Source organism: Geotrypetes seraphini, chromosome 11 (assembly GCF_902459505.1).
Source record: "Geotrypetes seraphini chromosome 11, aGeoSer1.1, whole genome shotgun sequence".
NCBI classification, from domain to species: Eukaryota; Metazoa; Chordata; class Amphibia; order Gymnophiona; family Dermophiidae; genus Geotrypetes; species Geotrypetes seraphini.
The window spans coordinates 85100920-85614903 of record NC_047094.1 but is presented as its reverse complement, the minus strand read 5'-3'; the positions used below and the strand labels follow the sequence as shown (position 1 = coordinate 85614903).

General features: G+C 44.0%; 1 protein-coding gene across 2 annotated transcripts; it reads right to left on the bottom strand.

Moving 5' to 3' along the window:
* Window positions 1-46912: 46912 nt before the first annotated feature.
* Window positions 46913-392786, bottom strand: MYT1 (myelin transcription factor 1). 2 transcript variants are annotated; one of them, XM_033914908.1, is made up of 24 exons: window positions 392587-392786; window positions 342319-342419; window positions 236183-236237; window positions 233781-233814; window positions 199618-199680; window positions 192111-192361; window positions 179334-180134; window positions 166081-166215; window positions 155909-155999; window positions 154378-154500; window positions 139529-139743; window positions 127524-127729; window positions 124460-124729; window positions 118143-118297; window positions 117425-117526; window positions 111582-111644; window positions 111425-111493; window positions 86031-86093; window positions 85405-85488; window positions 73930-74151; window positions 70785-70876; window positions 57203-57306; window positions 54658-54801; window positions 46913-47550 (listed from the first exon to the last, which is right to left on the bottom strand). In XM_033914908.1, the coding sequence occupies exons 3-24, from the start codon at window positions 236235-236237 to the stop codon at window positions 47410-47412; spliced, it is 3483 nt and encodes a 1160-aa protein (XP_033770799.1). In that variant the 5' UTR covers window positions 342319-342419; window positions 392587-392786; the 3' UTR covers window positions 46913-47409. The 2 variants fall into 2 exon arrangements, with proteins under 2 accessions (XP_033770799.1, XP_033770800.1); XM_033914909.1 differs by lacking the exon at window positions 199618-199680.
* Between the last annotated feature and the right edge of the window lie 121198 nt (window positions 392787-513984).

Below are 513984 nucleotides of genomic sequence, written 5' to 3'. Positions count from 1 at the left end.
TCCATAATTACAGAGCCCGGCACGGTTTACAAAAGCTTAATATCAAGTTTCAAGTTTTATTTATTTTTGATTAATCGCTTAATTAAAACTTTTCTCTAAGCGAATTACAATAAATAAAACATGTAATTTTAACAAAGTACTAAAAATATAAAACAAAACAGGCAAACAAACAAAAACTAAATAAAACAAAGCATAAAAACAATAAATAACGTCAGAGAGAGTTAAATAAAGGAAAAAAAGGTCTAATAATGCAATTTACAGGTTAAAAGCATCTGTGAATAAAAAAAGTCTTTAAGCTCTTTTTAAAATTGTCTAGAATTCAGTGGTTCCTAACCCTGTCCTGGAGGACCACCAGGCCAATCGTGTTTTTGGGATAGCCCTAATGAATATGCATGAGAGAGATTTGCATATAATGGAGGTGACAGGCATGCAAATCTGCTCCATGCATATTCATTAGGGCTATCCCAAAAACACGATTGGCCTGGTGGTCCTCCAGGACAGGGTTGGGAACCATTAGTCTAGATTACTTTCATCTCTCATATAAGGAAGGAACAGCATAATGGGGTTGGAGGTTGAGTATAGGGGGGAAGAGAGCCTTACATTTTTGTGAAAAGATCCCACATCCTCTAAATACTTTTGACAATATGGGTCACTCATTTTAACTGCTGTTAATGAAAGGTCGCTTTGGTCAGCCACAAAACTTAGAGACTTGAAGAAAGCGACAGGTATATTTTATTCAGCATATGCGGACCCCTGAATCCCCCAAGCTGGTAGCTTCAGAAGTGCCCAAACCAGGAAGTTACAGAGATATTTGTACACTTGTCTGGCTAAACAACTGAGTTCTAGAAAGAACTTCTTATGTATTACTTTTCTTAACAATCATTGGCAGTGGCGTACTAAGGGGGGGCGCGGGGAGGGGGCGATCCGCCCGGGTGTAAGCCCTGAGGGGGTGCTCCGGCGTCCGTTCTCCCCCCCCCTCCGACATCCTCCCCTCTGGCCTCCCCGCACCATTAAGAGTACCGAAGCAGCCTACAGCAAGATCGCGATGTCAGCGATCTTGCGCTGCTTCGTGCTGTCCTCCGCCGTGGTCCCGCCCCCCTCCACTGACATCAGAGGAGGGGGCGGGTCCGCAGCGGAGGACAGCACAAGCAGCACAAGATCGCTGACATTGTGATCTTGCTGCAGGCTGTTTCGGTACTCTTAATGGTGCAGGGAGGCCAGAGGGGAAGAACCGGACGTTGGGGTGGGGGGGGGGCGAGCGGTCCTTCGGGGTGGGGCGGGCAGGCAGGCCTTCAGGGGGAGATGCAGGCCTTAAAGGGGGGGGACAAGCCTTCATGGGGGGAGACAGGCTTTTGGGGGGGGACAGGCAGACAGGCCTTCAAGGGGGGACAGGCAGGCAGGCCTTTAAGAGGGAGGGGACAGGCCTACAATGGGGTGCAGGCCTTCAAGGGGGGGGGGTACAGGCCTTCAGGGGGAGATGCAGGCCTTAAAGGGGGGGGGGACAAGCCTTCATGGGGGAGACAGGCTTTCGGGGGGGGGGACAGGCAGGCAGGCCTTCAAGGGGGGACAGGCAGGCAGGCCTTTAAGGGGGGACAGGCAAGCCTTTAAAGGGGGGGGGGACAGGCCTTCAAGGGGGTGGGACAGGCCTTCAAAGGGGTGCAGGCCTTAAAGGGGGGGACAAGCCTTCATGGAGGGAGACAGGCAGGCAGGCCTTCAAGGGGGGACAGGCAAGCCTTTAAAGGGGGGGGACAGGCCTTCAAGGGGGTGGGACAGGCCTTCAAAGGGGTGCAGGCCTTCGGGGAGGGGGTGCAGGCAGGCAAGCCTTCAAAGGGGGGGACAGGCAGGCAAGCCTTCAAAGGGGGGGGGGGCAGGCAGGCAAGCCTTCAAAGGGGGGGGGGCAGGCAGGCAAGCCTTCAAAGGGGGGGGGACAGGCAGGCAAGCCTTCAAAGGGGGGGGGGACAGGCAGGCAAGCCTTCAAAGGGGGGGGGGGACAGGCAGGCAAGCCTTCAAAGGGGGGGGGGACAGGCAGGCAAGCCTTCAAAGGGGGGGGGGACAGGCAGGCAAGCCTTCAAAGGGGGGGGGGGACAGGCAGGCAAGCCTTCAAAGGGGGGGGGGACAGGCAGGCAAGCCTTCAAAGGGGGGGGGGACAGGCAGGCAAGCCTTCAAAGGGGGGGGGGGACAGGCAGGCAAGCCTTCATAGAGGGGGGGGACAGGCAGGCAAGCCTTCATAGAGGGGGGGGACAGGCAGGCAAGCCTTCATAGAGGGGGGGGACAGGCAGGCAAGCCTTCATAGAGGGGGGGACAGGCAGGCAAGCCTTCATAGAGGGGGGGGGGACAGGCAGGCAAGCCTTCATAGGGGGGGGACAGGCAGGCAAGCCTTCATAGGGGGGGGGACAGGCAGGCAAGCCTTCATAGGGGGGGGACAGGCAGGCAAGCCTTCATAGGGGGGGGGGACAGGCAGGCAAGCCTTCATAGGGGGGGGGACAGGCAGGCAAGCCTTCATAGGGGGGGGACAGGCAGGCAAGCCTTCATAGGGGGGGGGGACAGGCAAGCCTTCATAGGGGGGGGGGGACAGGCAGGCAAGCCTTCATAGGGGGGGGACAGGCAGGCAAGCCTTCATGGGGGGGGACAGGCAGGCAAGCCTTCATAGGGGGGGGGACAGACAGGCAAGCCTTCATAGGGGGGGGGACAGACAGGCAAGCCTTCATAGGGGGGGGGACAGACAGGCAAGCCTTCATAGGGGGGGGACAGACAGGCAAGCCTTCATAGGGGGGGGGACAGACAGGCAAGCCTTCATAGGGGGGGGACAGACAGGCAAGCCTTCATAGGGGGGGGACAGGCAGGCAAGCCTTCATAGGGGGGGAACAGGCAAGCCTTCATGGGGGGGGGGGACAGGCAAGCCTTCAAAGGGGTGGGACAGGCAAGCCTTCAAAGGGGTGGGACAGGCAAGCCTTCAAAGGGGTGGGACAGGCAAGCCTTCAAAGGGGTGGGGGGACAGGCCTTCAAGGGGTGAGATGCAGACCTTTAAGGGGGGGACCCTGGTGTAGAAGTACACAGAGGGAAGGGGGTGTTCAAAGAGACGTGCATATGCAGACTTTGGAGGGGAAGAAATAATGGGTCTAAAAATAGAGGAGAGGGAGAGAGATGATGGACCATGGGATTTAGGGAGGGAAGGAACAGAAAGGGAGAGAAATTGGACACAAGGGATGGTGTGGAGGAGGGATAGAGATACTGGATAGGAGGGTAATTAGGAAAAGAAAGGGAGAGACGGTGGGCCCTGGGGTGGTGGAGAAGGAGGGAGAGATGCCGGATGAAAGGGTAGTTAAGAAAAGGTGGATTTGTGGAGGGAGATGAAAAAAAGGAAAGATACCAGACTTCCTGGGGAGGGAAGAGAAATGGAAAGGGAGGACAGAGATGGCAGATGGATGGTTAACTTGAAGAAAGAAGGAGACCCTGGCAAGCAAGTTATCAGAAGACAACCAGAGCCTGGGACCAACAAGATTTGAAAAATAACCAGACAACAAAAGTTAGAAAAACTAATTGTATTTTCTGTTTTGTGATTACAATATGTCAGATTTGAAATGTGTATCCTGCCAGAGCTGGTGTTAGACCGCAAACGTGAGCTAGGATTTAACAGAGAGAGGAAAAGTCCTTTTTGTTTCTTTATCTTATTTACACCACAGCGCCAGTGTGGTTAGGAGAAGCCAAAGGGGGTGAAAAAGCTATAAAACCCACCAGGATTTTTGAAAAAAATCACCCAATTGGGCAGGAAAATCGAATCGAAAAACCAATTAAATAGGCTGAATCGAAATTTTTCTTCCTGAATCGGGCAGTTTGCGCTACTGTCTCAGACTTTAGGACCTGGGATTGGGGAGAGATGGCATCCTCAGTACTTTATAATGCAAGTGAAATGAGGATTTGGTCAGACTTTTGAAAGGTTTGCAGAAGAAAAATATTGTATAGGCCGGGGACATGAGACAGCAGGAAATGGGAACTTTTCTTCCTTCTATTTTTGTGAATGGAAAGGCTGAGGATGTCAGAGAGTTCAGTTAAAATATGTGCTTTATAAAAAAATATAATAATGTGTTTTATAAAGTTTAAGCATTGCTGGCCTACCCGGTGAGGTGTTCCTAGTGGTGGTGGTGGCAGTGTGTCAATGTGTTGAGAGGAAGAGGTGGTCTGGGAAATTCTCCTGAGCATACTCCGGGCCCATTTCCACCCCCCAGTTAGTCCACTCCACTCAACTGGTTCACACACTGAGTGTGCCTAGGTAATTGTTTTGGGATCTCTTCCAGTGATTTGTCAGTATCTCCTTGTGGTCCAAGGAAGGAAACTTTGTTAACCTTAGCATTGACCTTTTGTAACAGTGCTGCTTGTGTGGCATTAGGCTATGTAGTGATCGAAAGAAAAAACCAGACCTATGCACATTTTTGCACTATAGGTGGGTGTATGAGGAGATTCACATTTCCTGCACAGCTAAGTCCGTGTGAAGTTCCTTTGTGCTGTATTTGACATCTAGCAAGGTCTCTGTTTGGAAGGAAAGATCTAAGCTTAAAAATGAAGTGGCCAGAAGTTATGGTAAAAGCAGATAGCTTAGCTGGTTTTAAGAAAGATTTGGACAAATTCCTAGAGGAAAAGTCCATAGTATGTTATTAAGACATGGGGGAAGTGTCTGCTTGCCCTGGATCAGTAGCATGGAATGTTGCTACTCTTTGGGTTTTGACCAGGTACTAGTGACCTGAATTGGCTACCATGAGAATGGGCTACTGGGCATGATGGACTATTGGTCTGACCCAGTTAGGCTATTCTTATGTTATGTTCTCATCTGTAGTGACCTTTGTTTTCATGTATTTTTTGGGGGAACTTATCAGTGTTTTTTATAATGGGAACAAAAATGGAAGAGAATTAATGTGTGTGGAATGGGGGGTAACTAATTTCTTCAGCTAAATAATTCAATCCACCTCAATCAGACATAGGAGAACTCACGCACCATTCACACACCCTCCAACCAAAAACGTCAAAAGAAAGAAACAGTTCAACAACCTCCTAGCCATTCGAGCTGCAACACTCGACCCCCAACTCTACAACCTATTGACCTCGACCACAGACAACAAAACCTTCAAAAAAGAAATAAAAACCCTTCTATTCAAAAAACATATAAAACCGAACTAACACAATCAGAACTGTCCCAAGCATCATCTGCAACTACTCCATATGTACTTCTGATGTCATGACAATTCAGACATAATTTATGTTATGTTAGGAATAATGGTTACATATATGAGGTTCAATAAAAGAATATTTTCACTCCCTGTTTCTATTCTGATCATTTATACCGTTTCATGGTTATTACAAAAAAATATTTTTTACATGGGGGGTGTCAAAAAATGATGGGCCCCAGGTGCCACATACCCTAGGTACGCCACTGATCATTGGTCCTAAGCTCACACTAGCAGGCCAGTTATCTAAGACCTGCAGTCTTTCTGTTACATGTCCAGGAGGGCGGAATACAATATTGTGTATGCTGAGATAACCATAAGAAGCTAAAATGCCTAGGCAGGCTAGAACATGAGATAAGTTAGGTCTGCAGCTTGTGACGTTGCCGGCTTGTACGATTGGCCCCGGTCAGCGCCCAGAATAGCCTGCGGCCCACGTGCTTCCAGAAGATGCTGGAAGTCCTGCTGGTTCCTCAGTGCAATACAGAAGCACAAAACAGGTCAAAAACAGTCAGTTTTATGTGAAAATAAAGGCCCACTTTATTGTGGTTATCAATCCTGAACAGGGTTCAGTCCATTTTTTTCATAAACACAAGAACACATGGAAAAATAAAACTGAGTTGTAAAAAAACAAACAAAAAAAAACAACAACTCACACCTTTCTTGCAGGTATCACAGGTAAGTACAAGAGTTCAGTCCAACTAGTTCTGCCTTTGGCAAACAGGCAGTAACAAGCTATATCACTTCTTTTAAATAAAGACAGTGCTGTGCCCAAGCCTAGATAGAAGCAGGCTTGGCCCCAACCAACTTAACAGTAGTTGGTGGGGGAGGGGAGTAGCCGAATCCACTAATTAAACTCTGTGAAACACAGAATGCCACAAATGGCCCCACAATCCCAACCAAGGATATTATGTGGATTCTTCCCCAAAACTACCATCCCAGGCACACATTCAAAATTGAAGCTTTTCTTGCTTTCAAAAAAAAAATATAAACCAAACAGTCCAGCAAAATAAACCTGGCAAAAGGTTTTCAGTTCCAGGCACCTTGCAGTGAGCTCTGCACTGCTCACTTGCTTCACACAGGTGCAAACGAGTTCCAATAAACAAACTCAAACAGTTCACAAACTTAACCACAACCAAACAAAACCAATGTACTTAGCTTTCCTCCATAGCACAAGGTTCTGTGTCCATGCTAGTCTCCATGCAGTCCATGGGCTCTGGTTCAGCTAGCCGGTTGGCTTCAGAGACAGGGGCTGTATCCACCATCTCAACATCCTCAAAGCTCTGAGGTTCAGGAGAGCCGTCCTGTGAACCTCCCTCCTGGGCTGACCCAGGGTAGACTGACTGGTTTCTCCTCAGTGCTGCCTCTAAAGCACTGAGGCAACCACGCCCTGTTCTGTGAGGGGGCAGGGCAGCCTGTAACTTGGGCTGAGATTTCCCTGAGTTTCTAATTAAGCTCTGCAGCTGTGGGTTAGCTGAACTGGTGGATCTGCTCTGAGGCTGTTCCAGGCTGTTCTCCCCATCCTCCTCACCTCCCCAGTGCTTTGTAAGCTGAGGTTTAAATGGGAACTCAGGGTTTTCCTTACTATTGCTGTCCAGCCTATCACAATGGTTAGCCCTCTTTAAAGTCAGCCTAGGGTTATGCAAAGCCTTTCCTGTCGCAAGCCGAGCCTTAGGGCTAGGGTTGTGACAAGCTATACATCATTCAGCATTTTATTAAAGAGAAAACTTAATTTAAAACTCAGGAAAACCAGTCCCCGACTCCTTCACTAATGCAAAACTATAATTTCAGTATCATGTCTGTACAATATAACTGTTACAGATGTTATCTTTATGCTGATGCCACCTAGGTGCTTGTCATGTTGTGCTTTCCTGTTTATTGTTACCTTGAATGTTTAGTTGTAATGCTGAATGGTTCCTGTGCACAGCTGCATTTAGTTTCTTTTATTTTTAATTCAGAAAATGTGGTGTCCCAAGTTGCTGCTGTTTTCCAGAGTGTGGTTACGGAATTGTGAGTGCATAGCTAGGCTCATGCTCTTCCTCTGAGAAGCCTAAAAAGTATTCTAGTGACTTACTTCAGACACTGGCAATTTTATTTATTTTTTTATGAAAGTTGATTCGTTCATTGTTGTCAGGTAGGTTTTAAGTATTATCGTTATTTTTTTATTTATATACCACTTATATCCTAAGTCAGGGGTGTCAAAGTCCCTCCTCGAGGGCCACAATCCAGTCGGGTTTTCAGGACTTCCCCAAAGAATATGCATGAGATCTATTTGCATGCACTGCTTTCATTGTATGCTAATAGATCTCATGCATATTCATGGGGGAAATCCTGAAAACCCAACTGGATTGTGGCCCTCGAGGAGGGACTTTAACAACCCTGTCCTAAGTTGTTTACATTCAGGTACTTTTTTCATATTTCCCTATCTGTCCTGGTGGGCTCAAAGTGTACCTGGGACAATGAGAGGATTAAATGACTTACCCAGGGTCACAAGGAGCAGTGAGGGATTTCAATCTATAGTCTTGGGGTGCTGAGGCTATAGCTCTAACCCCTGTGCCACACATTACTTGTATGCTTATTTCTCTCTCTCTGTCTGTTCTCTGGCATTTAAGCCGCGAGTTCTTGCAGTCTCATGGCATGAGATTGCTGTAACAATTCACGGCAGTCAATCAGATAGCGGCTCTGCACAGGACAGGAGTGTAAGAAGATTGCTCCTGTCCCAGTTCACCGCTGGACCACCAGGGATTTTAAAGGTGTGCTTTTTACTAATCAGGGCGGTGGGAGACAGATGAGAGTTCTTAGCTGGGACAGGGAGGCGGAAAGGATCCCTCCTTTTCCGGCCCACTGTTGGACCACCAGGGCTTACGGCAAGCATTGGGAGAGAGGGGGTACAGGATGCAGATCCTGGCAGGGAGTGAAAGGGGACAGGGTGCAAAGCCTGCCAGGTCAGGGGATGGAGTGAGAGAGGGGGCTGGGGGAAGAACCTGGCAGGACACTTGAATATAAACTGGGGGAGGGAAGTTATATTCAAGTCAACCTTTTTTCCTCCTTTTTTTTTTTTGGGGGGGGGGAGAGGGAAGGATTACCTTGGTTTATATTTGAGTATATACAATATGTTTGTTATAGACTCCTGAAGACACTTTTCTGTGTCAGAACATTGGCAGTGTCGAGTCAACGGATTTCTATAGTTTTTTGCCAATAAATTGACTTACATTCATCATTTAGACTCTGTGTGGAGTTCATCTTTTGATCCCTATTTTTTGTATATTTGTGTTTTGCACTGTAGAGTGGTTTTTTTTTTTCCAGGGGGGGGGGTTGTTTTTGAACCATAGGGTTATCCATCTGTGCTCACAAGCATACTGCTGAATATGTCAAGCACAGCTTTTCAACTCCTCCTCTTTCTCCACAGGTCTCTGCTGCCCCCTTCAGTTCTTCCTTCTGAAGTAAGCATGAAGGTGTCTTTCTGATCTGCTCTGTTTATTTCTTTATTGTTTTGTGGTGTTTTTTCAGCTTTTTCACAGATTTTTTTGTGTATGGTCAGAGATCCTTATTTGAAGGGACTGCTCTGCCTGTTCATATAGGAACAGACATTTAAGTTTGCAGCTTGCAGGTATATCTCTCTGGGACCTGTACAGCCAACCTGCTGAAGATTTGTGGCTCTCAGGGTCCTCCCTTTCCACTTCATGTTGCGGTCTGGGGGATAGAGGATCAGTCGACTAAGGTCACACTAGCAGCCCGAAGAACTTGGCATGAGAACTGACTGGCAGCTTGAGGCAGAGAACAGATCCAGATCCAGTTTAAGGGAGCTGAAGCAGGCATTTCTCCAGCACATGGTCTGCGAGTACAAGCTGTGAAAACTTATGGGGAAAATCATGGAGGTATCAGACTGTGTTTTGACTGTTTCTGCAGTCAGGTCATTGGTCCCCCTCCTCGAAAATTCTATTTTCTAGAGCTGGAGAAAGGCAGAGGTCTCATAAGGGGGAAAGAAACACCTCCTGTAACCCTGGGACAGTGGTCCTGCACACCGTAAGGGCATAGATGTTTTGCAGCCCAAGAAAAGGTGATTACGGTACTCCATCCTAAGGGGAAAGGTGAATTGCCCACTCAGGCCTTTATCCCAGTGTTCATTGATCTTCTCTGGCAGGCTTATGCACAAGGCAGAACTCTGCCTGTTTGGTCCACTGGCGAGTGTACCAGTGCACAGGCCCCTCTGAATGCTCAGAGCACTTCTTCCCTGAGAGCAGAGGCTATTCTGGAATCTGATGGTCCATTGGACAGGGTCTTGGAGGCTGAGGGGTCAGATTTAATCTCTTTATTGTCTCAGTGAGGCTTCCCTGGTGGGAGAGGCAGCCTTTCATTTGGAGGGCAGGAGGCGCGATATCAGCCTTAGACCAGGGAGAGGATCCCTCCATTCGCTGATTCTTAAGTCCTTGGTACTGATGGAGAACATTATCAAGTCTCTTTGAGAACTAAAGATAGATCCTCTACAAACTCTATCCTCTCAGTGTTCTCCTCTTATCTGGGTTTGGGCTCAACCCACGTCTTTTCTGTGGCACCTGGACATGAGTCACAGAGCCCTGGTAGACCCCTGAAGGTGGCTAAAACCATGACTAAGCTCTATCTTATGGATCAGAAATTCCAACAAATGTTTGCTATGCCAAAGGAGGATTCCCTGGTAGCCCAGGTGACCAAACACACTTCCCTGCCACGTGAGGGAAGTGTAGTTTTAAAGGATTCGCAGAGTGCATATGGTACTCAGGTGGCAGTTTGAGGCTAAAGCCTTAGGGATTAAGGCTGCAGCCGTTGGCTTTTTCATGGTGCATGTCTGTCATTCTAGGTTATGAAAATAGAACCTGGCAGAGGCTGGCTCCTGCAACAGCTTGTGTTAACTGGCGTAGACTACTTAGCAGATACACTCTATGATATAATCAGTGTCATGAGGAAAGTTTCCGCATATTCGATCTTCGGTCAGGGCATGCTTGCTAGTACTCAACAGGAACCTTTAACTAGAGAGCCTATTAAGGTTCCAGACAGAAATTCTCTGGGAACTGGAGGAACCAAGGTTCTGGTTCCTGCTCCGCAGTACCAGCCAAAAGGCCACAATGACCCCAGCTATTAAGCCACTCCTCTGAAGATTGGAGGTCAGCTGTCAGACTATGTGGAGACCTGGGAACAAATAATGACCAACCGCTGGGTCCTGGAGATTATCAGAGAGAGTTGCAAGATAGATTTTGCACACCCTCTCTCTGTTTCTTGGATTCACCAGTGGACCAGCCAGAGAAATTGGAAAAAGTCCAGGCAACGTTACGAAGGTTGCTAGGTATTCAAGCCATAAAACCAGTTTCTTCAGAAGACTCAAGCTCAAGCCAAATGGCCTATCCAGTCTGCCCATCCACAGCATCCACTATCTCCTCTCCCTAAGAGAGCCCACATGCCAGTCCCATTCTATCTTGAATTCAGATACAATCTTTGTCTTTACCACCTCTACCAGGAGATTGTTCCATGCATCTACCATCCTTTTTGTAAAGAACTATTTCCCTAGATTACTCCTGTCACCTCTTAATGTCATCCTGTGCCCTCTCCTTCTAGAGTTTTCCTTCATTTGAAAAAGACTCACCTGTACATTAACGCCATGGAGATATTTAAATGTCTCTATTTCCCCTCCTGTCTTCTTCCTGAGTATACATATTAGGTCTCTAAGTCTGTCACCATATACTTCCTAGGCGCAGGACCTGGAAGTGATGTCAGAGAGCGCCGAAGCCAACATGAGCAGTATATTTGTTGGGGGTATATTGAAGATAATTTATTGGTTTTTGTATTATTAATTGGCACGTAGCAGCGTTCTTGCAGCAGATGTATTCGGACTTTTTTTCATGTGGAGTTTGAGTCAAAAACAAGAATTTTCAGTTTCTTCCGAAATGCAGTGTAGTTAAGTTCTGTTCTGACAGCTTCAGTGAGGTCATTCCAAATTTTCACTCCCAAGAAGGTGAGCATGGAGTGGAATATTCATTTGTACTTGAGATTTTTTGTTGTGGGGAGGTTGAGCTGTAATCTAAACTAAACTAAACCTTAAGTTTATATACCGCATCCTCTCCACGGAAGTGGAGCTCTGTACGGTTTACAAGAACTTAAATATAAGAAGAGAAAGGAAAAGGTTTACATGAGCTTATATATAGAATGGAACAGTAAGTAATCTGTTAAGATTTCTACGTGAGGCGGACCATGTCATGGCAAATAGGTGAATGAGTTGGGTGGCCGAGTTTCCGTAGAGTTTGTGCTGAATGATGCAGGATGTTTTGAATTTTATTCGGAATGGGACAGTTAACCAGTGAAGATGTTTTAGGTAGGTGGAGACCGAGTCGTATCTTTCCAGCTTGAATGAGTCTAATTGCAGTGTTTTGTATGAGTTGCATTTTGTGGACTAGGGTGGCATTGATTCCCATGTAGGCGGAACTATAGTAATCCAGGTTGGGCAGAATCATCATTTGTACTATTAGGGCGAAATGATGTTGATAAAAGTATGGCCTGATGAGTCTTAGTTGTCTCATGGTGAAGAGGGTTTTCTTCCAGAGGTGGGAGATTTGTAGTTTCATAGTTAGTGTGGAATCCAGGATACAGCCCAGGATTTTGGAGATTTTGTCTACAGAGAGGGTGTTGCCAGATTGGAGGGTGATGCTTGTCAGTGCTGTCTGTTGGGCGGTGTGAAAGTAAAGTACTTTGGTTTTAGTGGCATTTAGCTTCAGTTTGTGCCCAGGTTTGAATTCCTTCTATATTAATTGAGATTTTTTGGATAGTGTCTGTATGGTTTTAGGTTATAGGGATGAGAAGGAGTATGTCATCCACGTATGACATAATGCTCTCATTCCCAAATTTGATGTCTCCAAGTGAGCTCATAAACAGGTTGAATAAGATGGGGGAGAGCAGGGAGCCTTGTGGAACTCCACAGAAGGCCTTCCAGCTTTTGGAGAGGACCCCATCTATTTTGACAACATATTCTCTGCTCTGCCGGTCACTCCTATCTCAGAAAGTTTTGCGAGGAGGAGGTGGTGTCAACGTAGTCGAAGGCAGCGGAGATGTCTAATTGAAGTATTGCCTGTCGGTCAGTGCTTAGTAGTTGTTTAATTTTTGTGATCAAGGTGAGGATGAGGAGTTCTGTGCTGTGCTGTTGTTGGAATCTGAATTGGGAAGAATGGAGTCAAGCGTGCTGTTCAATGTGTATACTGTTAGTTGTTTGTTTACATGGGTTTCTAGGAGTTTGGTAAGTATGGATATGCCAGCAATGGGCCTATAGTTTGAGGGGATGATGAGGTCTGAATTTGGCAATTTTGGTATAGGAGTGAGTGCTATTTTACCCCTTTCTTCCAGCAGGTGACCTTGATTTAGTGTGCTGTTTAGGAGGTTGGTGATCCAGGCAATTATTTCATTGGTTGCGGTCGATCTTGCTAGGTACTTGAGACCTGGGTTAGCCACTGTTGAAAAGAGGATACTGGGCATGATGGACCTTCGGTCTGTTCCAGTATGGGGAACATGTGCATCCCCTCATTTCTGCATGGTGTGGTTAGGGGACCCAAGGGAGGGGACATATCTAGGGATGTTCAGCAGATGTGGCACATAGATACAGGGGAGGGTCCTGATGATCTTCCACTCAGCAGTCACAATATCTTGCCCTGCCTATGTATGGTGCTTGCACATGCCCGATGCAGAACTCCTTTGAATACTGCTTCATAATCATTTTTCCAGGAACCTCCATATATACCTCCATGCCCTTTGGAGACACTATGCAATGGCAGGTGGTGATTTGCCAGGATCAAGTGACTCTTTAGGAGACAAATTTGGTTCTTTCCTTAGAGATATTTCTGTACACAGATGGGACATTGTGACATCAGCAGAGAATATTTTAGTGATGCAGGGCCACTTCTTTATTTTGACATTTCCTGGTGGCTTTTTTCTATTAGTGGACATGACTATCTCATTCTGTGGAATGTTTTCATTGTAGACATTTTGAAAGTGTATATTCAAACTCCAAGAAATGTTTATTATGGCGTCACTTTTTGGAGCTTCGTCATCCTGCTGAGCCGCTTCAATTTATGCATTGAACAAAGTTGAAATCAGCCGGGCCCTTATCTGCCTGCATAAGAACTGATAAGTGTTATTATTCCAGGCTTTTATTGAAAGTGTGTTTTTTATATATACTTCAGGTCACATCGATAGTGGCTGGATGGGGACAGTAATGTGCCATGATGGTCCTCAGCTGACTTCCTTGCGACTCATATGCAGGAGGCATTGGTTCTGAGCACTTCACACATACTTTAAGTGTATAGAAATGCTGGTAAGTTGTTAAAATTAATTTTGGGTTAAAGGTTTAATCCTATATTTTTGTATAATTTTTAAAAGATAATGGACAGAAGTATATCCCAACAATATGGCTGAACTGAATCTTTTATGTTTCAAAAGAAAAATGCAGAGAGCTAGATATGAACAGATAGTGAATAACCTGTATTGCTCAGGAATTAATTTTAGCAAGAAAACCTAGGGTTTAAATAATTTAAAACGAAAAACTGTCAGTCTAATACAGTTGTTTTCAACCGAGTGTTTGGGACACACCTAGCCAGCCAGGTTTTCAAGATACTCTTAATGAATATGCATGAAATAGATTTGCATAGAATGGGGGTATTGCATACAAATTTATCTTTTGCATATTCATTGTAGATATCCTGAAAACGTGACTGGCTAGGTGTGTCCCAAGGACTGGGTTGAGTAGTATGACACTAAGTAAACATCCATTTTTTTAAAGTGCGTAGCTCGTCATCCAGCAGATGGCGCTATTCATTTAAAATTCATGATCCTAGTCACTACAGATGAGCAACTGCTCTACATTGGCAAAGAACTTTACAGTTTCAAATTCTCATTGATTTCAAGTTTCATTCAAATTTTGATGTATTGCAATATCATGAATTCAAAGTGATTTACAATTAAAAACAGGGTCTTAATTTATTAACTTCTCAGAATCTGAATTTGCCCAACTACTCTACGCTTTTGTTCTATCCCGCGTAGACTATTGTAACGCTCTACTAGTGGGCCTGCCTACCAAAACTCTCTCCCGCCTCCAAAGGGTGCAAAGCGCTGCAATCCGCCTTATGAAAAACCTAGGCATCCGTGACCATGTTACCCCTGCATTAGCTTCCATGCACTGGCAGCCCATTCAAAAATGCTGCACCTTCAAGGCCCTGCTCCTCGCTTTCAAAACCTTCCATGAAACGATTCCGTACTACATGAAAACTAAACTACAAATCTACTTCCCAAAACGACCACTGAGGTCCCAAGGAGAAAAACGACTGACCATACCTTCTGGCCGCTCCCTCAAAACTGAAACTGCCCGCAAATGCTCCTATTCACATTTCATACCCAAACTTTGGCACGCAATCCCTCCATCTGTCAGATCACTAGAAGGACTCTGGAACTTCAGGAAGGCCATGAAAACCTTCCTCTTTACTAACCCAGCGCCTTAAAGTCATTCACCCTGAAATGCCACCCAGTCAACTCACCTTTGTCATTTAATTTCACCAGATGCTACTTAGTACATATGTTTTATTGTCATGTCTATATTGTAATTTATGTAAAATGTAATCTCTGCTCTGTCTGGATTATTATGGATGTACTTTGTAACCCATTCTGGGCTCTTTTGGGAGGACGGGCTAAAAATCGAATAAATAAATAAATAATTAAATAAACTGCAACAAACACATGAACATGACGAACTGATACATAAGGGAAGTAGGGAGAACTACAGTAAGCATAGTAAAGGACACATGAAAGGTAAATACAAAAGGAGGGTAAAACAATTTAAAAGTATTAATAAAAATTAAAAAGAAAATTAAGAACTTTTTTTTTTTTTAATTAAATTTCTCGGAGCCTAAGACAGAGGACATGTGATTTTATGCAGAGAATGGGATCAAAAGAGAAGGTTAATGGCAGAGCTTGTAAGAATGGGACAGGGACAGCGACAAAACTTGCGGGGATGGGAAAATTGAGTTCCTGTGGGGACGGGGAAAAATATGTCCCCATGTCATTCACTGAGTGCATATTCACTATGGCTATCCTGAAAACCTGACTGACAGGTTTGGAAATTTGTGAATTCTATGGGCTGGGTGATGCAGTCTGCCCAGGACATGGCACTCTTTGTGATATAACTATGACTTACCCTGTTTAAGTCCAGGTAGAATGTTAGTGAATATATTTCTTATTTATAACCTGCAATGCAACAAGTCATTTAAAACAAATAGAGCTTACATCCAAATAAGAACTTCACTCCCAAATCGCCAATAAATACAAGCTGTACTCCACAGTGTAAGAGTTGTAGAGAAGGACATAGATAAATACATTATGTTCTAGTTGAGCTGGTCTCTTCCCATGAAATCTGAGGCTCATTTCCCATCTGGCACCGTGATCCCTCCTCCCTCACCCCTCATCAAACAAGAAAAGAGAAAGAAAATTCTGTTCTCTGCAGGCTTTCTTTTTGCTCTTCTATTCAGGATCCAAACAAGGCTAAGTCTGGGCTTTTGCATGTCACAGAACAGATGTGTTCTGCTGTTGAGTCTCTTAATGTGGATTGCTTGTCTGAATTGGTACTCCATAGTTAAAGAGATCACAAGGAAATGTAAAGAATATTGAACAGATTTTACATACATTTTACATACATTTTACATAGATTTTACATATTTTACACACCAGGAAACAAGCATCTCTGAAATCACCAGTTATGCTTTTTAATGGTAACCTTTGATTCTTTGTACTTTGGGTTTTCTTTGTTACTATAGTTCCCAATAAAGATAATTTTAAAAAATCACAAATGATATTTTAGTACAGTTCTGTGATGAAACTTGACTTTAGCACATTTTGTCTCATGGAAAGAATGATTTTATTGTAATCCCTTCTAGTTAATCAATTATATAACTTATTTTTCATTTCAATGCACTGGCTTTTATATGCACTAAGTTTGTTTCTGATCATTGCAGTCAGTCCAAAAAGAAAAAATGTATTTGGAATTCTCTTTCATAGTCTGCTTCTTTTTATTTCATCCTGCACATAAATACCAGAATGGAAGACTGAAGAAGGTTCAGTTCCGGGTGAAATCAGTGTCTTTTGGAGAAAGTTAGACCCTGCTGCTTTGTGGTCTAGTGACCCCTTGCTGCAGAGTTCCTGAATCCTGGCTGACTCCCGGTTTGATGGAGGAAGAAAAGGAGAACCCTATCCGTTCCTTACTAGGGTTTTATCAATGCATCACCTCACTTTATGAGGGGTGCTGAAAAGTTCTCAGCCCAACCAACTTTCTAAATTCTGAATGTTATTTTGCCACTGTAGCCGAAAAGAGTGTCATCTTATTTTGTTAAGTGCGAATTTGCAGAAACAAAATTCTGTGTTTGACATTGTTTCAGCGTTTATCTCCACCTGAGTCCTGGAAGTAGTTTCTTTGTGAATCCTATGGTACCAAGTATATGTATGTCATAAGGGGAAGTTTTGAATTGCTATATTTAGGGCTCCTTTTACAAAGGTGCGTTAGGGCCTTAACGCACGGAATAGCGCGCACTAGACCTTAATGCCTGCATTGAGCTAGCATTAGTTCTAGAAGCATAGTGCAGGTTTAGCATGCACTAAAATGCTAGCACACCTTAGTAAAAGGAGCCCTTAGTGGCAATGACTATGCCTGAATCGCAGCTAATGAGTTTTGATGGTTCAAAGAAGTTGTAACATCAAAAGTGCTGTTTGGTGCTGGCTCTGATTTCACATCTCAGGTAAGTGTATACAGTTTTTGATTTTGAGAAAGTTGATGTCACTTGAGGAACATGTTTGTTTAATATAAAGATAGATTAAATTTGAGCACCTTGGGGCAAATTCTATAAACTGTGTCCCGATTGTAGGCAGCGATAGGCATCCTACTGCTGTGTAACCAGCCAATCGGGATGCACGTTTTCTTTACAAAAAAAAAGCCCGAGGCAAGCTTATGTATCTGTTGCGGGTGCAGGGAGGCGCCTAGGGATGCTTAAGCTTGCCCAAGGTTGGGGTTGGGTGTGGGTGTGGTCTTGGGCGAGCTTAAGAGGCCCTAGGCATCTGAAATATAGGTCAACAAAAAGCTGGTCTACATTTCAAATAGACGCGGGAGCAGCCGCAAGGAAATCTCACAGCAGTGATCAGCTGCAGGGAACCCACACCTCCTCTGCAAAGTCGGATGGTAGGAGGGATGCCCACTCCCTCCCAACACCACCCCCGAACCCCTATCTGACACTGTCTGAGGCAGCAGCGATGCCAACCCCGTTCATCCCCCGAACACCTGACACTCCTGACACCCTCCCTTCCCCCCCCCCACACACACATCCAATTGGCAGTCGATTCCCCGACACCCTCCCATAGGTGTGGCCTTTGGTATCTGGCTAATCGGAGTCTCAGGCATTCCCAGTGCATCCGCTCTTACCACAATCTCTGACAATGCGTTCCAGAGGAAAAAGAGGATGTGTGGCCCCCGCCCCATTCCACCTCCAACCTCAGCCCCGCACTTTATCTTTTTGGAGCAAGTCTGGAGTGCATCTGCACATGCACGGGTGTGATGTGATGACACTGCACGCATGTGTACATGCATATGACATCACCACATCACACCCATGCATACGCAGATGCCATACAGATGTGGCCTCGATCTCAGTGCTTTTCAAAACCCGGACATGTTCAGGTAAATCTGGATACATCTGATAACCCTAACTGAGGCCTAGATTTTCAAAAAAATGTGTAAAAAATTGACGGGTTGCTGTCACAGCCGTTATAGTAGCGATTTTAAAAAAGCGAGTCATTCTCCAAAAAACGCTCATGCAAAGGAGATTGGTGGAGAGTAGAAAAGACTCGCTAAATTAGTACAGAATAAATGAAAAAACAAAAACAATGTTTCCCGCCAATACCCAACCCCCTCGGCAGTGAGATAGTAGCCCATGCTCTCTTTCCGCCAACCGACACACCACTGGCAGCAGGAGAGATGCCCATACTCTCCCACCCGACACACACCCCTTGCAGCAAGAGAGATGCCCAATGTCTCCTACCAATCCCTCCTTGGCAGCGGGAGAGATAACCAGCCTCTCCCATCCAACCAACATATCCCCAGGTAGTGAGAGAGATGCCCAATGTCTCTCACTGCCAACCGACACCCCTCGCCAGCGGGAGAATTGCTCACGCTCTCCTGCTGTCAATCAGCCCCCCCCCCTTATTGCCTTCAATGACCCCCATCCTCTCCCCCGTATCTTATTTTCAGATGGCTGGCCAGAGGGATGCATTTTCCCTCTGGCCAGCAAGCCTTCCTCTTCAAAATGGCAGGCCTTCCCTTCCCCAGTGGATCCTAGAATGTACCAGGGAGGGGCCTGAGGCTCTGGTCCCAGGTTATTTAAAGTCCTCCTATGTATGGGGCCTTCTGTGTATGGGCCCTAATTGGCCTAGATGCATAAGGCCCCACCCATAGGAGGAGCCTTAACTTGGGCCAATCAGAACTTTAGGCCCCTCTCCAGTGCATCCCACCATTTTGAAGAGTAAGCATCCCTCCGGCAAGCAATCTGAAAATAAGGTAAGGGGGAGAGGTTGGGGTTGTCAGAGGCATGAGGGGGTGGTAGTGTGGCAACAGGAGAGGGTTGTCAACTCTCCCACTGCCAAGGGGGATTGGGGGGTGTTGGTTGGTGGCAAGAGACATTGGCCATATCTCCCGCTGCCTGGGGGTATGTTGGGCGGGAGAGACTGGGCATCTCTCCCGCTGCTGGTGGTATATATTGGTTGGCAACAGGAGAGGCTAGACATCTCTCCCTCTGCCAAAGGGGGCTAAAATACACGTGCTCAAGAAGCATGCTTTTACTACTCTCACTAAAAAATAAAATAGACTACCATTTATGATTCTTCGTGTAATTTTTTATTTTTTTCATTAGTCACAGTCAAAACACATGCCACAAGATGCACTTTTAACAGTGCTGTCACTGTACTGACACCCTAGGACCAGTTGTTGATTTATGTCGCCAAAAGCCGATGCTGCTCATGAAGAATGGCTCAGCGATTTTTAAGAATCCACCTAAGTGCTCATTTCAATATTGAAGAGCCCATTTGCATGGCCGTATCAGAGACTGCTAGAAAGCTCACTAAAGACCGCGATAAGCCATTTTGACAATCCGCCGCTACAATGCATGCAGGCTAAACTGTCTGGAAACCAGTGTAGCGATGGTGTTAAAGTTTTGAGAGTCACAAGGAGCTGCAGTGGGAATTAAACTCACAATTTCAGGGTGCTGAGGCAGCTGCTTTAACCACTAGGCCACTCCTCCACTCCTTGATGAAGACATGTTGCTGGTTCCTGCAGCTGATTTAAAGTACCACAATGAAGGTAAGAGGGCCCAGGTCTGCAGTAACACATCAGTGCCTGTCAAAATTTGGCACCAAAGCAGTTCCTTACATTATCTATGCCTAAATGCAGGCTTGGTTGCAGACGCATCCTTCCCCTTTATAGAGACAGGCTGCTTAGCTAATACACCACCGGGACAACTAGCAGGGGGAGGAATGGAACACACAATTACATGATTCAGGAGCATGAAAGAACAGTGATGTTCTGGCTAGCGGTGACCTTCATCAGAACTTGCTGCTATTGTCTCATCAGAACAGATGAGGCTCTATTGTTTGAAACGTAGAGTTCATCATTTGAAGCAAATGGCATTTTGTCTTCTTTATGTAACATAAAACCTTAGTGTGGATTTCATTGTGAGCCAGGAAAATGGAGAAGGGAACACATTTTTCCTTTCTTATGTCTTAATGCTAGCTAATACTCTGAACAAATTTCCTTAGTCTGTGTATTCCTATCTTATGAGCTCCTAAAATGGAAAAGTGAAAACAAACAAAAACAAAATCATTGAAAAAAAGATGCTTCTAAGGAATACTAAGGAGCGGACTGCCGGGCACGATGGACCCCTGGTCTGATCCGGCAGAGGCAATGCAATAAAGCAAAACAATTTGAAATGATCACCTTTGCTCTGATTGTTTATGTTGTGTTTATCTCTGTTTTGGTTCAAAGCATATTTTATGGTGTCATGGGGCTTTGCTGTGCATAATAGACTTTTTTGTACATGAAGCATGGAAACTGGAATTGTAGTTGTGGAGGTAGCTGTAGTCACTTAATGCCCCTTTTATCAAGCTGCACTAGAGATTTTTAGTGCGAACCGGCCCGGTAAATGCTCCAATGTTCATAGAATTCCTATGAGCGTCGGAGCACTTACCTCACTGGCCCACGCTAAAATCCTCTATTGCAGCTTGATAAAACAGGAGGTTAGTTTCTTGTACATAGATATTTGTATACAAGGGGGTGCAGAAAAGTTCTCAGCCCAGCCAAGAAGAGAATAACGTGGATATGGTTCAATCAATGATTTGAAACAATGTCAAAACATAGAATTTCGTTTCTGCAAATTGGCACTTACGAAATATGATAATACTCTTTTCAGCTACAGTAGCAAAATAATGCTCTAAATTTAAGAAGTTGATTGGTTGGGCTGAGAATTTTTCTGTATCCCCAAGTGTAGCCATTGTTGATATTGCAAAATTATAATGTTAATGATTTTAGGGGAGGCCACTTATCCAGTTTGAAAATTTTCCTTATGACTTTGGAAAATCTACAGCGGGAAGAGCTCAAAGCAGGTAGGCAGGCAGGAGAGGAGCCGGGAAGAAGCTGAAAGGAGAAGAGCAGCAAGGGAGGCAGAAGCAGAGAGCTAGGGGAAGCGGCGAGAGGAAGCTCCGCCCACCCCCACCACGTCATCAACAGCATCGACAGGACTCCCTCTTGAGAGGAGGAGAACCGCGGCACGAGGCTCAGAGCTCACTTGAAGAGCTCCAGGCAGGCAGGAGAGGAGCAGCAAGGGAGGTAGAAGCAGAGAGCCGGCGAGGGAGCAGAGATCTAAGGGAAGCGGCGAGAGGAAGCTCGGCCCATCTCCACCGCGTCATCAGCAGCATCGACCAGACTCCCCCTTAAAAGGGGGGGACCAATGGCACGCAGCCATTCGGCGTGTGGCGAAGGCGAGCGGCAAAGGCGCTCACATTAGCGAGAGCGCCTTTGCGAGGGGCCTTGAGAAGGGCCGAGCAAAGTCAACCAAGGATTTCTGAACACCAGAGAACAACAGGAAGGTAAGGAAGAAGTGAACACACGCGCGAGGAGAGCACACATAAAAGAGAACACACACAAAAGACACATACAAGACAGGGAAGGTTAAAGAGGCAGCAGGGACAAGAAAGAGGTAGGCCCAAGAGAGGACAGCATTTACCCACATTCCAAAAGAGGCAGACGAAGTAGGTAAGAAAGAGCCAGGCACAGGAGAGAGCACACATACGCACACAAAAGCAAGAGGAGAGAGCACCTAGTTGACTAAAGAGAAAGAGAAATGGAAGCAGCAGGAACCCAGAGGAGCTTCCCAGTGTACTGCACGGAGTGTCATATGTACGACTACCTCCCCTCGGGAAGGCAGTTGGTCGACTACAGTGCAGGGTTCAGGAGCTGGAGGGACTCTACATCTCAGAAGACCCGTTCAAGACAGCTGAAGATCCCACAAGAGAAAGCAACATCGAGGAGCAAGTAAGGGAGCTCGAAAGATTCATTGAGGAGGCCTACAGGAGGGTGGAAGAACAGGATCATCAGCACCAGGAACCAACAGATGGAAGACAGGAACCAACAGACATCAAGGATGAAGGCCCTCATGGAAGAATCGAGCAAGCAGAGGAGGCAAAGACTCACCGGTACCCTGAAGGAGAAGTACTGAACCACGCCAAGGATACAGACTTAAGACCAATGAGGAAACTAAGAAAGGGGAAATCTGAAATCATAGTGGGAGACTCGATCCTGAGAGAAGTGGACAGTCACGTAGCAGGAGGGAGAGAAGACCGGCTAGTGACCTGTCTCCCAGGAGCAAGAACGAAGGACATCACCGACAGAATCGAGAGGATCCTGAAAGGAGCTGAGATGGAAGAGACGGCAGTGATAATCCACGTGGGAACAAATGATATCAACAGGGGAAATTACATCAGGACTACGCTAACTGAGTAGTTCAAGATCCTGGGAAGAAAACTGAAGCTGAGGACGCAGAAGATAGCATTCTCAGAGATCCTGCCAGTACCGAGGGCAGATGTGAAGAGGCAGACCGAACTACAAGCAATAAACGCATGGCTGAGGAGATGGTGCGCAGAAGAAGGCTTCTACTTTGTGAGGAACTGGACAACTTTTTTGGGGAAGAACAAACTCTTCAGGAGGGATGGACTATACCTGAGCACGACAGGAACGAGACTGCTAGCAACATCAAAAGAGGAATAGAGCAGGCTTTAAACTGAGAAGAAGGGGAAAGCCGACAGGCGACCTGTTGTCGACGGTTTGGACGAGAGTATCCAAAGAAGATACTGAATGGGAAGAATGCAGGGAAGAAACAAAAGACAAACTACAGGAGTCTAGGGAACAAGAAAATCTGGAGAACAAAAAAAAAAAAGAGCAAATAGCGGAAGCTAGAAGAACAGGTGAAAATGAGGAAACAGGTTGCGGGCGAAAAAGACGCGCTGAAGAAAGAGGAAGAAAAACAGAAACCAGGGGCTGGCAGCTCATGAGGGGGATATCAAGAGGAGCAAATCACAAGGAAAGATAGCAGGAAACAGAAAAAAACAGGACCTTAATTGCTTGTATGCAAATGTGAGGAGCCTAAAGACCAAAATGGGAGAATTGGAAGTCACAGCCAAAAAAGAGGACCTAGACATCATTGGAATCATGGAAAACAAATGGGACACTGGGAATGCCTGAGACTCATTGGGACGTAGTACTGCCAGGTTACAAACTCTATAGGAGAGACAGGACTCACAAGAAGGGTGGAGAAATAGCACTATATATAAAGGACACCATTCACTCGACCAGAGTGGATACGGCAACAAAGGTGGAAGGATTGGAATCATTATGGGTTAAATTACCAGGAAGAAATGGAAGCAGAATTGAGGCGAGAATGCAAAAACAGAAACGTGATGGTAATGGGGGACTTTAACTACCCCAGGATAGACTGGAGTATTTGAAACTCCAACTGCGCGAGGGAAACAGAATTCCTAGAGGCTGTGAGGGACTGCTTCATGGAACAGCTCGTCAAGGAACCAACGAGAGGAAATGCCACTCTCGACCTAATCCTCAACGGGCTAGGGGGACCTGCAAAGGAAGTGTAAGTAGTAAGACCACTAGGAAACAGCGACCACAACATGATCCAGTACAAATTAGAAGTAGGAACATCAAAGGTGAAGAGAACCACAGCAACAACTCTCAACTTCAAGAAAGGGAACTACGATGCTATGAGAGTAATGGTGAGAAAGAAACTCAGAAACAGCTCAAGAAAAGCAGAGACCGTGTAAAAAGCCTGGTCCCTATTCAAGGACACGGTGCAAGAAGCACAAAATCTGTACATCCCCAGGTTTAGAAAAGGGTGCAAAAAAAATCGAACAAAAGACCCAGTATGGATAACCAATAAAGTCAAGAAGGTGATAGGAGACAAAAAAAATCGTTCCAAAAATGGAAAAAGGACCAAACCAGGGAAAGCTGGAAGGAACACAGGAAACACCAAAAAGAATGTCACCGAGTGGTTAGGAGAACAAAATGAGAATACGAAGAGAGACTGGCCTGGGAAACAAGAAATTTAAAATCGTTCTTCAGATACGTTAAAGGCAAGCAGCCGGCGAGGGAGGAAGTAGGACCATTGGATGATGGAGACAAAAAGGGAGTGGTAAAGGAGGAAAAAGAGGTAGCCGATAGGTTAAACAATTTCTTCTCTTCTGTCTTCACAAGCGAGGACACATCCAATGTACCAGAACTCGAAGAGATCTTAAATGGAGACCAAAATGAAAAACTGTCAACAATAGAGGTAATTTCTATCAGCTGTCTTGCATCCCTTCACTTTTTTGACTATTTTTTGGGACCCTCAGCGCCACCACTCAGAGCTCAATTCGATTTCATTGCTCTAAGCTTTATGTGCCAGCTCCTCATCGGTTCCCTTGATTTAATTTCAATCTTATACGTTTAAATATTAGCTTTTGTTATACTCTATTTTATGTTAGTTTTTAAGTATGTACTTAGCTTTCAACTTGTGGTCTCTGGCTAGGGGAAACATCACGCCGACATGTTTCGCTGCTTGAGCTTTATCAAGGCTTTGCCCCTAAAAACGGAACAAAAGCTATCAGCATCTACTTAGGAAAATTAAGACAGACATTAGACTAGTATATTTCTTTCTAAGCTGTCCTACCTATTTTGCTTACCTATAAATTTCACCGCCAAACCTGTGACCACTCTGTCCTCAGATATGGCGGCGGCGTTCCTACTGAGATTTTAAATAGAGCGGAACCCTACTTAGACGCGGTTGCGTCATTACGCAACAGGCGCGTCATCAGGCTATCCGATACTAGATCGGATCTAGTATTGGATAGCCTGATGATGCGCCTGATACTTCCTCTAGTACTAATCCCCCCCATTTTGTAGCTGAACATCGGGTTCTTTTTCCCTATATGCATGACCTTGCATTTCTCTACATTGAAGTTCATCTGCCATTTATTTGCCCATTCCTCCAGTTTGTTCAGGTCCCTTTGTAGGTCTTCACATTCTTCCGCAGTTCTAACCCTGCTACAGAATTTAGTGTCATCCGCAAAAGACTTGAAAAAGGCTTGTGTGTGCTGGTGGATACAACAATGAAGTCAACGGCACAATGTGCAGCAGCCTCAAAGAAAGCAAACAGAATGTTGGATATTATTAAGAAGGTTATTACAACCAGAACAAAGGAAGTCATCATGCTGCTGTATCGTGTGATGGTGCGCCCACATCTGGAGTACTGTGTCCAATATTGGTCACCGTACCTTAAGAAGGACATGGCGATACTTGAGAGGGTTTAGAGAAGAGCGACAAAAATGATAAAAGGTATGGAAAACCTTTCATACGCAGACAGGTTAGAAAAGCTGGGGCTCTTCTCCCTGGAGAAGCGGAGACTCAGAGGAGACATGATAGAGACTTACAAGATCATGAAGGGCATAGAGAAGGTGGAGAGGGACAGATTCTTCAGCCTATTGGGAACCACAAGAACAAGGGGACACTCAGAGAAATTGAAAAGGGACAGGTTTAGAACCAATGCTAGGAAATTCTTTTTCACTCAGAGGGTGGTGGGCACCTGGAATGCGCTTCCGGAGGTTGTGATAGGACAAAGTACATTAAAGGGTTTCAAAGAAGGATTTGATAAATTCCTGAAGGATACAGGGATTGAGGGATATAGGTAGAGATAGGATTATGAAAGGGCATAGATAGATGGACAAAGAGGATTGAGGGGTTTTAGACAAAGGATCACCTTACAGGTCATGGACCTGATGGGCCGCCGCGGGAGCGGACTGCTGGGCGCGATGGACCTCTGGTCTGACTCAGCAGAGGCAACTTCTTATGTTCTTATTTAGGCCCTCTTTTACAAAGGCGCGCTAAGCAAAGTATTCTTTCTCTGCTTTTGATTATGTTGTGCACTTTTTAAAATCTCCTAGTAGCAGCTGTACTGATTAGCCAAGTTTCTGCTGCTTTAACAAACTTCTAATCTACAAAGCATATATTAAGGTCTCCGGTCCCTAAATTACATTTAACTATTAATGTGGCAATCAATGTGTATGAACAGTTAACATACCTTATTAGATTGCCTGCTAAGAGCTAACACATTGCTTCTATTAAGAAGAGAAAAGGGTGCTTATTTCTAATCTGTTTTATATGCCTATAGGGCTCATTTTCAAAAAAGATGTCCAAAAGTCAGCATAAACTGGCACTTTGGATGTCTTACTAGTGAAAACATCCAGGTGGGCATTTTCAAAACTGACTTTTTGGATGTCTAGCGCGACTTCTTACCCACTGTGCATCCAGAGTAGAAATGGGTGTGTTGGTAGACGTGCTATGGATGGGCTTAGACTTGGACATCCTGCAGCTATTTTGAACCTTCCCCAGGACATCTTAGACATAACTTAGACATTTTCAACTAGACCTATTTGAGAAGCCTCTAAGTGTCAAAAGGGTACCCAAACTGACCAGACCACTGGATTATGTAATGAGCCCCACACACTCCCCCAGTGGTCACTGACCCCTCTCCCACCCCCTAAGATTTTAATGAAGCAGTACATACCTGGCTCTAGAACAGCAACACACAAGTGTTTTAAGTAGTCAGGTGGGTGGGCTAATGAACCATAGAGAGGAGACGCCAGGCTCATAAGCCCTTCTAACCACTACATTTATGGTGGAAAGTGTGAGTCCACCAAAATCCTCCTATACTGCTATATAGGTGTCACCTGCAGCCATAAGGGCTATTGGGTGATGGGCAAGTGGTTATAGTAGATTTTGGGGGAGTTTTGGATGGCTTGCCATACATTATAAGGGGATTATGGTAAGATGTACTTCTGGCACTGTTTATGTGAAGTTCACAGCAGTGCCTTCTAATGTGCCCCAACATTCTGTTGCCACGTCTGTGTGGCCAGTCCATTTGAAAGCTAGCCCCTCCCACATCCAAATGAGCTTCATTTGACTGTTTTCAACTTGGAGAATAAAATTAGACGATCTGAGGTTGGACATCCATTGGCCAAGATGCTCAACTAGACGATTTTTTTTAAAAATTGGACATCCAGCATTTTTGAAAATGGACCCTTGTGCTTATTTCTAATCTGTTTTATATGCCTATAGGGCTCATTTTCAAAAAAGATGTCCAAAAGTCAGCATAAACTGGCACTTTGGATGTCTTACTAGTGAAAACATCCAGGTGGGCATTTTCTAAACTGACTTTTTGGATGTCTAGCGCGACTTCTTACCCACTGTGCATCCAGAGTAGAAATGGGTGTGTTGGTATACGTGCTATGGATGGGCTTAGACTTGGACATCCTGCAGCTATTTTGAACCTTCCCCAGGACATCTTAGACATAACTTAGACATTCTCCTAGGACAAGCAGGATGAGTCAGCCACATATGGGTGTTGTCCCAACACCTCCCAATTTGCGGATAAGCTCTCCAATAGCTCAAAGAGATTTTTTTTTTTTTTTTCTCTGAGCACGTGCAATGCCCGGGCCCCACTGGGCATGCCCGAGCCCTACCCATTTCCCCCTGCTTCCCCCTAATCCCCAGTCTTTAGTTTCCGCCCGTTCCCATCGGTCGGATTTTTCTACAGCTCTCCATTACAACTTTTCTACTCATCAACTTGAAGATGCCTGAATCATCTAAAGAAACAACTGGGATGCAGGAGGAGGATGAACACACTGGATCCTCATGAATTGTGCGCCCACTGATTGGATCCGGCACTCGAGGTTTCCGTGTGGCTTGCATTGTGCGCACATGTCACCACGTGCACGCAAGCTAAGGAAGAGGGCACTGAGAGACTTCATGAAGAGAAGTGAGGCCCGAGAATCTTCCTCCAGCAGCCATCCTCATCGGAGCGTAGCAGCGGGGGATCCACAGACGAATCCGGTGAGGAGCCTCCAGGACATCCTGGCTCAGTCAACCCCCCCCCCCCCCCGACTGCAACTTGCCTGGTCGAGAAATCTCTCCCGGAGGTCCTGCATGCTGTCGCTAGCCGCCAGCCCCTGCAGGAAGCCGACAGGAGTCTCACCAGACCGAGAGATCTCTCCAGGAGTTCCTGCATGTTACTGCTTACAGCCAGCCTCTGCAGGGCATGAAGAGAAGTGAGGCCCGAGAATCTTCCTCCAGCAGCCATCCTCATCAGAATGCAGCAGCGGGGGATCCACAAGCTACAGTGGCAAGGAGCCTCCAGGATGCCCTGGCTCAGCTAATCCCCCCGTCTGCACTTGGCCCGGTAGAGAAATATCTCCCGGAGTCCCTGCATGTTGCCGCTTAGAACCAGCCTCTGCAGGGCAGCCGATAGGAGTCTCGCCAGACCGAGAGATCTCTCCAGGAATCCCTGCATGTTGCCACGCACAGCCATCCTCTGCAGGGCAGCCGATAGGAGTCTTGCATGCTGCTGCGTAAATCCACAGCCTCTGCAAGCAACAGATCGTAGCTTTCACCCTCCAGACGGCATGCTGCCGCTTACAGCCAGCCTCTGCAGGGAGCCGATTGGGGTTCAAAGGTAAGTCCTATCTGCTTGTTTTTGGGAAAACCTCTGATAATGTGTTGCAGCCCCGAGGGCTCTGCCCCACCCTCCTCCCAATCTGAATTTAAGGAGAAAGAATCTCCCATGCTTCTTTCCCTTGGAGGGGACCTGCAGACCTCTCCCCCCAGTAGGAGATATGCTGCCCCAGAGTTCAGCTCATAAAGGACATGCTGAAAAAAAAACAAAACAAAAAAAACAACAACTCGATGTTTCTTTCCCTCTTGGGGTCCTGCAGAGTCTACAATTCACACCTTTCCCACCCCGCCCCCCTCCCCCTCTCATGTTGGGAACGAGGAGTCTGCCTTTCTCAGCAGGGTGCTGATATCTTCAGAGATGCGGCATGTCAGACCATGCCTCTCCAAAGGTGGGGGTTTGAAACTCCTCAGTCTAAAAAGCTGTTTGCTCTTCATAAAACCTAGGCAGAGTGCTTTTCCAGCTAGCATGAGGAACCATGTACTATTCATGATTTCTATAGCACTAAAAGGCATATGCAGCGCTGTACACTTTAATATACAATAGGCAGTACAGCAGCAGAAGCCCACTCAAGAGGCATTATCACTCCTCTTTCTCTGCCTCCAGGCACAGTGGGAAACGCAGCCAGGAACACTGGCACAGATGAAGGGGTGCATCCTGCCCCCTCTCTGCAGGCTCTCCCCCCCCTCTCAAGAAGGACAGAGAAGGGCGGTGGGGTACATGGAGCCACCCAACCAGTCAAGTGGAGCAGCACATGAACCTGCGAACCACCAGGGGTGGGACCAGCAGCCACAGTTAATCCTCCTGCTGACCCACTCCTCTCTCAGTGGGCTACACTCCCCACAATGTCCCCCTTTAGAGGGAGCCACGCACAACAACATGGCGCGGTTCAGCGGCATGCCATGCACCCAAGCAACGGAGGAACAAGCTACACACCAGCCTCCAGCCACGCCCCGAGTCACCACCCACAAAAATAAATAAATATTTACTAAAAAAACAAAAACAAAAACCCACAAGCAAGGACTCACCCCAAGTCCCTCCAGAAACTCACAGCCTTTCTCAAGATCCACGTGGGTGGACAACAAGTACCCAAGACAGAGTACTACAAGGCCTGAACTACCAGTACCAGTACTTCATGCAGGCAGTGGTGATTCCAGTCCACAAGAACCTCCTGGACTGCAGAGACAAGATTTGGCTGACTCCCTCCTCAGGGCAACCAACATCAAGGAGACTGGGATTGAAGTACCAGATCTTTCCAGCCCAGGGATTCGACAACTCGCAGCAGCCATACATGGACATTGCGGTAGCTTAAGAGAAACAGGGCAGCACGACCCCCACCTCCAACCCCCGTCAGGGAAGGACCTGAAAAACCCTGGTTTCCACGGGGAAAAAGATCTTCGAGGGCGCAATGCTGAGCGCACGAATTGCTGCGCTCCAGTTCCAGATGCGGCTTTATCAGGAGGCCAGTGAGAGGAAATAAATAAATAAAATAAAATAGAGACTCCAGCTCACAACTGAGCCAGTCCACACTGGCAGCAGTCTGTGCCCCAGCGCTCGCAACAGTAACATAACTGCTATGCAAACAAGCACCGCCCGAGGGGCAGGGGCATCCAAGGGCAGCCCTCTCCCCAAGACAAAAACAGAACCTTGACCACCCTCCGGCCCAGCAGGATCAGATTGTCTGCGAAGGCTTGGCCCAGGATCACCATCGACCAGTGGGCCCTCAGCATTATCAAGCAGGGATTCCAAATTCGTCTCCACTCCCGCCCCCCCCCCCCGAGTGGGCGGGGCACCCTCCATCTGACGACCCAACTTTCCTGCAGCAAGGAGAGGACCTGCTTCGGCAGAATCAATAGAGGCGGTGACGAACAGAGGAGATCACCAAGGGGTTTCTACTCCAGGAACCCCCGCATCACCATGACAAGGACAACGCTCGTTCCTGGATCTCTGTAAGCTCAACAGATGCATACACAAGGTCCAGATACACTCTCTGGGTACAGTCTTGGCCCTGTTACAGCCCGAGTATTGGCTAGTATCCCATGCACCCAGCCCACAGGAGGCATCGTCGCTTCTAAAGCCAAGACAGACACCTCCAGTACAAGGTCCTGCCCCTTGGACTCTCAACGGCTCCAAGAGCGTTCACAAAGTACGTGGCAGTGGCACATCCTCGCCTTCAAGGGGTGCGTGTCCTATCTTATCTCGACAGCCCCGTCAACCACCATAACCCTCCTCCAAGAACTGGGGTTCCTCATCAACTACATGAAATCCCACCTGATACCCACCCAGGGGATATCGTTCATCTGGGCAGTCATCGACACCATGCAGACCAAGGCCGTCCTACGGGACTACCAGATCAACGCCATGACATCCCTGGCCCAGTGCATCCCTGCCAGCAGCTCATCGTCAGCACGCTCCGGTCTTTGTTGTGCAGCACACCAGACTACTCATGTGATCCCTGAAAGGGCACCTCAGACGTCACTGGGACCAGTGTACCCAACCTCTGACCACCCACCTACTGGAGCTCAGGGCCTTAGGGAATGCCCTCGAAACCTTCAAACAGGTAGGGCAGTCCTCACCCAAACAGAAAACCAGGTGGCCTTGTACTATATCAACAAACAGGGAGGGACAGGGTCAACCTCGCTATGCAAGGAAGCTTGCCACATGTGGGAGTTCTCCAACTCCATTCAATGCCCCATCCAGGCAACTTACCTCCTGTGGGAGCAGAATTACCTGGCAGAAAGACTCAGCCACCAGCTGGATCCCGATGAGTGGTGTCTCAACCCAGCGGCGATGAAGAAGATCTTCAGCACCTGGGGCACACCGAGCATCGACCTGTTTGCAACCGAACCGAACTCAAAATACTCGACCTTCTGCGCAAAAAGATCAACCCATCGCCATCTCAGCCCCGATGGTCTGTCTGTGAGTTGGAACACCCTAAGTCCTGCAGAAGATTCTTCAGGACAGAGCAACGATGATCATGATTGCCCTGTTCGGGCTCCTGCAACCATGGTTCCCGTTCCGGCAAGGGATAGCGGTTCACCCACCTCTCCCCGCTCCCGATCAGTGCAGTTCTCATTACACAACGCGGGAACCTTACCCTCCACCACGACCTGCGTTCCTTAGCCCTGACCACATGGATGATGAGAGGATGAACCTACCACAAGACGTGGAGCACACTCTTATGGCAGCCAGAAGACCTTCAACCAGAAAACGCTATGGGTTGAAAGGGAGAAGGTTCCGCTACCAGTGCACAGACACGCAGCGAGACCCCTACAACTGCCCCATACCGGACATCCTGCAGTACATACTGAGCTTATCTCAGGGGGACCTAAAACCCACTTCCATCAAGGTCCACCTAAGTGCAATCACGGCATACCACGCTGGCCTAGACAGCAAACCAGTGTCGACGCATCCAGTAATCACAAAATTTCATGAAGGGACTGTCCAATCTGCACCCACCGGTCAGACCACCACCGCCCGGATGGGACCTCAACTTGGTGCCGCATCATCTCACCTCGACCCCTTCAAACCTTTGGGGGAGGCAGATCCCGTATTCCTGGCTGGGAAAACCCTGACCATCGTGTCTACCGACACACTCCCTCATGAGAACAGGGTGGTATCCAGAACCCACCCCCAATTCTTGCCGAAGGTGGCTTCAGCGTGCCTCCCGGCACTCTACATCTCCCCACAGGGAGGCACACTGCCACCTCAGCAACACCTCCTGGACTGTGTGCGGGCCCTGACTATGCAGCAGATTAGACAAGCCTCAATTGTGCGTCTCCTACGACCAAAACAGACCAGGACTTCCGGCCACCAAACGCAGGCGCTCGCGCTGGATATAAGAGTGCATCCCCTTCACCTATAGAAAAGCGCAGCATCAACCGCAGGTGGGAGCCAACGCCCACCAGTGCAGAACCATAGCCAACACAACGGCACATCTGCACCACACACCAATAGGGGACATCTGCGATGCAGCCACTTGGTCCTCCATGCACACCTTCACCAAGCACTACTGCCTCGACATAGCATTCCACGCTCCAAATGCATTCGGCCGAGCAGTCTTGGAAGTGGCTCTTCCCTCCCGGGAGGGACAGCAACCACTAGCACAGCCTTGACAAACACTGATCAAGTAGGGTGTTATAAATATCGACAAACACTGTTCAAGTAGGGTGTTATAGATATTGATTAAGTAGGTCTTCCAGCACTCCTTCCTAGACTGAATGTGGAATAGGCAAGTATGAATTCTCACATGCAAGTACGATTTGTCACTGTTGACCAGTTGGTTTCTCACTGTTCATTGATTGTCATTGACCAATTTCACTGTTCTGTGAGTTAAGTAGGTCTTCCAGCAATCCTGTCTAGTCTGAATGTGGAATAGGCAAGTATGAATTCTCATATGCAAGTACGAATTGTCACTATTGACCAGTTATGAATTGTCACCATTGACCAGTTGGTTTTCTCACTGTTCATTGATTGTCATTGACCAGTTTTCGCTGTTCTGTGAGTTAAGTAGGTCTTCCAGCACTCCTGTCTAGACTGAAGGTGGAATAGGCAAGTATGAATTCTCACATGCAAGTACGAATGGTCACTGTTGACCAGTTGGTTTCTCACTGTTCATTGATTGTCATTGACCAGTTCATTGTCCTGTGAGTATTATTGCTCAGTTAACACAGCACTTTATCTAAAACCTTGTTTCCACAACTTTACCTGCTTTGCCTGATTACCCTGCCCGGCTCGGCCTCCACAGCCAGGCGAGGGATGCACAAAGCGCTAAGGCGCAGGTCCAGTCGGTACATCCCTCGGCTAGGGAGTCACCCATATGTGGCTGACTCATCCTGCTTGTCCTAGGAGAAAGTGTAGTTACTTACCTGTAACGTAGGTTCTCCATGGACAGCAGGATAGTCAGCCACACAACCCACCCGCCTCCCCAAACGGCTGACCCGGCCACAGGTACGTTAGATAGATTGTGAGCCCGCCGGGACAGAGAGGGAAAATGCTTGAGTACCTGATTGTAAAACCGCTTAGATAACCTTGATAGGCGGTATATAAAATCCTAATAAACTTTAAAAACTTTAAAACAGCTAGGAACATCCTGGGGATTAGGGGGAAGCAGGGGAAAATGGGTAGGGCTCGGGCATGCCCAGTGGGGCCCGGGCACTGCACGTGCTCAGAGAAAAAAAAAAAAAAAATCTCTCTGAGCTATTGGAGAGCTTATCCGCAAATTGGGAGGTGTTGGGACAACACCCATATGTGGCTGACTATCCTGCTGTCCACGGAGAACCTACATTACAGGTAAGTAACTACACTTTTTCAACTAGACCTATTTGAGAAGCCTCTAAGTGTCAAAAGGGTACCCAAACTGACCAGACCACTGGATTATGTAATGAGCCCCACACACTCCCCCAGTGGTCACTGACCCCCCTCCCACCCCCTAAGATTTTAATGAAGCAGTACATACCTGGCTCTAGAACAGCAACACACAAGTGTTTTAAGTAGTCAGGTGGGTGGGCTAATGAACCATAGAGAGGAGACGCCAGGCTCATAAGCCCTTCTAACCACTACATTTATGGTGGAAAGTGTGAGTCCCCCAAAATCCTCCTATACTGCTATATAGGTGTCACCTGCAGCCATAAGGGCTATTGGGTGATGGGCAAGTGGGTATAGTAGATTTTGGGGCTTGCCATACATTATAAGGGGATTATGGTAAGATGTACTTCTGGCACTGTTTATGTGAAGTTCACAGCAGTGCCTTCTAATGTGCCCCAACATTCTGTTGTCACGTCTGTGTGGCCAGTCCATTTGAAAGCTAGCCCCTCCCACATCCAAATGAGCTTCATTTGAATGTTTTCAACTTGGAGAATAAAATTAGACGATCTGAGGTTGGACATCCATTGGCCAAGATGCTCAACTAGACGATTTTTTAAAAAAATTGGACATCCAGCATTTTTGAAAATGGACCCTTCTGGAAGTCCAATTTTGGACATTTTGCAGGAAATGTCCAAAGTTGGACTTAGATGTCCTATCGAAAAAGCCCCCTACCCCCACATCTCTTTTTAAATACTAGCCAAAATTCATGCAGAAATGACATCCAAAGTACATATGTGCTATGGACATTTGCATCTGCTCAGGTGCAGGTAAAATATATCTGTACATTACCAAACCCCTCCTCAGATCATACCTACCCCCAGATCGTACAAAAATACAGTACACATGTTCCAATCATTGCACATACTTTTAGGCATGAGGTAATTTTATAAAACCAATGAAGAAAACATCCCCATGAAATCTAAAATGAAAAATATTGAGGGAAAAACTTCAGTAACACTGTTGCAGCTGGCCTATACTGGAAGAAGTAATGAGAGGAATGGTGACCCTTGTATACAGTGGGTAACATTTTTAGGAACTTAACTTGGGGCTTTCCTCACATCAGCCTCTCCGGAAGTAGTAAATGATGGCAGAAAAAAAGAATAATTGATCCATCCAGTCTGACCCTTCATTTCTGTCCACACTACAAATCCTGTCATGGCTATTTGGTTCCTCATACCCTGCACCCTAACACTCCTTACCACCAAAATTGGCAAGCTATCAATAAGGACCAGTGAAATCATTGCTCAAACATCTCTCTTTAGCTTGCCTGAAGACATCTGGTCACCATCAGCCTCTGTGGGACATTCTTTCTTCCATCTAACCTCTCTTTCTGTAGTTTTTGTTTATACAGTAGATTTATAAAGATATTTTAAGATTTTTAAAAGCAAATTTCAACTTGAAAGGAAGCTCTGGAATGAGGGGGCATAAGATGAAGATGAAAGGAGTAACCTAAGGAAATACTTTTTTACAGAAAAGGTGCTGGATACATGGAATGAGCTCCCTGGAGCAGGTGGTGGAGACAAAGACTTTATATAAATTCAAGAAAGCTTGGAACAAGTACAGAGTATTTCTAAGGGAGAGGAAGGAAATAGATGGTATGGATGCGCACACCAGATATGGTCCTTATGAGGGGGTTGGGGGTGCTGAAAAGTTCTCAGCCCAACCAAGACGGGAATGACGTGGAGCCATAAAACTTGCAGGTTATTCCACCTCTTAAATTCAACACGCTGGCCATCGTATCTGAAGTTTCTGTAACCCTCCCAAAAAATACTCTGATGTCCGGTCACTGAAATACTGCTCTGCTGCTGCAATCACCTCCGATTCACTCGAAAATTGTCACCCTTTCAAAGCTTTGGAAATAGAAAATAATCAGATGGAGCAAGATCTGGTGAGTAGGATGGATGGTCTATGCCAGTGGTCTCAAACTCGCGGCCCGCCAGGTACTATTTTGTGGCCCTCGGTATGTTTATCATAATCACAAAAGTAAAATAAAACAGTTTCTTGATCATATTTCTCTTTAATTATAAATGACAATATTATTATTAAGACTTAGCCAAAAGGAAGGATTTATAAACTATAAAGAGTTTTTACCTCATGCAAAATTGTCATTTCTTTAAATAAGACATTAACTAGTTTTTTTTCTGAGGCCCTCCAAGTACCTACAAATCCAAAATGTGGCCCTGCAAAGAGTTGGAGACCACTGGCTAAACTGTAACCATAAATAGGAGCAGGGCAGCATTCAAGCTGCGGGAAATGTCAAGTCTGTCCTTTGAATATTCAGGGTTCGTTTTTTGAAAATCCTCTAGATCATAAAAAATATGAATTAAAATATGTCACCACTTGCAGATCTGACTTTGTAGTCTACTTAATAATGTGCCCCTGCCATAAAGTCTACATAGGAAAAACCACCAGAAAGTTTAACATCCGTATGGCAGAGCATAAATCTTGTTTAAAACTTAAAAGACAAGAGGCTCCACTTGTAGCCCACTGTTTAGAACACCATCGTGTTTTTACAGAACTAAAATGTATGGTTATCGACCTAGTACCGGCATCTATAAGGGGAGGGGATAGGGGGAAAAAATTGTTGCGTTTAGAGCAAAGGTGGATAGACCGCCTACATAGCCTACAACCAACTGGCTTAAACATATCTATTAATTGGCAGGTCTTTATTTAATACATCAGAGTTGTTTTAGATAAAGATCCGTTGTGACGTTCTTAAGAATAGGATCAAGTTACATCCAGATATGACATCAGATTAATCTTTAAATGGCTCTTTGTTTGAATGAAGCCATTTATTCCGGATGTGACATCAGACGCCTTCATTTCTCAAACTCAGAAGGCCGGCACGGCACGACGCTGAATAAGGCGGTAGTAAAAGGTTAAGCTTGTTATGCCTTAATCCTGAATGCCTGTCCGCGGTTTGAACTGCCGCTGATATAAATAGGTATGTTTATGATAAATTAAAATATTCTGTGTAGTTCTCTATATGTAGGTAATGAGACCTCAACGGCTTAAACTTCTTCTAACTGTTGCGGTAGCTTAGAAGCCTCCTTAGCTTTTATAAGTCTAAAATAGAGGAACTTTCCACGATAACTGGTATTATAAGTTTTTTCAAATTTTCTATTTTTCTAATTTACTAGTGAAGGACTGATATTCGGTTTAGCATTAAAAATATTTATGAGTATGGCCATTAGTATTGCCTTAGAGCTTTCTTTAATACAAGCATAAAAAGATTTTTGGATGAATTTTGATACTATTTCAATTCTATTTTGCTTTTATCCTATAGTGAAATTGGTGGCCTTTTTTCCTGACGAAGCTCTCTTAAAAATATTCGGATGAGCGAAACGGAGATCTTCCGTCGTCTTTGCCTTTCTGTCACCATGCTATTAAGCTAAGTACTCTTAAAATTATGTAGTGGACTTTAAAAGTATTGTTTGCTACTTGAAACAAAGCAAAATACTGAATAAGTTTTTTGTAGTGGACTTTAAAAGTATTGTTTGCTACTTGAAACAAAGCAAAATACTGAATAAGTTTTTTAAGAAAACAGTTGAAATAATAATAATAATTTAAAAATTTTTTGATAAATAAATAGTTTAGGGGAGATCTTAAAGGGTCCGATGATAGCTCACCCTATGGTTATCAGTTTGTAAAATACATCAAGCTGTTAGCTGTGAGCGCTTGAGTTCCCTATAGATCCCTCTATAAGTTCCAGCTTGGAATTTTTCTGTCTTGTGATTTGCCTTTTCAAGGGATAAACTGTAACCATGACATCCTATTTGCCTTTGGGAAGCAGAGCTGAGATTGTGATGTCATAATGACTCATTCCACCAATAAGAGCCAGCCTCATCAGTGATGTCACAATGGCTTGATTGTCCTGTTCTCCCCTCTGCCCTCCAACCCAGCCAGCAGATTAACTGTTCCCCTTAACTCAGTGATCTCAAAATCGTTGCCTGGGAGCCACATGCGGCCTGCCAGGTACTATTTTGTGGTCCTTGGTATGTTTATCATAATCACAAAAGTAAAATAAAACAGTTTCTTGATCATATTTCTCTTTAGCTATAAATGACAATATTATTATTAAGACTTAGCCAAAAGGAAGGATTTATAAACTATAAAGAGTTTTTACCTCATGCAAAATTGTCATTTCTTTAAATAAGACATTAACTAGTTTTTTTTCTGAGGCCCTCCAAGTACCTACAAATCCAAAATGTGGCCCTACAAAGGGTTTGAGTTGGAGACCACTGGTCTATGCTTCAAAACATCCATCATTTTGACAGCCTTGTGAGCAGATGCATTGAGCTCCTTCCACAGCTTCCCTCTCCTTTTTTTTTCCCAGTGCCTCCTTTAATCGGCACAGCAAGTTACAGTCATATTCTGCATTAACTGTGTGGCTACTTGGAAGATAATCATTGCAATATCTTCCTGATCCCAAAACACTGTGGCTATGACCTTTCCTGCTGAATTTTGGGTCTTGAATTTCCTTGGCCTTGGAGAACCTAAGTGCTGCCACTACATGGGCTGTTGTTTTGTCTTAGGATCATAGTGCTGTAACCATGTTTCATCGACAGTAACTAGTCATTCTAAAATGAACAAGCTGCAATATCAACTTGGAAGTGCCCACCCAACATTGTTTTTCATCAGCATTCAAACATTTAGGCACCTACTTGGCTGACAGATTCTCTATACCCAGCTGCTCATGGATTATACACCTAACACGTTCCCTGGATATCTGTAGTGTCTCAGCAATTGTTTTAGACAATATTTACCGATCTGCCGAAATCAGGTCCTGGACACGGTCAGCAATCTCAGGAGTTGACACCGTTTGAGGCCTCTCAGACCTTGCGGCATCTTTGGTCTCAAAATCTCCATGTTGAAAGTGTGCACACCACTTTTTCACTGTGGAGTATGATGGGCATTTGTCGCTCAATGTTTGCATTGTACATTTATGGATTTCCTTTGGCACTTTCCTCTGCAGGAATAGGAGCTTCATGAAGGCTTGGAGTGCCACACTTGAAAATTCCACACTTTTCACTGACATGGTTCAATCAATGATCTGAAACAATGTCAAAACATAGCATTACGATTCTTCAAATTGGCACCTTATGAAATAAAACAACACTCTTTTCCGCTACAGTGGTAAAATAACGGTCAGAATTTAGGAAGTTGATTGGGCTGAGAACTTTTCAGCACCCTCTCATATCTGTCTTCAATTTCTCTGTTTCTATGTTATGTCAAGTTGTAAAAATTGATCTCCGTGTCATTTACAAGAGTTTTCATTGTGTTATTTTTTTTTTTTTTCTATTTGGAGGAAAATCTTTCAAGTTTTTTTCTTGAATGTAACTTTCCAGTCATTTCAGGTAAAAAAAAAAAATGACTCAAAGGCGCAGCAGCCTCCAAGAAAGCCAATAGAATGTTGGGAATTATTAAGAAGGGTATTACAACCAGGACGAAGGAAGTCATCATGCCACTGTATCGTGCAATGGTGCGCCCGCACCTGGAGTACTGTGTCCAGTACTGGTTATCGTATCTCAAAAAGGACATGGCGATACTTGAAAGGGTCCAGAGAAGAGCGACGAAATGATAAAAGGTATGGAAAACATTTCATATGCAGAAAAGCTGGGGCTCTTCTCCCTGGAGAGGCGGAGACTCAGAGGAGACATGATAGAGACTTACAAGATCGTAAAGGGCATAGAGAAGGTGGAGAGGGACAGATTCTTCAACCTATCGGGTACCACAAGAACAAGGGGGCACTCGGAGATACTGAAGGGGGACCGGTTTAGAACCAATGCCATGAAGTTCTTTTTCACCCAGACGGTGGTGGACACCTGGAATGCGCTGCTGGAGGTTGTGATAGGACAGAGCACACTACGGGGTTTTAAAGAAGGATTGGATAAATTCCTGACAGATAAAGGAATTGAGGGATACAGATAAGGGTAAAGATAGGATACAGAAAGGGTATCAAGGCAAATTTTAAGGGATCACATACAGGTCTTGGACTGATGGGCCGCCGCGGATGCGGACTGCTGGGCGCGATGGACCACCGGTCTGATCCAGCAGAGGCGACTTCTTATGTTCTTATGTTTACCTCACGTAGCTGCAAGCTTAACACAGCAATTAGTGTGGGGGATGTGGCCAGCATGCCATATAAAGGTCTCAAGTACAATTGTCCATTAGTGCATGCAAATCAGCATGTTGTTATTGCAGAGACACCTACCCCCTAATTCTAGAAAGTTGTGCCCCCAAATTTCAGTGAGTGTGCAAATTAGTATGTGCAAGTTATAGAACAAGGTCAGTTGTGTGCATAAATGAATAATAAGGAGCTAATTGGTGTTGATGAGCAATAACAGGACATAAATATGGCACAAATTAGCAGTTATGTATACAGCTTCCCTTAGTTGATATTCTAGAAATGGAATGCACAAAATCAATTGTGTGCAACTTCTGGCGGGGTGTGGACCTGGAAGGGGCATTGGTGGGTCAGGACATGACCGGGATTAGCACATGTCAACTTCATGAGAAATACTATCTTCTCAGTCACTGCCCCGTCTCTCTGGAACTCGGCCCCAAATTATTTACGTGAGATTACTACCATAGATAACTTTAAGTCTAGCTTAAAAACTATGCTTTTCAAAGATGCAAAAACCAGGGGACGTAATTTGAGGTTGAGGGGTGGTAGATTCAAGAGCAATGTTAGGAAATTCTACTTTACGGAGAGGATGGTGGATGCCTGGAATGCGCTCCCAAGAGAGGTGGTGGAGAGGAAAACAGTGACTGAGTTCAAAGGAGCGTGGGATGAACATAGAGGATCTAGAATCAGAAAATAATATTAAATACTGAAGTAAGGCCAGTACTGGACAGACTTGCACGATCTGTGTCTGTATATGGCTGTTTGAGGGAGGATGGCTGGAGAGGGCTTCAATGGCTGGGAGGGTCTAGATGGGATGGAGTAGGTTTTAACGGAGATTTCGGCAGTTGGAACCCAAGCACAGTACCGGGTAGAGCTTTGTATTCTTGCCCAGAAATAGCTAAGAAGAAAAAATTTTAAATTAAATCAGGTTGGGCAGACTGGATGGACCATTCGGGTCTATATCTGCCGTCATCTACTATGTTACTATGTTTTTTAAGGATGATTTAAACTTTTAGTGCCCAGTATCCAGTATTGGGTTTTAATTTCTCATCTCCCTACACCTTCGTTGTTTTTCCTCTTTTTGTTCTTTCCTATCATGGATTGTAGCTCTTTCCTTTTTCCTCTTGTGCCAGTTCGTTTCATTCTGGTTAGTCACGTCAGTCAAGAAAGTTTGTCTTTTGATGTTTCTTTGATGTAATGTATTTGATGTTTATTTGTTCCCTGCATTTTATAATTTTATTATGTAAAACCGCTTTGATTACAGATAAGGCGAGATAACAAATTTTAATAAACTTGAAACATGCAAGTTATAAAATATTATCACTTATGCGAATAACTGGCAAGTCAGATGTGCACATACTTATGCCAGTCTTTGAGCCAGAGTAAGTGCTCGTGCCTAAAGTCGCACACATAAGTTGAAGGAGGAGCAGCCAATGGTTAGTGCAGTGGCCTGAGAATTCCTCTCATAGAATGCTGGCATAATTATCATTTTAGAATTTGTGCGTAGCGCATTCTATTGAGTCTCTATTTTTAGGTGCCTTTTCTTGAATTTACCCTTTAGTGTTTCCTACTGAGGAGGCAGTAGGTGCAGAGCCATATTAAGGCACAAGCAAACTAGGTATGGGTATACACAAATTAGTTACATGCCTCAGGCGTAGTAAAGGGGGAGGGTGGACTACCCCAGGTGCCATCTTGGTGGTGGCGCCAGCACCTCTCCTCTCAACTGTTCCTTCCCACCCTTCCCCGCCATGCACACATCTTCCCTTTCCCTTGTATCTCTAGCTCTTTGCCGGTGTGAACAGTAGCTCCGACCTGCTGCTTGCACTGGCCTCAGCTCTCCCTCTGACCTCCCTTCCTGGTTGCGGGACCAGGAAGTGACCTCAGGAAGAAGAGCCGAGGCCGTTGCGGGCAGCAAGTTGGAGATGCTGCTTCTGCCAGGGAAGTTAAAAAAGTATGGAGTCAGGGAAGAGGCATGCGTGTGTACAGCAGGGAAGAAGCAGAGAAAGAGGTGGGGGAGGGGGGGTGCCACTGCCCAGGGCACTTCCCACCCTTGTTACGCCACTGCTCGGGCCCAAAAGTTTTTTTTTTTTTGGGGGGGGGGGGACCCTATCAGATGTACTGAGGACTCAGGAGCCTTGGATTGCCAATTGTCCGGAATTGTTTAAGATTCTACAAATTTGTAAATTTCCAGGCTTCAGGCCAGAATGATATCTAAGGTGTCTGGATAGTTTTCACAATTTATCCCTCTGGAGCAGGGGTGTCAAATGTCGGTCCTCGAGGCCGCAATCCAGTCGGGTTTTCAGGATTTCCCCAATGAATATGCATGAGATCTATTTGCATGCACTGCTTTCATTGTATGCTAATAGATCTCATGCATATTCACTGGGGAAATCCTGAAAAGCCAACTGGATTGCGGCCTTTGAGGACCGACATTTGACCACCCCTGCTCTAGAGATCTCCAATCCTCCCCCCTTCCAGTGCTGAGAATGTTGTAGGATCCAGCCAAAGAGGAGGCTCTAGTCACAGGAAGAAGGGGCTGAGTCCCCTGTATGGGGATTTGGAGAGAGTTGTGGAACTAGTGATTATTCAGTGGGGATGGAATTGTTGAAAGGGAGTAGGAATTTAAGAAGAATGGAAGAAAGTGTGAAGGGTCCGCTGCAGGCTGAGTTACAGAACTGCAGCAATGATGGCGTGAAGCTGGAAACACTGCCGGAGAGAGTGCATGAACTTGTGTGTGTTTCTGTCATATAAATAGAGCTTCCCTTTGAAAATCCACTGCTCCAAATGTACCTGGGTGCATATTATAGGAAGGAAAGTTTCCAGCCTGTGAAATTTACAGCTGGGTAAGCTATTTACCGTATTTTCACTCATATACCGCGCACACGGGTATAGCGCGCAGGGAACACAAATTTATGTAAAGAAATTTTTATATACTGCACACACCCGTATATCGCGCATGCCGCCCCAACTCTCCCGTCGCCGCCCGACTCTCCTCTGGCCGCCCCGACTCTCCTCTCCCCATTGAAGTCCTGACCCCACCCTGAAAGCCTCCAATTCACCCCGCAGGACCACTCGCACCCCCCCCGACATCCGATTCACCCCCCCCCCCGCAGGACCGCTCGCACCCCCACCCCGAAGGACCACTCGCAACCCCACAGCCTCCCCCCCCTATCATCATGGAGAAGCTCCTACCGTTCTCCTGCTGCTTCCTCTGCCGGCGGTCCTGGGCCTTCTGTGAGCCCTGCGTCTGCCTCTTCCGGCGGGACCGCCGGAAGAGGAAGCAGCGCAGACGCAGGGCTCACAGAAGGGCTGGGACCGCCGGAAGAGGAAGCATTTCAGAGCAGGGCTCACAGAAGGCCCGGGACCGCCAGCAGAGGAAGCAGCAGGAGAACGGTAGGAGCTTCTCCATGATGGGGGGGGGGAGGCTGTGGGTGTGCGAGCGGTCCTTCGGGGTGGGTGTGCGAGCGGTCCTGCAGGGGGGGATGAATCGGACGTCGGGGGGGGGTGCGAGCGGTCCTGCGGGGTGAATCAGGGGGGGGGAACTATGTAAAAAAAAGTTGTAAAACGCGCTCATGCGTATAACGCGCAAGGTTATGCACGGTTTGTAAAAATTGTGTATAACGCGCGCGTTATATGCGTGAAAATACAGTAAGTTTTCTGGGCAATTTCCTTTGAATGTTGTCCTAATACCGCCTTTTGTCTTGTCTATATCCTTTCAGACACATCAAAGAAAGTGACAATTTTTACATTTCTCTATCCATTTGTGGAATAGATACCTCAGGTACACTGTCCCTTGGCACCTCTAGTTTGCACCAGAGGCAATGGAAGGTGACATGGCTTGCAGAAGTTCTCTGATTCTTGGCATACTGCTGCTGAACAGCCAAGTTACTCAGTTCTAGGAGGGAGACTTTTGGACAATCCTAGCCCACCATGGTTTTTTTGGATGAGTAGCAGGATTTTGGGGGACTGGGGAAAGGACTTCTTTGGGTGGGGGACCAAGGATGGAAGGTATCGGTGGGAGGGAGGTCTCTGTTTTAATGGGGCATCGAAGCCCTTAACGGCGGGGACTGCTGTCATCGCTTTACTTTCCTGTCAGTGCCTGCCAATCAGCATTAGGGCACTGACAGGAAAGTAAGGGAAGACTACTGACAGCTCTGCCAGTAAAGTTTGCATGGAAAACAACTTGTTTCCCTGCTGTGCATTACAGAGAATGCACATTAGAATACTATTGAGCTCCTTGTAATGCATTAGCATAGGATTCTCTGTGGCTGGTACCGACAATCAGTAGCAGTCAAAGGGAATCCTTTTTGTGCATTGGCAGGCGAGTTTCCTTGCAAGTAAGACTGGTTAAAACAAGTCTTACGTAGAAGGAAATCTTTGGTGCATCGGGGTTTCAAGATAAAATTGGACATGTTCCTGCTAAACTGGAATGTACGCAGGTGAGGCTGGACTCATTTAGAGCACTGGTCTTTGACCTGAGGGCCGCCACATGTGCGGACTGCTGGGCAGGATGGACCACTGGTCTGACCCAGCAGCGGCATTTCTTATGTTCTTATGAATGTACAATGCAATTATTGGTTATCTTTACCCAGGTATCTTTTGGTTGAATTTTAGGACCTTCTGGGCTGCTAATGTACCAGCTATACTCCTGAGCTTAGATTTGGAAAGACAAATAATTTGATCCCACATTCAAATCCGAGTTGTATAAATTCACAGTTAACCAGACATAAAGAAACATAAAAAAAGGAATTTATGCCTCAAATCTACCTTCAGCACAGGCAATAAGAAGGAGTCATGTGCATTTTCCAATTTTGTAATCTCATGTTTGAATTAAAAACGACGACTCCTGTTTTCAGCTTTGAAACTCTGATTCACCTTATCAGTACTAAAATCGGTCATTTCTGACCCGGAAGGAGGGGATTAGCAACACATTTTGAGCTGTAGAAAGCATCATGACTACAAACCATCTTGGGTGTATTTCTGTTCTCAGAGTCCTAGAAGGAGGAAAGAGCTAGAGCTATCCTGTGGTGTTTTAGAGGGAAATATTTGTTATCGTTAAAGATGCCAAGAGGACATAGGAAACTCTCATGGGAACAGACATGGAGGAACTGATCTTTTAAAAATAAAACCACAGAGTTAAATTCACAAGCAGAGCTGGGTTTATTTTGAAAACAGCCTGCAAATACAGAATGAATTCCTGTCTGTTCAAACAGTTCCTGAGGGAAGAGGATCACAGTAATTATCGCCAAATCACAGGTAGCTCACCATCATTTTCACTGTGACTCTGTATTATTTAAATCTTAACATTATTCCTTCACAGTCATCACACAACAGACACACAAACAGGACAAAATAAATATACAACAAGAGCACAGTTAATTTGACTTAAATATTAAATAAATAATAAATACACTGTGTTCACGTTACTGTTATCAGTGCTTGAAACAAATTTAACCAAAGCAAAATAATAATTCCCCAGTGCTTCTTTCCCCTTTCCACAAAAATCCAAACCAAACCAAACTAAAAATTATCAAAACGTCTCAGTTATAAAATATCTTTAAAAAAATTCCCATTGTTAAAAGAATAAATAACAAAATATATAAAAATAAGTTGGCTGCATTAAAATCACAGGCATAAGTTGTAGCTAGAAATGGTTTCATTTAGTAGAGTATCTTTTATTGTGAGAAGGTGATTTCTCTCTTTTGCTTTTTGCTTTGTATCCCCTCCCCCCCCCCCTCCCCCCGAGGTCCCGGTGTATTGTCCAGTTTAAAATAAGTATAAAATTAATTAATAAGTTAAATAAATAACCAAAGTTAACATAAGATATTGTCAATAAATTACATTAGATCTTCTCAAAATTAAATCATTTACAGACTAATAAAACAAACGTTGCTTTCCATAAGGAAATGCAGTTTTTCTGCACTTAGATCTAACTGACTTGCAGTCACCTTCAATTTGGACTCTATATACAGTACATATAAAGAACATTTGTGTTTTTAACACATTTAATTTTATATTCTTTTGTCTTTTTAGGTTGCATTTTAAAATGGCTCCTGAAAGGCAGCTATGCCAAACTAATATTTTATCCTGGCCTTTTTTGATTTGGGTGAATGAAATTTCTCTTTCCCCATCCCTTATATTCCTTTTATAATGGTAGGAAATGTAAGTGCCATGCAATGTTCTGAAGTTCCTTTCACTCCTAATTCTGAGCTTTGACTTGGCTTCTTTAGCAGTATATGTCCCACTTGGCTTCTTTAGCAGTATATGTCCCACACTAGACCATAACCCCTTGTTAAGAAATTCCCCTCATCTCCAGCACACCCAGACAGTTTCCTGTTGTAGAAAGGAAAGATCCTCTCAGAGAATCATAATTCCTTTTGGGCTTGATTTACTAAAGTGTGTTTTGCTGTTAAAGCAGACTGGTTAGGCTGAGTGATCTTTATATAATATCCATTTTCACATGTTATTTACCATAGATTCCATTTCATACAGTTTTCACAATGTTAGCATTCACTAAGGCAATACTGCACTTCAGTAAATCTAGCAATGAGCTACACGTCAGATCTTTGGGAGATCTATCCCCCATGCTTTCACAGAGCCCATACCTCGTCTATTCCCTTAACATGGCTAAAAATAAAAACTACCAAATTGGGTCGGCACGGAAGGTTGATAGCAATCCTTCTGGCTACTAGCAAAGTCTTTTTTCCTAATCTCGGGAGCAATTTTATGAACCAACGCATGTCCCCGTTACTACCTCACTGTCTTGACAAAAACTGTAGCATTAAAAGAATGAAAACTATCTGTAAACAGAATTGCAAAAATCACAGATACTGGACCGTTACACGTGAGAGTATCCTTCACCCCCAGTACGGGTCTATTTTGTAATAATGATTCCCTTATTTTAAGACAGACAAAGACGTACTCTGCAGTTGCAAATTCCAAAAGCTTCCCTGAGAACCTTTTATCCCTTGCGCTTCCACTGGAATTTTAAAACTGCTTTTCAGAATAATCTCTCAGAAAATAAAAAATAAAGACCCCCAGTATTTTTATTTTTTTTATAATACTTAAATGTTTCCCCCATCCCCAAAGCACATCCCTTGAAAACCTGAGGGCGGAGGCCTTTTAGGGCTCGGATTTACAGGCGACTGCTTTATACAGTACAGAAATACGTCATCTAGATACACTACAGTAAACCTAGAGATGAAATGTCAAAACCCTGTTCTATTTACCACCCAGTGATCTTCTTCCCATAGTAGAACACCTGGCCACTTGCAAAGATACCAGATATCCAGAAACTAGAAGGGCTTGTGGCTTCCTCTGGAATCCTCCTCTTCAAACCTTTTTGCTTCATGATGAATGGAATTACCGCCATTGTCTGGAAGGTCCAGGTGAAATAAAACATTGGGTTTTGCTCTTTTTTACTACATTTAAATGGCCTCTTGGTTAAAATTTTGGTCCTTTTGTATTTATTCAATAAACAAGTTTTATGCTTGTCGACCTGAATACTTGAACGGAGAGTTATGTCTTCTTACAGTACTTTATCTGTGGTCTTCATGCCACCCTACACCTGAATTCCCTTCACGGCCTGTTTGATGCTCTCCAGCAACGCCTTGTTCTCAGGGTTCTGGTAACACTCCTGCTTGGTGTACATGTCCGTCAGAGTGTTCACATAGGCATCAAAGTTCTCCTCACTGATCGGGTCCTATACACACAATAACAAAGAGGGGGGTAAGGCCAAATGGTGTCATAGAATAGAAGACATAGAACAATAGAAGAGATGAAAACATTCAGTTCCTTTAATCACTATTTGTATGAAATGTTCTCCCCCTAGTCTAAATGACTCTTCCCGGCTCTGTGTTCCCTCCTGCTATTGGTTACATAGATAGGTAAATTCTCTACTTTCTCACAATGGGCTCCTTTTACAAAGGTGCGCTAGCGTTTTTAGCGCACGCACCGGATTAGCCGAAAAACTACCGCCTGCTCAAGAGGAGGCGGTAGCGGCTAGCATGTGCGGCATTTTAGCGCACGATATTCCACGCTTTAAGGCCCTTATGTGCCTTACATAGATAGGTAAATTCTCTACTTTCTCACAATGGGCTCCTTTTACAAAGGTGCGCTAGCGTTTTTAGCGCACGCACCGGATTAGCCGAAAAACTACCGCCTGCTCAAGAGGAGGCGGTAGCGGCTAGCATGTGCGGCATTTTAGCGCACGCTATTCCACGCTTTAAGGCCCTTATGTGCCTTCGTAAAAGGAGCCCAATATGTTTACAGCAGGGGCATTTTCGATATGACGTCTAAATCCAAGTTTAGACATTTTGCAGAAAACACACAAAAATCCAATATCAAACATGCCAATTTTCAAAACTATAAGCTGTCTATCTTGTTTCTTTGAAAATGGATGTGTTTGTGTTCAGTGCATCTATCTTTTTGAGCCATTTTTGAAAAAGAAAAAAAACCCATCCAAAACAAAAATGCACAGAACAAGCCATTGGGATGTAGGAGGGGCCCCCCAAGCAAAACAAGAGTTTTGTGGAGAAACGATGTTCAAAATGAAGGCTTTATTAAAGCAATTTAATAATCCACATGGACATATCTAGGACCTAATACACTGGAAACAAAGGACCCGACACGATCCGTGTTTTAACACTAGTCTTCCTCAGGATTCCCTTGAGGTCCTATGGAGATACTCGGATACAATACGATAAATCTCTGCACTGATGAGATGTGTCGGGTCCATTGTTTCCAGTGTATTAGGTCCTAGATATGTCCATTGCTTCAATAAAGCCTTCATCTTGAACATTGTTTCTCCACAAGACTCTTGTTATGCTTGGATCCCCTTTGGTGGAGGATCCAGGGTCATGTCGCTTGTTTGCGATATAGGAGGGGCCAGCATTGCTGTAAACTGGCCATACAGACATACCAGCAGAGCAGTGGGGCACCCTAGGAGGCACTGAAGTGAACCTCACATAAAAAGTCCCAGTTACACATCTAATCATAGCCCCCTTATATTATATGGTGAGCCTTCCAAAACCCACTGTACCCAACGGTATACAAAAATAGCCCTTATGCCTGCAGGTGGCACCTATATATGGGTATAGAGGTATTAAGATGGGGTTTAGAAGTCTCACATGCTCCACTACAAGGGTAGCAGTTAGAGTTGAGTATGGGCTTGAGTTCCCATCTCTATGGTTCACTACACCACCCACCAGGCTATTCCAGGAACCTGCATCCTGTATCAGGAGAAGAGGAACAGGATACACCAGACTCATTGGATAGCCTGCCCATATGGAGTGGGGGTGGATCCCCAGAGGATTTTAAGAGAATCCAGGCTGAAGATGAGTCACTTAGAGAAGCATGGGCTAAGGTTGTGACTGTGGATGGGAATCCTATGGGCCATCAAGATCCCTCTAACATAGCAATCACGTACTTCATAGTTAAGAGGGATCTGGTTTATAGGGAGGTCAAGGAAACCCTAGAGGGTGAAGAGCTGTTAGTTCTGCAGTCCTACTGCAGGCAATGCAGCTATCCCATAGTCACCTGCTAGAAGGTCACTTGGGGGAAGGAGAAAACCTGAGAATGAATTCTGGCCCAGTTTTTCTGGCCAGGCATATATAAATGGAATTATTCTATCAATCTTGCCCAACCTGCCAGTTTAGTAGTCCTCCAAGGGTTCCACCAGTCCCTCTTGTGCCTATTCTACCCATTTTGATCAAGTGGCTTTGGACTTTGTTGAACCTCTGGAGTTCACCACCCGAGGCAACAAGTATATATTAGTCATTAAGGACTATGCTACTCTGTATCCAGAGGCTATTGCTCTATGCAACATGAAGGTCACTGCAGTAGTCACTGCTTTGTGGGAAGTCTCCTCAAGGATGGGAATCCCTATGGAAATACAGACCAAGAGACCACCTTTATATCTAGGGTCATGAAGCAAGTGTGCACCTCGCTAAAGGTAAAGACTTTATGGATATCCGTTTACCATCCACAGATGGATGGCCTGGTGGAACATTTTAATAAGACTTTTAATTTGTGGCTGAAGATGGGAAAAACTGGGATTCTCTCCTTTCATATGTGCTATTTGCCATTCATGAAGTAACCCAAAACTCGACAAGCCCTTTTACTAAACAACAGTAAAATTTGTAGTAATTGTAGCTTAAAATTGTAGCTTACTGTACTGTGCATTATTTGCAAATTTTACGCAGAAATCAGTGAGAATGGAATCAGCATTTTCTAATGCTGGTCCTTAGTTAAAGTGGCAATTAGTGTACAGTAACTGTTCACAGTTAACATAGGAGCAGTTACACTTGCTAATTGGCTAATGAATATCTAGCTAACATGCAGTTAATGCAGGAGTAAGAACACTTAGCACCTCTACCCACACACTCTTTGCCCATGCCATTTCTCCTGACAAAAAAAAATTCAGAAAATCTCAATAATGCAGGTTTAATGCACATAAACAAACTATCATAAAACCCCTTAATGCGGTTGCATGGTAGCCTGTTTCTGTGGATTAACTGCTTGTCAAGTGCTTAATATACTTTAGTAAAAAGGCCTCTAATTGCCAAATCTTGGCTTGTCTCCAGAAGCAGTAGAATCACCAGGGCCTAGATGCACTATGAAGATAAGTAAGACCATGTGGGTCTGCACCAATCCGATTTTTTTGGCTGATTCAGAAAGAGCTATTGATGCACTAAAAAATTTGCATGCAAATGATTCACGTGGATGTTCGCCATAATCCCTGACTCTCTGATCCGATGGATCGCTGTAAGAGCGATTCTCACACATGCACAGAGATGGCACGGGAAGCCCAAACAGCTGAGAGGCAGGGGAAAGCCTCCTGCCATGCTGTTCAGGGCAGAAAACCTTTTATTCTTTCTTTTTTTTAATGGTCACAGATGCTGTGTGTGTTACACATGCCAATGATAAAAACAAAAGACTGTGGATATGGATGTTCTGAAAGATAATTTATTATTCACTCTTCACAATAAAAACATAAAAATAAAAGTCTGAGTGTGTAGTACACGTGTGATTGTCCTACCGGACCCTACATGATTTGTGTTTTGGCGAAACTACCTTCCTCAGGGGTCCAGATGATGTAGGGTACACAGATAAAAGTATGAACTAAAAACAATGTACGTGTCTTTGAGCAAAAAAGCGAAAATGGCTTGAAACAAGCAGAGTGGCCCCATTAAAAAAAAGCCCCCCTGCTTATGGCAGTCCTCCCCAATGACCCCTGATGAATGCGGCACCGGGAATCTCCCCCCCCCTCCCCTCCACAATAGCAAAAATTGAAAGGAGGGATGGCCGTTCCCTCCTGCCATTCGCCCCTCCTCTGCACAAGACAAAGCTGGCAGGAATGATGCCCACTCCCTCCTGACAAGCTAACCCCCCCTCATAGTAGTGAAATGGCAGGAGGAATACCCACTCCCTCCTGCCACCAAATGTCCACCCTCCATGCCAGGCACCCCCAAACATCCCCTACCCTCCCACTTCCCCCCCAAAAAAGGGCAGGAGGGATGCCACTTCCTCCTGCCATCGGAGGTCCCCCAAAACCCCACCCCCACCCTCCAAACCCCTCTCCCCGTACCTTTTTAGAGAAGTTGGAGTGGGAGGGAAGCTCCGTCCGTTCCACTCATAGGCCCGCCAGTTCAAAATGGTGCATCATGTGCCCTGATTGGCTCAGATGCCTAAGGCCCCTCCAAGGGGAAAGGTGTCTCTCCAGCCAGACTTGCTGAATAAGGTAGGGAGGGGTGAGGGTGGGGTCATAGGGAGTATGGGGGGAGTTGTGGGGGATGGGTGGGTGACGGCGGGAGAAAGTGTGCATCTCTCCCGCAGTGGAGGTGGTGTAGAGTTGGAGGCATGGGGGAGTTGGGTGATGGCAGGAGACTGTGGGCATCTCTCCTGCTGCATGGGTGTGTGTGTAGAGTTGGGAACAAGGGAAGAGTTGTTGGGTGGGGTTGGGAATCTCTCCCGCTGCAGGGGGAGGGGGGGTTAGTAGTGTCGGGTGATTGTGCAATGCGGCAGAAGAGAGTGGGCATCTCTCCTGCTGATCTTCAATTTAGGGTTTTTAATTTGCATGTGTGTGTAGGGGGCTCTGAGCTGTCGAACCTTTCTTTCCTGTCAGAAAGGGGAAGAGCCTTAGACATCTGTGTCAATCAGGGCCTTAGGCTCTTCCTTCTTTATCCCAGGATACAAGGGGGAGGAGTATAAGGCCCTGATTGGCTTGACTGAGCCAATCAGGGCCTTAGTCCCCTCTCCATGCACCACATGATGCACCGGGAAGGGAAAGGCCTGCCATTTTGAACTGGCAGGCCTATGAGTGGAATGGACTGAGCCTCCCTCCTGCTCCAATTTCTCTAAAAAGGTATGGGAGGGGGCGGTCAAAGGGTGGGGATAAGAACTAAGAAATGAGATAGCGGAAATACTCCAACGAGTTTGCAACCTATCCTTGAAAACTGGAGAGATACCGGAGGACTGGAAGATAGCAAATGTTACTCCTATCTTTAAAAAGGGGTCAAGAGGAGACCCGGGAAATTATAGGCCGGTAAGTTTGACATCGGTTCCAGGCAAGATGGTAGAAGCACTGATAAAGGACAGCATCTGTGAGCACATCGAAAAAAATGGGCTGATGAAAGCGAGCCAACATGGCTTCTGCAAGGGAAGATCGTGCCAAACAAACTTACTGCACTTCTTCGAGGGGGTAAACAGCCATTTGGACAAAGGGGAACCTGTAGACATCATCTACCTTGACTTCCAAAAGGCCTTTGACAAGGTACCCCATGAGCGGTTACTTAGGAAGCTGTGGAACCATGGGGTGGAAGGGGACGTACACAGATGGGTCAAACACTGGTTGGCAGGCAGGAGACAGAGGGTTGGAGTGAAGGGTCACTACTCGGGCTGGAGAAAAGTCACGAGTGGAGTTCCGCAGGGGTCTGTACTTGGACCGCTGCTGTTCAATGTATTTATTAATGACCTGGAAACGGGGACGAAATGTGAAGTTATAAAATTTGCGGATGACACTAAACTCTGTAGAAGGGTCAGAACTACGGAAGAGTGTGAGGCCCTACAAAGAGACCTAAGCAAACTGGAGGAGTGGGCAAATAAATGGCAGATGAAATTCAATGTAGGGAAATGCAAGGTCATGCATATAGGGAGAAAGAACCCGATGTTCAGCTACCAAATGGGGGGATTAGTATTAGAGGGAAGTAACCTTGAAAGAGATTTGGGTGTACTGGTGGATACAACAATGAAGTCAACGGCGCAATGCACAGCAGCCGCGAAGAAGGCGAACAGAATGTTGGGTATTATTAAAAATGGTATTACGACCAGAACGAAAGAAGTCATCCTGCCGTTGTATCGGGCAATGGTGCGCCCGCACCTGGAGTACTGTGTTCAGTATTGGTCACCGCATCTTAAGAAGGATATGGCAATACTTGAGAGGGTCCAGAGGAGAGCGACACGAATGATTAAGGGCATGGAAAACCTTTCATACACTGAAAGATTGGAGAAGCTGGAGCTCTTCTCCCTGGAAAAGCGGAGACTCAGAGGAGACATGATAGAGACCTACAAGATCATGAAGGGCATAGAGAAAGTGGAGAGAGACAGATTCTTCAAACTTTCAAAACATAAAAGAACAAGAGGGCATTCGGAAAAATTAGAAGGGGATAGATTCAAAACAAATGCTAGGAAGTTTTTCTTTACTCAGCGGGTGGTGGACACCTGGAATGCGCTTCCAGAGGATGTAATAGGGCAGAGTACGGTACTGGGGTTTAAGAAAGGATTGGACAATTTCCTGTTGGAAAAGGGGATAGAGGGGTATAGATAGAGGATTATTACGCAGGTTCTGGACCTGTTGGGCCGCCGCGTGAGCGGACTGCTGGGCACGATGGACCTCAGGTCTGACCCAGCAGAGGCATTGCTTATGTGCTTATGTGCTTATGATAAGGTTTCGGGGAACCTCCAGTGGCAGGAGAGAGTGAGCATCCCTCCTGTCTTTTTTTCTGGGGGAAAGGGGGATGGTAGAGGATGTTGGGGGAGGGGGGCACCTAGTTTGGGAGTGGGCCTTCGGTGGCAGGAAGGAGTGGGCATCCCTCCTGCCATTTCACTACTGCAGGGGGGAGGGAGTTTCCATGGAAGGAGGGAGTGGGCATCCGTTCTGCCATTTTTTCTTGCACGGGAGAGAAGGGGTCGGCATGGCAGGAGGAAGTGGGCATTCCTCCTGCCGTTTCGCTGGCGCAGGGGGGGGGGGTCGGTTTCTGGTGCCGGTTTGTCGGGGAGGGTGCTTTTTTATTTTATTTTTAATGGGGTAGACATTGTGCATGTGTAATATGCACATCATCTGTGCCCATTAAAAAAAGGTTAGACAGGAAGGGACTGATCTTGACCAGTCGCTTTTTTTGGATCGCTAAAAGTGATCACTTTTTTAGTGCATTGGGAAGCCATGTTAGAGAATCAATCACTCTACTAGTTTACATGGCATTTTAATATTAATCAGCTTATTTGCATGGTTGGATTGGGAAATGAGTGATCGTGCAGAAAACCAGGCAGTGAGCCATTTTCTGCATCGGGTCAGCAAATGTGATCATCGCTAAAGCTGTTAAAAAAGGTTTAGTGGCATTCGCTGGCTTTAGTGCATCTGGGCCCAGGACTCTGCTATATTGAAACAATTTCCATGACACTCTTATTTCAGAAAAAGCAAATGTCTTAAGTTTGAGCATAAGAGTTTCTCTGGCATATTGTAAAGACATGTGATTGCCCCGAGTCTTTAAAGTGCAGAATATCATTCTGAACTTTGAAAATGGTTTCTTACCATGTGTGGTAGGCGGATGTTGGCAAGACTTCGGATCAGTGCCTGACTGAGTCCAGAAAGTTCCAGAAAGAGGGCTTCATTCTGCTCCTCAATCAGTTTATTCTCTTCTTCAATGTTCTTCAAGTTCTTTTCCATTGATGATATCTGAATAGCAAGGGGCAGAATTATTAATCTTTCTTGCCACCCCCTCTCTCCCTGTTTCCAGGAAAGAAGAGAGATAGTTTAAAATTCTCCATTAGGATCTTCACAGAACTGTTCAACTTTTGACAGTAATTTTCTGCGGTCAACACGGGGATGGTAATTCTGTCCCAATGATAATGGAACCCTATTTCACTCATACATTACATTATTGTTTTCTATCCCGCCAATACCTTTCAGTTCTAGGTGGTTTACAAAAAGAGTTGGCCTGGGCATTGCTAGGGAGATTACAGAGTTGATAGATAGAGTGAGCTTACACGAATTGAAGACTAGCTTGAGTGATGGGATCTGGGGGAGGATTTATAAAGCTTTTGTTAGCTCATTTGACAAATTTTTTGAAAAGTATAGTTTTCAGTTCTTTCCTGAATGTTTTGTAGCTGGTCGTCTTGGTCAGTAGCTTGGAGAGGTGGCTATTTATCTCTTTCAAGCGTATTTTAAATACATATATACTAATATATATTAGTATTTGCATCAAATAAAGAGGGACATTTTCAATATGATGCCCAAATCTGATTTTGGATGTTTTGTGAAAAACAGCCAAAAATCCAGTACCAAACATGTTCATGCGGAAAAGTTGAAAGGGGACAGATTCAAAACGAATGCTAGGAAGTTTTTCTTTACCCAACGTGTGGTGGACACCTGGAATGCGCTTTCAGAGGACGTAATAGGGCAGAGTACGGTACTGCGGTTTAAGAAAGGATTGGACAATTTCCTGCTGGAAAAGGGGATAGAGGGGTATAGATAGAAGATTACTGCACAGGTCCTGGACCTGTTGGGCCGCCGCGTGAGCGGACTGCTAGGCACGATGAACCTCAGGTCTGACCCAGCGGAGGCATTGCTTATGTTCTTATGTTTTTGTGTTCGGTGCATTTTTCTTTAAGGGCCATTTTCACACAGACATCCCAGCAGAGCAATTTAGGGGGCCCTGCAGCAGACCTCACATAAATGGTCCCAGGTACACATTATACCATAGCCTCCTTGTTTGGTGAGCACTCCAGGAATAGCAAAAAATGTACTCTGCTTAATTGTACACTACTACAATAGCCTTATGCCTGCAGGTGTTATCTATTTTTGAGTTCAGTAGGCATTTTGTGGTTTTTGTGGCCCTAACACTTTCCCACCACCAGTGAACCAGTTAGAGTCAACTACAAGCCTGGGTCCCCTTCTCTATATTCCACTGCTCTGCCTACTAGGCTACTCCAAAAACCTGCTTGCTGCTCTAAGATGAATGGCCATTTTATCTGCAGTTGTTATATAGTTTCAAGTTTATTATGGATTTGATTAATCGCTTATTCAAAATTCTAAGCGATGTACAAAACAGTAAAATAGTAAATTACAACTATCGAGGGGAAACAGACCAGATAAATATGGTATGTACCAGATAAATGGTATGTACTGTCACTTTTATTTATTTATTTGAATTTATTAAGCGCCTTTAAGAAGAGATTTACCCAAGGTGCCTCTTAAGGGGATGGGAGGGTCCCACCTGTGGTCATCGGGTCTGTTTGGGTATCTTTCCACCCTTAGGCCCATATTCTCAATAGTTTAACGCCGTTGCTAAACTGTTTTCCCACAGTTTAGCCTTCGCGCATTTTAGCGGCGGATTATCAAAATGGCTTATCTCTGTTTTTAGCAAGGTTTCTAGCAGTCTCCGACGTTGACATGCAAACGGGCCCTTCAACATTAAAATAAACACTCTGGTGGATTCTTTAAAATCACTGAGCCATTCTCCAAGAACGGTGTCGGCATTAGGTGACAAAAATCAGTGATTGGTCCAGGGGGCCGGTACAGTGACATCACTGTTTTAAAACCCTGGCATAACAGTGTTGGAGAGTGCTAGAAAAGCTGTTTTGAGAAGCACCCCCCCCCCCCAGCAGTGGGAGAGATGCCATTGTTACGAGTAAACAATAGGGTATCTGATGATGGTATTATTTGAAGAGCTTGTTTTTATGTTTCACCCTTTTTTGGATGGTGTTTTGCATCTTCCATTATAGAAGAGGTTCTTTTTCAAAGTTTTGACATAGATACTAAATGGAAACCTACCCAATCATACTTTTAACTTGGCAGAGATGGGAAGTTTACCCAGGCAAATAGCTCTGAAATTGCCTTTTGAATGAGAAAAATAAAACATCAAGACATGAATCTTCTTAAGAATAGCGATGCGTTGCGGAATGCTTTACATAAAAATGCCCTAATTTGAGAGTGGTTAAGCAGTGGCTAAGTGGATAAGGCAAGGGAGATACAACTTGGACCATAGCTTTTCTCTGTCTATCTGCATCTGGGACATACATGCATTATTCTGTAATATGTGGGATCAGAATGCTGAGTTAGGAGCGAAGGCACTTACCTGGGACTGCAACTTTACCATATCGGACTCCACCTCCATATTGGACTCAGTCAGCTCACTAATTTCTTTGTTTAACTGTTTAATTTCTTCATCGTTCTCTAGAACTATCGAAGAAATTACAAAATTAGTTAACATTGACTGGATTCCCCTGAAGACTACAACTTTAAAGTCTTTCATTTTTTAGAAGACATGATCAAATTATACTCTTAATTCATATAGTACCTGGTTCTGGATGACTAATAGCGACTTAGCAAAATGATAACCCACACTTTTACTATATCACAATTAATTTGTTTGCAGCTATCTCACCCACTTTCTCTCTCTCTTGAAAAAGATATATATAGTAATAATTAGTTTATCACATAAAGGAGAATAATGCATGATATTTGCTCATAACACACATTAAACGACAACTGCAGGCTAAATAATAATGAGATTCATAGCATGAAAATGCATACAAACCCCTTTATTATTATGTAAATTGAATTACACAAACTGTGTTGAATTTTGCAAGGCATGATATTCCAGGAAAAATAAAGTCAACTTTGAGCTGGCATTATAAGAACATAAGAGTTGCTATACTGGGATAGAGCAAAAGTCCATCAAGCCCAGTATCCTGTTTCCAGCAATGGCCAACTCAGGTCTCAAGTACCTGGCAAGATCCCAAATAACAAAACAGATTTTATGCCACTTATCCTAGACATAAGCATTGGATTTTCCCAAGTCCATCTTAATAATGGCTTATGGACTTCTAGATTAGTTAGATTTATTTAAGGTTGGGGGATTTTCCCTGCTAGATTTCTTGGGATGCTTTAAGTAATTTTAATCATTGATTTTTGCAATTTATTTTTTATATTGCACTGGTTGTATGTAACAGTATACGTCGGAACGAATGATGTGAGCCGGAGGAACTTCAGCATGGCCACGCTGACTGACCAGTTCAGGGTCCTGGGACGTAAACTGAAGCGGAATACCCGGAGGATAGCATTCTCAGAGATCCTGCCTGTACCGAGAGCAGATGCAAAGAGGCAGGCAGACCTCCAGGCTGTGAATACATGGTTGAGGAGATGGTGCCAGGAGGAGGGCTTCCACTTTGTGAGGAACTGGACGTCGTTCTGGGAAAAGAGTAGGCTCTACTGGCGGGACGGCCTGCATCTGAGCACAGAGGGAACTAGAATACTGGCCACCAATGTGAGGAAGGAGATCGAGAGGGCTTTAAACTGAGGAGAGGGGGAAAGCCGACAGCTGATCTGATGTTGACGCTTCGGACAACAGTATCCAGAACAGATGCTGAACGGGCTGACTGCATAGAGGAAGTAGAGAGACCGATGGATCTTATGATCAGACAGCGAGGGAAACAACAGGTAAAGGGAGCTTGCTGGGAGGAGACTAAGGGGCATGGGGACACAGGGGGACTGGGTGGCACAAGGGCGAAAACGGAGGGCAATATAGGGGTGACACAAGGCGAGGGGGATCGAACAGAGGCCAGGGCCCAAGAGGGGGCAAGAAAACCCGGAGGAAAAGCGGGGAAGTGGGGTGACGGGAATGTGGGGAAACTGAAAGCTACGAGGGTAAAAGCTGAGGGCAAAGCAGAAATACAGAGAACAGGAGAGGCGGCCCAGGTAAATGCAGAGGTGGAGGAAAAACGACGGGACCTGCGATGCTTTTGCGCAAATGCAAGAAGCCTCACGGCCAAAATGGGTGAATTAGAGGTCGTGGCCAAGGGGGAAGACCTGGATATAATTGGAATTACAGAAACATGGTGGACAGAGGAGAATCATTGGGATGTAGCGCTGCCGGGGTACAAACTCTACAGAAGGGACAGGACCCACAAGAAGGGGGGAGGCATAGCACTATATATAAAGGACTCTATCTACTCGGTCGGGATGGATATGGCAACGAAGGCAGAGGGGCTGGAATCGCTATGGGTCAAATTGCCAGGAAACAAGGGTGCAGGCATAAAACTGGGGCTGTACTATCGCCCACCTGGTACACCGGAAGGAGTCGGACACGACTTGGAAGCTGAACTGAGACAGGAGTGCAGGACTGGAAGTGTGACAGTAATGGGGGACTTCAACTACCCGGGGATAGACTGGAGTACGGGTCACTCCAACTGCACTAGGGAAACAGGATTTGTAGAAGCTGTGAGGGACTGCTTCATGGAGCAACTGGTCATGGAACCGACGCGAGGGAGTGCTACTCTTGACCTCATCCTGAACGGATTAGGGGGGCCTGCAAGTGGGGTAGAAGTGGGAGGACCACTAGGCAACAGTGACCACAATGCGATCAGATTCACATTAGAAAGGGGGACACCCACAGTAAGGAGGACCGCAACAACTGCGCTCAACTTCAAGAAAGGGAACTATGTTGCTATGAGGGAAATGGTGGGGAGGAAGCTCAAAAACATCTTTAGGATGGAGACTGTGGAAAGCGCCTGGACCCTATTCAGGGACACCCTGCAGGAAGCACAAAGAAGGTACGTCCCCAGTTTCAGGAAAGGCTGCAAGAACAAGAGGTCAAAGGACCCAGTTTGGATCTCAACAGAAGTAAAGAGGGCAATAAATGACAAAAAAGTATCCTTCCGGAGATGGAAAAAGGACCCAACGGAGGAAAATCACCAGGCGCACAGGAATTGCCAAAAGGAATGCCACCGAGAGGTTAGAAAAGCAAAAGGAAAATACGAAGAGGGGCTGGCCAGGGAGGCGAAAAACTTCAAGGCATTCTTCAGTTACGTAAAGGGGAAGCGACCAGCGAGAGATGAGGTGGGGCCGTTGGACGATGGGGATAGGAAGGGAGTGATTAAGGAGGATAAAGAGATAGCTGAGAGGTTGAACACGTTCTTCTCGTCGGTTTTCACGAGAGAAGATATATCTAATATACCGGACTCAGAGGAGCTCATGAGTGGGGAACAGGCTGAAAAATTGGAGCACATAGAGGTAAGTAAGGAGGATGTCCTCAAACAGATAGACAGGTTAAAATGCGGCAAATCACCGGGTCCGGACGGGATCCACCCAAGGGTTCTGAAGGAACTAAGACAAGAAATAGCGGGCACAATCCAGCATGTTTGCAACCTATTCTTAAGAACTGGAGAGGTACCAGAGGACTGGAGATTGGCGAATGTCACACCTATCTTCAAAAAGGGATCGAGGGGTGACCCCGGGAACTACAGGCCGGTGAGCCTGACTTCAATTATAGGGAAGATGGTGGAAGCTATGATCAAGGACAGCATTTGTGAGCACATTGAGAGAAATGGCCTACTGAGAAAAAGCCAGTACGGATTCTGTAAGGGAAGGTCGTGCTTAACGAACCTTCTGTACTTCTTTGAGGGAATAAGCAGTCGGGTGGACAATTAGGAACCCGTCAACATCATTTACTTCGATTTCCAAAAGGCTTTCGACAAGGTTCCACATGAAAGGCTGCTTAGGAAGCTGTGGAACCACGGGGTGGGAGGGGATGTGCACAGATGGATCGAGCACTGGTTGTCGGGTAGACTGCAGAGGGTCGGAGTAAAGGGCCAATTTTCTGACTGGCAGGGAGTCACGAGCGGTGTGCCACAGGGATCGGTGCTGGGGCCGTTACTCTTCAACATATTTATCAATGACCTGGAAAAGGAGGCAAAGTGCGAGGTTATAAAATTTGCAGATGATACCAAACTGTGCGGCAGAGTTAGCTCCAGGGAGGAGTGTGAAGACCTGCAAAGGGACCTAGACAAGCTGGAAGACTGGGCAAACAAATGGCAAATGCGCTTTAACATGAAAAAATGCAAGGTCATGCATATAGGGAAAAAGAACCCGTTGTTCAACTACAAAATGGGGGGGGCATTGTTGGGAGAAAGCAGTCTTGAGAGAGACTTGGGTGTGCTGGTGGATGCATCACTGAAGCCATCTGCACAGTGTGCAGCGGCCTCGAAAAAAGCCAACAGGATGCTGGGCATCATAAAGAGGGGCATAACAACCAGGACGCGGGAAGTCATCATGCTATTGTATCGATCGATGGTGCGTCCTCATCTGGAATACTGCGTTCAGTATTGGTTGCCGTACCTCAAGAAAGACATGGCGGTACTTGAGAGAGTCCAAAGGATAGCAACGAAACTGGTAAGAGGGCTGGAACACTGCCATTACGCCGAGAGGTTGGACAGGCTGGGGCTCTTCTCTCTGGAAAAAAGGAGGCTCAGGGGTGATATGATAGAGACCTTCAAGATCATGAGGGGCATAGAGAGGGTGGATAGGGACAGATTCTTCAGGCTGAAGGGGACAACAGGTACGAGGGGGCATTCGAAGAAACTGAAGGGAGATAGGTTCAAAACAAATGCAAGGAAGTTTTTCTTCACCCAAAGGGTCGTGGACACTAGGAATGCGCTACCGGAGGAAGTGATCGGGCAGAGTACGGTACAGGGATTCAAACAGAGACTGGACAGATTCCTGGGGGATAAAGGGATCGTGGGATACTGAGAAAGTATAGAAACCCAACCAGGTCGTGCATGTGCAAGACCAGAGGGCTAGGACTTCGATGGGAAGATAGGACTCATCAGGAAACCAAGGTGGCATGGGGGCCCCTTCTGGTGATTTAGACAGGTCATGACCTGTTTGGGCCGCCGCGGGAGCGGACTGCTGGGCGTGATGGACCTATGGTCTGACCCGGCGGAGGCACTGCTTATGTTCTTATGTTAGGTGTTGAAAAGTACTCAGCCCAAGCAACCAACTTCCTAAATTCTAAGTGTTATTTTGACACTGTAGCTGAAAAGAGTGTTATCTTATTTTGTTAAGTGCCAATTTGCAGAAACAAAATTCTATGTTTTGATATTGTTTCAGATCAGATTGAACCATATCTTCTTGGCTGGGCTGAGAACTTTTCAGCATCCCATCCTATCACCTGGCACATTCATTTGAGAGGCACTTTAGAAATTAGAAAACATAAAACTCTCATTAGATTGAAGCATAGCTATATCATCCAGCCATTTGTATTTATAGTTCTTGTTCGTCTACTGCAAGGGAATAATAAGATCAGAGTACAGTAAAACCTTGGATTGCAAGTAACTTGGTTTGCAAGTGTTTTGCAAGCAAAACATTTTATTAAATTTTAACGTGCTATACAAGCAATGTCTTGCAATACAAGTACATACATACAGCTCAATCACAATTGAGCCAATGGTTCTCTCTCTGACGCTGCGGGAGTGTAGTGGCTATTCTAAAGAGCGAGGTCTTGCAATACAAGTACGTATAGTATTTTGTATTAAAGTTTTCGGGTTGTGGAACGAATCGTCTGAGTTTCCATTATTTCCTATGGGGAAATTCACTTTGATAGACGAGTGCTTTGGATTACAAGCATGCTTCTGGAACAAATTATGCTCGCAAACCAAGGTTTGACTGTATATAGAAGAAAGCAGAAAAATACAAAATAAAGGTTGAAGCACAGCCCTTTCTCAGCTTTAGGTTTTCTTCTGTGGTACATACACTGTGGTACATACAACCTGTTATTTCCCCTTCTTTCAGTGTCCTTTTTCATAGTCTATAACAAAATCTTTCATGAATTAAAAAGAGTTGTACCAGAACTAGAGTCATCATGAAGGACTGTGGGGAAGATTCTCAAAACTAAAATGCGCCTTTAACATGCTCGCTAAATCCGTTCCAGCCGGTTTAGCATGCATGCATTTTAGTGGCAGATTATCAAAATGGCTTACCGTGGTCTTTTCTGAGTTTTCTAGCAGTCTCCGATACTGCCATGCAAATGTAGTACAACAAGGTCATTAATATTAAAATGAGCACTCTAAGCGATCTCTATCATTGCTGAGTGATTCCCTAACCTCGTTGTGCCACATTTGCGGCCAAAATTTACCAACAGGTCTGAGCTGTCGTAGCCTTACTTTCTGATCAGTGTCTGAGTGCTGATTGACTCAGGCACTGACAGGAAAGAAAGGTTTGACATCTCAGAACCCCCCCCCCCCACACACACAAAACAAACCCCAAATTGAAGATTGGCAGGAGAGAGGCCCACTCTCTCCTGCCTTGTTGCCCAATCACCCGACACTGTTACCCCCCAACAGTGGGAGAGATGCCCACTCTCTCTCACAATCACCCCCCCCCCCGACAATACCCAGTGCTTCCGACTCTACCCCCCCCTGCAGTGGGAGGGATGCCCACTCTCTCCTGCCTTTGCCCAAACACCCCCGACAACTCCCCAGTGCCCCCTATAACCATCCCCCCACTCCTCCCTACCTTATTCAGGAAGTCCGGCTGAAGGGACATCTACATGCTCCGACTGGCAGGCCCACCTCATACAAAATGGCGAGCCTTCCCCTTCCTGGTGCATCCTGGGATGTGCCGGGGAAGGGCCACTCCCTGGCACATCCCAGGATGCACTGGGAAGGGGAAGGCCCACCATTTTATAAGAAGCGGGCCTTGCAGCCACAACAGGTAGCGTCCCTCTGACCATACTTCCTAAATAAGGTAGGGAGGGTAGTCATTGGGGGAATGGGGGAGTTATTGGGGGGGCGATGGTGGGAGAGAGTGTGCATCTCTCCTGCTGCAGGTGTGTTTGTGTGTGTGTGTGCAGTTCGGGGCACAGGGGGAGTTGGGGGGGTGTTAGGTGACAGCAGGAGAGAGTGGGCATCTCTCCCACTGCCAGGGAGATTGTGCGACGCGGCAGGAGAATGGGCATCTCTCCTGCTGATCTTTGATTTGGGGGGGTTGTTTTTAATGCGGGCATATTCTGTGCATGTGCTGATCGCTATGACTAACAAGTCATCTCAAGTAAATTTAGCAAGCCTATGTTCCACTCCATGAACCTCATTTGCATACGCTATTGTGGGAGAATGACTCGCTTTTTAAAAGTCGTTATAAGAACGGTTTCGACAGCGGCCCATTGGTTTTTACCGCGAAGCTTTGAGAATCTTCCCCTGTGTCAGTCAGATATTCAAGAGCGAAAGACTAACTTGATTCTTAAGTTAAAGAAACACAGGAACTGGGGTAAGAGAAATAATAACCAAGTTCAAAAGAGGTAGATTGCTGTTTTCCCCCAACAATTGAATATAAATGTACTGTGTACTTTCCTTTTCCTATTATTTTTCCTGCCTAGAAGCACTGGGCCTCTAATGTGCAATCTGATGCTTACAGGGAACTCTTCATAAAGGGGCTAGTGTGGTAAATTAAAGTGCAGTTTAGGGTTCCTAGGTAGTAGGTACCCTTTCCTCCCTCCCTCTGGAGGATGGGGGAATAATTTCAGAGACATACTGTATTGAGCCAGATTCAGTAAATGGCGCCCAAAGGTAAGTGCCATTAAGATCTGTGCTAAGCTAGTATTCTTTAGCGCGCTTCCCTCGTCTATCTTTGAGTATGAGGAAATATACCACTAAATGCTAGTGTACATCCTGGCACTCTACTGATGGCAGTTGGGTGTGCAAATCCAAGTAAACTACAACATAGTGCCTAATTTCTGAGAATTAGAGAATGACATGGGGAAAAATTTGTCCCTGTCTCTGCCCCGTCTCCACGAACTTGGTCCCTATCCTCTGTGAGCTCGGTCCACGTCTCTGCCCCATCCCCGCGAGCTCGGTCCCCATCCCCACCCCGTCCCCACAAACCATCTGATCCCAGCCACACAAGCCTTGAATAGTTTTATACTGAACACGGCTACAATACTACATTATCCTAATGTAAAAAAAGAAAAGAAAAGAAATAGAATTTTTTTTCTACCTTTGCTGTCTGGTTTCTTCTTTCCTCATCTTGTCTTTCTCTTCCTTATAGAAACTGTCTGTCTCTCCCTTCCACCTCTCCCTCCTTCCCCCATTGGTCTGGCACCCATCTTCTTCCCTCCGCTCTCCCCATGGTCTGGCATCTCTGTCTTCTTCCCTTCCATCTCTCACTCCCTCCCCCAGGTGGTTTTTAGCATCTCTATCCTCCTTTCCTCCCTTCAGATCTGGTATCTATCTCCTCCCCCTCCCCTAATGCTCTGATATCTTTCTCCTCTCCCTTTCCCTTCCTTTTCTTTTCTTCCTTCTCAATTTGTTTTCTACCTCTTGTCTACTTACTTTCCAGTCCTCAATTTCCCTTTCATTGTGTCTACCTACAGCTTGCCACCTCTTTCCCTCACCCCTTCCAGTATCTCACTAAATCTATCCTCTTACCCCAATCAAGCATGTGCTCTTTTTCTTTATCTCCTCCTTCCATCCAGTATGTGCTCACTCTCTCCTCTCCACTTCCTTACAAATTCTGCTCTCCTCTCTATCCTGTCCCATCCAGTGTCTGTTCCCTTCTCTCTCTCCCCTCCCATCCAGGGTCTATTCCCCTTTTTCTCCTCCCCACTTCCTTCTAATGTCTGCTCCCTTTCTCTCCACTTTCAGCATCTGTTCCCCTCTCTCACTCTCCCCTTCCAACCAGCATCTTCTTCCCTCTCTCTCCCCTCCTCACTTCCCTTCAGTGTCTGTTACTCTTCCCCCCATCCCTCTACTTTCCTTCAGTGCCACTCAACCTCTTCCCCTTATCGGGCAACCTTCCTCCCTTCCCCATAGTTTTCTCTTTCTGAGGTATCCGGACGTGGCAACATTCTCACCAAGTTCCAAAGCTTCTCCTCTGATGCACTTCCTGTTTCTGCCTGGGCGGCTTGTGTCAGAGGAAAAGCTTTGGGGCAGTCGCACAGGACTTGGTGAGAACATTGCCGCATCCAGACACCTCAGAAAGAGAAAACTATGAAGAGCGCCCACGAAGGTGAGGGGAAGGGAGGAAGATGGCTAGGCGAAAGGAAGAGATGCCCAGATGGATTGTTTGGGTTTTTTTGCCGCCAGCGGGAGGGAGCGAGTGTCGCAATTGCGAGGAGGGCTGGGAAGGGAAGCAACACAGCAGATACTTTACTGCGGGGACAAGGCCATTCATCACTCCACGGATTGGTGAATGGCCTTGTCCCCGTACCCGCGCGACCAATTTTTTTGCCTCCCCGTATTGGCGGGTTATCCACGGCTACCCACGGGTTACAGTCACCGTGTCATTCTCTACTGGGAATTCCCTCAACTTTCCCATGCCCCTTTCATGGCCATGCCCCCTTATAAGTTGCAAACTATCAAATATAGGTGCCCATGGTATAGAATAGGGTGGTGTATCGCAAACTGTGTGCAGCAGGTGTGCCACGAGATGCTGGCGAGGAGGAGAGGCACCGGCTGACTGCTTACAGGATGTGCTTCTTATGGCAAGAGGCATGTCCTGTAGTCAGTCAGTCTGCGCCTGCACCTCTCCTCCTTGCCGGCGTCTCTGCTCATTCTCCTCATCTCTCCTTCTGCAGAACCCTTCCCCCCTCCCCCCACCGGCGCTAATAGAAGGCTCAGGGCCACGGTTGGAACACATCCGCGCATGTCGACATGATGACATCACACATGCACGTGATATCATCACTTCGATGTCTGCGCCCTCCAGCCGCGGCCCCGAGATTAGTGTGGCGGCTTTAAAAGTTTGTGATATTGGAATAGAGCATAGGGCAGATTGGTGCATAATACCTAATTATTGCCAATTAACTCCAATAATTAGTGCCTAATTGACTAACCAGCTTCCATACACATTTGGGATCTGCACCCAAAGGCAAGCATCCAAACTTGGGTGACCTATACAGAATCTGGGAGATTATGGGGCTCATTTTCCTACTCATTTGGATATTGAAGCACGGCTCACGTGGAGCCTTTGCATATCAGTACATTTGGATTGTTTACTCTTTCCACATATTTTCAACCTCAAGGACTAGCAGGGAGACATTCTCGAATACTTAGTTGATTTATCAATAAAGCCCATCTCAGGAACATCACCTTTGCACAGTGTTTTTTGTTGCTCATTTTCAAAACACTTAGACTCACAAAGTAGTCATAAGAACATAAGAACATAAGAAGTTGCCTCCGCTGAGGCAGACCAGAGGTCCATCTCGCCCAGCGGTCCGCTCCCGCGGCGGCCCATCAGGCCCATTGCCTGAGCAATGGTCCCAGACTATCCCTATAACCTACCGCTACTCTTATCTGTACCCCTCAATTCCTTTATCCTCTAGGAACCTATCCAAACCTTCTTTGAAGCCTTGTAACGTGCTCCGGCCTATCACAGCCTCCGGAAGCGCGTTCCATGTGTCCACCACTCTCTGGGTGAAAAAGAACTTTCTGGCATTTGTTTTAAACCTGTCTCCTTTTAATTTTTCCGAGTGCCCCCTTGTACTTGTGGTTCCCCATAATCTGAAAAATCTGTCCCTGTCTACTTTTTCTATACCCTTCAGGATCTTGAAGGTTTCTATCATGTCTCCTCTAAGTCTCCGCTTTTCCAGGGAGAACAGCCCCAGCTTTTTCAGTCTGTCAGTATATGAGAGGTTTTCCATACCTCTTATCAGTTTAGTTGCTCTTCTCTGGACTCCCTCAAGTACCGCCATGTCCTTTTTGAGGTACGGCGACCAATATTGGACACAGTACTCCAGATGCGGTCGCACCATTGCACGATACCGTGGCAGGATGACCTCCTTCGTCCTGGTCGTGATACCCTTCTTAATGATACCCAACATTTTGTTTGCTTTTCTTGAGGCTGTGGCGCACTGTGCCGACGCCTTCAAAGACGTGTCCACCATCACTCCCAGGTCTCTTTCAAGGTTACTTACCCCTAGCAGTGATCCTCCCATTTTGTAGCTGAACATCGGGTTCTTTTTCCCTACATGCATGACCTTGCATTTCCCTACATTAAAGTTCATTTGCCATTTTTTGGCCCATTCTTCTAGCGTCGTTAGATCCCTTTGCAGATCTTCGCAGTCTTCCATGGTATCAACCCTGCGGTAGAGTTTGGTGTCATCCGCAAATTTAATAACTTCGCAATTTGTTCCTGCCTCCAGGTCATTAATAAATATATTGAACAGGAGCGGTCCCAGCACCGACCCCTGCGGAACTCCGCTCGTGACCCCATGCCAGTCTGAGTAATGGCCCTTCACTCCAACCCTCTGTTTCCTGTCCGCCAGCCAGTTTTTGATCCATCGGTGGACCTCCCCTTGCACCCCGTGTCTCCACAGCTTTTTAAGCAGTCTTTCGTGCGGTACCTTGTCAAAGGCTTTTTGAAAGTCAAGGTAAATGATGTCAATGGATTCCCCTTTATCCACCTGTCTGTTTACCCCCTCAAAGAAGTACAATAAGTTTGTGAGGCATGACCTACCCTTGCAGAAGCCGTGCTGGCTCGACTTTAGCTGTCCATTGTTTTCTATGTGTTCACAGATACTGTCCTTAATCAGTGCTTCCATCATTTTTCCCGGGACCGAGGTCAAGCTCACCGGCCTGTAGTTCCCCGGGTCCCCCCTTGAACCCTTCTTGAAGATGGGTGTGACATTCGCAATTTTCCAATCCTCCGGGATCTCTCCAGTTTTTAAGGATAGGTTACATATTTGGCGAAGTGGCTCTGCTATTACGTTCCTTAGTTCCTTGAGTACCCTTGGGTGAATGCCGTCCGGACCTGGCGATTTGTCGCTCTTTAGTCTGTCTATCTGCCTGAGGACATCCTCTTGGCTTACCTCTAGTTGGACCAGCTTTTCATCCTGATCCCCATTTACAATGTCCTCCGGTTCCGGAATATTGGATGTGTCCTCCCTCGTGAAGACTGACGTGAAGAACTTATTTAACCTGTCTGCTATCTCTTTTTCCTCTTTTACCACTCCTTTTTTGTCTCCATCATCCAATGGCCCCACTTCTTCCCTTGCCGGTTGCTTCCCCTTCACATATTTGAAGAACGATTTGAAGTTTGTTGTTTCCCCCGCCAGTCTCTCCTCATATTCCCTTTTAGCTTTTTTAACCACACGGTGACACTCCCTTTGGTGTTCTTTGTGTTCCATTTGGTTGTCCATTGTTTGGTCCTTTTTCCATTTTTTGAACGATGCTTTCTTGTCACTTATCGCCTTTTTTACTGCAGTTGTTATCCACGCTGGGTTTTTTGTTCGGTTTTTTTTTGCACCCCTTCCTGAATCTGGGGATGTACAGGTTCTGTACTTCAAAGGGATGTATGGTCTTGAGAAAACTTGTCTGTGAAACATGTTGGCTAAGCTACCCCAGTTATGAAGACAACATTTCAGATAAGTCATATTATAAACTTTATTAAAACGTCTCATAGCTATTAAATTAAATTATCATGAAATTATTTGTGGGTCTGATGATGAGTTTACACATAAAGCCTGGGGCCATGATTTAACAGGAGCCCGAGGTGGTGTTTCTGAGGATCATGTTACTGATAGATAAATCCATGAAGATGAGCCACGGGTGGATCAATTAACTATTGTTCCATTATTTGAGCTGTATAGATTTGGGCTCTCACAAGTGTAATTATTGAAGAGAGGTGCTAAGGACAAATTTATTATTTTTAAATGCAGCATAGGAGACAAATTCTAAGAATATGTGAAGTAGGGAGGGTCTGTCACTTGCAGCAACATAAGACATGTCAACAATATATCTATAGTCATTGCATGTCATTTCCAAATGAAAAGGGGTAGAAAAACACAACAGTTTGTGTTTTTTCATTTTACAATAACAGTGCCCAAATGCGCGATGGTTTGCACATGTATGCACAATCAGGAATGAGTATGTGTGCAATCTAAATAACAATACTCCCATAAAACCAAAACTGTCTCAAAACCCTAATTCCCACAAACACAGGAAGCAGGAAACGAAAAAGTATCCAACAGCAGTAGGTAAGACAGCAAGAGACTCATATACGAGCTAAGCTGCACTAAGGGCCTTTTTTACGAAGCTCTCTAGCGCGGGCCATTGCGGTAATGGCCCCGAAGCCCATAGAGATTTAAAGGGCTTCGGGGCTGTTGCCACGCGGCAGCCGCTAGCGCGGCTTTGTAAAACAGGCCCTAAGTTACTGCATGGTGCCAGAGTGTGGCTTTAGCTGTCCTGCAATATGTGCTATGTTAACAGTTAATTTGGAATGGGCAGGGACTGTGCCTAATAGTTAATGTGCAGGTCACTGTTGCATGTCAGTGTGGGAATTAATGTGTGATAAGTCCAATGTTAAACAACTAGCTAGCTCAGTCGCCCCTGTCCATTTCTGCATACGGTTCCAACTCCTCTTACTGTTCTAAAAGTGTATTCACTCTGCGGCTCCTCAGTATCTCTCCTCTCTCCCTACACTCCACCCCCAAGAACTCCATTCATCGGATAAGTCTCTTTTCGGTACCCTTCTCCTCTACTGCCAATTCACGACTCTGTCCCTTCCACCTTGCTGCACCGTACGCCTGGAACAACCTGCCTGATTCGATGTCTCCGGTTCCCTCTCTGGCAGTATTCAAATCCAGGTTGACGGCTCACTTTTTTAAAGCTGCGTTTAAATCCTACCACCATTATCTGTGTCATTCCCTTTATAGTCCCCTACCCTATCTGCCTCATCAGCCCCCTTGTAAATCACTACCTTTGTCCTGTGTGTCTGTCTTAATTAGATTGTAAGCTCTTTCGAGCAGGGACTGTCTCTTGAGTACTTAATTTGCAGAGCTGCAGAAATAATAAATAGTAGTAGTAGTAGTCGTAAATAGGTCCCCAAGAGGCTGCATCCAGCTGTAATCTAGAAATAGTCACAAGCTCATCAGCATCAACTGTCCTCACCATCGCTGGTCTTGAATTTAGTGCTGAGAAGGTCATCCCCTGAGATTTTTCCTTTTTTCCCAGCAAAGGTAGCTCTGGGACAACCTGACAAACTAAGCACAAAGAAAATAATCAGGCAATTAGATCATAGGTGTGAAAATTTGCCACTAAACACACACACACACAGACATATGTCCCAGCATATTGTTCATTTGCAGATATATAGTACACACTGCAAGGTATGCAGATAACTGTATATCCACGTAAGTTTTAGCACATTTTTAGAAAGATACCACTTGGGTGCTTGAGCTTTGAAAATTTTCCAAAACTTAGGAAGGTAACTTTTGTAGCCTTTGGGACATTAATTCAAACAATCTTCAATAATGTGCTTATTAATGTGTTCTCACGCTTTGTTCTAACATTTTATCATGGGTCTGCCAACCCTGGCCCTCATTTGCTGAGAAGAAACAAGTGTCCATCCTCTGGATCCAAAAACTTTCAAGTGTGTTGACACCACCAGAACTCTAATGCCACCAGAACACTAATGTCTGTGCTGCCTGTCATATTAGGTGGTCATTTTTGATATGACATCTAAGTTCAAGTTTGGGCATTTTGTGAAGTGCGTCCAAAAATCTGGTAGAAAAATTGGCCATTTTTGAAACTGCAAAACGTTTATCTTTTTTTAAAATGACTTTTCTAGACACGTTTGCCCCTAATGCGTCTATCTTTTTTTTTTTTTTTTGTACCATTTTGGAAAAACAAAATGTCCAAATGAAAAACACAAAAAACCAATCCATTGGGATGTAGGAATCTGCATTTTTAGTAGACTGGCCACACCGACATCCCAGAAGAGTAGTGGGATGCCCTAGGAGGCACTGTAGTGAACTTCACATATAGGGTCCCAGGTACACATCTCACCATAACTCCCTCACAGTGTATGGGGAGCCCTCCAAAACTCACCCAAAACCTACTGTGCACCAAACTCAACTGTATACCATCCCAAACACAACTGTAGACCTCATGCCTACAGGTTTCATCTATATGTCAGTACAGTAGGGTTTTAGTGGATTTTGGTGAACTCACTCTTTCTACCACAAGTGTAGCATTAGAGTTGGATATGGGCCTGGGTCCCCTTCTCTGGAGTCCACTGAACTGACCACCAGGCTACTCCAGACACTTTCTTGCAGCTCTACTATGACTGGCCATAACTTCTGCTGTTGTCATATGGATAGGTATGTACTGTTTAATTCATATCTTTGGGGGATGGGAAGGGGTCAGTGTCCACTGGGGGTAGTGTGGGGGTGGTTATACAGTCATGTCTCTAGTGATCATCTGGTTGGTTTGAGCACCTTCTTGGAACCCCGAATGTCCAAATTATGCCCTGGATGTTTTGTAAAATGTTTATCGCTTCAAAACATCCAGGTCATAAGTCTACCCTAGTCCCACTCAAAACACCCCCCCTTGAAATTTAGACAAACAACTGGCAAACTACATAGAAAACCATCTAAAAAAAGTTTTGAAAATGACAATTTGGACATTTTAGCAATTAAAACATCCAAGTACCACGTTTGTCTTTTGAAAATGGGACCAACAGTATGTTATATCAGTTTTTCTTACAGCATTATAGCCCTAAGTCACTTACTTTTCCCAAAGCTATGCATGAGTCTGCAAGATGGGAAACAACCCATTCAAAGACTTTTTAAAATCTGGCACCTACTTTGAAGAATCAACTTCCAAATTATATACAATTGTAATCTAATTTCAAGACATTTAAAACATTAATAACAACTAATTTCTTTGAGTTAGCTTTTGGAAAAGAAATCTATCTAAATAATCACATACAAGATGTAATTAAAAAAATATGGTGCATGCTGCTGCTGAGTGCCATCCAGGGATCTTCAATACGGGAAGTGGTGCGTCAAACCTTAGTAACAGTGTGTGACAAGTTTCAACTTGTTCGGTGCAGTCAGTTGGTTGTGAGCTATGATTGAGAGAAGGTGTGTTTTAAAGTGTACCATAAACCATGGATCATGAACAACATGAAATTTTGTTTCAAACTGTAAGACCAAAGTGCTAAAGAAACACACAAAATGTTAAAATTAGTTTATGGTGAAGCTGCAGTGACCATGAAGATGGTTTATAAGTGGTTCGAGCAATTTCATAACGGTTATGAATCAGTTGAAGATGAGGAGAGATTGGGACGTCCTTCAACATCAAAGACCCAAGAGAATATTGAAAGAGTAAGCAAAATGATTCGATCAAACATGCGATTGACTATTAGGGACATTTCTGAGCATCTGAACATCTCTTATGGCTCCGTTCAAAACACTTAAACAACAGATTTGAACATGAGGCAAATGAATATGGCCTGAGAAACGGGCAAACGGTTTTATCCTCCATCATGACAACGCTCCGTGTCACACATCATTTCTGGTATGGCAATTTCATTCAAATAAAAACATTACAGTGTGTTCTCATCCACTTTATTCACTGGATCTGGCACCATGAGACTTCTGGCTCTTCCCCAAAGTCAAAATGACCATGAAAGGTTAGATTAGATTTTTAAAAATTTAAACATTTACCATATTTTTTTATCACACCTCGTATATTGATTAACCTTAAAACTATAACAAGGTTTCTCCTTTTCTACAGATACCAGTTTTATTGGCACTCATCTGATTGTGATATAGTCTTGTCCTATGTTTTTATGGAGTTCTTTTCTATTCTAACTTGTTTTGCAAACTGTTGTGATCTGTAATATGTTACTGAGGTATATCAAGTTTTTAATAAACAAACATTTCTGTATAAAATTAAACCAGTATTATCAAAAAAGCAAGAGAAATTACCAAATGTTCTAGTGACTAAGGGGTCTTTTTATCAAGGCGCAGTATTGGTTTAACGCGCAGAATACCGTGCGTTAAACTGCCTGCTGTGCTAGTCACTAACGCCTCCATTGACGAGGCATTAGTTTTTTGGCTTGCCGCGGGGGTTAGCGCGTGATTAAATGTCTGACACGCTAACCCCGCTAGCGCACCTTGATAAAAAGAGCCCTAAGATAAAATTTTGCAAAGGTTAGATTGCCCAGAATTCAAATTGTCACAATCTATTCAATATGTTTTAAAATTAAAATAGAAGCAGTATTATCCACAGTAACTGTAAGTCGCACCTTCTGTGTGTGAGGAAGCTGCCATTGGCATGGCCTGAACCATCGCATCCAGGAGTTGGACAACTGGGCCCCTCATTCTTTAAAGACTTCCAGGAAAATGAGGCTCCATTCAGAGAACCTTCCTTCTGCCTGCGAGCTGCGAGTGGGCACCCTGATGCACTTCGATGGGAGGCATATTTCCCACTAATATGCCCAAGTCCATCACAGCCAGGCACTGGGCACCTAGGAAAAATGAAAAGTTACAGAATGTAGCAGTGCCTTTTCCAAAATTCTGTAGAAAACCATTACAAAGGGGTCACTAAAATTTGCAGTCACTTTTCTGGGGAGTAAAACAGCCATGTATAACTGGACACTCCTAAGTAAATTAGGAAGTCCTTTCACGGTATAAACTGGAGTTGATATCCCTGTGTAATGATGCTCTTTACCCATTTATGCTAATGAGAAACTATTAATGCAATTAAAGATTTGTAAGGTGTGCAAATTAGCATGTAAATCCCCTAATGTATGCAAACCTGTGCTATCGCTGCATCAGCAATTATGCCCACAAAAAGTTTGCCTCAGCACCTCATGGCCTAGCTTTCTAGTGCATTTTCACCTGCTCAGCTACTTGTGGCAAACAGCGATCAAAATCACTACAAGAGGCTGAATTTCCATGGTTTTCCACAGCAACATGGTGTCCTGCACCCAAACTTTCCCTAACAGATGGTACATGAGATGGCCAGTCAGATATGAGCAGGATTGGTACAGGAGAGGAGAGGTATGTTAAGAAGTAGGGGGACAGGTAGGGTTACCAGATGTCTGGGAAACCTGGACATGTCCTCTTTTTAGAGGACTATACAAGTGTCCAGATGGTTTTCCAAAGCCTGGCAGTTTGTTCGGATTTTGGAATGCCCTGAGCTCGGGGCCACATCTAGAAGCTGCGTTGATGCAACAGGATGACATCACATGCATGCATGTGACGTTGTGTCATATCTGTGCATGCTCGGAGGCCCTCCAGAAGTGGCCTGGACGAGATGAGGTTTGTGTGGGGGGCGGGGCAGGGGGGCAGAAAAGAGTGAGGCCACATGTCCTTTTTTTCATGAATAAATCTGGTACTCCTAGGGATAGGGACACTGCACATTAACAGGGAAGATCCCTGGCACCTAACACCTAAGGAAGGCCTCACTTCCCACACTGTTGAAGGAAAGCAATGATGTGCTTTTGTAAATCTCCTGTTCTGACTCCTCAGGGGGGGAGGGGTGTGGTTACCTCTTATCAGAATTAGCTCTGGCTACCCAACCCAAGCAGACATTTACTTAGTTAGTTATTTGGATTTTGCTCACATCTTTTTCAGCATTTGTTCAAAGTGAGTTAAGTAGAGTATATCAGGTATTTCCCGTTCCCTGGAGGGCTCACAATCTGAGTTTGTACCTGGAGCAATGGAGAGTTAAGTGACTTGCCAAAGGTAACAAGAAACAGTGGTGGTATTTGTACTTGTTTCTCCTTCTTTATTTCATTGATTGCAGAACTAGTAAAATTCTTCCTGGTGTCTTTCTAATTCTGTGTGCTGCCATACTTTTCTGTTCCTATAACAGTGGCATAAGAACCCTAAGCCTACTACAATAATAATGGAAAACATAGGGAGCCAGTATTCAGCAAGTGTTGCTCAGTGTTTTGCCGACTGTTGCTGGTGTTATGCCCATAAATTCAATGTCAGGCTATGTCTGATTTCCAACATTGCATTCCCAAGTTTATGGAGCCGGCAAAACCATAGCCAGTTACATAGCCTTACATCTTTGTAGGGAACTAAGATTAACCAAAAAGCAATTCTACTCTAGCCCTATTTTTAAATCTCTTAATCCTACAAGAGAGCTCTATTCTATCTTTCAATCACTAACAGGCCGTTTTGCTATTAATTCTACTTTAATGCCTTATGCTGATAGCTTGGCAACTTTGTTTGGCTGTAAAATTAAACTGTTTCAGATACAGTGGTACCTCGGTTTACGAGTGCACCAGTTTGCGAGTGTTTTGCAAGACGAGCAAAACATTCACAAAATCGGTGCCTCGGAAACCGAGTGTGCCTCGATTTATGAGCGCCCCCCCCCCCTCACCGCAATCCGGCATGCCCCGATCACATTCCTTACCCCCATTTGGCACTGGCACCAATGCACAAGACATGCCGGTGCCCGAAGATCTGCCTTCTTCGCACTGGGCCTTGAGCATCTGCCCATGCTCAAGGCCTTCGGGTTCCCGTTCTCACCGAGAATCTCGGACTCACTTTGCCTTGGCGATCTACCAGTTGATCGCGATTGACCTATTGGGCACCCCTGCTCTACATCCAGAGATGTGTAGTTCAGTTCTTGCCAGTCTTTTGAGTATGAATTTGCTGTGAGAAGTGATCCCTCCTGAGGAAGAGTGCGAAACTCGAGTGGGGGGAGGGGGTATCTCATTTCACGGTTTTCATTTCATTTCAAACACCAGCACTTTAGAGCACGATTTTTACACTGTGGTTGCCTAAAGAGTTCTGTTCATCTGACTGCCTTGAAATCAAAAGATAAGTTCTTTTTGATCTTTCATTGCTATAAAGTATTTCATAATTTACAACATAGGCGGTTTGGGACAGTAAAGGCAGTGATGGTCCCAGTGGCAACCACAGTTTGGTGACTTCACTGAACAGTTTGGTTGTAGGGTCTGAGCACTTTACTTTAATTTACTAAGCTTTATTGGTTAAAGTTGTGATATTTTGGTATACATATTTATATCATCACAAAATAATTTAATATCTCCCTAGTTTGATATTTCAGAAAACTTTTAAAAGCATATTTGTTTATTATTTGCCGATTATGTTATTACTGTAATTGATCTACATGTAATTCACTGATATTGTTCAGTTTTATTAATTTGTACACTGCATTGAACTGCAAGGTATTGCAATACAGAAATAAAATTGTATGTTATGTTTTATGTTTTTTATTCGTTTATTCTGGTTCAAAATATCAGGTTTCCTTCTTTCTGTTCGCTCAGAATTTAAAGTTCAGTCTTTGTCCATCTCAATGGAAATAATCCTTTATACCATCTTTAAAAAACACCAACACTTTGATCCATCCATTCCTGCCCACTACTACCCAGTTTCAAACTTAAGTTTTCTTTCCAAAATCAATTATAACATCAGTTCATAGTGAGGTCCATTCCAATTTGGATAACCATCAGATAAGCCTTCTTATCTCTCTAGACCTGTCAATGACATTTGACCTGGTTGACTCCTCTTATCCCAACTTTCAGATTTAGACTTGAGGGGTATAGTGTTGCAGAGTGGTTTCAGTCTTTTCTTCAAGATTGGTCTTTTACAGTTGTCACCTCATCTTTGGAATCAGCCACCCATCCTCTGCATTGTGGAATATCACAAGACCCTTTCCTCTTTCCTTTCTTATTTAATTTATTCCTAAACCTGTTGGCAATAAATTGCAATTTCATTTCATATTTATGCTGTTGACATTCTCCTTCTGCATTACCAGTCCAATAAATCCTGATGTTAGCCGTTTATGAATCTGCTTAAACAGGATTGTTCTGTGGTCGGCAGAAAATCGGTTAGTTCTCAATCCAGAAAAGACCGTTGCCTATTTGCTTACAGGATCCTTATCTCTTCCAAATTCAGATTTATATGTCTTAGGCACAACTATTACTCCAATTGACTCATTTTAATACCTGGGAATTATCTTTGATTTTCACTCTTCAAGTTTCAGCTCTACAAGGTATGTAAAGCAGGTTTTCACATCAACTTCATACAACCTGTAATTTGTTTCTTATTGTCCTTTTTATGACTAGACTCAACTGCTACAATGTTCATTCTGGTATCTCTCATTCCCTTCTGAAGAAGTTTCAAACCCTACAAAATTCTGCCATCCGTCTGCTCTGTCATTCTAGTCAATCTGTGCATGTGACACCTCTGCTCAATGAACACCACTGGTTGCCAGTCGAATTTAGGGTTAAGTTCAAGATTTTTCTTCCAGCCTTCAAAGACTTCCCTATGGGGAAACCTTCCTGCTAACATTACTTAACCATTCCATACACTCCCTTCCAGGCACTTCACTCAATCAATGACTACTGTATGGTCCTTCCCAGTCCGTAAGTGACTCACTATGAGTCTATGTGCCTTCTTTTTTATGGCCCCTGCGCTCTGGAATTCTCTGCTTTTATTAATCCATGAGAACTTCTCGTCCCACTCTTTAAAGCTGCAATTAAGACATGGTTATTTCAACAGGCATGCTCTGGCTGAGACTCTGGTTCCTTTGGTCTGGACTGCTCACCTGTTTCCCTATTAATATATTTGTTGTTTTTATGTCTGCCGTTTAACTTTGCTACTTTGGTTCATCAGTGTGAATGGTTGCTTTCCTATTGAATTTTGTATTTCCATTCTTTATGGATTTTGTTTTAGAATTGTGCACCATTTTGTTTTGCTTTGACAACTAAAAACAGTTTTGTAAGTCTTCAAGCAATAAATCAATCAATTCAATATTCAGCATTTAATTGGCTATGGTGAACCGCATAAAGATTCTTTTTTATAGAAAGGATAGTAGATGCATGGGATAGTCTCCTGTTAGAAGTGGTGGAAACAAAGACTATATCTGAGCTCAAGAAAGCGTGGAACAGGCACGTGGGACTCTCTTGAGGAGATAATGGATGCTGCAGATGGGCAGACTGGATTTGGCCTTTATCTACCATCATGTTTCTAGGATTGCCTTTTATGTGATCCCATTTATGTGATTATCTTGGCCAGTTAAGTACCAAATATTGGCATGTAATAAGCCAAGTGCTGACTCGCCCCCAAAATAGCCAGTTTTGAGATAGACGCTAACTAGACATTTCAACGTTTAGCACCAAACAAGTGAGTTAACTAGCCAGGATCCATTTCTGGATGGTTACCGTATTTTCACGTAGATAACAAGCACCCGTGTAAAACACGCACACGGGTATAGTGCGCGAAAAACAAAAATCTATGTACAGAAATTTTTATATACTGCGCACACCCGTATACCGTGCATGCTGCCCGACTCTCCGGTCGCCGCCTGACTCTCCTTTCGCCCGCCCCGACTCTCCTCTGGACACCCCGACTCTCCTTTCGCCCGCCCTGACTCTCCTCTCCCCCTTGAAGTCCTGTCCCCACCCTGAAAGCCTGATGCCCCCCCCCCCGACGTCCGATTCACCCCCCCCCCCGGCAGGACCGTTCGCACCCCCACCGCGAAGGACCGCTCGCACGCCCCCGCACCCCGAAGGACCGCTCGCACGCACTCCCACCCGCACCCGCACCCCCACCCTGAAGGACCGCTCGCACCCCCACAGGCTCTCGACCCCCCCCATCATGTAGAAGCTCCTACCGGTGTCCTGCTGCTTCCTCTTGGCGGTCCCGACTCCCCGACACGATCGGGGCAAAAGGGAGCTCAAGCCCTCTTGCCCCAGCCAACCGCGGCACCCCCGACACGATCGGGATAAGAGGGAGCTCAAGCACTCTTGCCCCAGCCAACTGCGACACCCCCAACACGATCGGGGCAAGAGGGAGCTCAAGCCCTCTTGCCCCCCCCCACCCCGACTCCCCGACACGATCGGGACAAGAGGGAGCTCAAGCCCTCTTGCCCCAGCCAACCGCGGCACCCCCGACACGATTGGGGCAAGAGGGAGCTCAAGCCCTCTTGCCCCCCCCGACCCCCCGACACGATCGGGGCAAGAGGGAACTCAAGCCCTCTTGCCCCAGCCAACCGCGGCACCCCCGACATGATTGGGGCAAGAGGATGCTCAAGCCCTCTTGCCCCCCCCCCGACTCCCCGACACGATCGGGCAAGAGGGAGCTCAAGCCCTCTTGCCCCCCCGACTCCCCAACTCCCCGACAATATCGGGCCAGGAGGGAGCCCAAGTCCTCCTGGCCCTGGCGACCCCCCCCCCCCCGCTAGTTGTTCGGGCCAGGAGGGAGCCCAAACCGTTCTGGCCACGCGACCCCCTACCCCCACCCCGCACTACATTACGGGCAGGAGGGATCCCAGGCCCTCCTGCCCTCGACGCAAACCCCCCTCCCAACGACCGCCCCCCCAAGAACCTCCGACCGCCCCCCCAGCCGACCCGTGACCCCCCTGGCCGACCCCCACGACACCCCCACCCCCCTTCCCCGTACCTTTGTGTAGTTGGCCGGACAGACGGGAGCCAAACCCGCCTGTCCGGCAGGCAGCCAACGACGGAATTGGCCCATCCGTCCCAAAGCTCTGCCTACTGGTGGGGCCTAAGGCGCCTGGGCCAATCAGAATAGGCCCGGGAGCCTTAGGTCCCTCCTGGGGGCGGGGCCTTGGGCACATGGTCGGGTTGGGCCCAGGTGCCTCAGGCCCCGCCCCCAGGTGGGACCTAAGGCTCCCGGGCCTATTCTGATTGGCCCAGGCACCTTAGGCCCCACCAGTAGGCAGAGCTTTGGGACGGATGGGCCAATCTGGCCTCATTCCGTTGTTGGCTGCCTGCCGGACAGGCGAGTTTGACTCCCGTCTGTCCGGCCAACTACACAAAGGTACGGGGAAGGGGGGTGGGGGTTTCGTGGGGGTCGGCCAGGGGGGTCGCGGGTCGGCTGTGGGAGGGGGCGGTCGTTGGGGGGAGGGGGGTTTGCGTCGAGGGCAGGAGGGCCTGGGATCCCTCCTGCCCATAATGTAGTGCGGGGTAGGGGTAGGGGGTCGCCGTGGACAGGAGGGTTTGGGCTCCCTCCTGGCCCGAACAACTAGCGGGAGGGGGGGGTTGCCAGGGCCAGGAGGACTTGGGCTCCCTCCTGCCCCGATATTGTCGGTGAGTTGGGGAGTCGGCGGGGCAAGAGGGCTTGGGCTCCCTTTTGCCCCGATCGTGTCGGGGAGTCAGGGGTTCAAGAGGGCTTGAGCTCCCTCTTGCCCCGATTGTGTCGGGGGTGCCGCGGTTGGCTGGGACAAGAGGGCTTGAGTTCCCTCTTGCCCCGATCATGTCGGGTGTTGGGACCGCCAAGAGGAAGCAGCAGGACACCGGTAGGAGCTTCTACAAGATGGGGGGGGGGGTCGGGAGGCTGTGGTGGTGCGGGTGGGAGTGCGTGCGAGCGGTCCTTCGGGGTGGGGGTGCGAGCGGTCCTGCGGGGGGTGAATCGGACGTCGGGGGGGGAACTATGTAAAAAAAATTTTGTACAACGCGCTCATGCGTATAACGTGCGAGGGTATGCGCGGTACATAAAAACCACGTATAACGCGCGCATTATATGCGAGAAAATACGGTAAATCACTTCAAATATTGACTCCCATGTTTTCAAACTCATTAGCTGAGAGAACATAAAAATGTTATAAATGCCGGCTTTTCTTAATTATGACTGGGATAGCCATGCAGATGATAACACGTAATTGGAAGAACTGAGATTGCCTCAATTTTACTTTTTGGTGGGCGAACCTATGCTCCAGTTATAGATATGAAAAAATGAATGCTAAATTGCTGGGGCATAATAATGTATTTAAACTGGTTTGGGGCCCGTTGACATCCTTTATTACTTCTCTGTAGTTGTTTTTGTCTTTCATTTCTGTGCCATTTCCTAACACATCTAGGGTGGGAGGGAATGAGGAGGGATTGTACTGTTGTATTATTTTAAATAAGTGTAGGTTATTGAAAGAGTATATACATTTGTGTTATTGATTAATCGATGGGTGGGTGGGATAAAATGATTGATTTTGAATATCTGTAAGTTGAATGTGCTTTACTTGACTTGTTATATGTTCTTATACCTGTGTGTTGCACTGTTAATATTTGAAAGTTAATAAAGATTTTTTTAAAAAAGAACATAAGAATTGCCAGTGGTCCATCGTGCCCAGCAGTCCATTCCTGCGGCGGCCCCCTAGGTCAAGGACCTGAGCCCTAACTGAGTCTAGCCTTACCTGCGTACGTTCTGATCTAGCAGGAACTTGTCTAACTTTGTCTTGAATCCCTGGAGGGTGTTTTCCCCCTACGACAGCCTCCGGAAGAGCGTTCCAGTTTTCCACCACTCTCTGGGTGAAAAAGAACTTCCTTACGTTTGTACGGAATCTATCCCCTTTTAACTTTAGAGTGCCCTCTCGTTCTCCCCACCTTGGAGAGGGTGAACAACCTGTCTTTATCTACTAAGTCTAGTCCCTTCATTATCTTGAATGTTTCTATCATGTCCCCTCTCAAGAGAGCAAGGAATTGAATTGAATTCTTTTAAATGTAAATAAATTAACCCATTCTGTTAATTTTCTTACAGCAGTCTGCAAGTATCTGGAGATACCAAAATGTTCCCCATACCAGGAGTGGAATCTGACTAGCAAGGAGAGATTTAGGGCTCATTTTCTAGTGAATCTGCCTAAAATTCAGAACTCTCCCCTTCACTGCTGTGACATTTCCTTTGAATGGCAGCAAAGTGCAGCTCTGCAATAGTTTTTCTGAGTTAATTTGGAAAATGCTGATCTTGATTTTAATCATTTGCCAGTGTAGCACAATTCATGTATAATATCCTTACCAGCAGGAACCTTGCTAAATTCAGAAGAGCGTTGCTTTTATATGATCACAAGCAAATTACTGAATCCTCTGGAGGATCGGAAAAAAATAAACTTCCAGCATTAAGTATGCAGCCCTTATGGTACAACTGTTTCATATTTCATACTGTTAATTTAAGTTCCATTACAGTTTGATTGTACAAAATAAACTAGTACCTTATTGCACCAAACAGCTGCTTTTGTCTGGTTTTCCCTCACCGTTTGTATTTAACTGAAGTGTTAGAAGTGGCTGATCAATTAGACAGCCATTCTTTGTTGTAGTTTACTCCTCCAGGGTGAGCCTCAAGGTTAAGGAGATTTGTTCAAGCAAATCTGCAGTAAATGACTTGAAGGATGAATTTAAAAAAAAAGCAACAAGAACTAAATATGTTCCTCTCAGTGGGACTTTGCAAGTGACTGTTAATACCCTGCTGAAGTAGAATGCTAGAAAAGTCTCTAGTGCAAACCTGCAGGGATTCAGAACTGAGGACACTGAATTGCTGAAGATAAAATCTTCCCTCCCTTTGTCACCCTCCAGTCAGCAGCGCAACATTCACAATTTGCTGCTCTTGCCGGCATCAGGCCTTCCTCTCTGCTAGGTCCTACCTACTTCCTGTTTCCACGAAGGCAGGACCCAGTAGATGCCAACAAGAGAAGTAAATTGTAAGTGCTGCTGCTTCTGAGAAGAAATTCTTGATGCCAGTGCCAGCCCTCTTAAAGTCTGCACCCAGGGCAGATCGTTCCCCCTGCCCCCCCCCCCCCTTCCCACACACACACTTTAGTATGCCACTGCCTTGAGGTCAGCAATGTTGATGTTAAAGATAGGTTATAGTGTCTGAAATTTAGCATCATGATCCCACTAGCTTCAGCCCATCTGAGCCTTTTCCTGACAGGCATTTTAGGATGGCAGCTCCCCAATTGCAGAAAATGTATAGACAGATGTAGGGGCTTGTATATATTCTGCTTTTTCAAAGCTGCAGTATTATGATTGGGAGTTGGTATCCCAACACCATTTTCTCCAGAACATGTTTACATGTGCTCCTAATATTCCAACTTTGGAAATCCCTTACCGCTATCTATAAGAATAACTATGAGAATAGTGTACCTAAGGCAGAGGAATTTGCAAAGTTTTTAAATGATAAAATTAAAAATATCAGAACCCTTTTCCCTAAAGTAGAAAGTGGAAACAACAAATACTATCCTGGTGAACAGATATTGGAAAGAATTTGCATATACATTGGAAGATCAGGTTAGGACCTTATGCAATAGACTAAGTTGGAGTAATTGCTCTCTGGATCCTTGTCCATCTTATATTTTTCGAGATATTCTAGGCCAGGCTATTTCTTGGTTAACTTCACTGATAAATTGTTTTCTAGATTCTGGCTATTTTTCTACTTCGATGGGTCATATAGTTCTTACCCCTTTATTGAAAGGTCTGTCCTTAGATCAATCTGTTCCGACAAACTATCGCCCAATCGCTAATATACCTTTATTAAACACATTAATTGAGTCAATAATCTCTAAACAATTATCAAGTTATATAGACAAGTTTTCCATACTATCTCCATTTCAACATGGTTTTCACTCCAACTACAGTACAGAAACTTTACTGATATCCTTGTTCTCTAAAATTCAAAGTTTACTTTCACAGAATCGTTTTGCAATTTTATTGCAATTTGATCTTTCAGCACCCATTGATGTTGTGAACCATGAAATTCTTGTTCAACTATTGTCTGATTTAGGTTTGGAGGGTAACATCCTCAACTGGTTCAAAGGATTTCTGTCATTGCGATCATACATGGTAAATTTCAATGGTACAACATCTACTGCGTGATCTTCGGACTGTGGGGTCCCTCAAGGTTCACCATTGTCCCCTGTTCTTTTTAATATTTATATGACTGCATTAAACGTCTTTCAAGTAAACTCTATTGAAACTTTATTCACATATGCCAATGATATTTTTATTTTACAGGAAGTAGATTTGAATTTGAGCAATTTTTCTGCTAATATTAATTCATGTATTTCCAAACTTCACCATTGGTCACTTCAGGTCCAACAAAAACAAAATTGTTTTGGTTTGGTCCTGAATTTGCAAATATTCCAAGCAGAGTTACACTTAATATTGGTGAAGTTCTACCAATAGAGTTCTCTTCTAGAGTACTGGGAATCATTTTAGTTTCTTCTTTTTCTTTCCATCATCAGGTAAATCATCTGATTAAGAAATGTTTTTTTAGTTTACGGACATTGAAAAGTGTCCACCCTGTATTTTACCAACATCATTTTGCAGTATTGGTCCAGTCAGTTATTTTAGCTCAGTTGGACAAAGGGAATCAGAAAAGGTTACAATTAATACAGAACACTGTGGCACAACTAATTTTTGGAAAGTCAAACTTCAAGCATGTTTCTCCATTGTTTAAGAACTTACACTGGCTCCCGTTTTGTTACAGAGTTTAGTTTAAAAGTGCTTGTATTGTTTATAAAATTATTAATGGATTATTTGACTCTCTGCTACCTTTAACCTTAAATTCCTCAAACATTTTGGGTTGTAGAACTATTCATATACATAAGTTATCTTTTCCTTCAGTCAAAGGTTCTCGATCAATTGATCAATCTTTTTCCTTCCTGTTGACTGCACTATGGAATGACCTAACCGTTCATGTATTTCTTTTCAGGTTTTCTGTAAAATTTTAAAAACTACGATGTTTCAACATTTTATTGAATGTAACTCCTAATGATCTATTTTAAAATCAGCACATCTTTGTAAACATATTTTTATTGTAAACCAAGTCGAGCCCTATATCTTTAGGGATGATCCGGTATATAAATCTAAGATTTAGTTTAGATTAGGTTAGATTTTGATTCATAGATTTTCTAGTTTTTTCCTGAGATCTTACTTCAAGCAGAGACAATTGTCTCTATATAAAAATAAATACATTAATAAAATGAAAAATAACAGTTCTACGAAACTCACTTCATTAGCTCTGGGTCCTCTTTGTCATCTTTTGTGGGGGTTATCTTCATGCCACTTTTCTTGGCACGAGGGCAACCTGACAAACTATTAAAGAAAGAAGCCCAAAGACATAAGTGAGTGTTTTGTTTTGTAACGTGCAATGAATAATTCCTCTACCTTTCTCATCTTTCATTCATTTTCCATCTCACTAACTCAGAATTCAGCTTTCATGCTAGAAAAATAATACAAAAATGGGGGGTTTTCCCCATGAACTCAAGATAAGAACATTTCCAATAAAAGTAAGTCATATGTTATGGAATCATTTAAACAAAATTCTTAGCTCTCTTCTCATAGTGGTAGAAAGCTAAAATAGAAGTTACAAACACAGGCAGCACAATCCCCAGGACTACCGTAGCAAATATCATCTGACTCTGTGTCTTTTATGTGAGTGAATATAACTCATCATCAGATTCTGAGAACATAACAAAAGTCAGAGACAAAAATAGGCTTCTGTTGCCAGAGAAATCAGTGTTTTATCGAATTCTCTGTAAAGCTTCATGGTAAAACACAGATTAAAACAAATATTCTGGACTTCCCCCACCAAAAATACCCCAGACAATCCCCCCCTCCCCCCCTAACAAACCTACCTCCTATGTGATGCATAATTTCCAGTTATGTGTCCAGAGCCATCACAGCCAGGAGTTGGGCACCTGAGGAGAGACATGAAAGAGCGATTCACAGTTTATTTGCAACACAGCAAAGATGGACGAAACAGTAAAACTGAAAAACATTATATTGTTCTCTCCCAATACACTGAACTCATTAAACTTAAAAACACTTAAGACACGTTAAGATTTTATTTGCCTTCTGCTTAGCCTGGGAAAAGGTGTTTGGACAAGAGTCCTAGGATATTTTTCTTTACAGAGCAGTTGTGGCTGGTGTATGTTCTTTGGTCTATTCTGATGCCACCACCAGTGTTCAAAATCATGAGTGAAAGGCTGCTCCTTAGGACCAAAATAACTCATTCCCAGATATCTTTGCTTGGGTAATGAAATCAGAAGTCACCAGGTGCAAACTAATTCTGTTCTCAACAGGCAGGTGTTCCAAGTTTATTAAAAATTTGTTATACCACCTTATCATACATTTCAATCCAATCCAATCCTTGGTCTTATATATCGGATCATTCCCTGAAAGGAACTCGATCTGGTTCACAAAATTAAGCAAAGGAGACAATGATAGGACAAAAATTCATCTGTTACAGTCCCTTATTTATCAGATAAGAATTTCTTAAAAAGTTTTTTTAAAAAGTGTCAAAGAAGAGAGGAGTCTAATTTCTGAAGGAAGACCATTCCAGATTTTTACCAAAGCAAATGCCATAGAGTAAGAAATCCTACCTAAGGTTTGTATACCCCTAGTGGAAGGGAATACTAATTTAAATTTGTGTATTCCTCTAGAGCAGTGGTCTCAAACTCAAACCCTTTGCAGGGCCACATTTTGGATTTGTAGGTAATTGGAGTACCACAGAAAAAAATACGTGGAGGGGCATAATCAAAAGGGACGTCTAAGTCCGTTTACGTCCATTTCGCAAGTCGTCCAAAGTCAAAAAGTGCCTAAGTGACATTTTCGAAAGAGATGTCCAACTTCTTTTGACTTTCGAAAATCGTCCAAATTATACATCCTGCAGATCTGATCTAAAACGTCTATCTTTATAGTCCATTTTTGTACAAATGTCCATCCAAGTAAAAAATGTCTAGAACAAGCCCTGTTGGACGTGGGAGGGGTCTGCAAAGTGATTGACAGAACACCCAGACAGGGCACCTAAATAGTGGGGTACCTTACAGGGCACTGCTGTGAACTTCACAAATAGGGTGCCATGGTTTCACCGCATTACAGCTCCCTTATAGGTGATGATGAGCCCCCCAAACCACCTCCAGAATCCCCTAGACCCACTTATCTACCACCCCTATAGCCCTTATGGATGCAGAAGCCACTTATATGCCAATACAAAAGGGTTTTGGGGGTGTATAGGGAGGTGCACATGTTTCAGTAACAATGCAGTGGTTACAGGAACTTATGGGCATGGGTCCATCTCTCTATGGGTCCCAAACCCACCCCCAAGAAGACTTAAGCTGCCTTTGGGTGGACGACTAGGCTTTCCTATGCTAGGCAGCCAGGTGATGATGGTCTGGAGGCTGAAATTTCAAGTTATGATTAAAATTTTTATTGGAGTGGGGGGGTGTTAGTGATCACTAGGGTAGTGTGTGGGGGTCTGTGTTATGTGTTTTCAGTGATTATCTGGTGAGTTTAGGTGGGTTTTAGTGACTTAGACCATGTTTTAGATGGTCTAAGTCAAAACGACCAAGTTTCCTCTAGACTCTGTTGTTTAACTTTCGGTTATACATGCTGTATGACTAAGTCTAAGCCGGCCCATGTCCCGCCCAACTCCCGCCCTTGACACGCCTCCCGAAACGCCCCATTTAGCTTTGGACGTTGAGCGGCTCTATGAAGGCCTAAGTCATTTAGAAATACATCCAAAACCTGGTTTGATTATCGGCACTTGGACGTTTTAGAGAAATGTTCGTCCAAGTGCCGATTTAGGCCAGTTTTTGGACATTTTTCTCTTTCGATTATGAGCCCCTTAATGTCTTATTAAAGAAATGACAATTTTGCATGGGGTGAAACTCTTTATAGTTTATAAATCTTTCCTTTTGGCTGTCTTAATAATAATATTGTAATTTATAGCTAAAGAGACATATGATCAAGAAACTGTTTTATTTTACCTTTGTGATTATGATAATCATACTGACAGCCTCAAAATAGTACCTGGTGGGCTGCGAGTTTGACACCACTGCTTTAGAGGAAAGGGGTTGTTGAGAGTTAAAAGAAAAAGTAAGTAATGGGGAAAAGATCCCCAAGGTGGTTGTACAAAAAATCAAAGGGAGAACAAATAGTAAGCCGAAAAGGCTAAACTAACAGAACAGTCAAGATAACAGGACAGATGATGACAAAAATAAACAAACTGGTACACGAGGGAGAACTACAATATAATTAAGGAAAGAGAGGGAAGAGGGAAAACCCAAAAGGAAGGGGAGACAACATATCAATCCAAGGAAATAGACTATGTATGTAAAGTTTAAAAAGTCCTTACAAGGACAGTTAAACTTGTAAAGCATCTCTAAAAAGGAACGTTTTAAGGGAGGATTTGAATTTTTCTAGGGATGTTAGCTCTCTTAAAGAGTTTGGAACCGAATTCCAGAGGGAGAGAGCAACTACGGAAAAGATAGAATTTCTCCTGATATTAATACGTATGTCTCAGTGTCGGGATTGCTAACAAGTTTTGATCAGATGTTCGGAGGATACGTGGAGAGGAGCATGGGATCAGGTGTCTGTTGAATTCCGGCTGCCCTGTTTTCCTTGTTTTAAACGTCAACAATAATGTTTTATAAGTAATGTGGTGATCAATAGGGAGCCAATGAGCTCTAACTAGGAGAGGGGTGCCGTGGCCAAATTTCTTGGCCTTGAAGATGACTTTAACGGCAGTATTCTGGCCTATCTGAAGGCGTCTGATCTCTTTCTGGGTGATTCCATGATATAAGACATTACCGTAGTTCAGACAGATGACCAGAGAATGAATGAGAATATTAACAGCAGAGTGGTTGAGAAGTTTGGCTAGCGAACGGATCGTGCGAAGGCGATAAAAACATTTATGAACAACTGTACTTATGTGATCATGAAAGGTGAGATTCTCGTCAAACGTAATTCCTAAAAGCTTAAGTGTTTTGAATGACTGGTGTTTTGAATGACTGAACCAGGGCTGATTTGAATTTGATGGGAGAGAGTAGAGAAGAACCTTTCTTGGTTGGAAAAATCATTGTTTTGGTTTTAACATTGAGTGACAACATATTAGAATTGAGCCAGTCGCCTATTTTCTCCAATTTTTCATTGATATTGGTGATATTTTCAGGATTATCCAAATTGATAGGGTGGATTAGCTGGATATCGTGAGCGTAGGCATAAACAGTAAAGCCGATTGACTGTCCAAGTGTGATCAGAGGGGCCAGAAAAATATTAAAGAGAATTGGAGACAGTATTGAGCCCTGTGGAATGCCGAAATCATTAGAAAATGTATCAGATAAAGAGTCATTAAATGAGACTTTTGATGTACATTCTTTGAAGTATGAGGTGAACCAGTTTAATATTTGGTCTGAAACCTATTTCCTATAATGTATGGATGAGTAAGTAGTAATCAACTGTATCAAAAGCTGAGGACAGGTCCAGAGAAATAAGAATGACAGAGTTATGATGGTCAAGGTGGTAAATGATGTTAATAAGAAGACCTATAAGAGAGAGTTCAGTAGAATGATGTTTTCTGAATCCCGTTTGATTTGGGTAAAGAGAATTGGTGTTTTCCAAAAAATCAGATATTTGATTGAAGACCACCTTTTCCGTGATTTTGGTCATAAAGGGGATATTAGAAATGGGACGATAATTTGCAGTTTCAGCAGCACTAACTTTGAAATCCTTAATGGTTGGGTGAACAATGGCTTCTTTCCAAAGTTTTGGGATAGTGCTTGTGGTAAGGCTTGTGGTAACTAAGTCCAGAATATGGGGTCCAAAGATGGCAAAATACTGTTTAAGAATAAATGGGGGGTTGGCGTTTATACTGGATGCTTTGATGTTCATAGAGTTAATGATTTGCTGAATCTCAGGGAGTGAGGGAATTTTAAAAGCAATAGGCAGGACGATTGAGAATCAGAGGGAGAACATAACATAAGAACATAAGGATTGCCGCTACTGGGTCAGACCAGTGGTCCATCGCAGTGGCGTACCTAGGGGGGGGCGGGGGGGGCGGGCCGCCCCGGGTACCAGCCCTAAGGGGGTGTTCCCGGCCTTGCCGTTCAGTCCCCCGCCACCCCCGAAGGACCGCTCGCCCCCCTGGCCTCCCCGCACCACCTATGAACAGCCGCAGCAGGATCGCGAAGTCAGCGTCAGCATCCCTGCGCTGCTTCCTACGACGCGATCCCGCCCCTCCTCTGACGTCAGAGGAGGGGCGGGACCGTGGCGCAGGAAGCAGCAGGGATCGCTGACGCTGACTTCGCGATCCTGCTGCGGCTGTTCATAGGTGGTGCGGGGAGGCCAGGGGGGCGAGCGGTCCTTCGGGGGTGGCGGGGGACTGAACGGCAAGGCCGGGAACACCCCCTTAGGGCTGGTACCCGACGCTGACTTCGCGATCCTGCTGCGGCTGTTCATAGGTGGTGCGGGGAGGCCAGGGGGGCGAGCGGTCCTTCGGGGTGGGTCGGGGCATCAGGCCTTCAGGGTGGGGCGGGCGGGCAGGCAAGCAGGCTTTCAAGGGGGAGGGGGGTGACAGGCAGGCAGGCAGGCCTTCAAGGGGGGACAGGCCTTCGGGGGGGGGGTGCAGACATTCAAGGGGTGCAGGCCTTCAAGGGGGGCAGGCAGGCCTTCAGGGGGGTGCAGACCTTCGGGGGGGGGGGTGTAGGCCTTTGGGGGGGTGCAGACCTTCAAGGGGGTGCAGGCCTTCAAGGGGGGAAAGGCAGGCAGGCCTTCAAGGGGGGGACAGGCCTACAAGGGGGGGGGACAGGCCTACAAGGGGGGGGACAGGCCTACAAGGGGGGGGACAGGCCTTCAAGGGGGGGTGCAGGCCTTCAAGGGGGGGTGCAGGCCTTCAAGGGGGGTGCAGGCCTTCAAGGGGGAGACAGGCCTTCAAGGGGGGGAAAGGCAGGCAGGCAGGCCTTAAAGGGGGGACAGGCCTACAAGGGGGTGGGACAGGCCTTCAAGGGGGGGACAGGCCTTCGGGGGGGTGCAGACCTTCAAGGGGGGAAAGGCAGGCAGGCCTTCAAGGGGGGGACAGGCCTACAAGGGGGGGGGACAGGCCTACAAGGGGGGGGGACAGGCCTACAAGGGGGGGGACAGGCCTTCAAGGGGGGGGTGCAGGCCTTCAAGGGGGGTGCAGGCCTTCAAGGGGGGTGCAGGCCTTCAAGGGGGAGACAGGCCTTCAAGGGGGGGAAAGGCAGGCAGGCAGGCCTTAAAGGGGGGACAGGCCTACAAGGGGGTGGGACAGGCCTTCAAGGGGGGGACAGGCCTTCGGGGGGGTGCAGACCTTCAAGGGAGTGCAGGCCTTCGGGGGGGGGGTGCAGTCCTTCAGGGGTGGGGTTTAGGCCTTCAGAGGGGGACAGACCTTCGGGTGGGAGGTAAAGTCCTTCGGGGGGTGCAGGTCTTCAGGGGTGGGGTGTAGCCCTTCGGAGGGGGGACAGACCTTCGGGGGAGGGGGGTCCTGGTGTAAAAGGACACAGAGGGAGAGAGGGAAGGGGGGGTTCAAAGATACATGCATATGCCAGACTTTGGGGGTTAGAAATAATGGGTCTAAAAACAGAGGAGTGGGAGAGAGATGGTGCATAATGGGATTTAGGGAGGGAAGGAACAGAAAGGGAGAGAACTTGGAAACAGGGAATGGTGTGGAGGGGGGATAGAGATACTGGATAGGAGGATAGTTGGGAACAGAAAGGGAGAGATGGTGGATCCTGGGGTGGTGGGGAGTTGAGAAAAGGTGAATCTGTGGATGGAGACAAAAAAAAAGGAAAGATGCCAGATCTCCGGGAGAGGGAAGGGAAACGGAAGGGGAGAACAGAGATGGCAGACGGATGGTTAGCACGGAGAAAGGAGACCCTGGCAAGCAAGACAACAAGAGCCTGGGACCAACAAGATTTGAATATTGATCAGAGAACAAAAGGTAGAAAAAATAATTTTATTTTCTGTTTTGTGATTACAATATGTTAGATTTGAAAAGTGTACATGAGACAGCTTGAAATGGGAACTTTTCTATTTTTGTGAATGGCAAGGCTGAGTTCAGTTAAAATATATGCTTTATAAGAAAATATAATAATGTGTTTTATAAAGTTTATAAGCATTGCTGGCATACTCGGTGAGGTGTTCCTAGTGTTGGTGGTGGTGGTAGCATGTCAGTGTGTTGAGAGGAAGAGGTAGTCTGGGAAATTCTGCTGAGCAAACTCTGGGCCCATTTCCACCCCCAGTTAGTCCACTCCACTCAACTGGTTCACACACTGAGTGGGTCTTTGGGTGTTATTTCTGGGTAGTTGTTTTAGAATCTCTTCCAGTGGTTTGTCAGTATCTCCTTCTGGTCCAAGGAAGGAAACTTTGTCAACCTTAGCATTGACCTTCAGAATATGTTTGTAACAGCGCTGCTTGTGTGGCATTAGGCTATGTAGTGATCGAAAGAAAAAAACAGACCTTTGCACATTTTTGCACTATATGGTGGGTGTATGAGGAGATTCATTTCCTGCACAGTTAAGTCCATTTTTTCTACTGAATAATAGTATAGGTACAATGAAAGTAAATAGCAAAAATGTTTGAGTAGATAATTAAGGAAATCTTTTTCATATTGCTTGCTTATGGACTGGGAAAAAAGACTGTTCAAGCAAATGTCTCCAGAACTGCTTTAATGGAAAAATGTGATTTTTTTTTTTTTAAGTACTTTGTGAAATTTATTGTTGTTGTGAAATTTATTGTTATACTTTGTTTAAACTTAAAAAGCGGTGTCATTAACAGTGAATCTAATCGAAAAATCGATTCAACAGGGTGAATCGGATCGAATGAAATATTTTTCTCTGAATCGGGCAGCACTATTGGCTACCATGAGAATGGGCTACTGGGCATGATGGACCATTGGTGTGACCCAGTTAGGCTATTCTTATGTTATGTTCTCATCTGTAGGGGCCTTTGTTTTCACTTCTTATTTTAATGTATTTTTTTCCTGGGAACTTATCAGTGTTTTTTTATAATGGGAACAAAAATGGAAGAGAATTAATGTGTGTGGAATGGGGGGGGGGGTAACTAATTTCTTCAGCTAAATAATTCAATCCACTTCAAACAGACATAGGAGAACTCACGCACCATTCACACACCCTCCAACCAAAAACGTCAAAAGAAAAAAACTGTTCGACAACCTCCTAGCCATTCGAGCTGCAACACTTGACCCCCAACTCTACAACCTATTGACCTCGACCACAAACTACAAAACCTTAAAAAAAGAAATAAAAACCCTTCTATTAAAAAAACACATAAAACCAAACTAACATAATCAGAACTGTCCCAAGCATCACCTGCAACTACTCCATATGTACTTCTGATGTCATGACAATTCAGACATAATTTATGTTATGTTATGTTTGGAATAATGGTTACATAAATGAGGTTCATTAAAAGAAAATTTTCTGTGGGAGCATTTGTTGGAACTTCTGTTATCCTGATTTCTTCTATCTGTGGGCTTTCTTTAGCTAACCTACTTATCTGGGGCTTTCCACTTCTGCAGCTGCCCTTTTCACGGTCCACTTTGCGCTTGCACTCTCTGGGGAGGGGGGGTTGGGTCTGGGCTTGGTGGGGTAGGTGTGTCTGGTAGTTTTGTCTGGGTGGTGGCTGGGTGTTTCTTGGGTGCTTGTTGTGCGGATTGGTGTGTCTGGTGAGCGGTCTGGGTGTTGTTGCTTGTGGGGGTTTTTTTCATTATAAAATATGGCTGAGGGTCTAGTCCGGCTTATTATTCTTGTGGGTTCTGGGGTGGGATTTGTTTGCTTGCCCCAAGTTTTGGCCTTTTGTTGTGTATTGCTATGCCTCTCATTGGCAATTTTCTCTTGGGAGAGGCTTGTTCATGCTTGTTGTTGCTGTTACTCTCATTCTGTGTTCTTTTTGATAATGTATAAGTTTCTGTACAGACCATGGTTGCTTGTCTGGACCTTTTGCCATTCTCAATAAAAATACTTTGGGAAAAAAAAAAAAAAGAAAATTTTCACTGCCTGTTTCTATTCTGACCATTTATTCCATTTCATGGTTATTGCAAAAAAAAAAAAAAAAAAAATTTTACATGAGGGGGGGGGGGGGGGTGTCAAAAAATGATGGGCCCCGGGTGCCACATACCCTAGGTACGCCACTGGTCCATCGTGCCCAGCAGTCCGCTCACGTTGCGGCCCCCAGGTCAAAGACCAGTGCTCTAAATGAGTCCAGCCTCATCTGCGTATGTTCCAGTTTAGCAGGAACTTGTCCAACTTTGTTTTGAATCCCTGGAGGGTGTTTTCCCCTATAACAGACTCCAGAAGAGCGTTACAGTTTTCTACCACCCTCTGGGTGAAGAAGAACTTCCTTACGTTTGTACGGAATCTATCCCCTTTCAACTTTAGAGAGTGCCCTCTCTTTCTCCCTACCTTGGAGAGGGTGAACAATCTGTATTTATCTGCTAAGTCTATTCCCTTCAGTATTTTGAATGTTTCGATCATGTCCCCTCTCAGTCTCCTCTTTTCAAGGGAGAAGAGGCCCAGTTTCTCCAATCTCTCACTGTACGGCAACTCCTCCAACCCCTTAACCATTTTAGTCGCTCTTCTCTGGACCCTTTCGAATAGTACCCTGTCCTTCTTCATGTACGGCAACCAATGCTGGACACAGTACTCCAGGTGAGGGCGCACCATGGCCCAGTACAGCAGCATGATAACCTTCTCTGATCTGTTCGTGATCCCCTTCTTAATCATTCCTAGCATTCTGTTTGCCCTTTTCGCCGCCACCGCACATTGCGCAGACAGCTTCATCGACTGGTAAATCAGAACTCCCAAGTCTCTTTCCTGGGAGGTCTCTCCAAGTACCGCCTCGGACATCCTGTATTTGTGCATGAGATTTTTGTTATCGACATGCATCAATTTACACTTATCCACGTTGAACCTCATTTGCCATGTCGATGCCCATTTCTCGAGCTTATGTCACGTTGCAGATCTTCACAATCTCCTTGTGTCTTCAGTACTCTGCTACAAATTGCTTTTTTGCAGCGAGGCAGCAGGGGAGCAGAGGCAGGAGAGCTGTGCGAGGCGCAGGGAGAAGGGAGAAGCGCCCGCACAGACAAGGAGACTTCGGGGCAGCGGCGAGTTAGCTCCGCCCACCCCACCGCATCAGTAGCGTGCGACCGGGCTCCTCCATAAAAGGAGGAGAGCCATCGGGTGCCGCTACTGCTACAAATTGCTTTTTTGCAGCGAGGCAGCAGGGGAGCAGAGGCAGGAGAGCTGTGCGAGGCGCAGGGAGAAGGGAGAAGCGCCCGCACAGACAAGGAGACTTCGGGGCAGCGGCGAGTTAGCTCCGCCCACCCCACCGCATCAGTAGCGTATGACCGGGCTCCTCCATAAAAGGAGGAGAGCCATCGGGTGCCGCTACTGCTACAAATTGCTTTTTTGCAGCGAGGCAGCAGGGGAGCAGAGGCAGGAGAGCTGTGCGAGGCGCAAGGAGAAGGGAGAAGCGCCCGCACAGACAAGGAGACTTCGGGGCAGCGGTGAGTTAGCTCCGCCCACCCCACCGCATCAGTAGCGTGCGACCGGGCTCCTCCATAAAAGGAGGAGAGCCATCGGGTGCCGCTACTGCTACAAATTGCTTTTTTGCAGCGAGGAGAGCCATCGGGTGCCGCTACTGCTACAAATTGCTTTTTTGCAGCGAGGCAGCAGGGGAGCAGAGGCAGGAGAGCTGTGCGAGGCGCAGGGAGAAGGGAGAAGCGCCCGCACAGACAAGGAGACTTCGGGGCAGCGGCGAGTTAGCTCCGCCTACCCCACCGCATCAGTAGCGTGCGACCGGGCTCCTCCATAAAAGGAGGAGAGCCAACGGCGCGCAGCCGTTCGGCGCGCGGCGAAGGCGAGCGGCAAAGGCGCTCGCTTTAGGGAGAGCGCCTTTGCGAAGGGCCTCAAGAAGGGCCTCTAAACAGAGCCCTACCACTTTGAGCCAGATACACTCCACTCTTCCCACACAAAGACAGATACTCCCCTTTATCACACGCAAGCAAGCGCACAGGCAAACACACTCTTTCCTTGACTCACATTTGTTTTCTCTTTTTCTTTTCCTTGTTGAAATGGCAGGGAGAACAAGGAGCGCCAAGACTACTATCAAGCTCAACACTCCAGCACCTGGAGAGACCCGGGGGATGGCCAAGGACTCTACACAGAAGGCAGAGAGTGCCACTGAGCAGGGAACAGACGTCTCAGTGCTGACCGAGGCCACCCCCCTCCCACGGTATGCTTCAGTCTCTACGCAGACAGACGAGATGAAACAGGTAGAAGCGGACGAGGACGTTATACAGGAACTACGGAGCCTCAGGGAGGAGGTGAAATGCCTGAGATGCATCAGGGAGGATGAGGCATTCATCGACGAAGCCATCCAGGAATTGTCTCAGATCGCAGAACGAAGCATCGACAAGACCATCCTTGGCACTCCCAAACCTACAGCTCTAAACTCAACGATCGGAATACAGGAAATGATTGGAGATGCCGGTCCCTGGCAGCTGGTAACCTCTTCTACTGGCAAGCAAAGAAACCCCCCCCCCCATTCTCACCTTCTTCTTCTTTTTCTCTCAAACAGGGCAGTTCAACACCAACGTCACAACTTTCCCTGGAAAACAGATTTCACGTCCTTCAAGAAGGAACTGACGAGGATGAAGCAGAGGAAGATTCCGAACACAGAACACCGGCTGCAGTTCTCGCTGCTCGATCCACCCCCCCTCGGAAGGAGCGTAGAGTGGTGGTCATCGGAGACTCCATGCTAAGAGGCACCGAAGGACCAATTTGCAGACCAGATTTGCAGTCGAGGGAGGCCTGCTGTCTCCCTGGAGCCAGGATCCGCGACATCACCACCAGTATAGACAAACTTCTGAAACCGACTGACCATTTCCCTATGTTTCTCATTCATGTAGGTACCAACGATACTGCCAGAAGCACATCAGACAACATTCCTAAAGACTTCGAGGCCCTGGGAAGGAAGCTAAAGCAGACAGGAGCACAGGTGGTCTTCTCATCAATTCTCCCGGTAAGAGACAAAGGCAGAGAGAGGGAAGAGCGCATCCATAGGACCAACGAGTGGCTTCGCGAATGGTGTCTAGAGACGAACTTTGGATTCCTAGACCACGGAGCGACGCTACAAGGACTACAGGGACCTGACGGACTTCACCTAACAAAGAGAGGCAAGAAAGTTTTTGGACATCGACTAGCACATCTACTTCGGAAGGCTTTAAACTAGGTAAGTTGGGGGAGGGTTCACACATACATACCAGAGCAGTAAGGATCCATCCTGGGGAAGCAAGTAAAACCCACTCTTCTGAGCCTAAGGTAAGTATCCATAGTATACACAAAAAAACAAGAGCCACACTAACGGGGAAAGGCATATCATCACAAATTTGGAGAGCAATGTATGTTAATGCACACAGCTTGGGCAACAAAATCCTGGAACTAGAAACAGAAATAAGGAATGCTGACCTTGACATAGTAGCAATATCCGAGACCTGGTTCACAGACTCGCATGGGTGGGATATGGTTATACCAGGCTACAATCTACTTCGTCGGGACAGAGAGGGAAAATTAGGAGGGGGGGTGGCACTATACACTAAGGATAATATCAAAACTACCAGGATCACAGAGGTTAGATACACAGGGGAATCACTTTGGGTAAACCTGGCCAGGGGAAACGAAAAATGCCTTTACCTCGGTGTGGTATACAGGCCTCCAAGACAACAGGAAGACAAAGACAAAGAATTGATTGAGGACATAGAGAACATCACTTTGCGTGGTGACACAGTACTGTTAGGCGACTTCAACATGCCAGATGCGGACTGGAACACCCTCACAGCAACTACGAGCGGTAGCAAAAGAATAATAACCTCCATTAAGGGTGCACAACTCAAACAACTGGTATTAGAGCCCACCAGAGAAAAAGCAATACTGGACCTGGTACTCACAAATGGAGACAGTGTCTCGGAAGTATCAGTGGGAGACACGCTGGCCTCCAGTGACCACAACATGGTATGGCTCAATTTCAGGAAAGGCTTCTCTAAATCAAACACAGCAACGAGGGTCCTCAACTTTAGGGATGCAGATTTCGACCACATGAGAGACTTTGTCCATCAAGAGCTGCAAAACCATGCAGAAACTGACAATCCGGAAACTATGTGGACAAATCTAAAATCCATCCTGAACGAAGCATCTAGCCGCTACGTAAAAACAGTAAGCAAACGCCGGAGAAACAAAAAACCACAATGGTTCAACAAGGAAATTTCGGACCTCATTAAAATGAAAAAAGAAACATTTATCACCTACAAACATCTTGGGAAAAGGGAGGCAAAAGAAGACTATCTGGCCAGATCTAAGGCTGTCAAAAAGGCAGTCAGGGATGCCAAACTTCAAACGGAGGAAGATCTAGCACGGAACATTAAAAAAGGGGACAAATCCTTCTTTAGGTACATTAGCGACAGGAAGAGAAACAAAAATGGAATAGAACGCCTTAGGCAATCAGATGGAAACTACGCAGAATCTGATACTACCAAGGCAGAACTGCTAAACGAATACTTCTGCTCAGTATTCACCTGTGAAGCACCGGGAGATGGTCCACAACTACAAATAAGAGACAGCCAAAATGACCTGTTTCGTGATTACGAGTTTACACCTAGTAGCGTCTACCACGAACTTTCAAGACTCAAAGTAGACAAAGCCATGGGGCCAGACAATCTACACCCCAGGGTACTCAGAGAACTGAGTGAAGTCCTGGCTGAACCACTATCCGTATTCTTCAATCTTTCCATGCGCACGGGAAAAGTACCCCTAGACTGGAAAACAGCTAACGTAATTCCACTCCACAAAAAGGGCTGCAGAACAGAGACAGGAAATTACAGATCGGTGAGTCTTACATCCATAGTGTGCAAACTCATGGAAACAATGATCAAACAGGAACTTGACAAAATTCTAGACGAAGAAAATTTACGTGATCCACATCAACATGGATTTATCAGGGGAAGGTCCTGCCAATCTAATCTGATTGACTTCTTTGATTGGGTGACCAGTCATCTGGATGCCGGTGAGTCCCTTGACGTGATATATTTGGACTTCAGCAAAGCTTTTGATAGCGTCCCACACCGCAGGCTGTTGAACAAACTAAAATCGATGGGATTAGGGGATACATTCACTACATGGGTAAGGGATTGGCTAGATGGTAGGCTTCAAAGGGTGATGGTAAACGGTACCCCCTCGAAAACGTCAGCAGTGATGAGTGGAGTACCTCAAGGCTCCGTCTTAGGGCCGATTCTATTCAATTTATTCATAGGAGATTTAACCCAAGGACTGAGAGGAAAAGTATCACTGTTTGCAGACGATGCCAAACTATGCAACATAGTTGGCAAAAGCAGTGTGCCTGACTTTATGACGCAGGACCTAAGACAGCTTGAACAGTGGTCATCAACTTGGCAGCTAGGCTTCAATGCTAAAAAATGTAAAGTAATGCACCTAGGCAAAAAAAATCCACACAGAACTTACACACTAAATGGTGAAACCTTGTCCAGGACCAAGGTGGAACGTGATTTGGGAGTGATCATTAGCGACGATATGAAGGCTGCCAATCAAGTAGAGAAGGCCTCGTCCAAGGCAAGACAAATGATGGGCTGTATCCGTAGGGGTTTTGTCAGCAGAAAACCTGAAGTCATAATGCCACTGTACAGATCCATGGTGAGACCTCATCCTGAATATTGTGTTCAATTCTGGAGACCACACTACCGAAAAGATGTGTTGAGAATTGAGTCGGTTCAGCGAATGGCTACCAGGATGGTCTTGGGGCTCAGGGATCTCACGTATGAAGAAAGGTTAAAAAAACTGCGGATGTACTCGCTGGAGGAGCGAAGAGAGAGAGAGGGGACATGATTGAGACCTTTAAGTATATTACTGGGCGTATAGAGGTGAAAGACGATATCTTCAGTCTTACAGGGCCCTCGGTAACCAGAGGACACTCGCTGAAAATCAGGGGTGAGAAATTTCGGGGTGATGCTAGGAAGTACTTCTTCACCGAAAGGGTGGTCGATCATTGGAACGAGCTGCCTCAGCGGGTGATTGAGGCCAGCAGCGTATTAGATTTCAAGAAAAAATGGGATATTCATGTGGGATTTCTAGAAGAGTAAGAATCAGGGAGTGGGTCATTGGTATGGGCAGACTCGATGGGCTATGGCCCTTTTCTGCCGTCATTTTTCTATGTTTCTATGTTTCTACTCTGAATAACTTTGTATCGTCCGCAAATTTAATCACCTCACTCGTCGTACCAATGTCCAGATCATTTATAAACATGTTGAAAAGCATGGGTCCAAGCACCGAGCCCTGCGGCACCCCACTGATGACGCTCATCCAGCCCGAGTATTGTCCATTTACCCCCACTTTCTGTTTCCTATGCTCCAGCCAATATTTAATCCACATGATTCCATGGCTCGCAATTTTCCCGTAGTAGTCGTTCATGTGGAACCTTGTCGAATGCCTTCTGAAAATCTAGATATACAATGTCAACTGGGTCGCCCTTGTCTATCGGTCTGTTTACTCCCTCAAAGAAGTGCAGCAAATTCGTCAAGCAAGATCTTCCTCTGCTGAAGCCATGCTGGCTGGTCCTCATCAGGTCGTTTCCGTCAAGGTGCTCAATGATAGGGTCCTTTATCAGCACCTCTACCATCTTTCCTGGTACCGAGGTCAGACTCTGTAGTTTCCCGGATCTCCCCTCGAACCTTTTTTGAAGATCGGCGTAACATTTGCCACCTTCCAGTTTTCCGGAATCTTTCCTGATTTGATCGACAGATTGGCTATTAGTTGAAGCAGTTCAGCTATAGTCCTTTTCAGTTCCTTGATGACCCTCGGATGGATGCCATCTGGTCCTGGGGATTTATCGCTCTTAAGTCTATCAATCTGCCTGCATACCTCTTCTAGACTGATCGTCAACCCTGTCAGTTTCCCGTCTTCATTTCCAGCATATAACCTGACGGGTTCTGGTATGCTATGTATATCCTCTTCGGTAAATACAGACAAAAAAAATGTGTTCAGTTTGTTGGAGATTGCTTTGTCCTCCTTTAGCACTCCCTTTATTCCATGGTCATGCAAATGTTCCACTGCTTCCTTTGTGGGTCGTTTCCCCTTAATATATCAAAAGAATGGCTTGAAGTTTTTCACCTCCTTGGCTATTTTTCCTGATGTTGTTTGTGCTTATTACAGTTTTTGTCCGTTCTTGACCTTTTCCATTCCTTAAACAAAGTTTTCTTGTCTCTGATCACTTCCTTCACCTCTACAGTGAGTCACGCCGGTTCCTTGTTCTTTTTCCTCTTGGAGCCCTTGTTGATACACGGTATAAATAGATTTTATGCCTCGGCCCTGTGCCCTTAAAAAGGGATCAAGCTTGCTCTAGCGTTTTTACAATGCTTATCCTCTTCTTAATCTTGTTTCCCACCATAAGTCTCATCCCTTCGTAATTTTGGAAGTTCAGTGCCATGGCCATCGTTCTGGACCGATGTTTCACCCCTGCATTCAGGTCAAGGCGGATCATGTTGTGATCGCTGTTTCCCAGCGTCCCTTCTACTTCTACACCTTGTGCCGGTCCTCGCAGTCCATTTAGAATTGAGTCCAGAATTGCATTTCCTCTTGTATTTCCTTGACAAGTTGTTCCAGGAAGCAATCACCTATAGCATCCAGGAACTTGGTCTCCCTAGCGCAGCCGGAGGTGCCTAGGTTCCAGTCTATCCCCGGATAGTTGAAGTCACCCATGATAGCTGTGTTGCCTCCCTTGCAGTTGCGTTTAATCTCATCCGTCATTTCTCCATCAATTTCTTTGGACTGCCCTGGGGGTCGGTAGTAGATGCCGATCTTAGTGTCCAGTCCATTTGTTCCTGGAATTTTGACCCATAGAGACTCTAACTTATCTGTCTGTTGTGGTGTGTTCTCTCCAATAGATTCAATTCTCTCTTTGACGTATATGTCAATGACCCCACCTTTTTGAGCCACTCTGTCTCTGCGGTATAGTTTGTATCCCGGTAGCACAGTATCCCAGACGTTTTCCTCAGTCTACCATGTTTCCGTGATGCCTGTGATGTCAACGTTGTCTTTTTGTGCCATACCTTCTAATTCACCCATCTTATTTCTAAGGCTCCTTGCGTTCGTGTACATACACTTGAGTTTGCGGCTTGTTCCTTTCTTGCATTTCTTTCCCTCTTGTGTCCCTTTCGGTCTGTTTTGCCTGCGATCTGGTGAGTCTTCCCCTTATCTTCCTGCACGGTATCCCGAACCATCAACTCTCTCAGTCAACTGTCGGCTTTCACCTTCTTCCTAGTTTAAAAGCCTCTCAACTTCTCTCTTGATGTTGCTTGCAAGTAGCCTCGTTCTGTCTCTGCTGAGGTGGAGTCCGTCCTTCCTGAGTAGCTTGCTCTTCCCCCAGAACGTCGTCCAGTTGCACATGAAGTGGAATCCTTCTTCCTCATACCAGCGCCGCATCCACACGTTGACTGCTTGCAGCTCCATATGCCTCTTCTCATCAGCCCTGGGTACTGGCAGGATCTCCGAGAATGCTATCCTCTGCGTTCTGGTCTTCAGCTTCCTTCCTAGCATCCGGAACTGGTCCTTCAGTACTTCCCTGTTGTAGTTCCTGTTGCTCACGTTGTTCATCCCCACATGGATCACCACCGCCGTAACTTCTTCTTCCACACTTTCGATGATCCTGTCGATGCGGCTCATATGGGATTCATAATCGAAAGAGAAAAATGTCCAAAAACCGGCCTAAGTCAGCACTTGGATGAACATTTCTCAAAAACATCTAAGTGCCGATAATAAAAACGGGTTTTAGACGTATTTCTAAACGACCTAGGCCTTCATAGTGTTGCTGAACAACCAAAGCTAAACGGGATGTTTCAGGAGGTGTGTCGAGGGCGGGAGTTGGGCGGGATGTGGGCCGGCTTAGACTTAGTCATACAGCATGTGTAACCGGAAGTTTTACAACAGAGCCTAGACGGAACTTGGACGTTGTGACTTAGACCATGTAAAACATGGTCTAAGTCACAAAAACCCACCTAAAGTCACAAGATAAGCACTGCATAAAACAGACCCCCACACACTACCCCAGTGATCACCCCCCACCCCCCATAAAAATTTTAATCATAACTTTAAAATTCAGCCTCCAGACCATCATCACCTGGCCACCTGGCATAGGAAAGCCTAGTCGTCCAGCCCAGAGGCAGCTTAAGTCATCTTGGGGGTGGGTTAGAGACTCATGGAGAGGAGGACCCATGCCCATAAGCCCCTGTAATCACTGCATTGATACTTAAACATGTGCACTCCCCTATACACCCCCAAAACCCTTTTGTACTGGCATATAAGTGGCTCCTGCAGCCATAAGGGCTATTGGGGTAGTAGATAAGTGGATCTAGGGGATTCTGGAGGTGGTTTGGGGGGCTCACTGTAACCTATAAGAGAGCTTTAGGGAGGAGAAAACTTGGCACCCTTTTTGTGAAGTTCACAGCAGTGCCCTATAAGATAACCCACTATTTAGGTGGCATGTCTAGGTGTGCTGTCCATCACTTTGCAGACCCCTCCCATGTCCAACAGGGCTTGTTCTAGGCGTTTTGGATTTGGACGGAAAGTTGGACGAAAATGTGGTATAAAGGTAGACGATTTAGTGGCTTGGCCGATCAGATCGGCATGATGTATAATTAGACGATTTTCGAAACAAAAAAAAAGTTGGACATATCTTTCGAAAATGTGTCTTAAGCTGGGTTTTTTTTACATTGGACAACTTGCGAGATGGATGTAAACGGACTTAGATGTCCCTTTCGATTATGCCCCTCCACGTCTTCTACTTAGGCTCCAGGTAGGCAGGTCACCAACCAATCCAGTCTTCCTCCCACTATGTGGTTGTCGACTTGTCTGATGATGGAGTCCCCCATAATGATTGCTGTCCTCTCTATCTTCCCTTGATTCTCCAGCCGCAGATCCGTATCCTTCGTTCTTGCTGCTGTGTCACCCATTTCTTCATGGTGGTTATCCGTCGGGTGGTCCACACTCTCTGTAGGTGTATTTCGGCAGTTTCAATGTTGCTGGTGATTTTCTACGGCCTCCCTGTATGCCTCCTCTTTGAACTTCTCCAGCTCTCGGACTTCTTCCTCGATGGTGTCCTCTGTCTTGTTCTCTGCTTCCTCTATCTTGATGTTCTCTGTATCTTTCTCTCCCTTCTTCGTTGCTTGAAGTGTCTCCAGTTCCAGTATTCTACCCTTCAGGAGTCTGACTTGTTTCTTCAGGCTTTCCAGTTCTCCGCATCGAGTGCATATGTAAGACCGCCTCCCAGAGGGGAGGTAGTCTTACATATGGCAGATGGTGCAGAAAACTGAGTAGCTCAACATCTTGCTTCTGTCTGATGCTTCCATTGCTGCCTGCTTGCCGGTCTGTTGTGGATGTCTTCTGTGTCTGCTGTGGCTGTCCTCTGCGCCTGCTGTGTCCTCTGTGCCTGCCTGGCCTGGCTGTCCTCAGCGCCTGCTATCCTCTGTGTCAGCCTGGCTGTGTGCCCTCTGCGCCTGCTGTGGTCTCCTTCTGCTCTCCTTTAGCGGTGTGTGGTTGTGTGTCCTCTGTACCTGCTGTGTCTGCCTAGTTGTATGTCCTCTGCACCTGCTGTGGTCTCCTTCTGCTCTCCTTTAGCGGTGTGTGGTTGTGTGTCCTCTGTACCTGCTGTGTCTGCCTTGTTGTGTCTCCTACTGCTCTCCTTTAGTGGTGTGTGGTTGTGTGTCCTCTGTACCTGCTGTGTATGCCTGGTTGTGTGTCCACTGCGCCTGCTGTGGTCTCCTTCTGCTCTCCTTTAGCGATGGCTCGTTCCTTCTCAAGGCCCTTCGCAAAGGTGCTCTCGCTAAGGCGAGTGCCTTTAATGTTCGCCTTCGCCTTCGATGCGCGCTGAATGGCTGAGCACCGTTGGCCCCTCCCCTTTTAAGGGGAGCTTCGGTGATCGACGTTGGGGGGGTGGGCGGAGCTAATTCTCACCGATTCCCCTCTTGGTCTCCTGCCTCTGCTTCTCTCTCCTGCTCTTTATTTTTCCCCTTTGACTTCTCTCTCCCTCTGCCTCTCTCTGCAACTGCTTTTCTCTTGCTTTCTCTTGCTCCGATCAACTCCGCTCTGTTGGCCCCTCCCCTTTTAAGGGGGAGCCTCGGGGGAGGGGGGTAAAACAGATAAAATAAATAAATTGTCCTGTAGCCTAGAATCAGTCCTAGCCTTCCCTGCTAACCCCCTCCCCCATCTGCCCAGAATCAGCCTTGCCCTTCCTTACTCCCCCCACTCCTCTCTGTAGCACAGCATCAGCTTAGCCTTACCTTTCTTTACCCCTTCCCCATAGCAACTCCCGCACCATGGTATCAGCACCTCTCAACAGAAACATACCAGCATAAAACATTTTTTAAAAATTAAAACCATCCTGGTCAGACCAGGATGCTGGCTTTGTTCAGCGGGTTGCTGAGAAAGGAAGTTCGTGTGATGCTCTGAAAGAGCTCGTCCAGTTTCGGTAGCCTTTTTATAGCCTCAACCCATTTCTGAGCCTTGTTCTGCACCGCTGCTTCCAGCCCCCACCTCACTGGCTCCTCGTCCCCACTGTCAGAGTCCAAACTGCTACTGCAAGCTTTGAAGTAACTTAGAACAAGGGTCCCACACTTTTTTGGCTTGTGAGCTATTTTTAAAATGACCAAGTCAAAATGATCTACCAACAATAAAAATTAAAAAAACACAAAGCACACTGTATTTACAGAAAATGTTAATTACCATTTATATTCGGGGGGTTTCAAAGAGGTCAAGACAGATAACTTTAAAATATGCAATGTCACCTCAGTAACAACTATAGAAAAATAGACAAATATAGTGCAAAATATAGACAGCACATATAAATTCTCATAATGGACACATTTTGATCACTAAATTAAAAATACAATCATTTTTCCTACCTTTGTTGTCTGGTGATTTCATGAGTCTCTGGTTGCACTTTCTTCTGACTGTGCATCCAATATTTCTTCCCTTCTTTCTGCCTCCTACATGCTTCCTCTCCTCAAGACCTCATTCCATTTCCCAACCAACATCTCTCTCTGTCCCTCCTCTGCCACCCAACATACTCCATTCCCTCCCCCAACTTTAAACTTTTTCTTCCTCTCTCCCTGCCCCTCCCCTTTCTTTCTTTCTCTCTCTCTCTCTTCCTGCCCCCTTTCTTTCTTTCTGTCTCCCTGCCCCCCCCAGATCTTCCTTAAGTTGATGACCCATCTCCTAGGTTGGCAAATTAAATCTTATGTAATGCAAAGGACTCTACCTCTTAAGAAAAAGTCTCACCCAGTTCATTGAGTTGTCAGACTAGTATCATGCAACAATTAAATTCAGTATTTGAAAGGCATTTCCCTGAACAAATGAGGCAGCCAACAATAGGGTTACACGTTGGGAGAATCTGAGCCCAGATCAAGAAGGAGGCCATAAAATGTCATTTAATTTGATTGAGGGCATCCACCAAGGTGACTCTTCAAGAGGCCATGCACCATTTTAAAACTCTTAATGGATTTTAGGAAAGAACTGGGCCCCAAGTAAAAGCGCTAGCCCAATCCTATTCTAGGGTTCCGCTATACATAGGTAAAGCCAGTATTATTTCTGTATCTTCTCTTTCTTTCTTTCTCTCTCCCTGCTCCCCCCTTTTTTCTTTCTTTCTCCCCACCCACCACTGCCGATTTTTCCAAGCCGCCAATTTCTCCCGAAGCCGATACATCAACAGGCCAGATGCGTGCAGCGACTGCACAAGTCTCCCCTCCCCCCCACCCCCCGAAGCCAATTCCGACATCGGCGAGGAAGTTCCTGTCCAGCCAATCGCTGCCTGTCTGGCTCAGAACTTCCTCTCCAATGTCAGAATTGACGTGGGTGAGGGGGGGCGAAGGCTTGTGCAGTCGCTGCATCGGTTTCGGGGAAGCAGGGAGCACGTTGATGACCACCGCGGCCCAAAACAGAAGGCAAAGGGGCCCCTTGAAGCTGTGGGGCCCTGGGCAGCTGCCCTCTTTGCTCCCTCCTAACGCCGGCCCAGCTCAAGGCATTGAAGCCACCAAAAAAAAAAAGAACTTTAAGCGAAAAAATAAGAAAAGAAAGCAGACAATTCAAAAGACTTCTACACAGATTGCTTGCAGAAATTGAAACTGGATATGGCTTTAGCTCTCAGTCTAAGGGGGAAAAGCATTTGCTCAGAAAAGTGTTGGATTTCTACAACTCCTGGATTGTGGGTTGAGATTGAACACCTAGCGTTTGGAATCCGGAAGGGACATAACAGAACAGCAGTTAACATAGCTGGGTTTAAAAAAGATTTGGACAAGTTCCTGGAGAAAAGGTCAGTAGGTCTGTTATTAAGACAGGCATAGGGGAAGCTTAGTATGTAGTATGGAAGCTTATCTGTAGTATGGAATATTGCTATTATTTGGGTTTCTGCCAGGTAGTTGTGACCTGGATTGGCTATTGTTGGAAACAGGATATTGGGTCTGATGGACCATTGGTCTGTCCCAGTATGGCTGTTCTTATGTTATGAGTTGTAATCTACAGAGACTAATAAAAGTTTTGGAGTTCAGCTGATGAAAACACCAAGGTTCAGTTGGTTATTTATCTAAAATTATATATTAAGATGTATCACTGTAGGTGTTTGGGTCATGGCATAACTTAATGAAAATAATCCACACTACGTTCATGTAATAACAAAAATCCACATTAATAATATGCCAATTATTTCACATAATAAAAGCACCTAACAGTTCATGCTGAAACTGAATGGGATAGTGTATCATTTTTTTCCAACCATTAAAATCCTAGGGATCTACTTGGATCGTGATTTATCATTAGATGTTCAAAGTAACTCTCTAGTTAAAAAATGTTATTTCCTATTATGGAAACCTGATCATTAGATCTTACTTTAATTTGAATGCATTCAGGCATTTGGTTCAATCTTTAGTCTATTGTAATTTAGTTTATTTACCTTCATGTAAAAGGAACATCTGTAATAGCTGTCAGACTGATGTTCAATTTGAAGAAATTCAATCATGTATCGGATTATTATCAGAGTTTACATTGGTTGCAAATTGAAGCAAGAATATTATTCAAGTTTGGTTGTATTTACTATAAAACAATGCACGGCTTGGTACCTACCTACATCATTGATCACCTTAAGTTTGTTAACATAAAGCGCTTTGCTCGCGATTTCAGACTCTTCGCTTTCCCTTCGGCAAAATATTATCTACACAAATGATTTTTCAATGGAGTTCTTGCTTATCAGGTGGCTTTGTGGGATAAGAGCTTTGGTAATTTTATTTTATTTTATTTTTTTCAAAGTATTTTTATTGAGAATGGCAAAAGGTCCGGACAAGCGACCACAAGCTGAGCATAAACATACACAATGTCACAATATCACAGAAGATAAGAGGAACATGATACATCTTTAATTTTTAGGAAATTGATAAAAAATTATCTTTTTGAGAAATGTGCAGTACTCTAGTATTGTACACCGCACTGAACTGCACTAAAAACACGCTTGTTTGACATGTTTTCTTCTTAGTCATGTTACTGCCTAATTTATCATGAATTCTTAACAGTTTTTTACATCTTAATTGTGCTATTGTCTTAACTTTATTGATCTTATCAGATGTATCCTTTTATCAACTGTTTTTATATTGTATTTAGATATTGACTGTTAATTCTGTATTTTATATATTGACTGTATGTATTTTTTGTTGTGAACCGCTTCGAACTTCTGGTATAGCGGTATACAAGAAATAAATTATTATTATTATTATAAAGTGCTCCTTGTTAGCAGATCAGAATCACTTTAAGGACATACTAATTTGTAGAACAGGTGCACTTACATGCATGAATAATATCATAAATTGGCATTTACACGCATATGTGTTAGATACAGGAATAGGAGGAGAAGTACACAGATGGATCGGTAAATGGCTTGAAGGCAAAGGGTAAGCATAAATGGGAAATTCTCGGACTGGGAGAAAGTGACTAGCAGCGTGCCCCAGGGCTCGGTTCTTGGGCCTATCTTGTTCAATATTTTTATTAACGACCTGGAAAGAGGAAATAACATGCAATATAATAAAGTTTGCTGATGATACAAAACTATGTCGGGCGGTTGGCTCTCAAAGGGACTGCGAGGACCTCCAGAAAGATCTGAACCAGCTGGAAACATGGGCGATAAAGTGGCAGATGAACTTTAATATAAACAAATGCAAGGTGATGCATCTAGGAAAGAAAAACAAGGAACATGAGTATAAGATGTTGGGGGTGAAGTTAGCAAAATGCGAACAGGAAAGGGATTTGTGGGTACTGATTGACAGTAACCTAAAGCCATCAGCACAATGTGCGGCGGCGGCAAAGAAAGCAAATAGGATGCTGGGCATAATTAAGAAGGGGATTACGAGTAGATCGGAAGATGTCATAATGCCACTTTATAGAACAATGGTTAGACCGCACTTAGAATACTGTGTCCAACACTGGTCTCCATACCTTAAAAAGGATATAACTCTGCTGGAGAAAGTGCAGAGGCGAGCCTCGAAACTTATTAGAGGAATGGAACATTTGAGCTACAAAGATCGACTCAGGAAACTGGGACTGTTTACCCTTGAGAAGAGAAGACTGAGAGGGGATTTGATAGAGACTTTTAAAATATTAAAAGGATTTGATAAAATAGACCAAGAGGCAGCATTACTGAAATATTCAGATGTGACACGGACAAGAGGTCATAGCCTGAAACTGAGTGGCAGCAGGTTCAGGACAAATGTCAGGAAATTTTGTTTCACACAGCGTGTGGTGGGTGCTTGGAATGCACTCCCGGAGGAGGTTGTGGAGGAGACTACTGTTCTGGGATTCAAGCGCAAGTTGGATGCACATCTTCTTGCATATCATATTGAGGGATACGATAAATCCGGGTCTCCAAAAAGGAGTATTTAAATGGGCCGCCGCGTGTGCGGATCGCCGGACTAAATGGACCTCGGTCTGATCCGGTGAAGGCGTTTCTTATGTTCTTATACTATTCTATATAATTGGTGTGCTAGTCTCATAGGGGCTGATTCTATAATGGGCACCTAAAATTAGACACCTAACTTAATTAGCAAAATACCCTTAATAGGCTCAGTAATTGCTTTAAAAAAATTAATTGGATGATAGGCACCTATCTTATGCTATAAAACACAGGCGCCTATTGCATGGCGCTTAGTGGCACTTAACGCCTAAGAAGGCATTTTTATGGGTGGAGCTAAGCACGATTCTCCAAAAACGTAGGTCCCTGAAATGTAGGCCTTTTAAACTCCTGCCTAAGTTTTTACTTAGGCGCTGCTAGCTGCGATTCTGTAAACTGTGCCTATGTGTGACTGACATACGGCTGGGGCTTAGTTTTTAGGCACCAGCCGATTTAGGCACTGTTTATAGAATCAGTCCCATAATGCATAAAACCCAAATGGACTGTACCAGTGGGTGGAGCATGGGTGTTCCACCTGGCAATGCACACACCTTATAGAATAGTATCAGATGAACACATTGTCAGACACGCTTAGGCGTGCCAACTTATGCCCGGCCTAAGCTGTCACACCTGATATGCAAAAAGCGAAAGATAAAAGCAGCCTCAGGTGGAAGACCGTAAGAAACAACAAAGCAAGGCGGTGATGACAAAATGTGGCAAGCAAAATAATTTATTAAATCCAGTGGTTGGTGGCACAAATCAGGACCCACATCAGGGGTCAAACATAAAAACTTAAAAACAACAAAATGCAAAAATAAGATTGTTGTTTTTCAGTTTGCATGTTTGACCCCCTAAATGCAGACAATCTCTTGCCGAAACATAACTGTGTCGGATCCTGATTTGTGCCACCAACCACTGGATATAACAAATTATTTTGCTTTCCACATTTTGCCATCACTGTCTTGGTTGTTGTTTCTCACGCATAAGTTTTGGTGCACCAAAGCAGCTTTGTATTACTGTTCTATAATGGATTAGGAGTGTCATAATGCTGTTATAGACTTGGTGTTAAGCACACATTTGAGGGCCACTTTATAGAAATGACTCTTTTTTCATTTAAAAAATGTGTTCTGTAACTTCACTGCTTTTGATTGACCTTAATAGTGCAGAAAGGAGGAAAAGCAGAAGTGTAGCAAACAGGAAAGGAGAATCGAGTTCAGTAGAGACATACTTGAGGTCAGCAGAGTGTGCAGCCATGAGGTTTCTGAGACTCTTGTCAGCAAGAGGGCAACCAGAAAGGCTGAAAGAGAAGAGAGGCAATACCTGGATCAGCCATAAAAAGGGGGAAACCTGAGAGCCATACTTTGACTATTCTATTGAGAACCAACCTGCGGTGGGAGGCGTAGTTTCCTGTGATGTGTCCACTGCCGTCACAGCCTGGGGTAGGACAGCTAAATAAACATAAAATGACAAAGAGTAATCACCAGCATGGTAATGAGTGCCAAAAACTAACACATGTGGGAACAGGGGAAAGGGAAACAGGACCCCACTAATAGCCAATGTACTAAAATGCAAATATTTTACAAAAGAGGCCAGCATTTCAGTGCTTTCCATCTTTTTGGTGCATTTGCTCTTTTTGGAAAAAAGCTTGAAATGCCTGCTTTGCAAGTAGTAAAATTTTACTCACTAAAATGCACTACTGTGTTAATGCACATTAATAGTGGTAACGTGCATAATTAGTAAATACTGTAGATCCCTTTCATACCTGCAGGAAATAATCTACGTTGATGCAAGAGAGCATGGTAGTGTGGTTCTGCTTTTACTAAATCTAGCCCATAATCTGCTACAAGCCAAATTTTACTAAACTTCTGAATTAATAAGCAACTACAATGTAATATCATTAAAGCATCCCAATAACACAGAACAAATTTAAAAAAAAAAAAACAACAGTGTACAAAGACATTTTCACAAGCTGTTTTTTTCAAAAAAGGATAATCTAAATGATGGGTTCCAGAGCAGTGGGTTTGCTATGGAGCATGCTTGCATCTGTAGCAAACTTGAGTGGAGAGGAGAGCGCCAAACCCATGGAAAATTGTTTTTCTTTTAGATTACTGAAGCATTTGTAGCACTCTTCTGTGGACTGTGGGGTTTTAAGCAGAGAATTAAATTCCTCTGCTCATTTTTACCCTTAGAAATCAGAAAAAACAAACAAACCCTGTTCTTTTGGCTTCTTGTGGGGAAGGGGTAAAACGCCGACCTGACGGACCTCGCGGATCTAAACCCATATGGCCTTAAAAATCTGAGGTCCGTGTCGGTCCGTGTCCGTGGCGCTTGTAGTTTCTGTCGCTGACAGACCTTGATGAGATTTTAGCACTGACGGATCCGTCTCAGCATAGGGAGGGAAAAGTGTTAGGATCCGTCAGCGCTAAAATCTCTTCGAGGTCTGTCAGAGCCAGAGACTCGTGCTGCAGTTTGGAGACTTCTTTTCCATAACGCACATCCAAAACCTATGTCTCCACTCTCTTGGCTTCTGCTCTGCCGCTCCAGCACTAATCTCTGGCTCTGACAGACCTTCAAGAGATTTTAGCGCTGACGGATCCTAACACTTTTCCCTCCCTATGCTGAGACGGATCCGTCAGCGCTAAAATCTCATCAAGGTCTGTCAGCGACAGAAACTACAAGCGCCACGGACACGGACCTCAGATTTTTAAGGCCGTACGGGTTTAGATCCGCAAAGTCCGTCAGGTCGGTGAGGTCCGCGTTTTACCCCTTCCCCTTCTTGTGCCATTTATTGCTAAATTAGAGAAGAATTCAAATAAACTTCCTCTTGTTTGTGAAATGATCCTCAGCTATTCACAAGCTGCCTGGATAACAGTACATGCTAGAAGATATTGTACCTCACTGGGGGCACAGTCCGTAGCCTAAAAGAAGGCTGCCAATCGTATGCCAATCGTGCAACAGCACTGTTTATAGAGTTGCGACTTCGTGAAAGGTAGGAACCAGAAATGTAGGGTTTTCAAGGCCTACATTTCCGGTGCCTACCTTTCACGTGAATCGCAGCTACAACGCGTAATGCCACTTGCAGTGTTAGCTAAGCCTACAGTGTCATTAGATGTTGTAAAGAACCTCTGTAGCTGCGATGCAGGCACCTTTCTTTTTAGAAGACAGTAGGCACTTAAGGGCAAATTCGATAAGAAGCGTCCAAAAGTTAGGCGCGATTCAAGTAACATTGGGTGCTGTTTAATGAATCACGCTGAGCGGAACCTCTTTTGGAGGCGCCCAAGAAATAGGCCAGCTCTAGGCACAACTAAAAGTTAGGCGCCTAGCTGAGCGCTTAAGCACGCTTAAGAGCAGCGATTCTGCAACAAGGCGTCTAACCTGTAGCCACACCCATGCCTAATGTGCAAGGCGCCTATTTTTTTTGAAGGCCGCCTAAATTGTTGCAGAATCGCTCTTTCTTGATAGGCGTCTAAGTTTCAATTATTGCTGATTAAAAAGCTTAATTGAGTTTGTTACTCAATTTAGATAGGCGCCTATCTAGATGGGCGCCTCCGAAATAGGTGCCCAACTTTAGGCGCCGGTTACAGAATTTGGGCCTTACATTTTTTAAAATTGTGTTTTCCACTTAAGTTAGACGCCAGAGGGCGCCTACCGGCACCTAACTTAAAGCATCGTTTATAGAATATGGGCCACAGTGGTTTTTTTACTGGGAATCACACACATAAAGGAGAAATCAGTAAATGAAGTATTCAGCACGATGATGTGTATAGACAAGTACTCAAGTGATTCATCTATAAAGGAACCTATTTGGAGTTTATTCTATAGAGGGAAGATGTTCCTTTAAAAAATTCTAGCATATACACCTACAGTATATTTTAGGCATGAGCACTTATACCAGCCATAGACCTGGAGCAAATGCTAAAGTCTGCATTGATCAAAAACATGTGCAAATTACAGTACAATATTCTATACTTTATGAGCATAAATATATGCCCCACCCATACTCCGCCCATACTCTGTCCATGTGTAACACTACCTTCAAAGTACATACCACCATATTATAGAATAGCGTGTAACCCGATTATTGGCATTTGTGTGTACGTATATATGTATATGCCAGTATTCTGGTTATTTATGTGTTTTTTATCGCCCTCCTTACTGAATTTGCCTTCTAGCTGACTCAGGGTGATAAGCCGACATTCCGTGTAGCCTGTGAAATCAGCTGAATAAAATGCAGCTGCTTTCTCCAGAGCCAGTCTTAGCAACTGTGGAGCCCTGTGCAGGCCAGTTCAGTGAGGGCTCACCACCCTGCCTCACTCCTGCTTCACCTAGCCCTGTCCTGCCCCCTGCTGACAAGAATTTTTTTTAATTATGAAATTTCAAATAAAGACAAACCAAGCAAAACTTGTATAGAAAAACTAATTCATATAAGCACATTGCTATCGTAGGAAACCTAGTATTAAGCTCCCCCCACCTCATATCAGTCATCTGTCTAAGCCACTGAATACAATATAAAAATGTCTGTGATGCACATATCCAAAAGCTGTGAACCCAATGAAATCAGGGAAATAAACTCACAACAACTCACTTCCAAAAAGAGCAAACAACAAAAAACAAAAAATGAAAGTGATACTACTTGTTTTAAAGCAAAGGTGATTCAAAACTGCAACTCATATGCATATCTCTTTAAGTGCTCAGAGAATTGGTCATCAGACTGCGGAACAAGTCCACATGATGGAGCGTCTGAAGTAATCACCTCTAATCATTGCACGTGAGACATGGTGTATACATTCATATTCAAAGAAATCAATGTGTAAATTCAAAACGTGAAAACTTATCTGAAAAAAGCTGTAAGGGCTCAGAAAATGCAGCTTTTTTCAGATAAGTTTTCACGTTTTGAATATACCCATTAATTTCTTTGAATATGAATTTGTACACCATGTCTTACGTGCAATGATTAGAGGTGCAATGATTTTTACTTCAGACGCTCCATCCTGTGGACTTGTTCCGCAGTCTGACAACTAATTCTTTGAACACTTAAAGAGATATGCATGAGTTGCAGTTTTGAATCACCTTTGCTTTAAAACAAGTAGTGCCACTTCCATTTTTTGTTTTTCATATTCAAAAGCTAACATATTTCAGTTAATAAATTCAAAATAAAACATTTTTTTCTACCTTTGATGTCTGGACATTTTGATTTTCCATTACCTTGGTCACTGTTTCTCTTCTCTGCTTTCTTGTCTGTCTTCTGCTAATATCTGCTGTCCACTCTTCTTTTCTCTCCTTTTCCATTCCCTCACTATGCATATCTCTAAAATATTGATTTGTCTCTTTCAGCTCTTTCTTCCCTTTTTCTCTGCCTCTGTCCACCCAAACTTAACCCTCTTTCTCATCCTTCTTTTTAATTTTTAGCCACCTATCAATCTTCCATCTCCTCTCAGTCCCTAGTTCTCCCATTTCCCATCTCACTTCCTTCCCAGCCTCCTATTTCCTTCCATCTACTTCCCATTACCACATTTCTACCTGTGTACTCACTATTCTCCTCTCACTCATCTTCTTGCCACTCCCCTTTTGAACTCTCCCACATGGTTTCATCATTTCCAAAATTCCTTCTCCCTTTCTCCACTCTTGAGGTCCACCCCTCTCTCATTGCCTGATATCTTCCTGTCCCTTTCCTTCTACCCCCTAGCATCTTCCTGTCCGATCTCTCTTTCCTCCTACTTCCATAGGTCAATCTCTCCTCCTCTCTCTCCCTATCCCCCATAGTCCAACATTACTTTCTCTCTTTTCTGTTTCTCTTCTCTCACCTTTGATGCTAGACAGTTATTTGGAAAAAGGAAAGAGATATTGCATCTCTCCCTCTCTTCCACCCCCGGTCCAAACTTTTTCCCCTCACTCTTATCTCTCTCCTTCCTTTCTCTCATCCAGCTTCTTTCTTTTTCTTCCAGGCTGAGTTGCCATCCAGCTTCTCTCCCTCCCTCCCCACCTCCCCTGGGTCCACCATCTCACCCTTTTTCTTCCCAACTCCCTCCTATCCCATCTCTCTATCTCCTTCCCTTCACCTGGGTCCAGCATCTCTTTCTTTTCCCAAATGCACTCCCATTCCATCTATCCCTCCCTCCCCACCTCTCCTGGATTCATATCTGTTCCTTTCTTTTCCCAACTTCCCTCCCATCTGTTATCTCTCTCCCCCTCCCTCCACACCACTCCCTCTTATCTTCTCCTCTCCCCTTCTCTTCCCTCCCTCCATCCCATTATCCATTTTTTCTCTTTCTCCCTCTCCTCTGTTTCCAGGCCCATCATTTCTGCCCCTTCACCTTTCCCCACCTCCATCTGGCATTTCCCCCTCTCTTTGAACCCCTTTCCCCTGGTATACTTTAAGGAAACATGCCCCGTGACCTGGCATGCCATCTCCCTCTCTCCACCCTGACTCTCCCTCACCCTTCCCCGCCACACTTTGCAGGGAGTCACCAGCGGCAGTGACTTTGATACGCTGCAAGTGTCCTTCGTAGCACTGTCCCTCTGTCGCAGACTGCCCTGGAAATATGAAGTTGCATTAGAGAGAGGCAGACTGCAGCAGAAGGACAGTACCAGGAAGCCCACCGGTGACCCCTGCACAGTGCAGAGCAGGAAAGTGAGGGAGACTCGGATGGAGTAGAGAAAAGGGGATGACATGCGGGCCATGGAGCCCCTGGAAGCATGGGTCCCTGTGCAAATGCACCTCATGCCCCTGCCTAAGACCAGCCCTGGCTTTCTCTGTGACCAGGGGACAATCAAGGGTACCCCAGGGAGGATGCTAAAGCAGTAACCTTTCAAGAGAAAACGCAGGAGGTCAGAAGGATGGCAAGGAAGATTTTGCCAAGCTGCTGATTGTCCAATATCAGATTTATAGTTTCATTCCCATGGTATTGAAACTTAGGGCAGAATTCACAGATACATACTACCATACTATACCATCTGGGACAAGTCTAGAAAAACACAGGTAAAAAACTTTCCTACAGTGAAATTGTTGATTTCAGAAGAAAATAGGCAGAGCATAACATGTTCAGATCTCATGCTGTCATTGCAAATGAATTTGAGAAGAATAAAGTTCATAAAGGTTCTGTGCATGAGATTTCCTTCACCTGTTGAACATATACAGGCTAAGGCCACCTAAAGACAGCTCCAAAGCTAAGTGCTTGATTTTATCCCAAACCTTTTCTATGTTGCGCTTGTGAACTTGATAACTTACTCATTCAGAAGGGATCGTCCCTTTTTTCCTCCTTCACCCCCTTTTGGACTTGCGCACCCCCCTTCGCAGACCGGCTGAATATCCCGTTGTGCAGCAAAATATCTAGGTGGGAGAATATCGATTTCATGTAAGTTAAACGGGAGAGCCGTTTTCTGCCGATCAGAGCTAACGCAGGGTGTACGTCTGTGCAAAATGGGGTTCATCACAAGTTGACTGCTGACAAAGGGACATTGCAGATTTATAACAGATTTGGCTATCCTCAGTCTTCATTTCATGCAAGTGAACGTCCATTAGCTAGCTTGGGGATAGCATCTATGTGGCTACAAAAGCACACATTCACTTGCCCTCTGAACTAGAGAAAGATGGGGGCGGGCATGAAAAAGCAAGAAAAGAAGGTGCAAGAGTAGGTGGGGGATGTGGGGGAAGAAAGGTTTTCCCTTGCTGTCTTTCAAAATGTTTTACCTCTATAGCTATTGATAGAACAGTGATGCACAGTATGAAACAGTCATGTGCTTCGTGCACTCTGAACCCAGATTGACCTTTCACTTACTGTAGTGCCTAGTGATGGGTAAAGCTGACATAGAGCTGTACAGTAACACTTCCCTTTCAGTTTTCATTGAACTGCTTAGATGGTAAGTCACAGTCAGAAACAAAGCTAAAGTAGTCTGTTTACATTTTTTTTTTTTCCATTTTATATAATTGTAGGAATATAACTAACGTGAGGAGCTCCTTCTTGCTGTCCTTTGATAGAAATTTAAGTTTGAAGTTGGTTAGGGTAACATCGCCTGGATACTTTCGGTCTTCAAAATTCTCTTCCTGAACGTCAGGTTCATCATCTTCAGACGAGGCGAAAGAAGGGGCTGCAGGGTCCGACTGTAAGACATAGGCAAGGTACATGTACATACATACATTTAAATTTCTCCAGAATTCTACTGTTCAACGGCTCCCCCTTCTGCTTCTATTCCTTTCTCTCCTCTCTTCTACCTTCCAAAGTATTTAGATCAATGCTGTCTTGTTAAAATGTTTATTTTATTTTTCCTCTAACTCTACTTTTCACTTCTCTATTACCCTCCAGGTACTTTAGTTAGATTGTGAGCCTTCGGGACAGTAAGGGAATTTTTCAAGTACCTTTCTTATTTCTAATCTTAATGTATATTTTCTGTAAACCGCTTAGAACCTAACGGATGTAGCGGTATATAAGAAATAAATTACATTACATTACATGTGCACACGCCACCAGAAGAATTGCCGCTATCTAGGCAGAGCTAATGATTTTCAATAACTCTAAACATACATCATGCTTATGTTAGTTAATTAGCTAAACAGGCATTTAAAGAAATGCCAATGTAGCAACCACTCACAACTCTAATGCTCCTTGTGAGCTTCAGGAGTTACATCACCCTCCATTGTCTCAGAAAGAACTTTGACTGTGGGGCAGGGAGCTAAATGCAACAAGCCCTCAGCTCAGATTTGGAAAAGATGAGTTACAGTAGACTCTCTGTTAACCGGAACTCAAGCAAACAGAACTCTCAAGTAACCAGCAAAAAAAATCTAAAGAAATACTGTAATACTTTAAATAAAAATGAAAATAAAATCAATTTCTGGTGGAAATTTAAGTGTAAACTTGGTATGCCATACCTGATTACGCCCACGCTTTGCCTACCACATGTCCGATAGTTTGTCTGGAATAGTTTATGGTATGGCATACTACGGAGTATAGTATAGTATTAGTTAGGCCTATTTTTAATAGTAACTCTCAAGCAACCAGAAACTACATTTATCCGGCATCTACCAATCCCCATGGGTGCCGGCTAACTGAGAGTCTACTGCATATATATCCAAAATCAAAAGGTAGCAAAATAAATGATAAAGTACTAATACTACATGGAAATTTTAAGGGGCAGATTTCAAGCACCAATGTGCCAGCTTTTTAATGCAAACATGTTATGCAGATTTTGAAACAGCAATTATCCATACAAAAAAAATCCATGCACATACATGATTTTTGAGTTAGTGGTGGAGCAGAGGCAAACAGAAGTCCTTGAAAATCACCTTGTACAGAGTAACTCCCTGACATAAATACGCCCATAGGAACACCTCTCTAATGTAGCTAATCAAGATTTTTAGCTGCATGGTTGTGGTGGTGGTGGTGGGGATTTCAGTCAGGGCTTCTTATGTAAATTACTTCACCTCATGAAGGGTAATTCTCAAGGGTATTTATGCGGCTGAATGGTGTAAGAAACATTGGTCAATATTATACTGCTTAGAAAATTTTTTTATTTGTGGTATATTAAAAAAATTTGAACTGTAAATTGTGCACTGGTTCTCAAGTGCCAAATGCTGGTTGGATTATCGATTTCCACATTGAATTTTCATGAGATGCATTTGAATACAGTTTACATTGTATGCAAATATATCTTTATGCATATTCATTGTGCATATAATGAAAAGCTGACCAGCTTGAGACATTCATAATTGCCCCAGGGATGGGCAATGCCAAACTACCCAAGGCCTTTACTGCAACAAGGAAAGCAAAATTATTGGCCTCTGAAAAGTTTCCATGTAAATTTGTACCCACTTGTGCGACTACTTTTTAAAAGCAAAATATCACACATATATATATACCCTCCCCCTTGTTGGAATGCCTAGAAAGTATGTGAGTAAGATTCACATGCTGTTGACACACGCGTGAACTTTCACTCACATAGAGTGTGAAAGACTGTTTCCATGGATAAAACAGCACCATTCCCAGGGAAATGGCTTCCATTATTGACATCTTAATGTGGTAAGTGCTGCAAGGCAAAAAGCCCCATTAAAAGCTCACATTTCTTTTAGATCATAGGAATCTAAATAAACATTTCCCACATCATATTTCTATAGTTAGACTATAAAAACAAAAAAAAAACAAACCAGAATAATAACACAAGAAATTAGATTGTGATAACCACAGGAAAGCAACAGCATTAAGCTTCTGTTCCCACTGATTCTCCTTAGGCAAGTCAGATAACCCTCCGCTGCTGGAGTATAAATTTAGAGGGGTAGTTATTAACCTGCTTTACGGGATAATACAGGATCTTAATAAATGTTAGTTTACCATGGCACATGTTATATAATAATGAGACACAAAGCATCTCATCAACATGAAAATGTATGCAACTCACCTCATTATTATGTAAATCAAATAACACCCTTGCACTGAATTTGTGTCATTGGTGGAGAAATGGTGCCAATTTTGAGTGGAGTGGTTAATGCAGTGGGCTGAGAACCTGAACAATTGGGTTCCGTTTCCTCTGTGGCTCCTTGTGACTCTGGGCATGTAAACTTAACCCTCCATTACCTCAAGTACAAAAACTTAGATTGTGAGCCCACTAAGGACAGAAAAAGTACCTGTACATAATACATATAAACTGCTTTGGTTGTACCACAGAAAGGCAGTATATCAAATCCATGACCCTTTACCCTTTCAGCTAGCATTATTTTTCCTCCCTGACACCATTGAGCTCCTAACAAGAGACATGATGCTCTTGGGGCCATCTTAAAGGAGCCAATAAGTATTGTGTGAACCCCTTCCCAGTAAAGAAATATAGAAAATAGAAACATGATGGCAGATAAAGGCCAAATGACCCAGCCGCAGCATCTACCATCTCTTCTCCCTAAGAGATTCCACGTACTTGTCCCAAGCTTTCTTGATTTCAGAGGCAGTCTTTGTCTCCACCACCTCTTTTGGGAGACTATTCCACGTATCTACCATCCTTTCTGTTAAAAAGTGTTTCTTTAGATTACTTCTGACCTATCACCTCTTAACTTCATCCCATGCTCCCTCACTCCGGAGTTTCCTCACCTCAGGCATATTTATGCTACATAGGTTTTTAAACATCTCTATCATATCTCCCCTCTCCCACCTGTCCTCCAAATTATAAATATTGAGATCTTTGAGTCTATCCCCACACTCTTTATGACAGGCCATATCTCTCCCTATGCACCCAAACATCCTTCCAGCTTTCGCCATTGCCTTTTCAACTTGTTTGGCTGCCTTAAGGTAATCACATACTACCACACCCAAGTCCTCTTTCATACACAAAATTCTTTACCACCTAAACTGTACAGTTCCCTTGGATTTTTGCAGCCCAAATGCATGACCCAGACTTCCAGAACAGCTCCCCACCTCACAGGGCACTGCCTCAAACCTAGTAGATCTATCCTTGTTCTCTATGGGAGAGAGATGCAGGAGCTACCCCCAACCATTCCTGTTCCCTCAGTTGCCAGTGGTGCAGGTTGAACCCAAGTAGTCTCATGTACTTCTGCTGGGGGGTCAAATACCAAATAAGGACTTATGCTCCTCATTATGCAGCTTGCCTCCTAATGGTAGTGCCGCAAAGACAATTGCTAGGAGTTAGGAGTAATTGGGAATCACTCCTGTATCCCTTCCCAGCTAGATACCAGGTAGGTCTGAAGGACTATTACAATGGTTTGGGAGAGCTGATCTAGAGATCCAGGGGTATATTTTGGGGTGGGGGAATGTTCCGGGGACCTGGGGTTATTTGTGAGGGCTAGGAGGCTTGTGCAGATGAGGATAGAGCTTGAAGGAATGGGGCAGAGACAGGAGAAGAACTCACTGGGACTGGACAGGAAAATGAGTTCCCGCGGGGATGGGGCAAAATTTGTCCCCATGCCATTCTCTACGGAGGATTAAGTGATTTGCTCAGGGTCACAAGGAGAGGTATGGGGATTGAACCCACAACCTCAGGGTGCTGAGATAGGGGTTCCAACCACAAGTCCTCTCCTCCTTCTAAATGGGAGTGGGCCTAAGGTTTCAATTGCTTAGGCACCACTAGTTGTGATTCTATAAATGGTATTTAGTGGATGATTGACAATTGCACTCGACGGCACCTGGGAATTATGTGTCGTTTATAGAATCAGGGCCTTGATTAGTAATAATTACCAATAATTGTTCTTAACAAGCATAAGTGTCCTCACTAAAATCATAAGTGTCTAAGGCTTGTGCGGTTAAGGCAGAGCTTACAGGAATGGGGTAGGGCAGGGACAGCTAGGGTTACTAGACATCTGGATTTCCCCAGATATGTCCTCCTTTAGAGGACATGTCCGGAGGTCCAGACGGTTTTTCAAAACCTGGCACTTTGTCCGGTTTTTGAAATGCTTTCCTTCGTGTAGGAGGGCCATTTATAGGATTTGGGGGTAAACGTTAACCCCCAAAATTTATCTGGTTAACTGTAAAACAGCTAATTAATTGGTTAGAGCTGGTTATCTGGTTAAATCCTATCTGAGTCCCCAGCACACCTCCTATACTTTTGTCACTAGTTAACCAGCAGACAGAGGGCAACATTCAAAATATAAAATTTGAGGCTTATAATCAAGATTTCTCTGGGTAACTGGCAGTTATTTGGAAAAAAATACCAATGGTTTCCAATATTAGTAAATTCTGTGTCATGATTTTGGGATTAGACACCGATATATAATTTAGTGGTATTTTTTGTTATTTTTTTATATTGGAGCACATACACACAAGAGAGGTTTTTAAGAATCAATGATTGAAATATGGAACCTAAAAGTCTCATATTTATTCCTTGTTCAATTAGTTCTGAGCAGGTTTCTGAGATTCTTTTTCCTCTCTTATAAGGATATTATTTTCCTCTTCTTCCAGTTTTGTGACACAGAATTTACTGATATTGGAAACCATTGGTACTTTAGCTGATAGCTGTTGTTGGGGTTCTTACCATCGTTTTTTGCTATGTAATTATTTGAACAAACACAAAAAACAATAAAGGAACAAAACTGAAGAACTTTTAATACCTTTTTTAACCCCGATGGCGCTCAGAATCCAAGAATGGAATGGAAAAAGCTCAACGTGGGGGACAAACCCCTAAAGAGTTTTTCACAGAATCTATCATTGCACCAACTTATGTGGTAGAAAGGTGATTAAAAATGCTTCTTAAAAAACAATATAGTGTTTTACATGTCCATAAAGTGAATTGAATGTCCAACAATTTGAAAAAATAGTAAAAACAAACAAACTTAACTTATTCTGAGCGCCATCGGGGTTAAAAAAGGTATTAAAAGTTCTTCAGTTTTGTTCCTTTATTGTTTTTTGTGGTTATCTAGTCTTGGAACAATTCCTTGTTTACTATTTACCCAGTTGTTTGTATTGGGCATTATTTGGACAAAGTCATGATCCATAGTAATGAAAGACTAGAAGAGGATTTTTTTTTAAATAATGTGGTTGGTTTGCAAAGTGCTCCCTGCCTTGTGATTTATCCTGTTACTATTGAAAGAAACACTGACAGTGTGTTTCTCAGCCTCTGTGCAAGCTGCTGAGACAATCTGCCAGAATGTGTGTTCAGGAAGCTGGTGCAAAACCTTTGTCAGCATGGAGCTGTACAGGTGTGATAAAAATACACAGCACACCACTGTTTACCTTGCGTTTCTTATTTGTTATCACCTCTGCATTGAAAGATGTTTTATTAACATGTTATTTTGAGATGTGACTCAAGCGATCTCCACAACACACTTGGAATGTGCTTTTGTTTCAGATGAAAAAAGGAAATGCCAATGACAATGTTTTATGTTATATTTCGTCTATAAATAGCATCTCTCTCCAAACTAAAGAAAAAAGTTACCCTACCCACTTTTTACCCTCCCTGTGGGTCCAAGGGGTAAGAGCAGCCCTTAATTGCTCCTGCCATGCTAGCAACATATCCTATTTATTTATTCCGTTTTCTATATCGTTCTTCCCAGGGAACTCAGAAAGGTTTTACATGAATTTATTCAGGTACTCAAGCATTTTTTCCTCTATTTTACGCTGGAAGAATCTGAGAGAGTATGGTTGGGTGGGGAGTGGGATGTGAGAAGACCAGGTTTCCTTTTTTAAAGCATTGGTTCCGGGACATGATGACTACATGTTGGAAAACAGCATACTCTGAAACAAAGCAAACGCTTAATAACATAAAGGCATAAAGCCCCAGTCCTTTCCCCCAACCAACAAAATGAAAAAAAGCCTAACACGCCCCCCCCCTTTACCTCTTCTGGCTCCTCCTCGCGCTGGCGATTGGGCTTGGTGTAGTCAATAGGGCCATCCCATTCATCTTGCCGAGAAGCTTGGCTTGACTGTGGGGATGTCATGCTGCTGTTGGTGGTACTGCTGCTGTTCTGGCGCTGGGACGCATCTGGAGATTTTATGCTGGGACTGCTGCTGCAGCTGCTGGTGTTTGGAAATGGAGTCTCCCTTTTGCGATGTTTGTTCATGCTCAAGTCCAGGGTCCCATTTTCATCCACTTCAATGTCCATAGACTAATATGTTAAAAGATATATGCTCTGAATACCACCAGAAATAGACTTGTGCTGATAACAGTTATATCATGAAGGCATCAGTGCTACTGGACAGACATTTCTCCTTTCTAAGCTGATCTTAAACATGTCCTTCCATAACAAGGTGACTCTGTGCCAACTATTTTTAGGTATGTACACAAAGCAAAATATTTTTGTTTGCACATTGGATTCCCCCCCCCCCCCCAGCGTTTGGACTTTGTAAAATAAAACAAATCTGGCTCTTAACATGAATATGTGAACCAAACAAGGACAATTTATTAACAAGTAAATAAATGTTTTCCAGGACATAGCAAAAGATTATAGGAGCGATATTCAGTTAGCAACATTTTGTTGACCACTGCCGGTGCTAAACCCCGAAATTGGAGGAGAGGTTGTAAAGTTCTGCAGAAGGTGTGGTTGGACAGTAGTTCCGGGATTCTATAAATGGTGGCCAAATTTGGGCAGCTAATATTGCTCACGATCCTGAGATCTGTGTTCCTATAAATTAGTTAACAAGCCATTAACAATCAATAACTATCGGTTATTCAAAAAGGCAGTGAAAACTACTTTATTTCATTAATATTTGTTATCCAAATTTTGATTTATCTTATATTCTTATTATATTAACATTTTTAGTATAGGTCTTTTGTTTTAATTCCTGGATTGTCCCAGTCTTCTTAACAACATAGAACTGAATAGGTTATTTGCAGTCTATAACAACGTGAGGGAGTCTTATACGACATGGCCCCTTTCCCTTAAAAATACTACCTCACAAAGCCAGGACCACCTTAAGGCCTATAGTCCCACCCAAAGGGAAAGTGACATGGGAAGGGTGGAGCAGCATGACAGCGGTCAGGAAATATAAAAAGCAGGGCCAGAGTTGGATTAAGGAGGCCCAAGGAAAGAAGAAGCAGATCCACAGTGTAAGCCTTCTCCAGCTCCGTGTAACTACTCTAACCTGGCTGAGGTAAGACAATTTTTAATTTAATGAGAGACTGGGATCAGACCAACACTGAAATTCCTGAGACAGATTGTTACCTATGTTTTGGAGGTCTGTCAGTCCAAGTACAGACTTTCCTGAATCTAAAAAAACTTTATCCTTTAATCATGTACCTGTGAAGTAACATACCTTATCCTTTTGAGTTAATAAAGGGTTTTGCTTTATCCTTACAAAAGTGTCTGGCTGTGTATTCACAGGTCCACCCCCAACCCTTTCTCATGCTATAACAAAGAACCTATGTTATATTAATTTGCTCTAATTTGGACTTGCGTCTGGATCTAGCTGCACATGATTCTATAACACTGAGGGCTGGATTCTCAAAACTCACTGGTAAATTCCAGCAAGTCAATATAGTGGCCATAGTGGGGGTGATTTTTCTTTTACGGGCGATTCTCAGCATAATAGCATGCAATTTATATGCATGTTATTTGTGCAGAGAATTGCCGGCAAAAGGGGGGGAAACTATGCTTGGGGGGGGGGGAGGCATTTACTCAGAAAAGTCATCCTTAGGTTCAGCTCCTCCCTCCTATCAAGGCTGCTCTCCCTGCCACGATTAACTGATCTACAGTTCTCACCGAGTCCAGCCAGCTCAGCTGATTGACCAGCATGGAGAGCAGCAGAAAGAAAAGTCCCCTCTTCCTGCTGACACCCCCCTCACCTGCCACTGCCCGGCCTCCCCACACTCTGTACAAGATCAGCAGAAGGTATGCCCACTCCTACCTGCCTTAGTCACCAATGCCCGGACACATCCAGACACCCTCCCCCATACTCCCGTGCCTTGACAGGAGGGATGCCCCACTCCCAACTGTCACCGGGGTCCCCAACCTCCCGAAAACCCACTGCGCCTGTACCTTTAAGTTGAATGACAGCAGGAGGAATGCCCACTCCCTCCTGCCACAGGCCCCCCTGACAATAATACTACCTGGTGATCCAGTGGGCCTCACCCCCATCCAGCCATATTGTCGTCCCCCCATGGTTCCTTTAAAGAGAAGACCGGCAGGAGGCATGCCCACTCCGTCCTGCCGGCAGGCCTGCCTCTTCAACATGGCAGGCCATCCCCTTCCTGGTGTATCAATTTCTCCGTCCTATACCCATGAGTTTTGTCACTGTCACTGTCACTGTCCCTGTCCCTGCCCCATTCCTGTAAACTTTGTCTTAACCGCACAAGCCTCAAACACTTATGATTTTAAAGTGTTTGAGGCTTGCACAGTTGAGGACTGAGCTTGCAAGAATGGGGCAGGGACAGGAAAAGAACTTGCCAGGATGGGATGGGAAAATGAGTCCCAGTGTCATTCTCTTCTTCTGTTATTTCCAATTTTTTGTAGTTTTTCAAATTAAAACCAATAAGAAAACATGGCAAGCATATGAAATAAGATACATATGAACATCCTGTAGCTGGCTTCTAATGTACTTCACTGAGTAGAATCCTGTCTAGGGAATGAAAATCCGGACCCATGGCCCTGCCCCCAGGCCCACCCCATTCCATTTGGCCCACCCCCGTTCTGCCCGAGTCACGTCCCATTACACCCCATAGCCCCGTCCCCTTGACCTGTTTGCTTGTTGGGAAGGCATCTGCGTATGCGCTGATGTGACGAGATGATATCACGTGCAGATGCAGTCCCGACATCGCTCGTTACTAGAAGCTTTTCAAAACCTGGACTAAGTACTGGGTTTTGAAAGCCGTCTGAATGCCCGGACATGTCCTCAAAAAGGACCGGGGAAATCCAGACATCTTTTAACCCCTAAGTTCCCCTCTTCCAAGTGTTTCAAGCTCACCTTACTAGGAAGATCCTGCTGCTTTATGCTGAGGTTCTCGGGCATCTCCCAACAGCGGGTAGAGAGGTTTAAGATGGCAGTGGCAGCCATGTGTGCAGCTTCTGCATCGTGGGAGTAATCAAAGCTGGTGGAGGAAGAGGATGTGCTCTTTACATAGCTACTGGAGGGGCTGTGGCTGGGAGAAGAGGCCTTTGGAAATGGTTTGGCTGAAAAGAAAGAAACATGAACAACTTGAAAAAGAATCACATAGGTATAATTCTGTCCATTTCAAGCAATAGACACAAGATGTCACAAGGCCTAGGCACTCAAATTTATTGTTAATGCTAAGTGGTATGTACTGTGCACAAAGGCCACAGCAGAATGGCTACTGAATGCATTTGCAATGAGGCTTGTTGAAATGCAACGTTCACATTTAAATAAAGAAACTGGGTATGAGCTTTAGGCTTTAGATCAGGGGTGCCCACACTTTTTGGGCTTGCGAGCTACTTTTAAAATGACCAAGTCAAAATGATCTACCAACAATGAAATTAAAAAAAAACACAAAGCACACTGAAAGGCAGAGAAAATGTTAATTATCATTCATATTTTGGGGTTTTTTCAAAGAGGTCACGGCAGATGACTCTATGCAATGTCACCTCAGTAAAAACCATACAAAAATAGACAAATATACCCCCTCCCTTTTTACTAAACCGCGATAACAGTTTTTATCACAGGGAGTTGCGTTGAATGCCCCGCGCTGCTCTCGATGCTCTTAGGCTCCCTGCACTAAAAAACGCTATTGCGGGTTAGTAAAAGGGAGCTATAGTGCAAAATATAGACAGCAGATATAAATTCTCAAATCATACACATTTTGATCACTAAATTGAAAATAAAATCATATTTCCTACCTTTGTTGTTTGGTGATTTCATGAGTCTCTGGTTGCACTTTCTTCTTCTGACTGTGCATCCAATCTTTCTTCCCTTCTTTGAGCCTCCTGTATGTTTCCTCTCCTCCAGACCTCATTCTCTCCCCCAACTTTTTCTTACTGTCTCCCTGCCTCCCTTTCTTTCTGTCTCCCTGTTCCCCCTTCTTTCTGTCTCCCTGCCTGCCCTCTTTCTTTCTTTCTCCCTGCCCTCCCCCAAGCCACTCGGTTTGCCGCCACCGCCATCGGGGAACAGCCTCCAAGCCACCACTGCCCCAAGCTCTCCCTGCAGAAGCATCGCACTGACCAGCATTCCGCTCCATGATGTCAATTCTGACGTAGGAGAGGAAGTTCCGGGCCAACCAGGCATTTCTCCCCATTCCATCCAGCCTGAGCCCCATCTCTCCTTGATCCAGCATTTCCCTTCTGTGTCTGTCAGAATTACCATTCCACCTATTTTCCAGCATCACCCTTCTTTGTGTCCATCTCACCTATATCCCTATCTCACCACTTTTTCAGAATCTTCCTTTGTGTCTGTCCTTGTCTTTATCCCTTGTTCACCATTTGCCCTTTCAATGTCTTTATCTTCCCCCCCCCCCTTTTCAGCATTACTTGTCTCTATTTTACCTCCTCTTCATGTCCCCTCTGTATCTCTATCCTTATTCAGTAGGTCCTTTCTCTTCTTTGTGTCACTATTTCCATTTTCAGCTCCCCCCCCCTTCCTTTGTTACTGCACCCTGTAGCCAGAATCTTTCCACCCTCCCTCCACTCTGGCCCAGCCCAGTATGAAATATTTCCTTTTATTTTCCTCCCCTCTCTTTCTCTCTTCTCCTCCCTCACCCACGAGTCCTGCATCTAGCCTTCTCCCTTCCACCTGCATCCAGCCACACACCCTGCCCTGCGGCCCTCTTCAGCAACTCGTCAGCAACAGTGGTCAAGACAGGCTGCCGACATCGAGGCCTTCCCTTTTGCGAGTCCCGCCTTTGTGGAAAAAGGAAGTTGAAACAAGCGGGACTTGCAGAGGGTAGGCCCCAACATCAGAAGCTTGTTTCGATCGCTGCTCCTGTCAAGTTGCCGAAGAGAGCCGCAGAGCAAGGGGGTGTGGTCGGATGCAGGAGAAGGGAGAGAGCCAGATAGGAAGGCTGCTGGAAAAGGTAGAAGCTCCGGAGCATGACACCGACCCCGGTCAGGATGATTTCTTTTTCAGGCTGCTGCCGCGGCCACCACCCCCCCCCCACCGAAATGACAAAAAAACAGGATAAAGTGGATGCCCGGCGTCGTTGTCTTTGACGTCGGGGAGAGGAAGGCTGATCGGCTCGTTAGATCGGGACGGTAACCTTGTGTCTAGGGCTTGTCATCTATGAGATCTCACGTTGCCTTCCCGATCTACTGGTTGATCGCGATTGATGTATTGGGCACTCCTGCTTTAGATAATGCAGGATATAAAATAAAATAAATAAATACAGTTATCAATGCTATTGAATGGAGGCTAACTAACATCACCTCAGAGTTAATGTACTCAAGATTTGCTTGGCACTAGGGTAATCTTATCATTGAAGTCTTCCCCCACAAAACCAGTTATCCAAAACCCCTTTCCCAACAACATGATCAAGGGCTATGATACCTCTTTCACCCACAGACAGATCCATTAAGAGTCAGCAGTGGCCCAGTTGAACCACTGAGGAAAGGTTTATCAGCTGGCTAGGTTGGTGGGCAGTGGGGAGTAGGGTTATAGATTGAAGGTTATATCACACCAGAATGAACACACTTGTAGGTCAGCAATAGGAGCTTGAACTGTATGTGAAGGCGGATAGGGAGCCAGTGAAGTGATTTAAGGAGAGGGATGACATGAGTGTAGCAAGGTTGGTAGAAGATGAGTCATGAGCAGAGTTTTGCACAGATTGCAGGGGGGAGAGGCGGTACTGTGGGAGACCAGTTAGAAGTAGATTGCAGTACTCTAAGTGTGAGGTTATGAGCGTGTGGACAAGGATCCGGGTAGTGTGCTCAGAGAGGAAGGGGTGAATTTTGATGATGTTGTAGAAGCAGAAGCGACAGGCCTTAGCAGTTTGTTGTATGTGCCTAGAAAATGAGAGGTTGGAATCGAAGACGACTCCAAGGTTGTGAGCAGAGGAGACTGGAACGATGACAGCATTATTTATCGAGATGGAGAATGGAGGAGGAGGAGCAGAGGGTTTACGAGGAAAGAGGAGCAGCTTAGTCATGGACATGTTAAGTTTCAGATGACAGCAGGATATCCAGGTAGCAATGTCAGCCAAACAGGCAGAGACTTTTTCTTGGACTTTTGGTGAAATTTCGGTAGAGGTAGATCTGGGAGTCATCAGCATATACTGTAGGTCAAGGCTGTAGGTCAGGGATGCTCAAGTTCGGTCCTCGAGATCTACTGGCAGGCCAGGTTTTCAGGATATCCACGATGAATATGCATGAGAGAGAGATTTGCATACCAAGAAGGCAGTGCAGGCAAATCTCCCTCATGAATATTCATTGTGGATATCCTGGAAACCTGGCCTGCCAGTAGATCTCGAGGACCGGACTTGGGCAGCCCTGCTGTAGGTGATACTGGAACCATGGGAGGAGATCAGGGCACTTAGGGAAGAGGTGTAGAGAGAGGAGAGGATCTTAGGACAGAGCCCTGGGGTATGCCAACTGCTAGTGGGGTAGCAGCAGAAGAGGACCCACCAGCACTAAAGGTGCAATGGGAGAGGTAGGAGGCAAATGGCACACTATAGTATCCCTATCTCACCATTTTTTCAGAATCTTCCTTTGTCTTTGTACTTTTCTTCCTGTTGGCTTTTAAGCACGTTTGCGTGCCTTCCTGTTTGCTCCTCCTTTCTTCCCAGCTCTCCTAGAGGACTGCCATTGATTGATTTGTTCAGTTATGGGTTTCTGAGGAAGGGACTTGTTCCCGAAATCAGGCTGGTTGAACCTGGTCTTCTGGCGTTCCATCTGCCCTGTCTCACTTCCCTTGGACATTGGATGAAAATCTTTTGAAGCTAAGTTTTGCTTTTTCAATTTTGGGAGTTGGCTGGGGGGTTCCCTGTTTGGTTGCTGTAATAGTGCCCTGTGTTTATTTTGCACTGCTTTTGTTGGTGATAGTGTTATTTTGATTTAAAAACACACACTCTGGTACCCTATGATGGTGTGTAGGTGTATGCCTTCCCGGCGCCACCTTGATGCGTGAAGCGTTGGAGCTACGCTCCCGTCGCTGTCCCTTCGCACTGAGGGTACCTAAGTCTTGTAAAATTCTGATAGTTATTTACCTTATACATATTATTGTGTTGGTTATTGATTTAACCTTTGCTGGGGACACTGTTTCACTACCACTCTTGGGAACCTTTGACCTTTTTGTGGGTCTCTGGCATCTGCACTTTACCCTTACTCCAAACCCCTGCATTTAATGAAATCTTATGCTGTTGTAGCCAATTATACATTTTTAAAACTAGTTACACCAAAGAAAAAAGGCAACATAGGCATATAAGACACCACAAACTCAGAAATAATAACAAGCCCCCATCTCACCCTTCTGGTTCCCCTTCCTCATCTGACAAAATATCCTTCTCTTAAGTCTTCTGATGAAGTGTACAGTATAAGTAGATCATTTTATGAAACGGCACAATTCTACTCCACACCACTGCTGATGACTTTCAACTTATCATTGAACATGTTTTCCTCTCAAACTACTTTGATCCGCATATATAGGTCAATTGTATCATTTTGAAAGTCAACAGCAGTGAGGAATCAGCCATGTTCTCTCCTTTTCCAATTCTTTCTCCGCAAGGAAGATGCGATGTCATATGGAAAGAGAAAGAGGGCTTACTAACGTCCCATAAATCTTGTGTCTGTGGAAGTGGAGCTTTAGATAGAAACATGATGGCAGATAAAGATCAAATGGCCCATCCAGTCTGCCCATCTGCAGCAACCATTATCTCTTCCTCTCTCTAAGAGATCCCACGTACCTTCCCATGCCTTCTTGAATTCAGACACAGTCTCTGTCTCCACCACTTCTGGGAGATTGTTCCACCCATCTACCACTCTTTCTGTAAAAACGTATTTCCTTAGTTGGAATGGAGGACCATAAAAACAATTAAGGGAGGGGGCAGTGGGGCATGGAACCCCTTGAAATTGGCATCTGTGTAGGGCTGGGGCTCAATCAAGCCACAGAACTATTGATGACTATATGTCAGGGCAATGTAGTGGTTAGGGGTTAGGGATCAAGGAATAAATATGTTTAGATGTAGGAACTGCTAAAGGGATAAAAAAAAATCTGTATGTGCTTGGGTCGTATGTGTTAATTGGTCTATGGACAGAACTCAGGATATTAATAGTATATCAATGGTGACTCTTTCTGATATCTCAGCTTGTGATAAATATTTTCATCTTTTGGTGAACATTTCCTGAAAATGTGCAGCCTGATCAAATTCCTCTATATGATTGCACGGAGGAGTGGCCTAGTGGATAAAGCAGCTGCCTCAGCACCCTGAGATTGTAAGATCAATTCCCACTGCCATTCCTTGGGCTAGATTCACTAAGCCCACCTTACCTTTCCGTTTTGTGTCTGATCCTATCCGATCAGTGGCCAGGCGACCGATTCACCATGAGTCTCCATACAAATGGACCCCATCAGAGGTACACCCCACACCGACCCCAGAGCGATCTGGGAGAGTGATTCTGACACATGCACAGACCATCTTCTTTGCCTGTAGATGGTCTGCGCATGCGCTTGCTCTCCTGACTTCCCTCTTGCCGGTTCCAGTAGCGTCCACTGCAAGACCCCAGAAAGCCCCTGATTCCTTTTGGGGCAGAGAGCAGGGCGGCAGAGAGCAGGGTTTTTGCTGCAGGGCTGGGATTTCAGGGTGACAGAGAGCGGGAAAGGAAAGGTCCTCAGCAGTCGCTTCTTTTTGATCGGCCAGCCCAGTCAGTGTTCCTTAAATTGTTTAGTGAATCACTGCCTTCCTACACCTGCATGCCATTTCCCTCATTTGCAGGTACGGATTGGATCGGGAGAAAGGTTAGTGGATCGGGAGAAAGGTTAGTGAATCGGGTTGGGGTTGAAAAGTGGTCGCAAACTGGTCGAGACATGATCTAGTGAATCTAGCCCCTTGTGACTCTGGTCAAGTCACTTAGCACTTCATTGCCCCAGGTACAAAATAAGTATCTGTCAGAGCCGGTGTTAGACAGCAAGCGTGAACTAGGAGCTAAAATAGAGAGGAAAAGTCTTTTTATTTATTTTGTTTACATCACAGAGGGCATGGGGTTGCAGAGGTTGTGACCCTATACTTCTACTAAGACTAATGTTAATAAAAAATTTGGCCCACGACTTAACCTGTGTTTTAGATTTAGGACCCTTATGTGAGTGAGTTTGACACCCCTGGTGTAAACCATACAGGAAAAAGTGGTATATCAAGTCCCATCTCTCTCATATGGAGGATAAATTTAAAACAGGTCACCTACAATAGATGTAGACATCTATTTTCAGCCTAATTTATAAAAAGACACAGGTGCCTATGTTTCTTTATAAAATACCAGGGCAAAAACAGCCAAAATCATAGTTAACATGCAATTATATACAGAGCAGGAGTACATGTGTGCAACTGAATTACACATGTACATTAGGTACCTACTGTATAACCTGTGTGTACTGCATGATTCTACCCGTATTCTGCCCAGACTCCACCCCCAAACACACCAACACTAGGGTCACATACAATACCTGAAGCACTCCACTAATCAGAGTGTACAATCTCATCATTCTCTAGTCTCTATCCTTCAGCTTCATAATCCACCCAGGACAAAATTGGATTGATGGAATATAAATATTAATAAATAGAATAAAAATGAAATGAACCAGCTTCCAGTCAAGTCTAGGACCTTGTGATCCATCCCAGGTTGCTCAGTTTATTGATGAAGCTCCAAAGCTGGACTATGTCAAACACTTTGCTGAAGTCCAAGAAAACCATATCTAGCAGCCATCTGCAATCGAATGTTTTTCTCACCTTATGGAAGAAATTGTTCAGATTCGTCTAACACAATCTCCTTCTGGCAAAAAAACCATTGCTTCAGATTCTAAAGTCTGGTTTATTTTATTTATTTTTCCATTTTATTTCTTGTCTTTCTGAAACCCCTTTTCCAAGGCAAATGAAAAATACCATAGTTAAGGCCTATTAACTCTCATTGGAAATGCAGCCGATCATTTGAAGTAAGGAAGGGAGAAAGGAAGCATTTGTGGTTCTTGAAACTGAGTAGAAGTAGCGAGTACTAGTTTCTATAAGCATAACATTTAGGGCCCCTTTTATGAAGCTGCGTTAGTGGCTTTATCACACGTGACTTTTTATCACGCGTTAACCCCCGCACTAGCCGAAAAACTGCCGCCTGCTCAAGAGGAGGCGGTAGCGGCTAGCGCGGCTGGCAGTGTAGCGTGCGCTATTATGCGCGTTAAACCGCTAACACGGCTTCATAAAAGGAGCCCTTAGACTCATTGTACCAAGAAAAACCTGTTCCAGATAATGATAACTGAAATCTGGTGTTATCCAAAGATCTAAATGAAGCCACCGTTACTCCAATGTGTCATTGACATCTTTAAGAGAAAATAAAGCCCTGGGAAGACTGGAAATGAAAAAGGGACTTGGAGACTACTCAAATGTGGAGAACTAAACTTTATAAGCAGGAGCTGCTATGTTTATAGTCACAAACTATATCTTTTTGGTAGGTAGAGTTAACTCAATCTTTTTATTAAAATGTCTTGGCTGAGTAATGCGTTTTGGTAAACAGATTGGTATATCTAACAAGAAATATAATTTATGCCTATAAGCAGAGCAGATAACACAGCAATCAAATTAAAAGAAGTTGGAATAGAAAATTGCAGAACTGCGCTCTTTGCATGCTATGGCTGCTTCTGCCAAGCCAGCCCCACCTCCTCTGAAAGAGGAACTTGTATCAAAGGAGGCGGGGCCAGATTGGAGGAAGCAGCCATAGCAAGCAGAGAGCCACAGTCCCATGCAGTTTTTCTCTGTAATTACCACCACAGAATGACAGAGATGGCAGAGTAAGGGAGAGAAGGAAGAAAGAAAAACTTCTGCATGCCAGCTGGGGGGTTTAAGAAGGTAGAGAGAGTCAGGAGCAATGTGGGGAAGGGGCAAGGAAAGAGACAGGAGCAGAGCCGGGAGGGGGCAGGGAAAGAGAAAGGAGTAGTGCTGGGGGAAGGGCAAGGAAAGAAAATGCGGGCATGGAAATTGGAGGGTCAAGGGTGGATCGAGGCGTGCATCTGCGCCTAACTTTAGACACAAGGATTTGCACCACATTTTCATTGGTGCAAATGGAATGGCTATCAATCTTCGTCCGCTGAGTGATCGTCTCTTTCTTTTTTTTTAGCAAAATTAAAAAAAATGTTCTATGAATGTTCAGAATACAGTTTTCAGTCTTAGTTGCCTGCATCTGATCACTGAAGCTATTCCATTTTGTACATATTCTTAGCGCTGATGGAGTTGCAAGCAGCAAATTAGTAAAATTGGTGAGAAGAAAAGACAGAAAGAATTGTGCTATTAGGTTTGTTGGAATTAATTCTGTCACTGCTAATTCTGGAAGCACGGCCATGTATTTCGCCTCACCGTCATTTGTGCAGCGAAGAAAATGACTTTTCCATCAGCTCTAACGCAGGATGACAGTAGCACTTGTGCTCCTGGGTCTCGTCCTGTTTCATTGTCTGATCCGACTATTAGCAGTACAGGAGAGCTTCCACACAGTGCAAGAGGTGACCCAAGCCCTAACCTACACTAGGGGCTCCTTTTGCTAAGCTGCGTTAGGGTTTTAACACACAGGAATAGCGTGCGCTACATTGCCAAGCGCGCTAGACCTTAACGCCGGCATTGAGCTGGCGTTAGTTCTAGCCGCTTAGCGCGCGTGTGCTAAAAACATTAGCGCACCTTAGTAAAAGGAGCCCTAAGTTTCAACTTTATTAAAGTTTGATATTCTGCCTTATCAATATTCAAAGCAATATTACAAAAATATTAAAATAATACATAAGAGCATCATGTAGGGGGAAAGAACCCAACCAGGTAAAGAAATACAATACGGACATTAATAAACTGGCACGTAAGGAAAGGGAAGAACTACAAAATTTGTAAAAGAAAGAATGAAAAATGGAAAAAAAAACCAGAAGGAGGGGGGAACACAGATATGAGCCAGAAAGGCTGGATTAGCGTTGGCTTAAGACCTAATCTAATCTTCCATTTGTGAGTTGCTCATACTTATACAGGCTCAAGGGGACAGATCAAAGAGGAAGGGGAAAAGAAGGAGGGGAAGAGGACATGGAGTGATAAAAGGAGGGACTTAGACACCTGGGTCTTTATCTGCTGTCATTTACTATGTTAGACGTAGGATGCTATACAGAAACTGAGATAGTTAGTTGTCAATAAGGTAAGTGTTCAGGTTTTTTCTGATAGGTCTCTTTCCTGATAGCTTCTGATAGGTCATTCCAGATTTTTACACCCAGATAGGTTAGCATAGAGTGGAAAATTAATTTAAAAGGAATGTTAATTTACAAAGAAATGTTTTTAGACTGGATTTGAAGTTATCTAATGATGTAATCTCTTTTATATAATTCGGAGCCGAGTTCCAAAGCAAAGGGGCAGTGGCAGAACAAAATGTTGGTTCTCATGGTATTGATATGCCTTAATGAGGGGATTGAGAGCAGATTTTGGTTGGAAGATCAACGAGAACGCTGAGAGGAGTGGGGAATCAAAAGTCACTGCTTGCCCTGATTGGTAGCATGGAATCTTGCTACTCCTTGGGTTTTAGCCAGGTACTAGTGACATGGAATGGCCACCATGAGAATGGGCTACTGGGCTTGATGGACCATTGGTCTGACCCAGTGAGGCTACTGTTATGTTCTTAAGTTATTGATGTTAGGACAAATACATAAACAAATCCTAATCAAAACAATAAAATCACAAAATAGGAGGACTCAATTCAGCCAGAGACTACTATTGTAGGGGCATTTTCAAAACACAAAAACAACCAAAAATGTTTGGATGTTTTTCTCTGCAAAACGTCCAAGTGCCGATAATCAAAACAAGGAACTTAGATGTTTTGTGGGACGTTTGCCCTCCAAAACGTCACACTCAGAAAGGGACATGTTAGAGGTATGTTTTGGGCAGGCTGTGGGATGGGTCAGACTTGAACGTTTTGCAGTAATAATCGAACCTTTTGCAGGACATTCTAGACGGAACTTAGACATTCCGAGCTAGACTTGTTTTAGAAGCATCTAAGTGTCAAACAGAAACTGCTACTTCAGGAACAGAGGGCGGGGGGGGGGGGGGGGTTGTCAGGACTGGCTGCCTGGTGCTTCAGGAACGGAGAGAGGGAGAGAGATTTGTGGCTGCCACTATGCTTTGGGGATGAACAATTAGACATACAGACTAACTAATACAAAGGGGAAGAGGGGATAGAACTACAATTTAGTATTTCAAAGTTCAGAGGAGAGACATATATGGAAAGAACGATAGGGCGGGGAGTCAAAGAGGAAAAAAAAAGGATAAAAGGAAGAGAAAAAAGAAAAGGGTGGGAAGAAGTACAACGCCCTAATCAGAGAGTTTATTTGCTGTCCAAATTGGGCGCGAAGCACAGAATCTAGTCCCAGTTGTCACTGTAGCGCAATATCTGAGACTTATTCCCAGCCCTGGCCACTCCTACTATGGGAATGAAGCCCAGGTCCCTGTGCATGGCAATACTCAGCATTGCCACTGAGCCCAGTACTACAGTGCCACTGCGCTGACTCCTATTTCTGCTGAACAGAGATAATGTATTTTGTGTGGTGCAAATAACATTCATAGCATATTTTACTTCCTGTGTAAGCAAGTACAATAGAACTTTAGTTAACCAGTATTCAATTAACAGGCACTTTCAACCAACTTGCAAAAAAACTGTCAGCAAAAAAAAAAAAAAAAAGATATTGTTTCCTGCGCTCCTCAATGTCCAAAGTGGTGCACCTGACCCAACAACCTCCCTCCCTCCATACCCAGAGGCATCAGCAGCAGCCACAAATCTCCCTCCCTCCCTCCAGCTCCCAAAGCATAGCTGCAGTCACAAATCTCCCTCTCTCTCTCCATTCCTGAAGCACCATGCAGCCGGTCCTGACAAACCCCCACCCCCACCCTCTATTTCTGAAGCAGCAGAGCCAGTCTTGACAATCCCCTCTCTCCCTCCATTCCCGAAGCAGCAGAGCATCTTGACAACTTCTGAGGCAGCAGAGGAAAGATCCTGCCTGGGCTGGGCAGAAGTTGCCTGTTTATCAGCATTTTTTCTGCTCGTTGGCTGCCGCTACAGCTTCAGGTGAGGGAGGGAAGGAGGGGGTTGTCAAGACTGGCTGTACTGCTTTGGAAATAAAAGAAAGAAATTTCTTGAACATTCTTAGTAACCCCCCCCTTTTTCTAAGTTGGGGTAGAATTTTCCTTTCTTGGTTATGATAATTTCAATGAAAATAGGAGTTTAAATAGTGAAATGCCTCTATAAAATTAAGGATGTTATCCCTTATTGATTATTGAATTTTATGTTATTATGTAATATAATTATTTCTCCTCAATGATATGGGCTTGATGGGATTTCTGATTTTCTATGACTGATTTAAGTTGTATTAAGAAATAATATTTCTATATTTTTTGTGTAAATTCCCATATCCTGTATACTTGTTTGGATATATTCATAAATTTCAATTAAAAAAAAAAAAAAAGGAAATAGAAGAAAGGAGGGTTGTCAAAAATGGCTTTATGTTTTGGGAAAGGAGGGAGTGGGGGAGAAGAAAGAATAGAAAGTGGGAGAGAAAGAAGGTAAGAACTGATGCTGGACCTACAAGTGGGGGTGGGGGATGATAGAGTGAGGTGGGAAGGGAGACCAAACTTATTTTTACAGTAACTCTCAAGCAACCAGAAACTACAATTAACCGGCATCCACCAATCCCCATGGGTGCCGGATAACTGAAATTCTACTGTATTTATTGAAGCAGCGAGATCTGGGTGACCTTACAAAGAGCTGGGTGTTTTCCCAGCCAACCTTGAGGAAAATGAAGAAATTATGCATGGTGCTTTGACTTACATTTAAAGGCTTTAGGTGAGGTTTCGCTAGTCTGAATCTTTGGGGCAAGCAAGCGTTTGCCAAAAACCTGAGCATCAAAACTTGCATAATCAAAGGTGACCTTGGAGTACTTCTCCAGCTCCTTGGCCAGGTTGGCCCTGGGTGTTGCTGGAACCATGTTGGGCCTGTAGTTACCATACTGAGGAATCTCCAGCTGCTTCACAAAACACATAGGCCTAGAGGGAGAAACAAGAATCAGAAGAGAGAAGGTCATTCATGCATGGAGCATTCTGGGACTGTGCACTTGAGAGGTGACATTCAGGCTTACAAGATTGACAATCTTTATTTAGGTCTTTCTTCAATTGTATTTAATGCTTAGTCCAAAATCTTGGGAGATTGGAGGAAAACGCACCTCTGCAATGGAACCCTTTAGGATCCACTTTTACCAGCAGCAGTTCTCTTGCAATGTGTAAGCTTAAACTGCATCATCTGCTAACACAGTGAAGTTCCTTCATTCTCTTTATTAGTTTAATGACCCTTCTTTTAGCATCCAGGCTTCCTCTATGAAGACAGATGCATAAAATTAAATGCCAGGCTCCACATGTGAATGGACAAAGGTCTTAGTCAGTGACATATTACTTTTAGGCTGCTTACTTTCATCTTGTGTTGAATTAATATTAATGACAGAAAAATGAAGGCAGATAAAGACTATATGGCCTACCTAGTCTGCCTAACCATGCCCTTTACTTTCCATTCATCTCCCTTAGAGATCCAACGTACTTGTCCCAAGCATTCTTGAATTCAGATATAGTTTTTTGTCTCCACCACCTCCACAGGCAGGCTGTTCCAAGCATTTATCACCCTTTCCATGAAAAAGTATTTTCTGAGGTTACTTCTGAATCTGTCCCCTTTCACCTTCATCCTATATTCCCCCCCCCCCCCATTCCAGAGTTTCCTTTCCATTGAGACTCCCCTCATGCGCATTTATGCCATATAGGTATTTAAATATCTCTATCATATCTCCCCTCTACCTCCTTTCCTTCAAAGTATATACTGTATAGATATTGAAATCTTTAAGTCTGTTCCCGTATGCCTTATAATGAAGATCACCAACCATTTTAGTAACCTTCCTCTGGACCAAATCCATCCTGTTTATATCTTTGTGAAGGTGTGGTTTCCAGAATTGTACACAATATTCTAAATAAGGTCTTATCAGAGTCCAATACTGGGGCATAAATACTCCTTTTTCCTACTGCCATTCCTCTCCTTATGCACCCAAGCATCCTTGTAGCTTTCACTGTTGCCTATTCAACCTGTTTGGCCACCTTAGGGTCTATGGGCTAGTAAATCTGACTTCTATGATAAGTTAATGGAATCGCTTTTATAACAGAATAGTGAAGTTTCTGGAATCCAGTTGATTACAGAACCTGAGGCAACTGAAAGGGATATAAATAAAGCTATTATTAGTAGTATTAGTATTATTCACTGGAGGCAGATCTTGTCAGAGAAATCTGATCAATTTCTTTGATTGGTTGACCAGAGAATTAGATAGAGGGAATGCACTAGATGTGGTGTATTTAGATTTTAGTAAAGCCTTTGACAGCGTTCCGCATAGGCATCTAATAAATAAACTGAGTGCCCATGGTATGGGCCCAAAAGTAACGGACTGGGTGAGGAATTGGTTCAGTGGAAGGTGACAGAGAATAGTAGTCAATGGAGATCACTCTGAGGAAAGGCTCGGTTCTTGCGCCTGTTCTTTTTAACATTTTTTGTAAGCGATATTACTGAAGGGCTGTAAGATAAGATTTGTCTCTTTGTTGTTGATACCAAAATCTGCAATAGAGAAGACACTCCTGATGGTGTTAATAACCTGAGGAAGGATCCAGCGAAGCTTGAAGAATGGTCTGAAATTTGGCAGCTAAGATTTAATGCTAAAAAATGCATGATCGTGCATTTGGGCTACTTAAACCAGAGAGAACAGTACTGTTTAGGGAGTAAAAAACTTTTTGCATGAAAGAGGAGCGGGACTTGGGTGTGATTGTACGTGATGATCTTAAGGTGGCCAAACAGGTTGAAAAGGTGACGACAAAGCCTAGAAGGATGCTAGGGTGCATAGGGAGAGATATGGCCAGTAGGAAAAAGGAGGTATTGATGCCACTGTATTGGACTCATTTAGAATATCATGTACAATTCTGGAGGCTGCACCTTCAAAAAAATTTTAAAAGGATGGAGTTAGTCCAGAGGAAGGCTATTAAAATGGTGTGTGGTCTTCATCATAAGGTGTATGGGGACAGACTTAAAGATCTCAATATGTATACTGTGACAGGGAGAGTCATGCTGAAGAAACCCTGCAGTGCTCTAAAACTGCAGAATTTATCCCCAGTGAAAGGCAACCCAAAAGTGACCCGATTATACTTGCCTAGTTCTAGTTTAGGGAATGCTAAAGGCAAAGAACTACAGGTACCAGCATGCACCAGGCAGGTGGTAGCAAAACCCACAAAGGGATTAGCTCCTGCAATCAGCTCTGCTGGGGCAGGGTTAGTAAGCAGGGAAGCTATCCAGGCTCATTAGCAAAGCACCAGAGAACCAAGTTCAAGTTTTTCAAGTGTATTAAAAGTTTGTTGTACACGCAATATCAAACACTTCAATGCGTATGACAATTTAAAATTGGGAGACAAAAATAAAACAATTTGTACACATAAACATACATTGTATGTACAGAAGTAATTAGCGATACAAAAAGGGAAGAGAGGTGAACTACAATTTTTGAGGAAAGTAAAAGTACATTTAAGGAAAAAACAACATCAGGAGGGTGATGAAGAATATTTTATAAATATGGCTAAGCCTAAAAAGAGGATAGGGGAGGTTGTGACCTATACATAATGTCTGGTTAAAATGAGGTATTCGAGTCTGGGATTAATGATAGATGAATTATCCTATCTATGACTCAAATGCGTCTTTGTACAGGTAGCATTTTAATATGCTTTTAAATTTTTCTAATGAGGTTTCTCCACGTAGATAGATTGGTAAATTGTTCCAAAGCTGGGGTGCTATGACTGAAAAAATTGTAGATCTTCTGGTACCTATTATTTTTACAGAAGGGATAGTCAGCAAATGCTGTTCCATTGATCTAAGTGTCCTGGCTGGAGAATATGGTATCAAAAAATGATCTAGAAATATTGGTGCATTGGTTTGTTGGATTTTGAAGGTTATCAGTGCAATTTTATAGATTATTCTGTGTGAAATTGGTAACCAGTGTGCTTTTCGTAGAAGAGGTGTGACATGATCATATTTTTGGGAGTTAGTAATAATTTTTATTGCTGTATTTTGTATAATTTGTAGCCTTCTTATTTCTTTCACAGGTGTTTTGAGAGGCAATTAACCCCATGCTAGAGAAAAGGGTGTGGTCTTTAGGCCAAGGGGGGTAGCCACAAACTTATAGCATTCTTGAATCATTGAGGAGAAGCAGACCTGTGCAAGCCCGGATTCAGAAGGCAGAGACCAGCACTTCTCAGAGTAAGCAATAGAAAACCTCAGAGCTAAATCCTCTCTTTCTTCTGAAGGTACTGAATATGAGATGGAAATGCCAGAAGAAATGTCAGTAGAGGAAACTGAAATAGAGCCTGAGGAATTAGGCATGTTTGAGGGCATGGTCACAGAGTGAAGTCTGAGGGAAGTAAAAGCTGTTTCTGATAATGTGGTATTGCCTCATAAAAACAAAGTAACAGAGAAATTAAGAATTACTGCTTCTGATTAACTAAGGGTAACAGAAGAGTTAAGAAGCCCATGCTCTGGGTGAGATAGTTAATTACACCCTGAGAATTGCTACAGAGGCAAGCTGTTTAAAGTTGCCATATTTTTCCTTGAACTGTAAAGTGAATAAGCATGGTGGGTTAACAGGCTGTTTAGCCACCAATTGAGAGTTTTTTGTTTTTATGTTTAAATGGTACTACAGTATAAAGCCAGAAAATAAAGTCATCTTAAAATTTACACTAAACACCTGTACTGGACCTTTTTTATTGATGCAGACACCTCTCTACCCTCCATGCCTCATTCAACCGCTCGGCTGAGGCTTGGGTGACCCAGGTCAGGGCTCGGGCTACTCCTGTCCAGGTCACAATGCTTTGGAGGAAAGGTGGGAGAGGGAGATATGATAGACATGTGCACCTACATGGCATAAATGTGAATGAGAGTCTCTTTCATTTGAAAAGGGTGGTAGATGCGTGGAATAGTCTCCCGGTAGAGGTGGTGGAGCAAAGACTGTGTCTGAATTCAAGAAAGCATGGGTCAGGCACGAGGGATCTCTTAGGGAGAGGAGATGGTGGATGCTGCGGATGGGCAGACTAAATGGGCCATCTGTCCTTTATCTGCCATCATGTGCCTATGTTTCTGTCACAAACTATCACACCCAAGTCCTGTTCTTTTTCATGCACAAACATTCTTCATCTGCTAAACTGTACCGTTCCTTTAGGCTTTTGCAGCCCAAATGCATGACCTTGCATTTCTTAGTATTAAATCTTAGCTGCCAAATTCCAGACCATTTCTCAAGATTTGCTAGATCCTTTCTCATTTATCCACACCATCAAGGGTGCCCATTCTATTGCAGATTTTGTTATCATCCTCAAAAAGGCCTTTCTTACCAGACCTTCAGCAATATTGCTTACAAAAATGCACATCTGATTTTAGCTTGGCGTTGCACATTTAGGACCATATCCTATATATAGCACACTCAAAAAAAATTGGTGCTGAGTAATATGGTGCTTAGCACCATTCTACAAGGTGTACATAACCTTTAATAGAATCCCGCTAAGCACCAGTGTGCATTATAACTTTTAAGCACATGCATTTAGGCCAAGGAAAACCAGACTTAATTACCTATGCCTAACATTGGGTGTATTTTATAAAGTGCATCTACTCATGACCCTCCTCTGGTCATGCACTAGAATTGGCATGTACCTTCTATAGAATCGCGCTTTCCAAGCTGTGCCTGTAACTTCTAATTAGTGCCAATTAGTGTCAATTAAAGGGTGTTAATTGTCAGCTATCAACGGCGATTAGGCTTGTTAAACAATTAAGTTGTGCATGCAAACTGGCTGTGTGCATCGATTTGCCCACACAAAGGGCTAGATTCACGATCGGGCCCGATCCGGGCAGGTCCGATGAATTCTCGAAGCCCAAATATGCAGATGGGGGCAATCGGAGGAACACTCCCTTCTGCCTTCCCAGATCACTTGATAGATGGTCTGCGCATGCGCTAGACCTCAGGGCCGGCATAGATTAAAAAAAAAAAAAAAAAAAGGCGATTGTTTTATTGGAGCCCGTGGTCTTAACCCGCTTAAACCCGCGGGTTAAAACCATGGGCTTGCAGGGTGAGGAAGGGAGGCAGGCAGGCAGCGTGTTTGGGGCAGGCAGGCAGGTGCATTCGGGGCTGCAGGATAGGGGCTGACAAGGCAGAGAGCATGGCGGCAGAAGTCAGGGCAGCCGGAAAGGGCTTCAGCAACTGGTCCTCAGCAGTCGCTTTTTTTTTGATTGGCCAGCCCAGTAGGCGTTGCAGGGTTTTGTTTAGTGAATTGCATCCCTGCCTATTTTGCATACTGTTGCCCTGATGTGCATGCGTGGATCGGAGGATGGTCGGCAGAGAGGTAAGTGAATCTGGCTGGGGTCGCTAAGGGGTCGCAAATCGATCGGTACACGATCAGTTTGCTTTGTGAATCTAGCCCAAAGTGCCATACACAGAATTGGGGGGTTAGAAGGTAATGCTATATAGTGCACCAAAAGTTAGGCATGAATTAAGCACCAAATGTTTGGCACAACAATGGGAGTTAATGAATGATAGGTGTCAAAACAGGACTGAAATGGCAGTTAGGCACCACAGTGCATTAGATACTATTCTATAACTTGGCATCTAAGTGTTTTCGTGCGTAACTGTGAAAGGGGCGTTCTCATAAGAACATAAGAAGTTGCCTCCACTGGGTCAGACCGAGGTCCATCTCGCCCAGCGGTCCGCTCCCGCGGCGGCCCATCAGGTCTGCGACCTGTGAAGTGGTTTCTGACCACTTCTATAACCTACCTCAAGTTCTATCTGTACCCCTCTATCCCTTTATCCTCCAGGAACCTATCCAAACCCTTCTTGAATCCCTGTACAGAGTTCTGGCCTATCACTTCCTCCGGAAGCGCGTTCCATGTGTCTACCACCCTCTGCGTAAAAAAGAATTTTCTAGCATTTGTTCTAAACCTGTCCCCTTTCAATTTCTCCGAGTGACCCCTAGTGCTTGTGGCTCCTCTCAGTTTGAAGAATCTGTCCTTATTTACTCTCTCTATGCCCTTAAGGATTTTGAAGGTTTCTATCATGTCCCCTCTAAGTCTCCTCTTCTCCAGGGAGAACAGCCCCAGCATTTTTAACCTGTCAGCGTATGGAAAATTTTCCATACCTTTTATCAGCTTAGTCGCCCTCCTCTGCACTCCCTCGAGTACCGCCATGTCCTTCTTGAGGTACGGCGACCAGTATTGAACACAGTACTCCAGGTGCAGGCGCACCATTGCGCGATACAGCGGCATGATGACTTCCTTCGTCCGGGTTGTGATACCCTTGTATCACATACCCATGTTTATTGAAGGCTTCTATACCGCTACTAATGACTGGAGAGTCAATTCAGAGCAGTTTACATGAGTTTCTGTAAAGGTGTTACAATACAGAGTTAGCGTTTTTTGAAATGGTTTTCATTACAGACACATTTATACCATAGTCAATCATCCTACACATATAATACCAGTATTGTATACTATGTTCATAATAAATCCTACTTATTTGCACACATAATACCTGTATCATGTTCCATGTTGTGTTCCTAATGAGGACTAGCCATCTATCTCCTCTATGTTGCTTTATTAGTTAAAGTAGTCTGTGAAGAGGATGGTCTTTATCCCTTTCTTGAACTTTCCGGTGTTCTTTTCTAGTTTTAATTCCTTTAGAAGGAAGTTCCACCACCTTGGAGTCATCACTGAGAACATTCTTGTCCTAACACTTTTATATTTGATGTCTCTGAAGGAGGGTATTTCCAACAGGTATTCTTGGCTTGAGCGCAGGGCACGTGCTGGTATACAATAATGTAGTCTGGCTGCTAGATATTGCGGTTCTGAGAGTTGAACGATTTTGTGCGTCAGCAACAAGATCTTGAATTTCACCCTGCTTTCAACCGGGAGCCAGTGTAACTCTTTCAGTAGCGGGGTGGCATTTGTCTGCCTCGATTTTCCCAGCAGAAATCTTGCTGCTGCTTTTTGTACCATGTGAATCATGGGAAGGGCATGGGTGGGTCATGAGTGTTGCAATTATTTCAGCGTGCACTTTATAGAATAGTACCAAGAATGAGAGTAAACTCATTAATCCAACAAGTATAAATAATGTTGTTAAACAGATATAAAGGACCTCATACACCTATAGCAGAACTGAGAGGAGCACTTAACTTAATACTGCTCCTTTCAGTTCTTCTGCTATGATATATTACGCACAGTAGTTGCTCTTTTTTTGCACATATAACAGAGAAATTAAAGTTAAAAAAAAGCCAGCACAACAATGCAGATAAAAATAAAGTGAACTGATGATGAATTAGACTACCCCATTAGGGACATAGCAGTAGAAAAATAGTGTCCCAGGTGTATGAGGGACTTTATATCTGTTTAACAACATTACTATATTTCCCTATATATAGGCTACGGCCTATATATGGGTTTTGCAAGCCGGCACAGTAGGTGTGGCTTGCAAAACTGGGGCGAGCTATACAATTAAAAAAAAATTATCCCCTCCCCCCTTACCTCCCTCACTGGACTCGCTGCTCCTCAAATTGCGATGCTGCAGGGTAGGAGAGATCTTAACGATCTCCAGCCCGGCCCCGCACTGCTTCCAGTGTGCTTTTGCCATCAATTCTCGCGATGGCTACATTGAGGCGCCCTCTGATGCCTAATGACGCCTACCTGAAAAGTAGGCGTTGTTAGGGTACAGAGAATAGATGTGGTTGACTCAGGCATCGTTAGGTGTTTGAGTTAGGCGTTGGTAAATTAAACCCAGTAAAACCTGGCCTAATATACAGGCACCTATTTCTTGGATGTCTAGCAACACCTAAGCATGCCTGGGCACCACTAAGTAGGATTCTATAAACGGTGCCTAGCAGTTGATTTACAACCGCACAGAGCAGATGACCACTGAAGGGATTAAAGCAGAGGTTAGCAAACCACAATGGGTTCTTAAATTTGACAGAAGGGCTGGACCAAGAGCATCTTTCTATCCCTCCATCGCTCCCATCCACCTGTGCAGCAGAATCCTTGTCCAGCTTCCATCCTTCCCTCCCTCCCATCCCTTGTGCAGCAGAACCCTTGAGCACCCACCCCTGCCACGCAGCCAAATCCCCGCTGACCCTACATCCTTCCCTCCAATCTGAATCCCGCCGACCGCGAGCCCTACATACCTCCCTCCAGAGCAGCGTCGGGCCGGCAGCACTCTAAACAGGCTGCTTTGCGGCCTTTTCTCATCGGGGCCTTGTGAACTTCTAAAAGCTAAGTTACTCAGGATTTCATATTCTGCTCTTTTCACTGTTTTTCAGCATTATATCTGCTTAATTTCTCTTCTCCTCCCTGTTTCTTACTTAAAAAACACAAAAAACACAAAAAAATAAACCCTTCGCTTTCCTATGTTAAATCTTATTTCCTCTTCCTCTTCATAGGAATAAGGGAAAGACTTATATTAATTCTAATTAAATCCTAGTGCCTGAGGCACAGGGTGACTAAAGTAGGGAAAATCCTGTTATAAATCCTGTGTTTTAGGGTAGCCACTGATCTGGTACAGAGCCTGTATTTCTGTTTAAAATCCTGTGTTTTGGGGTAGCCACTGATCTGGTATAGAGCCTGTATTTCTGTTTAAAATCCTAGTTTTTAGCCATTGTATCTGCTGATAGTTGTAGGGAGGGGCTCTGATTTACTACTAAGTTTAACTGCATTATCTTTGGGACAGTGCTGTGAACAAGTCTGCCCTGTGAACCTCTAAAAGCTAAGATACTCAGCATTTCATATTCTGCTCTTTTCACTGTTTTTCAGCATTATATCTGCTTAATTTCTCTTTTCCTCCCTTTTCTTACTTAAAAAAACAAAAAAAATAAACCCTTCTCTTTCCTTTGTTAAATCTTATTTCCTCTTCTTCTTCATAGGACTAAGGGTAAGACTTATAGTCCCACCCACCCCAGGGACCACTGTTCATATATAGAGACCCAAATAATCAGGACTACTCAAATCGAGTCACTTCACAACCAATCAAGATGACCTTTATTCTATGCAATCACTGTGGTGCTTTAATTCCAAGACACACTATTTGGAGGCTTAAGGCTTGCCCCATCTGTCTTCAACTTGCTAGTATTAAGGAGGAGCTCTGCAGACTTAAACAAGAATTGAATGCAATTATCAGCTTCCATCACTCCACACAATCATACCAACTTACCACCTCTACCTCAAAGAATAAAACAGCCCAGGAATAAATGGATCACAGTAGGCTCAGGAAGACTGCGACATGTAACACAGAAACATCCACCTTCACTAATATTACCTCTACAAAATACCTTCGCTCCACTAGTGCACTGTGATATTCAAGAAAAAAGAAGGGAGGTGGGACTGAAACCAATGAAGGTAACTCAAGAGAACAAGCGCACCCTAAGCACAAATAAAAAATCCCAGAAACAGAAAACTCTTATCATCAGAGGCATTAACCTTGGAATACAAGGCGAGAAGACCAAAATAGTGAAATGTCTTCCAGGATCCTCAGCTACCAGGAGTTCCAGGCAAATACAGACTATAATTAAGGAAGAAACTAAGGATTTTAACACTGATGTTGCTATCTATCTGGGAACAAATGATCTGGCCAACAACTCCACACTTGCAGCACAGAAAGCTTTTCGGGTGAGGGCGTGAAACCTTTTGTAAAGACTTTAGCTTTTTCTGAAATACTGCCTGCATATGGAAAGGAAGAGCAAAGAGTGAAAAACACAGAGGACTTTAATAGATGGCTCAGAACCTGGTGTCATCAAGAAGGCTTCAGGTACATTGGAGGATGGGGAAATACATGGAAGGACAAGAAGCTATATTGCACTGATGGGCTACATATTACTACAGCAGGAAAAAGAAACCTTGCAGAGAAATTTAGACAATATGGGGCTCATAATAAAAAAAAATATGTCTAAAAAGTGGCCTAAATGGCTACTTGGACGATCAAAAAACCTGATCGTCCAGGTACCCATAATCAAAGCTGGTTTTAGATGTATCTAAAACCAGCTTAGGCATTTCCCCTGCCTCTAAACACATAGAGCGAAAAGAGGCGTTTTTAGAGGCAGGGAAAGGGCGGGGTTGGGCGGGAGGTGGACCGGCATACACCTAGGTGTACAACAGGTATAACCAAATGTTTTGACAGGTTGCCTAGTTGGCACTTATACGTTTTGACTTAGACCAAGTCAAAACAGGTATAAGTGCCGAAAAAGGAGCCAATGAGCTGATGGCAGCTGGCGTGATCAGCTCAGCGGCACTGCAACCTACCCACCCCCCCACTGCAACCATCGGGGCAGGAGAGATGACTCATCTCCCCTATCGCAATAGCGATACCACCAAGTGTCACCAAATGCGTCACGTGGGATCGCTAAAGCGGCAGGAGAGATGACCCAACTCTCCTGCAGCGATCCACCCCTCCCCCTGATATGATCGGGCAAGGAGAGAGCCCAAGCCCTCCTGGCCCGTCTGACAATGATTGGGTAAGAGGGAGCCCAAGCCCTCTTGCCCGGCAGCACCCCGACAACATCGGGGCAAGAGGGAGCTCAAGCCCTCTTGCCCCGCGATCCCCAACCCCCCCCGACGACATCGGGGTGAGAGGGAGCCTAAGCCCTCATGCCCCGTGATCCCCAACCCCCCCCCACGATCCGGCCAGGAGGGAGCCCAAACCCTCCTGGCCCGGGGACACCCTCTAACCCCCAGCCCCCACTAAAATATAGGCAGGAGGGATCCCAGGCAATCCTGCCCTCGACGCAACCTCCTCCCATGACTGCCCCACCCGAACCCCTGATCGGCCCCCCACCGACCCGTGACCCCCCCGCCGACCCCACGACCCCCAATCCCACCCCATGTACCTTGAAATCGTTGGTTGGATGGACGGGTGCCAAGCCCGCCTATCCGGCAGGCCAGCCATCCCAGGAATGGGGCCGGATTGGCCCAGGCAGCTCAAACCCTGCCCACAGGTGGAGCCTGAGGCGCCTGGGCCAACCAAAATAGGTTGGGGATCGCGGGGCAAGAGGGCTTGGGCTCCCTCTTGCCCCGATGTTGTCCGGGGGGGGGGGGTTTGGGGATCATGGGGCAAGAGGGCTTGGGGTCCCTCCTGCCCGGATCGTTGTAGGGGGGAGGTGGATTCTGTAACCGGTGTTGTTTTTGACAGACACCGGTTCCAGAATCCTGCTTTTAGGTGAAGGACTGGCTCCTCCTTCATCTAAAAGCCCTTGTTTTGGACGTTTGGGGCTTAGGCTTTTTTTAGATTGATTATATGGTATAAGTTTAGACATAGTGGTGGTCTGGGCGTTTAAACAGCTGAACATAGAGGCAGGCCATTATCAAACAAAACCTCCTTTTGGACGTTTTTTTGGATAATGGACAGTTTCCCTGCTTGCTTCTACTTTCAACGTTTAAGGCCTTAGGCCAAAAGGGGACTTAGACTTTTTTTTTAAATTTAATTATTATGCCCCTCCACGTTTCTAGGCATTTAAACTAGAAGGTGGGGGTGGTGTATGTTTGAAGGACAATTATAGAGACCACCCCGGCAAAAGAAAAGATGTGATAGTAGTAAAGATTGCAACATAAACAATATCAGCAACTCATTTCTTAGCATTGCAACGGAAAGTGAAACAAAGCAAAAATCTATACGTAAAAGGAGATTACCGCTGAAAAATAGCTGGAAAGTGATGACCACAAATGCTCGCAGTCTAAGCAACAAAGTTCATGATCTGCAAGCCCTGAAGTCGCTATCACAGAGACATGGTTCAATGAATCACATGGATGGGATGCAAACATACCGGGATATAATCTTTTTAGGAAGGACAGAGATGGTCAAAAAGGTGGAAGAGTAGCTCTCTATGTAAAGATCAATATCCAAGCGACCGAAATGCAAGGGACCTGGAGAGAGGAAGAAGCGATATGGATCACTCTGAAAAGAGAAGATGGAACTTCTATCTACGTGGGTGTAGTCTACAGACCTCCGACTCAATCGCAGCAAATTGATAAGGATCTGAATGTGAATATCCAAAAGTTTGGAAGGAAAGAGGAAGTCCTGCTGTTGGGAGATTTCAACCTGCCGGATGCGGACTGGAATGTTCCACCTGCGGAATCGTAAAGAAGTAGGGAGATTGTGGATGTCTTTCAAGAGGCTCTACTCAGACAAATGGTGACTGAACCCACGTGGGAAAAAGCGATATTGGATCTGGTCCTCACAAATGGAGAGAGTATCTCTAATGTTCAAGTGGGTGCTCACCTGGGAAGTAGCGATCATCAAATGGTTTGGTTTGATATAATGGCTAAAGTGGAGAGCGGTTGCACGATACTTAAAGTCCTAGATTTGAAACGTACAGACTTTAATGCAATGGGAGTGTACCTGAAGAAAGAGCTGGTAGGATGGGAAGACATAAGAGAAGTGGAAAGACAATGGTCTAAGCTGAAAGGAGCGATAAAAATGGCTACGGACCTATATGTGAAGAAAATAAATAAAAACAACAGAAAAAGGAAGCCAATATGGTTCTCCAAACTAGTGGCGGAGAAAATAAAGGTGAAAGAGTTGGCGTTCGTGAAATATAAAAAAAAACCAAGAAGAGGAGTGCAGAAAGGACTACAGGGTGAAACTGAAAGAAGCCAAGAGAGAGATACGTCTGGCGAAAGCACAGGGGAAGAACAAATGGCTAAAAATGTATAAAAGGGAGACAAAAATTTTAAGATATATTAGAGAAAAGAGGAAGATGAAAAATGGAATTGCTAAACTAAAAGATGCTGGGAACCAATATGTGGAGAGGATGATGAAAAAGCAAATGTGCTAAACAAATACTTCTGTTCTGTGTTCACAGAAGAAAATCCTGGAGAAGGACTGTGATTGTCTGGCAAAGATACACGAGAAAATGGAGTAGATTCTGCGCTGTTCACGGAGGAGAGTGTTTATGAGCAACTTGGAAAACTGAAGGTGGGCAAAGCAATGGGACCAGATGGGATCCATCCCAGGATACTAAGGGAGCTCAGAGAGGTTCTGGCGAATCCTATTAAAGACTTGTTCAACAAATCTCTGGAGACGGGAGTGGTTCCTGGGGATTGGAGGAGAGCTGATGTGGTCCCTATTCACAAAAGTGGTCACAGGGATGAAGCAAAAAACTACAGGCCGGTAAGCCTCACTTCAGTTGTTGGAAAAATAATGGAAGTGTTGCTGAAAGAAAGAATAGTGTACTTCCTTGAATCTAATGGGTTACAGGATCCGAGGCAACATGGCTTTACAAAAGGTAAATTGTGCCAAACGAACCTTTGATTGAATTTTTTGATTGGGATCAAAGAGCTGGATCGAGGACATATGCTACATGTAATTTACTTAGATTTCAGCAAAGCCTTTGATACGGTTCCTCATAGGAGGCTGTTGAACAAACTTTAAGGGCTGAAGTTAGGACCCAAAGTGGTGAACTGGGTTAGAAACTGGCTGTCGGACAGACGCCAGAGGGTGGTGGTTAATGGAAGTTGCTCGGAGGAAGGAAAGGTGAATAGTGGAGTCCCTCAAATACTTGAAGGGTATTAACGTAGAACAAAATCTTCTCCAGAGAAAGGAAAATGGTAAAACCAGAGGACATAATTTCAGTTTGAGGGGTGGTAAATTCAAGAGCAATATTAGGAAATTCTACTTTACAGAGAGGGTGGTGGATGCCTGAAATGCGCTCCGAGAGAGGTGGTGGAGAGGAAAACAGTGACTGAGTTCAAAGGAGCGTGGGATGAACACAGAGGATCTAGAATCAGAAAATAATATTAAATACTGAAGTAAGGCCAGTACTGGACAGACTTGCACGATCTGTGTCTGTATATGGCTGTTTGAGGGAGGATGGCTGGAGAGGGCTTCAATGGCTGGGAGGGTTTAGATGGGATGGAGTAGGTTTTAACGGATATTTCGGCAGTTGGAACCCAAACACAGTACCAGGTAGAGCTTTGGATTCTTGCCCAGAAATAGCTAAGAAGAAAAAAAATTAAAAATTTAAATTGAATCAGGTTGAGCAGATTGGATGGACCATTTGGGTCTTTATCTGCCATCATCTACTATGTTACTATGTTCTTTGTGCCATGTTACTGATGACTTCCCCAATGAAAGAAGGCTGTGAAGCAGCCTGTTTAGAGTGCTGCCAGCCCGAAGCTACTCAGGAGGGAGGTATGTAAGGCTCGCGGTCGGCGGGGTTCAGATAGTCAGCGGGCTGGATTAAAAACTAAACAGGCCGGATATGGCCCATGGACCGAAGTTTGCCCATGTCTGGATTAAGGCATGGTCCCCTCCCCCCTTACTCTCCCAGTGGTCATCGACCCCCTTCCACCACCCAGAGTGATGGGGCTGGCAAACTTGGGAGCATGTGTAGCCTCTTCTCTCTTTTCTTTCTTACTTATTTCCCTAGTTTTGTTTCTTGCATTATTCTACTTGCCATTTTGATGTCCTATGAATGGCAGTATGACTGGCAATGAACAAAAACAGAAACAGATTAATTGCCTTCTAGTGATTTTTCAAATATGAGCTTCAGTTCTAAATTCTGCAAGAGGGATAAAGCAGTGAGTGGAAGGTTGAGGAGCCCACCTACCTGAGAATTCGGTCTGAGCTTGAGCTGCTCTTTGCCAGATCCCCTGCCGGCGGCGGCTGCTGCTGCTGCTTCTCATGAGATTTGGCAAGTTTTTCAGCAGCAGCAATTGGACACCCAGATAAGCTGTAGGCAAGATGGAGAAAGTTAAAGCTTCGTCTACCTGCTAAGATCTTCTACAACCTTGGCAGGCTGCAAACCAGTTCAGCCATCCACGTAATCCTTGCAGCTAATGTCCTTTCCATGATAAAGATTTCCTGACAAGCTCCTGAAGCTATCTTCAGAAAGAAAAGAGACAACAGCAGGGACTAGAAGCACGTCTTTAAGTTTTTAAAGTTCTGTAAGTGAATGATGCTACAACCAATGGTTTCATTCATTTTCAGATTTATTGACAGCCTTTCCAATTACAGTTCAAAGCAGTTGGGGCTCCCAGAATTAATGGGAAAATAGGGTAATGCATAATGTTTGAAATATCTGCAGATGTTATTTGCTCTGTCTGCAGGCCTATGAAAATGAAGACAGCAATAACCAGAGGTTCTAGCACAGGGCTGCCCAATTCCGGTCCTCGAGATCTACTGGCAGGCCAGGTTTTCAGGATATCCACAATGAACAGGCATGAAAGAAATTTGCATACCAAGAAGGCAGTGCAGGCAAATCTCTCTCATGCATATTCATTGTGGATATCCTAAAAACCTGGCCTGCCAGTAGATCTCGAGGGCTGGACTTGGGCAGCCCTGTTCTAACGGAAATGCAGATGCTCTGGTGGCTGAGTCTGTCTGGCAGGGTCTCAAGGCAAACAAGAAAGGTGACCTGATGGTATTCAATATCTTTATTCTATGAAGACTCAACACGTACGTGTTTCAGCCCGAAGGCCTGCCTCAGGAGTCTTAATGCTTTGATCAATACAGTATATATTGACTGTTCTATCTTATAAAATTATAATGATTGAGTCATTTACCCAACACATCAATCAGAATGATCACTAAAAAATTTGTCCACAATGTGGAGATTAACCCAGGTCGCCTTTTCTTTTTTCTTTGAGTATCTGCCTTGATAAAGTAGAATCTCCTGTAGCTTTGTATAGTAGGGTCTCAAGGCAGCCAGGAGCCTGCTGATATTGGTCGCAGCTCTTATGAATAATACAAAGTTTTTTTTATTAGGCATGGAAAGGGAGACATGCTGTGCACTAAGCAGGGAATTTGTATGCTCCTCTATCCAAAATTATGGTGTTTTAAAGGAAAAAAATCAAATAGAGTGTCCTGGATAAAGAGAGATGTCTTCTATGCAGCCACATTGTATAGCTGGCAGCTGGGTCATATCCTTAGCAGCTCAGTCAAGAATAGCTGGAAAAGTCTGGATGGGTCAGTAGCCCTTTTTTCACTGGCACAAGACCTCAACCAGAACAGGACAATTATCTTAGAACACAACCCCATCAAGCCCATGTTATTGCCTCAATATGGACTCGCTTCACTGTTGGGACTTGTATATTGGATACTCGGTCATTGCACTGAATATAGATCAATGCACATCATACCTTCTGTGCGTGTTGCGATTACTGTTCACGTGGCCTTGTCCCGTACAGCCAGGCGTTGGGCATTTCAACACATTCTCATGCATAGCCAAGACTAGGTGCAAGGGAAAACACAGACAAAAAAATTAATAATTCTCTATTCTGTTATGTCCCTTTCAGATTCAGTATGCTAGGTATTCAATCCCTTCCCGCAATCCGGAAGTTGCAGAAATCCAAACACTTTTCTGAGCACATGCTCCTCCCACCTTAGAGAGAGAGTTAAAACCCCTTGCAGTTTCAATTTCTGCAAGCAATCCATGCAGAAGTCTTTGGACTTGCTATGCATCTTTTTCTTTTTCTTTTTTTTTTGCTTAAAGTTTGTCTTTTTTGGTAGCTTGGTTGCCTTGAGACCACTTTGTGGTGGTCCTCTGTCAGAGGAAAGGATGCAGTCCCATGAAGCCGGACTGCTGCTTCACTGAGAAACTTTGGTGCATCTGTGGAATCAGCCTGCTGTTTGCCATCCTTGCTGGACTCAGGGTCCATTTCCCTGGAAGCTCTCTTGCCCTCTGACCTTATCAGGTGTTTAAGCGTAGGCTGTATGCATCCGGAGTAAAAACTCATGGGGTGAAGAACTTATGTGCAAGACAGAAGAGCGGGACTTGGTTGTGATTATATGTGATGATCTTAAGGTGGCCAAACAAGTTGAAAAGGTGACAGCAAAAGCTAGAAAGATGCTAAGTTGCATAGGGAGAGGTATGGCCAGTAGGAAAAAGGAGCTATTGATACCTCTATATAAGACTCTGGTGAGACCTCATTTAGAATATTGTGTACAATTTTGGAGGCTGCACCTTCAAAAAGATATAAAAAGGATGGAGTCGGTCCAGAGGAAGGCTACTAAAATGGTGTGTGGTCTTCATGATAAGGCGTATGGGGACAGACTTAAAGATCTCAATCTGTATACTTTGGAGAAAAGGCAGAAGAGGGGAGATATGATAGAGTTGTTTAAATACCTACATAATATAAATGTGCTTAAGTCAAGTCTCTTTGATTTGAAAGGAAACTCTGCAATGAGAGGGCATAGGATGAAGTTAAGAGGTGATAGGCTTCAGAATAATCTGAGGAAATATTTTTATATGGAAAGGGTGGTAGATGCATGGAACAGTCTCCCAGAAGAGGTAGTGGAAACAGAGACTGTATCTGAATTCAAAAGGGCCTGGGATAGGCACGTGGGATCTCTCAGAGAGAGAAAGAGATAATAGTTACTGTGGATGGGCAGACTAGATGGGCCATTTGGCCTTTATCTGCCGTCATGTTTCTAAGTCTATGTTTCCTCCAGGTTTCATGGTGCAGGCTGAGTTTCCCGTCCCTGGTCACGTGGCAAGGATCCATAGGGACAAAGGTGTCCGTCTGACTGGCAGTCTGAAGATCTTCAAGTCTGGTCATTGTGAAGCTGTTGTGAGGTAGAAAATCCTTTTCCTCCATTCATTTCAATATACAGAGCTGACAGGCAGGCACTTCAGAGGCGTACACCTCTATTATTTCCTATGGGAACTTCGGGGTGGTCTGTGGAACTATCTAAAACTCATTTTTGAGTTTCTGAGGGTAGGGTTCAGATCTCCTGCCTCCCCAAACCTCAAATTGCTATTTTTTAATTTTTGACTTTTCTTTATTTTTGCCGTTTATGGCGCGAATTCGCTGGCAGCGGTCTTCTTGAATTTTTATTGATCTTTTTTTCAAAGTGTTATTTCTGATTCAAAATCCCTCGATTTGATTAAAAATTGTTTGGTATGGACTCCTCAGCCCCTAATCTGTCGAATGTTTGCATTTATTGTGCCAGATGAGTGACTATGCACTGTGTGCTGCAGCATGCTGGAGCTTCAGGCTTCATCTCCTCCAGGAAAACATGTTGCCCAGAGGCTATTCTGGAGTCTGGCACCAAAGACCAAACGCCTGTGTTCCATGTCTGAGGACTCTTTTGGCATAGTGCGGATGCCTCAGCAGGATCCTGCAGTGCACATGGGGTGTACATTTTCACCAGACTTTATTCGGCTCCTCTGGAAAGTGTAATCTTCTGACCCAGCTCTTTTGACACAGCCAGCGGACGTGTCAGTTTCTTCTAAGCCAACTGCACCAGTGGCAGAGATCCCTATTCGGGAGCCCTCTCATCCGGCTATGGCAGAGCTCGATTGCATTAGTTGTCATATAGATATTATGCCTCTCCTGACACGGTTTCTATTTTGGGTCTGGCTGATACCTTTACTGGGACTAGTCAACACGGTCATCCTGAGAGTCCGGATTTGGGTATGGATCCTTCCATTCGTAGATTCTTTTAAGCATAGTTCTGTCCACCATTTTATTGCTGATGTTCTGAAATTCCACCTTCCACATCTCAGTGTTCGGTTATGGACCATTCCAATGTGTTGTCCTCCCTTTTTCCATCCCCTTCGCAGCTTCTCAGTTTGGTTACAGAACAGTAGGATGCCCTAGAAAGCTCTTTCTGGCTCTCTAGAGCTATGTCTAAGCTTTATGTAATGTAATGTAATGTAATTTATTTCTTATATACCGCTACATCCGTTAGGTTCTAAGCGGTTTACAGAAAATATACATTAAGATTAGAAATAAGAAAGGTACTTGAAAAATTCCCTTACTGTCCCGAAGGCTCACAATCTAACTAAAGTACCTGGAGGGTAATAGAGAAGTGAAAAGTAGAGTTAGAGGAAAAATAAAAATAAAATAAACATTTTAACAAGACAGCATTGATCTAAATACTTTGGAAGGTAGAAGAGATGAGAGAAAGGAATAGAAGCAGAAGGGGGAGCCGTTGAACAGTAGAATTCTGGAGAAATTTAAATGATAGAAATAGAACAAAACAAAGACAAAAGGCAAAACAATAGATAAGATTAAAGATAAATCATAAGCTGGAAAGAAAAATAAAATAAAACTTTGTCTTCAATCCACGGTTTCAGCGTCAGTGATGAAGTGGAGCAAGTAAGTTTAGGAGGAGCGATTGACGTTTCCAGAAAGGGCTTCTTCAGGGAAGAGACTTGGCAGACAGTCCCAGGATGCCTATGTCTCCTCCCCTGCGATGTTCTCCCATCCATGCATTCCCTCCCAGACACACTGCCCTTTATCCACTGGCTCCTGAATTTCAACAGTTTTGAGCAACCTAAGGTGGATTCTGCTATGGCGCAGGTTACCAGGTACACTGCCCTTCCTAGCACTGAGGGAGTAGTGCTTAAGGACTCCTAGGATCACAGAGTGGACATTATATTGAAAAATCTTTTTGAAGTGGCTTCTTCAGGAATCAAAGTGCGGTGGCAGGCTCCTTTATGGCGCGTACCTGTTCCACAAGATTGTGCCATGTGCCCTCTGTGGACAAGGATGCCTGTCCCCAGCTGGTGTTGGAAGGTGTGAGTTATGTGGCAGACACCCTTTATGATTTTATCTGAGTTCTTAGTAAGGTCTCGACTTATGTTGTGTTTGCACACTAGACTCTTTGGACCCGTCATTGGGCTGGTGACGCTGCCTCCAAGACCACTTTAAGCAGACTTCCTTTCAAGGGTTAGCTTCTTTTTGGGAAGGGTCTAGTTGTCCTCATGGTCACTGTGGTGGATAGCTGAACTAAGTCTCTCTCTGTGAACAAGTCTCACCAGGCTTCGGGAGGGGACATAGTGCTTTAATCCCTTCCGCAGATTTCATCAGCGATCCTCAGGCTCTTCCTCTCAGGGATATTCCTAGGGATAATGTCCTCATTACAATTACAATTCTCGATGTCCATAGGCATCTGAATCCTGTGCAGCTGCTACCCCTAAAAAGCCCCAGTGATGCCAGAAGTCAGGTGGGGTTTCATCATATCGGGGTCCTGCTCTCTCAGTTTTACCAAGAGTGAACTCGCGCATCATTGAATCAATGGGTGCTGGACATCATTCAAGAGAGGCACAAGATAGATTTCTTTTGTCTACCTCCAGCTTTGTTTCTTGGCTTTCCGGCAGGTCAGCTGGAGGAGAAGTCACAGTTCTGCGCTACCCTATAGCGTCTCTTGGAAATTCATGCAATAGAACCCATTTTAGAACACAAATTGGGCTTAGGCACGTACTCCTTATTCTTCATCGTGCCACAGAAAGGCTCAGAGGACTGGAGGCCCATTCTGGATCTCAAAATGGTTAATCGCTTCCTGAAGATTCCTCATTTCTGGAAGGAAACCATGTGCACAGTCATAGCTGCTGTCTCTCCCGGGGAGTTTGAGCTGGTGGCTTCAGGGGGAGGCTCTCCGCCAGGGCAATCTCATGACAGGTGCCAGCCTGTCGGGCTGGGGTGCTCACTGCGGGGATTGCTCCATTCAGGGTCAGTGGACTCCACGTCAGAAGCAATGGTCGATCAATTGTCTAGAGCAGAGGTGCCCACACTTTTTGGGCTTGCGAGCTACTTTTAAAATGACATCTCAAAATGATCTATCAACAATAAAATTTTAAACACAAAGCACACTGTACGCAGAGAAAATGTTAATTATCATTTATATTCCGGGGTTTTTTCAAAGAGGTCAAAGCAGATGACTTTATGCAATGTCACCCCAGCAACAACTATACAAAAATAGACAAATATACCCCCTCCCTTTTTACTAAACCACGATAGCGGTTTTTAATGCAGGGAGCTGCGCTGAATGCCCCACACTGCTCTCGACGCTCATAGGCTCCTTGCGCTAAAAACCATTATTGCAGTTTAGTAAAAGGGGGTCATAGTGCAAAATATAGACAGCAGATATAAATTCTCAAAACGGACACATTTTGATCACTAAATTGAAAATAAAATCATTTTTCCTACCTTTGTTGTCTGGTGATTTCATGAGTCTCTGGTTGCACTTTCTTCTTCGACTGCGCATTCAATAATTCTTCCCTTCTTTCAGCCTCCTGTATGCTTCCTCTCCTCTACACCTTATCCCCTTTCCCAACTTTTTCTTCCTTTCTCCCTGCCCCTTCTTTCTTTCTGTCTCCTTGCCCCCTTTTTTCTGTCTGTCTCCCCTTTCTTTCTTTCTGTTTCCCTTTCTTTCTGTCTTCCCTTTCTTTTTTTGTTTCTCTTCTTTCTTTCTTTCTGTCTCCATGTCCCCCCTTTCTTTCTTTCTGTTTCCCTTCATTCTTTCTGTCTCCCTGCCCCCTTTCTTTCTATCTGTCTTTCTCTCTCCATGCCCCTTTCTTTCTGTTTCCCTTTTTTTTCTGTCTCCCTGTCCCCCCTTTCTATATTTCTGTTTCCCTTCTTTCTTTCTGACTCCCTGTCCCCCCTTTCTTCCTTTCTTTCTGTTTCCCTTCTTTCTGTCTCCCTGCCTGCCCCCTTGCTTTCTTTCTCCCTGCCCTCCCCCAAACCACCACTGCCGCAATCAGGGAACAGGCCTCCAAGCTTCCCACCACCAATTTGGAACGGATTATGCTCGTAATCCAAGGTACCACTGTATGTATATTACCCAAGGCTGCTTCATGTTGGTGCTTGTTGCACACAGCAGGTTAGTTCTACATTGTTCCTCAATGCTTTTCTGAGTTGCCTTTTGCCTGTTTATTACTTGTTTTCATGTTTTGCAGACCAGACCAGTTTATAAATTGTTTATGTTGCTGGGGAGTTTCCTCAGTACCCCATTCCTTGTCATGGATTTGTTCAGGTATGTTGTTTGGCTTTGGGACTGAACTGCAGGGGGCTCTAACTCTCTCTCTAAAGTGGGAGTAGCATGTGCTCAGTAAAGTGTTAGGATTTTTGTAACTCCCAGATTGTAGGAAGGGATTGAACACCTAGTGTACTGAATCCTCCAGGGACTAGCAGAAAGAAGATTATCGAAGGTGAAAACCTAACCTTCCATTTGAATAATGAATTTGAATAAGCAGAAGATAATTAAGTCTTTACAAGGGGCTGCTGAAAATTTGGTTCTGTTGGAAAAATACGGAATGAAAAAAGTGGAAAATTGCTGGACTAAGTGTATAGCCCTTGATGTAGACTGCTCCAACTTTGTTGGTTGGGCTGAGAACTTTTCAGCGGCCCCTGGTATATCAAAAAAAATCTTTTCAGGCCCTATGATTAGGATTTGTCTGCATATAAATCAGAATTCTGAAGTTTTAGTCCTGGTGTAGCTTCTTTTGTAAGTGACGAGAATTCTGTGTGTGCTTTTATCTTAAGGACTAGCTATTCTTCTTTTTACATTTCAATCCTCTGGATTAATGCTTCCTGCAGTATTGACCTTAAAAGTAAAGCAAATAATGTACATGTATGTGTATTTCTTTCTGCATGTGTGTGTCTCTCTCTGCTTGCATATGTATATATATATGTGCACTCACGTGTGTGTGTTTGCATACGCAAAGGGGTATGGGAGATGGGGATAACTGCCCTTTCCTGCAGTTCTACATGTATTTCCTGGACTGTGTTTTTTGAAATTACAGATAACACAGTTTTGCTGTTATTGCATTTCATAAGCACAGGAAGTATTGAATTCTGTGAATACTCAGCGCATTTACTTCAAAGGCTAAATTCTGTTCAGGGTTCTAACAAAAAATTATGACTATGAGGATGACCCATTCCACAGGAGAACATAGCTTGTAGTGACTGAGAGGAAATGCAACTTGTTTTTATGGCTTCAGGCCGCCAGTGCTGTTTAGCACCTTAACATCGGGACAGGCAGTCTCGCCGCTGTCCGACCCAGCCAGCTGAGAGGGTCCTTGTTCAGGATCCTTAACTACCGGACCAGCCGCGGTACGTGGCCCGCGGTCACGAGCCTCGGGTTGCGAGCTGAAGGGGTGTAGCTAAAGGGGCTTGCCCCTTGTGAGCCCCTTCGGAGCCCAAGAGGAGCAAGGAGCAGGTTTATCGAACTCCTTCAACATGGGCAAGAGGAAGGCCAAAGTAATTCAATCTGCTGTGACGCCAGGTCCGATGGATCGTCATCTTATGGTTCCCGTTTTGCCACATGTTGAAGAGCAGGTAACTTTAGATACTCAAGCTGCCTCTTTAACCTTTGGGGAATCCTCACCACCTCCTCAACCATCATATTCCTCAGGGTCAGAAGAATCCTCCCCCCCTTTAAGGAGAGAGTAACTTCTTCCCCCACAATTATCTTTACTATCTGGACTAGAGGTTTCAGGACAATCCTTGGGGCAAACTAAAGAACTAATCCCAGTACAGATGATTACTGGGCAAGGCTCAGATTTTCTCCCTAAGGATAAAGTGATCACTCTAAATGATGTTTGGCTAAGCATTAATAGAATAGAGTCATCATTACAAAATACCATTTTGAATTTATGTCAATTCTCATCTGATATAACAGTGAAAATTAAAGAGCAAGATGTTAAATTTGGAGAAACAGCTAGGAAGTTTAAAAATTGGACCAGGCAGTAAGTACTTTACAAGCTAGTGCTGTTTCTAATATTAAGGATAGTATGATGACACATGCCAAATTAGAAAAAATGGAAAATTCTATCAGGGTTAAAAATCTTCGTTTATTAAATTTTCCAATTACACATTATTTGTCTCTGATGTCTTTGAAGGAGATATTACATTATAATAAAGTGGAGGCTTTTGAGGTTGATAACCTCTATTACATCTCAAGAGATTCTAAGGGAATGGCAGATGAAGGTGAAATGGATAAAATAGTGTCACCTGATAGTTTGAATGTATCACAGTTTTTAGAATCGTCCAAAGACATAATAGATAAGCGAGCAACCCTTCTCGTGACCTTTAAGACAGAGCTGGAAAAACAAGTTATTTTAAAATTATATTTTTTGAAAAAACAAGAGCTGTTTTGTGGCCAACGGATGATAATTTTCCCGGATGTCTCTAGACAAACCCAGTTTAAAAGGAAGCAGTTCCTCCAGCTAAAGCCTAAGGTTTTGGCAGTCGGAGCTACTTTCTTTTTGAAATTTCCATGCAAATGCCTTATATCATATGGAAGCGATAAATATGTGTTATGATCCAGTCCAGTTAGAAGATTTCATTAAAGAGAAACCTTTGCTGAAAGTTTAATTTCTAGTACTGATTTTTATTTTTGGAGGATGATGTATAAATACATAAATGCCATTTGCCTGTCCTTTAATGGTAGTTAGATTTGCTTTTTCTTTTTGTAAAATACTGGCGACCATGATAATGTGGACTAGGACATGGTTGATTAATTGCCTTATATATGTTTAACTTACTCTATATGGAGTTGGTTTTTTTTGTGGTCATTCATGAATATTTGTTATTAATGTATTGTAACGAATAATCAATACAGAAAGTAAAAAAAAAAAAAAATAAATTATGGCTTCAGACTGTGTTTTAATGAAGACTGAAGTCATGGCTGAGATAGAAGACTTTCTTTATTCACCGCATGGACAGCCCTCTCAAAATTTGGGATCTTGTTGCTGGAGGATGTGGTAAAAAAAAAAAAAAAAAAAAAGCACAGCTGGTTGTGGATAGCATGAGAAGGGATCTAGCTAAACTAGAAGAATGGTCCAGAAACTGACAACTGAAATTTAATGCTAAAAAAAAATTCAAGATCATGCACTTGGGCTACAAAAACCTGAGAAGGGAGCAGTACCATTTAGGAAAAGAAGTACTTCTTGGGACCTGGACTGACCACTGTTGGATGCAGGATACTGGACTAGGACCATTGATCTGGCCCAGTATGGCAGTTCTTATGTTCTTATATAGATCACGCTTTTGGGGTGAGCGATCTTGTGGCTCTTTCAGTTCTAGCACCATACAGATGGCTGTTTTGTTAAATCACCTTGAAACTATTTTGAAACTAGGAAACTCAATCTGCACACAAGTCCTGATCATACAGACAGGAAGCAATGTCTTTATCTGCTCTGTTTCTCTTTGTCTCCTTGACATATGTAACAAGAAAGACAAATAGAGCTAAGGGTTATGCATTTGTTTACATTTATTTCCCTGCCCCTGGAGGGCTCATGATCCAAGTTTTATACCTGGGGTAATGAAGGGATAAATGACTTGCCCGGGGTCACAAAGAGTCACAGTGGGAATCAAACCAGGTTTCTCTGGTTCTCAGTCTACTACACTAACCATTAGGCAACCCCTCCACTTTCCCAAACTATGAGAATACTTTCCTAGTAGGACTCAGCATTATCAGCTTGTCTTTCAGCTCATCTAAATCAAACTTTGGTTATAAATTATCTAGCAGTTGCTTGTTCTAAGGAAGGATTTATACAACTAGCTAGGCCGAAAGAAAGCCAGATTCCTTTAGTTCTAAATTTCTGCTGCTATAATCTTGAGCATCTGTACAGAATAGCTCTTGTTAGGGTTACCAGACGTCCGGATTTTAAAAGACATGTCCAGACGGCTTTTCAAAACCCGACACTTTGTCCGGGTTTTGAAAAGCTTCCAGCTTGGGACCGCATCAGGAGGGCATCTGCACATGTACGTAGGGTTACCAGATTTTGCTTTAGTAAAATCTAGACCCCCCCCTAGACCCGCCCCCCAGTTCCACCCATCCCCGCCCATTACACCCCAGTCCTGCCACCAATTCTGCCTCAGCCCCCCTCCCCCGCTGTCTGCTCTCGTCGGGGAGGAGGACATCCACGCATGCGCAGATGTGACGCAATTATGTTGCGTGCGCATGACATCTCCAGGTGGCATCCGCTCCTGCCCGATACGATTTCAGGGAAGCTTTTCAAAACCCAGACAAAGCGCCATCCGGAATCTCGGGCATGTCCCCGAAAAGGGCATTTCCTGTCTTGTAACCCTACATGTGCGGATGCAATGCAGTGACATCATTGTGTCACACCTGCGCATGCACAGATGCCAACCCAACATGGCTCTGAGCACGAGGTTGAGAGGGAGGCTGGGGCAGAAATAGGCATGGCTTGGGCAGGACTGGGTAGAACTGGACAGGCCCGGGGGCGAGGCCATGGGTCCAGATTTTACAATAGTAACTTTTAGTGTACTAATTATACTTATAACTTTTAGTGTACTAAAGATCTATTATTTGAATATTTAGCCCATAAAGGTCCCTACTCCAGAGTACATGTAACTAATTTATCAAGGAAAAAATTCATGCTCAATGCAAGTCCAGTAATTGGGGCCCAAATGGCTAGATCAGTGCCTCCGCCATGCAGGTGATTGTAGTATCCTCAGGTTCATCAAAACATTTTTCCTCAAAAATCTTCTCTAATTTACTTTTGAATTCATTGTTTTGTTCCTAAACTGAAAAAAAGCACTCAATGGAAACTTACTCTCTGGGGGAATTCTGTCTTTGTGTGGACAGCCAGACAGACTACGATGATGAGGGTACAGTCCTGTAACATGCCCAGTGCCATCACACCCTGGTGTTGGGCATTTGATCTCTCGCTTTTCGGGTCTGGAGGGATCTGGGAAACAGAATGAAATCAGACAGTTTGAAAATCAGCTGGCCCATTTTTCTATGCTCTGGCTAGAAAGAGAACACAGAAAGGGCAGGAGTCAAAAATAGAGTGGAAATAATTCTGTTCACCTACTTCACTATAAGAAACATCATGTAAGAAATGTCATTAACAATTAAGCATCCCAAAAGCTAAGAAAGAAAAATATGAGGCTAGAAAGCTTGCACTTCCTGTAATTAAGGGTCCTCTATGCTTAGGGTTACCAGACATCTGGAAAAATCTGGACATGTTCTCGTTTTTGAGGACTGTCTGGGTACCAGATGGTTTTTCAAAAACAGTGGAGTCTGTGCGGGTTGGGCAGCTGACAGCAGTAACGAGGTAAGCCTGCTGCCGCAGGCCTGCTCCAGAAGCTGCCTCTCTGCAGCAACTTCTTGTTCCCGCATAGGCGGGACTTGCAGAAAGGTGGCTTCTGGAGCAGGCCAGCACCAGCAGGCTTAACTCGTTGCTACTGCTATCAGTTGCCCAAAGATTCAATTACAGAGGCTGGTATGGGGAAGAGGTAGATGGGAGAGTCGGGAAGTAGAGAGCTGTGTCAGAGAAGGAAAAGGAGGGAGAGGAGCTGGAGAAATGGCATGGAGAGGGGAGGGAGGAGGCTGGAGAAACAGAATGAATGGAAGGAGAGAGGGAGGGAGGGGGCTGGAGAAGCATTATGGAAAGGAGAGTGCACTGGAGAAAAGAGCATGGAATAGGGAGAGACAGAAATATTAGGAGAGGAGGATGGAAGGAGAGAGGAGCACCCGCAGGAGGGCTGTTGGATGTTGGAAGGAGATAGAGAGAAAAAGAAAGAAGCACCCACAGGAAAGGAGGTGTGAAAGGAGAGAGAGGGAGCGCCTGTGGGGGAGGAAGGTTGGAGATAGGGAGAGGGGGAGAGAGAGAGAGAAGCACTAAAAGGGTACAGAGGATGGGAAGGGGACCAAACAAATGGATGGACTGCGGGTGGGGTCATGTGTCCTCTTTTTTTTGTCTTCACAAATATAGTAACCCTATCTCTGCTCATCTCACTTTTTATGATTTCAGTATTTCACTATATTAAGGGAAGCTCACACTGATTTGTTAAGGTCACATTTTGGGAATAAAAAGGCTAGAATGGAGTTCTTTAGGAATCCTGTTTCTATCTGTTAAAAATACTGTTTGGGAGAAGTATACATAGAAGGCCATTTTCGATAGTGCATCCAAGTCCAATTCTGGACTTTTCCCACAAGACATCCAAAGTCGGGGGTGAAGAACTGTCCATTTTGAAACGGATGGACGTTCAAAAAAAAAATAATAATTTTTTTTTAAATCGCCTACTTAGACAACTTGGCTGCTAGGACATCCAACCTTATAACATCCAACTTTATTCACCATTTTTGACCACAAAAATGTCCAAGTAGAACATGTCAAAATCCAGACCATTTGAACATGGGAGGGACCAGCTTTGTAATGGACTGGCCACATAGACATCCCTACAGAGCAGTGGGGCACCTTAGAGGACACTGCTGTGATCTTCAAATAAAAGGTGCCATATGTACATCTAACCATATACCCCTTATAATTTATGGTAAACCCTCCAAAACTCCCCCCAAATCTGTCTTCCACCCAAACAGCCCTTATGGTTGTAAGTAGTGAGTAGAGTAGCTTATATGCCTGGGTCCTCCCTCTATGGTTCATTAGCCCATCCATCTGTGGGATGCTCTACTAACTTTTCCCATACCAGATGCTGCTGTTCTAGTAACCACTGGGGGAGTGTGGGGGGTCATTACTTAATCCCTCTAGTGGTCATCTGGTCTGTCTGGGTTCCTTTTTGTCACTTAGATGCTTTGAAAACAGGTCTAGCTCAGAAGGTCTAAGTTCCATTCAGGACATCTTGGGAAAGGTGCAATCTAAGCACGCCCAAAACACACCCATAACGCACCTCTCAACACACCTCTGGGATCTTTGGGCACTTAGTGTAAAATTTGTCTTATGTATTTTAGAAACCTGGAGAAATAGATCTACACTATGAACCAAACCACCACCACCATCACCACCACAACAATCTAAGGTTTTTTTGTCATATCTTCCACAGAACAACCGATTCTTATGAAATTTAGTGTGTTGTATCCTGAGGGACAATAAAACAGGGGAACCAATTCCACAAAATCGAACAAGCAAGAGCAAAGTGGAAATGTCCAATCAGAATGGTGCACAAATAAGTGTCTTTCAACTCATCTGTTAAATCCAATGATCTTTATTCATCCAAATCAATTCAAACATCCAAAGCAACTCAACGACTCGACATGATCATGTTTCGGCCATCCGGCCTGCATCAGGAGTCTTTGGGTATCAAATGGTCTTTAAAATAACAAGTGGACTAAAGTAAAATGTTCATGCCATTGCTCCAAATCTATAGCACTGCAAAACAACTCAGCCATGCAGTGAGAGAAAAAAGTTGGCTGAGTTGTTTTGCAGTGCTATAGATTTGGAGCAACGGCATGAACATTTTACTTTAGTCCACTTGTTATTTTAAAGACCATTTGATCTCCTAAGACTCCTGATGCAGGCCGGATGGCCGAAACATGATCATGTCGAGTTGCTTTGGATGTTTAAATTGGTTTGGATTTTAAAGACCATTTGATACCCAAAGACTCCTAAGACTCCTGATGCAGGCCGGATGGCCGAAACAGTATCCTGAGGGAAGCTGATATAAAATGATGTAAATATTTCCCACTGTACCGCAGCACTGCCTTGTGAAACTGCATAAACACACAAGAAGATAATAATTTGTAAACAGTCTGTATCAAAATGGTTTTCTCTGCAGAAGACCGAATTCTGATTTTAAAAACTTGGTACTGCTAAAAGGTTACAGCAAGAAAAGATTGTTGAAAGAGTTCCCATAGAAGAGTTGAAACAAAAGCGGCCTTGATGTGCCACTATGCAAGATCCAAGCAGTGGGCATTGGGGACCGTAAGCCAGGCAGCGGACGACCTCACTGTATGCGCACACAAGAACACATTGATGTTGCACATGACCTTGTACTGAACCAGGAGGATGAGCCTCAAATACTGTACACCAACCAAGGTTGAGGGTGTGCCTTCGTGCAAAGGGAGCACACTTTGAACATCTGATTGACTGAACAGGGCTTCAGAGTTTTGTGCAACATCCGCCATAAAATTTTTTGATGTGCTTTTATTCAGTTCACACTTCTTTTTCACAAGGTAGTGCTGCGGTACAGTGGGAAATATGTACATCATTTTATATCAACGTCCCTCAGGATATAACACACTAAATTTCATAAGAATCGGCTTTGGAAGGTACGACAAATAAACATTAGGGTGTGTTGCTTTTTGGCTCACAGTGTAGATGTTTCAGCTAGTCCCTGCTCTCGGGCTCTTTGGCAAGGCTAGAAATCAGCATGAGAGCAATGTGTATATTATAAATGTAGCAGGCAGATAAAGAAAAGAGTAGCCCGAGAGCTTGTCTTAATGGGCGTATTGTAACACGGGGCTGGGAGGCCCTCGTGTTGCCTGTGAGGCAAACTGGTGGGGGAGGGGGCAGTTAGTAGGTAGGTTTAGGAAGGATTAGGGGAGGGGCTCGCGCCAAAAGGAGAGTGTAGGATTGGCTAGAATCCAGAAGAGGGACGGCGGGGGAGTAGTTAAATCGGGACCTTGGAGGACTCAGTTTGTCTCAGGTCCTCCAGGGTGGTTTTTCTATACCTTCATGTTGGTGTCTTGGCGGTTTGCGATAGGGTCTTTGGCAGTAGCCAGTGCTCAAAAATGGCTTCCAGCAGTCGGGCCAGTTGGAGTCGTGGAGGAGAAGGCAGAACTTTCTTTATTGGCCGGCGATTCTTTTGCAGAGGAGTCGGAGGAACAGGTGGGTGTAGGACAAGTTGTGGAGCGTGCGATGCCTGCTCAACGTTCAAAAATAGCAGCGCTGTCTGCTATAGTCATCGCGGGTTCCAGCGTTCAGCGGGGGGATAGATCGGGCTCGGGAGAAGTTTTGGGAAAGGACAGGCGTAGATCTGCACTGTCAGGCGGCTGCAGTGTAGCTGGCCCGGCCGGCCGTAGCTCGTCGGCCGTTTGCGGAGGCAGGGCCTCTGTAACGGCTGTTTTTCCTGATCAGGGCAGGGAAGGTTCTGCAAGCAGGGAGCCGTCGGTTACCCCGAGTGCTTTTGCAATGGCTACGTTTGTTTATCAGGATGGTGTAGCTTTTGTGAGTAGGAAGCGGTCTGCTTCCACCACTGCTTCTTCGACTTTACTACCAGGGCTTACAGTGGTGGCTGGGACGGGAAGGGCGAGCTCTTCTTCTTTTGAGCTGCTTGCCGACTGCGGCTCTCCTGGGGCTTTGGGGTTGGGGCGTGGAATGAGTGGCCCTGGTTTTGGGTCTACCACTGCTGGGGGGTCTTTGGGACCAACACCTGGTATGTTTCCGGGACCGGGCTGGGGTGCGTCTTCCTGGGGGGCCGGGTCTTCGGTCAGTGGTTTGGGACCTTCTGTATCCCAGTGGGGTGGGTGCGTTCCCGGGGGCCTGCCTATGGGGTTCATTCCTGGAGGTGGTTATGGGTCAGGTTGGGGTGCCCCTTTTGGGATGCCTGGGGTTGTTTTTCCTGGTCCTGCCTCTGTTTCTTCTTGGTCTCCGCAGGTGTCGTGCATCCTTCCTGGACATCCTTGGTGCAGACAGATGGATCGGGAGCAGATGGCAGTCCTGCAGTTGCTGAGAGGCTTGGCTGTTCCGGTTCGGAGCGCGGGTCGGCGCTACATGTTGCAGTGGCTGCTGGCGGAGGCGCCCTGGGTCCTGTACAGAGCTCGTCTGTGATGCCCGAGGTTGCTGTTCGTGGCGGCTCGGCGGTGGCTTCCAGTACCTCTTCTGCGGCGGGGGCTGCTGCTCAAGGCGTCTCTGGAGAGTCTGGTGGAGTTCCAGGATCTTCTACTCCGGGTAACAAGGCGCCTGCTACGGTTGCTTGGGGGGGGGAGGCGCGGCGAAAGAAGTGTCGGCGTCAGCATAGAGGGTCGTCTTCGTCTGGGTCTTCTTCGTCGGGTTCTATGTCTTCCTCTTCTTCGGCTACAGGTCCTTCGGGGGGTTTGGGGGCTGCTGGGGCATGCAGTGGAGAGGTTCCTCCGGGTGAGGTGCGGGGCGCGCCGGTGTTGGTAGCTCTTACAGAGCTGTGGAAAAAGGTTCTGCGGGAGTTGCGGCATAAGATTCGGCGGAGGTCTTGTCTGGATATTTTTCGGCTCTTGGAGGGTAGAGCTCATAAGCGGAGTCACAAGAAAACTAAGCGGGATAGGAAGGACTTTAAACCTTTTCCAGTGGCTCGTTCGATTATCAATTGGGTACGAGCTTTTTTGCGACTTGCGAGTGTGTGGGGTCGTGCTAATCAGCAGGACTATGGCTTACAGTTGGCTTACGCGGATTCCATTCTGGATTCTTATCAGCGTTTCGGCGGGTGGGCTTGGTTGAATTACGATGAGGCTTTTCGAGATAAAATGGAGGAAAATAGTTTTATGTCTTGGGGTACACAGGACATTAATTTATGGCTTACTCATATGGCTTCCAAGTCCATATCGGGGATGCCTTTACGAGCTTCGGGGGCCCCTGGGGGTGGGCGGCCCTTTCACGGGGGGTCGGGGGGAAACGTCTCAGCAGGTTCCGATGTGTGTTGGAAATTCAATAAATCCAACTGTCCCTTTACCGATTGTAAATTCCGTCATGCCTGCTCCATTTGTGGCCAGCGGAGTGGTGGGACAGTTGCGGGACCTGGGAAGTGATTTTTCCGTATCGGTTCCTACTCCGATTCGGATAGGAGCCTTGCGACCTTGGTTGCAATGTTATGGGCGGCGGAGGGAGGCTGCCCTTTTAGAAGCCGGTTTTACCGTGGATTTCGATATTCCTTTCCGGGGAGATTTGAGGGAGGCGCGTGTTCAAAATTCTTCTTCGGTGTCCAGGTTGCGGGGCGTTGTGTGGGACAAGTTGACAGAGGAGATTCAGTTGGGGCGTATTGCGGGACCATTTCGGGAGCGCCTCTTTTCATCAATGAAGTTTTCGCCTCTGGCAGTGATACCTAAGAAGGTACCTGGTCAGTTCCACCTGATCCATAATTTGTCACGTCCGTTGGGGCGTTCGGTTAATGAGGGTATTCCGCGTAACCTTTGTACGGTGCGTTATGCGTCTTTAGATAGTGCTCTACGGCTTATCGTCTGTGCGGGGCGGGGTGCTCAGTTGGCAAAGGTGGATGTGGAATTGGCTTTCCGGTTATTGCCTATACATCCGCGATCCTATCCGCTATTGGGTTTTCATTTTGATAGTTTTTATTTTTATGATCGTTGTTTGCCCATGGATTGCTCCATCTCGTGCGCATATTTTGAGATGTTCAGTTCTTTCTTGCACTGGGTCTTGGTTCAGAAGGTAGGCGTAGATTCTGTGGTCCATTATTTGGATGACTTTTTGTTTTATCGGTGCGGGAGGTAGTGGGGTTTGTGCGTGCCTTAAACGGGTTTTTGAGGAGCTTGCAGAGGACTTCGGCGTTCCTTTAGCTCGTGAGAAATCTGAGGGTCCCTTTACTTCCTTGGTGTTTTTGGGGATAGAGCTGGATTCTGAGGCTATGGTTACTCGATTTCCAGCGGTGAAGGTTAGTCAATTGCTTGGCCTCATTGAGCAGGTGGTTTACGCCCCAAAGTCTACTTTGCATACAGTTCAGTCCTTGTTGGGTTCTCTTAATTTTGCTTGTAGGGTGCTGCCTATGGGTAGGGCCTTTTTGCGTAAGTTGGCAGCTTCCACGTCGGGGGTGCGGGATAGCAGACATTTTCTGCGTCTTCCAGTGGGGGTGCGAGCTGATCTTCGTATGTGGTCCGTTTTTCTAAGGGATTTTAATGGGACTGTGCCTATGTTGGCGCCTGAAGTGTCTAGTGTTGACCTGGAGCTGTTTTTGGATGCAGCTGGGGGGGTTGGTTTCGGATTATTTTGTGGTGGTGATTGGTGTGCTGAGCGTTGGCCGGATGAGTGGATGTGGTTGGTATCACTAAGAACATTACCTTGTTGGAGTTGTTCCCACTCCTGGTTGCTTGTGAGCTCTGGTCGGAAGCCTTGCATAATTGACGTGTGGTTTTTTGGTGTGACAATTTGGGTGTGGTAGAGGTTGTTAACCGGCAGGCGGCTCGTTGTTTAACGGTGAATGCACTTATGCGGGAGTTGGTTTTGCGTTGTTTGCGGCTGAATTTGTTTATTTGAGCGCGTCATGTTCCGGGTTTGCAAAATGGCATTGCTGACGCACCACAGGAGGAGGATGCGCGGAAAGAGATTCAGGGACTGGCAGCCCATGAGGAGATCGGCAGGAGCACCAAACCACGAGGAAAACCAACAGAGAAGACTGAGGACGTCACAGACACACAACAGGAGGAGGATGACTGAGAGGAAGCTCGGGGGCTGGCGAACCACGAGGAGGACTGCAGGAGACCCAAAACACGAAGAAAACCAAAAGAGAGGGCAAAAACCTGGGTCTTAAACTGCCTATACACAAATGCTAGGAGCCTAAGAGCCAAAATGGGTGAACTAGAAATCATTGCCAGCAAAAAGGACCTGGACATAATTGGAATTACAGAAACGTGGTGGACTGAGGAAAATCAGTGGGATGTGGCCATACCAGGGTACAAACTATACAGGAGAGACAGGACACATAAAAAGGGTGGAGGAATAGCACTGTACATAAAAGACTCCATACCCTCAGCCAGGATGGAAACAACAGTACGGGCGGATGGCTTGGAATCACTATGGGTTAAGCTACAGGGAGGAACTGGAGCAGACATTAAATTGGGTCTGTACTACCGCCCACCTGGACAACCGGAAGAAATCAACCAGTACATGGAGGCTGAACTGAGGCAGGTATGCAGAAGCGGAAATGTGGTGGTGATGGGGGACTTCAACTATCCTGGGATAGACTGGAGTATTGAACACTCAAACTGCGCAAGGGAGACCAAATTCCTAGAGGTCACGAGGGACTGTTTCATGGAGCAACTGGTCACGGAACCAACACGGGGCGATGCCACTCTTGACCTAATCTTCAACGGACTAGGGGGGCAAGCAAAGGAGGTGGCGGTATTAGCCCCGCTAGGTAACAGCGATCACAACACGATCCAGTGCAGGCTAGAAATTGGACCATCAAAGGGGAAAAGAACCACAACGACGGCACTCAATTTCAAAAAAGGAAATTATGATGCCATGAGGGAAATGGTGAGAAAGAAACTCAAAGGCAACATAGGAAAGATGGAATCCGTAGAAAAAGCCTGGACCTTACTCAAGGGGGTCTGTGCACGAAGCACAAAACCTGTACATCCCCAAGTTCAGGAAAGGGTGCAAAAAAAATAGAACAAAAAACCCAGTGTGGATAACAAATGCAGTGAAGAAGGCGATAAGCGACAAAAAAGCATCATTCAGAAAATGGAAAAAAGACCAATCAGAGGAGAACCAAAAAGTGCACAAAGAACACCAGAAGGAGTGTCACCGACTGATTAGAAAAGCAAAAAGGGAATACGAAGAGAGACTGGCAGAGGAAGCAACAAACTTCAAGTCTTCCTTCAGATACGTCAAGGGGAAGCAACCGGCAAGAGAAGAGGTGGGACCATTGGATGATGGAGATAGAAAGGGAGTAGTAAAGGAAGAGAAAGAGATAGCTGACAAGTTAAATGAGTTCTTCACGTCAGTCTTCACGAGGGAGAATACAACCAACATTCCGGAACCCGAGGAAATCATAATAGGAGACCAAAATGAAAAGCTGGTCAATTTAAAGGTAAGCCAAGAGGATGTACTCAAGCAGATAGACAGACTAAAAAGCGACAAATCGCCAGGTCCGGACGGCATTCAACCAAGGGTACTCAAGGAACTAAAAAACGAAATAGCGGAGCCACTCCGACAAATATGCAACCTATCCCTAAAAACCGGAGAGATAACGGAGGACTGGAAAATAGCAAATGTCACGCCCATCTTCAAGAAGGGCTCAAGGGGCGACCCAGGAAACTACAGGCCGGTGAGCCTGACCTCAGTCCCGGGAAAGATGATGGAGGCACTGATTAAGGACAGCATCTGTGAATATATTGAAAACAATGTGCAGCTAAAACCGAGTCAGCATGGCTTCTGCAAGGGTAGGTCTTGCCTCACAAACTTATTGTACTTCTTTGAGGGGGTGAACAGCCAGGTGGATAAAGGGGAATCTATAGATATCATTTACCTCGACTTCCAAAAAGCCTTCGACAAGGTACCACACGAGAGACTGCTCAAAAAGATATGGAACCACGGGGTGCAAGGGGAGGTCCACCGATGGATCAAAAACTGGCTGGCAAACAGGAAACAGAGGGTTGGCGTAAAGGGCCACTACTCGGACTGGAAAGGGGTCACGAGCGGAGTTCCACAGGGGTCGGTGCTGGGACCACTCCTGTTCAATATCTACATAAACGACCTAGAAGCGGGAACCAAGTGTGAGGTCATAAAATTTGCAGATGACACCAAACTATACAGCAGGGCTCAAACGAGGGAAGACTGCGAAGATCTCCAAAAGGATCTAACGCAGCTGGAAAAGTGGGCCGAAAAATGGCAAATGAGCTTCAACGTAGGGAAATGTAAGGTCATGCACGTGGGGAAAAAGAACCCGATGTTCACTTACAAAATGGGGGGAACACCACTAGGTGTCAGTAACCTGGAGAGAGACCTGGGAGTGATGGTAGACGCAACACTGAAGGCATCGGCGCAGTGCGCCACGGCCTCAAGGAAAGCTAACAGAATGTTGGGTATCATTAAGAAGGGTATCACGACCAGGACGAGGGAAGTCATCATGCCGCTGTATCGTGCAATGGTGCGGCCGCATCTGGAGTATTGTGTCCAGTACTGGTCGCCGCACCTCAAGAAGGACATGGCGATACTAGAGGGAGTACAGAGAAGAGCGACTAAACTGATAAAGGGAATGGAAAATCTCCCATATACCGACAGATTAAAACAGCTAGGACTTTTCTCCCTGGAAAAGCGGAGACTTAGAGGAGACATGATAGAAACCTTCAAGATCCTGAAAGGCATAGAAAAAGTAGACAGGAACAGATTTTTCAAATTAAGGGGCACCACAAGTACAAGGGGGCACTCGGAGAAACTGAAAGGGGACAGGTTTAGAACAAAAGCTAGGAAGTTCTTCTTCACTCAGAGGGTGGTGGATACATGGAACGCGCTTCCAGAGGCTGTGGTAGACAGGAACACATTAAATGGTTTCAAAGAAGGTTTGGATAGATTCCTGGAAGAAAAAGGGATTGAAGGGTACAGATAGATATATACCACTGCTCAGGCAATGGGCTTGATGGGCCACCGCGGGAGCGGACCGCTGAGCAGGATGGACCTCTGGTCTGCCTCAGCAGAGGCAACTTCTTATGTTCTTATGTTCTTAATTTTTTGCAGTTTCGGCGATTGGCGCCAGGAGCTCGAGCAGAAGGTTCGCCAATGCCAGCGCATTTGTGGAACCTGGTCGGGAAGGAGTCTGGGAGATGCTCCGTATGTCTGTAGCTGCTTCTACTTGGTCACGCTATTCTGCGGGGTTTTGGTCGGTGGCCGCCTTCTTAGCTGATAGGGGCTGGTGACCAGGTAATGTGGCCGAATCCTTGTTAGAGGATTTCGTGCTTTCTTCTTTTCAGGATCGAGTTTCTCGTGGTGTTATGCTTTTTTCTGTAGGGCCCTGGGTTGGGCTTGCCCCGTTTCTGGTTTTCTGGTGCAGCGGTTGCTGCGGGCCATGGGGCGGGTGCTTCCTCGTCCCCGTGACTCGCGGTTGCTGATTACACATGAGTTGCTCCTTCGTCTGTTGGCTGTGTTACCGGAGGTTGCCAGCTCGCCCTTTGAAGCCTGCTTATTTCAGGAGGCTTTCTCTATTGCCTTTTTTGGGGCGTTGCGCATCAGTGAGCTGGTGATCTGCCCATCCTCGCGGCTTATGGTTCAGCATGTGAGTTTTCAAGACTCGGTGCTGCGGCTGTATATTGTTAGTTCCAAGACAGATCAGTGTGGTATTGGGCACTGGGTTGATCTTCACGCAGTGTCCGGGTGTATGTCGTGTCCGGTTTTCCGGTTGCATGCTTATCTCGCTGTTCGTCCTGCTGGCACACAGATTTTGTTCATGCATGCGGCGGGCGCTCCGCTGACGCGTTATCAGTTTAGGGCGGTTCAGAGTTTGGCCTTGGTGCGCTGTGGTGAGAATCCGGCTGAATACGGGACTCATTCCTTCCGGATTAGAGCAGCCACAAGTGCTAGTTTGGCGGGTATGTCGGGTGAAGGTATTCAGAGATTGGGTCGTTGGGTTTCGGATGCCTTCCGGGGTTATATTCGTCTTAGGGGTCTGGGAGATGGGAGGGGTCATGTGCGGGATACTCAGTAATTAAGGGTTGTAGTGCAGGGTGGGTATTCAGCTGAGTGGTTTGCTTTGTTGTGTTTTTTCTTTCAGCTCCCCGACGCCGTTCTTATTCCCTTTGAATTGTTGGACATTCCTTTGTTCACTGGGCGATTGTCCACCCAGGAGGGCGTCATCTTGATCTGGGTCATCTTGGACTCCGTGTTTCCTGGTGGGGACAGCGAGGGATGCGTTGGAGTCAACTGCTGTTCCTGTTGGAGGATCTGCGGTCTCGGACTCAGCATCCGGATATTCTACTGATACATTTGGGGGGAAACGATGTGGATGCTTGTACGGGAAAAGATTTGGTTAATATGATCAAGGAGGACTTGAGAGTGGTGCTCGATTGGTTCCCGGGGGTGATGCTAGTTTGGTCTGATATTGTGCCGCGCTCCAGTCGTTTGGTGTCACGGCGTTGGAAGAGGGGGCTAGCCAAGCTTAGTAGACAAGTAGGGAAATGGGTTGTGGGTCAAGGCGGGTGGAGGATCTTGCATGAGTGGGTGGATGTTGCTTGTGCAGGTTTGTATCACAGTGATGGTGTTCATATGTTGGCGGTGGGCTTGGACCCTTTATTGGATGATTTCGCGACCAGTTGTGAGAGGTTCCTTAGTGCCCGATAGTAGTCGCAACCTATTTTCTTGGGGGGGGGGGCTGTAGGGATACAGGCCTGTGGCGAGTCTCCCGAGCTACTGAGTGCTGGGGCTCATCTGGCAATGAGCGGTGGGCCGGCTCGGAGCCATGCCTTGGGGTCAGGTGACCCGGGTTAAAGGGGCATGAGGTCATGCCACCCCTCAGACGCTTGCTGTTTGTGGCGGGGTCGGGGGCAAATGTTAATGTTTACACGGGGCAGCTCGGGAGGAGCTTGCTGAGGTTGTTTTGCTATTGAGATTCAATATGTTAATGATGTTAATTTATGCAAAGTTAATTTATTAGTTATTGGATTAAATAAAGAGCTGCGGCTATATTCCATAATAAAGTGTGTTGGTTTTATTTAAAGGGAAAAAGGGGGTGTTGATGGGTAGCAGCAGGGACTATCCAGATCCCGCTGTTACATTGGATGCTCACTATAGTTATTTGAAATGGTTTCTAGTTCTGGCATGGAAGAAAATAGGGTTATACGTTTTGTACTGTTCCTTTTCAACACATCTCTGCAGACTGGAAGGATATACACACTAAAATATGTGTGCTTACGTTACACTGGTTTAGAAAGTGAAAGTACACACATAAACTCTGCCCTAGAAAATCATCCCACCAAAACTACACACACGAACACTCACTCCAAAATACCCATTCACACAAAAACACGCCCAGGCAATTTTATGGCAAGCCAGCTCCTTGCAGAAACATGGCTTTTAAAATGACCTTCCAAGATAAACCTTTTAAATTCTGGTGTCTTGGATACAGACTAAAACCCTGCAAGGCCTACAGATTGCCTAAATATTCAGTCCATATATTTAAAATATATGCAGATTACATAACCATAAATCAGTAATTTCAAAATTCACAAATCAATGCATAAAATCATCACTGGTGCTAAGGGTTACACCACACATCAAAACAAAAGACCTTTCTGTGTTAGAGATCCTCATAAAAGCAATTAATAAATCCCAATTAATAAATGCATAGATAAATGAATAGTCAATCTTAGACTCTTCAGCACTTTGAAATGTACTTGACAGAAAGCCCCTACTGAAAGACGTACAAATACCTTTACTGTAGAAGTTTTTCCTGATGGTTTCCACAGCTCTGATTTGCTTTTCTTCTGTTGGATACTGCTTGGTGTGTTCCCCAGGCAGTCTGCTGGGCTCCCTCACATGTTTTACCTGTTCTGCCTTCATAGCAATTGCCTGCTCCAAAAGCCCCAAATTTCCCCTGGTCATCATATCGTACATTTCTGACTCATCGGTTACTGCAGATTTCTGGGAGTGAGTGTCATCATCCTTGTCATCATCCGATCGGACCTCCACAATGACAGAGTATTCAGGTTTCGGACTGAATTGTTCTTCACAGTGAATGTTCTGAGAATCCTGAGAAGCACGGGGAGTTTCTCCACAGACAGCCTGTGCTGGTGACTCTTCTTCGTCTTCCTCCTCTTGCTCCTCCTCTTCTTCCTCCTCCTCTTCATCTTCATCTTCCTCTTCTTCTTCCATGATCTTTTCCACTTTGCTAGATTTCTCGCAGCTTGTGTCATCCCTGGGCTCAAGTCCAGAGTCACTGCCTGGCTCGCTGGTCACCTCAATGACTTCCTCTGCATCTTCTGTCTGAATGATAATTTCCTTGTCACAGTCAACCTCAGCTACTTCTTGTCTTGCCTCCTCATGGACCAGCTGTACTAAATTAGCATTAGGTTTGGAAGTCTGAGGTTCATTTACAGATAACTGCCCCTCTGTTGCAAGAGTTTCTTTTGCTAAGTTTAAGAGCGAGTTGGCAATAATTTCTTGATAACGAGTATAACTGGCTGCAGGAGTTGATGGATTCTGTCCATATTGAGCTTTTTTTGAACTTCTCCCTGAAAGACAAAGGGACACATAAATACCAACTGGAAGGCAAGTTACTAGGGAATACGATATTACTGCTATACATATTTCAGGCAAAACATGGACTCATACAACCAATAACTCTGAATACGGATTGTCACAATGCAAATATTTTAACAAATTAATACATACTGGACTTTCAGTTTTGTACAGGAGCTTCAAGGGCATTATTTTAGAAATATAGAAACATGACAGCAGATAAAGTCCAAATGTCTCAACCAGTATGCCCATCTACAACATCCACTATTCTCTCCTCTCCCGTAGATATCCCACATGCCTTCCCACGCTTTCTTGAATTCAGAATCAGCCATTGTCTCTGCCACCTCTACCGGGAGATTATTCCATGCATCTACCACCCTTTCTGTAAAAAAAGTATAGTAGACTCTCTGTTAACCAGAACTCAAGCAACCAGAAAAAAATAAAGTCAATACGTTAAATAAAAATGAAAATAAAATCAATTTCTGGCAGAAATTTAAGTGTAAACTTGGCACGCCACACCTGAGTACACCCACGCTTTGCCTACCACATGTCAGGTAGTTTGTCTGGAACAGTTTATGGTATGGCATAATATGGAGTACAGTTTTAATTAGGCCTATTTTTAATAGCAACTCTCAAGCAACTAGAAACTCCATTTATCTGGCATCTATTAATCCCCATGGGTGCTGATTAATTTAATCTAATCTAATCTTCGGTTTGTATACCGGCTCATCTCCCAATGGAGCTCGACTCGGTTCACATATAATTAAGATTAGACTACATGGAGAAGGAAGCATGAGAGAAGTAAGAACTATAGTATTATCATTTCGTTGAGACTGGTTAAGCCATTTAAAGATTGCAAGAACAACGTTTTCAGGGTCTTACAAAATAATTGCAGCTAGCCTATAAGCCTAATGGAGTCAGGGAGTTCATTCCAGATCTCTACAAATTTGAAAACAAAAGATTGACTAAGCTTCCCAGTAGATTTAATTCCCTTAAAAGAAGGGAAGGATAACATATCTTTGAATATTTCTCAGATGACAAAGTCTAAAAGTATTCCAACATAAGGGGACTAAAGGGTCAAATATTCCATAGAAAAGCTTAAAGATTATGCATGCACATTTGAACTGGATCCTAAAGCAAACCGGGAGCCAGTGAAGCTTTCTCAACAGAGGGGATACATGATCATACTTTCGTTCCCGAAGATGAGCTTAGCTGCAGTATTCTGTATTAACTGAGAATCTATTATATTTTCTTAGATTACTCCTGAGCTTTTCACCTCTTAACTTCATCCTTTGCTCTTTCACTCTGGAGTTTCCTTTTAGGTGATACACTTCTACCTCCGTATTCACGGTTTCAGCATTCGCGGTTTTGATTATTCACAGTTTTTAGCTTGCTGGCTCCTCCCCCCAAATTACATCAGCTTGCCTAGAGAGATCGCTGATTCCAAGCGTTTACAGAGAAAAATCGCTGATTCCCAGCACTTTCTTCACCGTGTTTTGCCTCTCCTTCACGAACAGGCCAGGTCTCCCACCATGTTATTCGCGGTTTCACCATATTCATGATGGTTTTTAATAGAAAACAGCAAATAACATATGAAAAAGTTATTTGCGGTTTTTCTGTATTTGTGGTTCTGTTTAATCCCCTATCATAGCGAATACGGAGGGAGAAGTGTAATTATGTACATAAGAACATAAGAAATGGCTTCGCCGGATCAGACTCTAGGTCCATCCAGTCCGGCGACCCGCACCCGCGGAGGCCAAGCCAGGTGTTCCCTGCTGAGAAACCTTGTTTACTCGTATCCCCCAATGTGATTTGCAAGAAGGTGTGCATCCAACTTGCTCTTGAATCCCAGAATGCTGGTCTCCATCACGACCTCCTCAGGGAGAGCGTTCCAAGCGTCCACCACTCGTTGTGCGAAACAGAACTTCCTAATATTTGTCCTGGGCCTGGTGCCCCTCAGTTTCAGTCCATGACCTCTTGTCCGAGTCACATTTGACAATGTGAATAACGATGTTTCTTGCTCTATTTTGTCAAATCCTTTTAGTATTTTAAAAGTCTCTATCATGTCTCCTCGCAGTCTTCTCTTCTCGAGGGTTAACAATCCCAGTTTTCCAAGGCGTTCTTTGTAGCTCAAATTTTCGATACCTTTTACAAGCTTCGTGGCTCGCCTTTGCACCCTCTCCAGTAAGGTTATATCTTTCTTTAGGTAGGGAGACCAGTGTTGAACACAGTACTCCAAGTGTGGTCTGACCATTGCTCTGTAAAGCGGCATTATGATGTCCGCCGATCTACTTGTGATTCCCTTCTTTATCATGCCCAACATCCTATTTGCTTTCTTTGCTGCCGCTGCGCATTGAGCCGACGGCTTCAGGGTCCTGTCTATCAGTACCCCCAGGTCCCTTTCTTGTTCGGTCTTGCCCAGTGTCATACCTAACATTTTATATTCATGTTCCTTGTTTTTCTTACCCAGGTGCATCACTTTGCATTTTTCTATGTTAAACTTCATCTGCCATTTTTCTGCCCATTTCTCTAGCTGGTTCAAATCTCTCTGAAGTTCTTCTCTGTCCTTTTCTGTCCCAACTACCCGACATAGTTTTGTGTCGTCCGCAAACTTGATTAAATTACTTGTTGTTTCATCTTCTAGGTCGTTTATGAAGATATTGAACAAGATGGGCCCAAGAACCGATCCCTGGGGTACACCGCTCGTTACCTCTTCCCAGTCCGAGAACTTCCCATTTATGCCCACCCTCTGCAATCTGTTTTCTAACCATTTGCCTATCCATCTTAGTATATCTCCTTCTATTCCATGGCTTTGTAGTTTCTTCAGAAGCCTTGCGTGGGGAACCTTATCAAACGCTTTCTGGAAGTCCAAGTATATTATATCCACCGGTTCACCGCTATCAATTTGTTTGTTCACCTCCTCAAAAAATTGAAGTAAATTAGTCAAACATGACTTCCCTTTCCTAAAGCCGTGTTGGCTAGCTCTCATCAGGTCGTGATTTTCCAGGTGTTGCTCTATGCTATCCTTTATTAGTGCTTCAATCATTTTCCCAGGAACCGACGTAAGACTCACAGGTCTATAGTTGCCTGGTTCTCCTCTCGATCCCTTTTTGAAGATTGGGATGACATTCGCTATCCTCCAGTCGTCTGGTATTTGCCCGGTTTTAATTGACAAGTTAGCTAGGGATTGTAATAGTTCTCCGATTTCTATCTTAAGCTCCTTTAGCACTCTTGGGTGAATTCCATCTGGTCAGTGGCGTACCTAGGGTATGTGGCACCCGGGGCCCATCATTTTTTGACACCTCCCCCCCCCATGTAAAAAAATTTTTTTTTTTTTTTTTTTGCAATAACCATGAAATGGAATAAATGGTCAGAATAGAAACAGGCAGTGAAAATTTTCTTTTATTGAACCTCATATATGTAACCATTATTCCAAACATAACATAACATAAATTATGTCTAAATTGTCATGACATTAGAAGTACATATGGAGTAGTTGCAGGTGATGCTTGGGACAGTTCTGATTGTGTTAGTTCGGTTTTATGTGTTTTTTGAATAGAAGGGTTTTTATTTCTTTTTGAAGGTTTTGCAGTCTGTGGTTGATATCAATTGGTTGTAGAGTTGGGGGTCGAGTGTTGCAGCTCGAATGGCTAGGAGGTTGTCGAACAGTTTTTTTTCTTTTGACGTTTTTGGTTGGAGGGTGTGTGAATGGTGCACAAATTCTCCTATGTCTGTTTGAAGTGGATTGAATTATTTAGCTGAAGAAATTAGTTACCCCCCATTCCACACACATTAATTCTCTTCCATTTTTGTTCCCATTATAAAAAACACTGATAAGTTCCCAGAAAAAAAATACATTAAAATAAGAAGTGAAAACAAAGGCCCCTACAGATGAGAACATAACATAAGAATAGCCTAACTGGGTCAGACCAATGGTCCATCATGCCCAGTAGCCCATTCTCATGGTAGCCAATCCAGGACACTAATATCTGGTCAAAACCCAAAGAGTAGCAACATTCCATGCTACCGATCCAGGGCAAGCAGACACTTCCCCCATGTCTTAATAACAGATTATGGACTTTTCCTCCAGGAATTTGTCCAAATCTTTCTTAAAACCAGCTACACTATCTGCTTTTACCATAACTTCTGGCCACTTCATTTTTAAGTTTAGATCTTTCCTTTCAAACAGAGACCTTGCTAGATGTCAAATACAGCACAAGGTAACTTCACATGGACTTAGCTGTGCAGGAAATGTGAATCTCCTCATACACCCACCATATAGTGCAAAAATGTGCAAAGATCTGTTTTTTTCTTTCGATCACTACATAGCCTAATGCCACACAAGCAGCGCTGTTACAAACATATTCTGTAGGTCAATGCTAAGGATAACAAAGTTTCCTTCCTTGGACCAGAAGGAGATAAACCACTGGAAGAGATCCCAAAACAACACCCAAAGACCCACTCAGTGTGTGAATCAGTTGAGTGGAGTGGACTAACTGGGGGGTGGAAATGGGCCCGGAGTTTGCTCAGCAGAATTTCCCAGACCACCTCTTCCTCTCAACACATTGACACGCTGCCACCATCACCACTAGGAACACCTCACTGGGTAGGCCAGCTATGCTATAAACTTTATAAAACACATTATTATATTTTCTTATAAAGCACATATTTTAACTGACCTCTCTGACATCCTCAGCCTTTCCATTCACAAAAATAGAAGGAAGAAAAGTTCCCATTTCCTGCTGTCTCATGTCCCCGGCCTATACAATATTTTTTTTCTGCAGACCCTTCAAAAGTCTGACTAAATCCTCGTTTCACTTGCATTATAAAGTACTGAGGATGCCATCTCTCCCCAATCCCAGGTCCTAAAGTCTAAGACAGTAGCGCAAACTAATGCTGCCAGATACAGGAAAAAAAAATTTTGATTCGATTCAGCCCTATTGAATTGGTTTTTCAATTCAATTTTCCTGCCCAGTTGGGTGATTTTTTTCAAAACTCCTGGTGGGTTTTATAGCTTTTTCACCCCCTTTGGCTTCTCCTAACCACACTGGCGCTGTGGTGTAAATAAAATAAAGAAACAAAAAGGACTTTTCCTCTTTCTGTTAAATCCTAGCTCACGTTTGCAGTCCAACACCAGCTCTGGCAGGATACACATTTCAAACCTGACATGTTATAATCACAAAACAGAAAATAAAATTAATTTTTCTACCTTTTGTTGTCTGGTTATATTTCAAATCTTGTTGGTCCAAGGCTCTGGTTTTCTTCTGATAACTTGCTTGCCAGGGTCTCCTTCTTTCTGCATGCTAACCATCCATCTGCCAACTCTGTCCTCCCTTTCCATTTCCCTTCCCTTCCCAGGAAGTCTGGTATCTTTCCTTTTTTTCATCTCCCTCCACAGATCCACCTTTTCTTAAATACCCTTTCATCCGGCATCTCTCCCTCCTTCCCCACCATCCCAGAGTCCACCATCTCTCCGTTTCTTTTCCTAATTACCCTCCTATCCAGTATCTCTATCCCTCCTCCACACCATCCCTTGTGTCCAATTTCTCTCCCTTTCTGTTCCTTCCCTCCCTAAATCCCATGGTCCATCATCTCTCTCCCTCTCCTCTATTTTCAGACCCATTATTTCTTCCCCCCCCCCCAAAGTTTGGCATATGCATGTCTCTTTGAACACCCCCTTTCCTCCGTGTACTTCGAAATCATGGTCCCCCCCCAAAGGCCTGTCCCCCCTTAAAGGTCTGCCTGTCCCACCTTGAAGGCCTGTACCCCCCTTGAAGGCCTGTCCCTTCCCCTTGTAGGCCTGTCCCCCCCTTGAAGGCCTGCCTGCCTGTCCCCCCCTTGAAGGTCTGCACCCCCCGAAGGCCTGCACCCCCCCGAAGGCCTGTCCCCCCCTTGAAGGCCTGTCCCACCCCCTTGTAGGCCTGTCCCCCCCTTTAAGGCCTGCCTGCCTGCCTTTCCCCCCCTTGAAGGCCTGTCTCCCCCTTGAAGGCCTGCACCCCCCTTGAAGGCCTGCACCCCCCCTTGAAGGCCTGTCCCCCCCCTTGTAGGCCTGTCCCCCCCCTTGTAGGCCTGTCCCCCCCTTGAAGGCCTGCCTGCCTTTCCCCCCTTGAAGGCCTGTTCCCCCCCTTGAAGGCCTGCACCCCCTTGAAGGTCTGCACCCCCCCAAAGGCCTACACCCCCCCCGAAGGCCTGCACCCCCCTGAAGGCCTGCCTGCCCCCCTTGAAGGCCTGCACCCCTTGAAGGTCTGCACCCCCCCTGTCACCCCCTCCCCCTTGAAAGCCTGCTTGCCTGCCCGCCCGCCCCACCCTGAAGGCCTGATGCCCCGACCCACCCCGAAGGACCGCTCGCCTCCTGGCCTCCCCGCACCACCTATGAAGCAGCCGCAGCAGGATCGCGAAGTCAGCGTCAGCGATCCCTGCGCTGCTTCCTGCGCCACGGTCCCGCCCCTCCTCTGACGTCAGAAGAGGGGCGGGATCGCGGCGCAGGAAGCAGCGCAGGGATGCTGACGCTGACTTCGCGATCCTGCTGCGGGCTGCTTCACAGGTGGTGCAGGAAGGTCAGTGGGGCGAGCGGTCCTTCGGGGGTGGCGGGGGACTGAACGGCAAGGCCGGGAACACCCCCTTAGGGCTGGTACCCGGGGCGGCCCGCCCCCCCCCCCCCCCCCCTAGGTACGCCACTGCATCTGGTCCAGGGGATTTATCACTTCTCAATCTGTCGATCTGATAATATATCATGTTCAAATCCACAGGTAAATCCACATGTTCAAATCCACAGGTAAAAAGCTTGGCTCTTCACCCAGGCCTTTAATGGACACAAACACACAAAGCGTGATACTGACTGCACATACTGCAGCAGGATTTCATTATCCTATCCTAGCTGAAATCATATTTCTGACTTTCCACGCAACTTTCTTTAAATTAGTCCCCTTGTTTTCTAACTCCTGTTACTCTGTGTTATGTATTTATATGTTTCAACTTTGCTTAAGCCCTGTGCTGTCTTTTAAAATGTTTTATTGTGTATTGTGTTGACATTCCAATCTAGCATAATATGCCATACGTTGTATTATTTGAATATATGTACTGTTGTAATTGTCTATTGTCTATGTTTGACTTATTCTTGCTGTATATCAACTTGAGTGAATCCCTTCAAAAAGGCAATAAATAAATCATAATAAATAAATAATTGTTGTAATCTCAAATTAGTCTTTATAAAATTCCCCTGGTGTATCCATACAGAGGGGTAGACATTAGGAAAATATAGTGCCTGCTGTTATGTGATAAATAAATGGATGAATGTTTTGAAAAGGACATACTTATCAGAATTGGGACACCCTGCTCATAATGTTCAGAAAAGAAGAGCATCTCACAGCCACTTTCAAACAGGAAATATGGCCAAATTATGAAGGCCAGAGCAGAGGCAAAAGCAAAAAAAACTGTGGAAACGGGGATCTCAACAACCAGGTTTATTGTTAAAAAAAAGTCTTTGCAAGTAAAGGCAATGCATAAACTTGTCTGTGGCATGGACCTGACACGGTCCGTGTTTCGGTATATGACAACTTTCTTCCGGGGTCCGTCCGGTTTGAACCACAACAGGTAAAATTGCTAAGTAGCATCCAAGATACTCTGTGAAAAAGTGGGAACCCTGCCAACGCGGTCAGAAGCAAAGAGTACTAGCGATCTAGAGAAGAGAGGCAGCCTATTGGTCAGTTCGGTGGATTGTAAACCAGGGTACCCAAATTCATATCTCCCTAAAACACTTTTATTTTAAAGGCTGAGTCCTCCAGGAACAGGGAAATCCTTACTCTACCTGACTGTATAAAACCTAAATAGCCTTTTGGCTTGCAGGTGTCTTAAAGATTTAGGTATAGCAGTTATAGGTCTGATTCTGGAGGGCTCATTATATAAAGAGGAAAAAAAAGAAAGCTAAAGTGGGAATTGAATCTGGGTTCCTGGTGTACAATCCACTGCATGGCTGCTCCTCAGACCTGCTTTCTGCTTTGTTCAGAATACTTATAATAGGGTAAGGGTAATGGGATTTGATATTTTACATTTATTATATGCAGGTACTTTTTCTCTATCCCTAATGGGCTCACAATCTAAGCACTGATCCTGGGGCAATGGATGTTTATGTGACTTGCCCAGAATCACAAGCAGCTGTGGTGAGAATCAAAACCCAATCCCTAGATTCTTAGCCCACTGCACTAACCTCTAAGCTACTTCTTCTTGCCACCTGATGCTGTCATAGAAGGCGAATAGAATGCTAGGTATTATCAAGAAAGGTATTACAGCCAGAACGAAAGAGGTTATCCTGCTGTTGTATCGGGCGATGGTGCGCCCGCATCTGGAGTACTGCGTCCAATATTAGTCGCCGTACCTTAAGAAGGATATAGCATTACTCAAGAGGGTTCAGAAAAGAGTGACGCGATTGATAAAAGGTATGGAAAACCTTTCATATACTGAAAGACTAGAGAAACTGGGGCTCTTTTCCCTGGAAAAGTGGAGACTTAGAGGGGACTTGATAGAGACTTACAGGATCATGTAGGGCATAGAGAAAGTGGAGAGGGACAGATTCTTCAAACTTTCGAAAACTACAAGAACGAGAGGGCATTCGGAAAAATTAAAAAGGGGACAGATTCAGAACCAACGCTAGGAAATTCTTCTTCACCCAAAGGGTGGTGGACACCTGGAATGCACTTCCAGAGGGTGTGATGGGACAGAGCACGATATTGGTGATTCAAGAAAGGATTAGATAATTTCCTGAATAAAAAAGGGATAGAAGGGTATAGATAGAGGAATACTACACAGGTCCTGGACACATGAGCGGACTGCTGGGCATGATGGACCTCTGGTCTGACCCAGCAGAGGCAATGCTTATGTTCTTATGGTATTCCTTTCCAGTTTCACTTTAAGAGAAGAGAGAGACAGGGGAAAGCAGCCGCTGGTGGTGGTGGGGTTCATGAATGGCATGCCTTACTCTTCAGTGGTCAGCTGCTCAATCAGAGCACCTTAGAACATAAGAGTTGCCATACAGAGACAGACTTAAGGTCCATCAAGCCCAGTATCCTGTTTCCAACACAGGTCAATTCAGGTCACAAGACAAGATCTGAAAAGACTAACACAGATTTTATGTTGCCAATCCTAGAAATAAGCAGTTGATTTTCCCATCTTAATAATGGCTTATAGACATTTCTTTTAGGAAATTATCCAAATCTTTGGTAAACCTGCTAAGCTAACTGCCTTTACCACATTCTCTGGTAATGAATTCCAGAGTTTAATTACAAGTTGAGTGAAGAAATATTTTCTGCAGTTTGTTTTAAATTTACTACTTAGTGTCTTCATTGCATGCCCCCTAGTCCTAGTATTTTTTGGAAAGGGTAAACAAGTAATTCACGTCTGCCTACTTCACTTAATATTTTATAAACCTGTATCATATTCCCTTGATCCATCTTTTTTCCAGGCTGAAGAGCCCTAGCCTCTATTGCCTTTTCTCACAGGGAAGTTGTTCCATGTCCTTTATCATTTTTGTCACCCATCTCTGTACTTTTTCTAAACCCACTATACAATAAAACCTTGGATTGCAAGTAATTTGGTTTGCAAGTGTTTTGCAAGACAAGCAAACATTTGATTAAATTTTAACTTGATATACAAGCAATGTCTTGCAATACAAGTACATATTGTATACACACATCACAACTGAGCCGATGATTCTTCTCTCTCTGACACTGCAAGAGTGTAGTGACTGTTCTAAACGAGCAAAGTTTTGCAATATGAGTACATGCAGTATACACGATTCGCATCATCACAACTGAGCCGATGGTTCTTCTCTCTCCGACGCTGCGGGAGTGTAGTGACTCTTCTAAATGAGTGAGGTCTTGCAATTCAAATACGTGTGGTACTTTGTATTAAAGTTTTTGGGTTATGGAATTAGTTTCTATCATTTCCTATGGGGAAATTCGCTTTGATATATGAGTGCTTTGAATTACAAGCATGCTTCTGGAACGAACTATGCTCACAAAGCAAAGTTTTACTGTATCTTTTTCTTGAGATGCAGTAATCGGAATTGCACACAGTATTTGAGATGTGGTCACACCATGGAGCGATACAAAGGCATTATAACGAACTCATTTTTGTTTTCCATTTCTTCTAATAATTCCTAGGATTCTGTTTTCTTTTTTAGCCGCTGCTGCACACTGAGCTGAGCGTTTCAACATATCAACAATGACAACTAGATCTTTTTCCTGTGCAGTGACTCCCAGTGTTATTCAAAGTACATGTCAAAGTACTTAAGTAAAAGTAGAAATAAATGTATATTTTAATACTTAAGTAAAAGTACAGAGATGAACACATTAAAAAATTTACTTAAGTGAAAGTAAAAAAGTCATTCCCTAATATAATATTTTTGAGTAAAGAGTAAAAGTACTGCAACTACATAGGGCTCCTTTTATGAAGCCGCGCTAGTGGGGTTAGCGCGCACGACTTTTAATCATGTGCTAACCCCCACGCTGGCCAAAAAACTACCACCTGCTCAAGGCAGGCGTTAGCGGCTAGCGCGGCCGGCGGTTTAACGTGCGCTATTTCGCGCGTTAAACCGCTAGCACGGCTTGATAAAAGGAGCCCATAATGTTTTTATACAAATAACTATTGTTCCAAAAGTCAATTTTCTTTGCTTTTAGTCGAACTAAATTTTGGAAATGGATCACTCATGAATGTGTTTAACCCTGCATAGCTAAAAAAAAGTGTTCAACAATTGCATTACTGGGAAACGGATTATCTAGTCTGATAAAAAGTTCCTTCAGATCAGGCCAGGCTGAAATATTGCTGATGTCTTCTGACTGAGTCTGCAGGTATTGATCAAGGGAATCTTTGTCAGAAACCCTTGACTTCTGTACAGCAAAGAATACAGTAAAACTTTGGTTTGTGAGCATAATTTGTTCCAGAAGCATGCTTGTAATCCACAGCACTCGTATATCAAAGTGAATTTCCCCAATGGAAACTCAGACGATTCGTTCCACAAACCCAAAACTTTAATACAAAATTATATACGTACTTGTATTGCAAGACCTTGCTCAGTTGTGATGTGTGTATACTGTATATACTTGTATTGCAAGACATTGCTTGTATATCAAGTTAAAATTTAATCAATGTTTTGCTTGGCTTGCAAAACACTTGCAAACCAAGTTACTTGCAATCAAAGGTTTTACTGCACTTTATCATCATCATCATCGCAATCTACTTTAGTCATATCTAATTCATCACTTGCATCTTTATCTTCATTACTATCATCATGCTGTCCAATTACAGAGAAGGCTTTTACAAACTTGGAATTGTCTGTTGTTCCATTTCTCTGATGGCAAACACTAAGCCCCTCTTTTAGGAAACTGCGATAGCAGTTTCTAGCATGGGGAGCCGTGCTGAATGGCCCGCTCTGCTCCCGACGCTCATGTTCCCTGATGCCATTATAGAATTGGTGCCTCCATGTTGCACGCAAGTCGCTAAACAGAAGAAATCAATTTACAGAATTGCTGCCAGTGTTTTTCTGAAATTAACACGTCAAAGTGTGAAGATTTACCATGCCTGAAGGGGAGATGCATAAAACTCCACCGCTATAGAGAACAGAGCCAAAAAATACTGGTTGTTACAACAAAAACAAATACCAACCAATGCTCATCACTGACACTGACTAAAAACAGTCTAAAATGAAATGCTGCAAGCCCGTATTGCTTTGAGCATCGGAGCCTGAGGACCCTATTTGTGTGGGTGCATGGAAAGAGATAAACCAGGGTACAGTATATATGCTGTTTTATTCCCTGAACCTTAATGCCCCCAGGAAACTTTTATTGAGTATACTGTATATGTCTCGTCTCCAAGTAATGTAGGAGTTTTACATTATTTTCTAATTAGAGCTGTATAACTAACTAATTATCTCCATTATTTGCAAAGCATAATTTTGGCCTTTGTCTATGTGTTACCTTCTTCCAAAATAGAGCAGTGAGTTTTCTCCTGTTCTGTTGTGTTCACCTCCTCCTCTTCCTCCAAAGTTCCTTCTGATTCATCAGTTACGGATTCCTCCTTTACATCTGTCTCATCGCTGCCTTCGTCGCTGTCAATGTTGTAGCCTTCATCCAGAGCCAGTTTGAGAGGGTGTGATTTCCTCTTTGACAGGTGATCAGCCTCAGCATCTTGAAGTTTTCGCTTCTTTGCCAGCGGGCAGCTCTGTAAACTGGAAGACAGGGTGCAGTTAGTGATCAACGATAAAGACCATGTTTCAAGTCGTTCCTCAGTCCGAGTTTCAGAGAAATTACATTGCTGGAACTTAGTAATGATTATTCCCTTTTAAACTTGGTGTCTACATATAAATATAGAATGATGGATATATACATTCAATATACAGCACTTTGGGTCAAATTCTATAAACGGTGCCACTAGGTGCCACCTAGCTGAGTGCCACATGGAACTCAAAATTGTTTGAGCTTAATTGGCATGGTAATCGACCCCCCCCATTAAAAACTCAATTAAAAAAACAAATAAGAATTCCTCACAGAATTCAGACCTGTAGCTACTGACGCCTACATCTAGTTGCCTACCAACACCTACCTGGAGAATAGGTGTGGTATGATGTAAGCATCTCTAGGCATCTGTGTTTGGTGCCGGTAATTTAGGCCAAGAAAATCCTGCCCTAATATACCACTGCCTAACATTAGGATGCCTAAGATGAGTTAGGCGCTGGTAGGTGCAATTCTGTAAATGTTGCCTAGCGGTTGATTGACAACCATGCCAAGCAGCGCCTAGGCCAGACATGGGCAACTCCGGTCCTCGAGGGCCAGAATCCAATCGGGTTTTCAGGATTTCCCCAGTGAATATGCATTGAAAGCAGTGCATGCAAATAGATCTCATGCATATTCATTGGGGAAATCCTGAAAACCCGATTGGATTCCAGCCCTCGAGGACCGGAGTTGCCCATGTCTGGCCTAGGAGATAGGTGCTGTTTATAGAATGAGGCCCTTTGTGCTTGTAATAGAACAAAAATGATTAGTATGTATTATTTTATCTTATTTGTATTTGTCATCCCTGCCTTTTTTCTATATATTAGAAATATGTAATACGCATTGAAATGTTGGATATTGCGTAAAAATCAAAATTTATTAAACTTGAAACTTGAAGTTAGGTCTATGAGATTTACTTATCCAACCACCGTCCTGGCAATTTTGAAATATACAGCTGCCTCATTTTTAAAAAATGGCCTAGCCTACTCACATGAACTGCTGCTCATTTTGAGACTTCCAACTTCCCAGTCTCTAAAAGAAGTTTAATTCTCTAGTAATTTGTAGACCAGAATTCTGGTAACTATTTGCTGGGTGTGGATTCCTTAGGTCAATTCCTCAGGTCAAGATAGAATACTGTAACAGCAGTATATTATACTGACTTGAGGAAGGAGATTTTGACTTCTGAAAGATAGTTGAAAAATGGATTAGTTCAATAAAATGGTATTTTCTTATTTTCCATTTTTTTTGTTTTATTTCTATTTGTTAATTAGTAAAGTAGTGATTGTTATTTGTCAGATTTTTTCAAATTTACATCTGCTATCTTTATATTTTGCATAGTATTAGGGGATATGTGTCACTTTCTGTTTCTGTGGTGTTGCATTGAATGCAAAGTCTGGCTTCTTGGCAGTTCAGTTTAACTTTTGGCTACATTTTTCTATTTTTAGTTTGTGATTACTTATTCCATACTGGACGAGGGTGTATCTGTGTTCTCTGTGTATGAAATCCTAATGTTTTTCTGTTAGCATTGACTGTGCAGGATTAATCTGTATTAATCTGGCTTGTTTGGTTTAAAATGGGTAAAGGCCGAAGCAGAGACACTCACATTCTGAAGATGCATGACTGCGTGGATGGTGTTGTTGAGAGCATTTTGGTTTCCTAGAACTAGACCATGAGATGATTTTCCAAGGGCTGCTGAGCAGGAATAGTGTGCATCTATCAAAGAAGGGAAGAAATGTCTTCAGTAGCACACTGGTTAACCCAGGGGTCCCCAAAGTCCCTCCTTGAGGGCCGAATCCAGTCGGGTTTTCAGGATTTCCCCAATGAATATGCATGAGATCTATGTGCATGCACTGCTTTCAATGCATATTCATTGGAGAAATCCTGAAAACCCAACTGGATTCAGCCCTCAAGGAGAGACTTTGGGGACTCCTGGGCTAACCTATTGAAGAGGGTTTTAAACTTTCATCATTCGGTCAATGTGATCAAAGCCCCTAGGTGAGTATAAGCCCTCAGGTAAGTGAATCACTGAATACCTCTACACAAATGGGAAAAGGGGGCAATGTCTAGAAAGCAATATACTGTATACCAGGGATCTCAAAGTCCCTCCTTGAGGGCCGCAATCCTGTCGGATTTTCAGGATTTCCCCAATGAATATGCATTGAAAGCAGTGCATGCACATAGATTACATGCATATTCATTGGGGAAATCCTGAAAACCCAACTGGATTGCGGCCCTTGAGGACCGACATTTGACACACCTGATCTAGAGGCTGTGATGGAAGAGGCCGAGTTGGATTTAGTGAGAATCACAGAGACATGATTCACTGAGAAGCATGACTGGGGTATGGTTATACTGGGCTTTAATCTGTTCAGGAAAGCCAGGGTAAGAAGAAAAGGAAGGGGAGTAGCATTATATGTAAAAGCCATACATTTTAAAGCAATCATTTTAAAGCCACACAATTCTAGGATCTGCAGGGTAAGGAAGAGGCACTGAAGGTCAATCTGGAAAGAGGGAATAGAAAATGTATTTACATTGTGTGATAAACAGGCCTCCTTCACAGACAGAAGAAGCAGATAGAGATTTAATAGTAGACATTCAGAATATAGCTGTAAAAGGGGAAGTATTACTAATAGGCAATTTTAATATCCCAGATGTTGATTGGAGAATCCTAGAAGTAGGGAGATCCTGAATTCTTTACAAGGAGAACTGTTATAACAGTTGGTAATGGAATGCCACCAGTTTTGTAGGTGCCCAAGCTAAGTGAAAAACACCGTTTAAAATGATTTTCAAGGTGCCAACGGCACCTAAAAAACCAGCACTGGAATCACGCTTCCATAGGTGCTTTACAGCACCTAACGCCACTATAGGCATGGCTAATGCCAGAAGTAGCATTAGACACAGTAAAGCACCTCTGGAGGTGTGATTCACATCACAGTTAGGTACCATAAATGTAGGTCTGAAAAAACCCAGCCTACGTTTCTGGCGCCTATGTTTGCCAGAGGCGCGATTCTCTGAACGGCGCCATCATGTGATTGATGAGTGATCGGCGGCCGCTTTTAAAGTGGCTGCCTAGAATGCCACCGGTTAGAGAATCTGAGCCGAAGGGCCTGTTTTACAAAGCCACGCTAGCGGCTGCCTCGTGGCAACAGCCCTGAAGCCCATAGAGATTTAAAGGGCATCGGGGCTGTTGCCACGCGGCAGCCGCTAGCGAGGCTTTGTAAAACAGGCCCTAAGGCCCTGATTCTCCAAAAGTGCGTCCCGATTTTAGGCAGCTGTAGACGTCCTACAGCTGTCTAATCAGCCAATCGGGATGCACGTTTTTTTAAAAAAAATGCTCCCCAGGCAGGCCGCCCGGGAGAGGCATCCTATACTAAACGCTGATTCTGTAACCGGCGTCTTTAGAGAATCGGGTTAAATTAGACGCGGCCGCTATACTTATGGCAGCAAGGGATCTCCCTGCTGCAATATGTATAGCGGCCGCGGTTGTTGCGGCCGCCTGTCCCATCACCGACAGGAGAATGCCTAACTCCTCCTGTTGGAACCCCGAGCCCCCTCCCCCCCAAACTCGTAATCGCCGACAGGAGGATGCCCAACTCCTCCTGTCGGAACCCCGGACCCCCCTCTCCCCCCAAACTCGTAATCGCCGACAGGAGGATGCCCAACTCCTCCTGTCGGAACCCCGGAACCCCCTCCCCCCAAACTCGTAATCGCCGACAGGAGGATGCCCAACTCCTCCTGTCAGAACCCCGGACCCCCCTCCCCCCCCCAAACTCGTAATCGCCGACAGGAGGATGCCCAACTCCTCCTGTCGGAACCCCGGAACCCCCTCCCCCCCAAGCTCGTAATCGCCGACAGGAGGATGCCCAACTCCTCCTGCCGGAAAGCCCAACGACCCCCCGCCCCAACTAATCTCCCTCCCCCAACTAACCTTTCAATGTTGGACAGCTGGACTGGTCTTGCTGCCGTCCAGCTGACGGGTCTGCCTCGTGGAAATGAGACGGCACGCCCCTTCCCGGCCCATCCCCGCTAAATCTAAGGCCTGATTGGCCCAGGCTGTAGAAGCCTGGACCAATCAGGCCTTAGGCATAGCGGGTCCGCCCATCCCCACTAATCCTAAGGCCTGATTGGCAAAGGTGCCTAGCCTGGGCCAATCAGGCCTTAGATTTAGCGGGGATGGGCCGGGAAGGGGCGCACCGTCTCATTTCCACGAGGCAGACCCGTCGGCTGGACGGCAGCAAGACCCGTCCAGCTGACCAACATTGAAAGGTTAGTTGGGGGAGGGAGATTAGTTGGGGCGGGGGGTCGTTGGGCTTTCCGGCAGGAGGAGGTGGGCATCCTCCTGTCGGCGATTACGAGTTTGGGGGGGAGGGGGTTCCGGGGTTCCGACAGGAGGAGTTAGGCATCCTCCTGTCGGTGATGGGACAGGCGGCCGCGGCCGCTATACTTTATTGCAGCAGGGAGATTCCTTGCCGCGATCAGTATAGCGGCCGCGTCTACTTACAATGTAGACCAGCATTTTGCTGGCCTACATTTTAAGTGTCTCTTCCTCTACTAGGGAGACGCGTAGGGCCGCCTAAGTTCGCCTAAGGCCTGTAGGCGAGCTTAGGCATCTTGCGGGTCTCCCTAGGCTCCCGGAGGCGCCTTCAGGCCTGCCTGGGGAGCATTTTTTTTAAAAAAACGTGCATCCCGATTGGCTGATTAGACAGCTGTAGGACGTCTACAGCTGCCTAAAATCGGGACGCACTTTTGGAGAATCAGGGCCTAAGTGTTTCTGCATGGATCTGAATGAAGGCCAAATGATGGGAGGGACATGGGTGGGTCAGGGATGTTTCTTTAAAATGCACACAGTGTTATAGAAAATCTTTAAATCTTAAAATCACACAGACACACATCCACAATCCATTTGAGCTTCCTCTTTTTGAATTTGTGCATAAACAATTTGAAAATTATATTTTGAGACGATTTTGTTTAAAAACTATGGGTGTCTTTAATTCTAACAAGCAGTGAGCTTTGTTTATGAGCGTCTTAGCAACGCGTTGCCATTTCCAGTTCTGACGCAATCTTCCGGTGGAGCTGTTCAAATCGGAAGCGACAGTGTGAAGTAGTCATCTTTGTGCTTGGAGACACTTGAGAGCGTCCCGACTTAAAGGTATGTTTTTATTCTTGCACAATAATTTTTCAGGAGACCGAGAAGTTCGAATTCACCTTTTCCTCCAGTTATCGACTGGAATCATTACACCCTGAGGCAGCAGTAATGTGAAACTCTGGCTTTCATTGGTGTACTGATCGTCCTGTCAGATAAGCTATCTTAAAAGTTATAAGTTATTGTTTTTGCACCACACAGAGCCTGTTTTTTTTATGCCGGGGTGGTTTTTTAATGCCGGGGTGGTTTTTTAATGCCTATAAGGTTTAATTTGAACACCTTAAATCCCATGTGGATGGTGGGAGGGTTTATTGTCTGAGGCTTTTTCCACCCCTGATTAGTATTTCGGGCCTGTGTGTAAGCACTATTATATCACCTTGCACTGTCTGTGTGGAAGACTTTTATATTTGATATCATTGGATTTCCAATTTATTACATTACATTAGAGATTTCTATTCCGCCATTACCTTGCGATTCAAGGCAGATTACAAAAGAGTTAAAGAAGGTGAGTTACAAAAGAAGAACATTGGTCATTTCTTGTAACGGTAACGAGTAGGTCAGGTGGTATCGGAGTCGGGAGGAAGATGGTAAAGAGTAGATCGTGTAACATCGGTGAGTCGGGAAGAAGATGGGACAAGGAAGGTATTCGTGGTGTTAAGACTTTTCAGGGATTTCTTGAAGAATATAGTCTTTATTTCTTTTCTGACCATCTTGTAGTCTGGGGTTATTATCAGTAGATTGGAGATTTGGTTATCTAGTTTTGCGGCTTGAGTGGTCAGGAGGCCATCATATAGTTTTTTCCATTTAACTTCTTTGATTGGAGGGTAAGTGAATGGAGTGTGTGTTTTTCTGTGTCTGGTTGAGGTAGATTGGATGAGGCGGTTGTTCAGGTAAGTTGGGCCGTTGCCATTTATAGATTTAAATAGTATGCAGTAGAACTTACATAGTATTCTTTCCTGAATTGGAAGCCAGTGGGAATTATCTGTGTTATTTTGCTATTGATATAGAATAAGGGGGACCCATTCCTAATTTGTGCACTGGGATTTTTACCTGTTTTCAGTTGGTATAAATCCTCGCACCCAAAGTTGGATTCTACACTATGTGCTACTCTGTTAAGGGCGCCTAAGGATGGGTGCCCTTTATAAAATACCATTTAAGGGGACATTAAAAAACGGCAAATGATCTGCGATGCAAGCACAGCAGGACAAAAAGCAGATCAAATAAGCATAAAGATGTAAAGAACTTTTAATCAAAACAAATCATATGGCTGACATGGCCATGTTTTGCCCAAAGGCTGTATCAGAGGCAAAGACTAGAGAGGTATAACCTTAAGCTACCTCTCTCTAGGTCAGTGTCTCGCAAACTTTTTCTGCTGCAGCACATTAAACTCGGGGCCGTGTCTACAGGACCTCTGAGCATGCGAGGACTTCAACTGATGACGTCAGACATATGTGTATGACATCATCATGTTGATGTCCTCGCGTTGCTCAGAGGTCCTGTAGACACGGCCCTGAGCTCGGGGGCCTTCCAAAACTGAGACAAACTGCCGGGTTCTGGAAAGTCCTCCATCACCTGGGGGAGGGGGGGGAAGGGGGGTTGGTAGAGAAGAGGAGAGGCACCGGCACTGGTGCCAGCAGTAATCGATTTGTTTCTTTCACAGCACACCTGAAATCTTTCCGCGGCACACAGTTTGCGATACACTGCTCTAGATTTATAACGCAGTAGCAGCTAGAAATGTCAACAATATAAAATAGTTTATTCAGAGAAATTAAAGCATAACATCCACTTCTCTCTAGAGTAGCAAAGCACTACCAGCAATGAAACAGGAAGTCTCCACAGTGTTTCCAGCCCCATATGTAAATGTGGGTTGGTTCATGCATATGTGAACTGGTACAAAAACAAACAAACCATGCTCTCTCCAAATAGAGAACAATCGGTGCAAAATATGCACATTCTTTTTGAATTTTAGAAGAATGCACACCAGCAACCAAATCAAAAAAATAAACAAACAAAATGAAATGATATGGGAATGGCCATCCTTAGTTTTTACCACTGGTGAGAATGTCTTACCTTCTGTGTCTCGCATACTTTCCACTGCTATGCCCTGAGCCATCACATCCTGGGGTAGGGCAGCTTATGACAGGAAAGAGAAAAAGATGCAACCACATTGATTTTCCATTTCTCCCCAAAAATGTGAAGGAATTAGAATCAGGAAAATAAAGGCTAAGGTTAGGAAAGCAGTTTCAATTTGTTCTTCAAATGAAGACCGGGAAGGGCAGTAAAATGCTGCTCAGCCTACTAAAACTTAATGAGAGGACTGACCCTATTTAATTAACTGAATGGCTCATTATGGTTTTATGAGTATGTTTAATTACAGATTGGCACGTGTATCTATTCTGCTCTTTTTATGTAATATAAAAGTAGAATAATGTTTGCCACTCAAATATAATTCATAAGAGTATAGAATGAACAGCCTATCATCAGATTACAGAATGAACCTCATGTTTCTGGAATCTCAATGATTCACGAGGAGAGATACAGATGTTCTGCTGCAGCTGCTTTTGTTGGTTGAGTTGAATATATGCCACAGTAAGAGTCAAATCAGAATCTATCACAAATCCTCTTGTTTCGGGATCAAAATACTGAATGGTCAGTTTTATAAATGCACCTAAAGTCAAGGTTTGTTGTCTATTTTTTCCTTTTGAAAATGGACTATAGCTGAGATTGTAAATTTAGGTGCCTAAAAAGTGACTGGAGCCTGGCATTCCCTCTAAAGTACAAAACACAATTGGCAACAAACTTTTTGTCACCTGGTGAAAATATGCCACAATGGGAGACTTTAAATAGATATTAAAAAAGAGTATCTAAGATAATAGTAGGACATCAGTGCGGGTGAAGCTCGCTGATAAGAGCAAGATTTGACCTCGGGCAAGATCTCATAGATGTCAAGCACCAGACACAAGGTCTAAATAAGACCTGCCCCATACATCTGTTGAGTGGTGATGGGATTGAGCTAAGTATTTCTCCTTAACGGTCATAGTTTTTCAGTGATTTTTTACTATCAGCACATTGCACTTTAATGGTTCCTATAAAGTCTTTTGATGAACTTCAGATGAACTTTTGATGGATATTTGAAGAATTTTTGATACTGGGAGATTAAAACATTTTTAATTCTTTTTATCACCTGGTTTGATTCTATGCTTATGGTTTATGGATTTTTGCATTAATAAATTTAAAAATTATTGGACATAATGATGTATGGGGCAGGTCTTATTTAGACCTTGTGTCTAGGGCTTGTCATCTATGAGATCTTGCCCGGGGTCAAATCTTGCTCTTATCAGCGAGCTTCACCCTTACTGATGTCCTTCTATTATTATCTTAGATACTCTTTTTTAGTATTATTTAAAGTCTCCCATTCTGGCATATTTTAACCAGGTGACAAAAAGTTTGTTGCCAATTGTGTTTTGTATATTTATATTTGAATTATTGGCAAACCTTTTGGGTTCTTTTTTGTATTCCCTCTAAAGTACATGGAAGTCCACTGCCTCCATTATTTTGTCAGGGATGATACCATAATCTCAAAGTTGGTTCAAGTGGGACTCCTAAGGGACCTGCCTACCCCCACATAATTCAAACACAGACAGCAGACTCTCATACACATGGATAGCAGACTCCTCCATACCATAGAGGGAATATTGGAGATACAAATCTACATGTCAACATGACAGAAGTTCTTCTCATTTGACTAAGGACTCCTTTTACTAAGCTGTGATAGCAGTTTTAGCGAGTTGAATTGCCGCACGTGCTAGACCTTAACGCCAACATTGAGCTGGCGTTAGTTCTAGCTGTGTAGCGTGGGTTTAGCGCATGCTAAAATCCTGCGTGCACTAAAAACATGATCGCAGCTTAGTAAAAGGAGCCCTAAGTTACTGCAGTATTGTATACTAGGTAAAGAGTTACTATAACAGTATAGGGGTCTTTATGCTAAATTGGCTAACGTGCCTTAGTAAAAGACCCCCTTTGTTCTTAGTATAGAATTACTAGAGTATTCTGTCCTACTTACTGGACTTACTGGATCATTGTGGACTTACTGGATCATTGTGCTCTGGGTATATTGTTACTGAAATGTTATGCTTCGGGTATAGAGTTACTAGAGCATTATGTTATGGGTTAAGAGCTACTGGTACTGTGTTTTGAGTACAGAATTATTCCAATATTGTGTCCTAGGTATAGGGCAGGATTAATTCGTTGAGGGCCCCTAGGCACACAAGAACACTGGGCCCCCTGCCCCACCCTGTCCTTCTCTCTCCCACACCCCCATGGTCTGGCATTTCACTCTCTCTTCTCCCTTCCCCCCACTTCCATCAGCATCTGCCCCCTTTCTTTCCCTCCAACCCAATTGCATCCAGTATCCTTCCCCCTTATAATAATAATAATAACTTTATTTTGTATACCGTCATACCGAGGGAGTTCTAGGCGGTTCACATCAGTTAATCAAAGTTACAAACAATGAAGTCATTGAAGTTAATAGGAATATACAAGAAAGTAAGATAGGAAGGTCATATATGGGAAAACAGGAATGTATAATAAGAAGGTCAATATACTGGATAATACAGGTTGTTGAGGTTTAGTGCAATAAGAGGGAGTAGGTGGAGATTCACGTGCATAGATGGGAGGTGAAGGGGGAGAGGAGGGTGTATTAAGGGTTCTGTCTGTGGAATAAGTGTGTTTTGAGTTTTTTTCTGAAGTCAAGGTAGGTGGGGGCATCGGGCACAATATGGGCTAGCCATGGGTTCAGTTTAGCCACCTGGAAGGAGAAGGTTTTGTCAAGGAACCTTTTGAAATGACATAGTTTAAGGGAGGGGAAGGCGAACAGATGGATTCTGCGGGAGTTCTTGTTGTTGTAGTTTAGATTGAAGTGAGGTTGAGGTAGCTTGGGGATATACCAAATACTGTTTTGTAGCAGAGAAATGCGAACTTGAATAGGACTGGATTCAAATGGTAACCAGTGCAGTTTATGGTAGAAGGGGGTGATGTGTTCCCATTTGTTTAAGCCAAATATAAGACGGACGGTGGTGTTCTGGATCAGTTGTAGTCTCCTGGTGGTTTTCTTCATGGAGCCCAAATGATATTGCAGTAATCCAGGATGCTGAGAATGGAGGATTGTACTAACAGGCGAAATGAGGTGTCGTCGAAGTATTTTTTTATGGTGCGGAGTTTCCAGAGCACCGAGAAGCTTTTCCTGACAGTAAGATCAGTGTGTTTTTCCAGGGATAGATGTTTGTCTAAGGTGACTCCCAGTATTTTTAAGGTTTGTTCTAGGGGGAAATCCGATCCGTTCACTTGTATTGTGGTATCTTTGATTTTGTCGTTGGGGATGGCTAGGAAGAATTTAGTTTTGTCAGAGTTTAATTTTAATCTATAGGATAACATCCAGAGTTCTATCTGACTGAGTAGGCTTGATATAGAGTTAAGCAACTCTGGAGTGAAACAGGTTAGTGGGATGACTATTGTAATGTCGTCTGCGTAAATGAAGAATTTGAGGTTGAAACTTTGCAGGAGGATCCCCAAGGAGACGAGATAGACGTTGAACAGAGTGGGAGACAGAGGGGAGCCTTGGGGAACCCCACAGGAGTTGTCCCAGCTGTAGGAGAAAGAGTCGTTCTTAAACACCCTATATGATCTATTTCTTAGGAATCCGTGGAACCAGTTGAGAACCTGGCCAGAGATGCCGATGTGTGCAAGGCAGTCTAGGAGAATAGTGTGGTCGACTAGGTCGAAATCATTGCTCAGGTCGAGTTGCAAGATCAGGGCGCTGGAGCCATGGCTGAAGAGTGAGCAGGTGGTCGAGTAGAGAGGCTATGATGGTTTCGGTGCTGTGGTCAGAACGAAAGCCCGATTGATTGTCGTGTAAAATGTTGAATTTTTCCAGATCTGTAGCGAGTTCGGCATTTACCACCCCTTCTGATATTTTGGTGACTATTTTCTCTCCCCTTTCCCTATACACCAATTCCATCAGCATCTGCTCCCTTTCTTTCCCTCCAACCCAATTCCATCCAGTATCTTTCCCCCTTATGTCTCTCTTCCCTTTCCTTGCACACCAATTCCATCAGCATCTGCGTCCTTTCTCTCCCTCCACCACCCTTCCATACCACACTTTCCCACCACCATTTCATACCATCCTTCTCACAATCCTTCCATACCACCCTGCCCCCTTTCTCTCCCTCCACCACCCTTCCTGCTCCTTTCTCTCTCCCCCTCCAATCATTGCAGCTACCGGCTCTGCCCTCTGAGCTTCTTTGCAGAAAGCAGAATTAGAACAGCTGACGGTAACGGGTTATCCCCCCCACATCAACGGCAACGGGCCCCCCGCATCAATTCTAACACCCCCTCCTGCATCAATGGCAACGGGCCTCCCCCCGCATCAACAGCAATGCAGCTGGATCTGTTATAGGAAGGTCCCACAATAACTGCATCTGCCGGTCCATCCCCCTCAGACCTCTTTCTTCCGGAGCACGTAAGTGACGTTGGAGGGGGATGGACCGGCAGACGCAGTCATCGTGGGTCATCGTGGGACCTTCCTGTAACAGAACCAGTCACATTGCTGTCAATGTGGGGAGGGGGCCCGTTACCGTTGATGCCCTCACAGTTTCCTGCCTGGGTATAGCCTTGAGATCATCACAACGAAAGTTCTTGGTTTGCTTGATAGCTGGGAGAGTGCATTTTACAAATACTAAGAAGCTGACTTTTAGCAATTATATACCTATGTGTGTAGAAATTTGTAAAGAGGGTATATGAGATGTTGTAATAGTGTGAAAACATGGCTGTTAGGCTTCTGTGGCTGGCATCATGATTGTTGCAGTTGTCCAGGTCTTGCTGTATCTTAGTAAATGAAACTGATGTTTCAGCCATTGCCCTGTGATTTTTTTTCAGGAGTATGCCATGAGGTTTGCAGTTTGTCTTTATATAGTACCAAACCTTTCCTGCCAAAATTTGTAACCAACCGACTTTCCCACTGCAATTTCCCCCAAACAATCAGGTTTGCAAACCCACTTTTAAAGACAAACTGCAGACCTCACAGCACACGCTGAAGAAAGATAAGCTTACTGGCTGAGGCATCAGTTTCACTTATTTGGAAGTGGCAAGACTTGGACGACCAAAACAATCATGGTTGGTTGAACTAGCCTCTTCAATTTTGAGTTGAAGATTGTATATTGCAAGGGAACTTGTTATGGGGAATTATATTATGTGCATTTGCTGTGTTTGGTTTGATATTTTATTTGATTTCACTTCAATGTTTAACAGTAATAGGCTGGTAGTCAAATTTTAATAGTAAAGAAAATACCTAAACAAATTATACACCTATGTTTAGATGAGTGAACAAGTATAAAGCTAGGTATCTCAAATTTAATGAATTTTTAACCTAAAAAACTTAGGGCTCCTTTTACAAAGGCACGCTAGCAGGGTTAATGTGCACGACTTTTCATCATGCGCTAACCCCCGCGCTGGCCAAAAACTATCGCCTGCTCAAGAGGCGCGCCTTTGTAAAAGGAGCCCTTAGGTACTCAAAGCCATGTGAAATTTGTAGCCACAATTAGATAGTTCACACTAAGGCAATTTGAAGTTTGGTCTCCATTTTGTCTTGCTTGCCACTTTGGACGATGAATTTGAAGAAGATTAAGGAGTCCTAGTTACAATAAGAGATAATGTGCTACTCACCTCGCTCTTGGACAAAATATTGGAGGTCCTTTTATTAAGGCATGCTAACCGATTTAGCACGTGCTAAATACTAAGGGATCCATTATATTCTATGGGTACCTTAGCATTTAGTGCGTGCTAAATCGGTTAGCATGCCTTAATAAAAGGACCTCCAATATTTTGTCCAAGAGCGAGGTGAGTTTGGAGGTGAGCGAGGACTCCTTGGTTTGGTCACAAATTAGAAATGTACAAAGGTGGATCCTGACATCAGCTAGTCATGTCAGCCCACATTCTCTAAATGGCACCGTTGTTGGCAGCTGCCTTGAAAGTGGCCGCCAATCGCATGTCATGCACACGATGGCACCATCGAGAGAATCGCGCCTCGGGCAAAGATAGGTGCCGGAAATGTAGGCCAGGGTTTTCAAGGCCTACATGCACGGCACCTGCCTTTGACGTGAATTGTGCCTTCGTAGGTGCTTTATGGCCCCTAACATCACTTCCAGCATGAGCCATGCCTACAGTGGCATTAGGTGCCGTAAAGCACCTACGGAAGCACAATTTTGGTGCTGGTTTTTTTTAGGCACCAGTAGGCACCTTGAATTTTCTTCTAAGTTCACTTTTAAATAGCATTTTTGGACTTAACTTATAATTTATAGAATACAGGTTGTCATGCCCAATAACAAATCCTTACTCAACTGTCTTTAAGATTCAACATCAGGTCTGACTCTGAGACCAGAACACTACCCTCACTCAAGGGCAATAGTGGTAAAAAGATCATGACAGTCATTGGAAAGTCTATTTAGTTAAAAATGACTTTATTCTTACTAAATCCGGAATGAGACGATGGTGCGGTGAAGAGGGTTTCGAATTCTTGCGCAACAGGACAACATTCTGGGGAGGAAGCAGATACTACAGAAAGGACGGCCTGCACCTCACCAAGCAAGGAGCCTTGGCCAAGGATATGAAGAAGACCATTGATAAGGCTTTAAACTAGACATCGTGAGAGAGACAACAGTCGACAACCAGTCGATGGTCCGGACGTCAGGAGATCCAAATGAGGGAACTACAAGCAACTGCCCAGATAAAAGGGAAGAACACGTTGAAACTACAAGAGGCAATGAAGAAGCGCAAATGGATACAAAAAGGGATGTGAGGACTAAAAAGTCCAGGAAAGTAGCACAAAGGGAGCTCAAATGTATGTATGCGAATGCCAGAAGCTTAAGAAACAAAATGGGAGAACTGGAAGCACTAGCAAAAAGAGAAAAAATAGATATCATTGGAATAACAGAAACATGGTGGAATGAAGAAAATGAATGGGACACAGTACTGCACAGAAGAGATAGAATAGGGCAAAAAGGGGGGAGGTAGTGCCCTGTATGTCCAAGAAGAAATAGAGTCTATTAGAGAAGGTGAGACGGAAGGAAGAGATAAACTAGAGTCCCTCTGGATAAAGATTCCTAGACAAAACGAAGCAAACTTAAAAATTGGCCTCTATTATCGACCCCCAGGACAAATGGAGGAAACAGACAAAGAAATGATAGAGGAAATCAACCATGGTTGTAAAACAAGAAACGTAACGGGGATAAACTGGAATCTGGGAACGTCTAACTGCGGCAGGGAGATAAAGTTCCTGGAAATGATAGGAGACTGTTTCCTTGAACAGATGGTGGGAGAACCAACAAGAGGGACCACAACCCTGGACTTGGTCCTAAATGGAAGGACAACTGATGTAGAAGTTACGGCCCCGCTGGGGACAAGCGATCACAGTATGATCAATTTTAAAATTGGCATCGGAAAGGGGCGACCAATCAAGACTAAAAACGAAACCTTTAACTTCAAAAAAGGGAATTATGACAGCATGAGAGCTATGGTTAATAAACGGCTCAAGAAGAGAAAAGCCAAAATCCAAACGGTTGATCAAGCATGGTCCCTACTGAAAAACACCATCACTGAAGCACAGAATCTCTACATTCCACTGATATCCAAAAGAAGGCGAAACAAGAACAAAGGTGAGCCAGCTTGGCTATCTAAAGAAGTGAAGGATGCAGTGAGGGAAAAGAGGAACTCGTTTAAAAAATGGAAACGTGAAAAAACAACGGAGGCCTGGAATGGTCACAAGGTAGACCAGAAAAAGTGTCATAAAGCGGTAAGAGACGCCAAAAAGGTCTATGAGGAAAAGATAGCGCAAGAAGCCAAAAACTTCAAGCCCTTTTTTAGATATATCAAAGGGAAGAAACCAGCAAGAGAGGCAGTAGGCCTTCTCGATGACCTAGGGAGAAAAGGGTGCATTAAAGAAGACAAACAGATTGCAGATAGGCTAAATTCATTCTTTGCCTCTGTCTTCACCAATGAGGACACTATAACACTGCCAGAAACAGGGAGGGTATTCAACGGAGTCATAGAGGAAAGCCTCACCACAGTGAATGTGGATTTGGACAAGATATACTATCAGACTGACAAACTAAAAAGTGACAAATCCCCTGGACCGGATGGAATTCACCCGAGAGTATTGAAGGAGCTTAAGGTTGAAATTGGGGAACTATTACAAATCCTAGCTAACATGTCAATTAGAACCGGGCAAATACCAGATGACTGGAAGATAGCGAATGTCATCCCAATATTCAAAAAAAGATCGAGAGGAGAACCGAGCAACTATAGACCTGTGAGTCTTACGTCGGGTCCTGGGAAGATGGTTGAAGCGCTAATTAAGAATAGCATAATGGAACACCTGGAAAAGCACCTAATGAGAGCTAGTCAACACGGCTTCAGGAAGGGGAAATCATGTTTGACGAATTTACTTCAATTTTTTGAGATAGTGAACAAACAAATCGATAGCGGAGACCCAGTGGATATAATTTACTTGGACTTCCAGAAAGCGTTCGACAAGGTTCTGCACGCAAGGCTCATGAAGAAACTACTAAGTCACGGAATTGATGGAGACGTACTCAGATGGATTGGCAAATGGCTTGCAAACAGAATGCAGAGGGTAAGCATAAATGGGAAATTCTTGGACTGGGAGATGGTGACTAGTGGCATGCCCCAGGGCTCGGTTCTTGGGCCCATCTTGTTCAATATCTTTATAAATGACCTGGAAAAGGAAACAACAAGTAATATAATCAAGTTTGCAGATGACACAAAACTATGTCGGGCAGTTGGCTCACTAAGAGACTGTGAGGATCTTCAGAAGGATTTGAACCAGCTGGAGAAATGGGCGGACAAATGGCAGATGAAGTTTAACACAGAAAAGTGCAAAGTGATGCACCTGGGCAGGAAAAACAAGGAACATGAATAGAAAATGTTAGGCGTAACATTAGGCAAAAGCGAACAAGAAAGGGACTTGGGGGTTCTGATAGACAGGAACCTGAAGCCGTCGGCTCAATGCACGGCAGCGGCAAAGAAAGCAAACAGGATGTTGGGCATGATAAAGAAGGGGATCACGAGTAGATCAGCGGACGTTATAATGCCGCTTTACAGAGCAATGGTCAGACCACACTTGGAATACTGTGTCTAACACTAGTCTCCATACCTAAAGAAGGATATAACCCTGCTGGAGAGGGTGCAGAGGCGAGCCATGAAACTAGTAAAAGGTATGGAAAATTTGAGCTACAAGGAACGCCTAGGAAAACTGGGACTGTTCACCCTCAAAAAGAAGAGGCTGCGAGGGGATATGATAGAGACTTTTAAAATATTAAAAGGATTCGACAAAATAGACCAAGAAACATCGTTATTCACTTTCTCAAATGTGACACGGATAAGAGGTCATGGACTGAAACTGAGGGGTAGTAGGCTCAGAACAAATGTCAGGAAGTTCTGTTTCGCACAGCGAGTGGTGGACGCTTGGAATGCTCTCCCGGAGGAGGTTGGGATGGAGACTACCATTCTAAGATTCAAGCGCAAGTTGGATTCACACCTTCTTGCAAATCACATTGAGGAATACAGGTAATCAAGGTCTCCATCAGGGAGCATCTAGCTTGGCCTCCGTGTGTGCGGGTCGCCGGACTAGATGGACCTAGGGTCTGATCCGGTGAAGGCGTTTCTTATGTTCTTATGTTTTTATGAGAGTGTTTCCCTTAGTGTCAGTGAAAAGGGTAACACCAGCAAAAGATGGAAAAACATGTCAAATGAATTCAAGCAGTCACTGGAGAAGGAAGGAGATAGAATTTATTGAAAATCCAACACAGCCTGTGTTTTGGCAGATTATTTGCATTAAGGGTTTTCAAATTGTCTCCTGGTTCCACTACTAATATGCATTCAAATATAGAGAACTATAAAAATCACATCAAGTCGATAGGCATGGCAAAAATACTGTGATCTTTTTTGGTTCTCCATACTGGACATCCATATTACTAGTGGAACCAGGAGACAATGTAATAGCCCTGTTGCAGGCAATCCACCAAAACATGGGCCCTGTTGAGTTTCCAATAAATTATGTCTCCTTCTCCTTGTGGCTGCCTGAATTAATTAGGCGTTTACTAAAATCCACATGGACAAAGTATAAACTAGTTTTGTAGACAATAAATTGTGGTAGCTTTGCATATCTAAAATAATAAACTCACTTTAAAAACTCAGCCTCATGTATTAAATATCTAGCTTTTGATGTATTTCTCAAATGCCTATTTCTATATGTCTCTTTAGAGTCTTATTCTATCTGGCTTTAGAAGCTGGACAAGGTTAAGCTTGACCACTACCTATGCTGAAGACCCCAAGGAACAGAGGTTTTAGGTGGAAGTGTCCTGATAATGTGAAGGGGGCATTTTTGAAAAAATAAAAGTCTAAGCTCAACTTGGACGTTTTCAGCTGGACATCCAAAGTTGGAGGAACAGAAATGGCAATTTTCGAATGGAAAACTGCTGGACATCCAAATATAATTATTTTTTTGAAAATCATCTACTTAGATGTCTTGGCCACCAGGACGTCTAACTTTATACTCCATTTTCAATCAGAAATACATCCATGTTGAAAACATCCAAATGCAGACCATTTGAGCATTGGAGGGGCCAGCATACTAATGGACTGGACAGACAAACATCCCAACAGAGCAATGGAACACTGTAGAGGGCACTGCTGTAAACTTCACATAAAGGGTGCCAGATGTATATCTCACCATAACTCCCTTATAATTTATGGTGAGCCCCCCAACCCCTCCCCCCAAAAACCCCTACTATACCCACCTGTGTACCACCCCAATAGCACTTATGGCTGCATGTGGCACCTATATGGCAGTATAGTAGAGTTTGGGTGAGCTCACATGTTCTATCATAAATGTAGTGGCTAGAGTGGCTTATGGGACTTGGTACTCCTCTCTATGGTTAACTAGCCCACCCACCCACCAGGACACATGGAACGCGCTTCCGGAGGTTGTGATAGGCCAGAGCACACTACAGGGTTTCAAGGAAGGTTTAGATAGGTTCCTAAAGGATGAGGGGATTGAGGGTTACAGATAGATGTAGAGGTAGGTTACAGAAATGGTCAGGAACCACTTCACAGGTCACAGACCTGATGGGCCGCCGCGGGAGCGGACTGCTGGGCGCGATGGACCTCTGGTCTGACCCAGTGGTGGCAACTTCTTATGTTCTTACTTAAGACACCTGTGTGCAGCTCTACTAGGCTTTCCTATACCAGGTGCTGATGTTCTGGAGACAGGTATGCACTTTTGTATTCTGATCTTTGTGGGTGTGAGGGGATCCATGAGCACTGGGGAGTGTAGGGGTGTCTTACCTTGATACATGCAGTGTTCATCTGGTCAGTTTGGGCACCTTTGTAGCACTTAGACTCTTTTAAAATAGGTCTAGTTCCAAACGTCTAAGTTCCGTTCATGATGTCTTGAAAAATGTTTGATTATCGATGCAAGATGTCCAAGTCTAACCCATCTTTAGGCATGCCCAAAGCCTGCCTATAACATGCCTCTACCGTGCCCATCTCGTGGCTCTGGACGTACAGAGGCTGCGACACCTCGCTAGACGTCCAGAAAGGCGGTTTAGATTATTGGCACTTGGATGTCCTGGCGATTAGGACATCCAAGTGTCAATTTAGGATGCTTTTTGGACATCTATGTTTTTTGATTATGAGCCCGAAAGTCTGATCTTTCTGTTCATTAGCGCTGTAAAATCCAGTCCTGTAAATCAGGCCTAGAATATGATAGGTCTGAGCTACTCCCCATAATACATATTCTACAGAGAGTTGTGAAAGATCCTTGTGCTGTGTGTGCTCTTTGTGAAGGAGAATTATCTAGAGAATTCTTTACAGAGAAACAGAGGTAGATCTCTTCCTTCTCTGCTATCTATAACTGGAAGGAGTTTGGTCCTGTTTGTTCAGTGTTGCTGATCCTAAGGTCTATTTAATTTTAGCTGGCTTTCATCCTACTGACTGAAAAGGGTTCTGTCTAGGATTTTCAGTGACTGTATGCCCAGGAAGAAGCGTTCCTCGTTTCATACACACCAACAAGTGCTTCTCTGAATAAGGCCTATTCAGCAGGAAACAAGGAAGTATCACTAAAGATACTTGTGGACTTGTCCGGCATTTACAGGCTGAATAGGGATAGTACTATGAATTGTATTGCTCATTATAAAGTATGTTTCACATGTGCAAAATGTCTATTATAAAACTGCTGAATCCCAATATAAACGACTGGGTTAGGTCAAAAAAGCCTAGTTCCAAAAAACGGAATCACAAATAAACAGATAGAGGAACCAGTTCAAAAAATACTTTCCACTTTCAACGGTGCTCAGAATCCAAGATGGAATGTAAGAACTCAGAGTGGGGGATTAACCCCTACCAGAACTCTTGTGGTATCTATCATTGCACCATGACTGCTGTGAAAAGTTGTTTTGAAACATTGAATACAATAAGTGATACTTTGTAACTTGCACACTTTCAAATTGCTTATAATGTATGAATGATTCAAAGGTTAAGTAACTTAGCTGAAGATTGCTGCTAGCGTTAGTTTGGCTGGGTCCTGACGCGTTTCGCCTTACTGGCTTCCTCAGAGAACCCGCATACAATCTTGCCTGAAGATGCGAATATTGTCATACGTGCAGCAGATAAGGGCGGGGGTATTGTAGTTCAGGATACTGAAGCTTATGTGGCTGAAGCCCGTAGACAGCTTAGTGATAGACAGTATTATCAAGCATTACCCCGCGACCCTACTGTAGATATTGCTGACCTTATCCACCACACTCTCCTGCAAGCATTAGAGAATGGGACTATCACAGACAGAGAGTATCGGTTTCTCCATCAAAAGTACCCTACTATTCCGGTGATATATTTTGTTCCCAAAGTCCATAAGAATTTCACCTCTCCTCCAGGGCGTCCCATAGTGGCCGGCATAGGGTCCGTGTTGGAACCTCTGTCGGACTTTGTAGATTTTTACTTGAAACCTTTAGTCTCGGGTGCTAAATCATATATCAAAGACACCACTTCTATGTTAGTTTGGTTACAGGAGTCACACTGTATTCCTCAGGGGGCTCTTATGGCCACTCTAGATATTCAGGCTTTATACACTAACATCCCTCAAGATAGTGCAATTGAGGTAGTACGTAAATATCTTGGTACTTTACAGATGTCTAATGCCAAAGTGGAGTTCTTAGTCACTATTGCCAGCATTGCATTAAGACACAATTATTTTATGTTTGATGCTGAATTTTTTCAGCGATGGGGGCCACTATGGCACCATCTTTAGCGTGTTTGTATGTATCAGATTTTGAGGAGTCTTTTATTTATTCATCTGTATACGCTTCCGAGCTTTTTGTATGGAAGCGGTATATAGATGATGTATTTCTGATTTGGACAAACACTTTGGAGATGTTTCACCAATTTTTGAGTTGGCTTAACACATGCAACCCCCATTTACAATTCACAGCAAGTACCTCATGTACCAATATAGCTTTTTTGGACATTCAGATTTCCATTCATGAGGGAGTTTTCAATACGTCTATACACCGTAAACCTACAGATCGTAACACCTTGCTTCATTATGACAGTTACCATCCTCGTCATTTGAGGAATAATTTACCTGTAGGCCAGTTTTTGAGGCTCAGACGGTTGTGTAGTACCAAAGACGAATATAAACTCCGGTCTGTTGACATGTGGAATCGTTTCAAAGAACGTGGATATCCTTACAGCATTATAAAAAAGGCTTACAAACGGGCCTTATATGCCCATCGTACATACCTGTTGCAACAACCCCCTACACAGTCTGAGTCACGCATGGTGTGCACGTTACCTTATTCATACAAAGTTTTCAACATCAAAAAAATCATCAATGCCCATTGGCACATTCTTCAGGTTCATGAATGTTTAGCACAACCCCCTCTTTTTGCATATTCCAGGGGAAAGAACTTACGGGACAGTGTGTCCCCTTCACAATTCACGAGTACAGCAGTGGTGCCTGCAACTTTACCATCTAAAGGACATTTTAAATGTGGCCATTGCATTGTTTGTGCACAAGCATTGGAAACTTCATGCATTCGTCATCCTAGATTACCTAAGAAGTATGTTTTACAACAGTACTCAGATTGTGATACTCAAGGGGTTGTTTACATGATTTTGTGCCCATGTGGTCTTCTCTATATTGGACATACTACCAGAAGTGTTAAGACTCGCATCATCGAACATATGAGTAAAATCAGGAGGGGAGATATTAATGCTCCACTTGTGCAGCATTGGTTGGCCGTTCCGCACCAAGTACAGGAATTACAATTTTTGGTTTTAGAGGTGGCTCATTGCAGGAGAGGAGGTGATTCTCAAACTTGGCTTTGGAAGCATGAACAGAGCTGGATCTTTCACTGGCAGACAGTGACTCCTTTGGGACTGAATAAAGAAGTGGAGTGGTGGGCGTTTCTCCACTAGTTGATTGACATCTCTTCTCAAGCATAAATATCGGGTGCTCAGCTGAGCGCTCATGTCACAGGAAAAGAAAATTTCACTGATTTCAAACCAGGTACATTGCCTCCTGCGCCGAGAGTTTGGTATGAATTTGAGTTTTTTATACCCATTTTTACATGTACCATATTTTTCTGTCTTTCTTAGGATAAATAACAATATGCAAGAGGAAGCCAGTAAGGCGAAACGCGTCAGGACCCAGCCAAACTAACGCTAGCAGCAATCTTCAGCTAAGTTACTTAACCTTTGAATCATTCATACATTATAAGCAATTTGAAAGTGTGCAAGTTACAAAGTATCACTTATTGTATTCAATGTTTCAAAACAACTTTTCACAGCAGTCATGGTGCAATGATAGATACCACAAGAGTTCTGGTAGGGGTTAATCCCCCACTCTGAGTTCTTACATTCCATCTTGGATTCTGAGCACCGTTGAAAGTGGAAAGTATTTTTTGAACTTGTTCCTCTATTTGTTTATTTGTTATTATAAAACTGCGGCATATACATGTGTAAAAATATTTAATTTTTACATACAAATTTATATATATGTAACATTAGGGCAGAGCCGCAATGTACATGTGTACTTTAAAACAAACAAACAAACATGTGTACACACTTAAAGGGTCATTTTAAAAGGATTCACCTATTCGTAGGTGCTGATAATACAACAACCTTCTGGAGCCCTCACACTGCCCCCTGTGCCAAGGCTACCATAGGGATGGGGAGCACTTTTTGTGCCCTCATATCCCTGGTGCCTGCAGGATGGCTCATTTGGTGTGTACTAAAATCCACATGGACAGAGTAAACAATTTATTCACATTTATTTTTTTCACTCCACCAAGGATTTTGTAGACATCTATCATATAGTAACATAGTAGATGACAGCAGATAAAGACCTGTACAGTCTTTCCAGTCTGCCCAACAAGATAAACGCATAGCATAAGGTATGATGTGATACCGTATATACATACTTGATCTTGATTTGTCCTTGCCATTATCAGGACACAGACTGTAGAAGTCTGCCCAGCACTGACTTTGCATCTCAATTACTGGTGTTGCCATCTAATCAACTCTAAGCTTGTTTGGGTCCATGCCTTCCATACAAACTTCCTTTGTGTTAATCCCTAAGCCATCTCTTCTCAAAGCTGAACAGTCATCATAACTACTTTAGCCTTCCTTATGACAGTTTTTCCTTCCCCTTAATAATTTTGGTTGTCCTTCTCTGTACTTTTGCTACCTCTGCTTTGTCATTTGAGATGCACCAACCAGAAGTGTGCACAATACTCAAATTGAGGCCACACCATAAAGCAGTGTCCTGCAAACTTTCTCGAGCTGTGGCACACTAAACATAGTGCCAATGACTCTAAGCATCTGGAAGTGCACAGATGTTGCCGTGATGACATCACGTGCATGTGTGATGTCATCACGTCAACATCTGTGCATGCGTGAAGGCCCTCCAGATGGGCCCTGAGAGGCCAGTGTGGGGTACCAGCAGGGAAGAGGGCTGGAGAGAAGGAGAGGTGCTGGCACCAGCTGATTGCCTATAGGACATGCCTCTCACCATGAGAGGCACGTCCCGTAGGCAGTCAGCCAGCGCCATGGCAAACCTGAAATCTCAGGAGACACACAGTTTATGATACACTGCCATAGAGTAATACAGAGGCATTATAATATTCTTTGTTATATTCTCTACTAGAGGTCTGCATGGGAACGGGGATCGCGGGAATCCTGCGGGTCCCGCAGGAATCCCTCCATGTTTACAAGACGCCCATGGGGAACCCCGATCAACGGGACTCCCACATGGACCCCCCTGGGCCATGGGACTCCCACGGGGATGGAAACGGGGTTCCACTTCCTGAGGCATACCTAAATTCTGGTGATGTAGCTGAAATTTTAGAGACCAATTCAGCGCTGCAGCGGGAACAGCCATGCTGAGCAGTAAGCTCAGCATGTACACAGCTGAGAGCCTTGCTTGCTGATTGGTCGGCAAGGCTAGAGCGGGAAGACAGAGGGTGTATTTAGTGAGCCACCCAGCACCCCGAAGGCCCCAATACTGGTGAGACTTGAAGACACTAACCTGAGGAGGAGACAAGGAATCGAGTGATTTTTTTTCAGACCCAAGCCGAGGACAGAGCAGCAGTGAGCACAGCGGGCAGGAGGAGGTGCTTCAGAGAGGCAGAAGGATTCGGCAGCCAGCAGGCAGGAGGAGGTGCTTCGGAGAGGCAGGAGAATTTGGCAGCCAGTGTGAGCAGCAGTGCGCACAGCAGGCAGGAGGAGGTGCTTCATAAACGCTCCAGCACCGGCAGTCAGGCACTTAACTTAAACATCAAAGAAACTATGGAATTGATGATCCTGATGAAATCTTTATTTGAAAAAGGTGCAGATGACTTCAATGATATCTGTGGCTGGTGTAGAATTATGGAATACCTTGCCTGGTATCTTGCGGTTCTGTACGGGGAGGACAAATTTTTTTAAAATGTTGAAAACTCAATTATTTGCCAATGCCTTCTTATGCTAAGGTATATTTCAGTTGATAATCGCCTTTCAGAATTTTTTGACAGCAATGTATGATGTAAAGCTTGCTTGTATTTCTGAATGGATTGAATTTGCGTTCTATCCCTGTTCACAACAGGGACGACCATGATGTTGTTTAGAGATGTCTATGTTATATGTGGTAATCATAGAGAAACAAGATTTTATGGGAGCCCGAGACCGAGTGTCGAAGGGCGGAATATAATACGGGGCTGGTAAGCCTCCGCGTTGCTCGTCGGCGGGGCAGTCGGAGGGGCAGAAAGAAAAAAAATAAAAATAAAAATAAGCGTGATGGCTGATTGGCCTGGTAAAAGGCAAAAGCCAACTTTTAAATTTGATTGGTCGGGTAACAACGTGCTTGTGAGGTGAGGGGATAAAAGGGGGAGGGCCTTGGAGGACTCAACCGTTTGGGTCCTCCAGGGCGTTTTTTTGCCGGCTCCCGTGTCTTTTCGGCGGCGGCATGGCGGCGAGATCGGCTGCGGTGGCCTCGGATGTGGCCGAAATTTCCATTGGTGCAGGCGATTCCCTGCTGGAGGACCCTGAAGACCAGGTGGGTTCGGGAGGTTTAGCGATGCAGGGCAGGCCGTCCCGCAGGTCAAAAAGGGATGCCCTGTCGGCCATCGCGATCGCGGCCTCCTCGGGCCGCGTGGCAGGACGATCTTCGGCGCCTGAGGCGCCCGCGGATGGGGCTGCGCCGCGCAAGGCGTCGGCGAAGTTGAAGCATGGTGGGCGGGGCAAGTCGGGCGGGCGGCAGGCCGTTCGGCCGGTAAGCAGCAGCTCAGGGGGTCCTAGTTTGCTGCCGGGGATGGGGAGTGTGGCTCTGGTTACCCAGCAGGCTTCCGGTGACCAGCCTGAGCCTGTAGCTCTTTCTCTCCCCATTTCCGGTAGTAGTGGTGCTGCGGGGCAGGCATCCCCCTTTTTTGGGGTGGATGGGTCTGCCCATTCTGAGGGGGGGGGTTTTCGCGAGCCGCCCCAGCCATCCACTAGCTGGGGTGTTGGACCGTGGGGTGCTGGTTCTGGGGGGCCTTATGGAGTCCCTTATGGGGCTTTCCCGTGGGGTCCCGGGCAGCAAGGGTGGGGTGCTGGGCAATAGGGATGGAACCCCGGCATGTTTTCTCCGTTTTGGGGCGGGAGTGTTGTTCCCGGGTGGACTGGCGGGCCCCTGCCGTGTGGGGCTGGTGGTGCTGGTTGGGGGGTGCCTGGGGGTGGTTTCTTGGGCTCTGTTCCTGGTTGTGGTTTTTCTTCACAGAGTCCGTTGGTCGTGCCGGAGAGCCAGTGGAGCGCAGTTGGCGGTGTTCCTGGTCCATCGGCAGGCAGCGTTGGCGTGGTATCTGATCGGCAGCACGGCGAGAGAGCTTCGGTTACTTCGGCATCGGAGACAGTAGCTGTTGGCGGTGGCGTTGCTGGTCCCTTGGTTGATGTGGCGGTTGCTGGCTGTGGCGTCGCTGTTGTGGAGCGTCCATCTGTATCCGCGGCGGAGGTTGTTTCCGGTGGCATCTCCGTTCCTGTGGAAGACCCTGCTGTTGCGGGTAAGGCGGCGCCTGCTTTGGTTGCTGGGGGGAAATCCGGTAAGAAAGGGGGTAGAGGGAAGCGGAGGCGCAGGCGTGAGTCTTCTTCATCTAGTCAGTCCTCTTCTTCGTCCTCCTCTTCTTCGTTGGCCTCCTCTTCTTTGGTTCTCGGACCGGTGAGGGAGGCTGGTTCTGCGGGGGGCGGCGCTGTTGCTCCACAGGGTGAGGGTCGGGGTGCGCCCACTTTGGTGGTCCTGACCGAATTTTGGGAGCGGGTGCCGCGTACTTTGCGGCGTAAGATTAGGCGGCGTTCGTGCATTGATATTTTTCGTCTTCTGGAGGGTAGGGTGCATTGGCGGAGCCGTAAGAAGTCGAAGCGGGATGTGGGTTCTTCCAAGCCTTTTCCAGTTGCGCGGTCTATCCTTAATTGGATCCGTTCGTTTATGCGGCTTGCTAGTGTATGGGGGCGTGCGCGTCCTAGTGACTATGGCTTATTGCTTGCTTATGCCGATTCTGTGCTTGACGCGTGCCAGCGTTTCGGGGGCTGGACGTGGTTGAACTATGATGAGGCGTTTAGAGATAAAATGGAGGAGAATTCTCATATGTCATGGGGAAAGCAGGATGTTAACCTATGGCTAACGCATATGTCCTCCAAGTCTGGGGCGGTCTCTGGGAGCGGGGGTCGCGTTCCGGTGGGCGTTTCGGGTGGCGGACGGCCCTTTCGGTCCGGGATGGGGGTGGGATCCGGTGGGGGAGCAGGTAGTGACGTCTGTTGGAGATTCAACAAATCGAGTTGCTCCTTCACAGATTGCAGGTTTCGTCACGCCTGCTCTCAATGTGGGCAGCCTCATCCCTTGCTTAAGTGTCCCAAGAAACCGACTGCGGGGCCCTCGAGCCTGGGCAAGTAGCGGTGCCGTTCCCACACCGGTTTTGGTGAGTGCGTTGGGTCCTTGGCTGCGTCGTTACCGGCCAGAGCGCGTCGGTTCTCTGTTAGAGCGTGGGTTCTCAGTCGGTTTTGAGATACCTTTTCAGGGCGAATTGTCGGGGGCGCGGTTGCGCAACGCGTCGTCGGTTACTCAGTTGCGTTCGGTAGTACGTAATAAATTGGGGGAAGAATTGCGTTCGGGGCGTATTGCCGGTCCTTTCCGTGAGCGACCTTTTCCTGTTATGATGGTGTCTCCGTTGGCGGTTGTTCCTAAGAAGGAACCTGGTAAGTTCCGCCTCATTCATAATTTATCTCATCCTGTTGGGTGTTCTGTTAATGACGGTATACCACGTGATTTGTGTACGGTGCGGTATTCTTCAGTGGACTGTGCCGTGCGGCTTATCCTCAGGGCTGGCCGGGGGTCCCTGTTGGCGAAGGTGGACATTCAATCTGCCTTCAGGTTATTGCCCGTTCACCCTCAGTCTTATCATTTGTTGGGGTTTCGTTTTGAGGGTGCCTATTTTTATGATCGATGTTTGCCCATGGGATGTTCTATCTCTTGCGCTTATTTCGAGATGTTCAGCACGTTTCTTCATTGGGTGGTTGTTGAGCGTGCTGGGTTGGACGCTGTGGTACACTACCTCGATGATTTTCTGTTCATAGGCCCTCGTGATTCGGACGAATGTGGGCGACTTAAAGGGGTTTTCGAAGCGATGGCTGACGAATTTGGGATACCTTTGGCGATCGACAAGTCTGAGGGTCCAGTTATGTCCCTGGTTTTTCTAGGGATTGAGTTGGATTCGGAGGCGCTGGTAACTCGGCTGCCGGTGGTCAAGGTTCGGCAGTTGCTCGATCTTATTGGGCGTGTGTTATCTGCCCGTAAGTCTACCTTGCATGTTGTTCAGTCGCTTATTGGCTCCCTTAATTTTGCTTGTCGGGTGCTTCCAATGGGCCGCGTTTTTTCGCGTCGGCTGTCTGCTTCCACGGCTGGGGTACGGGATAAGCGGCATTTTTTGCGACTGTCGGCTGGGGTTCGGGCGGACCTCCGCATGTGGGCTTGTTTTTTGCAAGATTTTAATGGTTGCTTGCCTATGCAGGCCCCGGAGGTGTCTAACGGGGATTTAGAGTTATTTTCCGATGCGGCAGGAGGAGTCGGTTTTGGCCTTTACTGTCAGGGTGCCTGGTGTGCTGAGCGTTGGCCCCAGGATTGGGTGGCTCGGGGTATCACACGTAATATCACGTTGTTGGAATTGTTTCCCTTCATTGTAGCATGTGAACTGTGGCCCGATAAATTGAGGGATAGGCGTGTACTTTTTTGGTGTGATAACCTTGGGGTTGTGGAGGTTGTTAACAGGCAGACGGCTCACTGCCTGTCAGTTGCTGTGCTGGTCAGGGAGTTGGTTCTGCGCTGCTTGCGTCTTAATGTCTTTCTTCGGGCTCGGCATGTGCCCGGTTTGCAGAATGGCATTGCTGACGCTCTCTCCCGTTTCCATTTTTCACAGTTTCGTCGACTCGCGCCGGAGGCTCACGTGGAAGGTTTGGCGATGCCGGAGAATTTGTGGAGCCTGGTCGAGAAGGAGTGTGGGAAATGCTCCGTTTGTCGGTAGCACCTGCGACTTGGTCGCATTACTCAGCTGGTTTCCGGGTGGTTTCTAACTTTTTGTTCAGCAGGGGTTGGGTTCCGGGGCATGTGGCCGAGTCCTTTCTTGAGGATTTCGTGCTGGACTCAAGCAGAGCTGGTGTCTCCAAACGGGTGGTTCAGGGACGGTTGGCGGGGTTTGCCTTTTTCTGTCGGGCTTTGGGTTGGAATTGTCCTTCCTCGGGTTTCGTGGTTCAGCGTTTGCTTCGTGCAATGGGCAGGGTTGTTCCTCCTAGGCCTGATTCGCGCTTGCCGATTCAGCATGGCTTACTCGTTCGGCTTTTATTGGTTTTACCTGATCTGGCCCACTCGTCGTACGAGTCGTCCCTTTTTCGGGCGGCTTTTTCACTTGCCTTTTTTGGGGCGTTGCGTGTGGGGGAGTTGTTGGTCAGTGTTGCTGATAGGGCCAGAGGGCGTGGGTTGTTGGTTCACCATGTGCGGCTGGGAGTCGCTGAGGTGCGAATCTGTGTGGCTAGTTCTAAGACGGATCAGGCCGGCCGTGGCCAGTGGTTAGTTCTTCATCGGGTGGTGGGTTGTGTTTCTTGTCCAGTTGTTTGTGTGCGCAAATTTTTGTCCGTGCGAGTTGCGGTTTCCCCTGTCTTATTCGTTCACGCGAACGGGTCCTCTCTTTCCAGATTCCAGTTCCTGGCGGTGCTTCGTTTGGCCTTGGTGCGCTGTGGTGAGGAGCCTAGTCGTTACGGCACTCACTCGTTTCGGATTGGTGCAGCTACCTGTGCCCGTGCTGCTGGTATGTCGGAGGATGGCATTCGGCGGTTGGGTCGCTGGGTGTCTGGGGCCTTCCGCGGTTATATTAGACCGTCCGGTGCGGTTATGGGACCTGGGGGTAGCTCAGAGGGTCGGTAGTGTTATTGTGGGGTGGTGGGGTGTGTATTTGTTCTGTTTGTGGCTCATTTGTTTTGTCTTTCAGGTGCTGGTCGGAGCAGTTCCGTGTGGATAATCGGCCATTCTTTTGTGCACTGGGCCGGAGAGAGGTCATTGTTGCGTCCTGGAGGTCGTCACCTCGGGCTGGGCCATCTGGGTGTTCAAGTATCTTGGTGGGGTCAGCGTGGCATGAGATGGTATTAGCTCTTGCCGTTCTTGTCTCATTTGCGGGATTGCCCTCGTCGTCCGGACGTGCTCATTATTCATTTGGGGGGCAATGATGTTGATTCACTGTCGGCCCGACAGTTAGTTAACGTTATTAAGGACGATTTGCGGGTTCTTTTTGCTTGGTTTCCGGGCACACATGTGTTGTGGTCGGACGTTATTCCGCGCCCGCGGTGTCTTGCGTCCCGTCGGTGGACTAGAGGGTTGGCTAAGTTTAACCGTCAGGTGGGAAAGTGGGTCGAGTCGCAAGGCGGTTTACAATTGTTGCATGGGTGGGTTGACGTTGGTTGTGGTGGGCTTTTTCATGTTGACAGGGTGCATTTGTCCGATATCGGGTGTGATTTACTCTTGGATGATTTCGCGGTGGGTTGCGAACGCGTTTTGGGTTTGGGTTAGCCGCTGCTCTGTTGTTTGGGGGGGGGCCTGTGGGACCACAGGCCTGTGGCGGATCTCCCGAGCTACTCGGTCATTGGGGCTCATCGGGTGATGAGCGGTGGGCCGGCGGGGTGCCGTGCCTGGTGGGTCAGGTGACCCGGATAAAGGGGCATGAGGGACATGCCACCCCTCTGACCCTTGTTGAAGTGGCAGGGTCGAGGGCACAGAATGTTTGTTTTGGTAGCTCGGGGAGAGCTCTTGTTTTATGTTAATCAAAGTTGTAATGAAATTATAATATGTTAATTTACTATTAATAAACTGAGCTGCGGCTAATTACCAAATATAGAGTTGGCGTGTTTTTGTTGAATAGGTAGGATGAGTGTCAGGGGATCTAGGATAGGGGTTACAGGGAACAGGGGAGCTCATCCAGATCCTGTTATTAATGGGAGCCCGAGACCGAGTGTCGAAGGGCGGAATATAATACGGGGCTGGTGAGCCTCCGCGTTGCTCGTCGGCGGGGCGGTCGGAGGGGCGGAAAGAAAAAAAAAAATAAAAAAAATAAGCGTGATGGCTGATTGGCCTGGTAAAAGGCAAAAGCCAACTTTTAAATTTGATTGGTCGGGTAACAACGTGCTTGTGAGGTGAGGGGATAAAAGGGGGAGGGCCTTGGAGGACTCAACCGTTTGGGTCCTCCAGGGCGTTTTTTTCCCTCCCACCCTCCCTTTGTTTTCTTGTTATCAGGGGTAGCCCGGGTGCGGATCTCCCGAGCTACTCGGTCATTGGGGCTCATCGGGTGATGAGCGGTGGGCCGGCGGGGTGCCGTGCCTGGTGGGTCAGGTGACCCGGATAAAGGGGCATGAGGGACATGCCACCCCTCTGACCCTTGTTGAAGTGGCAGGGTCGAGGGCACAGAATGTTTGTTTTGGTAGCTCGGGGAGAGCTCTTGTTTTATGTTAATCAAAGTTGTAATGAAATTATAATATGTTAATTTACTATTAATAAACTGAGCTGCGGCTAATTACCAAATATAGAGTTGGCGTGTTTTTGTTGAATAGGTAGGATGAGTGTCAGGGGATCTAGGATAGGGGTTACAGGGAACAGGGGAGCTCATCCAGATTCTGTTATTAATGTATGTGCTGTGGAAACCTCATAGTTGTATGTGGTATATAAATTTTTAAATAAATAAAATATAAAACACAGTAAAAAGATTTCATCAGGATCAATTCCATAGTTTCTTTTGTGTTTGCGCTGCTGTTTTCCTTTTGGAATCTCTTTGATGGAACCATTTTTTTTTGTTTTTTGTTCAGGTAATTAACTTATAAACCCCCTATTACTAAGGCGCTAGCCAATTTAGCGCATGCTACATGCTAATACGTCCATAGAATATAACGCATTAGCGCATTAGCATATAACGCATATAATGCATATAACGCATTAGCATTTAGCGTGCGCTAAATCAGCTGGCGCGCCTTAGTAAAAAGACCCCAAAGTTAGGCCAGGGGGATACTGGAGCCGAAGAAAGAGCTGAGCTTGGCTGGTAGTCTTCAAACTGTGACTGTTACAAACTGTTTTGCAGTGCATTGCTTTTCATCCATTATTACACAATACTGATGTTATTAACAGCTGATTGGAATATTTGTTTATATTGTATTTTATTGTTGGTTTAAATAAACTAAGACTTAAAAAAATAATCAAAACTGTCAGAAGTAATTGCTGCTTTTTATGGGGACAGGCAACTTTTATAGGGGGACAGGCGGGGACGGAGGGGATTCTGGCGGGGATGGATGGGAATGTGTGGGATTTCTGTCCCCGTGAAACTCTCTACTCTCTACCCTTTTTCTAATAATTATTAACCATTCCGTTTGTTTGTTTTTGTGGTCACTGTCACCACACACTGAACAGAATATTTCAATGTATTGTCCATGATTACATTACATTACATGAGAGATTTCTGTTCCGCCATTGCCTTGCAGCTCAAGGCGGATTACAAAAGAATTACAAAAAAACGTATTACAAGAGGAAGATATCTGGTAATTTCTAGAGGAGATAAAGAGTAGATGAGGTTGCTTTGGGGAATCGGGAAGGTATTGGGAAGTGGGAAGGAGCTAGTGGTATTAAGTCGTTTGCAGGAATTTCTTGAAAAGTAGCGTCTTTACTTCTTTTCTGAATGTTTTGTAGTCTCGGGTCATAAGTAGTAGATTGGAGATTTTGTTGTCGAGTTTTGCTGCTTGTGTGGCTAGGAGGCCATCATATAATTTTTTTCCCTTTGACTTCTTTGATTGGAGGGTGCGTGAATGGAATGTGGGTTTTCCTGTGTCTAGTTGATGTAGTTTGGATGAGACGGTTGTTCAGGTAGGTTGAGCTGTCGTTGTTTATGGTTTTAAATAGTAGACAGTAGAATTTGAATAGTATTCTTACCGGAATAGGAAGCCAGTGTGAGTTGCGGTATGCCTTCATGATGTGGTTGTGTTTCCTCAATGAATATATATGTCTCAGTGCTGTGTTTTGGATTGTTTGTATTGTTTTATCATTGTTGCTGGACAGGGGAGGTAGAGAATGTTGCAAAAGTCTAAGAGACCTAGGACTAGGGATTGTACTAAGAGCCAGAATTGTGTTCTATTGAAGAATTTTCAAACTTGTCTTAAGTTTCTCATAACTGCGAATGATTTCTGTATTGTTTTATTGATTTGTGGTTGCATGGTGCAGCATCTATCTATCGTCATTCCTAGTAGTTTTAGGGTGGGTTGAATGGGGTAATTGATTGAGTTAATTTCTATATTGGTTATGGTTGGGACTTTGTTATTTTCAAGGAGGATGAATTTTGTTTTGTCTGGGTTCAGCTTCAGTTTATGATCTTTCATCCATGTTACTACTGTTTCTAGTGTTTGGTGTAGTGTGTGTCATAGAGGGCTTGGGTTGATCTAAAGGTATGAGAATGGTGATGTCTGCATAGCTATATGAGGTTAGGCCTAGTTTGTCCAGGCAGGCACCGAGGGAGGCAATATAGAGATTGAAGAGAGTAGGGGATAGTGGGGATCCTTGGGGTACGCCGCAGGGGTTGGACCAAGGTTCTGATTTTTCTTTGTCCGACTTTACTCTGTAGGTTCTGGCTTTTAGGAATCCTTCAAACCATGAGTATACCTTATCAGTGATACCTATTGTGTCCAAAATTTGCAGTGGGGTGTTATGGTCTACCAGGTGAAATGCTGCAGTCAGATCCAGTTGTATGAGCAGCATTTTTTTTTTCCTGTGCTGAGGTGTTGTCTTGCTGTGTCAACAAGGGAGCCTAGTAGTGTCTCTATGCTGAAGTTGGTTCTGAAGCCGGATTGCATGGGGTGGAGCATGTTGTGGTCTTCCAAATAGTTAGTGAGGAGTTTGGCTACTAGCCCTTCTGTTAGTTTGACATAGAGAGGTATTGAGGCAATGGGTCTGTAATTGGATGGTTGATCCGTTGCTCCTTTAGAGTCTTTTAGGATCGATGTGATGATGATTTCGCTGAGGTCATTTGGGAAAAGGCCATCTGTGAGCATGGTTTGTATCCATTGTAGGAGAAGGGCACGGAATTTTGTGCTAGCGGTTTTTAAGAGATATGGTGGGCAGTGGTTGAGGTCACATGATGCATGGCTGTACTTTCTGTAGAATTTGTTAAGGTCGGACCATTGTAAAGAGGGACCAGGTTCTGTCTGCAGCCGTTGATTATTTTTCTGTGGGGGGTATTGTGATTTCTTTTAGGTGGGTTGGGGTACCGTTGAGAGTAGCTCTGGCATTTGTAATTTTGTTCTTGACATGTTCTGCTAAGAGGGTGGCTGGGGGGGAGGTATTGTTAGTGGTCAGGTAGGGTTTGGTGTCAGTTAGCTCTTTTAGTATTTGAAATTGTTTTTTAGTGTCTTGAGTTACTATGCCTATTAAGTTGGAATAGTGTGCTTTTCTCTTATCCTTTAGTTGTAGTTTGTATTGTTTGTTTAGTTTTTTCCAGGCGGTTTTTGTATGTTCTAGGTTAGTTTTTCTCCATTTTCTTTCTAATCACCTAGATCTTTTTCCTGAGTGGTGACTCCTAATCTGAATCCTAGCATCATATAGTTATAATTTGGGTCATTCTTCCCAATATGCAAGTCTTTGCAATTGTTCACATTAAAATTCCGATGTCCAGTCTTTCAGCCTCCAAAGATCTTCCTGCAATTTGATGGAGCTCTTCTGCAGTTTAGCTTTGAATAATTTTGTCTGCAATTTTGTTCACCTCACTTATCATTCCCATTTCCAGATCATTTATAAATATATTCAAAAGCACTGGTTCCAATACAGATCCCTGTGGTTCTTCACTAATCACCTTTCTACGCTGTTTTCTATCCTTTAACAAACTTTCTGAAAATCTAAGTACACCATGGGACTCATTTTCAAATCATTTAGACACACTATGGCTTTTTGTCTGTCTAAGTGTTTTGAAAATGAGCCCATAAATCAACTTGCCAGTATTCAAGTATACGTATTCAGTACACATGTATAAGTATGCATATACACATATGCACATAACTGATACATACACCCTATTCTATGAGTAAATACCAATTTGCAATGCTATGTAATTTGCAGGTGAGCGTTCACATTAGAAGTGTATGTGGGGGACATATTATGGTCATCATCCCCATCTGTCCCCAGCCAATTCTTTTCCGTCTCCACCCTGTCATTCCTCATACCATCCCCACTCCATCCCAATAGTTTTATTTCCCATTAGAGAATGACACGGTGACAAAATTCATCACCGTTCCCGTGGATAACCGTGGGAAATAATCCCATGTCATTTTCTAGTGTCTATTTCAACCTTGGTCCTTCTACACCAGCATTCTTCAAAGCAAAGCTTGTGGGTCAGTGGTTGTACCCAATTATACTCTGATTCTTCCCTCTCTCCTTAAAGAATAACATGAAGATGGTTTCCCGCGGTTATCCGCGGGGACGGGAACGGTGATGAATTTTGTCACCGTGTCATTCTCTACTTCCCATCTCCATCCCTAACCTGCATTTAACAGGTCTTGTAATGTCTTCCTACCACCCTGCAACCTCAATTTATGCCCTCTAGTTTTACCATTTTATTTATTTAACAAATTTATATCTCAATTGAAAAAATAGCTACATAAAATCCAAGTAAAATCAGTAACACCATAACAGACAATGATATAATATAAATTACTCATTTTGCATTTTCTGCTTCTTATTAGGCAATACTTCACAGCTACTTAAAAAAAAGCTTCCTCAAACAGGGATGTTTTTAAAAGCATTTTAAAACACTGAATGTTACCCACCATCCTCAACTGTCCGACTAGGTTATTCCATATATTCACCCCAGCTATTGAAATGGCCTTTGTTCTAGTATCAACGTATTTCACCGATTACAAGCCATCCATTGATTCATTGCCTTTTCAGAGCTCATTGAATTACGTGGATGATACCGTGTCATAGTTTGTAATAGATACCAAGGAATTCTGTTATGAAAAGCTTGAAAAATCAACACCAATACTTTGAATACAATTCTGCTCTTACAGGCAACCAATGCAGTTGCTGCAAGAGGGGAGGGCGGGGTTCAAACTTACCACCTCCACAAATAAGCAATGCAGCAGCATTTTGTATCACCTGCAATGCTCTACACTTTGAGGCTACCATCTCCAAGTATAGAGTATTGCAGTATCATACTTTGAACTACAATTCAAAAATCATATCTTGATAACTTCAGTTTCAGTTTACTTAAGAGCTGCATTTGAAAAAATGATGACTTAACTACAGATAAAACTTGATCTTTCATGGATAAGATTGAGGCCAACCAGACACCCAAGATTTTGATTTTCTTCTTCCCTGGAATTTTCATGGCACTACTTCAATTTCCTCTGGCCATGCAGGGTTCTCTACTCTACCTATCATTAGCAATTCTGTTTTGGATAAATTTAGAGCCAATTTTTGGCATAACATCCACACGTTCACAGCTTTTAAACAAAGTGTCAACTTATTCTTCACTCTGCCAATCAGACACAGAAAAAAAGAATTGGATATCATCTGCATATAATCAGTAGCTAACATTCAACGCCAAAAAACATTACCTAGAGAGGCCAGAAACTGATTAAAGAGTAATGCCAAGAGTGCCGATCCCTGCCGTATTCCTTTACATAGTGGCAGGAATTTAGAAACTAACTCTATATCTGACTTGATCTATTCTGGAAACAGGAAATAAACCAATCATATGCTGAGCCACCAATTTGAAAGCTGATGACACGTCTAACGATACAACACAAAAAGTTTCATTTTTCTCCAAGCCCAATCTCAATTCAACATTAGAAACTAACAATATTTCAACACTGTGTCCTGATGGTAAAGAAGCAAATGCTCTTGATCAACAAAGTCTTACTATAATAAGAATGTGCATTTCTTGAATTATTATATGTACATCTACTTATTTATTGCACTGTTGATAGTTGGAAAATCAATAAAGAATATAAAAAAAACAATAAAAAAAACAAACAAAGTCTTCCAAATGTTTTAAAACTACTTTCTCAATGATTTTTCCTACAAAGGGTAGTACCGTAATGGGCTTATAATTCTCAATAACAGTGTCTTCTAGATTTTCCTTTTTCAGCACAGTTGCAATTTTCAGCAACTCTGGCATTTTTCCAGTTTCTAAAGATTTATTACAGATAAAGGAGAAAGAAAGGGTATAGATAAAAAAAGAAAAGGGGTTTGAAGGATATAAAGGATTAGGGAAGAACAAGTTCTAGACTAAAGATCACTTTACAGGTCATGGACCTGATGGGCCGCGGTGGGAGCGGACCGCTGGGCGCGATGGACCTCTGGTCTGACCCAGCAGAGGCAAATTCTTATGTTATGTTCTTATTAACATGGCCACACGCCTGCCTAGTTCCCTTCTCTGGAAAAGAATTGATTCTACTGTATATTAATACCTTTCAAAAATTTAACTTTATGGATATTTGGGAGCCATTGGCTAAATTTTGTAAAGAAGAATAATTTATTTTATTTTATAGACTTGTAAACATACACATCCAGGGTGGGTTGGTGGGGAGGGGGGAGGGAGTTGCATTGGAACTTGATTCAGGGTACATATGGATAGTTTCTTGTGGGTTTTATTTTATTTGAGTATTGGGTGGGAGGGTGGGGAAAAATTTAATTGCATATTAATGTCTGAAAGTGTATTGTGCTTGTCTTGTGATATTTTATGTATTGAATTACTTGTTGCACAATTGTAGTTTGAAAATCTAATAAAGAGATATATATTAAAAAAAAAACCAAAAATGTAAATATCTGTATCATATCACCCCTCCCTCCTCTCCTATAGAATATACAGTACATATTCAGATCTTCCAGTTTCTTCTTGTACGTCTTTTGGCACTACCATTCAAGACATTCTTGATGCCTCTTTATAGAATTACTCTCTGTGAGTCTACTACTGAGATTTATGTATAGTAGCTGGGTTTAACCATGGCCTGTGAGCAATAGCTGAATGGCACACTTCCTTAGTGCATTTCTAACACTGGCTAGAACATCTGAGCTGTAAGAAAACATCTAACAAGTAAAGTATTAAAGTGATGTTCTATTTAAAAAGACATAGACCCTCTAATTCTATAAATGGCAAGTGTACAATTGCACACGTAGTTATATAATATAACCACTTATGCGTCCCTTGATTGATGTTAAATATCAATAATTGGGCATAACTAGCACTAAATGGTACTAATTAGCAGTTATTGCATATGCGTTTTGACCCTGTTTTATAAAGTGTGTGTACAAATTGTCTATTAACATGGGAGGGGCATAGGCAGGTTATGTGCAGTTCAATTATTCTAGCACATTTTATAGCATACTATCAGTTTTGCGTGCATGCACGAAACATGAATTTATACCTGCCATAGACATGGCATAAGTGGTCATGCCTAAATGTTGGTGGGTAAATGATCACTTATGCTAGTATTTTATATTATATTATAGAAGACAAGCTTAACACATGAAATTTAGTTGCCTAACTTTAAGTGATCATTCTTGAATTGACCCTACAATGTTCTCGATTCTTTGCTTATGAGTCACATCCAGTGCACTACTTTTTAGATTATCTTTTCTTTCTTTACTGGTTGTCAGGAAAATATGAGTCACAGAGATAAAAACATCAACCAAGTCTGAAAGGAATGGAAAAGGTCAAAAACGGATGAAAACTGGAATAAGCACATCAACGCAGGTGTCATAAGGCGGTAAAAGGGTCCAAAAGAGACAATGAGGAAAAAAATAGCCATGTTGGTGAAAAACTTCAAGCCATTCCTTCGATATATTAAGGGGAAATGACCCGTGAAGGAAGCAGTGGGGCCGTTGGATGACCAAGGAATGAAGGGAGTGCTAAAGGAGGACAAAGCCATCGCCGACAAACTGAACACATTTTTTGCATCTGTGTTTACCGAAGAGGATATACACAACATACCGGAAGCCAACAGGCTATATGTGGGAAACAAAGACGGGAAACTGACAGGATTGACGGTCAGTCTAGAAGAGGTATGCCGGTAGATTGATAAGCTTAAAAATGATAAATCCTCAGGACCGGATGGCATCAAGGAACTGAAAGGGACTATAGCTGAACTGCTTCAACTGATAGCCAATCTGTCAATCAAGTCGGGAAGGGTTCCAGAAGACTGGAAGGTGGCAAATGTTACGGCGATCTTCAAGAAAGGTTCGAGGGGTGATCAGGGAAACTACAGACCAGTGAGTCTGACCTCGGTACCAGGAAAGATGGTAGAGGCGCTGATAAAGGACCGCATCATTGAGCACCTTGACGGAAACGACCTGATGAGGACCAGCCAGCATGGCTTCAGCAGAGGAAGATCTTGCTTGACGAACTTGCTGCACTTCTTTGAGGGAGTAAACAGACCGATAGACAAGGTAAACAGACCCAGTCAACATTGTATATCTGGATTTTCAGAAGGCTTTCGACAAGGTTCTACATGAACGACTACTTGGAAAAATTGTGAGTCATGGAATCGAGGGTGAAATACTCATGTGGATTAAAAATTGGCTGGCGGATAAGAAACAGAGAGTGGGAGTAAATGGACAATACTCGGACTGGAAAAGCGTCACCAGTGGAGTGCCGCAGGGTTCAGTGCTTGGACCCGTGCTCTTCAACATATTTATAAATGATCTGGAAATTGGTACGATGAGTGAGGTGATTACATTTGTGGACGATACAATGTTATTCAGAATAGTGAAGACGCAGGAGGATTACGAACATCTGCAACGTGACATAAACCCGCTCGAGAAATGGGCTGCGACATGGCAGATGAGATTCATTGTGGATAAGTGTAAGGTGATGCATGTCGGTAGCAAAAATCTTATGCACGAATACAGGATTTCAGGGACGGATTTGGAGAGACCCCCCAGGAAAGTGACTTGGGAGTACTGGTCGACAAGACAATGAAGCCGTCCGCCCAATGCGTGGCGGCAGCGGCGAAAAGGGCAAACAGAATGCTGGGAATGATTAAGAAGGGGATCATGAACAAATCGGAGAGAGTTGTCATGCCACTGTACCGGGCCATGGTACGCCCTCACCTGGAGTACTGCGTCCAGCACTGGTTGCCATACATGAAGAAGGACAAGGTACTACTCGAAAGGGTCCAGAGAAGAGCGACTAAAATGGTAAAGGGGCTGGAGGAGTTGCCATACAGTGAGAGATTAGAGAAACTGGGCCTCTTCTCCCTTGAAAATAGGAGACATGATAGAAACATTCAAGATACTGAAAGGAATAGACTTAGTAGATAAAGACAGGTTGTTCACCCTCTCCAATGTAGGGAGAATGAGAGGGCACTCTCTAAAGTTAAAAGGGGATAGATTCCGTACAAACGTAAGGAAGTTCTTCTTCACCCAGAGAGTGGTGGAAAACTGGAACACTCTTCCGGAGGCGGTTATAGGGGAAAGCACCATCCAGGGATTTAAGACAAAGTTGGACGGGTTCCTGTTGAACCAGTACGTAAGCAGGTAGGGCTGATGTCAGGGCACTGGTCTTTGACCTGGGGGCCACTGTGGGAGCGGACTGCTGGGTACGATGGACCGCTGGTCTGACCCAGCAACAGCAAATTCTTATGTTCTTATGTCTTTAAACATAAACATAGACATTGCAGGGAGATGACTTAGCCCATATGTATAGGAAGGCACTTCCAAGAAGGAGAAGCAAAAGTCAGAGACAAGTCACATAAGAACACTCTCTGGATAGATTTAAAAGCAACTTAAAATGCTTTCTTTTTAAAAATGCCTTTGATCTTTAGTTCGTTAAGTCAGATGTTTTTCATTTTATTTGACGTTTCTCCTTCCTACAGAGTTAATATTCCTTCTTTTCTTGTGCTTTCTTTTTCTTTAACCTATTTTCTTTCCATTGGTTTCTAAGGGCCTCCTTTCTCTCCGTTTTCTTCAGTCTTCTTCTTACCCATCCTGTTGTCCTTCCCCTATCTGTCTTCTTTCCTATCCAATATTGTATTTTGTCCCCTCCTCTCCTTTTGGTAAGATAAGTCCTGTGCGTCTTTTGTACGACTGATATATGGTACCCCCTGACTGTTGTAAATTTTTTTATCAATGTTCATCGCTTTGAAGTATGATTAAGTGATTTATCAAATTTTAAATAAAATTTGACACTTGAACACAAGTACAGTAAAAGGCAACTTTATTGACAAATTAATTCTTAGAAGCAAGACCCGATGTTGACATTGTCATACCTCTGCTGCACATGGATGGCAAAAAAACATGGCTACATCAGGTCTTGTTTCTACGAATTATTTTGTCAATAAACTTGTCTTTTACCATACTGGTGTTTTGTTTTCTTTGCCCTCTTTGGGACTTCTGGTGTCTGTGAGATATTTTCAAGACATTCTGTTAATTCTATACTACGGTATTTCAACATTGCAGAGTTTGTTTTAGAAGCATCTACACAAATAAATAGTATAGATTGGACAGATACATATATAATTATTTCAGAAAGCCACTATTTTCATGTCTGTATGACCTGGACACAGAGATTCAAAAGGGCATAATCAAAAAGAATTCCCTCTTGGCTTTTGCACCTCTTCAAATTAAGTATGAATGTTATGAGAAGGTTCCTTTTTTAATAATCTCCCATTTTTAAAATAATCTCTGCCTTTCAACTTAAGGGTTCCAACATAAGAGTAATGGGATTTTATATACTGCCTTTCTGTGGTACAGTCAAAGCAGTTTGCAACTTATATGCAGGTACTTTTCTGTCTCTATTGGGCTTTACTACTTCCTGTATCTCCTTATATGGAAGAATGCCCCTTAGTTCTACTACTGCAAGACTATTGTTAGAAATCATTCATACCATTTTGGATTGAAACACCAACTCTGATGCAATAACATAGTAACATAGTAAATGACGGCAGAGAAAGACTTGAATGGTCCATTCAGTCCTGATTTCCATTAAATAGGGTTATTGCACAGCTCTATCATGAAATCCTGTACTGATGAAGAGAAAGTAGAGAAATTTTTGGTATGATGGGCACATATCATTGCATCTCCTGTCCATTTTCCTTACCTCACTTCTTGACCTATGAGTTCCAGGGGTACCACTGAGGAAAGACACAGGAAAGAAAAGAGTTAATCAATTTAATAAACACAACTGCTAAGTACAATAAAAATCTGCCATCCTTTATAATTCATTAATGACTTGTTATTTTACTGCTCATGAATAACTCTGGTTGCTGTAGAAACAATGAGTAGAGATTTGGGGGTCAATATTCAAATGTGCTTCTCTGCTTAACAGATCCTGCTATCCAAATAAGTGCAACTGGCTGGGCTTTTCAGAGGTACTGTCTGGATCAGTGGCGTAGCGAGGGTAAGGGGTGTCTGGGGCAGTGGCGCCCCTCCCCTGCCCTCTTCTTTGTCTCCCCCGCTCCTTCCCCACCCCCCTGCCATGCGCACGCATGCCCCTTCCCTTCCCCCATAACTCTTTAACTTTCTTGGCGCGAGTAGCATCACCAACCTGCTGCCTGCGTGAGTGTTGGCTCTCCCTCTGATGTCACTTCCTGGGCGTGGGACCCGGAAGTAATGTCAGAGGGAGAGTCGACCCTGATGCGAGCAGTAGCTTAGAGTTGCTGCTTACGCCGGAGAAGAGCTAGAGGTATGGTGGGGGAAATGAAGGCATACGCTTGGTGGTGGTGGGGGGGGTTGTAGGAAGGAGCAGGGGACAGAGAGGAGGAGGGGTGCCAGCGCCCCCACCAAGGCACCCGGGGCAGACCACCCCCGTTTACTACGCCACTGGTCTGGATAATGCCTTTGAATGACCTCACAAATTGCTTTTGCACTATTTGGATAGTGTTTTTTAATATCCTCACACACCACCTTGGCACAATCCGGATTGTGCCTCTGAATATCCTCACAGACCACCTCTGTTCTATGCAGATAGTGCAAAGACAGAGCACCGGTAGAACCAGAGAAGTCCCAGAATGTATCTGAGTTCTGTCAGTATTCAGTCTACTCTTTGAATAGGAAAGCTGTCCTAAGTTAACCAGATAAGTTATTCAGATAGCAGAATGAAAATTGCCACTATCTGAATTATAGTTCCGGTGCTGCCTTATCTGGATATTCAGTGTTATCTAAATAATTGCATTGAACATCTGGCTATGTTTTGACCATTGTAGCTGGTATTTAAAGAAAAGTGCCTGATTACTGACTCTAAGGGCTGAATCGCAATGATTTTTCTTCCATTTTGTGCATATAGCAAATCAAATATCAGTAAATTATCAGTATTCGTGTCATTTTATCTGATATAATCCATATGCTATGAGGTAACTTTATAACAGAGTGCCAATAAAATAGTGAAAAACAAAGCCAATCAACAAATAGAATCTCCAGTCTCACACACACACACACAAAAAAAGTTAAGGATAATTCTGTAACAATGGCACTCATGAGTGTATGCCTCTTTGTACATGTAAATATATATAAAATTAGCACTTACATACTACATATGTAAGCTATTCTGTAAGGGCACAAGTAAGTGTGTGCAAATGCAAAAAGGGGCATAGCGATGGGCGGAGCATGGGTAGGATAAAGTCACGCCTCCCACTTGTCACTGCATTTAGCTGCACCCATTTGCATTAGGTTTATGGTTGGTATAACTGCAATGCAGTAGTATAGCAAGGAGGGGGGAGGCAAATTGCCCCAGGCGCCGTCTTCGTGGGGGGCACTGGTACCTCTTCTCGTCTTCACCCTTCACATACCTCTTTAAATGTTCACCAGTTGCTGCTCACGCTGGCCTCGGCTGCCTTCTGACATCACATCTTGGTCACCGGACCAGGATGTGACGTCAGAAGGGAGCAGAGGTTGTCATGAGCAGCAGGTGGAAGATGTTACTTGCACTGGTGAACATTTCTGGTGGGGGGAGAGCGCTCAAGAGGCAGGGAAGAATGGGAGGGGGCGCTCAGTGAGGCAATGCCGGACGCCTCCACCATGGGCGCCAACCTTCCTTGCTATACCATTGCTGCAATGCCTAAATCAAAAGCGCGGATTCTGGATTTTATAATGAAATCTGAGCACCCAGATGCTGTTACAGAATAGCCTCTCACCATGTGGCATCGTGGCACCTAAAAACATACACCAAGTTGTAGAGTTCCCTCAATAATGTGTGAGTTGTGGAGCATGTAATGTGGGTAACCAAAATGTGCAAGAAGTGAATTCAGTGTGGATAATTTGGCTAGAGAAACACAGCACTGCAGAACCTCAGCTGCCCACATAGGATGGATCCTGTGCTATCCAGGCTCTCATTACTGAATTGAATATCCACCATTCAGTTGGGTGGAGGTTGATTATCTGTACGTCTTGAGATGATAATATTTACACTTTTGAGATGAAAGATAAAAACCTGAGAGACTTGTCCCAGTCTTAAGAACTTTCAAATATTTAAAATGGTTGAGAGGAGAGGAGGAAGGAGCTCACCTCGGATTGCCTTCGACCGTGTCCGTGTTCTTTTATCTTCATTCTCTAGGTTCATCTGCATCCAAACATGGAGAACACAAAAGTTCATTTTTAAGCAAATCATGTACTTGTGTCTTGTTGCTTTCCTCTCATAAATTTGCATCAACTAAGGAGACCAACTTAGCACATATTAGAAGCTGCTCTGGTACTGGCACATTAGCCTGTAACAGCAGCTGTTGGAAACATCCAATGAAGACATATTTGTTCAGAAAATATCTTAAGCAATTTTTATTTTGTAATTTTATATGAATAGAAACATAACATTACATTTCCAGCAAGCTGACTGCAAGGAAATGTACACTGAATATGTGCTACTTCTTTCTATTCTGAGGTTATTTACTGTCTTCTCTTGGGTAGGGGATGTCTGTTAAGTGGAAGCATAGGGAGTCAGTTCTATCATTTGGCTGTCCAGAACTTGGAAATCAAACAAACACAACCACACACAAAAAGAGAGAGAGAGAGAAGAAAGATCAACAGTGCAAGTTCATCAACAGCCAGTTTCAACTACTACTGTGTTTCCACGAAAATAAGACAGTGTCTTATATTAATTTTGGGTCCCAAAAATGCATTAGAGCTTATTTTCAGGGGATCTTTTTTTTTTTTCATATACAACAATCATCTCTCCCTTCCTCTCCTCCACCCCAATTCTTCCTATTTCCTTTCTTCCCCCCACCCCATGTGCAGCATCTTTCCTCCCCTCCCTCCCATCCCCCTGTGCAGCAGAACCCCACCGGCTCGCCCATCATGAGACTGACATACCTCCGCTCCGAGGCCTCCTAAAGCAGCAGCAGCAGCAGCAGCAGCGCTCTGAACGGGCTGCTTCTTGGCCATCCCTCTGTCGCATTCCTAATGATGTCATTAGTGATGTGGCAGGGGCAGGCCCCGAAGGGGAAGGCTGCAAAGCAGCCCATTCAGAGCGCTGCTGCTGCCGCTGTTTTAGGAGGCCTCAGAGCGGAAATATGTCAGGTCTCACCGGGGTGGAGGTTGCTGAATTGACAAGTCCGATTTTTTTGGCGAATCAGGCAGGGATGGAGTCATGGACATTCGTGGGTGGGTGGCGAGGGTTCCTTCAGGGGTCGATCTTAACAAGGGGTTATTTTCGGGGTAGGTCTTATTTTCAGAGAAACAGAGTACTACTTATCTGTCCCTCTTCCCTGCTCCCCTATCCAGCAGCATCTCTTCCCTGCTTCCCCTGTCCAGCAGCACCTGTTCTTTACTCCCCCTGTCCTGCAGCACACCTTCCCTGCTCCCCCTGTCCCTCTTCCCTGCTCCCCCGGTCCAGCAGCACCTCTTCCCTGCTCCCCCTCACTGCCTTCCATACTTTGTCCATCCCGCACCCTCCGAAGCCAACCTACCTGCCAGCCATCCCCCTGTGCAGTAGAACCCTCTACCCCCCACCAGTATCGCCGCTGTGCAGCCGACCCCACTGACCCTCCCATCGCGAGACGACTGTCAAACCAGCGGCTGCATCACACTAAAAACGCTGCTTCGTGGCTTTCCCATGCTCTGATTTCCTCAGAGGAAATCAGAGCATGGGAAGACCGCGAAGCAGCGTCTTTAGTGTGATGCGGCCGCTGCTGGAGCCAGGAAGTTTGTGCGTCTCGCGGTGGGAGGGTCAATGGGGGTTCGTGTATGCCGGGAAAGGGTGCACGGGGGGAGAGAGGGGGCGATGACAGCGGCGGGCTTACAGTGAAGGAGGGAGGGAGTAGAAGTGTGCATGCGCACTCTTGCCTGGGGGGCCCTACAGCTCATGGAAAACGGAACATGCAGGTAAGAGTGCGCATGCGCGCTTAGGGTTTTATTATATTAGATTATTTTCTGATTCTAGATCCTCTGTGTTCATCCCATGCTTCTTTGAACTCAGTCACCGTTTTCCTCTCCACCACCTCTCTCGAGAGTGCATTCCAGGCATCCAAAACCCTCTCCATAAAGTAGAATTTCCTAACATTACTCTTGAATCTACTACCCCTCAACCTCAAGTTATGTCCTCTGGTTTTACCATTTTCCTTTCTCTGGAAAAGATTTTGTTCTATGTTAATACCCTTCAAGAATTTGAATGTCTGAATCAAATCTCCTCCTTTCCTCTAGGGTATACATATTCTGGGCTTCCAGTCTTTCCTCATACATCTTCTGGCGCAAGCCTCCTATCATTTCCTCTGGACCGCTTCAAGTCTTCTTGCGCCCTTCGCCAGATATGGTCTCCAAAACTGAACACAATACTGCAAGTGGGGCCTCACCAATGACCTGTACAGGGGCATCAACACCTTCTTCCTTCTACTGGCTACGCCTCTCTTTATACAGCCCAGCATCCTTCTGGCAGCGGCCACGCCTTGTCACACTGTTTTTTTGCCTTTAGATCTTCGGACACTATTACCCCAAGGTCCCTCTCCCCGTCCGTGCATATCAGCTTCTCACCTCCCAGCATACACGGTTCCTTCCGATTATTAATCCCCAAATGCATTACTCTGCATTTCTTTGCATTGAATTTTAGTTGCCAGGCATTAGACCATTCCTCTAACTTTTGCAGATCCTTTTTCATATTTTCCACTCCCTCTTCGGTGTCTACTCTGTTACAAATCTTGGTATCATCTGCAAAAAGGCACACTTTTCCTTCTAACCCTTCAGCAATGTCACTCACATACATATTGAACAGGATTGGCCCCAGCACCGAACCCTGAGGGACTCCACTAGTCACCTTTCCTTCCTTCGAGCGACTTCCATTAACCACCACCCTCTGGCGTCTGTCCGACAGCCAGTTTCTAACCCAGTTCACCACTTTGGGTCCTAACTTCAGCCCTTCAAGTTTGTTCAACAGCCTCCTATGAGGAACCGTATCAAAGGCTTTGCTGAAATCTAAATAAATTACTTCTAGCATATGTCCTCAATCCAGCTCTCCGGTCACTCAATCAAAAAATTCAATCAGATTCATTTGGCATGATTTACCTTTTGTAAAGCCATGTTTCCTCGGATCCTGTAACCAATTAGATTCAAGGAAGTACACTATCCTTTCTTTCAGCAACACTTCCATTATTTTTACAACAACCGAAGTGAGGCTCACCGGCCTGTATTTTCCCGCTTCATCCCTGTGATCACTTTTGTGAATAGGGACCACATCCACTCTCCTCCAATCCCCGGAAACCACTCCCGTCTCCAGATATTTGTTGAACAAGTCTTTAATAGGACCCGCCAGAACCTCTCTGAGATCCCGTCTGGTCCCATCGCTTTGTCCATCTTCAGTTTTTCAAGTTGCTCATAAACACTCTCCTCCGTGAACAGCGCAGAATCTACTCCATTTTCTCGTGTATCTTTGCCAGACAATCTCAGTCCTTCTCCAGGATTTTCTTCTGTGAACACAGAACAGAAGTATTTGTTTAGCACATTTGCTTTTTCCTCATCACTCTCCACATATCGGTTCCAAGCATCTTTTAATTTAGCAATTCAATTTTTCATCTTCCTCCTTTCACTAATATATTTGAAAAAAATTTTGTCTCCCTTTTTTAACATTTTTAGCCATTTGTTCTTCCGCCTGTGCTTTTGCCAGACGTATCTCTCTCTTGGCTTCTTTCAGTTTCACCCTGTAGTCCTTTCTGCACTCCTCTTCTTGGGGTTTTTTTATATTTCACGAACGCCAACTCGTTCGCCTTTATTTTCTCCGCCACTAGTTTGGAGAACCATATTGGCTTCCTTTTTCTCTTGTTTTTATTTATTTTCTTCACATAAAGGTCCGTAGCCATTTTTATCGCTCCTTTCAGCTTAGACCACTGTCTTTCCACTTCTCTTATGTCCTCCCATCCTACCAGCTCTTTCTTCAGGTACTCTCCCATTTCATTAAAGTCCGTATGTTTGAAATCTAGGACTTTAAGTATCGTGCGGCCACTCTCCACATTAGCTGTTATATCAAACTAAAATGTTTGATGATTGCTACTTCCCAGGTGAGCACCCACTCGAACATTAGAGATACTCTCTCCATTTGTGAGGACCAGATCCAATATCGCTTTTTCCCTTGTGGGTTCCGTCACCATTTGTCTGAGCAGCGCCTCTTGAAAGGCATCCTTACTTCTTTCTGATTCCGCAGACGGAACATTCCAGTCCACATCCGGGAGGTTGAAATCTCCCAACAGCAGCACCTCTTTCCTTCCAAACTTTTGGATATCCACAATCAGATCCTTATCAATTTGCTGCGATTGAGTTGGAGGTCTGTAGACTACATCCACGTAGATAGAAGTTCCATCTTCTCTTTTCAGAGTGATGCATATCACTTCTTCCTCTCCCCAGGTCCCTTGCATTTCGGTCGCTTGGATATTGCTCTTTACACAGAGAGCTATTCCTCTACCTTTTTGACCATCTCTGTCCTTCCTAAAAAGATTATATCCCGGTATGTTTGCATCCCATCCATGTGATTCACTGAATCATGTCTCTATGATAGCAACAATATCTAGATCTGCCTCTAACATCAGGGCTTGCAGATCATGAACTTTGTTGCTTAGACTTCGAGCATTTGTGGTCATCGCTTTCCAGCTATTTTTCAGCAGTAATCTTCTTTTTCATATAGATTTTTGTTTTGTTTCACTTTCCATTGCAATGCTAAGAAATGAGTTGCTGATATTGTTTACATTGCAATCTTTACTACCATCACATCTTTTCTTTTGCCGGGGGTGGTCTCTATAATTGTCCTGCATACATACACCACCTCCACCTTCTAGTTTAAATGCCTAGAAACATTTTGTCTAAATTTCTCCACAAGGTTTCTTTTTCCTGCTGTAGTAATATGTAGCCCATCAGTGCAATATTTCAAACCTTCACCCGAAAAGCTTTCTGTGCTGCAAGTGTGGAGTTGATGAACAGGTCATTTGTTCCCAGATGGATAACAACATCAGTGTTAAAATCCTTAGTTTCTTCCTTAATTATAGTCAGTATTTGCCTGGAACTCCTGGTAGCTGAGAATCGTGGAAGCCATTTCACTATTTTGGTCTCCTCACCTTATGTTCCAAGGTTAATGCCTCTGATGATGGAATCCCCCAACAGTAATAGTTTTCTGTTTTTGGCTTTTTTATTTGTGCTTAGAAACATAGAACATGACGGTAGAAAAGAGCCACGGCCTATCTAGTCTGCCCACACTAATGGCCCACCCCCTAACTACCTCCATGAAGAGATCCCACATGCCAATCCCATCTTTTCTTAAAATCTGGCACGCTGCTGGCCTCAATTACCTGTTGTGGAAGATTATTCCAGCGATCAATCACCCTTTCGGTGAAGAAATATTTTCTGGTGTCGCCATGAAATTTCCCACCCCTGATTTTCAAAGGATGCCCTCTTATTGCTGTGGGTCCTTTAAGGAAAAAGAGATCTCTTCCACCTCGATACGGCCTATGACATATTTGAATGTCTCGATCATGTCTCCCCTCTCTCTGCGTTCCTCGAGTGAGTACAGCTGCAACTTACCCAGTCATTCCTCATACGGGAGATCCTTGAGACCTGAGACCATCCTGGTGGCCATTCGCTGAACCGATTCAACTCTCCGCACATCTTTTTGATAATGCGGCCTCCAGAATTGTACACAGTATTCCAAATGGGGTCTCACCATGGATCTGTACAACGGCATTATGACCTCGGGCTTACGGCTGACGAAACTTCTACGGACACAGCCCATGATTTGTCTAGCCCTGGATGAAGCTTTCTCCACTTGATTGGCAGTCTTCATGTCTTTGCTAATGATCACCCCCAAGTCATGTTCCTCTACAGTCCTTGCTAGGATCTCACCATTTAGGGTGTAAGTCCTGCATGGATTTTTGCCGCCAAGGTGCATGACCTTCCATTTTTTGGCATTGAAACTTAGTTGCCAAGTCTTTGACCAATGCTCCAGCAGGAGTAGGTCCTGCGTCATACTGTCGGACATTGAGCTTTTGTCGGGCACTCTGCTTTCATCTGTTGTGCGGTTGCCTACTATGTTGCATAGATTGGCATCATCGACAAATAATGTAATTTTACCTCGAAGCCCCTCAGCCAAGTCTCTTACGAAGATGTTAAATAGGATCGGGCCCAAGACCGAGCCCTGCGGCACTCCGCTGATCACCTCCATCGTATCGGAGAGGGTATCGTTTACCACTACCCTCTGAAGTCTACCTCTAAGCCAGTCCCTAACCCATGCGGTTAATGTTTCACCCAGTCCCATCGAACCCATCTTGTTCAATAACCTGCAGTGTGGGACGCTATCAAATGCTTTGTTGAAGTCCAAGTACACGACATCCAGGGACTCCCCTATATCCAGCTTTCTTGTTACCCAGTCAAAGAAGCTGATCAGATTTGATTGGCAGGACCTTCCCTTCGTAAAACCATGTTGATGGGGATCTCGTAGATTCTCCTCGCTCAGGATCGTATCCAATTGGCGTTTGATTAGTGTTTCCATAAGTTTACTCACTATCGAGGTGAGACTCACCGGTCTATAATTCTCAGCCTCCATCCTGCATCCCTCCACAAAAAGGGATGCAGGATGGAGGCTGAGAATTATAGACCGGTGAGTCTCACATCGATAGTGAGACCTACTCCTGCTGGAGCATTGGTCAAAGACTTGGCAACTAAGTTTCAATGCCAAAAAATGCAAGGTCATGCACCTTGGCGGCAAAAATCCATGCAGGACTTACACCCTAAATGGTGAGATACTAGCAAGGATTGTAGCAGAACATGACTTGGGGGTGATCATTAGCGAAGACATGAAGACTGCCAATCAAGTGGAGAAAGCTTCATCCAAAGCTAGACAAATCATGGGTTGTATCCGTAGGAAGTTTCGTCAGCCGTAAGCCCGGGGTCATAATGCCGTTGTACAGAAAATGGTGAGACCCCCATCTGGAATACTGTGTACAATTCTGGAGGCCGCATTATCAAAAAGATGTGCGGAGAGTTGAGTCAGTTCAGCGAATGGCCACCAGGATGGTCTCAGGTCTCAAGGATCTCCCGTATGAGGAACGACTGGGTAAGTTGCAGCTGTACTCACTCGAGGAAAGCAGAGAGAGGGGAGACATTATCGAGACATTCAAATATGTCACAGGCTGTATCGAGGTGGAAAAGGATCTTTTTTTCCTTAAAGGACCCACGGCAACAAGAGGGCAACCGTTGAAAATCAGGGGTGGGAAATTTAATAGCGACACCAGAAAATATTTCTTCACCGAAAGGGTGGTTGATCGCTGGAATAATCTTTCACAACAGGTAATTGAGGCCAGCAGCGTGCCAGATTTTAAGAAAAGATGGGATTGGCATGTGAGATCTCTTCATGGAGGTAGTTAGGGGGTGGGCCATTAGTGTGGGCAGACTAGATGGACCGTGACCCTTTTCTGCCGTCATGTTCTATGTTTACCTTGAAAGCAATGGTGTTATAGGGAACCAACACAATTTTTCTGCCTGGGGCCCATTCAGCCCTAGTTACTCTATTGGTTTTTAGCATATTTACCAAAGCACTATCTGTCTTATTTTCCTCTTTAAGAACTAATAGTGAACAGTTCTTGCTTTTATTGTTTTCTGAAAAAACAAACGCAGCAATCCAATTGAACAAAAGCCAACAAGGATTACCAAACAACTTCCCAGGCAAAGGGGAGTTACAAGGAGGGGGACATAAGCTCTGACATTAATTAATTTACATTCATGTTTTTGTAGAAAGTGGAATCAGCACAGTTACTTTTCTGTAACAGGTGTTATGAGAACATCTGCCTGCTGTGCTCCAATAAGTGGCTGACATCATCCAACAGAGCCCCGGTGTGGACGTTTGAAAGTGTGCTACCACTTTAAGAGTCCAGGGCGTGCCTGCGGCACCCATGCATCAACTCTCCATATCTTCCCCTGTCTCGTGATAGCTGCAGGTCAGTTGCAAGCTAAGAAGCCAATAAGAGGAGATGAGAATGTTGTGAGAATATCTTCCTGCTGTTCTCAGAAAACACCTGTTACAGAAAAGTAACTGTGCTTTATCCTAGGACAAGAAGGCAGGACGTTCTCACATATGGGACTCCCCAGCTGCCAGGATTATGCCTGTGAAAAGAGGTTTATTGCCAACTACCATGAGCCTGGTGAGACCAAGTGGGTTGGGGGAATACTGGCTTCTAGGAGGAAAATTAATTTTGTAAAACAGTTGGCTGTCTTGCCCGAGGGTGGTAGTCCTGATGAAGCAGACTCTACGAGAAGTAGCACTAGAGTGACAAGGGTGTTACCCAGCATAGTGTGCCCTGTGCATACCTACAGCCTCTGTAGATAATAATAATAATAACTTTATTCTTCTATACCACCATAATCTTGCAACTTCTAGGCGGTTCACATTGAAGAGAGCTGGACAATCAGCGAGTTATAATATGTAGATAGTCAGTGAAATTATAGTAAGTAGAATCTTAAAAAATGCAGCGAATTACAATGTACAGTTTGTTAAGAATTTCAGAGGGCACATTGAAGAGGGCACATTGAAGAGAGCTGGAAAATCAGTGAGTTACAATATGCGGGTAGTCAGTGCAATAATAGCGTGAAGAAGCTTGGAAAAAAAAAATACAATTTACAGTTTGTTAAGAATTTCAGAGGGCACATTGAAGAGAGCTGGACAATCAGCGAGTTACAATATGCGGGTATTCAGTGCAATAATAGTGTGAAGAAGCTTGGAAAAAAAAATACAATTTACAGTTTGTTAAGAATTTCAGAGGGGATATATTATGAAAAAAGCAATGGAACAAGTGTTTGGTGTACAGGGTTCTGCTGCTGAATGAGCTGATGCATAAAAACAAGCACAGGAACTGGGGTTATGCTACTGTGTCATCCACAGCTAGTATGCTAAGCTGAGGCATTCAACAAATCGATGCAGGCTCCACTGACTCCCCGGGGGCTGGCCCTGATGAGCCCTTCACCCCCTTCCTAGGGAAGCCCCGGTCTCCCCAACACTTTGGGCCTGGGCCTGGGTCTTGGTCAAGGCCGAGCAAGGCCCAAACCAAAATGATCCTTATTGCCCACAGAAAAAGGGAATAAGAAGCAAAAAGAAAAAAGTATTAGAAACACAGGTTTTAGATGCCTACATTCAGCTTCTTCGCTCTACAGCTATCGTGAGACGGGGGAAGATATGGAGTCCGCACGGGTGCCACGGGTGTGCCCGGGACTCTTAAAGTTGTAGCGCAGTTTCAAATGTCTGTGCCGGGGCTCCATTGGATGACATCACTCATATGTGAGAACATCCTGCCTGCTTGTCCTTGGGATAGACACACCAGTTTTCCTCCTTCACATATTCCACATATATGCCTCTAGTAATATTAAATAGTCAGTGCTCTGCCCCCTAGGAAATGACATCAGTGTCACTGGGGGAAAAAAACCAAAAACATCCTTGGGGCTTGTAGTCAGTTTACAAAAAAAAGAAAAAAAAAATACTGGAAGCAAATGTAGAAATTGTTGTGATTATAAAGCTTTTTGTTCAGCAGAATGTACAATCACTGTGTAGCTAGCACACCAAGACACAAATTAATTTTGTGAAACATTTTTGTAGAAAAGCTCCATTGTTAATTTTTACCCAGTTTGTAGAAATGGATGTACACTTAGCCTGATATACAGTAAAATAGAATACTACATTGGTTTTTAGAGACTATATACAATTTTTTAATGGGAAAGGCGGCCCAGAAACGTCCTATGGCATAACTGTAATGAGCTAATAAATTGCCATATGAAGGAGAGAAGGGGAGGGGGAGGGAAGGATTGCAGGCAGGGCTGAAATGAAAGAATTAATCCAGTGCCACCTCTCTGCTTACAGAAGACAAGAACAGGTGACGATGGAGCCTGTGCTGATTACTTTGAATAAAGCCCATGTCAGAGCCGGCCTTGAGCCATGTGACTCGTCTTTTAATGGGGGAAAGGAATTGCTTTCTGTCATCATATTACACCAGGAAGCAAGCATACGTCTGATACACCATCATTCTACCTGTCTCTCAGAATGGATCCCATCAAATAAGCAGAGGCAGATTTACAGAATCAAATCAAAGGGCTGAGTGGGACTGGCGCTTGCAAACCTGGCTCCACCTTCCATAATATTTTATTGTGTAAACAGGGAATTGCTGCAATCAGACAGGAAATTTGCAAAGTGCAGCCCCCCTCCCCCTCTTGTGCTACAGCCCAGGAGTGCCATGATTTATGTATATCCTAAAGTAAATGCATAGCAAGCCGTGGCTGTAATTTATGCAGCCTGTCAAAAATCACTGAGCAATACTGAGTCTTTGATGACAACCTTCCAGTTTAGAAGGGGAACAGTGTTTCTCATCTCTGGTTCCCTGTAGATCCAGAATGTGGAAAGGAGCAGGTGTCAAGCAGGACCGGACTGCACTAGATTTCAGAGCCGTTCAGGAACGTCACCCCTCAGAGCAGGCTCCCCAATGCATTTCCATGTGCACAACCAATATGGCCGACCGCTAGCCCCACTCAGCTGAAATGCAGGCTCTGCGTCCTTTCTTTTTTTTTTTGTCCATTTTCCCATGGAAATTGGCAAGCATCTGCCTGCTCTGAAAAGTGTGCCTTGGCAATTTGGATTTGCAGCAGATAAATAATTCAGGGAGCAAAGAATGGCAGGGTGCTGGGGTGCAGCGTAATGGGCGCCGTTCGTACACTGCGAGCTGCCACTGATTGAGCCGGCAGCTGTGACATTCATTTGTTTCTCAGAGCACCTTCCCCATTTGTAATTTATATACATAAGAAAAGGTCACCAATCAAGGACTTGTGCTGCCTGCTACATCCATCTCCAGTCAAAAAAAATTATATAAGCACCACCAGCTGTTTGATGAAAACTGAGTGCGCAATTTCTTAACACAGCTTTGCTTTGTTTGCAAAGCATAAAACCACCTTTACAATTTATTCTTTGGGATAATCTAGATTCTTTGCCTGAAAGTTTGCCTGAATTTGCACGCTGAAGGGAAAGGGACAGATTTTTCTTAGACAGAAAACTGCTGAAACTTCTTTCCCAGAGAAGCCAAATAATGTCACAGAGCAGCCAAGGGGCACACCCAGCCCAAAGAAAGCAGAGATCTATTTGGACAGCACGGTGGATACTGCAGGGATATTACTGAATAATATAATTATGAGCCGTTTTTGCATTCCTTTGGGTATATGCGGTTCATTAAAAACGCCACAACTTGCAACTGTGCGTGATCTAAGCGAGAATTAGGAATAATTTGTGACACTGGGAAAAATGTTTAGCACATTAGGCCTTAAAAGACACGAGTTCAAATCTAGATTTTCCGTTTGGTGGTCACTGCGCTGAATATTACTAAACTAAATTTTTTTAAAAAAGGAAATATTATTGACATGCAAATAATGTAAGTCCAGATGATAAAGCATGTATCCACGCTATTTGTACACTTCATTACAAAATCCTTCCGAATCTTTAAAAGGCTTTCTGCCGATAAAGTGTTTGTGGCGTAGTTAGCAGGCATCATTTATTACGAGGAGATAAGAGACTTAAAAGTTATCAAGGTGTGAAGATAATCAATAATCACTACAATATGGTCAAATGTAAAGGCACATAAGCAGCAGTCTGATACAACTTAAGATAAAGACTCTTGAACAATAAAACAACCCCTTCCTTACTTAAAACACCAAAATTATTTCCTGACTATTAACAATTAAATAAGGACATAATATAAATCAGATGGCGTTAAAACATGCTGCAACTTTCTGTATTGCAGAATAAGGCAGAATCAAACAGAACAGTATTAACAAAGATAGGCTGCACACATCTGTGGGCTTGGCTAACTCAGATACCCTCAATGATAAGGTCAGATGCAGATATAGGAATAAAAGGCCACAGCTTTATTACAGAGAGGAAGAGATAATGGTTACTGTGGATGGGCAGACTGGAAGGGCCATTTGGCCTTTATCTGCCATCATGTTTCTATATTTCTAAGCAGCCGAGCCTCAGGTTCAGTATTGTTGCCGGATTCTCCATGCAGTGATCAGTCATATTGTCTTCTCCAGGTAGGCCACAGTGTCAGTCCAATCTGATCTTGATTTGGTCTATCTGCTCACCTGCTGTGAATGCCAGCTAGGTGATCAGCCTATTGCTCATGTACATGCCGGGCCTCATCCCGTTTTCACCGCAGGACCTTGACCTGGATCTGTGGCTTTCCTCTTCAGACCTGGCTCTGGATCTGCAAAGCTCTCTTCAGGACCTGGGTCTGTGTGGTCTGCTGCAAGGCCTGGATCTGCGATAATTCAATGTGAGACCTGGATCTGTGTTGTCTGGGTCACTCCTCGGGGAACCCGCATCTTGTGTGTGATTCTGTTCTGCTGCAAAATGAATCGGTACCATCCTGCATTGGATATGGGTCTGTGAGGTGTGGAACAATGCTCAAAATTGCTAGGAAGCCTGCTGCTTCTGCCAGAGGGATTCAGGTCAGGCCCACTGGATTGGGCACTGGAACGCTACAGAGAGGAGATGAATGGTGTTAACAGCCTGGCAGGACTGTAGCTGTGGCCCACGAGTGCCAGACATCCCCCAGGATGCTCTTGCTCAGGAGGGGATGTTTCAGTAGTCATAAAGTCAGATGTGATAGTGTGTCCTGACCCAGAGGCAGCCTATGCTACATACTATATAGTTCTTCATCTATTGGGGGGGGGAGGTGATGGCCCATGGGCATTGGTTGCTGGCCTGTAGAAAACAGCTGGGTGACTTGCTCAGCAAGAGCAGTATGGAACAGCAAAGTGTTTCTGCTGACCATGTGGAGCTTAGATCTGAACAGCAGGAGGTCTGTGGAGCTGATGTAGACCTCAGGCTGGCACCTCTGTCTTGTCGAAGAGAGCTGCGGGAGGGCAGATCTATTAAGGTCAAGAACAGGTCCTCCCATAGGAGCCAGCTCTGGGGACGCTGTGGGTGCCTGAGCACCCCTGATATTGAACAAACTGATATTGAACAAACTGATATTGTCCAGGGAGAAATAATTTCTATTGGGTTTAGCACCCTCAATAATTTTGAAAAGTTGGCTCCTCTGGGCCCTCCAATGATAGCTTGTGCCACTTTCAGTGCAGCCTTAGCTCTTTGGTCGTGATTCTGCTCAGATGGAGTAAACCCCAAGATAGTGAAAGTGAAAACACTGGGTTTCAAGCGTGAGTTGGATGCACACCTCCTTGCAAATCACATTGAGGGATATGGGTAATCAGGGACTCCATCTAGGAGCACCTGGCTTGGCCTCTGCGTGTGCGGGTCGCCAAAATAGATGGACCTAAAGTCTGATCCGGTGAAGGCGTTTCTAGTTAGTATTGGGGTTCAAGAAGGGATTGGGCAACTTTCTGAAGAAAAGGGGATGGAAGAGTACAGATAGAGGACTACTACACAGGTCCTGGACCTGATGGGCCTCCGCGTGTGCGGACTGCTGGGCATGATGGACCTCTGGGAGAAGCAATTGAAGAACTGCAGAAACAGTCATGAGTCATGAGTCATGAGTCATGAGTGCTCTGAGAGGCCTCTGATTACCTCAGGAAGAAGGAGCTGAAGAGGAGTTCTATTGGCAACCCCAGTAAGTGCCGGCGTTCAGAAGCAGAGGTAGTAGCAAGTAGCGGGACTGAGCTACTCTGGTGCCACAATCTGGATCAGCAGAGGTCTGAGTTGCTACACGAAGGAGTCCTAAGTCTGCAAAAGTCCTGCTGAGAGAGAGCGATACTGGAGCAATCCTGCCGCCCGGTGACAAAAAGGTTTTGTCTGTGCCCCTGGCGGCTCTTTAAACTTGCTCTTCCCACTGCAGTGTGGCTGCTCCATCCCTTCTCCAGGTCCCCCACCAATCTGCATAGGGATTCCCTTTGACATCTTGCTGACCTCATCCAAAGAGACCAGGAGTGCTGAGGAAAGGGGGCGGAGCCTACACTGGGCTCCCAAGCAGTAGTTGTCATGTTAACGGCATGCTTACCAGGCAGCTCACAACCTACCTGAGCATAGAAATACTTACATTACATTAAAATACATTTTTAGACTGCAATATCTTCCAGATCGATGCAGTTTACATCAAGAGACTGTACATCACAGTGAAATACAAGAGAAATATCATCTTCCTTACTTTCCTAAAAATTTTACAAAAAAAGATGTCTTTAATAGTTTTCGGAAATGCATATATGAAATCGAAGAAGCAAACAAAATGCACAGCTCTGAATCCCAACTAGAAGCCTGATAAACAATTGTTCGATGCAAAAATTTCTTGTAAAGATATCCTCGTAACAGACGGGACACAAACAATGAAGTTATCGTTAGTGGACGAACCGCCTTAAAAAATGTAAATTATTCTAGTAAATAACCAGGTGCCTGACCATGTATGGCTTTATAACAGAGCATCCCAAATTTAAACCAAACCCTGGCCTCAAAAGGCAACCAGTGGAGTTGTCTGTACCGTATTTTCGCGGATATAACGCGCACCGTTGTAAAACGCGCACAGGGGTATAGCGCGCATAAATCACGAAGATATGTAAAAAAACTTTTCTATACCGCGCTCAGGCATATAACGCGCATGCTGCCCGACTCTCCTCTGGCCACCCCGACTCTCCTTTCGCTCTCCCCGACTCTCCTCTGGCCACCCCGACTCTCCTTTCGCCCTCCCCGACTCTCATCTGGTTGCCCCGACTCACCCTGACTTTCGGTGCACTGCCCCGACTCTCCTCTGGTTGCCCCGACTCACCGTTCACCCGCCCTGACTTTCGGTGCACTGCCCCGCCTCTCCGTGCCTGTCCCCCTTGAAGTCCTGTCCCCCTTGAAGGTCTGCCTGTCCCCCTTGAAGATCTGCCTGTCCCCCCTTGAAGTCCTGTCCCCATCCTGAAAGCCTGATGCCCCCCCTCGACGTCCGATTCTTCTCCCCCCTCGGCAGGACCACTCGCACCCCCACCCCGAAGGACCGCCAACTCCCCGACAATATTGGGCCAGGAGGGAGCCCAAATCCTCCTGGCCACGGCGACCCCCTAACCCCACCCCGCACTACATTACGGGCAGGAGGGATCCCAGGCCCTCCTGCCCTCGACGCAAACCCCCTCCCCCCAACGACCGCCCCCCCCAAGAACCTCCGCCCGTCCCCCAGCCGACCCGCGACCCCCCTGGCCGACCCCCACGACACCCCCACCCGCCTTCCCCGTACTTTGTGTAGTTGGGCCAGAAGGGAGCCCAAACCCTCCTGGCCACGGCGACCCCCTAACCCCACCCCGCACTACATTACGGGCAGGAGGGATCCCAGGCCCTCCTGCCCTCGACGCAAACCCCCCTCCCTCCAACGACCGCCCCCCCCCCAAGAACCTCCGACCGACCCGCGACCCCCCTGGCCGACCCCCCCACCCCCCTTCCCCGTACCTTTGGAAGTTGGCCGGACAGACGGGAGCCAAACCCGCCTGTCCGGCAGGCAGCCAACGAAGGAATGAGGCCGGATTGGCCCATCCGTCCTAAAGCTCCGCCTACTGGTGGGGCCTAAGGCGCGTGGGCCAATCAGAATAGGCCCTGGAGCCTTAGGTCCCACCTGGGGGCGCGGCCTGAGACACATGGTCGGGTTTGGCCCATGTGCCTCAGGCCGCGCCCCCAGGTGGGACCTAAGGCTCCAGGGCCTATTCTGATTGGCCCACGCGCCTTAGGCCCCACCAGTAGGCGGAGCTTTAGGACGGATGGGCCAATCCGGCCTCATTCCTTCGTTGGCTGCCTGCCGGACAGGCGGGTTTGGCTCCCGTCTGTCCGGCCAACTTCCAAAGGTACGGGGAAGGGGGGTGGGGGGGTCGGCCAGGGGGGTCGCGGGTCGGCTGGGGGGCGGTCGGAGGTTCTTGGGGGGGGGCGGTCGTTGGAGGGAGGGGGGTTTGCGTCGAGGGCAGGAGGGCCTGGGATCCCTCCTGCCCGTAATGTAGTGCGGGGTGGGGTTAGGGGGTCGCCGTGGCCAGGAGGGTTTGGGCTCCCTTCTGGCCCAACTACACAAAGTACGGGGAAGGTGGGTGGGGGTGTCGTGGGGGTCGGCCAGGGGGGTCGCGGGTCGGCTGGGGGACGGGCGGAGGTTCTTGGGGGGGGGCGGTCGTTGGGGGGAGGGGGTTTGCGTCGAGGGCAGGAGGGCCTGGGATCCCTCCTGCCCGTAATGTAGTGCGGGGTGGGGTTAGGGGGTCGCCGTGGCCAGGAGGGTTTGGGCTCCCTCCTGGCCCGATATTGTTGGGGAGTCGGCGGTCCTTCGGGGTGAGGGTGCGAGTGGTCCTGCCGGGGGGGGGGATGTATCGGACGTCGGGGAGTCGGCCGGGCAAGAGGGCTTGGGCTCCCTCTTGCTCCGATCGTGGATGCGGGTGCGGGTGGGAGCGCGTGCGAGCGGTCGTTCGGGGTGGGGGTGCGAGCGGGTCCTGCTGGGGGGGTGAATCGGGCGTCGGGCGGGGTGGGAACTATGTTTAAAAACTTTTGTATACCGCGCTCAGGCATATAACGCGCGAGGGGTATGCGCGGTACGTAAAATCACGTATAACGCGCGCGTTATATCCGCGAAAATACGGTAGTATGGAGTAGCATGATCTGATTTCTTCAAATCAAAAATTAGACACACAGCCGCATTCTGGATTTTGTGCAATCTATGCAAATTTGATTGAAGATCTGCCAAATGAACTGAGTTACAAAAGTCCAGTATACTAAGTACCAGAGATTGGACCAGTATTCTGAATGCAATCAGACTAAAAAAAATACTTAATCGTACGTAACTTCCAAAGAGTGAAAAAAGATTTTTTTAACCAAGGCATTTGTAAATGTAAGCTATCTGCCTTCTAGAGCTGTATAACTTGAACTTGACCTTACTGTTCCACTATGCCCAGCAAGGGCTTGATGTACTGGCATGGACTTCCATGCCTAAACTGGGCTGAAGGCCAAGGATTGAGGCCTAATGTTCACTGTCAGGTGAAGATTAGAGCTCAGAACTTAAATTTCAAACTATCTGAGTGGTTTACAATTACATCATATGCTATGGGGATAAAACAAAAGACAAGACACAATAAAATAATGAGTAAACAAAAAAAAAAAGGAAAGGGAGGTAGAACAAAAAGAGGGAGGAGGGGTAGAACTCTATAATTTAATAGAAAAGAACGGGGGGGGGGGAGGAAAGTGAAAGAGGGAAGGCTTTTATAAGTCTTTCATAGGCCAATATCAATAAAAAAAAGTTTGAAGGATTATTTAACGGAAGGATAGGCCAAAGATAAGTGGGAGTCATATTGAAAGCATAAGAGAACAAGAAAGTTTTAAGTGAAGTGTTGAACCTTTCAGTTAAGGGGCATTGGAAGAATATTCCATAGTGTTGGGGCAGATAATGAGAATTTAGTTATCTTGTGATGTCATAAAAGATTTGCCTATGGGAAAGGATAACTAATAGATTTTCTTGAGTGGAGCACAGTGTTCTGAATGCAGGAGTGTGGAAGAGACAAATTTTAAATGTAATTAAAAGGATCTTGTAAGTTGTTCTGTAGTTGACTGGAAGCCAACGAGTGGCTTTTAAAAGAGGAGCTGCAACTAACTTTCCAACCCAGCTGGAAACATCACCAGAGCACAAAAAACCATATAGAAACAAAAGGGTGGATGGGAGGGAAAGCTGCCTCAAAGGAGCAAGTATGGCTTGATCCTCAGAGGTAATCTGAAACAAGAAGGATACCACCCACCACCAAGGCAAACAGTCAATAGAAATCCCTGACGTTTGTTGCTCATGACAAGTAAATAATAACAGCCCAATCAAGTACTGCTCAGGTGCAACAAGTGACATAGGTGACAGGTAGGCAAGAACATAATAATAGCCATAATGGGTCAGGCCAATAGTTCATCTACTCCAATGTCCTGTTTCCAACAGTGGCCAATCTAGGTCACAAGTACCTAGCTGAAACTCAAATAGTAGCACATTCAATGCTACTGATCCCAGGGCAAACAATGGCTTCCTCCATGTCTGTCTTAATAGCAGACTATGGACTTTTCCTCCAGGAATTTTTCCAAACCTTTGTTAAACCCAGCTACGCGAACTCTCCGGATTTCTATTCCCCCACCCCAGCCCTATCTGCAGGATGCTTGCTAGATCCTGATAGGGGCCCACTATGGTGTTATCAAGTGCTGCAGGCTCATTCTCCCGTGTGCTCAGGATGAGCCCCCTATTCTTGGTTCGTATATAATCATTGAAAATGAGGTGTTTTGCAAATTTGGCAGCCAAAATTTAATGCTAAGAAATGGAAGGTCATGCATTTGGGCTGCAAAAAAAACAAAGGAACGGTACAGTTTAGGGGGTGAAGAACTTATGTGCACGACAGAAGAGTGGGACTTGGTTGTGATGATCTTAAAGTGGCCAAACAGGTTGAAAAGCTAGAAAGATGCTAGGGTGCATAGGGAGAGGTATGGTCAGTAGGAAAAAGGAGGTATTAACGCCCCTGTATAAGACTCTAGTGAGACCTCATTTAGAATATTGTGTACATTTATAGAGTCCGCACCTTCAAAAAGAGTTGGTCCAGAGGAAGGCTACTAAAATGGTGTGTGGTCTTTGTCATAAGGCATATGTAAAGATCTCAATATGTATACTTTAGAGGAAAGGCGGGAGAGGAAAGATATGATAGAGACATTTAAATACCCACATGGGATAAATGCTCAAGAGTCGAGTCTCTTTCATTTGAATGGAAGCTCTGGAATGAGAGGGCTTAGGATGAAGTTAAGAGTGATAAACTCAGGAATAATCTAAGGAAATACTTTTTTTACAGAAAGGGTGGTAGATGCATGGAACAGTCTTCCGGAAGAGGTGGTGGAGACAGACACAGTGTTTGAATTCAAGAAAATGAGGGAATTAAAGAAAATGATGGGATCTCTTAAAGAGAAGAGATAATGGTTACTGTGGAAGGGCAAAATGGATGGACCATTTGGCCTTTATTTGCCATTATGTTTCTGTGTTCTTTGAAATTTCTCTGACTTTTGCAATTCTTATTATGTTGATTTTTATCATGTTTTATTAACATTTATTTTAATCTTTGTGCTTGTTTTACATATATTGTATTGCTTTATGCAATATAATCTAGGTTTTATTTTGTAATCTCTAGAGTATGTGGTTTATGGACCAGCAAAATATATATATATATTTTTTAATGAATACATTTGTGCTTAACCTAGCTTGAAAGTATATGTGTTAAAACAGCAAATAAATACTTTGATAATGTATGTTAACACATGCTTTTTATGTGTGCACTCACTGGGTTTAAGGGAACTTTTTACTAAGCTGCAGTAAGCACCTAATGTGGGTTTTATCTAGCAATTAGCGCAGGTCCATGTTAACGTCTTTCACACAGTAAAACAATTAGCCAGTAAAAATCTCAACTAGCTGCTTAATGTGGATAAGGGGAAATTCTATAAGAGATGCCTACAGTTAGATGCCTAGCTTAATTAGCTTATAATTGAAAAAAAATAAAATTTAATTGGGAGATAGGTGCTTATCTTAGGCATGATTCTACAAAAGATAGGCACCTATCGCATGGCTCCTAAGGGCACCTAACTCCAAAGTAGGCATGCTTAGGGGTATAGAAAGAATTACACACAGCTAGGCATGATTCTCTAATGGACTTTAAAATCATGGAGGGGCATAATAAAAAAAAAAAAGTCCAAGTCCCCTTTTGGCCTAAGGCCCTAAATGTTGAAAGTAGAAGCAGAGAAAATGTCCTGTATTAAAAAAAAGTCCAAAAGGAGGTGTTTTTTTTTTAAAATAATGGCCTGCCTCTACATTCAGCTATTTAAACGCCCAGACCACCACTACATCTAAACTTACAACATATCAACTTAAAAAAAGCCTAAGTCCCAAACGCCCAAAACAAGGGCTTTTAGGCGAAGGAGGGGCTAGTCCTTCACCTAAAAGCTGGATTCTGTAACTAGTGTTTGTCAAAAAGGACACCGGTTACAGAATCCCCCCCACCCCAGCAACGATCGGGCCAGGAGGGAGCCCAAGCCTTCCAGGCCCAGGCAACCCCCACCCTGCCGACTATGATACAGGCAGGAGGGATCCCCCTCCCACGGTCGTCCACCCTGAACCCCCGATTGTCCCCCCACCCACCGACCCTGCGACCCCCTGCCAACCCCTCGACCCCCCAACCCCCCTCCCTGTACCTGTACAAAAAAGTTGGCCAACCCAGTCCAAGTGCCTAAGGCCCCGCCTACAGGAGGGGCCTAAGGCTACTGGGACAATTCTGATTGGCCCAGGCACCTCAGGCCCCACCTGTGGGCAGGGTTTGAGCCACCTGGGCCAATCAGGCCCTAAGGCCCACCATTCGACAGATGGCGGGCCTGCCAGATGGATGGGTGTGGGATCCGTCCATCTGGCCAACTTTTTTTTACAGGTACAGGGAGGGAGGTTGGGGTGGGGGTGGTCGAGGGGTTGGCAGGGGGTCATGGGGTTGGCAGGTGGGGGGGCCGATTGGGGGTCAAGGGGGCAATCATTGGAGGGGGACTGCACCGAGGGCAGGAGGGCCTGGGATCCCTCCTGCCCATATCATAGTCAGCGGGGTGGGGGGGGGTCGCCTGGGCCAGGAGGGCTTGGGCTCCCTCTTGGCCTAATCGTAGTCGGCAGGGTGGGGGTCACCTGGGCAGGAGGGCTTTGGTTCCCTCCTGCCCGATCTTGTCGAGGGGGTGATGCATCGCGGCAGGAGAGATTGGCTATTTCTCCTGCCGCTATAGCGATCCGAAGTGCCACACTTCGGGATCGTTATCGCAGCTATCTTCCCTGCCGCGATGGCGATCATCCCTCTACCCGAACTGCCATGACTCGCAGCAGGAGAGATGCCCAATCTCTCCTGCCGAGAGTTGCGGCAGTTCGGGTAGAGGAGTGATTACCATCGTGGCAAGGGAGATGAGCCATCTCTCCTGCCCCAATGGTTGCGGTGGGGGGTGGGTAGGTTGCCGGGCCGCTGAGCTGATCGCGCCAGCCGCCATCAGCTCAGCGGGCCCTTTTTCAGGACTTATACCTGTTTTGACTTGGTCTAAGTCAAAGCGTATAAGTGCCTACTAGGCAACCTGTCAAAAGGTTTGGCTATACCTGCTATATGACTAAGTGTAGGTCGGCCCACCTCCCACCCTTTCCCCTCCTCTAAAAATGCCTCTTTTCGCTCTATGCGTTTAGAGACAGGGGAAAGGCCTAAGATGGTTTTAGATACATCTAAAACCAGCTTTGGTTATGGGTACTTGGACGATCAGGCTTTTGATTGTCCAAGTACCCATTTAGGCCACTTTTTAGACTTTTTTTATTATGAGCCCCTTAGCCTACATTACAGATGTCTGAGTTTTAAGTTAGGTGCTGCTAAGCATGATCTGGTAGTAGTCAAGGCCCAGTTAAAAGCCTACTTCTTTGAAAGTGCTATCGACTCCTAACTCCTCTCAACTTGGGTTCTGCATCCTCAACCCTATATGTGATGTCTGCCTGTCCAAGTTAGATTGTAAGCTCTTTCGAGCAGAGACCGTCTATAAATGTCAAAATGTACAGCTCTGCGTACGCATTTCAGCACTATATAAGTGATAAGTAGTAGTAGTAACAGGGGCAGAGCAGAGGAGTGGCCATCAGCAATCGGTAGCATATGGCATAGCACCACCATTAGCTATAACTGCTGCTGATAGCATGAATTCACATATCACCATCTGAACAGAAGGCAGTAAGTGAAGTCAGTCTGGCAGTCTGGCAACATCCCTAATAGCAAGACCTCCTGATATCCCCTCCTTGTCTGATCTAATTTCCTCACTCTGATCTCCTTGTCATCTTCTTATCCTTCACAATCAATTTTTCATACTCCCAATCCCCTGCCTCTCCCAATCCAAATCCCTGATAAGCTCCTCTCCAAAACAAAGCCCCTGTAGGTAATCAATGGTGATTTAGTGGGCCGGAACTGGAACGTTCCCCCTCATTTCCATCTCATCAACCTATAGGTTCCAAAATGGTATCCATGGCCCATAGGAGTAATTTTCTTGTATTATTGCTAGGGGAGGGGAGTCAGTCCTCCATATAACTTTATATAAACTGTGATCCACTAACAACATCCAATCTAATATCATACATTTGAAATAAACCCTTAATGGATGTCATACCTCACATCACAACCTCTTGAAAGCAGCATCCCAACCTCCCTCCCTATCCTTTGATCTGCAAAACCAGAACTATCTTGAATTTCTTATGATGAGACGCCCACATGGTGTTATGTTAATCAGGTTTTCTATTGTGCCTTTACCTATTCAGTTCAAGGTTGAATTACATTACAAGAGGTTGGGTCAGTTACCCAGAAAGTTACAATGGACAGACATGGACATTCAATAGAGTTGCTAATAGAGGTAGATCATTTCAGTTATGGAATGCACTTCCTAGGAAAATGATATTAGAGAAGTCTGACTATCAATGTCCTATTACAGGTTGTCGCTAATTTCAACTCTTGTGCTGAACATATTCTAAGGTCCCTGTGCTGATTGGAATGTAAGGGTGATATCTGAGCTTGAGTAGACCAGTATTGCAGTACTGCTATTCCTTTAAGACTTAACGGGGAGACAGGTTAAAGCAGTCAGCAGCAGCTCTACTCTAGTCCACTCTTTGAGGCCTATCTTATTTCCTGGTATACTGTAGGTTACACTAAATTAAATTTACAGAGGTTTCCCATTCAGACTACTGCAATGCTCTCTATACGAGTGGTCTTTAGACCGATTGCAGCCAATCCAATTATATAAATTATATTCTGCATTTAACCATTAAGATCAAGGTGGAATACAGATTCATGCAATGATATATTAATAAAAGACACATTACATACAAATTAAAGTAAAATATAAGAAATAATATCAAGCATTTTTAAACAAGTCTAGAGCTGATATTTAGTGGAAAATAACCAAGTAGGAGTGGCTTCTACCTGAATATCTCCTGCTGACCAGGTTATCTCTGGATTTTCAGCAGCACAACCAGAATGTGCCACTGAAAATCCAAAGAAACCACTGCGGCATTAACCAGTTAGTGTTGTGGTAGAGTCAAGGCAAAGCCAGGAGTTACCTGGACATCTCTAATACATTCAACAGTGGTACCTAAATAGCTATTCAGTTACTAAGGACAGAGAAAAGGCTCTCCTGAATTAACCATTTAGATGTCTGGGTACCACTGCTGAGTATTGATGGTGTCCAGGTAACTCCTGGAAGACCATTGACTGCCCAAATATTCAGCACCCTATTGGGATACTGGTGCTCAGGCACAATTCAGCCAGCAATAACCAGCATCTAAAAAACACATTGGCTACTACAGGCTGAATATTAGCCCCTAGGTTTTTAAGCTTACTCAATGACTGATAAGTTTCAAATGAATAACAAGTGGTAAATCATTCCATTTGTGTGCAAAATCTTAACCAGCTAAGTGGTTCACAATTTAAAAGAAAATGATACAAAGAGAAATTAAAGAGAAGGAATTAAAAGAAAGGTTACAAAGTTGATTGTTTAAATGCAAAAGATCAAATTTAACGTTTATATAGACTAAATCAGTGTTCTTCAACCTTTTTACACCCGTGGACCGGCAGAAAAAAAAGAATTATTTTGTGGACCGGCAAACTACTAGAACTAAAATGTAAAAACCCCGTTTCCGCCCCATCTCCACGAGCTAGGTCCCCACAAATCATCTGATCCCATCCACACAAGCCTCAGTTATGATTTTATATTGAATGTATTTTATTAAAGTATAAAAAGAAACAATATTCTGTACAATTGTCATTTTATAAATACAAATAATTCAGAGCAAGGATCAACAAAACCCCTGTCTCCCCTCCCCTTCACATATATCCCCTCTACTATCAAGAAAACTGAACAAGCCAAATTATTACAGAATGCTACACAGAAATATCATGCTAACAGAATACTGCAGTCACACATGACAGGAATAGTTTTAGGGGAGTGCAACTAGGGCAACTGCCCCCTGGTCAGAGAGCGCCCTAAGCCAGCTGGAAGCTAAAGAAGCACTTCCTTGGTTTTGCAGTCCCCAGTTATGTCTAACACCAGCTCTAGCAGGATATATATTTCAAATCTGATATATTCTAATCACAAAATAGAAATAAAATTATTTTTTCTACCTTTTGTCGTCTCTGGTTTCTGCTTTCAATCTTCTTTTCACTCTCTTCCTTCCAGTGTCTGCCCTCTCTGTCTCTTCAATCCAGCATCTGCCCCTTCCATCCACTGTCTGTCCTCTCCCCCTTCCATATGGTATCTGTCTTCTTTCTATGCCCCTCTCCCCTTTCCATCCAGCTTGTACCCCTCTCTCCTTTTTACATGATTCATTCCAGCTTCATTGCTCTCTTCATTTTTATCTCTCCTACATCAGATCTATCATCGTTGTCCCTCTCTGCTTATTTTTCTGCTGACCCCTTCCTATCATCAATATCTCTACTTTCTCATGCCTGTGTCTCCCCTTCCCCTCCTCTAATCTCTCTGCCAGCTGTTTCCTTCCTTTTTTCATTTTCCCTTCTCTCCTCCTCCTGTCCAGCAGTAACTCTCTTCCCTACCTCCCCTCCCAGCAGCATATCTCCTTCTCCTTCCCTCCAGGTCCAGTAGCAGCTGAACCTTTTTTCCCTTGCCCAGCAGCCTCCCAGATTCATTTCCCTCCTCCCCTCCCAGCAGAATCACTTCTTCTCCCTCTCTAGTAGGAGCTGTCCCTTTTTTTTTCCTTGCCCAGCAGCTTCCCAGATTCCTTCCCCTCCTCCCCTCCCAGAAGCATCTCTCTTTCTCCCTCTCCAGTAGCAGCTGTCCCTTTTTTTCCCTTGCCCAGCAGCTTCCCAGATTCCTTTCCCTCCTCCCCTCCCAGCAGCATCTCTCCTTCTCCCTCTCCAGTAGCAGCTGTCCCTTTTTTTCCTTGCCCAGCAGCTTCCCAGATTCCTTTCCCTCCTCCCCTCCCAGAAGCATCTCTCCTTCTCCTTCTCCAGTAGCAGCCTTTTTTTCCCTTGCCCAGCAGCTTCTGATAGTGGCTTTCTCCCCTCCCAGCAGCTCTTCTTACTTCCCAGCACAGTGATTCAGGAAGGCAGCCTCAGGTCCTTTGTTGGGTTGCGCCGCCTCTGAGGAAAGAGGAAGTTGTATCATCAGAGGCAGCCGCGACTCAGCAAAAGCCCCGAGGCTGCCTTCATGAATCGCTGCGCTGGGAAGTAAAGGAGAGCTGCAGAGAGGGGAGAAAGCCACTGTCGGAATCTCCCCAAGATCTCTCCGGCCCAGCGCAGACTAGAGAGTTGCACGGGGACAGAAATCCCACCCGTCCCCGTGAGGAATCCCCTCCGTCCCCGCCTGTCCCCGTGAGGAATCCCCTCCGTCCCTGCCCGTCCCTATAAACTTCAGAAATAGTTATTTCATTTAATTATGCTACTGAATTAAAGGCTCCCCTCCAACGTTAGCGCTGACGTGGGAAGACTTCCGTTCGACTCTGTGCTGCAAACAGAGCAGGTAGGGAGAAGAGCCGCGCGACTGAGTACATCCAGCCATCCAGTCCCGCAGGAACCCTGCGACCCTTGGAGGCGTCCCCACGTGATTCCCGCCGTCCTCGTGCAGCTCTCTAGCGCAGACTTCAGATGTTGATCTTGCCGGCCCTGCGCGGACCGGCACCGGTCCGCGGACCGGCGGTTGAAGAACTGGACTAAATGACCTCCATTTTTGTAATACAGCCCTTACTGAAGGGAAAATCAATCTGTAGAATAAACAAGATCTGCTGTTTCTCATTAGCACAGTCAACTGAGTAGATTGAAAGAAATGACAGCACTAAACTATGACGAAGCCTGAAAGTCAGAATTAAAAGTTTTAAAAAGCACAAGCCTGAACTGGAAGCCAATGCAATTGTATCAAATACTGAGGGGGCTTTCCCAAAGATGACCCCCCCCCCAATCAATTTAGCTGCAGCATTCTGTAAAAGCTGTAACTGACACAAAAGTCAGACTGGCAATTCCAAATATTAAATATCCTAATAATGAAACAATCGGAAGATTATAGCCTGAGCCACCTGCCATAACCAGGCCATAGACAAATGTCCTTTAAGTTGGTGAGTTTGCTAGAACTCCTAGAATCTGAACAAAGCAACAATGGCTGGGTGTGTCTAACCAGTCTAAGATTCAAACCCTGTCTAAGGCTCAAACCCATTCACTCTATGACCTCTAGACTGCATAGGCACCATCAAGCCTCCAGCTTGAGACTTCCAGCAGAAGAATTAAGCCATCTGTAAGAAAGAGCTGGAAACAGTTACTCATCTTATAGCTGGCTGCAAAGTTCTGATGGTAGAAAATTTCTATGCAGAAAGGTATAATAAGGTGGCACATCTAAGTGCTGTAAACTTTGTAAAGATTTCAGATGATATTCAATGCAAGTTAACTGGCAGGGAATGGCCGCCAAACAGTTAACTTGACTCTCAGCATTTAACTTGACATTTTCAGTGGGATTTAACCACTTATCGCCACTGAAAATGCCCAGTTGGTGCTGAAAAAAGCAGGTGATATAGAGGTCATTCCAGGGGCATGACTGCTTAAGTCCCGATATTTGGAACTTAAGCAGCCAAGCTTGGCAGGCAAATAAGCTGCATAAAAATCAGGCCTATCTTTGGCTACTAAGCCAAGGTCAGTTAAGTCGGAATATCAGCTTAACGGGCCATGCACTAGCTGGCACTGAAAAACATGGATGTTCCAGTCACCGGAAAAGGCCCATCACTGAATATCTGGGTTTATCAATGCTGGCAGCAGGCAGTCAAAGATCTGCCCACCACTGACTGAATATTGGGTGAATGATTTATTATGGCATTGCTGTACAAGAAAAGCATTGGATTCACAATCCAAAGAGAAATATGGAGAATGAAGAGCTTACGATCATTTGGGACTTTCTCATTCTTTCCAATGAATGCAAGAAATCCGGGTATAGTGGTAAAGGAGAAGAAGCCAAGAACCACCCCTGAGCCGAATCTTCTCCAAGTTGAAGAGACCTAGCCACTTTAGATTGTGAATCATATGGAGAGGGAAAAGATCCTCAGCTACCAAGAAATGCAATTGGAGACCATTAAAATGTGGCAGAAAGATAACAGAAATATTTCCTATCACACTGGGCGTCACAGCTTGATTAAAAGTAATATCCAAGCACACCATGATAAGCTGCTTATACAGAGAACATCTTATAAACTCCAGAGGACAGACTTCTTTGTCATGATGCAAGTACTATGGTGAGCATTAGCAGTAAATTTGACAGTCAGTGCCAAAGAATCAATAATTTTTAATGCACACAAAGGAAGTCAGCATTATCTGGATTCAACTTCAGTTTACTGGCTTTCTTTCAGCAATTTACTGTTGCAAAAATGGTTGTTTCAGAATTTGAAATAACACTCCATTTGTTTACTGCAAACACCTCGCAGTTCTATGTGGTTAGCATAAAGAGAAATATGTAGTCATAGAGAATTACAAAATAACAGAGACATACATTACATCCACATTATCCCTCCCCCCCCCAAAAAAAAATGCCTTAAATAAGTAAGTTTTTAACATTTTCCTATAATGATCATAGGATACAGATGCTCGTAATATTGGGCCTAGTTTTCTCTCCCAAATAGTAGCCTGAAAATCCAACATCTTTTCCATATATTTCAATTTAGAGCAGCCCCTTACAGAAGAAAACATAAAAACATGAAGGGTGCTTCGATATATTGAAAGCACATTGATCAGTCAAAAACATGGCATTATGGCAATAGACCATAAAGCATCTTATAACAAAAACAGCCAAATTCGAAAACTAGCCTGGCCTCTGTCAGAAGCCGGTGTAGTTTATGAAAATAATGAATCTTGTGATCCATTTTTTTTCAAATTAAAAATCATTCATACTGTGGAGTTCTGAATTAACAACAGTTTCTGAAAATTCTTTTGTAGACTGGCGTAATAGAATATATTACAATAGTCCAAAACTGCCCCAATAATTGAAAAGTGTAGTCATGAAAAAAGCCCCTAATGAAGGTAATTTCCATAGTACAGAGAACACCTTTTTTACTACAGCATTGACTTGTGCTTACATAGTAAGATTTCTTTCCAAGAGGACTCTTAGTATTTTTTTAAATGCCATGTAATAACAATCTTCAGTAAGTTTAGTTGGAGTAGAAAAGAACAATTTGGTTTTATTTGAATTTATTTTCAATTTAAACTCCCTCGTCCACGCCTTGACAATTCTTTGCAATGTTTTGAGGGGACTGATGCAATAGAAATGATGACAGTAATGTCATCTGCACAGTTAAACAATTTAACTCCCAAATTTGATAACCTAGTGCCCTAAGAGGGTAAATATTAAAAAGCAGAGGGGAAAGGGGTGATCCTTTGGAACACAAGGTTTGCTGCAGGGTTGAAAACGTGTATTGTCAAGTACCTGGTAAGACCGCGAGCATAAGAAATCACAAAGCCATTGAAAAACACGGCCAGTGATTCCCATGAAATCCAAGCTTTGAAGTAATATGCTATGATCAACAAGGTCAAAGGTGCAGCTAAGATCAAACTGTAAGAATAAAACCCCCAATGCCCTACTACAGAGTGCATATATGTAGTCCAATAGAGATGCCAGCACTGTTTCCGTACTATGGAACGATCCGAAAACAGATTGTGAACAGTGCAGTATATTAAAATGTTCTACATAATTTGTTTCCACAAAATCCTTCAATGAAAAAATTCACTGAATATTGTCTGCACCCAGTGGCGTAGTAAGGGTGAGCGGCGCCTGGGGCATTTAAAAAAAATGCTGACCACCATAGACCGTTGACCCCGCCTACCAACATCAGCTGGTATATGCCCTATAAAGTTTCCCTACTTGCGATGCATGCTAAAGAAGCATCCTTAAGGAGCAGGTTATGCCTCCATTTCTGCTCCAATGAGCGAAGTTGTTTTTTGTTTAGTAGTAGCTCAGGGGAAAACCATGGATTCTCATCTTTTGCCTGGATTACGGTTTATATTATGGAATTAGAAAAAAGAGATCAGACGTCTACAGATAGTCCAGAATACTACCGTTAAAAACATATTTAAGGCCATGAAATTCGATCATGTCACTCCCCTCCTGATTAAAGCCCATTGGCTTCCTATCGATCATCGTATCACTTATAAAACATTACTGTTGACATTTAAAACAAGAAAAACAGGACAGCTGGAATTTATCAACAAACTTCTGATCCCATACTCTTCACCGCGCACCCTCCGATCCTCAGACCAAAATTTATTTTTAGTCCCATCATTTAGACACATCAATACCAGGAGAAATTCAATTTTTTCAGTTGTTACTCCCTCCCTTTGGAATTCAATGTCTAACTTCTTAAGAGAGACAACATCTAGGGAGAAATTCAAATCCTTCCTTAAAACGTTCCTTTTTAAAGATTCTTTCCGCGTCAAGAAAGTTGTAAGTTGGGCCGGTTCAAAAAAACACATATTTATTTTCTCGGTACCTTACAATATATTTGCATGGGAAACGTAAGAAGAAAATACCACCTAACTGAGTAACACCTGGTTTCAATAAAAGAAATTGTCATCTACGACTGAGTTTCTTTACTAACATCTGGGAAAACTTGAATTTTCAAACCTAGAAACTCCTTATATCTATTTTTTAAAGAACATTTTTAATATCCATTCTTTATCTGGCAATAATGCCACAGATAATAGAAGAGTTGCTGGTTTAGCCAAATCTTTATCAGACACTTCCAAGATTGCTGAAAAGACTGGAAAAGGAAGGAACATCGGATTAGTAAATAAGATTTAAGCCCCTCCAACCAGTTGACAGGTACCTTTATTGTTTGCTTAGAATATATCTTTTGAATTTTCTTTATGCTCACTCATAGCCTCTTGGATCAAAATGAGGACTTGAGATTGTTTCAACAGTGAAGTTATTGTAAACATTTTAATTTTTTCTATAGAGATGTAATAACATACAATCTTTCTGTACAAAATGTTTAATTTTGTTAAAATGTAAAATTGATAAATAAATAAAGAAAAAAAAGAAAAGAAAAGATTCTTTCCAAGTTTGACTGTCCTTTTAAGGATTTTATAAACTTAATTTCAGCCCACTTTAGTTGGACTGCTAAGTGTTACCCTGCCCTTTTGTATTTTCCTGTGTTCCTCTCTTTTCTTTGTATTGTAGTTCTCCCTTTTTCCACTCATTTCAATATGTCCTTTGGTCTTATTTGTCTATTGTTTTAATTGATGATGTTGTTTCTTTGTTATTATTTGCTTCCCTCCTGATTTTATTGTACAATCACCTTGAAATTTTTGATAAGGTGGTATAACAAATTTTTAATAAACTTTGAAACTTGGAATTTTGAAGGCTACATTTCTGTTTTGCAAACAGACTCTAAAGAATTCTGATGCAAGGCTAGGAAAGAAGGGGTCTGTGAATAAAGCACTGTGCTGAATGCTCTGATGTGGGAGCTTGGCAAAACGTAAAAATGCTCCTCCACTGTCTTGTCAATGCAGAGGGTGGAGATGAAGCTGATATTCTGGCAGTTCCATGCAAATATATCATTAGAGGCCATATCGTAAATCTCCAAGGTCAGTATGAATATGCCATGTATATTCAAGAGCTTCACACAACTCTAGCAAAATAATACATCTATAAAACATTAAATCAGACAAAAAAGGACTGCAGAAGATCACATTCAGTCACTCCAGCAGCCTTTCCTTTTTCTCATGCATTTTTTTAATTTTGTATACCGCAATACCACAAACAGTTCAGAGCGGTTCACAAATCAAGAGACTGTACATACACAGCGAAGATAAAGAGAATTAATTGTCAAGTATAATGGTAATCGGTTTCAATTACAGGAGAGTACCAAGAGGGGAAGGAGAAGCCAGAGGAAAGGAAGTATATTGGATTGAGGGGGGAGGAAAGGGAAAGACTGGGGGAGGAAGAGAGGTGGTTGAAGTTTGGTCCATTTGGCCAGAAGGGAAGGGGTTAGAGAAATTTTTCAAAGAGGTAAGATTTGAGAGATTTCATGAAGGATTGGTAGGATGGAGCAGTTGAGATGAGGGAGGTAAAGCAGTCATTCCATCTGCCAGCTTGGAAAGAGAGAATTCTGTCAAGGAATCTCCTGTAGATGTATCCCTTTGGAGATGGGTAGGCAAACAGATAGCTATTGCGTGTGCGGTTGGTACTTGGGAACGCAAAGTGGTGTGACAGGTATATCGGGGATGAGCCAGTTAAGGTTTTGAAGCAGAAGCAGGTGAATTTGAAGATGACCCTTGCTTCTATTGGTAATCAGTGGAGTTTTCTGTAGAAAGGGCTAATATGTTCTGACTTTTAGAGGCCAAAGATGAGGCGGATGGCGGTGTTTTGGATGAGTCTCAGACATTTAATGGTTTTCTTGTAGGAGCCCAAATATATGATATTACAGTAATCCAGGGTGCTTAAGATAAGGGATTGGACGAGCAATCTGAAGGAGGGGAAGTCGAAGTAGTGTTTGATGGTACGGAGTTTCCAGAGAGTGTGAAAGCATTTTTTGACCTGGGCATTGGTATGGTCTTCAAAAGTTAGGCAGCGGTCCAGGATGACTCCAAGAATTTTGATGGTAGAGTTGATTGGGTAAGTAAGTCCGTTAAGTTGCAGGGTGGTGGTCGTTAATTTGTGGTTAGGACTTGCAAGGAAGAATTTGGTTTTTTCTAGATTCAGTTTTAGTTTGAACTGAGTTGTCCAGTGTTCGACCATGGTGAGTACATATGAGATGTGTTGTACTGTCTCTTGTGACAATGAGGAGATAGGGATGACGATTGTAATGTCATCTGCATGGATGTAGGATTTCAGATTTTGGTCCGATAACATGTGTCCTAGTGATTCCATGTAGACATTGAACAGGGAAGGAGATAGGGGGGAACCTTGAGGAACTCCACAGGGGTTGCACTAGGTATGGGAGAAGGTTCCCTCATTGTGGACTTGGTAGGTGCGTTTTTTTAGGAAGCCTGTGAGCCAAGTTAGTACCTGTCCCGAGATGCCCATAGAGTCGAGGTAACTAAGCAGAATGTCATGGTCTAAAAGGTCGAATGCACTGCTAAGGTCAAACTGGAGTAGCAGTGTGCTGTTTCCCAGGGAGAATAGTTGGTCGGTTAGTGAGGCTAGGACGGTTTCCGTGCTGTAGTTAGTGCGGAATCCTGACTGGGAGTCATGAAGAATGTTAAACTTCTCTAGGTATGACATGAGGTCAAGATTGACGAGACCTTCCATAATTTTGAGGAAGAGGGGTATGTTGGCTATGGGTCTGTAGTTGGCAGCTGAAGAGAGTGGTTCTTTGTGGTTTTTGATAGTTGGAGATACGAGGATGTGGCTAAGTTCCAGCGGGAAGTAGCCGGTAGACAAGCAGAGAGTGACCCAGTTGAAGAGCTCAGCTTTGAAGGGGGGGGGTCGCTGTTTTCATGATGGAAGGTGGGCAGTTATCTAGTAGGCAGTTGGATTTGGAATATTTAGAGTATAGCTTGAGAAATAGGTTCCAATCTGAATTTTCGAAGCAGTTCCAGGTCATGTCGGCGGTTGAACCTTCATTTTATAGGGTAGGTGGATAGATTGATGGGCTGGTGCTTGTTGTTGCAAGAGATGTTCTTAAGTTATGAATTTTTTGGGCGAAGTGGTCGGCTAGGTTTGTCGGGGAGGGAGGAAGATCTGTGGGGGAATTTTTATGCGAGTCGATGTCAAATAAGGAGTTGACTAGTCTGAAGAGTTTATTGCTGTTCAGGGATAGGGTGTTGATTGATTGGGAGTAATATTTGGAGCGTTTTTCTTTGATACTTCTTTTGTACTCAATAACTTTTATACGCCAGGAGTATCTGTCAGTATCTGTGTCTGATTTGCTCCAAATTCTTTCTAGTTTGTGCACTTCTCGTTTCAGAGCTAGAAGGTCAGCGTCATACCAGTTGGCAGATAAGCAGTGTTTTTTCCTGCACGGTTTCGTTTAGGACCTGATTGCTGAAATTATTCCAACCAGGGATGAAGTTGGGGTCTAGGTCTAGGATGGATGTTGAGTTGTAATGGGACCAGAATTCTTCAGGATTTAGTTGACCTCTAGTCCATATTGTTTTTTCTTTGTGGATAGTTCTTGGTTGCCTATGGATTTGTTTTTTTGAGCCAGTGTAATTTGAAGTTGCATCGGAGGTGGTCTGACCAAGGGGTGGTAGTCCAGGTTTCGTCTTTAAAGCTTATGCTGGGGATGATAGGGGTATTGGGAAAGAACGAGATCAGGTCTAAGTAATGTCCTTTAGCATTTGTGAGATCCAGGTTTGATGTAATCAGTAGAAAGTCAGAGCCAGAAAGGTACCCCCCCTTTTAATCCCCCCCTTTCTGTAGTTACAAATGTGGACCTGAAAAAAAGTCTCTGTGGGAGAAACGTTCAAATCCTGTGACTCCTCTGTTGCATGCCACAGTTTAAAGAGAAAAGGGAATACCAAATCAGATTCCTTGGGGGACACAAGACCATTTTTCAGTGACATGTAATGCACTAGCCAGAATGCAGGATCAGCAGTGCTAGATAGGTGGGTTAGTCAGACCCAGTCTTTGCTGACAAGAGTTCTTGTGTGTGGTGTGTTGTGGTGGTGGTAGTGATAAGGACAGAGAGGGGGGGGCAATGGACTAGACCAGTACAGTCTCTGTGCATCACTACTAAAATGGTCAGTGGTCTTTGTTACAAGGTGTACGGTTACAGACTTAAAAATCTCAATATAGATAGATAGATAGATGATAGATAGATACAGTGCTTCCCTGCGAATTCACGATCTGTGATTCGCGGTCCCAGTCATTCCCGGTATTTTCTGACCGTGAATAACCGGGCAGAAGAGGGCAGCCGGAGAGGCAGGAGAGGGCAGCTGGAGCACCCTCCTGATTGGTGAGGCCCGGCTTTAGTATAGGAAGAGGCGGTCGGAGCATACCGCAAGTGATTTCCCTCACTCGCCAGTGCTCCAGATGCCCTCTCCTGCCTTTCCAGCTGCCCTCTCCTGTCTCCCCTGCTAAAAAACGTATTCACAGTTTTTCAACATTCGCCGTGGTTCCTGGAACGGAACCCCTGCGAATATCAGGAGAGTACTGTACTTTGGAGGAAAGGTGAGAGAGGGGAGATAAGATAGAGATGTTTAAATACCTATGTGGCATAAATGCGCATGAGGCAGAGTCTATTCCACCTATTAATAAGGCTTATTTCTTGCTAATCTCTAAAGGGAAAAAAAGTTCTCCTGAAAATGTTCTAATAATGCAAGGAAATGAAGATCCATTACAGGATTTAACAGGGATTTTTAAAGACTCCTTATCTGAAGTTAAAGAGCGTGGTACTTGATTAGTGAACTTTGTATTTGAACAAGATCTTCCATCTGTGATGAGAATTTTCTTTAAGAAGGGAGTAATCCCCTTTTGTGGACAAACAAAGAATATGGATATATCCAGATGTAACGAAATCTACGCAACAGAATTTCTTGTAATGCAAGACGAAATGAGAGGACTGGATGCTACTTTCTTGCTTGCTTATCCCTATAAATGTGTTGTTAAATATTTGAGTGTAAGATATGTTTTTCCTCCCAGAATATCTAGGATCTTTTCTGGACCTTAAGAAGCTGACCGGTGGCTCTGAATGAGAAATGTATGAAATAGTTGAGGCACAGACCGTTTAAGCCTTTTCCTGAAATTTAATATTGTGAAAATTTCTCTCCCAAGTTATCTGTTTCTCTCTCACACAGGTATTGTGGTCTAAGGAGGAGATTTATTCCAAGATTCTTATTTCTTAGTTTAACAATTTTCTTTTGTTTTTTTCTTATACTGGAATTTACTCTGTATTACTAGAACGAGTGCTATAGCTTGTAATGATTGAATAAATTTATAAAAGTAAAAATTAAATAAATGCGCATGAGGGAGGGTGGGGGTGAGGGAAAATTTGAGGGGATACAATATTTTAGGATGATACGATCAAATGTAAGAATTCAAGTGTTTTTAAATGTTCAATTGTTAAACATCATTTACTGTACTTGATTTTAAGATATGAAATGAATAAAGATTAAAAAAAAAATAATAATAAATGCGCATGAGACAAGTCTCTGTCAATTGAAATTAGGCGTCATAGGAAATTAGGGGGTCATAGGATGAAAGTGAAAGAGAATAAATTCAGAAGTAACCTCAGAAAATACTTTTTCACTGACAGAGTGGTAAATGCTTCATGGCTTCATAAGACAAAAAAGTGTATCTGAATTCAAGAAAGCTTGGAACAAGTACGTTGGATCTCTAAGGGAGAGGAGGGGATGGTAGAGGGCAAGGTTAGGCAAACTAGATAGGCCATATGGTCTTTATCTGTCTTCAGTTTTCTGTTTCTGTGTTTTTTTTCACCTATGAAATGCATTTTCACTAGATGTAAAAATACCTAGTGCCATTTTCTGAGATTAACCCCCTCTTCTTCAAAACTGCGCTAGCAGTTTCTAGCATGGGGAGCCGCGCTGAATGGCCTGCGCTGCTCCCGATGCTCATAGAGTTCCTATGAGCGTCGGAAGCAGCGAGGGGGTAAATACAGAAGCTAAACAGGATGATTGAAGAGTTTAGAGAATGATAGAGGTGAGGCCCTAATTCGTCTCTAACCTCCACTCCCAGCTTGACTTGTCTTAGCACAGATTTCAGCCTTTCCATACAGTTGCCAAGTTAGCTGCTACCAAGCGAGAGGCCTTATGGCCAACCCTGGTTTTGAACTTACAACCATAGCAGGATGGCATTTGTAGTTCCTGATTCTATCCATTAAATTAGTGTTGCAAGTCCCCAGTGCACCAAGATGGGGCTGTCAAAAGTTCAAAACTGTTCCAATACTGTATCTTCCTCCTGGATCTGGCAATGCAATTCTGAGTTTTGGAAAACATCCTTACTTGTGTAATGTAAGCTTATTTTTCTTTCCTCTAGAGGCAGTTCCATAAAAAGGTGTTTCCATTTAGGCTGCTGAGTAGGGCAGGGAGTGAGCCTTTTCTGTTTTTTAAAAAACATATTTTTATTGACAGTGAAAAAGGCACAACCATACAGAGTACAAACTCAACATCAAAAATGCAAAAATGATCAAATACATGACACTTGGCATACAGGCTTCTTTAAACAACATTGCGAAATTTACTAACAGTTTTCTGTAAGTTGTAGAGAGTGACGTAACGACAAAGATTCATCCCTGTCCCCTCACCATTCCTGCATTTTCAGCCCCAGCCCCTCATCATCTCTGCAGTGAAACACATTTTTCAGTCCGTTCATTCACCATCCAGCAAAAACCCGGATATTTGTAATCTACATTTTGAGTTATAAACACTTGCCTTGGACTAGCAGATTTCCATGGGCTGAACACCGGTAGGTACCGTAGTGAATGGCTCCAGTTCCATGGCTTGGGATTCTTCAACAGGGTCTGAAGGTAGCTCTGCTCCAGCCTCAACAAGTTCCATGCATTCAGGCACAGAACAGCCCTGCAGAACTCCCAGCCCTGAACTTTGCAACTGCCTCTGTTCCCTCCAACTTTCCCTCTGTCTCTCCAGCAGGTCAGACCTCTGGTTTAGGAGCTGGCAACCACGCCCCAAACCCTCAGGTGTACAGGATATCCGGTTCCTTCCTCTCTGATTACGTGGGGGAATGGCAACCTGCAGTCTAGCCCCAGGACTCCCTCTACTGGATACAGGAGGAACACCAGGTGAAATACTAAACTGAAGTTTAACTTGGGCCAGTTGGGAACTGCCTGCTTTAGAGATAGGTCTAACCCAGTGATCTCAAACTCAAACCCTTTGAAGGGCCACATTTTGGATTTGTTGGTACTTGGAGGGCCGCAGAAAAAATAGTTAATGTCTTATTAAAGAAATGACAATTTTGCATGAGGTAAAAACTCTTTATACTTTATAAAACTTTCCTTTAACAGTTAATAGGAAAGATATATAAACTATAAAGAGTTTTACCTCATGCAAAATTGTCATTTCTTTAATAAGACATTAACTATTTTTTCTGCGGCTCTCCAAGTACTCTATTTTTTCTGCAGCACTCACATTTAAAGTTCAATATCTTTTCTTTCTCAAAACTGGCACATTTCAATCACTAAATTGAAAATAAAATCATTTTCCTACCTTTGTTTGGTAATTTCATCTGGTTGCACTTTATTCTTCTGACTGTGCATCCAATACTTCTTCCCTTCTTTCAGCCTCCTGTATGTTTCCTCTCCTCCAGACCTCATTCCCTCCCCCAACTTTTTCTTTCTTTCTCTATGTCTGTCTTTCTCTGATTCCTTGCCCCATTTTTTGCTTTGTTTCTGGTTCCCTGTCCCCCTTCCTTCTTTCTTTCTTCCTTCCTTCCTCCGTGCCCCATTTTTTGCTTTTTTTTCTGGCTCCCTGTCCCCACCCCACCTTCTTTCTTTCTTTCTTTCTTTCTTTCTTCCTTCCTTCCCTCCCCATGCCACCGCCGCCGCGGAATAGGCTGCTGCCGCTGCCGCTTCTTTTCTTCACGGGGCCGACCAACTCTCGCTGCCCAACGTCAATTCTAACGTCGGAAAGGACGTTCCGGGCAGCCAGGCAGTGATTGGCTAGCCAGAACGTCCTCTCAACAGAATTGACGTCGGGCCGCGAGAGTTGGTCGGCCCCACAGGGAAGAGAAGCAGGGAGATCAAAGAACACGGTGCCGGCCTGATCCCCGATGGCAGCAGTGAGAAGGGAAGGGAAGCAGGTTGGGCACCACTGCTCTAGATGAGCCGCGAGCCGCACTAGATGGACCGCCACTGGAGCAGCCACATGGTACACTTGGTACGCCACTGGAGCAGTAGCGTATCTGGTTGGCTCGTTTGTTTAAAGCCGCGGGTGACGGCTCCTTGCGAGATCCATGCCTGCATCTGAAGCATCTCTGATGTTATGACATCAGAGAGGCTTCCGATGCAGGAGTGGATAGCGCAAGGAGCCGCCAACTCGCGGCTTTGAACGAACGAGCCGGCTGCTGCTCCAAAAGGAAGAGAATGATCGCCTCCAGACCAAGGGCCGCAAATAAAACCTGGAGAGCCACATGCAGCCCACGGGCCGCGTGTTTGAGACCGCTGGTCTAACCCTAGAGCCAGACCTAGCAGGCACAGTCTGCATATCACATGACAAACTAGACAACGCAAATAATGTCCATTTCCAAGCAACAAAACAAAGCCAGCAGATAAAGAAAACAAAATTCAATCAAGTACAGCCCTCAGAATATCTCGTGCAAATAACTTAATGTTGTTCTTCTCTCCGTCATTTCTAAGAACCTTACTACTACTATTTGTTATTTCTATAGCACTACCAAAAGCACAGCACTGTACATAAATACACAAGAGACGGTCCCTGCTTGAAAGAGCTTACAATGTAATTATGACAGACTCACAGGATACAGCATTAAAAGGTAAATCAATATACGCTGCTCATGAAGGGAAATACCGTATATATTAAAATATGAACTGAGATTTTTGGGACAAAAAAATGGCCCAAAAATGGGGATCTCAATTTATAGTCGAGTCTTGATCTTTCTTGTTTTCTTCTTCTATTCCTCCCCCTCTCCAAAGATTACTTCCCCCCTACTTGCCCACTAACCAGCACTTCTGTTCCCAACCCCACCCGGCCGGCACTTCACTGTTACCACCTCCCCAACTGATGGCCGGCACATCTGTCTCTCCCCCCCGACCAACCAGCACTGTTGTTACTGGCACATATGAGAGTAAAGTTCCTCCGTGGAGCCTTTGATGCTGGTGACGTGAAGATGATATGGTCCCAGCTGATGGGCTTTCAGAGGCATTTAAATGTTAATACAAAGATGACGACGCCATCATTATTTGATGATGTGATCAAAGAAGTTGCTGGATAAGTTATTAGGTAAGGTTGGGAAGTCACATTGTAATTTGTGTGGAATATTTTTCTCTGAGGGTTGGATGGTTTAGCTTGAGTACTTGGTTACAATTAATGTTGAGAGTTAATTACATTGTCTTTTTCTCTCATATAGGGATTAAGCCTTGAAAAAGCACAGGGTGAAACATGTTGGTAAAAACATCTCTATTCAGAGACCACTAAGCTAAGTACCGTACTTCTGTAAAATTAAAACTTTAAAATTCAAAGCTTATCAAGGAAGTTTATACCTAATAATCCAAAGATTTGGTGATGATTTGACACATAAATCTGTAGGCAATGAGATTTTTTTGAGCCTAAAGTGGTGCTGCTGATGATCTGGGTTATAAAATTGAGTATATTTAACGAGGTATTAACTACATCCATCTTTGTCATTAACTTTTAACATTCTGCTTTCTTCCATTTTCTGATTTCTTCTCAAATCTATCTACTTTTCCTATGTCTTCCCTTCCCATTTATCCATGTGCACCATCTCCTCCCTCACTCTGCCCTTCTCTTCCTCTCCTTCCCCCATCTGTGTCCCATCTCTTCCCTCCTTTTTCCCCATTCCCATCTACCCATAAACAGAATTTATTCTGTCTCTCTTTCTTTCCCCACCACTGATCCCTGTGCACCATCTCTCTCCTGTTTTCTGACATCTGTCTTCCCCTTTGCCCCTCCTATGGTTTGTCATCTTTCTCTTCTCCTTCACACAGTATGGTATATCTCTCCTCTCCTTCCCTTCCCCCTCCCGTAGGCTGACTTCTCGCTCTTCTCCTTCCCTTGTCTGCCATCTCTCCCCTGCCCTTCCCTGGCCTGGCATCTCTCCCTTGCTCTGCCCTTCCCTGGTATCTCTCTCCTGCCCTGCCCTGCCCTTTCCTGGCCTGGCATCTCTCCCCTGCCCCGCCCTGGACTAGCATCTCTCCCCTTCTCTGCCCTTCCCTGGTCTGGCATCTCTCTCCTGAACTGGCCTGCTTGTCCCTGGTATCTCTGTCCTGCCCTGCCCTGGCATCTCTCCCCTGCCCTGCCCTTCTTTGGTGTGGCACCTCAGTGGGCACCTCAACCATGATTCCCCCTTCTCTTGCAATTCAGTGTACAGGAACCAATCAGGCTTCAAGTATTCCCAACATTGCTGACACAGAATGAGGACTCTCTCCTCTATCCCAATCTATGTTCTTTAACTCTCACAGGATGGTATCTCTCTCCCAGTCAATAGATGCTTTTGAACTATCTATACCAGTGTCAAGCATTATTGAAGCCTCTAGGAAACCCACTGCTCAACGTTGCTTTCGTTTCAAGTGGACTCATTTCACAATACGGTGTCATTTTAATTCACTGCAGCCAATCACTTGTCCTCTTCCATCGGTTCTGGATTATCTTCTGCACCTCTCTAATTCTGGTCTCAAAACTATTTCAGTTAGAGTTCATCTCAGTGCTATAAGTACTTTCCATACACTTCTGCACAAAAAGCCTTTATCAATACATCATCTAGTTTCCAGATTCATGAAAAGCCTTTAACATACCAAACCATCAATCAAACACCTCCCCCAGTTGCTTGGGATCTCAATGTTATCCTTTCCACTCTGATGAAGCTTCCCTTTGAACCACTTGTGTCTTCATCTCTTAAACATCTCAGTTTGAAAGTAATATTTCTCATATCTCTCACTTCTGCATGCCAAGTCAGTGAGTTTCAAGCGCTTGTGTCAGATCCACCATATACAACATTCTACCACAATAGGGTAGTCCTTTGCACTCATCCCAAGATCCTCCCAAAGGTCATCTCAGAATTTCATCTAAACCAGTCTATAGTCCTTCCTATCTTTTTTCCAAGCCCATATTCTCATCTTGGTGAAGATGCACTTCACACTTTGGACTGTAAACTTACTTTAGATTATTATTTGGATTGGACCAAACTTCACAGACTCAGCTGTTCCTGTCATTCGATCCTAACAGATTTGGAGCTCCAGTCACCAAGAGAACCATCTCCATATGGCTGGTATCTCCTTTTGCTTTGCTCAAGCTGGGCTGATGCTTGAAGGCTGTGTCACTGCACATAGAGTTCGAGCAATAGCGACTTCAGTAGCTCATCTATGTTCCACTTCCAATGAGGACATCTGTAAAGCAGCCACCGGGTCCTCAGTTCATATATTCACATCCCACTATTGTTTGGAGAATCATTCCAGATGGAATAGTCGGTTTGGCCAAACAGTTCTGCAAAATTTATGTTCTGTCTAGATGCCAGCTTCCCTCCAACTCCTTTGGTTGTCAATAACCCTCTTCTCAGAGGCATGCATAGTTACTCAACTGTAGCAGGTGTTATCCAAGGGAAGCAGGCAGATATTTTCATAACCCTCTCACCTCCCCTAGTTAAGTTCTTAGCTTTCCTATTGAACTAATGGGTCCGCAAGCCGACATTGGGCGGGAAAGCACCAACGTATGCACGGTACAGGTAGTCTTGCGATCTTTTTAAAGTGACAGTAAACTTTTGCACTGGGCTCCGTGGATGACATCACCCACATTTGAGAATGTTTGCCTGCTGCCCTCGGATAACACCTGCTACAGGTGAGTAACTTTACTTTATCCACCATTTGGTCAATTGCCCCTGATGCAGTCTTTTTGGTGAAACGTGACCACATGAAGCATTTTGATATCCTGGGAGCATGTCTAACAAAGACTGCTGTTTTATTGTTTGGTCTGCTTCTCTAATGCTCTAATGTGCAAACAAATTAATTCTCTCTCTCTCTCGGTATGTTTATATAATGTATGTATATATGAGTATTCTGTATACATACACACACACACACACTCGTGTGCATGCAAATACACACACATCATAGCTTGTGGCTCCAGTGCTATTATTATCACTGAGGTTCAAAGAAAAGCAAATCACATGATTTGAACTGTGTGTGAATTCTGCTATTTTGCAAAGGGCTGATTTTCCCCTCTGGGGGTCCTCCCTGCTGCTTGATTTGAATATTCTTGACATTTTGCCTATTGTGAACTCTATTTAAAGGCAAATAAAACAGCAGTTGCTTTCTGGCTTCTGTACTCTTCCTTGGAAGTAATGTCATTGGAGCGCTTAATCTGACATGAGAACACAGTTTTCCTGTACCCCTACTTTAAAGCTAGAGGTTTGCAATAAACACATTAATGAAGATTTACTGGTGGTTTAAATTTGTTAAACCTTAACTGTGCAAATTAAACATTTACCATGCACTTGTGTTTCCTGTTCTGATCCTGAGCCTCTGTGCCAGATTAGGATCACCAGAAAAATGGCTGATGGGGAATAGTAGCAGAAAAGGCACTTGTTTTAAGAGTTTGGGATGTAGTCCATTCATCTTGGCACTTTTAAAATGTCCTAATTTCTTTTTTATATTATTGACTGGTTACATAGCTCTGCAATTTGGTTTGTTTTGGTTTTGTTGGTTTGGGTTTTTCTTTTTTGGGGGGGTTGCTTTTAAATCCCTCCTTTCCCATATCCTCTCTTCAGCTGCTGTGTCTGAAAGGAAATGACTAATAGAAAGAACATATCACTTTGAGAATGAAATAGAAATTAGAATGATAAGGTGCAATGTAATCATTTCTATTGACTGAATTATTGCTTAAAATGATTGTGCTGGGACTGGTGTTTGAGTTTTTCATTTGGCAAGAATGGCTGGTAAGTAGAACTTCAAAGTGATAATTCATGAAAAAGGGAGAACCTGTAGAATTTATAGTAGGAGACTTGGTCAGATGCCACCAAATTCTGCTCTTTACCAAAGTCCAGCTGTCTAAACCAGTGTAGTTGTTAGAATCACTAGGTTCAGTTAGAATTCCTTCTCAGCATTCCTTTTATTCCATACTAGTCTTTAAGCCCGTTACATTAACGGGTGCTAGAATAGATGTGTTTGTCTGTCTGTGTTTCTTTATCTCTCTCCTTGGCCGCTGTTTGTATCCTTCTGTCTCCCCCTCCCCCCCCCCGAGCAAAGCTGTCTGCCCCCAGCACCCCTCTTCCCCCCAAATGTCTATCCATGGCCCTCTTCTGTCTTCCCCCCCAGAGCAAAGCTGTCTGTCCCCAGCACATCTCCCCCCAAAGCAGCCCCCTTTCCCTATCTCTCCATGGCCCCTTCTGTCTCCCCCCCAGCACACCCCTCCCCCCAAAGCAGCCCCCTATCCCTCTCCCTGTCTCTCCATGGCCCTTTCTGTCTTCCCCCCAGAGCAAAGCTGTTTGCCCCAAGCACACCCCTCCCCCCAAAGCAGCCCCCTTTCCTTCTCCCACTGACTCTCTCTCTGGCCCCCTTTCTCTGTCTGTCTTTCTGTCCCTCTCCCTGCCCCTGTGTCTTTCTTTCTTTCTGTCTCCCTCCCTCCCGCTGTCTGTCTGTCATTTTTCCCCATTTCCCTGTGCAGCAGCATTTCCATCCCACTTCACTATGCAGCAGCAACAGCATTTCCCTCCTATCCCCCCTTTCCTGTGTAGAAGCAGTAGCATCATTTCCCCCCACTCCCCCTTTCCCTTCTCTTACCTTCTCTTCCCTGCTCCGTTCGGCCCCTCCCCCTTCTTTTATTGCCGTTGTCGATCCGGCCTGCTCCTGACCCTCCCACCGCCGACAAACCTCGGGGCTCCAGCCGCGTAGGCAGCACTTTTAACACGCTGCTTCGCGGCCTTCTACTGGCGATTTCCTCTGCCGCGTCTGTCTCCGATGATGTCATCAGAGACGCGGCAGAGGAAATCGGCAGAGAAGAGTGCGAAGCAGCGTGTTTATAGTGCTGCCTATGCCGCTGGAACCGGGAGGCGACGGAGAGGGCAGGGGGTGCTAGCGGCCGGCAGCCGCCACTCCGCAGGTGGAGAGTAGGGAAGGGCGCGCATGTGCACTTGTCTTGCCTCGCGTGAGGCCAGACCATAAGCCGCGCATGCGCACTTCCTATGGGTTGCTACAGCTCATGGAAAACGGACGCACGCATAGGAAGTGCGCATGCGCGGCTTACCGTTTTATTATATTAGATTGCTCATCAATAGTCGAATTATGGTATATTATGATAATCCATCGCTTCTCAACCCAGTCTTCAAGTCCCACCCAGTCAGTCAGGTTTTCAGGATATCATCAATGAATATGCATGAGATAGATTTGCATGCACTGCCTGGTGGTATGTGAATCTATCTCATGCATAATCATTGCAAATATCCTGAAAACTTTACTGGCCGAGCATGCTCAGAGGACTGGATTGAAAAGCACTTCAATAATCCATTATCTAAACACTGATTGTTATAATATTACATACGAGGTCTGACAATTAAGTTAATGAATTTGCCACCCTGTGCTTATGCTGACAGCACGGTTCAAACAGCTCGGTACATAAGAACATAAGAACACAAGAAATGCCTTCACTGGATCAGACCTTTGATCCATCTAGTCCGGCGACCTGCACACACGGAGGCCAATCTAGGTGTTCCCTGATGGAGACCTAGATGTTCCCTGATGAAGACCTTATTTACCCGTATCCCTCAATGTGATTTGCAAGGAGGTGTGCATCCAACTTGCACTTGAATCCCATAATGGAGGTTTCCCTCACAACCTCCTCTTGGAGAGCATTCCAAGCGTCCACCACTCACTGTGTGAAACAGAATTTCCTGACATTTGTCCTGGGCCTGTCGCCCCTCAATTTCATTCCATGACCTCTTGTCCGAGTTTCATTTGACAACGTGAATAACGATGCTTCTTGCTCTATTTTGTCGAAACCTTTTAGTATTTTAAAAGTCTCTATCATATCCCCTCGAAGTCTTCTCTTCTCAAGGGTGAACAAGCTTAGTTTTCCGAAGCGTTCTTTGTAGCTCAAATTTCCCATACCTTTTACTAGTTTCGTGGCTCGCCTCTGCACCCTTTCCAGCAGAGTTATATCCTTCTTTAGGTAAGGAGACCAGTGTTAGATACAATACTCCAGGTGTGGTCTGACCATTGCTTTGTAAAGTGGCAATATGACGTCTGCCGATCTACTCGTGATACCCTTCTTTATCATGCCCAACATCCTGTTGGCTTTCTTTGCCGCCGCTGCACATTGAGCCGACGGCTTCAGATTCCTGTCTATCAGTACCCCCAGATCCCTTTCCTGTTCGCTCTTGCCCAAAGTCACACCTAACATTTTATATTCATGTTCCCTGTTCTTCGTGCCCTTCCTGAACCTGTACATCCCCAGATTCAGGAAGGGGTGCAAAAAAAATCGAACAAAATCCCAGTGTGGATAACAACTGCAGTGAAAAAGGCAATAAGTGACAAGAAAGCATCGTTCAAAAAATGGAAAAAGGACCAAACAAAGGACAACCAAAAGGAACACAAAGAACACCAAAGGGAGTGTCACCGTGTGGTTAGGAAAGCTAAAAGAGAATATGAGGAGAGACTGGCGCGAAAGCGACAAACTTCAAATCGTTCTTCAGATATGTGAAGGGGAAGCAACCTGCAAGGGAGGAAGTGGGGCCTTTGGATGATGGAGACAAAAAGGGAGTGATAAAGGAGGAAAAAGACAGGTTAAATAAGTTCTTCACGTCAGTCTTCACGAGGGAGGACACATCCAATATTCCAGAACCGGAGGACATCTGGCCCAACTAGAGGTAAGCCGAGAGGATGTCCTCAAGCAGATAGACAGACTAAAGAGTGACAAATCGCCAGGTCCGGACGGCATTCACCCAAGGGTACTCAAGGAACTAAAGAACGAAATAGCAGAGCCACTTCGCCAAATATGTAACCTGTCCTTAAAAACTGGAGAGATCCCGGAGGACTGGAAAATTGCAAATGTCACGCCCATCTTCAAGAAGGGTTCAAGGGGGGACCCGGGAAACTACAGGCCGGTGAGCTTGACCTCGGTCCCGGGAAAGATGATGGAAGCGCTGATTAAGGACAGCATCTGTGAACACATAGAAAACAATGGACAGCTAAATCCGAGTCAGCACGGCTTCTGCAAGGGTAGGTCATGCCTCACAAACTTATTATACTTCTTCGAGGGGGTAAACAGCCAGGTGGACAAAGGGGAATCCATCGACATCATTTACCTTGACTTTCAAAAAGCCTTCGACAAGGTACCACACGAAAGGCTGCTTAAAAAGCTGTGGAAACATGGAGTGCAAGGGGAGGTCCACCGATGGATCAAAAACTGGCTGGCAGGCAGGAAACAGAGGGTTGGAGTAAAGGGCCATTACTCGGACTGGCAATGGGTCACGAGCAGAGTTCCACAGGGGTCGGTGCTGGGACCGCTCCTGTTCAATGTATTTATTGATGACCTGGAGGCGGGAACAAATTGCGAGGTTGTTAAATTTGCAGATGACACCAAACTCTACCGCAGGGTAGAAACCATGGAAGACTGCGAAGATCTGCAAAGGGACCTAACGACACTAGAAGAATGGGCCAAAAAGTGGCAAATGAGCTTTAACGTAGGGAAATGCAAGGTCATGCATGTAGGGAAAAAGAACCCGATGTTCAGCTACAAAATGGGGGGATCACTGCTAGGAGTAAGTAACCTTGAAAGAGACCTGGGAGTGATGGTAGACACAACCTTGAAGGCGTCGGCGCAGTGCGCCACAGCCTCAAGAAAAGCAAACAAAATGTTGGGTATCATTAAGAAGGGTATCACGACCAGGAAGAAGGAAGTCATCCTGCCACTGTATCGTGCAATGGTGCGCCCACATCTGGAATACTGTGTCCAGTCCTGGTCGCCGTACCTCAAGAAGGACATGGCGGTACTTGAGGGAGTCCAGAGAAGAGCAACTAAACTGATAAAGGGTATGGAAAACCTCCCATATACTGACAGACTGAAAAAACTGGGACTGTTCTCCCTGGAAAAGCGGAGACTTAGAGGAGACATGATAGAAACTTTCAAGATCCTGAAGGGTATAGAAAAGGTAGGCAGGGACAGATTTTTCAGATTATGGGGAACCACAAGTACAAGGGAGCACTCGGAGAAATTAAAAGGGGACAGGTTTAGAACAAATGCCAGAAAGCACCCAGAGGGTGGTGGATACATGGAATGCGCTTCCAGAGGCTGTGATAGGCCGGAGCACATTACAAGGCTTCAAAGAAGGTTTGGATAGGTTCCTGGAGGATAAAGGAATTGAGGGATACAGATAGGAGTAGAGGTAGGTTAAGGGATAATCTGAGACCACTGATCAGGCAGTGGGCCTGATGGGCCGCCGCGAGAGCGGACCGCTGGGCGAGATGGACCTCTGGTCTGCCTCAGTGGAGGCAATTTCTTATGTTCTTATCACTTTGCATTTGTCTATATTAAACTTCATCTGCCACTTTTCCACCCATTTCTCTAGCTGGTTCAAATCTCTTTGGAGTTCTTCGCTGTCCATTTGTGACCCAACTGACTGGCATAGTTTCATGTCATCTGCGAACTTGATTATATTACTTGTCGTTTCCTCTTCCAGGTCATTTATGAATATATTGAATAAGATTGGCCCAAGAACCGAGCCCTGGGGCACTCCGCTTGTCACCTTTTCCCAGTCTAAGAACTTCCCATTTATGCTTACCCTCTGCAATCTGTTCTCCAGCCAATTGCCTATCCATCTTAGTATATCCCCTTTGTAGTTTCCTCAGAAGCCTAGCGTGTGGAACCTTGTCGAATGCCTTCTGGAAGTCCAAGTATATTATATCCACCGGTTCTCCGCTATCGATTTGTTTGTTCACCTTCTCAAAAAATTGAAGTAAATTCGTCAGGCATGACTTCCCCTTCCTGAAGCCGTGTTGACTAGCTCTCATCAGGTCATGATTTTCCAGGTGTTGCACTATGCTATCCTTAATTAATGCTTCAACCATCTTCCCAGGAACCGACGTAAGACTCACAGGTTGCCTGGTTCTCCTCTTGATCCTTTTTTGAAGATTGGAATGACATTCGCTATCTTCCAGTCGTCTGGTATTCACCCAGTTCTAATTGACAAATTAGCTAGGGGTAGTAATAGCTCTCCAATTTCTACCTTAAGTTCCTTTAGCACTCTCGGGTGAATTCCATCCAGTCCATCATGTCCAAGTCCACATTCACTGTGGTGAGGCTATCCTCAACTACACCCTTGAATACTTTCCCTGGTTCGGGCATTGATGCAGTGTCCTCCTTGGTAAAGACAGACACGAAGAATGAATTTAGCCTATCTGCAATCTGTTTGTCTTCCTTGATGTACCCTTTTCTTCCTTGGTTATCGAGAGGGCCCACTGCCTCTTTTGCTGGTTTTTTCCCTTTTATGTATCTAAAAAAGGGCTTGAAGTTTTTTGCTTCTTGCGCTATCTTTTCCTCATAGACCTCTTTGGTGTCTCTTACCACATTGTGACACTTCTGTCGATCTGATAGTATATCATGTCCAAGTCCACATTCACTGTGGTGAGGCTATCCTCAACTACACCCTTGAATACTTTCCCTGGTTCGGGCATTGATGCAGTGTCCTCCTTGGTAAAGACAGACACGAAGAATGAATTTAGCCTATCTGCAATCTGTTTGTCTTCCTTGATGTACCCTTTTCTTCCTTGGTTATCGAGAGGGCCCACTGCCTCTTTTGCTGGTTTTTTCCCTTTTATGTATCTAAAAAAGGGCTTGAAGTTTTTTGCTTCTTGCGCTATCTTTTCCTCATAGACCTCTTTGGTGTCTCTTACCACATTGTGACACTTCTTCTGGTCGACCCTGTGACTGTTCCAGGCCTCCATCGTTCGTTCGCGTTTCCATTTTTTAAACGATTTCCTCTTTTCCCTTACCGCGTCTTTCACCCCTTTAGTTAGCCAAGCTGGTTCTCCTTTGTTCTTATTTTTCCTTCCTTTGGATATCTGCGGAATGTAGAGATTCTGCGCTTCAGTGATGGTATTTTTTAGAAGAGACTATGCTTGGTCGACCGTTTTGATTTCGGCTGTCCTTTCCTTGAGCCGTTTTTTAACCATGGCTCTCATGCTTTCGTAATTCCCTTTTCTGTAGTTAAAGGTTGTGGCTTGAGTCTTGGTTCATTTCCCCATCCCGATGCCAATCTTAAAATTGATCCTGTTGTGATCGCTCGTCCCTAGTGGGGCCGTGACTTCCACGTCTGTTGTCCTTCCAGTTATGCCATTTAGAACTAAGTCCAAGTTGCAGTTCCTCTTGTCGGTTCTCCCACCATTTGTTCTAGGAAGCAATCTCCTACTATTTCCAGGAACGTTGTTTCCCTGCCACAGTTTGAGGTTCCTAGGTTCCAGTTTATCCCCGGAAAGTTGAAGTCTCCCATGATCGTTACGTTAACTGTTCTACATTCATGGTTGATTTCCTCTATCATTGCTGTGTCTGTTTCTTCCGTCTGTGCTGGGGGTCGATAATAGAGGCCAATTTTTGTGTCTGCTCCGCTCTGTCTAGGAATCTTTATCCAGAGGGACTCCAGTTTATCCTTTCCTTTCGTCATCCCTTCTCTGATGGACTCTACTCCTTCTTTGACATACAGGGCAATTCCTCCCCATCTCTGCCCAATTCTATCATAGCCTTGGTATATCTATGTCTCACAGCTGTGTTCATGTCGACGTGTGGCGCTGTCATACTGAGTGGCGTTCATTATTGTTGCTACATGTTTTTGTGTGCTGTGTGAGAATGTCAGAGCTTGAATTAGAGTAACGAACAAACATTAAATTTTTTGTTAAACTTGGCAAGAGTGGAACTGAAATCAGGGACATGTTACTCCAAGTTTATGGGGATAATACCATGAAGAAAACGGCAGTGTACAAATGGATTAAATGTTTTTCCGAGGGGAGAGAAAGCACCAGTGATGAAGAGAGGTCAGGGTGGCCAGTAACGAGCAGAACTGGCAAAAAACATTGCGAAAATTCATTGAATTATGCATCAAAATCATTGGCTGACTGTGAGAAGCATAGCAGACTAAGTAAACATCGATAGAGACACAGTTAGGAAAATCTTAACTGAAAATCTTGGCATGAGAAAAGTGTGTGCAAAAAAGGTCCTTCTTGGCTCTTGCATCATGACAATGCTCACACGGCACTGTCTGTGAGGGAATTTTTAGACAGTAAACAAATAACTGTGTTAGAACATCCTCCCTACTCGCCTGATCTGGCCTCCAATGACTTTTTTCTTTACCCAAAGGCAGAGGAAGACATTTGATGACATTAAGGACATCAAGGGTAATACGACGACAGCTCTGATGGCCATTCCAGAAAAAGAGTTCCAAAATTGCTTTGAAGGGTGGATTAGGCACTGGCGTGGGTGAAAGCTTCCCAAGGGGAGTACTTCAAAGGTGACCATGAGTTTATGAACTTAATTTCAAATCTTGTATCAGCTAAGTCAGTAACAGAATCACTTCTCTTAGACCAGGGGTAGGGTACTCCGGTCCTCGAGAGCCGTATTCCAGTTGGGTTTTTAGGATTTCCCCAATGAATATGAATGAGATCTATTTGCATGCACTGCTTTCAATGCATATTCATTAGGGAAATCCTGAAAACCCGACTGGAATACGGCTCTCGAGGACCGGAGTTCCCTACCCCTGTCTTAGACAAATACAAATTTCAAGGCCCAAAAGGGGATATTTATCAACCAGCTTGTATAGCAACAAAGAAGGGGAATAATTTTAATCACCTGCTTTCTCCAATTTGTCCAAGAGGATGTAGCACAGTTGCATGTTAAAAGTATTCATGCTCTTTGTGTGGCAGCAGAGAAGGACACATATAAAGGTTATACAATTGGAGGCTAGGCTTAAAACAGTACATATACCCTTATGACATGGAAACATTTACACTAATTAATGATGATCATGCATAAATCAAGAATTGATGGTGTGTGCTCAAGCTGTTAAAAATGGTTTTCAGGAAAGGGGTTGGCATTAAATGTTGCGAAGATCAAGCTATTGTGGGTCAGTTATGATCTGCGGCCCTCGGAGCTGTCTTTAGTCCTGCTGCTAGGACATAAGGTTCCCATGGTGTGACTGGACTCAGTATTATCAGTGAAGCCCCAGGTCCAGATGGTGGTTAAAAAAACGCTTGCGTTAAGCTGCACATAAGGGGACTGTTGCACAGTTTCTTATGACTGCAGGATTTTAGAATGATCAAGCAGTCAATTGTGTTAAGTCAACTGGATTATGCAGCATAAGTCTGTCAAAGAAAAGATCAGGTGTTTACAAAGAATCCAGAATTTAGAAGCAACATTTGTAATTCACGTCAGTTCAAGTCATTTCATTGGCTTCCTATTGCAGGTCAGATCAAGTCTGAAGTACTCCGCTTATTCTGTGAGGTCTATCATGGTTTGGATGCACAATATTTAACGGTGGAGGATGAGCCAAGTAGGATACTGTGGTCCAATCAAATATATAATTTGTTGATCTGGAGAGCAGAACAGTGGATGCTACTCAAATCTAAGGTTAGGAGTTTTACAGGAATGGTCCCAGATCTGTGGAATGAGCTGCCAAAATTGTAATGGTATATCTGGGGGAGTAAGGACAGGGAGTGCTAGATGAGTGGACTACATGACTTGTTTGTATGGGGTAAGATTTCATGTTTGATGTGTAAATGTATTTGCTTATTTTGTATGTTGTTTGTACACTGCTTAGGTTTAAAGCAGTATATAAATTTTTAAATAAATAAAATAAAATAAATTTCTTATTTTTATATTTTCATGTTATATTTTTGTATTAAGTTTGCAATCTGAACAGTGGTGTGGTGAGGGTAAGAGGCACCCCTCCCCGTCCTCTTCTCCACCCCCATCCGTTCCTGCCGCGCGCGCATGCCCCTTCCCTGTACCTCTTTAATGTTAGCGGCGTGAACAACAATCTCAACCTGCTGTTCGTGCCAGCGCTGGCTCTTCCTCTGACAGGGCGGGGATGAGTGGAACTGGGCAGATCTGGGGACAGGTCTAGGGGGTCCGGATTTTCCAGCCGAAAAATCTGGTAACCCTGCACTTAGGCCCAGATTCTCATTGGGATGCTGAAAGTTAGGCAGTGGTTGGCATCTTACCGCCACCTCACTTAATTCTTTTAATTGGGTGCTAAACGATGTGGTAATTGACTGTGTCGTTTAACACCAATTAAAAAGTAATTACAAAAAAAAGGCACTGCTGCACAACCTCTGGAAGTGGCACCTAGATTCCTGGTGGTCAGCAGCACATCGTGACACTGGAGCCCAGAATTGGATGTGGTTAGGGACAGCACCAGACCTTGCCATTACTATGCACTGCTGACCGCGATTCTGACAGGACCCTAGGCACCGGAAATGTAGGCCTACATTTCTAGCGCCTAAGGTCCCATCAAGCCGTGATTCTGGAAGCAGTGCCTGTCAGTGATCGACGCATGGCAGGTGCCCGTTTTGTAGGCTGTGGCAGGCACGGTGCTCAAAATTAAATAATTCCAAAATAAAAAAAGAGACCCAGTTTATACTCAAAAAGCTGTTAATCCAAAATAGGAACAAGTAAAGCAATTTCACAGGTCGAGCTTGAGATATTTCAGAATAAGCAAGGAAAAAGACCTCAAACCCCCAGACCCAGTAATTTAATCAGAATCTTTACTAGGATATGATTACTACCATTGGTCTAAAAAAATCCTTGCAATTTTACTTTTCTTTTTTTTTTAACTTTATTAATTTTTCAAGCCAACAAAAGTACAGAACAATATATATACAATCATTAATCCACCACAGTAAGCACTTATAATCTGTCAATAATAATACATAAAGAATAACCCCCCTCCCTTCCCTTCTATAACCTGTAGACATAGAACATAACAAAGCAAAAATATACCCCCCCAACCTCCCTTGGATGTGTATGTAATTCCACAAAAAACTAAAGATTAAAGACAATTATAACGAAGTAATAAAAGATGTCAATGGGCCCCAAATCAAATTAAATAATGTGCTATGCCCCAACATATCAGCATTAATTTCCTCATACCTGTAGCAGAGGCATAAATTTGCCCACCATAAAGGAAAATTAAGGCGATCGCAATTTTTCCAATTACAAGTAACCATCTGTATGGCTACCCCAGTCATAATAAGGAGTAGCCGGCTTTTATATCGGTCTAAAGGGGATTTAAGATATAATAACGTTCCACATATGACTACATCATATGTCAATGGGATCGATGGCTCCAGTACAGTGTTAATCTGTCCCCATATTGACTTCCAAAAACTAAGTATTAAAGGACAGTAAAACAACAGATGGTCCAATGTCCCAATGTCAAGATGACAGTGCCAGCGTCTGTTAGATTTAGAATTATCTAACCTCTGTAGATGAACCGGGGTCAAAAAATCCCATGCAACAAGAAAAACCAAGTTTGTCTCAGAGATGCTGACGCTGTACATCTCATCCTCCAAGACCAAATTCGTGGCCATTGAGTAGCAGAAATCTGCTGCTTCATCTCAATGCTCCAAATATCTCTCAAATTTGTTTTTGGTTTCTTATTCATATAGCCAGATATTAATTTATACCACTTGGCTGCCTGATGCCCTAGCAAATCTGTCTGGAAGCATAGGACCGGTAAGCTATACTGATTTTTTAGATTGTGCCAATCAGGGAACTCTTTCTGAATGGCCTGTTTCAACTGCAACCACTTATAAATTTGAGATTTTAAAATACCAAATGATTGTTGCAGTTGTGAAAAATCAAGCATTTTCCCATTTGATAAAACATCATCTAGTTATGTATACCTGCTTGCATCCAATGCTCCAGAGGATCTTAGACTCGCCAATTTGAATCTTGGAGTTTAGCCATAAGGATTGACACATGGATTTTTCTACTGGAATATCTGTTAAGTTGTTAATAAATTTCAAGGTTTTCCAGGTGTCAAATAAAATACTATTGTCCTTAACATATCTGGGTAACTTGATACTTAAAACATGACACAATCTCAAAGGAGACATGAGTTGCCATTCTAAATAAAGCCAATTTAGAAGATGTTCCATGAGCTCAGGAAGGATCCAATACATACCCTGTCTCATGATAAAAGCTTGATGATATCTGTAGAAATTGGGAAAATTTACCCCACCCTCCACAATTGGTTTTTGCAAAGATACTAGAGCTATTCTAGCAGTTTTACCCAGCCAAATAAAGTTAGTGAGAATTCTATTTAATTTCTTATAAAAGGACCCCTGAAAATAAACTGGCAACATCCCCATTTGGTAGCAAACTATAGGCAATATCATCATCTTGAAAGTTTGTACTCTCCCCCACCAAGAAAGATGTAAAGGGTTATAATGCTCACACATCTCTTTGACTTTCAGCAATAAAGATTTCTCATTTACTGTTATTGTGTCTTCCAGAGTTGTTTGAATCATAAAACCTAAATATTTTATATCCTCTTCCTTCCAAAGAAATGGGAATGGGTCAAATAGTTCTTTTACACAATGTACATTTAGCGGAAGAACCTCCGATTTACTCCAATTTATTTTATAACCAGAAAATTTACCAAATCGGTCAATCAATTCCAGTAAAAACGGAATGGTAAAATCAGGATTTCTCAAATGAAGCAAGATATCATCTGAATACGCAGAGACCTTATATTCCCGACCTGCATAAGGAATTCCCTGTATCTCATTTGCCTGCTGTATAGCCAACAACAAGGGTTCCAACACAATATCCAGATGAAAACACTCTGAGAAAGTATTATTAATATATAATCTGGCCGAAGGGGAGGTATACAAAGTATGAATCATTTATATAAATCCAGATCCTATACCAAACCAATCCATTGCTTGATACATGAAAGTCCACTCCACTCGATCAAAGGCTTTCTCTGCATCCAAAGAGACAGAGAAAGCCGGATCATTCATTGTTTTTGATAAATTTAGCATATGAAATGCCAATGTAGTATTATTTGAAGAGTGCCTCTGAGCAACAAAACCCGTTTGGTGCATACCAATCATGTATGGAAGAGCCTTGGCTAACCTTAAAGCCAATAACTTAAAGCCAATAACTTAGCCAGGAGTTTTCCATCCACATTGATTAAAGAAATAGGCCTGTAATTTGAGACCAACATGGGATCTCTATTTGGCTTCGGCAAAACAATAAAGATTCAGCCATAGTAAATGAAGTACAACCTTTAGTCAGTTGCGATTGATATAATTTTAGAATATGAGGTAAAAGTGTAATTTGAAATGATTTGAAAAACTCCACCGTAAATCCATCACCACCTGGAGCAGATCCAGCTGTCTGAAGCTCTTTTAGTGATATAGGTGCATCAAGATTTCCTTTTATATGCTCGGGAATTTTTGGTCCCTGAATTAACTTTAAAAATTCTAAACCTTCCATTTCTTTATCGGAATAAAGCTCAGAAGAATATAAAGCTTTATAAAATTCCAAAAATTGCTTCAAAATATCTCTAATTTGAGAATGAGTTTTACCCTTCTCATCTTTAATAGCCACAATTTTTACTTTCCTTTTTTGGCTTTGAGATAATTAGCCAATAATCTTCCCGCTTTATTCGAGTTTCCATAATACAGAGCTTGTTGAGAAAACAAATCTTTCCTAGCATATTGTGAAGAAATCTCATTGTATTTATATTTAGTTTAAAGAGGGCCTGTAAAGTAGTGTGTTCCCATTTCGAAGCCAATTGTGACTCTAAGGATCGAATATTTTGTTCTAAATTAGAAAATTCTAATTTCAGCATTTTTCGTATGTGTGCCGAATAAGAAATTATTTGCCCTCTCATCGTAGCTTTAAAAGCATCCCAAATAATTTCCAGTGAGACTTCCTCCGAGGTATTGAGTTGAAAATAGTCAACCATTTTTTGTTTTATTTCCTCAAGAAAATTTGAATCCGCAAGCAATGTATTATTGAATCTCCAAACAGGTCTAATAAAGTCCTTTTCACCAACTCGGCACTCAATCCAAATACCTGCATGATCTGTCAAAAGGATCGGCTCTATGTTAGCCTATGTAACCTGCCTCGTTAAATTATTTGATACAAAAAAATAATCAATTCTAGAAAATGATTGATGAACCTGGGAACAAAAAGAAAATTCACGAGCATTAAAATAAAAAAGCCTCCATATATCTTTTAAACCGCATGATTGCACAAGATTGTCCAAGCCTAGTGACTTTAGTTGCCTATTGGGTTGTTTATCCAACAATGAATCCATGACAGCATTGAAGTCTCCAGCCACAATTATATTAGATGTAGCAAATAACAGAATTAAATGTTGGGGTTTAAAAAAAATAAATCAGTCTGATTTTTATTAAGGGCATAAACATTAAAAAGCTTCAGGGTATCATTTCCTAAGGCCATGTCAATATGAATACATCTTCATAAAAGGATCAGCACTAGCATTACTAAATACCGCAGAGCATTTCCTATTGACCAGGATAGCCACACCAGCTTTCTTTCCCACAGCAGGTGCATAAAAAGAATGTTTTATCCATCCACCCTCCAGTCTACTGGCTTCAACTGGAGAGAGGTGCATTTCCTGCAAGAAATAGACATCAGCCTCTTGCTTTTTCAAAAAATTCAATACTTTTTTCCTCTTTATGGGCTGATTAAGCCCATTTAAATTTAACAAGTAAAATTTTATAGCCATTTGAATTGATTAAATACATAAGCAAATGATAACAGAATAATTGCCACATACATCCTTATCCCTTCTCACCCACCTCCCAACCCATCCACATAAAAAATTTCATAAAATAACCCTTCATACACATCCATAAACCCATACCCTCCTATCCCTTCCCATCCCACCCAAATAGATAAATCATGTGAACTTGGATGCACATCCAAAAAGTCCATAACTCAGCAATTCGACTCTTATACAACCTCAGCTACCATGACCCTATTACTCCAGCGCTCTATGCAGCTCACTGGTTAACAGTCAAAAAGCGATGCATCTTCAAAGCCCTGGTCATGACACACAAGAGATTCTATCAAAAAACCCCAGCCTACATAGCATCCAAGCTATGCTTATACACCCCTAACTGCCCCCTCTGCTCCAAAGCAGAACAAAGACACAACATTCCCGCAAGGAGATCCCTCCGAATGAGTACGGCGTACATAAGATCCTACATCCATTTACTACCTTAGCTATGGAACTGACTACCCACACAGATCAGGTTGCTAGACTCACTAATGACCTTCCGCAGAGCAGTAAAGACCTTCCTCTTCCGCCAATCGGTCCATTAAAAACTGCCTCCTCAATATACTTCTCCTAGTACTCTTCGCTATGACCAGTCTGATCTCTAGAATAAGCTCTGTTATTGTCTACTGTAACCTATTTGTTGTCATGACTAGTCTGTTTTCAAACGATTGTAACCCTTTATGAGCTTCTGGGAGAGCGGGATAGAAATTGAAATAAATAAATAAATCCAATAGGCCCACAAACCCATCTCCCTTCCACCCTGCAATTACTAAATCACTTTTTCACCCATCACAAATACCCAATAATACCTTTACCCCATAAACAAATGAAATAAATTAATATTTATATCCACAATACTTTAAATAGCCTATATAAAGAATTTCAGTAATTATCAGAAAATATTAACCATTTCTTTTGCCCCTATATATTGTGATAGGGAAGCTTCTGTCACGGTTAAAAAGACTGCTAGCAAATTATGCTACTGAATGCGATCCAAGATGGCGATTCGTACCGGTGTCTGGTGAGATGCTGAGGGTATATCCGCTTTTCATTACAGCAGCGACTAGATTTTCGTCGGTCGCGATGCCGAAGAGACGGGGGAAGAGCGCCGCTGCTGCCTCGCGGCGTCTTGAACACCCCCCTCTTGCTTCGATTGAGCATTTTCTTCAGCATATCCAGAGGGAGTCAGAGGTGTCGGGGAATCGCCCGCTGGACTCTGCGTCGTGGAGTGACGCCGGACCGGAAGTCCTGGGGCTGGATACCACGCTGAGCCCCGACCAAAGGAATCCACCTCCCCCACCGCTGAGTGCGAGTTCCCCATGGGAAAGGAGTAGGCTAGAAGTTGCAGCACTCTCTGACCCTGAGGCTGTAACACCGGGGAGCCAGCAAGGTGAAGTCTCTATGGCTTTGTTAAGCCCAGAGATACCTCCAGCGGATAGAGTAGAAGGAGGAGAAAATCCAGACCAACAGACAGAAGGCAGTCAAGGTGAGCCTTTTCAAACTTTACATGAGACTTTCTTTAAATATGAAAAACCAGCTGAAGTGACTCTTGATTCAATTTGGGACTTAGTTTCCAAACTGGGAGACTCACTAACTAAACAAATTAAGGAAGGTGAAAAGAATACAAAAATTCTAAAACAGACAATAGAGGAAAATAAACAGGAAATTTCTAATGTTAAAGAAAAAGTGGGAGAAATTGAAAACGAAGTGAAAACGATCAAACAAGTTCAATCCACAATAATAAAAGATAATCAAATTATTAGAAGAAAATTGGAAACTATGGAAAATAACTATCGGACTAGTAACCTACGACTGTTGAATTTTCCTAAAATCCTATCTATAAACCCGAGAGAGATGATAAAAAGGTACTTTATGGAGATACTTAATATTCCTGAGGAATCATTGCCTCCTCTCACTCGAGTATATTATTTGCCTATTAAAGAAAGGGATCAACACTCGGAGGATAAGAAACAGGAAATACAAGACCTTCAACAAGATTTGACAGCAATCCTGGAAACATCAGATAAAGATTTGGTTAAACCAACAACTCTCTTACTATCTGTGGCGTTGTTGCCGGATAAGGATTGGATTTTGAAAATGTTCTTTAGAAACAAGAATAAATAATTTTTGGGTTTGAAAATTCAAATGTTTCCAGATGTTAGTAGAGAAACTCAGAATCGTAGGCGGCAGTTTCTTTTCATGAAAGCAGGAGTTACACAGCTGGGTGGTATTTTCTTTTTACGTTTCCCATGTAAATGTATAATAAGGTATCGAGATAATAAGTATGTGTTTTTTGAACCATCTCAACTTACAGCCTTTCTGACACTGAAACGTCTGGAAAAAGAAGGAACAACAACTACTACAGTAACAACAACGTAATAGTAAAACTAATTGGACTTGATATTAGAATAATTCCTCAAGCCAGGCACGCGATACTGATTCCTTTGTATAGAATTATAAATTGATTTCCTAAAGTTCACTCATAAATAATCTTGGATCCCACTATAGAGGACTTGAGATTGTCCGACTAGAACTTTTTCTTTCTACATCATGTAAATGATTTTCTTATAATTTTGTGTTTGATCTAACAATCTTTCTGTACAAAATGTTTTGATTTTGTTAAGAATTTTAAAACGATAAATAAAGAATTAAAAAAAAAAAAAAGACTGCTAGCCCAGTCAAAAGTGCAGCCCTCAAACCTGCAAGTCCTGAAATAAAGCCTGTACACCCTGCTAAAAGCCCTAATTTAGCACAGCCAGAAAGAAGGGAGAAAAGGCAAGTGAGGTCACAGCCAGGAATTCAGGCAAGGAGGGCACAGAAACCACAGTTTCTCCCCTATTACTCCTTTCTCAAAGCTAGGGAGAAACACGAAACCAATAGAGAAGGGGGTGGAGTTAGCTATCGAGCTCTGCAGTCACGTAAGCCTCAAATAGGAAGACTGCAGGGAGATCAGGGGGAGACTGTTCGCCCTGATTGGGGAAGCCAGGCAGCACACAGGGAGGGCAGTTACAAAACATCTCTTATCCCCCAGAAAAGAGGTTTTCCAAGAGGCCAGCCAGCAAGGACAGAAAGCCTGACTCCCGAGAGGTACAATAGCTTTCCAACTGAGCCATGGGGTGAGGGGCTGGAAGGTTGTGATGATGAGGATGAAAACTACTTAGAGAAGTTCCCAAACACTCAGAGTGGGGGAGGGGTGGTAAAGCCTGAAGTGGAGGACTTATGGAAGCCTCCAGTCCCTGCGATACTGAGTGGGGAGTGTACAGTGAGGCTGACCCCGAAGAATTTGTGCTGGAGGATGACATGGACATATGAATGAGCAGTATGAAGCTGTTTTCTTCCTCCCAGTAATGAGTCCAGTCTGCCCACAAGAAGCCTGAGCTAGAGTAAGGCTGCAGGTACTGCCAAGGCAGCAGTGCCAAATTAAAACAAGGTTTCTATAAACCTCAATTCACCCAGGTCCCAAAGGACTAAAGCAGAAGGACACTAGAGGAGCATATTGGGAGGGTCTGAAGACCTGGGTAAAGGGAGGCTTGCTCCACACAGCCTGCACAGCCAGGCTGTGAGAGTCCTTAGAAGGGATGAAGTGATAGAGAAAGAAAGCAGGGCAGAGAAAATGTTTTTTTTTTTCTCTCTGCTTGAGAAGTATTTGCGAGAGACTGGCGCCTGTAGTGCTTCGCCAGTGCTGGCAAGAACTGGAATGAATGTAAGCCAGCAGCCCTAAGGAGGGTGACTTAGGGAACCTGGGAGAGACTGAAAGGTTGATGTGGTTTTGAATTTATATATTTTTTTTCCTCACTGACAAGGACTGCCCAGAGAGAGGGTTTGAACTTAAGCAGAAGAAATGGCATAAGTGATACCTGAGAGAAATAATTGTTTATTTTGGAATTTTTTTTTCTTCTTATGCTTTAATAAACCTGGTAAAGTTTTGGTTCTGAAATCTGGTATCCGGGTTTTCCTTTCACCCACCATATAAAAGGCGCACAAATAAATCTTGCCTGCGGTCCGAGCCGGGTTTGCCCATTCACCTGGGGCCTGGCCCGGCCACAATATAATGACCTCTCCAATACATTTAATTTAACAAAACTAGAAATATACTATAAATATACGATACATCTACTATCAATCAGGAAACCCCCCACATCCTATACAGAACAATTCTCAGAATAATATATTATCAGGGAAACTCCAATTCTAACACATACACTCAAAATATTTATTGTAAAGACCCCAACCTAAGGATTCCGAAATTAATCTATATATAATTTATGCTTTGTTAAATAAATCAATATCAGAATAGTGGGACATCGTCAATTGACAATAAAATAGAATATAAACATGAAGTATAAATTTATTTTTTTCCCCTCTTAAACTAAAACATTGTAATTTAATCACATATCTGCAAATATTTGCACATTCATGCTGAGCATTTTCAACACATATTGCTAATCTTCTAAATATTTCACAAAGATAGGAAGCTGCAAACGAAAATGAAAACCAGAGGGCCTGAACTTAGGGCTCCTTTTACGAAGTGGTTTGAGAGCGCGCTTAGCGTGTGCTACAATGCCGCGTGTGCTAGACATTAATGCCTCCATAGAGCTGGCGTTAGTATTTTCCATGTAGCGTGGGGTTGGCGCGCACGGCATTGTAGCGCGCACTAAAACAGCTAGCGCACCCTCGTAAAAGGAGCCCTTAAAGTTGCTTCGTAGCTTATCCCAGGTCTAGTTGGGATTATTCCACCTCCCACCTGAGGGACTGGAGCAGGACTTTTCCTTCTCTTTATCATACACCTCTGTGCCTATTTGCCAGATTTTCTGTGTTGTGCCAAGGTCTGCTTCTCCTGCTGTTTCTTTGCATTTCCTGTTCCACATGATAAAAGATGGCACCTCACTGAATCTAGTCCACTTCATGTCTTTTTCATGCTGGCCTTCTGCTTCTGTTTTCGCAAGTAAGCCTCGATCTCATGGCGGAACACCAGCATCCCCAGGTATTCAGACTAAAAGGACAATAAAACAGGTTTGCCAAAGAGGCAGCCAGTGCAGTATCCCCCCCTCCCCCATATGGTATTAGCACAGCCCATGGCAGTTTCTTCTCTATCCTCTAAGGCCAAGCCAAATGCTGCAAACCAGTCACAGGCAGGTGGGTACTCTTCAGTCTCAGATCGGATTGTTTCTGTACAGTGTCTCATAAGTCCTGGTTTTCACCCATTTTTCACAAGTCAGTGCTGCTTCAAACTGTGCTGGTGTGAAGCCTTTTGAGATAAACGCTGCTCTGTCTCTGCAAGTTTCACACTGTGTATTCCCTACTCTGGTGCCATTTCACGGCAAGTCAATGTTTTAGCAAAGAGAGGAAGTCACTGAATCAGTAAATGAAATAATGACATCAGGATGTTCCAATATTTGCTTACAGCTTACCCAGAAGAGCCTGGGTGCAAAAACAACACTCACCCAGCAATAAAAAGAATTAATCCAATAAATAATTTCATTAGGCATACCAAAATTGATTGAAATCCTGTCCCTTAAGTATTATAAGCTATCTGATGTATTTAGTAGAGTAACTTTTCAGACCCCATAAGTCACTTTCTTCCAGCAAAAGACAACTTCTCAGTATTTTCCCCTTTTTTATTAGTAAATGTTATATGTCAACCTATATCCTTCGCCTCAAACCAGAAATCATAAAAAATTCAAAAGAAAAACCTACTGTCCATAAGAAAAAAAATAATAATCTGATAAGAGCGCTAAGAATACTGAGATCCAACTGAGTTTCCAATTGTCAGTTAGAATCCTGCATTAGGACATCTGCTGTAGTTGATTATTAATAAAATCTTGTAAGTCTTTAGGATCCCTGTAATGTTTAGTATTATTATTCAAAGAAACCCTCATGATTGCTGGATAAATCAGTCCATATTTAGCTCCTAATTCCCTAAGCTGTGGTCTTAAGTCCAAGAATCATTTTCTGAGAGAAGCAGTGTTTTTTGCAAAATCAGGGAGGAACATAAGCTTTCTACCCTGCCAAGTGACTGAATTCATCTTTTTTGCTGCTCCAAAAATCTCCAATGCATTTTGGAAATGCAAGTCTTTAAATATTAGAGGTCTAGGACCCCTCTGAGAGTTAGTCAGCCAGGATGACACTCAATGTGCCCTCTCAATCTCAAATGACTGGGTAAAAGTGAGAGAGAGGACCTTTGGTATAAAATCAGTGAGGAATTGAATTGTATTATAGAGAGCTGCACGGGAACGGGGACGACAGGAATCCCGCGAGACCCGCGGGCATCCCGCGGGTTCCCCCTTCGGGTCACGGGGATCCCGTGGGGACGCCCCCTAGGGTCGTGGGAATCCCATGGGGACGCCCCCTAGGGTCGCGGGGATCCCGTGGGGATGCCTCCGAGGGTCGCGGGGTTCTTGCGGGGCTGGATGTACTAAGTCACGCAGCTTTTCTCCCTACCTGCTCTGCTTGCAGCACAGAGCCGAACGGAAGTCTTCCCGACGTCAGCGCTGACGTCGGAGGGGAGGGAGGGCTTAAACAAAGCCCTCCCTCCCTCCGACATCAGCGCTGACGTGAGGAAGACTTCCGTTCGGCTCTGTGCTGCAGGCAGGGTAGGTAAGGAGGAGTAGCCTCGCGGCTCAAGTGGCTACCAATGGAGGGAAGCGGTCCGCCCCACCCCGGGTGCAGCACAGCCGGCCAGGTCCCCTTACTTTTATGACGCTTCCCCGACCGACCGACAACAGCCCTGGTCCGACAAACCTCCCTGCCCTTAACCGCGAATCTAAATTACCTTCTTACAGCAGCTGTAAGAAGGAAATTTAGATTTGCGGTTAAGGACAGGGAGGTTTGTCAGACTGGGGCTGTTGTCGGTCGGTCGGTCGGTCGGTCGGGGAAGCGCCATAAAAGTAAGGGGACCTGGCCAGCTGTGCTGCACCCGGGGCGAGAGAGAAGGAGGGGGGAGAAGGACGCTGAAAGCACTGGGGAAGACAAAGGGGTGGAGAAGGATGCTGAAAGGCCATGGGGAAGACGGGGGGTGGGGGGGAAGGACACTGAAAGCATTTGTGGAAGACAGAAGGGGGAGAAGGACGCTGACAGGACATGGGGAAGACGGGGGGGAGAAGGACGCTGAAAGCACATGGGGAAGACAAAGGGGTGGAGAAGGATGCTGAAAGGACATGGGGAAGACGGGGGTGGGGTGGAGAAGGACGCTGAAAGGCCATGGGGAAGATGGGAGGGGGGTGGAGAAGGACGCTGAAAGGCCATGGGGAAGACAGAGAGGGAGAAGGACGCTGAAAGGACATGGGGAAGACAGAGAGGGGAGAAGGACACTGAAAGGACATGGGGAAGACAGAGAGGGGAGAAGGACACTGAAAGGACATGGGGAAGACAGAGAGGGAGAAGGATGCTGAAAGGACATGGGGAAGACAGAGGGGGGAGAAGGACACTGAAAGGACATGAGGAAGACAGAGGGGGAGAAGGACACTGAATGAAAGGACATGGGGAAGACAGAGAGGGGAGAAGGACACTGAATGAAAGGACATGGGGAAGACAGAGAGGGGAGAAGGACACTGAATGAAAGGACATGAGGAAGACAGAGAGGGGAGAAGGACACTGAAAGGACATGGGGAAGACAGTGGGGGGGAGAAGGACGCTGACAGGAAATGGGGAAGATGGGGGGGAGAAGGACGCTGAAAGGAAATGGGGAAGAGAGAGTGGGGAGAAGACGCTAGCAGGGAAGAAGACAGAGATGCCAGACTATGGGGGTAGCGGAGGGAAGAAAATGGGTGCCAGACCAATTTGGAAGGGGGGAGAAAGGGAGAGGCACAGTAACAGAGCAAATGGAAGATGCAGAAGGAAGAGAGACAGTGGATGGAAGGAACTGAATGAGAGCATGAGGAAAGCAGAAACCAGGCAACAAAGGTAGGAAAAGAATTCTATTTCTTTTTTTCTTTTTTTTGCTTCAGGATAAAGTAGTATATTAGTTGTGTTGATAAAAATTTATAAACAAAAGAGGCTCTGGTAGAAACCCGTTTACAAAGTATGTATTCTTCCCAATTAATATTTCCAAATTAATAAAGTCTTTTTGCTTATTTGTAAATGGGTTTCTACCAGAGCCTTTAATTCAGTAGCATAATTAAATGAAATAACTATTTCTGAAGTTTATAGGGACGGGCGGGGATGGAGGGGATTCTTCACGGGGACGGGCGGGGATTGAGGGGATTCCTCACGGGGACAGGTGGGGAAGGAGGGATTCCTCAAGGGGACGGGTGGGGATGGGTGGGATTCCTCACGGGGACGGGTGGGGATGGGTGAGACTTTGGCGGAGACGGGTGGGGACGGATGGGATTTCTGTCCCCGCACAACTCTCTATTGTATTACCTCCTTCTGCTCCTTCATTTAAACCCAAAATCCTAACATTGTTCTGTCTGGACCTGTTGTTAGCCTCTTCCAGATCTTAAACCAGCTGAGTTAGCAAATTGTGATCTTTAACTGACTGAGAAACATGTACTTCAGCAGCCAATCATCCTCTGCTCTAATTGATCTACATGAGCATTACTCACTGTTAACTGATGTGTCAACGCAGAGACCTCTTTCTGGAGGGAGGTTAATGTTGAAGTAGTTTGACCCAGCATGTCTTTTATGGTAGATCTTTTCTCACCTGCTCTAAAAGTTCAGATGTATCTTTAGGCAAGGAAACTTTTGATGGTGATGGTGGGTCTTTCTTCAAACGCTTTGTAATCCCTCCAGGTCCCACATTCTCCTCAGATTTTTTGCTTTGTTTTTCCCGAGGCCATCCTGACAGTAAAATTATACACTTGAGAGGTATAAAACTGCAGTTGCAATACTTCAAAAATATCTTTAAAGGAGCAGGGCAGAGGGAGCAACTGATTCACACAGCCATCTTAGAACGTAGCCAAGCTCTGCCCCCCCTCAATTTTACTTTTCTTGTATAATCACCAATTGTGAAAAATTCTTTCTGCAATTTTACTTTCATAGCTAATAACACAAATTAAAAATAGTAACACTTAGGGCCTCTTCTACTAAACCGCGCTAGCGGTTTTAGCGCTGGGAGCTGCGCTGAATGACCCGCGCTGCTCCCGACACTCATAAGAAATTCAACACGGCTTCCTGTGCTAAAACCACTAGTGTGGTTTAGTAGAAGAGGGGGTTAGCTTCACCTGACAGAGAAGTTTCCTCAGGGGTGGTGGTTTCTTCAACGTATCAATGTGATACTTGTAAAATTGCACAGTTAATATGGCATTCAGCCAGAAATATTCCACTCTTTGGTGTAACTTTTACTATGGGTTAGACTCATTTTGCCAACTGCTCTGATCCACCCTTGACCCTCCCATGGCCTAGTCCCCTTTTTGGAACTGCACAAAAAATTTACATGTAGCTCCCATGCCTAAAAATACACACATAAATTTAAATTAGATCCAATTAAAACTGATAAGTGCTTGCTAAGATCCCAATTATCACCACTAATTGGCTCATTATTCAATTAAATTGCACATGCAAATTTGAGAATGCAATTTATAGCACCTTTTATAGAATTAGGTTGTGGATGGTTAGTGCAGTGGGCTAAGAATATAGGGAACCCGGTTCAGTTCCCACTGCAGCTATTTGTGACCCTGGGCAAGTCACTTAACATAATAATAGCCATACTGGGTCAGAACAATGGTCCATCTAGCACAGTACCCTATTTCCAACAGCGGCCAAACCAGGTCACAAGTACGTGGCAGAAACCCAAAGAGATGCTAAGCCGACTGTTGCATCCAGAGTCTGTCCTAAATCGTAAGGAGATGTGAACAAGTGCACTGGAGATAACTTTGCAGCCCTGAAAATCTCCTCTGTGGATGCTGATCTCAAGTGGGTCAAGGGCTTTCTGTGGGTACTGTCAAAGTGGTTTACATATACCATATGCAGGTACCTATCTCTAGTGGGCCCCCTTTTACTAAGCCATGGTAGAGATTTCTACCGTGGCCCAGAGCACTAAATGTTCCACAGCTGCTCTGACGCTCAAAGAATTCCTATGAGTATCGGAGCAGCATCGGAGCATTTAGTACCCCAGGCCGCAGTAGAAACCTCTACCATGGCTTAATAAAAGAGGGCCTAAGGGCTACATTCACTAAACAATCGTATACCAATCGGTTTGCGACCCGATTTCCCTCCAACCCGATTCACTAACCTTGTGGCCGATCACCTCCAATCCGATTCCGATCCGCGCATGCAAATGAGGAAGGGCTGCGATTCACTAACAAAAAGCAGACACACCGACTGGGCTGGTCAATCCAAAAACAAGCGACTGCTCAGGACCAGTCGCTTGTGTAAAAACCCTGCTCTCTGCCCCGATTCTCCTGCTCTTGGCCGCCTATTTACTAGTGCATCATCTGAAGTGTCCTTTCTATACAAATGTATGGAAGAGACTTGCTCATGCAATTAATTTTAATGCAGGAAAGTATACAAGAATGTTTTTATTCCCCTTTAACTCTGAGTTTTAATTACAGCCCTGGAGGTGAAATGAAGATTTGCCACCACGCTCTCTACCCCAGCTCTCCTGCTCCTGTCTGCCCCAATCTCCTGCTTCTCTCTGCCCTGATCTCCTGCTCTAGCCTCCCTGCTCTTACCCCGACTCTCCTGCCCTTCCCCACACTGTGAGCCCGTGGTTTTAACCCGCGGATTTGCAGGTTAAAACCACGGGCTCATAAAAATGTTTTTAAAAAAGAGATTTTTTGCTGTTCTGCCGGGCACGGAGTGCCAACGCATGCCCAGACCATCTACAGATGGTCTGTGCATGCATCGGGATCGCTCTCTAATGATCCCGGCAGTCGGTTGGGGGCGTGATTCCAATCACCCTCATTTGCACAGATCGGATCGCTCACGGATCGGATCCGATCCTTGCCCTTAGTGAATCTAGCCCTAAGTTATTTGATATGCTGCCTTTCTGTATACTTCTCCCTCGTTATTCGCGGGGGATAGGGGCAGAGCCAGACCTCGAATTAAGAAAAACTGCGAATATCTTCTCGGCCGGCTCTGACCCACCCCCGCCTCCCTCCCGCCTTCCCCCCCGGCATCCTGGCCTTACCTGGTGGTCTAGCAGGCTTTCGGGGCAGGAGCTATCTTCCTACGCTCCTGCCCTATGCAGATCGCCAATAGGAAATGACTGCCGTGAGTTCCCTTAGCTCACGGCAGCCATTTTCTTTTGGCGATCTACACGAGGCAGGAGCGTAGGAAGATCGCTCCTGCCCCAAAAGCCCGCTAGACCACCAGGTAAGGCCGGGATACCGGGAAGAAGGCTAAACTATGGGGGGAGGGGTTTCCCCCTCCCCCTCAAAATTGTGAATATGTGAAATCGCGAGTGCCGTAACCACGAATGGGGAGGGGGAAGTGAATTTGTTCTGTTCTTAGTGGGTTCGCAATCTATGACCTGCCTTTCCATACAGATTACACCCGTCTAAGCCTTGTTTGAAGTACTAAGGTCATTTAAGTTTTGCTTTGATTTCATGCTTCATATGATTTAGTTTTCTAATGTCCTTAACAATTCACACGTAGAAGGGACCAGTGACCGCACAGAGGATTCCTATATAGAAAGAGGAGAATGAAATTAAATTATAACCCGAAGTACCACTGTATCTGGGCATTACTGCAGAGCCAAACTATTACTAATCATTTGAATCATTTGTTGAGCTAACTGGCAGCACATTTCTTTCTTTCTGGTTAGTAAGGGCTAGATTCACAAAGCAACCGATCGTGTACCGATCGGTTTACGACCCCTTTACTATCAAATTTCCATCCAGCCTGATTCACTTACCTCTCCTGCGATCCGCTTCGAATCAATGCATGCAAATGAGGTGAAACGCATGCAAATTGGACAGCGACCCAATTCACTACACAAAAGTTAAGATCTGACTGAGTTGGCCGCTCAACCCAAGAAGCGACTGCTGGAGACCAGTTGAAAACGTCTTTCCAACTCTCCAGCTCATTAGAAGCCCTGCTCTGCCCCGTGTCTCCTGCCTGCTTGCCCCAATCTTCCATACTGCTTCCTGCCCTGAGCTCCTACTCTCTGCCGCCTTCCCTGCAGTGCGAGCCCGCGGGTTTAAAGCAGGGCTGCATGCCGCAGTGCAGCACCGCTTTAAACCCGCGGGCTCGCACTGCACAGAAAGCGGCAGAGAGCAGGAGAGTCTGGGAGGCAAAATTTCCTGGAAGGGGGAAGCAGGAGAGCCAGCCCGCGCAATGGAAAAGTTTTTTTTAAAAAAAAGTCGCGGCTGCCCACCCCAACACTCTCCCTCTGGTATGTAAGAGTTTGGAGCAGGAGGGGTGCTCAGTCCCTCCTGCTCCTTAGGCCTCCCTCATGCTGGCATGGCCCACCCCAGACTGGGCCACCGCACCCGACCAGTCCACCCCTGGTCGGGCCGGGCTGGCCAGACCCACTCCTCCCTCCCTCCCCATACCTTTAAAAATGTTGGGACCAGGAGGGGTGCCCGGTCCCTCCTGCTCCATAGGCCGAATAACGCCCTGGAAACAAAATCTGAAAATGTCAAGAGTGGGAATCAGCCTTTGGATCATCTGAAATACTAAAGAGGATACCCATGAAATTTCAGAATGTCAGTGAAATCTAAAGATGAGCCATGCTGAGATTCTCATGTTTTGATTTTAACTGTGCATTTGTTTCAGTCCCAGTGAAATCTCTTTGTATTCATCACTAAACCACATCTCCTCTTGCAAATGAGCATTTCTCAGGTTATGCGAGCTAACTTCCTGGCCATTTCATCTGAGGAAGGAAGACCAATAATGCCTCTACACAAACAAATGTGGTCAAAGTTCTACAAATGAGATGCATTAAAAAAAAAAAAAAAAAAATCTTCTTACAATTCTTTTCACAGAAATCAGAGTATCTGCACATCAAAGGTCTTATTCTTGAGTGTGACTTAAGAAGAAAGGAGCAAGCCACACCCCTCCCATCCTCCATTCCCTTGTACAATACAGATTTTTATGTGATACCTCCACCACTGCTAAGCAACAACTAGACCCTGCTAAATATAGCAACTGACTGCTTTCCCTGACACAGACTGTCCAAGGTGCACCTGAATGTCCTAGGCAAAGGCATTGAGCCACATTAGCTCGATCTGTTTAAGGAGACACTGTTACTTCCCTTTCCAGATCTACAAACTTGAACAGAGTAATACCTTAAGAGCCACACTTTTTTCCTCAGTCTGTAAAAAAGGTTCTGGTTTATGTCTGAATTATGCATTCTGTAAATAAACATTTAATACTATTTATATATGTAATAGATGTTAGTTATTTATGAAGACTTCTAATTGGAGGTGTGTATGGTGTGTGGAATGAAGGAGGAAACTGACTGAATGAAATGTTTTCTAGGTTTTACACTGGGATTAAGAATGAGGCCTGTGGGGGGCGTCACGTGCCCAAGTCCAAGATGGCCGCTTAGCACGCTTCCTCCGCTGCAGCCCGAAGTTAAAAACATTTTTAAAGCCCCGGAGAGGAACCGCTCAGGTCAGCAAACTTTATAATTTGCAATCGGAATGGCCACTAAACCGCATAGAACGGATGCCGCTCCGTCCACGAGCATGGCAACCGCGCACCCGGCGCCCAAACGCTCGAAACACGAGCCGCATTCCCCAGCAAAGGCCTCTCAAACAACCGCCATCGAAAACGGAGCCTCTATCACACAGGATCTTCAAATTTTAAGAGATCTGATGCAAGAAAATCTTGCAGCCACAGCTGATATTAAAAATTAAATCAGCAACATCATAACCCAAATCAAGCAGCAAAACGCGCGAATCGATATCACCGAAGAACGTCTCGCTGCGCATGATTCACAATACTTAGAAGTTCGCCGTGATCTGCTTAAAGTAACTGCACTGCAAAAAGATATTGAAGATATCTCTAACAGGATGCGTAGAAGCAATGTGAGACTTATTGGACTTCCAGAATCTAAGGAAGGGTCAGACATGCTAGCTTTTTTACATGCATTTATTCCCTCCACATTAAAACTTCAGTTTCTCCCAGAGCTAGAAATTGAGAGGGCTCACAGGGTCCCTTCGGGTCCGCCAGCCCCAACCAAACCGCCGAGACCCATAGTAATGAAACTCCTAAGGTACCCGCAAGCTATACAAATCCTGCAAGCTGCCAAATCATCCTCTGGCCTGACTGTGGATGGTAATCGTATTTTATTTGTGCCTGATGTCTCTAAAACCACAGCACAAAAAAGGAAAGCCTTCCTTGCTATGCGACCCCAACTTAAGAACATTGGGGCGCAATATGGATTATTTTACCCAGCCAGAATGCGGGTAACTTACTATAACAATACTAAAAACTTTGATGAACCATCTGACCTACAACGCTTTCTGGATGATACAGTGGGAGCTATGACCTGAATTAAATAATAATAATAATAACAGTTTATATACCGCAATACCATTAAGTTCTATGCGGTTTACAAAAGATTATTGGGGTACAAGTTGAGTTGACGTACAAGTTGAATTAACTTAAGGGATGTGGGGAACAATTGGGAGAAAGGGCAAGAGAGGGGAAAGAGGGAAGTGGGTCAGCTGTCTAGGTCTTTCGGGAATAGGTGGGTTTTGAGGCGTTTCCTGAATACCTCATAAGTGGTGGGCAATAGGAGTTGTTCTAGGTCTTTACCCCATAGAGCAGCCTGATGTGAGAGAAGATGCTCATGGTGTTTTTTTAGTTTGCATCCTCTAACCGGGGGAGAAACGAAGTTCGAGTGGGAGCTTCTCTTGTGTTTTCCTCCATCTCTCCTGGGAGCTGCATTCAACTTCATATTACAGTCATAAGGGCTCCAGAGAGGAAGAAGCTGAGATCCTCTTGACAGCATGGGATCCCATCTATGGTTCTTTGTTTGTTATCTTGTTCACTCAAGTTCCAAGCATGAGTCTTTTCTTCCTTTTTTCTTTTTCTCCATTTTTTCATCAGTTTGTCATATTTTGGAAGCTTATTCTCATAATTGTTCTGATTGCTACTCCTCCACTCTTCTCTCAACCATCGTCTTGATCTTGCACACACATCTTCATGGTTAACATACATTTGGTAACTCTGAATGTCAAGGGAATCAACAGCCCCGTCAAAAGAAAAAAAATTCTGCACTACCTTAAGCATCTCAATGCTGATATATGCCTGCTTCAAGAGACTCATCTCAATCTGGAGGAAGCTCAGAAAATGTCCAGAGGTTGGGTGCAGCATTGCTTTGCAGCCCCTGCCCTAAACAAGAAAAATGGGGTCCTAACTCTGATGAAAAAATCACTAAATTTCCAACTTTCTTCACATCACTTTGATCCTAATGGACAATGGTCACTACTTGAGGGCTCCATTTCCGGGAAACCTCTAAAGCTCCTCAATATATATGCTCCTAATGCAGACGACCCTGCCTTCTTCCAACACTTCCGGACTGTCTGCATCTCTTTTTTAACATCCGATACAATAATTGCGGGAGATTTCAATTTCCCACTGGATCTCTTCATAGACAGATCCTCCTCCTGTCATCCAGCCAAACTCAGAGTCCGAACAGAAGTCCTTCATTTGATGGAAACATGGATGGTCAGACATATGGAGAATTTTCCACCCCACAGATAAAGACTTCACTTTCTATTCAGCGCCTCACCAATCCTTCTCCAGGATAGACTATATTCTGAGCTCCAAAGACATAGTTAATTGTGTCTCTTCATCCACAATACACGACATCACAATCTCAGATCATGCAGCGGTCTCATGTTTCCTCAACTGGTCTCCACTGACCAAACCTAGGCACTGGAAATTAAATAACTTCCTTCTTCAAGATGAATCCTTTCTCTCTCATATCAACAAAGAATCTCGCATCTTCTTTGATACAAACATCACACCAGATATGGACTTCTCCATAGTTTGGGAATCTTATAAAGCATGGCTCCAAGGCGAGATTATTAGTTACTCAGCATATCAACTTAAGAAGAAAAAAGCTACGCTTCATCAATTGGAACTAGATATTCACACCCATGAGACTCGTTTGTATGCCAGTCATGATCCTTTGCTATATAAGCAACTACAAAGACTCAAATTCCAATATAACGAAATCTTCAGCTCCATGGCATCAGATACAATTTTTCGTCGTTCGGCCACTTATTATGCCTCATCCAACAAAGCCGGACACCTACTTGCAACCTATCTTAAAGGACGTCGCTCCAAACACCGAATCACCCACATTAAATCCAGCAATGGTCATTTGCACACCTCCACTAAAGACATACTAGACGAATTTCGATCCTTCTATGCAGATCTGTACACCTCTGAGACCTCATCGATGGACGCCGATATTAACAACTTTCTTCATTCTTTTGACTCACCCACTCTTACAGAATTTCAACAAAAGTCTTTAGCTCAACCAGTCTCTCCTGAAGAAATTGCCCAAGCCATCACTTCACTTCCGCCTGCTAAATCCCCTGGACCTGATGGTCTCTCATCGGAATTCTACAAGTCATTCTCCCCCCTTTTAATACCTCACCTTCATTCATACTATCAAAGTCTCCTGGCGAATTCGACCAACCTGCACCGTTTCCTCGAAGCGAACATTGTGGTTTTACCAAAACCAAATAGAGATCCTCAACTTGTAAAGAATTATCGCCCTATCTCATTACTGAATTTAGATTACAAAATCTATGCAAAAATTCTAGTTTTTCATATGGAACTTGTTATGTCTAAACTTATACACAGGGATCAGGTTGGCTTTCTAAAGGGTCAATATGGTGCTGATAATACTAGATTATTATGCCATGTACTGCACTCCACCCTGTCGACCGCTAACTCATCAGCGCTGGTTTCCCTAGATGCGGAGAAGGCGTTCGACAGGGTGGAATGGTCATATTTATTTGCGGTTCTTTCCAAATTTGGTTTTCCAAAATCTTGTATTCACATGGTCTCCATACTATACCAATCTCCCACAGCTAGACTCATAGTGAATGATGACACTTCGTCTCCATTTACTCTACACAGAGGCACGCGGCAGGGGTGCCCCATTTCCCCGTTATTATTTAACTTGGCCCTCGAACCTCTACTTGCAGCTATTAGGCATTCTTCAGACATCAGGGGCATTACAATAGCAAACATCGAATTTAAAATATCGGCCTATGCAGATGATGTCTTGTTGTATCTTTCTAATCCAGAATCCTCTTTGCCCTCCCTGATTTGACTAATCAATAGCTTCTCTACGCTTTCAGGTTATAAAATCAACTGGGATAAGACCGAAATCATGCCTCTCAATGACCTATGTATTCCCTTTTCCATACCTTCACAACCCATTACCTGGGTAACTGCGGGCATTAAATATTTGGGCTTAACATTTGATAGGGATCTCAGATCCTCCACACAGCTAATCACTTCCAAGCATCTCACCCAGATTAAATCCACCCTTGCAGCATGGTCTCCGCTTCATTTGTCTTGGTGGGGTAGGCTAGATACTATTAAAATGATGGTTGTCCCCCAAATAACGTATATCCTTAATATGTTCCCCCTTCTGTTCCCTCCTGTCTTCTACAAACAAGTTGAATCTATCTTAACACACTTTCTCTGGAATGATAAACCCCATAGAATCTCTCTCTAAAAATTGAAAGTCCCCTCCCAGTTAGGGGGTGTCAATTTCCCTGACCTCCTCTGTTATCATAAAGTATTTCTTCTCCGCCAAGGAGCAGAATGGATCTCCTCCTCTTCTCCTATAGACTTGCCCAATTGGCTACAATTGGAATCTTCTCTTGTATCTCCCCTTCCTCTCATGCGATTAATGGGCACAACGAATCCACCTCATGTGACTAAAAATCCCATTCTATGGACTACTTATAAAGTTCTTACTGAACTTGACCATTGGTTAGAAGTTCCATGGAATAAATCTGCTTACTATCCCCTTTGGTATAATAAACTTATTTGGATTGATGGAAATTCTATTTCATGGCCCTTTTGGTACACTCACGGACTTTGGGATATTGGGTCCATATGCCATCCAAATGGGACTTTTCTTACCTTTTGTGAACTCATGGATTCTTTTACAATCACTCAGTCGAACTTCTACCGATGGTTACAGTTTAAATCTTCAGTTAAAAAATCAGGACTCACGTCAACTATGTTCTCCCCTACTCCTACCCTTGCCACGCTTGCCAAACAATATCTAGCACTGGGACATACTGCTTCTCACTTTTACAAATATCTTAAGTCCCTCTCACCTTCTCCACTATCTTCCCTGCAATCCGCTTGGGAGACTGACTTAGAGACTTCTATATCTGAGGAGGCCTGGACTTCCATCTTCAAATCTACCTTTCATACCTCCAGATCTGCCTCTATTCTCCAACATTTATTTTTCCTACTTCATAGAACCCCATGGACCCCGGTAAAATCTAATTGCATCAATCCTTCCTTTTCTAAGAATTGCTGGACTTGTGATTTATCTGAGGGTACATTAAAACACCTTCTTTATTCCTGCCCTTCTATTAGTTCTTACTGGACCTCTGTATGGGGTACGATATGCTCCATCTTTCATATAGATATCCCCTTGACATATCAGATGTTTTTACTGAAGTCCTTTTCACTAATTGATGAGATACTTGCTTCTGACTATTTCCTCATGGACCTCTTACTTTCCCTAGCTCTTAAGGTGCTATTGTCTTCTTGGAAAGATTTGTCTAAGGCTTTACACTCCCAATGGTGGAACCTGGTGTGCTCCATTTACAGGACCGAGGTATATTTAGCTAAATCCTCTAACAGGTTTCTCCATTTTCAATCTAAATGGAATTCCTTACACCTGTACTTACAACTTAATCTATCTTGATTTCTCTGCTTCCACACCTTCTTCTCTTCCTCCTTCTCTGCTTTTCTTTGTTTTTCTCTTTCTTTCTTTCTCACTCTTATTATACTCAATTGCATTGCTTTTCTCATGTATTGTTTCAATGTATCATTTCATTCACTCAGTATTCACTGATATTTTTCCCTTATTTATATTATTTTATTCAGATTCATGCTTGTTTGTATTTATCAGGATGCCAATATTAATTAGAAGGTATGCTCTTGTGTCAGTTTTGAATTGTTACCTGCCAGAGCATTTTTTCTTAGGTTTGACTTACGATTGTTTACTCATTTACTTATTGTACCATATATTCCTCATGTACTGGAAATGTTCATCCTTATTCTGTATTTTTGAAAAACTTTAATAAACAAACCTTTACTAAAAAAAGAATGAGGCCTGTGGCTTAATGATAGAGCAAAGCCGGGCCAGAATGCCTGGTGGGCATGCAAATAGCGTTAACATTCTACACCAATTGTCATGGGGAAGGATCCCAAACTTCCTCCTACCCTTAGTACCTCTGAAACATGAAAACACCAATATCAGAAAACCACTATTTTCACATGGAGCTCCCATGCAGAAACTTCAAGGGGATGTGACATGCACGGGACTAAATTCAATCCACCTGATACTCAGTGCTATTTAACTAATTAGGAATGGCTCCTGACCAGCTAAATAGTGCTAAACCAGCTATCCACTAATATTCAACATGAAATGGCCACTAAATACTAGCATTTAACGGATAGCCAGCTATGCCAAAAAATGTAAAGCTCTAGCCGGCTAAGTTTAGCAGCCAAAGTGGGCCATGTAAATAGTTGATCTTTGACCACTATAAACTTAGTTTGTCAGAGCTGAAATGTTGATGTAGTCGGCAGTGACAGGGTAAAGTTCCTGTCATGAGCCTGCAGAGGGTGTCTGAGCATTGGAAAAGAGCTTGTTTGCATACAAGCAGCTGCAAAGACAGCTGGGAGCTGTCCACTCACCTTGAGTTGAAAAAGGGTGCTGAAAATAACAGCTCCTGAACAGAGAGCTGGGGAAAACAAGAGCTCCTTCGGGACCTGAAGCAACCCTCGAGAGGAGGCATGCTGGCTTCGGCCTAATCCTTGGTAAGCCTGATTTAGATCTGTCTGTCTGATAGAGCTTGGAGCGTAGAGAGGGCTCAAGCTTGATGACTGGCAGATGACTCTCCTGCTCCTGGTGGAGAGAGGGAGTGTGGAGAATGAGCAACTGGAAGGAATCCTCAGGGAGAGTCCTCAAGGCGTGTGTCCAGGAAAAGACAACTGAGCAACTTGGAGTAGTGGAAGGCCTGGTAGAGCTTGGAGTGACCAAAGAAGCTTGACGACCGATGGAGGGACTGGTGAAGAGTGTCCAGGACCAGTGGAGACCAAAAAGTTCGGTAATTCAAGTGACAGGCGGTGGCCCCAAAGTGATCCAGTGGATGAACAGAAGAAGAGTTTGAGGTTCTAGGCTGATGGGTACTGCCCAAAGACCTAGAAGTCCAGGGAGGGTCAGAGAGGACTTGATGATGACCAGAAAGGGTTTGGAAGAGCCTGGTTTGGTTTTAGAAGTGTGTGTGTGAGAAAGAAGACCTGAATTGCCTGGAGGTGATGAAGTGACGGATGATGACTCTTCGGCCGGGTCATACCAACTAAGTTTATAGCAGCCAAAAATAAACCAGATATTCAATGCTGGTCACTGGAAATGACCCAGGCTTGAATATCCAGGCTCAGCACCAACCACAGGAGTCAATGTGACTAATTCTCATAATCTGACTATAGCATCAATACTCATATGTGCAGTCCCATTTGCGAAAGAAATACCAGTATATCAGAAGCATGTGCAGATTTTTTTTTAAGTGCTCATTTCAGCCAGTACTTTATACATTGGATTTTCCACTTTATACATTGTTTATTTCCACTTCCAAAATAAAACCAAATTAAAATTATTTAATTGGTAGCACTTGATGTTTAGGTTTATAAAATGGGGCAGCTACACATGGAAATGGCAATACTCCAAGGAGCCATCTCTTTGGGTGCTGAGCACCCTCAGTCCTGATCAAGCTCCTTCATTGTATCCATAGAGGGGTCATCTGAATTGTATTTTGCACCCCCAGTCATTTCAAAATCTAGCCTCTTGTTTTGATCATCTTACTTCTTGATATCTTCAACATCATTGGCTTCCAATTTCTTTTCACATTCAATTTAAAATTCTTATTTTAACTTTTAAATTAATTCATTGTAATAGTCCAACATATTTTTCTTCTTTAATTAGTTCTTATTGTCCACCAAGACTTTTGCGTTCTTTGAATGATCAGCGACTTCAAATTGCTTCTGTTCGTGCAGTTCATTATGAACTAACTAGAGCAAGAACTTTCTTTTGTATTTTACCATCTCTGGGATTCTCTTCCAAATGTAGTGCGTCTTGAGCACTATTTGAAATTTAGAACTCTTTTGAAGACATTCCCTTTTGAGAAAGATTTTTCCATTACGTTAGATGATTCTAGTGTCATAAGGGTTTATTAGTGAGACTATCTGCAAAATTATTTTAAATATTTTAAAATATTATATGTGTACGTGTATGCATATGTATATATATGTATATTCCTTTTTTTCTTTTCTCTTTTTTTTTTCATTCCGTGCTATTCCTTGCCTTTTTTTAAGAATATGGTGTTCCTTTCTATTTTAATTGTAATTTTGTAAACTGCTTTGCTATTGCAGAATGGTATATTAAATAAAATTAAAACATAAACCACCTACAACGCCACTTATATATGGCAGTTGTGAAGTCATCACATACAATGCTGACACCTCAATGCAGAAGCTGTCGGGTTCGTGTCTTTCATTTTTCCCATATGTTTATTTGGAAAAAGGCTACTCCTCCTGCCTGTACACGTGCACTTGCAGAGTTATTTAGAAAAGGTCTGCTGATCCAGTGCCTTTTCTAAAATACCACCCAAATTGCACACATGCCAAGCTGAACATCTCAATCCTAATCTCTGCATTCTGTGTAAAATGGGGCTCAAAATGTATTTATACCTATACCCATCATCTTTACTTCTGTTAGAAACTCCCTAACCCTGAGATGTGCTGTCTGTCTGTCCAAATTAGATTGTAAGCACTTCTGAGCTGGGACCGTCTATTGCAGTGTTCTTCAACTTTTTGACACCTATGGACTGGCGGAAATAAAATTATTATTTTGTGGACCGGCAGTTGAAGAACACTGGCCTAAGTCATGGGCCAGACCCTGCCCATCTCCACCCAATCTCTGCCCCAGACCCCGCCTCCATAATAGTACTACCTAATTGTAACACCATTTTTTTCCATTCATTTTTCATATATACACACACATAATATAATCGTATTAACAACATATAATGGTTAACCACAAAATTAAACTATACAAAGCACACTGTATGCTTCTCAATGTTCATTCCTACTAGAACACAGATAATCCCATGGAAATACGGGACCAAAAACTAAAAGCACTAATATATACAAACAAACCCTAAGGCGCAAAACTTTGCATGCAGTACAACCTCAGAGGAAAAGAAACAAATGCATTTCTTCTTGAACAGACAGTAGATGTAAATAAATCACTAAATTAAAAAATAAAATCATTGCTCCTACCATTGTTGTCTTCCTCCCTCCATGATGTGCCTTGCTTTCTGGCCTGCCCCCAGGTGTTATCTTCAGGCCAGCTCCCTCTTCCTCAGTGCTGCAGTGCACAAAGCCGTGGGCAGCGGCTCCTTGCGCATCCTGCACCTCATCTACAAGCCTTCCCTCTGCCGTCGCGATGTCAGAGAGAAGGCTTCTCGTTCAGGCGCAGGATACACTTAGGAGCCTCTGCCCATGTCTTTGTGCACTGCAGCACTGAGGAAGAGGGAGCTGGTCTGAAGACAACACTGCATCGATTGCACCATGGACAGGTGACTGAAGAGCACTGTCTGGGACCCGATGTTCGTGCCGGCCCTGTGGACTGGCAGGAAATTTCTGCGGACCGGCACCAGTCCACGGACCGGCGGTTGAAGAACACTGGTCTATTAAATGTACAACACTGTGTACGCCTGTTAGTACTATAGAAATGATAAGTAGTAGTAGTAGTGTTTGAGGCATTGAAAAGCAAATGGAAGGCTTGTATGAATCAGTGCTTGTGGGCACCTCTGTGGATGTGATGAAAGGCAAATTTCAGAGGAAACTCCTCCTTCTGTCTTTTTACAGAACATGACTAATGCTTTTTGCATCACTTACATGTTCTTCTTCCACTGTGATGTTTTCAGGGACAAAAGAGATTAGATGAATGATCATATGCAACATACTATCATCCAAACATTAACCAGTGGTAAGGCTGCCTTTAAAGTAGTGAAAAGGAAGAAACCCCTCCAAACCTCAGAAGAAATAATGCTCCCATGGGAAATCAGGACTATCATACTGGGCAGGTCACAATTACCATGCAGGATCCTGAAATGGAAATCCATCCATATAGATCACATTTGGAGATAAGAGATGGCTTTCCCGGGATAGACTGGAATCTTGAAAGCTCAAAATGCGCTAGGGAGACAGAATTCCTGGAGGCTATACAAGATTGTTTCATAGAGCAGCTTGTTAGAGAACCAACGAGAGGAAATGCCACTCTGGATCTTGCAAAGGAAGTAGAGGTAGTGGGACCGTTGGGAAACAGCGATCATAACATGATCAAGTTCAAGGTTGAGATAGGACTACCGAAAGGAAAGAGAACCATAGCGACAACTTTCAACTTCAGGAAAGGAAACTACGAAGCAATGAGGGAAATGGTAAGGAAGAAACTTAGGAACACTTCCAAACAGTAGAACATGCCTGGTCTTTTCTCAAGAACACAGTGAGCGAGGTGCAAAATCTGTATATCCCCAGATTCAGAAAGGGGTGCAAAAAGAGTCGAACAAAAGACCTGGCGTGGATAACTAAAATAGTGAAGGAAGCGATAGGCAATAAGAAAAACTCATTCAGGAAATGGAAAAAGGACAAAACTGAGGGAAACTGGAAAGAGCACAGGAAGTATCAAAAAGAAAGTCACTGAGTGGTTCGAAAACCCAAAAGAGAGTATGAAGAGAGGCTAGCCAGGGAAGCACGAAATTTCAAACCGTTCTTTAGATATGTTAAAGGGAAGCAACTGGCTAGGGAGGAGGTGGGACTGCTGGACGATGGAGACAGGAAGGGAGTAGTGAAGGAGGAGAAAGAAGTGGCAGAAAGACTTAACATGTTCTTTTTGTCTGTATTTACAAACGAAGACACATCCAACATACCAGAACCTGAGCAATTCTTCAATGGAAATCAAGCAGAAAAATTAACATCCATGGAAGTGAGTCTTGAAGATGTATGCAGGCAGATAGAAAAACTAAAAACTGACAAATCCCCTTATCCAGACGGAATCCATCCAAGGGTTCTGAAGGAATTAAAGGAGGAGATAGTGGAACTACTGCAGCAAATTTGTAATCTATACCTGAAAATAGGCATGATCCCGGAGGACTGGAAGATAGCCATCGTTACGCCCATCTTTAAAAAGGGATCAAGAGGTGACCCGGGAAACTACAGACCGGTGAGTCTGACCTCGGTTCCAGGGAAAATGGCGGAAGCACTGATAAAAGAAAACATTGATGAACATTTTGAAAGAAATGAACTTCTGATAACCAGCCAACATGGTTTCTGCAAGGGGAGATCGTGTCTAACGAACTTATTGCACTTCTTCAAAGGAATTAACAAACAGATGGACAAAGTAGACCCCATAGACATCATATATCTAGATTTCCAAAAAGCCTTTGACAAGGTGCCCCATGAACGCCTACTCCGGAAACTGATGAACCATGGGGTGGAATGAGATGTACATAGATGGATCAGAAACTGGTTGGCGGGTAGGAAACAGAGGGTAGGAGTGAAGGGCCACTACTCGGACTAGAGGAGGGTCATGAGTGGGGTCCCGCAGGGCTCGGTGCTCGGGCCGCTGCTATTTAATAAATTCATAAATGATCTAGAAACAGGGATGAAGTGTGAGATAATAAAATTTGCGGACAACACCAAACTATTTAGTTGAGCTCTGACTAAAGAGGACTGCGAAGAATTGCAAAGAGACTTGACCAAACTAGGGGAATGGGCGTCGAGATGGCAGATGAAGTTCAACGTTGAGAAATGTAAAGTATTACATGTGGGAAACAGAAACCCGAGGTACAACTATAGATGGGAGGGATGTTATTAAATAAGAGTACCCAAGAAAGGGACTTGGGGGTAATGGTGGACATGACAATGAAGCCGACGGCACAGTGCGCAGCGGCCGCTAAGAAGGCAAACAGAATGCTAGGCATAATCAAGAAGTGTATTACAACCAGAATGAAAGAAGTTATCCTGCCATTGTATTGGGCGATGGTGTGTCCGCATCTGGAGTACTGTGTCCAATATTGGTTGCCGTACCTTAAGAAGGACATGGCGTTTCTCGAGAGGGTTCAGAGGAGAGCGACGTGTCTGATAAAGGGGATGGAAAACCTTTCATACGCAGAGAGATTGGAGAAACTGGGTCTCTTTTCCCTGGAGAAGAGGAGACTTAGAGGGGATATGATAGAGACTTATAAGATCATGAAAGGTATAGAGAGAGTAGAGAGGGACAGATTCTTCAAACTTTCGAATAATAAAAGAACAAGAGGGCATTCAGAAAAGTTGAAAGGGGACAGATTCAAAACGAAGGCTAAGAAGTTCTTCTTTATCCAATGTGTGGTGGACACCTGGAATGCGCTTCCAGAGAGCGTAATAGGGCAGAGTACGGTACTGGGGTTCAAGAAAGGATTGGACAATTTCCTGCTGGAAAAGGGGATAGAAGGGTATAGATAGAGGATTACTGCACAGGTCCTGGACCTGTTGGGCCGCCGCGTGAGCGGACTGCTGGGCACGATGGACCTCAGGTCTGACCCAGCAGAGGCATTGTTTATGTTCTTATGTTATGTTACTTGGCTACTAGTGATTTACAAACTTTTCTTTTAAACTCAGGTACACTAATGTCTTTGCCACTTCTTCCAGCAATAAATTCTCCAGATTAATTTTACATTAAGTGAAAAAAATATATTCCCTCTTATTTGTTTCAAATATAGTACTAGTTATTTCCAAGTAGTGTTCCATAGTCTTAGTAGTATTCCAAAAGTTAAACAGCCTGTTCATTATTTACCTACTCCACTCCACTCATGATTTTATAGATCTCTATCATATCTTTGATATGCATACTTTTCTTTGAAATAAAATATTACATTTTAATGAAACTCCCTGTTCTGGTTCTTTCTTTTCCAAAACAAAATAAAATGTGTTCTTTTCCATTAGTTTTGCCTAAAAAAATATAAAGTCACAAAACAACTCAGGCCATCCTTCAAATCTCTAGCAACGCTTCCCTTAATCCTGCCCCCTCAGGAGCAGAAAAAATCCCAGTTCAAAATGACATAAATCTGACCCAGGGCAATGTCATTTTCATTTATGGTAGGAATTAAGAATAGTGCCAGCCATGGTCTGTTGGTGCTATCTGCAGTGGCTACACCAACAGGCGAGATGACCAGGAAATGTCCTTGCTCCACAGGAAGCATGAATAAGAAGAAAGAGACTTTAGGGCTGTAGTTCTTAACCCTGTTCTGGGGGACCCCCAGACAGTTGGGTTTTTAGGATATCCCTAATGAATATGTATGAGAGAGATTTACATATAATGGAGGAAGCAGGCATGTCTTCCAGGACAATGTTGAGAACCACTGCTTTAGGAGATTGTTGTTTTTTTCCATGAGGAGCAGGAACAAGCTGAAGAGCTCTAACCCTTTCAATGTTTCTTCATAGGGAAACTGTACCAACCCAAATCATCATTTTGGCTACCCTTCACTGAACCTTTCAGGATAGGAAAGCAGAATGGTCTACGTTACTCAAGATGTGGTCGCTCCATAGATCTGTATTATGGTATTATGTTATTTTCGGTTTTATTCTTTATTCCTTTCATTCTGTTTGATTTTTTTGTCCCATGTTGAATGAGCTAAAGATTTCAATATTTCGGCCAAGATGATAATTGCCTGATATTCAGCAAGTGTAGCTAGCTCTTTTTTTAAAAGTCCCAAATAAATCTGGTATCCCGACTGTGGCTGGTACTGAATGTTCAAACAGATTTGGAATGCAGCAATATTTAGTGGGGAAGTTTTCAACATGGGCTACCAATAAGACATTATTTTACTGTTAATACATGTTGTTAGTAACTAGGTCTCATTGTATAAAATGGGACCTGTGATAGAATATCATGTTAGTATTAAAAAAACACATCTTAACGGTAGCCCACATTGATAACTCCCTCCCCCCCAACCCCAAACTGACAGACTATGTCAGGAACTGGTTGAGTAGAAGGTGACAGAGGTAGTGTCAATGGAGATTTCTCTGGGGAAAGAGATGTTACCAGTGGTGTGCTGCAAGGTTCGATTCTTGGGCCTGTTCTTTTTAATATTTTTGTAAGCGATATTGCTAAAGGGCTGTTTGATAGGATTTGCCTCTTTGCGGACGATACCAACATCCTTTCATGGCATGGATAACATGAGAAAGGACCTAACGAAGTTTGAGAAATGATCAGGAATTTGGCAGCTAATATTTAATGCTAAGAAATGCAAGGTCATATATTTGGGCTGCAAAAACCCAAGGGAATGGTACAGTTTAGGGGTGAATAAGCTTTGTGCACAAAAGAGAAGCAGGATTTGAGTGTGATAGTATGTGATCATCTTAAGGTGGCCAAACAGGTTGGAAAGACGATGGGAAAAGTTAGAAGGATGCTTGGATGCATAAGGAGAGGAATGACCAATAGGAAAAAGGAGGTATTGATTCCCCTGTATAAAACTCTGGTGAGTCCTCATTTAGAATATTGTATACAATTCTGGAGACTGCACCTTCAAAAAAATAAAAACAGGATGGAGTTGGTCCAGAGGAAGGTTACTAAAATGGTTGGTGGTCTTTGTCATAAGGCATATGGGGATAGACTTAAAGATCTCAATATGTATATTTTGGAGGAAAGGCAGGATAGAGGCGATATGATAGAGACATTTAAATATCTACATGGCAATGCACATGAGGCAAATCTCTTTCAACTGAATGGAAGCTCTGGATTGAGGAGGCATAGGATGAAGGTGAAAGGCGATAGATTCAGAAGTAACCTCAGAAAATACTTTTTAACGGAAAGGGTGGTGAATGCTTAGAAAGGCCTCCTGGTAGAGGTGGTGGAGATAAATAGTGTTTCTGAATTCAAGAAGGCTTGGGTCAGGTACGATGTATCTCTAAGGGAGAGAACATAAGAACATAAGAATAGCCTTACTAGGTCAGACCAATGGTCCATCAAGCTCAGTAGCCCATGCTCACAGTGGCAAATCCCCAAAGAGTAGCAACATTCCATTCAGAATCCTAAAGAATAGCAATATTCTGGAATCCCAAAGAGTAACAAAAGATTTCGGAACCCCAAGGAGTAGCAACATTCCATAAGAACATAAGAATTGCCACTGCTTGGTCAGACCAATGGTCCATTATGCCCAGTAGTCCGCTCATGTGGTGGCCCTCTGGTCAAAGGAGGAGATAGTAGATGGATTGGTTAGGCAGACTAGATAGGCCATATGGTCTTTATTTGCCTTCATTTTTCTATCTTTCTACAGTATGTTTTTGTGTTAAGAGTTTGTCTCCGGTAACCAGAGCTGATATTGTGATGTCATAATGTTTCATTCCACCAATGCCTCATCAGTGATATCACAATGGCTTGATTGCCATGTGCTTGGCTCATTTTTATTATATATAGCAGTGATTTTGATTTCTAGAGATTTTTTTCTTCTATTAAGGGGGAAAGTTATCACTGTGAGCTAATATTAAGATGTGTTATTTTACTGCTAACCCCAGGACCTCTGTTAAAATAGCCCAAGGAAGTGGTAAAATCTATCTTGTTTAAAGACAGAATATAAATAAACTATAAACTCTCTTAACAGGAGCCCATGTTGATAGCTTTTCTCCCTTAGTCCACTACTTGGATAGCTCGTAGTTAAAACAGGCTTTCTGGTATCCCAGAAATTAACCAGAATAAATATCACCACTTTGATAATTGAAAGCTCGTCTCTAGCTCTTCCCATAGACCACTCCAGCACTATATAATTGGTTCCACTAAATATCTTAGATATTGGGTGCTAACATCTTTTTCCTGGGTGGAACTTATCATATGGAGCCCAGTACTGGAATTATTTTTCTCTATGTACATCACTTTGCACTTGCCACATTAAGTTTCTTCCACCATTTGGGGGCTCAGTCCCTCAATCTCATCAATTCTTTCTGCGACACACCATAATCCAGTCATAATTCAACAATTTTGAATATTTTTGCGTTATCAGCAAATTGGATCTTCTCGCTCATTGATCTATTGTAAGTTTGAATGCCAAACAAAACCAGCCCCTATTCAGATCCCTGGAACACTCAACACTATTCACCTCTCTCCACTGGGAAAATGTATAGTCCTGTTCTGTTTCCAATCTTTTAACCAATCAAAAACTGTTTCCAATCTTTTACTAATCCAGAACTGGATACTGCCTCCTATTCTATGACTTTTTAATTTCCCGAATGGTATCTCATATGAATCTTTATGAAATGCCTTCTGAAAATCCATACAGACTAGATTCACTGGCTCATCCATTCAATATTTGAGAAACATTTGTGTGATCAGCTTCAGACACTGGCTGCTTAAGGGTTTTGTTTTTAAAATTTGTTGCTGGCAAATGGATATATGTCCATGTAGGTCAGGACATGACTAAAATATATCTGCTTAAGTTGAGAAGGAGCCAGGTGTATTCTGCTACTTGGACAGCTTTATCTGGATAAGTGCAAGGTATGACTAGCTGCCCTAGGTTTCATTAGATACGAGGGTCATTTCATAAATAATCCACACTAATTTTTTAAATTTACATGTTTTATTTTTTTTCCAGTATTTCTTTACAATCCTTCAATATAGTATTCCTGCTTTGCAATGACCTAGTCCCAACGTCTGGGAAGCTTCATTATTCCATCCAAGACACTGTTTTTGTTCAGTTGCTGAATGGCTCAGAAATTGGCGGAAGAAAGCTCTTCCAGAGATGCAAAATGATGTCCATGTATAGGTTGTTTCAACTTTGGAAAAAGGTCAAAGTCTGGTTGACTCACATCTGGACTGTAGAGAGTATGTGGTAATACCTCCCAGCTGTATTTCTGTAGTTTTTCAATGATGAAATTCCCTATGTGCGGGCGAGCGTTATCGTGAAGAATGAGTGGCCCAGCCAAGAGCAACTGAGGTCGAGTTTTGTGCATTTTTTTTGCAAAAAAATCATGATAATACACTGCTGTGACACTTCTTCCACATGGAAATTTATCTGTGATGATGATGCCTTCATGATCATAAGCAAAAATCATTATTTTTTGACTTTTGATTGAGCTCATCTAAATTTTTTGGGTCGTGGGGAAGATGGAACTCTCCACTCATCATTGAAAAACTATGCAGATATGGCTGGGAGGTGTTGGAGGACAAAATGTAATCAGTGAACCTTTGGTAGCACAAGATAGAATCATTCTGCCGCCACTACATATAAAGCTAGGCCTAATGAAACAATTTACTGCGGGGGGGAGAGGGGGGGGGTTGCTTGGCAGCGGAAGAGAGTGTTCTGTGGCAATGGCAATGGACCGGAGACGCAGTGGCAGTGGATCAGATATGTGACCTGAGATTCATCAGGCTGACACAACATATAGAGATTGAACTTTTTGACAATATCTTGAGCAAGATAAGTTTGTGGTTGATTTTTTCTTTTAAGTATTTTGAGGACTAACTTGTCACTTTATTTCACCTTTAAGCATTCAAAGCATTTATAGAGTGTATACTTGTATTGATATTGCTCAAGCAGGAGGTTTTTTAGCCAATGAAGTTATTTCGCTTTCTAGTATGCCTGTTTAGTTTTTGGACTTGCAGCATACGGGGATCTGAGGATTTTTTCCTCCTTTGCTAGTAATTTAAGTATTTTGAAACTGTTTTCAGTGACTTGAATGATTCTTCATTGACCAGAGCTTATTTATGAAATATAACAATTTCTAAATTGGGAGAAGTATTATTGGTGGACATTGTTTCTCTCTTCGAGCTGCATATAATATAGTGAAAATAGAATGGTTCCCCAGTGCTGGGACTACTGCTTTTTAAGGTATTTATCCATGATCTAGAGATGAGAATAACTAGTGAGCTAATTAAACCCCCCCTCCCTCCCCACACACAAAGCCGTTCTAGTGGCTGCTGTGCAGCAATGACCCTTAAACCCTTTAAATCCTTGGGGACTTCAGAACAGTTACCATAGCAGCCCACCCTAAAGTTGTTCAAAGTTATTAAATCACAAGAAGATTGTGAATAGTTGCAAGAGAACCTTGCAAGACTGGGAGACTGGGCATCAAAATGGCAGATGACATATAATCTAAACAAGTGCAAAGTGGTGCATGTGGGAATGAGGAATCCAAACTATAACTATGTGATGCAGGGTTCAATATTAGGAGTCGCCACCCAGGAAAAGGATATAGGTGCCATCATTGAATAGATGTTGAAACCCTCGGCTCAGTGTGCAGTATTGGCTAAGAAAGCATATTGAATGTTAGGAATTATCAGGAAAGAAAAGTAAAACAAAGATGAAAATGTTAATATGCCTTTGTATCGCTCTATGGTGCGGCCATACTTCAAATACTGTGTGTAGTTCTAGCCACCACATCTCAAAAGACATATAGCAGAATTAGAAAAGATACAGAGAGAAAATCATAAAAAAGATGGGACAACTTCCCTTTGCAGAAAGGCTAAAGTGGCTAGAGCTCTTCAGCCTGGAGAAGAGACTGCTCAGGGAGATATATAGACGAGATAAATGATATATATCTATAGCAAAGAGTAAATAGCAAGCTAATATAATTTTGCATGCAGTGAAACATCTGAGCATCAGAAAACTTGCGAGATTACGGTGGTAGAAGCAAGACTGTAAATAGTAGAACAGAAGTTCAGTATGTGAACAGTCCAGTATTCAGCGAAGTGACGGTAGTAAGTCATAGTAAAACAGGAGAAAAAATGGAGTAGCCGTCTTTGATGTAACGCCACGCGATGTAGAGGCGGGAACAGCAGCAGTGCTGCAAGATGGTTGATCACACATTGTCGATGGTAGAAGGAAAAATCTATTCCAAGTATTCTGCCCAGGGCAGGATTAACCAAAAGGCCAAGTAGGCATGTGCCTAGGGCCCGAAATGGTCTGGGGGGCCCGATGAAGAAGGGCATCAACATTGTTTTTTCAAAATGATGATGGGCCCCTCCAGCATCGATCAGCAATGCAAGCCCCCCGCTCGGCAAGCGGGCCCCACCCCGATCGGCAACATACCTCCCCCCATTGACGGAAAGCAAGACAAGCAAGCAACGTGGGTAAGAAAGGCAATGCGACTATAATTGTGCAAGCGATGCTGCTTGCCCAAAGCTTCCCTCTGACGCAGCTTCCTGTTTCCGCCTGGGCGCATGGTGGAGTGGGGCGGGGCAGGGGGCCCAGTGTACTTGTGTGCCTAGGGGCCCTCGATGAATTAATCCTGCCCTGATTCTGTCAGTGTCGTCGGGTTGGTGAAGTCTTTGGTCACATTATTATAAGTCACACGCAGTTTGGCTGGATACAGCATCCCGTATTTTGCCCCAATTTGTTTCATACGGGGACGGTATTCCAATAGCATTTTCCGAGCCTTGGCAGTTTGTTTGGAAAGGTCAGGCACACAAAGGATGGTATTGCCTTCATATTTTATCGGAACCAGAGATCTTGTTTACTGCATGATTTCAAGAACTTGGTTATACCGAAGCAGCCGAACTACCACGGGCCTGGGGTATTTGTTACCTGGTGTTGGTTCTCTGGTGGGTACTCGGTGGGCCCGATATGATAGAGGTTTATAAAATACTGAGTGGCATGGAACGGGAGATGTGAATTGCTTGTTTACTCTTTCCAAAAATACTATGACTAGGGAGCATGTAATGGAGCTACTCATTGTGTAATTCAATTCTGGAATTTGTTGCCAGAACATAAGAACATAAGAACATAAGCAGTGCCTCCGCCGGGTCAGAACATAGGTCCATCCTGCCCGGCAGTCCGCTCCCGCGGTGGCCCAAACAGGTCACGACCTGTCTGAATCACCAGAAGGGGCTCCCTTGCCACCTTGGTTTCTCATTGAAGTCCTATCTTCCCATCGTAGTCCTAACCCTCCGGTCTTGCACATGCACGACCTGTTGGGTTTCTATACTTATTACCTGGTTAGCTTTCTATACTTGTGTTACATCCCAGCTCCTCCCTCAGTATCCCACGATTCCTTTATCCCTCAGGAATCCGTCCAATCTCTGTTTGAATCCCTGTACCGTACTCTGCCTGATCACTTCCTCCGGTAGCGCATTCCAAGTGTCCACGACCCTTTGGGTGAAAAAAAACTTCCTTGCATTTGTTTTGAACCTATCTCCCTTCAGTTTCTCCGAATGCCCCCTCGTACTTGTTGTCCCCTTCAGTCTGAAGAATCTGTCCCTATCCACCCTCTCTATGCCCCTCATGATCTTGAAGGTCTCTATCATATCTCCCCTGAGCCTCCTTTTTTCCAGAGAGAAGAGCCCCAGCCTATCCAACCTCTCGGCGTATGGGCAGTGTTCCAGCCCTTTTACCAGTTTCGTTGCTCTCCTTTGGACTCTCTCAAGTACCGCCATGTCCTTCTTGAGGTGTGGCGACCAATACTGAACGCAGTATTCCAGATGTGGACGCACCATCGCTCGATACAATGGCATGATGACTTCCCGCGTCCTGGTTGTTATGCCCCTCTTTATGATGCCCAGCATCCTGTTGGCTTTTTTCGAGGCTGCTGCGCACTGTGCAGATGGCTTCAGTGATGCATCCACCAGCACACCCAAGTCTCTCTCAAGTCTGCTGTCTCCCAACAATGCCCCCCCCCCCAATTTGTAGTTGAACAACGGGTTCTTTTTCCCTATATGCATGACCTTGCATTTTTCCACGTTAAAGCGCATTTGCCATTTGTTTGCCCAGTCTTCCAGCTTGTCCAGGTCCCTTTGCAGGTCCTCACACTCCTCCCTGGACCTAACTCTACCGCACAGTTTGGTATCGTCTGCAAATTTTATAACCTCGCACTTTGCCTCCTTTTCCAGGTCATTGATAAATATGTTGAAGAGTAACGGCCCCAGCACCGATCCCTGTGGCACACCGCTCGTGACTCCCCACCAGTCAGAATATTGGCCCTTCACTCCGACCCTCTGCAGTCTACCCGACAACCAGTGCTTGATCCATCTGTGCACATCCCCTCCCACCCCGTGGTTCCACAGCTTCCTAAGCAGCCTTTCATGTGGCACCTTGTCGAAAGCCTTTTGAAAATCGAGGTAAATGATGTCTATGGGTTCCCCATTGTCCATCCGACTGCTTATTCCCTCAAAGAAGTACAGAAGGTTCGTTAGGCACGACCTTCCCTTACAGAATCTGTGCTGGCTTGTTCTCAGTAGGCCATTCCTCTCGATGTGCTCGCAAATGCCGTCCTTGATCATAGCTTCCACTATCTTCCCTATAATTGAAGTCAGGCTCACCGGCCTGTAGTTCCCGGGGTCACCCCTCGATCCCTTCTTGAAGATAGGTGTGACATTCGCCAATTTCCAGTCCTCTGGTACCTCACCAGTTTTCAAGGATAGGTTGCAAACATGCTGGATTGTGCCCGCTATTTCTTGTCTTAGTTCCTTCAGAACCCTTGGGTGGATCCCGTCTGGGCCCGGTGATTTACCGCATTTTAACCTGTCTATCTGTTTGAGGACATCCTCCTTACTTACCTCTATGTGCTCCAATTTTTCGGCCTGTTCCCCACTCATGAGCTCCTCTGAGTCCGGTATATTAGATGTGTCTTCGCTCGTGAAAACCGACGAGAAGAACGTGTTCAACCTCTCAGCTACCTCTTTATCCTCCTTAATCACTCCCTTCCTATCCCCATCGTCCAACGGCCCCACCTCCTCTCTCGCTGGTCGCTTCCCCTTTACGTAACTGAAGAATGCCTTGAAGTTTTTCGCCTCCCTGGCCAGCCCCTCTTCGTATTCCCCTTTCGCTTTTCTAACCTCTTGGTGGCATTCCTTTTGGCATTTCTTGTGCGCCTGGTGATTTTCCTCCGTTGGGTCCTTTTTCCATCTCCGGAAGGATACTTTTTTGTCATTTATTGCCCTCTTTACTTCAGTTGACATCCAAACCGGGTCCTTTGATCGCTTGTTCTTGCAGCCTTTCCTGAAACTGGGGACGTACATTCTTTGTGCTTCCTGCAGGGTGTCCCTGAATAGGGTCCAGGCGCTTCCCACAGTCTCCATCCTAAAGATGTTTCTGAGCTTCCTCCCCACCATTTTCCTCATAGCAACATAGTTCCCTTTCTTGAAGTTGAGCGCAGTTGTTGCGGTCCTCCTTACTATGGGTGCCCCCCTTTCTAATGTGAATCTGATCGCGTTGTGATCACTGTTGCCTAGTGGTCCTCCCACTTCTTCCCCTCTTGCAGGCCCCCCTAATCCGTTTAGGATGAGGTCAAGAGTAGCACCCCCTCGCGTCGGTTCTTTGACTAGTTGCTCCATGAAGCAGTCCCTCACAGCTTCTACAAATCCTGTTTCCCTAGTGCAGTTGGAGTGACCCGTACTCCAGTCTATTCCCGGGTAGTTGAAGTACCCCATCACTGTTACACTTCCAGTCCTGCATTCCTGTCTCAATTCCGCTTCCAAGTCGTGTCCGACTCCTTCTGGCGTACCAGGTGGGCGATAGTACAGCCCCAGTTTTATGCCTGCACCCTTGTTTCCCGGCAATTTGACCCATAGCGATTCCAGCCCTTCTGCCTTCGTTGCCATATCCATCCCGACCGAGTGGATAGAGTCCTTTATATATAGTGCTATGCCTCCCCCCTTCTTGTGGGTCCTGTCCCTCCTGTAGAGCTTGTACCCCGACAGCGCCACATCCCATTGATTTTCCTCTGTCCACCAGGTTTCTGCAATTCCAATTATATCTAGGTCCTCCCCCTTGGCCACGACTTCTAGTTCACCCATCTTGGCCATGAGGCTTCTTGCATTTGCGTATAAGCACCGCAGGTCCCGTAGGTCCCGTCGTTTTTCCTCCACCTCTGCATTTACCTGGGCCACCTGCCTTTGGATTTCGGGCAGTTCTCCCGTTCCCTGTGCTTCTGCTTTGCCCTCAGCCTTTACCCTCTTAGCTTTCAGCTTCCCCACATTCCTGCCACCCCACTTCCCCTCTTTTCCTCTGGGTTTTCTAGCCCTACCGGCCCCCTCCTGGGCTATCATCCCTTGAGCCTCTGTTTGATCCCCCTCGCCTTGTGGTACCTCTATATTGCCCTCAGCTTTCGCCCTCATGCCACCCAGTCCCCCTGTGTCTCCATGCCCCTTAGTCTTCTCCCAGCAAGCTCCCTTTACCTGATGTTTCCCTCGCTGTCTGATCATAAGATCCTCCGGTCCCTCTGCTTCCTCCCTGCAGTCAGCCCGTTCAGCATCTGTTCTGGATACTGTTGTCCGAAGCGTCAACATCAGATCAGCTGTCGGCTTTCCCCCTCTCCTCAGTTTAAAGCCCTCTCGATCTCCTTCTTCACATTGGCTGCCAGTAGTCTAGTTCCTGCTGTGCTCAGGTGCAGGCTGTCCCGCCGGTAGAGCTTGCTCTTTCCCCAGAAGGACGTCCAGTTCCTCACAAAGTGGAAGCCCTCCTCCTGGCACCATCTCCTCAACCATGCATTCACAGCCTGGAGGTCTGCCTGCCTCTTTGCATCTGCTCTCGGTACAGGCAGGATCTCCGAGAATGCTATCCTCTGTGTGCTCCGCTTCAGCTTTCGTCCCAGGACCCTGAACTGGTCAGTCAGTGTGGCCATGCTGAAGTTCCTCCGGCTCACATCATTCGTTCAGACATAGATTATTACCGCAGTCTCCTCTGTCTCTGCTCCGTCCAGGATCCTCTCGATCCTATCAGTGATGTCTCGTGTCTTGGCCCCTGGGAGACAAGTCACTAGCCGGTCCTCCCTTCCTCCAGCTACGTGACTGTCTACCTCTCTCAAGATCGAGTCTCCCACCACAATAGCAGACTTCCCTTTCCTCAGCAACCTCCTCTGCCTCAGGTCCGTGTCCTTGGTGTAGTGCGGTGTCTCTCCCTCGGGGTCCCGGTGAGTCGCGGTCTCCTCCTCTTGCGTGGTTCCTCCGCTAGGTCCTTCCCCGGTGTCGCCTTGTGGATCCTGGGTCTCGTCTGCCGACATCCGTCTGTGCAGCTGCTGGTCCCGTTCCTCCACCTTCCTATAGGCCTCCTCGATGAATCTCTCGAGGTCTCTCACCTGGTCCACAATGGGGCCTGCTCCGTCTGTGTTCTGGGTTGACCAGCTCGTCTCCTCTGTGGTGCGCAGTCCCTCCAGTCCCTCCAGTTCCTGGACCCTGACCCTCAATCTGCCGACCTCCATCCTCAGGCTTTCCAGTTCCTGACACCGACTGCATATGTACTCCCGCCTTCCCAAGGGGAGGTAGTCGTACATATTGCACTCTGTGCAGTATACCGGAAAGTACCTCTGGGATCCTGGGTCCTCCATCGCTCTCGTAAAGTGCTGGTGTGCTCCTGCTGATTGGAGCCTGTTATTTTGTTAGCTTCAGAATCCAACTGTCGTTACTGCAGGCGCTTCACAAAGGCGCGCCGAACGGCTGAGCGCCGTTGGCGCTGTGCTCTTTTAAATGTTCCCTTTTGGTCAGGGAGGGGGGCGGAGCAGGGCTCCCACGCTGCCTCTCTTCGGGAACAATCTGGATACGCTGTCTCCCGCTGGTGGCCTGAAAGGGGGCCCGGCTGGCTGCTGTGCTCTTTTAGATGTTCCCTTTCGGTCAGGGAGAGGGGCGGAGCAGGGCTCCCATGCTGCCTCTCTTCGGGAACAATCTGGATACGCTGTCTCACGCTGAATGTTGTAAAAGCAGTTAGTTTAGCAAGGTTTAGAAAATGGTTTGGATAATTTCCTAAAAGAAAAGTCCATAAGCCATTATTAAGATGGTGCAGTGGTTAGAGCTCAGCACCCTGAGGTTGGGTTCAAACTCCGCGCTGCTCCTTGTGACCCTGGGCAAGTCACTTAATCCTCCATTGCCCCAATTACATTAGACAGATTGTGAGCCCATTGGGACAGACAGGGAAAATGCTTGAAGTACTTGTATATAAACCACTTTGAGTGTGGTTGTAAAATTACAAAAAGGTGGTATACAAGTCCCAATTCCTTTCCCACTGCTTATTCCTAGGATAAGCAGCATAAAATCTGCGTTACTTTTTGAGATTTTGCCAGGAACTTGAGATCTGAGTTGGCCGCTGTTGGAAACAGAATTCTGGGCTTGATAGACCTTTTGTATGTCCCAGTATGGCAATTCTTAAGTTCTTATGTTCTAAATCCACAAGCATAGGATATTAAGCAGAAGTCATATCATTACTACTCAAAAAACAAACTTTTGAGTTTTTCACTGAATGTACCATATTCTAAACATGGCAGATGAGGTTCAACGTGGACAAGTGTAAAGTGATGCATGTCGGTAGCAAAAATCTCATGCACAAATACAGGATGTCTGGGGCGGTGCTTGGAGAGACCTCCCAGGAAAGGGACTTGGGAGTTCTGATCAACAAGTCGATGAAGCCATCCGCGCAATGTGCAGTGGTGGCGAAAAGAGCGAACAGAATTATAGGAATTATAAAGAAGGGGATCACGAACAGATCGGAGAAGATTATCATGTCGCTGTACCGGGCCATGGTGTGCCCTTACCTGGAGTACTGCGTACAGCACTGGTCGCCGTACATGAAGAAGGACACAGTACTACTCGAAAGAGTCCAGAAAAGAGCGACTAAGATGGTTAAGGGGTTGGAGGAGCTGCCGTACAGCAAATGATTAGAGAAATTGGGCCTCTTCTCTCTCGAACAGAGGATATTGAGAGGGGACATGACTGAAACATTCAAGCTACTGAAGGAGATAGACTTAGTAGGCAAGGACAGGTCGTTCACCCTCTCCAAGGTAGCGAGAATGAGAGGGCACTCGCTAAAGTTGAAAGGGGATAGATTCCGTACAAATGTAAGGAAGTTCTTCTTCACCCAGAGAGTGGTGGAAAACTGGATCGCTCTTTCAGAGTCTGTCATAGGGGAAAACACCCTCCAGGGATTCAAGACAAAGTTAGACATGTTCCTGCTGAACAAGGACGTACGCTGGTAGGGCTAGTCTCAGTTAGGACGCTGGTCTTTGACTAGAGGGCCGCCGCATGAGAGAACTGCTGGGCATGAAGGACCACTGGTCTGACCCAGCAGCGGCAATTCTTATGTTCTTATGTAAACACAATATAATTGCTTAAGAAAAATACTTTCACCTATGTGGGGCAACTCCAGGAATTGTTCTAGACTAGAGAATAACAAGCCAGAATTCTGCAGATGAAAGGCAAAAATTATATTCTTGGACAGAACTCAGGGACCTACTATGTAAACAGAGCTTGAAATGATTCCTAAGATAAAAGGGAGGGGGGTGTAAATCCATTAATCACTTTAAAAACAAAACACCGAATTTTAAAATAGACTTTCTTCTTGATCAGAAAATAATAATAGGAAAAGAGTGGGGCTTTCTCATCATGCACAGCTAGTAATTATTAATTCATAGCGGTGTTTTAAGCCAAGTGCCAACATCTCAATAGATTAACGAGCAACCCTACATGGTGTGAAAGTGTAAAATCCTTCTCTACCATTGGAAAGACCCAGGGGCTCAGATTAGAATGAACTGGATTGTTCCACCTCTAACTCCTCAGGACCTTTCTCACTATGGTCTTTACTTGTGAATCCAGGGACAGTTGAGAATCCAGGATAACCCTGAGACTTCTGGCCCCTTCTCTTAACCCTAAACCACAGGGGGAGGGGGAAAGAGATGAATGTGCTCCTCAACCCATCCAGGGGAATTTTTTTCAAATTTATCAGTATTCAACTTGTGTATATGGTTCCTCATCCAAAGCTGAACTTTCGTCAAAAGGTGAAAAATACAAAAAAGTCAACATGGTCTCAAGTCTAAGAAATTAAAATCTGCATATCATCTAACTCTATTCCCCTCTTCTACGAAACCGTGCTAGCGGTTTTTAGTGCAGAGAGCCACGCTGAATGGCCCACGCTGCTCCCAATGCTCATTGAGTTATTCAGTGCGGCTCCCTAGAAACTGCTAGCGCAGTTTCGTAGAAGAGGGGGTATAGCTCTAAGAAAACTACTGAAAACAATGGAGATCCCTGTGGCATTCCGCTAGTTAGCACAAAAAGATCAGATCTCTCACTACCACTCACAATTGTTAGCAGTCTTTTGACAAAAATAATACCGTTGAAGAGGCAACAATATATCCCCATTCTATTCTATTCTTATTTATTTATATTCTGCACTATTTTCACAATAGATTCTAGGTGGATACCAACAATTTTAAAAAATATTGTGTCCATACAAATTTATTCATTTAACAATCATTAAAAATAATAAATTTTTAACAATTTTCTCAAGATATAATAGGAAGAAACTTTTCTTAGTACAGTTGTAAGATCATTCCAAAGCTTTGTTCCTATAAACTCAAAAGATTTGTTCAAAGATTTCAAAAGACCATATGAATTTATAGAATAGCCAAGCCTCAATGACTGTTTATACCAGGAGGTAGCTCTATTTATTGGAGAAGTTATATACTTCATTTAATCTTCTGGTTCCATTTATATATACTGTAAGTATAACTAATTTAAAATTTACTCTTTTCTTAATCTTCAACCAATGTAATTGATTCAGAAGAGGAATAGCCCAGTCATATTTTTTTCTCTCTAAAAATCAAACACACAGCTGTATTTTGAAGCAATTGCAGCCTATTTTTTTTAATTTAGTGTAACATCACAATATAAAGGATTACAGTAATCCAGCTGAGGCAGTACGATAGCTCTAACCACCGTTTGAAAACTCTCTAAAGATAAAACAGAACATATTGCTTGTAATTGGCACAAATGAAAAAAGACGCTCTTTACCAATCCATTTATCTGATTCTCAAATGTCAAACCACAATCCAAAATAATTCCCAAAACCCTGGGTTTTTCTTCTATCGCAAGAATTTATTTAGTACTCGGTAGTATTTTCTGACCAATAAACCCACTTGGATTACCAAAATAAAAGAATTTTTTTTTGTTTTGTTTATTCAGCTGTAAGAAATTATTGGCTGCCCAATTATCCACTAATATAATTACCTTTTGAACAAATCTCAAAGCCTCCTCCAGATTATCCAATTCTGGACTTATGATAAAAATATCATTGGCATAAAATAAAAATGCCTAAATTTGTCAAAAATGCCTAAATTTGTCACCAAAGAGCTCATATACAAATTAAAAAGCAAAGGAGACACAGGTGACCCTTGAGGAGCATCACAGTTTGCACTCCAATACTCCGAATTTACATTAATTCCTTTAACACAATACCTTTTTGTCCTTAAAAACCTGAAAACCATTTCAACACCTTTCCACCCAATCCAATAGCACCCAGTCTACACAGATATATCAAACTGAAGCAATAACGTCCGTTTTTCCAAAACTCATAATCTTTCTTATCTCAGAAACTAAAATTAATAAATGCTTCTGTGGTAGTTTCTCTTCATGACCCACCCTCTCCAGTAAATATGTCAAAATTGATTGCCTCATGATCATTATGGCCACATAGAGGGGCATTTTTGAAAGTCTGTCCAAATCAAAATAGAGACATCCAGCTCATGATGTCCAAAATGGATATCCATCTCGTATGAATTTTCCAATAGGATTTTCTGTTTAAAAATACATGAGATGAACATCTGTGTGCTGAGGACATCCAGCATGAGCAGCCATTCTACAAACTGAAATATCCAAAAGATGAAAGGAAAATGTGGACAAGGGTGTTTATCGGGTAGCATTCTTGGAAGTATGGCCACACAGACATCCTTGCAGAGTGGAGGAGTAGCTAGTTGTTAGTTCAGTGGACTTTAAAATAAGGAATCCAGGTTCAAGTTCCACTAACTCTTATTTTGTAATTGTGAACCTCCAGGAACAGAAAAACACCTACTAGGCTTGAATGTATACCATTTCAGAAGCCTTCAAGCTTGCGGGTGGCAGATAGATAGATATTTTTCTGTTTCTGGAGGGCTTACAATTAAAAAAAATTAAGTGGGAGGTGAATCTAGATCCTTTGGTTTAAAGTCCAATGCATAACCACTAGGACATGCCTCAGACTTGCATTGTGCCTTGCTAAGAATATAATACCTGAAGCTCCTGTTCAGTTTCACTTTCAGGGGAGAGGAAGGAGGACAGCAACCACTGGGAGATTAAGGAAGTGTCATGCCTTAATCCCTCCAGTGGTCAGCTGCTAAATCAGAGCACTTTTTTGTACTCTGGATTTTGTACTTAGGACACCCTTATTTTAAGGCTTGGTGTTTCTTCACGTTTGGTAATTACTGTTAGACATCCTAATTTTGGGCCCTCCCAAAACACACCCACAATATGTCCCCTTGCTAGTCGGATATTCTTCAGTGTTTAATATCCCTTTTCTGCCTTTTCAAAATTATGATTTGGAAGTTTGAAGCACATGGGTGTCCATTTCGGGCATTTTGAGAAATCTATATGCTTCAAAAATAGGGTTACCATCTTTTTCTCTGGGAAACCCCAGATACATGACCCTGCCCTTTTCTACCTCCAGCCCCGCCCTGCTCTACCTCCAGCCCAACCCCCACAAAGCCTCCTCTCTTCTTCCAGACGAACTCTAGCCGCGTCTGGAGGGCCTGGAGCAGGCGTGGATGTGTGTGACATCATCCGTGCATACTGGGTTTTGGAAAGTCCATCCAGGAGTCCGGACTGTCATCTAAAAAGATGACATGCCCGGGTTTCCCCGGACATCTGGTAACCCTATTCAAAATAAGCTCTGAACCTTCACTATCATTATCCTTTTCAAATGACCTTGCAATTAGTACTGGATCCTTAATTTCAATTTTGACTAAATAGATTTACTAAACATTTCTTAAGCAGTACCTGTGATTTCCCTATACCTGTGTCACCAATGATGCTGCTGCTGCTGCACTAATCAATATGATTCCACGCAATTTGAGATCATGTGCGACACTTATGAAATATCAAAAATATTGACTACTATAAGTATAGTTTCTGTGTGCTAATAACTCTTATTGCTCTCTATTTGCAGGACTGAAACACCATAGATCACGGGCAGCTTTCTTGAATGATAGATAGCACAATGTGAAACATTCTCTGTTGCCATGGTGAGATTTTTATGCGGTAAATAAATGGATATATTTATATTACAAGGTATCTCAGCTGTACTTGACCAAAAACCACAGAAAATCAGTGTTTATATGGAGCAGAGACTCAATGCCTGTTCTTCTCTTTACAGAAAGTAATCAAGGACAGAATATGGGGTACAAATCTGCAAAGAAATGTAATTTATCAAAAACTCTGCTAGCAACAAAGGGAAATAAGGATGATAGCTTCATTTTGGATCTTATAGTTCCTTTTCAATATCCATTTCTTCACAAAAAGGAAGTGAAAACCACCCCCACCTTGGGCTAAGTTGCGGGGCTTCCAAAACTGTGAACCCAATGGCTAACCAGTATAATTCCAGTGGAGTGGTACATCTGATTCAATGTCCGTGTTCCCTAAATTATGTGGGATGTACAGTAAGATCGGTTCATACAAGAAATGACATTTAAGCAAGTTATTGAGACAGATTTTGGAAGCACCATTGGCTAGTCATTGGGTGCAACATGGTCATGAGATAACGGACGTGAAGTTCACAGAATTGGAAGCTCTGTGGCATAGCCTGAGGGGGAGGGGTGGTATGTGATTTCACTTCCTTTTTGTGGCATAGGGAACAATGCTGGATTTATCAATTAAACACAGGGAACCCTCTGGGACTTAACTGGGAAATAGAATGGTGGGCTTTTTTACATTGAGTTTTTCATTCATTCTCTTTGAGACAGATTTTGAAGTTCTCACTTCTCTAATTTGAAGATTTGACTGGATTAGTGTCATTAGCAACTGTGCAAGTATTACATCACATTTTCTTTAAATACCATGTTTATTTGTCAGTTAAGCTTTGTGAATGAAGAATGGATACAAGTTTTCTCTGTGTTTCTGTCAAGAATATTGTTATTAATGATGGGATTGTTTTTCTAGAGACTGAGCAAAATTGATATTTAATTTTATTTTTTCACAGAAATATATTTCAGAGACCAACAAATTCTAAATGATTGAAGTGGGGTTCCCTAAAGCAGCCTAGCGAAACATGGCCCATGTCGAGATCTTGGACCCATTAAGCTAAGATGGATTTTTTTACTTGCACTGTGATACAAAATAAAGAGGAAATTCATGCGAGATGATTACACCTCAATCCTACTTTCAAGACAAAGAAAAAGTTATTTTGTCTCTAGGTCTTTGAGTGCATGTTACAAAAATTGGAAAATGTTCATGTTGTTTATGGACTTTAATAATAAAGTCAGATTCTATGGTGAGCTAGAGGCGTCAGCACCATACTGTTCTATGCTGTGGTTGGGTTATATAAGGTGTTCTGGAGATAATTTATTAAACACTGACATGAAACTATGAAAATTCAATTTAAAAAATACAATGATAAAAAATACTGTGATAAAATTCCAACCGGACCCTACACGGTCCGTGTTTCGGCGAACACGCCTTCCTCAGGGGTCCAATGGTTTGCAACCTCACATATAAAGAATTGGACTGAAAACAGTCTATTGTCTTTAAACATATGACATCAGAGGAGGGGCAGGACTGTGGCAGAGGGACAACTCAGGAGGCCTATGGCAACTTGCAAGGATCGCTGAAGTACCGGCGATCCTTTCTGCAGGATGCTTTCAGCAGGAATCAGGTAAAGGGAGGCACGGGAAGCCAGAGGGGAACACACAGGCCTTCCCGGGGGGGGGGGGACACTCCTTCAGGGGGAGGGGGAGGTACAGGCCTTCAGGGGTTCAGGGGGGACAGGCCTTCAGAGGGGGGACAGGCCTTCGGGGGGAGAGGTGCAGTTCTTTGGGGGGGGGGACAGACCTTCAGGTGGGGGTGCAGGCCTTCAGGGGTTCAGGGGGACAGGCCTTCAGGGGGGAACAGGCCTTGGTGGGGAGGTGCAGTCCTTCGGGGGGGGATAGGCCTTCAGGTGGGGGTGCAGGCCTTCAGGTGGGGGTGCAGGCCTTCAGGAGTGACAGGCCTTCAGGGGGGGACAGACATTTGGGGGGGAGGTACAGACCTTCAGGTGGAGTTTCAGGCCTTCATGGGGTTCAGACCTTGGGGGGGGAGGTGCAGTCCTTTGTGGGGGATAAGCCTTCAGGTGGAGGTGCAGGCCTTCAGGGGTTCAGAGGGGACAGGCCTTCAGGGGGGACAGACCATCAGGGCGAGTTGCAGTCCTTCGGGGGGGACAGGCCTTCAGGTGGGGGTGCAGGCCTTCAGGGGGGGGACAGACCTTCAGGGGTGGGGTATAGGCCTTCAGGGCGGACAGACCTTCGGGGGGAGATGCAGTCCTTCGGGGGGGGGACAGACCTCCAGGGGAGGGGGTCCTGGTGTAGAAGTACATGGAGGGAGGAAAGGAAGGGGGGTCAATGATACGTACATATGCCGGACTTTGGGGGGAAGAAATAATGGGCCTAAAAACAGAGGAGTGGGAGAAAGATGGTGGATAATGGGATTTAGGGAAAGGGAGAGAAGCTGGACACAAGGGATCGTGTGGAGGGGGGATAGAGATACAGGATAGGAGGATAGTTGGGAAGAGAAAGGGAGAGATGGTGGACCTTCGGGTGATGGGGAAGGAGAGAGAGATGCTGGATGAAAGGGTGAATCTGTGGATGGAGAAGAAAAAAAGGAAAGATGCCAGACCTCCGGGGGAGGGAAGGGAAACGGAAGTGGAGGACAGAGATGGCAGATGGATGGTTAGCATGGAGAAAGAAGAAAGAAGGAGACCATGGCAAGCAAGACAACCAGAGCCTGGGACCAACAAGAGCCTGGGACCAACAAGATTTGAATATTGACCAGACAACATAAGGTAGAAAAAATAATTTTATTTTCTATTTTGTGATTACAATATGTCAGATTTGAAAAGTGTATCCTGCCAGAGCTGGTGTTAGACCACAAACGTGAGCTAGGATTTAACAGAGAGAGAAGTCCTTTTTCTTTCTTTATTTTGTTTACACCTCCTTTATCTTTTTCACCTCCTTTGGCTTCTCCTAACTACACTGACGCTGTGGTGTAAACCAGTGGTTCCCAACCTTGTCCTGGAGGACCACCAGGCCAATCGGGTTTTCAGGCTAGTCCTAATGAATATGTATGAGAAAGATTTGCATATAATGGAAGTGAGAGGCATGCAAATCTGCACCATGCATATTCATTAGGGCTATCCTGAAAACCTGATTGGCCTGGTGGTCCTCCAGGACAAGGTTGGGAACCACTGGTTTACACCACAGCGTCAGTGTGGTTAGGAGAAGCCAAAGGAGGTGAAAAAGATATAAAATAAACCCACCAGGATAAAATAAACCCACCCAATTGGGCAGGAAAATCTAATCGAATTGAAAAACCAATTCAATAGGCTGAATCGACTCAAAATTTTTTTCCTGAATCAGGCAGCACTAGTTTGCGTTACTGTCTTAGACTTTAGGATCTGGGAATGGGGAGAGATGGCATCCTCAGTACTTTATAATGCAAGTGAAATGAGGATTTGGTCAGACTTTTGAAGGGTCTGCAGAAGAAAAATATTGTATAGGCCGGGGACATGAGACAGCAGGAAATGAGAACTTTTCTTCCTTCTGTTTTTGTGAATAGCAAGGCTGAGGATGTCAGAGAATTCAGTTAAAATATGTGCTTTATAAGGAAATATAATAATGTGTTTTATAAAGTTTATAAGCATTGCTGGCCTACCCGGTGAGGTGTTCCTAGTGGTGGTAGCGTGTCAATGTGTTGAGAGGAAGAGGTGGTCTGTGAAATTCTTCTGAGGAAACTCCGGGCCCATTTCCACCCCCCCAGTTAGTCCACTCAACTGGTTCACACACTGAGTGGGTCTTTGGATGTTGTGCCTGGGTAGTTTTGGGATCTCTTCCAGTGGTTTGTCAGTATCACTTTGTGGTCCAAGGAAGGAAACTTTGTTAACCTTAGCATTGACCTTCAGAATATGTTTGTAACAGCGCTGCTTGTGTGGCATTAGTCTATGTAGTGATTGAAAGAAAAAAACAGACCTTTGCACATTTTTGCACTATATGGTGGGTGTATGAGGAGATTCACATTTTCTGCACAGCTAAGTCCTTGTGAAGTTACCTTGTTCTTTCTGTATTTGATATCTAGCAAGGTCTCTGTTTGGAAGGAAAGATCTAAGCTTAAAAATGAAGGGCCAGAAGTTATGGTAAAAGCAGATAGCGTAGCTGGTTTTAAGAAAGGTTTGGACAAATTTCTGGAGGAAAAGTCCATAGTCTGTTATTAAGACAAGGGGAAGCATCTGCTTGCCCTGGATCGGTAGCATGGAATGTTACTACTCTTTGGGTGACCTGGATTGGCTACCATGAAAATGGGCTACTGGGCATGATGGACCATTGGTCTGACCCAGTTAGGCTATTCTTATGTTATGTTCTCATTTGTAGGGGCCTTTGTTTTCACTTCTTATTTTAATGTATTTTTTTCTGGGAACTTATCAGTGTTTTTTATAATGGGAACAAAAATGGAAGAGAATTAATGTGTGTGGAATGGTGGTGGTGGTGGTGGGGGGGGGTAACTAATTTCTTCAGCTAAATAAGTTTACTTTGATGTTCAGATGCCAGGCCATTAAAAATGGATATACTAACAATATAGGATCCCTAGAATAGAGGTTCCCAAATTTTTAATGTCTCCTTTTTTTACCTATCTTCCTCTTTCTTTCACCCCTCCCAGTATCCACTTTCCTTACATGTTCTTAAGATAAGCCATGCTATGTCAAGCCAAGTTCCTTGGGCAGTCTGCATCACAAGTAGCTGGCAAATACTAGAGTAGATCATATTTTTCACAGTTAATCTGAAACAATGTGATGGCTTTTACTGGTCTTTTCATTCAGCCATCTCCGTTCCGTTCTCCATACTCTCTCTCTTGTTTGTTCTCCTCTGCTTGGGCTATCGGTCCCAATCCTAACTCTTTAAACTCTTACCCCACTGGTTCAAATTGCCACCTTTCCAATCTTATTCTTATTCCTCCTCTCTTTCTTATCTACCTTATGAAAAGTCTTTTGTCTCCAACAAGTTTGCTTACATTCATCTTTCTCTCTCATACTTACCAACTCCCAGAGCAATGAACTACTCCTACTAAAAAGACAATGCAGACAACTAGAAAGAAAATGGAGGGAAAACAGTCAAGATTCCACAACCATGATAAAACAACTACAAACAATACAAAACACAGCCCTAAAACTGGTCTACTCACTGAAGAAATTCGACCACATCACAGAGGCATACCACGACTCACATTGGCTCCCAATGCAAGCAAGAATACACTTCACATTTTCCTGCCTACTATTTAAAGCAATAAACGGAGACAGCCCAGCCTATTGGAACAATCGACTAGTTCAATCCACCTCAATCAGACATAAGAGAACCCATACACCATTCACACAACCTCCAAGCAAAAACGTCAAAAGAAAAAACTGTACGACAACCTCCTAGCCACTCGACCCCCAACTCTACAACCTATTGACCTCGACCACAGACTACAAAACCTTCAAAAAAGAAATAAAAATCCCTCTATTCAAAAAACACATAAAACCAAACTAACATAATCAAAAATGTCCCAAGCATCACTTGCCACTACACCATATGTACTTCTAATGTCATGACAATTCAGACATAATTTATGTTATGTTATGTTTGGAATAATGGTTACATATATGAGGTTCAATAAAAGAAAATTTTCACTGCCTGTTTCTATTCTGACCATTTATTCTGTTTCATGGTTATTACAAAAAATATATTTTTACATGGGGGTGTCAAAAAATGATGGGCCCCGGCTGCCACATACCCTAGGTACGCCACTGGTTTTGAGTGCAGATTTCTAATGCATACAATGGAAAGACACATGGGTAAATGAAAAGGAAATAATGTGTTATGAAGTAGCTTCCATGATTTTCCATAGAAGTAAAATAAAAACGAGTTTCTCTATATAACCAATATGAAGTCTAGTAAGGATAATCCCTTATCTGAAACAGAAGCCTCCAGAAAACTATAGAAATTGCTTTTGAAATTAGGTCAATAAGAACAACTCTGTAACACTTCCTCATACACTGGAAAAGAGAGTGTACTGTACACATTCACGACTGGGAATGTCACATGCACAGCTTTTTCCATTCCTTTCACATGATATGTACTGTGGGGCTGATTTTACAAATGGGTGTTCCAATTGTAGGCGGCGATAGGCATCCTACCGCTGTCGAGCAGCCAATCAAGACATGCGTTTTAGAAAAAAACCACCCCAAGGCAGGATGCCTCCATTGTAGGCGTTTGTCACTGGTCAAGGGAGATGGGTAGGGACACCTAAGCTTGCCCAAGACTGGGTGTGGGTGAAGTTTCACTCAGATGTTTGAGTCCTGCCGGCTCAGCTGATCGGGGATTCCCTTGCTGCGATCAGCTCAGACGGACACCGGTTAGAGAATTGGCGGGGCTTAGGCGTCTTCTGCATAGGATGCCAGTACTTAATTCTTAGCTGCTTCTTAGTGGCCGCTGAGACCGGCATGCTATACAGAATAAGACGCTGTATATATAAGATTGGCAACTAATCCTGAGTATAAATATGATACTCTCTGCTCATGACCTCACTCACAAATGTAGGTAATATTATTGTTCGCTCAGGACTTGACTGCCTCACCTTGATGTGTCTGCTCTGGACTCTCTTTGCTTTCGCACAACTGCAGATCTTTTCTCCACGGGTCCACCTCTGGCTCAGCAGTTCACCCCGAAACTCATTTTCTGAGGATTCAGGAAAAGAAAAATGTTTGTCAAAGAAAATAATGCACAGCAGTTATGAACCTATGGCATTAACTGAGTCCTAATAATTTACAACTTATATTTATTTTATAGACCAAGTGCTGCTGTGTTATCAATCCCACTTTTAGTCTATCCGAACAACAAAAACAAAACCTTTCTTGAAGCTAAGCCCTGGGCTGTGCTGCAGGAAAGGCTTGAAGAACACGTGGGGAGCCATTTTCGATAGTGCATCTAAGTCTGATTTGGATGTTTTGAGAAATGCATCCAAAAATCAGAAGGCAAAAGCGTCCATTTTCAAAACTGCTAGATATCTCTTTTTTTAAAAAAAGAAATTGCCTATCTAGCTCCCCTTTTTACTAAATTGCGATAGTGGTTATTAGTGCAGGGAGCCGCGCTAAATGCTCTGCTCTGCTCCCAACCCTCACAGGAAATCTATGAGCATCGGGAGCAGCGCAGACCATTCAGAGCTGCTCCCTGCGCTAATAACCGCTATCACAGTTTAGTAAAAGGGAAGGGGGGGGGGTAGATGTCTTGGCCCTTAGGACATCCAACTTTCTCAGCCATTTTCAAAAAGAATAACATCCAAATCCAAGCCATTTAGATGTAGGCATGGCCACCATTTATATTACATTGGCCACACAGACATGCCAGCAGAGCAGTGGGGCACCTTAGTGGTAGTACTGCCCGATTCACGATTCAAATCGATTCACCGATTCACTTCAGGTGAATCGAATCAATTTGTATTTTTAAAAAATCGGCCTCGCCGTTTCGGGGCCCAACCCTCCTCCCTGCGTCGCTAACCTAAAGCTGCCACTTCGGCTCTTGCACAGCTTCTGTCTCTGAGGCAGGAGACTGTGTTTCAGTGCTATAATAAGTAGTAGTAGAGATGCAGCAAAACCTGCACCAACCATCCGTCCCGCTCACTGGAAGCAGATGCCTGCTGACGGGAAGATGGGGAAGGCATGATCTGCTCATGGACAAGCTGCAGCTTCAGCTCCGAACTCCTTCCGCTCATGTCTGTGCGCGAGGAAACGCCTACACTGCTGCGAAGGAAGCTAGAGCCCGGGGCTGGAAGCATGTAGACACGATCAAGGGGAAGGGGCGGTGTGCAGACGAATGTAGGCTCTAGCGCGGGTACAAAGTCAAAGCTAATAGGCTGAGGAGCCGAGAGGAGGGCTGTCTAAAACCGAGCCGCCAAGTCACTCAAGTGCAACAAGCAGAGGCTTTCTGACCTCTTTACGTCCCAAAGCAGTGTGTGATTTGGCCCTTTGACATCAGTGCGCCCAACTGCAGAGGGAAAGCTTCAGGGCAGCGCTGTCAGCTTGTGAGAATGACTACCATGCTGGGGCCCCTCTGAACAAGAAGAGTAAAAGAGTTGGGAGTTCAATGACCACAGCTGCAAACTCTTATCCCTTATGGGTTAAATATGGACATAGAGTGGTCTAATTTATAAATCAGTTCTAGGTTAGGGAAATGTCACGTCCGGTCAGTAGTTGAATAGCTTTATAAAGAGCGCAACTATTCATAGGAGATTTGACCCTAAGGACTTAGAGGAAAAGTATCACTGTTTGCCGACGATGCCAAACTATGCAACATAGTTGGCAAAAGCAGTGTGCCTGACTTTATGACGCAGGACCTAAGACAGCTTGAACAGTGGTCATCAACTTGGCAGCTGGGCTTCAATGCTAAAAAATGTAAAGTAATGCACCTAGGCAAAAAAAATCCACACAGAACTTACACACTAAATGGTGAAACCTTGTCCAGGACCACGGTGGAACGTGATTTAGGAGTGATCATTAGCGACGATATGAAGGCTGCCAATCAAGTAGAGAAGGCATCGTCCAAGGCAAGACAAATGATGGGCTGTATCCGTAGGGGTTTTGTCAGCAGAAAACCTGAAGTCATAATGCCGCTGTACAGATCCATGGTGAGACCTCATCTCGAGTATTGTGTTCAATTCTGGAGACCACACTACCGAAAAGATGTGTTGAGAATTGAGTCGGTTCAGCGAATGGCTACCAGGATGGTTTTGGGGCTCAGGGAACTCACGTATGAAGAAAGGTTAAAAAAAACTGTGGATGTACTCACTGGAGGAGCGAAGAGAGAGAGGGGACATGATTGAGACCTTTAAGTATATTACTGGGTGTATAGAGGTGAAAGATGATATCTTCAGTCTTATAGGGCCCTCAGTAACCAGAGGACACTCGCTGAAAATCAGGGGAGGGAAATTTCAGGGTGATGCGAGGAAGTACTTCTTCACTGAAAGGGTGGTAGATCATTGGAACGAGCTGCCTCAGAGAGTGATTGAGGCCAGCAGCGTGTTAGATTTCAAGAGAAAATGGGATATTCATGTGGGATCTCTAGGAGAGTAAGAATCAGGGAGTGGGTCATTGGTATGGGCAGACTCGATGGGCTATAGCCCTTTTCTGCCGTCAATTTCTATGTTTCTATGTTTCTATGTTTCTAACTCGGGATTCTGTTTAGTAAAGAGCCCCTTTCTCAATGTAGCCTGCTGGGTATTTTTTGCTAATATAAGGTGTGAGATTAAGACTTTTTAGTAGATATGAATGAGTTAAGAAGATTTACAAAAGAGATAAATATTATAAAAGTGATAACGTTAATAAAGTTAAAATAGGAGAAGTTTTGATAGGTTTTAGTATTTTAAATGTTTGATTTACTCTAACAGTGACCCTTCCTGATGAAGAGCCGAAACTCAAGTCGGGGGGCCATGGATTTCAATATGGGGATTTAGGTTCATACAATAGCACTGTCAAGCACTTTTGAGCACCGGCACGTTTTGCAGCTGTGGTCACTGAACTCTCAACTCTTCAGAGAATTCAGATAAGTGGTTTTATCTTCCAGTTATCTATGGATTGTGCTAGGGACAGCAAAGGCATTGATGGTCCCTATAATAACCACAGTTTGGTGTTATCACTAAATTAAAAGTTATTTGGTCTGAGCACTTTACAAAAAATTTTAAGATTATTTAAGTTAATTATAATAAGAGCTGTGATCCATTGGAAGTATTTTTGAATAATGACCAGACAGCAAAAGGTACAAAAAATAATTTTATTTTCTGTTTTGTGATTACCACATGTCAGATTTGATATGTGTATCATGCCAGAGTTGGTGTTAGACCGTGAACGTGAGCTATGATTTAACAGAGAGAGGAAAAGTCTTATTTGTTTGTTTATTTTTTTTACACCACAGCACCAGTGTGGGTAGGAGAGGGTAAAGGGGGTGAAGAGTCTATAAAAAGGGTGAAGAGGCTATAAAATAAACCCACCAGGATGTTTGAAAAAAAACCCCAAAAAAACACCCAATTATGCAGGAAAATCGAATCGAATCGAAAATTCAATTCAATAGGCTGAATCGAATCGAATCAAAAAATTTTTTCCTGAATAGGGCAGCACTACTTAGGGGGGGCACTACTGTGAACTTCACATAAAGGGTGCCAGGTATACATCTCACCATTACTCCCTTATAATGTATGGTGAGCCCTCTAAAACTCCCCCAAAACCTACTATACCCACCTGTCTACCACCCCAATAGTCTTTATGGCTGCAGGTGTCACCTATATGGCAGCACACTAGGATTTTGGTGGGTTTTGAGCTCTACAATTCCTTCCTCTCCCTGAGAGATCATTTGCCCTTCTCCCATGCTAAAGAAACATTGAAAATGCTGGCTGATGAACTTTTTGAAGCTATCTTTATGTCTGTCTCCTGTCTAGTCTATATCATCTATTCATAATATTTCTGCTTTTTAGCTCCTCAGATAAAGAAAGTTAAATCCATAGCCTCTGGAAAGGTTAGAGGGAAGGAGACGAGCAGAAGGGTCTATGACTAGTGAAGGTGAAATATGGAAGGGGGCAGAGAAAAGGGGAGATAGGAATACAGAAAGGAAAAGGATGGATTCAAGGTAGAGCAAGACTAGAGACATAGGAGCAACACTTACCACTAAATCTGGCTCCCTCAAAACTGATTCTCTCCTTTCTCCCATTAATTTTGGTCCTCATTCCATTCCTCATACCTTATGCGCACTTTCACACACAGACCCACACCCGTCCCCTTACTCACTACCACGGACAATGCTTTGGCATGTCCCCAATCTCTCTTCTCCCTTTCTACCACTTCTTTCTTTGAGCTACTCTTTTCTGAACTTGACTTCTAACCTCTCTCCTGTGCTTCAGTGTTGTCTCAACTTCCCAACTTCTTTCCTCCCCATTGTACTTGCTTATATACCCCTCAAATCTCAATTCATCCTTCTAGCCCCCTTTCTCTCCAAGTCCCCCTCTGATCCCTTCTCAAGAGAAAGGGAGAGATAGTAAATCTGACTACTTCTACCTCCCCCCTTGATATTAAGCTCAGACTGGTGGTTTTAAACACACAAGATAGTCATGCTGTGCACAGTGTAAGTTGGGCCCCACTGGCAGAGAAAGAGGAAGTGATCTGATGTACCAGAGAAAGAGGAAGTGATCTGATGTACCATCACTTTCCTCCTGCAACTGCATCTGGTTCAGCAAAAGAGCTATCAATAGCAGTCAGGTAGTTTTCTTTTTTTTTTTTTTTTTTTTGGGGGGGGGGGGGCGGGAGCAAGGAAGAAGGGTTCACCTACCCAGCCTGGACCCTAATTCCCATGATTCCTCGATGAGAGCCCATTTTTGGAGTCTTTACCACGGCTGGGGAATTATGGCAAACTAAGAGACCTGATTAGAGCTAGTGGAAACTTAATGACCATTTTCCTATACCATGACAGATAAATCCATAGCTGCTCACTATGTAATCCAATTTATAACTCACCCTCAGCAAAAAATCAGCACATAGGGCTATAAAAATATAATCAGTGTAACAGGACAGAGTCACACAACAATCTCATAACAGTGAATAATAGAAGCTAGTTCCCACTGAGTTTCTAAAGTCTTCTCATGGATTTTAAACATAGAACTGAAGTCAATGCTGAGCATTAGAGAGCAATTTTCAAACCATCTTCAAAGTTACAGTATAGGCAGGTTTAATTACATTGATTTTTTTTTTTCTTTTTGCATTTTAATGCAATATTTTCCAAAAGAAATGTTTCAAGCCACAACACAAGAGGGTAATTCTCTAAGAGAATACACAAAAATCAATTACAAAGAAAGTATGAGTGGAAAGAAAAATCTCCCTCACTCAACATCAAAAAACCCCAACTCTTCCAATAACTACAACCCAATAGGATCAGGCCCAAGACGCACAAAACCACATTCATTGTTTTAGTCAAAGCAGTGGGCACACATATCTGTGGGTACTTTAGAAAGTGTTACACACATCCAGTGGCGTAGTAAGAGGGGTGTGGACCACCCCAGGTGCCAAGTTGCTGGGGACGCTGGCACCTCTCTGCCCTGCCCTGACACACCATGCCACCCTCGCGCCATCCCACCCTATACTTCCATATTATCTTTGCTAGCATGAGCAACTTCTGCCTGATGCTCACACCAGCCTGAATCACTTCCGGGTCACGGGGCCAGGAAGTGGCATCAGAGGGAACCCAACGCTGGCATGAGGAACATATTTGCAGAAGCCACTTGCGCTGGCGAAGATTAAGAAGTACGGGGGAGGGAGAGCGCAAGTGTGGAATGGGGGGTGTGAAGGATTGGGGGCACGGAAAGGAGGGCGCCTGCTATCCTTGCTATGCCACCGCACACATCATAGCAGGGTCTTTCATTTACTGTGGACAATGTGAAAATTTCCTCATTAGTGGTCATTTCTCAAATGCCTCAGTTGTACGAGGGGGGCGCTGGAAAGTTCTCAGCCCAATCAACCAACTTCCTGAATTCTGAGTGTTATTTTGCCACTTTAGCTGAAAAGAGTGTTATCTTATTTTGTTAAGTACCAATTTGCAGAAATGAAATTTTATGTTTTGACATTGTTTCAGATCATTTATAACCATATTCACATCATTTTCTTCTTGGTTGGACTGAGAATTTTTCAGCACCCCCTTGTAAAAGCCAGTCTGAACTCAGCTAGGAACTTAGTCCAGTCATATGGACTTGCTAGAGAAAAGGCACCCATATTAGTCTCAAAAGATATTATCTTAGAGGCAGTGAGGGACATAATTTAAAAAAACGTCTAAGTCCCCTTTTGGCCTAAGCCCCTAAATGCTGAAAGAAGCAGCAGGGAAAATGTCCATTCTCAAAAAAAACGTCCAAAATGATTTATTATTATTATTTTTTTAGAATGGCCTACCTCTAGGTACAGCAGTTTAATTGCCCATACCACCACAATGTCTAAAAACACATTCCCAACCAAAAAATCGCCCAAGTACCAAAGCCCAAACACAGATCTTTTAGGCGAAGGAGGGGCTAGACCTTCACTTAAAAACTAGATTCTGTAACCGGCGCCTGCCAAAAACAACACCGGTTACAGAATCCCCCCTCCCACAACGCCCCCCCCCCCGCAACAATTGCGGCAGGAGAGATGCCTAATCTCTCCTGCCGCGATCACGATCTCCCCCATACTGCCGCGATCCGCAGCAGGAGAGGAACCCAATCTCTCCTGCCCCTCCAAAACCCAATACCAGCAGGAAAGATGCCCAATCTCTCCTGCCAATGCACACTCCCCCCCCCCCACCCGGGGCAATACCGTCAGGAGGGAGCCCAAGCCCTCCTGTCAAGGCGCATCCCCCCAAACAACCCCCCTGAACCAGCAGGAGGGAGCCCAAACCCTCCTGCCGGAAGGTGAGCCCCCCACCCCCCTCAAATACAGGCAAGAGGGATCCCAGGCCCTCCTGCCCATGGCGCACCCCCTGAACACCCAATCATCCCCCTGAACCCCCAACCAGCCCTCCTAATCCCGGATACCCCCCTAACCCCCCCAACTTACCTTAATGTTGGCTGGCCAAACTGGTCCCAAGCCAAGCCGGAAGGTCTGCCATCCTCGGAATGGCAGGCCTGGGGCCTGATTGGGCCAGGCTCCCAAGGCCCTGCCCATAGGAGGCCTTAGGCACCTGGGCCAACCAGAATTGGCCCAGTTTTCTTAGGTCCCTCCTGTGCAAGGGGCCTTAGGCACATGGGGCCAACCCATCCCATATGCCTAAGGCCCCACCTACAGGAGGGGCCTAAGGCAACTGGGCCAACTCCGGTTGGCTCAGGTGTCTAAGGCTCCTCCTATGGGTGGGGCCTTAGGTGCCTGGCCCAATCAGACCCTAGGCCCACTATTCCTAGGGTTGCCGGGGCTGCTGAGCTGATCGTGACAGCCGCGATCAGCTCAGTGGCTCCTATTCGGAACTTATACCTATATATGTTCCAACTGGGCCATCTCCCTAGACTCCCTAGACTTTTGGTTATACTTGCAGTATGACTAAGTCTAGGTCGGCCCACCTCCTGCCCTTTCCCCTCCTCTAAAAACATCTCTTTTCGCTCTAGGTGTTCAGAGGCAGGGTAAAGGCCTAAGCTGGGTTTAGATACATGTAAAACCAGCTTTGATTATCAATACTTGGATGATCTGTCCAAGTACCGATTTAGGCCACTTTTTGAACATTTATTTTTATTATTATGAGCCCTAGTGTGTCTAGAAATTAGATTTTGAGACCACTAGGTACAGAGAAAGTACTTGTATATAATATGTAAACCACATTGGTGTACCACAGAAATGTGGTATATCAAATACATGACCTTTACCTCTTTAATCTTTCCCCCAACTAAATATATTTTATGTAATTCTGGAATTGAAAAATGTAGAGTTCCTTCAGATCAATATATTTAAAACCTGCAATAGATGAAACTGGACCTCATTCTGCAGTGTCTTGTATATCTTGTGAAGCATTTTGAATTTTATTTGAAAAAAACAAACAAACAGGTAGCCACTGAATCTGCATCAATGTTGGAGAAATATGGTGATTCTTTAGGATAACACCAATAAGTCTGGCAGCAGCTTTTTGGACAAGTTGCAATACTCAACCTTGATTTTGAGAGAATCCTAGATAGAGTAAGTGGTATTACAGTAATCAAGTATCACTAAAATCATAGCCTGTTCATGAAAAATCAGACACTAAATATCGACTTCAACTTACCAAGCAATTAAAGATGATAGAAAGCAGCCTGTATAACAGATCACATCTGAAATCCAAGATCACTCCCAAGCTAGTAACTTGTCATGACAATACAACTGAAATCCACGCTCACCCCTTCTAAGAAAGACATTGAAACTTGGCTGGAGTCGAGGGGAGTAACATTGTGTTTTGGGTTTTTTTTTAAATTTATTTATTTATCATTTTCAAACATTGTGTTTATGGTGACATAGAATTCACGAATTACGAATTCACGAATTACGAATTCACAGGAGTGTTTGAATTTGTCACAAGATTTTGGGTTTTCACACTATTGGAGGAGTTTGGAATCGTGTCACCAATGGAACCTTGCAATTGAAGAACCTTTTCACTTTATAAAGCAGTTGCCGTGCGACAGACATCGGCTTGATTTTCATCATCTACCAATATAAAGATAAGTGACTTCTTACTGATTTTCCCATGCTTTAAACTGTTTTTCAAGTTTCAGTCATAGACTTTAGATCTCTTTTTGAGAAATTAATAATTAAAGGCTAGGGATTCAGGAGAATCAAGTGATGCCATGATGGTTCTCTGGTTTATTGGTCTTCTCTGTTAAAGTGACCGATGTGTGAGGGTGTAATGAGCACACTCAACACTTTATTATAATAATTTATTTATTTATTATTCTATTTTAGATGTTATTTAGGTATAAGCACCATTATTGAATTATTTAATACAACTGAAACGCCATCACTAACCAGATGAGATGAAAATGAAATGAAATCTACATAAGAGAAGCAGCATTATAAAACCTTCCAATGTATAGACATCATCTTAAAATAATTTCTTGTATAGATATGATTGATTGTTGGATTACCTCCCATAAATTAAAGATTAAATAGGGAGAAAACAAAGTTTCTTCTGCTGACCCCAAAGCATCATCCATGGATAGATAAGAAATTCCTAATTGAGAACAATTTATATCGGTTTGAATCTTCTGCAGAAGTATTGGGGGTTCACTTGGATAATCAACTTGTAATGGAACAACAGGTTAAGAGCTTGTTTTCATTATTGAGAAAACTGAGGCAAATAAGTATATTGAACCTGGAAAACTAGCACTGATTTTATCCAAGTTGAATTACTGTAACACAGTATATGTTGGCTGTAATAAGGTCCTGATTAGAAAAATGCAAATTATTCAAAATACTGCAACAAAGCTTATTTTTTTTTCCTACTAGCAAATATGCTCATGCTACTCCGTTGTTAAGATTTTTACATTGGCTACCAATAGAACCTGCAATTAGATTTAAAGTGAAGTATTTTAATCTTTAAGATATATCATGGTTGGGCACCTTCCTATTTGATTCAGTTAGTAGTCTTTAATTTTAAGAAATCATCTTTTAATTGTAGGAATTGTCTAAAGTTAAATTATCCCTTGGTTAAAGGAGTGAACTATAAGACAATGTTTACTTCCACTTTCCAATATCAATCAGTTGTTATATGGCATAGCATTCCATTGGAAGTGATACAAATTACGAGCTATCTCCAATTTAGAAAGATAGTCAAGGCAATATTTTTTGAAGAATATCTAAACTCATTTGAATTTTGGAAGTATAAGGCAGAAATATATGAATGTTTATGATTTTTATGTAATTCCTGGATGTCTTTTGTTACTCAGTACATTAAATTTGTAATCCACATTGAGCTGAGAGGTTTAATGGTAGAATATAAGTACTGTATTGAATTACATCTTCTTTCATATTTGTTAACATTGGCATTTTTCATATTAGACATCTTCAGAAGTCAGCTGTATTTGATCTGCCTTTCAGCTTCTCCCCTTCCATATTCCATTCAATCCTTGTAATTCTCTGTATGTGGAAATATTGAATGTTTCTTTCCCTAAAATGATTCACTTCATACCAAAAAAGTGAACACCTTTAAGGCATTAGCTCTCTTGTTAAAAGAAGCCAGATGGCACAGAAAATTATTATGAGATGTATTCCTAATCATTAAACAAAGCTACTTGTATGCTTTGTCAAAATTATTTGCATATCAATTATGTATCAATAAGGGAACCAAGCAGTCCTGACTCCATGGCAGTCTGTGTGCTCTCAGGGGCACCAACTCTCCAAGAAAGAGTATAGCACTAAATCTGAGCAACTGAGATCATACTTCACATACCCTAATTTAAGAATGAGGTTCATTATGCTTATGTTTAAATTTTATTAATATTTGATCTACCGTTTAAGCATATTACAGATCTATGTGGTTACAATAAAATACAGGTGCTTAAGACTTCCCTATCTGTCCCTAAGGCTCACAATCTAGCTAAAGTACCTGAGTAAACAATTATAAAAATATATATATATATATATATATAACAAAATTCTAAGAATTGTGAGGGGAAAAAGAATATTAAATCCCAATAAAAGAGAAATAGAATGAGAAGGAATACAATACATAAGCAGAATGTAAGGAAAAATAAAGATGATGCAAAGTAAAAGTTCAGTTCGGCTCAGTTCAATGCAAAGCAGTAGCAGGATGGAATGAGATGGATGGGAGAGGAAGCAGGCCACAAGTGATCCCTCAATGCCAATCCATCATCAGCCAAAGACAGTCCAAGGATCCAACTGCAGGTGAATGGCACACATCCTTCTCTGCCCACACCATTTTTCAACTCGAGAATCTGGCTGAGTTGAGCTAAAATGACCAGAGCAAGATGGTGGCCTGAGCAGAACAAGCAGAGCAGCAAACCCACCAGCAGTCCACAGCCAAGCAGGCACAGATGATCAGTTGAATACTGTGTGGCCCTAAGGGTTAAACTAGAGGATTGAGTGGCATGCATTTTTTTGAGAGAAGCGATGTTCCAGAAATGATGTTGAAATGAGACTGGAAATCAAATCCTGAGGCTTCAAGCCGCCATTAGTTGGATGTCGATGCACAACGTAATGGTTCATTAAAACTCCTGAAGCAGTCGAAAGATCAGCGAAACAAGGACCCTTGTTGGGTTAAAATTTAGAACCTTATGTGATGTATGCTGATGACTGTTGGGACAAGAAGGCTCAGCAGATGTAGAGACAATAAGGGAGAGGGAGAAGCCTGGTGCAGCAGGTATCTAGGTCTAGAGCAGGATTCATGGACCTCACAGATGACCAAGTATATAGACAAATACTGAGTTAATAGGGCATCCATAATGCACCTCTGTTGTTTAACTTAACGATCACCATGTATTTCACAAATTAATAAGGTTGAAAGGAAACAAATTCTCATGTCAAGGAGACTATTAAAGCCAGAAAGGAAAAAAAATGGAAAGAGAGGAGGCTATCGGGCAACTCAAGATTAATGAATATGCCTGTGAACGACTTTTAACAGGTTTCGGGGCTGTCTTCCGAACATATATAAATTCAAATTGGGAAAACCCCAAGGATGCTTGGGCCACTTCTCTATAGACAAAGAGAATATAGGGAACTGCCATATCCCAATCGGATATATTCTTTCCTAAGCATTTTTTTTTCATGCAAACTAGACTCTGATTAATGTACAGTATTCCACTAGTCCATCAGTTTGGGGATGATATGTACAGGTAGCTGTTTTTCTGTGTTTGATCCCAAACATTTTGAATATGTCCCCTAATGTTCTAAACATAAAATTGGTTCCCCTATCTGTTAAGACTTCCTGTGGAATCCCCACATGGCAAAAAATGTTCAGTAATTTCCGGGCAACTTCTTGGATGGGGGGTCTTTAGTTGGTCTTAAACACAGGCTGTCTTTTCGTACTGGTTTTCCTAAAAATACTTCCTCTCTGGTTCCTTTATTCTCGGTGATGGAACATATACCCCGTCACAATGCCCCACATCAATTTAGGGGTGCCCATAGTTATGTGGCTAATTTAGAACCTAACTTTTGGGCTGAAAATAAATGTTATCTTTTTTAAATTACCCCTTTGAGATATTTGTGCTCAGAGTGTAAATAGTTTTTCCTGTTTATTCCATTATTAAGAAATATATATCTCCCCACTATTCCAATATTGAGACTCCACGTACAGCTCTACCAGTGAGCTTCAGTTCTGATCTGCAACTCTCCCCCTGCAATTCCAGCACTGAGATATCACCCCCCCCCCCCATAAACAACTACCCCCCCCAACACACATATTCACGATATATCATCCTCTTCAGCTGCTAAAACACTTTTGAGGCAATCTGAAAAAGCAATCTGCATTAGACATGACTAATTTGCTTATGGCAGCTACAGTTATTCTTAGATGTTAGACATTTTCAATTAATTTGGGCCACTTTACCTGCCAGAAATCTTTGTGGACCCTAGAGCTTCAACCTGATGCTGGCTACCTGCTTTTTAGATAAGATTGCTTGGATTTTGACCAAAATTCTATTCTCAGAGGTCTTCATTAGATGCAGTCCACCTCATTGTTGCCACAAGTTTTTGCACCAGTTATTTATCCCCCTCACCAACAACCCCTTATGCATTTGCACAGTCATGTTTCTAGCATAATTTCACTCAGATTAAGGGGTTCCTGTTTATCTAGAGCAGTGTTTCTCAACTCGGTCCTGGAGTACCCCCTTGCCAGTCAGGTTTTCAGGATATCCACAATGAATATGCACAAAAGAAATTGGCATATAATGGAGGCAGTGTATGCAAATCAAGTTTATGCATATTCATTGTGGATAGCCTGAAAACCTGACTGGCAAGGGGGTACTCCAGGACCGAGTTGAGAAACCCTGATCTAGAGTCCTACCCACCCTACAAGCTGTTTTTTTATAGACTTCGACAATAAGTTTTACATCAACAATAAGTCTTACTTAAAGTCATTTAGGCCCTCATTCTATAAAGTCCGCCTAAAGTAAGGCGTTGATATCAGCACCGATTCTATAACACTTAGGCACCCATTATAGAATCACGCTCAGCGTCGCCTAAGCGTACTTAGGCAGCATCCTAACATTTGGGCGTCCCAATTTATGCTATCGTTTTCTATTTCTATTTTTGCCTCTTCCTGCGAAGTTTTGTAGTTTATGAAAGGTAACCTTACCTTTTGAGAATCAAAGTGGCCTTCTTTCCTTTTCCTTACTTTCCTTACAAAATAGTTTGTTGCCCTTTAAATAGCTCCTTTCAGTTTTACCCACTGCTTTCCTACTTTCTCCAGATGTTCCCATCCTGACAATTCTTTGACATAATCCCCCATCTGAAAAAAGTTGGGTTTTTAAAAGTCTAGAACAGGGGTGTCCAACCTCAGCCCTCACCAGGTGGGGTTTGCAGGATTTCCCAAATAAATATGCATGAGATCTATTGAAAGCAGTGCATGCAAATAGATCTCATGCAAATTCATTGGGGAAATACTGAAAACCAAACTGGATTGTGGCTCTCGAGGACCAACGTTAGAAAACCCTAATCTAGAACCTTCACTTTTGAATGAACCCTCTCTATACCTGTCTTAATAGTAAACCACACCAAGCAGTGATCACTGGATGCCAGATGATCACCCACTATAACATCAGAAACACTCTCCCTATTTGTAAGCTCTCTTTTTTTTTTGTTTGTTTGTTCAGGGCTGGGGACATCAGTAGGAGTGGCTGCACAACTTTTTTTTGTAATGAGGACAGATATTGTGCACATACATCATCTGTGCCCATTTAAAAAAAAGTCTTCCTGCCCTGAACAGTTGAACAGCAGGAGGCTGATTCGGGGGCTTCCCCTGCCTCTCAGCTGTTCTGGCTTCCCCTGTCAGCTCTGCTGCATGTATCAAAGTTGTGTTTCCAAAGACTGATGGGGTGGGATTACGACAAACCTCCATGAAACTCATTTGCATGGGAAGTCATTTGAACATCAATGACCATTATAAAATCAGACAATTTGTTGGTCCCACAGCGATCCACAGGACTTTAAGGATGATTTTAGTACATCCGGGCCTGTGACCTCTCCCTAAAATGGGGTTTCATTCTTAGCACTGTTTTATAAGCTGCATTTTTTCCCTGCTATAACCTTTTGCACTAGTAAGGGAGATTTGAATAGCCCTTTTAAACCATGGTCCAGGACACATGTGAAACTGCACCTAAACCTACTGCATTAATTGACAATTTAATTAGTAATCAAAAGGAACTTTTTCATTTTCAAAATAAAATCTGGTAGAAAGCAAGTCAATAGAGCTGCAGCTTTGAAGACGTCAGCCTTGTACTGTGCATTCAAAGGGTTCTCGCTCCATTTTCAAAACAATCCCACAGACTATGTACACAAAAGGCAGATGGCAGAGGGGGGAAGGGCTTGCTTTGGTGTTCTACTTCCAAAGGTGTAACAGCAGCTACTGCAGGAACCTATAGCGAGAGCCCCAGAGCAGTAAGCCTGAGATTTTCTAGAAAAACAACTCTTCTGTAAACAAGCAGTTAATGATTTATAAAGGGGACAGATTAAATTTTAATAATAATTTTAAAAATCTCTGGGTCCTCGCTGTAACAAAATGTAGCATTAGCAATTCCCTTTGCTTCTCATCCTAATCATATGCAGATTTCCCTCCACCTTCAGGTTAAAAGGAAAAGGAAAAAAGAATTCATGTCTGTTTCTCATGTTCTATTCCATGATGTCACTGTAATGGATTTCCCAGAATGCTCTCAGTGCCACTAACATACAATTTGAGAATTTCTCTAGCTACAATATATTACTTTAGGTAGGGAGACTGGCTGATTTATAAATAAATAAATAAATAAATCTCCCACTGGTAACATAATACAAAAGCTTTTGTCGTGGACACTTGGAATGCGCTACCGGAGGAAGTGATCAGGCAGAGTACGGTACAGGGATTCAAACAGGGATTGGACGGATTCCTGAGGGATAAAGGGATCGTGGGATACTGAGGGAGGAGCTGGGATGTAACACAAGTATAGAAAGCTAACCAGGTAATAAGTATAGAAACCCAACCAGGTCGTGCATGTGCAAGACCGGAGGGTTAGGACTTCGATGGGAAGATAGGACTTCAATGAGAAACCAAGGTGGCAAGGGAGCCCCTTCTGGTGATTCAGACAGGTCGTGACCTGTTTGGGCCGCCGCGGGAGCGGACTGCCGGGCAGGATGGACCTATGGTCTGACCCGGCAGAGGCACTGCTTATGTTCTTATGTTCTTATTTATAACCCACCTAAGCAGGGTACAATGTTACTCCTCTCCTCCGTAAAGCACATTGGTTACCCATCACTCATCGCCTCACCTTTAAAATACTCCTCCTCACCTTCAAAACAAAAAAACTCTAACCAACCAGCATTCCTTGACAAACTACTGATCCCATAGTCATCAGCCAGGGCCCTCCGATCTAACAATCAAAACTTAAGTTTCCATACCATCAATACGCAAACTATTCTATGATACCACTCGCAAATCCATTTTTTCAGTCACCGCCCCCTCTCTGTGGAATGTCCTTCCATTAGATCTTCGATTAGAGAACCCTCTTGAAAAATTTAGAACTAAATTCAAAACTTTTCTCGTAAACCAAGGTTCCACTGTATTTAAAAAACTTCCCCTCCCCTACTTCCCTTTTGTTCCATGTACGTCAATTTGAACTTGTCTAATATTTTTAATGTTTGATAAGATATTGTTTTTAATTCACCTCTTTTATTTCTTTTGTAACCTCATTAGATTTAGACACTTGTTTGATAGACGGTATATCAAAAATAAAGAAACTTGAAATTTGATATGCATTAAAAAAAATCATCATATAATGATAAATATAAAACCAAAAAACAACATATAGGGCTCCTTTTACAAAGATGCGTTAAATGCAAAGTGCGCTAGTTGCTACCACCTCCTTTTAAGCAGGCGGTAATTTTTTGGCTAGCCCACGCTAATCTTGTGCTAAAAACGCTAGCGCACCTTTTGTAAAAGGAGCCCATAGTAAAACTAAATCATGAGAACATATGATAATAAACAATGAAAACATAAATTCAACAGCAGACAATGCAATAAAAACCAGACTTGAAACGACATCTAAAACCACATTCACATTATGAATTAATGTAAGACTAAAACCTAAACTAAACATATCAAATTCACAACTAAATATGAAGAGCAACCTAAAAAAATAAGTTTTCCACTTGTTAATTTTTCAATAAAGGCACTTCAATGGGCCATTCCAGGGTTTCTACAAAAAGAAAAGGCCCCTTTATGTGTGCAGAAGGTAACTGTAACCTTGCCCCCTCCACCCTCCCCTTTTACAAAGCCACGTTAGGCTTTTTTATCGCCAGCCGCAGCAGTAATAGCTCCAACATTCATAGAATTCCTATGAGTGTCGGAGCTAATGCCACCACAGCCAGCAATAAAAAAAGCCTAACGCGGCTTCATAAAAGGGGGAGGGTTGGTGTCCATCAGTTCATACAATCACAGAGCTGAAGAAAAATACTGTGATGCCGCTTCAGATAATGCCTCTATAAACTAAATGAAGCAGCTCGTTATGAATTTGTTATTTATAAAAGGTTCCAGAATCTACAAAATAAGTAGCAAACGTAACTCACTAAGTCACAGGTATCCAGTGTAAGGAAGAAAAGATTAGTGTAATATGTTCAGACTGCTTTGTTCCAGTCAAAATCCTTGCAGCTAATTTTTGCATCACTTGTAAAGCTTCTATATTTGCTAGTATTCCAGATATAAAGAATTACAGTAATCTAATTTAGGGCCTGTTTTACAAAGCCGCGCAACAACAGCCCTGAAGCCCTTTAAAATTTATATGGGTTTCGAGGCCATTACTGCGCTGCAGCCGCTAGTGCGGCTTTGTAAAACAGGCCCTTAGTTAAAACAAGTGTATGGAGAACTCTTCTAAAATTAGAATGATCAAGAATCGTTTTTAATGGAAAGGAAGACATTAACACCAGTTGTTGAAGGAAAGGTCTGATTCAAAGAGAGGGAGCTGTATCTAGCCTATAAGCATACTCTGTTAATGCCTGCAAGTATAGCCCCTAAGAATAGCTTTCAAGTTTAACCTATAAGTGCAACCTGTAAGCACAGACTGTAAATACAACCGATTACTACCTGATACTACTTACATATAGCCTTCATATATATCCTGTATAGCATGTATAGCCTGCTAGTATAACCTGCATGAATAGTCTGCACGCTTAACCAGTTACTGCATATTTAGCCTACAAGCATAGTCTGTTACTACCTGCTGTATTTCCTGCAAATATAGCCTCTAAGCATAGCCTACAAGTTTAGACTGTAAATACAACCTGTTACTACCTGATACTACTTACATTAAACCTCCAGACAAAAGGGGCGAAGCCAACGGCAGAAAGCAGAGGGCAGGCGGCGGAGAGAGGAGGAAGATAGAGAGAAAAGGGAGAAGCGGACAGAGAGAACCCAGAAGCAGGGGAAGAAGGCAAGGGGTATCGGTGAGAGTTACCTCCGCCCACCCCCACCACATCATCATCGGAGCTCCCCCTTAAAAGGGGCGAAGCCAATGGCGAGCTCGCCTTAAGAAGGAGCTTTAAGAAGCAGCTGGGAAACTTGGTCGCCCAGCAGAGCGACTTAAAATAAAAGCTACAAGTCCTAGTTTTAGCTAGCTACACAGCAGGGCGCACATTTTCACATACCACACACCTAGAGGGGAAACAAGCACTCACAGGTACCAACACAGCGGACATACAGGAAGTCAGAAAACATCCAGTCGACAGAGAAAGAAGGTTCATAACAATTCACTCAGACAGCTCAGAAGGGAAACAAGAAATGGAAGCCCAAGGAAGTCAGAAGATGAGCTTTCCAGTCTTCTGTACCGGCTGCAATATGTATGACTACCTCCCTTCAGGGATTCGGGTATACATTTGCAGTCGATGCATGGAGCTGGATAGCTTGAAACGGCAAGTCCGGTTACTAGAGGAGACAGTGATGGAACTAAAAGAACTCCTTACCTTTGAAGATAGAATCCGCAAATAGGAGAAGTTTCTAGTGGAGTTCAGTGCAAACGAAGAGGTCAAGGAGCTAGAAAGAAAGATTCATTGAGGAAGCTCACCAGCAACATGTGGAGATCCCAGGGCTGGAGAACTGTATCCAAGCAACCCAGGAAGATGGCCTGGATGAGAAGAGAGAAGACACCCCTACAAATTCAGAAGAGACTGAAGCTGAGATAGGGGACGACCATACCCCAGGAGAAAGAGAAAGAACGCATGAAGACGTCCCCCCACACAAAGAACCAAAAACAACTTCAAGGCTATCACAGGAGGAAGAAGATTGGCCCTACACCATGGATGTGGATCTACGACCCCCAAGGAACCCCCGAATAAAGAAGATGGGGATCATCGTAGGAGACTCCATTATACGTCATGTGGACAGCCACACCCCAGGAGGGAGAGAGGAGAGAATCGTCACCTGCCTGCCTGGAGCAAGAGTGAAGGATGTGGCCAACAGGATCTCCAGGATCATAGACAGCGCAGGGGGAGAGGACACTGCTGTGCTTATCCATGTGGGAACCAACGATGTGAGCGGACGGAAGTATGACAGGGAAGAGATGAAGGGCCAGCTCTGCTCATTCGGAAGAAAACTGAAGATCAGGGAGGTGAAGGTGGCTTTCTCCGAGATCCTCTTGGTACCAAGAGCGGATGGAAAGAGACAAGGGGAATTGCAAGCGATCAATGCCTGGATGAGATGATGGTGCGAAGAGGAAGGTTTTGACTTCGTGTGCAACTGGATGGCATTCTGGGGAAAAAGCAAGTACTATAGAAAGGATGGACTACACCTCAACAAGGAAGGAGCAAGAGTATTGGCAGGCAACATGAAGAAGGCCATCGAGAAGGCTTTAAACTAAAGGACAGGGGAAAGCCGACAGTCGACCACCAGTCGATGGCCCGGGAGACAGGATGCCCCGAAGAAGGAACTACGGACAACTACTCAAACACAGGAGGGGATGACCACAAAGCAAATAAGGGAGACAACGCAGGAGCAGAAAAGGATACCATGAAAGAAACAGTAGAGACTGCTAAGCTTAGAAAGTCCAAGAAGGTAACACAAAGGGAACTCAAATGTATGTATACGAATGCTAGAAGTCTGAGAAACAAAATGGGAGAATTAGTGACAATAGCAAGACATGATGAAATGGAAATCATTGGTATAACAGAAACATGGTGGAATGATGAAAACAAACGGGACACAGTACTACAGGGATACAAACTATACAGAAGAGATAGAGTGGGGCAGAAAGGTGGAGGTATTGCTCTATATGTTCGGAAAGGAGTAGAATCTGTTACAGAGGCTACGATGGAAAGGAAAGAGAAGCAGGAGTCCCTCTGGATCATGATTCCTAGACATAATGGCGCAGACACAAAAATTGGCCTTTACTATCGACTCCCAGGACAGAGTCAGAAATGATAGAAGAAATTAAACAAGAATGCAAGACAGGTAAAGTAATAATCATGGGATACTTCAATTTCCCGGGGATAGACTGGAACCTGGGAACCTCGAACTGTGACAAGAAGGCCAAGTTCCTTGAAGCGCTAGGGGACTGCTTCCTGGAACAAATGGTGGGAGAACCGACGAGAGTAAACGCCACCTTGGATTTGGTCCTAAATGGCACTAAGGGACCGACGAAAGAAGTAGAAGTCGCGGTCCTGCTGGGGACAAGCGATCACAACATGATCAACTTTAAACTTGACATCAGGAAAGGGAAACGTACCAAAACCTTAACCACGACCTTAAACTTTAAAAAGGGAAGATACGATAGCATGAGAGCCAAGGTGAAACAACGGCTCAACAAAAAGATAGACAAAGTTAAAATGGTAGATCAGGCATGGTCCCTACTGAAAAATAATTTCACGGAAGTACAAAATCTCTACATTCCGCGGATTTCCAAAAAAAGGACAACTAAAGGCAAGGGAGAACCAGCATGGCTTACTGGAGAGGTGAAGGAAGACATAAAAGAAAAGGACTCTTTTAAAAAATGGAAACGCACTAAAACAACTGAAGCTTGGAACAAACACAAAGATGATCAGAAGAAATGTCACAAGGCGGTGAGGGATGCCAAAAAGGACTATGAGGAGAAAATAGCGCAAGAGGCCAAAAATTTCAAGCCCTTCTTTAGATACGTAAAAGGGAAAAATCCCGCAAAAGAGGCAGTGGGACCGCTGGATGACCAGGGAAGAAAAGAGTACATCAAGGAAGACAAACAAATCGCAGACAGACTAAATTTCTTCTTTGTGTCTGTCTTTACAAAGGAGGACACCGCAACAATACCAGAAACAGTGAAAGTGTTCAAAGGAGTAATAGAAGACAGCCTCACCACAGTAGAAGTGGACTTAAGAACATAAGAAGTTGCCTCTGCCGGGTCAGACCAAAGGTCCATCGTGCCCAGCAGTCCGCACCCGCGGCGACCCATCAGGTCCATGACCTGTAAGGTGGTCCTTGTCTAAGCTTTTAATCCCTCTCATTTTTTTCTATCGATACTCTTTCTATAACCTGCCTCTACCTCTATCTGTATCCCTCAATCCCCCTATCTATCTGTACCTTTCTATAGCCTATCTCTACCTCTATCTGTATCCCTCAATCCCCTTATCCTTCAGGAATTTATCCAATCCTTCCTTGAAACCCCGTAGTATACTCTGTCCTATCACAACCTCCGGAAGCGCATTCCAGGTGTCCACCACCCTTTGAGTGAAAAAGTACTTCCTAGCATTGGTTTTAAACCTGTCCCCTTTCAGTTTCTCCGAGTGCCCCCTTGTACTTGTGGTTCCCAATAATCTGAAGAATCTGTCCCTTTCTACCTTCTCTATGCCTTTCATGATCTTGAAGGTCTCTATCATGTCTCCTCTGCTTTTCCAGGGAGAAGAGCCCCAACCTCTCTAACCTATCAGCGTATGAAAGGTTTTCCATACCTTTTATCATTTTCGTCGCTCTTCTCTGGACCCTCTCAAGCATTGCTATGTTCTTCTTGAGGTGTGGCGACCAATACTGGACACAGTATATACTACACGATCGACAAACTTAAGTGACAAATCCCCTGAACAGGATGGAATTCACCCGAGAGTCTTAAAAGAACTGAATGTTGAAATCGGAGAACTATTGCAAAAACTTGCCAACCTGTCAATTAGAACTGGACAGATACCAGACGACTGGAAGATAGCAAACGTCACGCCAATTTTCAAAAAAGGATCAAGAGGAGAACCAGGCAACTACAGACCTGTGAGTCTTACATCTGTCCCTGGAAAGATGGTTGAAGTACTGATTAAAGATAGCATAGTCCAGCACTTGGATACACACGACCTGATGAGAGCCAGTCAACATGGCTTCAGGAAAGGGAAATCATGTTTGACGAATTTACTTCAATTTTTTGAGACCGTGAACAAACAAATTGATAGTGGAAAACCGGTGGACATAATATACTTGGACTTCCAGAAAGCGTTCGACAAGATTCCACATGAAAGACTTCTCAGGAAACTACAAAGCCATGAAATAGAGGGAGATATACTAAGATGGATAGGCAAATGGCTGGAGAACAGAAAGCAGAGAGTGGGCATAAATGGGAAGTTCTCAGACTGGGAGAAAGTGACTGGCGGTGTGTACCCCAGGGCTCGGTACTTGGGCCCATCTTATTTAATATTTTCATCAATGATCTAGAAGAAGGAACATCCAGTGAGTTTGCAGACGACACAAAGCTATGCCGGGCAATCAGATCGCAGAAGGATAGCGAGGAACTCCAGAGTGACTTGTGTCAGTTAGAGAAATGGGCAGAGAAATGGCAGATGAAGTTTAATGTGGAAAAGTGCAAAGTAATGCTTTTGGGCAGAAAGAACAAGGAACACGATTATAGAATGTCAGGTGCAACTCTGGGTAAGAGCGAACAAGAAAAGGACCTGGATGTACTGATAGATAGGACCCTGAAACCATCGGCACAATGCGCGGCAGCGGCAAAGAAAGCGAAAAAATGTTAGGCATGATAAAGAAAGGAATCATGAGTAGATCGGAGAAAGTTATAATGCCGCTTTACAGAGCAATGGTCAGACCACACTTGTCCAACATTGGTCTCCCAACTTAAAAAAGGACATAAAACTGCTGGAGAGGGTGTAGATATGAGCAACAAAGCTAATAAAAGGTATAGAGAACTTGGAATACGAGGAACGACTTAAGAGACTGGGATTGTTCTCCCTTGAGATAAGGAGACTGTGAGGGGATATGATCGAGACTTTCAAAATACTGAAGGAATCAACAAAATAGAGCAGGAAAAAAAATTATTTACAATGTCTAATGTGACACAGACAAGAGGACATGGACTAAAGCTGAGGGGGGACAAAGTCCAGGACAGATATCAGGAAGTTCTGCTTTGCGCAGCGGGTGGTGGATGCCTGGAATGCTCTCCCAGAGGAGGTTGTTGTGGAATCCACCATTCTAGGATTCAAAAGCAAACTAGATGCACATCTCCTTACAAGAGGCATAGAGGGATATGGGTGACTAGAATTACGCCAGGTGTACACCTGGCTGGGCCTCCGCGTGTGCGGATAGCCAGACTTGATTGACCGAAGGTCTGATCCAGAGATGGCAGTTCTTATCTTAGATTACTTCTAAACCCATAATCTCAGTTTTCAGAAAATAGTAATCTAATAAATTGTAGGAACCTATTCAAGGTCCAGTAAATATAATCTATTGCATAATCACTGTTTTAGCTAAATTTATTGCAAATCATACTTGAATTTTCATTAAACAAGAAACCATTTTCTCAAGGGCAATATATGGGGTATCAGTAAAAAGGGGGTGGGGGAGGAGGGAGCAAAACATAATCTGTATATACCCTATAAAATATACATGAATCTGAAAGCACAGTACAAACAGTGATCAAACACACATTAAAAAGAACAGTGAACAATGTTCATCCCTGTGGTACACCGTTAGTCAAAGGGCTGTCTTCTGAAAAACATCACAGGGTCAATATTCAAAGCAATTTAAATAGTCAGGATGTTCTTCATATAAATCACTTGTGCCTGCCTAGCTTACTTAACTGATCAGTACTGCTGAATACTGGCACTCACTGGCATGTACGATGTGGGCAGGTGAGGGGGAGTGCAGGGGGCAGAGCTGGAAGTTATGTGGATGCCAACACTATTCATTGCTGGTGTCTGCTTCGCTAACTGGGTTGTAGGATCACATAAAGAGCATAGTAACATAGTAGATAAGGGCAGATAAAGAGCCGAATGGTCCATCCAGTCTGCCCAACCTTACGCTCTCTTCAAATTACTGATTTAATTTAAATTATCCTTCTTCTTAGCTAATTCTGGGCCAGAACCCAAAGCTCTGCACGGTACTGTGCTTAGGTTCCATATACTGAATTCTCCATCAAAGTTCACTCCAGCCCAACTAAACCATCCCAGCAGTCGAAGCTCTCCCAATCCCATCCTCAACCAAACAGCCATATATGAGCACAGACCAGGCAAGTCTACCCAGTACTAGCCTTAGTTCTTCAATATATACCATTATTTTCTGATTCGAGATTCGCTGTGTTCATCTCATGCTTTTTTGAACTCTGTCATCGTTTTTCTCTCCACCACCTCCCTCGGAAGTGCATTCCAGGCATCAACCACCCTCTTCATAAAGAAGAATTTCCTTACATTGCTCATGAGTCTACCATCCCTCAACCTCAAATCATGTCATCTGGTTTTAAGACCTTTCAAGTATTTGAACGTCTGAATCATATCTCCCTTGTCCCTCCTATCCTCTAGAGCAGGGCTGCCCAAGTCCGGTCCTCGAGATCTACTGGCAGGCCAGGTTTTCAGGATATCCACAATGAGAGATATTTGCATACCAAGAAGGCAGTGCAGGCAAATCTCTCTCATGCATATTCATTGTGGATATCCTGAAAACCTGGCCTGCCAGTAGATCTTGAGGACCGGACTTGGGCAGCCCTGCTCTAGAGCAGTGATTCCCAACCCTGTCCTGGAGGAACACCAGGCCAATCGGGTTTTCAGGCTAGCCCTAATGAATATGCATGAGAGAGATTTGCATATGATGGAAGTGATAGGCATGCAAATTTGCTTCATGCATATTCATTAGGGCTAGCCTGAAAACCCAATTGGCCTGGTGTTCCTCCAGGACAGGGTTGGGAACCACTGCTCTAGAGTATACATATTCAGGGCTTCCAGTCTCTCATCATACGTCTTTTGGCACAACCTACCATTTTCGTCACTCTCCTCTGGATTGCTTCAAGTCTTCTTATATCCTTTGCCAGATATGGTCTCCAAAACTGAACAAAATACTCCAAGTGGGGCCTCACCAAAATCTGTACAAGAATATCAACACCTTGTTTCTTCTACTGGTTACTCCTCTCTTTATACAGCCTGGCATCCTTCTAGCAACAGCCACCGCCTTGTCATACTGCTTCTTTGCCTTTAAATTTTCAGACACTATCACCCCAAGGTCCCTCTCCCCATCTGAACATATCAGCCTCTCATCTCCTAGCTCAGGGGTAGGGATCTCCGGTCCTCGAGAGCCGTATTCTAGTCAGGTTTTCAGGATTTCCCCAATGAATATGCATTGAAAGCAGTGCATGCAAATAGATCTCATGCATATTCATTGGGAAAATCCTGAAAACCCGACTGGAATATGGCTCTCGAGGACCGGAGTTCCCTACTCCTGTCCTAGCCCATACGGCTCCTTCCAATTACTAATTCCCAAATGCATTTCTCTGCATTGAATTTTAGTTGCCAGATATTAGACCATTCCTTTAACTTTTGCAGATCCTTTTTCATGTTTTCCACACCCTCCTTAGTGTATACTCTGTAACAAATCTTGGTATCATCCACAAAAAGGCAAACCTTTCATTCTAACCCTTCAGCAATGTCACTCAAATATATTAAACAGGATCAGCCCCAGCACAGAACCCTGAGGGACTCCACTACTCATCTTTCCTTCCTCCGAGTGAATTCCATTAACCACCACCCTCTGGCATCTCTCCGTCAACCAGTTTCTAATCCAGTTCACCACTTTGGGTCCTAACTTCAGCCCATCCTTTATTCAAGAGCCTCCTATGAGGAGCCGTGTCAAAGGCTTTGCTGAAATCTAAGTAAATTACATCTAGCATATGTCCTTGATCCAATTCTCTGGTCACCCAATCAAAAAATTCAATTAGGTTTGTTTGGCATGATTTATCTTTAGTAAAGCCATGTTGCCTCATATCCTGTAACCCATTAGATTCTAGGAAGTTCACTATCCTTTCTTTCAGCAACACTTCCATTATTTTTCCAACAACCGAAGTGAGGCTTACCAGTCTGTAGTTTCCTGCTTCATCTCTGCGACCACTTTTGTGAATAGGGACCACATCCGCTCTTCTCCAGTTCCCAAGAACCACTCCCATCTCCAGTTATAACTTTGCCCAATTATGTATATGGATGCCAGCCTCAATATCAGCTGGAACCCAAATAACTTCAGTATAGTGTTCTTTCTTCTCTCCCACCTCTCCCATCCACTCTGACATGCTCCAATCAACCCTCCCACCTCCACCCCTGATATGCTCCAATCAACTGACACAATCTCAGACTCCACTTCCCTCCAGTTAGAATAGCCCCCCCCCCCCAGATTACTTTAGTCCCTAGTTGTCCAGTGGGGCAGGAATGAATACCATTTGCTCCTTCCTTTAGCAGCTCCAGAGTACAAATGGCCACTGTGACCTCTAGCAATAGTTTTTCAATACTACTAGAAGTCACAGTGGCCATTTTTATAATGGGCTCCTTTATCACACGTCTAGACCATCTGGGACTAAGATAGGCTTGAGGAGGAGGGGCTGTTCTACCTGGGGGAGTAAAGGGGATTCATGATTTTTCCATGGGGTGGAGTGTCCAAGATTATGTTGTGTGGTGGGATGGGGGTAAGTGATTGAGTTCAGGGATGGGAAGGAAGTCAAAGTTTGTATTAGAGAGGTGGAAGGGGCAATTAGAACTTGCCAGAGTGGGTGAGAGGGAAAAAAGGGCACTATATTCTGCAGGCTAGGACCCAGAAGTTATGTGGATGCTGGCCACTATTCAGTTTCAGCACCTGCATAGCTAACCAAGCAAAGTTGGGACTGCTTTATGCACCTGCATTGACTATTGCTGGCATCCATATTTTTTCTGGCTCTGCTCCTTGTACTGCCCCTCACCTGCCCACATTCATTATGGTCGGAGAGTGCCAATATTTAGCAGAACTGTTTGGTTAATTGCCACAGAATATTGGAGGCTCATTTAAATCATCTTGACTATCAACTCCTAATGAATTTCCCATAACTTATTAAGAAATTAGGTACTGAACTGGTAATTCATGTGGAATGCCACAAGGAAGATAAATTGTATTCTCTTTTCTGCTCTACAGAATTAACTTATAAACTCAGAACTGCTGTAAAGTAAGATGAAATTCTAGAATTAACATATGAAAGATTGAAAGTGTTCTATCTTGTTCATTTACATTCATACAGACAGAAATAATTGAAATTATTACTTACCGTATATAAATAAAAAATATGTTGTTGGGAGGATTCATTGACTTTATCAAGACAATATAACCAGTAAGAGAGCTTATTTTAAAGAACTTCCCCAGTGATAGGCTGGGCATTAAATGAGATTTGCAGCACTAAGTTGGTCTTTTCACTGATTCACTCACTAAATTTAGTAGGGGGCTATGCCACAAAAGTCTGTTAGGACTGCTCCTATTCAACGTGTTTATCAACGACCTGGAGACGGGGACGAAATGTAAGGTCATTAAATTTGCCGATGACAGGGTCAAAACCATGGAGGATTGTGAAGACCTGCAAAGGGACCCGACGAGACTGGAGGAGTGGGCAAAAAAGTGGCAAATGAATTTCAACATAGAGAAATGCAAGGTCATGCACGTAGGGAAAAAGAACCCGATGTTCAGCTACAAAATGGGGGGAATATTGCTAGGGGTGAGCAACCTTGAAAGAGACCTGGGGGTGATGGTGGACACAACTTTGAAACCATCAGCGCAGTGTGCGACAGCCTCAAAGAGAGCAAACAGAATGCTGGGCATCATCAAAAAGGGTATCACAACTAGGACAAAGGAAGTTATCATGCCGCTGTATTGTGCAATGGTGCGCCCGCACCTGGAGTACTGTGTCCAGTACTGGTCGCCATACCTCAAGAAAGACATGGCAGTACTCGAGGGAGTCCAGAGAAGAGCGACTAAGCTGATAAGAGGTATGGAAAACTTTACATTCGCCAACAGGTTGAAAATGCTGGGGCTGTTCTCCCTGGAGAAGAGGAGACTTAGAGGAGACATGATAGAAACCTTCAAGATCCTGAAGGGCATAGAGAAAGTGGATAAGGACAGTTTCTTCGAACTGCGAGGAACCATGAGCACCAGGGGTCACTCGGAGAAATTGAAAGGGGACAGATTTAGAACCAATGCTAGGAAGTTCTTTTTTGCCCAGAGAGTGGTGGACGCATGGAATGCTCTTCCGCAGGTTGTAGTAGGCGAGAGCACAGTAAAGGGGTTTAAGGAAGGTTTGGATAGGTACCTAAAGGATAAAGGGATTGAGGGGTACAGATAGCAGCAGAGGTAGGTTATAGAAGTAGAGGTAGATTATAAAGGTCAAGAATTCACTTCACAGGTCAAGGACCTGGTGGGCCGCCACGGGAGCGGGCCACTGGGTGAGATGGACCTCCGGTCTGACCCAGTGGAGGCAACTTCTTATGTTCTTAAATATGATAGATTTGTTCTTTGGCATAAATGAATGAATATTTACTTTCCGAGTTCCACATGATACTGGAAAGTTCTCATGAATATCTTTGGAACAACTCTGAAGAATCACATTTATGCTAGATGTTTTTCTTGGATGCTAATAATCAAAGCCAGTATCCTGATATTCTTTACTTAATGTGGATACCCCAAGAAGAGAAACTGTTTCAATGGTGCATAGGGAGAGGTATGGCCAGTAGGAAAAAGGAGGTATTGATTTCCCTGTATAAGACTCTGGTGAGATCTCATTTAGAATACTGTATACAATTCTGGAGACTGCACCTTCAAAAACATAAACAGGATGGAGTCAGTCCCGAGGAAGGCTACTAAAATGGTTGGTGGTCTTCATCATAAGGGATATGGGGACAGACTTAAAGATCTCAATAAGTATACTTTATAGGAAAGGCAGGAAATGGGAGATACGACAGAGACATTTAAATACCTACATGGCGTAAATGTGCATGAGTCGAGTCTCTTTCATTTGAAAGGAAGCTCTGTAATGAGAGGGCATAAGATGAATTTAAGAAGAGATAGGCTCAGGAGCAATCTAAGGAAATACTTTTTTACAGAAAGGGTGGTAGATGCGTGGAGCAGTCTCCCGGAAGAAGTAGTGGAGACAGACACTTTGTCTGGATTCAAGAAGGCATGGGATAGGCACGTGGGATCTCTCGGAGAGAGAGGAAGAGATAATGGTTTCTGCAGATGGGCAGACTAGATGAGCCATTTGGCCTTTATCTGCCATCATGTTTCTATAATCTTATTATGTAAACCAACTTCCAATTCATCTGTACTTCTGCTGAAAAATTTAAAGACACACTGGACTGTGCAAGTGAAGCTGAGTTTTGATAGTCTAACAAATGCACTGAAATAGGATACCACCAACCTTGCACAAAGCAGGCCAATATTGCCAGAGCATCCTAAAAGAAAGGGAGGAGGCTGTAAGTTTCATTTCATTGGTGTGTTTAAAATGCACTTTAATAACACTTAGCTCTTTTAGAAAAGTTAAAATAATGCAGAATACTTTAGCAGAGGTTCACAAACCTGTACTAGAGGACCACCATCCAATTGGGTTTTGAAGATATCCCTAATGAATAAGCAAGAAAGAGATTTACATATAATGCAGGTGACAGGTGTATCATGCAAATTCATTAGGAATATCCTGAAAACCCACCCAGGACAGGTTTGAGAACCACTGCTTTAGAAGACCCTTCAAGAGATACAGTTGCTCATTGGCATGGCTCTGTCCATGGTGCTTTTACAGAGTATAAGGCTCTTGCTGAACACACTACAATGAAATAAAAGGTCATAGAGGCAAGGGAATGATGAGTGAGATTGAGAGATTCATGTTTTTGGCAGTGGTATTTCAGTGCATCATATACAAATGTTAAGAAAACAACATGGAGAATCCTATTGTTAATTAAGAACTGGTTTAAAAGCTAGGAAAACAAAGAGTAGGGTTAAATAGTCAGTATTCTCAATGGAGAAGGGTGGATAGTGGGGTTACCCAGGGGTGTGTCCTGGAACCGCTGTTTTTCAACATTATAAATGACCTGGAAACAGGAATAATGAGTGAGGTGATATAGAGGTTCTTTTACTGAATTGTTTCAAAACACATGCCTATCACAGCTTAAAATTGCATACCACAGAATGCACTCAGGCATCCTGCAGTAACTGCCAAATGTGTGTGCACTAACTGTAAACTAATATATTTTTGAGGGGGTGGAAAGTGGACATTCCTGTACTAAGTAGTTAACCAGCCCCATTATGTGAAGGCACTATAACACTGTGGCCAGCTTGAGATATGATGAATGTTTGTGCCATGCCTGAATTCATATGCTATTCAGCTTCTTAATTTAGCATTCATGCACGTGAGAAAAGTAGTGCATCGCCATCATCATACCTTATGGGAAAGGTACATTCAATCCCAAGTGTGCAAAAAAACCTCTCACTGCATTCTCTTCTCACTCCTACTAATCAAAGTATTTTCCAGCTTTTAAACATCTTTACTTTTTCTTATTTTTTCTTGGCAAAGGGAGGAAAGAGCTTAATGCTGCCCAAACAACGCAGCTGGAACTTCTAACATCCTACATTCTCTTTTTCCATTTATATGCAAATGCTGACCTTTCACCCATGTTTGCTTATAAATGTTTTGTAAAAAAAAATGCAAACGGTGTGTTGCAGACATTTCATTGCTGCTTCCTTCCTTTGTTTTGTTTTGTTGTTGTTTTGTTGGGGGGGTTTTTGTTTGTGTGTGTGTGTGGGGGGGGGGGGGGATTCTGCACAGTGACAATAATTATTTTCTATCCTCGATCTGAAGTTCACTATGAGGCTTTATGTATTCACACTATGGCAGTACAAAAACCTGCTCAGAAAAATCCCACAGCAGCAGAGGTACTTAGCTTTAGAGGAAGCTTTATTCTGACTTTGTTGGTGCCAAGATTAACTGACAGTGGGGCAAATGGGGGTGGGGAGTAGGGAGGGCTGTCATTGGTTAGTAAAATAAGCATACAATAGAAATGTCAGTGTACCTCATAAATGTTTCCTTCTGATATAGTACAAAAAGGCAGTATAAAAATCCTTTTCCCCTAATCCCCGGAGAACAACATTGTAGAATCACAAGACAACACAGTGGAAGCTCATCGTTCTACCTTACATCTGAGGGGGGTGGGGGAAGGGATGATTGACCGCATAGGGAAGCTCCCAAATAAGAACAATATCAAAACAGCATACAGTACAGCACTCTCTAGAAAACATCCCATATGCTGGCACAAGTGAAGGATCGCCTTGCCCACATTCCAAGCTGCGGGGGTTTAGGAAATCCCTTGTGGTTGGTTGTACATTAGAAGAAAGGCTACAAGAACACTTGATACACCATAAACACAACAGGCAGAGACATCTCAGCTGTGGCCTTCTATGTGGTGAAAACTGTTCATATTATCAGATTCAAAGAAGACGGCTGCTGGCCCAACAAGATAAAGGCAATAGCAGAAATAAACAACGTTAACAGAGTCAAAGGTCTCAACATAAACAAAACTTAGCAACCATTCATATAAGATAAATTTGATAGCCAAAAAAGTAGCACTGATTGCTGACTTTTCCTGCCTTCAAGAGTTTAAATTTACTGTCCAATGACATTTAAACTCTTGAAAGTGGGAAAAGTCATTGGTCATCCTCCAATCCAGATTGGGAGCCACTACATAAAAATCGGCACACAGATCTGCCACCCTGAAGAAATCCATAAGAACATAAGCATTGACATACTGGGCAGACCAAAGGTCCATAAAGCCCAGTATCCTGTTTCCAACAGTGGTCAATCCAAGTCCAAGTACCTGGCAAGATTCCAAATAAAACAGATTTTATGCTGCTCATTCTAGAAATAAGCAATGGGTTTTCTCAAGTACATCTTAATAATGGCTTATGGATATTTTTTTTTTAAGAAATTGTCTTAACAATTTTTAAACCTTGCTAAGCTAACTGCTTTTATAACAATCTCTGGCAATGAATTCCAGAGTTTAATTACATGTTGAGTGAAGAAATATTTTCTCTGATTTGTTTTAAATTTACTGCTTAGTAGCTTCATTGCTTACGCCTTGTCCTTGTAGTTTTGGCCAGGTACTAGTGACCTGGATTGGCCACTATGAGAACGGGCTACTGGGCTTGATGAACCATTGGTATGACCCTGTAAGGCTGTTCTTATGTCCACTCCTCTCTGTATTTTATAGACTGATATCATAGCCATCTGTTTTCTCAGGCTAAAGAGCCTTAACCTTTTTAGCCGTTCCTCATAGGGAAGTCCTTCTCTGTACCTTTTCCAATTCCACTATATCTTTTTTGAGATTCAGTGACTAGAATTGCACACAAAATTTGCACTGCAGAGGGTTTCAACATATTATCAACGATGACACCCAGATCCTTTTCCTGTGCAGCGACTCCTAATATAGAACCTTGCATAGTTTGGGTTTCTTTTTCCTACATGCATCACTTTGCACTTGCTCATATTACTGTAAATGTTATCTGCCATTTGGACGCCCAGTTTCCCAGTCTCCTGAAGTCCTCTTGCAATTTTTCACAATCCACTTGTGATTTAACAACTTTGAATAACTTTCAGGTCCTTTTGCAAAGGTGCACGGCCAAATAGTGCGAGTTAAATGTCGAGCCACCTGTTCCGTTCCTATGGTCAGCTTGGTATTTAGTTGCTCTCCTTGGCAGCGCACCTTTGTAAAAGCCTGTCTTTCCGTAAATAGCAAATTTGCTCAGTTTTTCATGGGACCAAAAGGGCAGCAATCTGACTTAAGAATGAGAAGAAGTTGTGTGAGAGAAACTCTGCTGCATTGTACATTGCTTCTCTCTAAAGAGTGCATACAGTGTACACTACACAGAGCCATAGCTTTCAGCAACCTCCACTATTTTACACATGTATGTCCACAGAATTTTACACATGTACAGTTTTCAGAAAAATAAAATATAGTATATTATTCTACTTGTTTCCTGGTTGTGCTTGAATATTTTAATGAAAACTAATCAACTCTAATGTTTCCATCCCCACATGATATACTCCCCCCCCCACCCCCGCCCCCTCCCCCCCCCCCCCCCCCCCCCCCACACACACTTTGGAAATGCTGCACAGTCAATGGCCCACTTCTCACTGTGTCACATTAAACCATCACACCAGGATAAATGTGCAGACAGTGTTCTCATTAAATGTGAGCTTTGATTGAACAATATTTACTGATTCCCAGCTGTCACCGTACCTGTACTCCCTGGCATCACCACCATTACCTTTCCATGATAATGGCTATATTCAGTTGTGGCTTTTAAACATAAAATCATTAAAATATGCTAATTTTATCATTCCGCATGTATCATGCTAGTACTCTGCAAGACTTGTTTTAATTGAATTTATATAGACAGTATGCATGCATTATTGCTGTCTATCTTTCGTACTCCAGAAATCCCATTCCTCTCCAAAAGCACATCATGGGTAATATTTATCCTTGAAGGTGTTTAATGTCTCTATCTATTGAGCTTCACATTCTGTGTGTACACTGAGTTTCACATCAGCTATGACATCCACTTGGTCACCCCTATCTGCTCACCCAATCCCCGACTCCGATCATTTCTTTCTTCCTTTTTTTTTTTTTTTAAATCATGTTTATACCTTCATTTTCACAGTCAGTTAACTAAACCATCCTAGGATCTGAGGTTTTTTAAATCCATCCCAAATAAGTGTGTCATTCTCAACATTTCAGTTTCCTTTTCCTCACTCCTTCAGAGTCCACACTTTACACCATGCATGGCACTGTCAATATTGTTATTATTAAACTGGACTATTTAAAAAGGGGTTTCAGAGAGGCAGCATAAGGATGGGGATTGGGGGTGAGGAATGCTAAGAGTTATCATTTAGGGCTCCTTTTACAAAGGCGCGTTAGCGGTTTAATACACGTAATAGCGCGCGCTAAACTGCCGGCCGCACTAGCCGCTACTGCCTCCTCTTGAGCAGGCGGTAGTTTTTTGGCTAGCAGGGGGGGAGGGGGGTTAGCACGTGATGAAAAGTCGCATGCGCTAAAGCTGCTAAGGCAGCTTCGTAAAAGGAGCCCTTAAAGTTTTTATTTGGGAAATTAATATTTTTAATTTGATTGCAATATTTTGTTCTGTACTGTTGTAGCACTCCTAAAGTTTTGCTATTACAGTATGTAATCAAATGTATGTAAATAAATACATATTATTATTATTGTGACTTTGCACAGCCTGGCACATGCTCTTAGCTGGGTTTGGCAGTCTAAATATTGAGTCCTTTCCAAGAACCTAAGATATTCAGAGTATCGGCTCAGGATATGAGTAATTCCAAGCCATGTAGCCTTCTGTAGTAGACAGATGTTTCAGTGTGGTTAGATGTTGTTCTAGGACTTTCGATATTGTTCCAAAGGTGCCAGTTACTGCAGGGATCATATTGCAGTCATTTACCAGTCAATGAATTTTAGTCTTCAAGTTTTGGACATTTTGTGATCTTCTCCAACTGTTTGCTTCCTGCTACTGTCGCATCTATGATCCATTTACATGTCCCCTTGCAATTACACTCCCCAGGCCCTTACAGAATAGTGCTGGCACATATAACTGTGCACTTACCCGTGAAAATGTCAGTAAGGTGCCTATGCACTAGAATTCCATACATTTAAATAAAAAAGGAGCAAGTAAATGCAGGCAAATGGCTTATACACATGCCCTTGACATGCTTCATTCACAATAGCTGACACCATACGTCTATCAGAAAACAACAAACAGACTGCAGACAATGTACAAGATGCAGGCGTTGTTTATTAGTAAATGCAGTAACATATACAACCTTATAGCCAACCAAGGGACCCGACACGGTCCGTGTTTCGGATAACACGCCTTCCTCAGGGGTCCATGGTGGTTAAGGTATAAAGCAAACTGCGTAAAAGATAACAAACACACGCCAATCACGATCAAATGGGGTCAAGCAAGTCTTACACAATGGTAAAAAAGGTTACTCCACAGTGAGCTGCAGGCTGAAATAGAGATCTACCAGTGATGTGGGCGTAGCCGATTGGTTGGTGTGCTGGTAGATCTCTATTTCAGCCTGCAGCTCACTGTGGAGTAACCTTTTTTACCATTGTGTAAGACTTGCTTGACCCCATTTGATCGTGATTGGCGTGTGTTTGTTATCTTTTACGCAGTTTGCTTTATACCTTAACCACCATGGACCCCTGAGGAAGGCGTGTTATCCGAAACACGGACCGTGTCGGGTCCCTTGGTTGGCTATAAGGTTGTATATGTTACTGCATTTACTAATAAACAACGCCTGCATCTTGTACATTGTCTGCAGTCTGTTTGTTGTTTTCTGGTTGCTGTTGTTTACTGCAGACTACGTTGGATTTTCTTTCTCCCTTTTGTGCACCATACGTCTATCAGACATAGCAAAACCACAAGCTGTTCACCCCACAGTAGCAAGCACTGCAGCAACTGTAGCCCTACAGAAAGAAAATGGAGGAGCTGTAGGACTTTAAGAGATGAGCAGAACAGTAGCTTTCTTATTTAGTTGGTACCATGATTATTTTTGACTCCTTGCTGCTGAATTCATACTTTTTCCAACTACTGGAAGCACTTAGAAGTTCTACTCCTGCTCGTGGAATTACCTTTCTGTGGCAACAGCGAGTCGCTCCGAAAAGAGTTCCGAGACCAGGCACATTCAGCTCATTGGCTTGTTGTGTGAGACAGTGTTGAGAGGACAGATGCTGTGGGTAGGAGATATATACATGTGCTCTGGAACAAACTGAAAATATCTTTCATTGTGTAATGCTTCAATTGTACTCCTTGAGCAGGCTGGACACAAAGAAACCAATATGTTACTGGAATTATCCCAGCAGAAGCTTAACTAGGTGCACTGTGTGACCAGTGGTAAGCATGGAGATCCTGTGTGTTTAGGGAATAGGAGACATTCCTTAGGAAACAGACTCTAAGATCTGTGGCACAACACACTATCCAGTGACTAGATTTTAACAGAAAACATAAAGCCAAAGGGGTTGATATTCAATAGGGTTTAACTGGGCAGGAGAGAGTTCCAGATATTCAGGAGCACTTAAACACCAAATATCCCTGTTCACTGGTTAGGAGTGAGAATGAGACAGAGCATCAAATTACAAGGGGCCGCTGAAAAATTCTCAGCCCAACCAAGAAGAGAATGATGTGGAGCCATGAAACTTGCAAGTTTTCATTTCAGTGAGACCAATGCATCTAGTAAATGGGCACAAGTACAGGGAAACCAAGCCTTTGTGACATCACTGATAAAGTGGCTCTTAGGCTTTGATGGAATGAGACATTATGACATCACAATAGGAGGGACTGACGAAAAGTTCTCAGCCCAACCAAGAAGAGAATGATGTGCAGCCATGAAAATTACAAATTATTCCATACTTTTCTTGACACTTGCTGGTAATCCCTTCTTTGAAATCCATTAATACCCGTAGGCAATACATCTCTGTCGTCACTCCACAACTGTGGAATTCCCTTCCCATAAAAAGGGAAGAATGTCTTATAGACAGATTCAAAAGCAAATTGAAATGCTCTCTTTTTAAAGATGCTTTTAATTGCTAATTTTTCTTTTGGAATTTTATTACTATTTTAATTTTTACAAGACCTATACGTGGTCTTTTCCCCCCTATCGTTTTACCCCTATTTGTCTCCTTTACTGTCAAATATTGTAGTTCCTCCCCTATTTTCATGTTGGATCTGTTTTGTTTTATTGTCTGACTTATGTTAATAATGTCGTCTCCCCATACTGAGAAATGTACTACATATTTTTAGATTTGTTCATCGCTTTGTATTACAATTAAGCGATCGATCAAATTTTATTAAAACTTAAAACTTGAAACTTGAATAACTTGTAAGTTTCATGGCTCCACATCATTTTCTTCTTGGTTGGGCTGAGAATTTTTCAGCGACCTCTTGTAGATGGTTAACGGTGATATTCAGTCCACTAACTAGCTAAGTAAGTGCATAAAGTTAGGACAGCATGCAGAGCATTATTAATTCATCGAGGGCTCCTAGGCCCAAAATACACAGGGCTCCCTGTCCCGTCCCACCATGTGTCCAGGCGGAAACAGGAAGCTGCGTCAGAGGGAAGCTTTGGGCAAGCAGCACCACTTGCATAATTACAGTTCCCGTTGCCTTTCTTGCCCGTGTTGCTTGCTTGTCTTACTTTCTGTCGATGGGGGGGAGGGGGGGAGGCCGCGTTGTTGATCGTTGCCGATCGATGCTGGAGGGGCCCATCGCCGTTTGTAAAAAACAATGTTGATGCTCTCCTTCATCGGGCCCCCCTGACCATATCGGGCCCTAGGCATGTGCCTACTGGGCCTATTGGTTAATCCTGCCCTGACAGCATGTGAAGTGGAAGATGAGTGGTGTGCTAATAGAGGTCCCCTTGATACAGCCCGGTGGTAAAATATGATGTCATGTCGGGAGTGCCCTGTTTAAACCCCGGAGTAAAGGAAAAAAGTTTAAAAGATGAGTGGTTAAAATATTATTTTGCACGGAGACTATGAAAATGTTTAACTATGCTTAAAAATAAATTATTTGGATTATTGTTGGACTTATGAAAAACTTGGCTAAAAGATCCCTCAGTGTTAACTTTTGCTTTCCTGAGGTTAGCCGCTGAAGTCCACTGAATAATCCTATAAGATAATGAGGGGTGAAGAGGATTATTGTGTGGTTGGTATTTTGATTTTCCTCATCACTAAAGATTTTCTTATTGAAAGTACCTGTGAAATTATTTTATAAAAGAAACATAGGCACTTATGTGTGATATAAAATGGGCTTTCAGGGTTACCCCTAACAACACACACATGCCCAGGCAGACGTTAACACATGTTCCAAAGAAATTATGGTGATCCGTCAAAAGCGTGCTGGACTTTGGCACGCCGACAATTGCATGCAAGACATATGTGCGCCACCGGTCCCACCGCTTTAAATCCGTACCGTTAGCGCTCTGAGGGGGTGGGGGTGGGAAACCCCCCACTACATGCACGTCTTCACGCTGCCATTGGGGTGTGTGGGGGGGGGGAACCCCCCCACACACTACACTGAAAAACTGCCAAGCACCGAAAACTGAAAGGAAAACAAAAGTTTTCAGTGTACTTGGGGGGATCCCCCCAAACCAGTCCCCAACGGCAGTGCGAGGACTTCTACATGTACATGGGGGTTCCCCCCTCACAGCGGTAATGGTAAGGCTTTAATGCGGCGGGACTGGCGGCGCGCATATGTTTTGCATGCATTTGTCAGTGTGCCTTTTTCGGAGCGCATTTGTCCAGCACTCAGTTGTTACGGTACCGAAATGATAAATGTGTGTATACACTCTACAAGCAGTGGTGTAGTAAGGGGGGATCCACCCAGGGGCACCGTCTGGGTGGGGCCATCGGCCCCCCTGTCCTCTCCACTCCAGGGCTCATTCCCCACTCCTGCAAGGGCATGACCCTTCCCTCTTTAATGTTCCCAATGTGAGCAGAAACCCCAATCTGCTGCTCGTGCCAGCGTCAGATCTTCCTCTGATGTCACTTCCTGGACCTGCACCTAGGAAGTGATATCAGAGGAAGAGCTGATGCTGGTATGAGCAGCAGTTTGAGATTGCTGCTCGTACAAGGAATGTTGAATAAGTACGGGGGAAGGGAAGAAGTGTGTAAGGAAGGAGGGGTAGGGAAGAAGCGGATGGAGGTGGGGGGGGATGGCGAAGAGGGCAGGGGAGAGGTGCCACCACCCCGAGCACCTCTCACCCTTATTATGCCACTGTCTACAAGAGTGATTCTATAAAAAGTTGCTTACATTTATTTCTAAAATTTGTATCCTGCTTATTAACTAGGCAGGTTACAAAACACATACATAAAATCATACTGCTTCTCATACATACAAAAAGACAAATAAATATTATAGTAGATAATCAGACCTCACGATATGCCTTAGCAAACAAAAAGGCTTTCAAGTTCTTCTTACAATTGCCTAAATCTTGAAGTAGATGCAGTCCATTTAATAAGCTCAGTGTATGACAATGGTGCTTAGTTGTAAATGCAGAACGTAATTGACTCCTCAAAAGCACAATTAGTTGTGCGCTTAAATATACTGAATACTGACATTTAGATTCCTAACCCTCCCTTTTACAAAACCGCATCAGAAGCTTTCAGTGCCAGCCAGCACGCTGAATGTTCCGCATTGCTCCAATGGTCATAGAGTTCCCGTGAGCATCAGAGCAGCATAGAGCATTCAGCGCACCGGCCAGTGCTAAAAACCTCTTGAGCAGTTTCATAAAAGGGGGAATAAGGGTACCCTTTACCTACAAAATGTCATTTGGGCATCTAATTGGTACTCTATAAATACTAAATAGATGGCCAAATGGCATAGTGTGTGTTTGGAAGGGGTATTCACATGGGTAGGGCAAGCTTTTAGGCTGGCAATATACAGAATACTGTAGGTTGCTGCCCATGTTCTTGCTATATTTAGGGGTTCATAGACAACGGCGCAAAAGACAAAAGCGTGTGCCGACAATTGAGCACAGCGCGCGCTACTGCGCCGCTCTAAATTACAGTTTTTAGGTGCTCCGATGGGGGTTTTGTTGGGGAACCCCCCCAGTTTACTTAATAGACATCGCGCCGGCGTTATGGGGGGTTTGGGGGGTTGTAACCCTCCACATTTTACTGTAAACTGAACTTTTCACTAAAAACAGGGAAAAAGTGAAGTTTTCAGTAAAATGTGGGGGTTACAACCCACCACACCCCCCACAACGCCCCCACAACGCGGCGCGATGTCTATTAAGTAAAGTGGGGGGTTCCCCCCCACGGCCCCCCGTCGGAGCACTAAAAACAGTAATTTAGAGCAGCGCAGCGGGGCGCGCCTTTGTCCCAGCGCGCTTTTGACCTGACACCATATTTAGGCACTCCCATTTATGCCAGGTCTGTGGCAGGTATAAACGTGGGTGGCTAACATACATTAGTGCTGAATAGTTCTCAGCCCAACCAAGAAGAGAATGATGTGGCCCTTGACACGATTCCTCATAGAAGGCTCTTGAATAAACTTGACAAGCTGAAGTTAGGACCCAAAGTGGTGAACTAGATTAGAAACTGGATGTCGGACAGACGCCAGAGGGTGGTGGTTAATGGAATTCGCTTGGAGGAAGGAAAGGTGAGTAGTGGAGTCCCTCAGGGTTCGGTGCTGGGGCCAATCCTGTTCAATATGTTTGTGAGTGACATTGCTGAAGGGTTAGAAGGAAAGGTTTGCCTTTTGCGGATGATACCATTATTTGTTTCAGAGTAGACACTGAAAAGGGAGTGGAAAATATGAAAAAGGATCTGCAAAAGTTAGAGGAATGGTCTAATATCTGGCAACTAAAATTCAATGCAAAGAAATGCATAGTAATGCATTTGGGGATTAGAAATCGGAAGGAGGAATATGTGCTGGGAGGTAAGAAGCTGATATGCACGGATGGGGAGAGGGATCTTGGGGTGAAGATCTTAAAGCAAAAAAACAGTGTGACCAAGGCGGTGGCTGTTGCCAGAAGGATGCTAGGCTGTATAAAGAGAGGCATAGTCAGTAGAAGGAAGAAGGTGTTGATACCCCTGTACAGGTCACTGGTGAAGCCCCACTTGGAGTATTGTGTTCAATTTTGGAGTCCGTATCTGGCAAAGGACATAAGAAGACTTGAAGTGGTCCAGAAGAAGGTGACAAAATGGTAGGAGGTTTGCACCAAAAGACATATGAAGAGAGACTGGAAGCCCTGAATATGTACAGTATACCCTAGAGCAGGGGTAGGCAATTCCGGTCCTCGAGAGCCAGAGCCAGGTCAGGTTTTCAGGATATCCACAATAAATATGCTTGAGACAGATTTGCATCTCAAGGAGGCAGTGCATTCAAATCCATCTCATACATATTCATTGAGGATATCCTGAAAACCTGGCCTGGCTCCAGCTCTCGAGGACCGGAATTGCCTACTCCTGCCCTAGAGGAAAGGAGGGACAAGGGAGATATGATTCAGATGTTCAAGTACTTCAAAAGGTATTAATGTAGAACAAAAACTATTGCAGAGAAAGGAAAATGGTAAAACTAGAGGGCATAATTTGAGGTTGAGGAGTGGTAGATTCAAGGGTAATGTTAGGAAATTCTTCTTTATGGAGAGGGTGGTTGTTGCTTGGAATGTGCCCCCGTGGGAAGTGGTGGAGAGGAAAACAGTGACAGAGCTCAAAAATGAGTGGAATGAACACAGAGGACCTCTAATCAGAAAATAATGGTATATATTGAAGAACTAAGGCCAGTACTGGGCAGACTTGCACGGTCTGTGTCCCGTATATGGCCAGTGAGTTGAGGATGGGCTGGGGAGGGCTTCAACGGCTGAGATGGTTTAGATGGGCTGGAGTGAGCTTTGATGGAGACTTCAGTAGATAGAACCTAAGCACAATACTGGGCAGAGCTCTGGGTTTCTGGCCCAGAAATATCTAGGGGAAAGGACAATTCAAATTAAATAAGATGGACTGGATGGACCATTCAGGTCTATATCTGTCATAAGTTACTATGTTACTATATGGTTCAATCAATGATCTGAAACAATGTCAAAAACCATAGAATTTTGTTTCTGCAAATTGGCAATAATGAAATAAGATACTCTTTTCAGCTACAGTGGCAAAATAAGGCTCAGAATTTAGGAGGTTGGATGGTTGGGCTGATAACGTTTCAGCACCCCCTCGTAGAATTGCTCGCTATATATTTTATAAAGAACAAGCATACATCACAACTCCATCTCTATTCCACCCAAACTAGGTGCAACATTGCTTAAAAGTAGAAAGGTGTAGGGAGGGGGGAATTTTATTATTACATGTTTTATATGATGATGGTATATAAGGGTGGGTGGGATGGGAAAGGGGAAGGGATATGTTTTTATGTAATATATGAATGATTGTTTGTAAGTGAGGAAGTAAATGTTAATCTGAATGAATATTTTAAACACTTAATGTAATTATGAAAATGAATAAAGAATATAAAAAAAAAAAAAGTAGAAACAATATTGCAATGCTCCCACTATTCATGTCGACACCCATGCACAAATTTCTAACAGCCACTTTCGGCATATGATACATGATTTGCATGCACTATAAAGTTCACCTAAAGTTGGGTGCCTACATCTGCACTCCTAGCCAATATAGGTGCCTAACTTGATTAAAGGGCTTAATCGGAACTGATAACTGGCACGTTAATACCTCATAATTGCCGATAATTGGACTTAATTGAAATTTAAATGCCCAACAAAAAAATGTGATGCTATAAAAAGTAGGAGCATAGTATGAAGCATCTACCTAAAATTGGGCATGGTTAGGGGGCGGATCATGGGTGTGTCTTTGTGTTACGCACAGGCCAAGAAAATCCTGGCATCAACACAGTATGCCTAAAAGTTAGAATGCTTAGTGACACCTAACGGGTTCATAGACAAAAGCGTGCGACGACAAAGGTGTGACAACAACCCAGCGCAGACAACTGAGCGCAAGGTGAAAGCGTGCCGAAAAACAGTATTTTAAGGGGCTCTGACGGGGGGGGTGTTGGTGGGGAACCCCCCCCCCCCCCACTTTACTTAACAGAGATTGCGCCGGAATTGTGGGGGGTTTGGGGGGTTGTAACCCCCCTCATTTACTGGAGCCCTTTAAAATACTGTTTTTCTTCGGTGCGCTTCCGCCTTGCGCTGAGTTGTCTGTGCTGGGTTGTCGGCGCGCCTTTGTCGGCGCGCGCTTTTAACCTGTCACCCACCTAATGCTGCTTATGTGGCGCTAAGTGTGATTCTATAAAGTGCGCCTAACTCTTATAGAATCACATTTAGTGCTGCACCAGTTGGCATCAATTTTTAGGCAACATATAAAGTATCGGGCCTCAATGTTGGGGTGTTTTTTTTTTATTATTGCTATACCACTTTTACTGTCAAACAGAAATAAGCAGCTCAAGGGTAAATGAGTAACAGAAAAAGAACTCCATTAACTCATAGGAAGGAGAAAGCAATCATACCAGATAAACAATAATGCCATCAGGGAGAAATGGGAAACCAACAGATGTCCGTCCAAGGCCAGACTCAAGAGGAAAAAGCTTGCTTGAATAGCCATGTCTTTAGTAAAATCATAAAGGTTCCGATTGATCGTTCGGAACGCATATTTCGTGGCATATGGTCCCAAAGAGAGGGTGCCACAAAAAAAGAAAGTGCTGTAGCGGGTAGATTCCAATTGTGCCTGGCATGGTCCAGAAGAAGGTGACTGATAATGTGGAAGGGTGTCAGGTCAAAGGCGCGCCTGGACAAAGGTGCGCGCAGACAATTGAGCGCAGAGCGGAGGTGCACGCCGCAGAAAATTACTGTTTTTATGGCTCCGACGGGGGGAGCGTGGGGGGGAACCCCCCACTTTAATTAATAGAGATCGCGCTGCATTGTGGGGGCATTGTGGGGGGGGGGTGGAGGGTTGTAACCCCCCACATTTTACTGAAAACTTCACTTTTTCCCTGTTTTTAGGGAAAAAGTTAAGTTTACAGTAAAATGTGGAGGGTTACAACCCCCCAAACCCCCCACAACGCCGAAGCGATCTCTATTAAGTAAATTGGGGGGGGCTCCCCAACAAAAACCCCCATCGGAGCCCCTAAAAACTGTAATTTTCTTCAGCGCGCGCCTCCGTCTTGCGCTCAGTTGTCGGCGCGCGCCTTTGTCTTTCGCGGGGTTGTCTATGAACCATGTGGAAGCTGTGACCGATAATGTGGAAGCTATGTGGTCTATCTTGAAATCTACCCTACACGTAGCAACAAACCGCTACATAAAATCAGTAAGTAAACAGCGAAGAAATAATAAACCCCAATGGTTCACTGCAGAGATCCCAGACCTCGTTAAAGAAAAGAAACGAGCATTTATTTTCTACAAACACTCGCAGAAAAGGAGGGCAAAATAGAATATATGATGGTCATCTAGGGACCTTAAGGTTCATGCAGGAGAGTAAGGTAGGGACAGTGAGGACAGGTATTTTGGAGTGCCTTGGTGAAAGATTTTAAAAGCTAGTAAGAGGGTTTTAAACTAGATATGGTAGGTGTTTGATGCATTTCCCCTCAAAGTAAACATTTAAATGCAGGTTCAGGAATTAAAGTAAATGGCACCTGAAGTTAGGCATCGGTAGGTTTCCTACCGGTGCCTAATTTAAGTGCAAAACATTGGTTTTAATAAAATAGTGTTTAAAAAAAATGTAGATGCAAAAAAAAAAAAAAAAAGGCACCTGCATCATGGCTATGGAAGTGTTTTATGATGTCTAATGCCACTGTAGTCATGGATAACGCCAGAAGTAGCATTAGGTATTGTAAAGCAGCTCCATAGCCATAATTCACATGACAGGTAGGTGTCAGACATGTAGACCTTGAAAATCCTGGCCTACATTTCCAGTGCCCACTTTTCAAGAAGTTGCAGTTCTATAAAATGGTGTCGTTGCATGATTGACAAGTGATTGGCGGCCATTTTTTAGGTGGCCACAGCTGACAGTGCCACTTATAGAATCCGGGCCTGTAACTCATAAACCACTTTTTCTCCATTTTGGAAAGTACTGATGAACTCTGGTTGCATCTGGAGGGCCACTGAGCATGCGCAGATGACATCACACACATCCACGCATACTCCAGGCCCTCCAGACACAGCTGGAGCTTGTCTGGGAGAAGAGAGGAGGCTTTGTGGGGGTGGGACTTGGGGTGGAATGGGCCAAGGCTGAAGGCAGAACTGGGCGGAGCTGGAAGCAGAATAGGGCGGAGTCATGTATCTGGGTTTCCAGGAGAAAAATATGGTAACCCTACTCAGAATTAGTATTATCTAAAATACTACAATATTAAATAATCCTTCTAGGGCACAAAACCTCAGTGTGCTCCATAGTAGCTTGCACTGTAACCAACATATGGTAACAAAATTTTTCAACAGAGTTACTGGGCCCATTATTCAAAAAATACAGAGCTCCTAAATTAATGCTCCTAAGTTAGGGAAGGTGTGGCTCACTGGCAGAGCTGCTGTCTCTGCACCCAGAGGTTGTGAGATCAAATCTAGTGCTGCTCCCTGGGGCAAGTCACTTAATCCTAGAGTGTCCACTGCTTTGAATGTCAGCTATGAAATGCCAAAGCCACAAAAAGGCAGAATGCAAGTCCCCATTCCCTTAAATTTGTGCCTTATTTTCAGCCAGGGTTTCCAGTTGAAAATTCATCTTAATTTAGGAGCTAAAAACTTATGCTCATAAATTTAGACCTATCGTTCCTTTCCCTAGATTATGAGCCTAATTTATGAGCCTAGTAGTGAAAATCAGTGCTAAGCTCCTCATTTCTTTTCCCTGCCCTAAATCAGCCCCTGTTGCCACCCACATTATATGCTCTTAAATTTAGGATTTTGGTGAAATTTTGAGTAAAAATGTACCAAGTAGAGAACAAAAAACTCGCTTCGAGAAACAAGCGGGCATACAAACAAAAAGAGGCAAGTGAGATGTCTAATCCAACCAGAAATCGTTACATTTATTTAGTCCATAAAAAAGTTCAACATAAATAATCAATCTCTTAACAACTCAAAGAAATTTACAAACTACTCCCTAAACACTTCTAATATCCGGACAAACCATTTGTAATCCGCCTTGAACTGCAAGGTAATGGCGGAATAGAAATCCCTAATATAATGTAATGAAGTCCCAACTAGGATCCCAGTTTCGGCTAGGCCTTTATCAGGGGACTAGTAAGGTATTGAAATAACATAAAAACCATGTATAAATGCATAATGACACAAAGCAAAGAGTGGATATGTCCTAATAAGATTAGTGAACACTATTTATTCCACAAACGTACTTTATTCATCAAATAATTGAACAATTCAAACTCAATGACTTGACATGTACATGTTTCGGCCTCAACCGGCCTGCCTCAGGAGTCTTAAGAATCTTGTGGGTGAAACAAACCCACAAATGCACAAACTTCCGTGATGTTGATAAATATGATTCTATGAAATCTAACACATGCAGGGATCAAAACTTGTCAGAATGAGCTAAACACATATAAAATAACATTAAAACTATATATAAACCAAATGTACATTATACCTATTATTTAAAAGATATACTCTCCCTTTTTATTAAACTGCAATAGCAGTTATTAGTGCAGGGAGCCGCGCTGAGAGTTCCACGCTGCTCCCAACACTCATAGGAGCATTCAGCGCGGCTCCCTGCACTAATAACCGTGATCACAGTTTAGTAAAAGGAGGGGATAGAGATCAAATATAATAAAGACCATCCATGATTCAAGAAATATGCCATAAAATATATAAACATTTGAAAACAAAATTTTGTAAATAAAGGAATATAGAAACAATGGAAATAAAATATTAAAAATAAATATGCAAGGAAAAGAATGAAACTAAAAACCAGTCATTAAAACAAGTGTAAATAAGACATCCGTAAAGACCATAAATCATAAAGAATAGATACAATGCCCCAGTGTGTACTGGTGCAAGCCTGTCTCTATAACTAATAAATATAGATGAAAAAAATTGAGACACTAAATGAAAGATTTTGTGTGAACTCTGGCCTGGAGACCAATGGATACTAACATAATTGAGTCTACTGTGCCATAAAAGGCGACGCCTGAATGACGTATTATGGTGAAGGTAGTACTAATAACATGCAAATAGCAGGACAAGAAGGTAAAACACATGCAGTGCTCTAACACAATGTTCTTCAACCTTTTTACACGTATGGACCGGTGGAAATAAAATAATTATTTCGTGGACCGGCAAACTACTAAGACTGAAATTTTTTAAAAAACCATCACCGCCCCGTCCCCGCGAGCTCAGTCCCACAAACCATCTGATCCCATCCGCACAAGCCTCAAATAGTTATGATTTTATATTGAACATATTTTATTAAAGTATAAAAAGAAACAGTATTCTATACAATTGTCATTTTATAAATACAAATAATACAGGGCAAAGATCAACAAAACCCCTGTCTCCCCTCCCCTTCACATATATCCCCTCTACTATCAAGAAAACTGAATAAGCCAAATTATTACAGAATGCTACACAAATATCATGTAACAGAATACCACAGTCACACATGACAGGAATGGTGTTAGGGGAGTGGAACTTGGGCAACTGCCCCCTGGTCAGAGAGAGCTCTAAGCCAGCTGGAAGCTAAAGAAGCACTGCCTGGGCTTTGCACTCCCCAGTTATGTCTAGCAAGATACATATTTCAAATCTGATATATTTGAATCACAAGATAGAAATAAAATTATTTTTTCTACCTTTTGTCGTCTCTGGTTTCTGCTTTCATTGCCTTTTCACTCTTTTCCATCCAGCATCTGCCCTAAGAACATAAGAATTGCAACTGCTGGGTCAGACCAGTGGTCCATCATGCCCAGCAGTCCGCTCACACTGTGGCCCTCTGGTCTAAGACCAGCACCCTAACTGAGACTAACCCTACCAGCGCACGTTCTTGTTCAGCAGGAACTTGTCTAACTTTGTCTTGAATCCTTGGAGGGTGTTTTCCCCTATAACAGCCTCTGGAAGAGCATTCCAGCTTTCTACCACTCTCTGGGTGAAGAAGAAGTTCCTTACGTTTGTACAGAATTTATCCCCTTTCAACTTTAGAGAGTGCCCTCTCGTTCTCCCTACCTTGGAGAGAGTGAATAGTGTCTTTCTCTACTAAGTCTATTCCCTTCAGTATCTTGAATATTTCGATCATGTCCCCTCTTAATCTCTTCTGTTCGAGGGAGAAGAGGCCCAGTTTCTCTAATCTTTTGCTGTAGGCCAGCTCCTCCAACCCCTTAACCATCTTAGTCGCTCTTCTCTGGACCATTTCGAGTAGTACCGTGTCCTTCTTCATGTACGGTGACCAGTGCTGGATGCAGTACTCCAGGTGAGAGCGTACCATAGATTGGTACAGTGGCATGATAACCTTCTCTGTCTCTTCAGTCCAGCATCTGCTCCTTCCATTCACTGTCTGTCTTTCCCTGCCATCTCTCCTCCTGACCCCCCCCTCCCAATTTAGACTGGCATCCATCATCTTCCTTCTCTTCCCCTCATGGTCTGGCATCTCTGTCCTTCCCTCCCCCCTGTGGTTTTTAGCATCTCTCTCTTCTCATTTCCTCCACTCAGATCTGATATCGTTCTCTGTTCTCTCTTCCCTTTTCTTCTCTGGTCTTCCTTCTCTATTTTCTGCCTCCATCTAAATTAAATTCTTTCTTACTATTTAGTTCCCTCTTTTCACTGTGTCTACCCACAGCTTGTCACCCCTTTCCCTCACCCCTCCATTATCTTACTAATTTCTTCCCCTTTATTTATCTCCTCCTTCCATCCAGTATGTGTTCTTTCCCCACTTCCATTCAGCATCTGCTCTCCTCTCTCAGCTGACATCCATCTGCCTTCTGCTCTCTCTCCCTTCTTCTCACTTCCATCATCTGTCCCCTTCTCTCTCTCATCTCCTCCATTCCATCATCTGCCCCTTCTCTCTCTCTCTCTCTCTCCCCCCCCCCCAACTTCCATCATCTGCCCCCTTCCCCTCACCTTTGCGGGTCACTTTCTTTCCCCTGAGGGTGGCTCATGTCAGAGGGGAAGCTTTGGCCAAACAGAACCGCTTGCAAGGAACAGTGGAACTTACTTGATGTCGATGCTGGGGCCCGTTGCCGTTTGAAGAAAAAAAAGGGACCTGCAAAGGTGAGAGGAAGGGAAACCTCTAGGACAGCTGCTCTTTGCCCTCCTTCAACGGCCCAAGAGTCTTTAGGCAAGTGGCAGCTCTGTGTGCTTTTAACTTCGGCACAGAGCTGCCCCTAAGCAGTAGTTTAGCGCGGTTTCATGAGGCAGCCTCGGGGTCTTTGCTAGGCCGGCCCACATCGCATCATCGAAGCGGGCCGGCCTAGCAAAGGCCCCAAGGCTGCCTCATGAAACCGCGCTAAACTACTGCTTAGGGGCAACTCTGTGCCGAAGTTAAAAGCACACAGAGCTGCTGCTGCTAGTCTGGAGGTGTGGAGACAAGGCAGGAGGCATGCGCGGTGGAAGGCAGGAGTCCCAGCACAGCCATGGCAACAGGAAGTTGCAAGTCAGCTGACGCCAGCACCTTTCGTTTCGGCGGGGACCCGAATCCTTCGCAGACCGGCAAGATTTTTTTGCGAACAGACACCGGTCCACGGACCAGCGGTTGAAGAACTGTGCTCTAACAGACCAAACTATCAATATAGGATGACGCTGACACGCTGAGTAAAAATGTTTGCTGTCCATCCTAGTAAGTTTTCAGAGGCCAATTTCTGAGAATAACTCTCAAAGGCCCCCTTTTACAAAAGCGATGACTGCGGCCGGCTGCGGTAATTGCTCTGACACCCATAGGGATTCAGTGGGCATTGGGCACACAGAAGCCCCTACCATGCCTTTGTAAAAGGGGGGGGGGGGGTGTGAGGAAGAGATTAGGAGCATAAATCCTTTGAATATCATGCACATTATATCCATCTGTGATATCTTCACCTGTGCAACATAAATACCTTTTGGTGTTTGGTGGCTTTTGTAAATCTGAACCCTCAAAGGCCCTTGTGCTGAAGGGTCCTTCAGCTGTACAAAGCTAAATATAATTTAAGAAGTTTCTCTAGCCACACATGATATCTTGTTGCTGTATTAACTATTTGATTCTGTTAATATTAAGTGCAGATATATATTAATTATATATATGTAAAGTTTCAGTAGGAAATCTGTGAAAATATCCACGCATGATCAGAGAAATGAAATCCATATTCAAAAAGAAGGTGGTTGAGAAGTACAGCCTCACCCTGGAACCATCCGGCTCATTTTCAGCAAAATGGAGACAATTTTCAAACAGCCTACATGTTTGCAAAGCTTCTAATGCAACTCCATTTCACAGAGTTTAAAGCAGAAATTAACCTGCATTGTTTCTCTTTGATAATTTTGTAAATGCAAAATGGCATGTGTTAAAAGCACCTGTTTCCACATGAAGCAGCGAAAAGGCACAAAACTTTGCACATCCATTTGAAAATCAAATATTCATGAAAGGCTTCCCACCTCCATCTCTGCACACTCACAGGACTAAAGAGCACTGAGGAGGCCATTTTACCTGAGTAAAATTGCCCTCTTAATTCACCATACCTTCTTTCCCATTCTGTGTCCATGAGAAATGACCATCCCAAATAAGGCCATACGTGAAAGGAAAGGGAAAGGAGATGGGATATAAGAACATAAGAATTGCTACTGCTGGGTCAGACCAGTGGTCCATTGTGTAGTAGCCACACTGCAGCCCCAGGCTGGGACTCAGCAGTGCTCTCAGTGGCTACCTACAAAAAGTGCACTGGTGTGTGACCCGGATTGGAGCCACCCTGCAGGTTTTATCAAGGAACTGGACTCAAACACAAACACGGCTGTAGAATGGCAATATGAAAAAAATTACTATACCAAAATAAAGTCAGACTGTTCCACAAATCAAAATGGCTCCAAGCTTAACAAAATAAACAACTGTCCAAAACAAAAATGGCCAGAGGGAAACTCTGGCAGCCCTCAGGATTTCCTACTTTTACCAAAGATTTTTTTAACCCAAGTCTGCTCCCAAGCAGAGTTCAGTTAAGGGCAGTTCACAACACTCCAAACAGTTTCTGCAAATATTATGCTTTTCCTGCTTTCAATCTTCTTGGTCCCAAACCATAAACCAAAAAGAAACCTCCAGCCTAAGAATGTATCTGGGCTGGGTACAGAGGAGTCCACTAAGTTTGCTTTTCAAAAGCACACAAACAGCTTTCAAAATTCCCGCCCGGTTGTCAGCAAACTTCTCCCCCACAACTCACTCTGACTTTCACAGGTTAAACAGTCCAGAAAGATGACTGGGAGCAGGTAAAAGAACCCAGTCACAAAAATTAGAAACACACAAAAACTCACAGTCTTTGCTTAGTCCGAGTTGATTGTTACTCCCACCTCCATTGGTTCACTGGCTTCACATACCCCTTCAATAGGAAGCTCCATGGGAGTCTCCTCCTCAGCTGCTGTTAAAACTGGTAAGGTTCCAGTTTCTTCAACCTCCATGGGTGTACAGCCATTACCACTACTTGAACCAGGCAGGTTCTCCTGAGAGGGAGACCTCAGCTTTCTCCCTACCCCCTGCCTAACAGTTTGTTCCAGACTGCTGGCTTTTCTGGGGGAGGGACACGCCCTGCCCTACCTGAGTCAGCAGGGATCTGCTCCTCTCTCTGGCTCCCCCGGTGGTGGCCTAGATAATAGGACTTCTGCTGGCTCTCAGGTCTAGCTTTACCCTCCTGGATCCTAGCTCCACTGTGTTTGTGAGGTTTGTGAAAATTTATCCTAACCTCCGACTCTGAGTGGCTAGTAGGCTAAGGGAGCTCCACATGATGGCGAGGCCGGGCCTTGAGCCCTCCCTTTTTGGGTTTCCTATCTCTTTTCCTACCTACACTCACAGGGACCTTGGCAGGCGTGGAGCCTGACTAGTCACAGTGTCCAGCAGTCCGCTCATGCAGCAGCCCCTAGGTCAAAGACCAGTGTACTAATTGAGTCTAGCCTTACCTGCATATGTTCTGGTTCAGCAGGAACTTGTTTAACTTTGTCTTGAATCCATGTAGGGTGTTTTCCCCTATAACAGCCTCCGGAAGAGCGTTCCAGTTTTCTACCACTTTCTGGGTGAAGAAGAACTTCCTTACATTTGTACAGAATCTATCCCCTGCCTTCCTGGGGTTACAATTAAAACACAGTACATATTATATACAGGTACTTATGAGTACCTGAGCAATGGAGAGAAGTGACTTGCCCAGAGTCACAAGAAGCTGCAGTGGAAGTCAAACCCAGATCCCCCCCACCAGTTCTCAGGTTACTGAACTCACCTTTAGGCTACTCCTCCATTCATACATGGGAGCACAGAACTGAACTATGGAGCCCCTTCACTGCAGCATGGATTTCATTAAGCAGCCTTAGGGCTTTAAGTCGAATTACCATGACTTAAACAGCCCTAAAGCCATTTTTCTATTAAAAAAAAAAGTGCAGTGATATTTAAATTGCTGCGCATTAGTAAATAATGAGAAGCAAATGTCCTAACTATATAAATCTCCTTATATTGGAGATCTGACTTTTAGTGGTAGTTGTGCAAGACTACCACTAAGGGCACCTTTTTGAAGGCAGTGATGGACAGGGTAGGAGCAACCAGGCATGTCTCCTGCCCAAAGTGCCAGAGGATCCCCTGGACATTCAGAAGACCCTGCACTGCCAATGCAAACAGTATGGTGGAGGGAAGGGGGTGCTACTATATTCTGGGGGGTGGGGGCTTGAGTGGGGGAGGGGAAAGGTCTGGGGGGACCCTGAGTTAGTGGTCAGGGAGCATTGGGCTGCAGTGTTGTGGTCCATTGCTAATGGGTCACAGGAATAACACTGCTTACAATTATTCCTCTAATATGAGATTCAGCAACCATCAGAACATGAGAACATAAGAATTGCCGCTGCTGGGTCAGACCAGTGGTCCATCCTGCCCAGCAGTCCACTCACATGGCAACCCTCAGGTCAAAGACCAGTGCTCTAAATGAGTCCAGCCTCACCTGCGTACATTTCAGTTTAGCAGGAATTTGCCAACTTTGTCTTGAAACCCTGGAGAGTGTTTTCCCCTATAACAGATTCCGGAAGAGCGTTCCAGTTTTCCACCACTCTTTGGGTCTCAGAGGTATCGGTAGGAGATAAGCTAGCCTCCAGTGATCATAACATGGTATGGTTCAATCTCAGGAGAGGGTTCACTATATCAAGCATGGCAACAAAAGTTGACTTCAATCGCATGGGAGATTTCGTCCATCGGGCACTACAAAACCAAGCTGTGACCAATAATGTGGAAGCTATGTGGTCTACCTTGAAATCTATCCTGCACGTAGCAACAAACCGCTACATAAAATCAGTAAGTAAACGGCGAAGAAACAATAAACCCCAATGGTTCACCGCAGAGATCTCAGACCTCGTTAAAGAAAAGAAATGAGCATTTATTTCCTACAAACACTCGCAGAAAAGGGAGGACAAAATAGAATATATGGCCAGGTCTACAGTTGTCAAAGCGGAAGTCAGAGAAGCCAAGCTTCGAGTTGAAGAAAACCTAGCAAAGAACATTAAGAAAGGTATATTAGGTATATTAGCGACAGAAAGAGAAACACGGATGGGATAGTACGCCTCAAAAAACCAGACCGAAATTACGTAGAATCAGATTCAGATAAAGCCGAACTACTAAATGAATACTTCTGCTCAGTCTTCACCTGTGAGGCTCCGGGGTAAAGTCCACAGTTGCAGGCTAAGCAAAGCTCGGAAGACCCGTTTCGGAATTTCAAGTTTACACCAGGGGACGTCTACGGCGAACTATCAAGACTCAAGGTGAACAAAGCCATGGGACCGGCTAATCTACACCCCAGAGTGCTCAGGGAGCTGTGTGACATCCTAGCGGAACCGTTATCCATACTCTTCAATCTCTCCCTGAGCATGGGAAGAGTTCCCTTGGACTGGAAAACAGCTATTGTCGTTCCTCTGCACAAAAAGGGGTGCAGGGCAGAGGCTGCGAATTACAGACCGGTGAGTCTCACATCGGTAGTAAGTAAACTCATGGAAACACTAATCAAACGCAAATTAGACACGATCCTGGATGAGGAGAATCTACGCGACCCCCACCAACATGGTTTCACCAAGGGTAGGTCCTGACAATCCAATCTTATCACCTTCTTTGACTGGGTGACAAGAAAGCTGGATTTAGGAGCGTGCCTGGACGTCGTGTACTTGGACTTCAATAAAGCTTTTGATAGCGTCCCCCATCGCAGGTTATTGAGCAAGATGAATTCAATGGGATTAGGTGAAAAACTAACCACATGGGTTAATGATTGGCTAAGTGGTAGACTTCAGAGGGTGGTGGTTAACGGTACCCTCTCTAGAATGTCAGAGGTGACCAGTGGAGTGCCGCAGGGCTCGGTTTTGAGCCTGATCCTTTTCAACATATTCATAAGAGACCTGACCCAGGGGCTTCAAGGTAAAATAACATTGTTCGCCGATGACGCCAGACTATGTAACATTGTAAGTAACAGCAATTTGCGAGACAGTATGACACAGGACCTGCTTTTACTGGAACATTGGTCCTTGACCTGGCAGCTGAGCTTCAACGCTAAAAAATGCAAGGTCATGCACCTTGGCAACAATAATCTGTGCAGAACGTACACATTGAATGGAGAGACCTTGGCAAGGACTACAGCAGAACGGGATCTGGGGGTGATCATTAGTGAAGACATGAAAACTGCCAATCAAGTGGAGAAGGCTTCATCCAAGGCAAGGCAAATGCTGGGTTGTATCCGGAGATGCTTTGTTAGTCGGAAACCCGATGTCATAATGCCATTGGACAGAACCATGGTGAGGCCTCATCTGGAGTACTGCGTACAATTCTGGAGGCCACATTATCGTAAAGAAGTGCTGAGTTGAGTCGGTTCAGCGAATGGCCACCAGGTTAGTCTCGGGGCTCAAGGATCTCTCGTACGAAGAAAGGCTGAACAAATTGCGGCTATACTCTCTCGAAGAACATAGAGAGAGGGGAGACATGATTGAGACGTTTAAGTATATCACTGGTCGCATCGAGGTAGAAGATGATATTTTCTTTCTTAGAGGACCCTCGGCCACAAGGGGGCATCCGCTGAAAATAAAGGGCGGGAAGTTTCATGGCGACACCAGGAAGTACTTCTTCACCGAATGAGTGGTTGACAATTGGAATGAGCTTCCGGTATAGGTGATCGAGGCCAGCAGCGTGCCAGATTTTAAGAACAGATGGGATGCTCAGGTCGGATCTCTAAGAGGGGATAAGTCATCAGAGTGCGATCTCTCAAGAGTAGCTAGGGGGGTGGGTCAATAGAGTGGGCAGACTTGATGGGCCTTGGCCCTTTTCTGCCGTCACTTTCTATGTTTCTCTGTTTCTATGAATTTCCTTATATTTGTACTGAACCTATCCCCTTTCAACTTTAGAGAGTGCCCAGGGTTCCGCAGGGCATCAAGTTGTAGTAAAGGGTGAAAATATACTGCACCTTGATGAATTCCCACTAAGTTATGGTAAGTTTGCAATTACTGTGCAGTAAGCTGAGGCATAGCTAGGGGGGTACAAAGGGAGTGGCCACTCCTCCCAAACAGATGTTGCAAGAAAATGTCACCTATGCAAATTTAGATTGGCCTGCACTGCCTTCTTGGTATGCAAATCTCTCTCATGCATGTTCATTGTGGATATCCAAAAAACCTGGCCTGCCAGTAGATCTCAAGGACTGGATTTGGGCAGCCCTGCTCTAGACAGTCCATTCCAAAGTGACTTTCTAGTGGAGACATACCTAATGTCATCTCTTATTCTTGCATCTAACAGCATCCTATTTTCTGATCTCAAAACTCTATTAAGTTTACAGTGTTCCTCCGTGAATTTGCAGTTCGTGAATCACAGACCCAGTCATTCGCGGTCTGCTCCAACTGCCTCTTCCTTTAGTAAAGTCGGGCTACACCAATCAGGAGCTGTGTGTCAAAGCAGCTCCTGATTGGTGTAGCCTGACTTTACTACAAGAAAAGGCGGTCGGAGCAGACTGTGAGTGATTTCCTTCACCCGCCAGAGCTCTAGCTACCCTCTCCTGCCTATCCAGCTGCCCTATCCTGTCTCCCCTACCTAAAAACCACATTTGCGGTTTTTCTAAATTCACAGGGGGTCCTGGAACGGAACCCCCACGAATTTCAGGGGATACTGTATATATTTTCAAGCATTTGGTCAGATAGTCTGGTAGAGTATCATATATCCTTTGATGGATTATTTTCTTTTTCTTTTTTTTTAATAAATCTTTATTCATTTTTAAAACTCACAATAAGTGTAACATAACATACAATCATTTTATATTTTAACATCACTTAATATATCATCAAATTCTAATTCACATCAAATATCCCCCCTCCCTTATTATTTTCAAAATCATAAACTGCACCCGATAAATGTTATGGTTTACAAAAAAGTGCACTTATTTTACAAAAATCTGCTCCCTCTGGTGTCAAAATCTGGCTATGCCACTGGCAGAAAGGGGAAAATTCTGTAAATGGTTTCTAAAAAGATAGAAGCCTATCACTTGCCAGTCACACATAGGCACTATTTGCAGAATTGCACCTGTAATGTAGGCCAGGGTTTTAAAGGCTTACATCAGGGGTGCCCAATAGGTCGATCGCGATTGACCGGTAGATCGCCAAGGCATAGTGAGTCGATCGCAGAGCCCATCCCAGGCTTTGTGATAGACTCACTTTGCCTTGGCGATCTACCGGGCCGATCAGCCTTCCTCTCCCCAACGTCCAACCTACCACCCCCCACCGCAATGATCTCAGCAGGAGAGAAGCCTAATCTCTCCTGCCACGATTGCGATCCCTTCCCCCCAAACTGCCGCGAATCGTGGCAGGAGAGATACCTAATCTTTCCTGCCGAAGGTGTGGTGCACCCCCCTCCCCCGCGACTACCAACAGGAGGGATCCCAAGCCCTCCTGCCGGAAGGAGAACCCCACACTCCTGAACACCCCCTCCAAACCGGCAGGAGGTATACCAAACCCTCCTGCTGGAAGGCGAACCCCCCTCGAGCCCCCTACCCCCAAACAATCCCCCTGAACAACCCCCCTCCACCCCGGACCCCCTCCTCACCACTCCATACCCCCCACTACCTTAAGGTTGGTTGGCCAGACGGGTCCCCGATTTGGCTTGCCAGCAGGCCTGCCATCTTCAGAATGGCGGGCCTGCCCCTTCCCGATGCATTGTGGGATGCACTGGGGAGGAGCCTGGGGTCTGATTGGCCCAGGCGCCTAAGGCCTGCCCATAGGCGGGCCCTTAGTCAACTGGGCCAACTGGAATTGGCCCAGATACCTTAGTCCCCACTTATGGGTCAGTCCTTAGGCACATGGGTGGGTTGGCCAATCATAGTAGATGACGGCAGATAAAGACTCAAATGGTCCATCCAGTCTGCCCAACCTGATTCAATTAAATTTTTTTTTTCTTCTTAGCTATTTCAGGGCAAGAATCCAAAGCTCTACCCGGTGCTGTTCAGCACATGCCCCTCCTATGGCCATGGCCATGGCCATATGCTTAAACATTTACACATGGATCCTGGAGCCTATAAATGCACATACAATTTTAAATGAATGTCAACATCCACAATAGGCTACACAGATTTGCAATGAAAAAAGATGCAGTGATAATCGAACATTTAACAAAACGTCCAGGACACCATTTAGACATTTAGGGCTCGACCATTTTAAAAACATATAAGGACCAAAAGGTGCCCAAACTGACCAGATAACCACTGGAGAGAGTAAGGCATGACCTTCCCCCTTCCTCACCCAGTGGTCACCACCCAAAGAGCTGAAAGAAACAGTACATACCATGCAGCCTGTATAACAACTTCAGATGGACACACAGACTTCTCAGCAGAGCAGAGGGGAACTCTAGAGGATACTGCAATGAATGTCACATAAAAAGTCCCAGGTACACATCTCACCATAAGCTACTTATATGGTGAGCCCTCCAAAACTCACCCAAAACCTACTATACCTCCATAAAGGTGACACCTGCAGGTATAAGAGCTATTGTTGTGGTGTACAGGTGGGTACATTAAGTTTGGAGTGGGCTTTGGAGGACTCACCAGGTTATGGTGAGATGTGTAGTGTACCTGGGACTTTTTATGTGATGTTCACTGCAATACCTCCTAGAGTGCCCCTCTGCTCTGCTGAGATGTCTGTGCAGCCAATTTGCTAAGAATGCTGGCTGTTTCTACATCTTAATAACTTGTTTGTGTGTGTTTTTCTTTTGGGCGTTTTTTCCCCCTGAAAATGGTTCTAAAAGATAAATGTATTAAGCTCAAAAATATCTAGAAAAGGTCATTTTCAAAGCAAAAAGTTAAGGTGTTTTCCTGATTTGAAAATAGTCATTTTTTCTACGGGATTTGTGGACGTTTTTCTCATATCATCGAAACTCGGACTTAGACGTCATTGAATTGCCCTTCCCTGCCCATAACTTGTCCATTTCTGACCCCATATCAGAATATGCATTACCAGGTGAATTAGCACATGGTAACTCTCATACTAGTGTGGTCATGCTTTCTGTGGCTATGTGCTGACAGTTACCTCGTGCTAATTTACATGCTTACTGCATGTTAGTAAATGGGCCCCTAAGAGCCAAAGCCTCATTTAAGTATCAAATCTCCGGGGAGGGTAATATAAATTATTAAAGGTAATTCAAAACCTGTCCTATTTAATTTGAATATGATCTTATATGCAACAAAAATGGGCAGATGCCTGTGATTTCCCTGTTTCTGTATGAAGACCATATAATTTGACCACACAGATTAAGAGGGATTTCTTACACCAACAGGGTGCATTTGACAATAAAACAACTGACGGTTCACTTGTCAGGGTCAAATTGTTTCTGCAGTGTCTCCTCTCCAGCTCTCTAATGCTGCTCTGCTCTACTCATGGCATCAGACATTTGTAAAACATCTGTGTAAGCTCTGACCAGCAGAAGGTTTCCTCCTTCCCCACTAAGCAGCCTCTCACCTTGCACAATAGGACACAAAAAGAGAAACACGACACAATACCAACTCCATGGGACAATCCCAGCAGAAGGAAAATGCTCTGGGGTGTAGGACGGAATCATCATGGAGACAGTCATTACAAGCGCTCTTTTAAATTCAGAGGCCTTCATCAATCTTTCACTCAGGCAGAAGAAAGCAGGACTGCTGTCTCCTGTCATGGAAGATGTAGTTCAGAGGGGTCTAGTAACATAACCCATGGTGCTTCACTGTTTGCTACTGACTGAATACCAAGCATGAGACTCACAAAGTAATTCTAGAAGAAGAAATTAAAAATCCCAGTGAAAGATCCTGAGGAGGCCTTGAATACATGAAAGACAACCTTTCAAACTGCCAATGAACTGTATTCCTTCGGTATCAAAAAACCCATCACAATGCTGCTCTGAAACATGGAAACAGAACAGAGTCCTGAGCATACATGCCCCCTAGATCAGGGATCTCAAAGTCCCTCCTTGAGGGCCGCAATCCAGTCGGGTTTTCAGGATTTCCCCAATGAATATGCATTGAAAGCAGTGCAAGGAATGCTAGGAAATTTTCTTTACCCAGCGTGTGGTGGACACCTGGGATGCGCTTCCAGAGGACGTAATAGGACAGAGTACGGTACTGGAGTTCAAGAAAGGATTGGACAATTTCCTGCTGGAAAAAGGGATAGAGGGGTATAGATAGAGGGCTACTGCACAGGTCCTGGACCTGTTGGGCCGCCGTGTGAGTGGACTGCTGGGCACGATGGACCTCGGGACTGACCCAGTGGAGGCATTGCTTATGTTCTTATGTTCTTATGCAAGCACATAGATCTCATGCATATTCATTGGGGAAATCCTGAAAACCCGACTGGATTGCGGTCCTCAAGGAGGGACTTTGAGACCACTGCCCTAGATTATGCCAAAAAGAGCAAAAACATGAATTGATCCTCCGGAACCTTTGGTAGCTATTTTTCACATTGCTATTATTTATAAGATTACTAAAATTTGTAGAAAAACTTGAATCCAACCCCCCCCCCCCCCCCATTCCATCTTCTTTCAAAACTCCTTAATCTCAGACATGACAGATGCTCAGGCAAATATAAATTCTTTTTCTCTTCTTTCTACCTTTTATCTGCTTTCATAATTAGTTGGTATGAGGGGAGGGGTGTGACAGTTTTGCAATATTAATAACAATAAAACATATCTAAATACAACAACCAAAATTGACCAGCAGGTACCTAATAAAACATTTTTCTTTATTTGCATAATACTTTCAGTACAAAAGAAGACTGACTATAAAGCTTTAGAAAAAGGTTGTGCAGAGCATTTCAAATTAAGCTTTTAATTTTAAAGCACTTATTAATGAGATCACTCTGAAACACAAAATGTTCAGCAGAAAACTCAGGTAATTTATGTTTAATATAGGACTGCAAATACCTCTTATTCCAAGTGATAAATATCCGTTGTGACATATGATTCAACCACTCTTAATAGCTATAAATTTCATAACTTTACTGAAGCTTCGGACCTCAGAAACACCACTCATCATTCAAATGTTTATCATAGCGATAAGCTTGACGTGTTGTCTCCTCACTGGCCCACTTTTTTTTAAATCCTAATCAGATTTCAATATTTAAAGTGTAAGATCTGATGGTAAGCCTGCTGATTTAATATGGACATCATTTGAAAGACCTGATTGGAATCAGTTTGTAAATCTATTTAAGAAATATTCAATGGCTTATTGTACATTAGACCCTTGTGTTCCATCACTGATGAAAGTGGCTCTGTTAAATTTTAAGATAAATTTGTTCAATTGGCTATCCTATCTTTTGGATAAAGTTTATTTCCATTTTCAGAAAGACATATTATAATAACAACAATTATCAGGAATTATAAAGATTCTTTGTCTTTGGTCTCTAATTATAGACCTATTGCCTCTATCCCATTGTTTGTTAAAATTTTGGATGATTTAATCCAATTACAACTGGCAAATTATTTGGACCGTCATTCACTTTTGCATGATTTAGAGTCTGGTTTCCGCTCTCATTATGGTACGGAAACTGTACTTGCTGCTATTTTGGATTTTCTCCATAAATTACTCAGCAAAGGCACTAATGCTCTTATTATGCAGTTTGATTTCAGTAGTGCCTTTGACCTGGTTGATCACAATAAATTGTTGGATTATTTAGATTCTCTTGGAATACAGAAAAATGTTTATGCATGGTTTCAGGGATTTCTTTCTTCTTGTACTTACAAAGTAAGAATAAATGATTGTTCTCATGAGTGGCAAAATCAGTGTGGAGTAGAGGAAGTAGAGGTAGTGGGACCGTTGGGAAACAGCGATCATAACATGATCAAGTTCAAGGTTGAGGTAGGAATACCGAAAGGAAAGAGAACCATAGCGACAACTTTCAACTTCAGGAAAGGAAACTACAAAGAAATGAGAGAAATGGTAAGGAAGAAACTTAGGAACACTTCCAAAAAATGGCAAACAGTAGAACATGCCTGGTCTTTTCTCAAGAACACGGTGAGTGAGGCACAAAATCTGTATATCCCCAGATTCAGAAAGGGGTGCAAAAAGAGTTGAACAAAAGACCCGGCGTGGATAACTAAAATAGTGAAGGAAGCGATAGGCAACAAGAAAAATTCATTCAGGAAATGGAAAAAGGACATAACTGAGGGGAACTGGAAAGAGCACAGGAAGTATCAAAAAGAATATCACCGTGTGGTTCGAAAAGCCAAAAGAGAGTATGAAGAAAGGCTAGCCAGGGAAGCACGAAATTTCAAACCGTTCTTTAGATATGTTAAAGGGAAGAAACCGGCTAGGGAGGAGGTGGGACGGCTGGACGACGGAGACAGGAAGGGAGTGGTGAAGGAGGAGAAAGAAGTGGCAGAAAGACTTAACATGTTCTTTTCATCTGTATTTACAAACGAAGACACATCCAACATACCGGAATCTGAGCAATTCTTCAATGGAAATCAAGCAGAAAAATTAACATCCATGGAAGTGAGCCTTGAAGATGTACGCAGGCAAATATAAAAACTAAAAACTGACAAATCTCCAGGTCCGGACGGAATCCATCCAAGGGTTCTGAAGGAATTAAAGGAGGAGATAGCGGAACTACTGCAGCAAATTTGCATTCTATCCCTGAAAACAGGTGTGATCCCGGAGGACTGGAAGATAGCCAATGTTACGCCCATCTTTAAAAAGGGATCAAGAGGTGACCCGGGAAACTACAGACCGGTGAGTCTGACCTCGGTTCCGGGGAAAATGGTGGAAGCACTGATAAAAGAAAACATCAATGAACATTTTGAAAGAAACGAACTTCTGATAACCAGCCAACATGGTTTCTGCAAGGGGAGATCGTGCCTAACGAACTTATTGCACTTCTTCGAAGGAATTAACAAACAGATGGATAAAGGAGACCCCATAGACATCATATATCTAGATTTCCAAAAAGCCTTTGACAAGGTGCCCCATGAACGCCTACTCTGGAAACTGAAGAACCATGGGTGGAAGGAGACGAATATATATGGATCAGAAACTGGTTGGCGGGTAGGAAATAGAAGGTAGGAGTGAAGGGCCACTACTCGGACTAGATGAGGGTCACGAGTGGGGTCCCGCAGGGCTCGGTGCTCGGGCTGCTGCTATTTAATATATTCATAAATTATCTAGAAAAAGGGACGAAGTGTGAGATAATAAAATTTGCGGACGACACCAAACTATTTAGTGGAGCTCGGACTAAAGAGGACTGCGAAGAATTGCAAAGGGACTTGAACAAACTAGGGGAATGGGCGACGAGATGGCAGATGAAGTTCAAAGTTGAGAAATGTAAAGTATTACATGTGGGAAACAGAAACCTGAGGTACAACTATACGTTGGGAGGGATGTTATTAAATGAGAGTAGCCAAGAAAGGGACTTGGGGGTAATGGTGGACATGACAATGAAGCCGACGGCACAGTGTGCAGCGGCCGCTAAGAAGGCAAACAGAATGCTAGGCATAATCAAAAAGGGTATTACAACCATAACAAAATAAGTTATCCTGCCATTGTATCTGGCGATGGTGCATCCGCATCTGGAGTACTGCGTCCAATATTGGTCACCGTACCTTAAGAAGGACATGGCATTACTTAAGAGGGTTCAGAGGAGAGCGACGCATCTGATAAAGGGGATGGAAAATCTTTCATACGCTGAGAGATTGGAGAAACTGGGTCTCTTTTCCCTGGAGAAGAGGAGACTTAGAGGGGATATGATAGAGACTTACAAGATCATGAAGGGCATAGAGAGAGTAGAGAGGGACAGATTCTTCAAACTTTCGAATAATAAAAGAACAAGAGGGCATTCAGAAAAGTTGAAAGGGGACAGATTCAAAACGTATGCTAGGAAGTTCTTCTCTACCCAACGTGTGGTGTACACCTGGAATGCGCTTCCAGAGAGCGTAATAGGGCAGAGTACGGTACTGGGGTTCAAGAAAGGATTGGACAATTTCCTGCTGGAAAAGGGGATAGAGGGGTATAGATAGAGGATTACTGCACAGGTCCTGGACCTGTTGGGCCGCTGCATGAACGGACTGCTGGGCACGATGGACCTCAGGTCTGACCCAGCAGAGGCATTGCTTATGTTCTTATGAGTGCCCCATGGCTCACCACTTTATTCTTTGTTTTTTAATGTTTACCTCTCATCTTTAGGTACTAAACTGAGTAGTCTTGGTCTTAAATTAATTACATACGCGGATGATATTACCATCATAATACCTTGCCCATCTACTGTTGTTAACCTCAAACAAGTAATTGAAGAAGTTCTGGATCTAATGGAGGGATGGATGTTAGAATTTAGACTTAAGCTAAACTCGGAGAAAACCAAATTTTTCTTTGCCACTTCACACCAAGATATTTCTGAAACTTAAATCGTATTAAAGACGGTCCAATACCCAATTCATTCTACCATTAAGATTCTGGGAGTCATTATTGATCAAAATCTGACTATGGGAAACCAAATATCTCAGGTAGTTCAGAAAGGATTTCATACACTTTGGAAATTGCACATGCTTAGGGCATATTTTGATTTCTCTGCGTTTAAATTACTGGTACAGTGTCATAACATAATATAACATAACATAATTTTATTCTTCTATACTGCCAAAAATCAGCCACTTAGACTACTGTAATATTGTCTACCTGATTGGGCCTAAGAAAAATTTGTTAAGACTGAAAATTATTCAAAATTCTGCAGTGAGATTGATTTATGGTCTGAAAAATATGATTCTGTATTACATTTCTTTAGAGAATTGCATTGGTTACCTGTCGAGGCGCGGATTCTTTTCAAACTGGGTTGTCTGTACTATAAAGTCTTAGCAGGGGATGCTCCTTCCTATTTGACAGAATTATTTTATTTACATCTTTAAAATACTGTCAAAATACTAAGGGGCTCATAATCAAAAGATAAAAACATCCAAAAACCGGCCTAAGTCGGCACTTGGATGAACATTTCCCAAATACGTCCAAGTGCTGATAATAAAAACGGGTTTTGGATGTATTTCTAAACGACCTAGGCCTTCATTGTGCCGCTGAATGACCAAAGCTAAATGGGGCATTTCGGGAGGAGTATCGAGGGTGGGAGTTGGGTGGGATGTGGGCCGACTTAGACTTAGTCGTACAGCATGTATAACCGAAAGTTATACAGCCCACGATCGACGGAACTTGGACGTTGTGACTTGTAAAACATGGTCTAAGTCACAAAAACCCACCTAAAGCACTGAAAACACAACACAGATCCCCACATACTACCCCAGTGATCACCGACTCCCCCACCCCCATAAAACTATTAATCACATCTTTAAAATTCAGTCTCCAGACCATCATCACCTGGCCACCTGGCATAGGAAAGCCTAGTCGTCCAGCACAGAAGCAGCTTAAGTCATCATGGGGGTGGGTTAGGGACCCATAGAGAGGAGGACCCATGCCCATAAGCCCCTGTAATCACTACATGATATTGAAACATGTGCACTGTCCTATATACCCCCACAACCCTTTTGTACTGGCATATAAGTGGCTCTTGCAGCCATAAGGGCTATTGGGGTGGTAGATAAGTGGATCTAGGGGATTCTGGAGGTGGTTTGTGGGGCTCACCATGACCTATAAGGGAGCTGTAGTGAGGAGAAGCCATGGCACCCTTTTTGTGAAGTTCACAGAAGTGCCCTGTAAGGTACCCCACTATTTAGGTGGCATGTCTAGGTGTTCAGTCTATCACTTTGCAGACCCCTCCCATGTCCAACAGGGCTTGTTCTAGGCGTTTTTGACTTGGACGAAAAGTTAGACGGAAATGTGGTATAAAGGTGGACGATTTAGCGGCTTGGACGATCAGATTGGCAGGACATATAATTAGACGATTTTCGAAACAAAAAAAATTTTGGACGTATTTTTCGAAAATGTGTCCTAGGCTGTTTTTTACTTTGGACGATTTGCGGCTTAGACGCATACGGACTTAGACGTCCCTTTCGATTATGCCCCTCCACAGCTTTTCTGACTTTTCCAACAGTGAAAGGTTGTAAAGCAAAGAGACATCATTACCGGATGCTCTCATATCAGGTTGCTTTATGGGATAAGGAGCTGAAACCCCTATTACTGATTTCTGTATCCTATTTACACTTTAGAAAACAACTTAAGACTTACCTATTTTCTAGATTCTTGGGTTCTAAGTTTTCATTCACATCTTATGTTTATTTTTTAATTAATCTTGTGTAAACCGCATAGAACTTAAAGGTAATACGGTCTAGAAGTGAATTTTTATGTTATATGTCTATGTTATGCAGGGCCACATCCTTACTTTGGCCAACCTCCTGACATAACATCAAGGGTTGGGGTGGCCTAGATGAGTATTCTGGGTCAACCCAACTTGTTCTTTTAGAGATCTCCAGCTGGGGAGGCAGGGGCAGCTAGCGGTTCCAGTACCCATGGGTGACCAGTGGGTTAACACTGATTGTAATGCATGAAAATCTTTGATGTATGTGATTGTATGAAAAAGTTTTCAGTTATTTTTTGTAGGTTCCTTGGTGTTTTTGTCCAGATGGTTTTCTCCTATTTGTTTCATTATTGCCTTCCCGCAAAAAAAATACCTGGATGAATCAGGTTGGATTGCCCATCTTCCCACTAAACTGGAGGGTTCTGGTCTCTGGAGGGATCATGTATTTCTTTATTACAAACTTCCTAGTTAGGTCCAGTATCCAGATTTCCCTTTATCTGACTTCTAGCTGGTATTGGCTTTGGTCCAAGAACCTAGATTAACTAAACTGGCTGCCAGAAAGGCCTGGAGTCAGGTGGGAGAAAAGGCAGGTGGTTCAATGAGGTTTTGTTGCTGTTCGTGAAACTGCAAAAGACAAGGAACCCGTATCAAAATCAGATGCAATGGATGGAAACATACCAAAAAACTCTATTTTATGTCACTTTCAAATGAAAGCAGATCCATTGCTATCCATTGCTTTTTCCACAAGCAAGAAATGCTAGAACATAAGAACTGGACAAAACAGCCTCAAATACAGTTCTGTCACTTCTTTTCAGAGTGCAGAGCAGCAAGGTTGTTCTGCCCCAGCCCCTCCTTTCCACAGGGAAGTAGAGGAAAGGAGGTGAAGAGAACAGTCAGTTTGCTCCCTAATCCATTTCTATTCTCTGTAACTAATCCAAAACACAGCAATTTGACTTATTTTCAAACTATAAAAAAAAAAAAAATAACGACCCAATTTCCACATAGCTCAAACAGTTTCATTGGTTACCACTCACTACTGGAATACAGCTCAAAATTTCCTGCATAGTTTTCCACATCCTGCATGGAAACTATGCTTTGCCACTCATAAATCTATTCACTTTCTCATTAGCCAAACTTATTTTCAACACTATGGGCTCCTTTTACGAAGCCGCATTAGCGGTTTAACACGCATAATAACGCGCGCTAAATTGCCGGCCACTCTAGACGCTAATGCCAGCATTGAGCTGGTGTTAGTTCTAGCTGCGTAGCGTGGGTTTAGCATGCGCTAAAAAACTGCATGCACTACAACCGCTAACGCGGCTTCGTAAAAGGAGCTCTATGTTTATGTATACTGGCACAAAGGCATGGAACAACCTCCCAACAATCATCAGATTTGATTTGTTATTTTAATTGTGTGTGTTTGGTTGTAATCCATCTTGTTTAAAGGCGGAATATAAATAATAAACTATAAACTATCAGATCTGAACCGAACTACCTCATGGTCTGAAAAAAAAAACTAAAGACTTGTCTCGTTGACACCATATACAACACAGAAGATGACCCCTGAGCCTACAGACACCTTGCTACCTCGATGATACTATGCACGTCGCCGTGAACCACATGACCTTGGACTAAGTTACCTCCACCTTCTTCCTCACAGCACCACTCCTTCAACAATACTAGTTTAACTCTTCTAGCATTGCACCATCGCTCAATCTGAATTGTAATGTATCTCCTGTAACATCCTTTGTATTGTACTAAATTGTATCTCCTTAATTTGTTCTGTAAGTCGCCTTGAACCTTTTTAGGTAAAGTGTGACTCATAAATCCCAGATTAGATTAGATTATTGCTCCTACCATAGGCCCATCCTACCCCCTCCTGGCTCCACTTCCTTTCTGTATACAAATTAAGATCCATCAAGCCCAGTATGCTGTTTCCAACAATAGCAACTCCAGATCACAATTATCTGACTGGATCCCAAATAACAAGATTTAGTGATACCTACCCCCAGGGATAAATTAACATCTCTTTGACAACTGACTTTCCCTTCTCACAAGTTGTCAGGCTACCTTATACATTTTATGAAGCTTCTGTTCACCCCACAAAATCACTAGCCTAGACAATATACCCAGGGTGAAAAGAAAAGCTATAACAGGTGGGCTAGTTTTTTCAAGGTCTCAGACCACTGTTTCTTGCTCCCCAAATTTAATCTGTACCTGAAGATACTCTAACCACACAGATCCCACCTCCCCCTGTTTTTCATAAGGTAACTTGAGACATATGGAGGGCAAGTCTTTGATGAAATGCCTACACTTAGGTAACTACAATGCACTTGCTTGCAGCCTATTCTATAAAGAAAAGTAGCCACTTACTTTTATTTATGGAATATCAGCATAACAGGCCAAGAATGTACCCAAAATCTAGATGTAACCACTTACAGCAGCCATAGAGCTGATATAAATGATAACACCTGGAACTCTATAGAACACTCCAATTATAAGATTCTACAATATGATTTATACATATAAATGTGTGGCTAGATCATGCTCTACCCAAGTTCTGCCCATTTGAACTCCTTCCTGCAAAGTATACAGCATCACATACAGGTGCTCATATACACAAAAGTGAGTAGCTGGAATATTAGGCCTTAAGTACACAAATGACAGCATTCAGGTTATTTTTGTGTCCTTGTCACCTAAATTCTGTTGCCCTTCTTATAGAATTACCTCCCTGGTGTCCTGCCTAGAAGGCAAAAATCTATCAGTTGGCAAAAGTTACCAGTGGATGTCAGCTGCAAATAAAAAAATAAAAAAGAACCCATGCTTATGTGAATCTACTGCTAGAAAAATAGGAAAAGAAAAATGATGGCCAGATTATAGTCCCCAGCTCTTTATGAAAGGGGGCTATCAAATATCTATGTCTCATGTTGATTTTTGAGTTTCTTTGTTCCACCCCCCCCTCCCTTATTTTAAAATGGTTAGATCTAGCTCTAGAAAACTTAGGATAGAGGTAGCTCAATGGGGACAGAGGAAAGTGGAGTACAGTAGAATTTTTCATTTAATTTAAAACTTATACTTACTACAAAATAATAGTACATGGTAGCTTACAAGAAAACAGAAATACAACATAATTAATATTTTAAAGTTGGAGAATGATGATTTGGGGTAGAGTGCATACCAAACAAACTAATACTTGTTCATAAGTAATATGGTCATGTCTCTATCTTAAAAGTGTGAAACAGAGAGAGCTAGCTGTAGTAAACTTTGTTTGGCAAAGGATAGGAGACTTTTACTGTTGGAACATTGTCAAGTAGTTTGTTGAGCTGCTAAAGGAGGGAAAACAGGATTATACTGGCATGGAAAGCATCTGCTGAATTGATAGAGTTGCTAAATTTCTCTAGATTTGTTTGACAGGGTTGATCTAGTCCTGCTTTTACCCCATTGCATATAGGGACTTGTAGTTCTGATTTCCCAATTGTATTCCCTATGAAAGGCAAGACTACAAGTTCCTTGCATGTAGTGGGGTAAACCCAGAACTTGATCAACCCTGTCCCGCAAATCTGAAGACAATCATAGGGGCTGAGACAAGGCTATTCAGAGGTTAGACTGAATTCTGATTCTACTATCCAAATTATTTTCTTGTTTTTCTAAGTCCTTTTCTTGAAAAGTGTATTATTGAGTGTCATCCATAAGTGCTTATGATACATTGTGCTGTCAGTTTCCACTGAATAACATATAACCCCTGTTCCACCTTCCTTTTGAACATAATGGCAAAGCCAGGAGCTGTGGAGTCATCACATTCTCCATGGAACTCCTAGGTTCCTCTAACAGGGGACAAGACAAGTTCTGGTAGTGGAGACAAAAACAGTGATGGAGTACAAAAATGTGTCAGATACACACAAAGGACACCTAAATAGAAAGGATAGTATCAAAACAAAACTTAAACACATCAACAGCTATGAGTTCATTTATAATGAGCCAGATTGGTGCTTCAATGGCAGCTCCAGCACTGGAGGGAGTGAACCCAATGCCAGACAGGTTTCTATGGTCTGTGTCCAATATATAACAGGACTGATCAGGATGGGCTGGAGTGGGCTTCAATGGCAAGTCCAGTAGTTGGGAAGTAAGGTCAGTGCAGGGCTTTTATAGTTTGAGTCCTGAAAATGGCAAGGATGGATCAGGATCAAGTATGTGTATTTTTATATCACACTTATATTGTATGCTATGAGTGCATGTCCTGCATATCTCAGTGGGGAGGGGAAGACATCATAAAGTGGTGTATAAGGGGTCCAAGAGGTTTACATTGAGAGCAAAAACAACTATACATAATAATCATATATGGACAATTAAACTATTTACTACTGTTTATTATTTCTATAGGGCTACCAGATGCACGCAGAACTGTACATTAAACACACAAGAGACGGTCCCTGATCAAAAGAGCTTACAATCCAATTATGAAAGACACACTGGACATAAAATGGTACATCAATATATGCTGTTCATTTGTGGAAATACAAAGGGAGAAGAGGTAGAGAGGGTAGGGGGGCTACAGAGGGAATGACAAACAAATGTGGTGATCTACAAATTGGTAGGGTTAAGACTTAAATGCATTTTCAAAAAGTGGACCTTCTGCCTGACAGAAACAGAACCTGACATACTGAGTCTGGCAGGTTGTTACAGGCATATGGTGCAGCAAGGCAGAAGGGACAGAGTCGGGAGCTAGCTGTAGAGAAGGGTATAGACAAAAGAGACTTACCCGACGAACAGAGCTCCCGGGGCGGAGTATACAGAGAGATAAGGGCAGAGAGATATTGAGGAGTCACAGAGTGAATATACTTGAAAGTCAGTAAGAGAAGTTTGAACTGTATGTAGAAGCGGACAGGGAGCCAATGAAGTGACTTGAGGAGACGGGTAACGTGAGCATAATGACACAAGCAGAATGTGAGGTGAGCAGCAGAATTCTTAACAGATTGAAGGGGAGTGAAATGTCAATAATAATACATACAGAAATAATGCATACAGGTCAATAATAAAACATGCGGATAGTTAAAGCATACACCTCCTCCCGCCCAAAAATGATAATGAATGTGACTGTTGGGCATCATTTACTATATTAGTCTATTAATAATCTGACCCAGTAGAATGGAAGAATAGCCTGATGGGTAGCACAGTGGGTTAGGAACTGGGTTCAATAATTCCTACTGCAACTCCTTGTGATCCTGGGCAAGTCACTTAACCCTCCATTTCCCCCAGGTACAAAATTTAGATTGTGAGTCAAGTTTCAAGTTTCAAGTTTTATTGTATTTTGATTAAACGCTTAATCCAAATTCTAAGCGTTTTACAAATTACTAAAATTACAAATATTGAGGGAAAAATACATTAAAAGACAGACAATACATTAACAAACAAGATACATGAGGAATAATATGGGGAAGAGTTACAATATATTTAAAGAGTAAGAAACAAATAAGGAAAGCACAAAAGGGGAAAGGGAAAGACTTAAAGCTTCAATGAAGCTTATGAATAAATAATATACTGTTATAAAAATTAGAAGATTAATTAGCAAAAACATCGTTAAAAAGAAAACATTTAAGTTTTCCTTTGAATTTTTCTATATTGGATTCTTCCCTTAAATAGATAGGGAGAGAATTCCAAAGTTGGGGAGCTGATACAGAGAAAATTAACTGCCGACGGGTGCTTATGATTTTTAGAGATGGGATTGATAATAAATCTAAGGACAGAGAAAGTACCAATAATGATTGTAATGTGATCAAATTCAAGATAAATCACTGAAGGGAGAATAATAAGTAAAGCAATTGCAGTAGAATTCAGTGCCATATATGTAATATGTAAATTACTTTGATAAATCAGATAATATATAATAATAATAATAACTTTATTTTGTATACCGCCATACTCAGGGAGTTCTAGGTGGTTCACATCAGTTAGACAAGTTAAAAGCAATGAATTCGTTGAAGTTAGCAGGATAAGAATGTACAATAAGGAGTAGGTGGAGATTTCAGTACATTGATGGAGGGGGTGAGAGAGGTGGAAGAGGGGGCAATTAAGGGTTCTGTCCGTGGAATAAGTGAGTTTTAAAGTTGTTTTCTGAAGTCGAGGTAGGTGAAGGCATCGAGCACAACTTGGGCTAGCCATGGGTTCAGTTTAGCCACCTGGAAGGCAAAGGTTCTGTCAAGGAACTTTTTGAAATGACATAGTTTTAGGGAGGGGAAGGCGAACAGATGAATTCTGCGGGAATTCTTAATGTTGCAATTTAACTTGAAGTGTGGGTTGAGGTAGCTTGGAGATAAACCAAATACTGTTTTGTAGCAGAAGCAAACGAACTTGAATAGGATTCTGGATTCAAATGGTAACCAATGTAGTTTGTGGTAAAAGGGGGTGATGTGTTCCCATTTGTTCAAGCCGAATATAAGGCGACTGCGGTGTTCTGAATCAATTTTAGTCTCCTGATGGTTTTCTTCATGGAGCCCAAGTAAATTATGTTGCAGTAGTCCAGGATGCTGAGAATGGAGGATTGTACTAACAGGCGGAATGAGGTGTCGTCAAAGTATTTTTTTATGGTGCGGAGTTTCCAGAGCACCGAGATGCTTTTCCTAACTGTTAGATCAGTGTGTTTCTCGAGGGATAGATGTTTGTCTATTGTGACTCCTAGTACTTTTAAGGTTTGTTCAAGGGGGAAAACCGATCCGTTCACTTGTATTGTGGTGTCTTTGATTTTGTCATTGGGGGTAGCTAGGAGGAATTTAGTTTTGTCAGGGTTTAATTTTAATCTATAGGATAACATCCAGTGTTCTATCTGAGTAAGACTGACAGAGAGTTGAGCAATTCTGGTGTGAAGCTGGTTAGCGGGATGACTATTGTAATGTCATCAGCGTAGATGAAGAATTTGAGCTTGAAGCTTTGCAGGAGGTTACCCAGGGAGACGAGATAGACATTAAACAGGGTGGGGGACAAGGGGGAGCCCTGTGGTACACCACAGGAGTTGTCCCAGCTATATGAGAAAGAGTCGTTCTTAAACACCCTGTATGATCTATTTCTTAGGAACCTGTGGAACCAGTTGAGGACCTGGCCAGAGATGTCGATGTATGCAAGGCAGTCTAGGAGATTAGTGTGGTTGACTAGGTCGAACACGCTGCTCAGGTCCAGTTGCAAGATCAGGGCACTGGAGCCCTGGCTAAAGAGTGAATGCAGGTGGTCGAGTAGAACTAAAACAAAAAGATATCAGTGGATACTTTTTCTATTGGACTAACTAGAGTATGGTTAGATTAGCTTTTGAAAGTAATCCTTCTTCTTCAGATCAGAGTACAGTAGTCTCTCAATTAACCGGCACCCATGGGGATTGGTAGATGCCGGATAAATGTAGTTTCTGGTTGCTTGAGAGTTACTATTAAAAATAGGCTTAACTAATACTATATCCCATACTATGCCATACCATAACTTTTCCAGACAAGCTACCAGACATGTGGTAGACAAAGTGTGGGCATACTTAGGTGTGGCATGCCAAGTTTACACTTAAATTTCCACCCAAAATTGATTTTATTTTCATTGATATTTAAAGCATTACAGTATTTCTTAGATTTTTTTTCTGGTTGCTTGAGAGTTCAGGTTAATTAAGTTCCGGTTAACAGAGAGTCTACTGTATATAAAAAATCTAATAAACATAAACCCAGCATAGTAATCAGAGGCTGACTTTAACAATGTGTGTTCTTTTAAAATCTTGTTAACTGAAAGATCCTAAAAAAAGGTCTTACATTGTTACTGCATGAAAGTATAACTCAGGCTCTTGCATAGCTAAGTATTGACCCATCTTCCATTACTGAGAACTCAGGAGTCAGGACAGGAGCAGAAAAAGCAGTATTGATGCTTCAGTATCATTCTGTAGCTACCATCATTCTCTCCAGCTCATTTTACTATACCTGAAATAGAGAGTTCATCTCCCCTTCCCCAGTGCTACTATCAGGATATAATTTCCAATGTCTATACAAGTTTCAGGAAGAACATTTCAAATATCTTGTTAAATAAGATGTATGATTAGTGCTTTGATTGCTATTCTCCTAATCTCAAACAGAAACTCCCCTCAGAAAATATTATGGATCTCCATGCTTTCAGGAACAAAAATATTTAGTGGCTAGCTTCCACTTTCTTAAAACTAGGATACTGGCCTGTCAGCTGCTGTTTTAACTTACCCATTTATGAATGTAACCAGAACCTTTCTTTTATAAATTAATATAAACAATGTGAACCAGAGGCAGGAAAAAAACCCATCTCTCTGTATGATTGATATACTTATGTCAATAGAGAATTAGGGGCCCCTGAAAAGTTCTCAGCCCAACGAAAAGTGTCAAGAAAAGTATGGAATAACTTGTAAGTTTCATGGCTCTACATCATTCTCTTCTTGGTTGGGCTGAGAACTTTTCAACAGGCCCTCATATAACATTATCAGTCCAGAGCTGCCAAGTTACTCTGTTCCAGGAGAGAGATTTGGGGCCAGTTCTGGATTTCCTATCTTGATGCATTAGAAACCCTGAAGCACCAATCTCAGTGGGTATATCAGGGACTGCTTTTGGGATGTAAGTTTAGAACTTGGACTAACCAGAAAGTCTTCCTCTTGGAACTAGATAATTGGCAGCTCTGTAATTGACTAGTTACATGACCTCTAGAAAGTTACAGCAAGCCTATGTCTGCAGGCAGTGGGGCTGAATAGCACTTCAGCTCCCTATAATCACTGCGATTATGCAGCAGAATTTGTAAAAGAGCATCCCTGATCCAGATTCAGGTTAAAATATTTCTAATGCCGGACCAGCCTGGTGCATGCTCAGCTGGTAAATATAAACAGTGACATATGGAGTTTCTGGCAAATTCAAAGAACACTAGCAGACCCTCAGGGACAATGTGAAAGCAAATGAGATTTAAACAGTTTGGATGATATCCTTCAATAACCTATAAAAATTCACAGTATAAGAAAAAAAAACCAAAACTTAGCAGTCAATGTAAAATCTGAATTCCTGCTTAGTGTCATATCTACATTTTATTTTGGGCCAGATTTTACCCTAAAAGAAAAGCAGTTTCAAATACTTTAGGCCAGTGGTAGGCAAACTCATTAGTCAAAAAAGTCAAAGATCAGCAGTACAACGATTAAGATTTCTTTTGAGAGCCAAATTTCTTTTCAAGAACCATGTTTTTAGGAGTCGGTTTAAACTAGCTACTAACATTAAATAAAACCAGATATCATCATCATAATAATCTTATTGACAAAAAAATATTTTTTACATTAAAATAAAAATATGAGAAAACATGCATTTAACGTGAACAATGGCCTCATCAGAGCGGGGATGCTGCATCAGCTGTCAGTGGCGCACGTTGAGGATCGTTCAGTCAGGGTAAATATTACTGCTTTTTTGAACATCTCCCCTGCTGTAGGTAGTAGGGATCCGCAAGCCTCACCAACTGACAGCCACCTCCTCCCCTCCAAGTTCTGCAGCTGGCAGCAATATTGCAGAGCTGGTGCCCACCTCCACCTTGGCTTTCATACATGCATGAAAGCAGTGGCAGCTTGAGGATATTGCCATTGGCTGCAAAGCTTGGAGATTTTGGGTGCCAGACTGAAGGAAGATGTCTTCAGGAATCCCCAATAGCTCAAGTATTTGTAAATTGCACTCAGGCGGGGAGAAACTTTGGTGCCCATCTACTAATTTTGGGCTCTAGTCCCTCCCCTAAATCAGTGACTACGCCACTGAATACAAAAATAATTGTGATGCACATATCCCAAAGCTAACATATTCCAGTTAATAAATTCAAAATAAAACAATTTTTTCCATCATCTTGGTCCCAGTTTCTCTTTCTGCTTTTTGTCTATCTTCAATTAATTCTCTTTCCAGTGTCTGCTGTTCATTTTTTTCTCCTCTCTTGTTCCATTTCCTCCTTATGCTTGTCTCCAAAGTATTGATTTTTCCCTTTCAGCTTTTTTAACTTTTTCTTTTCTTTTTTGCCTCTGTCCACTCAAATCTTGCTGTCTTTCTCGCCCTTCTTTTTAAATGTTCAGCTACTTCTCAATTCTCCATCTTCTCTCAGTCCCTAGCTCTCCCATTTCCCATCTCCTTTCCCAGCTTCCTGTTTCCTGCTATCTACTCCCCATTACCACATTTCTACCACTGTACTCACTGCTCTCACTCATCTCCTCATCCACATGGCTCACCACATTCAGAATCCCCCTCCCTCTCTCCACTGGTCAGGCTATAACTCCCTGTCCCTTTCTTTCCATCCCCTTTCTTATCCCAGCTCTCTTCCCTCCTGCTTTCCCAAGGGTCCATCTCTCCTCCTCTATCCCCATGATCCTACATTTTGCTCCCTCTCTTTTCTGTTTTTCTTCTTCCTTCCCCCCCCTTGAGGCTGAACAATGAAATGGCCAGAGGCCTAAAATTTCTCCCTACCTCCCTTCCATCCCTAGATCCAACTTCTCTCCCTTTCTCTTGCCAACTGCCTCCTACCCCATCTCTCCCCCTGCCTGCCTGCCTCCCCCAGGTCTACCATTTCTCCCTTTCTCTTTCTGGTGTTCCATGCAAGGCCAAAACCATTATCTCTACTCTCATAAAGCCATCCTTAGTGCTGATGGAGCCCTAATTGCCAAAGCATCTCACATGGAAATTACTTTTCCTACTTACAACTCAGTCAGAAGGATCTTTAAGCCTTGGTCGTCTTGGTTAGAATCTAACTCATCCAAAATAGCTGGCTCCCTTGCTGCAGTCGTCTGTGGGTGTCGTCGGCTCCTTGAACGCGATTCACAGCTGATTCAGAAGCCTCTCTGATACAGAAGGAATGCTTCTGAAACAGCCGCAGATCGCGCGTGGGGAGCCGACACCGCCCACAGATGACTGCAGCAAGGGAGCCAGCTATTTTGGATGAGTTTTAGGGAGCCGGCCAGAAAACTACCTGCCAGAGGGAGGCACAGAAGGGAGGGAGGGAGGGAGGGAGGGAGAAGCTGGGCTGCACATGCCGCATTCTCTAGCAGAGCGGCACTCAAGTGGATAAAGAGCCGCAGTTTGCCAACCATTGCTTTAGGCCGGTAAAACTCATGTCACTTGACTTTAACTTGTAGAAGTGAGATTTGCCTAGGATAGGTTTCACCATCAAATACTGTCTTACTTTTGATAATTCACCTGGCAATAGCAGGTGCACCATAATAATAATAATAATACAGTAAAACCTCGGTTTGCGAGCATAATTCGTTCCAGAAGCATGCTTGTAATCCAAAGCACTCATATATCAAAGCAAATTTCTCCATAGGAAATAATGGAAACTCAGACAATTCGTTCCACAACCCAAAAACTTTAATGCAAAATACTGTACGTACTTGTATTGCAAGACCTCGCTCATTTAGAACAGTCACTACAGCATCAGAGAGAGAAGAGCCATCGGCTCAGTTGTGATGTGTGTATGCTGTATGTACTTGTATTGCAAGACATTGCTTGTATATCAAGTTAAAGTTGAACCAAATGTTTTACTCTTCTTGCAAAACAAGTTAGTTGCAATCCAAGGTTTTACTGTATTTATTGAGAGAGTGATATGGAACCATGATGCTGTGCCAGACATCTATGTGATAATCCACTATCACTTCTGCACCAACTGTTAATGTCCTGACAGCTGAAACATGCGCTGCACCCCCAATGTCCTGACCTAGAGTTTACAGTTCTGATTCCATCATTTGCTCTGCTCTCTGGGCTCCTGCCCCAGCTGTCTCATTCTCTGTCATAATGGATCCTTTCAGCAATCTCATCTAAAGTCACCTGGTCCTGCTAATACAAATCAACACTCCCCCTCCCAACACTCTTATTGCAGCAGCCATGAAAATTAACACCTTACAAACGCATTAGGAAACCAGTGTCAGCTACTTCATTTAGAAAAATAAGTAAACCAGGAAAAACCAAAGCAATGGAAAGCCAAGATAGAAAGTGCTTGAGTGGAAGACAATAGAGGGTAGTGGATAAATGGAGCTCACGCTGAGGAAGGGGATGCTACCAGTGATGTGCCACATGATACAGTCAGGAGTGGTAGAGCTGCTGCCTCAGCATCCTGAGGGGTTCATAGACAACGGCGCGAAAGACAAAAGCGCGCGCCGACAATTGAGCGCAGCGCGCGCCGCCGCGTCGCTCTAAATTACAGTTTTTAGGGGCTCTGACGGGGGGTTTTGTTGGGGAACCCCCCCCAGTTTACTTAATAGACATGGCGCCGGCGTTATGGGAGGTTGTAATCCTCCACATTTTACTGTAAACTGAACTTTTTCCCTAAAAACAGTTCAGTTTTCAGTAAAAGTAGGGGGTTACAACCCCTCCACACCTCCCACAACGCACCCACAACGCGGCGCGATGTCTATTAAGTAAAGTGGGGGGGTTCCCCCCACGCCCCCCGTCGGAGCGCTAAAAACAGTAATTTAGAGTGGCGTGGTGGCGCGTGCTGCGCTCAATTGTCTGGGCGCGCCTTTGTCCCGGCGCGCTTTTGACCTGACACCATCCTGAGGTTGTGGGATTGAATCCCAGCACTGCTCCCAGTGACCCTGGGCAAGTCACTTAATCCTTCATTGCCCTGGGTACTTAAAACCGCTTTGAATTTGTAACCATAAAAAGACAGTATGCAAATCCCGTTCCCTTTTTAACTATTTTGTAAGCAATATTGATGAAAGGTTTCTGGTAAGGTTTGCCTCTTTGTGGATGATACCAAAATCTATAATAGGGTAGACATCCCTGATGGCATGGATAACATGAGGAGGCATACGAGGAGTGAAACAAGAATGGCAGCTAAGATTTAATACTAAAAGATGCACAAAAGAGAAGTGGGACTTGGGTGTGATCAAATGTGATGATTTTAAGGTGGCCAAACAGGTAGAAAAACTAATGGCAAATGCTAAAAAATGTTTGGAAGCATAGGTAGCGGAATGGCCTCTGCTGCCTGCTTAAACATCATTTCCTATTGACCTCACTGTTTTTAATTTGTTGACAAGAAAGAAGGCTTGGACAACACTTTGGTTTGAACGAGGCCTAGAGGAAGCAAAGACACGTGGGTGGTGATGTTATCAAAACAAAAAAGAACCAACAAAACTTGCAGTAAAAAACACAAAGCAAACCAAAACAATACTGCTGGAAAATGTACAGGGTACAGGAATTTATTAAAGTAACCAAAACAAAAATCTAAAAACAAGTACATGGACTACATAAAAAAAATATATATCCAGAACAGCTGGCCCTAATATTCCTGTGCACCAGACCCGACATAGTCCATGTTTCGAAGAAACACTCCTTCCTCAGGGGTCCCTAGTGTTGTTACACAGAGTATCAGAAAACCAGAATGGATAAGGTAAACAAAGGATAAAGAGACCACACTACCGAAAGGACGTGCTGAGGATCGAGTCGGTTCAGAGAATGGCCACCAGGATGGTAATGGGGCTCAAGGATCTCACGTATGAAGAAAGACTAAAGAAATTGCGGCTGTACTCACTTGAGGAAAGAAGAGAACGGGGAGATATGATTGAAACGTATAAGTACATCACGGGATGCATCGAGTCAGAAGATGATATCTTCGGGCTAGTGGGACCCTCGACCACCAGAGGGCATCCGCTGAAAATCAGGGGAGGGAAGTTTCATGGCGACTCCAGGAAGTACTTCTTCACTGAAAGAGTGGTGGATCACTGGAACAGACTCCCACTCCAGGTGATAAAGGCCAGCAGCGTGACGGATTTTAAGAAAAAAATGGGATACTCACGTGGGATCTTTAAGGGAGTAAATTCAGGGGGGGGGGATACCTGGAATGGGCAGACTTGGTGGGCTATAGCCCTTTTCTGCCGCTTTTTTTTCTATGTTTTCTATGTTTCTATGTTTTCAAAATTGATAATGAACAGGTTGTAAAGCTCTCCTGTGAATCAAAGTGCATAGTGTGAAGCGGTGGTGATGTTATAACAGGTCACCTAGGTTTAAAGGTCAAGAAGATGTCTATTTTTAGGTTCTTTTATAGACACATGGGCATCTATGGCAGTAATTATGGCTAGCCTGAATCCCCAGACATTTAAATTGGCACAGCAGTACATGCATATTTTGGAAAGTACTTATGTAAACCATAAAGGTAGACAGGGACCGGTTCTTCAGACTGTGGGGAACAACAAGTACAAGGGGGCACTTGGAGAAACTGAAAGGGGACAGGTTTAGAACCAATGCCAGGAAGTTCTTCTTCACCCACACAGTGGTGGACACATGGAACGCACTCCCGGAGGTTGTGATAGTGCAGAAGACACTACATGGATTCAAAGAAAGTTTGGATAAATTGAGGGTACGGATAGAAGTAGTGATAGGTTTCAGGATGAGGCAGGGACCACTTGACAGGTCATGGACCTGATGGGCCGCCGCGGGTGCGGACTGCTGGGTGCGATGGACCTCTGGTCTGACCCAGTGGAGGCAACTTCTTATGTTCATGCTGTGTGCAAACTGCCCCAGAACATGCTACACACAGGTTGCACACAAAAATGCACCTTTTACTATTACAAGTGCAGTGCAACCCATGGATTAATTTTATAACAACCTCTACAGGAATGTAAAGCAGGGTTTTCACAGGAAAAAAAAAAAAACGTTTATAGAAGTATTCCCAGAGCAAAGTAACTAAGAGCCAGTGACACTGCTGTGGTATGTGATCATCTCCAGAAATGACTATTTATTTTAGGTTCTGTTTTATTATGATGGTTCTCATTGTCTGCAGGTATTATTTTATTTATGTGGGACAGAAGTCGGTTATATAAATAAATTAGAAATGGCTGAGGCATAGACAAATAGGATTACTTGTCCATCATAACAGGGTCAGTGATTTCCAGTTCCAGGATGTTTTCTGGCTGATCTGTGATTAAGCACAGGTGCAGTCTTCCTCCCTGAACATCTGTGACTTGCATGGGTGGGGGGTGGGGGGAAAGCAGGGACATTAGCAACCTGACGGTAAACAGAAAACTCCTGGTGAAGTGAGATAGGGGAGTATGGTGAAAAGGAAGAAAAGGAAACAGAGCCAGGTCATTTTCCACTCTGCAGCTGAGGGAGAGAAAGGACTAGCTCTGAGTTTTTCAAGGCCCTCGTGGTTCATCCACCCCTCCCCCTCTTTGACTTTCATGCGTTATTCAGCGCTTTGCACTGATGTTTGTTTCTCTGTTATAAGGCTTCACTCTTGTGCTTCTTTCTCCCTTTAAAAATGGATCATTTGGCCAAACCTCTTATTCCGATTTCTGCTACTCAGCCAATAGGGGAGAGAGGTTGTGATAGGCCAGAGCACACTACAGGGTTTCAAGGAAGGTTTAGATAGGGTTCTAAAGGATGAGGGGATTGAGGGTTACAGATAGATGTAGAGGTAGGTTACAGAAATGGTCAGGAACCACTTCACAGGTCACAGACCTGAAGGGCCGCCGCGGGAGCGGACCACTGGGCGCGATGGACCTCTGGTCTGACCCAGTGGTGGCAACTTCTTATGTTCTTATGTTCTTAGAGTTCCGAGGAACTGCTGTGTAGAGACTTTTCAAGAAACTGTACGTCAATCACATCTCGGTACAAGAAATTAATGTTTTCTCTGTCCCTACGAGGATTTCGATTTGTTTGTTGCAGTTTGGCAATGCTAAAGAAGAAGAAGAAAAAAAAAAAAAATCAAAACCTTGCAGAAAAAAATTGCTAGCGAAGGTAAAATGTCTTTAGCAGTCACAATCACAGAAGAAAGAGATGCTGCTTTGTCCTGACGCTTCATCCCTTGGACTCAAGGCCACCGTAGTGTCGGCAGCAACGGAAATGTGTCTTGTCAGACCTCACACAGGCTCACTCCGATCCTTGCCAGGTCCGCTCTGCAATTATTGTTAGGGTTAACAGATCAGGGTAGCTACATTTAAAAGGCATCTTATTAGACCTTGAGAGTAATGGACGAAATACGTCTCATGTGAAAACTCAGTCACATAAACAGCCACTGGATAGTCTAACCTGAATTCTGCTAAGCGTTCGACAGATGTCAGTACAAAAGAATATTTAAATCCCCTTCTTTATATCTCGTTTTTGCAGCATTTCTCCAGACAGCAAAAGCCATATCGAAATACTGAAGATAATATGCCTTAGAAATGGAAAAGGTTGAAGGAAGCAAAGCATCCCTCTACTTTTTAAGGGCTTTTATAAAAACAACTTCCCATGCTTCCTTAAAGACAAACTATTTCATAAGTAAGACCCTTGAGCCGGACTTTTATTATCTGCTTTAAAACAGGAACATTTAGACTGAATTGCTTTTAACGGAGTTTATATGAGGGGATGCTGAAAAGTTCTCAACCCAACTATCCAACTTTCTAAATTCTAAGCCTTTATTTTGCCACTGTAGCTGAAAAGTGTTATCGTTAAGTGCCAATTTGCAGAAACGAAATTTTATGTTTTTTTGACATTGTTTCAGATCATTGACTGAGCCGTAACCACGTCATTTTCTTCTTGGTTGGACTGAGAACTTTTCAGCAACCCCTCAAGCAGAATAGAAAGTGTGTGGATCCTGAAAACTTGTGATCCAACGCTTTTTAAAAACCAAACCAAAAGTTTTGGAGTTCTTTCCCAAAAATCTTTCACCGCTTCAGTTTTGCCTACAGCTGGTTAAAAGGAAAAGTCGGAAAGAGCAAAAAAAAATAAAAATTTAAATCACCCTTGTCCCGTTTTATATCAATCAAATAAAAAGTTTAAGTGGCTTCTGAAAGACATTGCATTGTACCATAAACTCAAACTTTCCATAAAAACATGAAACAAAACAGGAAGTATTTCTTCTCACTTGGATCTGGTGTCCTTCCTGCACTACTTCAACCTTGCCAACAACATGCATTGTAGAAGGGGCTAGAGAAGACCCACCTTTACTTCTGGTTTCTATGACAGCGTAATAGACAAACCATCTTTTAAGCTTCAATTTTCTAGTCCCTGCTTTGTTTGCCATGAATTAAAGTGACCATATGGAAGAAGCTGATAATGGGAACAGATGAGCCGCTGGGAGAAGGATGGAAGCCTTCCCTAAAGAGGCTTTCTATAGGCACACAGATGAAACTAGTGAGGAAAGGACCCAAAAATGGCTGTGATGAGACTGCCACCCTTAGCTTACGTCATTCTCAAGTCACCCACTATTGTAGTGCCACAAAGGAAAACCTTCCCCCGTTCACACTAGTTTAAAGACAAGGTAGAAAACAGCCAAACTGGGAAAGCATTCATTACATCAACCACAAAAACATTCACTTTTTAACATATGCCTCAATACTTTCAAACATGTTTGTGACTGGCATGCTCTCTATTTACAGTAACTTTGCCTCAGCAAAGTCACTTGAATGATTTAGTCCAGGTAGATCTCCTTTCGGGTGTGTATCGGTGGAAATCTCTTTAATATTTTTTTTTGGGGGGGGTAAGAATGAATTTGACTGCACACACCCAGCGATAATTCAAAGGCTAGGACGGTCGGACACATGGAACTTCTATCTGCTGACTGTGCACAGTGAATGGGTTTCATTCTACAGGGAGTCTCTGTTCTAGAAACATAACTTTGATAAATCGTTCGGTGAAAAGATCGGTAAGCAGTTACGGTAAGTTGGAAAGAATTTTTACTTTAGCAAGTTATTTTGGTAAATATATACTTAACTGAGATTTGTTCTTTCACGTTCTCTTGTTCTGTTAAACAGTAAACATAATAGTCTGAATACTTCCCAAGGTTTGTGTCCTTAGTCTACACATTAGCTATGAAATAAATCTCAATTTGTGTCTGATTTTGTTTTTCACATACAGCATGCTTTCCATTTTCAAAAACTGTCCTCATTTACAAACATGGGCGCCCCCAGTGTGACAGCATCACAGCAAGACACAATTTACAAGCCTTAACTTCTTCAACGATACTAGAAGAAAAATATTAAAGAGACATCCAAGCCTTCAGCGTTGCCCATCACATCCCAGTCTGGTACCTTTGGCTGCGAAGTACAGAAAAGAGAATCCGGAGAAATGAGCTGCCAGCCTCGTTTCCTTCTAATGAAAGAACAAGGAAAACAAACAGGGATACCAGTGACTAATATCCACAGAACTTGAGTGTCCGAACAGCACAATATCTGCTAAACCAAATCCTCCGCTTGCGGCAATATTCAGAAAGTTTCCCGGCTGAAAACAATGCATTTCACTAAGTAGCTTTTTCCCTTAGATGCATAAAATGTCCAGAACAGTAGGCACAAGAAGAAAGATGAACCAGGAAGAATTTCAAAAATACGTCAGATGCCCAGTTCAAAACCCCCTGCCTTCCAGAGTAGAAAGCCTTCATCTGTTCCATGAATCTTTCCCATCTTTACTGATCCAGAGGAGGAAAAAAAAAAACAGACATTATCTGCCTTTGTCAGCAAAACAACACAATACTGCCTTACCTTTCTCCACAGCGTTTGTCTGCCCCTTTTCAAAATGACATCACGGAAAGCAATCATGAAATTTACATAGGGGTGGCGGATGGGAAGAAGAGCAAGAGAAGGGCAGATCCCTTCCCTCACTCTAGGCACTAGCATAGAAAGCCGTGTGCTTGGTTGCAATTAAATATCTTCTTCTCTTTACAGCGTGTGAACTCTTAAGCCTGCTGAAGGCAACGTCTCATTTACTTAATGACTGCTCTCATTAATAGAAATGGCACTGAGGGGGCCTTGATGCTCCTAGCCTTTTGTAAATACACTACCCATGAACCCTTGGGGTTGCAATATATCTGTTTACTCTCTGAGGTGAAATAAATTTACAGTATAGCATCAAAAAAGATGGGACTGCTTACTTCCTGTGGAAAAGAGTGGGAAGGCTCTCCGAGCCTGCTCACCCTCCTGCTCCTGCCTCAGCCAACAGACAGCGCTTGATGTGGCTAAGCTGCTTAATAATTAATATGCAGGATCGCTGGAGGTTTTTTTTATGGGAAGGACACAAAAGGCTATGAACGTAACAACTGTCATTCTAATCCCCCCCCCCTGCCATTCCTTCTTATGGTACAGTCCAATAATTTCGAATGACAGATGCCCTGGGTTAGCATAGCTACAGCGAAAGTACTTTACAATATTTATTGTTGGTTGGGAAGATGACCTATCATTGTAAAGAACGGGCAGGAAATTTACTGCCCGCGTGAAACTGGAAGCATTGGGTAATAAATGATCTACATATTCAGGTGCCTGTCATTAGAGAGTCTATACAACTGAAAAGAAATTCAAAACATGTTGCTAATTCAAGAGAACAAGAGTACAGGCAAGTTATACAGACAAAAAAAAAAAAAATTGAGAATAATTAATCTATCCCCCACAAACAGGTGAATTATCATATTTGTGTTCTACTAGGAGAAATATTTTCTTTTGTCCACAAACAATGTTTAGCCTTCCTTATAAATATTTCACAGTTGGAGTATTTTTGCCAAGTAAACATTTTCTTGGAGAAGTGCATATTCACTGAGATTTACAGTCTGATCTATTGCCTTGTAAGCTGCCTGCCTGTTAGTTGGGTTTGGCAAGCCACTGCTCACAACTGGATTCTATTAAATATTTCACACCTCACATGTGTTTAATATAAAGCTCTACCAATAGACAACAAACATAGAAGAGCTTTTCTATTGCTTCATAGAGATTAGCAACTTTTTGTGTTATTATACTGACTTATTGGGCCATAACAGTTGAATCATTGTAAAGTGGAGGAGCAAAAACAAAACCAGCAAAACTTTAGAATTATATTCTTGTAGAAAAAGATTTGATATTTCGGTTCTATATAATGGTTTCTTGCTATCTATATTTTGCATAAATAATATCAGCAGTCTTACAAGTTTCCCTTTTAATAGGTAATTTCAAGAGACCAGAAGAAAGTTGATGTAAACACAGTTTTAAAAGTACTGTTGGGGTTTCTGTACAATTCTTTATTTTTGTATCTATTGCAATGAACTTCATAAATATAATTCAAGCAGGATATGTTTTGTAAAATATGTTGCAGCCATTTTGAAAAACAAATAATTATAGCTAAATAATTAACTTTTTACTGTAGCCTTTTTAATATATGCCTGAAGGCTTTGCTTCTTTTGTGAGCTTGTAACCATCAATAAAAGAGGACTTAGTCATCTGAGAATACTCATGAAAAGCCATTTTCTATCTTCTTCAGTCACCCTGTAGTACAGGGATATTTTACACCCTAAACCTTTTGCTTTCAGAAATTCTATTAAACGCTTATCGCTGGACAGCAGGCACAGTTCTACCATGCTCTTCCATTGTCCTGCATTCAAGATAGAATCAATTGTAGTGTATGCTGATTCAGCTAGCTCTCTCTCTCTCTCTCTCTCTCTCTCTCTCTCTCTCTCTCTCTCTCTCTCTCTTCACAATACACTGCACATATACTGGGATTCACATAGGTATTAGTAATAGGGAGGAAATAATGACAGAACAGAGAAACTTATCACAGATTTTATTTTTTTCTTTTTCATTCTCTACCGCCTGCTTTTAACAGCAAGTGGTGCCCTATAATGTTTCTGTCATTATATATTCAGTCCCAAATAGTCTAAGATATCACAAAAGACTGCTGAAAACTTAACCAAGAATTATCCTCGTTCACAATTTATATTGGACTGTTAAGAGCTAAACATTAGAACTTCACAAAAACAAACAAACCCCAAACCCCTACAACAATGATTACATTTGGTTAGACTGTGCTGACTGCATTACAATAATATGAACAGGTATTTTCATGCCATATAGCTCCTACAGTAATAAAAGAAATTTCATGTGTTTGTTTATGTTTTTACTGCGCTTCACAGATGTAGGAACATAGACAAGTGATGGGGTCAGCACCACAGCAGCGGACAGCTCCTTCCGTCCTCAACCAGATCTCCAATCTGTTCACTCCTCGAGCTGCTAAATGCCTCCACTGACAAGACTCTAGCAAACACTTATCCAACTCACACACAATCTGTTTATGATTTCTTTACTAAACAGAGTGCAACGATCATTATTTTAAGTCATTTATACTATATTGCAAAACACACTAAATATATCTTGCTGCATTACAATTAACTGTTCCGTGCAAGAAGCGATATATAAAGAAATGATTCAATTTCAGTGTTTGCTTTGGGAAGAAAAAAAAATAGATTTGACGATAGAAAGTTATTTTCCAAATAAATATTTGTTGTGTACCTGAAATTTTAAATATATGTCACGTAATTCTGTCTATTTTTTAAAAAACTGTTTTAATATAAGGTATAAAATATAGGCAAAATGGTTCTGTCAAATGCAATGTTTTATAAAGTTATTAACTATATTTTATAATTAAAATGTCTATTATTGGATGACAGTTATCTACAGAACGTGAAGCTATTGGAAATAGTATGTATAGATCTGGGGACAAATGCTTTCAATGGCGTAAAAATTGCAAAAATAAACTTCATAAATAACATTAAAGTTTTTTCTCGTCAAAGATTAGGCCTTGAAACTAATATTTATGCCAAGTGGTTTGTTTTTGTTGTTGTTTTTGTACAGTGAAAGTATATCAATTAAATGTAAGGCCGAGAAATACAGTGACTTAAAAGTGCTCTAATTCTGTTAATGACGGATCAGTCAGTTTAGGGCTGAAGAGAAACTCCGTGAAAGTGCATAAGGACTCAACTTTTTGCATTCCTAATTGGGCTGCATTTCTCCGATAACCAGCTGGGGGTGAAATTTGTCTTGTTTGGATCTGAAAGGTCCTATGCAGATGGGCTGCCTTAATGCTGGAGACCACAATTAGTGCTGTTGTATATACTGAATGGAAATAGCTAGCATTAATATTGTATATGGAACAGCTGAAGGGCAAGGGTAAACCGGCCTAATACAGACCCCTGGCAGATGGAGCAAACAAAAAAAAAAAAAAAAAAAACTTTTAATAAGCCTTCAGGCTAACATTGTCTTAATGTTCTCTTACAGTCTCTGGAGTAGCTCCCACTCCCCGAGGAGACAAAACTTCTTTGTCTGAACATCAGGGGGGAAAAAAGTTCTCTTTTAAAAACTGTGAAGCCATAGATGACTTAAATTGATTCTAATATCCTTAACAAAAGTTATATCAAACTTTTAAACTGTGCCTACACCAAGCTTTTGGCTAAAAATGTTTTAAAATTTGCCACAGTAAAGCATTACAACTTTTGAGTTTTTGATAGAATCTGACCGAGTTTTTAAACAGGTCGAACTTCTCCTACAGCTTTAGTTTATCTGTTTATAGACATTGAAAAACGGTCTATTTAGGGAGTATCAGTGAGCAGTCTAGTTTTTAAGGAGCACACACAATGTATATGACTACAATGATTTCTTCTGGCCAGAAATCTTCATTTCCTTGAAATGCTGTAACAGCACCAAAATCTACTTCTAATATCATTTAGAAACAGTAAACTTGAACAAAGCAATTCTCATTCTGCACATTCATTTCAAATAGCTGTTTCCGCAAACATATTCTTCATCTTTTTCTGCCTATAATTTTTATGAACAATTACCACACAAAAACATTACTGAGCTGTTTAAACACACCCCATAGAGTGAAAACTTGATATGTCTCTAAAATTAAAGGCTACAGAAGGGCAGTCGGACTTCCAATCTCTCCTCCATAGCCTGTAAAATGCACCTCCTTTGTAAGGCAGACATCCACTATCTCAGTAACAAAGAACTGGTGATTAATTTTTATGATTCACTTAATTTTCCCCATAGATACAGAGTGGAAGAGACCCCTTTTTTTAGTTACTTCTGATAAATTTAGGATGAAAATCAGTTAAAAAGCAGAACTTGGACCGAAGCTGAGAAAAATAAACAGCGACAACATTGTAATTCGATAAAGATTTTTTACCAACCAAGAAAAGTCCCGCACAGCTTCATTCTTGCTGCTGTGTATCTGTGCAGCTCTCCTTAAAAGAGCTCCCGTAGAAGTTACTGCATTCCTGACAAAGTTACAAACTTTTATGCAGCCTGGAGTCTTGCAACAGTGCCTGGCTGGTCCAATCACGGCCTGCAGAGCAGATCAATGCCGTCAGCCCAGCAGCCAATCAGGGCCCGCAGCTAGTATGTACATACCAGCATTTGCTATTGAGGGGGCAGACAATGGCCTGCTGCCACCCCCCTCCCCCCCACCCCAGGCTGAGCACTGCAACTATCGGGAAGGCATTGTGGTGCCCTGGGTAAATGGAGAGAGCAGCCCCTGAAAAGGAGCACAGGAAAAATGAAAGCATTTAGATATTCATAGAGAATTCTGTTTGAGCTGCTGAACTGTTTCCACCATCCTAAGGACAAGAAGGACTCTGCCTTTTTATCATTTCCTATAAGATGTTCTTGTTTTTGGGGGAGGGGAGGAGAGATAGGAGAACATTTTTTTTTTTTCTGTAGTAGTTCAGGTTGAGTTATATTCAGCTACAGTAGGTATTTCTCTGTTCCTGGAGGTCTTACCATCTAAGTTTGTACTTGAGGCAGTGGAAGATTAAGTGAGCTGCCCAAGATCACAAGGAACTGCTGGGTGGCATTTTTATCCATATCTCTTTTATGGGAGTAACTTAATTCTGAAGCAATAGAGTACATTTCAAAACATGAAATATTTCTTAGAAAATACATTTTCATAGAAAAGCTGCTCCATCTCCTTCCAAACTCAACTACTCTGTTGCCTGCAACTCTGATCAATTGATACTGAACCGTTTGTAACTCTGTTTTAATTGATGTGAACCGCCTAGAACTCCCTGGGTATGGCGGTATACAAAAATAAAGTTGTTATTATTATTATACAAAGCCAGACTGAAAGTCCACTTATTTGAAGCTGTGTTTAAACCCTTACCCTACCAACATATCTGTCTGTCATCCCCTCAGTGGTCCACTACCACCTCTTCAGCTCCCTCCAATTCCCTTCTAGAGCACTAACCCCTCCCCCCCCTTTTGCAAAACCGCGGAAGAGGTTTATAGCGCAGGCCAGCGCTCTGAATGCTCTGCATGGCTCCCATTCCTATGAGCATTGGGAGCAGAACAGAGCATTCAGCACACTGGCCTGCGCTTAAAACTGCTTCCGCGGTTTTGCAAAAGGGGGTAAGTTCAGACTCCCCTTTGTCCTGTGTGATTCCACCTCATCAACCCCCCCCCCCTTCTAATTCCCTACATGAGCACTTGTTCTGACTCTCTTTTTGTCCTGTGTGTCTGTCATAATTAGATTGTAAGCTTTTCTGAGCAGGGACCATCTCATATGGGTGCAATGTGCAGCACTGTGTTTGCCTGATAGCCTATAGAAATAATAAATTGTTATTGTTGTTTCTGTAGCTGCAACCTATTAAATAAGGAAGCAAGTCTAACGTTGTACTGAAATCTAATCCTGGAGAACTACAGCAAAGAGCAAACATGTTTTTAACCTAAAAACATTAAGACAAAGAAGGCCCAAGTGCAAAAAGTGACTGTTGTGGGGAGCACACAGAATAGGAGGGAGTGTTGAAATTCTCAGCCCAACCAAGAACTGAAATGATCTGAAGCAATGTGAAAACATTGAATTTTGTTTCTGCAAATTGGCACTTCACGAAATAACACTCTTTCCAGCTACAGTGGCAAAATAACCACATTTAGGAAGTTGGTTGGTTGGGCTGAGAACTTTGCAGCACCTCCTCATACAGTCTGCCTGTGCATGTCTTCCACAAGCTCCTTTACAGAATTGCACCCAGGTTTTAATTTGGACTATAAAGGGTAATTCTGTCTTTTGACAGAACAGATGGTAAAAGTACAGAGCACTGATCACAGCTGGGAAAAGTAACCAGAGCCTGTGATAATCACTCTCACTAACCCCCCAGATGGGCCAGGAAAGAGGGAGGTTATTCAGAGGATCCGTCAAGCAAAAGTCTGTACTTTATACCATTACAGGAGTGAACTTGACTGGTTAGTGGGCTTCTAGAGCAAATGATTTAGTAGTCCATGAATTACAGACTCTAATCAACATCAGAGCTAAGAAGCAGATGACATTACTGCAAGGACTTAGGGCCCGATTCACTAAACTCACCGACGGGATTCTTGGCCGATTCTCTGGCCGATTTTTGCCGAGCGACCGATACACAACCGAGTTTACATGCAAATGATCTGATTGGATGCATGCCCTACAGTGATGTAAGAGCGATCAAAACGCATGCGCAGAGTATTCTTGCTGGTTCTTGATGCAATGTACACATGTGCTTGTGCCTCCCACTTTGTTATGTAGTTTGTGGGTATGGTTTATTCACGCACGTCATCGGCGGGTGTCGAATGCGTCATCCGCAAGACATTGTTGTCATAAAAAATGCAATATAAGGAATAATCGAAGAGAGCTTTCTGTTGTCTTTGGAGTTTTTGACGTTAGCTGTTGAAGCTGTGAATGGGTAGCAAGAAGATAACGGAGCCAACAACCGCCGTCTATTTTGCACAGAATGTGCAAAAATACAGCTAACAAACATGGTTAACACGCAGTTATATATAGTATATCAATCCCATGATGCTCAGCGGCTTCTTGGGCCGTGAAGTGCAAAGCAGACAATGTGATCCTGTGATGTCATATACACACGACAAGTGAGCACATAAGGTAGGGGAAGGGGTGGATGCAGTTTACTAGGGCTGACCCTACTAGTTGGTAATTTTTAGAAAGGAAAGATTTGTGACCGTTGCCATGCGTTATATTTTGTGTAGGCAGACTATGGCCATGTATTGAACAGAACTTCAACATGCTTTAAACCCGCGCTTGAAACACATGTGCTTGCAATGCACATGATACAGAATATAACTCACGAATGAGTTCTTGTGCATATCTAAAGTTATTTTATAGTTATTTTTAATAGTTGTTTTATGTGGGATGGTAACCTCGATACTGATATTTCAGGGCAGAAGAGCTGGCAAGGACAGTGGGCAAGGTCCTCAGCAGCCGCTCTTTTTCGGATCGGCAAACCCGATCGGTATTTCTTCTTCTTTGTGATTCGATCGCTGCCTACTTTTGCATGGCATTCCCCTCATTAGTATGCTCAGATCAGAGATTGGGTGAGTGCAGTAGCGTACCTGGGGGGGGGGGGTGGTCCGCCCTGGGTGCAGAACTGGACGGGGGACCCACGGGGTTAAATATAACTCGAGCCGCGAGGCTCGTCTTCTGCTCCTACTGCCCTGCCGCTCACATATAGCTGATCGGAAGTCTTTCCCGATGTCAGCGCTGACGTCGGAGGGAGGGCTTAAGCAAAGCCTGCCCTCCGACGTCAGCGCTGATGTCGGGAAAGACTTCCGGTCGGCTTTGTGTGCACGGCAGGACAGGCAGGAAATAGAAGACAAGCCTCGTGGCTCGAGCTCTATTTTGCTAAGTTGCTAAGATGGGCTGGGAGGCACATGCAGAACACAAAAGTGAGTGCATTTTGGACACAAGGCATGAACTTGGGAGAGAGGATGGAGGAAGGGAGGGAAAGAAATGCTGAGGTGAGGGAGGGAATGCGTTTTTGGACACAGAAGGCATGGACTTGGGAGAGAGGAAGGGAGGGAAAGAGATGCTGAAGTGGGGGAGGGAATGTGTTTTTGGACATAGAAGGCATGGACTTGGGAGCGAAAGGAGGGAAAGAGATGCTGAGGTGGGGGATGGAATGGGTTTTTGGACACAGAAGGCATGAACTTGGGAGAGAGGAAGGGAGGGAAAGAGATGCTGAGGTGGGGAAGGGAATGCATTTTTGGACACAGAAGGCATGGACTTGGGAGAGAGGAAGGGAGAGAAAGAGATGGTTGTGTACATGGGGAATAGAAGAAAGGAGAATTTTTGGTCATAGGGAGGGAGTGAGGTACAGACAGTGGCATACCAGGGTGGGGTGGGGTGGTCCGCCCCAGGTTTATGCCCCAAGGGGATGCACAGCTGGCCACCCTCCAGTGTTCTCCCTAGGCCGGCAAACTGCGCCTCTTTAGCCACTTGAGTGCCACCGCCGCCATCGGAAACAGGCCGGCGCCGACTTCTCCCTGCTTTTCCCTATGGGGCCGACCAACTCTCGCCACACGCGTCAATTCTGACGTCAGAGAGAACGTTCTGGACCAGCCAATTGCTGCCTGGCTGGCCCAGAACGTCCTCTCCGACGTTAGAATTGACGTCGGGTGGCGAGAGTTGGTTGGCCCCGCGGGGAAGAGAAGCAGGGTGAACTCGGCGCCGGCCTGTTCCCGATGGCGGCAGTGGCAGCCTATTCCCCAGTGGCGGTGGCAGCATGTTCCCAATAGTGGGGCATAGGAGAGGGCAGGGAGAAAGAAAGAAAGGGGAGGACAGGGTGAAACAAAGAAAGAAATGGGGCACGGAGAGAGAGAGAAAAACAGACATACAGAAAGAAAGGGGGTATGGAGAGAGAGAGAAAAACAGACATACAGAAAGAAAGGGGGTATGGAGAGAGAGAGAAAAAGAAAGAAGGGGGCAGGGTGAAACAAAGAAAAAGTTTGGGGAGGGAATGAGGTCTGGAGGAGAGGAAGCATACAGGAGGCTGAAAGAAGGGAAGAAATATTGGATGCACAGTCAGAAGAATAAAGTGCAACCAGAGGCTGATGAAATTACCAAAGGTAGGAAAAATTATTTTATTTTCAATTTAGTGATCAAAATGTGTCAGTTTTGAGAATTTATATATGCTGTCTACATTTTGCACTATGGCCCCCTTTTATTAAACCGCAATAGCGTTTTTTAGCGCAGGGAGCCTATGAGCGTCGAGAGCAGCATGGAGCATTCAGCGCAGCTCCCTGTGCTAAAAATCGCTATCGCAGTTTAGTAAAAAGGGAGGGGGAATATTTGTCTATTTTTGTATAGTTGTTACTTAGGTGACATTGCATAAAGTCATCTGCCTTGACTTCTTTGAAAACCCACGGAATATAAATGATAATTAACATTTTCTCTGCGTACAGCGTGCTTTGTGTTTTTAAAATTTTATTGTTGGTAGATCATTTTGACTTGGCCACAAAGGTAAGGGGGAGGGAGGGAGGGAGGGGAGCTGCTGAAAGACATCTAGTAATCCTTGCAGGCTTGACTGCAGGAAATTATTTTTGTAAAATCATGTTTTGTTATGTGACTGGCATTATTTAGACTTTAATGTCTATGAATGAATAGAATGAAAATGATATAAAATTACTTGCTTGTTTTTATGTGCGTACGCTGAAGGAAAGTGGAAAGAGAGTGGGCTGAGGACGCTGAAGGGAAATGGGGAAGAGAGAGTGGTGAGAAGACGCTGATTTATAAATTGACAATTGTACAGAATATTGTTTCTTTTTATACTTTAATATAAACAATTCAAGGCTTGTATGGATGGAATCAGGTGTTTTGCGGGGATGGGGACCGAGCTTACAGGGATTAGTCCAATAAAATGGTATTTTTTTATTTCTCATTATTTGTTTTATTTTTATTTGTTAATTTGTAAAGTGGTGATTGTTATGTATCAGTTTTTTCAAATTTACATCTGCTGTCTTTATATTTTGCACTGTATTAGAGGACATGAGTTACTGTTTTTGTGGTGTTGCATTGTATCCAGGCTCTGGTTTCTTGGCGGTTCAGTTTAACTTTTGTCTACATATTTCTATTTTTAGTTTGTGATTATTCCATATTGGGCGAGGGTGTATCTCTGTTCTGTGTGTATGAAAAGGACATAGTTTTCAGTTGGCATTGACTACAGGATCAATTGACTGTGCGGGATATGGCTTGTTTAGTTTTACATTGTATGTGTTGGTGTTCTAGTGCTCACTGCAGTGTTTAAGATGCTGCCTTTTCCTAGGTACACACTTGTTGTGCGATATGTGGATTGTTACTAAAAATCATATTTTTCATATAGATGGGGGGGGTGTCAAAAAATGATGGTCCCCAGGTGCCACATACCCTAGGTACGCCACTGGGTGAGTGCTTGAAAAAGCACATCGGACAGCAGCTTTGTGAATCGGGTCGGGGAACACAAACAATCGCAAAACCAGTCATACTGGTTTAGTGATGATCGTTACAGGATCAGTGAGTTTAGTGAAGTGCTGCTAGTGATTCTGTTCACAGTTACTGGATTGCAACCTCCCCCTGACACTGGAAAAGTGCAAACAAAAAGAAGAGATCTGCTGTACCACAGAGGACAATCCCAGATAAACCAGGTCCTAAGTTTACTTATGTAAAAAAAAAAAAAGGTGCACCAAACCAGCTGAATGTGAGAGTTTTTTAAAATTATTATTGCATAGCTTAACACATTTGTGACTAACTCCTTCATCTCACAAATTTTTCCTGAGTACTTGGCAGCCTGTGCCACTGAACCATTCCAGTTTAAATTGGCTGCTTTCATTAGGCAAGTATAGATATGATATGATTACACTAGATTTAAGTAGTCAGCTAGGGCAACTCTGCATATGCCAACCCAAAGCCTGAGACCTCTGTACTCAGGGTCCCCAACTGCACAGCTGGATTCATGCTGCAGATTTACTGAAGGAGAAAGGGAGCCCAGTCAAGTAGCACCAACATCCACCCACACATCTCTTTTCCTCCCCACTGATTGACAATCCTAGTCCAGAAGCACTGGTGTCTAAAAGTTTCTTTTCCTCCACTGCATACTAGTTAGAAAACTGAGCTTTAAACTAGAGAATGACATGGTGACAAAATTCATCACCGTTCCCATCCCCGTGGATAGCCGCAAGAAACCATCTCCATGTCATTCTTTAAGGAGAGAAGAAAGTATCAGAGTATGAATGGGTACAACCACTGACCCTCAAGCCTTGCATTGAAGAATGCTGGTGTAGAAGGACTGAGGTTGACATAGACACTAAAGAATAGAAACATAGAAACATAGAAAGTGACGGCAGAAAAGGGCCAAGGCCCATCGAGTCTGCCCACTCCATTGACCCACCCCCCTAGTTAATCGCTCTCTGATGACCTTTTCCCTCATAGAGATCCGACATGAGCATCCCAACTGTTCTTAAAAACTGGCATGCTGCTGGCCTCAACCACCTGTACTGGGAGCTTATTCCAGCTGTCCACCACTCTTTCAGTGAAGAAGTACTTCCTAGTGTCGCCATGAAACTTCCCGCCCTTTATTTTCAGCGGGTGTCCTCTTGTGGCCGAGGGTCCTCTAAGAAGGAAAACATCATCTTCTACCTTGATGCAACCAGTGACATACTTAAACGTCTCAATCATGTCCCCTCTCTCCCTACGTTCTTCGAGAGAGTATAGCCGCAATTCGTTCAGCCTTTCTTCGTATGATAGATCTTTGAGCCCCGAGACCATCTTGGTGGCCATTCGCTGTACCGACTCGATTCTCAGAACATCTTTGCGGTAATGTGGCCTTGGATATGGCATTGGATGGTTTCCCGCGGTTTTCTGCAGGGACAGGAACGGTGATGATTTTTGTCACGGTGTCATTCTCTACTTTTAACCATGTTTGCATGACACTCTAGTCCTGAAATATAGGAGAAGAGATCACAATTCAAATGTGATGGCTCCTGCTGTTCTTTCTAGATTTTTAAATGTTCAAAGTTTGATCATGTTACAACAGGCCTCATGAAGCTCCATTCCCCTTACAGGTAAGGATTTATTTTAAAATTTCTTGTTTTTTAAACTTTTCAACAGATTAGCTCCTGATGAACTGTTGTCCAAATTGTGTTTTCCATCAAGTGTGGTGTTCTGATGGTAATACTGAAATTATATGTTAATCTGTCCTTCTTTTAAAACAACTTTTCATTTCAAGGATCTTCCAACAATCATTCTCTATATAGAGCTGTCTCAGTCTGGAATTCTTCTCCAATTTATATTCAGAATTGTAATTCATATCTTTCATTGCATAGAAATTTCAAGACTTTATTCTTTTCAAAAAAAGTTTAATTCTCTTTCACTGTATTTTTTTTTTTTTTTTTGGACCTCTAATCTTTAAATTTATTTTGTAAACCACTTTGGACCCTAAATACAGGGAAGAGGTGGTACATGGCACAACTAATACACAAAGTGCCTACTTGTTCGCTTTTCCATCCCTAAAGGGCTGTACCTACAATAATAATAATAATAATTTTATTTCTTATATACCGCCAAAGCCATAGTAGTTCGAGGCGGTTTACAACAAAGAAGGGCTGGACAATCAGCGAAAATGGTACAGTGTTACAATCAGAGAAAAATAGGTGGCAGAGAAAAAAATGGTACAACAGAGAGAAAAAATGGTACAACAGAGAGAAAAAATGGTACAAACAGAAAGAAAAAAAACAACAACAATGGAACAATCAGCGAACAATGGTGCAATCGGCGAAGGATGGTACAGTCAGCAAAGATGAGTGCAATTATGGCAATGAAATGGTACAGGGAAGAAGGTCAAGACAATCTGCGTAAAGGACATAGAGAGATAGAAGGGGCCAGGGTGGGCATAGGGGTCTTAGGGTATGAATCGGGTGATACCTCGATAGAACATTATCATTCCAAGCAGGCAAATGGAACAAATGTTTAACCAACTTCATCTCAAATGCACTTTTGTACCAAACGTTTAGGAAGTCAATCAAAACTTATTTTTTTGACAAATTTCTCTGACCCCACTTCAGCCTTGATGCACTTCCAAAACACTTCCAGATAAACTTGACTAAGCTTAACATGCCAATGTAATTTTGAAAGTTCTCTGTAATGCCACTATCTGTATACAGCCTCTTCCCCTGTAAACCGTTTGAACTGTTTGTGTTATGGTGGTATATAAAAATAAAGTTATTATGATTATTATTACATGTGCAAAGATTGATTAGATCATGCCTAGATCCCTTCATCTACTTTTAGCCCACACCTCCCTATGATCCCAACAAAGTGAAGTGGTATGGAATTTGAGAGAAAAGATGAAGGGGAAGTGAGGGATCAGAGTAGATTCAGGTGAAAGTGAGGGGAGAGGCATTATGAGGATGATTGTGGGAAAGTGGCCCTTCAGATCATAGATCCCCCTTTCCCACTCCCTTATTTCCTTTCCTACTGCTCTTCCTGATTTCTTTTATACAGGGCACAAAATTATTCAGATCCTCCCTGAGAGCCCATTTTCACCTCCCCCATCTTTTCTTGCCCCAAACCCAGATTCTCTCCCTTACCTTTCCAGTACTAGTCATTAAACTCGCACACACACACACACACACACAAAATACACTATCAAAATTAAGTCATTGCTGGCATTTTTAAAACGGAATAAGGTAAATACAAATTGATATTATTCGATATACAAATATAAGGAAATCTATGCAAATGTGTTAGGGCTCCTTTTACGAAGCTGCGATAGCGGCTTTAGCATGCGCTTAGTGTGCACAGAATTGCCACATACGCTAGACGCTAACGCCAGCATTGAGCTGGCATTAGTTCTAGCTGCGTAGCGTGGGTTTAGCGCCACAATTCTGCGTGCACTAAAAACGCTATCACAGTTTATTAAAAGAAGCCCTTAGTTGCTGTATAATTTACCTTTGATCGGTTACAAAAAACTAGACCCCGTGTCTAAACAATTTCAAGTCAAATTAGGGATTTAATAGTTGCAGAGCAATGTGAAAAATTGTGTATTTCTTGGATTGATAATGAAAATAAATGCAAAAAAGTTAAAGATGTTAGACTTATTCAAATCAATCAGCTTTGCAAGCACAATACAATTTGTGTTCCTTAAATATTCACATATCATATCTGGATTAATTTGTGATTTGGGAAAGGAAGGACAGGTAGAAATATTAATAAAGCTTAATAAAGCTTGCAAACAAACCAGATATAAAATGAAGCTTTTAATCTAGCTCAGCAGGCCTCCTCTGACTTGTTTTGAAAGGGAAAAAAAAAGGTCAGCAAAGGCTGTACAGCACAAGATTGAGTCATCCATTAATATATGATTTTAAGGACAGACTTTTTTGTTCAAGGCAAGTCGTGCCTTCTGCTGAAGTAGCTTCTGTTCTCAGTCATCTTCTCTCCTCCCCACTTAGAAGTCTGTGTCACACTCTCAAGGCTAATTGAGAACCAAATATGGATGCTTGGACTTCAATGAACAAGAAATGCCCAGTAGAGAAAGTCATGAAATAAGTTTTATGGTGGCATCAGTCCCTTTGTACAATTCTATGCTCAGGGTTTGCAAGCAAAAGGAAATACTTTATTATTACAATTCTGCACGAGCATTGATAAGGTCTCTTTATTTCTCTCTGTTTCTTTCACATATCCCTGTCAATACTCTCTTCCTGGAAGCTGGCTCCTAGCCTAGCCTAACACAGTGGCTACTATTAAGGCTGACTTGGGTCTCATCCGAACACACACAAAAATCTAGTACCTTCTGAAGCATAGGTGTCAGAACATGGGGGGGGGGGGAGACGGGACGGACCATAGGGGCCGTGGCCTGCCCAAAAATTGCCACTTTCATCATTCCTGGTGATCCAGAGGTACAGAGGGCAGGAGTGAGCTTTCTGGATCCTGTCCCGCTGCTAACCCGGCCGGTCGCAGCTGGTTTCTTCTGATGCTGAGCGGCAATGAGCGGGAGCGCGCGTTGATGCTCTTGCTCGGAACTCCGTGGCTTCTTTGACTGGCTCCTGCGAATTCTCGTGATTCGCAAGAATTCGTGGGAGCCAGTCAAAGAAACTACTAAGTGCCGAGCAGGAGTGTCAAAGCGCGCTCCTGTTCATTGCCACTCAGCAGCTGAAGAAACCAGCCACAACTGTCCGGGTTAGTAGCAGGACAGGAACCGGAAAGCTTGCTCCTGCCCGCTGCACCTCTGGACAATCAGGCCAGAGGTAGGAGGACGGGGCAGAGTGCAGAGTGAGCGAGGGAAGGGGACTGGGTGCAGAACCTGACAGGGTGGGGGGCTGGGTGCAGAGTTTGACAGGGGAGGGAAGGAAGGGAGCTAAACAGGGAGATAATGCACCACAGACCCAGAAACAACTACAAGTGAAAAAAGTAGCTTTTGGTAGTTCCTCTGTAGATATGGATGAGACCAATGAGGATTTAAGTGAGGTTACAGTAGGTAAACCTACTATAGGAGGGAAAGCAGGGGATGAAATGACAGGGAGCTAGAGGTCGGTCTAAAACTACTCTGAAAACATGTGGTAAACCCCCTTTGGGGGTGCGGGGGCGACGCGGAGAACAGCAAATCCTTAGTGATTAATATTTCCTCTCGAAACTTGTCCACGACTCAAGTTCAGATTTTGGAGTGAGGTCTAAATTTTGCAATCTCTACCCGCCCCAATCCCTTTAGGCTATGTATAAGTTTTTTCAAATTCTTGCATAAACTTCAGCTTTGGATCTATTTTTTTAGATAATCCTTTGACTCCGGATAATTCTATAATTCGCCCTGAATCACGTTGGGTACCTCCGGGCCCTATGAACCCTGTGGTAGTCACCTTTCGAGATGTGGTTCTGCATGATTTAATTCAACTTGAGACTCAGAATTCTTTTAGTTTGTGGAATATTTCTAAAGCTGAATCCATAGCGCTGTAAGAGCTGTCAGTTCGGGATGATGTCATTATATTATGTGCTGGTAAGAGAGGGGCTACGGTGGTAACAGATAAGTCTTGTTATGAGGAAGAAGCAGAAGCCCAACTTAGGGATGAATCAGCTTACCATAGTTTATAAGAAGATCTGACCCCCCTCTTTGAAACTGGAGATACATGCCTTCCTAGCTGACATTAATAAGCGTGGTATCATCACTGGTATGGAATTGAACTTCCTTTGTGAGAAATCTCCTAAGGTCCCACATATCTGTTTTCTGCCAAAGATACATAAGAATCTTTCTAGACCCCCAGGCCGGCCTACAGTGAATACTAGGAAGTCTCTTTTAGAGCCTTTTTCTAAATTTATTGTTTTCTAACAATATACAAAGGTGCCCTCTTTTATTAAAGATTCTAATCAGATACTGAAACTTTTGCAGGATTATGTTGGCCCTTTTTAGAATGTTGTGCTTGTAACCCTTGATGTTGTTTCGTTATGCACTCGTATTTCGCAGGACGGACCCCTGACTATAATGGAAGAAGTATTAAATCATTGTATAGAACCTCAGAGGATATCTACAGAGATTTTGATTACACTAGCCCAGTGGGTGATAAAATATAATTATTTTTGTTATAAAGATCGTTATTTTCAACAAGTAGAAGGGGTGGCGATGGGCGCCACTTTGGCCCCCCTCTGTGACCGCTCTGTATGTGGCTAAATTTGAAGAACAATATCTCTACCCTTCACAATTTTTTAATAAGATTACTTTATGCTGTAGGTATCTGGACAATATCTTCTTTATACGGTCTGGGTCAGTCTTTCAATTAAAGGATTTGAGAGATGGATCAATACTCTGTATCCCTGTCTACAGTTTAAAATGGCTTTTGATATGGATTCTGTTGAATTTTTTGGATTTAAAAATCATTAAACTTTCTAATAGTTTTTTGACAACTCTCTGGAAGCCTGTTTCCAGGAATACTTTTTTACACTTCTCTAATTTCCATCCTTATAGATTAAAATGAAAATTATCAGTTAATCAATTTTTGAGATTCAGACGTGTATGTTCTACACTGGCAAAATTTGAGGTTCATGCTACTGAGCTGAAAGAGTGTTTTGTAGTGAGGGATTCTCCTAAAAAGTCCATTTGTGAAGCCTATTTGAGAGCACATTTTGCTAACAGAGATCTTCTGCTAGAAGAGTCAGGTTGGGATAATTCTGTTAATCTTGTCTGTGTTCTCCCTTTTTCAACAGGTATAAGTCCTTTTGTTAATATTCTGAAGGCCCACTGGCATATTATCCAGCTTTACCCTTGTTTTAGAGATTTCTCTATTGTGGCCTTTTCACGGGCTAAAACAATATGGGATTGTTTAGATCATCTTAAGTTTGATGAAAGAAGGGGTGAACTAATCTATTCTCATGGAATATGTAATGGGTGCCAATGGTGTAGGCAGACCTTAGAGGGGGAATGCTGGCAGGATGAGCAAACTAAAAGAATTATCAAAAGCTGGCAACATACCGACTGTAATAGCAGTCAGGTTGTATACATTATTGTATGCCTCTGTAAACTGGAATACGTAGGGCGTACTAGTTGCCCTATCACAATACTTCTGAATGAGCATAAATCTCAGATTTGGGGAGAAATTATGCAAGCCCCCTTAGTTTCTCATTGGTATGAACATCAACATGAGGTGAAAGATATAAAGTGGAGAGTTATTGATTCTATTCAGTTGGGAAGGGAGGGCGATAATTATGAGAAAGCTCTAAATTTTAAGGAACAGTTTTGGATTTTTTCTTTGAATTCCGTGGCCCCCTATGGGTTAAATCAAGAGACAGAGTGGCTCTCATTGATCTAATCTCTTGGTCCCTCCTCTTTAGGGGTGGGAGAGGAAATGATGTCATCAGAAGGGAAGTAATAAAATTGTGTCTTGCTCAGTGCTGTGTGTCCGTAACCATGGGGACATTCAGTTTACGCAGCATAGTGAGGTAAGAGAAATTTGGTGGGTGAATAGTCTTGAGAATGATTTGGATGCTTTCTATCGTTTGGTTTCTGTTATCTTTGCAGGGGAAATCCTTGATAAAGCTGTTTATTTTTTGGCGAAACATGTTGGATTTACTCCCCCTGGCCAACGGACAGAATGCTGCTAAGCATAGTTAAAGACAAATAAGTGTTATTCTCTATTTACTCTTTGAAAATGATATAATAGGAACTGAGAGATGAACTTGCACTTTAAACTTATTTAAAACTAGTGTTTCAGCCTGTTCCATTAACGGGTGCTAGTAAAGCCTCCTTCCCTCACATGTCTCCTATTTTCAGCCCCAGCTCCAGCTCCAAACCCATTTTTACCCCTCCAGCCCCCTTCTCCCTTCTTTTCCTTTTCAGCCCCAGCCCCCTTTTCTCACCAGCAGCATTTCCCTCCCCACTCCACTTCCCTGTGCAGCAGAAGCAGAAGCATACCCTCCCCCTCCATTTCCTGTGCAGCAGCAGCATTTTCCTCCCCTAACCCACTTCCCTGTGCATCAGCACCTCTTTCGTACTCCCCCTGTCCCTCTTCCCTGCTCTCCTGGTCCAGCAGCACCTCTTCCCTGCTCCCCTGGCCCAGCAGCACCTCTTCCCTGCTCCCCCTGTCCCTCTTCCCTGCTCCCCCTGTCCAACAGCACCTGTTTTCTACTCCTCCTGTCCAGCAGCACCCCTTCCCTGCTTCCCCTGTCCCTCTTCCCTGCTCTCCCCAGTCCAGCAGTACCTTTTTCCTGCTTCCCTGGTCCCTCTTCCCTGCTCCCCTGGCCTAGCAGCTTCTTTTCCCTGCTCCCCCCCTTACTGCCTTCCATACTTTGCCCCTCCGAAGCCAACCTGCCTGCCAGCCATCCCCCTGTGCAGTAGAACCCTCTCCCCCCGCCACTATCGCCGCCGTGCAGCCGACCCCACTGACCCTACCATAGCGAGATGACCATCAAACCTACTTGCTCCAGCAGCGGCCTCATCATACTAAAGACGCTGCTTCGTGGCCTTCCCATGCTCTGATTTCCTCTGCTGGCGGCCGCGAAGCAGCGTCTTTAGTGTGATGCGGCCGCTGCTGGAGCCGGGAGTTTTATGCGTCTCGCAGAGTGAGGGTCAATGGGGGTTCGTGTGCGCCGGGGAAGGGGGTGACAACGGCGGCGAACTTACAGTAAGGGCCGGAGCCAGCAAGCCAGCTGCGAGAGAAAGAGAGAGGTGTGTGGTAAGTGCACATGCGCACTCTGCCGACCATGGAACTACAGATCAGGGAACATGGCGGTAAGAGTGCGCATGTGCGCTTAGCATTTTATTATAGTAGATATTACATTACCATTAAATTACATTAGGGATTTCTATTCCGCCATTACCTTGCAGTTCAAGGCGGATTACAAAAGAATTATTTAAAAACTATTTATATAAAAAAAAAGTTTCACATGACCTATGAGGAGGTTAGTGTGTAAAGCTTGAGGCAATGAGAGGATAGCTGAGCCCTGAGTGACACTTATACTAAATGCTTTATACTACTATTTAAATTGTAGGTTAGGTTATTCTGAGAAATTAGATATTTGAGTATATTTCTTCAGCATAACCTTTGCTTGAAACTCCTTCATGAGCTGGGCCATCACTTTTAAAGCTTCCCTCCTGGAAGCCTCCAACTGGGTCCACAGAGTCTGTCTCTATACCAGCTGCCCTTGAAGTGCTGGTCAGTACTTGTACTCTGGTCTTCTGCTGGCTTCTGAATCAACCGCTCATTAACTTCTGCTTGACTTCTCAATCTCTCTCTCCTCCCAGAGGCTCAACTCCAGCACTTCATTCTGGAGTGTAGCATTCAGGACCTCTAATCCATGTAATGTTAAATAGGCAAGGGCTAGAGTCACATTGTATTGTGCTCTAGGCAGTTTATGCATATAATTTATGTCATCACAACAGAGCAACATCAACAGCGCTGTATATTAAACACGTATAGAACAGTTGTGTGGCATCTACAAACAAATAGCAGCATATACACTATATAACTGTCATACATGTGTATGTACTGATTTTGCAATGCCACTCTTTACATATATAGATGCCACTTGGTGCATACATTTTAAGGGGGGGGTGTCCTGGATGTAGTTTGGGAGGCCCAGAAACTATACATGTATGTCACGTTTAAATGGAAATGGAGCTCATTTTCCAAAAAACATAAACGTCTAAAAGACGGCATAAACTGGCACTTGGATGTCTTAGGCAAAATGTCCAAGGGGGCATTTTTGAAATTTTTTGGTCATTTTGCTTCCGGAGGTTGTGATAGGCCAGAGCACACTACAGGGTTTCAAGGAAGGTTTAGATAGGTTCCTAAAGGATGAGGGGATTGAGGGTTACAGATAGATGTAGAGGTAGGTTACAGAAATGGTCAGGAACCACTTCACAGGTCACAAACCTGATGGGCCGCCGCGGGAGCGGACCGCTGGGCGTGATGGACCTCTGGTCTGACCCAGTGGTGGCAACTTCTAATGTTCTTATGAGTCTGAATCTTAAGGGGGCATGCTAGAGGCATGTTTTGGGTTATGGCAGGCTTAGCACATAGACATTTTACAGCGATAATCAAACATTTTACAAAACATCCACGACACAATTTGGACATTTTGAGCTAGACCTGTTTTTAAAATGAATAACTGCCATAAGGTTACCCAAATTGACTAGAATGAAACAGTACATATCTGTCTCTGTAAGCTGCAGATATTATGGCCAGTTCTAGAAAAGCTGCAAGCAGGTCTCTGGAGTAGCCTGGTGGGCAGTGCAGTAGATTGCAGAGAAGGGGACCCAGGCCCATATGCAACCCTAACTAGTACACTTGTGGTAGAAAATGTGATCCCACCAAAACCCACTATATTGCCATATAGGTGGCACCTGAAGGCATAAGGGCTATTGGGGTGGTAGTCAGGTGGGTACAGTAGGTTTTGGTGGAGTTTAGGACTCACCATATAATGTACAGGGGTTATGGTGAGAAATGTACCTGGCACCCTTAATGTGAAGTTCATAGCAGTGCCCCCTAGGTGTCCCACTGCTGGCCCCTCTTACAGGCAAATGGCTCGTTTCGGATGATTTTGATTTGGACTTTTTTCAATAATGGCAACAACAACAAAAAAATTAGATGTCTTGCTGAACAAAACATCTAGCTGGGCAATTAAAAAAAAAAAAAAGATAAACATCTTGAGGGTTCAAAAATGGATATTTTCTCCACTCAATTTTTGGATGTTTTTCTCAAAATGTCCAAAGTCAGACTTAATTGACTACAAAATAAAGAGATAACTTTCTTTGTAATCTGTGACAATAATTACTATATACTTATATAATCACAGCTATGATCCAGTTAGAAATTTTTCCATTTATAATTGTGCAAAATACATTGTTTAAAATATTTGTGAAGTGCTCAGACCAAGAAACCCATATAATAGTGATGTCACTACAATGAGGTTTACAAGGGGACCATCATCGCCTTCACAGGTCCCCTGCCCTCCCTATATATTAAAGCTTATCTAAAGCCTATCTGGTGAGTACATCCAGCTTGTGGTACTTATCTGAATTGGGGAGGAATTAATGATGTTGACTCTCATTGGTGACTTATTGAAGTAAAAATACAAGTGCTTCAGTAAAATCCTAAAAGTTGTTTCTTATCTGATTAAATTCCCGTCCCTCCGACCCGGATTTCGTCTCTTCGTCAGGGAGGGACACTAAGAAAAAATCAAACATTCAAACAAACAAACAGTGTGTGTCAGCTTAACTTAACTTATTAAATAATAGTGACTTTATAATCTAAACACTATTAAGTTCATAAAGAGCCCTTTAATTAAGTTCTTATAAGCCTCTTAAATTCAAATATTACCTAGTGAAGGCTCACTGAATACAGGAACAGTCAAAGTGGACGGGCCGTCTGAACCTCTCTACTAAGAGCGCGCTATTTATGTTGACTAGCCGGAACTGGTAATGAACCCGACAGCCGGAAGTGGACACAACGTCATATGGTTACTCTCAAAAACTATATTGCTAACCATTCAATGTCTAAATTTAAACCCATTGGTTCCAAAGTGCGCCAGTTGTATATCAGACGTTGTTCTTTTTGTATTAGGGATCTTGATATATTACCTTCATTTTTACGTGTTTGAATTAAGACTGTATATTTCAAGTCTTTAAGTGTATGTGACTGCTCGACCCAATGTGAGACCAGGGGTGCAGTTATCCGATTTGTTCTTATATTACTTAGATGTTCTGTAATACGTGTTTTAATTTTACGGATCGTTTGGCCGATGTATACTTTTTTACATGGGCATTGTATATAGTATACTACTCCCCTGGAATCACAGTTAATCATCCCAGTGTTAAGAAAAAAATTTTTTGCTCCCGAAGGTGGAATATCTACGTGATTAACATCTAGAATATAACTGCACATTCGGCATTGTCACAGATTACAAAGAAAGTTATCTCTCTATTTTGTAGTCAATTTAGTACAGCAGAGAGTTATGGCTACCCTTAGCAGGACGTCAAAGTCAGGACTAACGGAAGAACGTATCTCTTCATTAATGGGTGGTGCCCGTTTGTTTGAAGAAGGAGTAATGGATCAGAGCATCACATGGGATGACATTAAATTCACCCATAAAGCATTGATAAGATCACAATTACATTCAGCTGCATTGGTTGAATATTGCCATTCCATGAGAGTTCCCAGAGGGTTACGTCTTTACAAAGAACCAAGATTTCAAGATAACCCAGAATATATAAAAAAATGGAACGAAACATTAACCCGATGTTCAATTGATCTCATGCTGTTAACTATTGACGCATTAGCACCATTGATAGATATACAACAAAAAGAATTGGGATCTAAATTTGAACAAATTAAGCAACAGCTGACAGATGAATCTTTCTTGAATAATTATCAAGAACATTTAAGTCTAATGGATAAATATCAAAAGGAACAGAGGCAACTAAAAATAAAAAAATTTCGACGAGATGAAAAAGATTTCACCAGGGGTTATGTATACCCCTGGATGAATCGTAATACTAAAACTAGAAGACAACGATTAGCCCATAACAACAAAAACAAGAAAATAACCTTCAATTTATCCACTAGCAATTCATCTCTGTCAGACGATAATGAAACAACCATTCAACCATCTAGTACATCAATAAACAAAGAAATAAGTACTCTTCCTGACTCTTTTTTAAGATTACAACCCAATGAAGGAGCCACCCGTCCAACAAATCAGATCGAAACGCGCAGCAAGAACAAAGACAAAAAGTAGAAACACCGACATCAACAGGAATTTTCAATCTATCCTCACACGAACTTAATAGAGAAGAACAAGAACTACTGATGAAGGGCCTCTCCTTTGTCCCGAGTATTAACTATGATAGCTTCGATACCCGAGCATATTTGCAGAGGTTTTTTCGATCCATCAAGTTGAAACAATTTTTTCAAGATAAACCATCTACTGACTCTCCTCTACCAGAAGGACTAAAATACAAATCTACCTGGATGCCTCCTGGACATCCAGATCCGCTAATTGCTTCTTTTGAAAAGTTAGTCCTCAAAGATATACACAAATTAGGAGCTAACTCCAGAGTGAATAATTATTCTAATCTCACTCAGCCACAACGACGAGTCATACAAAATTTGAAGAATGACAGCTCTATATATATCTCTAGAGCCGACAAGGGAGAGGGAATTGTAATCCAGAATTATTCGGATTACAGAAACGAAGCTTTACGTCAACTAACTGATAGGATATATTATTCGCCATTACAACAGGACCCCACAGCCGAAATTAAACACAACATCGATGGTTTACTGATCAAAGCCAGTACCGAACAAACTTTGACCTCCAAGGAGATTAGATTTCTCACTGGCGATTTTCCCAGGATACCCAGAATTCACTTTATTCCTAAGATACATAAGTCCGATAGATCACCACCAGGGCGCCCAATAGTCGTGGGAACAGGGTCAGTGCTTGAGCCAGTATCCCAATATTTGGACAGCCAATTAAAGCATTTAGTTCCTCATGCTGAGTCATACATTAAAGACTCAACACATTTTTTGCAATTTATACAACAATTTTCTGAACAGACTCTTCCAGGAGACACAATACTAGTTACTGCTGACGTGGTTGCGTTGTACACTAATATCCCACAACCTGAAGCTGTTCAGTTAGTAGAATCTCAATTGTCAAAGTTGAATTACTCTCTCTCCAAGAAGAATCTGTTGAAAAAATTTGCAGAATTAGTAATTTACAATAACTATTTCAAATTCGAGAATGAGATCTTTCTCCAAATCAAGGGAGTAGCAATGGGAGCCACGGTTGCTCCCACATTAGCTTGTCTGTACATGACCCAGTATGAGGAATCACATGTTTACACATCTTCTCTTTTTCATTTTGTTTCCTGTTGGAAACGTTTTATAGATGATATATTCTTTGTTTGGAGTGGTGGAGAAGCAGCTTTAAAAATTTTTATGGAAGAATTAGATCATAAAGACTCTAATATAGCATTTACTTACACATACAACAAGCATCAAATTTCTTTTTTAGATATATTGATTAATAAACATGAACAAAATTTCTCCACCACTCTTTACAAGAAGAAATCAGATCGTAATACTTTGTTACAATATCAGAGTTTTCACCCTAAAACTCTGAGAAATAGTATCCCAACCGGACAGTTCATTCGGATTTGCAGGATCTGTTCGGAGGAATCTGATTTCGACAAAGAAGCCAATGATATGTATAATAAATTCATTCAAAGAGGGTATCCTGGGAAAATCATCAAAAGAGCATGGAAAAGAGCTAAAAACTGCTACCGTCCATGGTTAATGCTCAAAGAACAGAATAAACAAAAACAACAGGATATAGTGTGTGTGATGCCCCATACAAACAAAAGTACGGCCATAAAACACATTATATTAAAACATTGGGCCATATTACAATACCATGCGTCATTGCACAGTTTACCCAAATTTGCCTATTCACGAGCTTCTAATCTAGGTGAATTGCTTAAACATAACCAACAAAATCGAACAATGGAGGTCAAATCACCTCATAAACCCTGCGGGAAATGCCGAATGTGCAGTTATATTCTAGATGTTAATCACGTAGATATTCCACCTTCGGGAGCAAAAAAAATTTTTCTTAACACTGGGACTAACTGTGATTCCAGGGGAGTAGTATACTATATACAATGCCCATGTAAAAAAGTATACATCGGCCAAACGATCCGTAAAATTAAAACACGTATTACAGAACATCTAAGTAATATAAGAACAAATCGGATAACTGCACCCCTGGTCTCACATTGGGTCGAGCAGTCACATACACTTAAAGACTTGAAATATACAGTCTTAATTCAAACACGTAAAAATGAAGGTAATATATCAAGATCCCTAATACAAAAAGAACAACGTCTGATATACAACTGGCGCACTTTGGAACCAATGGGTTTAAATTTAGACATTGAATGGTTAGCAATATAGTTTTTGAGAGTAACCATATGACGTTGTGTCCACTTCCGGCTGTCGGGTTCATTACCAGTTCCGGCTAGTCAACATAAATAGCGCGCTCTTAGTAGAGAGGTTCAGACGGCCCGTCCACTTTGACTGTTCCTGTATTCAGTGAGCCTTCACTAGGTAATATTTGAATTTAAGAGGCTTATAAGAACTTAATTAAAGGGCTCTTTATGAACTTAATAGTGTTTAGATTATAAAGTCACTATTATTTAATAAGTTAAGTTAAACTGACACACACTGTTTGTTTGTTTGAATGTTTGATTTTTTCTTAGTGTCCCTCCCTGACGAAGAGACGAAATCCGGGTCGGAGGGACGGGAATTTAATCAGATAAGAAACAACTTTTAGGATTTTACTGAAGCACTTGTATTTTTACTTCAATAAGTCACCAATGAGAGTCAACATCATTAATTCCTCCCCAATTCAGATAAGTACCACAAGCTGGATGTACTTACCAGATAGGCTTTAGATAAGCTTTAATATATAGGGAGGGCAGGGGACCTGTGAAGGCGATGATGGTCCCCTTGTAAACCTCATTGTAGTGACATCACTATTATATGGGTTTCTTGGTCTGAGCACTTCACAAATATTTTAAACAATGTATTTTGCACAATTATAAATGGAAAAATTTCTAACTGGATCATAGCTGTGATTATATGAGTACAAAGTCAGACTTAGACATCCTATCGAAAATGTGCCTCAATGTACATATATTTTGTAAAATTTCCCAGCTGCTTCCACTTGCTCTGAGGTGGGTGTGTCAGCTACTTGCTTGTTTGAACCTTGAGTTTCTACCAGTCATTGAGGGGGTAATTGTCCTAACCTCAGTGGAGTGTAACATCACTTCAAATATATTTAAAAAGCAGTTGTCTAACTCAGGGTATGATTCTCTAATATTTGAGGTAAAATCCGATAGGCTGCTATTGCGGCCGCTATGGTAACAATTTCAAAAAGGTGAATCATTTTTTAAAAACTGTGCATGCAAATGAGGTTCACAGAAGGTCACTAAATTTGCATGTGCCCATCGCTGATGATAACGATTGGCAAATGCATAGAATACACTCACAAATTTTTTTACATAAGGCCTAAAATGGAAGATCGGCAGAAGGGATGCCCATGTCCTCCTGCTGCTGCCATCAAGCAACCCCCCTCCGACACCCCTGCCCTGGTAGCAGGATGGATGCCCACTCCCTCCCACCACCAGCGTCAATCAACTCCCCTAACACACACACACCCCAGCAGCTGGGGGATGTCCATTCCCTCCTGCCGCCACCATCAAGCACCCTCCCCCCTGACACACACACACACACACCCCGGCATCAGGAGGGTGCCTACTCCTTCCTGTCACCACCGTAAAGCAACCTCACTGACACACATGAACCCCCGACAGCAGGAGGGATGCCCACTACCACCTGCCGTTGCCATGCCTCCACCAACCCCCCACCCCTCCAACCTTGTTCATGAAGGCCAGCTGGTGGGATGCCTACTCCCTCCAGCCAGCAGGCCCACCTCTTTAAAGTGGCAGGCCTTCCCCTCCCCGGTAGCATCCTGGGATGCACTGTGGAGGGGCCTCACAGCTCCGACTGGCCCAGGTGCTTAAGGCCCCTCCTATGGGGGAGGGGCCTCTGTTTGGCCCAGGTTGTAGATGTAAAAGAAACTTCAGTTTCTCACTGTCACACACACACATGCACACACACACAATCAAAAATATTTCTCCACATTGTAAACATCTTGTCGTGTATATCCCTATTCTCACCTAATCATCCTGTGCAAAATGAGGCTCCACATGAAGTTGAATATGAAATCTGCGTTGCTTTGAGCATTTAGGTAAATTTGACTTCATTTATGAAACTATATAAGAAAATTCAAGTAGCACTTGAGACTAGTATCAATATGTAAAAACTTACCACATCTTAAACAACTGGCAACAGAATTCAATTATTTAAAAAAACTGCAGAAGCTGCTTTTGGATTTTAATGAACTTCTGTTAAATGACATCATTTGTGTCTTGTCTGCCTTCTCAACATCCTTCCATCATGTGCCAGGCTGCTCAAGCATCTTACTGTTACTGCAACAGATCCATCCATCAGAAACATTTCTAACATTTAATAGACACTTATTTTCCTGTTCATCCACTGTACAGTTTAGATTCTTTTCTACACCCATGTCTGAAAGACAATCCAATTACCTTCCCAAATGATGTAAAAACATAGGCAACTGAATATTTGGGAAGATTGTAAACCAAATAGAAAAGAAGGTTCTATTTGTGATTTATAAACAGTTGTACAGAATATTGTCCCTTTTGATGCTTTAATAAAAAGATTTAAATATAAAATCATAAGTGTTCAAGGCTTGTGCAAATGAGGAGAGAGTCCATGAGGCAGGAACAGGGACAGAACTCACAAGGACAGGGCAAGGACGGAGATGGAGCTTGTGCTGATGGGTACAGGGTGGGGATTTGGACAGAGCTTGAGGGGAGGGGACAGGGACAAATTTTCCACCATGTCATTCTCTATTGTTTAGACCATTTCACCCCAAAGGTTGAATCTATCCAACAAATGCTACTTTACCTGCTTGTGAGTTTTAAAAGGGTCCTCAGAAGTTGTAGGCACTTATTAATCTGTACATTACTAGAGCTCCTAGCCTCCATTAAAGGGACATGGCCCTGAGGGATGACTGCAGCTCTAACTACAAGGACAGTGCCCTCAGGGTATCTGCAGCCTCCTTTAAATGGACAGTGCCCTGAAAAATCATTATATCTCTGAGGGGTAATTACAGGTTTTTGGAACAAGCTGGTGCACTGAAGGGCAGTTACTGTCAATGCAGAGAATAGAGAAATTCATCACAGTTTATCCGACCAGACTGTACCAGTGCTAGAAAACATCATGCCAGGTATATTACATTGGATATTAGATAAAATGCTTATTTTGCTCGAGTGCAGTAGGAATGAAGGAACTGAGACTCTACACAGAAACTATTCGTGCTAGACAGAAGGATGGAGAGAGTCAAAAGAATTTGTTCCCATTCACCAAGTCAGTCCTTGGCAGAACAGGACATCTTTACTCCCAACAACACACAAGTCTGTTATTTGTCCCTGTAGCCAGCTGAGCCTGTTTCAGCCCCTCAGCTCTCAGGATCTGTGACAGGAAACCTTCAATGCACAGGAGAGAGATAATTGCCAGTCCCACCAGCAAGGCGCTAATTAATGTTCTTAAAAGCAGAAGCTCAGCGGGTCAGCACTGAAATAAAAGCAAACAAGAAGAAAATAAGCAATTTGCCCTTATAACAGGGTTATATTCTGCCTGTCTGTTTATAGAGTAGTGTGTGTGTGCGCGTGCATGTATGTGTGTCTGCTTGTGACTGTATGTGTATATGTGTCAACTTATTTATGTATATGTGCTTCCTCTGGGCATATATGAATGGATATATACAAATACTTGTGTGCAATGTGATATAAAAAAGTACAATCAATTAACTATCTGGTGTCAGGTCAAAAGCGCGCTGGGACAAAAGCGCGCGCAGACAATTGAGCGCAGCGCGGAGGCGCGTGCCGCAGAAAATTACTGTTTTTAGGGCTCCGACGGGGGGGGACGGGGGGGAACCCCTCAGTTTACTTAATAGAGATTGCGCTGCGTTGTGGGGGTTTGGGGGGTTGTAACCCCCCACATTTTACCCCCCCCTGTTTTTAGGGAAAAAGTTACGTTTTCACTAAAATGTGGGGGGTTATAACCCCCCAAACCCCCCACAATGCCGCCGCGATATGTATTAAGTAAAGTGGGGGGGGGGGCTCCCCAACAAAACCCCCTGTCGAAGCCCCTAAAAACAGTCTTTTTCTTCGGCGCACGCCTCCATCTTGCGCTCAGTTGTCGGCGTGCACCTTTGTCTTCCGCGTTACTGTCTATGAACCGGTGCATTGTGACCTACGGTACCCCAAGATACATGGTCAGAATCATGAAGACAACCAACCTCAGGCTTATTACTTGTGTACCATTAATTTCAGTTTTCTGACTTCATCTATGACATGTGTATATGAGAATATCATAATTCCACCAGTGTATTAGTGAGATTAGGAGCACATTAAAGGAATATGTCAAGCTTCTTAGCATGCTGCTTCATATACCTCATGTTATGCTATATATTTTTTATTTTGTGATTGTTTTTTCTATCAATATATGGCCCATTCTGGTCCATATCCCCAACTGCCTCCTTCTGGTTTAGCTTGTTAGCCTTTTCATGCAGGTCACTGTCTTAATTCTCTCTCTTGGTCTCTCCTCCTATCTTGACACCCACATCAGCAGTACCCACACGCTAGCAGGTGTGTCTTTAAAAATTCTCTTAGGCTTCCGTGGCCGGTGCCATGTTTGCTGCAGTTGTCCGGGTCTTACCGCGTCTAGGTAGACAGAACTGATGTTTCAGCCATCATGCCATGGCTCTCCTCAGGGTGTGCTATGAGGTTTGCAGTTTGGCTTTATTTATAGTGGATACTCAAAACTGATTGGTTGGCTGAGGTGATTGAGGCAGGAAAGTCCATTGGTTACAAATTTGAATTTTGGTGGGAAAGTCCATTGGTTACAACTTTAAATTCTGGCAGGAAAGATACTTAAAATTAATTGGGACAGTTCTGATTCGGGGGGAAAGGGGAGGGAGAGAGAGGGAAGGAGAATTTTCTGAGGTCATATCCTAAAACTTTGAGACAGTAAGAAGGACTGGGACTGAGGACAAAAGCCTTTTTTCTCTTCAAAGTTTTAGAATATCTAAAAAATGTTAGCTCCCTGTTTTACCATGTTGGCTATATTTTTTCTTCCATTTGTATCTTTGCTTTCCTGACTACTTGACCAGCCTCTCTTAACTATTCCAGATAATTTTGCCTGTTTTGCTCTTTTTGTGATCTTTTATAGTTCATGAAAGCTAATCTCTTTTTTCTTACCTTCTGAGTTACTACTTTTGAGAACCAAAGCGGCCTTCTTTTCCTCTTACTTACTTTCCTTACAAAATGGTTTGTTGTCCTTACAATAGTTCCTTTCACTGCATTCCTACTTCTTCCAGACAGTTTCTTGACATAAATCCCTCATCTGAACAAAGTTAGTTTAAAAATATATATATAATGTAATCAGTTAAAAGAAATGTTTTAATTTTAAAACCCATCTGAAAGGTGTGGATGCGTGTGTGTGTGTGTATCTATGTGTGTGGGGGGGCGGTGCTGGAGCCCGATTTTGGTGAGCCCTGGTGCTGGGGACTTATCTGCAGGGCTCTGGAGCTGGATCATGATCCTGCCACGGTGTGGGTGGCAGGCCCTGATGCAGAGAGAGGCCTGGTGCAGGCAATGGTGCATGCACAGCTTTCCGCACATGCATGAAAAAGGAGAGCTGGGCCAGTAGAGGTACTGAAAGCCCAGGGTGCACATAAAGTTTAGAGCTGGGCTTGGAAAAGAAGAGAAGAGCTCCCAGAGGCCACCAAGTGTGTTGTTTGACTGTAGGGACCCAGGTCAGGTGGAGACAAGGGCCCAGAGGGATGGTCGCTGGCCCAAATGGCCACAGGCTGCATAGGCACATGCATGCTCGTTGTGCATGTGTGGAAGCGGGAAGGGATAGTGTGTCCAATCAGGATGAAGATTCCCAGATGTTTTAAAGTGTGAAAATCACACCACCCTATTGGCCAGCTTGTCTAGCAACAAGAGAGGGGGGGCTAAGAAGTCGGTCCTGGTTGCTCTCGTGCACTTAGGCATCAGAAGGAGTAGGATGCAGTTTCAGTCCTTTATGGATAAGGCAGAATTTTTTTATTTTTATTTTTTAATCCCTTGAGCTGTAAATACTCAGGGGCAATGTTTTTGAAGTCATCTGGTAGAAGGTAGGCTGATATTGGCTGCATGTATGAGCTTGTGTGTGAGTGTGCATGAGAGCAGGGTGCTTGTGTGTTCCATGGAATAGTGAGCATGTGTGAGTTCTAAAGAAAAGTTTGGTCCGTTGGAAGCTGATTTGAGAGAAGCATGGTTGCTATACAGTAAGTGAGCTTTTAAGGAATCCGTTTGACTTAAATTTGGGCAAAAATTGTAAATTTGGAACAGTTTTGTTGTAAGATCGGTCTGGAGAAACATTGAATATGTTTGAAAAATGTTTTAAAATTCTGAGCATTATTTTGCCACTGTAGTTGAGTTCTATCTTATTTCATCGGAGAAGGTTATCAGGCCATGGTGCGCCTTCACCTGGAGTACTGCATCCAGCACTGGTTGCCGTACATGAAGAAGGACATGATGCTACTTGAAAGGGTCCAGAGAAGGGCGACTAAGATGGTTAAGGGGCTGGAGGAGTTGCCGTATAGTGAAAGATTAGAGAAACTGGGCCTTTTCTCCCTCAAACAGAGGAGATTGAGAGGGGACATGATCAAAACATTCAAGGTACTGAAGGGAATAGACTTAGTAGATAAGGACAGGTTGTTCACCCTCTCCAAGGTAGGGAGAATGAGAGGGCACTCTCTAAAATTGAAAGGGGATAGATTCTGTACGAATGTAAGAAAGTTCTTCACTCAGAGAGTGGTAGAAAACTGGAACGCTCTTCCAGAGTCTGTCGTAGGGGAAAACACCCTCCAAGGATTCAAGACAAAGTTAGACAAGTTCCTGCTGAACCAGAACATACGCAGGTAGGGCTAGTCTCAGTTAGGGCGCTGGTCTTTGACCAAGGGCCGCCGCGTGAGTGGATTGCTGGGCACGATGGACCACTGGTCTGACCCAACAGCGGCAATTCTTATGTTCTTAAGCCAATTTGCAGAAATGACATTCTGTGTTTTGACATTGTTTCAGATCGTTGATTGAACCATACATATCTACATCATTCTTGTCTTCACAGACTGTCAATTTAAACACATCTGTGCCACCTGTGGGGCTGGACACTCAGGGGCAAATTCTGTAAAGGTCATCTAAAAGGTTAGGTGTCGTATAGATGTTTAGCAGCAGAACGCACAGTGTGATTCTATTAAGCATAGATGTACAATAGAGAATTGCGCTCAGAGAATTTAAGTGCATCTATATATTTTTAGGTGTCCTTTACAAAATTGTTAGGATGCTGAGCGGCATGCGATTCTATAAATGGGCGTCTATATGAATGCTACGCCCATGCCTATCCCATTAGGAGCAGCTTTTTCCGATGGGTGTCTATGAAATTGTGGATGCCTATTTTGTGAATCGTGCACAGCCTTGGACGTCTAACTTTCAAATATTGAAAATAAAAAAATAAAATAGAAAATAAGAAATAAAAAAACAAGAGGACATTCGGAAAAGTTGAAAGGAGACAGATTCAAAACTAATGCTAGGAAGTTCTTCTTTACCCAATGTGTGGTGGATACCTGGAATGCACTTCCAGAGGACGTTATAGGGCAGAGTACAGTACTTGAGTTTAAGAAAGGATTGGACAATTTCCTGCTGGAAAAGGGGATAGAAGGGTTTAGATAGAGGTTTACTGCACAGGTCCTGGACCTGTTGGGACGCCGCGTGAGCAGACTGCTGGGCATGATGGACCTCAGGTCTGACCCAGCAGAGGCATTGCTTATGTTCTTATGCTCTTATGCTTGTTAAAGCCATTAATTGGGCTTTTATCCAATTTCTTTGGACGCCTAAGTTGCTTGACGTCCAAATGGCCATCCCTGCCATCAAAGTCCCCAAATGATTTAGTAGAGTTCCTACTCCAGTGAATTTCCAACCCATGTGGCCTTGATTGCTCAGGTATCCTAATGCTGCAGCAGCAAGAGTTCTGCTCCAGAATTTTTCCATCCTCTGTATGGGTGATGTAGTTAACAATAAGGTCCTCAACTCCTCTTCCACTGTTAAGATGAATGCCATTTTTCTCACCAAATTAAATGAGATTGCTCTGGCCCTTTTGTGTTCAGACCCCTTTCAATACTGAGGCTCACTTCTCTCACTGTTATTCCTAAAAAAAGAGCCAGGAAAGTTCTAGCTCATCCATATTCTCTCTCACCCAGATGGCAGTTACATCAATGAATACTGTATTACTGTATTGTCCATTATGCTTCCTTTGACTTAACTCTTTTCTTGGAGTGCAGGTGAGACCCGAGTGTCTTGATGGCTAAGATGGACATTAAGTCAGTCTTTCAGCTCTTTCTGGTCTATCTGAGTTCCTTTCAATTGCTTGGTTTACGATTTCAAAGTCAATATTACTTTGACAAATGTATGCTCATGGGATATTCAATCTCATGTGTCTGATTCAAATGTTTTATCAACTTTCTTCATTGGGTTATAGAGGACTCAATGAGTCTGTTCTCCATCATCCATTACCTTGACAATTTCCTATCTGATGGACTGGCCAAATCCTTTGAGTGTAACCATTTAATGGGGACTTTTTTGGACATGGCTCATGCATTTGGGGTCCCTCTATCTACAGAAAAAACTTAATGTCCTACTACAGTCTTAACCTTCTTTACATCGAGGTTGACTCGGTTAACATGGTTACTAGGCTGCTTCCTGATAAAGTGGCAGGTTTCCTGTATTTGGTGTCCAGGGTCCATGCTGTCATTCAGTCCCTGATCAGTAGTCTCAATTTTGCATGTAGGATTGTTCTCCTAGGTAGGGTGTTCATTTGGTGCCTATCGGTGACAATAGCAAAGATTTCCAAGCCACATCACTACATGCATCTGTCCAATGGCATAAGAACATAAGAATTGCCACACCAAAGGTCTATCAAGCCCAGTATCCTGTTTCCAACAGTGGCCAACCCAGGTCTCGAGTACCTAGCTATAGCCCAAGTAGTAAAACAAATTTTATGCTGCTTTTCCTAGGAATAAGCAGTAGATTTCCCCAAACCACCTCAATAATTGGCTTTGGCCTTTTCTTTTAGGGAAATTAGCCAATCCTTTTTTTAAACCTCGCTAAGCTGATTTCACAACATTCTCCAGCAATGAATTCTAGAGTTTAGTAATTACATGTTGTATGAAGAAATATTTTCTCCAGTTTGTTTTAAATCTACTACTTAGTAGCTTCATCGCATGCCCCCTAGTCCTTGTATTTTTGGAAAGTGTGAACAAGCGATTCACATCTACCCTTTCTACTCCACTCAGTATTTTATAGACCTCTATCATATTACCCCTGAACTGTCCCTTCTCCAAGCTGAAGATCCCTAGCTTTAGGACTTGGATGTTTGGACACATTTCTTGTATGACTTTAATAGTGTTCAGTCTTTATAAAAAAAAAAAAAAAAAAGGTTCTAATGCAGAGCTCAAACTCTTTTTGGATGCAGCAGTTGGTGTTGGTTTTGGTCTTTTTACTCAGGGCTTCTGGTGTGATGCCCCTCGTCACACAAGTGGTTTGGGTCAGGGTTTACCAAAAATATTATCTTTCTTGAGCTCCATACTCATGGCCTTTGAAATTTGGCCAGACATGCTATGTAATAAGTGGGTCCAGTTCTGATGTGATGATCGAGGGGTAATTGAGGTGGCTACAAATGGAGGCACGAATAATTTTCAAGTTCTCTTGTATATGTTTCAAACTGGTTTGGGGACTAGCTCCTACCTACCTGCTACCTCACTTCACTCTTTACAGCCCTACAAGACAAACCAGCCCAAGCATTACCGGATAGAACTTTCATGTACCAAACTAACAAACAACAACACTGGTTGGACAGCTACATAAATGGAGCAAGACTGACATATAATGCCTTTAGAAAAGCCATAAAAACTGCCTTGTTCGACAGAATCACCACCTAATAAAGTATCTGCACCTAACACTACATATGTCCTCTCCAGTTTTTAAGTCTGAAATGCCCAACATTAATTTTGCTGCCTTTTTAAGATTCTGTTTAAGATTCTGCTTGCTATATTTCACTGCATTTTGTAAGATTCTATATGTTGTATCTCTCTACCTTTCTGTAAGACTCTATATGCTCTTTGTAAGATTCTATATACTGTATCTCGGACCTTTTGTAAGATCCTATGTGCTTTTTTGTAAGTTTTGTAAATACTGTATCCCGGATTTCTATATATTGTAATTCGCTGACTGTCCAGCTCTCTTCGATGTGAACCGCCTAGAAGTCTCACAACTGTGGCGGTATAGAAGAATAAAGTTGTTATTATTATTATTATTATAAAGTTAACAAGCAGGTTGCTCACTGCTTGAATGTTAATGCATGTTTTCAAGATCTGATACTCAAATGCCTAACACTGAACTTCTCTTTCAGGGCCTGTCACATTCCTGGTGTGCAGATCCTAATTGCAGATTCCTTGTCTTGTTTCCAGCTAGCTTGTTTCCGCTTAACTACTATGCCTGTGCATTTATGGAGTATGGGAGGTGAACAGTCTGGTCGATGCTGATGTCCACTTGGAATGCTTATTTGTCTGGCTTTACCAGGATTGGCTCCTTTTTGTGCCATCATGCCTCCAGAACTTGTGAGTCTTTGGATGGCTGGCTGGCACAGTATATCCTATGTGTCTATCCCTCCTTTTTCTGTTTACTTCCACTGTTGTGTTTTTCTCTGTTACAGGTGATGCGGCAACCTGTATTCAAAATGGATTCTGAGGCATTCTTTCATACACTGGGTGGCTCACAGAGTGGCAGAATGGCACTTTGGACTGCACTTTGGGATTGGCTGATATGAGCACATGCCTTTTACAGCAGCTGACCATAGAATGCATTGGCAGGACTTGGTTCCCTTACTCTAGCATTTCAAAAGAGAAGGAAAATTACCAGGTCTTCTCCTAATTCACTTTGGCGAGAATGATGTGTCTACCCTCACCTCCAAGCAATTTATTAATTTAGTCCTGGGGGTTTCAAGATATCCACCTAAACTCAAATGTATGTCCTATTGGAAACATCCGGGGAACCCACCAAGACACTACAAAGTACACTCACAGCACTCATACACAGACCCACTCGCTCAAATACCAACCAGAAAAAACCAAAAAATTTGTGGAGAAAAAGCCTCAGTTCGACTTCATCTGGCAAAAAACTCCACTTAAAGACCATAAGCAAGTAAGGTCCAAATTGTATCAATCAAAACAGCAGTGAGAGACACGGTAGTAGCCCTCTTAGGAACCACCACAAAACTTCAGCACGCCAAAAATTCAAAGCATTCAAAGGTGTGAACACAGTGTATAACACACATTAAAGTCTCGAGCACAGTCAATGGCAAGCAGGATAAACAAAATCACTTAGCTGTGGAAGGTGTCCAAGCTGTCTCCCAAGCACCCAAACGGTGCCAGCCTGCCCAGCCCTGAAGCCACTCCTGCCCGACGGGGAAATCTCCGTTCCGCTGAACTGTGTCAGGGGACAATTTCAGCCTAGTACACCAGTGACCGATGAGGCTTTCCAGGTGCTCAAACTGCACACATCCAAAACACATGAAGACTCAGATGCTGAATTTTTAGGTGGAATTAGGCACCCAAGTTCAGTTAAAAAAACACATAATTTTTAACTGAATTTCAAGGTACCTATCGCTGCCTAAAAAATTGGCATTGGAATCGTACTTCCACTGGAGCAATTTGCCACTTAATACCACTATGGGCATGACTAACGCCAAACGTGGCATTAGGCAACGTAAAGCGCCTATGTAGGCACGATTCACAACATGCATACATTGGAAATGTAGGCCTGGAAAACTCTGGCCTACATTTCTGGTGCCTATCTTTAATGGAGGCGCGATTCTCTATAGGGTGCCATTGCGTGATTGACATGCCATCACCAGCCACCAATATTGGCGCCCTATAGAGAATCTGGGCCTAAGTGGATAGTGCCACTGAATATTTCCTCTGACCACCTTGGCACTGACCAGCTTTTCATCTCTTGCCTTCACCTCAGTCCCCACTGCCCATCTCTCTCTCCTTCCACAGCCTCTCATTCTCCAGGTTTTCAGTAACTCTTCTTTTTCTCTCTTCCTCAAATTCAGCATCTCTCACCTGTCCAATGTCTCTCCCTCACTCTCATTCTCTCAACCCCTCACCCACCCCAGCTCCTTCCCTGTTATTCATCCCATCTTATGTCTTACCCACTTTTACTTCCCCTATTTCCATTTTCTCTCACCTGTATTATCTTTTATCCATTTACTTTTCCTAGCCGTTTGTCTCTTTTTCCATTTTCCCCAGCAGCCATTGTTCCATATCTTCTACATTTACTTCTCTCCTTTCCCAGCATTTCGTTCTCCTTTATTTACCCTATTTTTCCTCTACCTTATCCCCATCATCTACTGTGTTCCTCTACTTTCACCTTCCCCTGCATATTCCCATGTTTCTTTTTCCTCCTCCCCAATATATCATTATTTTCCTTCTCCAACCATTAGCCTCCTCTCACCTCAGTATCAGACCCATCTCCAAGTCCCAACTCCTGTTTACCACCACCAGAATCGGACTACTCTAATCACTCCCCTTCTCCTATTTGTCCAGCACCATTATACTTGCTGCAGAGTGAGAACCTCCTTTCTTCACAGTGATATGAAGACAAAAAAAAAAAAAAACTGAACTGGAAAGCACAAGTCAAACTTGCATATACTGCAATACTATAGACACAGAAATGCATTCAAGATATCAGAGATGCACATTTCCCAAAGCTGATATGTTCCAAATAATACATTTATAATAAAATACTTTTTTTCTACCTTTGTAGTCTGGCCATTTTATTTTTCCACTCAATTTGGTCCACATTTCCTTCTCTTTTGTTTTTCTTGTCTTTCCAGGGTCTCCCATCCATTTGACATTTCTTTTCTTTCCATATCCACCATCCATCTTCTTTCTGCATCACTATCTGTCCTGTCCAGCATCTCTCCTGTATCCTTCTTCCTGTCCTACCCACATATTCAGCATCTGACTTCTTAATATCCCTATTCTCCCCTAATACTCACTTCTCCCCTCTGTGTCCCTATCCCACCACTTTTCCAGCATTGCCTTTCTGTGTCCCTGTCTCTATGCTCATGCCACACACAGCATCTCTTCTCTATTATTTGTCCCTCCCCTCTCTCTTCCCTTCCTCCTTCACCCCATATCTTGGGTTCAGCATCTCTCCCTTTCTTTCCCCTGCTCCTCCTACCTTTGTAGTCTGGCATATCTCCCTCTCATCTGTGTCTTCCCTTCTGTTCCCCCTCCCCTCCAGTACCTCACCCCTCTCTTTACTGTTTTAGTTCAGTCTCTCTCTCTCACCCCCCCTTCTTGTCTCCTCTTCCCAGCACACTTCCATATCCCCCCCCCAAACTAGATGCAGCAAATCCTTGTATCCCTTCAGCAAGGTCAAGCATATTCCCATTGGGCCAAAAGCAAACCAAAAACGCAAAGAATAACCTACAGCTCATGTAAATACACTGATCCCTCCAAATTCTGGAATAAAACAGACGCAATAATCCAAGACTACAACCCTAAGGACTTCATCTCACAATGGTGCAGTCTAAGTACAGCAACCCTAGATTAGCTAGCCCCAAAACAAACAAAAACCAGAATCTGCGACGATCAGACAAGTGGTTCGACAATGAACTACTCCTACTCAAAAGACAATGCAGACAACTAGAACGAAAATGGAGAAAAAGTACTCAAGAGCCCACTAAAACAGCACGGAGAAAACTAAATCAACAATACAAACAAAAACTAAAAGGTCCAGCACATTCCCATCTCCTTCCCCCACAAACAAAGTCCAGCACATTCCTATACTACCCCCGCAACTAGGTCAAACACCCCCTATGCCAGGTCCAGCACATCTCCATCTCCTTCCCCCAAACAAGATCCAGCACATCCCTATACCCTGCTCAACAAGGTCCAGCACATCCTCATGTCCCCACTAGCTCCTTCTCTCCCTATACCCTATCCAGATCTAGCACAGCTCCTTCCCCTCCCCTCCACAATGGATCCAGTGCCTCTTCCCCCCCTCCCCCCCCCCCCCGACTTCCAAATTTGGCTGGATCACCAGCAACAGCAGCAATTAAGGCAGCCTGCTTCTGACTGGTGTCGAGCCCTTTCCTGTCCAACAAAGAAAAAGGAAACCCCAATGGTTTACAGATGAGGTATCATACCTCGTCAAGGAAAAGAAAAGAGCATTTCTATCATACAAACGCATGGGGGAAAAAGAAGCAAACATTGAATACAAGACAAAGTCTGCAGCGGTCAAAACAGCAGTCAAACTTCGTATGGAAGAAACTCTAGTGAAGAACATCAAGAAAGGGGACAAATCCTTCTTCAGATACATTAGCGACAGGAAAAAGAACACAAACGCCTTAGAACGCCAGACGGGAATTATGTGGAAACTGACTCCGATAAAGCCAAACTACTGAATGATTACTTCTGTTCAGTCTTTACCTGCGAGGCACCAGGGCACGGGCCTCGGCTGGATGCAAAGCAAAGCATGGATGACCCATTTCAGAAGTTTGAGTTCACACCAGCTGATGTTTACAAAGAACTGTCAAGACTCAAGGTGAACAAAGCCATGCTATGCGATGTTTTGGTGGAACCGTTAGCCATGCTCTTCAATCTCTCCCTAAGTACGGGGAGCGTCCCCCTGGACTGGAAAACTGCCAATGTTGTTCCTCTGCACAAAAAGGGTTGCAGAGCGGAGGCTGCGAATTACAGACCAGTAAGTCTCACATCAATAGTGTGTAAACTCATGGAAACTCTACTTAAAGGGAAATTAGACACGATATTGGATGAGGGGAATCTGAGGGATCCCTGTCAACATGGATTCACTAGGGGCAGGTCATGCCAATCCAATCTTATCAGCTTCTTTGACTGGGTGACAGGAAAGCTAGACTCAGGAGAGTCTCTGGACATAGTGTACTTGGATTTCAGTAAAGCGTTTGACAGTGTCCCACACCGTAGACTATTAAACAAGATGAAATCGATGGGGTTAGGTGAGAAACTAACGGCATGGGTCAATGATTGGCTAAGTGGAAGACTTCAGAGGGTGGTGGTCAATGGCACCCTCTCTAAGACATCGGAGGTGACTAGCGGGATGCCGCAGGGCTCAGTCCTGGGACCATCCCTTTTTAACATATTCATAAGGGACTTGACCCGAGGGCTTCAGGGAAAAGTAGCGCTGTTTGCCGACGACGCCAAACTGTGTAATATAGTAGGTGAAAGCGATCTCACGGATGGTATGGCGCAGGATCTGATCAAGTTGGAAAACTGGTCCTCAACATGGCAGCTGGGCTTCAACGCAAAGAAGCGTAAGGTGATGCATCTCGGCACCAGAAATCCATGCAGAACATACACCTTGAATGGAGAAACACTAGCTATGACCTCAGAAGAACGGGACGGGAGTAATCATCAGTGCAGACATGAAGGCTGCCAAACAAGTAGAGAAGGCCTCATCCAAGGCAAGGCGGATGATGGGATGTATCAATAGAAGCTTCGTCAGCCGTAAACCTGAAGTCATAATGCCACTGTACAGACCTCATCTGGAGTACTGTGTGCAATTCTTGAGGCCACATTACCGTAAAGATGTACTTCGAGCTGAGTCAGTCCAGCGAATGGCCACTAGGATGGTCTCCGGACTCAAGGGTCTCTCATACGAGGAAAGACTGGGCAAGTTGCAGCTCTACTCTCTAGAGGAGCGCAGGGAGAGGGGTGACATGATTGAGACATTTAAGTACGTCACAGGTCGTGTCGAGGTGGAAAACGACATATTCTTTCCTAAGGGACCTTCAGTCACAAGAGGGCAGCCGCTCAAACTCAGAGGAGGGAGATTTGGTGGTGACATCAGGAAGTATTTCTTTACAGAAAGGGTGGTGGATCACTGGAACAAGCTACCGGTGCAGGTGATCAAGGCCACTAGCGTGCTCGACTTTAAGAATAAATGGGACATCCAGTGGGATCTCTACATGGGTCGAGCAGCACTCTGACTTAATGGGGTGGGACAGTAGAGTGGGCAGACTTGATGGGCTATAGCCCTTTTCTGCCGTCATCTTTCTATGTTTCTATGTCCCACACTCACAACTGCTAGTGATACAGGCAAGTTTGGAAAGGCGAGTGAGGGGGTGGGGGAGGATTAGAGATGCTTCACCCATGTGCTTTCCCCTCTCTCTCCCTCTAACCCCTCCGCCAATGCCTCAGTCTGGTGACTCTCCTAAATTGCCTGCTGCTCCCCAAATCTACCTTCACTGGTCTTCTAAACATGGCTGACGCTGACGGCAGCATCAGTTTACAAACACTGCCCTGCCGCTGGCTCCAAAGGCTTCTCAGTACAAATCAGAATGGTTACTCAGAAATGTTTCTATAAATTAAGACTCATTTGCTCCATCTCTTCACTTCTAGACCCCTCCCCCTTTAATCCATTCTGAATCACTTTCTCATAATTTCACACACTGATTACTGTAACACCCTATATCAAGGCATAACACAGAAAGAGATACATCATCTGCAACTCCTGCAAAACACTGCAGTTAAATTAATTTACTGAGCAAAGAAATTTGACCATATCACCCCCCCTTCTTCGTAAAGCACAGTGGCTGCCCATTATTCATCGTCTATCCAACAAAATACTTCTACTAACATTCAAAATCAAATATTCTAACTCACCAGCTTTTATACTGGACTCGGACCGCTGCTGTTCAATGTATTTATTAATGACCTGGAAACGGGGACGAAGTGTGAAGTTATCAAATTTGCGGATGACACTAAACTCTGTAGAAGGGTTAGAAATGCGGAAAAGTGTGAGGACCTACAAAGGGACCTAAACAAACTGGAGGAGTGGGCGAATAAATGGCAGATAGACTTCAATGTAGGGAAATGCCAGGTCATGCATATAGGGAGAAAGAACCCGATGTTCAGCTACCAAATGGGGGGATTAGTATTAGAGGGAAGTAACCTTGAAAAAGATTTGGGTGTACTGGTGGACACAACAATGAAGTCAACAGCACAATGCGCAGCAGCCGCGAAGAAGGCAAACAGAATGTTGGGTATTATTAAGAAGGGTATTACGACCAGAACGAGAGAAGTCATCCTGCCGTTGTATCGTGCAATGGTGCGCCCGCACCTGGAGTACTGTGTTCAGTATTGGTCACCGTACCTTAAGAAGGATATGGCAATACTTGAGAGGGTCCAGAGGAGAGCGACACGAATGATTAAGGGCATGGAAAACCTTTCATACACTGAAAGATTGGAGAGATTAGGGGCTCTTCTCCTGGAAAAGCGGAGACTCAGAGGAGACATGATAGAGACCTACAAGATCATGAAGGGCATAGAGAGAGTAGAGAGGGACAGATTTTTCAAACTTTCAAAACATAAAAGAACAAGAGGGCATTCGGAAAAGTTGGAAGGAGACAGATTCAAAACGAATTCTAGGAAGTTTTTCTTCACCCAGCGTGTGGTGGACACCTGGAATGCGCTTCCAGAGGACGTAATAGGACAGAGTACGGTACTGGAGTTCAAGAAAGGATTGGACAATTTCCTGATGGAAAAAGGGATAGAGGAGTATAGATAGAGGGCTACTGCACAGGTCCTGGACCTGTTGGGCCGCCGCGTGAGCGGACTGCTGGGCACGATGGACCTCGGGTCTGACTAGGTGGAGGCATTGCTTATGTTCTTATAGACAAACTTCTGATCCCATATGCTCCCTCCAGGACACTTCGTTCCAATAATCCAGGGGTGTCCAATGTCGGTCCTCGAGGGCCGCAGTCCAGTCGGATTTTCAGGATTTCCCCAATGAATATACATGAGGTCTATTTGCATGCATTGCTTTCATTGTATGCTAATAGATCTCATGCATATTCATTGGGGAAATCCTGAAAACCCGACTGGATTGCGGCCCTCGAGGACCGACATTGGACACCCCTGCAATAATCAAAACCTGCTCACCATCCCTTCAATACGTGAACTATTTTATGACACAACTGGTAAATCCATTTTCTCGGTTACTGCCCTCTCTCTGTGGAATGCCCTCCCATTGGATCTCCACCTAGAAAACTCTTTAGAAAAATTCAAGTCCAAAGTTAAGACTTTTCTTTTTAAAGATGCCTACAATCTCTGATCTCATTTCTTTCAAATAGAATCCACATAGTTCCTTGATGGACTTTGCAAAAAAAACGCTTCTTTTAAAGCGAGCCTTACCATAATGTATCTTCCCCTCCCTCCACCCTTTTATTTTTGATTTTCAATCTCTATGTATTTATGAACTTACCTAATTTCTTCTCCCGTCTTGTTTCCAGTATGTCAGCCTGTATATGCTCCCACTTATTATTTTCTTCCCTTTATTTCTAATTTTAGATATGTTCCATTGTAAACCGTTTTAGGTACCTGTTTGATAAACGGTATATCAAAGACTAAAGAAACTTGGATTCCACCCCTGAGGAAGAAGGAAGTTACATCAGAGATGGTGGGATGCAGTGCTGAGAAGACTCTGGGGCCAGCGGCACGGCATTGTATGTAAACTGCTGCTGCCATCAGCCATATTTAAGTGAAGTGAAGGTAGAGTTGGGGGAAAGGAGAGCAGCGGACAATTTAGGAGAGTTTCCAGTACAGGGAGGGAAGGGCGATGGAAGGAAAGGTGCCGCTCCATGGAAAGTGCCACCTGTGGCTACCACGAAAGTTTGCCTCATTATAGGGTCACCCTGGGACAGAGCTTGCAGGGAAGGGGCAGGGACAGAACTTTCAGGGATGAGATGGAGTTAGAGCCCACAAGGACAATTTCTCTATCATACACCTTCTTGTGGCTATTGTGCTGGAGATTGGTGTTGAAACAAGAGCGTGACAAAGATCAACCAACAACATGGACGATGGTTTACTGAACATGGTGGTCATCAAATTAAGTACTCATGGACCAAAGTCACTTGCCCTGGTTTATATGAGCATCCACCCTTCCAACACTCTTGTTAAATGATTTCCTCAAAGCTACAGAATTTGTTCTTTGGCCTGCAACTCTGTTTTTGTGTGTGTGCGTGTGGTGGTGGGGAAAACCACCATTCAGGTGTTTCCTCTAATGAGGGGGTATTAAGCTAGAGTCTGTTCAGGAGATCCTTCTATATAGCACCTAAATGTTCAACATGAGGTGAATATTGGGTCCCAGCTCAAATACAGCCATCTAGAATTTTAGCCTTGCAGCTATGGTGGGAAATTGTTTACATTATTTGGGTTGCACTATAACTTCTTGTTGATAATGGCAGGTAGCCTAGATATTTGTTAATTTGGGTTTAAAGTTGTCACCAATAAACAAAGCTGTGGCCTGTTTTATACCATTCAAGTCTTGCTGCTACTGTTATAACTTATGGTTTATAACTTATGGAGAGGGAGAAAATCCCAAGACACAAAAAACTATTCCAACTACTAAAAGAACTCACAGACACAAAACCCTACCTGACTAATAATGATACTCCCCCTCCCTCAGCCACCCTTTTAGCGGAATTCTTCAAAAACAAAATCGAAACTACCGGGACTACATTCACTGGAACCCCTACCCACCCAGAAGAGATCACAATACCCCCCACAGAAAAAGAATCAGTTGCAGTAGACAGAACCTGATCCTACTTCTCCACTATATATTGGTCGGACCTAAACAAACTCTACAATAAATAGAGCCAAACAGTCTGTGACCTCAACACTACCCTCATACATGTTAAAAACCGCCAGTACGTTATTCCACGTCCTCCTTCTACAATGGATACAAACCTTGCTCACAGACGGCCTTTTCCTGCAAGACCTCAGCGAAATCATCATCACTCCGATCCTAAAAGACCCCAAAGGAGAAATTGATCAACCCTCCAACTACAGACCCATAGCCTCAATACCACTTTATGTCAAGCTAATGGAAGGCCTTGTAGCTAAACTCCTAACCTTATACCTAGAAACCACAACCTATTCCACCCTACACAGTCTGGTTTCAGAACCAATTACAGCACTGAGACACTACTAGGATCCCTCATGGACACAGTTAGACAACACCTCAGCACAGGCAAAAAAAAAAAAAAATGCTAATTATTCAACTACATCTCACTGCAGCTTTTGACCTGGTTGACCATGACATCCTACTACAAATATTAGACTCAATAGGAATCACAGGCAAGGTACTATCATGGTTTAAAGGATTCCTACAATCCAGAACTTACAGAGTAAAGACAAACAATGAAAAATCAGAACCATGGTCCAATCCCTGTGGCGTACCCCACACTCTTCAACCTATACATTGTCTCCCTCGCCACCTGCCTAGACAAACTAGGCCTGACTTCCTACAGCTATGCAGACGACATCACCATCCTCCTTCCTTTTGACCAACCAGCGCCCTCCATGACAGACACGCTGCACAGAACACTAGAAACAGTAACAACATGGATGAAAAAACACAAACTGAAACTAAATCCTGACAAAACAAAATTCATCCTCCTTGAAAATAGCAAAACCCCAACCATAACAAACCTAATAATAAACTCTATCACATACTCTATTCAACCCACTCTAAAACTTCTGGGAATGCTGATAGACAGAGGCTGTACCATGTAACCACAAATCAACTAAACAATACAAAAAATCATTTGCGATCATGAGAAACCTAAGACAAGTTCAAAAATTCTTTGACAGAAAACTATTCCAGCTAGTGGTCCAATCCCTAGTTCTTGGTCTACTAGACTACTACAGCATCCTCTATCTCCCTTGCCCTGCAACTATGATAAAACAACTACAAACAGTACAAAACACAGCTCTAAGTCTTATCTACTCACTGAGGAAATACGACCATATTACAGCGGCATACCTCGACTCTCACTGGCTCCCATACAAGCAAGAATACTTTTCAAATTCTACTTCCTACTATTCAAAGCCTTAAACGGAGACAGCCCAGCCTACTGGAACAACCCACTAATTCAAACCACCACAACCAGACATAGGAGAACCCACACACCATTCTTGCACCCTCCAATCAAAAACGTCAAACAAAAAAAAAAAATGTACAATGCCCTCCTAGCTACCCAAGCAGCAGAACTAAACCACCAACTCTCCAACTTACTGATCTTAACCGCAGACTACAAAACCTTCAGGGACTGTTTCATGGAGCAGCTGGTCACTGAACCAACACGGGGGGATGCCACTCTCGACCTAATCCTCAACGGGCTAGGGGGACCTGCAAAGGAGGTGGCGGTGCTAGAACCCCTAGGAAACAGCGATCACAACCAGTGTTCCCTCTAAGCGGGCGGGTGTTGTGAGCAAACTTTTTTCACTGTGAGCTAAAAATATCGGGCGCCAGCAAGTTATGAGCCAAATAAATATGTTGCTTTCTACCACAGAACTTCCTTACGTTTGTATGGAATCTATCCCCTTTCAACTTTAGAGAGTGCCCTCTCGTTCTCCCTGCCTTAGCTACTAAGTCTATTCCCTTCAGTACCTTGAATGTTTCTATCATGTCCCCTCTCAATCTCCTCTGCTCAAGGGAGAAGAGGCCCAGTTTCTCTAATCTTTCGCTGTACGGCACCTCCTCCAGCCCCTTAACCATTTTAGTTGCTCTTCTCTGGATCCTTTCGAGTAGTACCGTGTCCTTCTTAAAGTACCAGTGCTGGACGCAGTACTCCAGGTGAGGGCGTACCATGGCCCGGTACAGCAGCATGATAACCTTCTCTGTCTCTTCAGTCCAGCATCTGCCCCTTCCATTCACTGTCTGTCTTTCCCTGCCATCTCTCCTCCTGCCCCCCCCCCCACCCCCCAATTTGGTCTAGCATCCATCATCTTCCTTCTGTTCCCCTCATGGTCTGGCATCTCTATCCTTCCCTCCCCCCTGTGGTTTTTAGCATATCTCTCTTCTCATTTCCTCCACTCAGATCTGATCATTCTCTGCTCTCTCTTCCCTTTTCTTCTCTGGTCTTCCTTCTCTATTTTCTGCCTCCATCTAAATTAAATTCTTTCTTACTATTTAGTCCCGTTTCCCTCTTTTCACTGTGTCTACACACAGCTTGTCACCCCTTTCCCTCACCCCTCCATTATCTTACTATTTTCTTCCCCCTTTATTTATCTCCTCCTTCCATCCAGTATGTGTTCTTTCCCCACTTCCATTCAGCATCTGCTCTCCCTTCTCAACTGACATCCATCTGCCTTCTGCTCTCTCTCCCTTCTTCTCACTTCCATCATCTGTCCCCTTCTCTCTCTCTCTCATCTCCTCCATTCCATCATCTGCCCCTTCTCTCTCTCTCTCTCTCTCCCCCCCCAACTTCCATCATCTGCCCCCCTTCCCCTCACCTTTGTGGGTCACTTTCTTTCCCCTGAGGGTGGCTCATGTCACAGGGGAAGCTTTGGCCGAGCAGAACCGCTTGATTGACAGTGGAACTTACTTGATTGATGTCGATGCTGGGGCCCGTTGCCGTTTGAAGGAAAAAAAAAAAGGTGGAAAAAAGGAACCTGTAAAGGCGAGAGGAAGGGAAACCTCCAGGACAGCTGCTTTTTGCCCTCCTTCAGCGGCCCAAGAGTTCAGACCAGCAGCGGCAGCTCTGTATGCTTTTAACTTCGGCACAGAGCTGCCCCTAATCAATAGTTTAGCGCGGTTTCATGAGGCAGCCTCGGGGCCTTTGATAGCCGGCCCGCTTCGATGATGCGATGTGGGCCGGCCTAGCAAAGGCCCCGAGGCTGCCTTATGAAACCGCGCTAAACTATTGATTAGGGGCAGCTCTGTGCCGAAGTTAAAAGCATACACAGCTGCCGCTGCTGGTCTGGAGGTGCGGAGACAAGGCAGGAGGCAAACGCGGTGGAAGGCAGGAGTCCCGGCGAAGGCAGGAGTCCCGGCACAGCGACTGCAACAGGAAGTTGCAAGTCAGCTGACGCCGGCCTTTCGTTGCGGCGGGGACCGAATCCTTCGCGGACCGGCAAGATTTTGTTTGCGGACCGGCGGTTGAAGAACTGTGCTCTACACTGTGTGCGCTGTGACGAGAAACTTGTGCGCTGCGAGGTAATATTTTGTGCGCCAGCGCACCCCAGCGCAGCTTAGCGGGAACACAGTAACAGACACAACATGATCCAGTGCAAGCTGGAAATTAGATCATCAAAGGTGAAAAGAACCACAGCAACAGCACTCAACTTCAAAAAAAGGAATTATGATGGCATGAGGAAAATGGTGGGAAAGAAACTCAACGGTAGCGTAAGGAAGATGGAGTCTGTAGAAAAAGCCTGGTCCCTACTCAAGGGCATGGTGCAAGAGGCACAGAACCTGTACATCCCCAGATTCAGGAAGGGGTGCAAAAAAAACCGAACAAAAAACCCAGCGTGGATAACAACTGCAGTGAAAAAAGCGATAAGTGACAAGAAAGCATCGTTCAAAAAATGGAAAAAGGACCAAACAAAGGACAACCAAAAGGAGCACAAAGAACACCAAAGGGAGTGTCACCGTGTGGTTAGGAAAGCTAAAAGAGAATATGAGGAGAGACTAGCAGGGGAAGCAACAAACTTCAAATCGTTCTTCAGATATGTGAAGGGGAAGCAACCGGCAAGGGAAGAAGTGGGGCCATTGGATGATGGAGACAAAAAAGGAGTGGTAAAAGAGGAAAAAGAGATAGCAGACAGGTTAAATAAGTTCTTCACGTCAGTCTTCACGAGGGAGGACACATCCAATATTCCGTAACCGGAGGACATCTTAAATGGGGATCGGGATGAAAAGCTGGTCCAACTAGAGGTAAGCCAGGAGGATGTCCTCAGGCAGATAGACAGACTAAAGAGTGACAAATCGCCAGGTCCGGACGGCATTCACCCAAGGGTACTCAAGGAACTAAGGAACGAAATAGCAGAGCCACTTTGCCAAATATGTAACCTATCCTTAAAAACTGGAGAGATCCCGGAGGATTGGAAAATTGCAAATGTCACGCCCATCTTCAAGAAGGGTTCAAGGGGGGACCCGGGAAACTACAGGCCGGTGAGCTTGACCTCGGTCCCGGGAAAGATGATGGAAGCGCTGATTAAGGACAGTATCTGTGAACACATAGAAAACAATGGACAGCTAAAGTCGAGCCAGCACGGCTTCTGCAAGGGTAGGTCATGCCTCACAAACTTATTGTACTTCTTTGAGGGGGTAAACAGACAGGTGGATAAAGGGGAATCCATTGACATCATTTACCTTGACTTTCAAAAAGCCTTCGACAAGGTACCGCACAAAAGACTGCTTAAAAAGCTGTGGAAACACGGGGTGCAAGGGGAGGTCCACCGATGGATCAAAAACTGGCTGGCAGACAGGAAACAGAGGGTTGAAGTAAAGGGCCATTACTCAGACTGGCATTGGGTCACGAGCGGAGTTCCGCAGGGGTCGGTGCTGGGACCACTCCTGTTCAATATATTTATTAATGACCTGGAGGCGGGAACAAATTGCGAAGTTATTAAATTTGCGGATGACACCAAACTCTACCACAGGGTTGAAAACATGGAAGACTGCGAAGATCTCCAAAGGGACCTAACGATGCTAGAAGAATGGGCCAAAAAATGGCAAATGAATTTTAACGTAGGGAAATGCAAGTTCATGCATGTAGGGAAAAAGAACCCGATGTTCAGCTACAAAATGGGAGGATCACTGCTAGGGGTAAGTAACCTTGAAAGAGACCTGGGAGTGATGGTAGACACATCTTTGAAGGCGTTGGCACAGTGCGCCACAGCCTCAAGAAAAGCAAACAAAATGTTGGGTATCATTAAGAAGGGTATCACGACCAGGACAAAGGAGGTCATCCTGCCACTGTATCGTGCAATGGTGCGACCGCATCTGGAGTACTATGTCCAGTACTGGTCGCCGTACCTCAAGAAGGACATGGCGGTACTTGAGGGAGTCCAGAGAAGAGCAACTAAACTGATAAGGGGTATGGAAAACCTCTCATATACTGACAGACTGAAAAAGCTGGGGCTGTTCTCCCTGGAAAAGCGGAGACTTAGAGGAGACATGATAGAAACCTTCAAGATCCTGAAGGGTATAGAAAATGTAGACAGGGACAGATTTTTCAGATTATGAGGAACCACAAGTACAAGAGGGCACTCGGAGAAATTAAAAGGGGACAGGTTTAAAACAAATGCCAGAAAGTTATTTTTCACCCAGAGGGTGGTGGACACATGGAACGCGCTTCCGGAGGCTGTGATAGGCACGTTACAAGGCTTCAAAGAAGGTTTGGATAGGTTCCTAGAGGATAAAGGAATTGAGGGGTACAGATAGGAGTAGCGGTAGGTTATAGGGATAGTCTGGGACCATTGCTCAGGCAATGGGCCTGATGGGTCCGCCGCGGGAGCGGACCGCTGGGCGAGATGGACCTCTGGTCTGCCTCAGCGGAGGCAACTTCTTCTTATGTTCAGAAAAGAAATAATAACCCTGCTATTCAAAAACTCCATAAAGACAAACTAACACAGCAAGATCCATCTCAAGCCCCATTTGCAATCCACTTTACCTGTGGCACCTCCATAATTGTCCAGACAACTCCTAATGTACTCCTAAATGTCCTGACAACTCATATGTAATTCGCTTTGAACTGCAAGATAATGATGGAATAGAAATCACTAATGTAATGTAATAATACATGTACCATACTACCTTCTGCATAGATCTATTCTTATCCAGTTTATAAAGGTTGGAAAAAGGCCTTCTGGCTTTTCATAGCTCATGTTCTGCCTACTAACCATATGCTATCAAAGTTATCATTACAATACACTTGAACTGAGATGGATGTGTAATTTGAACTCCATGATTCCATCTTGGTTAAATGAGACATCGAACAGGATGGCCCAGGTAGATTTTAACTGAAAAAAGAAAAAAAAAAAAAAAAGAGGAGGGGGGAGGTAATTTTCCCCTCCAAGTTATTTCTGCTTGATCCTCTCTGCTTTGCAATCCCCCGAGTCATGATCTGAACTAGGTCCCATTAGAGCAGTGGTTCCCAACCCTGTCCTGGAGGACCCCCAGGCCAGTCGGGTTTTCAGGATAGCCCTAATGAATATGAATGGAGCAGATTTGCATGCCTGGCACCTCTATTATATCCAGATCTCTCTCATGCATATTCATTAAGGCTGTCCTGAAAACCCGACTGGCCTGGTGGTCCTCCAGGAGAGGGTTGGGAACCACTGCATTAGAGTATTCAGCCCTGTTGTTTTACCGGGTTCCCTTTTGGTGCGGGAGGTAGCTGTGGTCCACCCTGATTCAGGGCTGACGTCACTGGAGGTTTTTCTACTTCAGGGTGTTTTAATACACCAGCGGCAATGTGAATCAAGTAGCAAATATGAATTAAGGCAAAGGCTCCCGGTAGGGAGTGGACTGTCCCGTTTCTATGTTGTATTTTATGAATTGGGGATAGGAAGGTAACGTTATATATTTGTATGCTTGTTTTGTAGATTCCCTTGTCCTCGAAGAAGTAAATGCGAAACATGTCGACAAGGGGATATTAACTACATATTAAAGCTAAGTTAAGCTTCACATAAATCAATTTTATAATAAGTATATTGAAAGAATATTTATTGAAAAAAGTATTTATTGAGAAAAAGAATAGAAAAAAGAAAAAAAAACGAAGAAAAAAATCGTTAAAACGGTGTAAATGCTAGGCTGGAAGTAATGAGGATCTCTACCACCATTAGCTATGTTATTCAGATGGATGTCTGAAAATCCCTAACATGCCTGTGCATTGATGCGTACATAGTTGTATATTTAGTTATATTACCATACAGGGCCGGATTTTCCTATAGGCTAACTAGGCTTCAGCCTAGGGCCTCAAGATCAAGAGGGGCCTACATTCAAATTGTTAGCAAAATTAAAATTACACTATTCTAAAAACAGTGAACACTAAAACACTGAACCGAAAATAAGGAGAAATTCTACGCTTCGGGATTTAGAAACTGAATTTCTTGCTCAGTGCTGGTAATATTCATTCACTATGGGTTTTGTATTTCCTTTTCCTCCCACAGTTTATTGATCTGCATCTTCCTGACAAGTTTGCACAGTGCAGAGACCTAACACATTTGGAATACTTTAGGGTTTCTCTGTCTTGTAATGACTTTGGAGAACAGATGGCCATGCAGATACCAGAGTCCAAGCCACTCTTCCCCTCCCCCAGCCTGCCCTCCTCCTGCTCCTCATTTCCTTCTCCCCTGTTGCCATGGTAGGGCACAGGGCTGCAATGGATTCTGCTGCTATCTGTAGGAAAAGTGAATGGTGCTCAGGCCCTGTGAATGAGTGGGTTGGAAAGCCAGGAGGATCCCTCCTTAACCTTTTAACATCAGTTTCAACCACAAAAATTTTCAAGCTAAAAGAACCAAGAAACTCCGCGGTCTGTGTGCTGTGGCCAAAGTGCAGGAAGATGCTGTTTGTGGAGCTCTCTCCCTGTCCCTGGCTGTTCCCCTATGCTTTTACTCTCAACCTTGTGTTGCTGTCTGCACATCATGTGACAGTGGCTCTTCTAGGACAGGTTGCCTTGTACAGAGGAGCCAATGTCAGGTGATGTTCCAATTGCATCAGAAAAATGCAGCTGAAAAAAAGCAGAAAAATCTTCCGTGTTCCTGAACATTAAACTGAATCTGTGGTGGCCTTCTCATTTTCCTGTAGAGGTGCAGCCAAGGACTTTCTAGAAATCTTTCCTATTTAGTGCATTTGTAATTATTTTGCCATAATGAGCAAGACTGCCTTATGCTACTTTCTCCGACTGTTTTGGAATATGCTAAAATCAGCATGCAGGTGAAACAAATAAGAGGTTCAGCTATTTCATTTCAATTTTTATTTCTATCCATTTTCTCACAGTTTGCTCAGGACTTACTGCACAACTGATTCTTCGAAACAGAGAAAACCCACCCCCAGAAAAATGAAGTCTATCCAGTCTACCTATCCATGCCCTCCACTATCCCTTCCTCTCCCTTAGAAATCCTAATAGGGGCATAATCAAAACACAAAAACATCCAAAATACTGTCTAAATTGGCACTTGGACATTTTTCTCGCCAAAATGTCCAAGTGCCGATTTTCAAAACTAAAAATTTGGACGTCTTGCAGGTTATTTGTATTCCAGAACATCTAAGTCTAAAAGGGGCATGTAAGAGGCATGTTATGGGTGGGTTTTGGGTGGACTTTGGGGCGGATTAGACTTGAACATTTTGCAGCAATAATCAAACCTTTTGCAAGACGTCCTAGACAGAACTTAGTCCTTTTTGGCTAGACCTGATTTATAAGCATCTAAGTGCTAAAAAGTGTCCCAAACTGACCAAATGACCATTGGAGAGATTAGGTAATGACCCTCCACACTCCAAAACAGTATATACCTGTCTGTAGAGCAGCAGTATCTGGAATAGGAAAGCCTAGTACAGCATCACACAGATGTCTTAAGGAGCCTAGTGGATGTGCTAGTGAACCATAGAAAGGAGGAGCCAGGTCCATAAGCCACTCTAACCACCACATTTATGGTGCAAATTATGAGCACACCAAAACAATTCTATACTGCCATATAGGTGCCTTACTGGACTAAACATAGAAACATAGAGCATGACAGCAGAAAAGGGCCAGTGGCCCAACAAGTCTGCCCACTCAAGAATCCTCCCTCCCTTGAGAGTCCATCTTTTAAGCATAACTCTGTAGCAACCCCACCTGTTTGTCCCATCGTCTCTTGAAGTCGAGCACGCTACTGGCCTCGACCACCTGGCGTGGAAGACCATTCCATCGATCAATCACCTTTTCGGTGAAGAAGTACTTCCTGGTGTCACCATGAAATTTTCCCCCCTTAAGTTTTAGCGGATGCCCTCTTGTCGCCATGGGACCCTTAAGAAAAAAGATTTCTTCCTCCACTTCAATGTGACCCGTGATGTATTTGAATGTTTCTATCATGTCCCCCCTATCTCTGCGCTCTTCAAGAGAATATAAGCGCAGTCTACTCAGACGTTCTTCATATGGGAGATCTTTAAGTCCTGAGACCATCCTAGTGGCCATTCTCTGGATTGACTCCATTCTCTTCACATCCTTTTGATAATGTGGCCTCCAAAACTGGACACAGTACCGTATTTTCACGTAGATAATGCGCACCCGTGTAAAACGCGCACACGGGTATAGCGCGCGGGAAACCAAAATATATGTAAAAAAAATTTTATATACCGCGCACACCCATATACCGCGCATGCTGCCCCGACTCTCCCATCGCCGCCCGACTCTCCTTTCGCCCGCCCCAACTCTCCTCTGGCCACCCCGACTCTCCTCTGGCCCGCCCTGACTCTCCTCTCTCCCTTGAAGTCCTGTCCCCACCCTGAAAGCCTGATGCCCCCCCCCGACGTCCGATTCACCCCCCCCAGGACCGCTCGCACCCCCACCCCGAAGGACCGCTCGCACGCACCCGCACCCCCACCCCGAAGGACCGCTCGCACGCACTCCCACCCGCACCCCCACCCTGAAGGACCACTCGCACCCCCACAGCCTCCCGACTCCCCCCCCTGTCATCATGTAGAAGCTCCTACCGGTGTCCTGCTGCTTCCTCTTGGTGGTCCCGGCCCTTCTGTGAGCCCTGCGTCTGCGCTGCTTCGTCTTAAGGCGGTCCTGCCCTTTCTCTGATGTCAGAGAAAGGGCGGGACCGCCGGAAGACGAAGCAGCACAGACGCAGGGCTCACAGAAGGGCCGGGACCGCCAAGAGGAAGCAGCAGGACACCGGTAGGAACTTCTACATGATGACAGGGGGGGGGGTCGGGAGGCTGTGGGGGTGCGAGCGGTCCTTCAGGGTGGGGGTGCGGGTGGGAGTGCGTGCGAGCGGTCCTTCGGGGTGGGGGTGCAGGTGCGTGCGTGCGGTCCTTCGGGGTGGGGGTGCGAGCGGTCCTGCGGGGGGGTGAATCGGACATCGAGGGGGGGGGAACTATGTAAAAAAAAATTTGTAAAACGCGCTCACGCATATACCACGCAAGGTTATGCACGGTTAGTAACAATCGTGTATAACGCGCGCGTTATATGCATGAAAATACGGTACTCCAGGTGCGGTCTCACCATCGATCTGTATAACGACAGTATGACTTCAGGCTTTCAGCTGATAAAGCTCCTTCTGATGCAACCCAGCATTTGTCTAGCCTTTGCTGAAGCTTTCTCCACCCGATTGGCAGCTTTCATATCTTCCCAGATGAGTATTCCTAAGTCCCTCTCTGTAACAGTTCTTGTCAAGTTTTTACCATTCAAGGTGTATGTTCTACATGGATTTCCGCTTCCAAGATGCATTACCTTACATTTTTTGGCATTAAAGTTTAGCTGCCAAGTACTGGACCATTGTTCCGGTAAAAGTAGGTCCTGCTCCATAGTGCTGGGCCTGATTGCGCTTTTAAATTCTGTTGCCCTGCCCACAACGTTGCATGGTTTAGCATCATTGGCAAATAATGTAATTTTGCCTCGAAGTCCCTGAGTCAAATCTTTTACAAAGATATTAAATAGCATCGGGCCCAAGACCGAGCCCTGTGGCACTCCACTGGTCACTTTCGATGTTTTTGAGGAAATACCGTTTACCATCACCCTTTGAATTCTGCCGCTAAGCCAGTCTTCTACCCATGCTATCAGTGCTTCTCCTAGTCCTAACGTGTTCATCTTGTTCAATAACCTACGGTGTGGGACACTATCAAAAGCTATACTGAAGTCTAAATACACAATGTCCAGGGACTCTCCCCATCCAGTTTTTTCGTTACCCAGTCAAAGAAGCTTATCAGATTGGATTGACAAGACCTTCATAAAGCCATGCTGGTGGGGATCCCTTAATCTTTCGTCATCCAGAATCATGTCCAATCTGTTTTTAATCAACACTTCCATGAGTTTACTCACTATTGATGTGAGACTCACCGGTCTATAATTTTCAGCCTCTGACCTGCATCCCTTTTTGTGGAGCGGGATAATGTTGGCAGTTTTCCAGTCCAAGGGAACTTTTCCCTTGCTTAGGGAAAGATTGAAGAGCTCGGCTAACGGTTCTGCCAGGACATCTCTCAATTCTCGTAGTACTCTAGGGCAGTGATTCCCAACCCTGTCCTGGAGGAACACCAGGCCAATCGGGTTTTCAGGCTAGCCCTAATGAATATGCATGAGAGAGATTTGCATATGATGGAAGTGATAGGCATGCAAATTTGCTTCATGCATATTCATTAGGGCTAGCCTGAAAACCCAATTGGCCTGGTGTTCCTCCAGGACAGGGTTGGGAACCACTGCTCTAGGGTGTAGATCAGGGGTGCCCAATACGTCGATCGCGATCGACCAGTAGCTCAGGAAGGCAACGTGAATCGATCGCGGAGCCCATCCCGGGCTCTGTGATAGACTCGAGTTGCCGTCCTGATCTACGGGCAGATCAGCCTTCCTCTCCAGTGTTCTCCCTAGGGCCTTTTAGCTGGGCGGTCCGCTCAGCTGTCATCTGCCACTGCTGAACATTTAAAAAAAACCAAAAAAAACCGGCTTGGAGATTTCAGCCCGTAGCGAACTTATGCTCCGGGCTCTAACGTGTGCGTGCCGGCTTCTCTTCTCTTCCCTCCGAAACCGGAAGTTATGTCCGGGGGGGGGGGGGAGAAGGGAAGCCGGCACGCACATGTTGAGAGCCCTGAAGCAAGCGTTCGCTACGGGCTAATGTGGAAGATAGGTTAATGAAGCATTTCCTCTTCTTGCTGCCGGGTCCTGCCTACTTTCTGTTTCCGCGAAGGCAGGACCCGGCAGCATTTCCCCCAATAGGTTGATCACAATCTTGGGCTGATCAGCCTTCCTCTTCCCGACGGCAGAATTGACATCGGGGGAGAGGAATGCTGGTTGGCCGAAGCAGGGAGAGCTTGGGGCCTGTTATTGGTGGCGTTTGGGTCCTGGTCCCCGATGGCAATGGCAGTGGCAGTGGCTTGGGGGAGGGCAGGGAGAAAGAAAGAAAAAGGGCAGGCAGGGAGACAGAAGGAAAGAAGAGAAACAGGAAAGAAAGGGCAGGGAAGAGGAAGGAAAAGTTGGGGGAAGGAATGAGCTCTGGAGGAGAGGAAGCATACAGGCTAAAAGAAGGGAAGAAAGATTGAATGCACAGTCAGAAGAAGAAAGTGCAACCAGAGACTCATGAAATCACCAGACAAGGTAGGAAAAATGATTTTATTTTAAATTTAGTGATCAAAATGTGTCTGAATTTATATCTGCTGTCTATATTTTACACTAAGGTCCCCTTTTACTAAACCGCAATAGAGGTTTTTAGCACAGGGAGCCTATGAGTGTCAAGAGCAGCGCTGGGCATTCAGCGCAGCTCCCTGCGCTAAAAACTGCTATCGTGGTTTAGTAAAAAGGGAGGGGGGTATATTTGTCTATTTTTGTATGGTTGTTACTGAGGTGATAGTGCATAGAGTCATCTGCTTTGACCTCTTTGAAAAACCCTGGAATAGGAATGATAATTAACATTTTCTATGCGTACAGTGTGCTTTGTGTTTTTTTTAAATTTTATTGTTGGTAGATCATTTTGACTTGGTCATTTAAAAAGTAGCTCGCAAGCCCAAAAAGTGTGGGCACCCCTGGTGTAGATTATCCAGGCCCATAGCTTTGTTTACTTTTAGTTTTGATAGCTCGTGGTAGACGTTGCTCGCGGTAAATTCCATATCCCAGAATGGGTCCTCTGAGCTCTCCTTTGTCTGTAGCTGAGGACCGGATCCTGGTGCTTCGCAGGTGAAGACTGAGCAGAAGTAGTTATTGAGTAGTTCTGCTTTGTCTGCGTCTGTAAAGTTACCGTCGGGTTTTTTTATACGCCCAATGCCGCTCAAGTTCTTCTTCCTGTCGCTGACGTACTTGAAGAATGATTTATCTCCTTTTTTAATCTGCCTAGCTATATTTTCTTCCATCCAGAGTTTGGCCTCCCTGACTGACGTTTTAACCTTCCTAGATTTCATCATATAGGTTTCTTTTGCTTCTGGTCGTTGTGACTGTTTGTAGGTCACAAAAGCTTTTTTCTTTTGTTTTACTAGTTCTGAGATCTCTTTGGAGAACCACTGTGGTCTATTTTTTCTGCGTCGTTTGTTCACGGTTTTTATGTATATGTTGGTTGCTTCTTGCAGGGTAGATTTCAAAGCTGACCATAATACCTCTACACTGTCCGTTGTGCTTTGGTTTTGCAGCGCTTTGTAGACATAGTCCCCCATGCCCTGAAAGTTAGTTCCTTTAAAATTTAGGACCTTAGTCGATGTATTTGACCTAGTGGTTCCTTTCTTGAGGTGGAACCACACCATGTTGTGGTCGCTGGAGGCCAAGGTTTCTCCCACTGATACTTCTGTGACACTGTCTCCATTGATGAGTGACAGGTCCAGGATTGCCTGATCCCTGGTGGGTTATAATACCATCTGCTTGAGGCGTGCTCCTCCCATGGAGGCTAGTAGCCTCTTGCTGCCGCTGGTTGTAGTGGAAGGTTTGTTCCAGTCCACATCAGGCATATTGAAGTCTCCCATCAGCACTGTATCTCTACACAGAGTGATGGTCTCAGTGTCTTCAATTAGTTCATCGTCTGCATCTTCCTTTTGTCTTGGTGGTCTGAATACAACACCAAGATACAGGCATTTGTTATTGCCCCTGGCAAGGTTCACCCAGAGGGATTCTCCCATATACTTTATATCTGTGATTTTAGTAACTTTGATGTCTTCTCTAATGTACAGAGCTACTCCTCTTCCTGATTTGCCTTCTCCGTCGCGACGGAGTAAGTTATATCCTGGTATGACCATATCCCATCCGTGGGACTCCGAGAACCACGTTTCTGATATCGCCACTACATCAAAGTCGGCATTTCTCATTTCCGTTTCCAGTTCCAGTATTTTTTTGCCTACGCTACGGGCATTAGTATACATGGCTGTCCATTCTTTCTGTTTGCATGGAGTGTTTTCTGTCCAAGATAGTTTGTCCCCTTCAATCTTGCCTTTGTCGCCCTTATTATTGCCTCTTTCTCCTTCAGTATTCATGTGATTTCTTACCTCCGACTCCAATATGGAGTCTCCGTCTCTCCTTCTGTCCCCCACTTTATCGGCTTGATTACTTACCTCAGATACTAAGTCTTTGTCTCTCGCTCTGTCTCTCTCTGTATTGACGTGAGATAATTTGCCTTCCTCGATCATGCCGATGAGTTCCTGGCAGTGTCATTTGTCCCAACGTGGATGAGGAGCATTGGGTAGTGGTCTTGGGGCTTGATTATTTTTCCTATGCAGGTAGTCACATCCCGGATCATGGCTCCTGGTACACAGCAGACCTCTCTTGATTGTAGATCTGGTCTGCATACCGGTCCCTCGGTTCCCTGCAGCATAGAGTCCTCCATGACAACCACTCTGTGCTTCTTGGGGGGGGTACCGATTCGTTGCTTCTTGAGTTGGGGGTCGTCTGCTGGGTTTCGAGATTACACTCCTGGATGTCTTCCTAAATATCCTCCTGAGTTCTGCTGGTGGGTCTTTCTTGTAGGACCTGAAATCTGTTGCTCAGGGTGATCTGCGGTGTTGATGTGAGGTTGCTGTGCTTGCTTAAGATAACCAAGAGGAGGACTGCCTTCTGTGTTTGCTTGCAGAGGTGACTAGTTGCCAGGTGTCATCGTCTTGAGTCTCTTCTTGTACCCCAGTCGTTACTTCCAATGCTGCATGTCCGGTTGGTTCGGGTATCTTGAGGATGGACCTGTCTTCGTGCACTTGCTCGGAGACTTGAGACAGTTCTAGGAGGACTTCATCGATGAACGCCTCGCCCACCTGGATACTTCTTAGCCGCCGCACTTCTTCCCTCAGACTCGTCAGTTCCTGCAGGATGTCTCCCAAGTTGGGCTGTTGCTGGGTATCCTCTTCTCTCTGCACAGAGACTGAAGTCTTCAGTTGGGGCTCAGCTTCGGTCTGTACAGAGATCTCCATCATCCATCGGGGAGGAGGAGGGGTCCTCTTCAGTCTGCACGGAGACTGTGGCCTTCATCTGGATCCCTTCGGCAGCAGGGGCGTAGATTTTGACTGTAGTCTTGGCGCTTCTTGTCTTCCCTGTCATTCCTGATCTTGTCTTTTCCACTTGGGCTTCTACTCCGGTTGTTTGTGTTTTGGTTGGTTTGCCTGCTGTGTGTTAGTTAGTCTGCCTGCTTGTATTGTTAGTCTGCCTGCTGTGTGCTATCTGTTGCTAGCTAGATAGCTAGCTATGTGCTGTGTGCTATCTATTACTAGCTAGCTATGTGCTGGGTGTTATCTATCACTAGCTGTGTGCTAGTTGGTCTGCCTTTTAGCTTGTTAGTTTAGTTGTGTTAACTTTTGTTCTTACCTTGCTGCCCCTGGGTGTCCTTTTGTCAGCAACTTGGCACTTCTTAAGACTCTTCGCATAGGCGCTCTTGCTAAGGCGAGCGCTTTTGCCGCTCGCCTTCGCCAGTCGCCGAACGGCTGTGCGCCGTTGGCTTGCCTCCTTTTATGGAGGAGTCCGGACGCTAGCTGCTGACGCAGTAGGGGTGGGCGGAACTACTCTTGCCACTGCCTCGATGTTCCCTTCTCCTGCTCCTTCTCTCCTCGTGCTTTATTCCGCCCCCTTAGCGCCTCTCTTTGCTCTCCCTTGCCTTTCTGCTCCTTTCTCCTGCCTCGTGTGGATACTCCCATTGGCTCGCCTCCTTTTATGGAGGAGCCCGAACGCTAGCTGCTAACGTGGTAGGGGTGGGCGGAGCTACTCTCGCCGCTGCCCCGATGTTCCCTTCTCCTGCTCCTTCTCGCACTTTATTCTGCCTCCCTAGCGCCTCTCTTTGCTCTCCTTTGCCTCTCTGTTCCTTTCTCCTGCCTCGTGAGGCTACTCCCATTGGCTCGCCTCCTTTTATGGAGGAGCCCAGACGCTAGATGCTGACGTGGTAGGGGTGGGTGGAGCTACTCTCACCGTTGCCCCAATGTTCCCTTCTCCTGCTCCTTCTCTCCTCGCACTTTATTCCGCCTCCCCAGTGCCTCTCTTTGCTCTCCTTTGCCTCTCTGCTCCTTTCTCCTGCCTCGTGCGGCTACTCCCATTGGCTCGCCTCCTTTTATGGAGGAGCCCAGACGCTAGCTGCTGACGCGGTAGGGGTGGGTGGAGCTAATCTCGCCACTGCCACGATGTTCCCTTCTCCTGCTCCTTCTCTCCTTGCGCTTTATTCCACCTCCCTAGCGCCTCTCTTTGCTCTCCCTTGCCTCTCTGTTCCTTTCTCCTGCCTTGTGCACAAAACCAATTTCTTTTTTATAAACTTTTTATTGAATTAAATTTTCCAAATACAAAACATTACAACAAGTTCAGTAATAGAATGGACAATGTAAAGTCATTGAGACTTAAAGATACAACTTGAGACCAAAAACAGAAAAAACAACCCCCACCCTCCCAAGCACTCCAGTGTCAAGAATTCAGCTGAGCATTACGGGCTCTCTGTGACAAACGATTCCAGATAGGGTCCTGATGACCTTAAATCTTCTCCACTGACATGGTGTACCCCTTTTTATATCCAAGTATATTTATGCCATGGAGGTATGAGGGTAAATCAAAAAGGAAATGCAAAATACATTTAATGGCTTTAATAGAAGTAACTGTGAGCAATTGAACATATCACTTTTCCTCGTAGTCCACATACAAGTCGACACATTTGTTGTCTCATTCAACTGAAGAGCAGTTTTATGGCTACTCCTGAAGCCAGGTGAGCACTACTTCCTTTATTTCATCATCAGAGGTGAATCTGCAACCTTGCAGTGTTTCCTAAGTGGACTGAAGATGTGATACTCGTTAGGCACCAGATCCGGGCTGTAAGGAGGCTATGGAAGACGTTCAAACAGATTCTATGCTGCTTATCCTAGGAATAAGCAGTGGATTTCCCAAAACCATCTCAATAATGGCCTAAGGACTTCTCTTTTAGGAAATTATCCAAACCTTTTTTAAAAGAGAAGTCCATAGGCCATTATTGAGATGGCTTGGGAAAATCCACTGCTTATTCCTAGGATAAGCAGCATAGAATCCATTTTGCTACTTGGGATCTAGCTAGGTGATTGGGACCTGTGTTGGCCATTGTTGGAAACAGGATACTGGGCTTGATGGGCCTTCAGTCTATCCCACTAGGGCAGGGGTAGGCAATTATGGTCCTTGCGAGTCGGAGCCAGGTTTTCAGGATATCCACACTAAATATGCATGAGATAGATTTGCATCTCAAGGAGGCAGTGAATGCAAATCCATCTCATACATATTCATTGTGGATATCCTGAAAACCTGAACTGGCTCCGGCTCTCGAGGACCAGAATTGCCTACCCCTGCACTAAGCCAATTCTTATATTCTTATGTAAGTGGCTCAGGCTTGACGACCAGTGTTGGGACCGGTGAAGAAGAATCCAGGTGGCGGGGACCCAAGAGGCTCTACTGGACCCTCTGGCTACTTCTTAGCTGTTTCCTGCTGGTGTATAGGTCCTCATGGACCCTCTCACCACTGGGCTTCACTGCAGGGCCAGATCTCTCTGCTGGTTATAGATCCTCATGCACTCTTCCACCATCAGGCTTCCATTTCTCTACTGCACCAGTCTCGTCAGGATTGGTCAGCCTGGCCACTCTACTCTGCTGCACCAGGCCTCCTATCTAGACTGGTAGCTAGGCCAGAGGCTAGCATTCCTACTCCCAAGTGTCACCCAGCTCCTTCTTTTTATAGCTCTCTGCCTGGAAACTGTTCTTTTCAGTATCACAGCTTACTCAGAGTGAGTGGACAGCTTCCAGCAGCATTTGCAGCTCTTATGTAAATCAGTTAGACTTCTACTTTTAGCTGTTCAGACTCCCTTTAGTGGAATGCCAGTGACAGGGAACTTCAGCCTGTTACACGTTCCCCTCCTCAAAAGAGTAGGTGTTCCTTCAGAACAAAAAAAACATGCATGTCCAGCTCAGCTCACTTCAGGTTTCCCTCTCTATCTAAGGTGGGGCTTGTCCCCTTAGCCTTTCCAAAACCAAGCCCCCTCTCCTAGTACAGAGAGCTCCTGGCCTCCCTCGTGGGCTCCCAATAAGCCTCCTATGTGCTTCATGAAGGGACACGTCTTGTAGTTTTCCATATGCCGTTTAAAGCTGTAAGAAAACCAGACCCTGTTTGTTTTTCCTTCTCTGAAATACTGCAAGGACATTTATGTTTGAAAAGATGTGTTCTTATCTTGTTGTGAAGTGAATTCAATTGTTTTCATAAGCTGTATTTGCAAGCAGCTTTAGATAAGAAAAGGGCAGCTCTGCTGACCAAGGCACCCTCTGGACTTCAGCCTTTAGATAGTAAAAATGCTTGTTATTTCTTTAAAGTTTCATGTGACCTGTGTCCATATATGGTTTGTATTTACGTCACATGCTGACAACACTGATTCATGTAAAATGATATAAAAGAGGTGTAAAGCTCACAATAAAGCGGACATGTTTGGAAGATGATTTCTTGTCTTTAAGATATGTCCCCAGATGCATCTGGCTTCCAAATGACAGAGAGAGAGAAAGTATGGGGCAGGAATTGGGACCTAATCCTTTTCAGTTGGAAGCCCGCCCGGGGTGGGCAAATGACATCACCAATATTTTGTGAGTATTTCTGAATTTTTTCTGTTCTTTAATACTCACTGGTATTGGTGACTTGTTCCCACCCTTTATTTTAAGTTCAAGCTTTGGGTTCTATTACGGTGTTTTGGGGGAAAAATCTCAGGGTACTTTCGGTAAGCGCCCCTCATGAATATAAGCAGCTGCCATTCTTTCGGGAAGAATGAAATTATTTATAGAACCCACCCTGCCCACTCTGTCATTTGTGAGGTTAAAAAATTTTATAGAGTATAAGATTTTATTGTTTCTTATTATTTTACCTCGCTTATAAGATAAGATAAGCAAATATTTTTGCATTGTTATATTGTTTTTGTAATGAGTCAAAGGCACTTAGGATTCTCCCCCTCCTAGATGAGACTTGTAAGGCTTATGTTGTCTGTGTGTATGTGACATTCTTCCTTCAGCCTACATCTTTCTGTGTCATCAATTCTTTCCCGTATACATTTGCACTGTTTATATGTTTAACACTGAGGTAGGACATGCTGTTATGTAGAATGAATTGCAAGCAGTGTTTGAATCAGTCTAAGATCTTTCCCTTGTAGCTTGTACACAAGAACTGTTTCTTGTCTTCCTTTTGAACATACAATAGTTTGATCCTGACTCATTTTGTGCGTTTCTTCTACGGCTGCTTCCTTTGTGTTCTGTGCTGGCAAAATTTTGTTTTGTTTTATTTTTAGAAGATTAACAAGTTGTGAATTTTCTCTGTGCTTATTTGGATACCTAGTTACTGACCTTAAGGAATGCGATTCTGGTTTTCTCTTTCTGACTGTAAGCCTCATTTTTTCTATTTGGCAGTTTGAATTATATAATGTACAAATGCACTTTTGACTGCCAGACGTTGTTCTTTGCTTTCATTATCAGGGTCCATGCATGAATGCTTTTGCCCCTCCCCCCAGACTTCCCGGTTTTGGGCTTCCACTGACAATGTTGTATTTCATGTACCGCCTATAGTGCTTCTTTGAAGTTACTCATTCTTGTTTTTATCAAGCAGTACGGTGAGAATCATGATTCCACTGTTTGTCACTTTTCTTTCCTCCAGTATTATCAAAACCACTATCAATCCTGTTGTCAAAGCTGATGGCATCCCCCGCTTCGTCCTAGACTTTAGGGCTGTTAATGTTTTGGTAATTCTCATTGCACCCATTGTCCCTGATGTTTCTTCCTCTCCTCCATTCCACCGGCAGCCAATGTTTTTTTTTTCTGTCATTGTCCTAAAGAAAGTTGTTTTTTTTCAGTCCCTGTTGGTGAGGCTTTTCAGCCCCTTTTTGCTTTCACCTTTAAGCAACAGTATACCTGGTGTGGAATGCCCCAGGGCTATGTTGACTCCATTGTCCTCCAGGCTATTCTACAGCCATGCTCTGCCCCTCATGGATCTGTCCTCATTCTGTACCTCTTTTTGTGTTCCATAATTCAGGAGACCTGTCAGGTTGATAGTTTGCACCTTTTACAATGGTTGTCTGTGTGTGGTCACAAGGTGTCACGAAATAAACTGCACTGGTGTAAATCTGAAGTGAAATACCTGGGTTTTGTCCTGTCTCATGGTCAGAGGAAAATCTGCACTTTCCGCGTTGCTGCTGTTCTGGGTCTGTCCCGCCCAGCTACCAAGAAAGACATGCTTACTTTTCTGGATATGATTGGTCACTGCCGCCAATGGATCTCTGATTGTTCCTTCTATGACCAGATTCTGAGACAGACCCTGGTTTCTGAAATGACTGCTCTTATCAGATGGACTCATGAAATGTTGGACATTTGAGATGTGCTTTGGTTTCTAGCCCAGGTCTGGGTCTTCCTGCTTATGCCCATATGTTTTATCTCTTTGTTTGGGACTATTGTAACACCATGAAGGGAGAACATGGTGGTAAGTTACGCTCTGTTGCCTTTTTTTCTATAGTCATTCCTGTTCAAGTTCATGGCATGTTTGCCTGTTTGAGAGCCCTGGCTGCATGTGCTATGGTGGTAGAGATGGTTATTCCTCTGACCCTTGGTCACCCCACTACCCTTCATACTTTTCACGATGTCCAAGCCCTTCTTTTAAATGGGCTCCTGGGTCTCAAGGGTGCACAGGATTCTCTTCCTCTTTTTTTTCACAGCTTCAGTCCTTTGTTACCCCCCTCTGAACTTGATGCCTGGCGTTTGGCAGGTGCCCAAAGCCGCCCTTTTGGACGGACTTTGGTGCAAAGAGGGGAAACCCTGGATACCAGCTGCTAGCTCTCCCTTATTCATTGCCCAATATCATGGTATTGGTTATCGTAGTGCTCGCTCGACATTTCAACTTCTTGCTAGTGATATTTTCATTCTTGACCTTTTGCTCCTTGATACAGATATATAGCTCGATAGCTACAGCTAGCACGTTTGTGAATTGAAAACAAATTGGAAAACACAATTCCTTTCTATTGTTTTAGCTGAAATTAGGATGTTGTTAATTTAAAATGTTTTTTCTTTTTCTTATCAGTAGTTCGGATGTATACATAGCCATCCCAGATCAGTTTTGGCACAGATATTTCTAATGTTTTCCAAGGGTCCTCTTTATCACTGCAGAGATAGAGACGCTCCAAAGAGACATTAGCTTTATGCCTTTTTCCAAATATGAGATGGTTATGATATACATTATTGTTTCTTTGTTTTGATTTTTTTTTATATCAATGTGTTTATTTGCAGAGTTAAATTCAGCCCTGCACACTTGACAGATGGAATAATAGCTTCACGCTTAAAACTTTATGTTTTGTCTGTTTCATGTCTACTTGTTTTAGTTTAGTGGGTACCCCAGGATACATAACATTGGCCATTTCTAGAGCTCTTTTTCCACTTCTTACTAGTCTAACTGCGCAATGTTCTTTTTCTTATAGCTTTCATATTCTGAATATAGTTTAGTTAGGGGTTATATGTTTAAGAATAAGTTTTACTTTATACAGCGTTTATTTCGTGGTGCTCCCTACATATGATCCATTCAGTATATATTTCTGAATACATTCAGTACATCAGTATGGTCTCTCTGAAGTGCATAATAGTTATATGAAGCACGCAAAAACATATCTTTTTGGATTGTTCAATTAAGAACCTTAAGTAACTGAATATTGTCTCTCTTTTGCCATAGCTATACCAAATAAATGTATTGGTATCGTCACATGTTGCCACATTCAGTACAGGCAACATGGTTTCTCTCTTGTTTTCTATCTCTTATTTGGATCACATTGGAGTACCGCTGCTGAATGATGTTTGGACTCTTTACAAGCCAGGTGTATCTCTTTCTGTATGCACAGACATCTGGCTGCTCTCCCTTTGAGATTCTCACGGGATGACCTTTCCCCGCCCCATGGATAGACAAACCCTCAATAGTTGAGAGTAGTGATCTTCCCTTGATACAGAAGGAATACGTCCGAAAGCTCATTGAAATATTAGGGCTTGTTCAAAGAAACGTGTCTTGCACTTCTCCTTTCTCTCCACAGATTCCTACCCATTTTTTCCAGCCTGGTGATTGTCCAGAAGCTTTCCAAGGATCGGAAGCAGACGGATTTCCCCTTTGGCCTTCCCACTACTGTGATCACTGTGACCAGGCCCGCTGCACTCACTGAGGAGTTTCCTGTTTGGATCCACGCAAGTCGCTTGAAGAGGGTTAACCTAAAACCCCAGAAGCAAGTCTTCCCTGCGCAGATTTCATCTCCTCCAGTGGAACAACATGATGATCTCATTGCAGCATTCTACCAACTTTATCATTCTCTTACTGGCAACGCTGCTGCTAGTTTTTCTTCCTGTATGGATCATTTCTAACTGGGTCTACAGGGATGATGTGTTCTGGGTCCACAACACTTTCTGCCCATACCCATCTGTAAATGACACTCCTGCTGTAAACAGCACCCCCGGCACCTCTTTGTGAACACGACGTCAAGCTGGACTACTCCATCGAAAAGGCTGTCCTTCAATTGGAATCCAGAAAGACAGACAGTATGCTACCCTTTGGTATACTTCCAGCAGTGTGCACGTGGTCACCTTCACTTTTGAGTATTGTGACATTGTGGACTGTTCATCAATTGATATCCCCAAGGCTGTGTCATTGGTCCTCAGAGATTCCTAAAACTAAAGACATACTGTTTGTTTTTCCTTCTCTGAAATACTGCAAGGACATTTATGTTTGAAAAGATGTGTTCTTATCTTGTTGTGAAGTGAATTCAATTGTTTTCATAAGCTGTATTTGCAAGCAGCTTTAGATAAGAAAAAGGCAGCTCTGCTGACCAAGGCACCCTCTGGACTTCAGCCTTTAAATAGTAAAAATGCTTATTTCTTTAAAGTTTCATGTGACTGTGTCCATATATGGTTTGTATTTACGTCACATGCTGACAACACTGATTCATGTAAAATGATATAAAAGAGGTGTAAAGCTGACAATAAAGCGGACATGTTTGGAAGATGATTTCTTGTCTTTAAGATATGTCCCCAGATGCATCTGGCTTCCAAATGACAGAGAGAGAGAAAGTATGGGGCAGGAATTGGGACCTAATCCTTTTCACTTCACGATGGGAACTCTGTGGCTTCCTCTTCCCCTACAGCTACCCCCTTTCCTCCTCACCTGGGGTGTTGTTCTTCTAGGATTTTTCAGATATTCCAGAATCCCACCTACTCTGTGATGGGCAGTTCATCATTCCACCATACCACAATATGTCATCATGTGACCAGGCCGAGTGGTATTAGCCCCTGGCACCTTGGTTCTCAGTTAAAACAGCAAGACAACAGGGCTACACACACATAGAGCATATATTCCATTATAATCTCTGACCATGTCTTCACAACCCTCTTAATCATCCTCGGGTCCTCCAGGTCTTCACCGAGTCCTCTCTAACTCTCTATTGGCCCTTCAGGTCTTTGGCAGCTTTTGGTGCCATTTACTGGTCCCTCCACTGGTTGCCACCATCCTAGCCGGTCCCTCCACCAGACAATCCTCAGAACTATGGTCTCTACTGGTTTAGCTGTTCAGTCCTCCTTTGGTGGAATGCCAGTTAAAGGGAACTTCACCCTGTCACACTGTCTCATGAACTGGGTCACAACCTCCACACGGTGTTGCTTGTGCAGATCAGTAAGCTATTTGAGAACCTACCATGCGCTGACTTTCTGTATCCCAAGTCATCATGCATTATGACAAATGCAGATCCATAGCTGATATCCAAGTTTACAGCCAATTGAAATATCATTATCCATCGGTCTTCTCTAATCAAGGCATCCACCCTGTCACTATGCTATTGTGTGCACATTGTTGACGGGTGACCAGAATGACCTTCATCGGTTACACCTGTTCTTCCCCTTCTAAACTTTTTTACCCCTCTCATAAACCTTTCGTTGATTCATGGCACTATGTGCAGCCACTCGACCCACCCTCACCTGGGACAAGTACCTCCTCTATCCTCGTACCCAAAGACCAAGTATGAAGTCTGGGCATAATCCTAGATGCCAACCTCACATTTTTGGCACAGATCTATAGGGTGGTATCCTCATTTTACTACCACTTACGCCAACTAAAGCATCTTCGGCAATACTTCTCCGACGTAGACTTCACCCAACTGCTTTATGCATTTGTGCTCTCTCGCCTGGACTACTGTAATAGTCTGTATGCTGGCCTCCATTTAATGGAATAAACTGACTACAAAGAGTCCAGAACGCCACAGTCAGACTATTGGAAAAAATCAATCCTTTTGATCCCGTTACCACTGCTCTGAACTAGATACACTGGCTAATATCACAGCCACCCTTAGGCCGCAGCATATCTGAGTGGCACATGACAGGATTACTGTGTGCCTCTTCAGGACGCACAAGGGTTTAGAAGAGTACTGAGTTCTGATGTCCAAACGTCAATACACCACACACCTTCTGCAGCTTAAATATGGACCATACTTTATTAGTACTCAGTTCAAACGTAAAGATATATGGTTTTTCAAACACCAAGAGGAAGTCCAAAAAGGTCAAAAAGACAAAAGCAAAATACAGCTCTCCATGTCAGAATGCTCCTAGTCCAACAGTGTTCTTAGCAATGATCCATACTTGTAGCCAACAAACAAAAATAAAATGAGGAAACAGTTCTTCTGGGCTTCCTTGCGCCCCCCACAGATTCCTGCTGTCCTCTGCTCACCACGCCACATGCAGTGAATGGACAAAAACTCAAACAGGTAAGTTCTCCAGTAAAGAGTCCTGGTTTCACCCTGCTTTGCAACATACAAGGTATCAGTCCATTATAGCAACCATAAAACAAAAGCAAAACTTTCTCAAAACATTTCAGGGATGTGCTGAACTAATCAGCCTGCTCTCAGTACCAAGAACTGGACCGCCAGCCTTTCTAGATGCTGGCAGGAGAGTGCTGCTTTGTTTGCTGGAAATTCAATTATGCCCACGTTACCACCTCAATAACACAAAGCTTTACCAGCTTCTTCTGGGTTTTATTGGCACCTCCCCCCTGCACATGCAGAGAAAAAAGAAATACAGAAAACCTTCCAACTGTTCTCCATTAAACTCTGGTATCACACAGTACTTTGCAGCAAACAGTTTCTTCTCCCCCCCCCCCCAAAAAAAAAAAAAAAACCCACAAAAAAACAGTCTCTTGCACAGGTTACCAGCAGGGGAAAAATTAGAAAACAAAACTTCAACTTTAAACACGTTCTGTATGATATAGTAGCTTTCACTTGCCTCTTTTTCAGCAAACCTCCATTTCTTGAATTAGGCTGCTCTGCGTAGGGCTCTACCTCCATGGGCTCTGCTTCTTGCAAGTCCATGGCCATCAGCAGTTCAGCTTCTGCCTGACCACTTAGCCCTGAGAATTCTCTGCCATACAGCTGGGTTTTTCCCTGGATCTGGAATGCTCTCCTCCTAAGAGAGCTGCCCTAGCATTTAAGAGGCTAGTGCCCCGCCCCCAACCACCAGGTGTAGGAGCTCCTCTCAGCACTGCAACTAAAGTATTTACCTCCTGTAACATGTGTGCTGTACTGCAGGCCAACCTGCACTCTTACTCCCTCTGGTACTTTTGGAAGGAACACCACCAGTTTTAGGAATATCTGCTTTTAACAGAGGTGTAATGCCCATGTCAGCTTCAAATGGCTCCGCTATCACCGGGACACTGCTAGCAGGCATAAACTGTTTATCACACTACCCATAGGAAAATAGGCCATCTTCAAACAATGACCTTTGCCTTTAAATGCTTCCACAACATGGATCTCTATTTTATAACTGAAAAACTCCCAATCTATCACCTGTGGCGTTGCCGGTGACGGGCTCAGGCTTAGGCCCCTGTTCACCGCACAGCCACGGCCGATTCCTGCGTGCCTCCAAGAGAAGTTGGAGGTCCTGCTGGCTTTCAATAAGAAACAAAAACAATTAGTCAGGATTAAGCAAGTTCGGTTAGCAACTTGGGTCTCACTTTATTGGCTTATGTACCACATTGTCAGAAATTAGCCTTGCAGCTTAAAAAAAACAACTTGGGCTTTTAAAACATAACCCACACCTTCTTGGCAGGTCCAAACAGGTAAGTCCCCAAATAATCCTTGGTAGCTCAGACCTCTCAGTTACAGCGTCTGAGCAAGGTCAAAAATAAAGTTACAAACAATAATGTCCAGCTTTATCAGAGTCCTTAGCAAGGTTGCTTCAATACCCGAGTGCAAATGTCGCTGAGGCCTGGCTTGTAACAGGTCTAACACACCAGCTGAGCACGCTGGTGGGGGGAAGGGAGTAGCCGAATCCACTCTAAATCAGCTTTAAACAGCTTGCCAAAAATTGGCCCCACAAACCCAACCCGAGGATGGTTGGTGGATTCTCCCCACTACAGTTCCTTCACAGAATAAGTCTCACACACTCTGCAAAAAAGGCAGAACACCAAACTTGCCAACAAAATGCACTTGGCTTTAAAGTCCCAAAACAGCTCCCTCATGGCTGTGAGTTTTGCACAGCTCACTTGGCTTCACCTTGGTGCTTGTAGCAACACAAAAAAAAAAAATCAAAGTTTTAAACCCACAAGAAGAAAAATAAAGTTAATGCACTTAACTTTCCTCCATTGATACTTCTTGTGGCTCCATGGCATACTCCAGGAATTCCATGGGTTCAATGCTGGCTGTTGGGTTGGCTTCAGGGACAGGGGCTGCCTCTGACATTTCAATGTCCTCTCCTAGGGCTGAGTCAGGAGCCCGGTCCTCAGAGCCTGCTTCCTGGTCAGAGCCAGGATAGACTGACTTAGACTTCCTCAGGGCAGCCTCTAGAGCAGTGATTCCCAACCCTGTCCTGGAGGAACACCAGGCCAATCGGGTTTTCAGGCTAGCCCTAATGAATATGCATGAGAGAGATTTGCATATGATGGAAGTGATAGGCATGCAAATTTGCTTCATGCATATTCATTAGGGCTAGCCTGAAAACCCAATTGGCCTGGTGTTCCTCCAGGACAGGGTTGGGAACCACTGCTCTAGAGCATGCAGCTGACCACGCCCTAACTTGAAAGGAGGCAGCCCAGCTTGTTGCTTAGACTGTGCTTTCCTTGGGGCTTTAATCAGTGCTTGCAGTTGTGCACTACCTGCTCTAGGAGCTTGTCTCCTAGGCTGTTGCTTTCTAGGACATACCTCCTGCCGCTCTGGGCTATTCTCCCCTTCTTCCTCCCCTCCCCAGGGCTTAGTGACTTGGTGTTTCAACTGGAACTCTAAACCTAGCTGGGAACTAGAGTTTGTCTGGTCACACTGGTTAGCCCTTTGAAGGGTGATGCTAGGGTTAGGAGGAGACTTCCCTGGAACAAGCCGAGCTTTAGGGCTAGGGTTCTGACACACCCAACCAGACCACTGAGATCGCAGCAAGAACGCTGATTAAGCATCCCACAAGCTCACCAGCTCCAACTTGAAACTGCCCGGAGACAATCCTAAAATGGTTAAGGGGCTGGAGATTAGAAAAGAGGAGACTGAGAGGGGACATGATAGAAACATTCAAGATAATGAAGGGAATAGACTTAGTAGATAAAAACAGGTTGATAACCCTCTCCAAGGTAGAGAGAATGAGAGGGCACTTTCTAAAGTTAAAAGGGGATCGATTCCGTACAAACGTAAGGAAGTTCTTCTTTACCCAGAGAGTGGTGGAAACTGGAACGCTCTTCCGGAGGCTTAGGGGGAAACATCCTCCAGGGATTCAAGATAAAGTTAGACAAGTTCCTGCTGAACCAGAACGTACGCAGGTAAAGCTAGTCTCAGTTAGGGCACTGGTCTTTGACCAAAGGGCCGCCGCGTAAGTGGACTGCTGGCCACGATGGACCACTGGTCTGACCCAGCAGCGGCAATTCTTATGTTCTTATGTATGACAAAACTGAGGAACCAGCTACCCCCAGACATTCGAGCTATATATATACCACAAAACCTCTCAGTTCAATGCAGTTTAAAAAATGCACTGCACAGGGAATTACAGATTTAAATTACAGAATACTTATTTATAAAATTTGGCAAAGAGATGAATTTTGAGCATTCTTCTACAAGTTTGATAGGAACAGAAATTAGATAACAAAAGGGATCACGAGTAGATCGGAGAAAGTTATAATGCCACTTTATAGAGCAATGGTCAGACCACACTTGGAATACTGTGTCCAATATTGGTCTCCCTACCTAAAGAAGGATATAAAACTGCTGGAGAGAGTGCAGAGGCAAGCAACGAAGCTAGTAAAAGGTATGGAGAACTTGGATTACGAAGAACGACTTAGGAAACTGGGACTGTTCTTCCTTGAGAAAAGGAGACTGCGAGGGGATATGATTGAGACTTTCAAAATACTGAAAGGAATTGACAAAATAGAGCAGGAAAAAAAGTTATTTACGATGTCCAATGTGACTCGGAGAAGAGGTCATGGACTGAAGCTGAGGGTGGATAAGTCCAGGACAAATATCAGGAAGTTCTGCTTCACGCAGTGAGTGGTGGACACCTTGAATGCTCTCCCAGAGGAGGTTATTGCGGAATCCACCGTTCTAGGATTTAAAGACAAGCTAGATGCACATCTCCTTGCAAGGCGCATAGAGGGATACGGGTGACTAAGATTACGCCAGGGTACACATGGCTGGGCCTCCGCGTGTGCGGATCGCCGGACTTGATGGACCTAAGGTCTGATCCGGAGATGGCAGTTCTTATGTTCTAATAAGTTACTAAAATTCTTGCCCCAGAGGCCGGCTTGGTAAGCTAATGTTCTATTGAAAAAAATGCCTATAAATATAGCCCTTTACTATTTGAAATGAAAATAGATGAAGTTTGCATAAAATTGGTTTTCTATCCATAAAGTTAAAATGATCCACAAGATAAGTAGGTATCAATCCATATGATGCCTTAAAACAATTGCAACCCATTTTAAAAAGAATCCTTGCTTCAATCGGAAGCCAGCGCAAAATCTGATAGTATTTCATTACATGATCAGATTTTTTTCGGATTGAAAATCAATTAGACTGTCATATTTTGAATAAGTTGCAGTCTATTAATATTCTTCTTAGGAGATGCTAAATAGATAATATTACAATAGTACAAAAGGCTTAAGGTCAAAGACTGCATGAGAAGTCTGAAAGCAAAGAATTCAAAATAGGGTCTGATAGTGCAAAGTTTCCACAGCATTAAATACATTTTTTTAAACCAGGGCGTTAAACTGGGCATTGAAAGAAAGATTTTGATCTAAATAGATACCCAAGATTTTAATAACAGGAGAAATAGGATCGATGTATCCATTCAGATTTAGGGCTCCTTTTACTAAGCTGCGATAGCGTTTTTAGCGTGCGCTAAACCCACGCTACGCGGCTACAGCTAACGCCAGCTCAGTGCTGGCGTGTCTAGCGTGCGGGGCAATTCTGCACGCGCTTAAACTGCTATCGCACCTTAGTAAAAGGAGCCCTTAGTGTTGCTTCTTTTATTTTCTCTAAAGCTGTTGCTAGAAAAAACTTACGTTTTTTCTATGTTGAGCTTCAATTTAAATTCTCTTGTCCGGTGATTCTACTACCTGAATGATCATTGTTATCAACTGTAGAGTTTCAGGTGATAAGGATAAGATTGGGACAACAATAGTTATGTCATCTGCATAACTGTAAAATTTGATCATAAAAGAAAATAGCTTATTTCCCAAGGAAGCTAAATAAAGATTAAATAACATTGGAGAAAGTGGAGAACCCTGAGGGACTCCACTTGAATTTTTTCATCTATGGGAAGAACGATCATCAGAACAAACCTAATAGGTTCGACTATCCAAAAAGCCCATGAACCATTTCAGGACATTCAAAGATATACCAATTTCATCCAGGCATCTTATCAAAACTGTATGGTTGACAAGATCAGAGCACTCACATCTCTGCTGAATAGTTGATGAAGATAATCAAGCAAAGATACCAGTACAGTCTCTGTACTATGGCAGAAATGAAAACCGGACTGTGAAGCTTGCAGAATATTAAATTTATCAAGATAATTTGTTAATTCATTGTTCACCATGCCTTCCAATAGTTTAATGAAGAAGTCAGATTTACCAGCCTATAGTTCCCAACCTTTTTCTTACTTCTGCTTTCTTCAGGATTACTCCCGACTCTAGAGAAAAATTGAAAAGATCAGCCAGTGAAGCCACCAAAACTTCCCTAAGTTCCTTCAACACTCTCAAATGTATGCTATCCAGCCCCATCCCTCTGTCCACCTTTATCCATCAATTCACTTCACTCCTTCACTGCAGCATCCCATCCTATTCCAGTACTAGAACCCCCATATGGTTCTTTCAATGCACCTCACCCCTGCCCTGAAGCAAACCCTGCTATGCCCAAATTAACCTGCCATGAGTACCCACTGATAGCCCAATATTGAGAGCCACACACATAGCTCTGCCAGTGCGACTTTTGTCCTGCATCACACCCTGCTATTCCAGTACTGAAATACCAACACAGTGTCAGTGTATCTCACTCCTGCCATTAGAACCTATTGCTGTTCAAATCTAGTCAATGAAGTGAATGTTTTTCTTCAGTTAAAGTCAGCTCCTAGCTTGATTGGAGCATTTCAGAGACTGAAATGAGATGTTATATTAGCAGACTTGGCATGTCCTCAGCAGCTCTTGAAGGAGTGGAACTTTGAATAGCAAAATCTTGAAGCTTCAAAAGGCGATAAAAGCTTTTATCTGAGAAAGAGAGGTCAGAGTTAACTAAAGAAGCCACCTCACCAGGCAACAGATTGTGAGTTGTGAAAATGAACATTTATGTTTTCAGATGCATTCCTGCTGTTTGTTTGCTTTGAATTCGTAAGTTCTTAATAATGAGGTCTAATTCCACCACCAGGGCATATGATAGTTAACAATCCTTGCCTCAATGTAGACATCATTTTCTCCTCTCAAATAAAATAAGAACTATTAAATGAAAAATGAATATAATGTTAATATTTGTGGTATGAAGCTTCATAAATCAATACTTGACTCTGTATCGCCCTGGGGTGAGCAACCAGAATGGGTGGCTGGGATGACCTAGGACAGGTGGTCTCTTCTCTACAACAAAAAAAGGGCTGGCACTGAGAGAGAACCCCAGACAAAACCTCATCACTTGACATGATTAAAACAAAGAACGCAAATAGTCCAAGGGTCAACTCTCCCTTCTCATGTCATCCTAAAGGTCAAAATGGCTGATGGTAAATCACTGATGGCTAGAACTATTCTTGCCAAATTTTGAGAAAAACAGCAAGATCCCTCTTTTCCTTTCTCTATATCTTTTGTTGCCTCACTATTGCTAAACAATTGAATTAAAATATCCACAACCAACTGTAGCTCTGCTGTGTCCCAAAGTACACAATCACAGAAAACAATCCAGGAGAATACACTCAAGGCATGAATAGATTTATGACAACATTTGTAATCTAGGGAACCTATAAAAACACCACTTAGAAAGGGTTCATTATGGGATTTTGGTAGAAGGCTGAGTGCAGAAATGGAAATAGCTTTGAAACTTTTAGGGATATAGTTGGTTCTAGTTGTTAAAGAGTTTTTAAAAAGCCACCTGTAGACCTCTCTTCCCTGTTTTTGATAACTTGAGTCAGTAGACAGTGGAAGGAGAGGGTACTTATAATGACAAAGGCCTGCCACACTCCGGGGTGGGAGGGGCCTTCATCACAGGCTTTAGGCCTCAAGTAAGTAGGCCCACACTTCATAGGCTTTGTGCTCCTTGAAAAGGATCCGGGCCTGGCTCCACAGGCCCAGCTGTCACTAAGGCTGAGGGGTTTGAAATGATGCCGGGTCAGGCAGTGAAGTGTAGAGAGGAATTAATAGTGAACAAAAGAAAGAAGGCACTAGACATTGATTGGGAAGGATATAAATCACAAAAAAGGGAAAAAACAAGGAAAACCCATTAATACTAGAGATAAAACAAACAAACAAACCTGAAACTGCAACATGCTTTGTTTTGTTTTTAATTTGTTTATGGAGTTCTCCAAATTATTTGTTAAACAAGAGAAAAGTGCATGTAACAACAATGAAACACAAATCTTAAAATATGAAAAGCAAGATATCAGCAATAACAACAACACAAAATACCTGGATGGAACTCTTTCATTCAATAATAATGAGATCCAAATGGAGAAAACAAGCTAACAGAATAGACAAAATTGCATAAGGAAAGGCAAAGAACAAGTATGTAATATTCTGAAGTTGACAGATTGTGGACAAGCCCCATTTTCTTTATTCATGTTATTACTTAAAATTATTGTATGCAAAGAAAGTTGTTAAAATAATACAATAGAAATTCTTCAGTGAATAATTGTGGTATAGTATAAACCAAGAAGAGGTGGCAAAAAGTTTGATGTTTGGTTTTCACTTCCCTTCATGTTTTGTTAAAGGAATTGCCAGATTAGGTCCGACTATAGGTCTGTCTCTCCCAGTGTTCTTCCTATCCCGTGGCTTGTTTCAGATGCAAACCGCAGCAGGAGCTTAGAGGATATTACATTACATTAGTTTCTTGTATTCTGCCAATACCTTGTGGTTCTAGGCGGATTACAAAAGGAAGAGATTCTGGTCATTTCCAGAAGATTACATGGAAGCTATTGGTTGTAACATCTGGAGTCTGGTGATGGAGTTGTATAAGGAGTTTATCTTGACATATTTATTGAACAACCTGGCTTTTATTTCCCACCTGAAGGATCTGTAGTTTGATGCTGTAATCAGTAAATTGGAGATGTGTCTGTCTAGTTTGGCTGCTTGCATGGCGAGTAGTCCATTGTGTATTTTTTTACGCTGAATGCCTTTGATTGGGGGGGTGGGTGAAGGGTGTCTGATTTCTACTTGGTCTGGAACAGTTGTTCCGAGTTAGGTGAGTGTTCAGGTTGGATGGTCCATGGGATATGTTTAGAGATCAGATCAGTCTGATTGCAGCCCCAAAATTTAATTTCCAAAAGATTATACCATTTTACAAAGAAAGCAAATGACCAAATGACCTTGCCCCCCAAACACATACACACACAATATTGCGTTTCTACTCATTTTTGTTTGTTAATGAAATGATATTTCCTATGTTGTTCCAAATGACAGCCCATCCATAGTTTCTGATATGTCATGATCACTGTGTGGATATTGGAAACAGTGAAATTATATTCTTAAAAAGCAGTAAAGCACTGTAGAGACTAGTGATGCCCGATTCACGATTTGAATCGATTCACTGATCGGCCTCCTGATTCGATGATCGACCCTTCCCCCATGCCTTCCTACAGCAGGAGCAGCAGCACTGCCTCTTGCTAGCCGTCCGCTGCCGCTCCTGCTTGAGGGAGGAGTGTCTGTCAGAAAGGTCTGCATGTTCCCCCAGCTTCCCTGCTCTTACCTTAAGCAGCTAATACGGCAGCCTGCAGGATCGCTAGTGCTATAGCGATCCCTGCAGCTGCCCATCGTCCTATGCGGCATGTTCTCTCTGCTTTGATCCTGCCCCTTCTCTGACGTCGGGGGCAGGATCACGGCAGAGAGAACGTGCCGCTGAGGACAACGGGTAGCTTCAGGGATCGCTATAGCACCAGTGATCCTCCAGGCTGCTGTATTAGCTGCTTAAGGTAAGAGCGGATAAGCTGGGGGAACATGCAAGCTTGCAGGGGAAGCAGGCCTTTGCGGCGGGGAGGAAGAAGAGAACCTTCACGGCATGGGGTGCATGTCTTTGTGGGGGGAGCAGCCCTTTACGGCGGGGAGGCAGGCCTGTGCAGAGGGAGGAGGAAGAGTGCCTTCATGGTGGGGAGGCAGGCCTATGCAGAGGGAGAAGGAGGAAGGAGTAATAGAGGGGAGGGGAGATGCCAGACCTGGGGTGAAGTGAAGGGAAGAGAGAGACCAAACCAAAAAGAGGGGGAGGAAAGCAGAGGAGAGGTGCTGGACTAATGAAGAGAGAAATGCAAGACTACAAGGGGAAGGGTACAAGAGGGACAGATACTGCTCCAAAGTAGGTGGGCAGGGTGCAGGATGGCTGGAGAGATAGTAAGAGATTTTAGCCACGGTGGTAACAGTTCTTACGCTCATAGAATTCTGAGCATCAGAGCTGCTACCACCACGGCTGGCGCTAAAAAATGCTCCACAGTTTTGTAAAAGGGGGATAAAATAGAAATACATAGACAAAGGTTAAATTGAACCAGTAAGAAGCTGGACTCTGCATACAGTGCACCACAGAAACAGTGACACATATCTCCTATAGCAATAAATAAATACAAAAAATTTTTTCTACCTTTGTCTTCTGTGGTTTCTGCTTTCTTCATCTTCTTGTAACTCTCTTCCTTCCATCCACTGTCTCCGTCTCTCTTCCCCTATATGGCATCTTCTCTCCTTCTATGCCCTTTCCAGAAACTGTGTGCCTCCCCCTTCCATCTCTCCTTTCACCCTCATTGGTCTGGCATCTCTCTCCTCTCCTTCCCTCTCCCACACCTCTCCTCTGCAATCCCTTTCCCTTTTTTCCCTCATTTTCCTTTTCAATTTATTTTCTGCATCTGTCTAGATTACGTTCTTACTACCCTCTCATCAATGTCCTTTATTACTGTCTACCTAAAGCTTGCCACCTCTTTCCCTCACCCCTCCAGTGTTTCCCTAACTCAATCCTTTTCTCCCCATCATATGCCCTCCTTTTATTTATCCTCTCCTTCCATCATGTACCCTCTTTCTCCAACCCTTCCATCTAGTACCTTCTCCTCTCTCTGTCCATTTCCATCCAGCGTCTGCTCCCCTCTTTCTCTCCTCCCATTTCCTTCCTGCATTTGGTCCCTTATCTCTCCCATCTGCACTTCCATCCAGCATAGGCTCCCCACTACCATCCAATGTCTGCCCTTTCTCTCGCCATCCACCCCTCTTCAATCAGCATCTGCCCCCTTTCTCTCCCTCCAATATCCTTCTCCCTTATGTCTCTCCTCTTTCTCTGTACATCAATTCTATCAGCACCACCCTTCCATACCACCCTGCCCCCTTTCTTTGCCTCCACCACTCTTCCATTCCAGCAATCCTGTTCTTTTCTTTCCCTTCATGCAGCAAGGTCACATGATGATTGTAGCTGCCGGCTGCCAGTCCACCCCACTCCGACATACTTGCTCTGGAGCGGACTCAGCAGCCGCGTGCTGGAAGGTCCCGCGATGACTCGTCTGCTGACTCTGCTCCAGAAGTAAGTTACGTCAGAGGGGGTGGACCCAGCAGACGCAGGGAGTTGTGGCAAAGTCCCACAATGACTGTGTCTTCTGAGTCCACCCCCTCTGATGTAAATTACTTCTTCCAGAGCAGAGCCAGTAGATGAGTCAGCGCGGGACCTTCCTGCACCTCAGCACAGCTGCCGACTCTGCTGCAGAGAAAGTAAGTCAGAGGTAACGTGACCATTTATTTTTTCATCAAAAGGGGACATCTATTAATTGACTGTGTATCCTTTCTTTCATTTCTTTCTTTCTGCACTCAGGCCCAACAATTGTCCCTTTCTATTCCCTCCCTCCTTCCTTCCCATGTCCTTAGTGCCCCCAGTGCCTTCGTCCTATGTCCATAGTGTCCCTGTCCTGTGTTCTTAGTGGCCCCAGTGCCTCCGTCCTGTGTCCATAGTGCCCCCAGTGCCTTCTTTCCGTGTCCATGATGCCCCCAGTGCCTCCGTCCCGTGTCCATGATGCCCCCAGTGCCCCCGTCCTGTGTCCTTAGTGCCCCCAGTGCCTCCGTCCCGTGTCCATGTTGCCCCCAGTGCCTCTGTCCCGTGTCCATGGTTCCCCCAGTGCCCCCGTCCTGTGCCCTTAGTGCCCCCAGTGCCTCCGTCCTATGTCCATAGTGCCCCCAGTGCCTTCTTCCGTGTCCATAGTGCCCCCAGTGCCTCCGTCCCGTGTCCATGGTGCCCCCAATGCCTCCATCCCGTGTCCATGGTGCCCCCAGTGCCCCCATCCTGTATCCTTAGTGCCCCCAGTGCCTCCTTATGTCCCCCCCCACTACCTCCAGATTTTGGCCACCCCAAAGCCAGCCTGCCTGTCTACCTATCTCCCTCACTCCCTGCCGTGCTAAAGCCAGCCAGCTTGCCTGCCTACATCCTGCTCTCCCTGCTGCGGAAAAAAAAAAAGTGCCTCTCCCCTTCCTTTCCCCCGGCCCGCGCCGCTACGATCCTACCTCCCTCCTCCGACAAGAAGTCTTTCCAACGCCAATTCTGACATCGGAGAGGACGTTCCGGGCCAGCCAATCACTGCCTGGCTGGCCTGGAACATCCTCTCCAACGTCAGAATTAACATTGGAAAGACTTCTTGTCGGTGGGGGGAGATAGGATCGTAGCGGCGCGGCCGGGGGAAAGAAAGAGCAGGAGGACCCGGACCTGGCTGGCTGTGCACCCTCCCAAGCCATGCACCCGGGGCGAACCTCCCCCCTCCTTGGTACGCCACTGGTCCAGCTTGAGATAAGTTTTGCTAGTATTCTTTTGTAATAAATTGTAATTCTTCCCTTTTTACCCAATGTTTTCATGTTATAAGTATGCTTGTTTTGTTGGTTTATGTTTAATTATTTAATATGTTCGTCTCCTATCTATTTTAAATTACTATGTACAACGCTTTGTACCTCTGGAGAAGCATTTAATCAAAATTCAAATAAACTATGCAACTACTAAAGAAAAATATCTGCCAACACAAGCTGTTCTAAGACACATGGAGAAATGGATGTTTATGTGCTGGTTATGAGTGGCAGGGGCCTCCATTTCAGAACCACAATCACCTGCTATGAACTGAACCAAAACTAACGCAATCATTCCCCAACCCTTTTTTACAAAACAGTAGCATGTTTTTAGAGTAGGTCATGGCAGTAACAGTTCCGACACTCATAGAATTCCTATGAGCTTTGGAGCTATTACCGCCATGGCCGAAGCAAAAAACGTGCTATGGTTTTGTAAAAAAAAAAAAAAAAAAGAGGGAGTATGTTAATCATTTTAGAAACACAAACATTTATTACATTTAAGCTGTTGCAGAGTCCAATATCCCCTGACAGTTTCACATTCAAGAGGGACAGCAACCACAGGGGGATTAAGGGAGATAACCTCCCCTGTTACTTCCAGTGGAGTGCTAAAACTTAGATGCCCTGGGTAGCAGATGCAGATTCCAATGTCAATCTTTTTAAACACAGATGTGCATTCCCCGGCACAACGGAGAACCAGCTTTTGATCTGTACTGCTTTGGGAGATGCCCCTGAGGTTGCCCCTGATGAAGGACACGAAACGGGGCTCTCTAGGGCAATTAGCTGGCACCCTGTATGAAAAAACAAAACAGCGGTTTGCAGATAATTTCCTGTTATTCAGCCATTTTACTAAGGGTTTAAAATTCACCAGGCTTTATATATCTCAGGAGCTTTTCACAAATGTCATTTAGAAGCGTTATTGAATTGTTGAATTATTTATTTGAATTCTATTTAAATTGAATTCTCCACCTTATATAGACACCAGGGTTTTGGGCGATTGATAATTTTTGCATTAATTACAGTTTAAAAAGAAAAAGTTAAAAAGCAGTTAAAAAAATTTTTGCACTATGAACTATAGATTTTTAGATTAGCCCACAGAGTGTTTTAAAATGATGTGAGTGGGTAATGTCTGTCAAGCACGCCCGTGCATTTGGCGGTGTTAAACCCTGATGAACTCGGATAAAATCTTTCCCACTTACTGATGTAGCACTGTATGTAACACCCGAACAAACACCTGGCATAAGGGGTCCAGTCAGCCTGAAACCCTTCAGGTGTCTGGAGAATAGAGAGCTGGTCTGGTTTTTGTAGTTTTAAGTCATTTTGACCCCTCTCATTTAGAGTAAGGCTCTTATTTTCAATCCTAATATTACAAACCATCCAGGCAGGGAAAGAGCTATATCTGACTATAGCGCAACGTGAATTCACATTTGGAAATTTTAAGTAGAGAATGACACAGTGAAGAAAAACCGCAGGCAAGCCACGGGGTGGGGGGTGGGGGCATGGTTACCCACGAGTAAGGAGACGCTAAAGCCTGAATCGCCGCAGGCATGGGGGCAAAACTTTTCACCGCCTGTGAGAATGGTGACAAGCCTCGTCCCCGCAATTGGAAGCACCCCCTCACTGCTTACCGCTATTTACCATGGCATCAACTCATCATGGGTAGCCCTTCTCAGGTCCGGCAGCCATGTTCTCCTCTTCAATGCCGTGCAGTCTATGTGTTCTGTTCTGCCTTTGCCTTGACTTCTCCCCCTAGAGCTCCTAATTGGGTCTTCTCTCTTCTCCCCCCCCCCCCCACCAAGTTGACTCCTTCCCCTAGAGCTCCCAATTGGGTCTTCTCCCCCCAAGCTATTACCCAATCACTACTGCCGCACACATTTTCAAAATCCACATGGTGGGCGCTGTGCAGCAGTAGTGATTCGCGGAGCCCAGAGGAGATGGATTGGAAAAGGAGGTGCTGCTGCCTGCTGTGTATGGCGGCGGAATCAGCGTTGTTGGCGAGAGTGAGTCCTGACTTAAGGTAAGGCCCCCAATGGCAAACCATTACCCAGTCCCACAACACTTTTCTAGCAGGAGGGAGTGGGAAATGGCATCCCTCCTGCCAGTTTTCGGAATGGATCAACCTTAGACCATCATTCCCTCCTGCCAGAACACCCCCATCTAATTACTCCCCCCTTACCTTAACTAATGGATCAGCTATAGGGAAAGTCTGGCAGAAGGGATATCCACTCCCTCCTGCCTGAAGGCCCATCCCCCGCCTGAACGACCATACTCCCCCTGTTGACCCGACTGGAAGTCTGGACCGAAGACCGACGAGTGGGATGCCTATTCCCTCTTGCCGGCAGACCCGCCTCTTCAAAATAGCGGGCCTTCCTCACTGGGAAGTGTCTGGTCTGGAATCTTCACACTCTATGCAAGGAGTCGAGTCTTTGCGAGTGTCTGGTCTGGAATCTACACACTCTATGCAAGGAGTCGAGTTTTTGCGAGTGTCTGGTCTAGAATCTTCACACACTATGCAAGGAGTCAAGTCTTTGCGAGTGTCTCGACAGGAATCCTCACACTTCATACAAGGAGCCGAGTCTTTGGGAGTGCTTCGAGATTCCTCGATCCAAACCCCTGTGTCTATGGGGTTTCGATCTACAGCTTCCAGCCCTATATCATCACAAAAGGCATAGCCCATTTTAAGGCATAGGGCGAAGTCTCCTCGACCTCGCACAAGACCTGATTCCAGGCAGCACTATCGTCACCGGTCGAGGCCCTCATCAAGGCGCAGGTCCTCTTCCAGAGAGAAGCCTTCCTTGTCCAGGCCTTCCAGCTCTTCGAGGCCTCCATCTCCTCGATCGAGGACACCGATAGCAGAACCTGAGGGCTCAGCTGATTCCAATGCCTTGTCCCAGTCTGTCTATTTGCTAGGATACCAATATTCTAGAGCGGCCACTTGAGGTGCCTCGAGGTCATCGAGTCCCTCTCAAGGCCATGCTCTGGTGGATCACCTGCCCTTTTTCTCCTTCCTCCGTCATATGGCTGAGGACCTGGATCTTAAATTAGATGCTGGTTATAAGTACTCTAGGGAGCATTTGGAGGAAATGAGTATGCCTCGGCCTCCTGCAGAGTCTCTCAAACTTCCTCTTCACAGGCTTCTTTCTCAAACTTTCTAAATGAAACCTGGAGACTCCTTATGCTATCCCTGCTGTTCCAGGCAAGTTGGAATCAAGGTATAGAACTCTACATTGCAAGGGCTTTGAGAACTCCCAACTATCTCATCAATCCCTTATTGTGGAATCTTCATTGAAGAGGAGTCATCCTTCCAGGGTCTAAGCTACCATACCTCCTGGCAGAGAGGGCAGGACCATGGACAAGTTTGGCCGCTGTCTTTATCAAAATTTGATGATGGCCTCCAGGGTTTTAAATTATAATTTCATCTTTACTACTTATTTCAAATATACTCCCTGGTTTTTCTAAAGACCTTGGTCAACACTGGTTTTTAGAGTTTCAGCAAGTCTTTGCCGCTTTATCACAGCTCCGGTCACCTTCTTCAGTCTTTTATGATGCCTTTGAATTTTCCTCGAGGGTCACTGCATTCTCGGTAGTGATGCACTGGCCTGGCTTCGCACCATCAGTATGGATCCCAACCTTCAGGATTGTCTGGCTAATATTCCTTGTGAGGGCAATGATCTCTTTGATGAATCAATAGAGGCCGCCACCAAGAAGTTGTCTGAGCATGAGAAATTTTTTGCTTCCATCGTCAGACCAAAGCCTAAGCCAGTTCCTGCAGAGCCTTCTCAGCCTCTTCCATCCTATCAGAGGTGTTATCCTCCAAGGGTAGCTCCTTACACTCGAGCATCCCCCAAGAAACAACAACAGCAGAAACAACAGAAACCTCAGCCTTCTGCTACACCCAAGGCTTCTCAGCCTTTTTGACTGTCTCAAACAAAGCATAACCTCCATCGTTCTGCCTCTGTCCTCTCCTCTCCCCATAGGAGGTCATCTCCATCATTTTTACCATTGATAGGAGATCATTACATCCATCCTCTGGGTGCTGTCAATATCAGGGAAGGATACTCTCTTCATTTCGCTCAGATTCCACCAGAGCTTCCTCCTAAGAGAGTATCTTTCCAATCCATTCCCAGACCACCCTTCTTCTTCAAGCAGCTCAAGCTCTGCTTTGTCTCCGTGCCATCGAGGAAGTTCCCTTGGTACAGCAGAGCATGGATTTTAACTCCCGTTACTTCTTAGTTCCGAAGAAGCCGGGCGATCTGCGGCCCATTCTGGATCTCAGGACTCTCAACAAATTTTTGATCAAAGAAAAATTTTCATGTTGTCCTGGCATCCCTTTATCCCCTTCTAGATCAGAACAATTGGTTCTGTTCTCTAGATCTTAAGGAGGCTTCCAGTCACATTCCCATTCATCAAGCCTCCAGTCAGTACCTCAGATTTCAGGTGGATTTTCTGCATTTTTAATACAGAGTGCTACCCTTTAGCCTGGCATCACCTTCAAGAGTATTCACCAAGTGCCTCGTGGTGGTAGCAGCAGCTCTAAGGAACCATGGTCTTCAGGTATTCCCCTACATAGATGACTGGCTCATCAATGATTCTACATCTCAGGGGATTACTGTAGCGACCTAACGGACTATGTGGTTCCTACAAAGCGTGGGATTCAAAATCAACTTTCCCAAATCCCACCTTCAGCCCTCTCAGAATCTACAGTTCATTGGAGCTGTCCTGGACACTATCCATCTCAGAGCATTCCTTCCTCAGCAGCATCTGGATGCTCTTCTTCAGCTGTGTCACAAAGTGTCTTCCCTTTCTTCACTCTCAGCGAGAGCATGATGGTACTATTAGGTCCCATGGCCTCGACTGTTCATGTGACTCCTTTTGCCAGACTTCACCTCAGAATTCCTCAGTGGACACTGGCATCTCAGTGGACGCAGGCTTGCGAACCACTCTCTTGACACATTATAGTCACTTCTTCGTTGAGACAGTCTCTCCACTGGTGGATACTCTCTTCCAATCTCTCCAGAGGTTTACTGTTAGACGCCCCTCTCATCAGAAGGTCCTCACGACAAGATTCCTCAACCTACACTTGGGGGGCTCACCTCAATGGTCTCCATACTCAAGGCCATTGGTCTAGTACGTATCGTCAGTGTCATATCAATCTGTTGGAACTCAGAGCGATCTTCAATGCTCTCAAAGCTTTTCAACATTTTCACAACCAGGTAGTCCTCATTCAGATGGACACCAAGTCGCCATGTACTATGCCAACAAGCAGGGAAAAACAGGATCTCTCCCTCTTTGACAAGAAGCTCTGAAGGTTTGGGATTGGGCAATCCTTCACAACACCTTCCTGAAAGCTGTCTACATTCAAGGAGAGAAAAACTGTCTGTCTAATAGATGCTGGCACTGTAATCTGGAACCAGGGACATTGGATCATCTACTTTATTACTGTCCCTGTATTGTTATTTTGGAATTCAATTTGGACTCAAGTAAATTCTCTATTGGAAAACAATGTTGCGCTTTCTTATGATACGGTTTTATTTGGAATGGTTATGAGAAAAAAGAGTCAAATATCATCACACAACAATAAACTTTTATTAATTATGACAGGGGTTGTCATTCAACATATTACCAATAACTGGAAAAATTACAATAATCTTAGTTACACATTCTGGTGGAATTCATTATGTCATATTTTTAAGATGGAAAGAGCAATAGCGTTGCAAAAAGGGAATTATAATAACTTCGTAAAGATTTGGGGCCATTGGAAAAGTATTGTAATGAATAGCCATCATTTTTCTTCCTTTTTTAGATTTATTATATGCACACTCAGGAGGGAGGGAGGATTTAGGGAGGAAATTTTATAATTATGTTTATAATAATAGTATAATATATTTTATATAGAATAACTGATGAAGGGTGGGTGGGTAAGGTTTTTATCATTAATGGTTTATTAGATTTTATGTGTTAGATTTTAAAGTGCTATATTGGAATCAATGTATGATACATTTTTGTGCACTTGTTGTTTGATTTTAAAATGAATAAAGAATTAGGAAAAAAAAAACAAACAACTTTCTGGTGGACAAGTTGAGGAGTCTTCTGCAACTTCATGAATGGACACTCAATATTTCGCCTCTTCATCACATTTTTTCTCAGTAGAGAACTCCTCAGATCGATCTCTTTGCATCTCCCCACAACCACAAACTGCCTCAGTTCTGCTCCAGGATATACTCTCCTCATCGCCTCGAGGCAGATGGCTTTTCTACTGGAATGGACGAATCTCTTCCTGCATGCATTTCCTCCATTCCCTCTCATTCTCAATACTCTTGTCAAGCTCAAGACCAATCATGCCACCATGATTCTCATAGCTCATTGGTGGCCTCGGCAACCTTGGTACTCGCTTCTACTTCAACTCAGCAGCAGGGAGTCATACCTTCTACCAGTTTTTCCATCTCTGCTCACACAAAGTCAAGGATCTCTACTTAATCCCAATCTGCAGTCTCTACACTTCACAGCTTGGTACCTCTCAACATAACTCCTCTTCAGTTTTCTCAACCTGTTCGAGACATTCTAGAGGCTTCCAGAAACCCTGCCACTAGGCAATTCTACAACCAAAAATGGACTAGATTTTCCATGTGGTGCATCTCTCATAACAAGGAGCCTTGAGATATCTCCTTGTCTTCTGTCTTGGATTATCTTTTGCACTTGTCTACCTCTGGCCTCAAGTCTACATCCATCCAAGTCCATCTCAGTGCAATGGCTGCTTTCCATCAGCCTATCGAAGGGAAACCCCTTTCTGCTCATCATGTGGTTTCCAAATTTATGA

What these genes read in the sequence shown, in the direction of transcription:
- MYT1 (XM_033914908.1), bottom strand. Translation starts at nt 236,237, where the DNA reads ATGAACCTAGAGAATGAAGATAAAAGAACACGGACACGGTCGAAGGCA. An exon ending in GCACACTCTGCTGACCTCAA is followed by an intron (nt 86,094 to 111,424) that starts GTATGTCTCTAC and finishes GTCTCTCCTCAG; the next exon opens with GTGCCCAACTCCTGGCTGTG. An exon ending in AGCTTCCTCACACACAGAAG is followed by an intron (nt 70,877 to 73,929) that starts GTGCGACTTACA and finishes CTTTGTGCTTAG; the next exon opens with TTTGTCAGGTTGTCCCAGAG.